Genomic DNA, 576,716 nt, shown 5'->3' with positions numbered 1-576,716 from the left:
ATAAATCCACAGCGAATGGTGAAATATGCCACAGTACTTTGTCTTTTATGAAAGTGTAAACATGCAAATCTTTCATCTAGAAAGAAACCAGAAAAAGAAAGATGAACTATCAGCATCTCCTCTTGAAGGGAATTTTGGGCTGTCGAATCAACCTATAGCTTCCCCATCATAATACCTCTTCATGTCCTCACTTGGTGTATCTGTGTGCACGGTGTCCAGAGTGTGTGATAATTTGTGTATAATATAATACACTTAAATGCCACTGTTCATGCTCTGAATCCACAGATGACACTTGATTAATGCCTTCTTGGACCAAATAGGGGTAGGACAATCACTTGTGTCCAATAACCCATGTTCAGTAGAGCTTCCTATGAATTAATCAATTTGGTCAAACAATTACATATTTTAGGAAATGTGCTAGAAAATACATAGATGAATATGACAACATTACTCTATTTGACATTCTCAAACTAGCTGAGGATAGACACAATAAGAACAAAATATGAAACAGATACTGAGAAATGCCTAGTAAACATATACAGAGTAGAAGAAATAATAAATTTGTTGAGAGAAGTCAGGAACACTTAACAGAGGAGGTGATTTTTAAGAAAAATTTTACAGGAGAAAGAAACATTTAATGTGTACTATATTTTTGTAGTAATTTGGATGTTGTTTGAGTGTTTCATGAAAGGATTCTTTCTGCCAACTAAATTATTTATGCTCAGAAATGATACTATTTTTCTTTTGAAACAGTTTCAATAGCTAACATATATTTGGCATTCGCCATTAATACTTGGAGTTTCTATTTCTGTGAATAGCGTACTAAGCCAGTGATATGTACTGACTTGTGATTTTGATGAGGCACAAATTTGAATCACAGCTTTATGAGATGGCTGTGTGGGCATGGCCCATGTAGGTGAGCCTGGTGACTTTCCACTTCCCTCAATCTGGCATGGATTTGTTGTAATTTAGTATCTGTGACATCAGCAGTAATTCTGCTGTGAAAAGAATTTCAACTTCATCTAGCTACACTAATAATATAAAGAGGTACATAATAGTATGTATTTTATTTTAGAAGTGAAATTTACCTTAATAACTTTACAATTTCTGTCCCGTATTATTGAATCAGTTAAACATTTGAAGTTACTCCTTAACAAGTTCAGTTATATTTTAAACAGTTTTGTAGGGAATATAATACATTAAAATATCATTGGCAGATTTGAGGAGTCACAATAGTCTGTATTATTTCCTCAGACAATGTCAAGTATATTTCATACTTCCAAACCAAAAGGAATCAACATATTCTGGCTAAGTGGGAAAGATAAAAGCAGAAACATTTTCATATGAATCGTTATTTTCTAAAGAATCTTCATAATTGCACTAATTGCAATTCCTAGTTCGGCCATATGTATGGGCATAAACAACCAAAATTAAATATATATAGATATAGATATAGATATAGATATAGATATAGATATATTCTAAGTGGCAAACTAATTGTTAATAATGACAAATTTCACAGCTGGGGATTTTAATCCTTATGTATCTGTGAAGACTAACTTGTAAAATGTTTCAAAGACTTTGATTGACATTTAGTAACTGGCTAGCCTATTACTTCACTAATGACAAGACAATCATAGCTCTCTCAAAGGTAAAGTATTTATTATGTAAGCACTAAGAGGAGTTCCCATTTGAAATTATTTCACAATGATGATTAAGGAATTTGAACCTTAGTATTTAATTTGAGTTATCAAAATTCACTACTATTATGCATGTTGCTATAATTTAATTTCACAAAATATTTTATATCAGTAAAAAGACATTCATTATTTTGTTCTAGGACATTAATTTTCTTCTTAAATATGGCCAAATTATTATGCTACTAGGATATATGCAAATATAATCATGAGCAGAGAGTAAACAGATATCCTTAAATGAATGCTGAAAGCTGTCCCCAATCGGGCACTTGTAAGGGAGGTTATTGTAATTGTGTTCTGTTTTCTTAATGTCAGAATATGTTGCAGTCAAAAAATATTAGTAGTATCTGATTGTTATTGATTTAAACTTAAAACTTTAAATATGAACATTCTCTCTGTCAATACGTATTTTAAGTATTTCTGTTAGCTATGTCTGCTAGGGTCACAACACAGCAGTTCCTCTGGTTCACTATTACCCCATGAGTGTTTTTTTTCTAGGCAGAACAACAACAACTTTGTATCTTTCCATAGCAGACTGTTCTAGGCTTTCCCTGGTTTGTCTTTGGATTTTTTTTAAACTTTTACTTTTTAAAAATTTTTGTTAATGCTTATTTATTCTTGAGAAAGAGAGACAGAGACAGAGCACGAGCAGGAGAGGTACAGAGAGAGGAGACACAAAATCTGAAGCAGGCTCCAGGCTCTGAGCTGTCAACACAGAAACCCAGCGGAGCTCAAACTCATGAACTGTGAGACCATGACCCGTGCCGAAGTTGGATGCTTAACTGACTGTGTCACCCAGACTCTCCTAAAGCTTTTACTTAAAAAATTATTTATTTATATTTTGAGGGGGAAAGAGAGAGAGCACAAGCAGGGAGAGTAGGGACAGGGAGAGAGAGAGATTCCAAAGCCGGATTTGCACTGCCAGCATGGAGTCCAATGTGGGCTTGAATTCATAAAGCCTGAGAAATGACCTGAGCTGAAACCAAGAGTCAGAAGCTTAACCGACTGAGCCACCCAGGAGCCCTTGTCTTTGGATTTTTTTTAAAAAAATTAACATCTGCTACCTTTAGTCTCCCGAGACATGAAAAAAATAATAAATATGTACTGTTTTTACATATTACAATATGTTTTTAATATATGAAAAGGGCAGGTATGATACATGAGACATAGGAGGAGTCCAATCTAAAGGCTATAACGGTGACGATCAGTTTGAACTAATCTTGTTTTATCTCTCAGCTGGCAGGTAGAAAAGGACACTAATTTTTACTCAAGTCCAGGGAGACCATGAGGTGTGATGGGGTGCTCCCTGCATTTAAAATCATGAAACAAAATTCAGTTCTACCTCTGCCATTTGATAACTGTGTAACATTGGCAGTACTTGGCTTCTTTAAGCCACCAATCTAAAGGTTCTATAAATTGAGGATAAAAATTCTTCAGATCAGCAGTATAGCATTAAATGATTAAGAGGGTGGATGAGAGAGCCAGCCTCTCCGAATCTGATTTCTGGCTTTGCCCTACACTAACTGTGTGATGTCAGGCAAACTGTGTCATTTTTCTGTGCCTTGGTTTCATCATCCATAAAAGGAAGATGATAATAATAATAATAACAACAACAACAACAGCCACAACTTATTTCTCAGTATTGGGAGGATAAAATGAATTTGTATCCATGACATAGTAAGTCCTCAATGAATATTATTTTTATTTTTAACAGTATTTTTATTCAGAGGGCTGTTGTAAGAATTAAGAAAAAACACAGACATCTTAAAATCAAAGCATGACACAAACTTGAAATAGTAGTATACAACAAAGTAAATTTGACAGAGCCATTTTGTATCTATTATTAAGAATCACTGATTGGGTTTATGTGTATAATTAATTACCCATACTAATCTCTTAGCGATTTGTTGCATTTTGTATTTACATTTTCACTTAACCCCAAAGAGTTAAGATAGCTATTCAAAGCACCAGTGTTCTGATTTTGGCAACAGTTTTCAAAACTTATTATTAATTCACAAAAGTTGGCATTAGACCATGAACTTCTTCAGAAATAATTACAAAGCAGGAGCATTCAGCTGCCTCAAAAATAAATTCAGCTTTCTTCCTAAAAGAGGAGGATTTTAAAATAAAATGCTTTCCTTTTATCTTTAAATTGATTTGGGGATATTATAAATTCTGTTTTTTTTAAGAATCAATCAAACATAATCTCAATTAACTGTACATAGAAATTCCAATAAATAGGGATAAGCTTTCAAAAATTACCATGTTGGTCACCACAAAAAAAAAAAAAAAAAGAATCTCCACAGAATTAGATATGTCCTTGCACAATATTATAGGTTTAAATATACAATTCAGATTCCAGAGCTATTATTATGGTCTCAAAGTCTGAGACTGAAACTGAAAGATGCACTTCAGCTGCAAATATGTAGCAATTATCATGAAATGAACTTCATTTCACATTTCTGCTAATCACCATGGTAACCTGCATTCAATGGATTCTTTCTGGGAAATATTCCAGACTCTATCAGACATTTTTAGTTTGGAAGGCTAGAATATCTTTACTTACTTGGTTGCTTATATTGTTTTTAGTAATATATAATGTCATTATAATAAGAATGTTCTAGAATATTGAAACTGATAAGTCCAATTTAGGAGCATATAATAATAAGGATCCTAGGCTATAGGGCAAGAAGAATAATTGACTAAGAATATTTACCAATAAGACTGCATAAATATGTTAATGAATCCATGAACTTACAATTTTATATAGTATCTTAAATTATCTAAATTCAACATATATCTTGATTGTTGATAAAACATACAACGTCACCTGTGCACTTTTAATTCTATTCAATATAACATTGAGTTTTATAGATAAAATGATACAAAGAATTTCCCATTCAGCTATAGGACAAATGTTTATTATGACAATTGAATTGTTGAAAAAATATATTATCTTAGCATACATATCAAAAGAACGATGGGTGTTGGCAGTGGAATAGTATCACCATTCTTATGCCTATGTATGTAGCTTGGGAGAAAACCTATATGTCAGACTCAGAGAACCAGAACACCAAGAGGGAGGGAATCCATATTTCACATTTTCCAAAATGTAGGTAATAGCAGAAAATAGATGCCTGGACATCAGGTTGAGTAGTGATACTTCAAGTGGCCAGCCAGCAAACTGTGACCAGTCTGTGACGGGAGAAACAACTTGTGCAAGATGGTACAATAACTCTCTGCCTTTACAACAAAGAAGTCTCACTATGGAAAAAAAAAAAGTCAGCTGAATTAAGTGTACACTTACCGATACAGTAAATTTATATCTGCCACAAGGCCTTTATTTCATTGCAGACTGTGAATAGCTTGTAGACTGGCAGTGGATGAAGAAATGATCACTTAACAAATGCTTCAGAGGCAGTGTGGAAAATGAAGACTGAGTAATGACCTCTGAATTGTAAACAAAATTTAATTAGGGAATTTGGTTTCTGTTTCAATCTGTAAGGAATTTAGAAATCATCAGTTCTCTCTTTACAACAAGAAAAAGCTAGACATACTGCGATTGACTTTTCTTGGATCCATCAAAGAATTGAGGTTACAGGCCACCACCCCAAAAGCTGGAGAGTCAGGCAAACCCAGAGAGTCACAGCTAGAATCTGCTTATCTGGACACAGGCTGCTGGAATTATAAATGGGCAGAAACTCTTTATTTTTAAAAGTTTATTTTATTTTTGAGAGAGAGAAAGAGAGCAGGAGAGGGGAAGAGAGAGAGGGATACAGAGGATCTGAAGCGGGCTCTGTGCTGACAGCAGAGAGCCCCATGCAGGGTTTCACCATGAGATCATGACCTGAGCCAAGGTCAGAAGCCTTAACCAATTGAGCCACCCAGGTGCCCCATGGGCAGAAACTCTTAAATGGTAATACTGATAAATTGCTTGAAGCTGAATATGGATTAGTTGTGAGAGCAGGAAGCTGCTGGAGCCCCAGTCTTAGGGATGTCTTCATATTTCATAGGCATTAGCTCAAAAAATCCTACCAGTTATTCACAGTGAAGAGCAGAGGAAGATCCCTTTAGTTCTGACAGAGGTAGAAGAAGCATAACCATAGACCCATGGTTTTGTCCATAACAAAGCTCTACTCACCAAGGGGAATGACTTACCAGGGCCTTCTTTTAACAGAAGCCATCAGAGAAGGACATGCCCCTCATCCCAATCCTCTCTAGCTTTCCTATCTCACTAAAAGAGAAAGGAGCTATATAAAAAGAAACACTTTTGATGTCACTGGCCAGAGACACAGACTCGTTAAAAGACAGATTCCTCCTCCACGTCTTACCATCACACACCAATAGGCTCCAGTTGAGTACAAGTGCAGTGCAGCTGAAATATCTGCAAGACGCTGCCTGTCTCTTGGAGTATTTAGGGAAAACCAAAGTTAAGAAGGGAAATTATGGGTGGAAATATGCCCCCCCTCCTAATTTATATGTTGAAATTTTAACCCTAATATGTCAGAATGCAACGGATTCAAAGATAGGAACTTTAAGAAGTAATGAACATAAAATGCAGTCATATGGGTGGGTCCTAATCCAATATTACTCATGTCTTTAAAGAAGAGATTAGATGGACACACAGAGGAAAGATCATGTGAAGACCCTGAAGGAAGACGGTCATCAACAAGCCAAGGAGAGGCCCTAGGAAAAACCAACCCTGGAGACACCTTTATCTTGCACTTCTAGCCTCCAGAATTGTGAGAAGGTAAATGCCATCTTTGTCATATTAGTTTCTCATTTCTAATGAGTTTCTTTCTGGGGTTTTTTACTGATTATTTTCTCAAACGCTGTGCAAACATCATAATTTTAAATTACTAAAGGATTATCATTAGGCTTGTCATTGGCTTAAGGAGACCAGTACTTCCATACCACTATTATTTTCCAAATTTATTCTTAGCTCTTCGATCTTACATATGAAATGTAACATTATTTTGTCACATTCCATGGAGAGCTCTGTTGGTATGTCGAGTGGCATTTATTTGATTATAGAGATGAAATATGGGGAGAATTAACATTAAAGTATTGCATCTTCCAATCTATGAATGTAAGATAGTTCTCCATTTTTATAGGTCTTCTTCAAAAATTTTAAATAAAGTTCTTTAAGTTTATTTAAAAAAGTCTTGCCCATTTTTGTTAGATATAATCCTGGGTTTCTTATAGTTTTTGATGCTATTGTCAATAGTGTCTTTTCAAAAACTACATTTTCTCTTTTTTGCTAGTTTACTGAAAATCAACTTTTTTTGGTACATTGATTTTATAGACTAAAAGTCTCCTCTTCCTTCACTTTTTCAATTAAAATTTATTAAACATTTTCAGTTGCAAAGGAGACATAGTGCTGGGGTTTTAGAGGCTACAAAGATAAGACACACATAAACTGATAGGAAGTTAACAACATATTTAGAAACAATTTTACTTGGATTTGTATTATTCTTGTTACTTCCATAATTCTCCATTACACTAAATCATCATGGAAAAAATATAATTATTTATATATTTTTAATCTTATTATTACATAAATTAATCTGTTAGTCTGATTTGTGAACTTTTTTGAGTAAAATAATCTTATTGTTTTCTAGTCTAGACTTTATTAGCAGAACAATTGGATATGAACAATGTTAAGCTATTAAGAACCTATTGATAGGTCAAGAAAATGCCATTCTCTCAATAAAAGATGAGAACTTCATGAGTTATTTGGATTTATGAGTATGGATTAGGGCTGAGCCATCTATATACCAGGCTTTTGCAAGACCTTTTTGAAACCACTTGTACGTTTTTATCTGCAACAAGGCTACCAGGGTTAAAGCTTGTAGTCTTAAAATTATAGACAATGCCAGTAGACCTATTATGAGCCCATAATGTAATCTCATAAATCATTTCCAAATGTTTAAACAATTTTGGCTTTGACTTTTCTCATTATACTGTATTGGTTAAATGCACAGGATTTGAGTTAGGCTTTTATTCTGATTTCACCTTTGTAGCTTCCTGCTGGTTGTAAAACCTGTGTTCTTGCATGTTTATAGCATCTTGCTTATGGTCTTTATGTTTGAAAGTCAAGATGGCAAGATATAAAATTCTTGACTGATATTTTTCTTCCTTTGTATATCATAAATATGTTGCATTATTTTATACTGGTATGACTTAGTGTAAAGAAATCTAATGTTAACCTGGTTTTCTTCCCTATACAAATGACTTAGTCTTCTTTCCTCTGCCCAAGTAATTATGTCCTTATTTTCAATTTAAAAAATATTTTCTCAATTGAATTCTGAGTTAATTTTACTAGGTACAATTGGAATTAAATCTTTACCGTGATCTTGCATCCTGTAAGGCTTTAATGGAGAATATAACTTTCCTTGAGGACATTGAAATATATATTGATTAATTAAGAAGTATACCATGGACTTGAGTAGCAATACTCAATGTTGTAAAGCTAAAACTAACCTGCACATTCAATTAAATCATAAAGTATACATACTTTTTTTTAGAAATTTAAATTCATAACTATCAAGAAAAATTTTAGAAGGAAATGTAAAGAGGGAAATTTTTGCTTGCAGATATCCAGATATATGATAAAATTCTACTAAGTAAAACAGAAAGCTCTTACAAGAGGAATAAATAAACATTCAATGTAACACAATAAATAAAGACTTAAAAAAATAAAAACTAAAAGCAGAAACTTTTATATGTAATACCTAGAAATTTAGGTGATAAAATTGGTGTGTAAAATTAGCAGGCAATAATAGCTTATTTGATAAATCAATTTATCAGAAAACAATATTAGAAAATGTTGCCTCCAATACAAAATACATAAAACTATAAAGAAAATTAATACCTTGACTACATCTGAAATAAAATAATATGACAGTGGCTATTGTAGAATAGTTGAAAAGACAAATGATAGATGGAGATAACGTGTTTTAATATATATGATAGGAAGGGAGTAGTACCCAATTATAGATATAGAATTTCTAGTAGACGTGAAAAAATAGTGGAAAAATTTACTAATGAGCAAGTCACATAACAAGAATTAGGTAGAATTTATTATAAAATAATAATGATACCACTTTTCATTCTTCTGATTGACAAAGATAAGGAAGTTTTATGATATCAAGTATTGGTAAGGATGTGTAGACAAGGGAGCTCATACTTTGGGTGGGTATGAATTGGTTCAAACACCTTGAAGGGCAGGATGTTTTTTATAATTTAACTTGTGCATTGCCTATGAGCTAGCAATTTTACTTTCTTAGGAACATAACACACCTACACACCATGCATGTAGATTGTTTATTCTGTGATTTTAATAGGGAAAAATTGGAACAAGTTATATCGGTTAATCATGGAATATCAAGTAAATTGGAATAGCTATAATACTTAAGATAATAAGATACAGTTAATTCTTGAATGATGCAGGATTTGGAGGCGCCAACCTTTTATCTGGCCTTACAGTAAAATAATCTATGTATGACTTGAATCCCGCTAAATATTACTTATAGCCAACTGTTGAACAGAAGGCTTACTGACAGCATAAGGTCAATTAACAATATTTTGTATGTTTTATGTATTATATACTATATTCTTATAATAAAGTAAGTAGAGAAAAGAAATGTTATTAAGAAAATCATAAGAGAAAATACATTTATAGTACTAGTATACTATTTGTTGAAAAAAATCCACATGTAAGTGGACCCATGTAGTTTAAATCTGTGCTGTTCAAGAGTCAACTGTATATAATAACTAACAATTTTCAGTGCTTGCAACTGATGAGATTCTACCCTAAGCTCTTTAAACAACTTAACTTATGTAATTCTTATAACATCCCTGGGAAGGTTAAGATTATTCCAAATTTATAGGTGTGGAAAGTGAAAGGAAGAAAGGTTAAACAACTCAACCAAGATAATGGATAATAAACACAAGAGTCAAAATTTTTACTGAGACAGTCTAGTTCCTACAGCATTGTTTAATCATAACCACTGTGGGTTTTCATTTCCTAAGGCTGCCCAAATAAAACACCACATACCGAGGGGCTTAAAATGCTAGAAACGTGTTCTCTCACAGTTCTAAAGTCTTTAGAAGCCCCATATCAAAATGTCAACAGGGCCATGCTTCCTCTGAAGGCTTTAGAGAATACTTCTGTGCCTCTTTCTCACATCTGGTGGGTGTGGACAATCCTTGGCATTCTTGGCTTACAGCTGCATTGTATCACTTGCTGCCTCTGTCTTAGCTTAGCTGTTTTCCCTGTGCATGTGTCCCTTGTCCAAAGTTTTCTCTTCTTACAGGGGTACTAGTCTTTCCACCTTAGGTCCACCTTAGTCCAGTATGACTTCATTTTAAGTTGATTACACATATGCAAAGACCTTATTTCCAAGTAAGTCACATTCACAGATTCCAGTTTAACTTGAATTTGGGTGAGGACACTATTCAATGCAGTAAACCATGCTATAAAGTTCTCCTAGACATATTTTAGAACAACAGGATGAAAGTTGACATGTGATTGGTACAGTGACACTATTGATACTAATGTCTTCTCTGAGATGCCCCCATAGAATAATCCAATATCCTGTTCTATGAACATACAAGTATAAACAGAAAAAAATACTGAAAATAAGCCAATAACTTAGCTGGAGAGAATGAATGTTTGGTCACATGGGCAACGTTCCAGAATTTTAAAGAATCCAGGTGGAAGATATGTTTTTACCAAATACTGATTTAAACTCTTAGACTGGAATTGGAGCAAACGCATCTTAAGTCATTGGCCATAAACTTTTGAGAACATTGGTGAAGACGAGTTGGACTACTTCAGGAGCACTTATAGTTTATTATGACATTGGAGAATACTTTGAAATATTTAAAATTACCTTGGTAATATCTGGGTAGCCACAAAGGCCATAAACTGCATTTCTAAAGAACAAAATCTGTTTCTCATTGTAGAAGCCAGAGCTTCTGCTGATGATGTTTACGTGGTGGGTCAAAGCATGTTTTTCCAACTTCCCACGACTAGATGAAAATTCCATGAGCTGAGCAGAGCAACAAAGTAGTCATATGTTTCTGTGCAGAAGGACTGCCTAAGAACCAAATCACCATGAGAAGTCCTTCTTTTAGACATCAACCATAGTTGGCCTAAAGATGACACAGAAACATGCACAGACTGCAAGGGAAAAAGGCAGTTTAGTGGGTATCAGTGTGGGCCAATAACCAGAGAACAGATGACAGGTGAGAATTTCTCAGAAGAAAGCTTTGTGGAAAGATGACTGTTAAGAAACAGGTACATGTTAGTTATTCTTGGATAGTAGATGAACACTGTGTACCTCCTAACACCAGCCCACCTCCCCCCCCACCGCCCCCATTTACATATTACCCTAGAACAAGGGGATTGAGAAAAACGTGACTGTACCCTCACTGATCCTGGGAAGAATCCTCTCATAGTGTATATGTGTATCAAGTCATCATGATGTGCCCTTTATATATCTTATTTTTTTGTTAATTTTATCTCAATAGATCTGAAAAAAAAGACATTAATTAATTGGCTAATCCTAGTGTTCTCCACCCAGTGGAGATTAAGTTTAAGACAATTGAAGTGGAGTGGCAGATAAACCAAATGTTTTATAAGACTACATCAGATAAAAGGTAGCTCGTTTGAAAAGCATGTATACAATGACCACTTCCAAGTATTTAGGCTTAAAAAATAGTTGTTTCCATGTAGTAGATAGTAACACAAAATGTAAATTTAATAATAAAACAAAATGAGATATTTTGCATATTCAGGTGTGTGTACTGAGATTCTTATCTCCTCTAACCTGATAACAAGGTTACCACAGGGGAGAACTCAGGGATTGAGGAGTTATCTGAAATATTTTAGTTTTTTACAAAGAGAAGGTATTAATATAGTACTTACAGAATTAAATTATGTTATAATTCTTTTTTTTTTTTTGCTTCTTTTTGTTCTTTAGCTTTATGTGGAAATGTAAATACACATTATAACCTTTTAGGTATTTTACTGATTTTACTAATCTGTAACCTCTGCCTTTTGAACAGCCATATAAAACTGATGATATGGAGTGTGTGCTATAGAGTACATATCATTATGAGAAAAGACCTTTTCATTTTCTCCCCTCACCCTTTATCCTATTCTTGGAGAAACTGAATAGAAGTAAAATTAGTTAACAGCATTTCTTCAACAAAATATCTTTTGGGCCCTGACTATGTGTCAGGTCTCATCCCCGGCACTGAAGACAGATAGAACAATGAAGAAAATAAAGTCCCTGCATTGGTGGAGCTTTTGCTTTAGTGGGGGAGATTCAAACAATAAACAGACATAGTTGGGAAGAGATATGAGTAAAAATTAAAGAAAAGATACAAAGAAAGGGGAGGGTAATTGGAAGTGTGATTTTACACAACTTGATAAGATGTTTCTTGTCAGGAGACATTTGAACAGAACCCTGAAAGAAATTGAATACGTGTGGTAGTCAGCTTCCTTAGAGAGCCCCTAGATGATCCTTGCCTCCTAGTATCTACACACACGCTTTAGGGGACACTGACGCTTTAATGACTTGCACTGATTCAGAACTGGTCTGATTGACAACAGAGTGTGGCAGAGGTGATCATGTGGGACTTCTGAGGCTGAATCAGAAACAGCAATGTGTATTTCACTTCAGACTCTTGTATCCCTCACTCTGAAGAATTCAGCTGCTGCATTGACTATAATCAAGGAATTCGGGGGAGAGTCTTGTGTCAGAAGGCACTGAGGTCTCCCTCAGAGTCAACTTGCCAGGCATGTGATTAAGCTTACAAATACCTCCTGTTCCCTTAAAGCTGTAGATAACTGCAGTACTGGCCAATGTCCTGAACTGCAACCACAGGAGAGGGCTGAACCACCTACCAAAGTCACTTCTGAATTCCTGATCTATAGAGAGAACTGTGCGATAATAAACATTTGTTTCTTCAAGTCGCTACTGTATGGGGTAACATGTTACGAAGCATAGATGACTAACGTAACAAGCTTTCTGGGGGAGAACACTCCAGCAAGAAGAAGCTGTTCTCGTAAGGGTCTTGAGGCAATAGCCTGCATAACTTCGAGAAATAGCAAGGATAATGAAAATATTGCAGCAGAGTAGCGAATGAGGTCAGAGAATGTAAGTCTTGCAGGCTGTGGTAAAGATTTTGACCTTTAGTTGAATGAGATGGAAAGCTCCTGGAAGGTTTTGAAGAAAAGTAGGGTCATAATTTCATTTGTTACATTCCATTTATGGCATTGGCTACTATATGGACAATCGATGACAGAATGGACTCTAGTAGGGGAAGGGTGGAAAGAGAGAGACCAGTTGGGACACGATTACAGCTAGTGTAAGCATGCAGTGAAGATGGCAGGCTTATTTCCTCTTATCTGACGGGTTTTAACTCCACAATTTATTCTTGGATTCCATATTTTAACTGAGAGTAGCCAATTTTTTTCTGAAGTTAGTTTGAGTTACTTGATTGGGTTTGCAATCAATCAAATAATAATATAAATGTAATGAAATTTATATATATATTTTAAATAAGCCATTATATGGGTAAAATTTAATTTTGGGAAGAGACTAGTGATAATCCCTAGAAAGAAGTATCATAGATGCTGAAGTTCTTAAATACCAGCTAACATTTAAATTGGAAATTAATCAACAGTCAATTATAAATTTCACTTTTGAATTTAGGCAATAGACATGTAAAAATATTATTTTTATTCTGGGATTACTATTGTATGTGTCAATGTCAATTCTACTAGTTGATTTTTACATTGTTGGCTTTTACAGTTTGACTTCCTTTTTCTATTTGACTTGGAACTAAATTATATATAAATAATTCTTAATTTCTGACCAAACCACATCATGATAGCATTTTCATAGGCCAAAATTTATATATGGCAGTATTATTTTCTAAATAATGAATTGAAAGTCAATTGATGGATAGTGGAAATTGAAATCTATTGTTTTCTTTTAATATTTATTTATTTCTGAGACACACACACACACACACACACACACACACACACACACGGTGCAAGTGGGAGAGGGGCAGAGAGGAGACAGAATCTGAACTAAACTCTAACTTCCCAGCTGTCAGCAGAGAGCCTGACATGGAGCTTGAACTCACGAACTCATGAACTCAAGATCATGACCTGAGCGGAAGTTGGATGCTTAACCAACTGAGCCACTCAGGCACCCCTAAAATCTATTGTTTCTTAAAATACTAACAGACATAAAAATTAAGTAACAAATTCTTTTATTTGAATAAAAATATTGATTTGTTGGTCAAACCTGTACTTAACTTGGTTATTAATTTTTCTACAAGCTACATTCCTTATGTGTTTAAGGACCTTTGACTTTTTTGGAGTATTATTAATGTGGGTCTAAAATATCCTCTTGTACCTTGCTGGCATTTACTTTATGTCCAGCTGCATTTATTGATGCCAAAATACTTAGTGGACAATTTGGCAACCATAAATTTTGAAAGGCCAGAGAGTGTGCAAAGAATTTTTCAATGGGATTAAGGTCTGATATATCATAGGGCAGAAATTTGAATTAAGAAATTGTCTGAATGAAGCTTTGTGCCTAAAGGACTATTATATTCATACTACATGGGATTGTGTTCTCTGTCTCTGTCTCTCTCTCTCTATATATATATTTTTCAGTCTCTAATTCAGGCAACACTAATCTGCTTTCTGTCTCTATGGATTTGTGTGTTCTGGACATTTCATATAAGTGGAATTATAAATGTTTAATATATTTACATTACATAAGATATTATATTTATATTATATAAAATATATAATTATGTAATATATTATATATTATATATACAGAGAGATAAACTGAAAATATTCCTCAAGTAGACATTTTTTTTTTCAACATTTATTTACTTTTTTGGGACAGAGAGAGACAGAGCATGAACGGGGGAGGGGCAGAGAGAGAGGGAGACACAGAATCGGAAACAGGCTCTAGGCTCTGAGCCATCAGCCCAGAGCCCCACGCGGGGCTCGAACTCACGGACCGCGAGATCGTGACCTGGCTGAAGTCGGTCGCTTAACCGACTGCGCCACCCAGGCGCCCCTAGTAGACATTTTAATAAAGAATCCCATAAAGAGGGAGAGAAAACTTTTTTTAAAAAGTATTTTTGGTTTTTGTTTTGTTTACAGTTTTTGTTGTTATCAGGCAGGGTTTAATGTTGGAAATAGAAACCACTCTAAATACGTAAACAAGATGTTATTTAACACAGGGATTTAAATGCTTTGCAAAATTCGATGAGGTAAACCCAGCAGTTTCTAGGCTGAGACTCCTGGAATGATTCCCAGAACAATACCAAAATGATCCATTAGGGAGAGATCATGTATGATGTCACCACCAGTTGTACAGGTCTAGGTCAGAAGTTGTGATCACTCTCACAAAGAGTGTCTAAACATAAGGGAATCAGAAACTGAAACTGGAAGCCAGGATTAGGGGGCCAGTTCAAGTCACTGCTATTACTACTGTTTCTTGAAAATGAAGAGTGAAATGTACTACATGGAAACCATGACTTTCCTATGGTCTCAGTGCCCAGAGTCAGAAATCACGGAATTATCTCTGCCTTATTTTCACTTTCCAGTTTTGTCGAAGTACATGTAATTAGCAAAATTTAAGGTACTTCAAAGACTGGGAAATGTAACTTTTAGCTTCCCACTTTCTTAAAATAGAAGTGGGTAAAATAAAGGTTCAGGAAGCCAGTTGAAGTATCTACCGTTGCAGATTATAAACATATTTCAGAACAAATTACAAAGAATAGCATAAAACATTCTCAAAATCATTTTAAATTGAAGACAAGGAAAAATCTAGAGAATTTAATTCTGATATATAACAAGTGGTATATAGTAGGAAGTCAATAATACACAACTAATAACGAATAATTTAGTTAGGGTATAAGTTGTTAGACAATAGAAGAGCAAAAGGTCATGGACGAAAAATAGCTCCTTTTTAAAAAGTTTATTTATATTGAGAAAGGGAGACAGAGAGCGCGAGCGAGCATGAGTGGGGGAGGAGACAGCAGGAGAGGGAGAGAATCGCAAGCAGGCTCCACACTCTCAGTGCCCCCCAAAATAGCTCATTTTTTAAGTTCAATTTTAATTTTGATGATTTTAGAGAACTATGCTTTTGGAGGCATGGAACTGAGAGGTATTTTAAAAGTGTTAAGTAAATAGGATTCTAAAGACATTATTTCAAGTGAATGAATATACATAGATTGATTATGAAAATGTCATCACAATGTAGAGCAGGATTTTTCATTTAAATGCGCACACCACAAATCGATGGGTTTCCTCAAGATGTTCAGAAAATAAGGAATGTTTGAAAATAAAATTGAGCAAATCTGAAGATATACAAAATAAAAATCTTTGATAATTTTACTGTCATTCTGGTGTAATTTATTTCTTCACTCTTTTTCCTAAGTATTTTTAAAATTACAGAATATCCTGGGTGCCTGTGTGGCTCGGTTGGTTGTGTCTGACTGACTCTTGATTTGGGATCCCATCACTGTCTCAGGGTTCATGGGATCAAGCCCCGTGTCAGGCTCTGTGCTAATAGCATGGAGGCTGCTTGAGATTCTCCCTCTCCCTCTCTCTCTGCCCCTCTCCAGCTTGTGCCTATGCTCCTTCTCAGAAACAAATGAGTAAACATTTAATACATTAAAAAAATTATAGAATATCCTGTGTTACCATTTTGTATCCTGTATTTTTTACATAGCATTTCTTATACTACTAAAATTATATAAAATCAACAAATTAAGAGCTGAACAGTAATTCTTTATAGTCACAAAACATAATTCATTTATACTATTTTGTCACCTATTTTGGTTTATTACAGTTTTTCACTGCTGTAAAAAAATGCTCTCATGAGCATTTATTTTGTCTAAATCTTTTATTGCAATTAGTATAACATTTCTCATAAATTCCTTCCCCAAAATGTGTTCACTTCTACTATTTTACAGGATATGCTTTATTTTTAAACTTTAAAACCTTATGTGTATTTATCAAATGATTCCTCATCCCCATGACGAAAAATATCCAATTAAATTAGTTATGAGAAAGAAAAAAATAGAATTGAAAGAGATATTCTGATCCAAAATCTAACGTGAAAGAAGTCAAGGATTTTATATTTGGGAACCTGAATACATTCTGTTTGTATCTTTGTTTGAAGAATTACTGATTTTTTCACAGAACTGAAGACACATTTTCTGAGAGAAGCAAAATTGTTAGGGGACTATTGGTAGACAGTTTAAAGCATTAGTCTTGCAGACAAGTGCTCAATTCTCTTTGGTTTTGACTTAGGTCACTTAACAACTTTCTTATATTAGGTAATGACCTTAAACGTTCAAATGATAAATTTACTCTCATTTTCACCTTTGAGTTAGCATATGGCAATCATTGTTTTTTGTAATATTATGTATTTCAAATATACCATGGAAATATGTAAGTGAAAAGCTAGCCATTGTGTGTGTGTGCATGGCATTAACATACTCAGTTATTTCAAGATTAAATATGATTTTATGTTGTTTACTTAAATAGTAACTACATAATCATAACCCTTATATAACAATTTATGATTAAGGGTTTGCAAACAGCTTTACAACCATTATCTTCTTAATCTTTACAACTTGTTCTGAGGGCTTACCTTGGTAACTCTAAGCGTTTCTGATTTATAGATGGAGAAAATGAAATAGGCAGGTGAGATTATTTATTTGTAATAGATATTGACTGAGCTGGGAATGAAGCCAGGACTCTGGAGTATTGTTCATTCCCTGGTCCCATATCTTGGTTATAGAATTTAATGATTCATTATATTAATTGAGTTACAATAACATAGCAAGTTATCTGACACCTGACATCGTATCAGATGGAACCACACCCCTACAATTTTATAATCAATGAGGTAAACAATGGCATCTCTAATATACTTTAAATTGACGGCTCTGTGAATCTAAATTAAATCTATTAAACTAAAACACTAGCTGTTAGTGTTACCATAATGTATATTTTAGTTCATTATAATAACTGGAAAATTGTTAATCTTAGAATACCTTATATAAAGACTCACAATCAAATAGATCTTTTAATTGTATAGGATAGTATCAACCACACACACGAGAAACAATGTTGAATAAGTGCTGGTTGAGAGTACAAGCATTTTATTCAGCATGCAACTAATTAGTTGTGACATAGTGTAATAACCAACTCATGGAAGGCCATTGGGATGGTCATGGAAGGATGGATCAGAAAATGACAAACCCAGCGGTATTGATCAGACTATGTCAAGAGATAAATATTGGGCTATGTCCAGTAGATAAGAAACTCTTGTGTCTGGAAGGCAGATATGTAACTTTTTTGGAATAAAACAAAATACAGATTGTAATTAACTTCTGGAGGAATAAACAAACCTAGAGGTAAGTACTAAACACAGAAGAACCGGAGAAAGTGTTTCAGACTGTATATAATCACTGATATATGTATCAGTGGGACACATATTGGAACCATATATCCAATAACAAAGATTAGCTTCTCTCTGCTGTCTTCTGCCTAATTGATGATTGGCAGATAAGCATTTATGGTGTGTTCTATGAGTCCATTCTCAAGGCATTGAAATAATGAGGGAGAGGTTATCACAATATTTGTTGCTTCTAGGCCAAATGTTATTATACATAAAAAATTAAGTTCTATGTAAGTCCATTTTCTCCAACAGAACCAGTAGTATTAAATCAGTAGAAACACAACTAACATATATAAAAAGATATTTATTTTAAGTGTTTGATTATATTACCATGGGACTGGTAAGTCCAAAATCTGTAAGTCTATATAATAGGTTGGAATTCTCAAGTAGGAACTGATGCTGTAGTCCTGAGACAGAATTTCTTTTCCCTTAGGGAAACCTCAGTTTTGCAGTTAGGGCCCTTCAACTGATTGGATCAGGCCCACCAAGATTATTGAAGATAATTTATTTTATTTAAAGTTAACTGATTGCAGATCTTATCTATAAAATACTTTCATAAAAACACCTAATTTAGTGTTTAGTTGGATAAATGGGTACTACAGCCCAGCCAAGTTAACACACAAAGGTAACCATCCTAACTTCCTAAAATCAATTATAAAATGTATAGTTCAAAGAATAAATTCACAAAAGACAGGTAATAAATGTTTTCTAAATATAGAGTATGTTTACTGAAGATGTGTGGGAAGGAATTGAGGAGCAATCCTTCTATGGGGTATATTCATTGAGGACAGAGGCTTGAGTGGGATTTCACTGAAAGATTTTAATCCAATGACCCACAGAAATTGTGGTAATCCTGGGTAGAAGCTGAAGATTATAAGACATTGCTCTGATAAGATTTCTCAGAAGAATTCTGATGCATGAATTATTTAATATAACTAAAGTATTCATGTTACTTTTATAATAGTTTGTTTCTCTGCAATTCACTTATTTCTTCACTAATTTTTGTGCATATTTGTTGTATGTATGTCCAGTGGTACTGACTCTAATAATTTTGGAGCAAGCCAATGGAGAATTGTTAAACAGAGAAAAATTGCTTCTGTTTTCATTTGGTCTACCCTTTGGTTTCCCACTTACTTAGGGCTCCTTTTAGGCTAGTTTGGTTCCCCAGACTTTCAGGTCAGGTTCCCTATAAGCAAGGCTTGAAATAGGGATTTTAACAGGTATACTTATTGTGAGAATGCTCTCAGGAGAGAGTGAGGGAAGCAGGATATGGTAGGTGGAAAAAAATGGTCTTGGGTGCCTAGTCTGATTGCACAGTGAAGTTTTAGGAGAAATGCACTGTATATTTGATCTATCTAGAGGCAGGTGGAGTACTCAATTGAGCCTTTGGGCAAGTTGTACTCGGATGCATAGCGTGGCACATAACTGCTTAGTCAAATTGGCCTCCAGTTGGTTGTAGGAAATTCTAAAAACAAGGGAGCAGGTATGAGTTTTTATCAGCTAATACTCATAACAGCTATAGAATAGGTATTCCTCACCTTCAGGAGTATTTAGGCAGGGTACCAATGGCACCACCAGCCTATACTACAATTTTTTCCATGCACTACTCAGAGCCACTTGCTGGTCACATTGAGTTCTTCATATAATGTGGCTAGATGGCATCATTGGTAAAGTCTACCAAACATTTAAAGAAGAATTAATGTAAACTCCTTTCAAATTCTTGCAAAAATTTGAAAAAGACCACTTCCAAATTCTTTTTATGAGGCCTGCATTACCTTGGTACCAAAGCCAGATAAGGGCATTCCCAGAAAAGAAAACTATAGGCCAATATATCTGATGAACATAAATGCAAAAATCCTCAACCAATATAGGCATACTGAATTCACTAATATATTAAAAGGATTATATGCCATGATCAAGTGGGATTCATCCCTAGGATGCAAGGATGGTTCAACAACCATTACATTAATAGAAGGAGGGATAAAAATCATATGATCATCTCACCATATGCAAAAAAAGCATTTGACAAAATTTGCCATCGTTTCATGATAAAAATGTGCAACAAATTGGATATAGAAGGAATGTACCTCATTATAATAAAGGCCAGATATGACAAACCTCCAGTTAAATTACACTCAGTGGTGTAAGGTTGAAATCTTTCCCACTGATCGGAAGCAAGAGAAGGGTGCCCACTCTCCTTCCTATTCAGCATAGTACTAGTAGTCTTAGCTAGGGCAATTAAAAGGAATAAAAGCCACCGAAACTGGAAAGGAAAAAGTAAGTTTTCTCTTTACAGATGACATGATCCTATTTATGGAAAACCCTAAAGACTCCACCAAAAACACTGTTAGAACTAATAAATCAATTCAATAAAGTTGTAGGATAAAAAATTAATGTACACAAATCAGTTGTATTTCTATAGAATAACAAGGAACTATCTGAAAAATAAATAATGAAAACAATCCTATTTATAAGAGCATCAAAACCAATAAAATACTTAGGAATATATTTAACCCAGAAGGTAAAAGACTTGTACATTGAAAACTGTTAGACATTGATGAAAAAAAAATTGAGACACAAAGACATGGAAAGATATCCTATGTTCTATTTAATATAGATTGGAAGAATCAATATTATTAAAATTTCCCTACTTCCCAAAGATATCTGGCCAAGTCAAAATTGCCTATGGCATGGTTTCTTGACCTTTTTGTAATTATCACCCTTCTATGAAGCCTTTTTAGATAATTTTATCATAATTGTATCCCCATGAAATTTTTATGCCATAGATATACCATATATATGTTTATTATTGTATGTACATTTGTGCCTTATACATAAAAATGTTAAGAGTTTTGCACTCAAGAACCAACTTTGCCCTGCCTCTGTTGAGAATGCATGACCTCAGGCATCTCTGAAGAGAGAGAGTTTCACACCTTTTGTTACTTCTTTCCTTCTCAATCCAATCTCAGACTTGCAGCAGTTTCTCCTTGTCTCATATATTCCCAGAATCATTTAAAAAAGCCTTATAAAAATTTGTTCAGGTTTTTACACAAATGTATAAACCTATGACTATCCCAATGATTACCAGCATATGAACCATCAAGTGAGGAGTTGGAATTTCACTATAAAATGTGTTAATCATGACCATATCCCCTTTGATACTCTGTTACTAGTTTTTCATCATCAGAAGTGTTTTGAACCTCTTCATGTGTACTAATGAAAGTACTTTTTTTCTAAGTGCACATTCATTTGCTTTCCACCAGGTCAATTTTCATAGATATTCTATCTGTTGGAGCCTTCAAATCCATCTTTCAGATTATTTTCTATTCTGAAGATTGTCATCTATATAAGTCTGATTTTTATTTAATCCTATTTATTAGTATGAATAAAACCACATGGCTGTGGCAGAAGGATTAAAGTAATACCTGACATAGTATGAAAATATTATGGAAAAAGACTTCCAAGTTCCTCAAGAACAACACAGTGTGGAATCTTCATTTACCCAACCCTGGTGTCAGTGACTCACTCTTGACCAATAGAATGTGACAGATGTAACACTGTGACTTCTGAGGACTTTCTGAGTTGATAAGAAGACCTGCAGTTTCTACCTAAAATGTTCATTTTATAGGAGGTTGGCCTCTTGTATGAAATCTGACTGCCTTAATATTATCATGCTGTGAGAAAAACCAAGTAAGCCATGTGTAGATGTCCTGTGGAGAGTGGCCCCCAGGTAGCCCCTATCTGTTTTATCCATCCCAGCTGAGGTGTCTGTCAGCCATGAGAGTTAAAAGCTATCTCTCCCTGCAGCCCAGTAGAGGTTTCAAGAGACATCATCTTCAGCCACCAAGTGATTGTCATCTAAGATTCTGCAAATGAGGACTTTCCAGCTGAGCTCTGTCAGCACACAGAACTATCAGAGATAATAATAAAACATAATAATAATTATGCTTTGGTGTGGTTTATTGTGTAGTAACAACTGAAACACTGGGATAGAATGAGTCCTTGATTGATGATGGTATGGTGTCCCATAACTTGGTGACAAGTCTCATCCTTTCATGAGTCATATCACTTTCTTTCCATATTTACTCTCAGCTTCCTGAAATGCAGTTTCTTCTAATATATCTGTTTGTGTTAGCAACTCTTTTTTCATCACTAACGAACTTCCAGGAAGGATATTTTCACTAGACCTAGTAATCGGTGCTCTCTTTCTAATACTCTCATGTTATTATGAGCTAGGTGGAGCAAGGGATGATTAGACAACTATATATACATATATATATATATATATATATATATATATATATATATATATTGCTGCTATTGGACATTTGTGGCATGGATGCGGTCTGGGTACATAATAAGCACCCAAATATCAGATGTTTCACAAAATGTCCACGGGCATGTTCTATGATATATGACTATGTCATTTCTATTTCCCATTCCCCTCAAGAATATCCTGGTTCTATTTCCACTTTCCTTATAGTCATTCAATCCACATTCACATTTGGTATAGTTGAAAGAACAAAGCAAACTCTGGCATACTCCTCAGACAACAGCAATCTCTATCTCATCATTCCTAGACAAATGTTTTATCAGTGTACTGCCATCTCAATTAACTGACACCCAGTGTGCAGATGCTTAGCTCTTCATCAACCCATGATTCATTCAATTCAAATGTAATTCCTCTCTCTGATTACCTAGTAAGAACCAGATAGTAAATACCTATCTAGTAAACTAAATGGTAGCTATAACTGGCATTTCAATTGGCTATTGGTCAGTTGAGTCACCAGGGACACTGCATTGCATTTTTTTCCCCAGGTGGAGTCTTCAAGCACATCCAATAAAATAAGCATGAGTCTAATTTTTCTTCTCTAGAGAAAACAGATCAGGTGATTTCTCTCAGCATTGGCCATTAATCAGGACACAATCTGACAGCTGATATTATTCTCTAGCTCTAGGATTTCCTGTAGAAATCTCTTGTTCTTATGGGAATAATGTTATCAGATCATTTACTGGAGCATTGATCCATTGTGTGACCCCTTCCCATTTGCCATAATCTTTATAGCTTCCATTTATTACTCATGTTAATCTATACACTTCTTCCCTGTTGGGACAATTTAATTCAGCAGTACTGCTTACCCATAGAGCAGTCTATAACATCAGCCGTGCCAAGACCTTTCTATGGCACGACATAACAAAAGTTGTTTTTCAAAGGTATATACTTTTCCCCTGCAGATGGCATGATGTTTGAGAAACCCAGTGGTCTGAATTGTGATTTTCCTACTGGGGCTTAATATAAATTCCCCTTGCTGTATATTTTCCCGTTACATATCCTTATGGTCTTCTGTGTGTATGGTGCAAAGGTAGGGCTGTTTGCACTGCAGCCTAGAGTTGCTACAGAGACTCCTTTATGCTAAGCTCCATTTAAAGATGACATCCTTTTGAATCACCTGGATATAGGATGGAGCACTGTTTACAGGCAGAGAATATGTTACTCGTAGAACCCAAAGAGTCTGTCAGGCATTGTCATATGGTCTTCGTTGAGGGAAAGACAAGATTCAATAATTTGATCTGTACCTCGGATAAGATATCCTAGCTTGTCACTACTGATCCACTAGAAGTTTTACTTATGTGATGGACCTCTGAATCTTCATAGAGTTTATATCATTCTCTTTGAAGCACAAGTGTCTTACCAAGGCCTCTAATATGCTCATGTGGCCTGACGAGCATAATGTCATGCATGGAACAGATTGATATGATAGTCTCTGGAGTATTCAGATGATCTAGATATCTTCAGACCATAAACAGAATGTGGGGGAGTTGACATAACTTTGGGGAAAAACTATAAATGTACAATTTTGTCTACTCCATATGCATGTGAGTTATTTTTGATCCTCTTTTATTGTAGGGTCAGGAAAGAATGCATTTGCCAAATCAATGGCTGAATGTCACATGTCTGGTTAATCTGCTCTAGCAAGGACACTACACATCTTTCATGGTGACTAAAATTGGTACTACTACACCTTTGAATTTGTGGAAGTCCTAGTAACACCTTTCTATGTCTACCTGATTTCCATAGGCTTATAAATTAAATTATTACTATTCTTATACTCTTTAGATCATAGGTTGGTAAACTTTTTATGAAAAGGACATATTTTAGGCTTTGTGGGTCACATGATCTCTGTTGCAACTACTCAACTCTGCTGTTGTCATGTGAAAACAGCCATAAATAACGCATAAATTGATAGATTATAATAAATCTTTACTTACAAAAACACATGGTGGATGGTTTTAGCATGTGGGCCATAATTTTCCAACCCTTGCTTTAGATCCTTAACAGTGGTACTAATTTCCACCATTCCATCCAGATGTAAAATTGTTTCTGAATCACTCCATTGGCTTATGAATACATAGGTGTTAAAGTGTTACGTGCTTGGCCTTCTCCACTGTGAGAGCTCATACTCCTCAGGCCAAGGACTATGAAGGATGAGTTCACTACTATAAATATGTCTACCCAAATTACTCATTCAGGGACTTGGGAAATGACTACTGAGTGGGCACAGTGGACCTATTTGGTACCTGGACTCTTCTTCAGTCAATGATTTCCAGATCTGAAAACTTACTTAAGTCAAGGGATCATAATATTTTATTGGGTGCCCTCAAACTTCTAATCATTTATTTCTGGTTCATTCTGATGACACAAATTGACTAGTGGTCAGTTGCCCATCTACTTTGTTCTTAGAAACAAGATATTCTATTAATTATATCCTTAACTCTCTATAAGTCAGATCTCCTTGTCCGTTATTCCAAGCTTGCCTCTTATTGTGATCATTGGATCCCATTGCCCTCTGTTGTTTTAGTGAGCTACCATTGCCTTTGTTATTGGAGAACTTAGTTCTGTGACAGCTTGTCCAATTGTCAGGCCTGACCTAGAAAGGAGACCCCCGCTGAATTTTTTAGTGGTGCTGGTGTTCCTCTCATCAGGACAGCATTAAAGTCTTGGTAAATTATGGTATATCCTCTAAGCTTTCCAGTAGAATATAATTATTTGAGGACCTTTTCTAGCTTAACATAGTGCATTTACTTTAGCAAACCCAGTTTCTTGTGCCATTTAGTCCCTTCCTACCCCATTTTCTCTGCAATTCTGATATCTCAACCTCACTTAGCAAGGGCTAGATCTTCTTCCATACCTCTAAGAACTATTCTAGTAGGGAGTTTTACCTTGTCTTTGGGGTCCTTGTCAGAGTTTTGAATGCTGTATTTCAAAAGGGTGGACTAAAATTGATAACTCTCCTTATGGAATCTTGTTTTCTAGCCCCTTGATCAAACATACTTGGAATCTATTCCCATGTGTACTTACTGGTACATGCTGGAGTCCAGACCCTTTCCTCTCTTATCAGGCCCAGCACCTTCCACCTGGTTTTTCTGTGACTTAATCTCTTGTGATAGGCCTAATGTTTGGGAAGGGAGATATGAGCAGATACTAAGTGGAGAAGGTGTGGGATAGAAAGAGGTATGTCTGAATAGGGAGGGATAAGGCACTTCTGCAGCCTAAGGGAAGCTGAAATAGTGGGTCTGGTCCTCAGCTTTTCTTTCCTCCTACAGGCGATGAGAATGTGTTTGTGTGCTACCAGACAGTCCCTCAGGCTCTCACACGTGGTTTTTAAGTCACATGTTAATCACCTTGAAGCTCTTAATTTTTTTTTTTTTGAGAATGTTCATTGAGCTGGACAACATTCATACAATTCTTTATAATTATAATTTTCCACATACTTGTCTAATACCTGATAGATGCCAGCTAGTGAATTTCCTACTGAAGTATACAATACCAATTCACAATAGATGAAAATTTTATCAGTTAGGCTGCCACCAGTTCTCCAACTACAATTAGTAATGAGGCCCTTATTGCTAGCCTGAAGGTGGTTGATGAATGATCCTGCTCTAAGGCCCCACTTCTGGTACCAACAGTTGTAGGGTAGCATTCTCTGGGAAGCAGACTCTGAGATGCAGTTTACTGTCATGGTTTGTATTAGGAAGTGTCCTTGGAATCCATACCTGTGGAAGGGAGGGGAAGAAAGCAGGATTAGAGAGAGAAAGAAAGTCAAGCTGTGACACTTGTCAATAAGAGCTTTAGCCAACCCCACAGAGAGCTTTGGAGCTCAAATGGGCTGTCAGAGTTGTCCCGCATTGGGTTGAAATGGCAGGGCATCCATATGCCAGTGTATCAACATGGCATGTCATAGGAGTCTCCCTAGGAAGCGTGACACTTGCAGTGAGGCAGCTCTTTACTACTGAGACAATTCCTGCAGACAACACTGCAGCAGTTAGGTGGCACATTGACCACAAGTGTCAATTCCCTTTTAATATAAACATATAGATCCCTGGGGGGTTATCATAAAGGTCTGATAGAATCCACCTGGTAACTATGTTTAGACTTTTGTAGTCAAGGAATTCTTCCTAAAACTGTTTTCAAATAATATATTTCTTTTTGAATTTTTTTAATGTTTATTATTTTTGAGAGAGAGAGAGACAGAGAGCAAGCAGGGAAGGGGCAGAGAAAGAGAGGGAGACACAGAATCGGAAGCAGGCTCCAGGCTCTGAGCTGTCAGCACAGAGCCCGACGCGGGGCTCGAACTCATGGACTGCGAGATCATGACCTGAGCTGTAGTCGGCTGCCCAACCGACTGAGCCACCCAGGCACCCCTGATTTATTTCTTTTTGGTATCAAGTACAGTATTTTGCTATATTAGTGATTTCAGCAGGTACAAAGGGAATATGTCATCATTTGGTCCATCTTGATTTGCTTAGGTACTCCTTGCCATTTTATGTTATGAATACAGAAAATGTGAATTTTAATTGAGGACCTCCTGTCAGTTAGCCAAGTAGCCTCTTTCATCTTGCTTGGGAGAGAATCATAGCATTCAGATCATGGATAGATGAGGGTAGCTAGATCCTCACTGGGCTCTACCATAGGCAGTGAAGCAGATGCTTAGGCACAGGAATTGAGGAAGTCCCCCTAAACACCTGCCCTGTTCCATGTCCTCAAACATACCATTTGTATTTTATTCATGGGCTCTATTCTTCTCTTTGTCTCTTTATTTTTTCTTTGATGCTATCCAAAGCACCATAGGTAGTTTTAATCTCAGAATTATCTTATGTTCTTCTGTGTTAGGACTCAGCAGCAAGCTAGCTGTGTTTCTTTACAAAGGACATGAAAACATCTGTATCAGGGTGCTTTCAAATTTGAAACTCCAGCAGTTTCCAAGGAAGGGCAATATTCAGTTTCTGCCATCTACTCCAAATGATGTGTGATCTATTTGCAGACATTTTTAAAATCAGCTGAGAATTTGGGCATCTTACCCCTCAGTAGGATTTGAGGGATAGTAAGATAGTAAGATTTTGAAGGCTCTCATCTTAGGCCTCACCTAAGGGCATAAAACTTGCCCTATTTGCCTCTGTCCCCAGAGATGACCCCAATGTATTATAGTATAAAATAAATCAATCTCTTATTTTATGATCAGCAAATTATGAGCAGTATTTTTCTATCCTGAAAATGATAGTGCACAAAATAAAAGACATTTACTCTGCTGATATTTCTGGAAGACTAGAGAGGATGATTGTTGGTAATAATGATAATAAAACTACCATTTCAAATGACAAAAAAGTTTAAAAATACTTTGGAGTAAAACTTCAAAAACCCTTTGCGTTGGCCTCTTCCATGTTTTAGTCAGTAGGCACAAGCTCAGAATTACATCCCTTCAAAACCCCAAACTGATAATTGAGCAAATGGTTTAGAGTTCCATTTTTAGAACTTGCTATTTATATGCTAAGATTGAACTCTAACATAGATTAAAAATTCTTTGAAAATGTCCCCAACATTGCATATCTCATAATTACGTTCTTGATTTTCTTATTGTTTGTTCTCTTGCCCATCCTTTTATCTTCCTTCCTCTGACTCTCTTTACTTGTCTCACTGTTCACTATAAAGATGTAAGATACTCGTTATTTTTTCCTCAGCTGGTATTTTATTGTTTAAAGGAAATTTTTCATTGCTCAAATAGTCTATTTTTTTCCAGTAAATTAAACACTGCTACAAAGCTGATATTTTTGATAAGTGTAGAGCTTTTACTGCGATTGTACAGAACGCCATGGTAGGAACATTATTCAGAGCAGAATAGTCAAGATATTGTGACAGGACAAAAGAAGAGACCACAGAAAGAATATAATGTTTCTTTTGCCTCTGGGGAATGAAAATTTGGTGTTACTAATGGTACTGATTTTTCACTGAGATATACAACTCACTGTTTCTTAATGAATTCTTCTTGCTAATTAATATCAGGCAGGGCAAACCACAGAGGATATAAAGTAAAAAATGTTAACCGACCATCAAAACCAAATAAAAAAGCCCTAGATTTGTACAGAAAGCGTCAGGAAGATGAGGACTTGTTTGCTTTACTAAATATCCAAAAGAGGAGTAATATCTAGATGCAAATTTAGACTATGTTCAGCCATTATGAACTAATTCAAAACCATGTTACTTACTACACTGCAAGTAATATATTAAAATGGCAGAGATGATGCATTTTTTAGAATTTCCCCTGGAAAAAGCAAATGTCATCATTTCAACAGTAATATGGTTAAATGTTCAAAGACATTTTAATGTTTCGTTAAGTGGTAAGGGCTAAGTTATTTGTGTAGGACATGAGCCACCATGGCATTTTTATAGCCTGAGTGTAAAAGAGGAACAAGAGAGCATAGGGCTCAACTCCAAATGTCTTCAAGGCAACCCCATCTTATTCATGTCCATGCCCAGTGCCGTGCACTGGCCCTCAATTATTGTGTGTTCATGGAAAACAGAATGCTACAATAGCAATATTAAATAAGATGTTCATTATAAATATATTATAATTTATCATTGGGAAAGATGTGGATAAAGATTTAATATTTATCTAGACCTACTTTGTACCAGGAACTGCATTAATCTTTTACATGCATTATCTCATTTACTTCTTTCAACAATCTGAGTATGCATTGGGAGGAGGGAAGATATAGTTCATTACTAAGTGATTTTATGGCATTAGGATTTAAATTAAAAAGAGAAAGCTAGAAACATGTCACAGAAGTTATACTTGTTATGACAACAGAAATTGTCTCATCCAGCAGGAAGCAATGGATTCTGACTGAGGAGTTGCTGTGCCTTTAGGATGCGTTGTGAGGAAACGTATTTGCTGTGAGTATGACTGAGGTGGCTGTGGTGGCTGCTGCTAGGGCACTTGGGACTCCTTGTTGCCAAGAGCCAGAAGGCAAGAAAAGGAGTCACCTTACCAGCATGGGGAATCGATGCTGATTCCAGGAGGAGGTATGGCTGCTCTTACAAGTGGAGCCAGTGAAGAGTAAGTGTGGAACCTAGGTGATCCATTTGAATACCTCTTGGTGTTCTGTTGACTCACTGGAACTGTAGGTGGACTTGTGCAGCAACCCTAGCCTGGGGGTTAACTGTCAAGAGCTCACTACCCTCAGAAATGAAGATTTGACTCACACCACCATGGAACACCATAGCCTGCCAACGTGATAGCCAAGGGACGAGGGGAATTTGGAACAAAGAGCAGAGGAAGGAAAGGATGGGGAGCAATGGTGGTCCCCAGATCACCTGCCGAGACTGGGGCTATCCATAGTTCTTCTTATAAACCTCCCTATTCAAAATTCAAATTATTGAAATTATTCAAAATTTCCCTCAGAGAGAGGGGACCATGGGAACCAGGGAGGAGTTTTTGGCTTGTATCTGTGGTCTGTGGTGGCCATGAGAATGCGCCTTTCAGGGCTGGGACTGCACAGAGCAGAGCTCAATGAGATCTCCCGCTGCTGTGCTCTGACTTCCGTGGCCACATTGAAATGGAAGCCACACTTCCCGCAGATTGCTCTTGCCAATGACTATGGCAGGGATTCAAAGGCAGGCCTGTTCTGGGGAGAAGCAAGGTGTCTCTAGCAGCAACTGTGGCTGAACCTTCCTTTGACTTCAGTCAGTGACATTTCCACCCAACCTTGCTTCCTTCCTTCCTCTGTCCTTCACTCAAGGTCAGGTTTGAACCATGATCTGTTGGCTCTCTTGGATTCCGCCCCAATTTCCCTCCTAGCTTGCTTCTCATGGGGCCTGGACTAACACACATACTTACTGAGTGAAAACTGCCCACTTTTTCACCAAGCAGCTTTTGCTTAAGTTGGATAATGAGCTGATAGCACAACAGTCTTATCTTATAAGGCTGACAAGCCTCATATCTCTCAGAAATTAATCAAATTTTCAGGACTTTTGAAGAGACCTTTCTAGTTTTTGCTGTTCCTGCAGATAATTATCTTAAATTTTTGCTCATTTCTTTGTTCAGTTCAGTGTGATATTGGGAGGCAGAAGTAGGTAACAGCATTTGGGGAGGAAAAAAGAAGTAATAGCATGTTGGAATTGAATATACTTCTTTTAAATCTTTAACATTAGTTCTAGAAATAAGTTAAACTTTGCTCAGTTTTAATAGTCTCTCTTCCTGTCTTAACATAGCTATTTTTCACACATATTTCTCCTGTTTTTCCTTTTATTTCTATTACCAAATATATTTATTAATCTTGGCACTCTTCCTCCCTCAATTTGGATTCTTCTCCTCCTTTTAAATGCCTTCACTTTCTGTTTGCTATTTATGTCAGTCATTCATATAACCACATTTACTGAAATCAACTCTCTACCAGGTAAGGAATAGGGATGAAGAAATCAACGTAACATGGATTTATCCTCAGGAAACTAACATTGTACTAAATTCCAACATTCCGGAGCTTTTTCATCACTAGGAGGTACTTAAGGAGAGTGATTCTGCCCGTTTTTCAGCATGGCTCTCATTTCTGCCTTTGTTTATCTGTGGTGGGAGTTACCCAAGTCATGTGACTTCAGAGGAAATGCAGCTACATGCAAAGTATAGAAATCTAACAATTTTGTGTATTATTGGATGAAAAATGAAGGACAATTTATGTAACTGCTACCCAGAGGTTGTTATAGTAAGCATATTTTCCCAATCAGAGCTTTTTCTTTCTTTCTTTCTTTTTTTTTTTTTTTTTTGGTAATCATAGAAAACTGCTTATTGTGAGCACTTATTAACCAATTGAACTGATTTCTTTTAAGGATAGAGTGTGATTTTGAGTTTTATCCAATTGGAATTTATCATGAAGCATGATTGCCTGCCTTAATGCATTATATACAATCATAAAATATATGTTAATTAGCTAAATTCTGTTCAAGTATGTTTATAAGATGCTAGGTTTAGAAGACCTGGCATTCAAAATTGACCAAAAACATGCTCTCAGGGGCAAGGTCTAAGGAAAAGAGAGAGAGAGAGAGAGAGAGAGAGAGAGAAGAAAGAACAACAGTAACATCTGTCCATGAGTGTTCCTGTGAACTTTGGTTTTTGTTTTTGGGTTGACTTATTGGCTTTAAACCCAGATTTCATCTTGGAATCTGATTTTCACATTCATCTTATAGATACAATAACTCTTCTTGGTCAATCTGGTATCTGACTTCAAACTATGTGCTATATTTTATTGAACTATATTTTATTATAGCTCTCCTTAGCTCCCAATCTTGACCTAGCTATCCCTCCTAATTTTATTGTTAAAAATTTAAATATGCAATAAAATTCTGCTATTGAGATTCTACAGATAATATTTTACTACACTGGATTTACTGCACATATGTCCCTATATAACCAATAATTCATCTTATTTTTGGATGCATTTCAAAGTCAACTGAAGATGTGACACTTCAGTAGGCATTCCTTACCTAGAGTTTAATAATTCTTTATTCTGTTTAATTCTTCAGAAGTAAATTTTACATACAAAAAATTGCTCAGATCATAAGTGTTCCATTCCAGGAAAATTTCTACACATGCTGTGACCTGTGTAATTCTAAACCCTCATGGACATATTTCTTTGTTAAACTTCTAGTAGCTAATAGCTCATAGCTCACAGCCACATCGACATATTACTGAATTTAGCTGCGGCAAGAAAAACCTTATTGGGAGATAAACTTGGTTTAAAGCCAGGGTCACTTTATGACATCTTTATGGCTTAGGCCTAAGTATATATTACTATGTAATATTGTTTCTCACCCTTCAACATGTCAGTCAACTCCTCTAGACGCTGAGTTCAACACTTACAGAAAAAAAAATCTCACTCATCTTTAATCGTTAACACTTAAGAGTTGATAAATAAATATTTTGCACTTAAAAGAATAAACAAAGGTTGTGTATTAATTTTACACAAGTGATAATGTATGCAAGTATCTTTTGCTTCCTAAATATATTTAGTTCCTGAGATCAGATATCAAGAGTTTGGGTCACTATATATGTATGCGTCCATATATATATATATATATATATATATATATATATATATATATATTTGTATTTATATAAAATTTAAAAATCTTTATTTTCCTTAATTCCTGAATACATATTCTATCTGTCCAAACACTTCATTTGGGAGAGGAGGCTATTTTGAACTCTAATACATATCAGAGGATCAGTCTCATTCTGATGAGGATATTTGCAAAATACTGACGTACCGTGGTTTGCCCCTGAATAACTATAGGTAGGAGAATCTCGTCATGAGGGAATGACTTTATACTCTCCCACTTAAGGACAGCAGAACAGCTTCAGGATAAAAATGCAATTCCAAATTATTGTGGACTACAGTTTATTTACAAGAAAGGGATAGAATAATGGTAGAAAAACCAGAATTTTGGTAGTTTGGGAGTTTCCATGAGAACTGCTTCCTTCATTGCAGCAAAGGCTTTTTCTTGGCATGCCTTCAGCAGAGGTATCACTAGGGGTAACAAACACCCTCTGAGAGGCATTTCTGGGTTTTATTAATTGCTGAGAGCACATGAACTAACATACTCTATTTCATGTTTTCAGATTTACCAATGTTGCGATTACTCAGTTCCTAAAGTGCTCTGCCTCCTCAACTATATCATATTCTCACAATCTTGCAGCTTTGCACCTGCATCGTAACATTGTGCCACGTCCTCAGATGACCTGTCACTGGCTACACTACTGGCAGTAACCTCCTTAAGCCTCCTGCAAGGGCTTAGAAATATAAAACAAGGTCACGGCAAGAGAATGAAACAAAGGTGAAAGCAGATCTGGGCACTATACAAATTCACAATAAGAAGAAACCAGAATTTTCCAAGAAAGTGACAAATCAGGCTGGCAAGCCTTAAGTTGTCCAAGTCTAATTTAGGCCAAAACTCAGAAGGTTGGGGGCCTGGGTTATCAGCAGGTTTATGGAAGCAGATTCCCACAAAGCCTTTTTTGCAGCCTAATCTGATACCCTAAATTTTGTTTAACCATCTATTGTTAACTGTCTGTTATGGATCTTTGTTTCTACCTGCTATGTACCTGATACCTGGTCACTAATCCATCACTTACTTCTCTTGTCCCCTGGCCTCTTGCAGATTTTGGCTTCTATGAGCAGCAGGTTCTATTGTTCTGATTGACTTTGTGTGTTCTGGTGTTCCAGGTAACTTCTCTCTATGATGCTCCTTTAGTCTTGATATTTTAATAGTCATCATCCTTTTTTAATAGTTTTAATAGTTTTTAAATAATTTTAATAGTTATCAACACTTTTTTTTCAGAGCTATCACGTAGCCAAGATTGAAGTGAACCATAATAGATTCCTTTATCCATTCATTCATTCATTCATTCAAATATTTATTGAGCATTTATCATATGTCATGCTTTGAACTCATTGGGTGCATAGACATAAAGGAGGTGGGGATCCATCTCTTTCACCTGGATAGGAATGGGAAATGGTAAAGAAAGCCTACAGATGAGACATATAAACTCTGTATTTAAGGATGTGAAGTTTGCTACTGCTGGTAGCTGTGGATAAGGCACAAAAGACCATTCCTGGCAGATAAAGCAGCACATACAGAACAGCATAATGGATTAGAATAGCTCAAAATGGCTGGTTCAGTGCTAATGGGTAGCATTGGTGGGAGACAATGTTGTGAAACTAAAAATAATACTGAATATTTATGTTATAATTTTCTGTATGAATATTCGATATTTTAACTCTTTACAACTACTCTATTAGGTAAGTATACTGTCTTTAACAATGCTCCAATTTTAGCGCCTGGGTGACTCAGTCGGTTGGGCAACTGACTTCACTCAGGTCATGATCTCACAGACTATGAGTTCGAGCCCCACGTCGGGCTCTGTGCTGACAGCTCAGAGCCTGGAGCCTGCTTTGGATTCTATGTCTCCTTCTCTCTCTCACCCTCCATCGCTCATGTTCTGTCTCTCCCCTTTCATAATAAATAAAGATTAAAAAGTTAAAACAAAACAAAACAAACAAACAAACAAACAAGAAACAATGTCCCAATATTATAGATATAAGAATGCAGGCACAGAAAAGCTAAGTAAGTTGAACAGGTTGTTCAGCTAATATATTGTAGAGCCAGGATTCAAATGCAGGCAGTCTGCATTTTTTCTCTTGATTTTATTTTCAAATTCAGGTTTTTTTTTTATTAGGCAAAATGTACATATTGTAAAATTCACACTTTTCTATGTGACAGTCTAGAAATTTTGACAAGTGCACTTGCTATTCATCCATATGGTGGCATATATCAGAAGTTCTTTCTTTTTTTACTGCTGAGTAGCTTCCATTCCATGAGATTCATAACCAGTTTATCTATTTATCAGTTGGTGCACATTTTTGTTGTTGTTTTACTTTTGGATGATTGTGAATAAAATTATGTTAAAGTCACTGCCTGAGGATTCCAACCTCTGGGTCATCTCTGAGTTTGGTTCTTTTGATTACTATATCTCATGACAATGGCTCCATTTTTTCCCTTGCTTCTTTATGTGTCCTATAATTATTTATTACATGCTGGACATCATGTGTGAGACAGTAGAAACTCAAGTAAATAACATTTATACTTGGAGGTAAGCTCTCTCATTCTTTCAGGCCATTACTATAGGGTACAAAGTCAGTCTAGTCAGGAGTTGAGCCAAATTTGAATTTTGTTTTGGCTTTGATTATTGTCAGTGTACCACAGGCTTCAATTTCTTCTGGAATTGCTTTGTGAGTAGGGTGGGGACTAGAGTACAACAGGATTTTTTTCCCGTCAGTGTTTGTGTTCCAGCCTCAGTTTTCAGCTGTCCCTGAAAGTCTGTCCTACAAAGGGAGGTCTTTCTTCTCCCTACCTCAGGGGTAGACTGTAGTTTGTTACTTGGCACTTTTTAACCTTCTTGTAGAGAGATTCTCCATTGTTCAGGTCCAGTATCAATCTTAAGGAAGTCTTGTGTGCTTGGACCTCAGGGGAAGGAGTTTCTTAGGGTTTATACCCCTTCTCCCTATGGCAGTCCACTCTATCTTGTAGCTGTGGCAGAATTTACACGGGGAGGGAGAGAGTATTTTGCCCCTATCCTAATGGTATTAGGATGGGATGCTGGGTCTGGAACTCTTCTGCTGCTGGTCTCTCTGGGGCAAAGGGATTTTCCTTCTATTTTTCCCATCACATCAATATACCCTCACCTGAAGATGACAGGGTTTGCTGGCCCTCCTCCAGTGGCTTTAGGCTTTTGCTCCATATATGAGAAAGATCAGGTCAGGGGTGTAGGATCACATACCTTTCCCTCAGTGGTGGTCAATTTTGTCCTCCATGTCTGCCCACTGTAAGGGGCTCTCTCTGGTCTCCCATAGTATTCCCCAATCTTCATTGAGCAAGAAGTGAAGGTCTATGGAAAAGAGACCATAATAAGTGTGTGCATATTAGCTTGAGTCTAGGGTTCTAGAGATTCTATATTGTCACACTAGACCACACTTTAGGAATATGTTGATTTTTTACCCAAATTTCCCCTATCTGCTTGTATGGTAGATAATACCTCTTCCTCCCATTGTTATTCCCAACATGAGAAAATTCTTGTGTTCCATCTCTCCTTGGAGAGGCCTGGCTCTCCTTGGGAATTCAGGCTGCTTCCTTGCCTTGAAACCATAGATCTTTGATGGATTCAAAGAAGGTTATGACTTTTTAGTAAATTCAGCTTTTTCTTATTGTTGGGAGGGAGCAATGCCTATTCCAGCTTTCCCCAACCTAGATAGAAACCAGGCTGTGCTTTAACCATCACATACCCAAAATGGCTGGTAATTAAGATAATTTAGGGCTTCCATGTATATATTCTAATAAAGAGGTTTAATTTTATCCTGAAAGGCAGGAGATAACAAAGAATTTTAAACAAGGGAATAACATGATCAGGTCTGGGATTTAGAAAAATAACCTCAACAGGAGTGTTAAAGACACAGATTAGGGGCGCCTGGGTGGCTCCATTGGTTAAGCACCAACTTTGGCTCTGTTCATGATCTTGTGTTTCGTGAGTTCGAGCCCCGCATTGGGCTCTGTGCTGACATCTCAGAGCCTGGAGCCTGCTTCAGATTCTGTGTCTCCCTCTCTCTCTCTTCTCCTTCCCCACTTGTGCTCTGTCTCTCTCTGTCTCTCAAACAAAAATAAACATTTTAAAAAATTAAAAAAAGACACAGATTAGAAGCAGGAAGATCAATTAGGCTTGAAATATTCTAGAGATGAAATAACAAGGACTTGAATAAGAAGAAATGGACTTGAAAAGATGTCAAGAAATTTTTCAGACTTGGGGTGTCTGGGTGGCTCTGTCGGTTATGTGTCTGACTCTTTATTTTGACTCAGGTCACAATATCATGGTTTGTGAGATCGAGCCCTGTGTCATTGAGCTCTTTGCTGATAGGGCAGACCCTGCTTGGGAATTCTCTCTCTCCCTCTCTTGCTTCTCCTCCCTCCCCTCAAAATAAATACATAAACTTTAAAGAAAAAAAGAAATTTCAATTAGTTGAAATAAAGGGAGAATAATTCTAATGTAACTACACATCCTAACTAACCACGATATTTATTGAGTGCCCATTTCATTATCAAACATATCCTAGTTTGAATAGAAAATTAAATTGTATGGTCAACTTCAACATTGGGTGATTCTAAGGTTTCCAACTTGGGCAATTGGGTTACAGTCAATAACATGATTGGAATATACTTTAAATGGAGCCAATATAGGAAAAAAGAGGATGTGATTAAAGAAACATTACTAAATTTCATCAGGTGCTGATGCTCAACAAAGAACTCATTTTATGGGTCTGGAGATCAGAAAAGAGGCTTATGGTGGAAATAGAAATTTGATGATTATTAGAAGTGTTGAAATTTGTTGATATAAATGAGATTGCCCACAGAATGTAAAGTTGGAAGAATCAGGAAAGGGCCTGATAGGAAGGAAAAGTGAGTTTAGTGTAGAGAATTTCTATGAAAGGCAAGAAAGAAGGTTTTAAGTATGGAGTAGTCACTGATGTCCAATAGTTACTGAATGAAGTAAGAGGTAAACTTAAAATTAATCAATGGATTTTCCAAATCCAGACAACAGAGGAATTGAAAACAAAACCCCAGAAGGTGTATTATACAGATTGGAGAATTCAAAACAGGCACTCTTGCACATGAACCCACCTTTTTCCTGCCATATTATGATGTCTCAAGCATAAACATTATATTCGGAAGACTAAAATGTATACAGCAAAGTACTCTTTTATTTCTTTTTTTCTTACATTTGTAGCTTGATAAAAAGTTTTTGCAAAGTCACAGAAAAAATAGAACTGTAATCTATGTGTCACAATTTATTTAGCTGATTTGACATATTATCAAATTTTATGTTTAATTACATTTCATGTTGTTACAAATACTCTTTCTCTAGCAGTATAGACTGCAGTATAGGGGAGGGGGATGGTGAAAACCAGAAAAAAAGGAGGCTTTAACCTGGGACCAAAAATGTGTATCCATGTGTGCATGTGTGTGTGTGTGTGTGTGTGTGTGTGTGTGTGTGTGTCTGTCTGTCTGTCTCATTAAACATTGCATTAAAGAATGTATTTTATTATTTTATTTTATTTTATTTTATTTTATTTTATTTTATTTTAATGTTTATTAATTTACTTTGAGAGAGCGAGTGAGTGAGCAACCATGAACTGGGAGGGGCAGGAAGAAAGAAGGAAAGAGGGTCTTAAGCAGGCTCTGATGCTGGGGCTCTAACTCACTCATTGAACCATGAGATCATGAACTGATCCAAAATCAAGAGTCTGGCACTTAACTGACTGAGTCACCCAGGCACCTCAAATGTGATTGCTTCTAGAATTAAAAATTCTATTCTAGCACAATCATCTCAAATTGACCTGTTCATAAGAGTTGATTTTTCAGTATTGAAGAGTCAGTATTTGTCTTCAGATCTCTCTTGTGAGTGAATTGAAAATTAGTCATCTTGTGTTCCTGCATAAGGCAAAATAATTTGATTTATCTGGATTTGTGGCTCTTCCTAACTGCATTTTTCTCAGGAATAAGTTTTTCTTTTCTTTAAGTTTTTATTGCAGATTTTAAGCAACACTTATTCTTTCTCCATCTTTTTATATTTAATAACTTTAATCAATTTAGACATATCTCTATTGTTAAAATGGGATATTTGTGAAACATCCTATTTACATGTCCTTCAAAAACAATAGTCTGTAATCCCCCATTTTTCTGGCAATGCAAACCTTTCTATTCATTTTTTCCTTTTGTTTTGTGTCTGATTATGTTTAATGTAAACCTTCTATGACCTGTCTAAAGGCCCCTCAGGCTTAACACCATTGCCAGGGATTTTTCTTACCCTTAATTGTGCTCCTGACTTTGGTTTAGTTTGTCCCTATCTCCTCTGAGCTTCAGGTTTATTTTTTCAAAGTATTCGTCTATGTGCCAGTCACTTTTCCTTCCCTCATTGAATAAGCATTCATAAAAATATCTCTTGTTATGCTTTGCCTTTTGCTCTTTCTATCTCTGGGATTTAACCTGGAAAGAGGAATGAGCTCTAATCCCTTCATTATCTTTGGAGTGGGGAGCATTGACCATTCCTTTTACCTCATCAGTTCATAATCCATCTAAAACACTTTACCCTCGATTCCATTTAAACTCTCTTTTTTTTAGCAGATGTTGAAGAAGTACTGTTCCTTTTCATTGATTTCTCTCTCTTTGCCCTGACAATGTTTCTTTCTATTTTCTCCACCATCAGTTGCACAGAATTATCTTTTTCTCCCTTCCTTTTGTTACAGTCCCTTTCTCCTACCATTGTTTTCAGGTCTCAGAAGCATATTTTTCCCTATCATTACCTTTGCATAGGTTTCCACTGAATCTAATCTGAGGGTCCTCAACTCTTCCTGCACTTTAGAATTACCCAGGAACTTAAAAGAACATACCAATTTCTGGTACCAAAACCAGCCAAATAAATCTGAATCTATGGGGGGTGAATTTAAAATCTTCTCAAGTGATTTTATTTTATTTTTTTTACTTTTTTTTCAACGTTTATTTATTTTTGGGACAGAGAGAGACAGAGCATGAACGGGGGAGGGGCAGAGAGAGAGGGAGACACAGAATCGGAAACAGGCTCCAGGCTCTGAGCCATCAGCCCAGAGCCCGACGCGGGGCTCGAACTCACGGACCGCGAGATCGTGACCTGGCTGAAGTCGGACGCTTAACCGACTGCGCCACCCAGGCGCCCCATTGTCAAGTGATTTTTATGTGCAACCAGGAATGAGAACCATTGATCTACTTATTTTTGGCCAGTTTGTGATCTCCTACCTTCCCATTTCAAATAAAGGAACTCATTGAGGATATCTTTGCAGTGATTTTTATTTTACTGATAGTAAAATCATACAGCACTTGCAAATAGTGCTGATAATCTCTCCCCAAATTGCCATGACACTTATGAATTAGATCATAATCCCTGTCACTTGATAAGAGCTACATAAGGCAGGGAAAGCAGAGGAGAAAACTAGGGAAAAAAAGATAAATAAGTGGCAGGAGGAGTAGATGGAGAGACACAGAGAGAAATTAAGGAGAGAGGATGAAAGAGATAAAATCATGCAGGATTGCTTGTTACAAATGCAGATTGACCAGAGGCTCTAGGGATGGAGGAGGCTAAAATGTTTGCTTGAATCATTTTCAAGATGATCCAGGACCTCTTGAAGTTTGAGAACACTAATACTGGTCAACAAAAGAATTGACAAATCCCACTGGAAGTTATCACTCTTTTAAAAACATTTTATAACCTCATAAACACTGAACATGAAAAAATTCATTGAAGGGTGGCCTATTAAAGCAGAAATGCTGTGTGTGTGTGTGTGTGTGTGTGTGTGTGTGTGTGTAGATGTGTACGGGTGCAGGTGAAAGGGTGTGTTTGTGGTTATGCATAGTACTATATTTTACACTATTCCCCAAATTTGTGAGATCATAGGATTACCTGGCCGACTCATTTAAAAGTCAGATTTCTGAACCCCTTAATGAGCCAAAATGAAGATTTGATTCAGTAGATCTGGAGTGGGCTCTATAAATATGAGTGTGTGTTCCCACAAATTTCATAGGTGATTATTATGATAAAGGAAATCTAGAAACCACTGGTCTTGGGCAATTTCAGAGGAATTGGGAAGATCTCTTAATGTTAAATAGCTTTAAACCTATTTTCTGATGCCAGAAATTCTTTAATAAAGACATACTCATTAAGTAGATCTAAAGTATAGATATATGATATCAGATCAATTTCTAAATGATTTTGTTTAGAGCAAATGATAGAATAAGGATATGTGAACAATACAAAGACATCACTTACTTTTCTGGGACTTTAGCTTCCGGTGAGTGGATTAGCTGAAGTAGCCAGGTTAACGTTCTGAGTGAAGTGAAGAAGTGATTCTGTGCTCTGAATAATCGGATGGGGAAATGCTGGCACTCCATCTCCACTTTCAGAGGGCTGTGTGAAGAAATCAGGAAAGCTGACTCCCTCCCATGTCTTCACCTTGTGTGTTTAATGCATTCTCTCTCCCTGGAGTTCCAACATTCTGCCAGCTGCCCCAGGCTCTTATCTCAACCCCCTACATTGTCTAAGAACCTCTCTCTAGACAGAGAGTTTACTTTCTTTGGGGCCTGATTGTCTAGCCCTGGGATGAATGCATCTTCTAAGGGCTAGTGCTCCATACATGAAAAAGGAGAGCGAATCCTGTTTGGCCTGTGTGGGAGATGCAGTTTATTAATTGCTCAGATGATTGTATTTGGAAACCAGTTCTCTTTCCATTTGTACACTTAGTTATGAACAACTTTGGATCTACTCTTTCTATGAATCTTTCTAATGGCTCCCTCCTGAGCATGTTTCAAATTTATGGGTTCTTTTACTCCTGCCAATCCAATGTTATTTATTTTCCATCTTCTAAGAGTTTTTTCCCAATTGCTTTATTGTTGGCCATGTCCCTTATTGGTTTTAAATATTTTCTATACTTTTTAGGGTTTAGGACAAGAGGGAGGTCAGAAAAATGAAACCAAAATTGAACAAATATTGTGTTCATCAAGAAAACAGAAAGAAAAGTGCAAATATCTGATTAATTTAAGCAGAAATGGAATCTACTGAGAGGCTATTAGGAAGTTTGCAGAATTGCCCTAAATCTTACAGAACCAGTTTCAGAAATATCCAATGCACCCATGCTCTAGAATCAAAAGAAGCTGAGAAAATGAAAATCTGATATTTTGAGCATCAGTAGTAGGAGGGGAGCACTCAGAACTTTTCAAACTCTTGGTTTATGAATCACCCCTGGCTTCACTTTCTTTTCTGCAAATATGACCCAACTTTCCAGTGATACACTCATTAATAACCACTTTTAAAAAGTCTCATATTTAACCTTGCATTGTGTCAACTTGCCAATCTTCAACAGTGAATCATTCTACCATCTGTTTTTCAGATTTTATTCCCAGGTTGCTGGACTTTGCTGGATAAACTCTAAAAATTATATTGACTGAAAATTCATGCTAACCCAATTCTGAGTCATAAAGTCATCTGTGTGTTTTCCTTGACCTTCCTTTCTTCTTGTAGGAGCAGGAAACTGGAATGAGAAGACCTGCTTTTAACTCCTGCATTTAACTTGTGATTGAGGGAGGGATTCTTCATTTTACTCTGTCCCAGTTTTGTCCATGACATGGAAATAATATTTAAATTATAGGATGCTTGTGATGATTAAAAGGGGATGCAAAATTAGCTTCCCAACCACAATGTGCCCACATATGGTAGCTTTGTTATGCTTTGTATGACAAGGAATCCAAAATCTTTATTCAAATTATTTACTTGCTGATTTTTTTCAATGGATATTCATTTCCAAATTTCCAGCTTTTTTCTGGACAGTTTGAAATCTCCCCTGACACCTCACGCTAAAAAATATCTATAACAAGCCATCTCTTTTTCTTCCAAAACTTCTCTTTTTTCTGGCTTAGGACAATTCTGGTTAGTTAAGAAAGATGCTTCACTGTTGCCTCCCACCTTGTTTCATCCCCATTACTCTTGTGTTATCACATTTTTAGATCTCTTCTCTTCTATTTCTCTTTGATTAAGAGCATAATATTCTGTCCTTTCGGTTTGGTGCTACCAATCAAAAGCTAGAAACCTTGTTTCATGTACTAAGTCACCACCTGAGATACGATACAATCCCTGGGACAAGAAGAAAAATCTAAGGAATCCAGGCTACTTACTTTATTTATTCACTCTTCATTCCAATAAACTCTGCAATTCAATCCACAAACCCATTAGATTATATTTACATAAAAATATTATATTTGTATCTGAAAATAGATTATATACCATTTTATTTGGCTTTTCTTCATATGGTGATTGGAATATCCATCTTCTATTGCTTCGTTCTAATAAATGTATCTAGAATTCCAGGATGATTATTATGGAAGTCCCCTCTGCTCTCCAGTGCAGATGTCTATGTGTACTTGCAGAAGACCCCTCTGCTTCTTGGGATCCTTGCTTCAGTGTGCTAAATTGTGTTAAATGTCTGATCCTTCCTACCTAAACTTCTCTAATTAAAATCAGAAAGAATGATTGTTATAAACCAACTACAGAAGTGAAATTTGCTTTTCTTGTGTTCACAATTGATGTCAAAAAAATCTGCTGCGATGTAATGTTTAGAGTTTTCTCTGGTGAGAATGCAGATGGAAGGTGCAACTGTTTCCCTCCACATCAATTTCTCCCATCAGTCCTTTGTTCTCCATTTTCCCAAAGAAATGTCTTGTTTTCTAACAGTGTATTTTCCAACACAATCTAAATTATTTTTATACAGTTGATTCTTGAGTTTTAATTTTATTTTTAACACTTAGATGACTTTCAAACTAGTCTTTCACTGGAAATAATTAGGTGTATTCTTGAACCTCTAAGCAGTGAGTCTGGGATTTCCTGACTGTATGCTGAAGTGACTTTGTAGACACGAGAATTTGAGGTGTAATTAGTAATTTATACAACTAATAGGTCTATTTGTCAGAGATTCAGATCCATGGGTTCTAAGTAAGGGAAACAAATAACTAGTGCAACTTAATGGGTTAGAAAGACTGGTTCAAAAAGCCAAGTAATTATAAATATTTTTATGGAACAGGACTGACATTGCTTTATCTTTGAATAGGGTCTGCTTAAGAGGAGTGGCTCACAGGATGCCAGGGTGACTCAATTGGATGGCTGACTTCAGCTCAGGTCATGATCTGTGGTTTATGAGTTCAAGCCCCATGCCAGCTCTGTGCTGACACCTCAGAGCCTGGAGCCTGCTTCAGATTCTGTGTCTCCCTTTCTCTCACTGTGCCCCTCCCCAGCTTGTGCTCTGTCTCTCAAAAATGAATAAACATTTAAAAAATTAAAAAAAAAAGAGTATCTCGGTAATATATTCACTAGTTTTGTGCCAGTGCATGATATGTTTAAGTAAAAATTAATGTGATCAATTTGAATAATATGAATATACAGATATATCTTTCTCTTAAAATTGCCACACCACTGGTTGGTGATTTTATGAGATTTTAAGACAAAGAGTAAATGTGTATCTGTCTATTTCCATTTTCTACTTTGTTTTTCCTGGCTAGATGTAACAAATATGGTGTATTGATAAAGAGACTATAAAAATATTTTTGGAAAAATGTGGTACCATCTAATATTCTAATATTTTTAAGTATTTATTTATTTTTGAGAGAGACAGAGCATGAGCAGGGGAGGGGCAGAAAGAGAAGGAGACACAGAATCTGAAGCAGGCTCCAGGCTCTGAGCTGTCAGCACAGAACCTGACGTGGGGCTTGAACGCACAAGCCACGAGATCATGACCTGAGCCAGAGTTGGATGCTTAACCAACTGAGCCACCCGGGCTCTCCTGATATTTTCTCTTGTAATTTCTGAAAATTGGTTAAATTTATATGTATTTTTCTATAGGAAGTTTCATACCTCTGATATAAGCCTTTAGTCAAGAATGGAGGTAACTAGTTAGGTCAGGTATATGGAATTATTGAAATCCATCTGGGTTGTGTTACAGACTTCATATAACTTTAGGGTAACGTACTTCATTTTTCATATTACAAGTCACACAGCATGCATCTTTAAAGTAATTATTTGGTTTAAAAAAGTGTGTATGAGGGCAGAAGAAGTGGTAAAGCCTGGAAGGATGTGGGTTTTGATGATATATTGTACCTACAGTGAGCTCCCACTACTAGTCCCAGCCTTTTGGTACCTGGGGATGGGCCAGTCAGGCTCCAAATATGTATTGTTAATAAGTGTTGAAGATACAGAAGAAGAAAAAAAACAGACTGAGGACTTTTTCTCAAGCTGCTTAACTAAGTGAAGGGAGTAGATAGGGAATCTGAAAATAATCAAGATGATTTCAGGTACCGAAAAGTGTTATGAAGTGGATAAATAATAGAGAATGATGCTTATCTAGGATGATCAGGAAAAGCCTTTTTGACAAGGTATACATCAGGAAAGAGGTGAATAATAAGAAAGGGGTAGCTGTCTAAAGATCTGGGGGAGAGAATTCCAAGTAGAGGAACAGCAAATGCAAGAGCCTTGCTCCAGGAAACAGCCTGGTGTGTCCCAAAGCTGAGGGAAAAAGCCAGTGCCAGGACATGGATGAGGGAGAGGGTAGAAGAATCTGAGGCCAGGAATATGGCAAGGGGAAGACCACAGAGAACCTTTTAGGGCATGACACAGAGTTCAAATTCTTATTTAAGAGTAACTAGTAGCCACCACAGTTTTATTTATTTTATTTATTTTTTAATTTGCATCCAAATTAGTTAGCATTTGGTCCCTCCCCACCCTTCACTTCCCTCTGGTAACCATCAGTTTGTTCTTTGTATATATAGGTCTGATTTCTGCTTTATGTTTGTTTCTTTATTCATTTCGTTTGGTTTTTAGATTCCACATATAAGTGAAATCATATGGTATTTATTTTTCCCAGTCTGACTTATTTCACTTGGCATAATACCCTCTGGGTCCATCCAAATTGTTGCAAATGGCAACCATGTTTATGGCTGTGTAATATTTCTGTGTGTGTGTGTGTGTGTGTGTGTGTGTGTGTGTGTACCACTCTATCTTCCTTATCCATTCATTTATTGATGGACACTTAGGTTGCCTCTGTATCTTGGATATTGTAAATAAAGCTACAATAAACATAGGGGTGCATATATCTTTTCAAATTAGTGTTTTCATTTTCTTTGAGTAAATATTTGGTAGTGGAATTATTGGATCATATGGTATTTCTTTTTAATTGTTTGAGTAACCTCCACAATGTTTCCACAGTGGCTGTATCAATTTACATCCTCACCACCAGTGCACAAGTGTTCTTTTTCTCCACACCCTTGTCAACACTTAGTTCTTGTCTTTCTGATTTTAGCCACTCTGACAGGTACAAGGTGATATCTCATTGTGATTTTGATTTGTATTTCCCTGATGATTAGTCATGTTAAGCATCTTTTCATGTTTCATAGCTTGCTTTCTTAACTTTGCTTTGTGGATAGCACAGTGTCAAATACAAAATTAAAAAAAAGAAGTTAAAAAAGGACATTTTCATATCGTTATGACAAAGAAAACCATTTGTGCTTGTCAACATGTTTTCCTTTTGAAAGCCTATTTTGCCTCTCCTCTTTCACAACAAATGAAGGATGAAGTTTGAGGACAGCACAGGTGACACTTAGCATGTCCTATCTACATCTACATTTCTTTTTTTTACATAATATATATACATATATATATATATATATATATTTGTACAGCCTTATGCAGAAATACAATGTTTCAGCATTTCTAATTTTATTTACTTATCATTAATTTATTTTTTAATTTTATTTTTTATTTTTTTTAATTTACATCCAAATTAGTTAGCATATAGTGCAACAATCATTTCAAGAGTAGATTCCTTAGTGCCCCTTACACATTTAGCCCATACCCCTTCCCCCAACCCCTCCAGCAACCCGCAGTTTGCTCTTCATATTTATGAGTCTCTTCTGTTTTGTCCCCCTCCCTGTTTTTATATTATTTTTGTTTCCCTTCCCTTATGTTCATCTGTTTTGTCTCTTAAAGTCCTCATATGAGTGAAATCATATGACTTTTGTCTTTGTCTGATCGACTAATTTCACTTAGCATAATACCCTCCAGTTCTATCCACTTAGTTGCAAATGGCAAGATTTCATTCTTTATGATTGCCAAGTAATACTCTATTATCTATCTATCTATCTATCTATCTATCTATCTATCTATCTATCTATCTCCCATATCTTCTTTATCCATTCATCCATCAAGGGACATTTGGGCTCTTTCCAAACTTTGGCTATTGTTGATAGTGCTGCTATTAACATGGGGGGGTGCATGTGTCCCTTTGAAACAGCACACCTGTATCCCATGGATAAATGCCTAGTAGTGTAATTGCTGGGTGGCAGGTTGGTTCCATTTTTAGTTTTTTGAGGAACCTCCATACTGTTTTCCAGAGTGGTTGAACCAGCTTTCATTGCCACCAACAATGCAAAAGAGATCCTGTTTCTCTGCATCCTTGCCAACATCTGTTGTTGCCTGAGTTGTTACTGTTAGCCATTCTGACAGGTGTAAGGTGGTATCTCATTGTGGTTTTGATTTGTATTTCCCTGATGATGAGTGATGTTGAGCATTTTTTCATGTGTCAGTGAACATCTGGATGTCTTCTTTGGAGAAGTGTCTATTTCATGTCTTTTGCTGATTTCTTCACTGGATTATTTGGTTTTTGGGTGTTGAGTTTGATAAATTCTTTATAGATTTTGGATACTAACCAAATATCTTGCAAATATCTTCTCCCATTCTATTAGTTGCTTTTTAGTTTTGCTTGTTTCTTTCTCTGTGCAGAAGCTTTTTATTTTGATGAGGTCCCAGTAGATCATTTTTGCTTTTGTTTCCCTTGCCTCCAGAGATGTGTTGAGTAAGAAATTGCTGCGGGCAAGATCAAAGAGGTTTTTGCTTGCTTTCTCCTCGAGGATTTTGATGGCTTCCTGTCTTTCATCCACTTTGAGTTTATTTTTGTGTATTGTGTAAGAAAGTGGTCCAGGTTCATTCTTCTGCATGTCACTGTCCAGTTTTCCCAGCACCACTTGCTGAAGAGACTGTGTTTATTCCATTGGAAATTATTTCCTGCTTTGTAAAAGATTAGTTGGCCATACATTTGTGGGTCCATTTCTGGGTTCTCTATTCTGTTCCATTGATCTGAGTGTCTGTTCTTGTGCCAATACCATACTGTCTTGATGATTATAGCTTTGTAATAAAGCTTGAAGTCTGGGATTGTGATGCCTCCTGCTTTGGTTTTCTTTTTCAAGATTGCTTTGGTTATTTGAGGTCTTTTCTGGTTCCATACAAATTTTAGGATTATTTGTTCTAGTTCTGAGAGGAATGCTGGTATTACTTTGATAGGATCGCGTTGAATACGTAGATTGCTTTGGGTAGTACTGACATTTTAACAATATTTGTTCTTCCTATGCAGGAGCATGGAATCATTTTACATTTTTTGTGTCTTCCTCAATTACTTTCATAAGCTTTCTATAGTTTTCAGTGTATAGATTTTCCACCTCTTTGGTTAGATTAATTCCTAGGTATTTTATGTTTTTTTGTGCAACTGTAAATGGGATAGATTCCTTGATTTCTCTGTCACTTCATTGTTGGTGTATAGGAATGCAACCGATTTCTGTGTGTTGATTTTATATCCTTCAACTTTGCTGAATTCATGAATCAGTTCTAGCAGTTTTTTGGTGGAATCTTTCGGGTTTTCCATCTAGAGTATCATGCCATCTGCAAAGGATGAAAGTTTGACCTCCTCCTGGCCAGTTTGGATGCCTTTTATTTCTTTGTGTTGTCTGATTGTAGAGGCTAAGACTTCCAATACTATGTTGAGTAACAGTGGCAAGAGTGGACATCCCTGTCTGGTTCCTGACCTTACAGGGAAAACTCTCAGTTTTTCCCACTGAGGATGATATTAGCGTTGGGTCGTTCATATGTGGCTTTTATGATCTCGAGATATGCTCCTTCTATCCCTACTTTCCTGATGGTTTTTATCAAGAAAGGATGCTGTATTTTGTCAAATGCTTTCTCTGCATCTATTGAGAGGATCATATGGTTCTTGTCCTTTTTTTTTTTTTTTTTTTGATGTGATGAATCACGTTAATTGTTTTGCAGATATTGAACGAGCCCTGCATCCCAGGTATAAATCCCACTTGGTCATGGTGAATAACGTTTTTAATGTATTGTTGGATCTGGTTGGCTAATATCTTGTTGAGGATTTTTGCATCCATGTTCATCAGGGAAATTGGTCTATAGTTTTCCTTTTTAGTGGGGTCTCTGTCTGGTTTTGGAATCAAGGTAATGCTGGCTTCATAGGAAGAGTTTGGAAATAGGTATTAACTCTTCCTTAAATGTTTGGTAGAATTCGCCTGGAAAGCTATCTGGCCCTGGACTCCTGTGTTTTGGCAGATTTTTGATTACTAATGCGATTTCCTTACTGGTTATGTGTCTGTTCAGTTTTTCTGTTTCTTCCTGTTTCAGTTTTGGTAGTGTATATGTTTCTAGGAATTTGTCCATTTCTTCCAGATTGCCCATTTTATTGGCATATAATTGCTCACAATATTCTCTTGTTATTGTTTTTATTTTTGTTGTGTTGGTTGTGATCTCTCCTCTTTCATTCTTGATTTTACTTATTTGGGTCATTTCCTTTTTCTCTTTGATCAAACTGGCTAGTGGTTTATCAATATTGTTAATTCTTTCAAAGAACCAGCTTCTGGTTTTATTGATCTGTTCTACTGTTTTTTTGGTTTCAATAGCATTAATGTCTGCTCTAATCTTTATTATTTCCTGTCTTCTGCTGGCTTTGGGTTTTATTTGCTGTTCTTTTTCCAGATCCTTAAGGCGTAAGGTTAGGTTGTGTCTCTGAAGATCTTTCTTCCTTCTTTAGGAAGGCCTGGATTACTATATACTTTCCTCTTATGACCACCTATGCTGCGTCCCAGAGGTATTGGGTTGTGGTGTTATCATTTTCATTGTCTTCCATGTACTTTTTAATTTCCTCTTTAACTTCTTGGTTAGCCCATTCATTCTTTAGTAGTATGTTCTTCAGTCTAAAGTATTTGTTACCTTTCCAAATTTTTTCTTGTGGTTGATTTTGAGTTTCATAGCCTTGTGGTCTGAAAATACGCATGGTATGATCTTGATCTTTTTGAACTTACTTAGGGCTGATTTGTGTCCCAGTATATGGTCTATTCTGGAGAACGTTCCATGTGCCCTGGTGAAGAATGTAAATTCTGCTGCTTTAGGATGAAATGTTCTGAATATATCTGTTAAGTCCATCTGGGCCAGTGTGTCATTCAAAGCCATTGTTTCCTTGTTGAGTTTTTGATTAGATGATCTGTCCATTGTTGTGAGTGGGTGTTGAAGTCTCCTACTATTATGGTATTACTATTGATGAGTTTCTTTATGTTTGTGATTAATTGATTAATATATTTGGGTTCTTACACATTTGGTACATAAATGTTTACAATTGTTAGGTCTTCTTGGTGGATAGACCCCTTGATTATGATATAATGCTCTTCTGAATCTTTTGATACAGTCTTTATTTTAAAGTCTAGATTGTCTGATATAAGTATGGCTACACTGGCTTTCTTTTGTTGACCATTAGCATGATAGATGGTTCCCCATCCCCTTATTTTCAATCCGAAGGTGTCTTTAGGTCTAAAGTGGGTCTCTTGTAAACAACATATAGATGGATCTTGTTTTCTTATCCATTCTGTTACCCTATATCTTTTGATTGGAGCATTGAGTCCATTGATGTTTAAAGTGAGTACTGAAAGATATGAATTTATTGCCATTATGATGCTTGTAGAGTTGGAGTTTCTGGTCGTGTTCTCTGCTCCTTTCTAAGCTTTTGTTGCTTTTGGTATATATATATATATATATATATATATATATATATATTCATCTTTTCTCTCCTCAGAAAGTCCCCCTTAATATTTCTTGCAGGGCTGGTTTTGTGGTCACAAACTCCTTTAATTTTTATTTGTCTGGGAAACTTTTTATCTCTCCTTCTATTTTGAATGACAGCCTTGATGGATAAAGAATTCTTGGCTGCATATTTTTCTGATTCAGTACACTGAATATATTCTGCCATTCCTTTCTTTCCTGCCAAGTTTCTGTGGATAGGTCTGCTGCAAACCTGATCTGTGTTTCTTTGTAGGTTAAGAACTTTTTTTTTCCCTTTTTGCTTTCATGATTCTCTCCTTGCCTGAGTATTTTGTGATTTGACTATGATATGACTTGTTGATGGTTGGTTTTTGTTGAATCCAATGGGGGTCCTCTGTACTTCCTGGATTTTGATGTCTGTGTCTTTCCCCAGGTTAAGAAAGTTTCTGCTATGATTTGCTCACATAACCCTTCTACCCCTATTTCTTTTCTTCCTCTGGGACCCCTATGATTCTGATGTTGTTCCTTTTTAATGAGTCATTGATTTCTCCAATTCCTAAATTGTGCTCTTTTGCCTTAATCTCCCTCTTTTTTCCTGCTTCGTTATTCTCTGTAAGTTTGTCCTCTATATCGCTGATTCTCTGTTCTGCCTCACCCATCCTTGCCCACTGCTGCATCCATCTGTGATTGCAGCTCAGTTATAGCATTTTTAATTTCATTCTGGCTATTTTTTACTTCTTTTATCTCTGAAGAAAGGGATTGTAACCTATTTTTGACTCCAGCTAGTATTCTTATTATCATGATTCTATATTCTGGTTCAGACATCTTGCTTGTGTCTGTGTTGGTTAAATCCCTGGCTGTCGTTTCTTCGTGCTCTTTCTTTTGGGGTGAATTCCTTCGTTTTGTCATTTTGAAGGGAGAAAAGGAATTAATGAGGTAGAAAAATTGAAACAAAAAAATTAAAATTAAATAATATTAAAATTAAAAATTAAACACACACACACAAAAATCAAATGGATGATGCTAGATCGTAGGTGTGTTTTGGTCTGGGTGTTGAGAGTGGTTTGACAGATTAGAGAAAAAAAAAGTGGGGGAGGGGAGAAAAAAAAGGAAATCGTTTGAGAATTTGAAAAAGTGAATACACTGAAGTAGACTAAAATGAGATGATGGGGGTAAAATAGCATTTGAAAAAATATACGCAAAAGTAAAGAATATAGTAGGAAAAAAATTAAAGAAAATATTTTTAATAAAAATTAAAAATAAATATGAATTTTGTAATTTTTTGTATTTAAGAAAAAAGAAAAGAAATGAAAAAGAGAAAAAAGATAAAGAAAGAAAAAAGGAAAAGAAAAAAGAAATCGTTTAAAAATTTGAAAACGTGAATACACTGTAGTAACTGAAGTATAATGATGGGAGTAAGATAGAATTTGAAAAAAATACATAAAAGCAAAAAATATAGTAATAAAAATTAAATAAAAATATTTTTAAAGAAATTGAAAGTAAAAATGAAGTTTTTCTCTTTCTGCATTCAAGAAAAGAAATAAAAAGAGAAAAAAGAGAAAAAGAGAAAAAAAGAAAATTGAAAATTTGAAAAGGTGAGTACACTGAAGTACACTAAAATAAAATGATGGAAGTAAAGTAGAATTTGAAAAAAATTACATAAAAGTAAAAATATAGTAATAAAAATTAAAGACAGATATTTTTAAATAAAAATTGAAAATAAAAATGAATTTTTCTCTTTCTGTATTCAAGAAAAAGAAAAGAATTGTAAAAGAGAAAAAGGAAAAAAAAGAAAGAAAATTGAATAGATGAACCTGCTAACACATTGAAGTAGGACTGAAATCGCATTATTTTCCCCTAGATGTCAGTCTATGTAGCTCTTTATAGTCCATAAATTAAGCCTGCGGTGAGACTTGTGTTCTTGAAGAGCGAAGTTGGCCCAGTTGGGCGGGGCTCGGTGTAATAGCTCCGCTCTCCACTAGATGGCGCTGCTAGCCTACTGGGGCGGATTGTTTTGGTGCTGGTAGGTGTGTATGCACATGCGCAGAGCAGTGAAAAATGGCGCCACCCAGCCACCCAGTCTGTTCTCCTGGATCAGCAATCGCGTACTGGTCTTCTGTCTTCAGCTCTCGTCCACTCCCCGTGTTTTCACTCTCCGTGACCAGGCCCCAGGCAATACCTCTCTCCCAAGTTTTGTCTCAGATGTGGCTGTTTTCCCCAGCCCTTACTTCCGAAGAACTGCGGCTTTGACCCGTTCCGCCCCTCTGCGGGAGGGTCTCACTGAGCAATGGCTGAATATCGGCTGCACCCAGGAATGCTTGCGAGACCCTGCTGCTGCCGGTGCCCCGAGACTGTGGCCAGGTGCCAGCCGGTCCCAGAAAATGTTCGCGAGACAGTGTAGCCTCAGTGTTTCAGGGATCATGGAAAATCACAACACACATCTGGCACCAGGCTTCACCCTTAATGACCTTGCCCCAGCACCAGCGAATGTGGCTGCCTTCTGGGATCTGCTGGGACCAGGTGCTTCAACAGTCTCTACCAAATGTCCTTCCAGCAGTTGAACCGCTTTTCCTCGTGTGGCCTGAGAACCTGCTGGACCCCACTCTGTTCTTGGGGACTCGCCCTTCCCACCAGAGCACCGCCAGGTATCGAGCTGTGGAGTTGCAGCCTTTGCGCTCCCCTTGTTTACAGTCTTAATGGAATTTAAACCCTCTCCTTTCTCCTTTTTCCTTTCTCCCTTTTTTAGTCCCTGTGGCTGTTTCCAATTTTCCACTTTCTCTCCAGCTGCTTTTGGGGAGGGGTGCTTTTCCCATATTCTCCACTCCCCCCACCCCAGTCTCTGTCCTCTCTCCACTTGCAAAAGTGGCTCCCTGCCCACCGCTGGCTTCTCTCTCCCCAAGTTCACCTCTCCGCAGCTTGTATCTGCTGAATTCTGTGGTTCAGGTTGTGCAGATTGCTGTGTTAATCCTCTAATCAGTTTTCTAGGTGTGTAGGATGGTTTAGTGTTGGTCTAGCTGTATTTCATGAACTCAAGAAACACAAAAAGCTTCCATGCTGTTCTGCCATCTTGGCTCCTCTACATCTACATTTCTATAATCAGGAATGGAAATAGGATATTACATTCTTTTTCAAGTTAAAGCTAATTGTTGGCTTGAGGCTAAGAAAACCACAAGAGAAATCATAACAGCAATTATATTTTGCATGCTGACTTTTTACCTGGCATGGTTCTTCACACGTTGTGTATGTTAATTTAATACCAAACAATCCTATGATGTATTTTAAAAGGAGAAACTGAGGCACTGAGGTGGAGAAATATGCCCAAGGTCGCAGAGCTAATGCATGATAGAGATGGTATTCGGCTTCAGGCAGCCAACTTTAGAGGCTACACACTTTACCACTCTGTACTAATATTCCTTTTCATTTTGGTGCAGTTTCAGAAATAGTGGAAGAATGATTGCTATTTCTAGCACTCTCTCTAATGATAAGGATAGAAGCAACACGGTCTCTTAATCTCTGACACAAGAGAAAATAACTCAAATGCTCATTGACCTCTGATAATGGATAATACAGATAACTATACATGCTGGCTTTCCTAGTGTCTCTAAAAATAAATTTATTCTAATTTTCCAGCATGAAAACTCAACAAATATTTTGAAAACATAAATCTGAATTCTGGGTGTAAGAGAAGGTGACAGTCTCATACTTTTTGTATGTTATTACCTTGAAATCTCATAACAAATCTCATAATGTGAGTATTATTATCCTGATATTATGAATGGGATTCAAAAAGATCATGAACTTGCCCGGGGTCATACAAACAATCAACTACACAGTTAAAATGACCACTTTTTTATACATCCAAATCCCCATGTACTTTCCAAAATAATATTCTATATTATTAGTGAATTATAAGAGCCCAAAGCACTTTTCCCAGTTTCAAATATTATACTTAAAGGACACTGTATTTAACTGATGTAAAGTGATACCTTCAGTAATGCTTTGAAGCCAACAGAACTTTGATATAAAAACATCTATGAGAAGAGCATTATTCCTTTGTTTTGTTTTCACATTTATATTAACCCTTGTGATAAGAAGTTTGAATGGTTCTTTCCAAAGAAAACCACAGTAGCATAAAATGATACAAAAGTACGAAATTGTCGTTCTGAAGAGGGAAAAGTCTTAGAAACAATACATGTTCTACCTTTCCTCATGATTCATTAATCAAAATATCTTTTTTCTTTATTGTTACCTTTTCATCCACTCTGAGGTATGTGTTATCTTTACACATGACTGATTTTTTCCTACATTCCATCCCATCATTTTGTTTCATGGAATTTTGTTTGAGTGGTTTAAGTTTTGGGCATGTGTGTTTTCACTGCAAAGATAGAACTCTGCAGGAATAATAAACTGATAAACCTAGTCTAATCCTACTGAAAACTGAATCTTTCAAAGACTTAGAAAATAACTTTAACTCAAAAGAATGAGTGCTCTCTACTGCAAAGGTAGAAAAACTGTTCAGTGGTGAAATGGCAAGCTGAGCTAGAACTAGCCAGGAGTATAGCCACTTCAGATAGGAATCCGCAAGGTGAGCTGCTTATCCGATCTAACCATTCTGAGCACCAGATTCTTAATTTCAGTCGGCCAGTTGGCTTAACTCCATCTGATCCTGACATCTACCTAAATCATTATTTTATAAAATAAAAAAATAGCAATTAGAAATAGTCAAGGTAACACTATAGATTGAAAAATTATGCATAGTTTATATATAATTTGTATACACTGTTAATTCTGTATACGATGTCTCTGTTTCAAGTTTAGAATGCTCTACCTGTCCCAGTTTGGGCCTAATATACAGGTATTTAAACTTTCTGGGCCACCACGCTGATATGTGCCTGGGAATTCCTAAAGCATTTTTAAGCATCCTGGGATGTGATTGGAAAATATTTTCTGGAGACAGATCAGCAATTTGATGTCTTGGACCCAGAGAATCACTTAGGAGGTGATTTACTCACACTACAGCCTAGTGAAGCTGCCTGGCTAAAATAGTATCATGGTTCGAGCCACTATCATGGTTCTACCCACTTGAACATTGACTCTTCACAGTTTTCTCCTGATCTATGAGCTCTGATACTTTTTGAACCACAGACTAAATTTAGGATGACTTTTAGATATGAGACCAAACTATCAAAATCCTACAAATTTTCCTGTCCTCTTAACCCAAATCTCTTGTGGATTACTGCTCACTACTCTTCCAGGTCTTCCCACGACAAATCTGTGTCAGCCTTCTCTGCAGAGGCAGAGTTTTAATGCCTTCTCAAAGAGCTAACTTCAATCATATTATTCTCTCAATTCTACTCCAACTTTGTAGCCTTAACCAGCCATTCAAAAGCCTTTTTTGTACCTTGGAGAAGAAAGGGATAACCCTCTCACAGGCTTTCTGCTTTGTATACATGATTTATAAGTTTTAGTAGTTTTAGTCTTAATTTCTTAAAAAAATTTTTTTAATGTTTTTATTTATTTTTGAGAAGAGAGACAGAGCATGAGTGGGGGAGGGGTAGAGAGAGAGGGAGACACAGAATCAGAAGCAGGCTCCAGGCTCTGAGCTGTCAGCACAGAGCCTGACACAGGGCTTGAACTCACAAGCCATGAGATCATGACCTGATCTGAAGTCGGACGTTTAACCAACTGAGCCCCCCAGGTGCCCCTAGTCTTAATTTCTAATTCGTCATCTGAAGGACATTATAAAACATAGGTCAACTTTTCCTGAAGATATTTTTATTTTTTATAAATTTATCTGGTAAATATTTTGAATTGTCAAATAGTTGTCATATAATATGAATTATTTGGTAGAATTGTTATATAATAAACTGAACATATTAAAAGTCATCATACAATTTGGTAAGTTTTGAAAATATATGCAGCCATAAATTCATTTCTACAATCAGTAAAGGAACATTTTTGTCACTACCCCAAACTTTTTTCTACTCCCAATTTGCAGACAACCACTGATCTGATTTCTGCTACTGTAGCAAGTTTATGTTTACAAATATCTTATGTAAATTTAATCATGAAGTATATAACCTTTTTCTAGCTTTTTTTACTCAGCATGATTTTGAGTTCATCCACATTGTTGCATGGGTCAGTACTTAGTTCTTTTTATTTGTGAGTAGTATTCCATTGAATGGATATACCACAATTTGTTTATTTACCTGTTGTTGATAGGCATTTGGGTCATTTCCAGTTTTGAACTATTTCAAGTAAAGGTTCTATGGATACGGATGCACAAATCTTTGTATAGACTTACATGTATATAGCAGGTTCATTTTTAACTTTTCAAGAAGCTGACAAATTACTCTCTAAAGTGCCCGGGACATTTTGCATTCTGACCAGAAGTGCATGAGAGTTCCAGTTGCTTTATGTTCTTGCCAAAATTTGGTATGTCAATTCTTTCACTTTTGGCCACTGTGTAGTGATATTGCATTGTTGGTTCAAGTAGAATTTCTCTGACTAATAATGTCAAAAATGTTTTTATACCCTTACTGCATATCTTCTACTGTTAATTCCATTCCTAAATGTTCAGCTATTACTTAATTTGGTGATTTTTGTTATTATTGAATTATAAAAGCTCTTTATAGATTGTGCACATAGTTTGTATAACATATGTATTATGAATATTTTCTTGCATTGTGCCTTACTGTTGTTTTCTAAATGGTAGCTTTTAAAGAGCTAAAGTTTTAAATTTTGATAAAATCCAATGTACTATTTTTTTTCTTTCATGACTCAAGCCTCTTTGGTTCTATTAAAGAAAACTCATCCTATCCCAAGGTCACTAATGATTTTTTTCTTCTATTTTTTCTTTGAGTAATATTTTTAGTTCTAAATATTATTTGAAATTGGATTGATGTTCTTTTATTTTGTTCTGTACAGACATTCAATTGATGAAACATCATTTATTGAAAAGACATTTCTGGGGCGCCTGGGTGGCTCAGTAGGTTAAGTGTCCAAATTCAGCTCAGGTCACGATCTCGCGGTCCGCGAGTTCGAGCCACGCGTCGGGCTCTGGGCTGATGGCTCAGAGCCTGGAGCCTGCTTCCGATTCTGTGCCTCCCTCTCTCTCTGCCCCTCCCCTGTTCATGCTCTGTCTCTCTGTCTCAAAAATAAATAAACGTTAAAAAAAATTAAAAAAAAAAAGAAAAGACATTTCTTTTTCCCCATTGAATTATCTTGACACTTTTGCCATAATCTAAATTCCCACATCTGTGTAGGTCTATTTCCAAACTCTCTATTTTTTTCAATTGGTCAATATATCTTTCTTTTAGCCAATAGAAAATTGTCTTGACTATGGCAGCTTTATATTTAGTCTTAGAGTTTTATATTAAAGTCCTTCAAACTTTTTCTTCTTTGGACATATTTTTTATACTAGTTCTTCATGTGCTTTAGTTTTGTATTCCATGTTCTCCTTGTTAGAAGGTAATAAGCAGTAGAGTATCCATTATTCATAATTGCAGAGTTCAAAATAATTTTTTGAACTGTATATCTAAGGAGATTTTCCTCTTTTCTAATGTGATCTGCATTTGGGGAAGGAACATTTTTTTTTCTCTTCCTCACATACCCTTAAATTGAGCTTTTGTAAGAAGAAGTTTTTATAGTCCTTGGATTTTTTTTTTCAATAAAAATCATGCTAAAGTTCTTCTCCTGGTAAGGAATGGAAAGTACAATTCATGGGCAGAGATTTGTTAAGAGTTAGAACACCTTAGACATCACCTTGTGGTCTATGCTACCAGAATTCCTTAAGCTTTGAAGAAAAACATGATTGGACAAAAGTGTACAGCTAGAATTACTGGAAGCTAAGATCAAGAGCTAAATGTGCTGTCAAAGAAGATGGTAGTGAGAAAGAGGTTCTGAGAACAAAAAAGCAAGATTAGTAAGGAGCCACTGAGAGGATGAGCAGAGAACCAAATACCTGGAATATTGATCGTATAACTGTTTTCTGTTTGTTTACTTTGGGGTACTAAATGGAAGGAATAATGCATTTAAAGTAGTAAGATATTGGGGCACCTGGGTGGCTCAGTCACTTGTGTCCAACTCTGGTCATGATCTCATGGTTCTTGAGTTTAAGCCCCATGTCAGGCTCTGTGCTGACAGTGCAGACCCTGCTTGGGATTGTCTCTCTCCCCCTATCTCTGCCTTTCTCCTACTCATGTTCTCTCTCTCTCAAAATAAATAAACACTTTTTAAAAAATGTTAAAAAAAATATGGGCACCTGGGTGGCTCAGTCAGTTAAGTGTCTGACTTCAGCTCAGGTCATGATTTTGTAGTTCATGAGTTTGAGCCCCACCTTAGGCTCTGTGCTGTCAGCTCAGAGCCTGGAGCCTGCTTTGAATTCTGTGTCTCCCTTTCTCTGCCCCTCCCCCCCCCCATGCTTGCTCATGCTCTCTCTCTCTCAAAAATAAACATTAAAAAAAACTTTTAAAAATATTAAAAAAATAAAGTAGCAAGATATTGGGGTGCTTGGGTGATTCAGTTGGTTAAGTGTCTAACTCTTGATTTCGGCTCAGGTCATGAGTAGGTTCATGAGTTTGAGCCCCACGTCGTGCTCTATGCTGACAGTGTGGAGCCTGCTTGGGATTCTCTCTCTCCCTCTCTCTCTGCGCCTTCCCTGCTCATGTTCTCTCTCTCTCTCTCTCTCTCTCTCTCTCTCTCTCTCTCTCTCTCAAAATAAATAAATAAACCTTAAAAAAATAAAGTGGCAAGAAACATACTATAACTTATAATTATTAAGTGCTCATTCCACATGCCAGATATTGCTCTAAGCATTTGCATGAAGTAACCGATTCAATCCTCAGAACAACCCAATGAGTTTGATTTGTTAAGAAGTTCATTTTGGAAAACCAAAGTACAGACAGGCATCACATAACTCCATGTATCTCCGTAAGTAGTAAGGGGGAAAGAGTGTTGAGGAGTGTGAGGCCTAGATTTGAACCCAAATAGTTACAAAGTCTCATGCTATTATCTGCCTTGCTAGGTAACCTTTTCAGATTAGATAGAAACAGGCCTCATGCTGGGTTTTTCTTTAGATATACCGGTAGTTCTTTTATTAATTCGTATTCCAGTAATTTTTTGTTGGTGGTCTATGTATTAAACAATTTTGTCTGATTCCAAAATCAGACTAATTTGTCTAGAGTAATAAATCAGGCAAAATTTATGATTCTGAATAGCTTTAACCTATTGATTCGAGGTCACATTTAGGCTGTCTCTTTTAAGTATCAAAAGCTTTGTGAAACCTCCATCTTTATGAATCTCACTCTTTATTTTCTTGTAATGTTTATTTATTGTTTTGAGAGAGCTAGCGAGCAGGGGAGGGGCACAGAGATTGGGTGAGTGAATCCCAAGCAGGCTCTGTGCTGTCAGCTTGGAACCGGATGTCACACTAGATATCACAAACCCTGAGGTCAGAATCTAAACCCAAATCAAGAGTCTGATGCTTAACCAACTGAGCCACCCAGGAGATGCTGAATCTGACTCTCTCTAATAGGTCTCATACATTTCATAAGCATATATATACCCTTGGCCCTTTGACAATAATGAACCCTGAGAATGCAAAATTCTATATTGGATTTGACTTGGGAAATATGTCTTTTGTTATACTATAGCTATATTCATTCTTACACTTTCTCTACATTGTTCCTAAACTGGAGACATCTTTAAAATTTTATTATTTTTGTAATATAAAATACACATTATGTCAGTTTTCTAAGAAAGCTTATTGAGGACTGAAGTGATCTTCCTTAATGGAAAATTCTGAAAAAGAAGTACCCTGGACCTCACTGACATTTGTAAATACATAGAGATTCAAGAAAAGCTCCTCAATAGCAGTGCAGTGCAGTGTCTGAGCTTTCACTAAGCATGTCTATAGCCACATTTTCTTGTTGTTTGGAACTGGCTTTGGGTCATGAATTTGGAATGCAAAGTGGTAGCATCTTCTCTAGGGTTTAGTTCTTTGAAAGTATTTGCACATCAACAAAAGAGAGTGTTAAAATAACTATATGCTTTTTATCCTCCTCAAATTTTTACATATTTTCAGAAGATCCACTTCCACTCTGAGTTCTAAAAGGAGTATTGTCTTGTGGTTAGGAGCATGGACTTTGCAGGCAAACTTGAAACTGTGTCTGCTTTTACGTGGATAGTGGTCATATTCAGAATTTCTCTGCTTGTAAGCAAAATGATAAGAACTATGAATAATATTAGTTGTGATGATGTTTACTTATCACTTACCATATATATTATTTTCAACCTCACAACAGCAGAGTTACCTGTGAAATAAAAAAAATGAATAAATAAACTTGAAAAGAAAAAAAAAGCCTCAGAAACTTGGCTAGATTGCTAACGAGCTTGGAGCAGAGCCCAGATATTGGACTGAGACTGTCCAATTCAGTATATTTGATATAGCATATTTTTTGTTGACTTAATGTAGGGCTGGGCATAATAGGCACCAGAAACAGATTTACCAAGAAGCTAATAAAGCTAAACTTTAGGACCCCTCAGTTGCATGGATACCTTTCAAAGCTCTGTACCTAAACTTGTATTTAAACTTTTGTTTCCCTTTTCTTATAAATGGCCCTACAAATCTTATAACTTTTAAGCTGGATTGACCTCAGCTAGTCATCCCAAAAATGTTAGCTCTGATTATTGTTAGCATATATTTACTATTGTTATTTATTAGAATATTCATGGGGTTTGTGCTGAAGTTGCAATTTCTCATCTACTCTTTTCTCTACTTCTTGTTTGCCAAAAACATGTACCTTCTCTCCATTCTTTGTTTACCTGGCATTCTCTGTAAGGCTTCTTACCTATAGGCTAACTTAAACAGAGATATGTATGTAGAAGGATTGTGAAGTGCAGATGTGAAGTGCAAAATACAGATGGGTTTTTATCCCTGCTATCATTCGACACATGCCTTTGAGAAGTGAGAAGATATTCTAGAGAGAGGTATCCTCTAGTTGCCTCTCCCGTTTCACTCCTCACTGCCTATCATTTGTCACACTGAATAAAATACTAAGTGTTCTGTAAACTTAGCATGGCCTTGAAATCTATTTAAGAGTAATAATAAATACAGAAAGTCTTTATTGTTATCATCATAACAATAACTGTACCAGAAACTGATTACTGATATAGTCATAGGCCAAATGCATGACCTATATTATTTGATTATTATAAAACCTTCTGAGATTGCAATTTGATTCCCAATTTATAGATAATGAAACAAAGTCTTGGATGGATTAAGTGACTTACCCAAGGTGACATAATAGGTGGTAGAGTCAAGATTGGAACTCAGATCTATAACCCCAAAGTCCTTGATCTAACCTCCACACTGAGTTCCTTCTGCCCAACATTACTCAGACCACTAGTATCTTGACTCTGCTACATAAAGTATGGGTATAAATAGTAAATTGATGCAGGGGGAAAACCTCGAAAAACTACTCTTTATGTCTGAAGTATTCAGACAAATCATGGAGTTAATTATATATTCTAAAATTATGCAAATGATCTTTTTAGTTGTGAATTAATCAATGTTAATCACTTGAAAAATAGCTTGTAAGTTCTTTTTTTTTTTCCTAGAGATATGTCAAAGTAGTTGAAATTCTCTTAGTAAGCTTCCTTTTTAAAAATTCCATTTTTTTCCCTGGCAGATGAAGACTACTTGAGTTATTTTGGTGTTGAGCAACAGTCACAGTAGGTGATTAAATTAGAGGCAGGTGTAAAACCCCTAAGAGTTAGCAGGACTCTGTTTTCTGATCACTGGGGTTATGGATCAGCAGTAAATTTCTGACACTTGAATGCTTTCCTTTTGTGTAAGAGGAAAAGGAATTAATGTGACTTCCTATTTAGAAAGAAGAGCTAATAAAGGAATAGAATGAACACTGGATGAGGAAGATATGGTTCATCTGCTTATTTGAATGCAAACACAACACATTCTCAGCTGTGGGTGTTTCAAGTTTGCACTAAGAAAAATGCCAGTACAGCAAAGGAAAAGGCAGCCAGCCCTCTTACCAGCAATCAGTAAGCCTAGTAGTGACTCCTCATTCATTTTCAAAAGACCCTACTCAAGTGACTTTCAGTAAAGTTTCTGAAGGTCCTCTGGTTAGAATGGAAGCTCATTCTAGCTTGCTACTGACTCTCACAGTTTTGTAAAAACGACAGAGCTGCATGGATGTATAACATGAGAAATACTTCAAGTCCATCATGAAAAGGAGATCTGACTCCTGAACGTCTGGGCATGTCAGGTGGCTATTATTTATCTTTCAGATATGTTTAGAGATGTATTTTTTAATCTGCATTTTGCACCACAGATGCGTATTTTTTTCTCTTCAGTAGTATATCAAAATACCTGAGAGATTTGAGTATCACAAACTATTGGTAACTTGTAAATTCCTAAAATTGATTGCTGTTAAACATCTGATGGTTTTGGCATGTCTATGATTTTTCCTCTTCACTTCCAAGAAGTGGATTAATTTTTTTCTGCATTAATTTTTTTCTTTTTGAAAAAAATGTTCTGAAATATAAATCTTTGTTTGATTTCATCGTTTTTAAAAATTTTTTTAACGTTTATTTATTTTTGAGACAGAGAGAGACAGAGCATGAGTGGGGGAGGGTCAGAGAGAGGGAGACACAGAATCCGAAACAGTCTCCAGGCTCTGAGCTGTCAGCACAGAGCCTGACGCGGGGGTCGAACTCACGGACCGCGAGATCATGACCTGAGCCGAAGTCGGCCGCTTAACCGACTGAACCACCCAGGCGCCCCTGATTTCATGGTTTTTATGTTCTATGGTTCTTAAGCTCAACACCTTTATATGATTTGAAAGGAAAGATTAATTGTTAATCTCACATATGGTTGGGTTTCTCCACTGGTTACTACTAAACTGGATGTACCTAGGGTCTGATTCTTCCTGGATCAGAGTGAATCATGATGATGGATGTGTAAATTAAGTTTCATAAGAAAAAGCTAATAAACTTACAATATATTGGAATCCTCTTTTCCCAGAGTGGCTAAACATGGGAAGACTTTTGCCATCAGAACCTACCAGCTCTAGGAAGGACCCTGAAAGTACATTTGTTTTCAAGTAAAATCTTACATGAATCTTTTAAATAATTTAATGGTATATTAGTACTCCAGGAGGTCTTTTACCTTGCAATCACATGTGTGTCTAAAAAATCCAGTGCATTCAGGTCATAGTTATATACACAGTTATACATGATAAATAAAATTCGGGTTTTTCAAGGTAAAAGCTAATGAAAAGATTTAGATTTAGGAGAATTACATTTCAGTTAAAACAATACTATCAAAATGAACTGTAAAATGATATCATTAAAAATATCTAGCTGTGTTTTTATTTTAAAAAGGTGCACATTACACAAGCCACATATATTTATTTTTGAGACAGAGACAGAGCATGAGCAGGGGAGGGGCAGAGAGAGAAAGACACAGAACCCAAAGCAGGCTCCAGGCTCTGAGCTGTCAGCACAGAGCCTGACATGGGGCTCGAATCCACGGACCGCGAGATCATGACCTGAGCTGATGTCGGATGCTTAACCAACTGAGCCACCAAGGCATCCCATACACAAGCCACATATAGATGCGCAATAAATCCTTACTGATTGAGCCTTGATGACAAGAGGTTTATTTAGTAACCTAGGAAATCAAAATTCATCATTTTGAGGGCACACAGAAGACACATTTCAATGAATAGGGAGGTGAGTACTTTATTTTCCCAAAGCTAGTTAGACTAATTGATTTTGTAATCCTAAAGGTTTACCAATTAGTTCAACTTTGTTTCAGATGACTAAAAACAAGTTATCCTAAAATGAGGAGGCAGGACATAGGATGTTTGAAATTTTCACTTCTCATTTATTAGAGTCATTTCATTTTCATTTATATATGTATACAGATTTACTTCTTGTTTTGTTGACACCTTATTATGAAGATAAATGAAATATAAGAAACTTGCAGTGAAAGTATTTGTGGAGATTGTTATGGAAGTTGAGGTTTGTCAGTTTCACAACTCGTTCCATTACCAAGCCTTCTGACTCTTATTTCTATGCCTACACAAGACACCTAGATCCACTATCCAAAAACAAAACTCAGCCTTGTCTTTTACTTCCACCGGGAATCTAATCACATCGGGGGGGGGGGGGCACAAGGTGAAGTATGTACTAACTTTGACCTTACTTTTATTTTCTTGGAAATGATACAAGATGACCAGCTCATTCTGATTTACCCAGAACTATCTCAGGTTTAAACCTGAAAATTCCATTCTGGAGAGCAAACCAGAATGTTGGTTACCCCAGATTCCCTCATTCTAGGGGTATTCCAAATTCTAATACTCCTGTTTAATAAACACTTTTGATATACACACTGTAGTTCACATATTCTACCTTTTCCAGACACTCAAGAATTCAGGGGAATATATATTTTTTACTTTCTCTCTGAGTGAAAAATAAACACCATTTCCTTAGCAAGGTTTGTTGCACACATTTTTATCTGAGTCCATGAGAAAGCATGGTATTTACTTGAGTCTTCTGTGACTCATGCTCCTCCTTAGTGGTTGGGCAAGGATTTTCCCCAAGTTGCTTTCTGGGAGAAAATGCCTTCTAGTAGTTTATGTAGGATGGACAGTCATGCCTACCCTAAGGAGGGTGATCCCCACTCTGGGTGGGTCAGTGAGAGGTCATTCTGTCAATAAAAATTCACCAAGGATTCAGGGGGACTAGAGAATATGCATTTGTTGTTATATCAAACTCAACAGTGGACTTTAAAAGTGTTCTAGAGGGCAGGCAGAATTCTTAGTTTGGGTCTTTGGCCACCCTTTTGTCATGTTACTTAGAGCCTCAGTCCCTATATCTGAGTCTTACACTAAGAAGAAACAGTATTAGATGGATATCTTATCCATTTTCTCTGTCTCCTGCTAAGTGAATGTGATGCTGTGCCCATCCAGCTTCTTTTGAGTCCAGAAAACATAACTATGGCCTCTGCCACATTGCCTGACCTTAATTTTGGAACAAAGGAAGAAGATTGCCTCGGAGAAAAAGCATATTTCAAGATATAGATCTTTAGTCCCAAGGGAAAGTTTAGCATAGTGACAGAGACTGCACAATGATTTTTTGACCTTTGCTTGCTCTGTGAGCACACAGCTAGGTCATACTTTCCAGTCTCCTTTGCAATTCAATGTGTGACTGAGTTCCAACCAATAGAATGTGAATGGAAGTGATGCCACTTCCAGGACTAGTCCATGAAAACCTGCCAGTTACTATTCTCTATGTTATTTCTCTTCTCTGGCTTGATGCAGATGATTACAGCCACCTTGAAATTGACATGTTGAAGATTAGAGAGCCACAGGATAGGCATGGGTCCCTAAACAATTGTTTGAAGGAAAGATGCCTTGAAACAGGAATACCCACAGTGAATTTGCTGAGTGAGAAATATAATTCTATTTCATCAATTTACTAAACTTTTGAGTTTCATCTATACAGTGCCTAGTGTTACTTTAAATAATACACATTGCAATTAAAGAAAGATTCTAGAACCAGACTGCTAGAAGTCAAGTCTTGGCTAGTTCTATATGCTGTCTTTATGTTCTTGAGCAAATATCTTAACCTTTTTGTGCCTTAGCTCTCTTATCGTTAAAGTGGAAATGATGACAGGTACCTACTTCATAGCATTGCTATGAGGATTAAATTGTTTATTACATATAAAGCACTTAGAACAGAGTCTGACATTTAAGAAGTACTATATAAGTGTTATTATTTCTTGAGACTGAGTTTCAACAGTAATTTTTATGTATATGTTTCTCCAAAGCAACCTTTTATTTTTTTTCTGACTGTCCTTAATTTTTCAACATGGCTACATTGGATCTTATTTGAGTCACTTGTGTCCATGTTTCAAGTCTTTAAAACTACGTATTATTGCCATATTCTGCCACTCTCATAATTGTCATTGTTTCTCCATTTTTCAAAACAACTTTACTGAGATATAATTCACATACCACACAATTCAACTATTTAAACTGTACAATTCACTGGCTTTGTATATCCACAAAGCTGTCTGTTGGTCACCATTATTAGTGTTTTTTATCCCTCTATTTCTGAGGGCTCCTACACCCATAATATTTTAGGAGCTTGTTACAGCAATGACCCCAAATTCTAAATCTTCAAGTGCATTCATTGGATTCCCTGCTGAGATCTAGGACCTCTATGAGTTTTTGACTCTGAGAATGGTTCTGGCAGCCAGTTGTTAGCTGTTCAGTCTCAAGGGACTACTGTTTTGTTAAGGGAAGTGGGTCAAGGTTCGTTGTTTTTGCTTCTTGCTTGTCATTTATATTTTGTTGATACTCTTTTTTTACTCCTATACCCCAACATTACTGCAATATTATTGACAGATAAAATATGGAAGTTTAAGGTATGCGATGTGATGATTTGATACACACATACACTGCAAAACTATTACCACAATAAGTTTAGGTAACACCTCCATGTTTATCACTATGCACCAAAAAAATGGTGTGCAGTGATAAACATTTAAAATCTATCTTAACTTTCAAATATATAATTCAGTATCATTTCTTGAAGCCACAATGCTGCACATTAGATTCCTGGGACTCCTTCTTATAGGTGGGAATTTGTACACTTCGGCTAACATTTCCCATTTCTTCCTCCCCCAGCTTCTGATAACCACCATTCTATTCTCTGTGAGTTTGACTGTTTCAGATTCCACATGTAAGTGAGAACATATGGCATTTGTATTTCTATCTGACTTATTTCACTGCACAAAATGCACTCAAAGTCATTGCATGGTGTTGCAAAAGGCAGAATTTCCTTCTTTTTTTTTTTTTGTGACTGAAGGGCATTCCATTGTATGTATACACCACATTTTCTTTACCCATTCATCTACTGATGGATGCATAGGTTGTTTCTATGTTTTAGCTTTTGTGAATAATGCTGCAAGAATCATAGGGTACAGATATCTTTTGGAGATACAGTTTATATTTCCTTTGGATATATACCCAGAAGTAGGATGGCTGGATCATATGGTAGTTCTATTTTTAATTTTTTGAGGAAACTTCATACTATTTTTCATAGTGTTTAAACTAATTTACATTCAGGATAAGACTCTTTATCAGTTAAAAGTTTCTGCCATGACGTAATAACTTTTCCCTTTCAAGACAGTCTCCAATTTTTTAAGTAAGTTTGTGTTAATCAAGGATAGATTAATATCCAACTTTTGGCTTGAAATTTTCCAATTGATTTATTCATTCCAGTAAGTCATATAATAAACTTCCTTATTTCTCTGAACCACTTAATATCAAATAGTTCATTCCCTGCCAAGGCTGTAATTCTACTTTCAGAGTAGTTTCAATAACTTTTCTGACTACTAGGTAGTATTCCAAGGATTATGCATGCAATAAAAAGGAAGGTGAGCGCTTGATATAGCACCTGGGTTGTTCCTAATTCTTGTTGTTAGTTCAAAAATTCTGGATGAGCCACCAAATGTAAGCCAAAAGTCCAAAGGGTCTTTCTTGCACCGAAGGACACAGCCTTGACTCAAGGCCTATGGCTTTTCCCTGAATTCAACCTTTGCTGACCCTGAGGCTAAGTGCATTCTGCAAGAAACCATTTACTTGAAGATATGTAGTGGCTTACTTCAATCACTCACTTTCATTTTATTTCCTTAGCTTCCTAGGTGTCTCCATCCTTGAATTCAAATAGACTGAACTGTCCCTTTTTAACCTTGCCAGAAACTCTTTCTCAAGCACACTGTGGTTTTTATGGTTTCACTAAATATTTGCAAGAAGTAGTAGCAGGTACAGCATCTTGCAAAGTGTGTGGATTCCTTCCTCTAGTTGACTCTGAATTTCCTGGCAGGTGTCCTCTTCATGGTTTAGAGTTCCATAACCATCTAAAATCCCCATTCCTTATATGGAGTCCTCTTTGCTTTACACAATACTAGGATTTGTAGTGAAGTTTGTGCACTGCAATTGACTACCCCTAGAGATGAACTTGCAGCCAGAAAGATTTTTCAAATTTCCACATTCCCCACCCATCTCCAGGAAATTCTAGTGAATAAACTTTTCTCAATCTCTTTATAAAATCAATAACCATCATAGAAAGGCCAGAGAGTTTGCAAATATTTTGAATAGATCTTATGTAGTGTAGATATCAAATAATAAAGAAACAATGAAATAGAGACCCACAGTGTGGTGTGACTTAAAAATTTAATGGAATTTTTGATTTATGTCAAAATACATTGCATGTCAAAAGACCAGTTTCTGGATTGTGTTACTTTTATCATGATGAAAAATACCACTAAATGTGTCACTGAAAATTAAGTAACGAAATGATTTGACATATGAAAGAAAATTTTAAAACAGTAGTTTTTCTTCCAGCTGTCACAACTCATTTAGATACCAATTGTCTGCAGTTGCAAATCTCTGAATCCAAATGTCAGCAAATGGCTGCCTATGGTGGGGAAGATGTCTCTAAGGTGAATATGAATATTAATTGCCAGAGCTGTATCAAGAAAGAGACCTATGATTGGCTTATTCTTTTATTAGATCAAAAATATGCACAAACATTGGAAAATCTGGCAGAAATAAAGACCCAAATCTGAAGCACCCTCAAGAACATTTTAAGTGTGATACTCCTCTGAAAACATTTTTCCCTTGTCCATGTATTGCATCCCATATGCTCCATCACTTCTAGAGACACTGCTAATATATCTGGAAGAAGGAGGAAAAGATGGGAGAGGAATACGTACTTTTTCAGATTGCCCTGCCTGTCAGTATGTCATGGTCATCTTATCTTACACACAAGCTATTATATGTTTAAAAAATGTCACTTTTTTGGACATAGTTTTATAGAAGAAAACTACTGAAGTGTTTGAGAATGGTCCTGACAAATCTTAACAACATCTTTTGTGACTGTTATGGGCTACAGAGATACCCAAAGGATAGATCTTTGAGACAGAGGTACTTGGCTTTCTTGTGATAAAAAATACTGCAGAATGATACGTTAAATAGAGATAGAGAGAATATTATATATTTAAAAATAAATATTACCTTATACGCTTTCTAAAAATAATAAAATAAGGAAAATATGATATTGTAGAAACAGGTTAAAGTAGTTTTAGAAGATTTTATATTTTATGATATAAAGTAATTGAATACTTAGACAAAAAGTTTGTTCTTATTTTCAAGTATAGGAAAGCATTTTTGAGATAATCAGATTCATTTTTTTATTGTAAAATGAATGATTAAAGCAAACTACAACAAGGTTGGATGTTCCTAGTATTTGTTTACGTCTATGATCAGAAGATTACAATTCCCATTATTTCACATTGGAATATTCCTTTTTCAGAAACAAACATTTCACAAATCCATGCTATATATAATATTCTTAAATATTAACATTTCCTCCAAACCTTCTCTGATTAACACTGGAAAGCAGTACATTTTATTAGTTGCTAATAGTTACCCCCCCCCCCGCAAAAACAAACAAACAAACAAAAAAAACACACTCAAAAAAAAACTGTCTCCATAGAGATCTCTATTGTTCTGTCTCTTCCTCCTTTTTTCTGTGTAGCACCCACGGGGTTTACGCCAGACCTACTCTCCAAAATCTCTAATTTTTGTCCAATTCTTTCTTCCTTGAAACAAAGGGTAATTGGAGATTTGCATCTATTGAAAGGACTTTTGGGATACTGTTGTAGTGGGCTGAAAGATGACCCCCACAGTTACCAAATTCTAGTCCCTGGATTTTATATGGTAACATATGCTTCTGCAGATGTGATTAAATGAAGAATTTTGAGATGAGATCATCATGGATTGTCTGGGTAGCACACCAGAATATTTACTGCGTCCATAAATACAGAAGCTTTTAAGTAAAGTACTAGTAAATAGAATTAATTGGTTTACAACAAAAATAATTATACATGAGCAAAATATTTTCGCTGGAATTCACAAATTATTTTATTTCAAATGAGAAAAAAAGTTAAGAAATCAACAACAATTTAAAAAAACATGAATAGATAACTCAGGGGAAAAAAGCAGTTAAAAAAGGAAAGAAATAATCACTATAATTACACTTCAAGGAAATACAGACTAAAACAACATCTCAGTTTTTCAAGCAGGTTTGCTACAATTTTTGTTTTTTAGTAGCAAAAACTCAGCAACAGCAAGTATGTCATGAGATAGACCCTCTCATACTCTACTTAGGGGAATATCATTTAAAGGAACATATTTAGAAAGTTATTTGGCAATAATTCTTAAGAGAAATAAAATATTTATACCCTTTGACCTAATAATTCTACTTCTGAGAATCTTTCCTAAGAGAATAATTTAAAATGCAGATGTTTTTTGCTCAAAGATATTCATCACAACATTTTTTGAATATTAGAACTTTGGAAATAACTTTATGTGTTTCAAAACAGGAAAATAGGTATGGTATGTTACATTTATCTGCAGACTGATTAATTAGTTGTTGGGTTTGATATATGAATTAAAATATGCATTTGTTAGAACAAAAAGAATAGCAGAGTTAATGATATGGACATTAGCAAAAGAGGAATTAATATATCAGAAAGGGAACACAAATATAGTGTAGGGCTTAACAATGAGTATAAATCACTAAATATACTTTGCAGGTTCAATAAAGGCCCCCAAATATGTCTACGGCCTAATCCTTAGAACCTATGGCAAAAGGGATTTTGCGGATGTGATTAAATCAAGGATCTTGAGATGGAGAGATTATTTTGGATTATGCAGTTTGACCAATCTATTCACAAAGTCACTATAGCAGGGGTGAGAAAGTCCAAAAGAATGGGTGATGATAGAAACAATGATTAGAAAGATGTGCTTTGAAGATGGAGGAAGGGTCAGGCACAAATCAAGGAAAACAGACAGCCACTTGAAGCTGAAAAAGACAAGGAAACAGATTCCCCTCTCAGAACTTCCAGAAAGAACCAACCTTGCTGACATCCTGACTTTAGCCTGATCTTTTTACCTCTGTACCCCAGAAATGTAAGATAATCAATCTTTGTTGTTTTAACCCACCAAGTGTATAGTAATCTGTCATAGCAACAGTGCAAAACTAACACCACATAGATACAGGCATGTCAGTAACATCTTTAGTATGAAGATGTCTACTCATTAGAAAATTTTTTTTGTACTTGAGTATGGTTGATACACATTAGTTTCAGATATATAGCTTAGTGATTCAACTTCTTACATTGTGAGGTGCTCACCACAGTGCAGCTACCATCTGTCACCGTACAGCACTGTTACAATTGGCTGTATTCCCTATGCTGTGCCTGGTATTCCGTGACTTCTTCATTCTACCACTGGAAGCCTGTATCTCCCACTCCCCTTCACTCTTTTTGCCTATCCTCCACCTCCTCCCCACTGACAACCATCAGTTTGTCCTCTGTATTTATAGGTCTGATTCTTTTTGTTTGCTTGTTTATTCATTCATTTTGTTTTATAGATTCCACATATAAGTGACATCATATCACATAGGAATGCCATAGTCATTAATGTGTGTAAAATTACATTGTGGAAAATTTCACTGGAGAAGAAAATCAATGTTCTGATTACAAAATATGTGTGATAATGACATGGAAGGTCAGGGAGCAGGTAGGAAAGGTGACAGATATTATGTATAGAAGCCCCCCAGGGAATCTGAGAATGTAACAAGCTAAGTCAGGTAGCATGAAGTGCTCCTTTGAGGCTGTCCAGATTAGGATTGAATAAATAGCTGCTTAAAGTGTATAAATATTTTCATTATTTTGGTGACCTCGTAGTAGCCATAGCAGTCTAAAAAGCCTAAATAGTAAAACACTTCATAAATTGGATTGTTTATAAGCCCATGAAAGATAGGTTTATAAAATGATTATATCAATCATTGTTTTATTTTATTAAATAATTATTTAACATCAAATGAAAAAGCAAGAGACAAAATCGTATGTGCAAATGATCTCAACTAAATTACTGAAGTATAGATAAAAGGCTAATGGAAAGTGTAACAGTATTCTGAGTTATTAGATTTATCAGTGATCTGCTTCACTACTTAATTATACATTAATTTGTTTCCCAAATTATCTAAAATGCATATGTATTTTATAGTTAGAAATTATGAATCAGTAAAACATTTAATTAATAATTTAGTTATATTTGTGCTACAGATTTCTACAAATGTGCTTGCTTTAAAATTAACATCCATATTGAGATGGAAGATTATTGTAGGATTTATTTTATTAAGCAGCTTTTATGAAATCAACTTTATAGCCACAAACAATGGATATCTTAGTGGTCCTTGTCTAAAGAAAGTTGGGGCCTCAGCCATCTGAAAACAAAATATACATCAACATTTTAATAATTAAAATGTAGTAAATTACTATGTGCCACATGCCAGCATCTGCCTATTTCATATGGTAACTTGTTTAACCCTCAGGCCAATCCTATAATTGTTGTAACCTTCATGTAGCAGATGAGAAAATTGAGGGGCAGAGAGATTAAGTAATTTGTTAAAAGTGTATATAGCTAATTAATGGTAGAGCCAGCATTCAAAAACTGGCATCAGAACCCCAGAGTCATACTTTTGATGCAGGATTCTCACACAGAGAGTTGTGACACGGAAGCTTTTTCCAGGAAGCAACTTTATTTGTGCCTGCAAGGCGCAGTCTGGTTCCTACCCAAAGAACTGAGCCCCCAACGCCACGTGGCATAGTTTTTAAAATATGTTTCTATTTCTTTGTTTCCCATATATGGTAACACACAAACATGCAGTCTGGTTAATTGGTCTCATGTTGTAAGTCGTGAGGGCTGTTGTCACTTATGCCTATAGCCAGGTTGCCTTGTATTTTTTTTTTTTCTTCTTTCCTCAGGGAGGGGAATACTTTACTTTAGTAAAGTACCTACCATACTTTATATGCGCTTTTTTCTTTTTTTTTAAATTTTTTTCTTTTTTAAACGTTTTTATTTTTGAGACAGAGAGAGACAGAGCATGAACGGGGGGGGGGGGGTCACAGAGAGAGGGAGACACAGAATCTGAAACAGGCTCCAGGCTCTGAGCTATCAGCACAGAGCCCGACGCGGGGCTCGAACTCACGGACTGTGAGATCATGACCTGAGCCGAAGTCGGACACTCAACCGACCAAGCCACCCAGGCGCCCCTAAATGCGCTTATTTCTTAACTTTAAAATCATTGCAAGTACAATTTTAGAGTGAAAATTTAGGAGAATGAATTTTATTTTCTTCAATTATGAAATTTTGTGGTATATATTAATTTTTGGTGCTTTGTTTCCGTATAAAACGCATAACAAACAAAAGTGGGTCTTGTTTTTGTCAATAATAAATTACATAAATATATATTATATATTATCGCAATATAAACATACACATTATACATTTCTTGTATCTGCTTTTCCCCACTGATCCTCATTTCACAGCAATGTCATAAAATATTCTGCATGCATACCTCTAAACTCCATCTGTTTTGTTGGAGAACTATATTTGCATAGGAGTGTGGCTCTGGGTAGAACGTACCCATGCTGGGCAAATCAGTTTCTCAGCCCAAGAAATAGGGAATTGGATTCAGTATATATGAGAATTTAAAGTCTAAGAACACATTGGGCCCTTTGGGGCTATCGTATCATACTTGGGAAAACAGATACCATCAATCTGCTGACAGAGAAAAACTCAGGTGAAAAGAACTGGCATGCAAAGGCTTTTGGGAAGCAAATGGGATACACATTTCATACTCTCAGCAACCCCCTCCCTCTTCTAAGCTGGCCTCTGCTTTGTGCTCCAGACTCTCAGGAAAGTGGCTTGGAATCCTTAGGAGAAATACTGCTCTTTCAAACTGTGTGGGGTTTCTGTTGCTTGCATCTAAATGATCCCAGAATGAAACCATTATATTTTGAAGAGGAAGTGTTTATTTTCAAGAACTATGAAAAGAATCTTAAAATAATTTCCTCTTGCCAGCAATCTCAAGAAATTCAGCATTTTGTTTTAAATTGCTTTAACAAAAAAGTAAGTAATATACCTAAAGATAACTTGGGGGTTGTCCATTGGTTAGTTCTCATTAAGGGAAGTCACAGGCATAAGTTTTGTTTTTAATGCATTTTGATATGTATAAAGCAGATAAAGAATGGTATTCACACCCAGTTTTTTTTTGGGGGGGGGGTTGGATGTAGAAGTGCTAGACTGATACTATTTTTGAGTGTAATAGATGGTTTAATGTCATAAGGGAAATTCAATCTGATACAAAAATAGAATATTTTTAGACTAAGTTTATTTTTAAAAGTAATTCTAATACATTTTTATTGCACTCTGTGTAAACCTCATTATACAGGTATAACATTTAGGAATTAAAATTAAAAGGGTTTATTTGCTTTATAATGCCCTCTAGGTTTTTTTTCATATCAGAAAATTACATTCATATAGAAAATTAGGGAAATATTAGAAATGAAATGAAAGTCATATATATCCCTTTCACATAAAGATAAACATTTTAAATTATTTAATGTATTTTCAATCAGCCTTTGTTTCTATATGAATCTGTAATCTCTTTAGTAAATATTGGTGGTATAGAGATAGTTTTAATCATGCTTTTTTCACTTAATATACTTATGAATGTTTCTTGTATTATTATTATTTTTCCAAACCACATATATTATTAAAAGTTCTTAAGATTCAACTCTACAAATGCTTCTAGTTTGGGACTTTTATCTGTTTAAAGCTGCAACAAACATCATTATACATGAAAAACCATCAACATAAGATACTTTGCTTTTAATGGCTTCCACAGTGGTGTTTGTTGTTGTTGTTGTTGTTGTTTGTTTTGTTTTTGTAAGATTTGTTTTGCCAAAAATTGGGAATGTGTATATCAGAATCCTTTGTCTTATATCATCTAACCCTAGGAATAATTTATGTCTATTTTACACCACCGTTATGTTTAATATTTTCTTGAAAATCATGCCATATTGCACATTTGCAGGATTTGGCAATGGTTTCTACTTATTTTTATAATTTAAAATATGTTTATGCCCTTACCAATAAGTGTCAAATGCTGTCATATGCTACAATTTTGAGGTATGCTTCAAGATCATACTGAATAGATGCTCCAATGTTTGCGAAGTAAAAGGGTTAACCAGGAAACTTTTGTTGGGGCACCTGGGTGGCTCAGTCAGTTGAGTGTCTGACTTCAGCACAGGTCATGATCTCATGGTTTGTGAGTTCGAACCACGCGTTGGGCTCTGTGCTGACAGCTCAGAGCCTGGAGCCTGCTTTGGATTCTGTGTCTCCCTTTCTCTCTGCCCCTCCCCTACTTATGCTCTGTCTCTCTCTGTCTCTCTCTCTCAAAATAAATAGACATTAAAAAATTTTTAAAAATGAATCTCATTAATATGAGCTTACTTAAAAATAGGTTAAAGCATATGGCAAAGCACTATACATCTAATCCAGCCAGTTATATTTTATACATGAAACACTGAGGCTGTATACAAAACAACCTATTACACATGGAAAATTAAATTGATATTAGATTCCTAGTGCCTGAATATGCCTTATTGTTTCTTGGAAAATGATTCAATTAAATTTATTCTACTGTGTACTTACAAATTGAGTATCCTGAATTTAATTGTCATTTAGGTTAGCTTTAACAGCCTTATTAGATGTCAAAGGAAAGTTACATGAGCAAAACTGGATAGGATCTGGGAAATTCCTTATGTATCTTTATATTTTAAATAATTTAAGTAGTATTTGATGATGATAGACAATGTATAGGACATTTAATGTTGTGAGTGGATTAATTAAGCAATATCACTGCTGAGTACTATGATCAGGAAAGTACTTTTTAATTTTTTTTATTTGTTTACTTATTTTGAAAGAGAAAGCACAAGTCGGGGAGGGGCAGTGAGAGACAGAGAATATCAAGCAGGCTCTGAGCATGAATCCCTCTGTGGGACTCAAAAACACAAACTGTGAGCTCAAGATCTGAGCTGAAGTCAGACGCTTAACCGAGTCTCCCAGACGCCCCGATTAGAAAAGCATTTGATGGCATTATTTGTTGAAAGGAATAAGTATTCCCGAGTACTAAGGTGCATTTGCTTTTCAGCTTGGAACTCAAAGTGAAAGTGAATATTCTACCAAAAGAAGATTTTAAAATGTTTTACCATAATATCAGGCATGCTAAATTATTGGCCACCAGGTGCTCAGTGTAGAGAAAGACTGAGCTCTAGCATCACAGATTCTTTCCTAATAAGAAATCAAGCAAGTACCTAGCAGTTATTGGGAGACTGGAAAGAAGTAAAGCTTCCTATGAACTTCAATTCATAAAGATACACCATTTAAAATAAATTGTGGAGGGGCACCCAGCTCATCTCATGGCTCGTGAGTTCAAGCCCCACGTCAGGCTCTGTGCTGACAGCTCAGAGACTGGAGTCTGCTTCGGAATCTGTGTCTTCCCCTCTCTCTGCCCCTTCCCTGCTCATGCTCTGCCTCTCCCTCTCTCAAAAAGAAATAAACATTAAAAAATTTTAAAATAAGTTGTAGGCGACAGACTACAAGGTTAGCATCTGGGCTCGGAAAAGAATGATACCTAATTGCAAAACAGAAGGTGCCCAATATTGGTGATACACTGAAAATGACCACTAATCTAAGGCAAAGAAAAGAGACTGATTCCAAATGGAACCAGCGTAGAGAACTCTGATAGGCTCTAATTAAGAACTATCATCCAGTTATCAGTGAAGAAGAATAGCATTTATATCAGAATGCCATTAAAGAATATTTAGACTGATTTATAGATGCAGAGCTTTGTAAATATTTGTATACAGAATTATGTGTGTATATTACACACACACACACACACACACACACACACACACATCTCCATAATTCCCTTCGTTAAAAAAAAAAGAAAAAAAGAAAAGTGAGAGGTGCCTGGGTGGCTCAGCAATTAAGCATCTGACAGCATCTGACTTGATTTTGGCTCAGGTCATGATCTTACAGTTGGTTGGATGGATCCCCTTGTTGGGATCACTGTTTTTGGTCATGTATCTGCCATCTCCCTTCTCTCAGGAGTAGCACCCCCCTTCATTTTCAGGGCTTTTCTCTACTTCATTGCATGCCATCAGTGCCCTGTTATCTTCTAGCATGGGGAATGACTGACCAAAGCTTTGGCACTAGGTACCTCTGTTGTGGGATGTCAACTCTTGATTGGAGAGACAGAAGCATTTTCAAAGAGTTGGGGCACCTTCTTTCTAACCAAATCAGTTCAAGATCTGACTTTCAATAGAATCAGCATAAAAATGTTAAGGATTTACTGTCAAAATTAATAGACTTTGTATCACTCTAATGCTAAGCATGTGCTCAATGCTTGACCATTAATTAGATAGCCTTCAGGAAAATGAGCTGTTCACAGAAGGAAATAGTAACAACACAGAAAAATGGAGAAATAATTAACAAGTCCCAAGTTTCAGGGCATTTAAAATGTTAAATGTTACCTGCCAATTGACATTTTAGTTCAAGAACACTGGAAAAACCATTATGCAAACAGATGTTCTGAGGTGGTAACTTTGAAAAAAGGTATTAGGTAAGAAGAGGAAGTTTTTCTCAGGCTCAAGTTACTTGTTAATATTAATGGAAAATTTCAAATAATCTTAGGACTACTCTTACAGTTTCAAGCACTCCCATTCTCTTATAAGAAGAATTTTCCATGTATGTATTATGTTAGTTTATTTGTGGTGCTTTTAATATTTTGAAAAAATTTTCTGCCTATTCATGTTCAGAAATTGTTATGTCCAATTCTCTACAAAAGGGTACCTAAAAGAGTAGTTATAGAGTACTACTGTTTGGATTTTTGGTGGATATCAGAGGTGTGTGGAACAAGGGGGATTCCTCTGTCTAGGCAGGAGTTTTACTCACACTGCTTCTCTGTCATGTGATCTAGAAATCCAAAAGTGTTCGACCTCTGAAATATCAAATTCAAAATTAATCTTGCAGACTCCAGCCTTGTAACATGACAACTCACTCATTTGGTTAATTCCAGCCATACTTTTTCAACCTCATCATAACCTTCAACATCTGAATTTTCCTGAATCAGCATTCATTCAGTAATAAATATCTATCAAATGCCTACTACTCTGTACTATACCTGCTTCCAGACACTAGGAATAAGTGCTAAACAAAACATGCGACTGTTTCCTCAAGGACATATTTTAGAGAGGGAAGCAAATAAAAAATAAATATGTATTATAATTTTGGGTAGAAATGAGAAATATAGAACTTCTAGCAGAATAATGGTATATAGAAAGTGATGGGGTATGTTTGGTTCTTTTAAATAGAGTGTAATAATTAGCTTTTGCCACCATATTGTTGCAAAACAAAATAACTTCAAAAATTCAGTGGCTTATAACACAATATCTGCCTGCTGGATGGAGTTAGGTGGTCTAGGTTGGGCCTGGCTAGACTTGGTTCCATGCTTCAGATGGGGTCCAGTTTTTCAATCTCCTTAAATCGGCAGCTACCCATGCATGTACTTTTCACTGCAGAAGGTAGGAATGCAAGAGAAAGACTAATTGGGCAATCACATTCTGAGCCTTTGTTTTTGCCAAGTCTGCTACTACCCTCTTGGCCAAAGTTGGCTGCATGGCCAGACCCAAAATCAAGGGGCAGAAAAATACTGTCTGCTCAGCATAAGGCCATGCCTTGTAGCTGTATGAAAGTGAAGAATGTGGCAAAGTGTAGCAAAGTGAAAAGTTGAAACCAAATATTCTCCACTTTATATGAATGGGAAAATTACTTTGAAATTCCATTTAAGGCCTGAATTAGGTGAGTGAACAAGTAATGTGAATAACTGAGAGTAGAACATGCCAGGCAGTAGGAATAGCAAATATGAAAGTTTAGAAGTAAGGACAAGTTAAAGAGACAGCAGTTTGGTGTGATAGAAGTGGAGTAAGTGATTGACATGGAAGAGTAGTAGGAGATAAAGTTAATGGGAACCCAATGTTAAAATCATTGCAAACCTTGAAGACCATGAAAATAAATTTGTTGTTTTTAAAGGAAATTCTTTTTTTATCACTTTTTTTAAAGTTTATTTATTTATTTTGAGAGAGACAGGGAGAGCACTAGTGGAGGAGGAGCAGAAAGGGAGGAGGGCAGAGGATCTGAAACCAGCTTTCTGCTGACAGAAGAGAGCTGGACGTAGGGCTGGAACTCACAAACCATGAGATAATGACCTGAGCTGAAGTCAGCCATTTAACTGACTGAGACACTCCAACTGAGGGTTTTATTCTATGTTCATTGGAATTCCTTCTGGGAAATTCTGAGCAGGAAATGGTTGTGATCAAATTTCTGTTACTAAAAGACCACGTATAGCTGGGTAGAAATTGACTCTATGAGGGCAAAAATAGAAAGAGAAAAATTAGTGAGGGATTTTTGTAGAAATACGAGCGTGAACAGGTAATGACTCATATTAGGGTGTTAACAATAGGGATGATAGGAAGTAGAATTCTTGATATATATTTCTGGAAAGACCAATATTATGTAACAATGGTTTGGGTATGAGATGTGAAAGAAAGAGAAGATTCAAAAATGACTGCTGAGTATTTAGTTTGAGCAACATAGTAATTGATTTATTAAGCCATTTATTAAGTGAGAAAAACCCAAGGAGGAATGGGTTTGGTGAAAGAATTGAGAATTTGCTTTACATAGCTTAAGTTTGAGATGCTTTTTGGGCATCTAAAATTTTAAGTGTAAGGAGAGTAAGGACAAAAGAAATTGGTGTTAAAGACACAAATCTGGGCACTGTCAGAAAATAGGTGGTATTTAAAGCCTTAAGACTTGGTGAGATCACTTAGGGAATAAGAAAGAAGTTCAATGATTCAGCTCTGGGTGCTTCTAATATTTTCATTCAGAAAGAAGTGATGGAACAGGAAAGTGATACTAACAAGTGTCTGGTAAGGCAGAAGCAAATGCAAAGGTGTGTGGCATTCTGGAACCCAAGGGGAAAAAAGGAATTTCAAGAAGGAGAGAGTGATGAACATGTGTCAGATGTTGCTTGAGGGATCTAGGAAGATGAGGACTAAGAATTATTCACTGATACTGAGCAAGATGGAAATCATGAATCCTTTTCACAGGAGAAATTTCTATGGAATGGTGGGGATGAAACCTTATTCGAATGTATTAAAAAGAAGGAATCAGAAGTAAGCTAAATCAGAATATCCAGTTCCTTGGAATTCTGCCAGCCTGTTAACTCCCAGCTACTTTAACATTTACTTTATTCCTTACTTTATTTCCTGTCTATTCTAGATCATATGATCAGAGTTTTCAATCAATTGTAATTGCCTTGCTATCTTGCTATTTCACTTGAATACCCAACAAAACCCCAAATCTTGACCAATACAACCACCTCCTCTTTATTTTTACATTCAGACAATTGAGTTCTGCTGAAGGAAATCACAAACTCACATAGACTGATGCCTTGAAAAATTCATATCATCAATACCATCTGTCATTTTCCCTATGTTCTCCTAGTTATTTGTCTCTCTTCTGTTCTGCACATCTATAATTTACTTGGTCTACATATATTCTTTCCATTTATAATCTCCCATGAGAAAGAAGTGTCCCTTCTTATAATTTATCTATCCCATTCTTATGTAGCCTCCCACCTCCTCAGTCATCTTGATCCATCAATTATCTCTTTTCCTGTGTCTTCAAAATTACTCCCCTCACTGGCTCTGCTCCATCAGCATTTAAATATTCTCAATTACTTTCCATCATAAATACAATGTTTTCCCATCTCTCTTTCTGCTCCCATATTTCACTCACCTTGCAACAGTGGCCAAATTTCTTAAAAGGATTGTCTCCCCTTATTATGGTCATATTCCCTCCCCCTTTCCTATCCTATTCTTATCATCTGGAATCCTCTCTCATCTCCCCACTACGTTAAAACTTTCTTGTGATCATCACCAGTAACTTTACTTAAATGTCAGGTCCTTTGGAAATCTAATTTAATTTTATTTTTTCCCTAGTGCATGACAATGTTTAGTAGCCTTCTTGAAATATTCTTCTTAGTTGACTTCTGTGATGTCACACTTATTTGTTTTCTTCTTTTCTTTCTGGGTGCTCTAAGTAAACATCATAGCTGACTCTTCCCTTTTTTTATATTACATATTGGTAACACATAATTAACTCACAGGGTTCCAATGACGTTGTATTCTTTTCCTCCCTTTGTGTTCTATTCCTATATGACCTCATTCACTCCCGACACTTTAATTATCATCTATATTCTGATAACTCACAAATGTATCTTCCCAAACATGTATATCCAACAATCTCCTGGATATCTCCACTGGTCTGTTCCTCTGACAATTTAAGCTCAACAAGAACATCATCTTCACTCTCCTCTAAGAACTCTGACTCTCTTCTAAGATCCTCTAAGTCAATGATTGGAGCCATCATGCATCTAAATGCCTAATAAATAAAATTGGATAAAATTACTCCCTTTCTTCACTCTCTCATCTAATCAACCAAGTCCTATTGATTCTATAGAACCTTTACATTTTTTATTCATTCAATACCATCCATCCTGTGTGGATTTACCCAGTTCAAGAAAGCTATCACCTCTCTTCTGGATTTCTTCAACAGCTCTCTAAACTCAGTTCCCTGCTACAGCCTCAGCCTTCCCATTTATATATCATGCAAATATAATGCTCTCATTAGCTGTTTTACACTTTTCAATGTCTTTGACTTTTTTTGTCTTGGTAGATTTCAAATCTCTTTGGAATTGCTACATACTATGGAGTTTTTGGAGCACTCTTCCCCATTCATCTTTTATTCTTACAGCATCCAACTATATCCTACTTATCTTAAGGTTTCAGCTAAGATGTCATTAGTTCCTGGGTATTTCTCATCTTTCAAATTCTGACTTACTCTCTTTATAGCACTTATCATATTGAACTATATAATGCATACATGACCAGTTTCTTTAGTATGTATGTAGACACAAAGTTATATTCACATTGATACATGTTTCTTGTTTTTGCCCAACACTTGTACCTCTCTGACCCATCCTCCTGTCAAAATTTCAGAAGACCCTTGAAATGAGTTAGAGCATCAGTCAGTACATATTTTTGTAAAGGCCACTGTGAGGCCAGGCAATCCTTGAGGCTCCAGGAATGGAGAAGTCAAGAAAATGGAATGCCCAGAGAATTATAAGATAGTCAATAAACATGAAAACATACACATAATTTCAGGTATAGGTAAATGCTCAAAGCGGTCAAACAAGAAAATCTGGCAGACTAACTGGAGTCCAGAGAGAGAAGAGAAGAGGGTGTCATTTTACTTTAGAGAATAGTGAATTCATGCCTGAATGGTGAGGAGAAGGCAGCAATACAATGATTTGGAGAAAGAGAACTCCAAGCCAAAAGAACATACTGGTATCTTGGCATAAAAATAAGTTTGGCATATTTGAAGACAGAAATGAGGCTCTCATAAGAGCAGCATTAGTCAGAGGGATGAAAAAGAGCAGTTCAGAGAGTTATTCAGGGCCATGTCATGCAGGGCCTCATAGGCATGGAGGGAGTTTGGATTTTATTCTGGTTGCAGTGGGAAATCATTAAGGGTTTGAGCTGGACAGTGATATAGCTTCATCATTTGTTCATGAGTTTTTGTGAAGTGAAAGGACTCGCATGTTCTCACAAACTAACCTCTTCCATTTAGTCAACAGGTAGATAAGGCTCTAGGTCTTTTAGAGCCTTCAGTAAAATGGCTAAAGGACAAACTTGCAAACTAAATTAAATTAAAGCTTGCAAATTTTTTATTGCTTCTCAAAAATGGGCTCTGTTGTATCATTATGTTAACAGATTTTCTCTTCTTTTTTATTTAAATGTTTTATTTATTTATTTTTTGAGAGGGAGGGAGGGAGAGAGAGAGAGAGAGAGAAAACGAACAAGTGGGGGAGGGGCCGAGAGAAAGGGAGACACAGAATCTGAAGCGGGCTCCAGGCTCTGAGCTGTCAGAACAGAAGAACCTAATGTGGGGCTTGAACGCCCAAACCAGGGGATCATGACCTGAGCCAAAGTTGGAAGCTCAACTGACTGAGCCACCCAGATGCCCCTCATTATGTTAATAGACTTTCTGCTTTCTGGGAGTGAACAAGGACTGATAGCACAGAGAAGCTCACTCTCTTTCTCCAGTGTTCATCTGGTGCTGCTTCACATGCCATAATGTCTTTGAAGCTGGAACTGTGACTTGTTTGCCATTGTATCCACAGACCTGGTACAGCACCTGGATAAGACTCAATTACTGTTTGTAATTGTTATTGATGTATGGAGGCAGAAGGGAGAATTTTTAATTCTCTCCATGATGGTTGTTCCTCGTGGAGTCTCCATGTACGCTTCAGTGGCCATCACCCATTTCCCTGAAAGAATGGTCCATAGCTCACTGCAATCTCCTAACAGTGAATATACATTACCATGTCCCCTTGGAAGATTTGAGCTTTCATTCCTTGAAGCACAACTAGGTGAGGACTCCCCGTTGCTTGCATTTACTTAGATCCCAATGCAGGGTTAAAAAAAAAAAACTAATTAAAGTGAACTTGAAGATTGGATTGAAAAGGCATATGTTTTTTTCATTTGCATTTGAAGTGTGAATGACAAGATCTAGAGTTCTAGGGTAGGATAGTGATTGACAGTAATGAGTAACAATTCAGAAAAGAGAAACATATTGCTAGAGTCACAAAACCTGTAATGCCCCAAACATTTTCCATCTTTGAAAAATTGGCCCTTTTTGTATTATCTTTTTTTGTCAGATGAGTTGTAGCTGCCATTCTCAGCTCAGTTTCTTTTGCATTTGTGCTCATGAAAAAACAAAACTGCAAAGCACAAAAGCTCTACATTTATATGTTCAGATGAAAAGCTGAAATCCCAAACACAGGATGATATTGACAGCCCTGACAGATCCATCCCTGGCTTTAACAGTCAAAGATGGTTGCATGGAAACACTAACAGTCAAAAATAACTTCTTTTGTTACAAAAAATAATGAGGAGGAGATGAATTGAAAGGCTTTGGGACCCAACCGAGTATCACAAAGATTATTCTCAAGTTTTGGACCTGACATTTTGTCTACTAATTTTCATTCTAAAATTCTCAAAATGAGCCTCAGAGAACTTTGCTTCCCAGGTTGCTAATTTAAGTAGAGAATTGAAAACTGTGACTTTCCCACAATGGCTCTTTAAAACACTTAATTCTAATTTTTTTCCTACTGTGATTGATACCCCGGAGTCTTACCTTAACTCCCTCCCCACCTTCCTAGATCAGTGCTGAGAGTTCCAGCTCTGCTTTTCGTGCACTTGCTGGGCTGTGCTTCCATCATCATCATGGGAGGACACTCCAGCAGCCGAATTCTCATTTGTCTTCAGTGATACTGTGTGTCATAGTTTCATAAAAACACGGTGGGATAGCTAAATACTTAAAGGCATTTTTTTAAGATTCAGGAAATAGACTCAGAGTTATGGTTCTGTGAAACCATCAAACTGGCTATTTAGGAAAGACTTTTAAAAAGTGGTTGTTTAATGGAATTTTTCATGTTCTAGTGAGATATATTGGCAGCCTATAGCAAGCCTTATTCCTCAAAAAGTTTGACTTGTTTAAAAAAAATGGGCATTGTCACTGTTTAAGAAGGATTGAAATTCAGCAGAACTCATTTCCCCATATCTATAAATAACTGTTTATTGAAATTTACCCTCTCACAAATTCTATTTCCTTCCTACCTACAAAGCTGTGCCTGAAAAGTGCCCATTTCTCATTAATATTCATTGGAATTATTTTGTTCCCTAATTTTTTTTTTCTGTTTCTTTCTCTATTTCCAAGCGTACTGTTGCACCTTGGGTGAACTAAGAGTCATTAATTTTTGAGCCACCTTTGAAATTTCAGCTGTCTTGTGTACTTTCACCAGACTGATTCTCTGACTTTTTTTGTTTTTTTGTTTTTTTGGCTCAGACTGAGCTTACTGTAACAGAAGACAAGAGTCTAATTGATTATGTTTGGTTAATGAGTTAGTATTTCAGAAGGTAAATAAAACCTGAGGCCATGTAATCCCTACCCAGGCCCTCATCCTTACAAAAAATAACATCAAATTGTTCACGATTTTCTAAGCTCTTTTAACATGCAACATTGTACTGTGGTATAATTTTTCAATTAATATAAATCTGTATTTTTTTCAATATATTTATCAAATATTAGGTTTACTGGGCCCAATCTCACAGGAACCCTACAATAGCATGAATTATGGGAATGAGACAGAATCATTTGACTGGGAGAACTCTGGAAGGTTTTTCTTGGCTGCTTGGCATATCTCATACCATGGGGATCACACTTAATCAAGAAATGACAGGCTTCATGAAGATTTTATAAGATCCCAAATTATATTTATTTCCCTAATATTCTTCCTTCAGTTTTATCCTCCCTCCAAACATAATAATCACTTACAAACATATGATGTGATGGGCATAAGCTCAATGGAAAGAATCAGCGTGTCATCAAGGAACATAACTAGCTGTCACAACCTGACTGCATTTCTGACTATTGTAAATGGGCAGGTGGAGCATAGTTCTGTCCTGAGGAGTATGGCTTCTGGAGCTTGAACTAGGTTTGAACTTGGGCGTTGCCATGGGCCACCTGGATGACTTTGGGAAAATAACCACTTTCCTCTGTGCCAAAGGTTCCTTACTAGTAAAATAAGGGATAATTATAGCACCTATCTCATAGGCTTCCATGTGGATCAAAACAGTGAATACCCATAGAAGCACTTAGAACAGTGCCGGGTGCATATAGATACTATCTAAATATTTGTTATTTGTTATGATCACTTTGATATGTTGTTCATCATAATTTTTTGCATTAATTTTGATTCTTTAAGATATTGTTACAATATTATTTACTTCTGATTAGTGAGTTCTTTGGCCTTCCCTTACATTTTTTATCCAAGGTGAGTGTCTCATTCATTTTATCCTGGTCCTGGCCTTGTCCATAAATTATTACCATTACTAGCTTTCTTGATGCCCCTGATAAAATTTGAAAAATTGTTACCTTTATTTCTTCATTTCTTTCTTTCTTTCTTTCTTTCTTTCTTTCTTTCTTTCTTTCTTTCTTTCTTTCTTTCTTTCTTTCTTTCTTCCTTTGTTTCTCTCAAGAGAGCATGTGAACAAGACAGGGGTAGAGGGAGAGGGGAAGAGAGAATCTTAAGTAGGTTCCATGCCCAGCTCAGAGCCCAATGCAGGGCTCCATCTCATGACCACAAGATCATGACCTGAGCAGAAATCAAAGTCAGATGTCTAACTGAATGAACTACCCATGCACCCCTTTCTTTTGTTTTAACCATTGCAATTGTGAAATCTACAGTATATGTAGAAAACATATTTTAAAAATATATATGTTGGTGATTTAACACAAAGCAAATAAATGTTCACGCCACCACAACTCAGATCAAAAAATAGAACATCACCAGCATCTCATACACCATCAGCAATAATTATCCTTTTCTTCTTTCAAAAGGTTGAGTTCTTTCCTAAAGTTTGTGGCAATTGTTTCCTTGATTTTTTTTGATTATTGTCCATCTAAGCATGTATTCTCAAATATTATAATTTCCATGTTCCTGCCTGTAAAATTTATACAAATAGAACGATGCCCATACATTATGTATTCTTTTATGTCTGGCTTTGTTGACTCAACATTAGGCTTGTGAGATTTATCCATGTTGTTTGTTGCACAGAGTTGTAGTTTGTTAAATTTCATTCCTGGATAGTGACCCATTGTAGAAATATACTAAAATTTACCCATTCTACTGTTCATGAGTATTGGTTTTGTTTTCAGATTTTTGCTATTACTAACAATACTACTAGGACTACTCTTGAACAAATCTCTTTGGACACTTATGGTACACGTGCTTGTATTTATTAAGTATGTCCTTGAGACTAGAATTAGTATTAGTGCTGGTTTTACCAAAAAGAAAAGTGGTTATAGTAGTTTTTACCTGTAAACTAACTTGTTAAATCTAATAGTTTATCTGGAGATTATTTTGTATTTTCTATGTACACAGTCATGTCAACTGTGATTGTATGGTTAATGTGATTAATGATGGTTGTATTTCTCTCCTTCAAATTTTCAAATCTTTCAACATTTTATTAACGCCTTACTGCAATAAGACCACCACCTCCAGTACTTTGTTGAATGAAAATGTCTGTGCTTTATTCCCAGTATCACAAGAGAAACTTCCAGCATTTCATGATTAGATGAGTGTTTACTCTAGATTTTGTGTAATGGTCATTTGTCAGATTAAAGAAGATCCTTGATATTATCAACACCCACACAAACATCAAAGAATGAAGGTATTATGCTAAGGGAAATAAGTCAGATTGAGAAAGACAAATACTATATGATCCCACTCATAAGTGGAACCTAAAAAACACAAACACACAGAAGAATTAAAAAAGGAAGAATCAGACCTATAAGTACAGAGAACAAACTGATGGTTGCTAGAGGGTAGAAGAGTAGGATGTTGGGCAAGATGGGTGAAGGGGAGAGGAAGATACAGGCTTCCAGTTATGGAATAAATAAATCACAGGAATAAGAGGTGTAGCATAAAGAACGCAGTCAATGATTTTGTAATAAGGATATAACAGGACAGATGGTAGCTACGCTTGTGGTGAACACAGCATAATGTATAAACTTGTCAAATCACTACATTGTACATCTGAAACTAAAGTGTGTTAAATGTACTCAAAGAGAAAATGTATTATTGTATCAAATAATTTTTCTACATATATTGAGATGGTCACAGAGTTTTTGTCCCTTATTTGGTTAATGTGATGAATTATATTAATGATTTGCTAATGTAAAACCAAATTTATATTTCTGGATCAATCCAAATAGGACAGGATGTTCCATTCTTTTGTATTTCACTGGGATGGTTTGCTATTTTTGCTTTAGGGATTTTTGCATCTATATTTGTGAAGAAAATGGTAGCTTGTGATTTTTCCTTCATGAGATGTTCATATTTGATTTGGCATCAAGGTTGTCATGAATATAAAAAACATGTGTTTGAGTGATAATTCTTCACTTATTCTCTGGAAGATTTTGTGTTAACACTGACATTCATTTATCCTTAAACAGTTGATAGAATTCACCAGAGAAGATACCTAAGCTTAGAGTTTTTCTTTGAGAAAATTTAAATTCTGGATTCATTTATTTTCTAGACTATTCATATTTTCTATATTTTCTTTGATAGTGTTGATCATTTGTATTTTTCAAAAGATTTATCCATTCACAAAATTTTTCGAACTTATTGTGTAGTAGGTGGAATTGTTGTTCTCAAAAATATATGTTCAAATTCTAACCCCTAGTACCTATGAATATGACCTTATTTGGAAAGAGGGTCTTTGCAGATGAAATCAGGTGAGGGATTTTGAGATGAGGCCATCCTGGAATAACTCAGTGGGCCCTAAATTGAATGACAAATGCCCTTTTAAGGAAAGGAAAAAAAAAACAGTCAGACAAAAGAGAACCAAAGAGGGGCCAGTCACATGAAGATGAAGGCATAGGTTGAAGTCTTGATGCTATAAGCCAGGGAACACCAAAGATTGCCAGCAGTTACCAGAAACTAGGAGAGATTTGTGGAACAAACTCTTGCTCAGAGCCTTCAGAAAAACCAACTCTGCTTGATTTGGAATTTTGGGCCAACAGACTGGAAACTAATACAGTTCTGTTCTTTCAAATCACCTAGTTAGTGCTAATTTGTTATAGCGGCTCTGGGAAATTAATGTAGCCATGAACTCATTCTTAATATTCTCTTGTGTTTTTAATAATGTCTACAGGATATGCAATTACATCATTATTTTCTTTCCTGATACTATTTCTCTTTCTTCTTCCCTGCCACCTTTTTTTCTTTTGCTTTTCCTTTTAGTATTTTATAGGTCTTATTAAGGGTTTATTAATTTTATTGTCTTTTTAAAGAACAAACTTTTGGCTCTGCTGCTCTTCTCTACATTTGTTTTCTAGTTTTTTTGTTTGTTTTTGAAGTTAATTTATTTTTGAGAGAGAGAGAGCACAAGGGGGGAGAGGGGCAGACAGAGAGGGGGACAGAGGATCTAAAGCGGGCTTTGCGCTGACAGGAGAGCTCTCAATGTGGGACTCAAACTCATGAACTGTGAGATCATGACCTGCTCCGAAGTTGGATGCTTAACCGACTGAGCCACCCAGGCACCCCTCATTTTCTACTTTCTTAATTTTCTGAATGCTTTCTACTCTTTCTTTACTTCTATGTTTTCTGTTTCATCCCTTATTCTCTTTCTGACTTGCTTAAAATGGCCATCGAGCTCTCCTTCCTTTTATGTATGCATTTATAGCTGTAAATTTCCTTTTACGCATATTTTTCTTCAGTATCATCAGCTTGAGAAATTTTAATTTTTCCATGGAACTTTCTTCTTTGATCCATGTATTATTTTTATTTCCTAAATTCTGAAAATATAAAGATTTTCTAGAGATAAACCAAGAAAATAAAATATACTAGTGGGGTGTCTGTGTAGTTCAGTTGGTTGAGTGTCTGACTTTTGATTTTGGCTCAGGTCATGATGTCACAGTTCATGGGATCAAGCCCTGCATCAGGCTCCCTGTTCTAAGCACAGGGTTCTCTCCTACTCTCTCTGTCCCTCCTCTGCTCAGTTTCTCTCTCTCAAAATGAATAAACTTAAAAAATAAAATGAAGTATATTCGCATAAATATACACTAGTAAAACAAAACACATATATTTTTGTTCTCTTAATATTTTGATTTACTTTACAGGTCAGTATGTGAACAATTTAAAAATATTATATATTTTATTTTGAAAAGTGTTTATTCTGCAGTTTTAACTGTACTGTATTATACATGTCTTATTATGGTGGTTGTAGTGTTCAAATCTATCTTTCCGGTATTCTTTTGTCCTCTTTTTTAATCAGCTGGTGAGAGGTGTGTGGATTTATCTATTTTCCTCAAGACTTTGTGTACATTTTCGCTTATATAATTCAAATATATATTATTAAGTGCATTCAGATTTGATGTCGGTATCTATTCCTAGTCCTTTATAACTTTTTTTTTCACTACGTAGCGCCTTCTTTATGCAGCAATGCTTTTTACTTTAGCGTTAGTTTTGTCTGGTATTTAATGTTGTCATTCCTGCATTATTTGGTTGATACTACAAAGAATATCTTTTTTAATCTCTTTTTTATTTTTCAGTATTGTTATATTTCCAATGAGTGTTTTATGAACAACACATGGTTGAGTTTGGTATCGTTAACCCAGTCTGACTGTATCTTTTAAATGGATCATTAGTTCTTTTACATTTATTGTAATTACCAATATTTTTTAGCTTTACCATCTTAGTCATTTCTATTTGTCCTTCCTCCTTTGGGTTCTTTTTCTCTTTTTTGACTTCTTTTAGATTGAGTTTTTTAAAAATTCCCTTTCTTTTTCTATTAGCTTGAATAATATACATCCTTAAGATTCTTTTAGTGGTCTTTAGAAAAAACAAAAGCAATATTCTTCACTTACCAAAGCCTTATCCTAATTGTTATTTTCCCTCTGCTTCTGAATGACTCAAGGATTTTAGAATACTCTGCACCATTAAAAAGTATAGTTAATTTTTTCTATATTTTAAAGACTTTAAAGCATCATTGTTAATGTTTTGTATGACCAGTGTCCACTCAAATATTCTCGCATGCTTACCTTTTCTCTTGCTCCTTAATTTTTTTCTGAAGTTTTTTTCATTCTGATTAAACAGTGACTTCTATATTTTTTTAAAGAAAAAGTTTATTTGTTTATTTTGAAAGAGAGAGAGAGAGAAAGAACATGAGGTGGAGAAGGGCAGAGAGAGAGGGAGAGAGAGAAAATCCCAAGCAGGCTCCATGCTCCATGTTGAGCTTGCTGCTGGGATACATCTCAGCACTGTGAGATCATGACCTGAGCCAAAATCAAGAGTCAGAAGCTTAACCCACTGAGCCACGCAGACACTCTTAGATTTTTTTTCTTAATCACAGGTATTATGCCTCCATATTTTGTACTTCTAAAAATGTCCTTATTTTACATCCATTTTTGAAAGATATCTGTAGGTGGGAATAGAATTCTCAATTGTCTTATTTTCTCTAAACATTTTAAAGATGTCTTCTGGCTTAAATTTTCCTGTATAAAAGTCAGCTCTAAGCCTCAGCTGATGCTTCTTTTTTAGGTAACCTCTTTTGTTTTCTCCTGCTGTATTTAGATTGTTTTTTCTTTTGTCTTTGGTTTTCAGTGGCTTTACTGATGTGCCGGAGGGTGTGGTTTCTTTATATTAATTCTTCATGAAGTTCTTCACGTCTCTCGAAATATGGCTTGACATTCTTTAAATTTGGAAAGTTGTTAATGATCATATCTTAAAATATGACCTACCTTTAGAGGAATCTGACTGTATACCTAATAACATCTTTTCAACTATCTTTGTCTTGTACCCTATCATTTGCATTTTCCAGCCCTTTCTCTGGGCTTTAGTCTGGATATATTTATTTACTTACCTTTGGCTATGACTAATCCTCTATAAACCTATTAAATGAGTTCTTAATTTCAGTTGTTTTGTTTTTCAGTTCTAGGATTCCCATTTTTGGAAGTTTTTATTCTCCTTCCAAACTCTCACACTTGTCTTTTATTTCCTTGAACAAGTAGAATACTTATCTTAAAATTAGTATCTGATATCCCTAATATCAGAGGCTTTTGGAGTCTATTGCTGTTTCATGTTATCTTCTTTCTTTACTGCCTGAGTATTTTTAAGTATATCTTCTAGCTGTATTTGTAAACACCTGGTAGAAATAATCTGTGACCCGGGAAATTATGTATCCTCCAAAGAGGATCATCATCATCATTATCATCATCATCATCACCATCATCATTTTGGCTAGGTATCACAGGGAAATAGTTTTTCAGAATTATCTTAATACAATTTCTGGATTTAATATTATATGAGACTAAGCTGCAGTCCCTGTGCGGAGTCTCATTTTGGATTCACCCTTTACTCCCAGGTACAGCCTTTCAGGGTCGAGCAAGTGTGTGTGTGTGTGTGTGTGTGTGTGTGTGTGGGTGGGTGTGGGTGTGTGTGTGTGGGTGTGGGTGTGGGTGTGTGTGAGGGACTGTACTCCAAATGTATTCCAAATCTCTGTTCTCCTCATGCATGAAGACTATCCAAAATCCAACTAAGTCTAAACTGCAGTTAACCCTTCTGAAATTGCAAATAACCTCAAAAACAGAGAACCTTAACCTCAGGTTAAGAGAATCTTAACCATAACCTGAGACTATATCCACACTGGATCACTGCTTACTAATCTTCATTGTTTTATTATTTCTAAAATATAGGCTTTTAAAAACATTTTGTCCAGCTTTTCTTGTTGTCTTTGGTGGGGGAATTGGTACTAATTACCTCATCTGACTTTACCACAAGTGGATTTACTTTTCATGTATAAACCCATTATACCAGATAAAGAAAAATTTCTATGTCATTTAATGGCACTGAAACTGAATCCAATTTCTTGAGGCATGTTTGTTCAACAGAAATATTCTAATTCAATTAGGAAATCCTTTTTACAAATATGAAACCATTCAAAATTACCTAGTCTTAAAGGGTTCAAGCAAATATTGGGAAAGAGGTAAGTCATTTGAAATTTTTTTATCCACATTTTCAGTTCTAGTTCAATATTTATACTGTTACTATTATAACTATATCAAGGGCCTGGCACTATACTAAATACTAGAGATACAACATGACTATGTGAGCGGGATAGGAGGAGCCCCTGCTCTGATGATGCTTCGAGAGAAGTGGGGAAGGCACCTAAGATTAAGTGAGGTAATCTTTGAACAGTGCTTAGCACAGTTCCTGGCATATAACACATGTTTAAACACTGTTTCTGTTAATACACACAATCATTTCCAAACTGCCCTGGGTTCCTAGGCCCCCATAGACCCACATCTCACACTGAGTGCATTTATGGGAGTAGGCATTGATGTGCAAATAGATTAGGCATTGAGAGCTCTTTATGTAGCCTTGTTTTTGATTGTAGAATTTTATTAATTTTACTGCTTGATTCAAAATGTAGGAAGATATTTTGATAAGTGTGTTGAGGGACACACATTTCTCTTCTGCCTCAGTCTCCACTATGGTTTTGTGGAACACTTACATGGATGTATGACAGAAATAGAAATGAAGAAAACATTGATGTAGGTGCTAAAATTGCCAATAAATGAGGAGGCTTGCTGGCACATAAAAAGATGGCAATGAATAGAAGAAGTATCATAAATGCATGCATTTTGGAAAAGGGAGATTTATCCTGTTGGAAAGATAATGAGAAATAAGAAGGATGCCCCAAGATTTCTTCAGGCCCCGAGGTACAAGGGAAAATACGGTCCCTGCTTGACAGACTGTGTGAGGAATGGGGTCCTCAAGGTATGGCCAATCCTCAGGAAACCACAAAGGTGAAGAAAATACAGAATAAAGGTTGAGGATTTTGCTAAGGAGAAACTATAATTTCAAGATGGTGCTGTGGCATTATTCATGTGTACTTTTCAAGGGAAAGAGAAACAACAAATTAGTCCTTGTTCTTTTCCAAACTGTGTATGATGTCCTGGACCAGAGGTAACCACATTACTTCTTTTTCTTCATGTTAAAGAGATTATTCTCTCTCACAATTATGTAAATGAGTATAGATTATTTAAATATATTATTTAGCTCTAGGTTCAGGATCATAAATAAACAAACAAACAAATATATATATCAGATTAAGAGTAAGAGTATTGTTCATCATCCAGAGATAAATGAAATGACAAGTTTTTTCTTAACATCCTTTGGGGAAGAGGTAAGCATGTTTTTAATTATATGTGAGATAGTTTGATTGGTAGGACAGGACATTGCCTATCTATCTATCTATCTATCTATCTATCTATCATCTATTTATCTATTATCTACCTATTATCTATCATCTACCTATATCTATCTATGTGTCTATCTATTACTATCTATGTATCATCTATCTATCTATCTATCATCTATCTATCTATGTCTGAGATGAAGTATATGTGATTTGTGTGTGTGGGTGTGTGTTTCTACTCATATACACAATCAAGAGGAGATTTTGGTCAGCTTAGTACTCCTTTTCATCATCTTCTGACAATAGCATCTTCCTGCATGGGCAATTGCTCCTCCTTTCCCCTTATCCTGGAGACTCCTGGTAATGCTGCCAATCATTACATGGGTACTGAGCCACTCAGGCCATATGAGATTGGCTCGGGCCAAAGTGACCTATTCTCCTGGTCACAGAGATTGGCTGGGAGATGTGCATATGATCTAAGTAATAAGGGTCACCATTTATGGTCTATCTCTACAATTTTTATAGGCAAACATTGATTTAAAAAACAGCTCTTTCTCTCTTCTGAGGTCATAATCTTGATTAATCTGAGTGAACGTGGGAATATCTATAACCAGGCTCATAACTTGCCCTTCCAGATGGAAAATATCCTCATAAAGTGGGAAACACTAAAGCAAATATATAGATTTAAATGGAGCTGAAAAATGGAGAAAGTACTGGTGATATTATTCACACCCCACATATTTAAAGGTGTGTATAACCATACACCTTTTTTGGAGATTCAGAATAATAGAAGGGAATTGTAATTTATGATAAGTGGGATTTTTGTTTAGACAACAACAACAACCATCAAGGAACGATGTAAAGAACAGTGGGCTAAGGGTCAGAGTGGCTGGATTCCAGTTCAGCCTCTTCAATTAACAAGAATTGATGTAAATGTGAGCAAGTCAGCCAGCCTTTCTGGCTTCCCAGTTCTCTCCTCTGTAACATGACAAAATGAGTCTTTCACTACTTTAAGATCTTTAAAGCCATAATGCACGTGTCCTAGACACTTCTAAAGTAAGTACACTTTGAATTAAGTGTCCCGCCTACGAATACGTACTTAATAATCTTTTTCTTATAACATTTTATGCTTTTTCTTCTCCTTTCCTTTTCCTTTAAGCTCTCTGTTAAAAACAAAAAGTACGATGCTGCTAGATTAATCCATTACAGTGGAATGTAAATGTAATCAGTGACTAAATCAAACATGTCTCTGGTCCACAACATTTCCAAAGCAAAAACAAAATTATATATCCTTCTAATTTGAACCAGCTGAAGTAACTGCTGATTTTTACAGTTTCAATGAAATGGTGAATTGTCAGAATTGATTGTCTCTGCAGATTATAATGCTGAGCACTTAGATACAAAGAGGAACAACAGTCCCTAAACCAAATTTAGAGGTTCTTGAAATTTGGCATTGGAAACACCCTTAATGTGTCCTTTTAGTGATGTCACGACCCTTTCAATTTGTCCTTCTGACTCTTCCTAAGCTCATGGCAATTAAGTTCGTCATCAAGGGCCAACTAGGATAAACTGTAGTGGCTGCATAGAATGTTGTGTTGAATTTTCCAGACTGTATCCAGGCTCTTGGAAGAGAAGGCTATGATAAGTAAGAGGTTTCTGCAAAGGCACAATCTTCAAAAACGAGACTTTTGTGACTGTGATGGGTATGTGCCACCCAAACTCTAACCTAATCTTGTATTCCAAATGCTATTTGCCTTTCAATAGAAAAATTTCAAGTTCAATTTCTAAATGATAGGACTAAGCCTTTGATTTGTATACAACAGGCTTCCCCACTGGGTTGTACATTTTGGGATGAGGGCACTTTCTACATTATTCTTCATATGCAACCAACCATCTATTCTGCTTATTGGCCATGCCAAGACAGCATGAATTTAAATCTCCAGTGTCTTTCACAACTCCAATTTGTTCCCAGCATGAAGTGCCACTTATATTGGTTTGAAATTCTATTCTAAACTTAGAACCCACGATTTCTGTGTGGGATGTAAAGTTGACAAAACACATACTTTTTCCCTAATGCAAATCCTACATGCATTGGCTTTCAGGTAGTCAGGCTGACACTGTTGGGGGCGTGTAAGACAGAAAATAACTCCTGTTAAATAAAAGGGTAAGGAGTGAGGAAAGAGGAACAGATCTGTTTTGTTAAACGGAATTTTTAGAGACATAGAGCAAATGGTTCTGTTTTGCTTTGAAGGAGATTAAGAAAAAAAAAGAAAGTATTTAAAATGAGAGCGGATACATGTTAGGAGGTCAAGGAAAGTGACAATCTGCCAGTTGTGACAACATTTAATAATATTCAAATTAATTATAATATTGAAAATGGAAAACTCTGACTTCAAATGAATAATGAATAGCAAAACCAGACACAGCTCTGAGGTGAAATGTGATTTTCATGAGGATGGGAACATTTAACATTTATACAGCAGTTCATATTCTCAAAGTCATATATCAGTGACAACTGTAAAATACATCTTTAATTTGAATTGATGAAATACTCTGCAGGGGTACATTCAGATGGTTGTACCCTCCCTTCCCCAAATAAAAGGAGACAGACAGAGAGAAGGTATTTGGATAAACAGATGCTTAAAACTGCTTATAAAAATGTAAGTCAAATGCCCTCATATCCAATCTCTTGAAATGCTTTAATTCTTGGTAGGTATGTCTTTGTTATTCATTCACATAAATATTCATAGCATGTTGCACTATTCACGTGTTTAGAAGTTAAGGGTAATCCACATTCTGAATGCAAAAAGATTGATTTATAAATATGACTGTAATCCTTAGACAGTACTTAAAAGCCATTTAGATCATGCATTTTCTCTAAAGCAGACATCTCTGCACTGTTCTTCCCATATCCTTGCATTAGTTGCAGTTTTGCTAAAACTTTTCTTGAAGACCACCCTTGCCCAGAGATTTTAGCCCAACCACCTACTTTTCTGCTCCAATATTCGTTCAGTCTATTAACACGGCTATGGAGAACTCAAAAATAGTACTATGGAGAGATTTTATTCCTAGTAGCAAGGTTTTCATAGGGTGTCACTGCTAGCCCCATGTCACTTCCAGGTTTGACCCATACAGCCTTGCAAGCCTTTCCCCATTTTGTTGGCTGGAGTGGTAATGACCAGAACAATTTTGGAAGCCATGTAAAGGTGGTGGAGGTGCCATTTTCCTGGATTTCTAAATGGCCCCATGAAGAATACCTGCTCATTACCTTGGAACACCTCCCTGAACTGTGAGCCTGATCGGAATGTAAGTTCTTATTTTGTTTAAGAGGTGTATTTCAGATGCCTGGGTGGCTCAGTCGGTTAAGCGTCCGACTTCGGCTCAGGTCACGATCTCGCAGTCCGTGAGTTTGAGCCCCGTGTTGGGCTCTGTGCTGACAGCTCAGACCCTGGGGTCAGTTTCAGATTCTGTCTCTCTCTCTCTCTCTCTGACCCTCCCCTGTTCATGCCGTGTGTCTCTCTCTGTCTCAAAAATAAACGTTAAAAAAAAATAATAGAGGTGTATTTGGACTTCATTTTGCTTTTACTTCTTTTATGACTCTAATATATGTCTGGATTTGTTTCTATAAACTATGATCTAACTTAGAAATCTAAGCCCAGCAGGCTTCTAAGAAGAACTTTGCAATTCTCAAGAAGCTGACTTTCTTTTTGCCTCTTCAGCGTTTTGAAACCTTTAGAACTCTCCTGGAGATGTTATTTTAACCTCTAGCCCTTTGTTTCTCAGCAGATGACATTGACTCCTAGAGAAAATAATGCCATTGGTACAAATTCCTCTAAATCTTGCCTTTCACAACTCAAAAATTGTCCATATTTGTCCCAAACTTAATTCTTTTGATTAACTAAAAAATTTGTTTTCTCTGTAAAAGTACTCTCCACATGAATTCTAATTTTACCCTTCCATCCGTTTAAAGCTTTCTCTATATTCCTTGCCTTTTCTCTCTCCTATGTCATTAATGTTTCTTCCCTTGTTCCTATATCCCTTCCCTTAAAGAATAAACATGATCAAGTCTTTTGAGCTTTAAAAAATATCTCCTGCTTTACCCTGTTTCCCCCTCTAATTGTGAATCATCTCACTCCTTTGCTTTTCATGTAAGCTTCCTTGAAGCATGATTTGGGTTCTCATTTCATTTTATGATCTCCCATTTGCCACACATTCTGTAATCTGGCTTCTATTTCTAAGGTTCCCTGAAATTATCTCAAGGAAACTGTGATGATCACTTTGTTGTGGAATCCAGTATTTTCAAATGGTAAATTTGATCATTTCATATTTTTGCCTAAAACACTTCAATGTCATTCTAAATTAGAGTTAAATCCAAATACTTTAGGATGGCTTGTAGGATACATAAGTATCTGGCTCTTCTTTATTCTCTTATTTCTTCTGTAGCTTCCTTCCAAGTACCCTGTAACCAAATCTTACTAAAGTTTTTATTTTTATTTTTATTTTTGAGAGAGAGAGAGAGAGAGAGAGAGAGAGCGTGCGCGCGAGCACATGAGTGGGGGAGGGGCAGAGAGAGAGGGAGACACAGAATCCCAAGCAGGCCCCAGGCTCTGAGCTGTCAGCACAGAACCCGACGCCGGGCTTGAACTCACAAACCGAGAGATCATGACCTGAGATGAAGTCACTTAACCGACGAGCCACCCAGGTGCCCCCTTACTGAAGTATTTAAAATTAATTATGTTTAAACCCTTATAGTTTTTTCTGAGCTGTTTTTCTGGGTTGTCCCTCTACTTGAGATGTATGTCCTCAATCTATTTATTTAAATAATTTCTTATACTTCAAGACCCAATGCCAGCATTTCCTTACTCTTAAAGCCTTTCCTATTGTATCAAAGCTCCTTCTCCACAGCAATGCATAGTGTTTATTCTACTAGAGAACGCTTTACATTGGTTTATAATGTTTGATGTATCTTTTTCATTCTCTTATTAGATTCTGAGCTCCTTGAGGACAAAATCCATCACTAGAACGGGGTTTAGTGCTGAGAGCAAAGAGATAATTAATATATGTATTTATTGAGCAATGGAATAACGAGTTTAAGCTATTTATAAGTAAGTTCAGAAAGTTAGTGACTCTAGTTGGTATGCAGTAATGATAAATCAGATATAACAGATTACATTGTGGATAATGCAAAAACATCAAGATTTAAAACAAAACAAAAACAAAATAAAAACAATAAACAAAAAACCCCAAGATGATGATGTTGTTAATTTTATCCAAATTAGCAAGCAGAAATGTTCATTTAAATTATTTTTAGAGAATAAGAAATTTGTATCTAAGAACTAGTCAGCAGATACTTTTATAAAAAAGTTATTTATGCTTTTATAAGCAAATAAAAAGCATAAATGAAAAATCGCTTTTGAATAGCGACTAAGACTACAGACTGAAGGTCATATGTAATAGAGTGCACAGCTGAAGGCAATAATCCGAATTGTGGATTCCACAGGACCACCTACTATGGGATATGGCAGGTCCTTATAAAGAGGACACTGGTAGTAGACAGAAGCCAGCAATTCAGAGAATAGAATCCCCAAGAAGGAAGGGGCATCCATTGCCTTTGTTAATTGAAGACCGAATTGACGTAGGCAAATTTCTGAGAGAATGTTTGACAATGTCAAATGTGTGTGAGGGAAGAAGCCTGATATTGGAGACTCAGCTATTCATGAGTCAGAGTTAAAGAGAGGAAAGTTTTTAATTGCACTGGAATGCCTTCCGTCATTTGAAACGAGCTGGATCACACAGTTTCTAAATAATCAGATGGTAAGCCAAACCTATGGAAAGACTTTCAACCTTTGGTTAAAGAAATGAGCACAGGCCATTTAGAGAAAATAAAGAGGACAGAACGAGATTTTCCATGACACAAATAGAAAACAAAATAATTTAAAATGAAGTGAACAGCAGTGCTGAGATGAAGTTAATGAACTAATAGTTCAATTGAGACTTTTCTTGTGATTCTGAAGATTAAGTTTATCATGTGAGAGCTTCCGCGGAATTTCTAGGTCATGTGATGAGATTTCAAGGTCAGATGAAAGCAAATACCCTCAAATGGCTCCTAAGTTCATATTCAGTGTTCCTAGTTTCTTCTATATTTCTTCCTTCTAAGGTTTAAAAGCCAATAGTTATTCTTTCCGTATTTAAGTTGTTTTTGCCAAGTTTTTCTTCACTTCCAAAGCTAAAAGTAAAGCGTTTCTTTTTTGTATATTCATCCTGGTAAGCTATTTGAATCGAGGCAGTCAAACAGTAGCTTGCATTTTGTTAGCTCAAATATAATGTTCTTACATTATGACACTCAGTCCCCTACCTCTCTCTCCCCTTTTTGTTAGCTCAAATATAACATTCTTACATTATGACACTCAGTCCCCTATCTTACATTATGACACTCAGTCCCCTACCTCTCTCTCCCCTTTTTTTCAAAACCATTTGGTGGGTTATCTTTGTCTCTTATTAAAATGAACTTGAAAATTTAAGCTTACATAAAAGTGATACCTCTTATTTTGTCAGGATCCAAGTATAAAGTACTTTTAACCCAATTAGGTATCCCTAATTCTTAATGAATTGTACTCTGTTTAAGAGTACAATATTGCACAAAGTTCTTTATTATTTTATTTTTATTTGTCATGAATTCATGTGTATGTTATTCACATATAAGCTGTTTGTATCCATAAATTAAGAAATAGATCTTGAGAAATAATCCTAAACTCTGCTTTCTCTCTAATATCTCCAACCCTTGAGAAATGGGTGACTGATAGTAAATAACTATTTACTCCTAATCTTCTCACTACTTTATAAAACACACACAAATACATTGGCACAGAACAAGATAACATAGTACAGACTTAAAATGGTTTTTAAAAAACTTCACTTTGCTTTATCTTATGTTTTTTTGGTGGGAACCAAAAATCATCAAAACTTCCCCGGTTGCCTCCTGAATCTTTTTGCATCTGAAATTCAGTAAAAATATCTTATTCATAGCCAAATATAATGTATGTGTTACTGATTGTTAGTTCATGATAAGAGCTGACAGAGCAGCCAGCTTTTTTTAAAACGTTGCTCTAAGGAAAAATATTTTTGTCTAATAATTTGAATATTTAGCACACCTAGTGGAAATCACAACAGGCAATGCCCAGTATAATCAAATTGGAGGGGCAGCTTGGACTAAACAGAACATTTAATAGAAGAACGAACTTTCATGGTTTACCATTGACTTGTAGAGACCAGGTCAGTGAATGATGTATCGCGAACAGTTAACTCCTGTTGCAAAACTAGGATAAGTCTACCTGTTTTGACTCAGGAAGCTATTAATGAGAAGAGAGAGCCCAACTTTCAGGTCCTCTTAAAAGAGCCCAGTCTCTTTTAAAATGAACACCTCTTTCAAATGAAGAAAGGCAAAAAAGATGATGAAAGTCAAACACATTGTAATGTTTTATTCTTTGGATAGGTATCCTGAAGAATGCAATCTTTGCCTTTAGAAAAATGTCAGTTGCTTGGTTTTGGAAAGCTTCAGAGAGTTCCACTTGAAACTCAAAGATCTTATTAATTTCAAATAACTTGAAAGTTGTAAAGTTTTTAAAATGAGAAATATACTGGTTTCTTAATGTCTAATAAGATTCATCAGCTCATCCAACAGATAGATTTAAAAAACTTATTATCTTGCAAACATGTATATTTGCTAGAATATGTTTTATTCCTCTTTCTCCTAGTATGTATTGCACAAAATTAGTGATTGGGAATTTAAGAGTAACATCAATCACTAGGAATTTAGTATTCTTGCTCTATATTCTTATTTCAACTTCTTATTAAGTAGGAGTTTGTAATTGTGATTTATTCCTGCTTCAAGCTAGCTACTTTTATTTAGGCCCTGACTCATGTAAATTCTTAATGAATTGCACACAGGATTATTATTTTTTCAGTTAGGCACAATGGAAGACTGTGAAAGTGACTGACAAATGGAGATGGGAAGTGCTAAGTTTTCTTAAATTTGGAAGCACTGTGATGTTATTGAATGGAGATGCCTTTGGAGGTCAAGTGAGGACAAGTCTGCTTTTAGGCTACCTCCTCCCCGTTTTAGAAAGCAGGCACCAACCCTGTGCTCCAGGAAGGGGGCGAAAGAAGTTTGTGTCCTTCCACCTGCAGGTGACCTAATCTGCAAACCGTAGAGTCTGCAACAAAGACTCACCTCTGGGGGGAAAGGTACAAACTTGTAGTCAAAAGCCTCCAGGCCCCATCCTAGGTATAGAATCGTTTAGAAAATTGTGAGTGTGACCTGGAATTATTTACACTTTTGTGAATTAAGATTGCTTCCTTACTCATTCTGCAAATAAATGAACACTTCCTGCGTGCAAAGAATTGAGGCAGCAGATACAAAAATGTTGACGTGAAGGGTGGAGGATGTAATTTTCTATGGAAATAACTATTGTAGCTTTCTTCTGAGTCTCAAAAATTAAAACAGCATATTTGACTTTGCTTTATGATCCCTGAAGTCCCATACAAATCAAAGAGATTTTGACAACCATAGGCAGTAAGTTAAGGCTAAAAGTTGAAACTACAAACATTTATTCGGTTGAATATGAGAATAAAATAAAAGATAAGTATAGTCACCCCTTGATTATTCAAATTGGCTACAGTTTGTGATTATCAATGCCCTTTGATTCTCCTTCCCCTTTCTACCACCAACTATTGAATATTTCTCCGCTCATTAACACCTGTCTAGGAATGGGAAGGTGAAATGCTAATCAGCCCATTTGGTTAATTGTTAGCTGCTATGATCTTTTTTCTTCTATTTTCTTGATAGGGAAAGGTTGAAATCTTTTACTAAAATGTTGGCTGTGGATTTCTAAACTTTATGTCACTTTTCCTTTTTTTTTTTTTTTTTACTCCATAGATAAAAATTCAGGTATTTTGTTTTCAGTATGAAATTAAAGAGAATATAAAAATCAAGTAATTCATCAGGTCTCACATGTTTGGAAAATCTTAATCCCCTACAAGGAAGCTTCAGGATTTAATAGTTGCAAGTTTAAGTGTGGCCCTATATAAATAACTGCACTTGCTAAGTGGATTTAGACCAATAGGGAATCACCTTGGGGAAAATGACAGAAGACTACCCTCCCCTTTGCTTCTGGTAGATGTTACAGGACCCTCCCCACACCAAATAAGGGAAGAGGAATGTTCTGAGCATGAAGGGCACTAAGAATAAATCTGAGCTATCACAGATAAGATTACTTTCAACTCTTTATTTCATGTTTTCTGACATAGACCCCAAGATCTGTAATTATCTTAGGGAAACTGTGGGAGTTTAGACAGTACTTTCTAGTTTTGTTTTGTTTTGTTTTGGCCTATCTTTCTTTGGGGCTGGAGAGCTGGTGTGTGTGTGTGTGTGTGTGTGTGTGTGTGTGTGTGTGTTCCACTAGAGTGCCAAAAAAAAAAAAAGTGCTGAAGAGTCCTAGGGAAATGAGGCTATTTTTGTTCGAAGCTGATACTTCTGCCTGAGCCACAAGTGCAGCTTGGAAAGGGCTCAGGTTGTTTCCAGGGGGAGAACTCTGCAGAGAAGAGACAAAGTTCAACAGGACAACAAAGGAGCAGCAGAAACAGCCAGGAAAACGAAGAGCCCTCACATTTTCACACAGAACCCCCTATCAGAGTTCTCAAATCCTAAAGTATTCTGCAAAGTGCCACTTGACGGAAACTTTTCACCTGCCTTTTCCTTTCTCCAACCACCATGACGGAGATCACTGCTGAAGGTATTGCTACCATTTTCCAATAGTACCGACTAGGAAAAAAAGGTGGAAGTCGATAGTGACATTGACCGCCCATTTGTCGACTTAAATGTTGCTTTTAGATACTTTCTTAATCAATGATTCTATACAGGATTGGAGAAGTGGGTTTCGGTGCTGAGATGCTGATAGATCTGTGTGTTGGGGGAGAGAAGGGGTTTCTCTGAAATTTTGCATGTGGAAACTGTTGTGTGCTATGCCAAAGGCCTCAGGTACCAATTGTAACCGGCCCCTCTATAAATAGCTATGGTCATGTAACATCATGGCTAATATCTAACCTTGCAAAACTTACAAGGCTCAAAAGGATAGAAGCCACAATGAACTTGAAATGTTGCATCTAAATGTTGCATGGAAGAATGATTTTGAGTACTTTTGCTTTATGATATTTTAAAATGCGGATCTTAAATTTGTTTTCCCTTTCTAATTTCAATGTATAAATATGCACACACACGTATATAAGATTTATATACAACTTAAGATGTAAGTGCCCCCACAAAATTTGTATACATTTTACTATTGGTAGATAGTCAGAGACAAGGTTTGGAAATACACAAAATATAGATAAATATGATTTTAAAATAAAGCAATTCAAATTCTGATTCTTTTCACACACTCATGTCTCTTTTGCATTTACACAAGGAACTCTATCTTTCTGTAAAAGTAAATATTTTGTTTCAGTGCTTATTCTGAAAAGGTTTATGCCCTAACTAAAACGCAATTTTTAATTATTCGACCATGGTAGCAATCGTTTCACCTATATGCAAATATATAAATATATAAAAATATTTATATTTCTTAGAATAAAAGGACCCTTTAAAACAACTAAAGCATTTTAAATACAGACACAATCCAGTTCTAGTTGGGGTAAAAATCCAAGAGGTGGATCTAAAATTTGCTTCTGACAGCTGTAAGAAAATCAGACAGGTGGTGCTCTCATCAGCTTCCAAGTTGAATGCTGTTCTGGTTTGTTTTTAATTAGACAACTGAAAAATAGAACGTGTGGTTTTGGCTCTTCGCGTAGACGTTAGTATGGACACACAGTGATTTCAGAGTTGGAGATTTTTCAGTCAATATTTATAAGAAGAAATGTCTTACTTGTATATTCCACTGAGAAATTTAGCCTGGCACCCAAAATTAATAAAAACAATTACTGAGAGGTTTCTGTTTATCAGGTATTTTTCTCAGGACTTTGTATTTACTTATTTAAACCTCATGCAATTCAATTAAGTCGGCATTATTATCTCCATTTTGCAGAAATAGAAACTAAAACTCAGATGTTCAGTGACTTGCTCAAGACTATGGCATTGCCAAGATTAGAAGCCAGCTCCCTTAGACCTAGTTTGTGTTTCTTCTTTTTTATAAAAGGATATCAGGTTTACTCTTTACCAATTTTAGTTCAGAATTTGCTAACTAAATATAAATAGCAATTTTTCCTATTCTTTAGATATTCTGTATCATGTGACCTTTAGTTTGTCTTAAAGAGAACTATCTATAACAACTTCTTGCTTCACCCTGCACAAGCTATTAAGATACCTGTGGGGCGCCTGGGTGGCTCAGTCGGTTAAGCATCCAACTTCAGCTCAGGTCATGATCTCGCGGTCTGTGAGTTTGAGCCCCATGTCAGGGTCTGTGCTGACAGCTCAGAGCATGGAACCTGCTTTGGATTCTGTGTTTCCCTCTCTCTCTGCCCCTCCCCCACTCATGCTCTCTCTCTGTCTCTCTCAAAAATAAACATTAAAAAACATAAGAGACTCTTAAAACTGAAAACAAACTGAGGGTTGATGCGGGGTGGGAGGGAGGGGAGGGTGGGTGATGGGTATTGAGGAGGGCACCTGTGGGGATGAACACTGGGTGTTGTATGGAAACCATTTTGGCAATAAATTTCGTATTAAAAAAAATTAAAAAGATACCTGTGAATGTGTTTCCCTCCCTATATATGGGATGTGCACATCCAGCTGATTCAGGAGGTCACCTGACCAAAACATTTTTGGTTTGCCTGTGGATGATCTTTGTAGACCTTTGCATTTGATTCATAGCTTTTTTTTTTATGGGAGAATTCTTAATTATTAAATAGAACTTTTGTTTCTGTCTTCTCCATGTGGAGCATCTAAAGGATTTTCAAAAGACTGCCTGGAGTCTCCCATAAAAGTAGTTGAATTAGTAATAAATTAAAGTGTAAAAACACCATCTAGTGATGGTCATTTTCCTCTCCTTACCCCCTGCAGTTCATAGGATCTGTGTCATTTGAACACCATTGATGTACTTTTTTTTCTTTTCTGGAATGATTTATTAATCATATTTCTCAAATAAAAATTAGACTGTTAACTCAAATAGCTGAATTTTTAAGTTTGACACTTCATTCCTTCTCTGTGGTTATCCAGAGTTTCCTGCACTCTTCTCTCCTACACACTTTTCATTTTGTCCTCATGAGTCACACTTTTTTGGGCCCTGGCCACAATAGCCTTCTTTTAGTCTTTCATAGGAGGTGTGCTTTTGTGCAGAACTTTGGTACACATTCTTCCCTTAGTCTGGAATAGTCTTTCGACTCATCTGCTGTATTTCTTTTGCCCCCACTTTTGGGCACATTTCTAAAATGTAAGTACTGTACCAGTAGTCGAGGGCATCTACTGATTACTCTTCCCATCCATTTATCACAAAGCAAGCAAACGCCACATAGCACTTATGAAGGTTAGAGCTAGCGTAGCCCCTTGGAGAGCTCTAGTCCACTGGCCTGACCTCAATTTTTGGAAAACTGAGGCTCATACAGATTATACCACTCTCCTATGGTCATTGATAATTAGAGGAAGTCTGAAGATAAAATTCATGTCTCCTATGGCTTATATCAATGCTTATTCAACTATAATGCAGGTCATGTGGATAAACCTTAAGTTTTACTAAGAACCTTAGTAAGAACCTTCATTAACCTTTTATTAAGCACCTTATTAACTGAAGAGTGTTATGCTAAGTGAAATAAGTCATACAGAGAACGAGAGATACCATATGTTTTCACTCTTATGTGGATCCTGAGAAACTTAACAGAAGACCATGGGGGAGGGGAAGGAAAAAAAAAGTTAGAGAGGGAGGGAGCCAAACCATAAAAGACTCTTAAAAACTGAGAACAATCTGAGGGTTGATGGGGGGTGGGAGGGAGAGAGGGTGGGGGATGGGCATTGAGGAGGGCACCTGTTGGGATGAGCACTGGGTGTTATATGGAAACCAATCTGACAATACATTTCATATTAAAAAAAAGGAACCTTATTAAGAACCTTTATTAAGAACTTTTGTTAAGAACCTTAAGTTCTTTACATAGATTTTCACTGCATGGTCCAAGTTGGATTACTTCATCTGACGGAATGAAGTAATGCTTTTGTGTTTCAGGTACAGAGCAATAGACGAAGTAGAACTAGACCAAAGTTGAAAGCCAAAGGATTTTAGAGAAACAGCATCTTTGATTCTGGCCATGATGAATTAATAAATATAATTATAATAATATTTCACATTTATTTAGAAGACCTTATATGTCAAGCAATGTATGAAGTTTGTTATGTGATCACTGATTCCTCAATGTAACTGAGATAGATATTTTTACTATTGCTATTTATAGAATAAGAACCTGAAGTTTAGAGAGGTTAGGAATTCACCTGAATTTATACAGCTGTATATAGTGTAGCTAGGATTCACATCCAGATCTCTAATCTGAGACATGCTAAATACTTCTCCTTGGTGTGTGAGACTGTTAGCCTAGTGTGGTTTCAGAGGCTGATGGGGGCCTACGCTAGGCCCTTATTCTACTATGGCCCATGCTAGGTTGATCAGGTATAATCAGGCCACAGACTGGATCAAACTCAAAGAGTGCCAGGGCTTAGGACTATAAATAGCCTCTACCTTCTTTCCAGAGGCCTAGTTATTCCTAGACAAGTGCCAGAGTTAGCACCCCTATGAGTCTCATTGTGAATTTTCAACCACCAATTTCAGCATTTGACAGCATATAGCATTATGTAAAACTACCTTTTGAGTACTTTTAATAATGAAGTATAATTAATTCTTCTTTTAAAGTATAGTTAATTCTTCATAGCTTTTTTGAAAACATAGAAACCTTTTTAAAACTTGATGAAATATGTAATGTTTTCAAATTGCCAGGTAACTAATATACAAATTATGCATTACTATAATATTTATATAACTGTGTTCTCTGGGTCCAAGGACCTTTAAAACATAGGAAAGTGCAAATTTTTATGTAATAGACTCAAGTTGGTAGAGATCCTATTTGTAATTAACTTACAATTTACTAGAATGCTTAGTTAAGGAAAATTCTGTAAAAAAAGTTAGAAGTTATGTCAAACTCTCAACTTCAATTATATAATTTCAGGACTCAGGAGACGGTTTGTTGTACTAAGTAGGGGATTGTTTCCTGTCTTTTAGCTCAACCATGTTTTACTGCTTCTGTAACAAACCTGTGAGAGGATTTGATGTTCAAAATTTAGAGAGAAAATAGTAATTTATTTTGCACAATGCACTGCTTCAACAGATTCTATAGCACCTCAGTGGCAATTGTCATTCTCAAGAAAAGAGGTCAAGAATTCACAACCGGACTAATTAACTATGCACACAAGTTATGTCACTTAGAGCAATAGACGGTGAAATTACAAGTAGGAGGAGATCCAGATTATATATTTGTGTTTATCTTGCCAAATCAAGAGTGGCATTTTGGCCCAAGTAGAGATGACTTGGGTTGGGAGGTGGAGGAAGAGGATGAAGTACTAGGTTCAACACCTAATGACTTCCAAATTATGTTCTCCTGTTCAAAAAAAGCGATATACCACATATAGAATGTGTACACAACATATAGAATTTTTAGTTCTAGGAACACATTTAAATTTTTTTTGATGTTTATTTTTGAAGGAGAGAGAGACAGCATGAGGGGGGAGGGGCAGAGAGAGGGAGACACAGAATCCGAAACAGGCTCCAGGCTCTGAGCTGTCAGCACAGAGCCCGACGAGGGGCTCAAACCCATAAACCACTAGATGATGACCTGAGCCGAAGTCGGAGGCCCAACCGACTGAGCCACCCAGGCTCCCCCAGGAACACATTTTAAAATTGACATTGACAAGAGAATATATTTGAAGGAGGATCATGATCATAACAGGCACAGTTACATGAAAAGACTTTTGCACAGGTTGTTTAAAGTGTAGATTGGCGGGAAGGAGGCAATGCAAAAATCAATAGATAAAAAGTCTGGAAGCCACAGAAAGGCAAACTCTTGGGAAAATATAAGGCAAAACCTAACCAACCATTAAAATGAGAGCTAGAACTAACTCTTCAGATTGAAAACCAATAACAATAACAAAAACAAAAACAAAACCCAGAATAAAGAGAAACAAAAGAAAAGCAGTGAATGGAACACCATCTCTAACTATCAAGTAATAGACGGATGAGGAGTATGCTAAAAACTACACCATAGCAGGCAGTCAGCAAAATCCAGGCTATGGGAACCTCTGCAGTACAAACAACAAAATTCCTTCACATAAGTTACTACAAACAAAAAGAGATGTCAAGGAAACCTATAAAAACAAATGTGAAAATAAAGCAACCAATCATAATGTGTACAATTAATGGATCATGATTCAAACAACCTTAAAAAATTTCAATTAAATAATTGGAAACTCCCCACACTTTGAATGTTTGATGGTAGTGATGATGACCTTGTCTTTAGGGATGACCATATTGTGGCATGTTTTAAAACTTCTTATATTATTTGGAGATACATACTCAAATATATATGAATGAGATGATGCAATGTTTGAAACTTCCTTTTAAATAATATTCCACAGAGGAATGTCAATGGGCTGTGTGTGGCATAAGATTGACCATGACTTGATTATATCGAGGCTGATGATGGGTTCATTATAACATTCTGTTTTGTGAATATTCAAGTTTTTCCTTAATAAAGAGCTAGGGGGAATAAAAGAACAGAGCTGGTGTATTTAGTAAATACTTTTAGTAACAATTTACTTTTTGTTATATACATGGGTCAATGAATCCATTGACCACCAAATTTATTTGTAAGTGCAAATTACTCTCTAAATTAACAGTCTGCTGTCATTGAAATGGAAACCAAATATGCTTGTATTAGACAGAGGGGTCCAGACATGTGTATTACATTTGTAATAGCAGAAAAGGAAACAATGCTTTTTAAATATATCTGTTATGATGTGGGAATTTGGAGGTTCGTTTCATATCATTTCTCAAAATTATTAGTGACATTACTTAGACATCTTAATTAGTAACAGATCATTTTCAAGATAGTCCATGTGAAAACCTGAGAAGAAATTAAAAACCCAAGAGGTCAATATGAGGCAAAGAAAAATAGTTCCAAAAAATGCTGTAGTCAGGAACATGGTATTTACTGACAGGGTATTAAGGACCAAGTCTTGCATGAATATCTTTTAAAAATATCACAGAAACAGTGAAAGCCTAAAAGGCCTTTCACATAAACCTGATTAGTCTGATTCTAAAACTTCTCAATCTTCTTTCCTGCTCAAGTTGAATTTAGAAAAAGAGAAGAAAAGCAAATTGTAAAAACCAGTGGGTGACATAATTCGGTGAAAGTGAGAGAGGACAATGAGTTCAGAGCTGAGAGAGAACAGCATTAAAATAATTAAAGGCAGTGTGATAGAGTACAACGTGCATGGAGTTTAAGTCAGAAATCTGGGTTCCAGCAGTAGTCCCACTTCTTAACCATACACTGGGGGAAGATGAGGAGCCTCATGGGAGGGGCCGAATAATAAGGCCAGAAGAATGTTTTCAGATACAGAAAATGTATCTTTTTAGTGTCAACCTTTGCTGGGTTCCATTAAGAAGCTTTTTGTTGTAGCTTTTGTTATTATTTCTAAGAGTGATTCTTTTTTTTTATCACACTTTAAGCACACAGCACCCATTGAAGATGTTCTGTTTGGCAGTTTAAATGCTACTTATTTTTTTTTCCTGTTTGTTTTTGGTCATCATTGTGACTGATTTATAAAACCATGCTACTTTTACAATGCAAAAATGAATTGAGCCTATTCAGCTATTATTCTAAAGGCTTAGGAATCCTTAGAGACTTAAAGCCTTCAATGCTGTTTGCATTAATTTTTAATCAGTTAACAATATTTAGTATAAGGGAAACATAAAATGGTGCAACTAAGCAATTTTAAGGCGGTCTGTGCTGACCTTTGGGTTGAATATATCAATTTGAAAAGAGAATGCATACATAGATTTTCCAGTTAAGCTTTTGGTTTTACAGTTATGGAGTTTAAATCATTACTCTTTTCTTCCTTCAAATAAAAAGAAATACTTTAGCAAAATGTTTAATATTTTTAAAAAAATAAGTATTATTTAAAGCAACATATTTAAAATGAGAAATTTAGGGGAAAACCTTAATCTGGAAACCATGCATTAGCATAATACAATAATTCCAAGTTTATGGAGTTTAGATTCTGTTCAACTTAAAGTTCTAGGAAGATCTAGCAAAGTTAAGTTTTGCATCCCAAATTCCCATTTTCTCTGAATTACATGAGTGCCATGAATAATTTCTCATAAGAAGTGCCTATTTGAGTGTCACATGAACATGTATTGCCCCAAGTGAGGGTTAAGCAGAGATCGATGAACTTTCTGGTCCAAGAAAAGATAGTATTTTCCATCTTCAAAGGAAGTTAAAAAGAATATCCTTGGCAAATGTGTAATGAATAAAGTCCTGCTTCTCTCTGTACTAGTTATGCTCTCTAAACATCAAACATCTCCACATCTCTGTGCCTGAAGTCAAGCTGTCAAAAGCACACGGAATTTACGATTTTGAGAGATCCTTTGGTATGTAAATGAGCTGTTTCCTCATAAACCATGGAGTCCATCTCACTTATGATGTACTTCGTATTACATTTAAATATGTATGGTTCATATAGTTTCTAATTCGGTATCTGTGGCAAGGGCTGGGGCATGTGGTCTTCACTTAAAGCTACAATCTTTTAATCTAGAAGAACAAAGATAATTTATGTTCTGCAACCTGCTTTTTAGCAGGGCACGTGAGGCTAGAACTTGCTGTTAGAGACTGGTTTTATCATTGCTACTCATTTGCTCTTTCTTCCTCCTCTCCCCTACACAGGTTAATGAAATGCTGAGAAAGAAACAAAAGAAAGAGTTCTTAATATAATATACACATCATATATACAACTTAGGGCATTGGTGAGCTTATGGATGTGAGAGAATCATTTTCTACTTCTTTATACTTTGAAAACATTTTTAGCAAGATTTCCCTGGAAAATTTATTGTTGCTTGCTAAAATAAATCATCATATGACTCAGAGAATTTTCTGTTTGTGGTAGACAGTTGATATGACATCAAAACAAAAATGGTAATTATAAAGTGACATTTCTTTGACCTCTAGTGCCAGAACTATTATTTTTATCCCTCGTTATTCTTATTTTACTTATGTATAATTGCCTGAGGGAAAAGAATGTGGTATAAAATCTAGAAGTTACCACAGCATGGTGAAATGCCAAGTTTGTGAATTTAAATATGCAGAAGCATTAGGCATTGCATTTAGAGAAAAGCAAACAAAGAAAATACATCCATTTGAAATATAACAAAATTATAGACTCTGTGGTATTAATTACCAACCTATAATTAGGTTTATAAGGCAGGAGGTCATGTCGGAGTTTCAGTTGTAGTCAATATTTTAGAACCTATTGTGTCCCAAGCTGAATACCAGACAATGGGGAAATGAAGAGATATAATACGAAGTCCCTGATTCTGATACAGTAGATTGAAAAACAAACAGAAAAGGGCAAAAGATAATCATTAGATTGAAGACTGAACAGATTTAAAAACATAAACTCCAGTTTGGATTTATGAATGATGAGTTATTTGATCTAGTTGACAAAATCATGCTATTGTTCATAAATCTTATGATCAGTGAGGACACATTGAAACTTGCTTAAAAAAGTAACTTTAGAATGATTGAGTGTCCTATTCTTCACTCTGGTAATTTGCAGTGCACATGCCATTATTGGACCAATAATGAAATCGCTGGCCAAAGTACAGAGATCATGAATAGGTTTGATCAATGAAGAGATGAAAGAAAAAGAGATAAGGGGTAGGTGAGAATTAGTGGTCTGTGGGATGAGGCCCTAGGACGGTCAAGGTACAGAGTTACCTGGCTAAGAAACTGGATAAAAATCCTGGTTTAAACACTCTAGTTTTGTTAAGGCCCCCTATTGCTGTATCATGGAAAAGGATGGATGTCTTACATTCATGACTTATTTTGAACCAGTAGTCTGATATAATCCCTAGCTTTTGGCCCTCTGATGTGAGTGTGCTCCCAGTATTTGTATGTCCACTGCTGTTTTTGATCGTCAAATACCCTACTTGAGCTCAGTTTGTATTTTGGGAACACTATTTTCAATTCATGAAAAAAAATGAAATAACACTGTCATAAAAATGACCACTAAATGACTTTCTTCAGGTTAATGATGAGAAATCAGTTGTTACAAACTAATTTTGTGGTCACTGTTGTTCTAAGTGCTATGGGAACTGGTGTTATAGGCCAGTGGTCTTGTTATGGTATCCTATAAAGGCACTGCATTAAGCATTGAGGGAAGGCAAGAGGGTTTTTGAGATACTAGGGAAAGGCCTTTATCAAAGAAAGGATGAAGAGACATGATCCTTAGTCCAAAGTTCAGAAGACATGACGAGGAAGTATCTAAGGTAGCAGAAATGGCTAGATTTAAGTAGTAACTCAGCAGAAACCTCTAAAGACTTTGCTCACAGTGACTGAAAGGGTTATATTAGAAATGATAGCTTTGGCAGGTCTCAGGAAGTTTTGCTTATCTCTTGAATCAAGTAGACCAAGATTCAGTTTCTGCCCAGTCTTTGGATCTGGAAACCTTGCAGGTCCTGACTAGAATTGACTTGTCATAACCATAATACAGCCTAGGTCCCTGTCTTTGAGTGCCATGGGATCTCAATAACCAGGTGTTTTGGAACATGGTGTCCTTATCTTTGTCCCTTTCCTCTGTCATTCATTTATGGATGGAAAGGGACAGACCTGCTGACACACCCAAAGATATTTAATAAGGATGTGCACTTCAAGTAGTTGCTTTGGCCAGTAACTGTGTTAAGTCTGTGGATGAAATGTGAAATATATGTAAACCAGCCCTCAAGGGAAGATGAGATAATTGTAGAAATAACTATATGAGAGAAGGCTGTCAGTTGCCTAAAAGAAGTACAGATAAAATTATATATAAAAACTGTGAGATAGTTTCCTGGGTTTCTCATCACTCAAGTTTAAAGTAGAGACCATTTACACATATGAAATAACTAGAGTATAAATTAATGTGTAACAAAGAAATAAAATGTTTTGATGTATGAGTGTCAGGAAAACCCGAGAAGCAGGAGAATAAATGGACATGGTTGATCAGAGACTATTATAAAGTTAAAACTTGAAAGATACTAAAGGAGGTGCCTGGATGGCTCAGTTGGTTAAATGTCTGACTCTTGATTTTAGCTGAGGTCATGATCTCATGGTTTGTGAGTCTGAGCCCCAGTTGGGCTCTGGGCTGACAGTGTGAAGCCTGCTTGGGATTCTCTCTCTCTCTCCCTCTCTCTCTGCCCCTCCCCCACTCACACTTTCTCTCTCAGAATAAATAAGAGATGTTTAAAAACAAATAAATTGAAGGATATTTCTAAATGAAAGAACAGGAGCATAAAGGAAAATCGAAGAATTAAGTTTTCACCAACATCCCTAGATCCTAAAAGTTTCAGGTTAATATATCTAGCAAACAATTATTTAATATATTTTTACTAATACCTTGGTTTCATGCTCTATGTGAGAGCATCAAAGCTGGAGGAGTCATCCTCTATTAGCATTTGGGGCAGGAGAATTAGTCAAAGATCTTTCCAAGACATTGCAGGATAGTTAGCATATAGTAGCACTCGTCACTATCATTTTAACTCCACAATTACAGACATCTTCCAATGGAGATGCTAACTACACCCCAGTGAGCAACCAACAAGAACCTAAGGCAAAGATGAGCATAAATTCTAATGGTTGTGAAGGAGATGGGATTAAAGTACTCAACTATGAGAAACTGCTGACTTATCTTCCAGTTCTACATAGAAGATTCTTTTAGGCCAATATAAGAGATTTGGATTAGTGAGAAGATCTTTTTAATATTTTCCAGTCAGTTACCAACTAAGAGTTTGTATAACATCTATGGTATATACCATCTATTTCAATGATTAGAAAGTTATTTGGGATAGAATGAAATCCTTACTGAAATATAGTTATAATTTATTTATCCACTTAAATGTTTTAAAGTTGAGAGGCTGTTATGAATGATACTGTTATGATCACTTTTTTGTTTCTAGCTTTAATATTCTCTGGTTCTATCATCAATGTGTATTTATTTCATGGCACTATGCTCTGTGTTAAAAAGGTGAATTCAGCATAAAGAAGATACCTTGTTTACTCAGATTGGGTCGTATATATTATCATTTAAATCTAGTTGAAAAACATAGAGAAAGTGTGACCTCAGTGGCCATCTACTAGACATGCCTTAACTTGTTTTTTAGAAGAAATTGATGTATCCCTATAAGATATATAAAATAAAATGGGTATTTGGGAGAGCAGGGAGAGAATGAATAGGATAGTAAGAACTTCTCGAAGATAAAGAAGTAATCCTCAATGTATAATGACCCCTATTTGAGACTGTACAGGAAGCAACCCAAAAGTTGACATTTTTTTAAAAGTTTGTTTACTTATTTTGAGAGAGAGAGAGAAAGTGCAAGAGGGGAAGGGACAAAGAGAGAGGGAGAGAGAGAATCCTAAGCAGGGTCAGCACAGAGCCAGATGTGGGGTTCGAACTCATGAACCATGAGATCAAGACCTGAGCTGAGATCAAGAGTCATATGTTTAACCAACTGAGCCACCCAGGCACCCCTCAAATTTGACATTTAGACCCAGCATAATCTGGCATAAAAAAGAGATTGTTCAACAAATATTATTGAATGAAGGTGTATGGAGGTCAGGAGCTCAACATATGCATACAGAAACTCATTAACTTCTTCCCAGTTATTCCTCTGACCCTGCAGAATTTTGTCTTTTTCCTATTTGCTCAGTCTCTAACTTTTAGATTCCTCATTTCTTGATTTCATATTTTCTTCCTTATTCCCACTGTTCCTGCTTTAATTTAAACTCCTATCATTTCATATTTGGATCCCTGTATGTGACACATTGTATTTTTCACAAGCGACAGTGGCAATATTTCCCACCCCACTTTCTCTTCTCATAATGTGATCTTGACTTTTTTTTCACTGAGAAGTGAGGTCTATTTTTCCTCCTCTTGAATCCAGAGAGACTCATCTGATCAACTCAACAGATAAAATACAATAAAAATGATACTGTATGGCTTTCAAAGATAGATCATAAAAATGCCAGTCGGTCTGTCTTGCTCTCTTGGGATATTTACTTTTGAAACATGCTATAAGAAGCTTAAGCACCCTGTTGGGAGAACCATAATGAGAGAAACAAGTCCTTGGCTGATAAACCCAGCTAAGCTCCCTGTTAACCAGCACCAACTTTTCAGCCATATGAGTGAGCCATCTTGAAAATGGATCCTACAGTCCCCAGGCGAGCCACCTAGGTGATACTTGTGGAGCAAAGACAAATCATACCTGCTGAACTCTAACTAAATTGCATATCTCTGAGAAAAATGAGTGATTATATAAGTTTGAGGCCACTAAGTTTCGGAATGTTTTATTATGCAACAATACATAACTGCTACACTATTACTGTGACATAAGCATCCATCTAATCTCCTGACCCCTAACCCATCTTCCACATGACTACCAAATTAAATCTATAATTCTATACCACCCATTGTCTAGTGGTAACTTACAGCTGCTTCAGCCAGATTCAACATGATGTCAGTCAATTGAAAAATTGTTATATTTCTACAACTTTGTCATTCATTTGTCCACACATTCATTACTTTAGCCAAAAATATTTAAGGAATGTTAGCTATTATAAAAGTGTTCTAGTCCCTGGAGGTATGTTAATTGAAAAAAGAAAAGAAGAAGAAAAAGAGGAAGAAGAGGAAGAGGTAGGAGAAGAAGAAGGAAAAGAAAGAGAGGAAGAAGTAGTAGGAGGAAGAGGAAGAGAAGAAGGAAGGGAAAGAAAGGAGGAGGAGAAGAAAGAAGGAGGAGAAGGAAAAGAAAAGACAGAGAGAGAGGAAAAAAAAATCCTGCTGTCGAAAGACTCACTGAACCAAATTCTCAGTTACACCCCACTTGGAGATTCTGCAAATGTGAATGGGCATTTTTTTTTGGCGGGGGTTGGTGGGGATTTAGTGTGCTTAAAATATGTCTTGATTGTGGACCAAGGAATTTAAATTTGTAAGATCTCCACACAATAATTTATAGAACAGGCCTAAGCAACACCTTGCATAGAGTAGTGCTCACATAATGTGTATGGATTGATAAAGAATAGAGAGAAGGGCACATGGCTGGATCAGTTGGTTGAGCACTCAGCTCTTGATTTCAGCTCAGGTCATGATCTCATGGTTTGTGGGATAGAGCCCTGTGTCAGGCTCCGAGCTGACATCGCGGAGCCTGCTTGGGATTCTCTCTCTGCCCTTCTATTTCCCTCCCCCACACTCTCTCTCTCTTTCAAAAAAAAACTTTAAAAAAGAATAGAGGGAATGTTATGGCATATAGAATAATGACCATCTAGGATATCCATGCCTCAATCCCCAGAATCTGTGAAAATGTTATCTTACATGGCAAAAGGGAATTTGCAGGTGTGATTAAATTAAGTACCTAGAGATGGAGAGATTATCCTGGGTTACCTGGATGGCTTAAACTAACCACATGAGTTTAAAAGTGGAGAATGTTCTTGGTTGTGGTTAGAGGCAGATGCTATGTCAAGATCTGACCAGCCACCAGTAGCTTTAAAGATGGGAGAAGAGGCCATAAGCCAAGGAGCACAGTAGTCTGCAGAACCTGGAAAGGGCAAGGAGACTGATTCTCCCCTGGTCCCCCAGGAAGGAACGTAGCCTTGCAGACACCTTGATTTTAGCCCCTTGAGACCTATGATGGACTTCTGAGTCCCAGAACTGCACGATATAAATTCATGTTATTTCGAGCCATCAAGTTTGTGGCCATTTGTTATGTTAGCAGTAGAAAACTAATATGCTGCTGCCTATCTGATTACTGTAAGTCTGTCTTATATGCTAAGAGACAAATTTTCAGAGGGCACATATAAAGTTGATATAGAAGAAAGGCAAAATTTTTTTCCACAATGTATTTTTACATAAGTCACTTTTTAAGTAAATAAGTCTCCCCTTTATATAAGAAACCTGAGACTAAAAAGAAGCCTCATTTTCAAGGTCACAGAGCTCATTATTGGGACAATTAACAATAATTAATAACTAATTAGATTATTCTTTCTGCAGAAATGCATACTGAATTTCCTTCCAATAAACTTGTAAGTAACATTTCCCCCCCTAATAATAAGCAAAGTTAGAGAGACACCTCATTTGATTTGTCTCTGTCATCAATGGATAATTGCAAATCTTTGGAAAGAGGATTGTAGTTCGTGCAATATTTATTCCTTCTTAATATCTCTACAGTTAATCTGCTTACATTCAATACTATGAATATTTCTGAAACACAAATTGTTATTTAATCAATAACACTTGTATATTTATCTAGTCACCTACACACAATATATAATACATGTTGTCCACACCGTATTTGGATGATTGTAGAGTGAACTTCTTCAAAAGGCTCTCTTAGTTCTTAAATGAGGACATCTTGCCCTTCTTTGGAATGGGTATCCTTCACCTGCGTAGGTTTGTACACACCAGGAAGGTATGTACATTTTCCGCTGGATAAGGGCCTATTAATAGAAAACTGACACTACAGCAGTTAAAAAAAATCAGGTCAGAGATTAATTTCATGGAACCCACAGTCATGTCAGCTAAACATGATCTGTTTGAGGTAGGCGAAAAATGTGTGATCACTTTGCTTGCTGTTCAAACTAAAATAAATATGTCTCCCTTTTATATTCGGATTCTGAGACATTCTGTCATTTAGAATTTCTAAAGTATTCTTGCATAAAATTTCTGCAGATTTTCAACTACTAACACAATCTTTGTGCTTAAACATCTTCCCAATAAGGTCAATTAAAGAAAAAAAGTGATCAGAGTGTGGAATACAGGAAGATATGAGAAATTAGCTTAATTAAAATTGTTGAAGTAATAAAAGTTAGAAAAGAAAAACTTGGAATTAAGTAAACATGAAATTAGATTTATAGGAAAACAAACTTCCTTAGTTTGACCTGAAAACAATAGTTTCCACTACAGGGCAGAATGCAGGTAGACAGACATACCTTTGTTGATAAATATGAAAGGAAAATTTTCAGAAGCAACAGAGCAAAATTGTAAGTGGTAAGAAACCATAAATACATAGTGTTTGTGTAGTATTTACATAGTATAAATGCATATAAACATTTATATAGTATAAATGCATGTAAACATTTATATAGTATATATGCATACAAATATAAAGTATACATAAATTTCACTTGTGATGCATAGAATAAGATATGCATGTAAAGTTTTTATTTTAATAAATATTGCATTCCTACAACATAGAGACACTGTCATGAAGCACTAAAATAAATTATTTGATCAACATATTACAAAAGATATAATATTGTGGTAGAAAGATTTTTAATAAATATAATTAAAATAATTTTAAAAACCTTTATTTTAAGTATAATAGCTTAAGGTTAGTAGCTAGTAATGACATTTTTACTCTAGAATAATTTTGCAGGCATGTCTTGTTTTTCTAAATTTATACTCTATATATCTTTGAATTAATATTAAAAGAATTAATCTGAGGTTATTAAAAAATATAACTAAGTATTGCCCCGTAGTAATACTTATGTTCTATGAATGGTGGTGTGTTCGAAGTAGGAAGTGATATAAACATACTTAGACCCATGCCTTCCAAACTTTGATGTGCATATGAATCAGCTGGGAATTTTTCTAAAAAGTAGGTTCTTATTCAGTAGGTTTGGGATGGGGCCCTAGAGTCTGCCTTTCTAACAAGCTCTCAGGTGCTGAGAATGCTACTGGTCCATGGACCACACTTTAAGAATATACTATGGTATTTTTTTTTTAATTTTTTTTTTCAACGTTTATTTATTTTTGGGACAGAGAGAGACAGAGCTTGAACGGGGGAGGGGCAGAGAGAGAGGGAGACACAGAATTGGAAACAGGCTCCAGGCTCCGAGCCATCAGCCCAGAGCCCGACGCCGGGCTCGAACTCACGGACCGCGAGATCGTGACCTGGCTGAAGTCGGACGCTTAACCGACTGCGCCACCCAGGCGCCCCTATACTATGGTATTTTAAGAAGTGCATAGAGAAAAATTCTGCTTTTGGTTTTAGTCTCTAATTTTTCAACTGAAATGAATAAATCATGGATATCCTGGTTTATCCAAGGACCAAAAAGGAGGAATAATTTATTATATATTCTTTATTTGACTCTTTGAAGAGTGTGTATGAACCCTTTTAAGAAAAACGTTCAAGGCCTCCAGATGGCTCAGTAGGTTAAGCCTCCAACTCCTGATTTTGACTCAGGTCATGATCTCACCATTCATGAGATTGAGACCTGTGTCTGCCTCTGTGCTGATGGTATGGAGTCGGCTTGGATTCTCTCTCTCCCTCTCTGCCCCTCCCCTGCTCATGCTCTCTTTCTTTCTCTCTCAAAATAAGTAAATGGACATTAAAAACTACCTTAGGTGTTTAAAAGGATATAAATTGCATGATGTTTTATTACATGCTTGTCAACACTCAAAAATGATCAGTTATCATCAATTTATATTTATTGAACATCACTGGGTATCTGGTATTAGATTTGACACTTTCAAAATGGTTGGACACATATCTCTCTGTAATGGACTTAAAACTGTCTCAGTGCTTGACTTAAAAGCATTTCAACTGAACTGAAAAAAATGAGGTTATTAAGCAGAATAGCATAGTTGATTTATAATATTGATGACATTAATTGATTAGTGCTGAAAGAGATTATGTTCTTCTCTCCTTAAGATGATAAATTTTGAATTTCTTACAGTAATTAAGAAGCATAAAAGCTTGCAAATATATTTTTAAATACATTTATTCAAGAGACTGCTAGCAAATCTCTAAGTTTATTTTAACTGGAACTAGATATGTCTGCTAATTTAAATATAGGTTGGGAGTTAACTCATGAAAATTCTGGGATTAGTTGACCATTTCCAAATCATGAGTCTCTATTTCCTAGTTCTATACTGGCCCTCCCATGTGAGCCTTTGATTTGGTCAGTGTATGAAATTTTCCAATACCTTTGTAAGTGAAGGATGATGCAGTTGCCTTTCACACTTATTTTTGGTCATTATTCACTAAATGTACCACTTTCCCTTGATATTCATTGCATCTAATTTTACCTTTGCGCTGTATTCAGTTATTGATTTTATTTTTATGATGAGAAAGAAATATCATGATGATAAAAGAAGTAGAATTGGAAGAAAATAGAGTTGGAACAGGTTTCAAGGTCATTTCAAGCAATTTCATGTTAAAATACAAGAGTTATTCATGTTATAAAATTATGTGCCTGGAAACTACTTCTAGTCTTTCTCCTGTCCCTAAGCAGAAATATAGTTTTACTGTAAGAAATGTCAAAAAAATGAATATCTTTCTTATGGTTAAATATTTCCATGCAAGGGTACTCAACATTTTCCTTAGAAACCTATTTGTGTCTAAAAATACTTATGTCAAGATGTCCTCACCTAAATCTCTATGTTAAGATTTAACGCAATTTCCTCTTCTATTTTCAAGCTTGAAAATAGCAGGTCACATTTTCTTTATAGTGACCCTTTGTCTTCTAGAACATTGATCTTATGTTTTTCTCAGCTTTTGACTTAACAAGTTGAAAGAGCCAGGGAGATAAAGAAAATGCTTTTCCATATGCTGTACACCATTTTTCAGCCTTTTAATCATATTAATTTCTAACCTGCTAATTGAAAATGGTAGTATATTTTAAGAATACATAGATGTGATATTTCAAACATTTATTAATACATAGAGCAAAGAAAGGCACTGACTGATCAAAATTCCACCAAACCAATGAGAAGGAACAGTGGCTTTGAATCTGTGCTTATGCTTATTGTCTAGTTCTCGCCTTGTGTATTGAGAATGGTGGGAAAAACTACATAAGGTCAGACAGTCATGGTTTTAAACTCTGGCCCTCCCCTATACTCACAATGTAAACTTATATTACCTTACTGAAAAGCAGCTTCATTATCTACAATAGAAAGGGTATAAAGACAGTTCATGGGGTGTGTATATGAAAGTGCCCAACACTACCTGAAACATACCAGGACAACATAAATATGAACCTATTCCTTGTCTCTTATATTGATCAAAACAAGATCTGAAGAATCATATGTCTGTGTGGGTGTATGTATGAATCATACATACCTATATAATCAATAGTATGTAAGGTTATTTTATTCTTTCTCTTATAGAAAAGATTATAATGTTCTAACTTACACAGAGTACAGTGGGGTCATTGTTTCACTGCTTTCCACCCCCCTCCCCCGCCTCCATCCTCATATCTTATGAATAAAGTGTAACTTTTTGTCTTACCCAGCCTGGTTCTCTTCTACCCAGCCTGATATTCTCAATTCACTGGTATCTGCATTTGTCAGATTTAGAATTTACAGTAAAACCTTATTATTAAAAGCATTGAGTTTTTACTTTTCAATTTTCTTTCACATACTAATACCATTTTAGCTCTTTACAAGAATTATGAAAGTCCTAAATAATTTAGTTTTTTCTTCCAGCTCTAAGAACTTGTACAAATTACTAGGGCAAATAGGGTCTTTTCAGGGTTAGCTCAGCTTAGAAAGCCCCCTTGTATTACTCTTCTGTTACTGTATAACAATATTACCTCAAAATAAGTAGCTTGAAATAGCGTGTATTATCTCACTGTTTCTGTGTGTCAGGAGTCTGGGCATGACTTCATTGGATTTTCCACTTCAGGGTCTCTCAAACGTGCAATAATAAAGATGTCAGTTGGGGCAATGTCTCATTTCAGGGTTAAATGGGGGAACAAATCTGCATTCAAGCTCCTGTGGTTGTTGGAAGAATCCAATTCCTTGTGGCGGTAGAACTGGCCTCAGTTTCTGAAGACCCTGTTGGAAGGAGGTTGCTGTCAATTCCTTAAGGTTGTCTCTGAGTCCTTGCTGTGGTGCTTCCCAACATGACCACCAGCAAGAGAGAGGGTCTTGGAGGCAAGTCAGATGTTACGATCTTATGTAAGGTAATTACATACACATCCCTTGGTTGTATCTTGTTGGTTAGAAGCTAGTCTCAGGGCATGGTCACACTCAAGCGGTGGAGGTTATAAAAGGGCATAAATACCAGGTGGTGGATATTACAGAGGCCATCTTAGAATCCGTCTGCCACAACCCTCGATAGTTCAGGATCTGATCTTCAGCTGAATAGGTCAGAAAACTGTCTACTAATCAGGTTTAGTCTAAAGGCTTAAATCTTCCGAGGCTGGGTTAAAACATGAAATATCTGTTTATTTGTTTATAAAGAGTTTTGTTCTTCCAGGGACCAAAATATTTGGACTCAGTTCATTTCAGTCTCTTCCAGCATTTAAATACTTGAATAATTTAATCAAAGGAAATTTTAGCTAGAAATAGAGCAAAGGAATTTTCAGGGTCCCGAGGGGTGGTTCATTCTGGAAATGGGAGATAATCGTAGATTAGGGCTCATGCCACTAAAAATCAGCTTCTATCGTGACCCAATTGTGAGGGTGGGACATTTCTGTATCCTTGGACAGGGCTGAATTAACCAGCAAAAATGTTCTCCTGCTCTACTTTTTCTGGATACCGTAGAAAATCTTTCATGCTTCATTTTATCACATTTTTATTTCAACACATTTTCAAGGTCAGACCTGATTTCCTACATGTATTCAGACTCCAGGGGTCCCACTTAGGTGCTCAGGGGCACTTAATACAGTTTTTCCTTTTGTCATGTGCTATGAAAAGCCTTAGGGACCAGAATCATTTAAACTTGTTCCCAGAAAGTCCCAGTACTTGGGTAAAAGGAAAAGAAGAACTTGGTGTCCTTGTGATGATTAAGTTCTACTCATCCCTCAGATTTCAGCTCAATTGTCACAGTCTATGATTAAGGCCCCATTATAGGCTTTCATAGGGCATATACATCTCCTTTGTAACATTTATCATAATTGTAATTGTCCATTTGTAAAATTATTTAATAGATATCTCTGCCACTAATTAGTCTTGGCGCAACAAAGGCAGAGGCTATAAAGAAATTTGTTCACCTTTTGATCCCCAAAATTTAGCAAAGTGTTTGGCACATAGTAGGCATTCAATAAATCACTGGGAATGAATGCATATATGAGTGTATGGAAGGGGAGTTACCAGGAGTTCAGAGCTCCTCCTAGAGGTAACCTGGTTTCAAGCTGGGAGCTGTGTTAAGGGAAAAAATAATTCATAATGAGAATGGCACATGACTATGACTGAGCTGGGGGTTGCTCTTAGGTGTGCTGATTTCCAGCTCTTTGTTTTCTGCCAAACAATTGAATGCTGACACTTACGATTTGTTAAACTTGAGTATATTTTTGAACACCCTTAATAACTATGACATGTAAGGAATCATTCTGTTCGTTGACGAAATCAACTGGACAAATAAAAAGGCTGTTTGTAAAATCATTTGTAGTTCTTGTTTAACACTTTATTCTTCAGTTTTCATTGTTAATTAATTAATTTTGCAACTTTAACTTATGGAAGAAGTTACTTTCAGAATTTCTAGTATGAATTTTGTTCTAATCATTTGGAAAGTTTCTTATAATGCATCCAGGCATTGAACAATCGTGAGCTGAGTGACTCTTTTTTAACCTACATATAGTAGAAGGTATAGTGATAGAAACTAGTGGGGAGAATAGACAGGAATTTCAAGGTAGTATAATAAGAAACACAAATTTTAGAGATGCCTGGGTAGCTCAGTTGGTTAAGCATCAGACTCTTGATTTTGGCTCAGGTCATGAGCTCATGGTTCATGGGATCAAGCCCCATCAGTGCAGGTCCTGCTTGAGATTGTCTCTCTCTTCTCTCTCTTTCCCTCCACCCTACCCCAATCACACTCTCTGTCTCAAGATAAATAAGTAAACATTTAAAAAATAAATGTGAAATTTATACAAGAATAATTATGATTTGTATACATAATACCATGAGAGTATATCAGTAATATACCAGCCTATATCCTGCTGAGGGACCAAAATGGGAACATTCTCAGGAAAAGATTCTGTTTAAAGGAGATAGTTAAGTGAATTCTTAAAGAACCACTTACAAGTCAGCTGGGAGAGAACAAAAAGAAAAGTGATTGATTTCCTAATTTTGCCTCATCTGTGTCTTATAAACTTTTTAAAATCCTCTAAGTAATTAATAATTCAAAGTATTCATCAACCAGTTACTTTGAAATTGGCAGGATAGAGTTCTTTTTTAAATATACAAGTATGTTCTAGGGATAAAAGTAATATGAATAAGTATAAAGAAGAAAAAGACACAATACCATCACTTTTATCATAACTATGTTATGATTTTCTTTGTTTCATATATTTGGCATAATAGTATAATACAATTTTACATGAGGTTATACCTTGAGAAATGCTTTATAATTTGATCCCTTTCGTAAAATCTTCTTGAACATCTTTTTCTTTCAGTAAAGATAAATTTTCATCAGCATTTGCCTTACTGTATTATATTTCACTGTATTATTTAGCCAATTGTTTTATGTTGTGTATTTATATTGCTTCCATTTTTTTTCATTATTATAAACAATATGGAAATGGTTATATCTTTGCTCAGCATTATTGATTCTTTTGTAAAAAAATTTTAAAAAGATTTAAATATATTTTTTCAAAAATTATGTTACATAAATAAAATACTTATAAATAATAACATAGCTTAGTATATAATAAATATAATATTTCAATTAATATGAAATAGATTCTTTAATAAATAATACCTGGACATGGTCATATCCAGAAGAATATCAATGGACTCCCTGTTTAAATTATATATAAGGTTAATTCCAGATGAATTAAAAACTTAAATATGAAAAATAAAACAAAAACATCTTTATTGAAAACCTAGAAAACTATATGAAAAGGCTAGTGATGAAGAGCTTCCTAACTGAGGCTGAAATCCTAGAATCTATATTTTTGTTAAAGGGAGACATATATTTATATAAACATGTAAATATATGAGAATAAATAATACCATAAACTAAGTAAAGAAGAAAGCAAAAACAAAGAGAAAAAAATGGTAAATTTCACAGAAGTCTATATTTGATCAAATGTATATGCATTTATGTAAAATTCATATTTATGTGCAAATGGATTATAAATTTAAATTAAAATATTTTCAGATGTGTAATAAAAATAATGTAAGTGATATTTGATTCTGTTTAAAATGATAAAGTTTATACTTAAATTATTATTTTTGATTTTTTTAACATTTACTTTATTTTTGAGAGACAGCATGAGCAAGAGAGGGGCAGAAAGAGAGGGAGACACAGAATCCAAAGCAGGCTCCAGGCTCTGAGCCTTGAGCATAGAGCCTGACGCGGGGCTCAAACCCATGAACTGTGAGATCATGACCTGAGCTGAAATCTGATGCTTAACTGACTGAGCCACCCAGGCAGCCTTTAAATTATTATTAAAAAAAAAAAACTTTTTTTAAGTTCATTTACTTTTGAGAGACAAAGAGAGACAGAGCATGAGCAGGAGAGAGGCAGAGAGAGGGGGAGACACAGAATCCAAAGCAGGGTCCAGGCTCTGAGCTGTCAGGACAGAGCCTGATGTAGGGCTCAAGCTCAGGACTTATATGATCATGATCTGAGCTGAAGTCCGTTGCTTAACCTACTGAGCCATCCAGGTGCCCCTATACTTAAGTTTTTAAAACATTTCTTTTTCTACTCCACTAAATTATTTTATTTTTATCATTATAATTTCATTAAATGTCCTCCTTTTTAACTTGCTTGCATATATTTAGCAAATTGTTTATTCATGGAAAACTTGTAGATAAATTCTAGTTTGGTCACATTGACTAATGATGATGGCTTTAAAAAGATCTATTTTCAATAGTGAACTTTGGCTCGACTTTGCCTTTGATAATAAGCCCATTCTACCTATGACGTTATAAGTGATAATTGAAAGTTATACTTAATGACATTAACCATCAAAAATAAAATAAGAGGCTTCAAGCATATTGTGACATAAAAGTTGATTTAAACTATGGTTAAAATTTGCAAATACCCATTTCTTTAGAATGGAATCCTTTTGTTTTTCTTTATTATTAAATAGGTTTTTAAAAAAATAGTTTGGAATCATAGTAGTAGTGTTATATGTCTAATGCGTTATGTCAATCATCACATGCCCTTTTCTAAAATGTCAGCTTATTCCTTTCCAACATGTTCAGAGGAGTTTTGTCCAGCCTTGCAAACAGTGTATATATATTAAACTCTTACAATATACTCTCTATGTATCTGGCTATTTTGCAAGAATCACGATGGAATCTTACTGCTCAAATTAATAACTTATTTTAGGGCACCTGTATGGTTCAGTTGGCTAAGTGTTCAGCTTCAGTTTAGGTCATGACCTCATGGTTTGTGGCCCACTTTGGGCTCTGCCCTGTCAGCACAGTGCCTGCTTCAGATCCTCTGTCTCCTTCTCTCTCTTCCCCTCCCCAGGGCTCTCTCTCTTTTCTCTCTTTCAAAAATAAGTAAATATTAAAAAACACTTACTTTGTGAACAACTAAATCCTCCTGAATCTAGTCAACAGTAATGCATAAATCATAGCCTGTTGTACATGAGGTGAAATATGCATATATGTGTGTATGTGTGTATGCACGCACATGTGTGAACATTTGGCATATGCATTAATAAGTATAAAATGCTAAAAACTAGGATGTGATCAGTTTGTTCAAGTACATATCAAGCTACTTTAGTGACTAAATGCATCATTTTCCCCAGTACCTGCTTCTTTCCCTTAGTATTCTGTCTTGGTGAATGACACCATCTACCTACTTTCCAGAGCTAGAACTTTAATAATCAAATCATTGACCTTCCCTACCCTCCAATCATGACATCATTAAATCTCTGCATCCCACAACTTACTCATCAAACATTCAAATCTTGCAGATACTATTTCCTGAATATTTCTGAATCCCATACTTTTTTCTCCATTCCTCATGCCATCTCCAGAGTTCAGCTTCTTATCACAGAAACTTGGATTTCCGCACAATTTTCTAATTTCGTTTCTGGGTCTGCCTCAACAACTGTGCCCTGCTATTTAAATGAACTTTCCAAAATAAAAATATGATCAAGATCCTTCTGTGTAAAATTCAGCTGTGGCTTGCCATGGTATTTGTTATAAAGCCCAGCTTCCTCATTTTAGCAGTCACAGACATTGGAGATGTATTTTCTTCGTACATATCTCCTGCCTCTTCTATTTCCATTTTGCCACAAGTGCCTTTGTCTTCAGCAACATGCATAGACTTGCAATTTCTTAAACGCAGCCTTCTTTAATGCTCTAAGCTTTTACTCATGTGGTCCCACTGTGTGGTTTAACGTGTCCTCCTCACACTGGCATCTGGGTGGCTAAGTCAGTTAAGCCACCAACTCTTGATTTTAGCTCGTCATCATCTGAAGGTTTGTGAGATCAAGCTCCAAGTAGGGCTCTGCACTGACAATGCTGAGCCTGCTTGGCATTCTTTTTCTCTCTCTCTACCCCTCCCCAGTTCTCATGCCCCCCCCCCCCGCCCCCTCAAAATAAATAAATAAACTTAAAAAAAAAATAAAGTATCCTCCGTATGCTAAATTCTCACAGTGGCCTGCACATGACATCGTCACACAATTAGCAAGCAATACTGTGGTTATGGTTCCCTTGGTGTCAATACTTGCTAAACCACTCTACTGTCACGGAAAATACTTAATATGCCTTTTATTTTATTTTATTTTATTTTATATCATATTTTATTTTATTTTATTTTATTTTATTTTGGAGAGAGAGAGTGTGTGAGTAGGGGAGAGGGGCAAAGGGAGAGAGCAAGAGAATCTCAAGCAGGCTACATGCTCAGCACAGAGCCCAGTGTGGGGCTTGATTCCATGGCCCTGAGATGATGACCCAAGCTGAAATCAAGAGTTGGTTGCTCAATGGACTGAGCCACCCAGGTGCCCCAATATACATTTATTGATGAATGAAAAGAGGCCAAATTATGACAAGTACTCAAGGAGCAACTTTATTTCAGTAATCTTCTGAGAACTCATCAATTTACTTCAGATAGATGTTTCTTCTTTTGGTAACAATATTAACTCTAGTCTCATTTTCTTTAACAAAATATAAGAGAATATCAGTAGACTTAGGTGCATTATTGCAATTGATACAACTAAGAAAGGTAGTATTAGTGGCGTTTGAATTGATAACTTTTAGAAATGAGTGCTTTAAGGTTGAGATTTCTGCAAAGATCCAAATTAAAAAAAAAAAGTGTTGCAAAGTAGATATACATGGGAGCTTCCAGTTATTATCTCAGCAAAAGTTTCAAGGTCTGTGGAAGATAGATAGTGGCAGTAAGAAAAGTGTAAAGAATCTCAATTCTTTAAAAATTAGAGCAGATCTAGGTCCATATTTTTCATTCCTATAACATAGAAAATGACTGGAATGAGTAAGTGCTTAAAATTTTGATGAGTAAATACATGAATGAAGAAGAATGTGAATGTTGGGGGGATAGATGAATGAATGAGTGGATAAGGAAATTGAGCTCATATTATATTTTAAGCAATGGGGTAAAATCAATCAAATATAGTATCAAAGTAAGATGGCTTGACAAATCATAACATATCTCTATATAGACAGAAAACAGGTATGAGGAAAAAAAAAACTTTAGAAGGAAGATAAATAACTCTGAACATAATGTATTGTACTAAAATTCCAGAGGAAGATAAGATGTGGATTGGTTGTGGTTGAAAAGACAAAAACAAGTGTTTACATTTTTCCTAATGGCATCTCAGATAAAACTAAATCAGGCTGTTCATTTCTAGATTCCAATTGCGTGTTTGTGATCTTAGTTTAGATTATGTTTACAATTCATGAAAAACCAAACTTGGACAGAAACACAAGCATACTTTTTTTTTTCTATAATGGCTTTGTAATTTCTTTTGTGCCAATTATATTTAAAAACTACCATACAGGGGGAAAAAAAGGAAAAATGAATAGCATTATGGTTGTGATTGGATTTCAATAGCCCTATGATTTATCCATTATGTCTTAGTAGTCTCTGGAGTAACAAAAATTTGAATTCTAAATATCTAAAATTTAAATAAGAACTGATGCCAGATTGAATAATAAATCCCAATGCCAAAATTTAATTTTGTATTGCTGCATAATTTTTATAAATCTAAATTGCATACTTATTTTAAATATGATCATTGTCCTTTGGCTAAAGAAATAGTATGAAGTCATTGTGGTGGGGGAATAGCATAGTGATTAAGTTTTGTCTTTGGTGCTGTTTTGAGCTTTTATCCTGGGCTGCAATTGCCAGTCTATAGGGGATATGGAAATAATGTGAGTCTTCAAAGATGCCCTTTCTAAAGTCTGTTTCTGAAGGGTAGGGAGGGAAAATTTTATGGTAACTATCATGATTTTCAGAGTCTAGTTTCTGTATGTTATCAGCTTTGTTCATTCCCTTTCCTTCTCTCAGCAGTAGATTGAGCTAGGGTAACACTGGTGGCACTGGGGAAGGTAATAGGCTCACTTAAATTTGTATCTCCTATTATTCAAACTCATCTTCTAAAAAAAAATTCTTTTTCATGTTTATTTTTGAGAGAGAGAGAAAGAGACCAAGCATGAGTTGGGGAGGGGCATAGAGAGAGGGAAACAGAGACCAAAGCAGGCTCCAGGCTCTGAGCTCTCAGCACAGAGCCCAACTGTGACTCACAAACTGCAAGATCATGACCTGAGCAGAAGTCAGACGCTTAACTGACTAAGCCACCCAGGCACTCCATTATTCAAAGTCATCTTGAAAACAGATTGAGGTATCATTTCTCCTTCCTGGAATATAGACATCATAAGAGTATGGACTATATATGGACTATTTTCCCAGCCCTCTGAGAATAGTGCTTAGCATATAGTTACCTTAGTGGATATGTGCCGCTTTTCCTGATGCTCTAGTTCAAGCTGACAGAGTTGACCAAACCTAAAAATCTGGATCTAGTCTTGGCACCACTATTTTCCAGTACTTATCACATAATCTTTTTGAGGATCGGTTTTCTCTTCTCTAAAGTGAGGATTAGCTGCCCAGCCTACTTCAGGAAGATCAGTTGATATGGTTTACATAATTTGGCATCACAAATTCTGAATACACAGATGTATGATACTGTTAGTCCATCAAAAAAACAAACAAAAACTTTTGAACTGGTTAGTTGTTACCGGTCAGCTTACAGTTCCCCAGTCCAGATTAAGACTGGGAATGTTATAGGTTGTACTCTGCAAAAATGTGCCTGATTGAAGAAGCAAGAAAGGCTACAAATCTAGGTATTCTCTACTCACCAAGTCTTGATCTCTGGTATGCAGTTGTTATTGTTCAGAAGAAGGAATATCATCTACTAATAAGCACAAATGAGGCATTTGGGGTAACTGGGACTTTGACCAAGACCATCATTCTTTGATTCTCTGTTATAGTTGAGTTTGTATTGAAGAAATGTAATCCTCGCCATGATGAAATCTGCTTTTCAACGTATAGAAGGGGCTGCAACTTTATTCTTAAAACCTTGTGGCTACACATGTAGCAAGGATGAATAAAAGGTGTCAATGATGGCTAGGTTTCTTTACCCCATTTCAAGGTAAAGCATTATGTTGTCCATAAAGAGTTGATCAATTTTGTCCCTTAGATGTCAGAATTGTCAATGGCAACACATTTTGTGGTCTACAAATTCTGTCTCTGTTATACATCCAGGCGATAAAAAAAATTTAGTACTAAGATCTTTATTAAAAATCTATATGCAAATGTTTAATATTTATCATCACACATTTGATTATGCTATATTTCAAATAGCCATCCTTGGCCAGCCTTCCTACTAACACAAATAAACTGTCAAGTATGGTTGACTGAGAGTGGGGGAAAGGTGAGAAATCAGATGGATGCAGCATACATTAATTTTTTTTCATATTTGTAACTTTTAACTTGTGTTCAGTTATTTAATTGATAAATTCAATAAAGTAATAAGTTTTTTTAGTCTTTTAAATATTTATAATGGGTTATAAAGAGCCACAACTGCATACAGTGCTATTCAATTGCTAAACTAAGGCAGAATCCTGCTCTTCGGAGCTCAAATTTAGGAAGAAAAAAGAGACATTAGTTAGTCCTGTACTTATGAATACCTCCCAAAGATACTTATAATTACCTGTGAATATGATGGCTGTTGCTCTCCTTCCTCAGCCCTCTTCCTTCATCACTTGTAGCCAGAGCTGTTGGATGCTTCTTTACACAAAACTCCGAATTCATTTTCCATCCCTTTGTGGCTGTACTTGAACAAGACATAGGACCTAGAAGAGCTGAAAACGGCTACTACCACTCTTGTCCTCCCAGACTTTGTTCCCAACCCTCCCTTCATTTTCCCGTAGAAAAGTTTTTTTCCTTAGCCCTCACTCTCAGGATTCTTCACCCGGTTCGCTCCATTGTCGACTCACTCTGCTCATTGTTTTTGTCTGATCCTAACTCCCTTCCCTTTGCACACCCAGCCCAGGTGTCATTCCCAGAAGAGCACACCACTGTTTTTGGCTCCTTTCTTCTAGAGAGCTAAAGACAGTAGCTGAGATCCAGTTGTGGTCCACTGTAGACCCTCTGGGGGCTTAGGGGAAAGGGGTGCACCATTTTTTCACATTTCCTTCATACTCTATGATAATCTAGTGATAAAGGGGCACATGCAAAATGTGCCCTTGGGACACCTGCCTGGGACTGATAACACAAAACACATGGGTGGGGGTGGGTTCATTCTGTAATGTAGCACCCACCCTTGGATCATCTGCTACATAAAAAACACCAGGAGGAATTTCAATATTCAGGTCAGCATGCCAATTCAGTAACATTTACCTTCAGCTGATCATTGCACCGGGCACCAGAAGTGCACAACTGAATATAAGCATTCCAGTGGGAGATCCAAAAAATAAACAGGTAATTGCAATATAATATGTTAGGTCTAAGGTAAATGTGCAAAGAAGGTGGTTGGAAGCCCCCAGGAGGGACAATTAACTCACCCCAGAGGTTTGCATCTAAGGATGCTTGAAGGAGCTGGGGATTGGACTGGCTGGAACTTTCTCCCATCCCTTAGGTAGATAATATGCAAACACATAAAAAAGCATGAGCATGTCTACAGTTTTATTTGTATAACAATTCAGCTGCATAATATTAAAAAGGTTTTGATGGGCATATTGAGACCATAACCAACCTTCATAACATTCTTTAATTAAAATGGGGAAATACATTTGTGTTCCAAATAACTATCTTATGAGAAAATCCTTTGAGACCTAATGCCTCTTTAGAATAAAGAATAGCACCAAACTGTGGAAGAGATTAACAAAAATGGCAATGCTGTGCTTTTTGTAATTGGCAGTTAATGCATTAAAAACACTGTGAGTTTTCCATGTGAGTGAAAACGCATGATTTTACCCAGTAAGGGTTCTAAACATTTTTTGGAGAAGTACATTTCTGAATTTACATCTCTTGGCTTTATTATAATGGTGGCTATGAGTGAGTTGAACATCAGTTGTATACCTTGCAATGTAAAGTCTCTTCAAAGAAATGAACCTCTAAGCCTCCGGGGCTTACATTCTCAGTTATATAACCTTAATTATCACATACATGAAAAAAAGTTTAATCTCAGTACTTCCGAAATTCATATACAGGCCTAAAGAATGAATAAATGGAGCTGAAGTAACTTCCTCCGCCCTAAGAGAGACATTTAAAAAGGCCATATTTATATGGAAAATTACTTATCACTATTATCAATAATAAATTGAACTAGGGAAGGTTAACAAGAAAGGGAAAGGAGTTAATAGTTACTGTGCCTAACACTGTGCTAAATACTTTCTCATGACAGCCCGATGATGTGATTTTAATGATCTTGATTTTACAGATGACTGATAAGTACAGTAGCTAGAAAGGAGCAAAGCCAGGATTGCAACCCAGCACTGTCCCATTTTAACCCTACTTTTCCGTCACCATGTCATATACCTCCCCTATGCCTGATTAACATTTAATAAATGCTAGCTTAAATTATTATTTCCCAATTTTTAAACCATTAAATATCTATTTTTAAGTTTCTACTTTGTTAGTTACACCCCTAAACTTAAAGAACAACAATTGGCAAGCTTTTTCAGTAAAGGGCCAGACAGTACATAATTTGGATTTGGTGGGCCATATGATCTAGGTTGCAACTGCTCAACTCTGCCACTGTAATGGGAAAACATAGAAAACAAACAAAAGACAATCCATAAATGAATGAGTGTGGTTGTGTTTCAATCATATTGGGTCCTGAAAAGGGAGTAAGGAACAAGGTGAACAATCAGGTGAAGTCATTTCAGACTTAGGCTGCAGAACACTCACATTCACAGAGGAGTGTGCCCAGGAATCACAGACGTTTTGGGTTTGTTGAAGTGTATAATCGAAGGGGATGAGTGATGGGAGATAACAGGGCCTCAGAGGTGGAGACGGCAGGTACACAGTCTGTTGGTTTTGTGTCACTTGCATATACGTGCATCTAATGCACCTAGGTCTTTGTTATAGGTCACATTCCCTTAATGGCACTTACTGAGCACTATGGTTTTCCAAGAAGAATTTATATGCCTTCACTTTCAACTGGTTCTGGTCACTGTAGGAAAGGAGGGGTCATTCCATGATGTACATTTGCAGATACTGCCTGGCTTACAACCAGATAAAGCAATACCCAGATACCTGAGAACTCGCCCAGTCAACCCTACCCCAGCTCCCAGTTTAGTTCTCCATCCCCAACCTTTTGCTATTAACCTGTGTCATATTCTTAATGTCTTTTTAAGATAACCTGGCAAGCCTTTTTCTGATTCCTCATTCCTTTCAGAAGAACTAAAGCCATCTTTAAAAGCAGATAAAAAGAATACTTGAATGCTTTTTAATTTCTCATTTAGATTTGCAAATCTATTTATGGCAAAGTCCACTTAGCAGCTATTCAGTCTTTCATCAGGATCCATTGCAGGGCAAATTGATTTTGTCCCATTCACTAATAGCTTGCTTGCTTTAGGTCACAGAATCTGAGGGGGATGGGACTATAGAAAGTACCCCATGAAAAATAGTAAAATATTGTGTCAAAGAAAGTATTACTAGAATAATGAGTTATAAAAAAGACTTTTATTCATAAGATCTATGAAAAGTACAAATGAACAATGGAATAAATTAATAAGTGATTTCATTAAAATGTTCTGCTTTACATAATTAAGACTTAGACTTTATAGATTATACTTGGTTTCAATTTCATTAGAAACCATTTGCAGAAGACGGGGAAATGTTGCTATATTGCTACAAATGCATTTCAGTCATATTATGGAAACTCTGGGTTCAAAAACTATTGTTATTTTATGAATCAAGAAATGTGATTCTCACAGAGTAACTTAACACTGTTTCCATATTATACAGGCATATTCTGGGCTGAAACCATATTCTAGACTTATTTTTCTTATTTGTATTTGTGTTTGGTTTCCGTTATTAGGTCTTTTTGGGAGAGAATGAGATCTGATCATTTGGCTACTGAGAATTCTTCAGGATTGAGTGATAAATTGGAAGACTTGCTTTTTAAATATTAAGATATATCTAAACAATACTAAAAATATGTCCAAATCTATTTTTTAAATTTTTTTAATGTTTATTTATTTTTGAGAGAGGAAGAGAGAGCATGAGCAGGGAAGAGGTAGAGAGAGAGGGAGTCACAGAATCTGAAACAGGCTCCAGGCTCTAAGCTGTCAGCACAGAGCGTGATGCTGGGCTCGAACCCACGAACCGTGAGATCATGACCTGAGCTGAAATCAGTCACTTAACCGACTGAGCCACCCAGATTTCCCTGTCCAAATCTATTTTTGACACTTCACATTATGGTTCTTAAGTTGCTTATTAACCCTACAAAGTTCCTAGTCTTATAACTGTGTGAGGGCAGTAGATTTTGTTAAGTACATTTTCTCAGGATCAGTCAACAAATATAGCTAAGATTTCATTCTGTTCAATTACATTCATGCATTAGACATTTCTTAATTCTAATTAATTAAGAATCAATAATTATTAATTATTAGAGCAAATATTTCTTTTTCGAGGATAAATGAAGGAAGTGAGTTGTCTTTGGAGAAACATTTTTATTGTAAATATTTTGATTTAGCAATCATTAGTTTTTCTATGTATGTATTAGTGTTTTTACAGTTAAATCACATAAAGTCTGCAACCTATAATAAAACTTTTTCTGGAAGCATAACATCCATAAATGTTGATGCCTTTGGCAAAAAACAAAACATGTGGTCTTTATTTACACTATGGTTTATAGGTTAAGGCATAAAGGGCAGGTTTATTTAAATATTAAATATCTGGCTAAAAATCTAATATTTCAATATAGTGAAAAAAGGAATAATTTGGACAATAGTTATGTTAAATATCTGACCTAACTGCAGTTACTTTGTGTTTAGATAATCTATCATTTTGTTAAAATATGTTGATGACATTTGCCTAACTTGTAGTGTGTGTGTGTGTGTGTGTGTGTGTGCGCGCGCGCCCGCATGTGTACGCACGCGCATGCACACATATATATTTTAAAATACATTCATACGTATATTTTTAAAATTTAACATTTCTATAACAGAAGGAAATAACGGAGCATCACTACTGAGGCCATCATTTGAATAATTTCACCATTTCAGGTTACCTTTGGAATCTGAGAAAGAATTACAAATTTTCTTGACAATTTGATTAATTCAAGGCTTCATTTTACATGTCCTTAATGGTAATGCCTTAGAATAGACTTCACTTAATCTTTCACAAGATAATTTTGGTGATAACATGGTGAAGAGACCATGTAGTACTTGTTCATAGGTCAAATTGTGCACCCCTCCCCATCATTCATAAAGTGAAGTCCTATTTCCCCAGTACCTCAGAAGGTGACCTCATTTGGAGGTAGAGTCTTCACAGAGGCAATCAAGCTAATATTGAGTCGACAGCATGGGCTCCAAGCCAATCTGATTGGTGTCCATACAGAAAGGGGAAAATTTTGAGATAGACGTACATACAGCAATAATGCCATGGGAACAGGAAGCCAGCCATTTACAAGCCCAGGGGAAGGTTCCGGAAGATTCTTCCTTCAGCGTTCTCAAAAAAACCACTTTGATTTTAGACTTCTGGCTTCTGGAATTGTGAGGCAAAAATTTGTTGCCTCAGTCACCTAATTTGTGTGTGTGTGTGTGTGTGTGTGTGTGTGTGTGTGTGTGTTTGTTTTTGTTGTTATGGCAGCCCTAAAAAACTGATACAATGTTTAACTTCTTGGCAAATGACAAATCATCCTTTTACTACATTAAGTTTTGACAAACCTCACTCATATGATCTCCTTCATTTATTAACCAAATTTTCTTTTTTAAAAAAAAGTTTATTTATTTTGAGAGAGAGAGAGAGAGAGAGAGAGAGAGCAGGGGAGGGGCAGAGAGGAGAGAGAATCCCAAGCAAGCTCTATGCTTGAGCGGAGCTCCATCTTATGAACCCTGAGATCATGACCCAAGTCAAAATGAAGAGTTGGAAGCTAAACTGACTGAGTCACTCAGGTGCCCCTAACCAAATGTTCTTTATGAGTCACTGTGGTTTCTGCACTGTTTTTGCCAGGAAATCATATATGTATATATGACATATATCCCCAGAAAGTCTGGTTTGTGTGGTGACATTTATTTTCTCTGGAGCAGAGATACTATAGAAGCCCAAGGCCATGTAATTATGATCGGTTTTGGGACTAGAATATCGGCCATTATAATTTTTTATCTAAAAATTGTCTTAGCAAAACTTTTTCATAATTTGATTCTTTTTACGATCTGTAGTCTTTAATAGGAGGCACAGTTAACCAGAAGTAAGATGTGGAAAAGAATCAATGCTGTTTTTGAAGAACTTCCTCTAATGCTGAACCAAAGGGTTTAATATTTAAATTTGAATATTTAATGTGTCTCCCTTTTGTTATAAAATTAAAAAGGAAAATAATTTTAATGTAAAAAATTATTCCCATACTGTTTTCCATTTCTTTTCTTCCCTTCCAAGATGGCAAGAGACATTGGATTTCAGACATCTTGTAAAGCATAACTCTAGAGCTGTGTTGCTCAGGGGAAGACTGCTTAGTAGTTTCCAAAAAAGCATGCTATAGGGCAACCACAATTTTATAAAGCTTATTTTATGGAATCTGCTATGGCTTGGTGATACTAATGCAGTTGTAATGCTTGAATAAGCTTAGTCAAATAAAGCTCATAGAAATGCTCACTCCATAGAAATAGCTGCTCTGAGTGATCTAAATGTCAGAAGTACTCTTCTGTCAATAGTAAAATCCTATTCAGATAAGCCATTTGAAATGAGGGGATAGGGGATTTCACTGTTCTACATAGCACTGATGGTCCCAATACCTGCAATCAATCCTGGACTGACTGAGGAAAGTGGCTCCTTTTTCCCAGTCCCTAGCACTAATACCAAAGTTGAGTCCACCTGACAGTAAATACCACCACGTAGGTTCTTAGAAGACAGGGTCCTAATTTTCCATTTATTTCTTATTCCTTCACGTGTTGAGGAGATATAATTTTATGTCCAGAATAGTCAGTAAAATGACTGTTCTACTGCCTAGTAAAACTGAAAATGAAATGTTGAAGAGTGTGAAGGAGTTAGAAAAAGTTCAATTATTAATCACTTTGTTTATATCTTTGCTTTTTAAAATTGTTTCGTCTCGGAACTATAATTGCCCAGGGACAAAGCCTTTTATTTGTTGCCAATGAGTGGCATCATCCAGCCATAAAATTTAAGATCAATATTAGATCTATTTGGACAAACACTTCAGAAGATTAAATATTAGGAACTAAGCTTGGAAACTTTGATAATGAGTAGACTTCAGAAAACTGGTTCTCTTCAACAACTCCCCTGTTTCAGTTTTCTTTCATATCAAAGAGGACTAGGATATTCTCTCCATTTTATAGAAGTGTGCAGCCTTCTCAGCTGTTTCTAAAACTCTATGGCTCCTTAAAAGAAAGATTTGTATAAAGTATTATTTGTGTTTACCTAATTGCTTGCATTTTTAAAATATGAGCATGGATACCTTAATGTTCTTTTCAGAAATGCATAAAGGAGCTTCAAGCTCATTTAGAAGTCCTTTGAAAGGCACAGGAAGCTGCTTTTTTCCCCCTATAGATTAAATGATTTTAAAAAATACAGCAAATCTCTTGCTCTCAATTTTTAGGCTGCATTTTCTTCATGCAATATGGGTATTTTCTTCATGGGATATGTGGACCCAATTCAGAAAGATGAAGGTTCTGGCTATACTGTTCTGATCTGTTCCAAACCTTTCAAATAGCTTAGTGATGATGTGGGTGCAAGTTAAACAAAATATAATAATATCCTCTTACAGAGGTGCCCAATTGTAAGTATATATCTTCCCTCACCAAAATTATTAAATATCTTATTTCATGGAGAATTTAACAGTTCTATGGAAAATAATTGTTTTCAGTCAAATTATGGCCATGGCATTATTTCTTGAGTAACTATAGAAAGTGTCGATTTATTTTACTCATAATTAAAGTTGCACAAAAGTAAGGATACTTCACTGTAATTTTTATTCCAAAAGCCTCTTGGGTGTTCAATAAAATTAGTGATTTTATACTCTATTATTAGTTGTATTAAGATTAAATTGGTTACGTTAATGGTTATATGTTCTAGATAACCTTATTCATTTATGTGTATGTATGAAAAAGATGAAATTATTAAATTATCACTGCTTTTCCAAGAAATGGGTGGGAATGTCCCTATAAATAGAAAATATAGGTTCAGTTTTATTTATATTTAAATATATCAAAAAACAAGTCAGGTTGATTCATGAAATAATTACCTGAAAACTCACCCAGAGAAGTAAACTTGAAAGAAATGTAGATCTTAATTCTTAAATTTCTTCCTTCCTGAATGTAGCTGATGGGAATGTGAGAAACCCATTATTTTATATGAGCATAGTTTTAAACAGAAGCTTTACATGAAGTCCTTATTATTATTACTGAATGAATTTACATGCAAAGAGTATGAATACGTTGTGTGCTTTTTTTTTTTGGGGGGGGGAGTGTCACACTTGCTTAATGAAAATAAAGTAGAAGCTATGTGACACCGTAATGGTAGGATTATGACTCCATGTGGGTAAAAGCAGCGGGAGATGATTAATTCTTAAGGAATAGTTGATTTCCATGAAAATGCCTTTAAGAAAAAGAAAGTAAAAAACACACATTAGAATCAACAAATCATGGAAAGCTAATGATTTCGAAGCATTGAGTTTAGTAGTTTTTTTCCTAAATTGAACTAGCATGTCATTACTCAACCCTTTTCAATTTCAGTGAGTTTGTGATTCAGTGACAATGGGGCAATTTAGTAGGAGGACTGCTGGGGCTAGGTAAAGCATTTCAATTATGCATATTTGGCCCAGGAAGAAAATGAGTCAACCCAAACATAAAATTCTAGAAAATTAATTTTTCAAAGGAACTTGAATACAGTATATGGATCTTATGTCTATCCTATTCAAATCATATTTGCTAGGAACCAGAGCCTAACTTCTGTTTGCCTGAAACCAAATCCTCAAAATTTGGGAAATTTTCTGTATATCCTATCCCCAAACTTCAAACTTATAAAATCAGACAGATCCTAAGATGGCTTAGCTCTTGCACAAGACTCCCTGCATTCATGAGGTGAAGATGGATTATTTTCCTAAAATAAAGCTGATTGAATCTGTCAAAATCATTGTTACAAAAAGGTGATCTCATGGGTCTTATTGATTAATTTCCATCCCTAAACTACCTCATAATATGTAGTAACCGCTGACATTTTGATTTGGGCTGCTTAGGCGTGTACTGGTAGTAAGGAACTATGGCCACAATTTCCATTATCTTAACATGAAATATATAGCTCTATTAAAATATTTATGCTTGTTAAACTTAATATATATTAATATTCTTTTGAGCAATTTTAAAATAATGAAATAGAAATATGCATGCTATGGACTGAATTGCATCATTCCCAAATTGACATGCTGAAGCTCTGTCCTCCAAGATGATGTTATTTGGAGACAGGGCCTTTGGGAAGTAATTAGGTTTAGGTGGTCATGAGGTGGGAACCCTCATGGCAGAATTAGTTCCCTTGTAACAGGAGATGCTAGAGAGCTTGCTTGTTTGCCTTCTGCCATGAGGATACAGTGAGAAGGCAGCTATCTGCAAGCCAGGAGGAGAGTTCTTACCAGAATCCCAACTCCACTGGCACCCTTATGTGGAATCTCTAGCCTCCAAAACTGTGAGAAAAAACCAATTCTGTTAAGACATATAGTCTGTGGTATTTTGTTATGGCAGCCCCAGCTGACTAAGATGGTGCATTATCATGCATTCGTAAGTTGACTATCAGCACTTAGGTTCATCTGTACATTTACTGTGCCTGATGCAGTTGTAGAAACCTGTCCTAGAGTTTGAAACTTTCAGAGATTTAAACCCTAATAACATTGCAGATGCTAGCTCTAATTGCCTCATTAGAAAAAAGTGTCTCTGCTTAATTATTAACATTATTTAATAAATGGATGTTTTTCTTCAAAGAAATGTACATCTTTTAGGGGTGCCTGGGTGGCTCAGTCGGTTAAGCGTCCAACTTTGGCTCAGGTCATGATCTCGTGGTCCGTGAGTTCCAGCCTTGTGTCGGGCTCTGTGTTGACAGCTCAGAGCCTGTGCCTGCTTCAGATTCTGTGTCTCCCTGTCTCTCTGACCCTCTCCCGGTCATGCTCTGTCTCTCTCTGTCTCAACAATAAATAAACGTTAAAAAAATTAAAAAAAAAAGAAATGCACATCTTTTTCTGTACCCCACTAGTCTTCTCTGTTGGAGGTTGAATTATTGTGACCAGCTAAATTTCCCACTTATGAGATGCTCCTGAACAGATATTCTTTTACTTCTTTCAGTAATATGTCTCTTATCTGAACATTTTCATCTGTCATAAAAATAAATTTTGTTTTTCACTTAATTTATTTCTCTGGTTAGAAGTCACTATGTACTACACATCCTTCTATATGCAGAAATACTGAGATTATTTGGCATGGTAGTTTTTTAAAGCCGATTCCTTTTAGCAAAACTTAAGAAGTTTTTCATATTTATTGTTATTAGGGCTTCACTGTGTAAAAACGGCTGAAGTGCTCCATACTTGGTAAGATACATGATTACTCTCAATCAAGAGCCTTGCTGAACAACAAAAAAAGAACTATATGAAAGGATAATTTTATATCACTGCATTTATCAAAAACTTATATAATCACAGGTAAAACCAATAGCATTTATTTTAAAAGATCAAAGAAATATCATTAAGAAGTGGACAGTTGAGGTCATTCTTTAAGAGTGGACTTTTTTTTAGTAGAAAAAAAAGGAATTGATCAGAAATCCTTGCCCACTTTAGACTGGTAAACACCATGCATTTTACCTGTAATGTGTTAGGAATTCAACACATTCTGTTTCACAAAATTAATTTTAGTTATGCACTCATCATGGCTCTTCATCTCTAAATTCGGTTTACAATTTGTAGAAAAAGTAGTAACTGCTAAATTGAAAATGAAAAGTTCAAAAGGTAGGGGAAGACTGAGCCTTACTGGAGCTACTACAGGAAAAGACTTCTATTTTAATTTGCAGTAAGGACTAGAGAACTGGAGAATGGGCTAGCGGGTCACCATGGGGACCACAATTTAGGAAGGGAGATCCTGCCTTTCACACCCAGAACACAAGTGAGCTCTTCTTAGAAAGAGCACCTCAATATATGAATTTGACCTTGAAAGCACCAAGAGATCTCTTTATTTACGACCATGGCAACGAAGCCACTTGAGAATTAAGAGGTTTTTTTTTTTTAAATGAAAATAATTAAAAAAGAACCTGTATATTTAGATTGTTCTGACTGATCACTCCTCGTAACACAAACACTGAAGGAAAAGAATTAATTTACATCCCTAGCAAGAACCAGAACCTCAATCAGAACTCGTGATATCTAGTAATACAAACATAAACAAATTAGTTTATATATTCTCATATAACTGGAAAGTCCAGAGATACGTCTGACTCTAAACACAGCTAGGTCTCCTATGCAGTGGAATCTGAATCCTGCCTCTTTCCATCTTCAACAGACTCTCCGACTGGTGAGCTAGAAGGCTACTGGTAGACCCTACCCACTTGCCAACCCCAGGAGAAATAGAGTGTCATTCAATAGTTCCACAAAATATGTGGAGGATTCTGACTGTCCATCCCTTTCCAGTCATGGGCAAAAGGGTGTTTGTAACGGTCAGGCTTATTTTAAAGAACTGGTCCTATGGCTGGGGGTTAGGTAAGGGTTCACTTTCTAGTTCCACCACTAGAAAAAGAAATTCATCTCCTAGAAGAGTATAGGGAGTGGGTGGGTAGGAAGGATTGTTAGTTAATGTAAAAAGTAAATATATATTTGTCACGTCTGTAGGTAGATTGGATCGCCAAATCATCCTCTGAAATATTACAATGATCATATCCCAAAAATCTGAATTCTTTTAAAAATTACTCTAAGTTATTTATTATGTATTATCAACACTTTGTATCTATCTATCTAATCTCAATCAGAGTATGTAGGATTATTTTGATAAAGACTGTTTTTGTAAATTGTCATCATTTATCTTGCCTCACAAAATCTATTTTTATTCCATTTATATATACTTGTAGAAAAACATAATTTAATTGTCACAGATGTCTATGTTTATGCCACATAGACATTCTGCAGACACCAGGATTGAGAAAAGATGGATTTTTCATTTTTCAACTTTATTTGCCAAGAAGTCTTTTTGGCAAAGTTTCTCCAAAATTCTTACTTACATGTGTTTTCTGGAACACTTAAAAATATGGTTAAGGTCATTCTTACTTGTAATTGGGAATTACATTCTTAATATAATTTCAGAGTAATACATATAATTTGATAGTATATACTCCTTTGTCCTTTATCCTCTAATTTTTGAAGGGAAAATATAACATTGGAGTACGCCACAAACCACATCCCAGAGCGTTCTGGAAGGGATTGTGTCATCAGTTTCCCATAGGAATAATAATGGGCAAGTGTACTTGGCAGTTTCATCTGATTAATAAAGTGTGATGAGGTTAAAAGTGACTTCTTTTAAAAGGCTTATGGTTTAGTCTTCAATACATAACCTGTGATGCTGGTCTTTGGAATCACTTCATAAGCAGCCCCTAGTTTTACTTTATGGGGCAGTCACATGGCCTTTCAGCCAGATCCCCATTTCTTTCGAAGCTGATTCTATATTTCTGGCAATCAAAATAATTTGTATGAAATCAGAAGGAATGGAAACGAAAAGTAGGCATGAAAAGTACTGTTACATACCCTAGCTGGTCTGAGATGCCAACTTTCCAGGAGCAATGCCCATGTCAAATTTCTCAGTAATATTTACCTCTCATTTCTTCCACCATATCAATAACTAGCTCTTGTCATCTTCAAAGTACTTCTCAAACATTAAATAATCTCAGATTACACACTCTGTTCTTCGCATTTATCTTGACCAGCTGTCAGAGAAGGCAATTTATTCCCCCTCAATTTTATTCCTCTTGGCTCTGGGTGGCTTCTGCAGTAAATTTGAATGCAAAATGAAAGGTACAATTTAGTGTGTTTCCATAACAAAGGAAACACATAATTTTCCGTAAGCAGTATAACCTTCAGATTTCTTTCAAATTGCTTATAGTTTGCCTTCTGAGCTGGATACTCGGAATGTATTTTCATCATCTTTGAGTCTTGATTAATTTTTAAGTGGAAATTTTGAAACTGTGAAGGCAAAAACAAATAGAAAAAATGTACAAAGTCATTTAGTGTTAGCTTTATCATTTTCATCCATTTAAAATGTTGTATTTTAATGGTTTGGCAGGATTATAAGGTGAAATAAAATTTGAGATTCATTATAATATCAGTTATTTTAAATATTAAAAGTCACATTTGAACACTGAACTTGCATTGCTTTCTGAATTTATAGTTTCTCATTTTTCTGATAAAAAAGAAAAAAATGTATAGAAATTCTTGTCCCTTTAAAAACTTTTTGTCTTTTAAAAATATGATCATGATTCGACTAATTTGTATTAAATCCTGGTAAATTTGTTCTTTCAGCTTCAAGATACCAGGCAGGTGTGTATGATATTGTCTACAGTAATACTCTCTAATCCACAGTTCACTTAAGTGAATCTGAAGTGCAAAAGCAATTCTTCCGGTTTTCTCTGTATAGTGGTAGTAGGACGTCTTCCAAAGGTTAAAAAACTGGAGATTAGCAACATATCAACTTTCAGGTGGCCTCTCCTAAGCACTTGTAATTCACTTACTCTCCTGCAAATCATTATTCCAAAGGTTTGACTCACTTGTAGCCCCACTTGGATCTTAAATTGCATTTCGAAGCACTCCTATCATTCATCCATTTTCAGAACTGCCATTAGAAGTGATGGGAATTTGGCACAAAAATCAATGAAAGGATATGATATGAGTTCGTTCTAATTTTTCCTTCTTTGAGATCCATCTCAAGTACAGTCTGTGAAATCTGTTTTTTAAAGATATGTTTCCATCTTGCTATTATTTCAACTAAATTGAGTTCATGACCTTGGGATATGTATTCACGCAGTTTTTCAGGAAAGAAAGGAGATTCATTGTCACTGTTGTTAATTGCGACTTAAAATCATTTCAAAATCTTAATTAAATCATTTACTGCTGATCTCCTCAACAGCTTTTTAATCTCTTAAAAATAAGGGGTTAGATTTACTATTGTAACCTAAAAATTATTGTATTAGTTATGTTCGGTTATTATTAATACCTACTAATATATACACTTGGATGTATTTGATTTTCTTTTCCCTAGTCAGTGATAGAATTTTATGGCACTTATTTTTTATCAAGAGAAGGATACTGCCATTTATTGGTAAAGAAAAATTTAACACTTTGTTAACTAAAGTATTTAATTTTAATGCGCTATTTTCATTTCTTCCCCAATAACTAAAAATTGTCATATGAACTGGATTCAAACTCTAAGCACCCCATGTACACAGCTGTTAGAAGTTTCAAAATTTGTCTTTCTGGTTAATGAGTTCCATTAGGCTGCAAACATTTGTATTGTAACAAAATAACTTTATTTTTTATATATAATTCTCTCTTAATTTGTTAATGGGGCAAAACACTCTCTGTTAATATGAATGAATTACAGTTTGTGTCCCACTTCTGTATCACAAGAAGTAAATTAGCTGATTCAAGAAAGTCGTGGAAGGAGTCATGGGGCGCCTGGCTGGCTCAGTAGTGTGTGCAAGTCTTGTTCTCGGTGCTGTGAGTTGAAGCCTCACATTGGGTGGAAATGTTACTTAAAAATAAAACCTTTAAGGGGTAGCTTGGTGGCTCAGTAAGTTAAGCATCCAACTCTTGATTCTGGCTCAAGTCATGATCTCAAGGTGTGTTAGACTCTGCACTAACAGTGTGGAGCCTACTTGGTATTCTCTCTCCCTCCCTCTCTGCCCTTCCCTCGCTTGTGCTCTCTCTCTCAAAATAAATAAATATTTTTAAAAAACCTTATAAAAAGGAAAGAATGTCATTGAAGCAATTATAGCATTCCATTTTGGTTTGGTCTAGCCTAACGTATATGCTTATTAAAGAAAACAAATGCCTGCATTTATTGAAAACTTAGTTTTTCAGCCTCAACTGTAGTTTCTAAGGTTGCTCTTGCCCTTCTAGTCTTTCCTTACCACGATGGTAATGGTTGGATCAGCAGTGGAGGTGGCAGTAGAAGTAACAGCGATGGTGATGTTGATAATAATGAAGATATAGTTTAGTAGTTATTGTACTGCCATTTATTGAATAATTCGATGTAGCAGGAAATTTGCCAAGCAATTTATATGAGCTATTTTTCCACCATCATAAACCTGTAAATCGGGCCTTACTAACCCCATTCCTTAGATATAGATATTTCTAACTCAGAGGTAAGGCAGCACAGTAGGGACATTCTAGCCAGGAAGTTAATCCTAATCTCTATTGTCCATGAAACCTGTAGCAGAGCTGTTTTTCTTTACTGTTTCCATGAAAAATCTGGACCTAACTGAAAGGAAGGATTGTGAAAGGTAGAGAAAGAGGTTGGAAGATTGAAGGGAGCACTTCAATTCCACTTGGAGACCTAGGAGTACTAAGAATTCCCTTCAGTTTTAAAATTTGAAAACTTTCCAGCTATTATTTAGCACATTCTAGAAGTAACACCAGTTACATGAAATTTATTTTGTGAAAAGTGGCAAGGAAGTATCCAAATTTGGAGTTTGCTTTTTTAGTTTGAGAATGCAATTTTGAGGTAAAAACTAAAATTGGTAATAGTTAATTGTATATATTAGGAGATGATTAATAACATTTCCTTTTTTATATTTAATTGTTAAATTATGATAGATATTATGGCCCATATTTAAAATATATGAAATACGGTGTTGAGCTGTGATTTTGGCAAAAACATTGGGATTGTTAGAGATTTTTTTTTCTCTTTTGTATTCAATTATTTACTACATATCTGTATGATTTGGAATTGAAAATGCTATTTGAGAGTCACTTGAATTTTCTGGTTGATTTTGAATTGTTATTAAATGTAATATGATATAGTTGCTTCAGATTTCAAGATACCCCTAGAGTTAACTTTCTATGAGTCCAGGTTGTCAATGTAAACAGATATGCTTACTCTCCATTGAGGGGGGGCTTTCTAGCCATACAAAGGCAGCAACTTTGCAGGAGTAAAATGAAACAGTTACAAAATTTTTCAGTGTTTACTCTGTACATTAAAATGCCACAGGGGCACCTGAGTGGCTCAGTGGCTCAAGCATCCAACTCTTGATTTTTGGCTTCAGGTGATGATCTTGCGGTTCCTGAAATCCGGCCCTGAGTCAGGCTCTGCTCTGACAGCATGGAACCTGCTTGGGATTCTCTCTCTCCCTCTCTCCAACCTCTCTCCTATTTACACTACCTCTCTTAAAAATAATAAATAAACATTTAAAAATATTGTACCACAAAAAGAAAGACGTGGACAGTTGAGGGTAACAAACTGCAACCTAAGATCAGATAAAGTATTATTATCATATGTATGTGTTTGTATATATGCATACATGTATACCCTCTTGCAAGGAGTATAAATGTATAAGTATGTATAGATACATACACATGCACACATATAGATATCTGTATGTGCACATATACATATATATAATATGTATAAATACATATACATGTGTACACAAAGATATCTGTATATACATGTATACTTGTATAAAAATATATGCATACATATGACTGTGTACATGTAATGTGTATACAGTTCTTTAAAACACTCAATGGAGGTTTATGGAAAAGTGAGCAAAAAATTTCAAAAGATAAAAAGTATAAAGGGAAAATAAATATATAAAAAGCTTATTGCTAGTAGTCAAAGAACTACAAATGAAGCAGAACTTTCCTCCTACGTGACTGAAAATAGTTTTAACACTGGTAATACCCAGTATTGTCAAAGATAAGAAAACAGAGACTGCTGGTATGTACATTTTCAAAAATATACTAATTTTCTGGGGTGCCTGGGTAGCTTAGTCGATTAAGCATTTGACTCTTGGTTTCAGTTCAGGTCATGATCCCATGGCTTCATGGGTTTGAGCCACTCATCGGGCTCTGTGCTGTCAGTGTGGAGCCTGCTTGGTATTCTCTCTCTTTCCCTCTCCCCCACCCCTCCCTGACTCATGCTGTCTCTCTCAAAATTAATAAATAAACTTCAAAAACAAACATACAAATTTTCAAATACATATGTATATTCTCAAAAGATATAAAAGTGAGAATACCGTTTGTACCAGAAATTCTAGGTTTAGGAAATTTTCTGAACATAAAAATTATGAATGTGTGCTAAGAAAACTTTTGCCATGTCCCAAGGTAGAAAACTTTTTGACTTAATTATGCATATCCACAAAATGACATGCCATGCAGCCACTTAAGTGATATTTTATGGAATACATACGGCAGGAGAACATGCCTATTATATATTGCCTACTGGAAAACAGGATGTGATGATGACTTTTCAAATCAAATACAGCATATTTATATATTTACATGTGTGTATAGAAAAGTAGGTGTAAACAGCACGATATGTTAACAGTTGCCTCTGAGTGGTGAGATCACAAATAATTATTTATTTATTTTCCTATTTTGTAAATATTTTTTGAATTTTCTCCCATAAACATGTAGATTTTGAAACCAGAAATAAAAAAGTTAATGCATATAACAAGATTTTCTCTTAAATCTTCTGTGACCCTTCACAAATAAAAATGAATGGCCTCAACAGAACAGCCACTTATACAATTAAGCCAGGATATCCAAAAAGGATTTTATCCATTTGTGCTACTTTATCATTGACTTTGCTCCCCCCCACCACCCAGAGGAGATATTTTTGCTTACATTCAGAACTGACATATGAACTTGAATAAAGGAAAAGGGTATTAAAAAACAACTTGACAAACGGATTGCCTTTGATGGTAGTGGATATAGAAGGTGGTAAGGGAGAAATAAACATGATTAAAGGTGAGGACAAAGTTTGTGGCTCCGATGGTATTATTTGCAGCGCTTAGGAAGTGGAAGAGTGCTAATCACAAGAGCATGTGGATTTCAGAGTGGAGCGTAAATACTGGGGTAGTGGGCAGGAGATGTGTCCCTGCCATTAAAGAGGTATGCTTTGCTAAATAGAAAATGGTACAGACAACTTAAATATACATCTATAATCTGTGGGGGTTTTTGGTTAGTAACATTTGACATAAAGTTCTAAATTGTAATTCTCCTTTCTGAATGTTTGATTAGGAAATGCGTCTACTACCACCACAGTGATAGACAGCAAAAATGGATCTGTGCCCAAATCCCCTGGGAAAGTTCTGAAGAGGACAGTCACAGAAGACATAGTGACAACATTCAGCTCCCCAGCAGCCTGGCTTCTGGTCATTGCTCTGATAATCACATGGTCAGCTGTTGCTGTTGTTATGTTTGACCTAGTGGATTACAAAAACTTTTCAGGTAAGAGTCATGAAATGTGGGTTTCAGATGAATAGAAACTATGTTCTCCCCCACTGTCTTTGTTTCTCTTCATCATGTCTTAGTGTAAGAAATAAAGCACCTCTCAAATGTGCTTGAATGTCAACTACTTCTAGTTTCTTTGTCACCATTTCCTTTGATCCTTCTTTGTCTATTGTTCAGTGATTTCAAATGAAATATATTTCCATATTTGTAATGCTGACCGAAAGCCAAACATTACAGTTCTATGAAGATAACTGATTAAAAAGTTTGGTGGAGATTTGGTTTGGGAAATGAGACTTTATCAATTTAAAACAGTACCAAACCAAGGAAAAAACTTTTGGACAAGTGGAAAATTGTGTGAAGCATTTTTAAGTCCCTCTACCATCTGGCTCCAAGCTTTCTTTCCAGACATTTTCTTTGCTCCTCCCATCAAAACATCCTATTTTGAGTTCCTGAAAATAAAGAGTGTTAAAAGGATTTTCTCATAATTACTTGTAATGAGATACTACATCTTGAGTGCCCATGTGTTCTTACGGATTTGGAGTAAAACAGGAATAACACATGTGAGGAAAGACAGATTTTCATTATGGTCTATTCAGTCTTTTAGAATACATTCTGTCTCTTTGTTCAAGGTATTTTGACACTTAAAAATTATATTTGTCTATTTCCACATCTGACATGCTCTATTGACTGTGAGTTCCTTGAGGGAGGGACTCAGTCGGCTATACAATAAATTTTAAATAAATAGATGAATGAATTCATGCATATCACTTTTGACCACAAGCAAAAACATTTCATTAAGCTCTTAATGTGCTCTTTCATATTTGCACCATTCACCCCCCAACCCCCACTTTCCATTTTCTTTCTCCAGCGGGAATAGAAATCAGTAGGAACCAGAAACTATAAATACTGTAAATTGCATTCTGTATAGTCAGGGATTCCCCTACTTCTTGCTATGGCATTTTACTCATTCAGCAATTATTTATCAAGAACCTACTATATGTGCCAGGCAATGGCTATGTTAAAAGAAATGTAAGTATAAATATTGCAAAGTCATAAAACTATCATTTGGGTTTATTTACATGGCAGTGTGCTTGAGATGATTTTTCCTGCAGTACCATTGATAGCTGCCCTAAAATGAGCATTATCTAATCGGTAGAGATAAGTCCTATGATGTCAATCAAAGAAAAACACTATTAATTCAGAACTGTGAACCTTTGCTTTAAATAAGCTATAATTTTGGTATATTGTATAATGTAGGCTCTTAAAAGAATATACAATTGAAATGCCTATAATATAAAATTATGACCTAGAATTTTAAGTGAAAAGCTTGGTTATACCACTCTAGGTAATTTCATTTCCCTTGAGCCTCTATCAACTGTGATATTTCATCTATTCTTTCCTTTTCTAGAATATCATTCACTTACATTTTGGAAACAAATATGGTCATAAAATACAGTTCCAATAGATATATCTTAAGAATTACATGTAAATTTCATATTTGTTAAGTTAATAATTTAATAAGTACACTACAGAAATTACTGTTGCAAGGAATTTGTTTTAAATTATTTTATAAAATGAGCAGCTACCTATAATTAGACTTTCAGATTAGATTACTTAAGTGTAAGACACAAAATCTATGGTAGAGTTTCCTTGGATTACTGTAATTAGGTGTTATGGATAATGCCTATGTTACTGGCATTTCATCTCACAGGGAAAAAAAAATAGCCTCTGTATTACTGCTACTTCATTTCTTCTTTCAAGGAGTGTTTATTAGGCACATCTTCTATATGAGGCCTCCTCTCCCCCATTTCCTGTATTTATTAGTGACCTAACCATCTATCCATTCCCCACAAAAAGAAGTCTGAAGTCATCTTTTAAATCTGCTGGACACCCGATCAATCACTATGCTGGATGCTGACTACTAACTCTCCTGTCTCATGAACTCCCTCCCTTCTCTTGGTTACCACGGTCTCCATTATCGCATTTCCGACCTTGATTCTCTGTTGAGGGGACAAACGCAATTTCTTCTTGTCTCCCTCACCCAGTATCTTCCTTTGACATTGCACCAAAGGTATCTTCATAAAACATAACTTCGGCAAAGTATTTCCTATTGCCCAAGTATAAACTCTTTGCCGTGAAATTCAAGTCCTTGGCCTACCTCTTTATTTTCATCTTGTAATTCAGGTCATGCAATCTATTTTCCAGCCATAGTTACTATTGTTCTTCCCTGCATTCTTTTCCTAGGACACATATATTCTCACTCTTCCCTGCTTCCGTTCATTCCATTCTCCTGCCTCCCAACCCCCAGTAGTGCAGAAATTGTAGTAAAGTGGTTAAAGATGTGAATTCTGGTGCTGGATTTCCCTAGGTCTTATAACTTCCTAGCTGTGTAATATTGGAAAAATCATTCAGCCTCTCTTTGCCTCAGTTTCCTCATCTATAAAGTGGGGTCTATAATAGTACCTGTGTAATTAAGTTGTTAAGAGAATTATATAAGTGAATATATTTGAAGTGCTTAAAACAAAACCTGCTTTATCACAAGCACTGTATTGATTAATATTACTAGTTGGTACCCATTCCTCCATTTTCTTGAAGGATGAATTCATGCTTAAGAGCTACTCCCTTTTTTGGTGAAACAGTCTCAGATTTCCTAAGAAAAAATCACTGTACTGTGCTTTCATTCCCTTACTACCTTATGGGCAACTGTATTAACAGCAGTTAGCACACTGTATTATAAATATATTTTTGCTTGTCTATCTAACTCAGAAACATAAACGTATCCAAGGAAGGGACTGTCATATTCATCCCTGTATGTGAGTGCCTGTCATATAGTAGATTTTCTGGTATCCATTTCCTAAAGGATACATAGTGTTGACATTTTGATTTTGAAACAATTTCTTACATTATGAAGAAAAAATACATCATACATTTTTTATTTCATCCAGTTTTTGAGCAACTCTAAAAATTAGTGAATACATTTAATAAAATCAGAATGAAAAAATAATAAAATATGTTTATAAGATGCAATGTTACTTGTCATATTTTATAATGGTCATCTATGCTATATAATAAATTACCTCAAAAATAAGTGGTTTAGAGATGCCTGGGTGGCTCATTTGGTTAAGCATCTGAGTTGGTTAATATCTGACTCTTGATTTCGTCTCAGGTAATGATCTCCTGGTTTGTGAATTCAAGCCCTGAGTTGGGCTCTGGGCTGACAGTGTGCAGCCTGCTTGGGATTCTCTCTCTCTCTCTCTCTCTCTCTCTCTCTCTCTCTCTCTCTCTCTCACTGCACCTCCTCTGCTCTCTCTCTCTCTTTCTCAAAAATAAATAAACTTAAAAACAATAAGTGGTTCAAAACAATAATAAACATTTATTATCTCAATCAGTTTCTGCAGGCCAGGAGTTTGGGAATGGCTTAGCTGGGTGGTTGTTGGCTTAGGGTATATTTTGAGTTTGCAATAAAGACATTGACTGGGGCTGCAGACATCTAAAGATTTTCTTGGATAGTGGAACCACTGGCAAGTTGTCGCACTCATTTTGCTGTCAGGTTAATGCTGATGTGTCTTCACGTCGTGGCAACTGACTGCCCTCAGATCCAAGAGAGAGCATGGCAGAAGCCACAAAGCCTCTTATGACCTAGACTTGAAAATCACATACCGTCATTTCTGCAAAGTCCTTTTGGTTACACACGTCAGCCCTATGTATTGTCCTAAGAGACTAACTACAAAATGGTATGAATACCAGCAGGCAACGATTGTTGGGGGCCAATTTGAAGGCTGGTTACCCCACACCCACTCTCAGAAAATTATATTGTCAGGCTATACATCTTTAGATAAATGCTTAGATATAAGGAAATGCCATCCAATACTCTAGCTGACAAAATGTTATTGTAATTACCACAGGTGCAAAGAGAAAGATGATGTATTGGGATGACTGTCATCACAAGACCACATCTAGGAAGATAAATAGTCTCTAATGAATTTGAAATAAATAAATAATCACAGAGTTAAAATTCTAAAGAAAAAATATATACATTCTTCAAATAAAAGTTCAAATACTTTTTGCTAATTAAAATTTGAATGTGCATTTTCTGAAACCAAAATAATATAAGTTCAAAGTCTGTATAATTACAGCATAAAACTTGTAACTCATAGTGACCATTAGTTGCATGAGATATATGCACTCATATTAAAATTTTTATTTCTTTTCTCCATTTAGTGAATTCTAGCCTGTCTTTTTAATGTAGATTATTCACAGAAAAAAATTGTTTTCTTTAATAAGAATGTCAAATGTAAATGGTATTCCTATGTTGCAATGCTATTTTTAATTGATACATTTCAAACATTTACTAAGGATTAATATTATGATGATGGGTCTTTTGTAATAGATAATGTTTTTGAAATTTGTATCATTAATGTTTAAAAAACAAGGCTGGTGATAAAAGAAAGCATATTGGAAATAACTGAAGGGCAGACAGGATAACTGTCTCTGGGCTCTGAATTACTCCCTGGCATTTTAGAAAAGTAAGTAAATGCTTTTAAGGCATTAAAAATTGTTCTTAGAGAAATGAAAATCTATTTTCATAAGCAAATACTATACTGCATTGAGAAGAATGATTCTCCTTTAGGCCAATCTTTGAAATTCCTTATTTTCTGAATTTGGTTTGATATACCCAAATAACGTACTGGTGAGGGATATGTGGAACTGACTTTTATGTGCCTCTTTCGGAAGACTTGAGTTCATTCTACAACTCTGTGACCTATAAGCTAACATGACTAGGAACTTATGTTTCCTTGTCTGTCAATGGAAATAGCACTTTTCTCTCTGGTCTGCAAAATGTGTGACTTTGCTTGCTCTTATCAAATGAGATAAATTGTAGGACATCAAAAAAGCAAACAAAAAACCAGATACTAGAAAGGATATTTCACCTACCCTTCATTTCTTCCTAAATATAAAGTCCTAATACTATCCAAAAATAATATGATGTATCTGTCACAGGTTTTGATCAGAGTAGAATCACTATGAGTGACACAGAACAGAAGGTTTAGTGTAAAGCTCATGCATTCATGGGAGCTGATCAGCAGTCTAGGTAAGGCTATTGCAATGTATCGGGCACTAGGTCATGAGTCAGTAGAGTGGAAGTTGGTATAGCAAAGGAAAAATATCTTGTTTAATGTAAGTTTTATGAGACACAAGAGCCTTCATAAAGAAAGGAAGACCTTAAGAAGTAGTTAAGCCTGAGCATTTTTATGCTAGGTTTGATGAAAAGTGGAAAGTGGTGGAAAAATGTGACAGGATAAAAAGAGTAGGAGCTAAGTGTCGTAAATTGAGGGAAACAGCAAGGGCTGTTCATTCACGTCACTCTGGGCATTTTGGAAATAAGGATATTCCCTTCCTCTGGGTTTAGGGAGGACACCTTTCTCATGAGAGTTTTATGGCCTGCTTCAGAGGAATATCAGCAAGTCCTTTTTGCACAATGTCATTTCTCAAATTCTTTCAGCTGAAAATATTTAATATGCCAAGGTGCCATATTTGGGGTAGCATGTCCTGAACCCTGTCATTGGAAAGGGCAGATGGAAATAGCATAGGGGAGACTGAGGACAAACTGGAACTGACAAGGACAAACTAGAGCCCTCATTTGACTTTGACCACCTCAAATTACGATGATGTGGGTGAGCTGCAAGATAAATTGGTGCCTTCCACTACGGAACTGCACAAGCGCCTGGCCAAGATTTGGAGATGCTGGAGGAGGCGGTCCAGGGGGAACTGAGAGCATGCTGCCGGCTGCTGCCACATGTCAAGGTCAGCCAGCATATCGGTGATAATGTGCTTGAGCTGCAACAGCACCTGCCCTACACCAACCTTCAGAAAATAAGCAATGGCTATTACTTCTTTTTTGCCTTCTAAAGCTCATGCAAATTTCTCTTGTGCCCAACTGTTACTTGGACCTTACACGTAAGGGAATTCTGGGAAGTGTCATTCCAATTTAGTGATTTAAGAGCATACAAAGCCACCACATAGGATGACTGTATAATTTATCATCCAAAACAGGACACTTGTGAGAGTGAAATGGAGAGCTGTTAATATTTGTCTCAGGGCAACAGACACAAACCAAGATGTCTGATCAGCCAGATATTATTCATCTTGCCTCTACTTTTCTTCCGGAAGATGAGAGTCTTCAGAAAAACAAAGATGGGGGTCTGGGAAGGGTTGGTTAGTGCAGGGCAACGTTACTTTCTTATTAATTGAGTCTAGAGGGTCACAAAGGCTGCTGGATGCCTGCCCCCAAGCTTCTGCAGACACAGCCAGCAAGTTCTTCCAGAAAACAGAGGAGTGCCCTGATGACTTGGTAACTCTTTCAGGATCAAAATTTGTGGGCTTTGGTTGAAATTCCTTACAAACTTGTTTGTGTTATTTATAAAGGGAACAATTTTCTCTCTAAACAATAAATGCAAAAAATAGGATTTCTAAAGAGATTATTGCAAACTTAGGCACTCTTGGATAATAATGATTTCCCTCTAGGTCAGAAGGTACAGGAATAAATTGTAGTAACTTGTGGCTTTTCTTGCCTAAGAACAAGGGTTATAATTTATTAGCATCCTCATCCATAAGAGGGAAAAATCATTCTATGGCTATACCCAGAGGTCTCAAAGAAGCGCATTTGGTAATTTTTGCATGCATTCCACATACTTATTTCAAAACAATTTTGTAAAAATTAGATAAAATAATCCATGTAAAACACACGTGCCTGGCACATACAAGGCACTCATTAAGCATAACTTGAATTTGAATCTTATTACTGGGAAGTAAGATCAGTAATCTGAGAAGAAAGCCAGCAAGGACATGATGGTAGGAAGCATCAATTTCTTATGAAAGTCTTGCAGACATCTCCTGATGTGCCTTTTAAATAGATTTTCTAATGAGGTGTGCCATTTATCTACTGCTCTTGGAAATTAATTTCCCTGATTTTTTTTTCCTGGCACTTAGCCCAGTTAAGCAGGTGCACTGTTTGTCAGGCTGTGAGTTTAGAGGAGTAAAATGATTCAGGGAAGACCCATAGCCAATCAGAATGTATAAATTTAACATTTAATAGTTATGTATATATGTATATTTATGTGTGTGCGTATAGAGATGTCTGTGTGACTGTCTGTATATGAATATGTTCTCACATTTTAGGAGACTTGAAAAACTGAGACAATTAAATGCAACATTTTAGACTTATCAGTTCTCATGTGCACTGACTTTTCAAGTATAGTTGGCATTTTGTGAGCTTCTGATTCTGATTCAAGTCTTATTTTGATTGCCACTTTTCTGTTCAATGTCCCAGGCCCGTTTGGTCCTCTTGGTCACTACATCTAAACGGACACATCTCATTACCCACATCCAGTCTGCTTATAAATACCTCAAGGAAGCAGAAATTTCCATAGTCCAATGTTTTCCAGATCCTAATCAAGGTGTGTTGATTTTTCATGAAATGAGGGAAAAGATAAAGCAAAATTTATTTGTTTTAAAGAAGGGTCCTTAATTTCATTGTTCCTACATTTTTGGACTTAAAATTCTCTTTCAAAATGATGATAATAACAGACATTATTCCTGTCACTGTTTTTAAATGGCATTCTTCTATAAAATAAAAGGTTGGCAATTTAATGTTGGGTTCCAGGTTTTCGCTGGTGGTGAATTTCAAGGTAAAAAAAAATCTAAAAGTTTGATACCAGTGCTCTATACCACTCATTTGAACCTTACCAAACGAGGCTTTATGTTAGATTTATTATAAATTTACCCATATAGATGGATATAATTACGAATCATACCATCTGTTAATATTCACCTTTTTGATGAATTCACTATTATGCATCTTTCAGTGCTCTGATTAAATTCACTTTCTTAGAAAAACCTTTCCTGAACTTTCAATGTAAATCAAGTGACTTTATCATAATTCCTCATTATATTATTTACTCTTCACTCATAGTGTATATTTGCAATTTACATATTATATATTTAATTGGGTGTGATTATTTACTTAAAATCTCTCTTCTCCATTGAGCTGTTAGGTTTGTAAAGAAATGGCTTTATTTCATTTAATTTTTCAAGTGCTTAGAAGTGCACAAAGTATGAATGCAATAAATATTTGAATTAATGTTGAGGTGAAAGAATGAATGAATAAATAAGTAAATAAATAATGGAAAAGGTAGTAGCATTTTTTATACTCTGAATGCTGAGTAATGAGCATAGTATTTCTTCATGAAATATTAGTTTATGATGATTCTGATAATATTAGTATTCACAATTAAAATATTTTGTAAACCTCTATTTCCTTGATTGGACTTTAAGCATCTAAAAGGCAAGGATTGTCTTATTCATCTTAATAATACTGTTGCCCTGTCTACTGACTGACACATATTGTTCAATAAAATTTGTGTGATCTAAACAGAAGTTATTTGCTAAGCATATCTGCCAAGCAAACAAAGAAACTTAAAAACAGAAAAAAATAAACAAAGGAACAAAACAATAATAACAAAAGAACACATGGACTTCAAGACCAGAACCACAGTAGCTGAATGCAGGCTCTGGGGGCTAGAATTTTGGATTCGAATCCTGACTCTACCGATCAGTAGCTGTGCAATCTTGGGAAATTTACTTCTCTGTGCCTGTTTCATTCTCCATAGGTAATAATAGTACCGATTCATATGGTTCTGTGAACACTGAATAAGTTAATACATACAAAACACTTGGAATTTTGAATGGCACACATAGTTAGATAAGTTGTAGTTAGTATCATTTTAATTTATTCTTCATGACCTTAAGCATATTTCAATGTTTCAAAAAGATGAATAGGCGTATTTCAAAAAGACGAATTGACTACTTGATTTCCAATTTTTAAATATCATGTGAATATACATAGATTCCAGCAATTACACTAAAGAAATCCGATGATTTAAGCACTCTATTTTATTTTAACATTGAGTAAATGTTCTAGTCATTCTGAAATGGTTTGTTACTCTTATATGACATAGTAAGCACATAATTCATGGCACTACATACTACATTTTAATGTGGTAAAAAGAACTTCAAAATTATTTACTCAGCTAACACTGAGCAATAGAATAGCTAAAGAGACTACATAATACAGTTGAGAGTTTCCAAAACTAAACCTTGACTGACCAAACGCATGTTTATGAAGTAATTATTCCAGATATGCTAATTGCTGTATTAATCCCAAATCTAATAACTCTCTTCTCCACTGGTCTGTTAAGTTTGTAATATAATGATCCAAGTAAGCCATCCAATTGGAGTACTGTGACATTTCAACTATTCTTATGCTACCAGCAAATTAATGCCACTGAATGTTAGCTTGGAAACAAATCTTTGGAAATCTGTAAATCTGCAGAAAACTTGGTTTTCCATTATTTATTAATATTGTAGCATTAGAACTGTGTTGATATTTAAGATATGATTTTTTTAAATGAAGAAAGCAAATTAGTATTTCAATTAATATAATAATATCCACACCATGCTCATTAATAAAAGTATAATAAGATTCTTTTATTTTATTTACGTACTTGACATGGGCAAATGAAGCCAGAAGTTGCTTGCAATTTTGTTTCAGAATATAAAATGTCCTTTATTTGACATGGGTCTATCTCTAGTAGGCTGGAAATATTCCAGGCTTCAACATTTGCAACACAATTTTGCCAGCAAAAAATTGGTTGATTGGGGTCATATTGGAAAAGAGAGGTGAAATGTACATCTATTTGCATTCACTAATTTTCCTTATTGCATCAAAAAGTTACAGTTGAAGAATAGCAAAAAATAACTTGGAAAAATTTCTATGAAACTATTAAATATTGAAATAGCCATGTAATTTCAACTAAAGTTGCTTGTCTTTAATTTCATTAGGGTTGCATAGAAGTGCAGGTTTCTAAAATACTGAAGTCAGTTAATAGTAAAGATGAGTATGGGAAATTTTGAATTGAGAAAATGTTAAAAAGCAGAAGGAAAATGCCCATGCCTCAGATGTTGAATGGCAAGGATTGGAACTACACTATGACTATTCAAATGTAGATTAGAAAAGTGACAGTCATTTCCTTGTGCAGTCAATAAAACAATTAGCTCACCAAAAGTGCTTTTAAATCAGGTTTTTCTTTGGTTTAAAAGCATCTAACTATCCAACATCTGCAAGTATTTTATTTTTTCAAAATTGTGAATCACATGAGTTTTATCTTTTAGAATCTTATGTACTTCGAAAGCTTTGTGTCTGCCCTTTATTATTTTATTTTAGTTTTTACATGATTCCCACTAAACAAGAGAAGTCCTGATCATTGTAATCTATGGGTAGTATCCAGAGATCCTAGGGAGAGGAGAGAGGAAGAAAGGGAAACCATTATGAGACAGAGAGGAAGAGAAAAGAAGAATAGAGAGAGAAAATGACAATGGTTTGGGAAAATATATTTATCTGGGATCTTGAAAGATAAACTGAGGTACATTCAAAATTTTAAGAATGAGAAAAAATCAGTTTGAATGAGGCAGCACCACACAAAAAGTGGTTATAAGAGCTGCACGTGCAGGAGTTAGGGGAAAGACTTTTCTAGAGAGGAGATGGAAGCAAAACAAGGAAATTATTTGATTGGCTACAGCTAAGCATTTGCCTTGTTTGGGAAAGGCTAGTTGGCTGTTATTGGTTGTTCGTTTTTATTTCTTAACTTTGGGGCATTTATAGGCTTAGGTTTTGGTTGGCTGCTAAAACATTAGAACCACTTCAGTCTAATGTCCTCCTTGTTTAATTAATTCAATAGGGAAGTACAAGTTATTGCTGCAAAAAGATTTGGCTTTTATTTTTTTATTTATTTAAAAAAAAATTTTAATGTTTATTTATTTTTGAGACAGAGAGAGACAGAGCATGAATGGGGGAGGGTCAGAGAGAGAGGGAGATACAGAATCCGAAGCAGGCTCCAGGCTCTGAGCTGTCAGCACAGAGCCTGATGCGGGGCTCGAACTCACGGACCATGAGATCATGACCTGAGCCGAAGTCGGCCGCTTAACCGACTGAGCCACCCAGGCGCCCCAAGATTTGGCTTTTAAAAAGGGCTCATTACTTTTAAGGGAACGTGTGTGCTTGGGTGTGTAGGAGAGGGAAGAGCTTCATGAAGATGTGTTTTCAATGTTGGTACATCTAAGTGTTGCTAGATGCAAATGCCATCTCCTTCCTGTATCTTCAAAACCTCCCCCTCTATTCCCTCCTTTTCCATGGGTGTTTATGGGTTTTCCAACTTGGGAAAACAAATTTCCCTCACTTTCAATATGCCTATTTAGATACAACCCTTTTTGTTTCTGTCTCTTTAGCCAAACCCCTCCATTAAGAAATGTTCTGACACTATTCTAACACTGTGCTGAAATGTCTTAAATACATACTTGACTTCTTAATGAATACATTAAGTTTATTAAAATAAACAAACTCATCTTAAGCATGAACAAATTGCACACTAAACATCTTCATCTTGGTTAAACTTTCAGCCTTAGAACTGTTGGCAGCCATTGTCTTGTTAAAACCTTATCTTATGACATTTGTAACTCTCTTCTTCATCATCATTGGCTTCTTGTCCCCGTTGGACAATATCACCTTGTTCCATTGCTTCGGTTTTAATGACTTTGCATTACCCAAAAAGTGATAAGCAAACTGTCATCATGTTTAGCCTACTTATCTTTAATATGTGGTTCTCAAGCTAATAATAGAATCAATCTTCTAAAATGACTAAATAGTAAGATTTAGAGGAAAAAAAGCAGTGACACAATTCTAAATAATCAAAGCATGTAAGATGAGTTTTAAGACAATGACTTAAATGACTCCACCATGGGAGTCAGTAAAACTATTTTTATTTTGAAGGAAAAATTAATCTTATAAACATTTTCATTTTCCCTGTTCTTAACCTCATTCTCTCTCCAATTTTTCTAATGCATAAGGATATTCAGTTGGATCAGCAAACCCAAGATTCCTAACTGAGCTAGTTTATATATCTTTCCAGGCTTGCCTCTTATATTCTAAATCCAGTTCATTTTCCAAATTTTTAAGTCAGAAACATGGTACTCCTTGTGAGATTCCCCTTTCCCCACCATCCATAAACACTCAACTATCAAAAATAACTCATGTAATTTTTAAAAATCTCTTGGTTCTGTTCTCTACTCTGTGCCTTATCTCAACAACCCCTGTCTTAGTTTCCCCAAGATCGTTGAACTAGCCATGTATTTTCTTTTTGCCTATAATCTTGCCTTTTTTCTCCTTTTCATTCTGAGGCCAGAATGAAAATTGCAAATCTTTTAAATTATTCTTCCCCTATTTCAAATTTTAGATGTCTTTCTTTAAAATATAAGTATGCATGTTGTTCTGATACCTTGGCGCTCACCTTGTTGCCATGGGACAACAGCTGCTCCTATAACAACTCCAGCTCCTGACAGATCCTGCTTCAGCTTCGTCCACTCCTCACCTAGGTACATATTTAGCATGATGAGGGCAACAGCTTCTTCTCTTTGGAGAGGGAGGTTTGGAGGTCATAGGATTGATGCAATTTCTACTTTGTTCTCATGAATTTTATCCCATCCTTTGTAGGCTGCGAATTTCCTTACTCCCTCTACTTTATGTCCATATTTTCATCCCAAGTGACTCTTCTGCCTTCAGATCCCAACTCCATCTGCATAAGTAAAGACCTCTCCTAGCGAGGTTAGTATTAGAAGTACCAAGGGAATTTCATGATTCCAATTTTTCATTTCATAATTTTTGAGAAGTGTTCATCGATGATAAGGATAACAAGTTCAAAGGAATTTCAACCTCTGTATATTGTCTCTACATTAAAAATCTAGTTTGAAGAAAATTACTCAGAGAAACTTAGTTCTGAAGTTGCATCATTTATGTAATTCAAGGAAGGTGATTATACAACTTTTTAAACATCCTAATTTTAAAATCTATATTATTGAGTCTGGCATTATCAAGGTTATCACCCATTTGTGAAAACACACGTTTAACTAGAGCAAAATGAAGTTTCATCATGTTCTTTTTTTTTAAAAAAAAACCCCTTTTTTAATGTTTATTTATTTTTTGAGAGAGAGAGTGCACAAGCAGGGAAGGGACAGAGAGGGAGACACATAATCTGAAGCAGGCTCCAGGCTCTGAGCTGTGGACACAGAGCCTGATGCGAGACTCGGACCCACGAACTATAAGATCGTGACCTGTGCTGCAGTCGGGCGCTCAACCGACTGGGCCACCCAGGATCCCCTTCATATTCTTTTCTTTATAGACATATCTGAGAGATGCTTTATAGAAATATCTTGTACTTGATAACTTAATTATCCAGTCTTAATGGGCTGTCCTAATATTTATATTTCTTGCTAAATCACAAAGTGTTAATTAAATAAATACAAAAATTATTGTAACCTCCATATTCGATTTCAAAGAAATTTTGCGATATAGCTTGAATTCCACATTTTTGTCCATACAAGGATCCTTGAAATGATATTATATACTATAACTAAAGCTATCCAATGCAGAGTTTATTCTATTGCAGCTGAATTTAATTTTCATTGGCCTCCACATCTCCATATTATTATTATTTTTGCCTTTGCTTCTCCCACCTCTATTATTTAGTCGGGTTCACTACAATTAGCCCTTTAGGGGAAATCCACTACTATATATGGATTTAAAAAGAAGATATTAAGAAATGAGCCTCTCTCAAAATATTTCTTGTTTGAAAAAAGCTATTTAAAAAAAAAACTATTTTAGGACTACAAATTATCACTATTCCGTTTACAATAAATGTGCTTCTCGGATACCAAAATAACACGTGTTGTTTCTGGAACTGAAGCAATCTTACAAAAATATAGCTGTCCTCCAGGAATTTTTCAAGAGAAAATAATGGGAAGATTTGGAATTCCAGTTAGTGTGCCTTTTGCAAACTTCCATTGGCAGGATATAAATACACCTCAGAAATTCACTATGGAGGAATAAAGGCACTGTGTCAAACACTTCTTGAATTCTTGACTTTCTTGGATGTCCTTCCTTTCTTATTTTCCTCATATTGGCTTTACTTTCAATTGGAAATGAAATACAGAATAAGGAAACAATAAACTTATGGGATAAAAAAGGCATATAAATAAGTATAGGAGATTGAAATCCCCTCCATTGAGATGATAAAAATTAAAGATGGGAATCCTGACATCATTGAGTTCCACCACGTTTGTTCAAGATAAATGGTCCAACCCATGAGAAATTGTTTGAAAGTTACTTCAGACTGACCCTAAAATGCTTTAAAGTATGATATCTTGAGTAAACATCGCTTTGATGAAGACACCAACCTTAATAGTGGATATAAAAGCACATATTGTTGTTTGTTACTTCTTAAGTATCTGTACTTAGTGTTGTCCATGCTGGAAACTCCAGGGCCTGAAGACTCAGAGGCTCTTAAGTTCACTGTGAGTACTTTTCAAATGTGCTCTGGTTAAAAATAAACTAAATTAAATCAGTATTTCAACCTTATATCCTTAGGAAATTGTTGACTATTATAAATGATGCCAAACCTCAAATCCAAAATGTTTTATAATAATTTGCATTCTCTCAGTTTTCATTTCTGTATATAAGAAACTTATGAACACAGTGGTGACACCCATTGCTTTTTGCTCACACTGACACAGCAGGAATATATTTTTTTTATCTTTTTGCTTGTTTTTCCTACTTATTTTTCCCTTCTTCCTATCCTTGGGGATGGCATGGGAATGGGAAAATACATTTGAAGCTCTGTTTGGCACTGCTTAAGTTCTAGGGAATTATGTTTACCTTGAACAAAGGCTAAGTAATTTCACCGTACTTTAAGCAAGAATTGTCATGTAACTCAGAGCATATTAAATGATCCATAATTTGCTAATATTTTTCTTCATCAAATTTTCACCAACAGAAACAAAAGTATTCTAGGACTTATCTGCAACAAGAATGGAAAAACCAGTCACTTAAAATTATAAATTTTTTAGGTCTGGATAATTACCACTATATATTTCCAGACAGAATTCCTCACATATCAGAATTAGAAACACCTGTGTAGCAAACCCATAAATGACAGCACTATGTCGATTATATTACACATAAGATACTGTATACAGTAAGTCCTAAATAATTGTCTTGAAAGAAGTCTCTCTATTTCCTAGTCAATTTCATTTGGGTACTAGTATGTGCAAGGTACACTCATCAACATACATACAATTTGATTTTTTCCTAATTGGGGTAGCATTTGTGCCACTTTTAAAAGACCTTACCTCAGTTTGGATCCAAATATTTAGATGTGAATATTTTCTTGGAGGTAAGGGACAATCACTAGTTCTTTCACAAGTCCTGATAAAAGCAGTGTTTGGTTTTCAAAGACCCTGCCAAGGTTGCCTGTGAGGATGTAATGACTAAATGATCACAAAACAAAATTTATAACAGCCTGCATTCGTGGAGCACCACCATATGTTTGAGTTAAATGGCTCTGAAAATTGAATTAATAATTACCTAACATTTACTATATCCTTTACTCTGCTTTAGGCACTTGATACTAAGGAGTTTATGTACAATGAGTTTGAGCAAAGTTCAGTAAGCACCATCTGGTGTGGGCAGAGACTCAAGGCAAAAGGGTCAGAAGATGCCTGGGATTTCGGTTCAATCACCATCCTGTGGAATGGTTCAGACAGATGCAGATGGGCAAAACTATCCCACCTCTGAGTTGTTCTTGCCTTTGATAAGATATGCATGAGGGCAGCCTTAGCGCTGGTGGAGGGGGAGGGTAATTCATCTGGGAATGAATTCCATACAGTCAGAATTTAGGATCCAGACATCCAAGGGGATACTGGAAATGACTGTGGTGCAGCATTTGGAGACCTTAATGGAAGCTGAGATCACACACAGAGCTTCCTGGTAAGGGGAAGAGAAGCTGCTGCCCTAGCTAGCAAACTGGAAAGAACCTCTGGTTCATTCAAGATAAAAGGCAATCTTGCTTTTTTTCTCCACCTTGGCATCTATTAATTCACAGGCACCGTACTGTGTGCTTCAAATGTATTATCCCATGTAATAATTGTAACAACCTTGTGAGGCAAGTATTATTACTCTTATTGTCATTTTATAGTTCAGCATGCTGAAGCACAGAAAAAAATTTGTGTCCCCAATATAGAATACTGTTTGCCAGAACCAGGTATACTATAGAAAACAGGCATGAAGGGGTGACTTTAGAACTGTGACTTCGGAAAAGCATAGGCTTCGGTGAATTTTGTAGACATAGCAAAAGTTAATCTTCTCACCATTATATAGCTATCCAGGGGCGAACATCAGGACTAGCATGGGATCAGTGAAACACTCACCTTGGCTGTAAAGTGGAAGGGCTCCAAAAACCTCAGTAACTAAGATGCATGATATTTTAATGTAATAATTAAAAAATTTAAATTAATGCAAAAATCTGTGATGAACAAAATATCGAAAATTTACATAAAGACAGGATTATTCTGACTGATTTTCTCTTCTGTCTCTGACTTTAATATGGCCTGGCATGGCAACAGGAGGGAGGCCTGAACTTGAATGCTGTCAGTCTGAGCTCAGAACACAAGCTTGTAATCGTTATTGGCTAATGTTTGTCAGGATTTGGAAGACAAGGAAGAGTAAAATATAACTTAAAGAATGTAAGACTGATGATCAAGGATAATGGCAAAATTATGGAGCTGGTTCTTCAGGAGGAAAACAGAAAATGAGTAATTTAATTTCCCGTGTAGGTTCCCACTTAGAAACTTAAGTAGCTGGATAGTTTGGCTTCAAAGACAGAGGACCAACAAAAATCTTATTTAACTTTAAACTTTTCTTTGCCTCTCTTGCCTCTCTTGGTACTCTTTTATCAGTGCCAAGAATCCAATTACTGATCATAAGGAGCCTAGAGCAGTTTCCCTGCACCTGGTGGTATATATTTTTTTTTTTTAAATATAAGATACAATTAAGAGTGACTTGAACACTGAGAAACATTTCTTATCTCACATAACAGAAGCTCTGGAAGTAGGGCGATTATTCCAAGATTGGATAATTCAATGCCTCACCAATGTCATATGGACACAAGTTTTTTCATTTTTAACCTTTGCCTTCCTCAGTGAATCAGCTACTGTCTTCATGGTTATAAGGTGGTTACAGCAGCCCTGGGCTTTATGTTCCCATGCACCAAAGTCCTTGTTTCTCCTTTTAACAGCAAGAAAACCTCCTCCCAGAATATCTCATCTAATATCTGACTCCAGAACCAATGGTGAATTCGTATTTTTGTTTGTTGATAACAGTATAGCATAGGTAAGAGTCATACTTTGGAGGGTGCAAAATCAGCCTCCATCACAATAACTATGTAACCTTAGGCATCTCATTTACATTCTCTGTACCTCAGTTTTCTTATTTAAAATATATAATATAGCTACATCATTGGGTTATTGAAAAAAATGTGGGTTAATATACATTTAGTTCTTAGAGTGGTATCTTGTGGGTAAAATACACTCTATTTAAACTGCTAGCTACTATTATTTTTATGATGACTCTCAATGTAATATATTTAATTTAACTCATGGAAACATGAGAGTTAAGAAAATGTACTAAAAAATCAATAAAAGGTTCAGTTGCATTGTATAATATTATTCCCATGATATAATTTGGATGTGATGTCTGAAAAAGGGAGTAAGAATCACCTTGAGGACTACTGTCTTATTTAAGATATACCTATAATCTGTATCTGTATGCATATCTATATCTATGTTTTTAAAGTTGTTGTTCACATAGCTAAAATCAGAGGCTGATCTTAAGTCAGCAACATTGACTTCATGAAAACATCCTGATTTCACTATTTTAGAAGCAGGCAATATACATGTCTGCAGAGTATATATAGTGCATTTAGGCATAAGGATAATTAAACTGATATCTATTTTGTTGGATTTTATTGTTAAGTTCCTATGTGAACATTTAGAAAGAAGGGAAATGGGGAAATGGTCTCAATCTATTCAGATAATAAAAATCCCATTTGCAGTATTCTTCCTTTAGATATAAAATATACTAGTGCTAAAATATACATTTAATGGTGCCATTACAATCCAGTTCCTTACATATAATTCTTTAAAATTTTTCAATTGCAATTATAAAATTCCATTTCATTTCCTTTCTCTAAGGTTTAATCTTACCATTCAGACTACCATATCTTGCTCACACGAAACTCTCCAGAATGCAGTAAAATAAGGTCCAAAGAGTAAAGTTACACCGTCACTGAATCATGGAGATAAGTTTTTCTGAAACCAACATTTTGTAACTTGGCCTCCTTGAATGAGCTGTGAATCCCCTGAAATAGAACATATAAAAGTTTCCCAGAATTCCCTTCTATTGTATCACTTTCCCCCTTTCTAGTATATGTACTGCCTGAGTGAGCACACACTTTTCCCCTTTCTGTGGGATCTTCCCCATCAGCATAAAATGGAATATTCTTCCCATTTTAAACAATGTTAACAACAGAAAACCCACTATGATACTAGTTCTCTTTAAGCATTGCCCAAACTCTTGTCATTTACTTTCAATAAAATGTACTTACCACCTTTACATTATTCCCATTTGGTCGTGAATGCATTCCACTAAACCAGCCCTTTAAAGGTCACCAATGACATCCTCCTCATTAAATCTAAAAGTCTATTCTCATTAAATTTCAAGGTCTATTCTCAGTCTTCATTTTACCTGACCTATCAGCAACTTTTGCCTGTTGATCACTGTATCCTCCACAAGACAATTTCCTCACTTGACATCTAGGACGTTATGCTCTCTTTTTTTCTGCTTCTTTCTTTCTCTCTCCGGATATATGTGTCAATATCTCTGTCTCTGTCTTTCTCATCTCTCCTTGTCATAATCAATTGCTGTTGTTTTTCTGACTGATCTCTCTGTCTTCTAAATGTGGGAGTGCTCCTGGGTCCACTCCCTTGGTGATTTCGTTCAGTATCATGATTTTGAATACCTCTGCTGAACTCCCAAATTTCTATCTTCAGCTAGGACTTCTCTTTTGTAGGTCATATTGAGTTGTAAAAATGTCTACATCTGCACATAGATATTTAATAGGCAACTAGAGTATGATGAATCTAAAACTCAGGTACTTGTATACCACCCCTACAAAGCCCTGTTTCTCTCCAGACCTCCTCATTCCAACAAATGACATTTCCATCCTTCCAGTATTTCATGCCACAAACCTTGAAGTTATCCTGTACCTGTATCTTTCTTTCATACCTAAGAGCCAAACTGTAAGCCTGTATTATTACTTCTATCTTTTAAATACATTCAGCTGACCACATTTCATGACCACACAATCATCCTGATAGAAATCACCATAATTATCATTCTCCTTGATTATTCCATTTGGCTCCTTACTGATCTCCCAGTTTCCAACCTGGCATTCTTTGAATGCTCAACACAGCGAGTGAAGTTACACAAGTCAAATCATATCATTCCTTTGTTCAAACTTTCCAGCGACTTCTCTCTATCAGAATAAAAGCTTAATTTTAGAATACTTAACCTTTAGATAATATAATATGTTGGTATAATTGTAGTCCTTTAACATATCAAATGGAGAAGAATCTCTGAGAAACTAAAATAGTTTTTAAAATTAAGGAAAACAGAGGGAGATGGGTGGGGGATGGGCTAGATGGGTGATGGGTATTAAAAATCATCACTTGTGATGAATGCTAGGTGTTGTATGTAAGTGATGAATCACTGAATTCTACTCCTGAAGCCAATATTGCACTGTATGTTGGCTAAATAAAATTTAAATTAAAAATTAAAAATAAGTAAAATTAAGGAAAACAAATCTAAAATTTAATTATAGATTGACGGAAAGTCAGTTGCAACTTATACCATATTTCTATATAGGTCTCCTCTTCAGTCGGATAATAGAGGTTACTCTTACCCCCTCAGAGTAGTTTTCATAAAATTAAAATGAGAAGAACAGCATTCTAGAAATATCTATTATGTCTATTTGCTTGCATTTTTAGTTTTTAATCTCCCATTTCGCAAATAGTTTATATCTCCTAGGATATAAAAAATGGAGGATTTATAGACTTCAGGTTTTCCTAACTCTATCTACTAAAATTACTAGAAAGTTAAATGTTTTTTATTTTTAGGTACTAGGATGCCTAATAAGGATAAACAAATTGGATCTAGCTGAAACCTGATATAAATACTACCTTGACAATTCCAGACTTTTTCTGATATATCACAAATTATAATAAATGGACCTATCACTCTTACTTTAGTCATAGCTACTTAAGTCAACTTGGAACTTATTGTTTGCTGAAAATTTACAGAGCCATCTTCTCCATGATGCTTTCCAGTATAATATGGGCCAACAGTGATTTCTTCTGTGCCTGAACATCCATAACTTACAGTGGATATACCAATTTGAATAACATAGATACACATTATTTCAATCCATTTCTAATTTTGCCCTTTGTTAAACTACTATTATAAGCTTTTCAAGGACAATTTCTTTCTTGGTAACTAAATAGTGTTTGGTACCATAGATATTCAAAAACTTTTTTTTTAACTGAATACTTATGCATACTATGACAAAATGTACTTTCTATTTCTGAGCCCCCCAAAAAATTGTAGCTAAGAGATATTTACATTTATAAAATTGACATATTTTGTGTCAAAAGCACAAATCAGTAAAAACAGCTTTCCTTGGCTTCTTTGGGGATGATTGTAAAATTTTTCTCTTATTTTTAATTACTTTTAGCAAGCTCTATTTCCAAGATTGGCTCAGATCCTCTAAAACTTGTACATGATGCTGTGGAAGAAACCACCGACTGGGTCTATGGCTTCTTTTCTTTGTTGTCTGACATCATCTCGTCTGAGGGTGATGAAGAAGATGATGATGATGGGGATGAGGACACTGATAAAGGTACAAAGCATAGAGACACATCTAACTTCTTGGACCAATTTTAGTTATGTATTACAGTGGTTTTCTTAAGTTTAAACACAAATGAGCACTTGGGTCAGGCTAACCCAAAATGAATACACTTCTGAGTTCTAATAGCTTATCAACAGGCTGCCAAACTCAGTAAATTGGTCTCTATTTGGCTTTCATCTTACGGCTTATCTGCCTTTATGACAAAGATGTCAACATTAAATGCTACCATGAGGGTAGCATTATAGTAGAGAGGGTCTTATTATGCAATACTACAAACTCACAATAGGAACTCACATTTATATGCTTCTTTGGGAAAAAAAAATTGTAGCCATTTCTCAAGTTTATCCTTAGGAAGATTGAAATAACAACAGTAAAACTTGATAGACATATGTTTTATACATGTAAGTCATATTCATAGTCAAATAGCAGAAAGCAATTCTCCTAAAATCATAATAAAAAGTAAATTGATTGAACCAAATGAAGGTGTAATGGAGGGAAATGTTCTAAATGTCACAATTATGCAGCTAACCTATGTACTTTCTCATATATATTAATAAACAAAAGAAAATAAACTCCAACCATACATAAACTGCTATTGAATGGATGTGAAAAGAACAAAGCATAATGATCTTGTCTTCTACATGACATTTTTTAGGGTCAGCCTCAGTCATCAGACTACCTTGACTACCAGGAAAGCTCTTATTATTTTAGACCCTTATTATTTTAGACTCTATGACTTTGTCTGAATTTGTATTTGTTTGGCCCCAGTGAGAGGTCGAGATGAACAATAGAGAATAGAAATGAACATGATATATGAACTATAATGTATAATTTGGATTGCTGCCACACTTTTATTGAACTCATAAAAGTGAAACTATCTCACATAAATGTACATAAACAAAGTTTATACTTAAAAACTGGAATTTGGGAGGCAAAGTAATATAAAGACTACTAATGTCAAAACTAATGGATGGCTTTTTTAATGAACAAAAGAAAATGGGAAATGGAGAAACAGTATTATGCTAAGCTAAAGGTTTTTCTAATTCACTGTTTTTGTCTTGGTCTAGGAGAAATAGAGGAGCCTCCCTTGAAACAAAAAGGTTGGTTGTTTTTACCTTTAATAATGCATTTTTCCCCTTTTATGGTAATGCTCATTTTTCAGCATGACTCAAACTATATTTTACATGATTTGGAACCTTAATTTACTTTCAATGTACAGTTTTTGTTTGATGATTAGATCAAATTTTATAGGTAGGTAGAGAAAACTCCATTCTCTCCAATAAAGCTGACCCTATTATTTTTCAGTTGATTACTTGGTGCCTTCTCAGGATATGTGTGAATTCATCTACACATAGATCTGTGTGAGTTGGAATTACAGGAATGAGGAGTGAATTCAGTAGACACAGAAATGGCCCAGAAAATGGTGATGCCCATTTTCTTTATTCTCACTGTGGCCAGATTTTAAATTTTTATTCATTTTCTTCTTATTTTACTGTCACTATTAATATTCTTCATTTTTAGGTGATAAGTAGGGGACAGGGTATATGAGATAGTGTGCAAAATAATAATCTTGGAGGCAAAGACATATCAGTCAGTATGTGCCATGCATCATCCCAAAGGAATAGAGTCACCTGGGTGTACTTGGATTTGGTATGGAGGGATTCTTTGCAGAAATAGATTTTGCCAGGCTTTTCAATAACTGCCCATGATTGTCATGAATCCAAGAGATGGAAGCAATATGGCTAGGACAAAGAGGTATGGCTATGGGGCAAAAACCTCAGAGGGGCAAGTATTTTTATAGGAAGAAGGGAGAATTATTTCTAGAAGGGACAAAAGGAGAAAGGATACCTTCCTGAGGTATATTTGGAATGAGAAACAGCCAACACATAGCCAGACTTGATACAATTGTGATGTTTTAGTCATCGCTGCACATATTCAGCAGAGGCTTTGGGGAGTGTTTACTCCAGGGGAGAACTTGCTGGCTTCTGTTGCTATCTGCCTAGACCTCCTATAGATACAAACAGTGGGGTCCAAATTTAGAGCTTTAGCCTTGCCTGAGGAGATGATGATTATCTCACTCTCTGGGGTAAAATCCATTTAGTTTATGTTAATTTGGAAAATTTGAATTTGTAACTTATCCAACAAAAGAGAGCTGAGCTAGTGATACTCAAATGTGAGAAAGCCAGAAATGAAAGTGTTTGTGAAGTTATCAAGAGGAGAAAGGTTTCATGATCACAAATCCAGGATGAGAATGTAAAAACTCAAGCCATAGTTCAGCCATCAAATCCAGGTTTAGGGATTCTAGATTAGTTTTAAACTTCTTGAGGTTAGAAACAGCTTTTTTTTTTTTTTTTTTAATAGCTGATCTCCAATGGATAGTGCCTAGAACACAGTAAAAGTTTAAGCTAATGAGTTACTAGCCATTGTCTGGAAACAAAAGGTTATGTATATTGTGTATTCCAATCAGAAAAGGAAGGGAGAAAAACAAATATTTTCTTACTTATAAATTGAATTCTACAAGAAAATTATAGGATCATATTCTTCATAAATCAATATCTAGAATTTAATAGTCTGTTTTTTCCTTTTGATCTGAATTTCCCTATGGGATTATTTTTAAATTGTTTCATGTAATGATTAGCATAAATTGCAAATCTGCATAAAGCTGTTTAATTATTATTCTTTAAATTATTGCCGTATTTTATAAAATCAACAGAAAGACTATTAAATAGCTGTTAAGGATACTTTTTTTTTAAAAAAAAAACATGTCAACAATGCTCATTAGTTAAAACAGTCTAAGTGATATATATGTTTAAAACCATGTACACTAATGTCTTGAAAGATTACCAAAAGAAGAGTAGACTTAAAATCATCTGAATGTATATATATTAACTAGATATATATATATTTAATTTTTAACATTTATTTATTTTTGAGAGACAAAGAGAGACAGAGCATAAGCAAGGGAGGGGCAGAGAGAGAGGGAGACACAGAATCTGAAGCAGGCTCCAGGCTTCAAGCGGTCAGCACAGAGCCTGATGCCAGGCTCGAACTCACAAACCATGAGATCGTGACCTGAGCCAAAGTCAGACACTTAACCAACTAGGCCACCCAGGCGCTTATTATTATTTTCTTAATAATATAATTCAGAGGGTTGCATGAATGGACATTTGAGGAAACAGATACCCTACCTTGGGTATAAAAGCTATGTAATAATGAACGTTAGTTAAAGTAGACTGAAGGAAATATATTTTATTACAATTACTATTTTTTATTTATAGTCTTTTCCTTTGTAGAGTCATAGAGGCGATGAGAGTTTTAAGGCAATATATAATATTTTACAAACATTCTAAAAACAAAACATTTCCAATACATATTCTGTTTTTATTTTTATTTACTTTTTATGTATTCTGTTTTTAAAAGCAAATTTCAAATATTATTATTAGAGAAGAGATGCTATGAACTTATCTCTATTTTATGATGGATTATTTTATACATTTGCATATTTTAAAATTGTGGTTTAAGAAGTATGTTTTTGGTAATCTAGAATGACAGTCTCTTAAAACATTTGATTTTCATCCATAAGTAAATGATTGTTGGTCTCCTCGTGAATGCTCTTTCCCATTCAGATATATTCAATACTATTTAGCCATTTTATATTACCTAAGTCATCAGGCCGTGGAATTGTTTATTTAACTGTCCTGTGTCTGTATGAAGCATTTTATTTAAATGCACTTAAAATGTTAGTTTCATTTGTCCAGTTGCTATTTTCATCAAACTAAAAACTCAGCCATCCTGTTATTTATGGGTGGAGTTCACAGGTTGAATTTGATGTAGAAAAATGGTTGAGTCAAACAATCTCAGAGTTGAGGGTTGATTATTAAATAAATTATTAATATGGATGACATTTTTGAATCTGCAATTCTGTGGCTTATGTTGTTATAAATAAATATAGCTTCAGGGCATTAGATGTAGTACCTAGTGTCTTTATATTCTTTATGCATATTTACTTTTCAGCTTGTCAAAATTTTAAAATAGCAAATTCTATTACCAAACACTATATGATGAGTCCAAGGCACTGAATCATTATAAAATTTTATATTTTATTATATAATTATTTGAAACTTATAACTATGAGAAACAAATACCGTTGTAAATCATAATTCCTGAAACAGTTTTTGGCTGTGTATGGTAGGTGTGCTTTGTTTATCTGGATCTGTTATGTAACTGTTATGTAACTTCTTCCCGGTACAGTATACGTTATGGATGTTGACTCCTTACTTTCCCAGGGTACACAAGTACAGATAGCTATAAAGGAATGAAATTACATCTGTATGCTTTCTTAAAAGTAATTTGCCTGAAAACACACCTAAGTTCATAATAGTATTCTACTTTACAACATAAAGAAATAGACTTCGCCCATCCTAAAATTGCTAGAATGCTGACCAGAAAGACCAAGAGGAAAGGTCTTGACCTCTTGGTCTTTCTGGTCCATCCTCATACGTCTGCTAAAGGAGAAGCATGATGTTGATACACAAGTGCTCTTTTTCATGACGGGATGTTCTGACACCAGAGATATGATGGTGTGGAGGAGATTGGAGATTAGAGCAACGATAAGTTTCACTTAATGACTTTACCTTTTATTTAGCTGAATAATGTAAAAGATTGGATTGCTCTTGAGGAAGATTCAAGAGCAAAGCAAAAAGAGTATAGGTAGGAAATACTAAAAGCTATCAAGGGCTTTTAAAAATTTAAAAATAAATAATCCTTTTCAGTTATTCTCAATATATGATCTTGCGAACAGTCATTGGCTTGAAAGAGCACTTTGAAACAACCAAAGCAGTGTAGTTTAGTGACATTGATTCTTTTAAATATAGCTGGGATATTTTCTGAGACAACCAAACTTTTAAGATGCACTGAATTAACAACATTTTATGTAATTATATTATAAAATATCTAATCTAATTATAGCCAAATCTCATATTATTTCATCTAATGTAAAATGCTGAGTATTTTATATCTCCTACTGACAAAAACTTAAGTCATATACTAGGTGAGGAAACAATTTACTCTATGTATATACACGTATATGAACATGTGTGTATATATGTATAATACATTATGTAACATTTATTCATTATATGCTATTTATGTTACATGTATTTTCTACCTCCTATTAATAAAAAGTATAAAACTATATGCTAGCTACTGGTTTTAAATATACATATTTAAATATATGTAATGCTTAATACATTATACAACTTTATGGTAGTTAACAAAATTGAGTCATTTCTTTTATATTTGAAACATATTTATTAAGTCCCAAAAGTAAAACCTTGGAATTTGATATCCCTTCACATATATATTGCTGAAATTTCAAACTCTTTATCATGCTCTTAGCTTCATAAACAATTGAAAATTTTATGTATATATTACATGACATTAGTCCAAATAAAATAAGGTAAAATAGAATATTGTTTTGTCTGATTTTTATAACTTATTAGTAATATAAATTTATTAGGGGTGGCTCAGTCTGTTGAGAGTCTGACTTGATTTCAGCTCAGTTCATGATTCCTGGGTCATGGGATCAAGCCCCCTGTTGGGCTTCATGCTGAGCATGGAGCCTGCTTAAGATTCTCTCCCTCTCTCTCTCTCTTTCTCTCTCTCTTTCCTCTGTCCCTCTCCCCACTTGTGTACATGTGCTCTCTCTCTCTAAAAATAAAAAAATAAAAATTTTTAAAAAGTTTAAATAAAATAAATTTATTATGTTAACTCCACCTCATTTTAGCCTTTTCATCTACTTTTAATGACATATCTTCCAGTTGTGTTGCAAAATTTATTCTTTCTTAATAATTTCCTCAAGATGCAAACTAAAATTATTCTTTTTTTTATTTTTTTTAACGTTTATTTATTTTTGAGACAGAGAGAGACAGAGCATGAACGGGGGAGGGTCAGAGAGAGGGAGACACAGAATCTGAAACAGGCTCCAGGCTCTGAGCTGTCAGCACGGAGCCGGACGCGGGGCTCGAACTCACGGATGGTGAGATCATGACCTGAGCCGAAGTCGGCTGCTTAACCGACTAAGCCACCCAGGCGCCCCCAAACTAAAACTATTCTTGAACTGCAAAACAAAATTATATTTTTTGAGATAGGTAAATTTGGTTTGAGTAAGAGGTTTGAAAATAAAAGCTGGTTTGTCTATTAGCTAACATGGAAAACATTATAAATAACAATGGCAAACATAAATAAAGTGAGCAGTACCCAGGGTTTAGATGAATATACTAAAGCAAGACATAATTTTATCCAAAATCGTTACAATTTACAATATTTTGGGTTTTTTATCCTTTCTGGAAAATTGGTTGGTTGCACAAAGTATTCCTATTTGAGAATAGTAGAAATATCTAGCAGTCATTTGGAGAGCCTAATAAAATCATTTTACTTCCAGGGAATTCAGAAAGTAAATGACTTTCAGAATAGAGTAGCAAATCTTTTGCAAATCATGTGTTTTTCAGACCTTTGTTTCCAATATAACTGAAGAAAGCATTAATCAATTACTCAGTGGAGAGATCATTGAAAATAAATTTCTTATTAATTCCCTATGTCATTTTAACATTACTTGGAAGAACACTTAAAAAAGTAAACATTACTGTAATAAAATTGTCATCTCTGTGTATGTGTGTGTACATGTATATGTAGCTCTTATATACATGTTCATGCATAAGGCATATGTATGCATGTATGCATACATTTTCACAAGGCTTCTCAACATTTGTATCGTTAAAAGTAAACAAGAGGGTTAGATATGTTGTTGAATCTTATCTAATCCCATCTGTATATCATATCCACAAACCCATAAACTTATTGAAGTTTTATGCATCTCATAAAGAGATAGATGTCTTTCTAATATAATTTTGCTTTTCAGGTTTAATTATATTTTATAAAAATTCTTAAGATAGTAGTCTTTAGATTATTATAACCATAGGATATGAAATAAATTCAAGATTTCAATTTATAAACTTTTTTCTAGAGAAAAAAGTATATAAATTACACTATATCATAGTTATCAAGAAAAAATTCCCAGTGATAAAAATATATTGTCCTTGAATTAAATTTTGTGAAAGAAATGGAGTGAAAATATGAATTTAAAAAGAATAAAGATATACAATTTCCAATTGTTAAAAAAGAGCTTGTTGTGATATTTTAAATCCATAATGAAGAGTCTCACAACATTGTAGTATTTAGAGTCCATTCACCTGATTTTTTTAGAGACATGAAGAAATTTTATTTTCAAAAGTCAAAATTTATAATAACCTGTAAATTATTTGCAACTTTTTAACTATGGTAAAAAATTTAGAAGTTATCTTCAAAATATGGAAGGAGATGCGGTTTTCCAAGGTTTGCCAAGGTAATGTCAAAGGGAAAAAAATTAATGTCACTGTAATGAAAATGAACATTTTCTTTTCTGGATAACCTGAGGATTCGCAGTGAGAATATTCAGAGCATGAGGGCTCATTTCCACCATAGTCTACAATGTTGACTCATGTAGAGGTAATCACTAGTTCAGGACACTGACATGTTTTATCCCTTCAGTAAATTTATTTTTCAGTAAATCTTTTTCAAGTGTTTTTTATGGTTCAAGCAATATGCTAGGTGGAGGAGAACATGTAAGTCTTTGGGTACAACATTCCCTAATGTTGATGATGAAAATTTGTGAAATAAAATAAAAAATAAATGACTGTAATGGAGCTTTTATATGATATGGCTAATAAAGTTAATTATTCCCTACCAAAATCAGGATCAATGTAACATTGTATTCTACAGCCAAATAATTGCATATGAGTAAAAAGATCACCTTATTTAGTATAATGTACTGAAAAGACCTTACTGAAAAATTTAATGAATAGATGATCAATTGAGATAGTAAATGAGATCAAATAATTGGGGCATTGCATATTTGATAATGATGATGTGATCATATGCAAACTGAACTTAAAGTGGATGAAAATATGAATAATTATACAGCAAATGGATAAACTCTGTTTTGGGCAAAAATAGAAATATAATAAAAATACATAAATAGTTTTAATTCTCTTAATTATTCATAAATTCTCCAAGCCAAAGTTAATAGCATAGCAGGCTTACTAACACAAACAGATAGAGAGGGAGAGCTTAAGAGATAGAGGAAGAAAGTGAGAGAGAGAGTGAAAATCTAGTATTCTTAAAGGAAAGTTAAGAATATATATCCATTCATCATAGGTGTAGGTATTTTTCTGTTTCTTTTTCAAAAATAAATTACCAGTTTATCAGAAACCTCGCATGATTTTTCTCTCACATTTCTGTATTGGTCTTTATGTGAAGCTGACTTTTCAGATTGGGTAAACATCGACAGAGAGTATAATTCTTTAAGGGATATATAGCTTTTTAATTTTTTGTACTCACATTTCTCAGTGCAACATAATGAATATACTTATCTCCCTTTTACAGTTTTTTCTTAGTTAAACCTCAGTCTGTAGTAACTCTGTACATAAGAATAATCATTATAACAGTTATGTCCTTTGGAATATGTAATTTTAGAAGACAACAATAGTCTCCTAACAAGAAATCACATTTTATAATGTCATTTCCATGTCTAGATTTAAAGTTAAGAAAAAATAGTTTTAGTCATTTGGATCTATGCACATTCAGTTTTTTGGGAAGGAAGAACTGTTTTTCAATATTAGGGGCATTGGTGGCCTTACGTGTTAAATCATTGTTTGCCTTAGAGGACGGAACTAGAGACCCCACTACATTACATTGAATTTCCTTGTTGCCTAATTACTTGCTCTTTGAAATAAGGACCTGTCGTTAAATTTGAACTGGATTCAAATATGAAAGCTGATTCTGTAAGATTGTACCTGATGCATGTCAACAGCGGAGGCAGAGGCTCTTCTCTACTTAGAGCACAACAAATTACATCCTCCTTATAGTCATGTTTTTAAATTTCCCTAAAACTCCTCGGGTTGAAAAGAACCCAGTAAATTTAAACTCAGTTCTCTTATTGTGTATTTTTCTCACTTGATTGAAACCCACAATAGCTCTTTGCAGTCAGGGTGAATGAGGAAGAACCAGGAAATGCGTGCATCATAAATATTCAAGACTTTAGGATTAGGCCATTGAGAAGGTTGTATCACGTCATCGGGAGTAAGATAGATGGACAAGTTTCTGTGCCAAAGATTTCATTGCATCCATCTTTGCTGGCAGCTTCAGTGGCTTACACCAGGCTGAACATTAAGTGTCTGAAAAATATGGTGAGTGAAAAAAGGAGAGGAAATGGAAAGGCGACTAAACTTGTTAAAATTCATAGGCTCAGAATATTGGTTACTAGGTAGGCCCTAGTAACCTTGTTAAATAGATACATTTATCTTTGGACCTCTTCACACAGTAAGTCTGGATCAAAACTCACTTCTGTAACTGCAGAGCTGCATATTACCCTGGGGCTACACAAGGAACTCACTGCTTTATCTTCTGCCTGTTTTTCTTATGATTGATCAGACCTACAATGACAGGGTGACAAAGCACAGAGAGAACAGACAGCAGACTTGGAGGTGGACTCAGACTCAGACTAAAAAAGTCTGAGAAGGTTGAGGTAAAGGAAGATCTGGTGAGTGATCCAGAGATTCACTTCTCAATGGGGTTGCAGCTATAGTGAACTCTGGATCTAACGGGTCAGTCAACTTTTGTATCTTGTGCTACTAGAAAGAGCTCATTTCCATCGAGGCAAGCAAACTAGAACCAGGATGATTAGTAAGTAAATAACAGTAGGGAGATACTACCACAAATAATAGTATGTGGAACCAGAGCCTGTAGGGACATGCCAAAGAAAGCACTGAGATTATTCCTGCTCCAACAAGAAATATTAAAATGGTTGGGTCTGAGTTGAGTTGTCTCAGAAACCCTTCTTTCCCACGATGCTGACACCAAAATCTGATCTCAGTGTTGCTTTGATCTTACCTATAAATCAGATTGGATAAGTATCGAAGAAGTGTATGAATGGGAAGCTGTTAGGTGTCATTCATTTATTCCAGACTCTATTCTCTCCAGATATGTAGGTTTCCTGTCTTAAAACCATAAGAAATGAGGTGTTGGTTGAATACAGATGGCTTAAAGTGCTACATATTCCAGATTATGTGTTTTTAGAATGGTTTATTGAAAAATAAAATGAATTCAGAATAAAGCAAAACAGAAAACATCCCAGTGGTTCTCAACTCTGTGTATCAGATTCAAATGACAAGAGACTAAAATTCATTTCAAACTGACTTAATGGAAAGAATACTTTAATGGTTTGAGTGACTGAAAGATACAAGAGCAAAACTGGCTTTAGGGATGGTTAGACGTAGGTTTTTTAATAATGTGATTAGTAAATCCTCTCTCTTTGCTCCTGACCCTGCTTTCCTGCATCTGCTTAATTCTCAGACAGGCTTTCCTCTCCTTAGTGGCAATTACAATGACCAGAAGCATGAGGCCAAAAGTATCTTACTTTAGCAACTCAGGAAAGGAGCCTATGCTTTTCCCCAAGTATTTCAGCAAAAACATTGTAGTTGACTCTCATGGATCTCTATTGAGTAGCATGCCTTTCTTAGAATCAATCAGTTTGCCAGGGACCTGCACTTTGTCAAGACCTAGAGAATAGACTCACCATTGGGAGTAAAGAGTGAGGTTAGCATCAACCGGACTATTTATACTGAGATTAAAAAAGGATTGGTTCCTGAAACTAGAGGAGGGATGCTGTTAACAATAATGAATTCTAGCAGAAAAGCCACAGATGTCTTTTTAATTTGGAATCCCAGATCCCTTCCCACTTCAGATTTACCCAGCCAGAATCTCCAGGGGTCAAGCCTTAAGCAGCTGTATTTTCAACGCCCCCCCCCCAAAATGTGTTTCTAACTCACAACATGGGTGAGAATAATTGCAACCCAAATGATTAATTCTAAAAATGAGTGATTTTATGCATTGTGACACCAGGAAGGGAGAGAGTTGAAGATAAGTGGATAATAACATGTTTTGTTTATACATAGTGACTGTTCTTCTATATAAATTTCCATTAAAAATACCAACATGAATGATAAAATGCAAACTAAGTTAATAGCACTGTCACATTAACCTAGACTACTGGAGTCACTATTGACAATTGATGCTCATCAGCTGAACACATCAACATTTTAAACATGATTGAGATAGACTTGAAGGAATATGATGAGGAGATATTTGCATTGGTTCCCCTTCTGCTGTTTACCTACTATGGTTAAGCCACTTAATCCCAGTGGCTCTCAGCTCTCACATCTATAAAACAAAGATGCTGGATTTTACTGATATTACATTCTATCTAGCTATAATATTTTATGATTTTATTATTAAATTGTGATGTCACATGTTAATAGTTTCACCAAGAGTTTCATCTGATCATGGGACAGCGGCATTAACATCATCTGGGAGTGATTTAGAAATGCAGAACCAGGCTTCATCTAGACCAAATGAAATGAATCAAAATCTGCATTTTTAAGAAGATCCCCAGGCAAGTCATATGCACATTAAAATTTGAGAAACTTTGGTCTAGACAACAATTCCTACTACTGGCTGTGCTTCTGAAACCACCTGAGAGCTTATTTAAATTGGAGATCCCTAAAAGGCTCCTCACCATGAGAGACTGATTAAGTTTTGGGCTGTAGCTCAGGAATACATTTTAATATCTCTCCAGATGATTCTGGTGTACAGCCACATTGATCTTGTCTAGTTTATCATCAAATATGAAACACACAGTCAAAACATCATCTAACTCCATAAAGTCCACCAGCAATTATCTTACAAAAGGTATTGTTTGTAGTCATTTACACCTCTGTTTGGCTTATGAACACATGGGAAATAGTGTCTCATTTTATAGATGGAAAAGTACAATTCAAAGAGGAAAAATGGATTAACCTAAGATTATTGAGCTAATGGCAAAAATGAGATTGGACAGATACTGTCATATTTATTTTGAAGTTTTTTGTAGGGGTCAAGATTACGCAGTATTGAGACTAATATTTTTCTTGAAAAAGTTGAGCTTAGTTTACAAAACTTTACCAAGTAATCAAATCTAACAAAATTAAGGTCCCAAACATTTTTATGTTTATGGGATTCGACATCCCTGAAGGAAACTATTCTCAATATTGTCTAACACTATATCTGAGTTTATACCAACTTAATCATAAATATTAGGTAGCTTTGAGGGAAAGAATATATTCCTTTTTATACTCTTCATTAATGGTCAGTAGTGTGATTTCCTCAAACTTGTTTATCAATACAATAGAAATATTATCAGAAAAATCATAGAAAATATAAATACCTACACATGATTTAGAATACTTATCTAAATTACTCAGTATTCAATATAATATTTTCCCTTAATAATCCTTAATTAGCCACTAAATAGATAACTAGTCTTGCTTGGTTATTTATCATAATTAAACTTTTGTGTCCTAATCACAATTGGCAAAATCATACAAAAGAGATTCTATGTTTAAATGAATAAATAATTTGAATTTTCAATATTAAAATAAGACAAATTGTAAGAAGACATTTTATATTGTCTAGCACTTGTGAGATATATATAGAAAACATAATGATAAAAAGCATTCATTGAAACCCACCAGCCTCATAATAATTTAATGAACTTGATTGCCATCTAAAAGAATCAGTACAGTTGCCTTGGTGACAGAGATTATCTTTTTCACTTCTTGAGTCTGTCATTTTAAAATCTTGAATTGATAATATTTTTAATTTGTTAACAATGTGTTATATTAATAGAGATAAATTGTATGCTTTAAATTGACCATGTGACTCTTTTTTTTAAATGTAATTTATTGTCAAGTTGGCTAACATACAGTGTATAAAGGGTGCTCTTGGTTTTGGGGGTAGATTCCCGTGATTCATTGCTTGCATACAACACCCAGTGCTCATCCCAAGTGCCTTCCTTCCTCAATGCATATCACTCATTGAATCTTAAACAAAATTATAAACTACTCAAAAATAAGCTCTTCTTTAATTACAACTAAACTGTCATAAGCAAAATGCACATAATATACAAAATAACTCAGGAAGACTTCATTACAAAATAAGGTTATCCTTAGGACTCATTTAACACAATCTATTTTCACTAATTTGGTCTCATTGATTGCTACTGCTAGTGACTCTCCCATTTTAAGTACCATGGCCTCTCCTCCCAAATTATATTTGGGAGATGAGCTCAGAGTCTTGGGAAAATGTGTTGGTTATGATTACCACTGGCCCTGTGGGAGACATAGAGGTTAGATGATTACATATTGATATAATTAAACTGTCTAAAGATGAAGAAGGAGAATCAAGCCAATGAAATGAATCTTCACTTCTAATTTAGAGAAGTTTTAAAGACTTTGTCTATTGAATAATTATGTGTTCCCATGGGCCATGCAGCACACACTGTGAGAACCAGAAAATTCCCTGTTACACCTAAAAGTTCCATTTGGACTACCAAAAGGATCACTGAAATCTATACTTATCTTCTCAGATGTCCAGCATAAATATGTGTAACAAGTGTCAAAATTTCATTATTTCTGTGTATAAAATATACGTATGTAACAAGTGCCATCAAATAAAAGAGAATGCAGATCATCACTGAAATACCGTAAGTGTCAATAGGGAATGCTGGAGAACTGCAATAACATCTAACATGTAGAATAAAAGGGATAGAAATTATGGACCCTTCCTTTAAGTTATGTTGAATTGCATGTCCTATTTTTAAATCCTGTCCCCAATTATTTCAAATGAAAGAGACATGATATTTGTCAACATTTTATTACAGGTATAATATATTCAATTCATAGTTGACTTACTTTTTATATAAATATCTGTGAATAAGTTTTGAAATAAAGCAAAGCACGAAAAAACTATTTTAGTATTAAAAACTAGTATTACTACTAGTACTAATTATTACTAGTATTTTAAAAATTTTTAAATACTCAATATCCTTACTTCGACTTTTTAAAAAAATGTGTATTTATTTTTGAGTGTGAGAGGACATACATAAGCAGGGAAGAGGAAGAGAGAGAGACATAACATAGAATCCAAAGCAGACTCCAGGCTCTGAGTTGTCAGCACAGAGCCTGACGTGGGGCTTGGACTCATGAACCGTGAGATCATTTTAGATTATTTTTTAATGTTTATTAATTTAGTTTTGAGAAAGACAATGTGAGTGGGGGAGGAGCAGGGAGAGAGGGAGCCAGAGAATCTGAGGCAGGCTCCTCACTGTTAGCATAGTGCAAGAACCCACCATGGGGATTGAACCCACGAAGCTTGAGATCATGCCCTGAACTTAAGTCAGATGCTTAACCAAGTGATCCACCCAGGTGCCCCACATTTTAACTTATTTTAATTCTTCTGTAAATCTATGTGGAAGGTACTATTAATAACCTCATTTTACAGATGAAGAAATAAGGTTTGCACAGCTGGTAAGAAAAGGAATCAGATTCCAACTGGGCAGATTGACTCTAGCATCGATTATCTTAACCACTAAGCTGTATTTTAATACATGTCAGATATATTTTTGTATAGATCTGTTAATAACTTACCTGTGTCTACTTTTTCTAAAAAATGCATATTTTAATTACATTAGAATACCATAGATTTATACCAGCTTTCATATGACAATTATTAAAATAATCATTTAATGATCATTGCAACCCAGAAATAATGAAAAATCTCAATATTACTAATTTTTACTTTCCCAGCACTTCACGAGTCTGGTGCTGAGACTAACACCTCCTCAGAGACGTTGGACTCTGACCTAATTGGTTGTTTGGCTTTGAACTTTAGAGAAACAGCCTGACTGAGGAGGGTATATTTCCTTATTATCTTCATTGAATTATAAAGTATAAAAGCCAAGGTTTAAATTTCCTGAGTTCCTTAAATGAAGGAAATTTGTAAATGCATTTAGAGCCTAGCTTGATATAGTTTTCCAATGACTTAAAATGTTTTTAGTTTTAGAGTGGGAGATGAATAAAAATAAGGATTTAAAGGGAGACCTTATAATTTTTCTCCATGTCTTATATTTATTCATATTTCCCTGTAGATGTGGAGGAAAACTACAGAGGAAAATCAGGAGTAGGGAAAAAAGTTGGACTATGCGTCCCACATTCTGTGGTGATAACTTGCCCTTTTCATAAATCTTTTAGTACAATTGTACCATTACCAACACTGTAAACATCAGTGGAGTACTGCTCCACTCTTCTAAGGTACGGTTACTGATGACTCCTTTTTCCCTCCTGACACATTGAGATAATTATTGCTCTTCTTCCATATTATTTTTCCCTTCTCCAAATCTCAAATTTCAAATATAGATTTGAATCCTTAAGGGCCTGTGGGCAGTCTCACACCTGGATTGAGATACTTTGACTTCTGTGCCTTCTCAGCCACAAAACAATCTTTAAGGTTTACTGGTTACCAGAATGTCTTATGATTCCAACTGGCATCTGGTGCTGTGACTTATTATAATGTCTTAATAGACACTGGGCATTAATCTAATTGGAAAACACATATATTTTGAGGTAAATAACAACTGCTTTGATCTTCTTCTTTGTCCCTCGTACCCAGGATTTGTGCAGGTCTAAGTGAACTGTATCTAAACAGTGTCATGATGTTAAATGCAATTTTATGCGATTATACATTATTGTCATATTGCACAAAATGGAGTTATTCACCAGTCTATGGAAATTAGCAAATAACTGGAAGCCAGTTGTAATACAATACAGGGAATTTTATTTTTCTTGGAAGTTTGTTGAAAACCATAGGGTGATAAAGTTCTACCTTTAGTGACTTGAATCTTTAAAATTTAATTTTACATTCTTATATAAATGGTTCTTAGCTGGAAAGAGCAGTTGAGAGTAACAAATCAAAGATCATTTGCTTGTGAGAAAAAGATCCTTCTGAAGTCTAAATTGGAAGGACATTGTTACTCAATTGGACAAGAGCCTGGATGGTTATCATTTCCTGGCTCAAGTGTAAGGAGATAGAACTGGCACATGTGCAGAGGCTTCATTGGTTTCTCCAGGCATCTGATAGCCACAGGCATCGACACTTGCCATAGAATGCAGTCACCAAAGAAAATTCAGTGTTGCAGTAAAACATGCAGAGAGAGATGTAATTTATCCTTAAGTCTCAACCATAAGAAATAAGTTTCTTTTGTCTTCTATAAGCAGAGAAATGTAGGCCTATGTATGCCTTTACAGAAATACTAAGGGTCTTCGAGTGAGTTAAAAATTTAGTTGATGACAGTCCTGAACACAAGAAAATACCTGTGTAAGTCATCATATTTCATTGTGACCTATAAAGATCTTATTGTGTATGTGTGTGTATTTTAATCCATGATCCCTGCCTCCACTTATGAGAAATCTAAGTAGATCTGTCCAGAGCCATGAGACTGTCCTCATAAAAGACTGAAGGATGGCGTCAGGAAAATAAAAAAAAATAGGGCTTTATCCTTGAGATTGGTCTGAGTTATAGGACTGGGTTGTGTCTGCTCCATTTACTGTTGAGTAAAAAACAAATACTCAGAAATATATTGCCATTTTTTCAGTCTAATTCTCTTTTAGTTTCATTTTATTTATATTTTTGCTTAAGGAAAATGTGTAGTGAAATATATCCAACATGCCAGGATTTTCCTTCCTTCTTGGAGTTAACTCTCTCCGTGTATTTGGAAATCAGTGGATTTCCCCCTGCCTTTTCTTGAATGGTGTTCTTGATCCCAACCTTGTTGAGAGTTGTCTTCTCTCACTTTATTTTTTCCCCTCTAGAATGGGCTTCTGCTCATTTCAATGCTGATCACAATCTACAGCTGGTTCCCTTTTGTTGGGATGCTGCTGTGTACAAAGGAGCTAGAGCTAAGGAGTGCCGAGTTGGCTCCTGCTACTGCTTCTTATTTCTGTTCTCTTATGTGCAAACATCCACCTGCCTTGCAGGAAACCCAGCCATGGATGAACATGGGTTGTCTTGTCCCACAAAACACCACCCTGTCCAGCGTATTTCCCCAAATGAAATTAGGGTAGGAGGCTCTGACAGGTTTGCCCAAGCAAGACGGCCTTTAGCACTTGATCCTGCAGAAAATTCTAACCCAAGTCTGATCCTTTGTGGGAGCTGCAGAACCTCTGCTTTATTCTTCTGAGTGGCCAATAGATGCCTGCAGAACATGTACATGCATACACACACGCACACACACACATGCACACGCACTTACCTCTAAAGGAAGAATATTATTCTAAATGACAACTTTAAGACCTTCTTCTCTCACAATGAAGGCAGCATTTCAAGTAAGCTTTTAATTTAGAAGATTTCATCCCATTTCTGTATTCAAATCAATCCCAACTGGAGTAAGAAATTATCTCTTAAAGGTGACTCCCTTAGCATGTCCAGACTACTCTAAATCTTTGGCATTTTACTTGCTTTATTGGCCTGATTTATACAAGGCACCAATCTTTGTGGCCTCTGTTGATCTGAATAGGAAGGAGGAAGCAAGATAGTACTGGCAAGGGAGAATTTCAAGTTTTCTTTTTCATTTGTAAAAGATTGAACTCTGTGGATGACCTAAGGTTTTTCAAAGGTCGTTTGCCCACTCCTAGGACTAAACCAGCACTGGCTGATAGTAATACAGTGTGAGCCACATACGCAGTTTAAATTTTTCAAGTAGCCACATATTTAAAATGTAAAAAGAATAATATGAAATTAATTTTAATAACATGTCTTATTTAACCTAATCAGGGTCTCAGTGAGGGCTCAACCAGAAAAGCAGAACCAGTAGGAGATTATGTAGATATATTTATATATTAAGAAATTTATCACAAGGAATTGGCATATGTGATTGTGGGGACTGGCTAAGCATAGGACAGCAGTCCGGAAAGGAAAAATCACAGACAAAATTGAACTCACAGGCAGGGACCAAAGCTGTCATCCCCAGACAGAATTTCTTTCTCCTCCTTGGGAAACTTCATGATCCAGAATCATCTTCTTATTTAAAGTCTATGGATTAGGGATTTTAATTACATCTGTAAAATACCTTCACAGCAAATCCTAGATTAGTGTTCATTTGAATGACTTGGAATAGTAGTCTGCCCAAGTTGCCACACAAATAAAATGATCACACTAAATATGCCCCAAATCATATCATCCCAATATGTTATTAATATAAAATCATTAATGAGATATTGTACATCTTTTTTTATACTAAATCTTCATAATCCAGTATGTACTTACACTTACATCACATCTCAATGTTAGACTAATCTCATACCCTGTCTTTAACATCCACATGAGTCCTGTGGCTATTGCCAGGCAGTGCAGGTCCAAAGTAACAGTGATTAAGTAGGTTATCTCATATGTTTAGACAGTTCTAAAAATATAAATTCTTTGTGTGTGTGTTAAATAAGGTTTATGGTAGTTTTATTGCCTATAGCCGATAATATGTAACTTTATTTTGCTTTTGCAAACTGAACACAGATGAAAATTTTCTACACATATACCTCTATATGATAATTCAGTATAGTGCAACACTATTCTTTCATAATTAGAGAAATACTACAGAAACCAAAAGCACAAGGTAATCAAAATAAATACTGTCCTGAGTCATCTGAACACGTTCTTTAGGGCTCCTTTTGCCCTACAGAATGCATTTGGCAATGTCTAAAGACATTTTTTATAGACATTTTTCAATGTCTAAAGACATTTTCATTTTTCATGACAGGGGATGGAACTACCACATACATTTAACAGGAGAAGCCAGGGTTGCTGCTAAATATCATAGATTGCACAGAATAACCTATTCCACCCCCAAATAATGATTCACCCACCTTAAAAAGGACTGATGATAACTGGCCAACAGATATCTGAACACACACACACACACACACACACATGCACACACACACACACACACACACACACACACACACTTGGGAGTAAGATTTGGAGACCTATAGAGAACAGATTTTTTTTTTTTATAAAATTTTTTTTTTCAACGTTTATTTATTTTTGGGACAGAGAGAGACAGAGCATGAACGGGGGAGGGGCAGAGAGAGAGGGAGACACAGAATCGGAAACAGGCTCCAGGCTCTGAGCCATCAGCCCAGAGCCCGACGCGGGGCTCAAACTCCCGGACCGCGAGATCGTGACCTGGCTGAAGTCGGACGCTTAACCGACTGCGCCACCCAGGCGCCCCGAGAACAGATTTTTTTAAAAAAATGGTGAGACAGACAAGAAAATGTAAGTTTCCTGTGGTCTTTGAAGATCTTTCTTTGAAACTTGGAGAAATTTTACCAGGGATGAGATAAAGTATCTTAATCTTTTGTATCTCCATTGCCATATCAAAGCCAGGGATGGGATAAGGGTAAAGGAGTGGCCCCGAATATAGTGTGATGATGGATTCATGGAATAAACAAAGAGAGGACATTTTCACAGTGATAATTACCTCCTTAACAGGTGAAAATCACTAATTGTTTTTCCGGAAGATAGTGAGGATTTTCCTATGGTTGGTCTTGATTTTAGACTTCTGGAAAAATTACAAAATTGCAAATTCACATTTACAAACGGAGAATTTAAAATGTGTACAGTAATTAGCACCATCTCAGATCATCTGTGAAATAAAGTTGTGATAAATAAATAAGTAAATCTCATTAGCATTTTTCAAAGATAAACCATGGTATTAAGACTAAGTCACTTTTCAGAGGTAGTAATCATATTTGTAAACTCTAATATCTAATTTAGTTCCATCCAAATTAACTGCAAATTCAGAATTAACTTCATTTTCTAAGCCTTGGCAATGTATGTATACTGAAGCTAGCAGCAAATTAAATATATTTGTTAAAATCTGATATTTAGAAAAAATGTAACGACTGACTTATTCCATGAAATGTGTCATATCTGCATGCAGTAATTATGGGTTAAATGCAATGCCAAATTCTGATTATAAACATAACTTAGACTCAATACTTCTGAGATATATTTCCTATTAGGTAGTTACAGTTCATTTCACAAATTCTTAATTTAATATGTAAAAATGAAATCTTCCTCAATCTAAATGACATTCTTACTAAGGATTCTTAATTGTATTGAGAGTAATTGAAATAAAACATAATTATAGTTTGTGATCAATTTTAGCACTGAAAACAGTGACAACATATCCTCATTGATGCAAGTTTTTAAGTTTTTCAAATAGCACTAATTTTGAGGTAAATTCATTTTTCCCTTATTTCAATAAGTGAGTGATTTATGTAGCAACATGTTACAGTGACTTTTTCCATTTAGATACCTATACCTTAGACTTCATGGTGGAATTTTAAAGTTTAGATCACAGTTATAGTTTATATATTGTATATTTTCAAAAATAGCCTTTAAAGTATAAATTCTATGTTTTTCTAGAAATACACAAAGACAAGACTGAAAAGCAGGAGAAACCTGAAAGGAAAATAGTACCTAAAGGTAAATGTTTAATATTGTGTTTCTTCTTCTTTTTTTATTTAGGATACATATTTTGTGTATTCAAACAGGAGGAACAAAAATTTTCATGTTGAGTGTTCTCTTGTTGTAACATTTTTTGTAGTGTTTAGATGAACACCTTTATTTCTCAGTCAACTTCAGGTATAAATATATATGTAATATTTAATAATTGGAATCAAACATGTGACAATCTTTAAATGACTTACAACCAGTTTTTACTTACTGAGATAGTACTGTGAATATAAATTTTTACTTACTAGCAAACATTTTTTCTTCTTTGAATAAGTTACTGTAATTAGTCAGAGTTCAAATTTTTTTAACCTTGAATTTTTTATGCCACTTAGAACCTTTAAAATCTTTGGCACAGAAATGCAGTCATTTTATTGGCTCACTGCTGACTGCTACGGCCCCACAACTTTCTTACCAGACTCAAGGTGTGCATGGACAGTGACAACATGATGATTAATATCCCTTTCAACTCAAATGAATCCAGTACCTGCAATCTTGCATTACAGGCATATTAATAATGGCGAACATTGTCTTGCTCCTTTTATCAAGCATCACTTTTCCAGGAGTGGCCTTGTAGTCATAAAACTTTAAAGAAACTTATAGGAAGCTTTCAAAGGGATATATTTCTAAATATGCCCAGGTTTCCACAATGATCAATCTCGTGTGTTTTTTAGGTAAGTTAGGGAAAAAATTAAAACCTTATAATTACTGTATTTGTGTGATAAGGGAAGAAAATGAAATACTTTTTCTGGGATAGAAATTGAATCTTGTCTAGTATTTATTATGTCAAAGATGTCTAATGTAAAACTATCTGCAGTAAATGGCAAAGTTGCAAATAGTGAAGTTTCATGTAATAGAAGTTCTACCTAGCCTTAAAGTATACCAATATGCCAATCTATATTAAAAAGCCGGTTTTAGTATACTTCCTGTACTTCCTTTTTGTGAAGAGCTTAAATCATTCAGCAGATATTATGTCTTCAATCCTAATGTTTGAATTCATTCCAGACTGGTCAGCCAATCCTTATACAATCAGGGACATGGAAGCTTACTCAATTGAAACCTATTTATATTTGTACTTAGGGAACTAATGTCTTCTTACCGTTCCCTTTCCTTTTTTGGTCCTTCATTCCTTTGGTCAGGGAAATTGGACACAGCTCTTGGGCATGGATTAACTAAGCTAGCCATGACTGAACTGGCTATGTGTTTCAATCTGCTGGAGGTTAAACAGAAACTCAACTGGTTCCACATGATGGGAATCTCTGCTGTTTTATCTTGCAGACTGTACTATTAATTTAATAGCTGTGCTGCTGGAGTGGATGTGGTGATACAGATGGCACCATTTGCATGTTGGACCTGGCTCTATTAGAATCCTGCTGTTAAAGACTTTGAGCAGTGGGCTGTAGAGTGGGCTTATTAAACTAGTGAGTCTTGCATAATTAAAACAGTGAATTTGGCAGAAGTTTAAAATAAATTTCTCAAAGACTGGGTTAGAGATTAGTACCTGAATATATTCCCCAAATAGACCAAATATATTTTGAAAAGTGAATATTTCTAAAGAAAGAGAAAATGGAGCTTCAACTGTTTGAGACTTCCAAGGGTTTTAGAGGTAGTTTCTTTTTTCCACATTTTTTTCCTGCATGAATATGAAAAAAAGATTCTGTTTCACTGCTTGGTTTCCTCATCCAGGTAGAATAATGCGTGATTTTTATTTCCAGGTAGTTCAGTGAAAATAAGTGTGTTTTTATAACTTCACGGATGTAGATAAATATGTTTTCTACATGCCACATTTCATATCAGTTATGGTTATATGTGATGGAGAGTTAGGATTTTAAATTTTTATGAAAATATTTGAACTCTTATAAGAAAAGATACAATATGTTCAAGGTAATAGTAGCCTGTGATGGTTATAGACAAGCCAGGAAATATCTGAGTCTAAAAAGCTGGCAACAAATAAATAAATACATAAATAAGAAGCTGGTGAAACCTGGTGAGGCTAGGGGAAATAAAAGTGTTAGTGGTGATAGAAGCTAAATCACATCTTTTTGTCTCTTTTTTTTTTTTTTCCTTTAAGGGATTCATATGGTATTTGAAAAGGTTTAAGGAGTGTGAAGTCTTTTGGAAAGCCCTGGAAATCTACATGTAGATGATTTACTCATCAAATAGAATACAGAAAACCATAGAATATTTAATCCCAGATAATATACATTTCCAAAATACTTCTATATAAATATGCTAATTCATTTTTAAATTGTTAATGGATCAGTTTCAATTCCCACTTCTTTTCATAGAAAATTATTAATTTTTATAGCCTTCCACATTATCTAAATGATTTTAATTCATGGGGCTACAGTAACTTTTATTCCTAGTTTGTCCCTGTGTTTATTTTGTCAGATGTTTTTCTTAGGGAAAATGCAACAGTTTCAAGGAACTGAGAAGCAAGCCCTTTAATTCTTAATCTGGCGATTTTAATGTATAAACTCTGACATGTTAGTGAATGTCTACATTTAAATTAATCTTGTTTTTTTCTATATACAAGAAGTTGCAATTTATTTTATAAATATGATCACAGTAATGTCTATACTTGTGACCTTATATTGAATTAATATAGTAATAGCGGAACAATACATTGGCTTAGAAGAAACTTTAAACCTTAATTTAACTTTCCTGGATTACTAAAATGCCATTCACCAAGTTGTTGCTGATATAAATGTCCCTGGAGAGCAAGTAGAATATCATCATGCCAGAGTTGTTGTGGGCACTGAATATTTTGCTGTGGCAGAAGTTAGCTTGAAGAACATTGATTCCATTCCAGGGTGATAGTTTCTAATGAAAGATTTTATAGGTCAAAAGGGTCTTATGGTACACTCATATTTATTTCTTTATGTTGTTAAATTTTTTTAACCTTTATTTATTTTTGAGAGACAGAGAGAAACAGAACACAAATGGGGGAGGGGCAGCAAGAGAGGGAGGGAGACACAGGGTCCGAAGCAGGTTCCAGACTCTGAGCTGTCAGCACAGAGCCCGACTCAGGGCTCCAACCTACAAGCCGTGAGATCGTGACCTAAGCTGAAGTCGGACACTCAACTGACTGAGCCACCCAAGTGCCCCCAGAATACATTCATATTTAAAGCCAAATATTTTGGAATATATTTTCGTCTAACCTATATGAACTAATTTCCAGATAGAGGTGAGTAAGGCAGTCTAAGAACCACAGTCTATGAGTATTTCAAATAACTGGATGACCATTATGGAATGCAGAGCCACATGTCAAATGATAAGAAATAGTGATCAGTCACATCTAGCAGTCCACAGTTTGGGTATCCTTTGAGGGTATAAATAACTATGTGCACATATGTCTTAAAAGAAAGTATATACATTCACTACAGGGAATTATAGAAACTAGTGCTATTTGTTGTAAATAAAAGGTCCTGGTCATGATTGTTAAAGACCATTTCCCTGGCTCATGATAAACACTCACAAATGTGTTTTCAATAAATAAGCTAGGAGCACAGTATATGATTTTGACAAAGAAGGATGCCATCATTATTTTCTTCTACTTTTAGAAATGTGTTGAATTAACCAATCTGAGTCAGAATCCAAATCTAGAGGCATCTGGGTAGCTCAGTCAGTTAAGCGTCCAACTCCTAATCTTGTCTCAGGTCTTGATCTCATGGCTCATGAGTTTGAGCCCCACATCAGGCTCTAGTATGACAGCACAGAGCCTGCTTGGGATTCTCTCTCGCCCTCTCTCTCAAAATAAATAAACATTTAAAAAATTTAAAAAAATAATCCAAATCTAGTAACTACTGCCTATGTAACCTTGCTTATTAATGTATGTAACCAGGTTAATTAATTTTTTATTGCCTCTATTTTATCGTATATAAAATGAGTATAATATAGTTGTAAAGATTAAATGATTAGGAAATGTATATATGAAATTATTCAAATAATTCTTGGCAAATTTTAAACAGTAACTATCAGTCAATTCACTATTCTTCTTGATGACTACCGATTAGGTCAGTGACAATCTCTTGCAAGTTTCTTATGTACATTACTTCTCATCCTATATCTGGGACCACTTGATATCCATCTGATTATAGACTGAAGGATCTTAATATCTGTCATCTCACAATTCTGTAACACGACACTAAACCACCTTTATTGCCATTTCACCCCTGTATTTGTGATTCCCTTTTTAAAAATCTCATATAAGCATTTATCTACTATGAAACAAATACTATACTTAACCTATGGTTTTTAATGTTTCACTTAATCTTCATGGAACAATATAACATGATAGATATAATCCCATTTAAAACTGAGAATACTGTGGTTTATCTGAACCCAATGATTTTCTCAATGACTCATGTTTATTAATTTATAGACCCAAGCTGTCACCTCAGATTTTTCTAACTTAAGAAGATGTGGCTTTCCCAGTATACCCTCCATTGCATTTTCCTTCTTTTTTTGTTCCACTATGTCTAAATGTCTGTAGTAGAATTTCTCACAGCTGAAGGATCTTGACTTTTTCTCTGAATCCCCATATTTAGGACCTTGTAATCTGCTGATCAACTTGACTGAAATGCTTGTACTTCCAAATATCTACCAGTTACTACTCATTTCTGTTCTCTCCCCATCTGTCTGTGCACCATATAACCTGGAGTTGTCCTGCTTGATGGCTTACCTGCAAAGCAGGCACCATATACTTAATAAACAATATCCACCTCTAAATTTCCCCACCATTATTTCTACACTTAGCAAAATGAGAAATGAGACCTGACAGTCCTTATTTCCTTGTAGAAATGCCAAATGGCACATCATGGGTGTATTAGTTTCCTGTGGCTGCTGTAACAGATTATCAAAAGTGTCTGTCTTAAAAACAATAGAAATTTATTATCTTCTAGAGGCCAAAAATCTAAAATTAGTTTCACTGGGACCAAATCAAGTTGTCAGCAAGGCCAAACTACCTCAGGGGGGCTCTAGAGGAGAATCTGTTCCTTGCCTCTTCCAGCTTCTAGGCCTGCTGTACTTCTCTGGTTTGCGGATTCATCACTCCAATCTCTGCCTCTGTGGTCACAGTGCCTTCTCCTCTGTCTTCAAATCTTCCTCTGCCTCCCTATTATGGGGATACATGGGGTTACATGCAAGGCTCACCTAGATAATTCATGATAATTTCCCTATTTGAAGATCTTTGACTTAATTACATTGCTAAAAATCTTTTAGCCGTATACGGTAACATTCACAGATTCCAGGGATTAAGACATGGCTATATTTTAGGGGGCTATTATTTAAGTCACCCCACTCAGCTACTCTTTAACAAGAGTACAAACACGTCAGATTTCAGAGAAGACTGATAGCTAAATACAAAATATATGTGTTTAAAGATAGGAATCACAGAATGGCATAGTTTACCGAATTTATGGTAGCAACATTGTCATTAGAGTTTTTATAAATCTTTAACTATCAGCATACCAAAAGTAAGTTGTAAAATTATTATTGTTAGAGAATTTGGATTTGGGGGAATATTCATGTTTAATTATTTAGGATACCAGAACTAGTTAGAATAATTCTATTAATTTTGGTTTATTTTAGGAAGCCAGATGTTTTTTCGTTCGTTTGTTTTTAATTTTTTCCTGACGAGGCTATGTGAAGAGTTTAGTCACTTTAGCAGTAGGATAAAGTTTATGTGTGGCCAAGACAGTGCCATAATTTCCGTAGATTGTATAAGATAAGTTCCTTATTAAAAATTCATACTCACTGTGCATGTACTTTAAATCAGAAATCTGAGAATGACCTGAATACCCTAAGTATTTTTATATTGAATAATCTCTTCACATTGCATTTAAAACATTGATTAATTTAAGAGCCCAAGTGGTTAATTAACTTTGATACTCAAAATGACTGAAGAAGTGAAATATGAAAAGCTCCTGGATTCTCCTCCACAACTCTCATCTGACTTAACACAGGTAACTAACAGACTTCTTTCACTTAGTGTGTTTGAAGTTAGTATTAAGTTCCTTTGAACAAAATGTCTTCATGCCTCTGTGTTATTGGTCAGCATAATAGGTATCACTATCCACTCAGGCTATTCAAGCTGCAGAACTAGGGGTTATTGTTGCCAGTGGTGGCATGGACTTGATGGATTTTAGAATCATCTGAATAATTTTTAAAATATATATCCATTGCATACTCCATTTTGGGATCATTAATGTTTGGAAGGTAAGACAAGGGTTTGAGTCAAGCTCTTCGAAAGACTCGAATGACTCACCAAGGTTAGAATCACTGTCAATTAAACTCATGGCCTGGAGTTCAAGTACAGTCCACAGAGCTTTCCACTGACCAGGCTGTATTTTAAAACGACATATAACTGGCTGTCTTGGGGTGAAGCCTGCATCTATGGTTTACCAAAGTCTTTACCATTCTCTCTCATCACTCCTGGAGTAGACATGATCTGTCTCATTTCAGAAAGCATTTGAGTTACAGTCCTTCCATAGACATCTTGGTCTTTTTCAATATGAAGAGCAGTCCTGCTCAGCCCCTTGTCCTACTCCTTCTTTATTATAATGTCTCCTACTCTCACCTCTTCTCTCCCACTGTTATCTCCTCCACAATCATTTCTCAGTTAGATTAGGACAGTGAATTTCATTGAATTACCCCTCACATTCATGTTAATCATGTTACTAACAGGCTTAAATCCATCCTTTGCCATTACAGTCTCTTAGAGATAAAAGCCACATTTTCTACCGTGGCACAGAAGACTCTTTTCATAAAATCAGTGATGACCCTACAAATGTCCAGTTTTGTGTAGTTTCCCACATACTTTCCCAGTTCTGCAACCTCCTCCTCAACACTTTAAACTCTCAACTCTGCCCCTGTTGCCCCCCCATGACACCCAGACCCACCAACATCACCTTTGCCGTAGGCAGCCTGCACTGTTGGGCACTCCCTAAGCAGGCCCTCTGCCATCTCTCAGCTCTGTGCTTCTGTGTGCACTGTTCTCTCTGGCCTGCCATCCCATCTTGTGCAGTCACTTGACAAGTCTTCCATTCATTTCTTTGATTCTTGGAAGGACTGTCAGTTCCTTTAAGAGGCCTTCTCTGCTGTCCCTCATTCTGGGAGCATTTTGGCATTTTCTCCATGCTACTTTTATACCCCTGACTTCACACTATGAAACATTTTGACACCAATTTTTGGGTTACATTGATCTAACTCATTGAGATCAAGAACTATGTTTGTCTTCATATATGTTCTAGGTCATTTTTGACATTTATGATTCAAGCTCTATGGTCTGTTAGATTTCTACCAGCTCTGAATTTGTGTGCTTATATCATATTAAAAATGACTTGAACATTTAGCAAAGTGACCAACACAAGAAACAAACTCAACAAACATGGAAATAATGAATGAGTTAATTAATGAAGCATTCATTTTATCTATTTTGTTGATCTCTACTTGACTCCTATTTTTTCCTTGAACATTTTTTTATGTTTAATTTCAAATATATATCACTATTTGGCTTTAATTGGGCTATTGTCAAATTTATTTGGTCAGAAGCAGTTGAAGAATTTCATAGTAAGGTCCATATTAAAACAAAGACGGTCTATAACATGTAATTAGGAAACACAATAAAATTTATAATATAATTTATACAGATTAGGGGCGCCTTGGTGGCTCAGCTGGTTAAGCGTCCAAATTTGGCTTGGGTCATGATCTCACCATTCGTGAGTTGAAGCCCCGCATCGGGCTCTGTGCTGACAGCTGGGAGCCTGGAGCCTGCTTCGGATTCTGTATCTTCCTCTCTCTGTTCCTCCCCCACTCGCACTCTGCCTCTCTCTCTCTCAAAAATAAATAAAGATTTAAAAAAATTGTTTTCAAATTATACAGATTGGGGTGCCTGGGTGGCTCAGTCGGTTGAGCATCCAATTTCAGCTCAGGTCATGATCTCATGGTTTGTGAGTTTGAGCCCTGCGTCAGGCTTCGTGCTGACAGCTTGGAGCCTGGAGCCTGCTTTGGATTCTGTGTCTACCTCTCTCTCTCTGCCCCTTCCCTGCTCAAACTCTGTCTCTCTCTCTCTCAAAAATGAATAAATGTAAAAAAAAATTTAAAAAGTTATACAGATTAATTTGGACAATTTGAAAAATGAAAGAAAGAAAGAAAGAAAGAAAGAAAGAAAGAAAGAAAGAACCACAAACCACTTATCCGAAGATAAACACTAATATATTTTTTATTTTCCTCACATTTTTTTCTTCTTTAGTTGTGTTTTTTTAATTGCATATTGCCTTGGGATTTTTGGGGGATGGAAACTTTTATTGTTATTTTCAGATAACACTTAGACTTTTATTTAACTATTAAACATGTCAATTTACTCAGAGAACAAACCATAAGAGACTGGAACCCAGTTGGTAAACCTATAACCAGATGAGAGAACTTTATCCAAGATGGCTCCTAGACAAAAGAAGGCTTTTAGGCATTCAGAACAATAGGTATTTGCTACATCAACCCGAGTTGTTTAGTGTTTGGGTAAAGAACTGACCTCAGGAATGGGGAAGAAGTTCACATGGCAGAAGTGTGTACCTCTAAATGGTCAACATCAAGGTGGGCCAGCCAGTGGAAACAGGTATATCCTGGCAGGCAGATATTATAAATGGAAAAACTGACCACAGCCATTAGGCAATAATACATATTAATTTATTCACAGCACTTACTTTGTGCCAAACACCATACTGAGCACTAAAAATTTAGCGATGAATAAGGCCTAGTCCAGTGAGAGATCTAAAACACACTTACACCACCATTTAGTGAGTATTCTACAAAGAGACATCCTGGAGGAGATAACTGCCTTCCTCGATTGCTGAGTAAGTCTGAATGCAGTTTTTTGGTAAATCCTTAGAGGAGTGGATGACTTAGGATTTAGATGTGCACTCTGGAACCTAAAATGGAATATATAAGAGCTAGGCCAAGGGCCATTCAAGGAACCAGGTGAAAACTTAGTTAAAAAACACAAGAGAACCCCAATGATTAGTATTAGTATTAGTTTCCTAGGGCTCCGTTAACAAAGTATCAAAAACTGGATGGCTTAAAATAACAGAAATTTATACTCTCACAGTTACACACATTAATTAAATATATTTGTTAATGATCAGTTGAAAAATATAGTACCTATATATTGTCTCTAAAGTCACATGACTTTTCAGAAGGATTGATTATCTCAGAGAGCTGCAAAGGAGAAGCTATTCCATGCTTCTCCTAGCTCCTGGTGATTGGCTGGCAATCTTTGGCTTTTAGATGGACCACTCCAATCTCTGCCTTCATCTTCAAGTGGTGTTCTCCCTACATCTCTGCTTTTTCCTTCTGTGCATATCTGTCTCTGTGTCCAAATTTTCCCTTTTCATAAGGACACCCATAATATTGAGTTAAAGACCACTGTAATGACTTCATTTTAACTTGATTACCTCTGTAAAGACTCTATTTCCATCTATAAGGTCACATTCTCAGGTACCGGATTAGGACTCCAATACATCTTTTGAGACTATGCAAACCAATGCGGTCAGTATCACATGCGGTCAGAAGAACATTTTTTTGAAAGGGTAATTTAGAATAATAATCCTGATTGACTGGCTTAGGGTTGTTTCTGGGAAATAATTATAGGACTGGAACCAGAGGCTGGCAAAGGATTTTGCTGAAGATGAGGCTCAAAAGCCAAAGAGGACAGGACATTAAAATGTATCTAAATATCCTGGAGCCCTTTATAAAAATGCTCTCAAAGACCACAAACTAATTTAGTCAGCCTATATTGTATAAACTTTTATTTTTGCCTTCTCTCAGTCATACTTAATTGACTCTTTAAAGTACAAAATATATTTTCTTTTTTCTCTCTGACAGCTGTGAAAGATAAACCTGGAAATGAGATATCTACAAATATCTATGCATCACCTCCTCCATAGTGATTGCTCACTTTTGAGGAAGTGATTACAGTTCTGGAGCCCCAGGTGAAGGGGAAATTACCCATACAATTAAATCAGAATTCACAGTAAAACCAATATTTTGGAATTTAAATATATACTTTGTGATTTAGAGCATTTATCAGATGATATTGTAATTTGGGGCAATTTGCCTAATCTGCACTTTAATGCATAAATAAATGTAATTTTATTATGAAAAAGAAGCATGTATATTATTGCAGAATTGGTTGTAGGTAACAAGCTCGGAGAGTCCAACCAGCACACTTTGGCTCATAAGAACAAGTTTCTAGTCTGCACAGGACCTGCATGGACAAGGTAGCATAGTTGGGGGAAGAGTACTAGTTTGGCAATTTGATCACACTGTATTCTTATTCTCCTCTGCCATAGCCTCTTCTGAGGCAGTGTTTTCTTATCCAGGGGCAAAGAAGTTCAGGCTAACTGCTCCTATCAGCTCTAAAATTGTGTGCTTAATTTTAAATAAAAAATGATAAATTTGTCCTTTAGGAAAAATGAGTAATATAATCTTTGACAAGTTTCTCTACTCAGGAGTGCTTTTCTATTGAGTCCCTCATTACCACTTAGAATGTGTAGATCATCTTGCTTTAACACAGAATGGAAATTCTACAGATTAGTTACAAAATAAATAGATAAATACATACATACAGAGACATACATACTAACCAAGAGTATATCTGACACTGTTTAGTGTTGACTAAAGCCTAGGCACATCAGTACTGAAAAAAAATTTTGCACCAAACTTTTGATTTTTTCCAACTGAGAACAAATTGATCAGCAAAAGGACTCGGGCAGTCTGGCACTGAATCCTTACAGATTTGGCCCCTAGGGAGGGTTTGCCTGATAAGAACCTCAGAGTCAGGTGCACTGTGAGCTCTGGTACATTCAGAAAAGGACACAGGGCTTGTCCGGCAGGTTGCCAGGGCCACACTCTGTAAAAGCACAGAGCACAGCTTGCAGAATGCTGGAGAGGGACCACATGGGGTGGGCGAGAGGCTGCTGCAGAGTTAAGTTGAGCTGAATGTTCTGGTCAGGGAAAGGTCAGAGTCTGGGCAAGTGCAGGAACAGCAGGGCCATGCCAGCTCTGATGCCAAACATCAGGGCCATTCCAACTGGTGGATTCCATTTGTTTTTAATTATCAGTATACCGAAGAGACTTTTGTTTCTTGTAAATAAGGATGACAAGCAAATTAAGCTCCAGCAGGTGCAACAAGCTTATTTTGTCCTGAGCTAAAACTGTCCTGGCTAAGATGTAACTTGCCAAACAGAGCTGGTGAAAGGAAGGTACTTTTTTCTTCCATTTGAAAACTGTCAGTTTGTAGTGTCTAAGCAAAGAGGTACACAAGTAAACAGTTTTTGTAGAAAATTATTTTTTTAATCTTAGAGTGATTATTAAGTCAGTTACTGATGGTTGCATTGTTTTGATAAAAGAAACTTTAAACTTGGTATTTGAGCTCAGTCTTGCCAAAGTTTGAAGTTTTCATCCAAGCAGCTTTACTGGCTGTCTGCCATTTTGAACAGCTCCCTAGAGCACAGGGGTCCAGCTGTTTCACTGAGCAATGTTATGGTACCATTTCTGAGGGGGATAATGAAATTTCAGCATACAGGACTGTGTCTGTAAATCAAAACTTAGACTGTGAGGAACCAGATTTTCCCCCAGGGTAACAGGAACGAGGCATTACTATGCTAATTTGAGTCTGAATTCAGCCCCCTTGCTCTTTTGATTTTGTATTAATTCTTCCATTTATGCCTGTGCACACGTCAGCCAGAAAATCCTTTAGTGGAATGGACAACCAGCTGTCCAAGGTGGGTGAGGTCTGGTCCTTCACAGGAGCATAGACACAGATTAGGTGTTCTCTTGAGAATCTTGCCAATCAGGTTCCAAAAGCACAGCTTATCTCATGCAAACTTGGTTCCCTCTAGAGAACTTTTAAAAGAGGCTTTGTTTTTGCCAAGATTCTCTTTTAGTTTTTAGCTTAATTAATAGTGGTCCAAAAGAACCAATATAAGCTATTTGTGGTCATGTGTGAATGCTGATGTCCTCTCTTTCTTTTGTGAGATATTTATATTGAACTTAGTAACTCAGAAACACCTAAAAGGACTATTAAATATAAGGAAAAATAATGTCTAGATGTTCTAAGGTGTATTTTTTCCCCTCTGTTTTTCACTGGGGTTTAATTATCTAAGAAATTTTGATAAATTAGAAAATTTTTAAATGGCCAAACACAAGCAGTGCTTATAATATCTATACCATATCATTAATAAATAGAATTGTACTAGAAGATGAAAGCAGTTTTTCTTATAATGTTTTAGAATTTGGCTTACTCCAAAAAAGTCTATTAAAACTCCACTATGGGGCAGACAAGTGATCAGCCAAGGGTACAAAAATAAAATAACATGCTATAGTCTTTAAAGAGATTTCACTTACTAGGAAGTCAGATATATGGACAATGGCAACATTTTTTAAAGTTTGTTTGTTTATTTATTTATTTATTTATTTATTTATTTATTTATTTATTTATTTTGAGAGAGAGGGAGAGAGCGTGATTGGGGAAGAGGGAGAGAAAGAGAGAGAGGGAGAGAGAGAGAGAGAGAGAGAGAGAGAGAGAGAGAGAGAGAGAGAATCCCAAGCAGGCTCCACGCTGTCAGCTCAGAGCCCAATGTGGGGCTTGATCTCATGAATGGTGAGATCATGACTCGAGCGCAAATCAAGAGTCAGAAGCTCAACCGACTGAGCCACTTAGGTGTCCTGACGTTGGCAATATTATTATTTGATTGCTAAAATGGAATTATGCACATGGTTCAGTTGGTGTATAAAATAAGTAGAGATCAAAGAACACTTTACAAGGAGGAACAACTGTGTCAGGACTGAAAAGGTGCATTGACAAGAGGAAGTGTGAGAGTGGGGATTCAAGTATAAAGCACAGGCAGGTAGAGGGGAGGGCATGCTTGCAGCTGCACTTGTTTTGATATGAGTGGAATGTAAAGTTCAAGGGGAAATTCAAGTAGATAGGGTGGGATTGACATGCAAATGTCAAATCATTAGAGCAGTAACACTTTTATATTTCATATAACACCTACTATGTAATAGATAACATGTTAAGCCATGAGGGAGATACTAATATTTGTAACAGGTCAAAAGTATAATCAGAATTTCCTGTTAGAAAGGTTACTCTGAGAGAGAAAGATCTAAATCTAAAGGTTCAAGAGAATAGTTAATGTTATTACAATAATATTTGTAATACTGATATACCAAGAAGGGCATTCTGCTCCAAATTTTGAAATGGTCTCTTTCCTTTTCTCTTCCCAACTCCCTTACTAGGTTAATTTCTTCTCATCTTCACATTCTTAAATGTCACTTCTACTAAGGGATACTCCTGTAATACACAGGCTACTGTAGGTCTCTGAATGCCACCCTAAATTTTTTCTGCATTTATACCGACTGCAATTAACTACCTTTGCAGTTATTTGTTTAGCCTCCATTATTCATCCACTTGTTGACATCACAATGACAGGGATAGAGTCTATCTTGCCAGTCTTTAGCACATAGCATGTGCTTCTATATTTTTGTGTAAATAAAGGACAAGTAGATAATGCAATATTGGATAAAAAAAAAAGTTGGGTAAGAGGTATATTGAAAGGTAGATTGAAAGAGTTTGGCAAATGAACAGAAGTGGAAAATAAAAGATGAATCCTAGATGACTCCCACGTTTCTAGACTGACAATTGGACATGCCATTAATAAGACTAAACTATGGGGAAATTTTTTGACTTAAATTTGAGCTCTCCTGTATTAATTAATTGGATCTCAGCTCAGAGTAAATTAAATGTAGTTTTCTGTAAGGGGATTTAGTGTCGTTCTAATCTCATACCAGAATATTTTCAAAAATTTGGGGTGGAGAACGTTTCTGTAGGAGAGTAACATATGCAATTTGGTTTGATTATACTTTGCATCAGATTCAGAAAATTATCTCTCTGCATTTCTGTCCTTATATTTTAGTGTTTCTCTCGTATCGAGCTAGGATCCTCTGGCATATAGCATAAGTTTTTAAAGTTTTCTACTTAAATTGAAGTTAAAGATTTGAAAAAGCTGAGGTGTATTCTTACTTTTGCAATCACGCCTGGTTTTGGTACAAGTTTGTGCTTGGGTATGAAATAAAAATAGAAATAAAAAATTTATAATTATCTTAATATTTAAACATCTAACTATGTAAAACTTCGTTCCAGTTAAAAAAGATTTTCAAAAGCAGCAGACAAGTTTTTGACATCAAAAATTGCCATGCAAACATCTTATTATTTATTCTCTTTATTTAAGTGAAAAATATTGTCTATTTCTTTCCAGTTACACACAAAGAAAAACCAAAAGAAAAAGAAAAAGCTGAAAAGAAAGGTATGGAATTGTTCTTACTGCTGTCCTTACACACTGGTTCCTCCCTCTTTGACCTCTTCTTCTTTACGTAAGATTTTATTTTTAAAATTATATTTTGATATTGTCCTTAGAATTGAATCTATAAAGAGTAATTCATAGGCTGAAGTAAATAAAATATTTGAGACTCCAACTTGGTTACCAATTTACTTTCTAGAAATGTATTCATTTTTCCCCTGGCAGTTGTGAGACTGCTTTAGCTAACAGTGAAGATAGTATTTCACAAAATATTTTTTCAATTTGATAGGTGAGAAAGTATACTCATTATTTTAACTTGCATTCTTTAATTACCTGTAAGACTGGAATTTAAAAAATTAATTTTTATGTATTTGTTTAGAATCTGTAATATAGACTCATTGTTCAGTAGTTAAAGATACATTATGAAAAGCTTCCTCCCGCCTGGTTCTCAGCCCTCCAGTAGCATTCTATCCTACCCACACGTACACACAGCAAACCCCTTTTATGGGTTTTATGTGCATCTTTCAAAACTTCAATATGCATTTATAAGAGAATATAGCTTACTGTTTCTCCACTTTTTACACAAAATATAATGTGTCCTATATTCTGGCTTTTATAATTTAATAATATATCTTAAAGACCTTTCCATATCAGTAAATAGGTATTTTCCTCATTTTTTTAATGTTTATTTATTTTTGAGAGGGGAGAGAGGAGCAGAGAGAGAGGGAGACACAGAATCAGAAGCAGGCTCCAGCCTCTGAGCTGTCAGCACAGAGCCTGATGCAGGGCTTGAACCCACAAAACTGAGAGATCATGACCTAAGCTGAAGTCGGATGCTTAACTGACTGAGCCACCCAGGCACTCTGGTATTTTCCTCATTTTAAAATAAAAGCTTCATGGTATTGAAATGGAGGTACTTTTTTGGGGTGCTTGGATGGCTGAGTCAGTTAAGTGCCCGATTTCATCTCAGGTCATGATCTCACGGTTCGTGGATTCGAGCCCCATGTCATGCTCTGTGCTGACATCTCAGAGCTTGGAGCCTGCTTCCGATTCTGTGTCTCTGTCTCTCTCTGCCCCTCTGTCTGTCTCTCTCAAAAATAAACATTAAAAACCATAATTTAAAAAATGAGTAAATGGAGATATTTTCTTCCACTATATCTTTTAGTACTTATTATTTGTAGATTTAAGGATTTAAGAATGATTTTAATAATATATTTTTCTTATGTAAATATTCACACTTATTACTCATTTCTCCTGATGATATGTGTGCATGTCATTTGGGTATATTTTCCTGGTTTGTCACTTTTTCAAATATTTTCTTCAGGTTTCATAATTAATTTCAGGATTTCTGTGTGAGTGGATATGTGTGAATGCATATATGTGTATATACGTGTGTGTGTGTGTGTGTGTGTGTGTGTGTGTGTGTGTGTGTGTGTGTTTAGATTCTTGACTTTTTATATGGCTAGATCTGTTTTATTTTCTTTTGGTGTTTCTGTTTTTGAATCTTCATTCAAAAATTAATTCAACAGTTGCTAATATTTCCTCAAGTTTTTACATTTAGTTTCATATTTCACATGTAACCTTAAATCATCAAAAAATCCATTTCAATGTATGATGTGAAATAAATCTCCAATTTCATTTTTTTGTTGCTCTTGTGTTAGAGTGGATCATGTCTAGGATCTTTGTGCTAGATTTCAGCTGATTCATATGTCCACAATATGCATAGACTGCTGTGCTATTTCCTGTGCAACATTCCAGTCAGATAGAATGTTTTATAATATTTTAGGAATTAGATCCATGGGAACATGTTTCAATCTTCTTTATTCTATACTCATATTTAAAATTTTGAATTAAATAGTTATTAGTTTATTAGTGTTTACTTAGTGATGATATACACGAATTGCAATACAGCCACCTTCTTTGTTCTAGAAACAGGTATCTATTTCCCTTCTGCTGTTCAGTTATGCGAAATTATTGGCATTAGGTTCTATATACTCTGACTAAATGAAATAATCTGATATTTCATATGATTTTTTTCAACTTTCACAGCAGCTAAATATTTGTATTACAAAATAATCAAGAATTTGTCACTCTTAAATTAGAAACATTACAGGAAATTTTCATATGGAAAGCAGAATAAAATACTTTATTGTAAGTGTCCTTTACTTCATTATATACCAATTAAAGGAGTTTGCTTTTTATGAAGTAAGTCATTACACTGCAACCCCATGTCCTTATGTGAATTGGGCCTTTCTTGGCTTGGCATCATGCTCCTTCAACTAACACTGTCCAGGCTCTTCCCCACAATTCCAAATGGTAATGGGAATGGCTATGGGGCAGGCTGAGAGGTAGAAAGGCTGAAAGCCTGGAAGGGGTGTCATCTGCTCTCTCTCGGCAAACTTGCAACTGCAGGGGTCACTTGGTCTTCAACTGAGCATCGTGCGTGAAGCTTTCTGTGAGATTTGCCTTATCTCTCCAAGATTCTGGGGAAACTGTTCATCAACTGTGTTTTAAAACAATAGTTTGTTAAATACATATTGAAGCACATTTTGTCTTTTATAATACAAGTAAAGCTGATGGACATTAATGTTCTTATTATATAGTTGGAGAAATGGAAATAATTGGGACTCTCATTTTTAATGTGAATAATTTGGTTCTTTAACCCACATGTTTAATTAAATCTCTTATTTTTTTCATTTAGTTTTCTATAATTTCTTTAATTCCCATTATTCTCCAATAAATAATACATAAATGCTGTAAATTTTGTGGTGATTTGGGAAACTACCAAATTACACAGATTAATGAATTATGACTAACCTGCACAAGCTCCTGTATGTCTCAGAGCACCTTTACTTCAGAGAAGCTAGGAAAATAAATTTATATTGATTTATTAATTTTTTACATAAACAGTGAGAAGGTATAATGTTTCAAGTATGTCAAATACTATTCGTTTAAGAAGCTGCACTCGATCAGTAATCATTTATGATTATATAATTTATGATTTTATTTTGGTTGTTCTCTACCAAAGATGCTATTTCTTAGGGCTTACTTGGGTAAAAAAAAAAAAAAAAACCTTTTGGCTGTCAAAATGTCATTGGAGTGGAGGACATTTGGTTAGCAGGGACCAGAGATGCTAAGCATTTTTCAACGCATAAGACAGTCCCTTATAGTAGGAAATGATTTTTCCCCAAATGTCAATTACGTCCTTGTTGAGAAACACTGCTCTTAATCCAAGCTCTAATTCTGATTGAAATATTTATTTTAATTAATCATAAAGAGTTTCATCACGATAATATAATATCTTTTGACAAATTATTATAAAACTGCTCTCTCTCTCTGTTTATCTTTCTTGAAAACTTAATCTATTTAGAATAATAACTTTAAAAAGGAGAGTGAGGTTAGCTTTCAAAATGCTTTCTAAATCTTTATGCCAAGTCTTTTAAATTGGATTTTATATAGTTGTTATTATATTGGTAATTTTTTCTTATTTCTAAATCAGTCTCATTAATATCATCAATCTTCAAAATCGTACATAACTTGGTGGCTATAAAGCTGAGATAAAGAGAAAGCTTGGTCTTGAAATCTATTTAAAGTGTGTACTAATATAAATTTTTTCTGTTTAAGCTACTCACAAGGAAAAAATTGAGAAAAAAGAAAAACCAGAAACAAAGACAGTGGCAAAAGGTAACTTTTCCTTTTATAGTTTATATAATCATTCTTTTTACTTTAAAAGATTACACTTTGCGGGGGTACCTGGGTGGCTCAGTCAGTTAAGAGTCCAACTCTTGGTTTTGGCCTAGGTCATGATCTCATGGTTCATGAGTTTAAGCCCCATGTCCAGCTCTGTACTGACAGCGCAGAGCCTGCTTGGGATTCTCTCTTTCTCTCTTTCCCTCTCTAACCACCCCTCTCCTGCTTGTGTTCTCTCTCTCTCAAAATAAGTAAATAAACTTTAAAAGATTATATTTTGGGTGTCAGGTAGCTGGCTGATTATATGCATTCAACATTTCCTGTACATAAAAATTAATTTGGCCTTACATTTAAAATTGAATAATAAAGAATAATAAAAAAGAATAATAAAATTAAATACTTAAAATAATAGAGCATCTGGAAATGTTAGAAAATGATGAAGAGTATTCCCATATGTGGTAGGAAGAATTTGGAACCCCAAGAACTTTACCACTTGCGGTCATCCTCATGGATATGTTACATTACATGGCAAAGAGACTTTTGGAAGTAGTTTTCTCTAAAATAGGGAGATTATCCTGGGTTATCCAGGTAGGCTAAATGTAATCTCACAAATCTTTAAAGCATAGACATGTGACAGAAGAGAAAGAGTGATTTGAAGTGTGAGAAGGACTTGCCACCCATTGCTAGCTTGAAACTTGAGGGGAGCACGTGGACAGTGGGAGAAGAATTTTGCCAACATGTTGAATTCCAGTAAATAATGCAACCCTGCTGGCAATTTGATTTTAGCCTTGTGCACCCTAAGCAGAAAACCTACTTGAGCCACATTGTGCCAAGACTTTTGAACTTTGGAAATTGGGAGATATTAAATGGATATTATGTTAAGCAGCTAAGTTTGTGGTTATTTGTTACTATAGCGATGGGAAACTGGCACAATATATTTGGCTTATAGCTTTTGACCAGCAGTACACTTTGGATTAATTTTAGAAATTTCAAATTCAGGATTTGTTTTTTTCAAGAAGAAAGATAATGCATATATCTTGATTGCTATTTTAAGCCATTGAAGATCAAAAGTATCTTAATAATATACTCCCCCCAAATCAATTAGAATATCAATGTAATGTTATGTATTTTGGAGGATTACATAAATATTAAATTATACATATGCTAAATTTATTTACCAATTGTTTGATGTTAAACAAATATGGATTCTAAATGATAGTTCAATCTTATCTCCTAAATTTAAATTCCTTTTTCTTGTTGTAAAATGCACGCATTTTGTGAACAATAATTTTTAGAAATCTCAATTCAGTATTTTCAAGGGACTAATCATTTAGATACACATTGGAATCTATTTTCAAAATTCAAGGTGTTTATCTACACAATGCAAAATATTTAAATATTTGAGGCAGATATATTTTTTACTAAATATTTTTCATGAGATAACCAAATATCAGTGTATTAAAGATAGATGGATTATAAACCAAGACTTTGTTTCCTAGAAGGTAGCATGAATTTAGTCTCAGGATGAAATTTATAACTAAATATGTATTATTTTATTCTATTTGGTTCTCTTCTGTTTGACAGATTTGAATGAAAATAAACTCAAATGTATATGAAATCTTGAAGCTGGTAGGGATGTTAGATATCGTCTCACTTAATTACCTAACTTAACAGATGAACAAACTGACCTCCAGGGAGGAAAAAACAATTTGGCCAATTCGCATAACTAGTATGTAATTGAACTAAGGCAAAATCCCAGGTGAACTGAATATAAATCTAGTATTCTTTCCAAAGATAATTAAAGGTCTTCAAGCATCAATTATTCCTTCAACAAATATCTATTTAATCCTGTACTAATTATTTATTGGTGTGAAAAATTACCACAAATTTAGAAACTTAAGTCAACACACATTTATTATCTCAGCTTTTGTGTCTCAAAAATCTGGGCATGGCTTAGCTCAGTTCTCTGCTTCACAGTCTCTCACAAGACTGTAATTAATTTGTTAGACAAAGCTGCAGTCCCATCTGAAGGCTCAACTGGGGAAGGATAATTTTCAAATTCATTTACATGATTGTTGACAAGATTCAGCCCTTCATGGCCTGTTGAGTCAGGGCCCCAAATCTTTCTTTGTTGGCTAGAAACCATTCTCAATTCCTTTTCAAACGAATGTCACTAATATGACAGCTGGCTTTGTCAAATTTAGCAAGAGATAGAACCAGCTAGTAAGACAGAAATAATCTTATGTAGACAGTCATGGAAGTACATGCTATTGGTTAGCAGCAAATGTGCAGGCTAGTCCATATTCAAGGGGAAAGGATTACACAAGCATATAAATATCAGAAAGTGGAGATCACTGGGGGCCATCCTGAGTCACCCTGGGCTGCCACATATCACAAATATTTTGCTTACATACTTATATTCTTATGGAGGAGATAGATGTAATCAACCTATATATGTATAAATTGTGGGTGTGCATACACACACAAACATAAATATAATTTCCCTTTTTATTTTATGTATGTATTTACACATTATGTTAGGAATATAGTAAATACATAGGAAATGCTCTTTGTATAATTTGGGAGAAAACAGAGTAAGATTAAAAAGGCATACATTATAGCATGTGATAATTAAGTTCGAAACAAAGATAACCTATTCTATTTGAAAGGTATGAACAGAGTTAAAATAAAACTCTCCATAAGAAGACTTTGATTTCCAAAGGCACTGCCATGGAACATAGCATGTTTCTTGCTCTGTTTCAAGTCCAGCCTGTCAAAGAGCTGGAATTTGCTGAACCATGTCAGGACATCCTCTTGGGGAAAAATAGGCCTTTCCATCTACCCTCGTACATGTGTAGAACCTCATATCTATTGTGAAAAGTAGCCTATTCCTACAGTTCATTAAAAATAACAAAGACTGGGAAGAAGTAGAATAAAATGATGGCAAGAGAAGTGAGTGGGGTAAGCCAAGTTCAGGGCAGGCTGTCGCACTGGCCTGTAAATAGCCATCTTTAGACATATTTGTATTTGGTGAAGTAGGGGAGGTTACTATTTTGATCACTTTCTGAAGACTTTCCATTGTTTTCACTGGTTTGTGTATATTTATGTCTCCCCTCATATGTCTTACAATATGTTTTTTGTATCATCTTCATGGATTAATATGAATAACATTATGCAATTGATTATAGTGGGGAAATGGGTTAGGCATTTTGGTTCTACTACTTCTACTCTTGCCTCATTGGTTGCACCATATTTGACAAATGGCTTCTTCATTCCTACATTTCTCATCTGTAAAGGGAGTATAATATAGTAATTCCTGTTATACATCAAAATCTAAGTTCTAGGAAAACTCCAAAGAGCTCTAGGAATGCAGGGTATGAGGATTTAATATTAGAAATGCCTATGTACTTATTTTGCAGTTTCCAAATTCTTTTGCTCATGTGTTTTACTTATCTCCACAGCTTCCTTAAAGGAAGAAATAGCTACAGTGTTATTTTTTTTTAAATGGGAGAAACTTGAGGAACAGAGAAGTTAAGCAGTTAGCAGTTCCTTAATGAATGAGAGTTGAAATTTGTTATTTAACTCCAAAAATGAATAGTATGTCAATATGTTTACTGGATAATGTGGTTTTCCTACTTTGGCATAAGACATTTTGATTCGAGTACAGTCACTAATGGGTAATGCTAATTCCAAAATGAATCAAATATGCTAATGTCTTTCATTTGATTAGACCATTTAATTTTTTATTTGACAAAAATCATGAATTGAATTTCTTCCTACATAGAACTGGGTGATGTGAAGGGCTCCTGGGTGGCTCAGTCAGTTAAGCGTCTGACTCTTGATTTCAACTCAGGTCATAATTTCACGGTTTGTGATATTGAGCCCTGCTGTTGGGTTCTGTGCTGAGGGAGCTAAGCCTGCCTGGGATTCTCTCCCTCTCTGTCTGCTCCTCCCCTGCTCTCTCCTCTCTCTCTCTCTCTCTCTCTATCTCTCTCAAAATAAATAAATAAACATTAACAAAAAAAAGACTGGGTGATTTGAATATACCATGACAATACTTTTTTGTTTTTCCATTCCTTAGTGAGCTCCTAAGTGCTCCTAAGAGCTCTTAAGTTCTTTTTGAGAAATAAAAAGCAAACAACAGGGTTTCATGGTATTTTCCCCATTATATCCACATCATTTTTGAGTTCTTACCCATTTTAATGCCAGGCAAATTTACTTGTTTCCAATATGAAGATCACTGACAAATATCTAAAATAAGTAAGGATAATAACAAAATTTTATACTTAAAATCATTTGATGAAAGTAAGTTTGTTTTAGAGGTGGTCGTGACTTGAAGAAAATTATCTTTGCTTATTTATAAATTATAATGACATTAAAGGTAGATCTGAATTTCATATATTGCTAATTCCATAGTATGATGTTAAGATTAAATCAGGTGCTACCTACAAGTGGGTAGGTGTCATTTAACACAAGGAAAATAACAGTTTCACACACAAAAAGTATAAACAAAAAAACCACTTGGCAAATTTTTCAAGTTTTGTCAAGTTCATTTTAACACATATTTACATATACAATCTGTTTATCACTATATGTACACTTGATCTGAATATAGTAAAATGGATACTGTTTTCTTGATCAAAATTACTAATTCAGTAAACATTTGTGTTTTCTCTGAAAAAAGCACTGTGCTAGACATTACAATGCTACAAAAATGAATAATATAGTCCTTATCCTCAAGTTGCTCTGTCTGGTAGGGAAGAGAGATGTGTGAATAATCATTTGTAATACAAGGTATATAGTAGGGAAAAACAGGTGTGTTTTAGAAAAAGTTGAGGCAAGTCAAAACTCAGGAGAAGGAATGATTAATTCCAATGGCATTGCCCTTTGTTGCCTATGTATTGTGTGCAAAGGAATGTGTATATGTGGAAAACAAAGAAAACATAAAGAATGAAGCCTGGAAGCATTATTCATATAGAAAACACAATGAGATAGTCAAGAAAAAGAAAGTAGTCTAGTGGAGGAAGAAACTTTTGGAAGGGTGCTATGAGAGGAGAGATAGGATGGGGCCAGATCTTGTGGGATTTTTTTTTTAAACATTTATTCATTTTTGAAACACAGAGTGTAAGCAGGCGCCGGGCAGAGAGAGAGGGAGACGTAGAATCCGAGACAGGCTCCAAGGTCGGAGCTGTCAGCACAGAGTCCCATGCGGGGCTCGGAACCATGAACCGCAGGATCATGATCGGAGCCAAAACCAGATGCTTAATTGAGTGAGCCACCCAGACGCCCCCAGATCTAGCAGGGTTTTAAATGTTACACTAAGTTTTTTTACAGATAGGAATATTATCCTGTTAATCCTTAGAGCGCCAGCAGCTCGCTCTGAGCCCATGCCATGGTAAGCTCTCTGGAAGGGTTCCTTAGGTGAGCAAAGGTAAATTGTATGAGCCTGTGGTGGTGTTGGCATCTCAGGGGAACTTTCTCTGCAGTTAGAAACTAACAAATATTTGGTGTGAGGTTCTGGAATTATGCTGATTTATAGTATTTGCAGAGAGCTGATGGTTTCAGACACGGAAATCTATTAATCTGCTGTAGGAAAGAGCAGTAACCAGCAAAAGAGATTTAAAAATGGTTTAAAGGAAGTAGAAGAAAATCCTCAACTGAGTATAGTTACAGAAGCCACAAAGACATTGGAAATTTGTGGAGTAATAGGGTCATTTTTGTGTAAGAGTTTTATGACTAAGTAACTTTGGAAAACAATGCACATAATAATCCCCCTCTTTGAAGGTTCTCAATATACTTTAGCTTTGAGAAATATCATAGTTAAAAAAACTCTTTTGGGGTTCCTGGGTATCTGAGTTGGTTAAGCATCTGACTCTTGATTTCAGCTCAGGTCATGATCTCCTGATTCCTGGGCTCTGGACCCACGTTGGGCTATACACTGATATGAGGAGCCTGCTTAGGATTCTCTCTCTCCCTCTCTCTCTGCCCCTCCCCTGTGTGCTCTTTCTCTCTCAAAATAAATAAATAAAAACTTTAAAAAAATGGTTTAGCTTAGTGTTTCCATATTTACTGGATCATAGGGATATCCCTGTACTTCTAACACGTAGCATCATCTTCCTGCAAAGTTTGTGAAGAACAGTGCTTTGGGAAGTTTGGCCCGTTCAATTAAATGCAGTACCACAGATGATTTTGGTTTTGCAAGCATCAGGCATTATCATTTTCATTCTTCTTCTCATGGGACCTCACAATATTATCTTGCATTAGTCTCAAATTATTACTTAGGGTACTAAAGCCAGGAAACTTGATTATAATATTTTCATCAAAATTTTCAACATGAGTGACAATAAAGCCTATCTATTACATTGACAAATGACATAAGAGAGTCCACACTGCAGTAGTCTTACTATGGGGTCCAGTGATTACATGTGGCCCCTTGAATAAGTAATGTCCAATATGTAGCATCTTTATAAACAATTTCCCACTAGTGTGTGCTATATTATTGTTGTCTTTTATAAAGTAATTGAAAGATTCACAAACTGATCAGTTCATAATCCCAGTTCCTTCCTCCCAAATGCATAGAATATCAAAATAAGTATATATGTGTATAGAATATATATGCATATATGTTATAATTCACATAATAGTTTCTAAGTTATAGCCCTTTCTGTTCACTAGGATATATTTAAGGGTTTTAAAAGTCATTAAAATTAGCATTTCTGATTTAAGATAAGCAGGAGCTAGTATCTCAATTTCTGCTCTTTTTCCATCTCTTTAAAGTCAAGTCATTATAGACTGAATGTCCCTGAGTTATCCTTTAATGGATTTTATTGTTTCATTTCTATTAGTCTCTACCACTACAGCAATTTCACATTTGTACTCTTAATAGTTATTTAAAAACATATATTATGTTCAGTTTCTTGAATGGCTTTTTTAAGGTTTGTTTATTTATTTTGAGAGAGAGAGAGAGAAAGAGAGCATGCGTGTGTGAGCACACAAGTGGGGGAGGGGCAAATAGCGAGAGAGAGAGAGAGAGAGAGAGAGAGAGAGAGAATCCAGACAAGCTCTACAATGTCGGTGCAGAGCCCAAGGTGGGGCTGGAACTCACAAACCATGAGATCATGACCTGAGCGGAAGTCAGAAGTTTGAGTCACCCAAGTGCCCTTCTTGAATGACTTCTAAGATATTTGAGTTATGGATTGGAGTGCCTGTGTGGCTCAGTTGGTTGAGCGTCTGACTTCAGCTCAAGTCATGATCTCACACTCCATGAGTTCAAGCCCTGCATTGGGCTCTGTGCTAACAGCTCAGAGCCTGGATCCTGCTTCAGATTCTATGTTTTCCTCTCTCTCTACTCCTTCCCAACTTGTGTTCTGTCTCTCTCACACGCTCTCAAAAACAGATAAACATTCATTAAAAATTTTTTTAAACATATTTCAGTTGTGGAACAAAATGATTATATCCTTGTTACTATATATATGTATGTATACACTATATATATATATATATATATAGTGTATATATATATATATAGTGTGTATATATATATATATACACTATATATATATATATATATACACACTATATATATAGTGTATTTATACATATATATAGTATATAGTATATAGTATATATATATATACTTGGCTCTTTGGTATGGGCATTGCCTTTTGCTGAACATGCCTGTCTGTACAAATTCTGTGTATTTCAAATGCCTCTTTGTTGATATGCTAAGCTCGTGGCTACCTAAAAGATAATGTTTTCATGTACAAATTAAGAATGTGCCCAACTTGCAAGTGAGCTACATTTCTTTTTTAAGTACTCTAACATGTCACTTCATAGACGATATAAAACTTAGATAGTAGTCACAAGTACATATGTGAGGAATGCTATTTTTTCTTTTTTTTTAATGTTTTATTTTATTTTATCTTATTTATTTTTGAGAGAGCACAAGCAGGGAAGGGGCAAGGAAAGAGGGACAGAGGCTCTGAAACGGACTTTTTGCTGACAACAGCCAGCCCGATGTGGGACTTGAACTCACGAACCTCAAGATCATGACCTGAGCCAAAGTCAGATGCTCAACTGACTGAGCAAACCAGGGACACTATTTTTCTATTGTTTTTCCTGTCTCTCTCTTTCTAAATTGTTCTTAACAATCAATAAAAGATGATTGGTAAACAAACAAAAATAATCCAATTTGTCTTTAACTCTGTACAGAAGAGAGGAAAACAAAGACCGAAGAGAAGATTAAAAAGGAAGTGAAAGGTGGGAAACAAGAGAAAGTGAAGCAAACAGCCGCAAAAGTCAAAGAAGTACAGAGACCATCACCTAAGCCCAAGGAGAAGGAGGGAAAAGAGACCGCAGCTGTGTCCAAGCATGAACAGAAAGGTAAACATTCAGAGGAGGTGGCCAGAGGTTCTAAGAGAATTTTGGGCAAGAAGCAGATACAATGAAGTTAAAAACTCAAAAAGACTAAGATCAGACTTCAAATAGGAGTAAAAAGATGTCTATCAGTTAATATTACCTGAAAGGCGACATAATAATTGGGAATTAAAACATATTTATAGGAAGACTAAAATATGTTCCATATCTAAAGATGCAATGTGAGGCATTTGTAAAAGAGGATTTGAGTTAGTATCTCAAGTTATTCAAAGCGTGAGGAAAAATTTTAAATTCTTGAGACACGAGGTTTCTATTAAGAGGTGGAAAAACAATTTTGTGTGTCCTACTCTTTGGAGACAGCAGTCCAGGAAAAATGACAATTTTACAGGAGTTTTTTTAAGCAATATATGTTCAGATCTTGGCGAATAAGTATAAAAACTCTCCATACATTCCTGTTGCCTCTGCAAGAGCATATAATTTGGAATGTACATTGAATTATTAAATTCAGTTAATTTAATAGGCAGAAAGTTATGGGAAAGAGAACTCTCAAGCTTCTTTGCCAGCTTCCACTGACTAAATTTAGGACTGTAGAAATCTCTGTATCTGACACTGTGCTGCTCTTCATAAGAGTGATGTCAAACTTACAGCCCTACTTCATGGAAATAGAGCATTTAAATGGAGATGGAATATAAGCCTGAAATTTTTTGTGAACACATGCTATGAAAATAAAAGGGTGGAGTTTTAAGAGGGCAGCTGAGGGCTCATCCCTCATCTCTGCCCTTTGTTGAATCTCTTCTACCCGAGTCCATTCCTGGCGCTATGCTGCTATAGAGTCCTAAAACTGCCCATACAGAATGTGGGATTACTCACTTGGGACTATTCCTATAAATGTTTTTTAGGGGTGTTGCAAAATAATACTTTCCTCTACCTTGGTAGTTTTGAATGATTGTATTTGAGGACTAAAATTAAGGAATGTTTTCTATGAGATTTTCATTTAAAAACTTGAAAACTTTATTACTGAGTAAGCTAGTTGGACACTGAAACTGAAAAATTTTCACCATTATAAAACATAAGATGAAATTTGCAATCCACACTTTTCTTTTTGATTCCACATATAAGTAAGATCATGTGGTATTTGTCTTTGTAATCTGCCCTTGAATTTTGTCTTTGAATCCCTTTTTTCCTTGAATTCACAATATAAATTTATCTGGCAAAAGATATATGTTTTTTGAAAATATATTTTAAAAAAGAAAGAAGAAAAAACCTCTATCTCTTTGTTTTTGTGTGTGTGATCTGCAAATTTTGAAATAAATGAAAATTACCTAAATTTAAAATTTTGTAGATCACTAACAAAAAGAGTGGGATTAAAACTTTGGATCCCTAAGATCTTTCTTCAATTTAAAAAATGATTATATTGTCTTGAAAAAAATTTAAAAAATTGGTTATTACCTCTCTTAAAACTTTATATTTTTTCTGAAATCTTTGGGGCAGAAAAAAATTACAGTAAGAAAAGATAAAATATTTTGAAGCAACATTTTGCTGTGATAGAAAATAAGAAAATTAATCTTCTGACTCACTGATCTATTTTAAAGTGATCATCAAGGTCCTAAAATACTTTACATTTTAGATTGCCCCTTAAAAATGAAAATAATCACATGAAATCAGCTGAAACATACCAAGTATATTTTTATTTTTTGTCCATAAACACAGTATGTAAAAATTCATGCCAGTTATATATAAGAGTATTAAAATATTTATCTAGCAACTTGGAACATGAATAAACTTTTTGATGTCCATTTTTAGTATCCTTGGTTTTTCTTGGGGGGGGGTGGCATATTTTATTGATGCTCTAGACACATCACTAGAGCATTTTAAAATAAGGTTTATTTTCCAGGTCACATATATTGTATTTTATTCTTATCAGTAATCAGAATTACTAAAGATAACATTCTAATACCATTTTCATTTTCAATCTACTGTTTTAATTTCCACGTAAAGAGCTATTTATCTATTAAAAGGACATTCGAATATCACTTAGAGTCAGAAACAAAAACACAAATGTGATTTTATCAGCTAAGTAAATGCATTTGCTAAAGTAAGACTCCCCATTAAGACAGCTAGCATCAATTAAATAATTGTATCATTAAGTAAATAATCAAAACTATACTTCTGATAGCTGGCCAGACACATAAATACATTATTTGTTTTAATTAAGCAAAGATTTAAGAACATTTATTCATAAAAAACTTATCACATTATGGTTTCAACTGAACACGATACACAAAGATGCAGCATTTTTTAAATAATCTATTTGTGAGGTGGCTTTCATTTTGAGACTCTTGTATTGATGATTTAGTGGGGATCCCTTCTGTGGGGAAGGGATTATTTATTTGCTTAGTGTAAGTTAGTCTTAATGAATTCGAGTTCTTTTCAAATAGATTTCTAAATAGTTTGTTGTTTTTTTGTTTTTGTTTTTGTTTTTTGTAAATCAAAGGCCTACAAGTCTTTCACTGGAAACAGATTTTTACATGGAGCAGACACATTTATTGGCAGTTTTTAAATTATATAGTAAACATGCAAATACATTCACATGAAGTTACTTTTAATTTTATATATTTCCACTTAAAGCACTGGGAATAAGTTGCATAGGTATGTACCAGCCTACCATACACTTCTACACACCCTTATGTACCACATAATCTAGTTTCTATGGAACAATCTTAATCTGTTTAAAAAGGGTAAGAAGGGCTGGCATGATCAGTCTTTGCTTTTCTGTCTGTGGCAGAAGTGTGGAGAGGGAAAAAAAAACTCAAACCTCCTGACTGCTATTCTCATTCTTCCTTTTCATTCTCCTTTTCATCCTCCTCCTTCATTTTCTTCTTTTTAACAACTGTCTACATATTTGTGGCAGGCAGAGAGAGTATAGCTAATGGGAATCAACCATAGAGTACCAGACCACACATGCCCCATGCTCATAAGAGATTTTTTAAAATTTCCTTTCTGTTGACATTCTGCACCCAGAATGCATTTTCTCTCTGCTGCCACTCCACAGGCAACATGACAAGGTAGCAGCTGAATAACATCCATCACTGCTCCTTGAGGAGGGGAGAAATGGCCAGCATGTGTGATTCTTAGAAGGTGTTCATCTGGGAGAAAAAAATATTAAGAAATGGTGACCACATATGAAATTCCATGAATTATTATCACAAAACTGTGAAAGCTATAATAATAGAACTGTTCATATTTTCTTTAGGAAAATTTTCCTAGTCTAATATTTCAGTTGCATTTAAGGAAGCATTTCTATAAAATGAAGCTTCCATATTAGGAAGGCTTAGTTTTGCTTTATCCTTAGACAGGTGAAACAGACACCCTTGAGACTGCCCAACATATACGTGCCTAGAATTCTGGCACATTGTTAAGGTCAACACTCAGGACAGACAGAAATGGGCATCCTGATTTAAAATATTTAAAAATTCTTGATTTAAAATATTGTAAAAATACTCTCTCATCTTCCTACGTGTGCCATTAGACTGTAACATCACAACATCACTCAAGTTAAACAGAAACCTGTTAAGTATTATAACTCAAACAATTTTCTAGATTAAGAAAATAGACATGTTTTGAATTGGTAAAGGATTTTCTTTCTTAAATTGGAAACACATAGGATGATTGGTGCATTAATTAAATGAAAGATGACTCTTAGAGCCAGAAAATACTGGTATAATACATGTAAGCATTTTACTTTGGTAATAATTTAAAATATAGGTTAAATAGTTTCATGTCACTGTCAGCATTCAGTTAAAACAAAAAACAAACTCTGAAGCATGAGGATTTTAGTTAATTCAATATACTATTTCACATGTTATGTGTATAAATATGCCATCACCACTTGCGGCAAAGAGCATTATTTCATTTTGGGGGATTGTCCAAGCCCTTCAAATTTTAAGTAGTCCCTGCATTCTAAACTTTTCACATGAATATACTCTCTGTTGCTGTTGCTGAAGACTATAGTGCCAGTAGGATTCAATGTAAATGAAAAATAAAAAATGGGGAGATTTTATATCAGTGATTCTGGAAAATGATCTAATTAAATCTTCTGAGGAGTTTGTTAAAAATGCATATTCCAGGGTTTAGACCCATGGAATTATAACACATTCCCCATCTTTTTGATCTTTAAATTGCCCTTTGAGAACAACTTCTGATTATAGGAAGGAGATATCTAAAAAGAATATAGTCACTTAAGTTACTGAAACAAAAGAGAAAGCTTGAAAATTTCAGGAAGTCCACCCTTCCCCACCTCAAATTTGTCATTTAAGGGAAGTGTGTTTTTTCGTTTTGCTATATCTGAGAGCCCAATTGCCCATTCTAGAATTTGCTCAGGAAAATAGTTATGTCCAGAAAAGAGAAAATACTTTCTACATTAATCTTAATTCTCTCCTGTACCATAGGATTCCCATGTCCTGTTATTAATGTATACAGGAACAAACAGGTTCCTGGACTTGACCTGGGAACTAGCCTCCTTCCAACATCTACCTTACCTATGGGAAATGTGCTGTAATTCAAGAGTCAACATACAGGCAAATTTTTGAAACTTTTTGAGTTTTGGCTTACTCATATTTAGGTACTAATGAAAAGGATTATATTTTACATTTTCTGCAATAACCACATTTCTTTTTTCAAAGACCCAGCAGAGTTTCATAATAAAATGGATTAGTCTAAAAATACTGTTAATACTTTTAAAAGAATAAGGTTTACAAAAATCATTATATGCATATTTATTATAAAGTAACAAGTTTTATTATTTCACATGTTTAATGTACATAATTTCAAGGACTTAAGGGTGTGTCATGTTGTGTCTCTTGGTCCTGAAGCTGCCTTTGGATTTGTTAGATCAATAAAATGCCTGTTTAGAAACATTAAAATGTAAATCAATCATCTTGAACAAAGTTAATTTCATAATATGTAGTTTTAAAGAAGATATGGTAAAACTTCTGGAATAATTCACCAACTAAAATTTGGGTTGGAATGACCTCAGCAGAATCTAAAGTTATGTGGGAATTTAAAGTTCATTGTAATGTCTTTAATTTAGAGGGAACAGAAAAAAAAATTCCTGAAATCATTTTTGATTGTTTGCCCCAAATGCTCAAATTTTCTGTTTTTGTTTTGTTTTTGCTTTTAGACCATAGGCCATAGACTAGTCAGGATCATAAGATATCTTCAGTGAAGATTACTGATTAATTAGCTTAACAATGGTATCATTTAATGCTGAAAGTCTGTTCTTCTGCATGTACTCTTATAATTAGGAGTATTTCCATGCAGAACCTCTAACACAATGCAAAGGAGTTAGCCTTCCTGCTTGCCTTTTCTGGAAAACATTCTACAGCTCCATTTAGACAATTAGCAGAAGGGCTGAGAATGAATAATTGGTAAAATGTTCCAAGTTGGAAATAATTTCCTCTTGTAAAACTTCTGTTTCATTAATGGAAGTATATACATGAACAATGAGAAAAATTGCTTTAATATGATGACTTTTGTAATGAATTTGATGAAAAATGTTTTGACTTAAAAAAGACAACTATATGATATTACCCTGCACTATTCTGTTTCAATTTTTTAAAGCTATTTTTTTTGTATGGAATAAATGGACCTTATATTTATTATGTCTTTTTTCCCTGTGTGTTCATATGAGTGCAAATTATTCCTTCACAGAAGACATTGTAGTAACTAAAATAGAATTGTGCTATTTTGTTTGTTTTGTTAAACCATTTCTTCCTAGAAAGAAGAAAGGTGTTGATGACATTCTTCCGTTGTTCTTTTTCTTTCTACTCTGTCAGATCAGTATGCATTCTGTCGATATATGATTGACATGTTTGTCCGTGGGGATTTAAAACCAGGTATTCCAAACAATTTTTGTACTTGTCTGTTTTAATAGTCTTGTTTCTAAGATTGCTGGCTTTTTTATGCACTAAACTGAATTTCCATTTTAAAAAATTGCATAATGCATGTGTAGTTCTAGAATAAAACCAATGAAAAGCAGAAGTAATAACTGGCATTAGGGCCTTTAATTTTACTTTCTGTTACTGCATGGCCTATTGTAAATGAAGTCAGTTAGAAGCTAAAAAAATTCTAATATCTTTATATACAAAAAAGTGCTAATATCTTTAATAATATCTTGGAGTGAAGAGGTGAAACATTTTATTTCTGGTAAACTTAGAAGACCTATGATGATAAAAGTATCCTTTTTTTAATATTGAAAAAAATTTATATTAAATCTGTCACAATTCAAATATTTCATTTACTTCAACATTTTGTATTTTCTCACATATGGAAGGGTTAGCTACTCTGGAGAACTACTATTGATGGAGCTAGTCAACCTTAGAGCTAATAGTCAACACAATGGGAAGTCTTTTTATTGAAAGGAATTTATCTATTATCTCTCCTATCTTTAATTGTTGCCCAGAGTGTAACAAGGGATTCTTTACTAATATCTTAATTAACAATATATAACTTGATTGCTTGTGCTAGGCCTTTTGCAGATTTAAAGACTGATAATACCATGTTATGTTTGGGGAAACAATTCTAAGAAGATGGTATTGCCAAGGATAGAACTAATTTACAATAGAATAATTGAAGCTAATTGCTTAAAGCAAACTATATTTTGGTTCTAAGCTATTTTATATGGAAATCTCTCTAAAATGTATAATTACATCCATACGTATATCGGCAAATGGGCATATCATATTTAAGACAAATATGTAATACATCTAGGTCCTAGAAAATTAGAAGATCATGAGAACTTTGAGTTTCAGGAAAATTTAGTTAATTCTAATAACTTATGCAAGCCAATTTCCTCCCTTCTCTTCTTCATTTTCTTAATCTTCTTTCTCTTTTTTGTTTACTTCCTTACTGAGTTAGAAACTGAAATAAGGGGGAAAACACTGAAAAATATGGTGATTCACTTGGATGATGACTCACTTTGTAAAAATGATTAATGCTAACATATGTAGATAGCATCATAATAACCTTAGAAAGAAACATCAGGAAAGTAGTTTAGTATAGTAAAAAAAGAGGGCTTAGGACATAAATACAGATGTGATTCTTGACCCCATCCTTTTCTAGCCTTGGACCTTGAGCAAATCATTAAACTCCACTTGATCTTCAGTGTCTTTACATTTAAAATTGGGGTCACAGTCAGCAATAGCACTACTAGAAATTTATCCAAAGGATACAGGAGTGCTGATTCTTGGGGCACATGTACCCCAATGTTTATAGCAGTGCTTTCAAAAACAGCCAAATTATGGAAAAACCTAAATGTTCATCAACTGATGAATGGATAAAGAAGATGTGGTTTATATATGCAATGGAATACTACTTGGCAATGAGAAAGAAGGAAATCCTGCCGTTTGCAGCAACATGGATGGAACTGGAGAGTATTACGCTAAGTAAAATAAGTCAGTCAGAGAAAGACAGATATCATATGTTTTCACTCATATGTGGAACTTGAGAAACTTAACAGAAGACAATGGATGAAGGGAAGGGGAAAAATAGTTACAGAGAGGGAGGGAGGCAAACCATAAGAGACTCTTAAATACAAAGAACAAACTGAGGGTTGATGGGGGGATGTGGAGAGGGGAGAGAGGGTGATGGGCATTGAGGAGGGCATTTGTTGGGATGAGCACTGGGTGTTATATGTAGGTGAATCACTGGAATCTACCCGCAAAACCAAGAGCACATGTATGCACTGTATGTTAGCCAACTTGACAATAAATTATATTAAAAAAAATAATATATAAAAATAAGTCAAAATAAAAAAATAAAATAAAATAGGGGTCACAGTAAAAACCTTGCAAAATTAGAGGCACCTGGGTGGCTCAGTTGGTTAAGCATCAGACTTTGGTTCAGGTCATGATCTCATGGTTTGTGAGTTCAAGCCCCACATCAGGCTCTGTGCTGACAGCTCAGGACCTGGAAACTGTTTCCAATTTTGTGTCTCCCCCTCTCTCTGCTCCTCCCCTGCTCTCAGTCTGTCTGTCTGTCTCTCTCAAAAATAAACATTAAAAACATTTTTAAAAGCCTTGCAAATTTGCTGACAAAGCATCTAAGGAGAGGCACAAAATACTATTATAACTTTATTTCTTAAATCATTCAATTTAGCACAGCCTGTCTGAAAGAAACTTAACATTGACAATGCTAAGTCTATACACACCATTAAGTCCATTTTAGGTAAGAGATTTGTTGCCCATTTTATTTATCTGTGATGGTTTAAGAGAGTTATATTCTACGCATATTTTGCTTTGTAAAGATCAACTGTTTACTTATATGCAACATGAATCAATATTGTTAATGAGCATGTGTTTTTAAATTTTATTATTTGAGGAAAATAATGTGTTCTTTGTGTCACCAAGTTATTGATAGAACTAATTGATCATAAAATACAATTTCTAAGAAAATCACAGGACAGAGAGAACCATACACTGTCAAAGTCAATGAGAGATGCTAAGCGTTTAACAGTCACAAAGCTAATCAGATCTTTTCCAAAATTTAACAGCAGATCAAGATCAGAAGGAACAGTGAAACCATGTCTACATGAGTTGAGAATTCCTCTATTAACCATACAGGGGGAGGTCTTTTAAAGTCATATGTGAACATTTTCTAAATAGCCATGAGTTCAGATCTGTAGCACTATCTAGTATCCTAACACATGGAAATAATTCCTAAGTGCTATACGATTAGATTTTTAGGAAAGTTTATGTATTTATTTTGAGAAAGAGAGAGAGAGAGGGGCAGAGAGAAGGAGAGAATCCCCAGCAGGCCCCATGATGTCAGTGCAGAGCCCAATGTAGGGATCAAACTCACAAACTGTGATATCATGACCTGAGCAGATATCAGGAGTCAGACATTCAACAGACTGAGCCTGATGCCCAGATTAGATTTCTTAATATCACTTATTACCTTTCTAACTGCTTTCCTAGTTTATTTCATCTACCTACATTCATGATTTTGAAGATTTATTTCTATAATGTATAAGAAATTAAAGAATATGTAGATGAGTATTTCTGGAGAATTAGTGTTTTTCAGCATTTCAAGGGGTGAAACAGAAGAATCTGGAGAAGAGAAACCTGTATGGTATGGCTATTGTTTCATGTAACAAGTCATGTAAAAGTTCATAAGTGTACAGAAGGAAAATTTCTGATATTTCCTTTGTTGGTGAGACAATACATACGATGGAGTTAGAAAGCACTAAATATGGCGTGTGTTTTGAAAAATGAGGAATGAGAAACAAGATTTAATCTGGGCATATTAATTTAGAGAAAACGCAAGTGATAAGACTTTGACTCTGACTGACAATTAGAGAATAAAACAATTCCTGCCAAGCTTATTGCTCTGCATGTATCCAGTATTTATAAAACATTTGTGCTTCCATCTGTTTCTGTTTGGGATTAGTAGAACACCTGTTATTGTTTAGCTAGAGTTCATTATTAATTATTGGTAATGAGTTTTTTAAACTATAATTTGATTTTTTCCTTTTGGGATAAAATATTTCCCTTGTGCAATGTTGCCACACCCTCAAAAGTAGCCCAAATCACAGCTGAGATTTGAAAAAACCTCATTAATGAAATGTACTGACACCATGACATATGTCCCAAGTTTTTCTTTTCTATCCCATTAAATAAAATACTCCTGACAAAGATACCATTAGCAATTTTTTTAGCTAAGATATACCTGAAAAAGAACTGAATTGCTCTTTCTGAATCTCTGTAGTGAATATACACCATCTTATGGTCAGTAAAAATCCTTACCTCAATTATGGGGACTATCTTAAGAAGCCAGCATAAACTGTACGGATCACATCATTTGTTGTATATAACAATTAAAATTCTCGGGTACTGACTCACTCTATATTCAATTGAAAATTAAGAAAATTCTATTTAAACCTAGAAAATGAGTATATGCTACTAAGGCTTGTCCTGTGGGCAATCGGAGTAGATGTATATGTATAATGTATAATTTTAGGGATATTATGGATACCGAAGTGCCCCCTTCTCTAGAAATATTTTTTTTCTGCTGCTCTTAAATGATCTAACAACGCTGACATTAGATCTCTTGATTGTGTACTTGGTCAGTTCATAGAACATGTTTTGGGTAATCCCTAAACTGTCTTAAGGAAGAGAGGTGAGAAAAGGAAAGGGAGAGGAAGGGAGGGAGGGAAATGGATCCTGTTCTAAGGAGGCTGTCTTGAAGCTGATGATTCACACTTTTTAGGATGAAAATAGTCTAGCTGTCATTTTCTTTTAAGACAACTATGAAAACTGGTCAAGGCAGACATTAGTAGCTGCACTGAGATTCACTTTATGGTGGTGGTGGTGGTGGTGGTATATGTGTGTGAGTTTTGGTTTTGCTTTTAGAAATTGACAGTAGTGATGATCAAGATAAATGACTTTAGGTTTGCTTATCTTTATCATCCTTCCAGTAATTCCAATCTCCTTTTCAATACTTTGCTGCTAAGCACATTTTTCTTAAGTGATAGCCATACTGATAATTTCATTCATTTAGGTAGACTCTAAAAGAACCATTATGGGGCACCTGGTGACTTGGTTAAGTTCCTGACTTTTGATTTCAGCTCAGGTCATGATCTCATGGTTTGTGAGTTTAAGACCCCCATCAGACTCTGTGCTGAAAACCCAGAGCCCTGTTTAGGATTCTCTCTCTCTGCCCCTCCCACTGCCTATGTGAGCACATACACATGTGTGCTCTCTCGAAAATAAATAAACTAAAAACAAAAATTGTGAGCAAATAAAATTGAAAAAAAAAATAAAAAATAAAATAACCATCATGATCTTACTATGCATTTTCACATTAGCTCTTCATCAACTTTCATCGGGGCCAAATAGGTTGCATGTACTCCTGGGTGAAGCCAACTGAGTTAAGCAAGAGACAAATTTCAATAAGGAAAAAAAAATCACATGGCTTACAGACCTCTTTATATTTATTGTAGATAAGGAAATCAATTTAAATGTCCAGTACAAGAACTAGGCCTTGTATGCTTTTGCTTCATCATTTTAACACTTTTTTTTCAGCTTTTCATCTCTGTATGAAAAAAAATCATAATCAAAAAGCCATTATGATTAAAGTTCAATACAAGTTAATGTTTATCCCTTAGAAGTTATCCCACCATTAAAATCCAACTACTACCTGACTTACTTGAACCAAGAATTTATGTTAAGGTAATTTATTCCCCTTTCTGTGTCATTTACTCTCTTAAAATTGAAGGTAGCTACCTATCAAAATCTTCTCTGAGTATAATAAGGTATTCTTTGGCAGTCTGTATTCCAATTCTATGGGTTTTTAGGTCCACAGCTAGAAATAGAGCCTCAAGGAATAAGAGTACTCTCATTTTATTAAGATCCTTTTCTTGAACTTCAGTTGTGCATTTTTGGTTTGATCCTGCTGAGAAGAGGTCAAATGTAATTGCATTATAGTCACTGTTATTTAATGGTTTAATCTAATGTATTTCAGAGCTCAATTGGCTATAATGTAGAAGACTAGGTAAGATTCAGCCTTACTTTACTTTCCTCCAAAAAATACTGCTCCATGAAAACATACTCACTTTAATTCCAAACATCTCATTATTTTCACAAAATAAAAGTTCTGGGAGTTTTGATGTTAACGCAATAAACATCTGTTGAATCCCCTCTGCAAGCTGCTAGTCCAGAAAAGAGATAAGACATGGCATATATAACTTTATAACTAAGGATAAATGGATAAGTATGCAATAGAGGTTTAGAAAATGTAAATGCTCATCTCAGTATACTAGGAACAATAGTTATCTTTACTTACCATTTGGACCTCTTAGTGTTTTTTAATATTTTAAATCATTTAAAAAATGGTTTACAGAAGTAAGAGTAAAGGGCTGAAAATTGTGATAAGAACTTAAACATAGCAAAACCAAAAGTTTATTTCATCAATTTTATGATTTTGAAGATGTATATACTCCAGATTGGAAACATCTTCAGAAAGGAACTAACTGCCCATCAATATCATGAATAAACCTGCAATATATACATCTAATTGATACTAATTCTAGATTTCAAACACATCTTTAATAGGTTCTAGCATAGTATCACTTCTGGTTCATTTAGAATTTGTGTTATCAAAATGCAACAGTCAACTTTTTCAAATCTTTGAGGCACGTAATTTCGTTAAAAGACAATGTCATCTCCATTCCATAACTACAAGACATTTTTATTTTTAGATTCTTAAACATTATTTAGAATGATGAATCCAATGAGTTTTTTTTTTTTTATTTATACATAATTGATTTCATTCTGATACTGGCCTTAACCTTTCTTTAACATTTGTGTACTTAAAAACTATAAATTTTGGCACACAGACTTTATAAAAAATGAAAAAGTATTATAATATACCCTTAAAACAAAATGAGATAGGTTAGGTTCTTGCCACAAAATATTTCATGGTAAAGTCCTTCTGGTTGAAGGACTAACTGCATGAGAATATCCTATTTCATTTTTGTCCTTGGAAATGAATTGTTCCCTCATGGATTCTTGAGTTTGAGAAAATTCATTGTCATCTGAAAATCCATTGTCTGAGATTTCATTTGAACAATTAATTTCAATTTCACCCTAATCATTTAAGTTTAGCATACTTAGCTCTCTTTTTTACATTTGTTCTGATTCATCTAATAACCTAAACATCTTCCTTTGTCCGTTTTCTTCTTTTTGCAGTTATGGATGAAACATAGAACTTCTAAATTCTAAACTGTGCTCAATGAAACTAGAAGTAGATCATAAGAATGTTTCCAGACTTCTTTTATGCATTCTTGAATGACGATGCAACATTTTAGTCAAAAAATAGGAAAACTGAATGATGGTGAGAATGGAGGTTTATTTTGCAATTGCATCATCCTTCCAGGCAACTCCATCATTATTCTATTTTCTTATCATTTTACTCATTTTTAGCATTGTTGGGAATAATTGATGAGTCATAATGAAGTAATTCCTGAATTCATGAAATAGAAATGTTCAAGAGAGAGGAAAAATAAGATCATAGAGATTCCATCATGTGTCCTGGATTTTTTTAAAGCCCAACGGTGCCATGTAGCAAATTACAAGTTATAATGAGTTTTATTCTGTTTAGAAAATAAGTATTTTTTTTTCCTTTGTTCCTTGGACAACCTGTAAGGAAAAGTAAGACAAGATAAATCAGTCTCTACAAGTAGTTACAATTGCTCAAAACAAAACAAAGCAAAGCAAAACAAAATAAAACCTCAAAAACTCAGATTGACTTCAATAGACTCTGCTAGCACACTGAGAATCAATGGACAGAACATAAATTGAAGGTCACACAAGCCAGGATTTAAATACTTTGCTTAATAACTTTTTCTGAGTCTCAGTTTTTAAATCAAATGTATTTCTTAAGGTTGTTAGATGGTGAAATAAGATACTGTATGCACATGTCCTCTCCCCACACTTTTTCATTTTCTCTTTTACCATGTAAATTTTCTGCAAAAATGATAATGCTTCTAGTGTGAAGATCAGAGAAGATCTTATGGAAGAAGTAAAAGTTGAAAGGGGTCTTGAGACACTGGTGGACTGTGTCTATATGAGTTTAAGGATAAAGACGTAAGACTGAATGGCTAACATTTAAGGCACATAGTCACACTATCTTGAAATGTTCTTTTAGAATTACCTGCTGTTGAGTATTTTTTCTCTGCTAGATTCTTAAAATAATCTTATTTAATCCATATAAAACCTTGGGAGGAATGTATTATCATCCTTGTTTTATAGAACAGAGAATGGAGGTAGAGAATTTAAATGTTTTGTCCGGGTCAAACACAGTGCATACAGGGGATTCAAACACAAGCCTGACTAATTCTAAAGCCCAAAGCTCCCTGCTTGTTTAGGCATAGATGGGGAAATGCAAGTGGTTCACAGTGGTTGACATTCAGGAAGCCTAGAGAGAAAAACAAAATTGGAAACATTTGTGTAAGAAGGTTTTGAGGGGATGGCCTTCTTGCACAGTTAGGATATGTCCAAGGAGGTTCACAGAGGTAGAACCATGGGTTTTATCATCACAAATACCAAAAGAGAGAAAAGTAAAAGATTATTCAGAGGTTGTTGGCTTGAAAAAACAATAATAATAGTGCTCTAAATAGGGAGTAAAGGAAAAGACTGGTCAAAACTCATGAGAGTGAGAAGAGCTAGCGATGTAGGAGATTTCAAATCCATTACCTATTCTTAAGGCTGCAGATGATGGTGTTCAGTTACAAAAGGGGAATATATGAAGATTCCAATCGAAACATCATTTAAGCACCTGCTAAATACCAAGGTTCATAGCAACTATTTTCACACACTTTACTCATTTAATTTTCACAGCAAACTCTGAAGTAAGCAGTTAGATAATCAAGTGTGGAGTTTTGGTGAGAGCTCAATGGTGGAAATGAGGTTACCAAGAGAGTGAGTGAAATAAGTGAGCATACAAATATTGAATACATGAATACTGCATGCACTGTAGTCTCAGAATGAACACAGTAGGGGATATAAGAATACTAAAAGATGATCCCTAACTTTAACAAGTAGAATTATTTGAAACAGAAAATGGAACAAATAATTGATAGTAAAAGGTTAAAATTGGGAGTGAGATTGCATAATACTGACACCACATGTTACATGTTTTAGAGAGACATCTGTGATTCTTGATGTCAGGGAAGACAAAAGACACCTAGAATTTGAAAGATGGGGAGTATTTGACTAAGTGCTAAGGAATACACAGGCCGTGGTTCGTGTATGGATGAAAGAGAAAATGAACATGGACATGACATGGCAGAGCATGTGAAATTGATGTGTTTGTATGACAATGAGGATATTGGACTGACAAAAAGATAAATTAAGATTAGAAAATATTGGGAAATAAGGAGTGATAAGTTTGTGGTGACATTATACTCGGTCAATCAGCAAAGCTGTATGTAACTTGTCATGGAAGAGAGTCTGAAAAATTTGAAGTAGAGCAATGACATGAAATCAGCATTACAGAGAGTGTGATCAAGCAGCATCTGCTAAAGGGATTAGAAATAGGATAAAGTTTATGAAATATTGCTAAAACTGATGAATCTAAAACATTGTTTTGAAGGAAGAAAGGACAAATTTACTAAGTCATCGTTCATATAGGTGGTAATGGGAACTGTGTACAAGTGACTTAAGAAATTAATGTTGTAACTCAAAATGTTATAAACTATTTCGACGATTTAAGTTCACACATGAGGTGGAAACTTAAATGAGGTTTAGATGTAAATAAGAAGAGTGAGTATATGTGACTATTTACTAAAAACATAGTGCAGTGAGAAAAGTGCTAGAACTGACATGTTCATAACCTAAAATAGAGTAATAATTTGCTTTCCTTCTTTGGCTGCTTTCTGTTGTTTTCCATGGTTTTATTTGGATTCTTTGGAGGTAGCCACCAATGCATGGACATTTCAGGCAGTGAAAGCAGGTGGGTAGGCAAGTAGACTCCAGAGCTGGACTGCATGGCTTTAATTCTAGGCCTTGCCACATGCTTGAAATATGACTTAGTCACATTAATCAATCTCTTTAGGCCTTCATTTCCTCCTCTGTCAAATGAGGCTGATAAGACTGTCACAGAATACATTAGCAGATGGTCAAAGCACACTTAAGGGTCCATGGCTCTCTGAGTGTCAGCTTTTCTTTAGTAACTGGGCACATATCTATGAGTTGTTACAAGCAGAACCACATCAACAAATACACAACACCAATTTTATCCATTGTAGCCATCTGATGTCTTCTAGCCTTGGATCTACTACCTATGTAATGTGGCCAATAATACATAATTGACAGTATTATATAGGGGATTGTAGGAAAAATCTTACATTATATGCTTATAATGAGTTTGGTTTAAGCATATCTTAGATGAGTTTTTGGAACTATGCTAGATTCTACAGATACAGCACTGAATAAATAGGCATGGTGCTTATTTCTCCTATAAAGGAGAATAATAGGCATTATTTTTTAGGGTTAACATTTAGACCAATCCAAGAACACCCATTAACATTTAAGAAGCACTATTTACACATATAGTGTTGGTGGGGGTGATGATTGTGCCCAATAACAAAATTGTGATTTTCTACCCACCACTCCTGATTCCTTTCTGATTTAATTATTGTTTATCATTAGCACTCTCTCCCTAACAAGTTTTTCTTTTCTGCCTTGTATACACCTTTAAGAAACATTTGCTTTTAAATCCCTACTGTCTCATACTTTGCCAGATCCACGATATGTTTATTGAATTGAATTCATGGTGCATAATATTTTTCTCAACGAAAAAAATTATTGATGATCATCCCAGGACAGCCCTCTTTATTCATTCCTGGAAGTAATCTTGTTATTTAAAAAGATGACAGGTTTCTAAGCATTGCAAATAGGCCCTATGTAAAGATTCTTAAAGGAGTTATTGGTAGTATCTCTAGAGACAGAGGCTCAGAATTAACAAAGACTGGTTTCCTGCATGCATCTGTAAACTGCAGGCAGCATAAAGAATCAGAAAAAAGTGGTAGAAAGAAAGAGGAGAAATCCTACACTTAATTACAGGCATGCATGGTTCCTGGACATAGCATACCCTGTGAGAGTTGCCTCTGATTATCTGAAGTCCGTGGAAGCTGTTCAAGATAAATGTATTAGATTTCCATATTTGTCACAATCAATCCACGGAACATTCTAGTCACTATAAATAGCTGGTATGTACATAGAAATAGATCTGAGAACCTTTGCGTGGCTGTGATTCCTCTAAGGCTGCTGTACTCTCTCTAGCAGGTAAAGGGACCATAGATTTTGGGAGAGGGCTAGTAAATAGAAAGACCGCTGTCCTTGTAATACCAAGTTGTATGACTTCACTTCTCTGTGTCCAATTAAAGGAAACAAAATGAAGGCCTGTTTTATTTTCCTTACATTCTCATTCATCACATTTGTCTCCTAACCCTTTTGAAAGAAGTGGTGGATTTTAGAGGAGTATCTTTGCTGTGAGGGAACTTTGAATAAAGCATCGTTTTGGTCTAGCCTTGTCACTCTTAATGGCATGGACTTGCTGTCAGACAAAAATAAATTCCTCCTCAGGTAACCTACTGAGACTATTCAAAGCATGTTCTAAAATAGTCTGAAAAAGGAACAAATAATACAGAGTAATTTGAATTGCTGCATGAAAAGCAAGGAAAATTAAGGCTTAATCAAAGAATTATCAAACTAATTAGGTGTTATTTATTAATGTGTCATGTCTTATAATAATCTTATCTGTCAATTCATATGAAAGAGTGCAGATTAAAAAAGCATTCTAGTAATTATGTGAATATATTCATTCCCCTTGTCCTGCTCTAAGGTTCATTTGGGTGGCCCCATAGATAAAGAATGGAGAATCTGTGGCTTTTAAATAAATACATATATAGTTCTTATCACTTTTCTAAAGCAGGCTTAATTTAAATATGAGAATAACAAATATGCCCCATACTTATTTTGGTACAACTAATTGTGAACTAAGCAGTTTGATATAACTGCTTTCGGAGAGACCTAGATGATGAACAAATAGTCCTCACCCCTAGCTTTTTTTCCTGTACAGGATGTTTGTGCAAGATGGAGACAATAATGAATTTTGCAATATTAACATTACTGCTACCAAATTCAACATTTTGATGTCTAATAGTTGCTCAGCATTTTTTGATCTGGTATATATTTTGGTTTTCTAAAAATATTTTCTAAAATACTCTGTTAAGAATACTAATGGTCATAACATAAGTTTCAAAGCAGAAGGAGAAAACAATCTAGTCAGATTATTACAAGTAGAACAATGAACAGTATAAAGCAGCTGGGGAAGAAAAATGGGAGAAGGTAGTAATTAAGTACTAAATCATGTTTGCAGATTATACTCACTATTAATGTCTAAAGAGGAGAGGCCCACAGAGGTTAGGATAGGCTTTATAAAGCTATAGTATGTTTCCAATGCTTACCTTCAACATTATTGTGATTGTTCTTATTAATTGCTTACAATGAACTTGTTACTTATTTTTTTTTTTAGGTAGTCAAGTTTTTCACTCGAAGGGGGATAAAATAGTCATATAATTATATGTACTTTTCATTAACAACACCAAGTGAGAAATCAACACAGGGTAAAAACTGAACAAAGCAATATCTCACCATATGGATGTCATCTACATCACTGTGCATCCCATTATACTTTAGTGTCTCTCCTTTGTCATTCACACTTAATTATTTATATTACATCTCTTAAATCCCCACCATTCTATTTTATTCCATATTTCTGCTTCGTGGTTGACATGAAGCTTTCCTGAAAGAAAAACTGCCACCTACAAATTACTTTCTATTGTATCCATCCACAGTGTTTAAGTAATAAGCGTGTGTTTAGTGGATAAGACTTGTTTGTAATAATTAGAATCTCTTATAGAAAGGGCAAATAGATATAGAGAAAGAACCAATACTGTCATATTGAAACATCCTGTAAAAAACAACCTGATGAATTAATATTCTCTTATAAAATAGTTGCATAAGATGTAAACCGTTTCCGCTTTCTATTATTCATGATGGGATTATATTAATGATGATTTTTCTCCCAGAGGAATACTATTTTTTTGTATAATTATAAGTAGCCTCCTGGCAGACACTGGATAAGCAGTGAGTATTGTTTCAAATGACAAAATGGTATCAATTATACACAATTTAAAACAGGAAGAGAAGTTGGATGATTTCCAAATGTGTCATTCAAGTGAGAATGTATTTGTGAATTTAATTGTGTTGGTAAGCCTATTAAACAGTAATTATTAACATGTTACCATTTATCCTTTATCTATCAAGTGCAAGTATTAAAATATTTAAGTTTATGTTATATGCCTGTAGTTGAAAAGGTGTGGAGTTTTATCACCTTTATTAAAGCACCCAGTAGAGAATTCTCAGCTAAAACAAAACATCAAATCCTTTGTCTCCTCCTGAGATAAATCCTAAAACCTGAAGTTCCCTTTTTCATTGGCTCTATGATTCTTCCTTCAGCTTTCCATATCTCTTTGAATTGCTTGTGAACATGGGATATATGCATGTGTCAGAGACAATTAACAAACCAAAAAAAAAAAAAAAAGGAAAGAAATTTTCCCACAGGTGGAGACAAAGGATAGGATAGTTGCAACATCCCTTTGCCAAGTACTGTGTGGTGTGGAAATCGCTAAATAGGGTGGTTGAAAAGTGCCAAATTGATTTTATTTTATATGAATGAGATCCCTGTATAAAAGAGAAGCAACACCATTTTTTCAAATCCCATGCAATAGCTTAAAAAAGTCTGTCTCTGCTTTTGAGGATAAGGGGAAAAAGTCCCAAAGCACCTTGGTTTATATGGCTTACCTAGGGTGAAACTCAGTCATACACACATTATTCAGCAGCTACCTCCCTTTTAAAGATGTTTGAGGGCGATCAGAGATGATGATCATGATGGCTTTGATGAAGACAATGGAAAGATATACCACTTACTAAATCCTAATGGTATGCCAGGCCAGGTGCTATGCTAAACTCTGGACGTGGATCATCTCACTGAGTTCTTACCAAAACCTAGGAGCTGGGTTATAATTTTCCCACCTCATAGCTTAGGGAATTGAACGAAGAGGAAGTTTCGGAATTTGCTCAGATGGCTGGATATTATCTCCAGCATTGTAGGGAGAATTATAAATATATTTTAAAAAGGGGGTCACTGCCTCCTAGGTTTTCTTTTCTTTTTTCCTTCGCTTTATTTTCTAAGTGGTATAATTTAAGAAAAACTCACCATCCCTGTATATAATGCAAATTTGACACGCACTCCTAAATCTTGTCATTACAACTGGCGAAGAAAGAAGGCAGTCTGTTGGTAACTTTCAGTTGTGTTTGTTGGTTGGTCAGTGAAAGTAATCTGGTATAGAAACCCCAGGCAAAGGGGACTGTGACTTCATACTCAAGAGCACAAATGTTTTTCACTGAAATTACTGAAGGAGTCTTGGATATGGTTTGCTTTTGAATTTCCTGGGATTCTATTAAGTTGGCCAAAAGCCTGATAAAATATCACACAGTTCCATGATTAGATTTTTAAGTGTATTTTATTTTTAATGGTTAAAGTGACAGCAAATTGAGATAGAAGAGAACCTAGGGTAAATTTATCTCGAAGGTTGTTGGTGGGTCCTGAAGTTACTGAGAATGAAAACAACAGATTCTAGCAGTTTAGGAATTGATTTAGCAATCAACTCTGCCAGCTGCTCTCTGTCAATAACCTCTTTGGTAGAATCCTAAAGTCAAACAGCTAGAAAAGACATGAGACAGAAGGAGACATTATTTATTCGTCATGTTTAGATAGTTTACAAAAATGTCAAGCTTCCTAGCTCTTAAGAAGTGAATTTGTTATGCTACTTGTAAGTTATTTTAATATGTTCTGTAAATGTAATGATTTTGTCTTGGGGGCCATATTTTCTCTTATTTCCTCATCTTTCTGATTACATACTTTTCCAATGATCAACAATTTGGTGTGACTTGATTTTCCATCTTTGAGGAAGTCTTTAAAGTGTCTCTGAAAAGTAATACTGAATATAAAGCCTGAATTATTACATTTTGACTTGAGAGTTATGACACATTAAATGTACTCATATTTAGGTGTATGCCATGTTATAATTACCTGGTTGATAAACAACAACCTTATCAGGACTGGTTCTTTTGTATTAACAGCAATGATCAATTAAATGAAGTGAATTATAGACTATTAGTCAGTATGTTAATGTGTGAGGGAGGAAGGGCTTGCCTAGGGATATAAAAGAAACCTGAGATTTTAACTCAAATTTTATTGAGGTTTAGTGATTTTCCTCAAAAACTATACATTTATTTTTATTTTATTTGTTTTTTGTTTGTTTGTTTGTTTGTTTTTCTTTTTTTTGAGATAGAAAGACAGAGAGAGAGAAAGAGGAGGGGTAGGGGGAAAAGAGGGAGAGACAGAGAGAATCACAAGCAGGCTTCATGGCCCAGAATGGAGCCCAATACAGGGTTTGATCTCAGGACCCTGAGATCATGACCTAAGCAATATCAAGACTCAGATGCTTAACTGACTGAGCCACCTAGGTACCCCCAAAACTATGCATTTTTAATTCTACTCAATTATGTGTTTAAAATTTACAAATAAGTATAATATTTTAAATATTTGCCATGCAGAAAAAGCTGATTTCTTTTTATAAATTGACTAAAGTTAGATCTCTTTATTTTTTTTTCAGTTTTATTGAGATAATTGACACAATATTATATTAGTTTTAGGTGTACAACATGATGATTTTCTATGTGTGTATATTGTGAAATGGTCACCATAGTAAGTTATAATTTTTATAATGCACATAGTTATAATTTTAATGATGAAAACATTTAATATCTCATCTCTCATCAATTTATAAACAATACTATAGTCACCATGCTGTACATTATAGCCCCAGGATTTATTTATCTTATAGTTAATTGGAAGTTTGTACCTTTAGGCTATCTTCACTCATTTCACCCACCCTTCATCCCACTCCACCTCTGGCAACCACCAATTTGTGCTCTGTGGGAATATGAGTTCTATTATTTTAGATTCCACATGTGAGATCTTATGGTATTCACCTTTCTCTGTCTGGCTTCTTGCACTTAGCATAGTATCTTCAAGATTGATTCATATTGCCACAAATGGCAGAATTTCCTTCTTTTTATGGCTGAATAATATTCCATTTTCTCTTGATAAATAGATACAGTTAGATAGACTCCAATTCCAGCATATACATATATCACATTTTTTAAAATCCATTCATCTGCTGATGGACAGCTGGGTTGTTTTCATAAGTAGGCCATTATAAATAATGCTGCAGAAAGTTGATTCCTAGTAAGATGAGCTATTTTTATCCTATAGCTTCTCCAACCACTCAACACCTTAGGAAGTAGTCATCCCCATTTGGTAAAGAATGTCAGATATTTTTGACATTGGAAAATGGCATCTAAGAGACCTAATTTTAATTCATTATAACTTTGAATACTAACAACCGATGGTCAAAAACATGCATTATTTGTATTTTAAATTGTCTTCAAGTGGAACAAGAGGTAAAATGTCCATTAATAACATCACTTTATTATAATACAGAGAACTTCATTTAAGATCTGCTTTTTAATTATTATAAGATTATATCATTGAGTATAGAATTCTAAAACACAATATAACAACGTAATAATTGCAATTAATTAAAATTGTTCAGCACTATTCCAAATGTTGTTATATATTTTGTTCATTCCTTTTCTCTTTATGCTATTTATAAAATAAATGCAAAATACAAAGACAACATGCTACTGTGCAAAGAAAACAGCACCTGCCATCTTTATACACAGGTCCTGCTTATAAGCACTTAGGTGAATTTAGCAAGTTGTTTAATTTCTTTGGGTTTCAATGTTTGGCACTAAAACACTATTCAAGTTACATTTAGTTGCAGAATTATTTAGGCTGAAAAATACCCGAGTGGATAATTTACATAGTCTTCTTTCCACTTGAGGGGACCTATAGATATTCAGAATATATTACAAGTGTTACATCTTGATTGAATATTTAATGATGCTACCTTTCTTCATTTTGGACTTTAGCTCACTTTTTCCCACTAGCCATGGGTAAACACATTAGTTTTTCACTTTCATAGCAAGATTGTTGTTCCATTCATAAATAGGTAAAGATACTCAAAGAAAGAAAGTGAATGCTTTGGTCTGGAACCGTTAATGATTAAAAATGAATAAATGAATGAATGAATGAGTGAATGAATAAACAAGTAAATAAAATTTCACTTTTTTGTTGGAAGTATTTTATACTCTATAAAGAACTTAAAAAATACCTATAAGTTGGTCTGTTCTAGAAACTGTGACAGAGTAGCATCTAGCATTCACTGATTCACTCATTCAGTTAGTCATTCATTTTCTCCTTTAATGATTCATTTCCTTTCACAAGTATATAGTGCTGTTGCAGATTCTGTCCTCAAGTTGCTCATAGTCTACTGAAGATTTAAAAAGGTGGGGGGGTGTAAAGTCCAAACTTGTATATAAACATCAGTGCATTGATGCTCAGAAGATAAAGTGCATCCTGGGTGCTCTGGGAGCATGTGAGGAGAGTGTGTGGAAGAGAATCAAGGGAGGAGATAAAATGGCCACATTTTGAGGAATAACTGGAATAAGCCATGTTCTAGGCCATGTCATCACTGAGAATTTGCAATCCCAGAAAAATTTGATTAGGGGCATGTGGTGGCTCAGTTGGTTGAGTGTCTGACTTGGGCTCAGGTCATGATCTCACGGCTTATGAGTTTGAGCCCCGCATCAGGCTCTGTGCTGACAGCTCAGAGCCTGGAGCCTGCTTCAGATTCTGTGTCTCCCTCTCTCTCTCTCTGCCCTTCCCTACTTGTCCTCTGTCTCTGTCTCTCTCTCTCAAAAAAATAAATAAACATTAAAAAATTAAAAAAAATATTTGATTAGATACCAAGTGGGAGATTTGTATTGTATGTGCATGAGTGCATTCTAAGTTTTTATTTTTATTTCTTTTAATTGTGACTGCAGTTCATCTAATTTGCCTCCTTTATCTCTTTTCCTCCTGGCTTTGGCTTTTGCATTAAAAGAAAAACATATGATTCATTTTACCTATCTGTCTCTTTCTTCCATCTTTACTGTCTGTCCCTTGGTTTACCTTGTGTGCAAATATGATTTGCTGTGGGTTTGAAAGACATATGGTTCAGAGAGCTAGAAGAAACTAAGAAAAGTAAAGAAACAGGAATTGTGAAAAACTTAAAAGTCTCCCAGTGAAAGTCTATCTAGAATTGTGGAAATGAGGTCAGGTAACAAAAAGATTGATCTTTAAGTAGGGAGTCTTTTTGATGGGCCACTTGGGGTCAATTCAGCATCTAATTAAGGTGAAACAAAACATGAACACCAAAGAAAACTGTAAAACTCTTCATAGAATGAACTAAATACTTACAGATCTTTCAAGGGTTAGAAATCATTGATAATAATAGATAACTGGCATTTATCTCGATCTTCCAAATAGACGTTAAATAAATAGAAAAATAAAATAGAGTGGAAAAGGTCTTAATCTTACATTGGACTTGCTCTCAGTGTATGATTTTGTTAGGCCATTTATCCTTCCAGGGAATTTTTTTTCCATTTGAAAACTCAGGGTGTTGGAATAGCTGATTTCAAAGGTCTCTCCTATACCCCAAAACTCTAGGATCATGATTCTGTGCCTCTATTTTCATTAGGTCCCAAACACCAGGTATTTTGTCATAATTGAGGTATAAGGATAAATAGAACAATGATATAATCTCAAATCAATCTTGTTTCCTTTCTTTTCGTTGACTGTTCCATGGAAAATTATTTCTACTTCATAAATTGGAGATGAAGAGGAAAAAACACTAATATTACCTTTATCATTTTTAATCAAAAGAATGTATGAAATATGCATTTGGCTGCTATTCCATGCTTTCCATCAAAGTGAATATGCAAATATATAACACATGGAAATATTAGGGAAGCTTTTTATCAGGATGCAAAGAAACCTTTCCAGTAGAAACATTTTGGCCTGGAGGAGTTTCTTTGATCTAAGAAGTTAAAGAATTTGGTGTTTTAAAACACTTATAATAGGGTTGTGTAACCAATTTATACTAAATAATCCATTTGCTTAAAACTTTTCTAAAATCATAGCAAAAAACTTGTAAATTAATTACCAATATATTATTGGAATAATCTAATATAAAGTAACTATGGCTTCTACTTCAGTGTCCTCTATATAAGACCTCTGGCAAATTAAAAACTACATAATCCAAGTGACAATGACTAAGCAGTTAGTTCATAAACAGCACCTGGCTGGGTAAATGGAAAATTCCTTGCCCTTATCTGAGTGTTCTCAGTTGTTCCCAGAAGCTCAAGTCAAATGATTTCTTTCCCTCACTTCTTACATTAAATTCATTTAATAGTCCTATTGGGTTTATGTCAAAATGTACTCTGAATCCATCCACTTACCTCCAATTCCTATGTTTTTCATTTATCATATATTTAAAAATGCCACCCATTATTCTGAATAGCATTTCTTATTACTTTTTCTTGATACATTTTTAATAAGATACTTATTTCCATTTTATTTGTTTAGTGACTGTTTTTTGTCTCTGCCCACTGGAATCTCAGCTCCATGAAATAGGTGATTTTGTCTGTATTGTTCACTGCTATAACTCCATATCCTACGGAAGTGCCTGGTACTCAGTAGGCATTCAATAAATACTTGTTGCATGAATGATTGAATCTCTACCTCAAACCACCTAGTCCAAGCCATGTCACTTTCTTACTTTCTATCATTTCAATAGTCTCCACCTGATCTCTTGCTGTCCCTCATTATCCTTTTCTCTACAAACATTGTTTTGGTTCACACACCAGCCAGTGATCTTTAAAAAACCTACATGCTGTACTAAAACCCTACAAAATCTTACCATTGTCCTTAGGACAAATCCATACTCACCGGAATAGGCTAGAATGGTCTGCTATGAGCTTGTCTCTGTTTTCCATCACCGATGACCGTTAAACAAGCCAGGCTGGTCACTAGCTTAGGCTTTTTGTACTGCTATTCTCTGTCAAGAATCCTTTTATCAGACATCTTCCTAAGGTTTGCTCCTTTGTATTCAAGTCAGAGCTCAGATGTGTTCTCCTTGGAGAAAGGGCCACTTCCTATGCTATGCATTCGTGCAGTTGTGTAACAAAGGCCTCCAACTCTGATTCCCCCACCCCAAGACAGCATGCCCTGGACTGGAGCTGCAACTGGCCAGGAGAGAGCTGCCTCTTAATTTTGCTGACCAAAACTTACCACCGTGGCCTGCATATACTCAGAAGACACATTTTTCGAATTTGCACAAAGCTTCATAGGCTAGTGGAATCGTGCTTAATGGTGGCCCTCCTCTTCCCTTTCTGTCCAGTTTAGCATAGTCTCTTCCCTCTAAATGTTATCTGCCTCATCACTCTATTTGAATGTCCCTACATTTCTGAGATCTGAAATTATATGTCTTGCCTGTCTTAAATTATTAAATTATTGCCTGTCTCCCTCCATCTCTAACATAAACTCCGTAACAATAGCGTATTTCTCTATCTTCACTGTGGTCCCTCAGTGATTTCATTTGCCCATGAACACTCACAACAACCAGCTGGAGCAGAGATTATGGTTTCCATTTTATCTTGAAACCACTGAGACCTAAGTTAAGTGATAATTGTCTGTTTACTGAGTGCCCCACCCACTCGACTGAGTACAAGGGATGCAAAGTAGCTGTGTAGAATTTAGCAATTCATGAGTGGGAGGTATAAAGATGCCTGTATTGGAGTAAACACCTCCTTGATTCACCCATTTCATATGAACTCCAGAACTTCTTCAAGTAGTTCTTTTATTGGTGAGGTCCTCATTTCTTGGGCAAATTCACAAATCTGGGATTATTATATGAGTGGTCTAAAATTTTTGATCTTTATTTTAACAGATGGGGTGGGAAAGGGAGGGATGGTTGACACCCCAAATCCTTCTGGTCCCCTGTCCAAACTACATGGCAAGAGAAAGACACTCAGTAAGGAAACTTGAAGACCAAGATGTCCCCATTTTAAAATAAAAGACACTAGCAAAATCACGTCTCAGCCTAAAATATAAAACCATATTTTTGTTTAATGTTACTATTTGTTCAATTCCAAATTTTAAAAATGTTATTCTGCACATATAAAAATAGTGCAGCATACACAATTAATGTTATCGCTTTCACAAACTTGACCACCATTTTCTTACTAAATTCAGATCTCCCCACTTCACCATTAGTCATAGATTCACAAGTGATTTTTATGAAATTGAAAGAACAAATTGGGATAGGAATTTGTAATTATTTTATATATTGTATTTTTTAAATGTAAATGAACTTGAACTCAACGGTCATTTACTGGAATGACACCTTCTCCATCCCAGAATCTATTACCATTTGCTGTTGGCAGTACAGAGGCCTTTCAAAGATCTTCTGGATGCACTTAGTACCTTCAGGAGAATGCAGTAGAGGCCTGGAGAATTAACTATCTGTCAGGCATTAGAGGAAAACATCTCCTCAACATTTGTTTCAAGATTTAGGGGATAGCCTTTAGTTGTATAGAAATGTTGTAGAAATAGGGAATCTCCTTTGATAAAGAAACCAGACAAATTAAATGTTAGTATAGTGAACTGTTTTTTACTTCAAGTGATCTGAATTCAGCTCATAGCCTCCTACTTGACTTGAGATTCTGAGTAATTCCATTCATCATTCCTAGCAGTGTAAAGAAAACATTGGTAACTTAGATCATTAGAAGGAGTACACACTGTCTACTATCCCCAGTGGATTTTGACTAAACCAGAAACAATCAAATTGACTTGTGAGAGAAAAAACTCAGAACAATAAAATATTGGCAGCTTACAAACATGCCATTCAGGTATTATGGAAATAAGCCAGCCCAAATCACTCAAGGAACAAAAATAAAGCCAATTCACTATGTTTGAATGTCAAAGGGATTTTCAGGTAATAGCTTGCAAAATGAAGGGCACCTTTCGAGTTCCAACATAAATTTCAACAACCTAAATTGTTCCTGCAGAGAGTAACAATCCTCTGGAATTCTGAAGGAATATATTCCTAATGAAATTGTAAAAACTTCTTTCTTGTAAATGAGTTCTGTTATTTATGTCATGTTTAATTTTATCTGTTGTTATGTCTCTGTGTACTTATTTCCAAGTCTGTTTCAAGTTCTCTTGTGTAATTAGATGGGACATAAATTGTAAATTCATTATTGAAAAATTGGTATTTTGAGTATTTACTATGTGTTAGATGCTTTAACACTTAATCCTCATAACATTCCTAAAAACTAGCCTCATTTTATAAAGGCCCTAAACTGAGGCTTGGATACTTCATGAGATTTTCAAGTTTACCCAGTTTGTAAATGATGAAGCTGAAACTCTCACATATATAAATGCTCGCCATTTGCCTCTAAGCATATAGTCTTTACACTAAGCAACACTGTTTTTACTATAAAATTCTATTAATTTGACATTCTATTAGCAGCATTTATTATATGATATTAAATTTATTCATATTTTGTAAAGTTTATGTATTTATTTTGAGAGAGGGAGCAGGAGTGGGGGAGGGGAGGGAAGAGAGAGAGAGAGACTGAGAGAATCTCAAGCAGGCTTCACACTGTCAGCACAGAGTCCAATGCAGGGAACCATCTCACCAGCTGTGAGATCATGACCTGAGCTGAAATCAAGAGTAGATAGCTTAACTGAGTGAGCCACTCAGGCACTCCTGTATTTGTTCATATTTAAAATTTGGGGGCTCTTGGGTGGCTCAGTCAGTTAAGCATCTGACTCTTCACTTTGGCTCAGGTCATGATCTCATGGCTGGTGAGATGGAGGCCCCCCCACCCAGTCGGGCTCCACTGATAAGCTGGATCCTGCTTGGGAGTCTCCATTTCCTTTCTCTCTGGTCCTCCTCCACCCTTTCTCCTGCCCCCCCCCGACCCTGACACACACACTCTCACTTTCTCTCTCTCAAAATAAATAAACATTAAAAAAAACTAATAAAATAAAATGGTCTCAGATTTCAACAGTATTCTCTGACATTATTTGAACACGAAAGAAGACTTTTCTTTATGTCAGTACTAAAGTCATGCGTCATGCTCTACTATGACGTATCTGATTTGTTTTAGTGCTCCCTAGCACAACAAAAACTTGTTCTGAGCTGATAATTCCCCTGCCAGGGTGATTTATAACTGTCACTCTGAAGGTAGGAAGACATCTGGCTTTTTCTTTCTCTGTTTTTTTTTTGTTGTTGTTGTTGTTTTGTTTTGGTTTTTGTTTTGTTGTTGTTGTTGTTGTTGTTTGTGTGGTCCTACTTCCCCACTGTGTCCACTGCCTCACAATGTAGCAGTTAGACATTTTAGGGAGCATGATATAGTTGATTACAGTTGTAGAGAATTTCTGACATAAACTGGGTATTGCACTTTCTGCTGCAGAAGGCATCAGTTTGTTTGTTTTAGGAGTCCTACATATGTTGGCATCCAGTAACTGTTTTTTCACCAGATTCTCTCTGTGTAGAATCTCTTCTCTTAATTTCTTTACCTGGCAAACTAATTTTAGGTCTTTCAATGCAGTTTACAGTTAATCTACTCCAGGGATCTTTCTACAACACCCCCTCTATATATATTATTTACCATCATCACACTGTATTATAGTAATCTATTATAGTGATCTAAGTCTGTTTTAGTCAGTATATTGGGAACTTCTTTAAGGCAGGGCTGGGGTTTAATGTTTTTGGTATTACTATTATTATTTTTTAATGTTTATTTTTGAGAGAGAGAGAGAGAGAGAGAGAGCACAAGCAGAGGAGGGGCAGAGAGAGAGGGTGAAACACAAAATCTGAAGCAGGCTCCAGACTCTGAGTTGTCAGCCCAGAGCCTGACATGGGGCTCAAACTCACAAGCCATGAGACCATGACAGGAGCCAAAGTTGGATGCCTAACCATCTGAGTCACCCAGGCGCCCCTAATGTTTTTGGTATTATTGATGCATAATAAGTGCTCACTAAAATGTTTTTAAAATAAAATAATGACTTTATAGTTCTTCCAGGAAAATCTAAAAAGATTTTAGAGTATAAATTATGAATAATTCCTTTGGAAAGAATTTCATATATTTTTGAAATAAATTTCTAAAAAGCTTATCAAGACTATAAAGGATTGAGATTTTACATCACCACTGTTCATGAAAGTATGACCTGGAAAGAAGTGACTTAGATTGAATAGGCACCATTCTATGAAGATATTTCTGAAAGCCTTAGTATTTAGAAACAATTGATTTATATTCATGGCCACTTGTACTTTAAGTTTTAATCATTTAATTGACTCCTTCCTAAATCTAGATTCTTCCTAGATTTAAAAGCTACAAAATATCAGCCTACTTTAGAAATATTTTCTTCAAGAACAGCTCTCTAGAAAGATTTGAGAATGGATATTTACAAGTATACATCCTTTTGACTTATGAAGTAAGTAGAGACTGAGTCTCCCACCTGCAGTCATGGACTCCCTTATAGAAGACGACCCTTTTCTGACCTTAGGCAGTGGAAAAGGGGCTTTGAGCACCTCAAATCTGGAGCCTACATGGAAATTCAGCTCACTTCTCAGGAGCTGAATGGCCTGAAAACCTGTTCACTTTAGTTTTCAAACCATAAAGTGAGAATACACCTACTCCTAAGGATCTTGTGAAAATTAAATGACTTAATGTATCAAAACTGATTGGGATTGTTCTAGGCATAGAGTAAGCAGTATGTAAATGTTAGGTAGGGAAAAATAATGGAGATCAAACTTTTTTTAGAGTGCCCAGCTTCATCTTCTCTTTGTACACTGAAAGAGGAACTTTCATGTTGCCATCTGTTTCTATCAGATCTTTGCTCTTATTAGGAAAAAAAATTAATAATAATATGGATCGATACTTTTCTAGGTATATGACTGGCATGTCATGAAACAATGTGCTTTTATGCATGCTTGAAAATGCTCAAGAATCAACCTAGATGGTCTAACCACTATAAGAGAATCCTATAATGAATGGAGACTAACCGCTATTTGGCAAGAGGGTCCAGGATTCCTCCCTTTTCACCACCACAGAAGGTGGTGTGTGTGCCTCTCCAGTTGCTCTGCTTGCTAATCCACAATTCACCAGACCAAACTAATTTTGACAAATTCTAAAAAAAAAGGAAAACTTCCAGTAAGCAGGCAGGTCTGCTGACATTTGATAATATCTAGTTGTCAGTGAGATTTCAGAAGGTGCCTATGCCCACACCAATTCCTGGATTTAAAAGAAACACACAGCAGAAATTTGTGGAATGAAAATTAATGATAAAACATTTTGCAGGCATTTCATACGGGATCATATGTTAGTTAATGTTTACAGTTCATGGCCTGGATGGTTTTGGTTAATTAAAGAAATCACTTGGGATAAGGAAGCACTCAGAAACGATTGTGGGTTTTTATACAGTTCATAATAAGCCCAGAGACTTGAGGGAGCCTTTCAAGGCTCTATAAAACTGAATATATTTTCCCTTTGGCCCATTATTTACTTAACTGCAGGTCATTTACTTCAGCAGGAGAAAATGTACCTGTTCAATATCAAAAGGCCCATGAATTTTAACCTTCTTTTATTGCCCTATTATATCATTTGAGAATTTTAAGTTAAATGAAAAAAATGGTGATTTTTCTCTATATTAGGACTCCTCTCAGCTTCTGTGATTTTAGTTTCCATAATTTAAAGTGCATATTGAAAATAAATTGCTTTATTTGATTGCATGTAGATTTTCCATTAATGAAGTCCAGTAGATATATTTAACATTGTATATACATCTATGAAAAGTAATATATTCAGAAATAGCTCTGAAGATAACGGAACCTGTGTATGTATCCACTTAAAGATCTCACCTAATAACAATTTTCTTATTGCATAATAATATGAATTTATACTTCAGATTATGAATTATGCATGTTGGGGAAGGATCTAGCTATTTTAGTTGAGGATATTAAATTTGTTAATACTTTTTTTTCAATACCTACTCCTGCATTGTGTGCACAGGACAAAGCCCAGCCGTACCACCTCCATTACCAACAGAAGGAGCTTCCAGACCCACTCCGGCATCACCTACCCCTGAAGGCAAGTATTTTATGTTTCCAAAGCTCTCCTCTATTATAGATAAAGTAGAATGCAGAGAAACAAAAAACAATAGTAACAGCAGAAACAAAAAATCCATATTTTCTTAAATAGTGTTGGTACATCTAAGCTACAGTTCCTTTTCCCTGAAATTACAACTTGCTGTCTTTTGGAAAACCAAAATTTTTCCTCTTAAGATTTTATACTGGTGATCATCAGCTTCCAGAAGAATGACCAGCTTCATGCTCTGGAAATCAAGCTAGAAAGTACAGAGACAAATAGTCAAGGATATGTCATGCAACTCATGCAGTTTTACCACAATTTGACCAATTTAGTGTCTTTATGACTCTAGGACAGAGTTTCTGGGTTTAAATCTGAGGTTCACCTCTTACTAGTTTTGTACATTTTCGTTTACTTAAACTCACTCTTCATGAGTTTTATCACCCATGAGATGAGTTGAAAATAGTACTGAGCTCATAGAATTAGTGTGAGGATACAATGGTGTGTATGTGTGTGTGCCAGTTTATAAGCACTTTATAAAATTAATGACTAATACTACTGCTATTAATTAGTTCTTCAAAATATGGTGTTTGGGGATTGGCAAAATTAGGGGAGGCAAGTGTCATCATAATCAAGTTTTCAAAATCATTTGTCTTCATTTATTAATTCAACTATCATTTATTAAATTCCAACCATAGGATCACACCAGGTATTGCCCAAAGTACTGGAGATTCAAAGATTAATAGAAAATAGTTCCTGTCCTACCAAGACTCAGTTTACAGGTGTAAAATTAAAAGTAATTAAAGAGAAGCCAGATATAAAACACAAAGAATTAAAGCCAAGTGCACCACTACTTTTTTGCAAGGGTACAGATGGAGGTCTCCTTCAGACCATCATAGCACCCCTTCCACTCCTAGCTCTGTCAAACACTGAAAAGGACCTTGTGTGTGTGTGTGTGTGTGTGTGTGGACACAGACTGCTTACCCAAGTTCCACACCCATCTGTCCAGCAGCTACCTGTCAACTTTGCTCACCCCATGAATTCAGCATCCCCAGAGAAAGAACTTTCTGGCAGAAAAAAAGGTCAGAGTTCTAGGACCTGAAGTGTAAGAGAGGAAAAAATTTCAGGTGGCCACACCCTGTCATCCCCACAGACCCTTAGACCTAGGGCAGGATGTAGCCAGAGGAGGGCACATAGAACCGTGTAAGGCACAGAACCTACTGGAGGCACCTTGGTTGCTGGGTTCTAAGAGTTGTGGTGATTACACCATAAGATAAGAACCAAAATAGAAACCAGTGCTGAGTACTGTGGAAGCTTAAAGAAGGTAGGGCATAGCTCTGCTTGGAAGAGGTGAGTAGAATTCCAGGAAAGTCTTCTCTGCAGAAGTGGCTGTAGAGCTTAAATTCCAAGAATATGGAAGAATACACAAGGAAGGCAAGAACATTACCAACAAAAGAATTGGCATATGCAAAAACATGGAGAGGAGAAAGAAAGAGGTTTTGTTGAGATACGCCTAAGTACTTCATCTCAGAGAGAAAGAAGGCAGTATGAAGAGGGTCTGGACAGATGAAAGGCATGCAAAGGACAGATCATGAAGTGCCTTGTAGGCTAAGCTTGGGATTTATATTTATCTTTAAATTTTTATTATAAAGCATTGAATAGTAAAATAAATCTGCAATATACTCAGCCTGCAGATACATTTATCAACATTTTCTATTCTTACTTATCCAACCTTTCTTTTCTTTCCTTTTTTTCTTCCTTTTTTTTTGTTTTTTTACTGCTTGTATTTTTATTACTTTTGCGGATCTCTGATATCATGCTATTTCACCCAGCTAAGGAATTTTTATTTCCTTTTAAAATTTTTGACATGTTTACATGGTTCAAATTTTAACAATTACGAAAATGATTTAAGGTAGTGGAAAGTTTCCCTCCTGGTCCTATGCACTAACTACACAGTTCTCCTTCTAGGCAACCAATGTTAGCTCCTTCCAGAGATATTTTGTGCATATACAAGCAAAATATTTTCACCTGAGCTAAGTAATTTTTTTTTTCTAGAGACGATAAGGAATTTCCCATAGATGAGATAGATATGTTCATTTTAAAAGGACAATTTGACTGCCATCCTGCTGGTCTAGACAGGTGGTATGAGAGTGATTGCAGACACTTGAGAAGAGAATAGTCCAACTAAGTTGTAACGCAAGAACTTAACAGTGGTGTAACGGTTGGAGAGAGCAGGTAGATCGGAAAAGTACCTGGAAAGGGAATCAATTGGTTAAAGTATCTGATTACTATGCATGCGGAGATGCAACAAGTAATTAAAATGACTCCGGCTTTCTGAATTAGATATCGAGGTGGACAGAGGTGCAGTTAACTAAGATGGGAAACCACTGAAATAAAACAGGCCTGGTGAGGAGAAGCAGGATGTCATGGGTTTAGGACAGACTGGTACATGACAGTTTCGCATGGGCTTCCAGGTAGAATTACTGAGCAGACCATGCTAAATTGGCACATGGAACTCCAGAAAATATTATATGGCTGTTATCTGGAATTATATACTCATGTAAGCTGTCCTTTCCTCTATGCCTTACTTATCTTCTATCCCCCAAACCCCATCCCTAGATGAAGCTCCATAATGAGGAGGAAATGTCTGAGAAGTTCAGTTCATTTCATGTATCCAAACCCATCTTACAAAGGGGACCAGGTCTTATTGAACATTTCTTGTTACCTAGAGGGATTGTGGGAATTCTGTGTCTCTGAAAATGGTGATTTACAGCCTGTGCTCTAGAATCACACAGATCTGTATCCAAATTCTGATTTTGCCATTTTCTACCTGGAGGAACAAATGCAATAACTAAACTTTTAGCCTGTTTATTGGTAAAATACTGATACTCATATTACCTGTCACAGAGAGGTCTTGTAAAGACAGAATAGAGCTACAAATATTTCAGTTATTATTACTGTGTTTGATATTGATAAACTTGGGAATTCTCCTTCGACTGCATTTTATTGATTTAAGACAACTTTTCACAAAGAATAGTTTGCAGGATCGTCAGCACCAAAATTAACTGTGAAGCTTCTTAAAAATTCATATTCCCACCATATCTTAGACCTAACATATAAGATTCTCTGGCAATTCAGAGTGGAAAGAAATCTCTATTTTTATCAAGCTCCTCAGTTGGATCTTATACACATTAAATTTTGAGAACCTTTGGTTTACGTCCATGTGTAAAAAAACTTTACAGATGCAGCAAACTGTTTTACACCAAACACCTAAACTTGGTAGCCTGTTTCAAATAGTCTTTTCTATTTTATTTTAATTAAATGAAATTAATTAATTTAATTTAATCTGAATGCCTTGGTGAGAGATGCATTATCCAATTGACCACAGACCAAATGATCCTTTTGGCTATACATTTATATTTCACACAGCCAATAGCCAGGGAAGGATTTGGGTAGGTAGGCAGGTGATGTTTTCCTTTGGTTGTGTTCTGACATCAGCATGTTCTACTCACCTTCTGTCCAGATCCTGACCAAGTCACACCTGCAGTTATGCTCTGCAACTCATATTTATTTAGAATATTATGTTTTCTGGGGCGCCTGGGTGGCGCAGTCGGTTAAGCATCCGACTTCAGCCAGGTCACGATCTCGCGGTCCGTGAGTTCGAGCCCCGCATCAGACTCTGGGCTGATGGCTCAGAGCCTGGAGCCTGTTTCCGATTCTGTGTCTCCCTCTCTCTCTGCCCCTCCCCCGTTCATGCTCTGTCTCTCTCTGTCCCAAAAATAAATAAACGTTGAAAAAAAAAAAGAATATTATGTTTTCTGTACTTATATGAATTTTATATTTGATATTTCAAAACCTTGTAAAGTACACATTATTAAGGATTAACAAATGTAGGTTTGAAATTTATTTATTTATGCTAAGTTAGTAAATAGCAGATCTGGGTTTCCAGCCCAGAATTTCTAGTTCTATGCCCAAGGATCTTTCTCATATACTGCTATGAAGACATCAGCATTTGAGGCTCCTATCTTCATGTCTTCTGAGGCCTCAACAAGTTTTGGAGGATGAAGACATAAAGTGTTGTGCTTTAGATTTCATGAAGTTCTGTGATAGAAACATCATGTTCTGATCTTAGTATAGAGAAACCTAGCAATGCTTCTTAAAATTTAGTGTGCACACAAATCTCCTAGGGCTCTTGTGAAACTGTAGATTCAAATTTGGTAAGTCTACTGTGGGGCCTGAGATTCTTCATTTTTACCAAGCTCCCAATGTTTGCTGATGTTTCTGGTCTAGGACTCCATCTCAGTAGCAAATCCCTAGGTGATTTAGAGGGAAGTGGAGAGCAATTAAATATTTCTAAAAATGCTTTTAATTTAGGACTAGTCACCTAAATGACCTGTAATTGGCCAAATGTCCTTCAGAATGACTAAAATGTCACCCATGGAGAAATTTTGACTGCTACTTGTCTGGGAAAGAACAATAGTTTTCAAGTCAAGTACCTAAGCATTCTAGAAAGGCTTGCAAGAGAGCAAGAGAAATGCCAGTGGGAATGGGGGGAAAGGTTACATTATACTTGCAAATTATAATAACCTAGTGTACAGTATGTAAAATATTTTGATTTGGCCAGCTACACAAATGGAATGAACTAGTAGCTTTAAGCTTTAAATAAAATCCTGTATCATCTGTTAATCAGTGGTATATCAATACCCATCTAAAAAAAAAGAATTTTTTTGGTCATTAGAGATCACAATTTAATGTAAAGTACATGTAAAATCTTACTCCAAGACTCCAAATCAACAATGCTTCCTGAATTTTTAGAGAACAGTCCAGGACTAGTCCCAGGTTTGAAACCTTTGTCTCCCATCCAAAACTGCTGCACACACATTTTATTGGGTCCACACAAGTTTTCTATGTACTGATTTTTAAGTGTGGTCATCTTGAATATGGGGAGTTTCCCATTGTTTCCATCAACTGCCACACCTCTGTTTCACCCATTCACTTACTTGGCTCTTGATGTCATTTCTGTGTGTGACCATTATGTGAAAACAATTCCTCTCGATATTATAATTTCTTAAATTCCTGATCAGCACTGGATGTCTTGGTTTGCAAGAGCTGCCAGACAAAACACAACAGATCAGGTAGCTTAAGCAACGGAAATTTCTCATAGTCCTTTAGGATGGAAGTCTGAGATCAGAGTGCCATGATGGTCAGGTTTCTGGAAAAAGCCCATGTCCTGGCTTGTAGACATCTACTCCTTGCTATCTTCACATGGTGAAGAGAGAGCTCAAGTGGCTCTTCCTGTCCTTGGGACACAGTTCTATGGGATCATGGCTCCTCGCTTACAACCTCATTTAAGCTTAATTACCTCCTAAAGGCCCCATCTCCATCCAGTACAGTCATATGGGGGTTAGGGCTTCATGTGTGTATTTGGAGGAGACACAATTCAGTCCTTAGCACTTGGCAACCTCTTAGCCTCATTATTAGTAAATTAGCCACCTAAATGTTTACCTTATACAATTAGAGTTGTTTAACTATTTCTTTTTGCGTAGTTGATGATTTGCCTTTGCATTTCTATCATATGTGGTTTCTCACCAGTATAAATTCCCAACTTGTATCATCTTTTGCATATTCTTGATATTGATAGGAGTTAAATATTTTTAAAAATGTCTTAACTGGACTCAAATGTAACTGAGTTATACTGAAAATAATAAAACCAAAACTGAGTAAACTCATCACTAGCAATTATTGTATATCATTTACCTAGCTAGTAAGCAGATTATTTAGAAAAAAATGCTTAGAACTCGAGAGAGAGAGAGAGACAGAGACAGAGAGAGGTCAGAGTCACATTTTGTTTGGCATTTGGACTATAAGAGCTTGTGTTACTGGAGATAATTTGACAAAAAACTGACGAGTGACTCTGTCACTGCCCCAATGTTCACAGGACAAGGGATAGCCTATAAATAATAGTGTCACCTTAAGTTTCATTGGATTCTAATTCTGTTGTTGTTGTTGTTGTTGTGGGATATGGACATAAATCAAGGAACTCCAATTCCCCAATTTGAGACAGATTTTGATAGATTATTCAAGTGTTTGGCTCCAGTTTATCTCCTACAAGAGGTTCATAAAACACCAAGTAGAAAATGTTTTGCCTATCAGTCTGTCACTTGGAAAAGGATGTGTCATTTGTAAAGTGGGACACTTAGGCTTCTATTGTTCTATTAAAGAGCTATTTAATTTGACATTTTATCCTGGAACCCAATATGGTGTTTAAGTGAATAACATAATGATGCAGGATTACAGGGCTTTTGCTAGTATCTCCTTTTACTCCCAGAGAAGGAGTCTTTATGCTGAGGACACTGGCCCTGAACAGGTTCCCAAGGAGTCCATGCTATCAGGCGACGCTGAGATCATGGGCTTTGTCAAGGCTTGCAGATGTGCCTGCAACTTCATTAACATAATTGATTAGGAACTAGGACATATTTAGTATTAATCAAGCTGTTTTTAGTGAGGTTGATTATGCACAGTCCTTGATGCACTATTTTAGTCTGAAACTTCCTTAGGACCAAGTTGCAAGAAAATGGCATTACGTAAAAAGGAAATTGCATGTGGCACTAACGTGTGCTATTTGATTTGAGGAATACAGATAGAACAGGTAAAATGTGGGAGCTTAAACATATTTTGCATTCTTTTGTTTTAAGAAAGTAGAGCTTATCTATACACTGGATTATTAAGTTTGTTCACAGGACATTGGCAACAGTTTAGAATTTTAACAGATTTTAAAAAATCATGGACCTTGCTGTGAGTGAAACTGCTCTCATGTCTGTGAGGCCCTTAAAAGCTTCTGTTGTGTTTTCATGGCACTGAAAACAAGGAAAATCGGTTTCTCACAGCACACACTTCCTTCTTGGAAATCTTGGTGTGCTTCTCAAGCTATTTGTCTTATGCCTCGAAGATGTATCTTGCCGTCCTTTAACTTCGCTCCTCTCCCCACATCACATGCTTTGCACATCATAATGAAGTTTGTATTGCTTTAAATATTTGGATGTGAGGACTGATTGTATATTAAATCAGTTGTTTTCTTTGACTCCTATATTTTTTAGGATATGTCTGGCCATGGAAAGTTGGCTACAATAGCATTAAACAAATCTCATATAACAATCACATCATGTAATCATTTCTGACATTGTCAATCGGCATTTAATTATGGATATAACTTAAAAGGGACTAACTTAAATAAAATATTAATTCTCACATTCTTTCTAAAACAGTATTACATTTTGTGACAGAATTCCCATATCCACTGGGAGCTCTCCTGGGGCTCAAAAGCCTGCAGGTTCAAAGAGCCACTAAAGCTACCACTTTCCTCATTAAGAGAGCTTATCTACTAAATTCCTCCCCCAAAGAAATGGCAACTGTTATATTAACATTCGGTTATTCTTATGTTTAGCCACTTTATCATCAAATGTTCATCAGAACTGTATTTCTCAGGAGGAATTAGCCCCTGACTCCTCTCAGACAGAATCCTCAGAGATTAAACAAACAGCTTCAGGCAACATTTTCCAACCTCACCCCATCACCAAAAAAAAAAAAAAAAAAAAAAAAAAAGTTGCTTCATAAAATCGTAGTAGAAGCACAGTTACCAGATATGATCCCATTATTTTTTAATCAACAATGCGTAAAGATTTTTTTCTTTCCCCCTACTCAACATGGACATCCCCCACAACATCATGTTTTTTGTTGTCATTGTTCTCTAAAGAATAGAAGATTTCTACTCACATGTAATTATTCAACATTTAGTGTAAAATTGTCACAACTTGTCTATTGTGGCAAATATGTGGAAAGAAGTTATGTGATCCTTTATTAACTATATATCTTATGCTTAAGTTACTTTTAATATTCCATTATAAACATATAATTTACATAAATAAAGGCAAATATAATAAGGTAAATAAATACTGTATACCCTATCATCTTCTTGAATAAATATACAATTGGTACTTAGTATGGCAATTGTAAATAATATAATAAATGCCATCATCCATATGTGGGCAAAAGAACTCTAGAGAGAAGGCCAAGGACTCAGCTTCTAATCCCAGCTTTGACACTAATCAGTTATATGACCTTTGACAAATCAACTGACTTTTTAGGATCTCCATTTCTTCACCTGTAACGTGTGGGGACAGAACTTAAATGGTCTCTTTCTTTAAAATGTTTGTTTGATGTTTATTTATTTTTGAGAGAGAGAGAGAGAGAGACAGAGTGTGAGCAGGGGAGGGGCAGAGAGAGAGAGAGAGGGAGACACAGGATCTTAAGCAGGCTCCAGGGTCTGAGCTGTCAGCACAGAGCCTGATGTGGGGCTTGAACCCATGAATCATGAGATCATGACCTGAGCTGAAGTCACATACTTAACTGACTGAGTCCCCCAGGTGCCCCTAAATGGTCTCTTTAAGTCCCTTTTTACTTCCACCCAAAGATTTTAAGCTTATTGTTTTCAGGCTGATGGGTTGGTAATTAACTACCTTAAGAGCAGAGGGAGGACTTAATGGCTTTGTATAGAGGTTAAATAGCTACCAGAGATGTTTACAGTATGCTTGTGGTCTGGATAGAGATATCTACTTGGGACAACCAGGCATGCCCCTATCCATAGAATAGTACCACGATGCATTATTTACTGATGTACAGAAGTAAGTTGTACAGACCATAAAAGCTGTAAAAGTTAGGATGGAGATGAGATATGAGTGAGACAAGGCTATACAATGAAATCACAAGACTTGCATTGGGCCATAAAGAGTGGGTTGGTAGGATTTGTGTAGAGGAGAATGAAGCATTATAGGAAACTTATTATAAGATTATTTCTTACCATAGGATGAATCCGAGGACAATGTTCTACAGGAGCTAGTAATGTTTTATTTACAATTCTATTAAACCAAGAACTTTATCACCTTAGCTCTTCAGTGAGATATATCCTAAGAAGCAAAGAACATAAAATAATAAAATAGAAATTTGGCCCCCGTTCTTATTCCATTAACTCTATGACACAATGAATTTTACTGAACTTTAGGCCAATATAATATTTTTCTTTGTTTTGTGGTGAAATAAACTTATATCTTTCAGCAATTTTTGATGGAATTGACCTTTAGGTATTAATTTTGATAAAATATATAAACCAAACTACTTTCACTAGTTATTTAACTTAGAAACTTAACACAACTAAATGAAATAATGTGTATAACAACTTAGCACATTTTTTAACACAGTTAGGTACTCAACCATTAATTGCCGTTATTGTTATTATTTTTATCAGGAAATTTCTCTTATATGTATAATAAATCATTAAATATTATGGTAGTTTTTAATTGGTATCTCTAGAAGATAATAATGCATTAGTGGTATTAGTCAGTATATGTGAAACTGTACATAATTTCTTAGTATAGAATTTGGTTCATATCCTGAAGGGTTTTGTACACACAGCTAAAGATTTTATGCCACCTCACAGACTACATGAGCCTGCTAAAGCAATTGAGCAAAGAAGGAGTATGATCAGATTCACATTTTAGATTTATTGCATCAGCCATAGAAAGAATGGATAGCTGAGGGGTGGAGATGGGGGTCTGGAGACGAGACAATTATCGGAGGCTACTGCTCATGAGGAAAAATTATGCTACTTTTCTTTTGAACAATTCCATTTAACCCTCAAAACAACTCCAAGCAGTACATATGATTTCACATCATTTTAGAATTTAGAGCTGATCAGAGAAATCAAGTAAATTGCCTAGGAGAACACAGCTATAACAGTGATATACAATTGACCTTCAAATAATGTGGAGATCTAAGGCACTGCTCACCCCCTCCAAGCAGTCACAAATCCATGTATAACTTTTGGCTACTAGAAAACTTAAGTATTAGTAACCTACTGTTGACTGGAATCCTTATTGATACACAAATAGCTGATAATACATATTTTATATGTATTATATACTGTATTCTTAAAGGAAACTAGAAAAAAGGTTATTAAGAAAATCATAAGAGAGAAAATATATTTATACTACTGTATTTATACTACTGTATATTTATACTCTATTTATTAAAAAAAAATCCATTTGTAAGTGAACCAGTGTGATTCAAATGTTGTTCAAGGGTCAACTGTAATTGGAATTAGAAGCCAGGTGTCTCATATCCAGGTTTAGACTGTTTCCATTATTTTAAGACTAGCAATTAAGTGTTAGGGTTGAGCATGATTGCTAAAGTCTGTGTGACCTGAGTAAATGAATGGCATTAAGAATAAGAACAGGTTTGGAGAGATGATAATGAGCTCAGTTTGGGGCTTGTTGAGTATGTAAGGGTCCCTGGCATATCAAGATGCAGAGGTATGGTGAGACATCCCAGGGCTAGCAAAAACAGGAAGGCTCTATCAGTCCTAGGCCTGAAGAGGTAGGGGAATGGAGTGGTTTACAAAGCCAAAAGCCCTGTAACTCTAAGAGAGATGCTCAGTCAGAGCTATGTCCTGCAGTAAGACAACACATCATCAAAATTCTGTAAAATGATGTGTGTAATATCCTCGATAAGCCTGGGAGGGAATTGGAAGATAACTCTTTTTTGTTTATTTTTATTTTTGAGAGAGAGAGAGAGAGCGCGCGCACACACACACACACACACACACACACACACACACACACGAGTGGGGGAGGGGCAGAGGGAGACAGAGACAAAGAGAGAGGGACTATCTTAAGCAAGTGGAAGAATGTCAAGAAAAAGGGAAAGAAGAAGGGAAAGAAATGGGAGTTTTTCGTGGATTATGAAATATAAATACATTTTAATAGGTATTAAATATATTTCATAAGAAACTTGTGTCTCTAGAATTTTTCTCTCTTGTCATTTGGTTCTGACTTCCCACCACTGATTATTGGAAAGACTTTTTTTCTGAGACATTTACTTTTTCCTTGACCTATGTGTAAGGGAAGTTTTTTCTACCCCTACACATCTAACAGTATAGTTAGGGTTGATCTGATTTGACCCTCCAGCAGGAGTAAGTGTTTATGCTGGGGATCAAGGGGTGGCATCCACAAAACAGGAAAGAGTAAAGGAGCCATTTGTTGATTAGAATCTGTTATTTGTTCTCTCATAACTTTTATCATCGTATCAAGAAAGTAGTTTTTACCCAGTATTTTGATCTATAAAGGAACAGAGAGGAAGTTAAGGATGACGTGGGCTGTGAATATGTGTAAACATGATCTATTAGTAGCTTTCTTATTATGGCATTCTGATTAAAACCTCTCATGCCAGCAAATTTTTCTCATAAAACATTTTATAAAAAATAACTGGATCCCTCCAAAGCTCTACTTTGTAAGTACCAGTATTTCTTTATAAAACATTTATTTGTTATTTGTGTCAGCTTAACCTAAATGTTTCCTCCTCTTAGACGAGTTTGTTGCAATTCCAAAAGATACTTTTCTTCTTCTCTAGAACAAAATGCAACTTTAAAGCCAGGTCAGTTTTAGCCAAATGGAGTAGAGTCTTGGCAACTGGTAACATAATAAAGGATTTATTGTTTTAATATTTTTGTTTGATGTAATGTTTTGATGTTTAATGTTATGTTTAATGTTTTAGACATTAAACATGTAAAATTTTTTGATCTACTAGAATAGACCTTATATGTGGAAAGAGAAAACAAAAAGTTTTGTTACTACTTTGGTATAGTTCATGAGAGATGATGGAATTTATGTAGCCCATGAGTTAAACGTAAATTCAACATATTAAAATGATTACAATTTTAAAGTTGTACTCTTTGAAAGGATACTTGTTTCCTTTTTAATATTGATGTCCATTAGACATAGTATTAAAAATGGAAAGGTTTCCATTGAAAATCAGACTTACACACGTCTAATAACTCTTAGTAATTTTAAAGTCAAATTGTTTTTGAAAATAACTATTCAGTCTTTTTAATTTATTTAGTAAATCAAGTCCTAACTTCTCAAGGATCTGTTATAAAAATAGCAGTATCTTTGAAATGGTGCTATAAGGGGATATATATTTCAATTTTGAATGATAACCAGCTTTTTCTCTAAATATTGATGATTTTGTCACAAAAAGAAAAGTTTAATTTTCTGATGTTTCTAGGCATTCTTTAAAAAAAATAATGTTTATTTGTTTTTGAAGGAGAGAGAGACAGAGCATGAGCAGGGAAGGGGCAGAGAGAGAGAGAGACACAGAATCAGAAGCAGGGTCCTGGCTCTGAGAGGTGAGCACAGAGCCCACAGGAGACTTGAACTCACAAACCAAGAGGTCATGACCTAAGCTTAAGTGGGATGTTTAATGGACTGAGACACCCCGGGGGAGGCCCTCTAGGCATTCTTAACATTCCGTATGTAATGAAATACTTTTGCAATCCATTTCCAGATACAGATAAATATATATAAAAAAATTAGGGTGAAAATATGGCAAAAGTAATCTCTTGTAAATAATACGATACTGAAAATGAAAAGGTGTTAGAAAATAATCTTAGCTTTATGTTTTTCTTACCTTTACTGAAAGACACATTGGAAACATTTACAATAAAAGATCTTAAAGAAGCAATAATTTTGCATAAAAATAAACTTTAAAGGGGTTAAAAGAGCTCTTCCAAAGTCCTTAAATGTGGGGAGCAACAAAAAAAATCAAAACGAAACAAAACACAAAACAAAAGAACAAAAAAAATGCAATTGTACTATAGAAAGCTATCCAGAGATGGGTATGAAGAGGGAGAGCTTCTCACTTAGTGAAAGTCAATAAGCTTTGAGCATTTACTTTCTGAAATGTAAAAGCATTGAGGGAAAAAGAAAAACCAGAGTCTGTCTCTCTCATCCCCCTCTCTCTCCTTCTCTCTCTCTCTCTCTCTCCTCTCTCTCTCTCTCTCTCTCTCTCCTTCTCTCTCTCTCTCTCTCTCTCACACACACACACACTCAGACACTCTGAGGTTGTCTTTGCTCTTGCACTTCTAGGTAGAAAAGTGAAAAAAAAAAAAAACAGATGTGGCAACCTTCATCTATATAAATATAACCCATTCAAAAGTAATGAAATCACTTATCTAAAAAGCTTTTATCATTTTTGAAAGGTTTGAGGGAAATCTATCTTATCCATTTTAAATATCAAGTTTAATTAACATAAGAAACTTTTTTGCAATTTGAAAGCTATCAAAGAATCTTTCTCTTTGCATTCGTTTTTGCATACTAAATTCAGAAGTAGGAAAAAATTGTCATTATGTCAGAGAACGTCAGCCATAAGGGAGCTGAAAGATAAGTTTGACAACACAAAGCAAAACTAGAACTTCTTTTCTGTCTAGGGGTCAGTTCACTTGCAAGTTTTTAATAGAATAAGTCCACCTCAAGCTTTATTTTCCATTTGCAGCGAGAGCAGGATGTGTTTATCCTTAGTTTGGACTCCTTGTTATGTCAATTACAGGATTTGGGAAACTGGGCAAGTGTCTTTTTCCTGAGCAGATTTCCTCACAGGTTACAGGAGGTATACAGTTTTTACCTGAGGACCAAGTCAATGCTGACATCTGTAAGGTCAAGTGCTTTATGACCTTAATGAGTGACGTTCCAACCAAACTTAAACACGTATGTTTGCCTTGCTCAGACCATACAAAATAATTATGGAGATCCCTTCTCCACAATACTTTTGAGGCTTAATGAACTGTATTATGGTATCTTGAAAAAGTTTGGACTTACATTGATCAGATCTAGAGTCCTTTGGGACATTCCTTTGTGAATGGTACTGTATCGCTAGGAGTTCTCAGCAGCGCCTGGGTGGCTCCACCAGTTAAGCATCCAACTCTTGATTACAGCTCAGGTAATGATCTCACAGTTCTCTGGGCTGACAGTGTGGAACCTGTTTGGGATTCTCTCTTTCCTTCTCTGTGCCCCTTCCCCGCTCCAGCTCTCTCTCTCAAAATAAACTTAAAAAAAAAGGAGTTTGTAAGAGGTGCCTGCAGGACAGGAGCAGTCACTCTGCACCTCAGTTCCCTCAGCCAGCTGTGGCAATAACACTGGCCACCCTCTGTCCAAACCAGGCTCTACGGGCTATTTCCGACTCAGTCTGTGCTTACTTCCCCCAGAAGTAGCTTTTGCACGTTTCACATGGCCTTCTTGGTTCTGGGCCTCTGTGATGGTTCCCTTAGATTCTACCTTGAATATCCTTCAAAGTCTTTATTATAATTGTAAACTTCCCCACTTATTCCCATACCTAGTGTTCCCGGAGGGAATCTTTTAACACTATAGACCCTGGCAAGGGGTCTGACATAAGGGAAAATAAACATCTGTTGATTGAGAAAATTGTAATTTTAAAAGTCTCGGGGTAGTCACTGAAAGGTGCAATGGAATTGCTGATTGTGAATTGTTTGTTGTTAATAGCTGATAATGAGAGGAGCTGGCTTCCAAGAATAATTCAGCTATCACTAACAGAAAAGCTAAGGCAAAGACATTGGATTCAGGTTCGGACAGGCCAGTTTAGTTATGCCAGATAATTCAAGTGAAGTCCTTAATTTAGAGAGCTTTGCTGCCATAGCAACCTAATTACAATGTAAAGTGAGTTACTCCTACCACGATTCTGTAATGTTACATTCCTTCAAGAGTCCCAAATATAATTCAGAGGAAGAAAACAAGGAAAAAAGAAAAATATACATATATTTGTGTTTTATTCTTTTACTTTCTTATTCTTCTATACAAGATCGCAGTCCAGTGGGTCACTTAACACCACTCAGTGACAGCCAAAATTCCTCTTAAAATGTAACTCGGCGTCATATAATTTCTCTGCTCGAAACCTCTCAGTGGCTTCTTATCTTACAGTAAAATGGGACAGTCATACCATGAACAACAAATCCTATGTTCAAGGTCTTGGCAGATATTTTTCCTTCGTCTCAAAAGTTCTCCCTGATAGCCCAAAGCTCTCCTCTGTTTTCAAGACACTTTTCAAATCTTACCTATTCTAAAAGATTTACACTTCTTCCTTAAAAAAAAAAAAAAATGCAATGCTTCCTTCCACCCTCTTATTCTTTAATCTTCCAAAACAAGCTCTCTTCCTGACCCTTATTACCACCTGACATTATATATTCATGTAAATGTATTCATATATATAAATATACATATATATGAATATATATATAACATGCATATTTATTTAAAGCCTTAAAAACTGACTGTTTCCCACATTTAACATTTTTGAAGCCACAGCAAGGCCAGAGACCATACAGCAGCTATTTACAAGGATAAAACTTTTTAAGTTGCCTACTCCCAGCAAAATTAAGAAATAATGCAAGATGCATGCTTCATTTGGACAATACATGGGTGAAGAGGGCCCTAAATATGCTCTACTCATTCCCCTGCCTTTTATGGTTGACAATGGAAGAGTTACTCATAGTTACATAAGGCAGCGGCTACTAATTATAGCGAAACCAAGACTGGAATCCGCTTCATTCCAGCACAGCACCGCTTCATAGCATGTTAAACCTACTGATGTACTTTTTTTCCTGAAGTTTCCTAGTATAAAGTATTCCAGACACAGCCTCTCTTCATACAGAAAAATAAGAATTAATGTGCATTTTCTTAAATAGATCAATAAATACCGTATCTAGAAAAATTACTGAGGATTATATGTGGTCAGATTTTTATTGTTTCTAAAACAGCGTAATAGCTACCCACTGCCAACATTTTATGAACATTCCCTCTGGTCTAGGCACTTCAGCTCAGCGTCTCCATTCTTCACAACAAACCAGCAAAGTAGATTTTATTAGTTCCATTTTTCAAATGAGGACAATGAAATTCAGTGTGTCACAGCACATTGCCCAATTTCCCATAACCAGAAAGGGTCAGAGACAGAATTTAGACCAAGGTCATCCACGCTAGCACCCATGCTTTCTCTCTTGCCTCATGCTTCTGTATGATAACAATGGAGAACTGTAATAACCACTGCTGTCATTGAACTTATCTGCTTGTGTGAAGCTTCCCATGATCATGGAATGAGTGGGGTTCCAGGCCAACCTTTGCCACTCTAAAGAAATAAAGTGAAAGTGGCAAGATGTGTTGGAATGCATTGTTATAGAACAAACACACCCTTGTTTATGTGACTCGGACCAAGAATACATCCATCCTGGCCATAGAAGGTTAGAAGGGAAGCAGCCATCTGCTTCTCTACAGTAGAAAAGAAAAGAGGGGACGAACAAAACATAAGTTGAAAATTCAACATTTGCATTTGTTTTCCCATTTTGCTGGGAACAGGCATCTTAGAAAGCTTTAGGATTATAATTAACTATTGTTCATTCTCTGGGTTTGAGATGGCATAAAAACATTTAAAAGCAAGAGAAAAGCCCATTGTAAGGGCTTAGAAAGTAAAAAGTAAGTCATTTAATTTTTCTTTCATCTAATGTTAATTTATGCAGAAGCTAATAACATATTTGTGGCTCAGAGCTGCTCCTTGTGGAGAGGATTTCTCTCTCAACCAGCGTTCCTGTGATCCCTGCCATATAGAGCCATCATTTCAGGGCATAGGACACTTTTGCCAGAGAGAGGCAATACACTGATAAGTTCACATTCTACAGACACGTTTAATTGCTACCCCCTCTGAAAACCAATGGTATTAAATGTTCTAACTCTTCTCTAGCTGCCACAAACAAAATAGCCAACAACTTGGAAGAGAGGGTGAAAATGAAATTAAATATTTGGGTGCATAGTCAGGCGGAAAGGGAAGAGTGTTGTTGAATGTTGAGGGAGATAAAAGTCAGGGGAAGGAGTATTTTCATTAAAGAAATTGGCAGGATATTCTGAGCAGGGTATAATTAAATTGTTGTGTCTTTTATAATTCCATTAATTCCACTGCTGCCAAATCACCTATAGAATAGAGACAATAGTGCTTGAAGAAATGCAGAATCTTCAATTTGATGTTTTAAGTGAATTCACCATGAATAAAGTAAGCCCCATAATGACAGCTTAAAGGTCTAATTCATAAAAATGTTATTAAAGTACATTATTTATACCTGCTTTTTTGTGGACTTCTACTTTTATTCATGACTCTCTCAGTGTATGGCCATAATCACAGGCAGAGTGTAAATGGAAGTATTAATTCAATCTGAACTAAGGCAAGAATACTGTATCACCACAATAAAATTCCAGTTATATTAATTTAAAGGGCAGAATTTATTGCACAAGAGTATTCTCTTTAAAAAAAAATGAAAAGAGTGTCTTCCATCTTATGACCTCAAATATCTACTTTCATTCTGAAGTTCAATGTAAGATTGACTAATTGGCAAGAACTTTTAAATGAAATATTTATTCATCTATATTATGAAACGGAGAGATTTGGATACTGAGTTGTGATCTTATTGTGACTACAGTCTTGCTATTTGATATGGGCTAAGAAATATTTACAAGTAATCTGTATTTTAATTAATCCATATTCTGGCACAAATGTTTAGCAAATGCCAATTCAATTATCTGGCATATGCATTTATTTAGATAACATGGAAAATACCCTGCTATGTAAAATTTCTCCCAGACAAGCTGAAAGTAATAATACTTAAGTCAAAAGTATCTTTATTCAGAATTTTAAACATGATTTGCATATTTAATATGTATAAACCTTTAGGAAAAGGCAAAGTGGAATTCAAGTGGTTTATTTCTAACTCTGGAACTATCAGAATTGGACTTGTTGACTCTCTACTTCTGACTGGATGGGCTGTAATGGCACACTGCAGACACATTTAGACAGAGTGTGAATATCTTTCTCCCTATGACACCAGCTTATCTCTAGGAGCCATGAAAAGGGGTTCTTTATAAATTATACTTCTAACACTGAAAGTGTTGTCTTTGATCTTGTAGGTAAAAAATCTCTATACCTAAGGGAATGAATTAATTCCTATATTTAATGAGAGGCAGTCATTAGTAGACAATTTCAACATCATACTAGAACTATGCATTGGATTTCTTCAGCACAGTAACAATCTCATAATTTCTGGATGATGAAAATCTTTGAATGCTTGGCATCTATATGTGTGAGGAGAGACAAAGGACAGATACAAAGGTGTTTCAAACATAAGGTAAATAACACCACTAATTGAGGATAAAAATTAGTCATCTTCCAACATTAACTGAACTTAGAGCTGCCTCAAACCTAAAAACACTGAATATTCCATTTCAACAACTTCTACATGACTTTGTTATGAAATGAGCACACTCACCAGAACAATGTCCAGAGATGGCCAGTTGTTAACAAGGCTGTGGCTAGGCATTTGAGGTTCCCTCTGCCCCTCAGATTAAGATTTCTCAGATCTCTGAAAAATAACTCTTCCACGAGGAAGTCCAGAGCCACCACATGCTGCTCTGTGTGGGACCCAGACTTATTGCAAACCTCTGGGTGCAGAGTGTGAGCACCCTCGTTGATACAACCACTCAGAAAGGGCAGTGGAACTTATGTCCCCAACACACTGCCAGACAGATGTCACCAGGCTCCAAATGCCTGTTGACAAGAAGCAGATGTGACAAACGGTTAAATCAAAATAGATCACATTAATGGCCTCCTGTACTACTTCTAATGAAACTAAACATCTGAAAGGAAAACAAAAAAAGTATTTCTTTTAGTTTACCTGCAGTATCTTTCCCAGATATGATGTTTTAATTTCATATATTACTATCTTACTTTAGGCACCAAACAATTGCTTGGTTCAGAAAGCTCAAAGGATCTTGTTCATTATTTATAAACAATATTAACAACCTGCAATTTTATGCATTTACTGTGAGCCAGGCACTGTGCGGAGTGCTTTGTAAACATGATCTAACTTTGAGGGGAGTACTATTATTTTACAAATGAGGAAAATAAGGTTTAGTGAGATTAAATCACTTGCTCAAAGTCACAAAGCTATCTGGAGGCAGAAGTGATTTCACAGTAATCCTTCATTCAAATCTTGGTTTTTCCTTTGTATTACATTTTCCTGAAAGAAATATTTTCAATTTTCTTCTCCAGAAAAAGAAGAGGAAAAGAAGAAAGCTGAGAAGAAAGTGACTTCTGAAACAAAAAAGAAAGGTGAACAATTTAAAAACTAACACAGAAACCAATTAATATCCTTTTACAATACTACTCATAAAGCTCTTGTTTTCTAGGAAAGATATTCCCTTAATAATCTTATTGTTATTGTTGTTAGCAGTCTTGAAATTTATAAATATTCTAAATAAGGTTGAATTGATAATTTTTTTTCAACGTTTATTTATTTTTGGGACAGAGAGAGACAGAGCATGAACGGGGGAGGGGCAGAGAGAGAGGGAGACACAGAATCGGAAACAGGCTCCAGGCTCTGAGCCATCAGCCCAGAGCCTGACACGGGGCTCGAACTCCCGGACCGCGAGATCGTGACCTGGCTGAAGTCGGACGCTTAACCGACTGCGCCACCCAGGCGCCCCTGAATCGATAAATTTTTAAAAAGAAAATTTATGTCTAAACACTTTTCTAAATTGTTACTGATGGAATTTTTTTCTTACTGAGGAGTGGTACTCAGTTCTCTCTCTGCAAATACAAATATGAAGTCCCTATTCAATTCATTCAGTTTAATAAAAAGTGTCTATCAAAAGGGCAACTATTGAATGTATAAGGAAAAAAAAAAACTAGTTGATTGATACACTGTATTTTGTTACTTAAAAAATTTTTTTTAATGTTTATTTATCCTTAGAGAGAGAGAGAGAGAGAGAGAGAGAGAGCGTGAACATGAGCAGGGGAGAGGCAGAGAGAAAGGGGGACACAGAATCTGAAGCAGGCTCCAGGCTCTGAGCTCTGAGCTGTCAGCACAGAGCCTGACGGGGACTGGAACTCTTGAACTGCGAGATCATGACCTGAGCCTAGGCTTAACTGACTGAGCCACCCAGGCACCCCTATTACTTTTAGATGGTTGTTTTCAAATAGTGCATCTGAAGTTTCAAATGAGCTCCAGAGATTTCTGCTTCTGACATGCTTCCAGTGGCTTGATAGCCCATAGAACTTTCAATATATTCATTTTAATGTCCTTTAGAAAAACTATTGAGGGGCGCCTGGGTGGCTCATCGGTTGAGCGTCCTACTTCGGCTCAGGTCATGATCTCATGGTCCGTGAGTTCGAGCCCCGCGTCGGGCTTCGTGCTGACAGCTCAGAGCCTGGAGCCTGCTTCAGATTCTGTGTCTCCCTCTCCCTCTGACCCTCCCCCATTCATGCTCTGTCTCTCTCTGTCTCAAAAATAAAAAAATAAACATTAAAAAAAACTATTGAATTATAGCAAAATTGATAATGGCATATAATGTTTCCATTGTCATGAGAATTTTGTTTTTGAGCTTAGCACAAATTTGCTCCCTTCCTGAGGAGGAAACACAACAGAGCTCCTTTTGTGTTAAGAAGGTGCTGGTTTGCTCATATTTGACACTACTGTGGCATGGATTTAGGATTACTCTATAGAAGATGAGTTGGATGCTATAATGGCAGTCACGTGTGCCCCAAAATACATAAGAATTAAACAGACGCCTAAAATGAGTAAAATTTTCTCATTTTACTACCAGAAAAAGAAGCTGTCAAAAAGAAAACCGACAAGGAAACTGCCGTTGATGTGAAAAAAAAAGGTATTGTACTTTGTTTCCTTAGTCAAATTATGTTCACAATGTTTGTTCATGAAAGAATTTTGGGGCGATGTAAACAAACTGGATATAGGTACTTAAATCTGTGCATGTTCAGGCTGTCACAGTAAACATTGCACTGGACGAAATTAAACATGCAAGGAAGGCTTTATTCAAGGCTGTTGCAAAAGAGGATAGAGGCCACAACTCATTCTGAACTCAATTTCACTGAAACAAAGAGCAGGAGGATTTTTAAGAGCTACAATGGGGTGGAGGGTTTAGGCCATGTGTGTGCTAATGGGCCTGACTCAAAGCAAAAGTAGACTGGTTTCTTAATTTCGTGACTGGAGTGCAGTTTTACAGCTTGGAGCAAGGCACTCCAAGGAGTTCGATTCTTACTATCCCACAGAAACTGGGAGACTGAGGTACTATTGTTCTTGATGATTACATTTCAAAGGGATGGCTTCCTGCTCCCTGAGAAAGGTATTCTTGAGTTAGAAAACCAGGAAAGAGCCTTTTAAAAAGATTTCTATTTGAAAGGAGCAGAGAAAGAATTTACAATTACAAGTCTTCTGAAGTAATTGCTCTAAGTAAAAGGAGGGTAAGAGCCTAAGGTCAGAAAGAAGCCTGTCTAAAGTTTAGTGAGGCTGAATTCAGAGAACTTTAAGGCCATCCTGGTGAAGACATAATGAAATTGAGAAGAGCTACATAGTATAATAACACCACTTTGCAAAGCTAAGAAGCTCAGAGAGAGTAATGCAGACCATTAAGAAAGAGCGTTGTTCAACAGCTTAGATTTTTGCTTTATACTTAGTCGTGCTTTAATTCTTGTTCAAACATGAATACCAGCTTCTATTCAGGTTAAGCTTAAGTCTAGGTGAAAAAGATAGTTGTCTCACATTATGAGAGATTATGTTTTGGTGTTAAGTGTTCTCACCCCCAAATATTTCCTCCACTAGTGTCAGTGATGCTTGAAATTCCACTATTAGAGATATTCCATTCCTTTGAGTTATGAAGGAATTGTCCTCTATTAAGATGCAAATCTCCTAGGCCTGTGTGTATGGGCTAACAAACTAATTCTTCTCAGTTATTAACACTTAAAGTGAATGAGATTTCCAGACCCTTTCTGTGTAATAATAAGCTGGAAACAATGCCCTAGAAAATGGGGTGGTAGGTAAGCTTAAATGAAGGAGAGGTTGAAGGGAGAGCTTCAAGGCAGGCTATTGTGTGGAGAGAGGACTGGATAGCATCAGTGAAAACGGTTTTCTTCTAGGAAGTAGATAGCTTATCTAGAGGAGAAAAGGTGATGGTGAAGGATCCTGAAAAGGAAGGCCACCGAATGCCAAACTAGATACTAGTTAGTAACAAATAGGGGTTGCAGGAAGTCCCCAACATCATGCTGTAAGCAGGGTAAATAAAATTGTAAAGTATTAACAGTTGCATGATTGTATGACTCATGAAATGCTCAAGAAGAGACCTCCAGGTGTTCTGTGGGTCTGAGAACTGATAGCCAAATATTTTACCTTGCATCCAAATTTTCGTTATTAAGGGCATATTATTGTAGAATCTGTTGTATTGTTGAACATTCATTGAGTTTGACTTAAAACTTTCCTTATGCCCCTGGTGAAATATGTACCTTATCATAAGAGAAGGAAAAATGCAATTTTGGCTATTTGATGGCTGCTTGGGTCCATATATCTGTGACATGATTGGGTGCTAAAGGGAAACAAGGTTCTCCTTTCTGGACCATCAGTTTTACCAGGTATTTGCAGAAGAAGTTTTGAATTGAATTGTAATCTCCAAAATATTTGTCATATGTTTGCAAATGCAAAATCAGAAAATGCTTTTGGCAAAACTCAGTGATGTGCATGGTTGTCGTTTTAGTTTGGTTTTAGTTTTTTAGGAGAAAGGCAACATGCCTTATGGACAGTGAGTGATGGGAAAATTTGATATTTCTCTGCTACTGGGAGACCTGTGTTATTAGCCCAGCAGTCATGTCAGAGTGAGGTTATGTACCACTGGCAACAGAACTGATTATGCCAATATCACTCCCCACAAGGTCAGGCTCATCCATTCACTGCCTACAAGGCCAGTGCTCATGTGCTCATCCACTGAAACAGAACTAACTGGGTGGTTGCTCAGCATACCTGGGGAAGGCTGCTCAGCTAGCGTTGAAAAGCAAGTTTGTCCTTCTTGGAACCAGTTTCCCGTGTGTTTGTTTGTTCATATGTTTACTGTTGATGACACAAAATACTGTTGGATCTTAAAAATTAGTTCAACTTCCTAATGAAAATATGTGCAAATTGTTTGTTTATAAGCTCTTAACCCTCCAATACACTCAAAATTGTGTGTGTGTGTGTGTGTGTGTGTGTGTGTGAGAGAGAGAGAGAGAGAGAGAGAGAGAGAAAGAGAAAGAGAGAGGGACAGAGACACAGAGATTTAATTAATGTTGGTTTATAACTCTTGTTTCTTTTTAGAGTTTAATAATTCTCCAATTGTATTTTCATGTGAGAGGCAATATGGTTTAAAAGCAGCCAGCTTGAAACGTGACAATAGTAATTTCTAGAGATAACGAAAGAAATTGAAAATAATCTGAAATCTTGAAGAGCTGGGGCACATATGTCATTTCTTCCTAAAATAGTCAGAGGAATATAGCAGAGTGTCTGATGTCACTACTCTAGCCTCAAAGAGTAGAAAATTTACAAGGCATAAGATATGTCTAGATACTTATGGGATTTACCACGATATTTTATTATATTTATATTGACTTTTGTATTATTTACATTTATATAACATATAAAGTTACTTACATATTATATTGTTATTTTATTTTATTACATGTATATTTTATAATTATGTAGATGCAAATGAACCTGAGACATAAATTCTATGATAAATGAGCCTCTACTGCCTGAAACGAGTAAATCACACTTTGCAAATGATCTATGCTAGGGAAAATTGCCAGTTCACAAGTTAATAATGGTTGAAACAGGGTAATTGGTGCATCCGGGTTCATGATAATAATCTCTTATTTTGTATATGTTTCAAATTGTCCTGGTACAAACAAATATGTGCCACTTATAAAACACTGTATGAAATGGCAAAAAATAGTCACCAGGATATTTTTACAATGTTATGAGGTAAGTTTCAGTCTGAACACCATGGAAAACGCAATCAAGAGAGGAAATAAAAACCTTTAGAAAATATCTCCCTGTGTTTATATGACACTTCAGTGTTAGACATACAAACCACTCAAGGTAGACAAGCAGAAGGACTTCCATCCAGGAAAGTGGACACAGCACAGTTGTTGGAAGCACCTGAAGAACCCTGAAATCACGGAGCTGTTACTAGATTACTGAGCATCAAGGCCTGTCAATTGGTCAGGAAGTGGCTTCACTCATCAAAGCTGCCTCTTAACACCCACAGACTAGATCCTGGAAATGTTGAGGCCAGCCTAAGCAACTGGCTCACATCAAAGTGACCTGTGCCAAAATATGTCTGCTTCTCAGTCTCCTATAGGTGCATCTAACTGGTAGAATTAAATATACTGCAAGTGAGTCTGGAAGATGCAGGTTTTTGGCATTCCATGTTTTCCATCTGGAAGGAGGATTAAATGGAAGTTAAAAGAGGCCATCTAAGGTATCTATAATAAAGATACAGAAATGTTTTATAAGATAAAACTCACGTAATAAAAGAAGGTTTTTGAAGGCCTGAATTACACAAAGATGGGTCGATCAAGCAACATGATAAAAATGTGGCAATTTAAAGTGCTCATAAGACATAGTCAAATATAGTTTGTGTTATTCTTTACCTAAACTGTAGATAAAAGACATTCTTCATCACTTTATTTCACAAAATGGTATTTTTGAAGAAATAATGTTCTTAGTGCTTGATGAGTTTATAATGGTTAAAAAATTAACAAGTTGCTTTTCCTTGTAATGAAACAATTATAACCTGCAGAAAAAACATAAACCAGGATAGAATAAGATCAAAACTATGATTCATTTCTTTCAGATTGGCATTTCTGGAGTTATAAGTTATCATACATTTTTTGGAATTAGATTCATTACCACCCTATAATATTTACAAGCCTATTAATTATGAAGATAATTTTGACTTGATAACTGATAGATAATGGTGTAAAATGATGTTTCATTATCACACTTTGCAACATGACTTTTTTCCCAAGAATTATCTGAATAGGAGTATAAACTATAAGAAAGATCCTGAAAAAACATACTAGTTTCTCTGGAATAGCTGCTAGAAAAGGACAAATTCACTCATCCATGTATTCATGCATGCATTCTTGTAAAAAATATTCACTTAATGTCTACCATATACCAGCCATTGTGCCAGGTGCTGAGTACACAGAGGTAGATAACTGAACATAAACCCTAACAGAGTTTACATTTTGATAAAGGAGGCACACAGTGAACATGATGTCCATAAGTCCAACTTGGGATAAGGGCCATAGGAGAAACAAATTTGAGGCAGTGAGGAGAAAGCAATGAGTGGGGATAGGGAGCTATTTAAATAGATAAGCTTGTTAGAGCAGGCTTTTCTAAGAGACAGCATGTAACCTGTCAGGGGGTTCGATCCCATGAACCATGAGATCATGACCTGAACCAAAATCAGGAGTTGGATGCTTAACCAATGAGCCACCCAGGCACCCCTTTAAGAGACAGCATTTAAATTGGAATCTGATATATTGTCAGGATCCAGCCATTGATGTGTGCATCTTTATGTGATGTGTGAATGTGGTCTGTATGTGTGTGTGTGTGTGTGTGTGTGTGTGTGTGCGCGTGCATGATAGATGTATATGTGCAATATGTATGAGAGGAAGTACAAGGGGTCAGAATATATAGGGACATATGTAAGTGTTTATTAAAAGTATAATAGGAAACATGAAGGATATTAGCAGTGTAGAAAAACATTTTCATTTATACTTTACACAAGTATATACTCATTTTGAAAATGGGTTAGAGGGAGAAAAAGAAGAGGTAAGCCAATTAAAAGATGGGATCATTTACTGAGATGAGGAAGCTTATCTGGGGAACAACTGTGATAGAAACAATCTAGTTTCCTCTTGAGTATGTTAAGTTTCAAGTGTATGTGACATATCATTCACATTTTATATCAGGGACTATTTTCGCTGTTTTTTGATACTAACTCATTCAATCCTTATAATAAGTGAATAAATAAGCTGTTCTAATCCTTATTATAAATTGAGTAACCTAAGACACAGAAAGGTTAAGTAACTTGCCCAGGGTCACACAGTTAGTAAATGTCAGGGCCAGGATATTAACCCATCTACTCTACTCTAAAAAGGCAGTTAAATACATAGGTCTGGATTTCAGAGGGGATTCTGAAGTAAAGCGACATATATAGAAATCCATATAGATCATATTTGTTTCTCTGGGAATAGATGAGATTACCCAGAGAGATTGTGTGAAAAGAAATAGAGAATAGAATACAGAATGAAGACCTGTGGAATTCCAACATGTAGAGATTAGATAATGGAAAATAAAGCAAAAGAGGCTGAAAGAACTGCTAGAGAGATTAAAGGAAAAGGAAAAGGAAAAGAGTTTGGTATTAGAGACATTTCAGAAATGGATGTTTCAAGAATCATGAAGTTATCAGCCTTGTGAATGTTACTTAAAAGCTGTGACACAAGGGCAGGAAAGACAAGAGCACTTCCTATAGAGTGAAGGAATAAAACCAGATTGCAGTGGAGGCACAAAAATGAAGAGGAAAGCAGTGATTTTTTTTTAATTGTGTCTGCATAAAGGAGGAAAGAGTCTTTTTTGTATTGTTTAGTTTTGTTTTGGGAGGTGAATTTAGAAGCTGTGGACATCAACACAATTTGAGAGACTGATGCTCAAAAGGACAAGGTATGAGTGGAAATCTAAGAATTAATCGAGAATTCATTGTTTGATGAGCACATGGGTGAAAAAATAATCTGCTTTTTTTGAGATAATACCACGATGCTCCAGTAGTCAAAACCTGGTGTTTTCAAGTTATGAAGAAGAATCTATCTAGATTGTCGTATAAAAAGAAGCATGCATTTGAAGATGTACATGAAGATTAGGCAGCTCTGGTGATAAAACTAAACTCCAATAATAAATACATTCTGAGTTGAAAGCCTTGGTTTTAGAGATAGACATATCAAAATGTCCTTGATGTTCACTGAATAGGAAAGGTAAGTTTGTGAAATGTACTTTAATGTTTTTTTAAAGAATTATTCATTCATAAAAAACAACTCATAAGGCTTGTGCTGTGTTAAAGTATGCAACCATATATATTTCCACAGAATATTTTCAATGATTGTTTGAGGCAAATACAATTAAATTCTGCACAAACTGAAATCTTTGACTATTTGATTTCTCTATATAAGATCTACTTTTGTCATTGAGAAATTGTAAATGATACTTTACAGAAGCTTATAGCTTGGAATATGTCATTAAGTTTTATGCCTACCAGACATAGAATAGCATCTATTTTACTTCATGAATCTTTTGTAATGGATTGTTCGAGCTACTAGAGCTCAAAATAATTTACATGGCAGATTGCAGACCACTAAAATAAATTTATGTGTAATTAAAAGTAACTTCCTATATATATGTACAGATAAAGATAATACATAGCATCTTTCCAATGTTTTCACTTTTAAGTTTTAGTTTAAAAGAGCGAACTTCTATTTTCCAGACTTGTATTTTGAGATGATTAATTATAGGTGTTTATGCTCACCCCATCTCTTCCTCTACTTGAAAAACACTTGGTTTTAAAAAGTTATGTTATATTTGAATTTTCTATTTTATGCATATGTATTTGGGTAGAATTTAACAAACACATCAGCTAAACATTATTTGTTACACTTTGAAACCTAGATTAATTTTTTCCAGAATTCTATAAATTTCGCAGTAATCTACCAGCTAATATCAAGTTAAAAAAATAGGTACTTCACACATTTTTGAGTGATATTCAGACAGTTATATTAATGCATGCCCTAAATGAAATTATTAAAGAATTTGTTCAAGCAGGTAAATAATGAGTTATCTGGCATAAATAGACTTGTTCAAATTAGTAATTCCCAGCCTTGACTTAGGGGTGCTCTGTAATTACAAGGCAACCGTATGTTCCTTTAAAGTTAGCTTTTTGTTCCCAAATAGATCAGGCCGCAAGTCCAAGTTCAGGTGATGGCAGCTTGACTATATTAAAAAACATTTACAATGCTTGAATTGCCTTGAAGGCAAAAGAGTATATTTTCAAGTGTTTTGTAATCACAGAAATGTAAGACAATAGTTGCTTATTCTCTACAGGGCAAGGGATTTTGTGATGGAATAATACAAGAACGTCTGCTTACTTTTTACTTAATAATGATATCTTTGATTACCTCTTATATCACATCTCAATTAGCAGGATAGAAGCTAAACTGCTTCAGAAAAGGTGAGAAAGAATTAATATCATGCCATGCTGTGGGATCTCTGGGATAATGCTCCACGTTCTAGCTTTTGGTTTCAACAATACAAAAGTGTGGGTTGAATGCAAACAAGAATTAAATGCATTTTGATATTTATTTTATTTTATTTTATTTTATTTTATTTTATTTTATTTTGAGAGAGAGAACGAGTGCAAGTGGGGGAGAGGGGAAAAGGGAGAGAGAGTGGGAATCTTAAGCAGGCTCCATGCTCAGTGCGGAACCTGACTCAGGATTCAATCCCATGACTGGGTGATCATGAGCTGAATCAAAATCAAGAGTCAGATGTTCAACTGACTGAGCCACTCAGGCACTCCAAGGCATTTTGATTTAAAAAAGAATTTAGAGACAGTAGTGAACGTGGTGGAGAAGTAGAGGGACCCGAAGTTCCTTCATCCCTCAAACTCAGCAGTATTGAGTCCAGAAGACTTGTAATTCCAGGAAACCAGGCTACAGAGTGACAGAAACATCTCCAGGGGCCCACCAGGACAACTTGGCAGACAATAGGTGTATGATAGTGAAATGGGACAGATAAAACGGGTGGCGTAGGCATGGAGGGGAGGGATCCCCTTCTGTGGAGAGACAAAAGGAAGAGAATGAGAGGCTATGGAAGTGTAAGATTGTACTTGGACATGAGAAAAGCCACAGACCAGGAAATGGAAAAGTGGAGAAAGAACCAATTTCTAACATGATCCAGGTTTGCGGGTCTTTCTCCGGACTGGGGCTGGCCACCCTGTATGCATGCCCCGGGAGGAGGGGAACCAGCCCCGGGCTTGGTAGTGAGCTCAGAGGTGCAGTCGGAGAGACTAGTCCCCTCCCTCCCCTGAGTACTGTGGGAAGAAAGTGTATAGCCTCTTCAAGGACAAAAGACCCTGCAGGTGCCCGACAGCCAGAGGCGCTTTGTTGGCTGCTGGGCAGAGTGGCATTACCCCAGAACCAAGGCCAGTGGAGTGGGATTCTTTAAGACATCAGGGTTTGAATCCCAGCCGAGCACCTGGAGGTGAGGGAGACAGTGAAGCGGGACAAACCAGCTTCACAGGCCCATGCGGCACTGTGAAGAAGGCCTGAATGGAGTGGTCTGGAACACCCAGTCTGGGGAGGAGAGACTGAAGTGTTGCCATTTTTCTCCCCATCACCTACAAGGAGGGGCTTCAGGGAACAAGACAGGGGGCCCACAGTGGAGGCAGGACCGCCTATACCAACCATGACCCTCTGTGCCTGGTAACTGAACATCTAACAGAACAAGATTCACACTGAGCCAGACAGTCCCTCCTCCAGACTAGCACAGCCACGGGTTCCAAGGTACCGTCAGATATTGGTCCAGTGGTTTTGCATTTTCTGATTTGATTCTTGGTCAATTCTTATTTTATATCCATATATATATATATATATATATATATATATATATTTTCTTCCTTTTCTTCTTATTTCTTCCCTTCTCTATTCTGGTTGTTGGTTTGTTTAAGCAGACATTTTTAATCTAATTATTTTCACACCTCTTCTGTATCTCCTTCTTTATTTTCCTCTCTGTCTCTCTGTCTCTCTCTCTCTCTGTCTCTCTGTCTTTCTCTCTGGAATAAGCTGTATAGCTTCTCCAATTCTCTGCCTTGTAAATTTTTTTTTCTTTCTTCTTTTCTTTTTCCCCAGCCCTGTCTTTTTGTATGGGATAAGGCGTCTTCCACTACCACCCTCCCCTTAAAAAATTTTTTTTTCCAGGGTTACTTCAATGAACAAATCAAAGCACCTAGTGGAAGGTCCAAACCACTACTACAAGTAGGGAGATAAAGCAACCAGAGTCACAATAACATAAAACATGCAACACATTCCAAAAACACCTCCTGAAGGGCCAGGCCCTGGACAGTGTTTGACTTTTAATATAGTAGTTTTTGCAGGTGCAGGGCACATAACAAGCTATTTACACACACAAAAGACAGAAAACTATCCAAAATGATGAGATGGAAGAATTATCCTCAAAAGAAATTCCAAGAAGAAATGACAGAAAATTCTTCAGATATAAAAAATATATCTGAACGAGAATTTAGAAAAATAGTCATAAGATTAATAGCTGGGCTTGAAAAAAGCATAGAAGACAGAAGAGAATCTATTACTGCAGAGATCAAGAAACTAAGAAATAGTCATGATGAATTAAGAAATGTTGTAAATGAGGTACAAAATAAACTAGATGCAGTGACAGCAAGGTTGGGGAAGCAGAGGGGAGACTAAGTGAAATATAAGATTAAATTATGGAAAAAGATGAAGCCGAGAAAAAGAGATAAGAAAATACTAGACCATGAAGAAAAAATTAGAGAACTAAGTGATTCAATAAAATGTAATAATATCCATGTCACAGGAGTTCCAGAAGAAGAAAAGAGAGAGAAAGGGGCAGAAGGTTTGCTTGAACAAATTATAGCTGAAAACTTCCCTAATCTGGGAAAGGAAGCAGACATCCAAATTCAGGAAGCATAGAAAACTCCCTTCAGATTCAACAAGAATAGGTCTTCACTGCTGCCTATCATAGAGAAATGGCAAGATACAAAGACAGAGAATTCTGAAAGCAGCTAGGGACAAATTGGCTTTAATCTACAAGGGTAGACATGTAAGGGTAGTAGCAGACCTGTTCACTTAAACTTGGCAGGCCAGAGAGAGGGGCAGGAAATATTCAGTGTGCTGAACAGGAAAAATATGCAGCCAAGAATCCTTTATCCAGCAAGGCCGTCATTCAGAATTGAAAGAGAGAGAAACGCTTTCCCAGACAAACAAAAACTGAAGGAGTTTGTGACCACTAAACCGGCCGGGCAAGAGATCCTAAGGGGGACTCTGTGGGTGGAATGCTGCAAAGACGACAAATGACCAGACACATCACCACAAGCATGAAACCTACAGATAACACAATGACACTAAATCCATATCTTTCAAAAATAACTCTGGATGTAAATGGACTAAATGCCTCAATCAAGGACATAAGGTATCAGAATGGATAAAACAAGAACAAAAACAAAAACAAAAACAAAACAAAACAAAAACAAAACCAAGATCCATCTATATCTGTGAGCACACCTTTGGACTGAAAATGAGAGGATGGAGAACCCTCTATCATGCTACTGGAAGTTACAAGAAAGCTAGAGTAACCATACTTATATCAGACAAACTAGATTTTAAACTAGACTGTAACAAGAGATGAAGAAGGGCATTATATCATAATTACAGGGTCTATCCATCAAGAAGAGTTAACAATTATAAATGTTTATGCTCCCAACTTGATACACCCAAATATATAAATCAATCACAGACAAGCAATCTTATTGATAAGAATGTGATAATTTCAGGGGACTTTACTATTCCACTCAGAGCAGTGAACAGATTAAGCAGAAAACAATAAAGAAACAATGGCCTTGGGGCACCTAGGTGGCTCAGTTGGTTAAGTGTCCAACTTTGGCTTAGGTCATGATCTCACAGTTCGTGAGTTTGGCCTAACATCGGACTTTATGCTGATGGCTCAGAGCCTGGAGCCTGCTTCAGATTCTGTGTCTCCTTCTCTCTCTGCCCCTTTCCTACTCATGCTCTGTATCTCTCTCTCTCTAAAAAAATAAATACACATTAAAATAACTTAAAAAAAAAGAAATAAACAATGGCCTTGAATTGATACACTGAACTAGATGGACTTGACAGATATATTCAGAACTTTTCATTCAAAAGCAGCAGAATACACATTCTTCTCAAGTGCACATGGAACATTCTCCAAGATAGATCATATACTGGATCACAAAACAGCTCTCAATAAATATAAATATAAAGGAATTGAGATAATACCATGCATATGTTCAGATCACAACACTATGAAACTTGAAATCAACCACAAGAAAAAATTTGGAAAGCCTCCAAATGCATGGAGGTTAAAGAACATCCTACTAAAGAATGAATGGGTCAACCAGGCAATTAAAGAAGAAATTAAAAAATATATGGAAGCAAGTGAAAATTAAATAATAATCCAAACCCTTGCTATGCAGCAAAGGCAGTCCTAAGAGGAATTTACATTGATATTCAGGCCTATTTCAAGAAACAGGAAAAATCCAAATACAAATCTAACCACACACCTACAGAAACTAGAAGCAGAACAGCAAAGAAACCCCAAAGCCAGCAGAAGAAGAGAAATAATAAAGATTAGAGCAGAAATAAACAGTATAGAATTAAAAAAAAAAAACAGTAGAACAGATCAATGAATCTAAGAGCTGTTTTTTTGAAAAAAATAAGCAAAAAGAAAAGAGAGACCCAAATAGATAAAATCACAATTGAAAGAGGAGAGATCACAACCAACACCACAGAAATAAAACAATGGTTAGAGAATATTATGAAAAATTATATGCCAACAAACTAGACAATCTGGAAGAAATAGACAAATTCCTAGAACCCCATGCACTACCAAAACTCAAATGGGAAGAAATAGAAAATTTGAACAGACCCATAACCAGTGAAGAAATTGAATCAGTTATCAAAAATCTCCCAACAAAGAAGTGTCCTGGGCAAGATGGCTTCCTAGGGGAATTCTGCCAGATATTTAAAGCAGAATTAATACCTATCCCTCTAAAGCTATTCCAAAAATTAGAAAATGGAAGGAAAGCATCTGGACTCATTCTACGAAGCCAGAAATACTTTGATTCCCAAACGAGGGACCCCAATGAAAAGGAGAATTACAGGCCAATATTCCCGTTGAAAATAGATGCAAAAAAATCTCAACAAGATATAAGGAAATCAAATTCAACAATGTATTAAAAGAATTATTCACCATGTCCAAGTAGGATTCATTCTTGCACTGCATGGCTGGTTCAATATTCACAAATCAATCAATGTGATATGTCACATTAATAGAAGAAAGGATAAGAACCATATGATCCTGTTAATAGAAAAAAAAATTGACAGAAAAAAACATTTGACAGAAAAAAACATTTGACAAAATACAGCATCCTTTATTATTAAGAAAGCTGGGATAGAAAGAACATACCTTAACATCGTAAGAGCCATATATGAAAAGCCCACAGCTAATATCATCCTCAATGAAAAACTGAGAGCTTTCTCCCTGAGATCAGGAAAGTGACAGAAATGTCTACTCTCACCACTGTTGTTTAACATAGCATTGGAAGTCCTAGCCTCAGCAATCACACAACACAATGAAATAAAAGGCATCCAAATTGGCAAAAAAACAAAAAGAAGTCAAACATTCATTCTTTGCAGATGACATGATACTCTGCATGGAAAACCTGAAAGACTCCACAAGAAAGCTGCTAGAACTGATTCAGCAAAATCACAGCAAAATCAATGAATCTGTGAGATTCAAAATCAATGAAACTGTGAGATCATGACCTAAGCCAAAGTCGGACACTTAACCAACTGAGCCACCTAGGTGCCCCAAGGCCATTGTTTTTTTATTGATTTCTGCCTAGATAATCTGTTTACTGCTATGAGTCGGCAAAATCAATGTACAGAAGTTGGTTGCATTTCTATACACCAATAATGAAGCAATAGAAAGAGAAATCAAGAAACCGACCCCATTTAAAATTGCACCAAGAACCATAAAGTACCTAGGAATAAACCTAACCAAGATGTAAAAGATCTGTTTGCTGAAAACTATAGAAATCTTATGAAAGAAATGGAAGACACAAAGAAATGGAAAAACATTCTATGTTCCTGGATTGGAAGAAAAATATTGTTAAAATGTCAATACTGCCCAAAGCAGTCTACATATTCAATGCAATGCCAATCAAAATTGCACCAGCATTCTTCTCAGAGCTAGAACAATCATAAAATTTGTATGGAACTACAAAAAACCCCAAATAACCAAAGTAATGTTGAAAAAGAAAACCAAAGCAGGAGGCATCAACAATCCCGGACTTTAGCCTCTACTACAAACCTGTAATCAAGACAGTATATTGTATGACACAAAAACAGACACATAGACCAATGGAATAGAATAGAGAACCCAGAATTGGACCCACAAATGTATGGCCAACTAATCTTTGACACAGTAGGAAATAGTATCCAATGGAAAAAAGACAGTCTCTTCAACAAATGGTGCTGGGAGAACTGGACAGCAACATGCAGAAGAATGAAACTGGACCGCTTTCTTACACCATACAGAAAAATAAACTCAAAATGGATGAAAGATCTATGTGAGACAGGAAACCATCAAAACCCAAGAGGAGAAAACAGGCAACAACCTCTTTGACCTTAGCCGCAGCAACTTTTTACTTGACACATCTCTGAAGGCAAGGGAAATAAAAGCAAAAATGAACTATTGGGACCTTATCAATATAAAAAGCTTCTGCACTGCAAAGGAAACAATAAACAAAACTAAAAAGCAACTGACAGGATGGAGGAAGATATTTGCAAATGATGTATTGGATGAAGAATTAGTATCCAAAATCTATAAAGAATTTATCAATCTCACTCCAGAAAAACAAACAATCCAGTGAAGAAATGGGCAGAAGTGAATAGACACTTTTCCAAAGAAGATATCCAGATGGCGATTAATAAGCACATGAAAAGATGCTCAACATCACTTATCATGAGGTAAATACAACTCAAAACCACATTGAGATACCATCACACCAGTCAGAGTGGCTAAAATTAACAACTCAGGAAACAACAGATGTTGGTGGGGATGTGGAGAAATGGGAGCCCTCTTGCACTGCTGGTGGGAATGCAATCTGGTGCAGCCACTCTGGAAAACAGTGTGGAGATTCCTCAAAAAATTAAAAATAGAATTACCCTACGACCCAGCAATAGCACTATTAGGAATTTATCTAAAGGATACAGGAGTGCTAATTCATAGGGGCACATGTACCCCAATGTGTATAGCAGCGCTTTCAACAATAGCTAAATTATGGGAAGATCCCAGTGTCCATCATCTGATGAATGGATAAAGATGTGGTTTATATATATACAATGGAATACTACCTGGCAATGAGAAAGAATGAAATCCTGACATTTGTAGCAACGTGTATAGAATTGGAGAGTATTATGCTAAGTGAAATAAGTCAGTCAGAGAAAGAGAGGTATCATATGTTTTCACTCATATGTGGAATTTGAGAAACAACAGAAGACCATGGGGGAAGGGAAGGGGAAATAGTCATTTCAAACAGAGAGGGAGGCAAACCATAGTAGAGTCTTAAATATAGAGAACAAACTGAGAGTTGAAGGGGCATGTGGGGGAGAGGGGGAAATGGATGATGGACATTGAGGAGGGCACTTATTGGATGAGCACTGGGCATTGTATATAAACAATCAAAGCCAAGAGCACACTGTATACACTATATGATAGCTAACTTGACAATAAATTGTATTTAAAAAATAATAATAATTAAAAATAATAAAAAATGAAAAAGAATTTAAAATACATCTTAAAACTCAGAATGGAAAAGGTTTATATTAAAACTTATTTAAGCCTGGAAAAAAGGGACTGGTATACAAGTGACTAATTTCAATCTTCTTAACACCTACTATGGAGAATCAGAACTACCCTCCCAGTGAAGACAAAAATAAAATAAGCCCTAAATTTGAGTATGAGGGAGTTGTGTTACATTTTGTGAAATACTTTCAAGAGGGAGGATTAAAATACATTTGAGAAAGAACCAGTAAATAGACTATGAATATTTCTTCTTTGTTTGCATGGACATATCGACATTTTAAGTATTTCCTGTACCCATTATAGATACATTCTTTTTAACTGCAGTTTATATTCAGAATGAATTGTTTTCTGAAAAAAATATAAGAAATAAAATAATTCAATTTAACATTAAAATAAGTGGTCTTTTAGAAACATCATAGATTAAATTTTAATGGGAAGATTATGCAGAGTGGTACAGGAAGTGAGATATCAATTAGAAACAAGTTTTTTTTTAATTAGAAAATTTGGGGGTATTTGGACCAATTTTGGGGGGAATTACACAGCCTGAGTTTTCCTTGTGATCTGAGATAAACACTTAAATATATAGATGTAGATGCCCACTAAGTTTTTTTAATTATATGTCCTAAATCTCTCTATAAGATTTTTCTTTCTGTGAAAGCAAAGCTTAAAAAACATTACAATGATATTTTCTTCAATTTCATCTCCAAAGCAAAATTTCAAAATAGCTTAGTAAATTGTGTCAATATGTATTCTTTTCATCAAGAGCATTTTTAAACTAGTAACAGTTAAATGTATTCACTATTTTCTCATTTAATCCTTACAACTTTTGAGGTAGGGAATATAATGCCTGTTTTATAGAACCCAGAATTGGAACAGTTAAGTAACTTGGCCATGGTCACCAGTGACTAACAGCAGTAGAGACTTCACCAAAGAAATCCCACTGTCTTTTGCAACCCTCAATTTTTTTTTTTGTTTTTACCAACAGTAGAAAATGATGATTGTAGATTGCTTTAATGTCTTTTTCCTTTCTTTTTTTTCCCGTTTTTCCTTACATAATTTGAGACTATATTGCAGACAGTGTAAGCATTAAGAAAAGAAACAAAAAGGATATATTATGAGTCTAATTCTTTTTCTTACAGAAATTATTCTTTTCTTCCTTCATTCACTCAACAAACATTTACTAAAGGCATGATATTGGCAAGGAAATCTGCTAAATATTGGAGATAGATCAGTATAACTGACATGGCACTTGTTCTTAAAGACATTAGAAAAGAGGAAAATAAATAGACATTTATAATATACTATGAGTATATTATAAATAGACATTTATAATATACTGTGAGTATATTATAGACATTTATAATATACTGTGAGTATATTATAAATAGACATTTATAATATACTGTGAGTATATTATAAATAGACATTTATAATATACTGTGAGTATATTATAAATAGACATTTATAATATACTGTGAGTACTGCCCCAACAGGGCCGATACAAGATCTCACACTAAGATCAAGGCATGAGAAACTGTCTCTTTCCTGGTAGGCTGCCCATTAGACATTTAGAACAGGAATGCCACAGACATATGTCAGAAGGCATTTGACCTAGATGCATTTAACATATTTTTAAACAGGATGGAGATTGGAATACATAAAATTTTAACAGTGGTTTATCACTGAGGGTATTTGCTCTCACAAGTGGCAGACCATTTAAAATAAGGAATTTATTGGTATATCCAACTGCAGTTCTAGAGTAAACTCTCTTCAGGTTCAGCTTGGCACAAGTGTAGAATGATATCCAAATGAAGAATATCTCTGCATTTTTTTAGATTCTGATTCCTTAGTATTGGCTCAAGTGATTGCAAAATTGGCCATTTGAAGTGTGGCCTGCCCTGCATCCTCTCTTGTTAATGTCCCATGGGAAAAAGAACAGGTTGGCTTCCAGAGAGCTCAAACAGAAAATCTGAATTGAGTTAAACTAGTCCTTATGGGCCCATTCCTGAACTAATCTTTATAGCGAGAACAAAGTAATAATCTGTTTTAGATTAGGCCATGGTTCCTATCTCTTGAGCAGAACAATTAAATATTTGGACAAAATATTTGGACTGAAATTGCCAGGAAGGGGGGCTGATTCCCTGATTCCCTTAAAGCTAAATTAGGGTAAACACACACACACACACACACACACACACACACAAAGGCAAATGGAGTATTCACTACATGGGTAAAAACAAAACAAAGAGTGCCTGGGTGGCTCGGTTGGTAAGGCGTCCGACTTCAGCTCAGGTCATGATCTTACGGTTCATGGTTCAAGACCCATGATAGTCTCTGTGCTGACAGCTTGGAGCCTGGAACTTGCTTCGGATTCTGTGTCTCACTCTCTCTCTACCCCTCCCCTGCTCATGCTTTGTGTCTCTCTCTCTCTCTCTCTCTCTCTCTCTCTCTCTCTCTCAAAAATGAATAAACATTTAAATTTTTTTTAAAAAAAGAAAAACAACTCAACATACGGTGTATAGTGTGGTAAACAAGAGCAAATAAAGTTGTCGATTTCATTAATTAAATAAAATATTACATCTAGAGAAAAGAGTGAAATCCTGCTGTACTTTGTGATATTGGAATCTTACTTGGAGAAGAATCTTTGATTTTAGAAACGATCTTTTGAAACAAATCAGATTATATTCAGAGAGAGTACTTTGTGGATATGAAATGGAAATAAGAAACCAGGGAGAAATCAAAGCCGTATTAAAAACTGATGTACTCTCCGGGCGCCTGGGTGGCGCAGTCGGTTGAGCGTCCGACTTCAGCCAGGTCACGATCTCGCGGTCCGAGAGTTCGAGCCCCGCGTCAGGCTCTGGGCTGATGGCTCAGAGCCTGGAGCCTGTTTCCGATTCTGTGTCTCCCTCTCTCTCTGCCCCTCCCCCGTTCATGCTCTGTCTCTCTCTGTCCCAAAAATAAATAAACGTTGAAAAAAAAATTAAAAAAAAACTGATGTACTCTCTTATTGGGGTGTAGGCTTACTCTTTATCACCTCTAGAATTAGAACTCAATGGTCGAATATAGGAGAAGACAATGTGGGATATTCAAGATTATAGAAAGAATCTCTTGTGTGGTGCCTGGCTGGCTCAGTTGGAAGAACATGTGACTCTTGGTCTTGGGGCCCTGAATTTGAGCCCCCCCCCCAAATTGGGTGTAGAGATAAGTAAAAAAAAAACCTAAAACTAAAAAAAAAAGAATCTTTTCAGTCAGTGAAGTCTACCTTTTCAAGTTCAAGCAGAAGAGAAATAGGTATCTCCCTGGTATTTGTGAAGGTAAATCCTATAAGAATAATGATTATATTAAATTTAAGGAAACTGATCAGACTCAATTTTTCTAAAATTAAACATCAGGCTAAATGAAACTGATGTCTAGATTATTTAACCTTTTAAATTAAGGTTTGTATTATTATGATTTAAAGTTTGGCCATCTGTCAAACTCTCCTAATTGGTTAGTTATGAAAAAATAACTACTGTCTGTCTACTACAGCATACAGAATTATTCCAAATGTAATCAGAGAATGTGTTATTATGTCTGCCTAAACCTAGGACACTGAAAAAGGGAAATAAAATATATTATATATATGAAATGATGGTTAATTGTCCTCAGGGCAAAAATATCTCGAGAGCCCAGTGGAAAAATTACAATGACAATAAACTTAAGGTAGGACAGATAGTCTAATAATTACATATGCTTCAAAAGACAGGGAATAAAGCTTTCAGACAACAAAAGTATTCAGGCCTGAAAATAAGAATTATGGTTATGTTTTAGGAAATTTTCCTCTTTAAATGAAGGGGGCATGGGAGTATATATAACACTTCTCTAACTAAAAGCAGTCTTTTGTTTTCCATAAAATAATTTCAGTTTCCGGAAAAAATGTAGTAATAAATTAGTCATTGCCCATATCTTGTTAGCTATATTGATCTTAGGATATAAGGTCAAAAAGATAAACAAATGAAAAAGCAAATGCTAAAGCACATCAAGAGCAGAAGCAGATGAAAATTGCTGTCTTCCTGAAAGACGCTATGCAGTTGTAGAGATGGACACATACTTAAGTTATACAATCAGAGAACAAAGGGTAAAGCAAAACAAAACAAGGCACTGAACATGTAAAACAAATCTACCAAGAGAATATGATGAAATACTTGGGCCCTCTATTCCGTAAAATTATGTGTAAGCACCAAAGGTTTTAGGAATTTATATTACTTCCTACTGTGACATTCAGTGGACATTTACTGAGTAAATGCTGAGTGCTTTGAAATGGTGGGGCCCTGCCAATTCTATTTCCTTTTAGGAGTGGAATTCTACTACCAGTTCTCTCTCCTCTTTCTGAGACTACTGTTTCCAAACATTTCCCCTTTTTTCTGTCTACCTATTTACCATTCTTCTCTATCAGTTGAATACCTTGCTTCCTAGTTGCCTAAGAAAAGAACAATTGGAAGAGAGCTCTCATGAGCTCTGACCATTGAATCTACTAAAACACTCCATCTGTTTCTTTGTATCCTTAGCCTTTTTGGCTGAATGCAATACAGTACTTAAAATGTTCATACTTATAGGAACGGCTTTTGCACTTGTGCATAATACGCTATCCTCATCTGCTAGCTTGGGAATGTTGCTCCAGCAATTCTCTCCTCTGAAAATTTTTTTGACTTCTGCTGGTCACTTCCAGCAGCATACAGTATGCTATCCCTTCCCTTGTATATTAAAAACAAATGTCCTCCTGCTGATGATCTATCCCCCTTAGTGAAGCCCACTTCTCAGATCCCCTTTAGAACAAAACTCTTAATGAGCTATTTACACTCTCCTTCCAGTATCTCATGTACCTACTGTCCTCAGGCTTTTCCCCCCACACAATTCCTGTTGGAGTCACTACTGACCTCCACATACCAAATCTAATTTTTTTTTTCAACGTTTATTTATTTTTGGGACAGAGAGAGACAGAGCATGAATGGGGGAGGGGCAGAGAGAGAGGGAGACACAGAATCAGAAACAGGCTCCAGGCTCTGAGCCATCAGCCCAGAGCCTGACGCGGGGCTCGAACTCACGGACCGCGAGATCGTGACCTGGCTGAAGTCGGACGCTTAACCGACTGCGCCACCCAGGCGCCCCCACATACCAAATCTAAATGTGAGTCCTCAGTTTTCAAGAGCATCTGACAGTTGATCTCTCTTTACTGATTCTTGCACCATAGTTTTTCCTGCCTTTTAACCTTTTGTTTTGTTCCTCCTTTTCTTTCTGGTATCTAAAAGTGGAAGCACCCCAGGGCTCAATTCTAAGTGTCTTTCTCTATGCTTACTAGCTAGGCAACCTCATACAGTTCCATGGTTTTAATACCACCTTTGTGATAATGAGTCCCAAATGTTTGTCTCTGGCTCTGATGTGTGTCTAAACTCCACACCTATCTATTTATTTGCCTATTTCACATTTCCATTTAAATACCTATTGAACAGGGGCACCTGGGTGGCCCAGTTGCTTAAGCATCCAACTTTGGCTCAGGTAATGATCTCATGGTTCATGGGTTTGAGCCCCACATCAGACTCTGTGCTGACAGCTCAGAGCCTGGAGTCTGCTTAGGATTCTGTCTCCCTCTTTCTCTGCCCCTCTGCCACTCATGCTCTGCCTCTCTCTCTCTCTCTCTCTCTCTCTCTCTCTCTCTCTCAAAAATAAACATTAATTTTTTTAAAAATAAATAAGTCCCTATTGGATACCCCAGATTAATATAGTTTACAAAAAAAAAAAAAAAAAACCCACAAACTCAATCTGCACATACACACACACACACACACACACACACACACACACAGGAATATGCTTCTTAAACTTAGCTTTTTCTTTTTATCAGTAAGTTATCACATCATTCTTTTTTTTTTTTTTGCTTATACCCAAATCTCCAGAGTCATATTTGATTCATTTATTTCTCCTCCTCAATCTATTGTTTTTTTTTATTTTTTTATAATTTTTTTTTCAACGTTTATTTATTTTCAGGACAGAGAGAGACAGAGCATGAGCGGGGGAGGGGCAGAGAGAAAGGGAGACACAGAATCGGAAACAGGCTCCAGGCTCTGAGCCATCAGCCCAGAGCCCGACGCGGGGCTCGAACTCACGGACCGCGAGATCGTGACCTGGCTGAAGTCGGACGCTTAACCGACTGCGCCACCCAGGCGCCCCCTCAATCTATTGTTAAATCTTGTCACTTTCACTTTTGAAATATGTTTAATAGTTATCTTTTCTCATTATCTTTAAGAACCATGCCAGTTTGGGCACCATCATCTCTGGCCTCTATATGTAAGGTTACACTACAACAACTACCTTGACAACAAAAAGCCAAAAAGTTCCAGCAACACTGACAAAGTTTATTTCTTGTTTATGCTACATGTTGAGAAAGGGGCTCTACTCATCATAGCTACTCAGATATCTGGGCTATAAAGACTTTAACCTCTACCTGCATCTACCTTAACCTCTACCTGCATCCACCTTTATGGAGGTTTCCATCTCACTCAGAGTAAAATCTAATTTCTCCACCATGCTGTAAAAGGTCGTCCATGAACCACTAGCTGAAGATAACTCCAGGGCAGCATTTCTCATGTAGCAAGTTCATTAACTGAGATTCTAACCACATTTCCTTGCCATTTTGAATAATTTGTTATTTGAACAAATTTCTTCCATTTCCAATAGAACTCATAGTTTCAGCACTTGGGTTTCACAAATATGTGAAAATTTTAATTTGCTGTTCCAACTGAATTTTAGTCTTACTCAAATTTTATCACAATGACAGCTATAATCAATGTGTGAGGTCTTGAGCTAGCAAGTGGTTTTAATAAAACCACAGGCAGAAAGCTAATTAATGTATGAGTTATTCTTCCTTATGTGTAGAGAGCTTGTAAAAATATAACACACATCAAAAGCAGGATTTCAACTTTGTTATAAAATGGTTGCAGGAAAGAATTTAGCCTTCATAAGAAGGATTGGATGTGTGAAAGTCAGCACAAAGGAAGTAGATCAGAATAACCAATTAGGAATGGGAAGGGGAGGTCAGTCAGGAAGGAGTTAAACACTGCACCTTGAGAGACAGTTTTCATTCAGTTTGATGCATCAGTGATACTAGGCTAAAGTATCCTTGGGTGATACTGAATTCAGTTAGTTAGAATATACACATAAGATAAATTAAAAACTCTTACATTCTTGCCTCATGAAAAACTGTATTTCCAAACACTGTCAGTAGACAGTTAAAATCTTTCCCTCTGGTACTTCTCTGCTCTTCTCATCCTGCTCCTTTAACTCCAACCACATTGCTCTAGTTAGAGTTCAAATCTTCATCACTGATCCATCTGCCACATGACCCAAGTTGGCTAGAGTCTTGTCCGCATGCTTTTTAAAAAAGACAAAAAAAGAAGATGGTCTCTTCTTCTTAGGTGGTTAGATTAAGTAATGAGCCCAGGAAACGCTATTGGTCACGTTTATACCCTTGTTGTAACAGCCAGTCTTGAAAATAATGCTGACAAGTAGAGGCAGAGGAAAGGATGAGGATAGAATTTTAATGGCATTTCAAGCCTAGAATGCAGGTATCCCTGGAAACCACCATTCCCTTGACCTCCTGCAATTAGGTTACATCACTTAATTAATTCTCTGTTTTTTCAAGTTAGTTTATGCTGGGATTCTATCATTTCCAACCTAAATGCTCATTACCAAATGAAACCTCCATACAGGTTTAGAATAGTTGTAGCAATTTAAAAAGTATTGAATCATGGGGGTAGATAACAAATCATATCAAGCATTTTGACAGATTTCACCTTACTGCACAAATTCTTATGAGAAAAATAATTCTCTGATATTTATTCATAGATGCTTGTTATATGGTATCTTGCTTTAGAGAGAGTGAATGAGTGAATATATATATATATATATATATATATATATATATATATTTAATCAGACTTAGAAATAAAACTGTATTTGTCAATTCAGCACTTGGTTTCCAGAAAACATTATGGTACAATAATTTAAAAATTTTATGACTAAGAGAAGGGTGACTCTCATTTACTTTATTTTATAAATAAAGGAGAAAACAAAACCCAAATGATTCTGTTAATTTTAGTCTGAGTTTAAACTTGCCTTTCTTTTTGACTTTTACTTTGGAAAGATGGCATTTTATAGCTGGAGTATAAAATTAACTACATCTTTATCTCTCCAAACTATTAATAAACACAGTGAGTCAGCCCAAGACAAATTGGAGATAACACAATATCCCATAACACTGCCACATCTACTAGCTTCTCTGGTTATTGTAGTTAGAAAGAACCCACTCTCCTTTCTGTTACATGGTAATTCATAATTAATTCCTGTTACACGTTTTTGCTATTTTTTCCTAACAGCCCCATGAAAATACATATTCTGTCTATTATAATTTACAGTAACTATTAGAAAGCCAGAAGGTTTTAAAACCTATGATAATTGTCATTATTGAGATAAACAGAGAGGATAATTAGAGGAGTTTGTAAATTTAGAACTTATCTTTAGGTGGTAAGTCCTGAAGATATCAAATGCTTCTTTTGTTACCACTGTCTTATTACATAACTTTGCACAATTTTGTTCAACTATTTCATCTTAAAAGACTCCTTGTATAAATTGTGAGCAATAATGATTTGCCATTTGAATCATCATGTGAAGATCACGAACACTTCATCAATTATTTTAAAAATATTTGGAGTACTGACTACTTTGTGGGAAACATATTAGGTCTTTGATTCATTGTGATGATTTCAATTCAAACTAGTTATTAAAAAAAGATTTATTACATTTCCTTTGCTTGGGAGTCCAAGGGGAGGAATAAAGATTATTACTGTTACTTTCTCTCTTGATCTCTCTTTTCCCACCTCTCATCAACTTACTTCTTACCTACAGTCTCATGTAATCTCTCTATACCCTGTAGCAAGATTACTTTTGTTGCTCCTTAGAGAGGCTACGTAGATTAGGTGGGAAAAGGTTGGAGAAAAGTCCAGGTAAAGCATGGAGAGAAAACAGCATGGGGAAGAGGGGGAAATGAAATTTGAAGCCAGGTCCTGATGAAAAGGTCATGATTACCTTTGAGGGCACACCTAGGTAATTTACACTTCATTTGGATGATAGTTGGGAGCAATTAAAGGTGTAAATGCAAGAGATTGATGTGATCAATCAAGAGATTATTAAACATCAAGAGATGTTTAAAAGTATTAACCTACCAATATTTTGTCAGGGACGAAAGAACAAGAGAAATACAAAATAGAAAGCTATTTTAATAAATATTATAAAGTTCAAATCTATTAAAATAGTGCTGGTGAGAGGTAAGGAGGACCTGATCCAACATGGTATATTTGGAAGAGATAACCACTGAAAACTTTATAGAGGAAATTGACACAGTTTATAAAAGTTGAAGTTCAAAACAAGGGAAGGAAAACATTCGTATATATTTACATGGGTTTTAGCAGATAAAGTTCCCCAAAGAATTTTGAATTCTCTGCTGGTACCTCATTTTTTAACTAGAAGAATGTTGTTCATAAATAAATGCAAAAGAATCAGAAGAAAATGGATTTCTTCCTGTCATGATAACTTGTAACAACAAATTTATTTTCATTTAAGATGGCTGGTTAAGTTGATGCTAAATAATGTGTTGGGGAACCCAAAGAATATTTCCCTTCCCCATTTTTTTTACCAAAAATTAAAATTTTGTTTCATTAATTTTTAATGTGTTTGCTTCATTAGTTAGGTTGTCTCTAGGTTAAAAAAGGCCAAAAAGTATGAGAGACTGTTGTTCTGCTTTGTTCAACACTGAATATCTAGCATCTAGAATAATGTCAGTATAAAGCAGATGCTGAATATGTTTAGTGAATAAATAAAGGAAGCATCTTCCATCAAAGGAGAAATATTTTCAGTTTTATTCCCTTTAAAGAGGATTTGCCTCCTGTCAGTGAAGTTTCCAAATTCACTTTGTCTTTCTTTATTCACTTCTGCTCACTGTGGTCCTGTGGAGAAAAACTAAATATCGTATTCCCAGTCTCCTCTGCTGTATGTGGAGTCTTAATTAGCTTTTCAAACACATTGCAGATAAAACCTATTAATCCTCTGACCTTCACTGAATTCAAAAGTTTTTTGTGTTAATTGTTTTGAGATAATAATAGACAGTTTTGCTGTTTAAAAAAAAAAAGTCGTGGCATCTCTTCCAGGAAAACAGTAGAACCAGGAAGCCGATTTGAAAGGATGCTTGTGTCTGTGCAGCCATCCTTGGCTATTATTACAAATACAGAAGAGGGTCACTTCGAAATTTCATGGAGACTATTTGTTTTCTTATAACTATGATATCATCTTTTAAAAAACAGTTTCTCTCCAAAAGCAACAAAGATAGAAATTAGATCACTTGAGATAGTTGCAGTTTTATATATTAAAGCTGTAACGGAAAGAACTAACGTTAATTGTCCTCTTATTATATTCCCAGCACTTTGCTTGCTTTATCTCCTTAAAATTCCAGGATTCCCCCTTGAATGAGATTTGATCATTCCTGTCAACATTTATTTCTGCTTACAATGTTTCCATCACTCAGGTACTGAGGATAAACTGATGAAATCACCACCCACATTTCACAGATGAGCAAACAGGATCACATATTCATTTGTTTTCAAGAATAGAAGTTCCTATGGCTTATATGAGAATGAATCATTATTTGAGCTCTGTTCTCTTTGATTCCAGACCCAGGGTCAGATCTTTAGTGATCATCAGCAGCTGGGAGGCAGGGGGAGCTTCAGATCACCCAAGGTCAAGGTGACACATATCAGTTTCCATCTGTTGTACTAGTATAATTATTAATCACACTCCCTTTCAATTTTACAAATGTCCAGTAGAGACAATTGCATCCCAGCTTTTGAAATTATTGTTTCCCAGAGATGTAGATATGATGTGGCACATCAGACTCTATCACCCCCTCAGAGATTATGATTCCGGTGGCTTGGTGTGAGGCCTACAGATCTGCATTTTGAAATGGTCCTGTGCTGCCAGATTTTTAGTTGGCTTGGGCTGCCATAACAGAATACCATAGAATGGATGGCTTTAACAACAGAAATTTATTTCTCACAGTTTCAAGATCAAAGTGCCCAGCAAGGTAGGTTTCATTCTGAAGCTTCTTCTCTTTGCTTTAGGTAGCCACAGTCTCACCCAAGGTGCTTACACATCCTTTTCTTGGTGTGTGCCCATGGAGAGTAAAGCTCTCTGGTGTCTCTTCTTATAAGAATACTAATCCTGTTGGACCAGGGCCCCACTTTCATGACCTCATCTAATGCTCACAGACCCTATCTCTGCTTTAGCTTTTCCCTTATACACTGAGAAGTTGGGATAACATCAGAGGCTATCTGTTGAGATTGGGGACCAGACTGGAGGAAGAAGTACCTTGTCAAACTACCTGAGATTCCAGTAGACTCTTCCATGGGAGTTGAACATGTGTGAAGAGGTGATGATCACTGCCCTCAGAGAGCCAGTGTTGGTGACGGAGGAAAGCTGTCTTTATCACATGCTGGGGCAGGGGAAAAAAAGGTTGAAAACTTGGGTAAATGATCTTTACTTTCTCTTTCTGAATTTAAACACTTTTTAAAAAACTTTATGATTGGATTTAGCAACTTCTTGATGAAATAAATTGTCTGTCAGCTGCTTAGTTTAACTACCCACATACAAACACACGCACACACAATCTGTGAAACAACAGCTGAGGACGTATTTGATGATGTGAGCACAAACTGGTTTTTTCAGTCTCTTTCCTACTGAGTTGTTGGAGGACAATAGTGTGAACATCCACCCTTCCTTGCCAGCTGGCTTGTATTCCTACACCAGGGAAATAATGGTCACACTTACCCTACCCATTATGACAAGCTGCCTCTGGTCAGAATTATTACAGCATGTCCTTATTAGTGTCTGAATCCTGCTTCCATTTGCACATTACACCTACCCAGTCCTGGATGAGTAATTTTACTTGTGAGAGCCAAATAAGCAAAATGTAGAATTAGCCTTGGACAAAAATAGCTGCTGTTGCAAACGTGATTTAAGGGATGAAATGGTTCGGATCATCATCTCTGGTGTCTTCGCTTAACAAAGGCAGCTAAGAGGGGTTATCGGTCTCAGAGGTGAAATATCGCTATTGCTCCGTCTGAAGGAAAGTGTTCCTTTGGTTACTTCTTCTTTGTCCACAGGGCAAATGCTGTAATATGAGAAACCAGAGAGGTGGTCTGTGCAATAGCAGTTTGCCTTTGAGGGTATTAGGGCAGTATTTTTCTTTTTGCCCCCTTGCCAGCTGTCTTATAGCATAGGTTGAATGCAAGTGCTTTGCCTTTGACACTGTGCATTTAAAATGCCAGCCCCTGCAATTTACAGTACAAAAGGGCAAAGATACATGGGGGAATGAGAAAAAAACTCTCTAATCTCTTCTCATTGGTTGACCTTTTTGGTTCTGCTTTATATAGACATTAAAGGAGCCTCTATGGCCATATTTCCAATTGTAAAACAATACAAAAATAACTCCTCGTCCAATGTTATTTATATACATTCCTCCTAGCCTTCATGCATTAGAATATAAAGAATATTTGCATCCCTGAGCCTGAACATCAAAAGCCATTGTTATCTCCATTAGCTGAAAGTAAAAAAAAATTGCATTCTGTGATTTTCATGATAAGGGCCAGGAAAAATTAATATCTGAAGAAATATGTAGAAATAAAATGATAGTTTTGTATATAGGATTTTAGGCCAACAATACTTGAATCTAAAAGGTGTGCTTAACATGCTTACTTCAAGTTAATTTAGAAAATGTTAAATTTTAATAGATCGTAATATAATAATCTGAAGAAATGGGTATAAAAGGAAATGTAAAACTGAGAATGATGTTAGTACTATGCAAATATGCATTCTTGACAAATGGTTTATGGATTCACTACTTCTCCCTAGATGTTCATTCATTCATTCGTTTTCTTATTCACTTATTGAGTCTTACCATGAGAGGCACTCTTCTTGGTGCTAAGGAATAATGGGAAAAACACCAAATCCTTGCCCTTAAAGAACTTCACCATCTAGTAAAGGAAACAGACAACAAAGGGAATGTCATGTAATATCTGGGAGTGGTAAGTGCTATGAGGAATTATGAGGGTAAGGGAATAGAAACTAAGGAAGCTGCTGTTTTCCACAGGTTGGTCTGTAAAGGCCTCTCTGAGGAGTTGCTATCAGAGCGGAGCTTTGAATGAAGTGAGGGAGTGAACTGTGCATACATCAGTGGAAAGAGTTCCATGTAAAGGAAAGAGAAAATGTGAATGCCCCAAAGGTCATGGGGCAGTGAAAGAAGCCATGTGGCTGAAACAGCAAGAGCCAGGTGGGAGTGGTAGGATGTGAGCTCACTCAGAGTTGTGGAGGTTTTATCCCAAGTCAGATGTGGACCTTTCAAAGGGTCTGAGTACAGATGAGTTTAACAAATTATGAAAGTGAAAAAAAAAAAATAGAAGGAAGGATAACAGATATTCCTCATGACCTATGTTGATTAGAAAGCTGTTTAGACTGCCTCTTGCTCTGTCCCCTTACCTCTAGTGACATTGCAGTCACTGCATTTTGCATATAAAAGTCTTCAGAAAAGGAAAAGGCTAGTGCCATCTGATGGCCATACTTGTGAACATCATTCTCTATCTGGGAGTATTTGCAAAAATGAAAGCATTTAGGCCTAAGGGTAATAAAGCTTTCAGGGTTACTCATTGCCTAGGTAAATTTATCTATTGAGTACGTATAAAATAAGAATTAATTTTAAGACTTTGTTAAAATACTGGCTGAAGCTATTCTGTGCTTTGAACAATCTTTTAGTTTAGTCCAACAAATAGTTATTTTTGTCTGTATATGTAATTCTATTCATATAGAGGCTATTCAATACAGTTCTGCTCAGTTAAATGAGTCTAATGTCTCTTCATCAGTGAGGTACCATCTACCTTTCTTAATTGTCACAATAATCCCCTTGAATCCAGAGAGAGACCACACCATACTCTGCTTATTGTGGTAGTTATTGCTGTAGTCTAATTATTTGGCTAGCCCACTGACTTCTTTTACATAGTGTTCACCTAATAAATATAAGTGAATTAATAGGAAAGAAATAATTATGCTTTAATGTTACATAACACTATCTCAAGGGCTGCCTGACTTTGAGTTTTGGCTTAGTTGCCTACAAGTTGCAGATGCACATGAGTTTCTTCATGTGGGGGGGACACTAACAGTTCTCTGCTCATGGGGGTACTGTGAAGATGAAGTGAGAAAATGTAGGTAGGATGCCTAACACAGTAACTGGCATGTCATAAGCAGTCTATACATGATCACTATTTTTATCATTATTGTGGGTTGTTTCTACTGCTGTGTACGTTGGAGGTCAAATTATGTCTCATGGAAAAGTTACATATGAAAAAAACGAGTAGCTCGTAAGGATGGTTTGGTCTGATTATTCGATCGGCATTTGATTGTATATCTCCTTTGTAGTAAACACTGCTCTGGCATATCCCACACACATGTGCACTACTGAGAAGATTGAAAACTCCATGAGGGTACGCTTCTGGATGCTTAATTATTGTGTCTACAGAGTCTAGAGAGGCGTCTGGCACAGAGTAGACAATTAATACTTGATGAATGAATGAATTAATGAAACAGTATTGAAATTATCTGGATTTACCTCTTAGTCATGTGACGATGTTTTAAAAAAATTGATTTAAATTAAAGTTTCTGAGGGTGTCTGGGTGGCTCAGTCGGTTGAGCCTCTGACTTCAGCTCAGGTCATGATTTCACAGTTCATGAGTTCGAGTCCTGTGTTGGGCTCCGCGCTGGCAGCATGGAGCCTGGAGCTTGCTTCGAGTTGTCTTCTCTCTCTCTCTCTGTCCCTCCCCTGCTCATGCTCAGTCTCTCTCTCTCTCAAAAACAAATAAACATTAAAAAAAAATAAAAGTTTCTGTATGTAGATACATGCAAAATGGAATGATATTCTAAAGTGCATTATCATCATTGTATTTTTACCTCGGAGAATTATGTCAGAAGTAATACTATCTTAGGCTAGTCCTTTTTCAGCGATAATGAAAAGATTCTTCCATTAATAATAGTGAGAAGGATCCCTATTTGGGCACAACTATTACATAAATCACTAAATTTGTATATGTTGGCTTTTTCCTTATTATGTACTGTATATTATTTTAATTTTTTTAGTCTTTATTTATTTTTGAGAGAGAGACAGAGTGTGAGCAGGGGAGGAGCAGAGAGAGAGGGAGACACAGAATCTGAAGCAGGCTCCAGGCCCCGAGCTGTCACCCCCACGCAGGGCTCCAACTCATGAACCCATGAAACGTGAGATCATGACCTGAGCTGAAGTCGGACTCTGAACCGACTGAGCCATCCAGGCGCCCCTATGTACTGTATACTATTTTAAATGATTATGTACTGTATATTTATTTTCAGTTAGTAACCTTATTTCCTGCTCAACCAACTAACTCTAACTCACATATATTAAGTCTCTAACTCACAAATTTTTCCAGGTATTCCTATAGACCTTATAAAGCGATTTTTTATAAACTTATTTTGTGTTTTAGTCAGGTTTCAGTGTTCTCTAGAATTTTTAAAAACTCTGTATAAAAAGGGTCTTGTAACCTTAATGCTAAACTTGATCCATATGTCAAAAAGTATTAATACCAGATTATTTTTTGGGACTTAGGGAAGTGCTAATCATACAGACTTAGCATAGGTTCACCAAAATCAAGACATGGGAAATTACCCTTAATTCTTTATCAGGTAGTGAAGTAGAAGATCAGAAAAATCATGTACATAGTGCATGTGTTGTGAAACTTGTGGAAAGGTACCTTCTGTTCTGCGATTAAAAGAGAGAAAGTGGACTGAATACAAGGACTAGCAATCCCAAGGACTTCTACTTACCTGTGCTTAACAGTGTTGAGTTAACTCATTCAACCTGGCAGAGGGTCTAATGGTGTATAGAGGGCCTCACCATTTCCTGACAGTCTGGATTAGTCATCCTTGAAAAAGAGATGAACTTGGGGTACTACTGAATATTTCTTTATTTGTAGGAAGTCCATTCATGATTCATCAATGGTTTGTGACACATTTGCTATCATAATAAGCCAGCACATCTTCAAAGTCAATAAGACTTATAACAATTTTATGTGGAAAAACACATTTAAGAATGTTTGCTGGGACCTATATCCACTTGCCAGCTGGCTATATCAAACATCACTCTGTTGTTGAGTGTGTTTCTTACAAGGCCCTACTTATTCTTACAGAATTTACTTTTTTTTTCAGGCTGTGAAGTCATCAATTTACTCTCACCAGAAAGAACTAATGCCTCTCCCTGAGTGCTTTAGCTACTCCTAAGCAATTCTGAGCCAGAGAACTATACTGTTAAAAAAAAAAAAATCTCATTTTTAAATAATCATTATTGTCTGGTACTTCACCAAGTTACTATTTCAGATACACTTCCAATTAGAGTGGTGCCCATAATTCAATGGTTTGATGGTAGAAAGTATGGGCATCTACAGGTTTCTGCACTTGAAGCATTTTTGAGAATCTCTTTAGGAGCAAATACAGGATAATGTGTCCAAGCTTCAGCTCAGCAAGCTATTCCCTCCTTCAGCCAACAGTTTTACTCCCAACACCCACAAGTTAGGAGCCTGGGATGCTTATGTGATTGCCATTACTTCCCCCATTTCCCTCAGCGCTGAGAATTTGTCGAGCACTCTGTGATAAAACCATTTATGTTTACATAGAATTGCATTGCACAGGTTCTAAGCTTTCTAAAGGCTTTTTTTAAAAAAAATTTTAATGTTTATTTATTTTTGAGACAGAGAGAGACAGAGCATGAATGGGGCAGGGTCAGAGAGAGAGGGAGACACAGAATCTGAACAGTCTCCAGGCTCTGAGCACAGGCTCTGAGCCTCAGCACAGAGCCCGACGCGGGGCTCAAACTCTCAGACCATGAGATCATGACCTGAGCTGAAGTCGGATGCTTAACCAACTGAGCCACCCAGGCGCCCCAAGGCTTTATTTTTTAAATCAAGTTTAGCCATTAAAAACTCCTTATTATCTTTTGATTTCTTATATTGCTTTTTTTTCAAAATCCTGTTTTCTATGTAATGTGATTTTTCATTCCCAACCCCCACCTCTCCATAAAGTAAATATATATAGAGCAATGCTTAAACAAAGGGAATTATTGACTATTTTAGATAATTTTTTGCATTCCAACTACTGGAAGCTGTCAAATTTTAAATTAGGTAATTACCAATGCCCCAATCATTTTATTTATTTATTTCTTCTTATGAGTTTCTTAAATTATGTGAATTCTTTTCTTATTTTTATGTTTTAATTTGAAAACTGTTATTTAACTTAAACTTCTAACATTTTTGTTACAAAATATCCATTCATGAAAATTGTTAAAATCTACATATTACAGGGGCGCCTGGGTGGCGCAGTCGTTAAGCGTCCGACTTCAGCCAGGTCACGATCTCGCGATCTTGTGGTCCGTGAGTTCGAGCCCCGCGTCGGGCTCTGGGCTGATGGCTCGGAGCCTGGAGCCTGTTTCCGATTCTGTGTCTCCCTCTCTCTCTGCCCCTCCCGCGTTCATGCTCTGTCTCTCTCTGTCCCAAAAATAAATAAAAACGGAGAAAAAAATTTTTTTTAAAAATAAAAAAAAAATCTACATATTAGAGTTTTGTAAGTTTCTGGCTGAACCCTTCTAACAACTGTGCATAACCTTTGGTAAAGACACATAATCAATAACGATCAGGTGTCTTGTTTAGAGACTATTGAGACCAAAAAGGATGTTTGCAACTTTACCAGGAAACTATACCAAAATGACTCGAAGATTCTAAAATCTTAAAAAAAAAAGTGGCAATTCTTAAACTAGATTGGCACTATTCAATTAAAGTTCGTATGTTGACAGATATGTTCCATATCTGTACCATTGAAAATGGTAGCTACTAGTTACATATGCCTTACGACTCTTGCAATATGACAAGTGCTATTGAGAAGCGGAATTTCTAGTTTCATTTATTTTTATATATGAAAAGCCAGATGTGGCTAGTGGTGCCATATTGATGAGCACAGTCTACTCTTTGTATTCACCATGCCCTTCCTTTGCCTCCCACCCAACTTCCTTGTCTATATGATAGAAATAGAATATAAATTGTAGTTTTTGTTAACACAGAAGTCATTTAAGGTTCCTGTACTTCCTAAGAATTGTGTAAGTTTCCATAGTGTGAAGTTAATTTGGCTCTTTGGGAGAAAACTATAGCACAGAGTTAACATTTGCTCATTTCCATGGTGTAAATAATCCCACCATGGCCAATATGAAGCTATCAATGTGAAATCTATCAGCTAGAGAAACATCTGAAAATATAGCCAGGCTCTCATAAGCTGGTATGAACTTGATCTAATGTACCTATGCCCCATGACAATCCAAAGCCCTTCCTCATTTTCTTCAAAGTTCCAGAGCTTCATATGCTTGAGATCACCTCTGGCTATAAGCCCTGCTCATACTTAACTTTGTTCAGTTAGTAGGCTAGCTTGTTAATCCTCCTCATGCTATCCAGCATTTTTCTTTCATTTCAACAAAATACATGTACACAAACTATGTATATGAAGAGTCGAATTTTAAAAAGGAATTTATGGATGGTAGGGTGTGTGTATGTGTGATGGAACAGAGATCACTGCATAACATTACTAACAAATACAGATTAAATGTTGACTGTCTGCTATTTAATGTCCTTTGGATAGTATTCAGTGCTCTTTCTCAGGTAGCCTCCAGACGCATGTCACCTCTCTGACTCTCATCCTCCTTTCTTCTCCCCTCAGTTGTCCTTACCTCCTCACTTTTGGATAACCCCTAAGAATTCCAAAATTTTTTACTAAGTCATTAAAAGTAATTCCATTCTCCCTAGTCTCTACTCCCAGATGCTCCTCTTAATATCCCAACTCTTTAATTTGCATGAAGGGCCCTTTATTTACTAGGGTCAACCTATGTTATAAAGCATTTATTCATAAGTTCAACAATATTCATTGAACATCGCCTATATGACAGACACTGTCCTGGTTGTAAATATCAAATTTGACCCTCTGTTACATTAGTATTGAGTGAAAAAATTCTCCAAATGCCTAACACTGTGCTGAAATATGTTAGCAGCCAGTAGATGCCATTTTATTACATTGTTAAAGCAAAATTTAGAAATAAGAGAAAGAAATAAAGGATGTGAACTTTAGAAAGATTAAGCCTTTTCATTTATTTATTTCATCTATTCCTCTTACTGACACATCTTATTCCACCCCAAAACTACCTTTTATACTATGATATTTATGAACCTCAGCTATGTATAAACAATGATGTAACCTACTCTCACTTTAGTAAAATTTTGCATAAATACTGTAGTTTTAATTAATAACCATATCCTTCCATTGACCTGTATTTAATTGTCACTGTTATCAATTCCCTAGCTGTGTATTGTGGGTACACAGTAAATATGTATAACATGTTTTTAGTTTCAATGAATGAGAAACTACAGTAAGTGACAAATACAGTTAAGTATTGCAGCTATGCTTAATAATACGTTTTGGCTTATTTTCTTTCCTTTATCATTCTTTTAGTTTCCTGTGTAAAATTATTTGGTAATTTTTACAAGTGCATAAGCAATATTTGTATTGCCCTGACACTAGGTGCTGTGACAGAGGAAGGAATGCATTAGCAGTGTGTGTTCCTGCATACACTAGGGTAGAGACATGTCTTATCAAGTCTCTCTTTCACACCTGCCTTCTGCTCTTGGTCTCCACAGCTCCTGTTCTAGTCCAAGCTACTGTTACCTCTAGTCTGAAACACCACGTTATTATTCTTAGCTGGTCCTCCACAATCTGTAATTCACACTAACCACGTATTCTGCACTCCATGGTTTCAGAGACTGCATATGTGATTATTTCACTATCTACCTAAACCTGTTGAAGCTTTGTCTAAATACTATCTTTAGGATGAAGTCCAAATGTAAGGGTTTCAGTGCCTTTCATGATCTGTGTCTAGCTTCATCTCTTGATCACCACTTTCCCACCCAACATTCTATGCAATCTGTTAAGTCATCGCATTTTCTCATACTGTAGGTTCTTTCAGAGTCTTCTTTCTTTGTTCGAGCCCTTTCTTTGTTCTTCACCTCTCTGAGGTCTGTTCTTTTCTGAATACTTGTATTCATATAAAAGTACCTAGTTCTTATTTTCACAAATTCTCACCCCTTCCTGCACCTCTGGGTAAGTAGATGTAAACATCAGTTTCCATAATAAAGTATCCATCCCCTATAATGGAATGTAGCACACGTACTGGGTATTTAATTGTCTCTCACTAGATCTGAGCTCTATTTTTTTTTTTTTGTTTTGGTTTAAATCACTTTTCTGTCTTAACTGACAGAGCTAGGCACAATGCAAAGTGAATTTTATGCCTCTGTTCAAAATTAAGGTGAATTAAATAATGTCCATACCCAGAAGAATTTGTTTCTCTGCTGGCATTCAAAAGTGACTGTGAAGAAAGCATACATTTGCAAGTGCCTATTATGTTCAAAGTATTGTGCTTGGTACTTTACATATGTCACCTCATTTAATCCGTACTGCAATTTGAGGCTTTGAAAACCTAAGCATGCTCAAGGGTATAAAATAGTAAGTGGCAAAGCTGGGATTCAAAGCTTGACCTTTTTGAGTACAATATTTATGTTCTTTTCACCAATCCACGTTGCTTTTGAGGGTCTATGAAAGCTGAATTGCTGGCTACTATCCATCTTGTTGACTGAATTGAAGAATATTTATTAGAGATCCTTGTAAATATTCAACACAGGTACAGTTGACTATACGTACTCATATGTATCTATTGACTGAATAACTAAGTGACTAGATAGTATTATTATTGTAATTAGGGTCAGAGAAAAGCACAGAATATATATTCTTAGGAGTAACATCACTTAATGGAAATTCCTCATTAATGGGTATTATAGCAAATAAGAGTTCTATCATCAAATATGTTTAGTAGAGGCTCTTGGGTGGCTCAGTCAGTTAAAATGTCTGCCTCTTGATCTCAGCTCAGGTCTTGATCTCAGGGTAGTGAGTTCAAGCCCCACGTTGGACTTGGCACTGGGCATGGAACCTACTTAAAAAAAAGTTAAGGAAACAATGAGTCAAGTTAGATTGGTTTCACTACTAAAGAGTTTCTGTCTGGAATATGTTGAGTCATGGTATAATCCTAGAAAGATAACATTTTGTATACAGTGCTTCTCAGAGTTCTTCGAACCTTGAAATCTTTTTGTGGAAAAGAGCATCTGTTGATCTAATATGGCACAGATCCTACTTTAAAGTATTGTAAATCACTTGTAAAATCATTTTACTCATGAGAGAATATTACTCTTAAAAATGCATTCTGCCATGGGGCCCCTTGGGTGGCTCAGTCGGTTGAGCTTCCAACTTCAGCTCAGGTCATGATCTCCTGGTTCACGGGTTCGAGCCCCACATAGGGCTCTGTGCAGACAGCTCAGAGCCTGGAGCCTGCTTCTGATTCTGTGTCTCCCTCTCTCTCTACACCTCTGCCACTCATGATCAGTGTCTCTATCTCTCCCAAAAATAAATAAACATTTAAAAAATGCATTCTGACATATAAATTCAAACAAGGATTGTGGATGGCTACTTCTGAGATTGTAAAATATAGAAGTTAATTTACATGTATGGGTTGCAAAATAACTTATTAATATTGTTAGTCCTCTAAGACACAGATATCAGAGTTTTCCACTTTATACTAGAGGATATAAAATATGGCTTCTTATTCAAGTGCTTAATAAGTTATGCATATGGAGATGCTTCAATTATATTCAGAGACTTTGGTGATTGAATATTGTATGTATGATGTTGCGATGAACAAGATGAATAGCACTGAGCAAATGGTATTAAACGTTACCTACAAGGTCCTGTTCTAAGCATTTTTGATGTATTACCTTATGCATTAACAACGTGAAACCAAGTATCATTGTTAAATCTATTATTTCTTTTCTTATTGAGATATAATGTGTAATGACATATAACATTATATTAGTTTCAGGTGCACAATATAATGATTTGATATTTGTAGATATTGTGAAATGATCACCACAATAAGTCTACCGTCTGTTACCACACAAAGTGACGAAAAATAGTTTTTTTCTTGTCATGAGAATTTTAGGTTTTACTCTTTGACTCTTTCAAGTATGTCATGCGATATTATTGCAATATATAATTACCATGCCATACATTACATCTCCATGAATTATTTTATAGTTTGAAGTTTGTACTTCTTGATCCCCTCACCCACTGCCAAGTTTCTTCCCCTTTGACAATGACAGTTCTATTCTCTGTAACTATAATTTTGCTTTTGTTTGCTTCTTCATTTGTTTTGTGTTTTAGATTCGAATATAGTAAAATCATATTTTTGTCTTTTTCTACATGACTTATTTCACTTAGCAAAATATCCTCAAAGATCCATTCATGGTGCCATAAATGGCAAGATTCAAGTCTTCTTTATGGTAAGTACTATTCCACTGTACATATACATGTATACGTATATGTATATGTACAATGCAATAGTAATGCTATGAACACAGGGACACATATGTCTTTTAAAATTAGTGTTATGTTTTGTTTTGTTTTCTTCAGGGACTCAGAAATGGAATTGCTGGATCATATGGTAGCTCTATTTTTAATTTTTTAAGAACCTCCGTACTGTTTTTCATAGTGCTGCACCAATTTACATCCCACTAACACTGTACGAGAGTAGACTTTTGTCTATATCCTTGCCAACGCTTGTTGTTTCTACTCTTTTTGATAATAGCCATTCAGACAGGTATGAGGTAATATCTCATTGTGGTTTGATTTGTATTTCTCTCATGATTAGTGATACTGAGCATCTTCTCATGTGCCTTCTGGTCATCTGAATGTCTTCTTTGGAAAAATGTCTTTTCAGATCATCTGCCCATATTTTAAGCAGAATTTTTTTTGTCCCACTGAATTTATTAGTTGTAACAGTTTTGAAGTGGAGTCTGTAGAGTTTTCTATATATAAAATCATGTTGTCCACAGATAGTGACAGATTTATTTCTTCTTTTTCAATTTGGGTGCCTCTTATTTCTTTTTGTTGCCTAACTGCTCTGGTTAGGACTTCCAATACTGAGCAGAATACAAGTAGTGAGGGTGGGCATCTTCCTCTTGTTCCTGATTTTAGAGTAATAGCTTTCAGCTTTTCACCAGTGAATATTATATTAGTTGTGAACTTGACATATATGGCATTTATTTTGTTGAAATACATTACCTCTATACTCACTTTGTTGATTTTTTAAAACCATAAATGTATGTTGAACTCTATCAAATACTTTTTCTGAATCTATTGAGACGACCGTATGATTTTTATCCCTCTTTTTAACGTGGTATATCATGTTGATTGATTTGCAAATGTTGAACAATACTTGCATCCCTGAAATAAATTCCACTTGATCATGATTTTTGATTCTTTTAATATATTGTTGAATTAGGTTTGCAAATATGTTGTTGAGGATTTTTACATCTATCTTCACCAGAGATATTGATATTTATTTATTTATTTATTATTTATAATTATTATTTTTTTTCCTTTGGAGTCCTTGTCTGGTTTTGGTATCAGGGCAATGCTCCTCACAGGAGTTTGGAAACATTCTCTCCTCTTCAATTTTTGGAAGAGTTTGAAAAAGTAGGTATTAAATATTTGAGTGTTTGGTAGAATTTACCAGTGAAGCTCTCTGGTCCTGAGCTCTTATTTGCTGGGAGTGTTTTGATTATTGATTCAATCTCATTACTAGTAATCTGTCTATTCTTATTTTCCATTCCTTCATGATTCAATCTTTGATTATTATATTTCTAGGAATTTACTCATTTATTCTGGGTTATACAACTTGGTGCTGTATAATTGTTCATAATACTGTCTTACGATCCTTTGTGTTACTGTGGTATCAGTTGTAGCTTGCCCTATTCCATTTCTGGTTCTATTCATTTGAGCCCTCTCTTCTTTTCTTGGTGAATCTAGCTAAAGGTTTGTCAATCTTGTTTATCTCTTCAAGGGCACACTCTTTATTTCATTAACCTTTTCTATTGTCTTTTTAGTCACTATTTTATTTATTTCTGCTGTGATTTTTGTTATTTCCTTCCTTTTACTAACTTTGGGTTTTATTTGTTCTTTTTTCTAGTTCCTTTAGGTGAAAACTTAAATTGTTTATTGGAGAATTTTGTTTGTTTCTTGAGGTAGGCCTATATTACTATAAATTTGTCTTTTAGAACTGCTTTCTTGCACCCCATAAATTTTTCTATGTTGTGTTTCTGTTTATACTTGTCTCAAGGGATATTTAATGTCTCTGTTTTTTTTTCCTTTGACCCATTAGTTGTTCTGTAGCATGTTGTTGAATCTTCACATTTTTGTTATTTTTCCAGTTTTCTTCTTGTAATTGATTTCTGGTTTGTTTTTGTTTTTGTTCTGTTTTGTTTAGAGAGAGAGAGCACAAAATGGGGAGACGGGCAGAGGGAGAGAGAGAGAGAGAGAGAGAGAGAGAGAGAGAGAGAGAGAGAATCTTAAGCAGGCTCCACACTCAGTGCAGGGCTCAATCCCATGACCCAAGGATCATGACCTGCACTGAAATCAAGAGTTGGATGCCTAACCAACTGAACTCCCAGATGCCCGTGATTTCTGGTTTCATACTGTTGTGGTTGGAGAATATGCTTGATAGGATTTCAATGTTCATGCATTTATTAAGACTTGTTTTGTGGGGCACCTGGGTGGCTCAGTTGGTTAACTGTTTGATTTCAACTCAGGTCATGATCTCACGGCTCGTGGGTTTGAGCCCTGCGTCAGGCTCTGTGCTGACATCTCAGAGCCTGGACACTGCTTCAGATTATGTATCTCCATCTTTTTCTCTTGCTCTCTCTCTCAAAAATAAACAAACATTAGAAAATTAAAAAAAAAAAAAGACTTGTTTTGTGGTATAATGTGATCTATTCTGAAGAATATTCCATGTGCACTTGAGAAGAATGTGTACTCTACTGCTTTGGGATGGAACGTTCTCTATATACCTATTAAGTCCATCTGTTCTAATGTGTCATTTATGACTGATATTTCCTTATTAATTTTCTATCTGGATGTAAGTAGGGTAGTAAAGTCTCCTATTACTGCAGTGCTGTCTGTTTCTCCCTTTAGGTCTGTTAATACTTGCTTTATATATTTAAGTGCTCTATGTTGGGTTCATAAATATTTACAAATGTTGTATCTTCTTGGATTGACCCCTTTATCATTATATAAAGTCCTTCTTTATTTTTATTACAGTCTTTTTTTAAAGTCTATTTTGTCTCATATACATACTCCAGCTTTCTTTTGGTTTCCATTTACATAGAATTTTTTTTCCATCCCTTCACTTTTAGTCTGTGTGTGCCCTAGGTATGAAGTAATTCTCTTGCAGGCTGCATATAAACGAGTCTTTTAAAAAAATATACATTCAGGGGCGCCTGGGTGGCTCAGTCGGTTGAGCGTCCGACTTCAGCTCAGGTCAGGATCTCGCGGTCCGTGAGTTCGAGCCCCGCGTCAGGCTCTGGGCTGATGGCTCAGAGCCTGGAGCCTGTTTCCGATTCTGTGTCTCCCTCTCTCTCTGCCCCTCCCCCGTTCATTCTCTGTCTCTCTCTGTCCCAAAAATAAATAAACGTTGAAAAAAAAAATTTTTAAATTGAGTGCATTCTGGGGCACCTGGGTGGCGCAGTCGGTTAAGCGTCCGACTTCAGCCAGGTCACGAACTCGCGGTCCGTGAGTTTGAGCCCCGCGTCAGGCTCTGGGCTGATGGCTCCGAGCCTGGAGTCTGTTTCCGGTTCTGTGTCTCCCTCTCTCTCTGCCCCTCCCTCGTTCATGCTCTGTCTCTCTCTGTCCCAAAAATAAATAAACGTTGAAAAAAAAATTAAAAAAAAAAAAAAAAGAAGCAATGCCAGGGGCGCCTGGGTGGCGCAGTCGGTTAAGCGTCCGACTTCAGCCAGGTCACGATCTTGCGGTCCGTGAGTTCGAGCCCCGCTTCGGGCTCTGGGCTGATGGCTCAGAGCCTGGAGCCTGCTTCGGATTCTGTGTCTCCCTCTCTCTCTGCCCCTCCCTCATTCATGCTCTGTCTCTCTCTGTACCAAAAATAAATAAACGTAGAAAAAAAATAAAAAAAAATAAAGTTGAGTGCATTCTAAAACTCACCATTTTAATCCCCTCACCATATTTGTTGTTGTTGTCACATTCCACACCTTTTCATTTTGTGTATATCTTAACTAATTGCTGTTGTTACAGTTATTTTTTCTACTGTTGTCTTTTAATCTTCAGCCAGCTGTGTAAGTGACTAATCCACTACCTTTACTATGCATTTACCTTTATCAGTGAGATTTATATTTTGTATGTTTTCTTGTTACTAGTTAGTTCCCTTTCTTCAAGCTTAATTAAGTCCCTTGAACATTTTTGGTAAAGCAGGTTAATGGGGGTAAAATCTTTAGGGAGAAGCTCTGGATTTGAGAGATCCCTCCCAATTGTGTGTTCCTGCAATCGTTGGCATTTCTGGTGAAACTGCATCTCTGCATCTCCTACCTGTCTTATCCTTTGTGACCATTTCATTCTTTGTTGTAGAAGAGCTGCCCAGATACTTTTCTGGCCTTTCTCAGAGGAAATTGTTCCATATAAATAGATTTGTACTGTAGATTTGTTGTGTCTGTGGGACAAGATGAGTTCAGGATCTTCCCACCATCTTGGACTGCCCTTACCGGCTCACTCTTTACTGGTGAACTTAAAACATAAAAGTGGGACTTTAAAGCACAAGAAAAGAATAAACAAGTGGTCAATTATTGAAATCAATTTAGACCTCTAAAATAAAGGAAACTCGGGAGGGGGGCACAGGAGGAGTGGCATTGTGTTTATTTCAGATATTCATCTTTTGAACTGAATGCCTTTTTGAGGTGGATACGTAAATTATTTCACCTGATCTGTGTCATAACCCTATTAGATAGGCAGCTAGGCCTGGACTAAATAGCAGATATTCCTATCCCTGGTCCAGCATCTTTCCAACATAGCAAGTGTTATCACCTCTTTTAAAAAATAATGTCACTTTGGGGCGCCTGAGGGGCTCAGTTGGTTGGGTGTCTGACTTCAGCTGAGGTCATGATCTCACAGTCTGTGAGTTCGAGCTCCACATCGGGCTCTGGGCTGACAGCTCAGAGCCTGGAGCCTGCTTCAGATTCTGTGTCTCCCTCTCTCTCTGCCCCTCTCCTGCTCATGCTCTGTCTCTCTCTGTCTCAAAAATAAATACAAACGTTAAAAAAATTAAAAAAAAATAATATCACTTTTTCTTGCAATTTTAAACTATAAATTTTAACATAAAGTTTGAAACTTTATATTATATATTATTATATATTTTATTTTATTTTATATGCATACATAATGAGAAAATATAATTTCTAAAAAGGTTGCAATGAGTCATTTTGTAAGCCATATATAAACATGGGCAAATATTTTAACACAAATGATGGTTTTTTTAAAAACCAACATTAAAGACAACAACAATATTAACAGCTAATTTCTAGAGCAAATTTATAGAAAATCCCATATTGTTTGACTTAAACAAGAAGGAAATGCTTTATTTCATATAACAAGAAGTCCAAAATAGAAGTGTTCCAAGCTTCCCTTATTTAATTACTTATCTCATTAAGCATAGAGATAGTATTAATAAAATAATATTAATTATAAATAAAAATGATGATATTGATACAAGAGAAACACATTTACCCTGAGGAACTTTAAATATTTAAAATATCAACCTCTATTTCAATATTCAAATAATGGCAACAAGTATATTAGCCCAAACTAGAAAAATAATATCTAGTTCTGCTCTGTATTTAGTTAAGTAAGGATTTATAAGTCATTTACTTTTAGTAAATTTGATTGCCTTTATATGAATTTGACCTGTGAGTTGTTTCTAAAATTTTTATGTTTTTAAATTTTATTTTTTTAAGTTTATTTATTTTTGAGAGACAAAGCAAGAGCGTGAGTGAGGGAGAGGCAGAGAGAAGGAGAAACAGAATCCCAAGTAGGCTCTGTGTCATCAGATCAGAGCCTGATGAAGGGATCAAACTCACGAACTGTCAGATGATGACCTGAGCCAAGATCAAGTCAGACGCTTGACCAACTGAGCCACCGAGGCACTTCTGTTTCTAATTTTTTTTTAATATTCAAAGTCTATAATACATTTTAATAACTTTGAATTGAATTGTTTAGAGAAAAAAAATTTAATCTAGATTTTGTTGGATGTTAGAATATTGCCAGAATAATCAAATTAATTTGGTCTAAGAAAATTAATCATGTGATTTACATTCAGTGTTATAAGCTGCTTTCCCAAGTTAAAAGAAACTTGCCAGGGTCAAGCAAGAAAAAAAAAAAAACAATCTTTCTGTCTCTCTTGAGATCTAATATTGAAGAAATATCTGAAAACAGAGCATAAGTGTCTCTTGTTTATTGATAAGGACAATGGTGTTTTTGAATTCAATAAATGGCAAATATCAAAGAAATGCATGAAGACCATAGCTTGCTATTCACACAAATTGGGACCTACAGTTGGGGCCACACAGCCGGTTTTTAAATAAAGAAACATGCAATTTAGCTGTGAAACAAATCTGAAGACAGCAATGTTATAGCAAATACTTGGTGCCCAGGAAGAGACAAGCGATATGCACTGGGAGAATCAGAAAAAACTGTTTATTTTGCACTGGTCCCAGCCCAGCAGAGTCACCTCCAAAGGCTGAGCCCCCAGCCCTGAAGCTGGCCTACTTTTTTGCCTGGCCAGCTTCTGGGTACTTGGAAACTTTCTATCAGCTGCACAGGTGGGCAGGATTGCAGGAGCTCAAGAAAAAAAAAAGGTGGGGGGCCCTTACTGGTTGTGCTACGTGGACAGTCTGCTGATCAAGAGGCAAACAGGATTATAGAAGCCAAAAGCATGCAAGGGGAATATCCAGTAATTTGAAAAATGACAGTAATTTGAAAAAATACAAAATGGTCCATAGAAAAGTATTTGATACTAATGATCGAAAACAATAAATATGCCTCAATTCCGCATCAAAGAAATTGGAGCCTGGGGTCAAAATCTATTAATACTACTATAAATATTACTACTACTACTACCATTATAATACTACATGTTCTACTGCCCTAGGTGAACACATTTATGTTGTTTTACTTCAACACACGAAAAAATGGACAGTGGTACCTCATTGTTAATCCTAAGGTCCATTTTTTTTCAGTGACCCTTGGGAGAAACATACCAAGTCTTAGTTACTGAGAAAAACCTCAGATATACTTATATAAAATAACGATTTTATATTTATATAAAATAAAATATAAAGTACTTTTCAATTTCCTTTTCTAGTTTCTTTATCTCAATGAAAATTGAGAAGACCTTTTCTTAAAAAAAATAAAAAGCCAAATTTGGAATTGTAAGGTTAGTAATCTAATGAGTTTTGGGAAATACTTTAAAAAATTAAATTGTGTAATAATGCATATAATTTAAATAAAGAAGACTAAAAATGAAAGATCTATTTTCATAATCCAAATGAGGACTTTCTAAATTTTCTAAACTTATAGATAACAGTACATTTTCAAATTTATTGATATGTTTGAAGTGTAACATGCATCATACTTAGAGAGAAGTATAGTGTTCTTTCACTACAGAAATAAGTTTTAAATTAATGGCACACAATTTTTCATTTGTAACTAAATAATCAAGGTAAATCACAGAAAAAATATTTTAATTAACTAAAATATGTTAATAATATCAAAACTGATTTATTTTAAGATGTACAATAAGTAGACTTTCACACTTTTATCGTTTCAAGTGGACAAGAAGTGATTTATAGATGTATCAATTTATAGATTTTGGCTAACAATTAAGATGGCAATAATTATTCTAGTCCACATTTAGACATTATTCTTTTCCTTGATGAATTTACATCACTACGTGTTCCATAAAGAGGATCAAACTTCTGTATAAATAATATATAATTTATATTTGTACATCATAATGAATGAGATACCAGAGATATATATCTTCAAATACTGATTTACATAAGAAACTAAATATAGACATTAGGCAGTCACAGCAGACAGGCTAATCTTCAAAAATCGTTTACTCAATCAAAGAAAACACTATATTTAATAGTATGAAAGGGCTTTTATGACACATGCCAAATTATATATGGACTTAAGAAACTCCTGGGCATTGTATTCAAGGCTCTGAAAAATCATATTTTCTGCTACATAAGCATAAAAAAAAAGTTGAATATTGTGAACGAATCCTTCACCGGGAAGATGAAAACATTTGTTCAGCGTTTTTGCTGGGATGCATTTTTTGCATACTCAGAGAGAAAGAAAATGATGATATTTCTCTTTTAAATTAAATTGGAGAGCTTCAGAAAACTTGATATGTCCCTTAAAATGGGGACTGCAGTTTCATGCATCGGTACTGTCTTACACCTGGAAAAGTCTAAGGTTAGAAATTGTCCACTGAGTGATCCAGAGCAGCAAAGATGATATTGATGGGAGCAGGTTGAGGACAACAAAGGGTTTTGTAGCAGCAGTTAAAAGAGACCTCCCACAACCATGCAACAACAGTCAGTTTGCTTCAGGGGAGGGATATCAAAGAATCTAAAATAGTGCCACAGGAGAGAAGGAATCAATCATTTGGGGACATCTGACATGGACAAATGGCACCAAACTCAAGTTACACTTGAGCCAGGAAAGTAAGTTTGTGTTCTTTATCCTTGCTTCCTCCTCTTTGTTCCTATCCTGGAAGGGAGGAGGGGTGGGTACAAGGCAGAGTGAGGGAAAAGGACAGGAATCCCACAACACCCTTCCCACTTTTAGGCTTCCAAGCCCAAAGCAGGCCCAACCTGAGCTATGGCACAATTTTAAATTGGGATAAAAGTTGGGAGCTTTGATATTACACCAAATTTAGATGTTTTAAGTGCTTGGAAAAGGAGACATTGTTTCATTATCTGGGCATAACCAAGAAAGCTGTAGGGTCTTTCCCTAATTTTGTCTAAGAGATGGAGAAAAGTAAGTCTAGAGAATGAGTTTGCAGTGATAGTTACTGAAAGAGCAAAGTTTCTTTCTACCTACACCCATCTGAATACAGCATGTTTTAGTAACTCCTAACCTACAAAACAGAGCTGGCCCTTGTTTGTGTTCATCTACTTTTCTGTTTATCTTCACATGCAAATACTCTTACCCATCTAACCTCAAATACTATCATTTCCTGGGAATTTCCCTGATCCTCAAAGCACTTCTCTCTCTCCTTTGAGCCTGCATAGCATTTCACCAGGACTTTGCTTAAGGCATTTATCCCTTCTATGCTTGCCTTTGTTCACATATGTTTCTATCTCTCCCCTAATCTGCACATGCCATGAGGATAGATTGTGCGTATGTATCATTGTTCTTCCCTCATGCAACTCCCTCGATATGGATATGCACAAAACATTCTCTCTCTGTCTTTCTTGGTGATAAACTAAAACAATAAAACTTTCAAATAAAAAATGTGTGCTATCTTAAAGGATTAAAGAAGAGAGAGAAGCGTGGCAAAATATTAAATGTTTGGCAAAATGAATCTTAAGGAAGGTAAAAGTAGGACTGTTTCCTTTTGTAATTGTTTCATTCAAAATTCTTTTAAAACTTGAAAATTATAGCAACATAAGAAACACTAGTGTAATAAGAAATGTTTCACAAAGACCTCACCACCAGAAATCTGATAGGAAGTGGCAATATCATATCATATCAGGGTTCAGAACATCAGCCCTAGAGACACATGATTCAAATCCCATCCCAAACAATTTGGAATTGTGTGCCACCGGCAAATAATTTGATGGCTCTTTTCCTCCGTTCCTTCATCTTTAAAATGTATTAACAAGGTGATCCACATGGGGCATACAGGGAGATTCTGAACTCCCCTCTACCACACACACACATGCTGGATCTACAGTTACATACAGAACAGTTCCCTCTGAAAAATACCTGAAAACTGACATAACAGCTCCTTCACCGCAGCCTATGAAAGGGCCACATCAAGATCCTAAGAGAGGCACCACCCCACCTTTGAAGCAGCAGCCCACAGAGGGATCTTACAAACCTGGAGCTTCTCCTTGAAGAGTGAGGGGTTTGTGCCCACATGAGCCACCCAAACCCTTGATATCTGCATCAGAGAGAAAAACCCCCCAAATATCTAGCTTTTAAAACCAATAGGACTTGCATGCAGGAGACCAAAAGACCAAAAGTAGAGGACTGAGATAATACTCTTAAAAGGCTTGCATGCAGCCACATTTAGTACAGAAGCAGCACTTTGAAAACCGTTTGACTACATATAAAGGAGATTCACATTCGAAAGGAAGCAAACATCCAGATCCAGGAAACCTAGAGAGTTCCAAATAACATGAACACAAAGAGATCCACACTAAGACACTATAATTAAAATGTCAAAAGTTAAAGAGAGCGTATTAAAGCAGCCAGACAAAAAACAACTCGCTATGTACAAGAGAATTTCCATAAGAGTCTATCAGCAAATTATCAGCAGAAACTTTGCAGACCAGAGAAGTGGCACAATATATTCAAAGGAAACATATGCTGCAAGGAAAACAAATTCTAATAAAGAATATTCTACTAGCACAGTTGTCATTCAAATCTGAAGGAGAGATAAGAGTTTTCCGGATCAGCAAAAGCTAAAGTAGTTCAACATCACAAAACTGGCCTTAAAAGAAATGTTCAAGGGACTTCTTTAAGCTGGAAACAAAGGGCACTAATTAGTAACAAGAAAACATATGGAATTATAAATCTTACTAGTAAAGGTAAATATATAGTAAAGGTAGTAGATTGATTGCTTGTAAAGAAAGTGTAAACGTTAAAAGACAAAAATAGTACAAGTAAAACGCAACATGAAAGCATAAAATGTGAAAACAAAAATATAAAATGTGAAAAAAAGAAAAAAAAAAACAAAACATAAAATATAAGGGGAATAAAAAGTTAGTTTTGGAACAAGTTCAAACTCAAAACACACAAACGAAAAGATGTTGAACATCACCAATCATCAGGGAAACAAAAATCAAAACCACAATGAGATGTAACCTCACACTTTCTAGAATAGCTATTATCAAAAAGACACGAGTTAACAAGTATTTTTATTTTATTTCTTTATCTTTCTATTTTAGAGAGAGAAAGAGAGAGAGAACTTGAGTGAGGAGAGCAGCAGAGGGAGAGAGAGAGAAAGAGAGAGAATTTTAAGCAGGTTCTGTGCCCAGCACGGAACCTGATGCAGAGCTCGATCCCATGGCCCTGGATCATGACCTGAACTGAAATCAAGAGTTGGTCGCTCAACCGACTAAGCCCCCCAGGTGCCCTAAGAATTAGCAAGTATTAACTAGGATGTGGAGAAAAAGGAATCCTTATCTACTGTTTAAAACAAGGGTATGCTTGCAAAAGATTATGATTAATGGATTTTTTATTGAGATATAACTGACATACATTATGCTTCAGGTATACAACATAATGATTTGGTATTTATATACAGTGCGAAATGATCATCACAGTAAGTCTAGTTACCAGCCATCACCATACCAGATTACAGGGTTTTCTTTTTTTCCTTGTGATGGGTACTTTTGGGATTTACTTTCTTTGCAACCCTCAAGTGTGTAATGCAATATTATTGACTATAGTCACCGTGCTGTTCATTACATCCCCATAACTTATTTTGTAGTTCAATGTTTGTACCTCTTGAGCCCCTTCACCTGTTGCCCCATCCTTTAATTGCCCCTCGCATCTAGCAACCACCATTCCATTCTCAGTATTTATGAATTTTTTTCATTTATTTTGTTTTATTGAACCATATATAAATGAAATCATGCCGTATTTGTCTTTCTCTGTCTTATTTAACCTAGGATAATTTCCTCCAGGTCCATCCATGTTGACACAATAAAAGCAAAAACCCCAGGCCTGCTCGCTCTCTCCCTCCCTCTCTCTCTCTCATTCTCTCCTCTCCCCTGTGACCTCACTATGTGGCCCCAGATATGGTGTGTGATTTCCAGAACTTTTGTTTTCAAAGTTCCCTGATGGTTCTTGCTAAAGGCAACTTGCAATCATAATAAGAACCACAAAGGTCAGTCTAGCCACACAGTGGTTGTTGATTGGCTGAGACCAGCCCCCAAAATAGGCTTTCTTCTATCTGCATCCAGATTCATATTCACAAATGTTGCCAGGGACTATCTATCTAGATAACAAAACAAATTCTCTCTCTCTTTTTTTTTAATTCTAAGGTTTATTTCCTCCTTTTTCCAACATCCTCTTTCTTTGACCTTTTTGAAACCTTGTTGATACCTTACTGGCCAATATTGTTCTCAATGGAAAGGCAACTTGAGGCTTTGTGTTTAACCCTTGGAAAAAACTGTAAATTTCATTCTTGTAATTTTAATTCACAACTCCATATTCCATATGACTTTAGAATTTCCTATCTCTTCAGGGGCCATATTTTCCTCCCAATGACCACTCAGTATTTTCACTTGAAGTTCCAACATTGTCTCAAACTCAACATGCATTGTAAACTTTAATTAAATTATGTTAAAAACAATTCTGTTTATCAGGCCCCAAACTTGTCATACTTGAGTAAACAGCCTTCATTTTCCTCTTCTGTACATGTCAAACAAATATAAAAATACTTAATATCTTCTTTTAAATGTCTAACGGTTTTCTTTCTGTTTCCACAAACACTTGCACAGTCTAGACATTGTCATCTTAAAAATAGAGTATTCAGTTTACCTGGCTTCTACCAGGTTATACCCTTTCTCCTAACAACCATCTCTTTAAAACATTGCTGGGCAATTCCCTTTATCAAAAATGCAGTGGCTCTTAATGTTCTAAGAAAAAAAGCACATTTTGATTACTGAGATTTCAAGTGAATTATTTTGACCATAATTTAGTTTCAAACAATTTAAAAATTTTTATTTTCACTTCTCACTAACACCAACAATATTCTTCTGCCCCAGCCAGATTGATCAATAATCTCACTTTGCACCTTTCCTTCCCTCACCGCGCTTGTGCCTCTACATTCTCCTTCAAGACTTATTTATCTTCTGCCTCCTTAAAAATTGCCAATACTAAGACTCAGAATACTATACTATTTATTTAGCATTTTTCATATAGTGCTCCTAATGGGTGAAACTAGTTCTTATATTTAGATGCTATGGTGCCTTGTTCATAGTAAACACACAAACAACAAATATTGAATAAAGAATGAGTGATGGACCTCAGTGATTATTTGGAGAAATTTTTTCACATTTAATATCATTGGGTGTAGTTCATTCCCTAAACTCTGTTCAACCCAAGAACAAAATTTAGCAGAAAGTGTTTGCTTAAAAATATACCTCTGAATTGCTTTATTTAGGACACTTTATTAAGGACTCCTTCTTTTTGGAAATCTTTCTAACTTATCAGTGTAATAAATCTACATTTTCTAAACCTTGCTATTTTTACAAGAAACTTAGATTTTCTTTGAATAACATCTTCAGATTTTGACATCTACAGTACTGTACAGAAAAAAAAGACTCAATGAGTCTGAGCAATTTTATGAAGATAATTGCTATCCATTTGCTTTACAATTTTCAGGTATATAACAATGATTTTTCAAACACCTTGTCTCCTTATCATTATTCATTTATTCATGCAAAAACATTTACTGAATGCCTTCTCAGTGCCAAGCACTCTGTTAGAGATTGATGACACAAATAAGAATAAAGCAGTCTTCACTCTCAGTTTTTCCTTCACTACGCTTATTATTTTATTTTTTTGTACAGTTACATTTACACTTACAATTGTTTGTTTACATAACATTTCCAAATTGGGTAATTAGACAAAAAGGGTGTGTGTTTCTTGTTTTCTAGAAAAGTGAAAAACAGAATGATAATATTCACAGACACTGTTTACTAATGTTAGAACAATAGGGACTGGTACTTTTTTAGGGGCTGATTTAGATGGTTCTGGTATATGGTATCATTTAATGAGGAAACCACTCCCCCATTCTATGTGTATGTTATGAGCTAGAGGATTTACCAGTACCTCACTTAATTTTTAAGATTGAAATTTTAACTGGAAAATGTGGCTGAACAGTCAGAAATTGTTTTCATTGTGTTTGTGTGTGTGTGTGTGTATGTGTGTGTGTATTGAAGTAGCTTATATTCTCAAATAAACTGACTTCTTAAAAAATATTTTGTTATATTTTTCATGAAGAATCTAAAGTAATCCTTACTAAAGAAATAACTAATTTCTATCGGGAGGGACGCCTGGGTGGCTCAGTCGGTTAAGCGTCCGACTTCAGCTTATGATCTCGTGGTTTGTGGGTTGGAGCCCTGCGTCCGGCTCTGTGCTGACAGCTCAGAGCCTGGAGCCTGCTTTGGATTCTGTGTCTCGCTCTTTCTCTGCCCCTCCCCTGCTCATGCTCTGTCTCTCTCTGCCTCAAAAATACATAAACATTTTTTTTAATTTAAATAATTTCTATCGGGAAAGCAATAATTTTCTAAAACTATAACATTTATTTCAATGAAAACATTAAATATCTACTTGAGTCCTAAGTGTGCTAGGAAGGGTAGGCTTCTCCTAAGAGAATCAGTCCAGTTTGGTGGTCAGAATGCTTGCTTTTAAAATTTTACCAAAGGGAATAATTATTTTATGATAAGGGAGGACTACCAATGTAAACCTCAATAATAAAAAGAAATAAATAATAAAAAAATGCTATCAAAACATAATATCATGTTATAAGCATAATTAAATGCCTATATAAAACATAATATGGGCAAAATTTTCAAATACTCTTATCTGTGTTCAGTTATTGAAATTAGAAAGGTGGTGTAGAAGGTAGAAAGGGACCAGGAGTGATCAGCTGGGGCTATCTTTGCTTTTGGCAGATCTATTTAGGACTCCTCTAAGACAGGTATCTCTCTATTTGGCATTTCCAAGAATGTAACTTCATATATATATGTGTATATATATATATATATATATATATATATATATATATATATGATTCTACATATATAGAATATATTCTATTATTTATACATATATGTATATATATGTATATATAATAGAATAGAAGGCTAAATGATCTGTGTCTCATTAATAACTTTTATTTTCATGCTAAAAATTTTCCTTCTTTTAGTCATTTAAATAAATTAATACCTTGGACTTCAACTTGAAATTCTGAATTGTTAATGCTTAAGAATTCTTTCATCTTTACCACATTCTATCCAGACAGCCAGATGATGCCATGAGAGGGGAATGTACATTACTCCAATGGCAAATACTCTGACTGAATTTCAAGATTTTTTCCTGTACTTAATTCTGTCCAAATAATATAAGGAAAAGCTGATTCCATGTGTAGAAACTATAGGTAGAAGCTGACTTAAATTTAATTAAAACATCAAAGCTCTTTCTTTTCAAGTTAAGAAATACTTAGAATGGTTTTGATGGAAAAGATATGTTTTCTTAAAGATTAAGAAAAAATCAAGGGAATATTTTATCAGACATTGAATGATCTTTTTTTTTTCTGAATTAAACTCTATAAAGCTAAGGTATTAAGTTAAAGGCCACTTTGAGTCTAAAACAAAATACATTGCTTGATGAAATAAAAATTTCCTGGGGGGAAAAGAAAAGCTAAATTATGCTACCTATTGTAAATGATGCTGCCAGTTTATTTAGATTTTTAACCTCTAGCAATAACAGATTATTTTGATAAATTATTCATGTTTCTGCATTGTGCACCTTTTGCAATTTGCATATCTGGCAGCAAATAGGCCCTCCTTTCAGGCTTCTGTCCCCTTGGTCAGACAGGATGGCCGAAGGCTGCTTCATGATTAATCTCATCTCAATAGGGTAATTGTCATACTCAGATGAAGCAATGCCTCTGAAATATGCTTCCCTAGAGCTATGAAGTACAAGAGGCTCATTTTAAGAGCTTTTAAGCATAGAGTAACTTTTAGTTTAAATGTTAACCTTTCTCTATTTCGGGAATATCTACATCTAAAAATATTATATTTTATAAGAATAGAAAACAAAATTTAGGGCTTAATTTAGCAGTTCATTAGATTGAAGGATGATTTCTCATCAGTGTCTAGAATCTTTTTCAAAAGAGGATGCATGCTTTTTGAGGAATCAAAGAGGGCTCATATTGCTGGCTCAAAGTCTGGCTGCTGAACCAGTAAATATTTCTTTCTTTCCTGGTTTATAGAAAACTTATTCAACTTTTCTGTTTAGTTTTCTCACCTAATAGCAATCTAAATATCCTGCAGTACTAAAATTAGCAAGACATGGCCTTGAAAATATGTTTCTGTATCTTTTTTTTTGAAAATTAATGAAAGAAAATTGATTCATAATTTAAGGCCTAAAGAAATGCTTGGTTCATGTCATGCCTTTAAACAGAATTCCTGAATTTCCAAACCCATGCAAATTGTTGTTGATTTGTTTCAAATAGTGAAATTCTAAAAAATTCCAAATTGCTGCCAGGATTGTAGCAGGACTCACTCAGTGGTTTCCTACCTGAAAAACTGAGCCCCCAGCACAGCGGTGTGTGGCCTTTGTACAATTTTTGCTCCTTTGTCGCCCATATATGGTAACACACAGCCTGAATGGGCCATCTATGTTACAGAGTCTTGAGGACTGTCACCAACGGACACATAACCAGGTTCCCTTCCCTTGCCTTAAGGTTTTCACCACATTACTTATGGAGGAGCGTTACCACAGGATCACATTATTATATAGTGAAAATGAAGTTCTGAAATTTAGAATTAAAACATTTTCTGCATATAGCATAATAAATGATCAAAGAGCAAAAAAGGTTGAATTAGTTTTTATCATCTTAAAACTGAAACAGATTCCTGTTTTGTTTTGTTTTTATTTTGAGAGAGAGAGAATGAGAGAGAGAGAAGAGAGAGAGAGAGAGAGCGCACAGAGGGCCAGAGAGAGAGGGAGAGAGAATCCCAAGCAAGCTCTGCATGGGGCTTGATCCCAGGAACAGTGAGATCATGACCTGAGCTGAAATCAAAAGCCAGATGGACACTTAAGCGACTGAGCCACCCAGGCACCCCCAGATTCCTAAGTTAAATGTCTCATTTAAAACTAGTCAATTAGATTTTTTATGCAATCAATTCTTTACATATTTATGAAGGACAGTTTTTCCCAGTATTTTGCCAGATGCTAGAGTTATGAAGTTGGTTAAATAACCAATGATCAGAGGGAGTCTATAGATTAGGAGGAAGCTACAGTTTTGTAAGTAAATAATTAAAATATTATCACACACTGAAACAGAGATCTGTACTGCAGAATCCAGTGGGCTGGTTATTTAGAAATGACCAAGATGAAGACTAAATCATCAGAAGCCATTAACTACCCTACCACCTGTTGCTACTTATTCTCCTGCCTTTGCCAGATTACTCCTCCCTCTTTCCTCCCACTCTTTCTTTTGTATTTTGCTGTTATTTGTTGAAGTGAAGGTATTTAAATATTATATAGGGATTACTGATTGTTATTTTTGAAAAAGAAAGTGATCACTCCCAAGTTACTTAAAAGAATAAAAACATTATAAAGTTAATGATTTATTTTGAAGGGGGACTGGGGGGTTGCTTAGAAAATATTTAAAATGTAAGTATGATCACTACAATACTATTATTCTTCGTCTATGTCCATTAGTCAAAAACCAGTACTAAACTCAGTATAGCAGTCCATTTGCCGTTAAAGTTATGCAAAGGGACATCTGGCTGGCTCAGCTGGTAGAGCATGTAGCTCTTGATCTCAGGGTTGTGAGTTCGAGATCATCACATTGGGTGTAGAGATTATTTAAAAATAAAGTTATGTGGAACATACATTTCAAAACTCAATGAATTTATACTTCATATTAAAAGAAGTCAGTATAGGGGTGCCTGGGTGGCTCAGTCGGTTAAGAGTCTGACTTTGACTCAGGTTGTGATCTCGCGTTTCACTTGTTTCAACCCCGTGTCTGGCTCTGTGCTGACAACTCAGAGCCTGGAACCTGCTTCAGATTCTTTGTCTCCCTCTCTCTCTACCCCTCTACCCCTTGTACTCTGTCTCTCTCCCTCTCTCTCTCTCAAAAAAAGTAAACATTTAAAAAAGAAAGAAAACAATAAAAGAAGTCAGTATAAACAGAGTCCTAGAGACAAAGAGTTCGATGAAGAGTTCATGATATTAAAGTAGTATTTAAACTTGTGTGTGAAAATTGATTCCTTAACAAAATATTTGCAGAATCATAATATTTTTTCAATTTTGTAAATTGGACTGTTCCATGTGTCTTATCTGACTCATGACAATTTGTTTATATAAACACATGTTTCAGGAACCTAAAAATACTAACTTACTAACTCCTCTGATGATTTTCTGCTAAAACATTCCAAGTAAATTATACTGGCACATTAATCTGGGTCTATCCTGTCTCCTTATCAATTTCAGAATTATTATAAGTTTTCATTAATTTTCCTATCATCTGATGTTTTAATTTAAGTCATCGTATTTTATTTAAAACACATAACTATAAAAATTATCAAATAAAAGCTAGAGAATGATGAAATCATTTGCTATAATAAAATTTTCATTTGGGATCCATATAGAGGAGATAGTGAGTGATACAGAGAAAATAAGACTGGCCATCACTTGACAATTATTAAATGGTGCTAAGAACATGGAGCTCATTATACTTTCTTCTTTAGTTTTATATATATTTGAAGTTTTTCCAAATAAAAAGTTCCTTTTGCAGATGGCAGTGATAAAATCCAGAAATATTATTTATAATAAAGAGTTTATGGATTTGATGTGTTTTCAGTCTTATGTGATTTTTGGTGTGGGTTTAATGCTGTGCATTTATTGTCTCAGAGTTAACTGCTTCCTTAAAGACTTCTGGTTTTGAAAACTGAAATGCTGTACACAAGCAGATATCAAATCCGATCACCTGTGCATATGTCCTCAATAGATTTGAGGCTGATGTCGGGTAGATGCAAGTTGGCAGACTTGTTGGAAAGCATTTGGTTTTAAACTTTTAATTTCTACTAGGATGTAGTTAATATAATAGTTGTGAATCAATATAAACTGATGTAAAAGCTTGAGATCAGAGAAAGAGTAAATGGAATTAGGAGTGATAAATAATATTTTACTGCCACAGACTTGAGAATTAGCTCCATTAAAGTTATTCCTTTGTGGGTGGACATTGTCTGTAGAATGACCCCTTTAAAATAACACCTTTTATCTGTGAACAGTATCATTTTTTAATTTTTTAAAATTTTATTTTAGAAAGAGAGAGTGTGTGTGTAAGGGGTGGGAATAAGTGGGGAGGATTTGGGGGGAATCGGACAGAATCTCAAGCAGGCACCACCTTTAGCTTGATCTCATGACCCTGGGATCATGACCTGAGCCAAAATCAAGAGTTAGATGTTCAACCTACTGAGCCACCTAAGCATCCCTGGGAACAGTATCTTTAATGCATCACTGTGCATTAGCAGATTGGTGGATTTTTAGGGAGTGGGGAAGAAGGAACAGAAAGAAGAGCCCATAGGATATGAGCCCTTAAAACATGCTCACTCAATGTGCACACAGTCAGATACCTGGTAAGTTTAGTGAAGATGTGACTCTAGAGAGTCTGTCACCTGTCAGGATACTCAAATGGAAAATGCTGAATGGTCAGGGGCATGATCTGATCCCTGCCCACTGAGGGAGAAAGCAGATGACAGAGTAACGAATGATCAACAGGAGAAGTAATAGAACCCTAAGAAAAGTTCCCCATAATTCACAGTTGGGTGTATGGAGTATTCCAATAGATTTAGGTGTAGAGGGATCTTTTAGGAGCAGTGATCTGAGAGAACATAAAGGAAAAAGAGAAGATAGGAAAATCAGCTGTTAAAATTCTAAGGTACTATACTGACCACAATTTTTAAATCTTCTTTTTAAAAATTAGGAACTACCTTACAATTCTCTGCTATGTTAAGATCTTTAAAGAAGGAAACACCATAGCAGGCTAGGGTACTTCTGATGATCTTTTGGACCTATTCTTTCATCCTTTCATCTATTTTTTCATTTACCAATATTTATTAAGTGGCTACTAAAAGCTAGTCACTTAGGTTAGAGGAAGGTTAGGTAAGGTTACAGGAATACTTAAAAAAATTCAATATCTGTATATAAATCTTGGCTAAGTATTGAGGTGATTTATCCTAAGTGTGACAAAAATAGCACTAGCATGAAGCTGGCATGGATTTTTCCTCAAGAAAAAAAATGACAATTAATAATAATGAGATTATAGGTAAAGTCAAATCAATTTAATTTGGCAAAAGATATTTTCTCAGAATGATAAATAGGGTAATAATAAAAATTATATGTGAGTCAAATAAGATTTCTTTTATAAAATGCAGAATAAAAATTGGCATTTTCATAATCCTGAAAATTATGATATAAATGAATAATTAACCCACCAACAAGAGGTGAAGCATAAGTTAGAAATTAAACCTCTTTTGTTTGCCCAGAAAAACATGGAAACTTTCATTCTTTGCAAGTTATTCTGACACAATCTTATAACTCTAACAGTGTAATATTAAATAAGCTGTAATCAACAGTTGATGATTAAATGAAAGATTAAATATATATGTATATATATGTATACATATATATATATATATATGTATTAGCTACCACATTTACAGATTGCTTAATGTATACACATAATAGGTCCTAAATAAACACATGATGAATGAATGAATAAAGGCCAACATCTATAACAAATGACCAAATCTTCATTCCCATATTATTAAATGATAATTTAATTATCAAAAACTTACAGAAGATAATTATGAAATCATTATTGAGTAAAATGGGAAATAAGCATTTGTATTTATAATCTTTATTTCCCCTTTACTTTTCATGCTAATTAAATAATTAAGTAGTTATCACGTGTGGTTTTGTATCCTGTTTCTTTAAAGAGAAAATTTTGGAAAAATCAGAAACCTAAGACAAGAAAGAAGAAAGATTCAGAATGAAGTTTTCTTATTCCATCACAATAAGACATACTGTCACCCGGGACCTTAATGGAGTCGTGGCGGGCATGCCAGCGGTACAGGGAATGGCATCTTGAGTCAGACTGGTAGTGCATATTGGGAGTTCTGGACTTTATCCACATATTAGTCACTCAGTGAACTTCTATGAAGCACTTTATGTCTACCTGTTCCATCCATTTCAAAGCACTGATAATACAGAAATAGTTTACAAAGAATTCTGAGATTTTCAGATTCAGGTGGCAAACAAATGCCAAGTGTGCCATGGCTAGACAACAATAAGGCAGTTTTGGGAAACTTTTTTTTTTTTTTTGGTCTCAATAAGCTTAATTCTTAATGATCCCTCTAACAATTGTATTCATTTCATAACAAAAATTCCGAGTGCCAAGGGCAATGTTTTCTATGTCTGTTTTTGATTTTCTACTCTCCCCCTTTTGGGGGGTTAAATATCTTTCGGAAATAGACCGCCATGGTAATTTATTTATCTTTTTCTTTATAAGAGCCAGGGAAAGCTCCTGAAACCAAACAAGGGACTACAAAAGTTGCAGCACAAGGTAAGCAATAAAACACTTCATTCTATTTCTTTCTTTTTAGAAAGTACATAGCACTTTAAACAAAGCAAAAGCTGTTTATTGCAGAATAGCACCATCTGCTGGGTTATTACAGAAAATATTGTTGCATTAAAATACACATTTCAAGTATTTTATTTTTAGTACTTGGAGGAACCATAAAGGACCCAAGAGTTAGTATGTTGACTCCAAGTTTCAGTCATGGATCTTTTAGTTATGTTTCTAAAAATAAGCCATATATTGGTAGATGGTAGAAAGATTGGTAGAGATTTACAAATAAATATAATTATTCCAATGTTTCCTTTGTGTAACTTGTGTCAAATTAGAAAACTTAGTCAGAATGTTATAAAGTTAATATTATTTCATCTATATCAAGATTGCAGAAATTGGGTTCTGGATATGACTGCAAAGTAATCTCCCTAGTTTTTAGGAGCCATGTGAGAAAATCAGTTCCATCACTTACAAATATTTTGGAGTCATCAGAAGTGGTTTCCTTTAAGAGATCTTTAAAAACATACTGATTCTTTAAAGCATCAGTTTGGGAAAGATACTTCTTTTAAACAATTTTTCTATAAAGTTATTTTTTAACTATCATCCAAAATCACATCCTTTGAGAAAGCTATTCTAAATCTTGTAACTCCAAGTCAACAGACTGGAATATGAATTATGTGACCATTATTCTTAAACCATGAGGAGTAATCTGATGTAAGTATAAGGGAAGGACACAAGTATTCTGCCTTTTGTCATGTATGAAAACTTTGCAGAATTTAGGGGGGAAAAGGGGTAAAATGTTTAATAGAGAATATTTTTTTACTTTTTAAGTTTTTATTTTAATTTGTTAGTTGGCATCCAGTGTTATATTGGTTTCTGGTGTACAATACAGTGATTCAACAGTTCCATACATCACCCAGAGCTCATCATGACAAGTATACTCCTTAATCCCCATCACCTTGTTAACCCATCCCACCACTCCACTCCAATAGAGAAGATCTTTACTTTCTTGCCCACTACATTATACAATATCAAGCAATCAAGGATATGAATTTAGGTGGTATTACATTTGTTTCTGGGAAGAAGGCCTTTGTAGTAGACTCCTCAGCATATGACATATAACATGGTTGCATTTAATCCTGGACCCAACTATGTGCAGAATCATCCTGGTAAATACTAGTTACATGGGTTGACTGCATTCCATTCCACTGACCCAATGATGTTATTTATAAGTAGTGTATACTAAGAGGGCTGGGAGCTATAATACTAATTTTTAATTTTCATTTGATCATCATTTGATCATTTCTTTGTTTAAGAAAACAGAATCTTCTTTAGGAGAATTTTAATAGAGAGTATAACAAATATTACGGGAGGCGGAAAGGACAAATATTATCACTTTTGGTTTTTATTCATGAAAATGCAACTCGGAGTCAGATCCTCAAGTATCATGGTTAATATATAGATGTTATCATTAAAAACAAAACAACAACAGCAACAAAACAAACAAACAAAAAAAAGCAAAACCAACCAACCAACCAAACAAACAAACAAAAAAACACTTGCCCTGGGACACTTCTGCTTTGATTGAAGCTTCTGAGGACTTCGTGGTATGGAACTGCCACTTGAGGCAAGAGTTTAATGCTGCTTTAGTCTCATATTAGAGGAATTCAAGGGGAGGAAATTGCAGAGATATATGGAAACTTGCTTCAAATTTGAGCTTCAGACCTTGGGCTCTTCATTTTTGCATTCCAACTATGCTGGACAAGGAAGCCTCAGAAATTATTCTTTTGGAGTAAAAGACTTACTGTTGAGTCTTTAATACCGTGGAGTTTCAAAGTCTTGTTAGAGCCGTTCTTTTAAGAAATTAGATAAGTGTGTTGATTAAACATAGTGCACAAAGCACTGTTCACTAGAATGGCAATGACACATCAAAAGAGGGACACTTCAAGCAGGAATAAATGTCACTTGTGTTGTGCACATCTTCCATAGATATTTCTTAGGTTTTATAATACCATAATCATATTATTAATCATGCATAGAAATAATTAATATTTGCATATACTTTATTAGAAGACAGAGCTTAAGCACAATTGGCAGTATTTCTCTAGCAGAGGCTGATATTTTTGAAGTAAACAATATCTTTTTTTTAATGTTTATTTATTTTTGAGAGACAGAGAGCAAAAACGAGAGAGTGAGTGGGGAAGGACAGAGAGAGGGGGAGATACAGAATCTGAAGCAGGCTCCAGGCTCCGAGCTGTCAGCACAGGGCCTGATGCGGGGCTCAGACCCACAAACCGTGAGATCATGACCTGAGCCGAAGTCGGGCGCTTAACTGACTGAGCCACCCAGGCACCCTGATTTTTTGCAGTATAAAGTGACAAAATTGATAATGATGTTTATATTGTGGTAAAAGACTAGAATATATCTCTTCATTTATTTATTTTTTAAACTTTTTTAACAAAGGGAATATTTAATATCTAGTTTTATATAAGCTGTGTGTAAATATGTAAATATTTTGCTCTATTAATATTTATCACACATTTTTGGAAGTATATTAAAAAATTTAAGAAAGTTTTGAGACACTGAGAAGAATATGAAAAAAATGACTCTATACTATAGATTATAAATTGGAGATATAAGAAATTGAAATAATAACATAAATAGAATATCATGTAATGCTGAATTGACTTGTAGAGGTAATAAATGTCATATTAGTTAAGACGAAGTGATTTTTAGTGAGTTGGGTTGAGGGATTCTTAATGGATGAGGAGAGGATGACTTCATGTGGGCTTGGAGCATGACTAAAGAATAAACCGGCAGTAAAAAAGCATTGCTAGTGTAGATGGCTTTAAATAAAGAGTTAGTGATAATTGTGAAAGGTTATTGTCATTATCAAGTTATGAGACAACCTCAACTATGATGGTGTCAGTGACTTCGGAAAGCTGCAACTAAGTTGGATATTTTGAAAAAACGCTAATTGATAGAAGATACACAATGAAACAAGAGAAGATTAAAACAGTACTGAGCTTTTAAGGCTGGGTGAATAGGATGATTTAATTGTCAAAAATAAGTCCCAGGGAGGGCACCTGGGTGGCTCAGTTGGTTAGGAGTCTGACTTCTGCTCAAGTCATGATCTCACAGTTGGTGTGTCTAAGCCCCGGGTCAGGCTCTGTGCTGACATCTTAGAGCATGGAGCCTGCTTGAAATTTTGTGTCTTCCTGTCTCTGGGCCCCTCACCCACTCGTGTTTTGCCTCTCTCTCTCTCTCTCTCTCTCTCTCTCTCAAAAATGAATGATCATTAAAAAAAAATAAAAAAATAAATCCCGGGGAAAGGAACTAACTTAAGGGAGAGGATGAGGATTCATTTTTCGGTGGATTTATGCTGAGCAGATGGAGGGTCATCCATGCAGTGAATTTTCTGTATAGCCCGTAAGAACTAGGTGGGAGATCAATCTGATTCATAGACATTACATAATAAATTGTGTTGAAGAAATGGAATTAGACTAAAATGGAAAAGTGAGAAGAAAAATAGGAATTTTTTAAAATTAGGCAGATGCAATGGTTGGGCAGACACCTGCTGACAATGAAATGCTCAAGGAAGGACGGAAGTTACAACAGAAATCTCCTTAAAAGATGAGTCTATATGCATCATATATTCATCTGTGTTAGCGTATTTCCAGTGGCTTTTTTTTTCCCCTTTGGATTTCTAAAGCAAACATTAAAAGTCTTTGATATATTATAGATAGAAAATAGAGACAGAACAAGACAACTAAAATGTTAACCATTGCAGTCTCATTGGAATATGAAAACAAAGAGTCCAATAATGAAGAATCATGTCTACTCAGCAGATTCAGGGTCATCGAGCCACATAATCCAGTGAAATAGAATTAAGCAAGTTGAATGAGAGTCTGCAGTGGGACACATGGAACAAAAGTTAGAAAACCGTTCTGGAAGCAGCTGGATCCCGAAAGCCTGGTTTGGGTTAACTTCTGGAGTGGAATCCAGCTTGACAGACCACATGGCTTTCCAGATGGCTGTGAATAAAAGCCACTCATTTTAAGGAACACAGGGCAAGAAGCAAAGCCAGCGTCAACTATGAAGGAATAGGCCAAACTTTTTCATTCAACTCTTGTTACTGTAGAGTTTAAAACCAAAACTATTGAAGAATATGAAAGTAGGAAAGAAGAACACTTATACACATACCCACATGCCTGCACTTGCATATGAATGCGTTGTTCTTCTTAGATTATTTTAGAAATTAAAAAAAAAATCTGCAAAAGATTTTGCCTATTTTTGGAGGGCTTTTCTTCTCTGTAGAATTCAGAAGAGATAACGGGTTTTCAAAATGCATTCATGTTCTCAGTCCTTTTTCTGGCATTGGTTGTCCTCAACGAGTGTGTTTATTGCTAAACTGGTGAAGTTTAGGGCCACTCTCTTGCCAGGGCGTCTCCCAGGACCCTCCGGGCAGCATTTTTTTCTTTAAAGTTTATTTATTTTGAGAGAAAGAGAGAGAGTGCGCTAGGGAGGGGCAGAAAGAGAGGGAGAGAGAAAATCCCAAGCTGGCTGCATGCCATCAGCATGAAGCCTGACCTGTGGCTTGAATCCACAAACTGTGAGATCATGACCTGAGCCAAAACCAAGAGTCGGACACTTAACCAACTGAGCCACCCAGATGCCCCTGCTTTTATGGTTTTAATTTATTTTTTATTCATATATATATATATATTTTTTTTTTTTTTGAGAGAGAGAGCATGAGCTGAGGAGGGACAGAAAGACAGAGAGAGACAGAGACTCCCAAGGAGGCTCCACCCCATCAGCATGGAGCACGATGCGGGGCTTGATTTCATGAATCACAAGATCCTAACCTGAGCTGAAATCAAGAGTTGAGCATTTAATCAACTGAGCCACCCAGCTGCCCCTGGACAGCAATTTTTTAAATTTTTTAAAAAAATTATTTATTTATTTTGAGAGAGAGAGAGAGAGAGAGAGAGAGAGAGAGAGAGAGAGAGAAAGTAGGGGAGGGACAGAGAGAAGGAGGAAGAGAATCTGCACTGACAGTGCAGAGCCCAATGTGGGGCCCAAACCCATGAACTGTGAGATTGTGACCTGAGCTGAAACCAAGAATCAGACACTTAACTGACTGGGCCACCCAGGCACCCCTGGACAGCAATTTTTAATTTGTGAATTTGTGTTATTTTGCTTTTGTTTAAAGAGCTCTCTACCTAAATCCTTTGATCCAACTCATTAGAGACTCAAATATTGGGAAATAGTGTCAAGATAATTATATAGGAGAAAAGCAAAATATGTCTCTTGCAGTAAATTAAAGGACAAATCCATTTCACTTTTTTTCTTTACCATACAAATTCCAGGCGAAATACAAAAATTAGTGAATTCCAGAATCAAAATGTTTACTTATTGGATGATTTTGAAAATTATAAAGCTTCTTGGAGGAAATTCATACTTATAAAGTAAAGCACTAACAACAAATAAATCTATTGAGTCAAACCTGTAGGGTTTGCTGAAATTATGCCTCATGGCTTTGAAATCTATCAGGTGTTGCTCATATCTTCCAATTCTTTGTAGTTGTCTTCATTACTATCCTCATTATGTCATTGGAATAGACAGATGCTTTAACTTAAAAAATATTATAAATGTAGATCCTTTATACATTTTGTATCTTACAGTTAAAATCCTATTAAAAGGAACAAATGTTACAAGGTAGAATTATTTTGGTTATAAAATAATTTTTTACTACAAAAGTAACAACGCTTAATGACATTTAGAAAATAGAAAACAAAATAACCTATAATAAATTAAATTAATAAATTTAAAGATATTCTCTTTCAGTCTTTTGTTCCTGACTTTTAGACCTCTTAGGTGTTTCCTTTTTTTTTAATTTTTTTAAACATTTATTCATTTTTGAAAGGCAGAGAGAGACAGAGTGCGAATAGGGGAGGGGCAGAGAGAGAGAGAGGGAGACACAGAAACAGAAGTAGGCTCCAGGCTCCGAGCTATCAGCACAGAGCCTGTCACGGGATTCTAACTCACGGACCGCGAGATCATGACCTGAGCTGAAGTCGGCCATTTAACCGACTGAGCCACCCAGGCGCCCCTGTTGGTTGTTTTCTGTATGAGCCTGTGCAAACCATTTACTGTCTGTAATGTAGGTTTCTTACTCTGGGCTACTTTCCTCAAAAGACTACTGTGAAACCCCCGTGAGAAGACGCTTTAGTAAACGTAGCCCAGACTAAACACCCAAAGTAGTCTTACGTGTTGGTTCTAAGTGGTCCCCCAAATTCTTTTCTTTTTTTTTTTTAGCTTATTTGTTTATTTTGAGAGAGAGTGGAGGGGGCAAAAAGAGGGAGAGAGAAAATCTCAAGCAGGCTCTGCACTGTCAGCATGGAGCCCACTTGGGGCTCAATTTCACCGAACCATGAACTGAAACCACTGAGCCACCCAGGTGCACCAGTCCCCCAAATTCTAATTCACTCAGGCAGGATTACTTTAAGGAGATGTACACAGTCTCTGATTCAACTTGTTTGACCTAAGGCTTCTTTGAGTGGGTTTGGCTCCTGAATGAACTTTACACAAAACCAGGAGTCATCCTATTTGGAGCAATCCCCAGCTAACCCTACGTGTTTTTGGTAGCAAACACATGTTACAACCTAGATCCAGATTTAGATTCATGATCCAGGATTAGATGAAATCCACCACAGAGGAAGTCAGAATTCAAAGATGATTAAAATGTGCTATGCCTTTTCCCTGTGTAAAGGTGGCATACATTTGTTGAAAGGAGGGTGGGACTGTCATTACCCCTTGCTGAAATGGTACCTTTTAAACACAACTACTGTAAATGTGTATAATAAACTGGTATACAATTTCTTAGTAGTTAGGCAGAGATAATTTATAAAATATTACTTTCATTTTGGGCATAGATCTATTCATATTCTTCTAGAAGTGTTTGTGGTTTTCTCAGATATAACAATTTCAAACCTAAGATGAACTTATACTAAACATATACTGTACTTCTTAATTTGACTTCTTGTCTATGTTATGACATACTTTTTAATTCTTTTTTGGTTTTATGCTTATATCTGAGTTATTAAAAAACACTCATATGAAATAATATTTTCAGGTTATTCTCTTATTGCAGATTTGGATGGATTAATTTGTGCATAGATACCCACTCAATTTATAAATACATGGAATGCTTTCTCATATTCCCAGGAGTATTCTGAAGAATGATCATTTACTATGTCTTAACATGATTTTATTTATCTTATTTCAGCAACAGCTAAAAAAGATGAAAAGAAGGAAGGTATGTTTAATGCAAAAATTCCACTATGCCTTTTATGTAAACAATTTACCAAAATTCAGAGTTGAGTTTTGACTGCCATCTTGTCTGTATTTCCTTTGGATAACTGGATCTATATTATGGATACATTTCTCATGAATGTATTTTTGTACTTTACCTCATGTAAACGGGTGAACTACTTTTCAAAAAAATTTTTTTCCATTTAAAAAATTTATTTATTTAAAATTTTGTTTTCAATGTTCATTTATTTTTGAGACAGAGACAGAGCATGAGTGAGGGAAGAGCAGAGAGAGAGGGAGACACAGAACCCAAAGCAGGCTCCAGGCTCTGAGCTGTTGGCACAAAGCCTGAAGCGGGGCTCAAATCCACGAATCATGAGATCGTTACCTGAGCTGAAGTCAGACACTCAACTGACTGAGCCACCCAGGTGTCCCATGTTTATTTATTTATTTTGAGAGAGACAGAGACAGCATGAGTGTCAGAGTAGTGGAGAGAATCCCACTCAGGCTCCTCATTGTCAGCACAGAGTCCAATGTGGGGCTTGAACTCACAAACCGTGAGATCATGACCTGAGCCGAAATCAAGAGTTGGTCACTTAACCGACTGAGTCACCCAGGTTGCCCCTCAAAAATAAATTTTAAATCTCATCTCTCTCAAGATAAAGGAGATAAAACATAACCTCTCAAAATCTCAAAACTTTTACTCTATTAACCACTAATCTCTGACACTAACCAGCAACTGATGCTACTTTGGTCTATTAAGTTGCAAATAAGTTATAGTCCATCCCCTGCACACCACCTCCTTTTGTCAGAATGTCCTGAGATGGAGTAAAATATTCTTGCTGTCAAAGAAAACTTGCACCCAATAGAATTTAACAGGTAAGGAAGATTTTATTTAAGACTCTTGCAATAGGACTCAAGCCCATTGTAATAGGAGAAGTTGAACTCTCAACACCACTGAAACAAAAAGCCTAAGAATTTTAAAGCTCTGAGATTAGCTAGTGGAAAGGTACTGGAGGACACAGGGTGGTTGGGGCATGGGGTGCGAGTCATTGTGATTAGGCCATCTGTGTTACTAGTTGTTGCTTATTGAAGTTAGGCTCCTACCTTCCCATAGAGATTGGGAGATAGTGGCACTGTGTCCTTTGATGATTACATTTCAAAAGGATGCTTCATCAGTCCTAAGAAAGACACTTCTCGGTATAGACAATTTATATTTCAAAGGAACAGGGAAAGAATGTACAATTGCAAGTTTTCTAGGGGCGCCTGGGTGACTCAGTCAAAGTGTCAACTTTGGCTCAGGTCATGATCTCATAGTTTGTGGGTTGGAGCTCCGCATCACGCTCTGTGTTGACAGCTCAGAGGCTGGAGTTTGCTTCAGTTTCTGTGTCTCCCTTTCTCTCTGCTCCTCCCTTCCTCATGCTCTCTTTCTCTCAAAAATAAATAAACATTAAAAAATTTTTAAAAATTACAATTGCAAGTTTTCTAAAGCAAATGTACTAATAAAAGGGAAATCGAGGGTCTATAACATGTCTAAAATTTAGTCAAGCTAAGAGAAATACTAAGGTCATCTCAGTCACAATGGTTTTATTTAGAGAGGTGTTTCTTATGCACTCTGACAATACTTAGACAGGATCTAAATATCACCACTGTTTATTAATCCAGGCTTATTTTCTTAGTAAAAATAGTATGAAGATACAAGCAATCATTGCCAACTTTGAAAATGACAGTTGTATCCAATTAATGTTATGTAATTTGAGAAAAATGCAAAGCAAGTGTTATATTTAGTATTTAGTATCATCAGAATTTTGCATAATCATAGTTTGGGAGTCACATTCTGCTTCTATTAAACAAGAATCTAAGAGTTCATGGATATGAGACAGAAAAAATATTTTAGTTGGTCATTATTTGTTCAGAGAGAGAAAAACGATGGTATCATAATAAAGCCTAAAAAGACACATTAGTATGTTTGTTTTCAAGAGATTGAAATCAGTATTAACTGCGCATGTACACATAGCAAATCTTTCAGTATATTCTGGAAATTATATCACTTACATGATCAACACTGTGATGAGGATACAGATATGTTACAAGAAAAAAAGAGGTAGTAAGTTTTTGATAAGACAGTAACTACTCAAAATGTTAACTACTTTGATAAGACACTACTCAAAAATGTTAATCTTTCTCCCACCATTCTTTCTTGGGAATAAAGAACAATTTACCATTTAAGTTAAGAAAAAGAATAATATGAACAGTTATTTTTCCATTTGTTAGCATTCAAACCAAAGTATCAAAAGACTTTTGGGTATATACAACAGTAGTCAAATTACTAACTGAACAACTTTAGGCTATATATGATTCTTTTTTCTCATTGCTATGGCTCCTGGATTTTTTTGTTCTATTTTCCCTGAATTTGCTGCCTCATTTTCTTTTTCTTTTTTTGAGAAATTGTTTGTAATCAGTATGCAATATTTGGAAGAGCTTGGAGAGCTTGGGTAGAGCTTTGCCATGGAGATTCAAGTGATCCAGTGTCCACCACCAACTATAAAATGTATAAATTACATACCCCTATTATTATTAGTAGTATCATTATTATTATCATTATCATTATTATTATTATTATTATTGGTGTTGTTTTCAAAGAGTTTTATGGATTATCTTTTATCTCTTATTTGGAAAAGTTTTGTAATTGTGAATATTATGATGTTTAAGAAAAAAGACAGCTATCTAGAATAATTTTCATTGTTTCCAGTGTATAAATGGAGAACAGACTCAATGTCCAGCTCTTCTAGCCAGCCATTTGATTTTGTTTCATGAGCTTCTATTTCCCTTTCTCCTGTTAGGCAGGGCTGAGAGGTATATGGACATAAGTTTCTTGGCTCTTGTTTCTTATTTTCTATAATCTCAATAAGATTATTGCAATCTTTTCATAGAGGCAGGAAGCACACGTTTATCCAAATGAGACATAGTTAGTACAAATAACCAAATACAATTTGGATTTTCAACATTTTCCTTATACAAAGTTTATTTCTACTCACATGCAAACTTTTGGGGTATAATTCAAAGATATTAATGGTTGACAGATTTCCTAGAAAAGAAGAGAATGAGGAGGGCTTTAAGAATTAATTAGAATGTTCTGTGAAGTTCTTTTGTTAGTGAATTATAAAATGCAGAAAGAAAAGTGCACTGGGGGGCAAAGAGTTTCTTGCATAGTGAACTCTGAAGATTTGTTTTTCATCTTAAGATCTTATCCCCCTATGTCCCATCAAGTCTCTTTTAGAAACCTTAAGAAGAGAGACCCTTGGCTGCACTGAGCTTTGCCCATCACTTTTACTGTTCTTTGGACTTTGGGCATCAGAGCAACCATATCTTAGCTTAAGTGGAGTGACATTTTTGAATATTCAACTGGGGTCCTTTTGCAAGCCCTTTGCTACTGAAATTTCCCTTGTATGCCACTCTTTCTCCCCTTACAGACATTTTACTTGTTATCTGTTAACACATATTCTTTCTTATTTTCCATTAGTTCTCAAAGTCAAGTTCCATTAAATTGCATTTTTCACTATAAAATGTGCTTATTCTCTATTTCTTCTTATGTCATTGCCCCACTCTCCTTGTAGACGAGGAAACTCAAATTCTGGGGTAAGCTTCAATCACTGTTACTCCTTTGCCCCTGGCATTTTGTCTTCTAGAATTTTTAATTTGGTTGAACTCTCTTTGGTTTAATCTTGTCTAAAATAATTAGAATGGCTGATCTTCATTCACAGCTTCCAGCCCTCTAGCTTTCACCTCACATTGCCGCTTGTGATCTCACATTAGTTTTTCTAACTTCTCATGTGGACCAGGGTAATCATCTCTGAAGTCACAGGTCCTCAAAATGTGGTCAAGGACTCTTGGGGGTCCCGGAGACCCTCTCAGTGGTTCCTCAAGGTCAAAACTATTTTTGTAAAAACATGAAGTCATTGTGTGCCTTGTTCATTCTCATCCTCCCATGAGTATGCACTGGCATTTTCCAGAGGCTACATAATTTGAGATTCTGCAACAGATTGAATACTTAAGCAGATATGCAAATCCAACCATCTTCTCATTAAGCTAGACATTAATAAGATTCACAAAAATGTAGAACAAAGTCACTCATCTCACCATTTTTTTTGTATTGGAAAATATATTTGTCATAAAAATATTTATGTTAACATGTAACATGTTTATTCTTTTTTTTATTTTTTTAATGTTTAATTATTATTATTAGACAGAGAGAGACAGAGCACGAGCCTGGGAGGGGCAGAAAGAGGGGGATACACAGAAACCGAAGCAAGCTCCAGGCTCTGAGCTGTCAGCACAGAGCCTGATGTGGGGCTTGAACTCACAAACCATGAGATCATGACCTGAACCAAAGTCGGATGCTTAACCAACTGAGCCACCTACGCGCCCCTACTCTTTTTTTTTTTTAATTTTTTGTTCTTTAACATTTATTTATTATTGAGAGACAGAGAGACACAGAACGTGAGCAGGGGAGGGTCAGAGAGAGAGGGAGACACAGAATCCGAAGCAGGCTCCAGGCTCCGAGCTGCCAGCACAGAGCCTGACGTGGGGCTCGAACCCACGAATGGTGAGATCATGACCTGAGCCGAAGTCGGCCGCCCAACCGACTGAGCCACCCAGGCGCCCCAACCCCTATTCTTTTTTAATAAATGCATAAGCAAATATATTTTTTAAATTTTTCTCAATTTTAATATTTTTAGGTTTATTTATTTATTTTGAGAGAAAGAGAGAGAGAGAGACAGAGACAGAGAGAGTCCCAAGTAGGCACCAGACTGTCAATGAAGAGCCTAAAGCAGGGCTTGAACCCACAAACGAGGAGATCATGACCTGAGCCTAAATCCAGAGCCACATACTTAACCCACTGAGCCATTCAGGTGCCCTTCAACCTTAATTTTTAAAATTATAAGTATCAATGGATAGAAACTGCATAAATAAAAGCTGTTTGGGATCTTTTAAAATTGTGAAGAAGTTAAAAGATTTCTGAGATGAAAAGTTTGAGAATCTCTAACCTAAGTAATAATCCTGCCTATAACATTTTCTCTAATACTTTCCTCCAAAATATTCAATTGGCTTCATAAAATTTTTCCTGTTTTTACCTACTTAAAATATTCAGTAGTTTCACCTCAACCACAAAATATAGTCTACAGGTCTTAACCTATAATCCAAGTCCTTATGGGCTGTTTTCTGACCTCCTGTCATGCACACAGCTAGGCAAAGTCAAAGCCAAGGCCTAAATAATTCCACCAGTAAAGATACAATGAGCCCTCTTGAGATAGAGACAATTCATTACTTTCATGGTCAGCAAAAGTAACAGTATCTGAAGGTGTCAGCACATCATGGTTCTTGTCGTACACAACAAAAAATGATGACACCCCCAAAAAGAGGCCAGAGAATGCAATACAAGTTAAGAACATTTCAGTGGTGAGGAGCCAATTCTAGACCACATACACTCACATGGTTTTATGGTGTGCAATTCTATTCTCAAGGGTTCTAGGCAGGAGAACTCAGGAGACAATAAGAAGCTGCCTATGACAGCCTCCCATCCTATTATGTTCCGGAAAGGTCATGAGGCATTCCACAGAGACTCACATTAGCTATGGTTTAAAACTTGGCCTGTATGGCTTATATGGATATGTGCACAACCATCATGGTACCATGGTGGAATCTTTTCCCTATACTTCTATCCACTTTCTTTCTTTATGTATTACATACGTCTATACCAAGTCATTCTCAACTTTTAACATAGAACTTGCTATCTTGCCTTTGTTCCTGCTGTCATCATAGTAGACTTTATCCTTTCCTTTTCCTTCAACGTTTTATTCAATGATTTTAGGGCTCAGGAAAAATTCTACTTCCTCTAAGACATCTGTCTGACCCTCTCAATTAAATATAGTTTCTTTTTTCATTTATAATCTTCCATCAGAATTTATTTATACCTCCCTACCATTGCTTATTTCTTGCCACCTAGTACTTCATATTACTAGTTTCCAAATTCCGTCTACTCTAATTGACTTTAAAACTTCTGAGTAAAGACACCATGTCTAAGTCAGTTTTATCTTCTATTGGGACTAACACATTTCCTCAGTTATCACATTGCTTAATAAATATTTATTCTGTGAATGAATCAATAGTATCTAGGACTCTTAAGATCAACATGAGAGCCGCAAGAAATATGAGTAGGTATTCATCCCAGGGAAGGAAGAATTTTTTTTTAAATTATTATTGGAAGTTATATTCCAGGGAGATTTTTAGGTCTGAGAAATCATAGCCAAAAACTGACAATTTCATCGTAGGTACATTTTGATCACTAACTGCTACTTGGGTTGCACTAACACATCTAGGTAGATCCCATTCATTTAAACTTAGCTTCACTTATGAATTCTTAGGGGCTGGAAAGCCTTTGAGTTCTCCAACACAGTTTATCTTCTGAAGGACATAGTTTCATTGAGAATGGGCTGGATTACATTTCTCATTTATTATAGCTAGAACAAGAGCGAGGAGAGCTGAATGCATGTGAGAATTATAGGTTCTAGGGCTTCAGAATTGAGATCTGAAGGGAGATTATATTGAAAAACAAAGCAAAATATAAAATATCTGTTATTGTAACTGAGTAAAGGTGTCAATGGGGCAAGTTATACAAAGAAAATGGAATACTTCATCATCTGCATTATTAGACTATGTAGAATTAATTTTTCCCTTCAATGACACTGATATACCATTTTTCTCTGGCATCACCTAGGAATATAGTAGACCATACCAGATACAGTAGTCCGCCTTTCTCCGTGGCTTCATTTTGGCAGTTTCAATCCCCTGAGGTCAACCACCACCTAGAAGCAAATGAACCTCCTTCCGACACATGGCTAGAAGTTCAATAGTAGTCTAACGTCAATCATAATGCCTATGTCATTCACCTCACTTTATCTCATCACACAGGCATTTTATCATTTCACATTGTCACAAGAAGAGTGACTACAGTACAGTAAGATATTTTAAGAGAGACCATATTCACATGACTTTTATTACAGTATACTGTTATAATTTGTCTATTTTATTATTATTATTACTAATCTCTTGCTGTGCCTAATTTATAAATTAAACTTTATCATAGGTATGCATGTAGAGGAAAAAAACATAGGATATACAGGGTTTGGTACTATCTGCAGTTTCAGGCATCCACTGGGAGTCTGGAATGTACCCCGCCACCCTGCCCCAGATGAGGGACACTACTGTGCATCGCTAGCAATGAGTGAATGATGAATTAAACAGATTGCTAACACATCACTTCTTTTAAATCACAGCTGCTGTGAGTCTTGATGTTCTTAATAAAAGACTGTTGTTCAGATTATTGGGCATATGGTCTTTAGGGAAGAATATTCACTTAGTAAGCCTTTATCATATTTTTAAGCTGTTTCAGCAGAATGCTCAGAGGGTATAATGAAGCCTAATAGCCTGAGTATTAATGGCTAGTACTAATAGCTTTTCAGGGTCAGTATGTGATCTTTCAGTTCCAAGCATTATGTTTTTGGTTGCTCAGGTATTTTACTTGTAGAAGTCTTCTGCTGTGTTGATTCCTAACCCCCAAACATGATTCTAAAATGGTACTTTAAGTTAATTTCACTATAGCTCCCAGTTTTTAGAACAAATGTAGTGAACTTTTGAAAGATTTACCTGATTAGATTGTGGCTTATAATTTTGTTACATTTCTTCTTCATGAAACACTTTACTTTATCTGAATAAATTCTATGCTGATCTGATCCTGGACTTCAAATGATTTGTTTACTCTTTCATTTCAGTACAATTGATATATAATACATTATATTACCAATTCCTATTATGAGGGTGAAAGAATGCAGGTTAAAACATCAGACATTTCACAGCTAAATATTGTATTTAGCTTTCCACACCTCCCCCATGCCAGCATCTAGTCAAAGAATAGGGGTGGGGTGGAAATAATCTTCTCATCTGCCACATTTCATCCTCTGTCTGTCCCACCGATCTTCCCAAACTTGATTTTCAATTGTATTCTTTTTTCAAAAGTTTTAAAAAGTTTTTATTTTATTTTTGAGAGAGAGAGAGAGAGAGAGAGCACTTGGGGGAGGGGCAGAGAGAGAGGGAGACACAGAATCTGAAGCAGACTCCAGGCTCTGAGCTGTCAGCACAGAGCCCAACTCAGGGCTCGAACCCACGAACCATGAGATCATGAAGAGCCAAAGTTGGACACCCAATGGACTGAGCCACCCAGGCGTCCTGTAAAGCACATTTTAGATAATAAATTTAGCATACTCAGTTACAGTTCCAGATGAGAAACTAAATATCAAGAAACTATTTTTTGAGGGGGTGGGAAGGATATTAAGAAAAATCTAGTCTAATATTCTTTATACTGTGCCATCCTGGACATACTAATGCTTAATAGATGTTTACTTATAAGTAAATGTTTTATTCCAAGGACTTGTTATTTTTCATAAGGTTTGTTTGTACATGAAACATACTCCTATTACAGAAAAATGAGAAACTCACAGGTTGCAAAAATATCATTTTAATGACTGTATTTTTCTATTATATGGATATCCTATGAATTCTTTAAGAGTTCCACTACTGTTCAGAGGGTACTGCTTAATATTCCCATTAATTAGAAATATAAAACAATTTCATGGAAAAGTCTCTTTCTATGTATATTTTTATGGTAATTTTCCATTTTCTCTTTGGATTTCTAGTAGTGGACTTACTGTATCAAAACCATGCTCATTTTTATGACTTTCTAGGTTATTTCTCCAGTTGCCTTCCTAAAATGTGTTTCTAGCTTATACTTCTATGAAAGTGAGTTTTTACTCTTACAACACTATTACTGTCATTGGTTATCATTTTTTCTTAAAACAACTCAGTTGACCATGTAACTGCTTTTGGTGGATAAACTCCTATTCATTGTCATCTTTAAACATTTTAGCTCCATTACTTCATTGTGGAAGTAAAATCAGGGACCCAACTACATTCCTATGTGGCCCACAAATCCATTAGCTTACATATTATTAGTGAATGTCTACTGTTCTCAGTTCTAAAGCATATAATTATTAGCCCGAAAACAGTTTATCTACCTTTTCCAATGATCAATTTATAGTTCCTTATTATAATTGTGATTTCAGTAATATCCAGAAAATTTCAAAGTTAATTTACAGAAGAAGTAAAGAAAAAAAAACATGGAAAAAAATAAATATTTCTAAGCAGAAACTTAAGATGCCTCTATACTAAAGTAAAATGGGATCAACACCTCTCGTTTTATTTTCAAGTGATAGGAACAGAAAGTTGCATGGTCTAAATACTAAAAAATAGTAAAATCGTTCATAATTAAACTGAACACACAAAAGACAAATAAAACAGATGCCTGTTGACTATTGAATACACATTAATTATTACTTTATGGCAGCTACGAAGAATGATGATGTGTTCATCAGTAACCTATGTGACAACCTCAACCTGTTTTGTTTCACAGCAATAATTGAATATTTGTATTGCAAATATATTGATTGCTCAGAGAGTGTAAAGCAGGTCATCTGGGTGGCTCCAGACTGAACAATTGAAACTTCAGACTAAATTCATGGGCTTTAGCCCATCTTTATGGGAACAGACCATATATTTTCTCAGTTTGACTTTCTATGAAAGAGTTACCAGCTTTGATAGGCACAATGTAATCTCTGTGCAAATCATATATGGATATTTTTTATCTCTTTTCTTTTTTGTAATCTTTATATTTCAGAAAATTTCTTATGTACTACCTCACTCTAATACTCATCTACTCAAAAACAGAGTAATTTCTCTTTAAGCCTCATATTCTAGAAATATATCATGCAATCAGTGCATTTTATTGAAGATTACTTCAGAGTGTTTGGCATTTTACTGTAAACTAATAAATTGTTGATTTATCATATCTGCTTTATCAATAATTTTATCTTTGTGTTTTCAGATTCTAAGAAAACAAAAACAACTATAGAAGGTATTGGAAATATTTTCTTTCTCTGTCTTATATTTGATGAATCCCCACATTGCATTTATCCTTCAAGGACTATTATAGAAGAAAAAAAACTACATATAGGATAAGGAGAGAAGGGGAGAGAGAGAGAAAAAGATTGAGAATGAGAGAAAGTCAAATCTTTTCTGACAATATTGCTATTAGAAATATTTAACAAAATAAAAAATAAACATTGCCTATGTTTACCTTTCACAATAATTTTCAAAGAAATGCTTTCTTGACAAGAAATTGTATAATGTTCAGTATCAAGCATTTATTTTACCAGAAAGCATAAATTCACTTAATCTTGGATACACCAGCATCAATTAGGAACTGAATCATTACTTTAAGTCTTGAATAGAATCATAACTCATCTGGCAAGTATACCTGTTTCTTTTGTATTTGTTCATATGGGTTTACGTGTTCTCCTGTGTTTAAGAAGTCTGCAAGGTATAAATCACTGAAAATGATTAAACAGTGCAATTCTAAGTCAATTTATTGTCACACAATGTTTTGCACACAAATTATGGAAACACCTACAGTAATTGCCAGTAATTCAGAGCAACACTGAAATTTAAGGAAAGAGAATGGGAAAGGGGCTGGAAAAATTATAGTCTAGTCCATATGTTCGGAGAGCAGTTTTGTCTTTAAAAGTTTTAAGAGCAATTGTTTTGTTTTTTATTTCTTCCAACAGAACAACCCAAGGGAAAAAGTAAGGAAATACATGCAAAGTATATTTGTGTATATGTTTTTTCTCTTTACTATCATTATTGGCCTGCTGATAGACTTGCAGTTTTGAATCTCTTTTTTTTTGTTTAATGCATGTGAACTCTGTTGATTGTTTTCCTGTCAGTATGAAAAAGTACACAACCTGAGGGTCAGAGGGACTGAAAACCATGGCAATCATTCTCAAAGTCCATTTCCAAATTCATACAATCATCTAATAATATTATCCACAGCCGCATAACTAAAAATACAACTTCATTCCATTAACCAAAACTGTGAGTGTAAATATAATTCCTGTAATCTGGTAAGTTCTCAGTCCTTAAAAAAGACCAAATAGAATTTATTTTTCAGGCTGGTTTCATAACCTCTTTCTCATTATCTTTCTTCTTGCAATCCATAAATATTTTGGTATGTTCATATTATATATATGACATTTTGTTCTTAACATGATTTACCCTTATAAGCACCTGAGCTCCGTGTAATAGCATTGCTTGAAATCCATCCCTTAGGCAGCATCTACTGCTGCTTTAACACTGTGTTAAAGCTGTTTGCTAACAGTAAAGCCAGATACCTTGAGGTTGTATCTTTTGCAAATATACACTCTCCTCTGAAGAAATTCGGATATATTGAACAAATGGAAACAAAAAAACCCAACTTAACCCTACTCGATCAGCTATTAAAAATCATCACATTCCCAGAATGTAGAGCTTTTCAGGATCCCAGTGATATTAAAAAACATCTGTTTTAAAATACATACCATTTTTGAAAATTTTATGTATGTTTTGGTACTGTAAAAGGTTAGGATGCTGAGGCATTCTGTGTCATAAAAATGCTCTAAATGTACTGTGGGATGAATCATGAAATTATAGTGCAACTCAGCCAGGGGGAGCAATCTATCTATAGAGAAGTATGTGTTCCTTCAGTTTCAGATTTATGTGAGTGCACTGCTGCTGATGAGCAGGAGCACACGGAAACAGAAACACTGTATAAACCATTGCACCAGCAGAAAAATGAAGGACAACCAGATATTTGAAAAATGATATTAAATTATACACACACACACACACACACACACACACACACACATATACACACATATATAACCCTAAGGCCCTCGCTTTATTGCAGTCTATATAATTTAAAGGATCCTGCAGACACACTGTGTCTCCTTGACAATCTCGGGAGCATTGGTGGATTTAATTTAAGAAAAAAATGACTTCCCAGGCATTCATTTACATCCCAACTGCTTCCTTCTTTGAGAAATTCAGTGGATTGTGACTTGGGCAGTAATAAGAAAAAGAAAACGAATTTTCCTCTAAACAACTATTAATTATTTCTAAATTAACTTATTTATTCTGGTTTATCATCTAGACTTGGCTTTTATTGTTGTTAATATTGTATCTTTTAATTTGTTTGATTTCATTTTTTTGTCTTTAAGATTGTTTTATTCAATTACACATCTCTAACCCTATATTCTTATTTTGCTTTTACTTTTCTAGTTGTCACAATTAAGAAGTTTTTTCTTTAGTTAAAAAAAAATCATGATAGGGAAACAGTGAAGAGTACATGGAGCCTTCCTATACATAGTTTTGAAAATTCTCATGATCTATAATTTTTTTCAAAATAAAAAGTAAAAAAAAAATCAATCATAGATATGATTTGGCAGTTTTATAAATTTATATTTATTAAAAATAATTCAATAATTACATCCTGAATTATCCCATATAAGTGCTCTCAACAGCATTTTTCCTCATGTTGTTCCAAATTAGCACAGGTATTTTTTGCTTGTATGATGGCTTTCTGATGTTGATTGGAAGGCCCCCTTGTTTTACTTTGAAATTTCACATATCGCCGGGATTGAATTTTGATGCATACCCAGATTACTCCCACTATGTTTTTGATGGTCATCACTTTGCAAATTTCTTAGAAATGTTACATGATTGGTGCTTCGGTCCCACAGTAAATTAAGCAACATATTTAATTACTCCATGTTTTTCAAACAACTTTTGGGAATGTTCTTACTGTCTTTAATTTTAGCTAAATCACCTAAGTGTCTGCTTTTTGACTTGTAACACTTGGTCAAGTCATTTGTTTTATTTGTTTTACTGCCTGGATGCAACCTTGTGGGTGGGTAAACTGCTCTTTATACTTAACATGACTACACTCTTGATAAACAAATTATACACTTGAGAAGCTCATGAGATGACCAGAGAGATTTGATGGCACTCTATGTTTCTGAAATACAGTTCTTCGAATTCTGTCAATGTAAACATCTCCCAGTCTCTAAAATGTATTCATTGAATGAAACTTAAGAAATCTTCACATACCTTCTTTTTAAAAAATCCGATAATAATATACCTATGTTAAAACATTTCTTGAAAATCTTCTTTTAAATTAATTTGACAAGCTTGTCAAGGGGAAAAAAAGGATTGCAGATAATAACACTCCATATAAAATTAGTACTTGCACTTTATATAAAATTAGTGCTTATTATAATAGAAATGCCATCTTACTCTTGAGGCCAGAATAACACTTTGCCTCACACAATATTGACAAGAGTGGATTCTTAAAAAGAAACACTATCTAAAAAGGACCCTATATGGAGCATTTGTCCTAAAAACAAGGGGAGTGTGTTTTGCTTTCCACTGAAAATTCAGTCTATTTTGGTGTTCTCAACAAAGTCTTTGACTTAACTAAACAAATACCTTTTCAATATAAGAAGATTTCACCTTCGAAGAGGAAGTCCATATGGAATCTGTCCATCTTTGTCTGAAAATTATTTTAAAACAGCTGCAATAATTATCCTTTGTGCTTTTTTATCCCAAATTTATTTGATGTTGATCTAATACAATAGGAAATTAATTATTTTCCATCCTTTATGGACCCTATTTAATTTTCTTTGCTTTATTAATCATGAAGAATTGCTCTTATATAGAATATTTTTATGCTGTTCGGTGCAGGAACTCAGTGAGGGAAAGAGAGGAAAGATTTAAATATACAGTCTTAGTCTTTTCATAGCAATTATCAGTTGTTGAGCCCAGCATTAGCACATACATGTTTCTTTGTGTTAAAGCAATTAAATTATGACATATAAAATTGGAATGATAATAATGATGGTAATAATAATAACAATGATAATATTGTTCCTTTCAGAACAGGAAAAGAAAGAAAAACATGTGGAACCAGGTAACTGTTTTTAAATTCCTCTATCTTACTTTCATATTGTTACTTAATTTGCAATTGAATACTGAATTGCCATAGAATGGCTTGGAATTTTGACTTTTTTTTTTCTTTTCTTTGATACAGCAAAGTCATCAAAGAAGGAACATTCAGGTGAGTTAGTCTGATGTTGCTGGGTTCTTTCTACCCTATATGCAATGTTTATTAATGTTGCAGCCTTATGACAAGAAAGGGTAGGAAATCCTTCCATCCCATAGTCTTTGCAAGTTCTTGACACAGAGTTACCACCAATGAAGTTTTTGAAAATTAAAGCCAAATAATTTGTTACACTCTTGCTACCCAATATATGTCTGTGAGCCAGCAACACCAGGTTGTTAGAAATGCAGTATCTCCAGCTCCTTCCTGGACTGACTGAATCAGCATCTGTAGCTTCCTAAGTTCCCCAGTGAATTTTTCAGAGCAGTGTTTAGTGTAAAAAACAACAACAACAACAACAAAAAACCCAAAAAAACCCAATACAAAACAAGAGAAAAACCACTTTCTATAAGTGCATCCAATATTGCTTTACCTGTAAAATACGGAATATTCAATTCCAGCAATTACTCTCTCCCTATTCAAAATGTTACTTAATGACATTTCTTGAGTACTCGGGGGAGCTGCAATAAAAGTAGAGGTAGATTTTGCCCTCAATATATTTACATTCTAATGGGGGAAAATTGAATTGAGAATCAGACACATATACATATAAACACATAACACATATATGTGTTTAAATATAAACATAAATATAAATATATGTGTTTACATATAAACACATATATATGTTTACATATAAACACATATAAAACACATATAAAAAACATATAAAACACATATACAAACAATTCTAAAAATGCAGTAAGTATGAATACCAATGGTTTTCTTAAAGGTTTCTAGCATTTAGCCTGCCAATTAGTTATTTCAAAGGAAAATAAATGCAAGTTTCTAAACTTATTTTATTGACTTAATTTTATTTATTTTTTATTTTTTTTTCAACGTTTATTTATTTTTGGGATAGAGAGAGACAGAGCATGAACGGGGGAGGGGCAGAGAGAGAGGGAGACACAGAATCGGAAACAGGCTCCAGGCTCTGAGCCATCAGCCCAGAGCCTGACGCGGGGCTCGAACCCACGGACCGCGAGATCGTGACCTGGCTGAAGTCGGACGCTTAACCGACTGCGCCACCCAGGCACCCCATTAATTTTAAAATATTACCTTTTGTTTTTGCCTTCAAATTTATACTCAAGGAACTTCATTGAGTTTTCGTGTGTGTGTGTGTGTGTGTGTGTGTGGCCACAGATTCATATAATGTCCATTATTTTCTCCTCCCATTTTATTGTATTTGAATGGAAATTGCATGTATTCAGTGCTATATAAATACCCAGACAAATACAGCTCAACTATTTACTACCCTCCAACACAGACCACAGAAAACCCAGGTTCAAAGCTATACTTCTTATTCTTCTAAGTTTGTAAAACTTCCTCAGACAACCCAAATCCATTTAGTTCTTCCTCCAACTAGTTTCCATAGCACCATCCTCTTTCCTTTATAATAGCACTTAATATATGGTCAGAAATTAGAGTGCTTATTTTAATGCCAGGCACACAGTAGGCACTTGATAATGGTTTATTGCATGAAATGAACAACACCAAATAGAATAATCACATTAAAAAATTAAGTGGGAATGAGGTTTAAATAATTTCCAAGATGAAATGATCACATACTTTACCATTTCACATTAATGTTGATATTACTTATCCTTTGGGAAGGAATTGTTTTGTTTACCTTACAGAGAACAGAGTATTAACATTTCCACAAGTAGGCCATAACACATATTCTTATTTATGCACATATGCAGAAAACTAAAATAAAGTATATATCATGTAAATATATAAAATATAAACCTGGAGAAACAGAGAATGACTATGGGTGTAATGAGTTTCAAGAGTTTTAATAGCTAACCATTATTGTCTAATATTAAACTTGACAAAATACAGTAACTTAAATTGCTTGAAATCATTATCTGTTCATTTCAGGGTATGATTACAGTGTAGCAGCTTTGCAGTAATTAGCTGTATTTTAAAAATTGAAACCATTGGATAATTTATCAATTCACTATGTTCTTTTCATATCACTTGAAGTAAAATGCATTGACTTGTATGTAAAAACAATCAGATTCTTAGCTAATTTAAAATGCAAAACAAAATGAATAAGTTGTGAGTGAACATTCTGTGTTGGGAGAAGATATATAAGTATAAAAAATATCTATGTTCATGGCATCTATTTATAACATATAAAAGAAAATGGAACAGTGTTGAATTTTCTCCTTCTCAGACCTGTATTTCCTTAGTTTCCAAGGTTATAGTCTTTTAAAAAATTTAAATAACCTTAAAACTATGTTAGAGACAGTGGACTTGTAATTAATTTAGATTTTATTATTTCTTGTCTTTAACAGCTCCAAGTGAAAAGCAAATAAAAGCAAGTATGTTGAATAAAACTTAAAATAACAGAAAGAGCATTTTTCACCAGCTTACTAATTTAAGTTTTCTGCTTATAGACAATGCTAATGCTAATTTTTGAAGCTGGCTTACCAAATGTTCTTGATTTTAATATTTGTTGTGCTGAAATAATATACATAATTATTCAAACTTCCTTTTCTGTGAATGTATTCTTCTTAAAATTTATTTTCATTTGTAAATGTTAATTTCTCCAGATCATAACTCCTTTTTGAGTTATTTTTTGAGTTATATTTTTTGTTTCTTATTTTGCAGAATAAGTGATCTCTTCAGTTTCTTAAACACATCAGACTTAATTTTCCTAACAATTAATCACTTGATCAAACCAACAGGCAACATAATTTGTCTACCAGTGAAAGACATAGTGTCTTGAATGAAATGAAGCCTTCAACAACTTTAACTATCGCTCTTATAAAATCATAATTTCCTTTTAGGGTTTATATCTTCAGATTATGAATATTAACAGATAACTATAATATACCATGACATTTGCATCAATAGTAGCTTTCACTCCATGCTTAGGGACAAATGCTGGTGTCTTTGATGGTTTTTCTCAATTGTATGAAGTACTTAACAGATTGTCATTAATGAAAGTTATTTTAGGCATAAGGACATATATTTGATTCCAGAAAAAATATACTTTAACATCTCTAAGATTGATATACAGGACTTACTGTCAAACTTAAGTTCTTTGCATGATATAAATATAATTATATTTTTCATTTGGTTTCGAGCTGCATAGGTATGGTATTAATATATAAAACAAATGCATGTTTTATTTAGTGCCAGGATTTTGAGATAAAGTATTTCATTGGTGGATATATCAGAGAAAAATTAGAAATATAATGGAGAGTAACTTGGTGGGCATGTCTTTTAAAAAATTACAGTTGGAAGTGTTTTTGTATAGACATTACAGACTTTGATTGAGAGGTGTAACATGAACCTAAAATTCTATTTATATTTTCATGAAAATTTTTAGTTGAATGTAAAGCTGATTGGAACTCTGTATTATGGAATCTTCAGCATGCTAATACTTAGTCTGTAGAAATGCATAATCAAGAAAATATGTAAAACAAAACTGATAATTTTGCAGCACTGGTAGAGAACGTTAGATTGAAGACTATGCTAAAAATGAACATTTTCTTCCCAGAAAAATGTGACATATAGATAAAAATGTTGATTTGCAATAAAACAGCCCTGTTAAGTTCTGCTATCTATGAGGCACACTATCCAATCAAGTTTTGAAGAGATCAGCATCTTTTGCAGGAAATTAGCAAATTAAGTTGCTAAATCATCTTAGACCCAATATAAAAGTTTCAAAAGAATTAATACTCAACTCTTCATACAGTTGAAAAATTTAGACTTGACATGGGCATTATCGCTCAATACAAAAATTAATTACAGATAATTCATAAATTGCTTAAATTCTCTACTAACAGTGTGACCATCCATTTATTCAACTAAGAGTTGCTTTTCAGTCTTGAAACCATACAACAGAAGAATTTTTACACATCTGCTATGCACAGTAGGCCATTACTTTATTGTAGGCAATAACTTTATTGCCTAAGGTAAAGATTGCTCTTCATTACAAATACTTTTGAAAATTCCTCATATAATATGGTGCACATAGTTTTTTGTATATAACCTAAACATTTGGGATATGATTTATGGTATCCTAAGTTATGAGAGCAAATGAGAGTGAGATGTATAGTTTAATTAACATAAATTAAATATTTATGTGATATAATTGCTTGGTGTTGAATTAAAAAGGAGAGGTGAGATTGACAGGGTTAGTGCAAGTCCATCGAAAAATAAAAGGTAGTTGGTCATTAACACTTCATTCCAGGAAATAACTAGAATGTTGGTTGAATTTGTGGTGTGGAACTATTTGTTCTAGGTGCCGGAGGAAATCAAAATCACTGTAGGAAAAATACTGGAGGACACAGACAAACTCGGGAGCTCTCTTAGTTCATGGTGGAGGTCGTCATTGTACCATGAACTTGAAGGAAACAAAATATTTCAAATTCTAGAAGGTAGTACTATGGAGGGGCACTTAATACCTCTCTATATAAAGTTATGTGTCAGGGGTTATGTGGGTAGAAGAAGACTGTCTTGGACTTAGCAGGCATGCCAAACCTAGATTTACAATTTTTGCAAGTCAACACAAATTCTTTTATCATAGGACATACAAAAATGCTTCAACACACCCAGTTCCCTTCTCTGCAGTCCATTGTAGCTGCTTTCCCACATGCTGGATAGCAACATAGGAGCTGACAATATGATTAGCCATTTCCAAACAGGAAAAGACCCAAATAAGTAGATTTTAAAGCCCTCGGTCATTTCAGGTCTTTAATGTTCTCCTTGGTGAATCTTCAAGAGGAAATGCAGTACACAATGCTTAGCAACTATATTTGACCACATCATATCCTTTTTTTCCCTCTAAGAACACTTCAGTGACCAATGTGCCTCAAGACCTTGTAAACACATCTATATATTACTTCCTTCTTCATATCAAGGACCACAGGGCTCTCATCATGTATTCTGTGTGCATGTTCTTCCAGCCTCTGGTCAATCTGAATTTTGAGCAAAAAAAGGCTCCAAAGTCCAGTCATTTTTAATTTTTTTAAATAATTTTAATTGAAATGTCAATAGTCATGCATTTTTCTTCCTTTGATCTTAGCACTGCATTTGACTTGTGTATGCTCAGCCACTAAGCCTAACTGTGTTTATTACCTTAACTACACTTTAATACCTAAATGTGTGAGTCAGATGATTATTGCTTGATTTACTAATACATGTCAGGATTCTTCAGGAGAAACCAATACACAGAATTTAAAAGTAAAGTTCCTTTGGGGCACCTGACTGGCTCAGTCAGTGAAGCATGTGACTTTTGACTCTGGGGGTATGAGTTTGAGCTCCACATTGGGTGTAGAAATTGCTTTTAAAAAAGGGGAGGGAAAAGTCCCTTTTGAATCCATTAGGTGTATACTATTAGAAGAGTACTTGGGGACAATTTACATTAGTTAGAAAAGTGGCATGGCTTTTGGGAATCAATTACCTACTCTGTAATGGAAGTTACTGGGGGAAAATATCTATGGACCTGAACAATAGCTCTGATGTCAATAAGGTGTGTCTAGAACACAGACTGCATGACATGTATGACCATGTATGTCAATTGGTGAAGACAGTCTTAATATTCATATTCATATTCATATGAATAATTATTATTAGCACTTCTTTTCACTTGCTCAATTTTGATAATAAATTATAATATCACAACTCAAATTACAGACAAGGCTGACTGAATAAATTCAAAATAGTAGTAATACAATACTAACAAAATACAAGCTACACACTTGGAAACGATATTTACAGCACACATAAGTAACAAGAAATGAGTAGCAAAAATTAAATAACTCTAAAAATGAATACAAGACATTGATAGAACAGTGGAGAGAAAATAATGGGTAAAAAGATATAAGTAAGCATCAAAAAAAGCCCACAAATGTTTTATAAGCATATCAAAAGATGTTTAGTCTCTTAGTAATTTACTTTAATTAGTAATTGTGCTTTAATTAGAAGCACAATGGGATACTATTGGACATGTGCCCGATTGACCAAAAAAGAGGAAAATTATTATTCTGGGAATGGTAATCATATGAAGCAATGGAAACTCACCATACACTGTTGGTATGAATGTAAAATTTGGGGGAACATTGTGGCATTTATCTGGAAAAATTAAACATGACAAAATGCTATGAACTAATGATTTCACTTCTAAGAAAATTCTTCAACATGTGCACCAGGAGACATGTGTGGGAATGTTTAAAGCAGGATTATTTATAACAGCACAAAAATCAGACATGACCTAATGTCCATTGACAGAAGGATGAATATATAATTATTAGAATGTACATATAGTGGAATACTGTACAGCAGTTAAAATTAATCAGCCACAGCTACTCATGTCAACATGGCTTCCATAAAAAGTTAAACACCGATTTTGAAGCAGTGCCAAAAATGAAAACTAGTTAAGGGTACTCCATAGGCAGGATCTAGGGCAGAGGTTTAAGAATACACAGAAGCAAAGCAAAGCAGTGATTTAATTGGCTGTAAATTAAATGTTTGCCTTGTTTGGGAAGGTTTAGTTATTTGGATGTCATGATAGTTGCTCTTGAGTTTTAGTTTCTCAGATTCCAGAAAAATCTAGAAGACTCTGGCTTTGGTTTGTTTCTATAAGCCACCAAAATCGCTAGAGCTACCCGAGTCTAAGAGCCTCTGTATGTGACTATTTTAACACTGCATCTCAACATGGTGTTTTAAAGAAGCAAATTACAAGAATTAAACAATATAAATCAATATTTATAAAGTTATCTCACTAAACAATATAGTTCAATCTATGAAAAATGGTCTTGTCTTTGTTTAGAGGTAAGGACATGTAATAAACAACTGTGTTAAAAAATAAGAAAATGATTAATATAAAATTTAGGACAATAATAATTCTGAGATGAAGGAAAAAGCATGAGGTAGTGGAATGAGTAAAAGGTTTCAAAAGCTTTGGTGATATTTTATTTCTTAAGCTTGCTGGATGTTACAAAGGTATGCATTTTTTATTACCATTCATTAAAGTGCGCACATATGTTATATGCTTTTGTATCTTTCATTTATATAATATTTTTCATAGTCAGGTTTTAAAAAAACAGAGTGAGAAAACAGAATTGGTGACACTGTCACAACTCCCTGGAGGCTGTGATGGACCACAGAGAGAGGAGGCAGCTGAGGTGGGAGGTGTATAGAAGTGAAGGATGTGGTTGTCTACAGTTACAAAGAGTGACATATTATGTTTCTGAACTGATGTGAAAGTGTCACTGAGGTGGAAAACTGATGAGGTAGCAGATAGAAGCAATATTTGCAAGAAAAAGACCTTGACTTGGCAGAAGGAGAAGGGAGGCAGGATGGACTGGTATTAAATTGGGGTGGGGACCCATCATCCTTTGGGATTGAAAGGAAAACAAATGGCACAGGTATGTGCTGGTGAGGTGGTGAAAACAGGAGGTAGTGTAGTCTGCTTTTATTTTCTCCCTGAATTTCTCAACAGCAGCTTGCCTCTACACTGCAGGATATTGGAAGTTTGAGGAGGGGAGAGAAGGCATGAACCAGTTGTCTAGAATGGGAAAACAATTTCCGTAGGTCTGTGCTAGTATTGCTGATCAGTGTTGAACACTCCCCTTAACTACTGAAATGTGACAACTCAAGTGAGACCTGAAGCAGGAGTAGGGACTTCCTCAAGTTTGGATGGCTGCTCAGGTGGCAGACATAAAGTAGTTTTGTGTTTTGAGGGTGTCATGGGCTGAATTGTGTCACTGCAAAGGATATCCTAAAGTCCTAAGTCGGTACCTATGAGTGTGATTGAATCAAGTTAGGATGAGGTCATACGGATTAGAGTGAGCCCTGAATCCAATGACTGGTGTCTTTAGAAGGAGAGGAAGATTTGGAGATGCACAAATTCGTACAGAGGGAGGAGAATCATATGAACAGAAAAGGAGGAATTGGGGTGAGGCAGCTATAAATCAGTAAATGCCAAGGACTGCCAATAACCACCAGAAGCTAGCAAGAGGCAAGGAAGGATTCTTTCTATGAGAGTTCCAAGATAGCTTCAGAGTATGGCCCTGACAGCACCTTAATTTTGGACTTCTTGCCTCCAGAACTTTGAAAGAATAAATTTCTGGTGTTTTTAGCCACCGAACAGTTTAAAAGCAGCCTGAGAAACTACTGGTAACTGTAAAAGCAGATCACTAAGTGAATGATTTAACCATGGCTCATTTAAATATTGATAAGACTAATGAGCAGGAGCAGTGAAAAAGGGGTAAGGTCAAAAGAACAAAAGTATTGGTGGAGTCAGATACCATTTGGAAAAGGTTCTTTTTAAAAAAAATTTTAATGTTTATTTTTGAGAGAGAGCGACAGCGTGTGAACAGGGGAGAGGCAGAGAGAGAAGGAGACAAAGAATCTGAAGCAGGCTCCAGGCTCTGAGCTGTTAGCACAGAGCCTGATTCAGGGCTTGAACTTATGAACTGCCAGATCATGACCTGAGCTGAATTCGGATGCCTCACTGACTGAGCCACCCAGGTGCCCTTATTTTGAAAAGATTCTTGAGTAAGTGAGCTGTAAAATGAAGAATGGTGCCAGAGAATAGGATTTGGGGGATCAAAGTTTTGGAAGCAAAGTCCAAGAGTATGTTGGTAGGGGGCAGGAATCTTGTTTTAAGTGAGGAGGTCAAGGAAATGAGAGATAAAGCATACATATGAACTATGTGTATGACTCCCAATCCTAGTTAAATATTAGAGTACCTTGGAAAGCTTCCAAATATATGAATACCCAGGGCTCCTTTCAGATTCATTAACTCAGAATCTCAAAGCTTTCAAAACTCTATAGCTCACCATAGACCTACTACATCTGACACCCATAGACTTGTAATAGCCCCCAACTTATTCTAATGCTCAACCGTGATTGAGAGTGGTTCTTAATGAAATCTCACAATAGTAGAGGAAGACAACTATGTGCAAAAATACTCAGTGAGGGATGGTGCTAGAGTATAAGGTCAATAATGACAATAAGAGGAGGGATCAAGCCAGATACAAACTGATAGTGTACACTTCAAAGGAAATGAGATTTACAGAAAGCCAGGAGATAACAACCATTGAGAAATAATAGACACTTTGGTATGTAAGGGTTGGGAAAACAAACATTCTCCATTTTAGAAGACTGCTTGCAGAGTTGCAGAGGCCTTAGGGAGCTAGGGGGTGGTTAAAAGAAGACAGCAAAGCTCATGTTCTGAATAGAGGCTGAGGATACTGGTGCATATACTGTAGTGGAGAGTTGGAAGGACTTTGGTAAGGATCTGTTTTTAGGAGAAATGTGAACTCTGTTTTCTGCCGGAAGCCTAGGTTCATGGTGGTAACTGAGGTAAACACAAATGGGGATCACAGAAGGATTCAGCTTGATGGTCTCTTAGGGGATATTTGGTAATCAGTTTCCAAACTATGGTCTGGACCAAAGGCATAAGCATCACCTGGGAAATGATTAGAAATGTAAATTCTCAGGACATGCCCTAGACTCTTTGAATCACAAACCATCTGGGCTGTGTCTGCGTTTTAACAGCCCACGGGGTGACTCAGATGCATGCTGAAGTTTGAGAACCACTAGTGTAAAGTCTTTATCTGGAAGGTGTACAACAGCCAGGGTTCTGCATAGTCCTGGAGCTCAGGGTCTTAAGACAGCCTGGAAGAGGTTATTTACATGACTTCTTGCATAGGCTCAAATTGCAAAGCTCATGATATCTAATATGGTAGAATTAAAGCCTGAACATGATGTGAAGGCCTCTTCTGACATCTGATCTTTCTCACAGCCCAAGGTCTATGGCATAAGGATGGACGGAGAGGGGGCATGAAGAGTCCTGTTGTGTGGTTGTTCCTAGAGCTCAGCTGCTGAGTGCATATGAGTGAGGGGGATACGTACACATACTAATGAAAATAAAAGTAAACATAAAAATACAGGTGGCCAAGGAGAACAACATCAAAAAATAAAAAGTCAGTAAAATGAATAAATATTTGTAAATATTCACCAGTTCATTGTTATTTTTGTTATTTTCCTATAGACTGGAGAAAGTTCTTTCAAATAGCTATGATTCGAGGTCCAAAATTTTGTACTAGGACCAGCATTTCAGATTATGTCTTCCAGACAGCTCTCTTATATTCCACACCAGATAAACTACATGAGAAATCACAGGAGGCCACTTTGGCCTTTAAAAAATTTTCTCTCTCTCCAAGCAATATTCAAATGGAATTTTCCATAATATTACAGCTAATCTTTTATAATATAGAGCTAATTGATTGAGATCAAATACTGCTTGCCATCCCCATAATTAAAGGCTAAGCGAAAAAGTCCTCTTCCACACAACTCATACGTCATTTTACATTTGAATATAAACTAAATAGTATTCCAGTGTATTTTGTGAAATAAGCCACCTTGTTTTATGGCCACTACTTACATAGGCATTAAAATTTAATACGGCAGAGCAGTATGTGGGAGAGATAAGAGAGTTCATTACTTTAAAAATATGTAAGTACTTTATAGAGTGGCTCTTCTTTGCTGCTTGCTTTGCTCACAGGCACCACACATATTTTATCTTTTGGGCACTTTTAGTCTTGTCTGACTTACAATACCATAAGATATCGACCTGGCATCTCTGATATCCATTTCTCATTCTTTAATATCTGAATTTGCAGAAACTGAACGAGCCAAAGAAGAGGCTGGTGCTGCCTCAACTAAAAAAGGTAAATGCAGCTTGAAGAAAAAGATGTCATGGCTATAGCTTATTTCTGCTAAGGTTCCTAACTTAATGTATTGTTCGGTGCTTATAAAAGAGGTCTAATTTATTGATTTTGCTATTTCATTGACACAGAAACAAACCCACTTTGCATAAGATTTATGGTATCCATGTTAACAAGGCTTTTGTGTTCAGTGTTCTAGTGCCAATGGTTTCACTTCTTTAAGGTCATAAACTAAAATGAGTAATTATAGTCCAGTTGCAAGTTGTTTTCAGAAAATGAAGAAATGCTGCTATTCAAGCTGAACAGGATCCCAATCATCTGGAGAGTATTCAAGTTCAATATACTGCCTTAGGAAGACAGGGCTTGAACAAACGAAATATGGACTAGTAGAGCTTATGTGAACAATGTTCACTTTGTGCTTGCATAATATTAAATTAGAAAATATTAAATTGAAATGCTCACTTGGGGATATTTTGCTCTAAAAAATATTGGGAAGGTAGGGATTTAAGTTTTCAAAGTTATTTCTCTTGTCATATCTAATCAGAGGCATACATATATGAATTTTGATGCCTTTTAGGAGACATTTAAATAACATGTTTATTTTTATTTTTTTTTAATGTTTATTTATTTTTGAGACAGAGAGAGACAGAGAATGAATGGGGGAGGGTCAGAGAGAGGGAGACAGAATCTGAAACAGGCTCCAGGCTCTGAGCTGTCAGCACAGTGCCCGACGCGGGGCTTGAACTCACGGACTGCGAGATCATGACCTGAGCTGAAGTCGGCTGCTTAACCGACTGAGCCACCCAGGTGCCCCTAAATAACATGTTTAAAACAGTAATATACATTAAAAGTAATCATCATGATGAAAAGTTTTACATATTCCCTATTCAAAATAATCTGGAACAATTCTACAATTTGTGATTCTTCTTTACAAATAGAAATGAAGTCAGCAATATATCCAATGTTTTCAGAAGTATCTCAAGAGACAATTTAACAACCTTATACTTAACATACACTCACACACACACGCACACACACAAACCTACACACATACCATTTCACACATACTTCCCTAAAACAACATCACCTTTTACTCCTAAAAAACTCTCCATTGCATATGCTTTATAAAGAGAATATATATCAGCACTCTAGGAAGACATAAAATGTAAATAACACATATCCACATTCTCAATACCAAGTAATTTATATATGTATAATATTATATATGTGAATATAAATATATATTATATATGAATATAAATGAATACATGGATATAAATTAATATAATATACATTTGTATATTAGTTAATAAACCATAATATAAATTACTATATTTAATTAATATATAAATTAATGTATAAATTAGTATACATATGTATGTCTAAGACAAAAATTAGATAAAGAATACTTTAAGAAAAGATACAAATTTTTGTAAAGTAATAATTAGAAGCTAGAGTTACTGAAATTAATGGATGCCTTCTCTTAAATACAGTTCTATTTATTATTCTAAATTTACCACACATAGGAATAAAATGTTTCCTAATTATATCTTTTTCTAATAACCTAAACTATTCTTGATAAGTGATTGAAGTAAATTTAGCTCAGTATCAATGTGTCCTAAGCGATAGAGTCATAAATCATCGAAGTCACTTTAATGTATCTCATTCTTTTGTGGTGTCTTATTTTCAAATCAGTTTTCCTTGTTGGCATTAAGTGGAATGTGGGTAATACTTGCTTGTTTCAGAAAGGATGATGCCATGGTATCATGAAAAGGCTGAAGGTCTATAGATTCAGGAAAAGTCATTAATATAGGGAAGGGTACAAGTGTACATGGGTCCAGGAAGTGAATATGACACCAGCATATGGATATGTGTTAAAAGCAAGAAGAAAAGCAAGGCAAAGTTGTGGTTCAGAATTGGTAGCCAAGAGTGAGGCTAATGGGATGTCCAAGTACCGGTATTTGGGTTTCATTAGGAATTAGATTTCAAATATAGAGCCTTAGGAAATTCCTCATTATGAAAGGCAGCCTGGAGACAGAGTTAAGAAGAGAAGATTTGAGGCACCTGGGTGGCTCAGTCAGTTAAATGTCCAACTTCGGCTCAGGTCATCATTTCACAGGTGATAGGTTCAAGCCCCATGTCAGGCTCTCTGCTGACAGCTGAGAGCCTAGACCCCAGTTCGGATTCTGTGTCTCCCTCTCTCTCTTCCCTTTCTCCTCTCATGCTCTCTTTCTGTCTCTGAAAAATAAATAAAAATGTTTAAAAAACTAAAAAATAAACTAAAAAAAACAAGGAAAGATTCAACTACTTGGAGGTTGAGCCCTGCACAGACTCTCAATTACTTGGAGCCTGGATATTTAGGATAGAAATACAAACACACATAGTTTGAGCTCAATCAGATCAAATTGGAGTGAACAAAGATACTTAACTGAGACTGAACCATCACTTTGTTAACTCACTGGGAACTTCAACCAAAAATGGTCCCTGAGTGTATAGTATGGCCAAACATTTTGGTTGGGGTTAAGTAGACCTGATTGCTAGACTTAGAGTGAAATGAAAAAAAAGAACTAATCTTTTTATGAAAATAAACTATTGGCACCAATTACTTTGCTTCTAGTAAATCTTAGGTCTCATGCCTCAATTCTTAACTTAAATATGATCCTGCACATTGGGTTTGACTGCAACCACAGCACAGCAGAAGCAAGTGATCCTTCCAAAGCTGTCATAAATAAATGGAAATTCAAGTAATGCTTTTCCAATTTAACAACTTACAAAAAATAGAAGTCAACATATACTTCATTCATTTATCAACTAGTTTTTCTGTCCCCTACACCCTCACTGACAATCAGCCACACAAAACAATAGATACTGTTTCATCATGGATTTAGCCCCTAATCTCCACAACAGTTAGCATATTTTACAAGATGTTCAACTTGTAGTCTTTTCAAAAATAAGTAGAATAAGAAAATTATGTAGGGGTTATTTTTGTTTTCAAAACTTTGGAAATTGTTTTTCTGCATTGAGGTTTGAACTAGGAACTGTATATGCAATGTTAGGTGGAAATTACTAATTTTGCAATTGTTTTAAAATTTTCACAGTTAAAAAACTTCTTTTAAATTAATTGCAATGTGCCAATTTATATATCTAGTATAAATTGTTTGATCTTAAGCCAGATTTTAAGTCATATTTTCTTTGGGGATATATATATATATATATATATATATATATATATGGTCATCAATATATCATCTTACCAACTTAAATTTGTTTTGCAGTATTCAAATCATTTTTACTTTCATTTGACACATATTTATGGTTTACACACTGTATACAGAATTAAGGGAAAATGTAGATGTTAATCTTGTTATTGAACAACTTAAAATACTGAAAAATAGGAATTTAAGTTGTTTAAACCTCATTTTTTGCTATCACATAAAAGTTTTCTACGTAATTATAGTTTATGGTTTAAAGCCAACAGTGTAAGAAATAAATACAGATAGATTTCCATAGGAGTTTAAAAATGATTTGTACCTGGGGTAAAGCAAAGATTTACTACCTAAGATGACTTTAGAGTTAAGTCTTAAATAACAGATAGAATTTTGTAATGTAATCATTAGTTCGAAGGGTAACCTGGGTACAGGTAAAATAACAAGGCAGAGGTGGGAAATTTCAGGATGTATATGAGGAATGGCAAGAGAGCTACAGATATGGCATGAATTAATACAGCCTGGGCTAATAATGCTATAAAGAGGCCTTATTTTAAAATTGGACTCTATTCCATGAGCAACATGGAGTTAATGAAAATTTTAAGTTTAGGAATAACATTCAGACATTTGCTTTAGGAGGAGATAGGGTAGATAGGATGCAATAATGTAGGTGACATGTATTAAGAACTGGTATTAATTATGAGATTGCAAAGGATGGATATTAATAGAATTTGACAACTTACTAGCTTTGGGAGGGAAAAAAGAAATGATTTAATGACAATAAGTTTTCAGACTGGGTGCTAGAAGAATATTATTGATATTCTTATAAAAATTAAGAAGGAAGATGAGAAGTAGTTTGGGGAGGGAAGGCAAGATTTATTTTAGACATATTAAAGTGCTGGCAGCACATGCAAGTGACTTCCCATAGGTGGTTCCAAATATAAAACTAGAATTTCAGACAATTGCAAGACTGTAGATATAGAGGTGGGTGTCTTCTGCATGGGATTACTGGTGGAAACAGTTAAGAGTCCATGAGCTTGTCAGGAAGAGACGGCCTAGAGCGAGAACAGGGCTGGTGTGGAGTGTTAGGGAACATTGACATTTGGAGGAAGGAGGGCAAGGAAAGTCAAAGAAAAAAAAGGACAGAAAAAAGTGACTAGAAAGATGAGGTTAAAGACAAATAGATGTAATTATGTATAATGTCATAGTCACCACAGGAGAATAAACCATTTTAGTGACAAGGTGGAGGTCACCAAGTCATTGCCAAGCAGATAATTATTGATTTTTAAAATAGAATTTTTGGGGCACCTGGATGGTTCAGTCAGTTGAGCATCTGACTCTTGATTTTGGCTCAGATCATGATCCCAAAGCTGTGGGATTGAGCCCTGTGTTGGACTCCATCCTGAGAGTGGAGCCTGCCTAAGGTTCTCTATCTCTCTCTGTCTGTCTCCCCTTCCCTCTACCCCTCTCACCCACTCATGTGTGCTCTCTCTCTTGAAATAGAAAATAATAATAAAATAGAATAAAATAAAATAAACACATTTTTAGGGGAATGGCACACTTGAAAGCTAAAGAAGGACAAATTGAGGGAAGAGGTAATGAAACATACAGGCAATCATGCTGAAGAAAATGGCTTGGAATAAAAGGAGAAATAGGTTAGTAGCTTGGTGTTCTTGTTTAATTTAGAGCCATCTCTCCTTTAATCTCAGAGGTAAAGTGTTTATTGTTCTTGTCAAGACGAGCTTCTCCAGTTGTGTCCCCTTTAATCAGTCACCCATGCATTTCTGTGGTATCATAATCTTTCCCATTATTGATTTTGTTTTGGAAATAGTATTCTCAATTTCAAAACTCCTTTCTTGGTTAATATTTCCCTCTCTGCCATTTTGTCTCCTCCACATTTTATCCATTCTTCTAGACACTGGAATGCTAGCACCCCTTCTGAGCTCCCGCAAGGATGAGGCTTCTGTCTCTACTGTGCCACTGATGTTCTGGATAATGCTGATGATTTTATCATTGCTAAACCAAAGGAGCCATTCGGCACTCACATAATAGGCTTCTCAGTTTTATTTACCATTTTATCTCTTCTCTAAGCTTCTCTTTTGTTGGCTTATCATGAGAACATAGCCTCCTGGTTCTCCCCCATATCCTCTGACCTTTATTTGTGACTTGTGTTTCTTTTTTCTTTGCTGACCCTTCAATTATTGATGTTCCCAGATTCCATTATTAATCCTCTGAACTTTTCATTTTATATTGTCTCTTTGTGAGATATGTCCACTTTCAAGGTTGAAATTCTGCCCTATATCCTGAAGATTCCCAGTTGTATGTTGCCACTTCAGGACTTCTCTGTGAAAAGGTTTTTTCCCTCAAATTTCAAACTTATATGTTCAAATGTCCAACAAACACCTTCAAATATAACCTGTTTTAAACTAAATTCCTCGTATCTCCTTCCCAACTTGCTTTTCATTATCATTGGTGAAAATACAATCTCTCTTCACTTCACTGGAAAACAGGGGGTGATTTTTTATCTTTCTTTACCTCATCTGATTAATCTCCAAGTGCTGCTGATTTTATCTCCTTAATATTTCTTGAACGTATTTCCTCCTATTCATAACTGTGACTTTCATCTTAATTTAAGCCTTCACTATCTCTTGCTTGAACCACTGTAATGAACTCACTACTGCCCTTAGGCTCTTTATTTTTATTTCACTAATATTCATTTTACCAGAATTTCCCCATAGTCATAGTAAGTTATTAAAGTTATAAAACTGAACAAGTCATTCAATTTAAAACTGTCTTTTTCCAAGTTGACCATGAAATAAAGCCCAACCTTGTTAAAATGACATAAATCCCTCAAGATCTGACCCTTATATTCCTTCTCAACTTCATTTTCAGGTATTCCCTGCTTTGAATGCTACAACAAATACCATATTGCTCATAATTCCAAATTCAGGAATATGATGTAAAATTCAGGAAACATGGTAGAGGAAAGGATGGTCTTGTGAATACATTAATTAGTTAGCATCATTTGAGAATTGATGAGAAGCCTCTCTTTCCTGTCTCTCCACTATAACATATATCCAAGGACCTTTGTACCCAAGATGTAAGACTTTTTGTTCCACAATTAATGATTTGTTCCGTTGTTTCAGTGAGTGACATCTCTATGCACTACCTTTAAAATTTGATCAACCCTTGGGCAGATAACATTGCATTCTTATATCCTTAAAAATAATAGTTTATTATGCTAAGTCTGTAGGTCTACATCCCTGAAGTAATGTATAAATGTCATGTGGGGGACTTTTCAAACTATAAATACTTTTCCACCACTCCTCACTTTTTTACCAGGATTCTAATATATCCCATCTCCAAGTAAGCTTCATTGCCTATGTACAAGCCCTTACTGCTAATGGGAACACATCAGAGCCTTAAGAGTGATTAAGGTCAAGAAAGGAGAGATTAAATTGTACTGGAGAAGTGGATCCCTGAAGGAAATTGAAGGGGAGAATAATGAAGTAAAAGCCTGCAGCTACAGGAAAGTAACTTCTCCATCTCATAGTTTAGCTCAGGACTATTCCTAATTCAGGCATTACTTTCTAAGAGTGTTAGTTGCTTTATTTCCTTTATATTAGTTGGGATTTCTGAAGAAGTGCGATATAAATCTTTTCACCCTAAAGTAAACCCTTCCAAATGTAGAAAGTAAAACCTTTCTCTCAGGACCAAAGGAGATTTCAGGTACCCTGTAGCACAGAAAAAGAAATTGATTAAGGTCTTCTTTTGATTCCAGGAAGTTAGAAAATCCACTTACTTAGATGAGCTATTTATTTCTAAAGTTTACTCTCCATAGGATTAGGCTTGATGAATCTTACATCAGAGGTAGAAGTGAAAGGATCATCATTTCATGCAAAATGTGTTATTTTCTGTACAGATAATCAATATTTTCAGTGACCTTTTCTGAGTAACAAAAAACTGCTATAAAGGGGACTATCCTCCTTTATTTAATATGAATGTAGAACCCATCATTGGAAAGAAAACTTGTTCTTTTTGTGTAAATCACAAATTGTTTACTTAGAGATATTTACTTTTCAAAGGATTAAAATAAAATAAGCTGAAAACTACATATTTGCTATACAATATTTATAATGAGTCTTCTGAACAAAATAATTATGAATAAGACTATATACCCATGGGCTTTATTATAATTACAAATTATCAGTGTTTCATTTCCACTAATGTACCACACATTTTACTAGCTCCTTTATGTAAATAAAGTAAATTCTGACTCTAGTTTGGAATTCAAGGCCTTCTATAATTGGCCCTATCTTCTATTTTTGGATTATTCCATATCTACTTTGGGGAAACCTCTGCTTCAGATTAATTTGTTCACTTTCCTCTATGCATACCTAAGGATTTTATGCTCCTCTTTCTTCACATCTTATTGGCTACACCTAAAATCAGTCCTATTCCTAGAAAACCACTAATACCAAAGCTTACCGATTTTCCCTATCAATGCAAGACATTTCGTATTAAGACATATTGTTTGTCAATTAGCACATTTAATTGCTAAGCAAAAATATATTAATCACTTGTTATATTAGGAACAATGCTAGATACTGTAATAAATGCAAGCAGTACGTTTCTAAATATCCCATGTATCAAAGAAAAAAATGACAGTAAATTTTGGATATATGTTGATCTAATGTATGACAAAAGCATTACATTGAAACTTGGGATGCAGTTAAACAGTGTTAGGGTAAAACTTATGCACTTAAACAATACTCATTAGAAAAGTAAAAAATCTGAAAATTGAATATCCAGAAAGCCAATAATTTTTTAATACAGAAAATTAAACCCAAAGAAAGCTGAAGGAAAAGAAATTAAAAAATGTAATAATAAAGGCTAATGAAGTAGTAAATTAAGTAGTACAATAGGGAAACCAAAACAGTCAAAGTTAGAGTCTCCATAAAACCTAACAAAGCTGATAGACTGTTATGAAAACTTATTTAGGAAAAAAAGAGAAAGCACCAAACATCAATATCAGAAAATTAAAAATAGGCATCATTACAGATCCTACAGAAAATTAAAAATAAGAACATTTTCCAATAAATGGACTCATATTTTGAATCCATAATCCATATTTGAATCCATAATTCAAATCCATAAATACGGATTCATATTTTGAATCCATAATTAATACTTCTTCTCCAAAGAAATTTCTAGTCAGATAGCTTCACTGGTGAATTCTTTCAAGAATTTAAGGAAAAATTGACACTAATCTTACACTAAACCTTCCAGGAATCTAAAAAGAGAAAACATTCACTTATTTTATGGAGCTAGAATAACCTTGGTGCTAAAACCTGACAAGAACTAAAAAAGAAACATGCAAGCTACCTTCTTTGTGAACATAGAAGCATAGGCCTAAACAAAATATTAGCAGATCAAGTCTGAAAATATGCATGAAGGATAAAATGTCTTAAAGTTGGTTTTGTTTTGGGAATACAATCTTTAAAAAAAATGAATGTAATTAACCAGATTAATAGAATAAAGGGAAATTACATTCATCATAGTAAATGCATTTGATATAATTCGTCCCTAGAGTAGAAAGAAACTTCCTTAATCTGATAAGATATCTACAAACCATTGGCAAATATCATACTCAATGGAGAAAAACGGAAAGATTTCCAACTGAGAATTAGAACAACACAAGGATGTCTGTTATTACCACTTCTATTACATATTGTATAGATATTTTAGCCAGTGAAATAAGGTGAGGAAACGAAATAATATGTACAAGAATAGAAAAGTAATGAATAAAACTCATTACTTACTGATGAAATTATTATCTACTTGAAACAATCAAAAAGGTCTACAACTAAACTATTATGACTAATGAGTAAATTTAGCAAGTTTCTGTAAAAAAAAGTTATGTTACCCCCCCTTCTCTGGTTCATGACATTTTTGTTGAAAAGATCATGGCCAGTTACACTGTAGACATTTTTGATTGCTTTGATTATTTCTTCAGAATGTTATTCAATATATATATTTTATATACTGTATTTGATTAAACTGAAAGCTAAATCTTTGGCTTAACTGGATTCCAGTTGACTAGTTGGATGCTTTGGCAAGAACACTTCAGAGTGCCTGACACTGCATATCATTAAGAAGTCAGAATGTCCGGATGTCCCATTATGAATGAATGGTTCTAAGTTTTATCAGTGGTTGTGTTGGTGACAACCACATTGCTTCATTTCAAAGTTGCATTTTTCTCCGTGCAGCTCTGTGGGGCGATACTTGGGTGTGATGGCAATATTCAGTCCCCTCACTCATCTTCATCAAACAGCTGCTAGTATCCTCTGAAGATCCTTACTTGAATCAATTATTTCAGTGGGGTATACTGATTTTGAGTGAATAATTTCTAGTGTTTTGATGTATAAATAGGTAGACAGTGAGTAGTCCACTGAAAGCAATAAATCTTAAAGAAAGCAGTTCAGGATAAACAGCATCTTATTTCTCTTTTGGTTACCTGTGATTTTGGACAACTTTATTTAACATTTAAATGAATCTCAAGCATGACTACACTGTCCTTTCAGTTGATTAAGTTAAGCTTGAGTTTAAAACTGCATCTAGTTGACATTTTCAAGACTCTGAATGACTCCAGCAATAACCTGGATTGTAAATCGATTAATCATAGTCCTGTCAAGTAGAATTCCTTGTAGAGCTTGTTTATCAAAGTAGAGTATAAAAGGAGAAAGTAGAAAGGGGTATGGAAAAACTAGTCAGAAGCCAAGAAATTATTTTTTTCCTTTAATTCTTTAACATTCAATTTGAAATCGGTTTCAATTGGTTTATAGAGAGATGAGAAAAGTTGAAAAACTCTAAAATAGCTTGTTTAGAAGAAAGAGCTGGCAACGAATGAGTTACAAAATGCATTTTTGAGCAGAAGCAGCATTTCCATCTGGAACTTTTATTTAAACCTTATCTCTGCCTTGCAGCTGTACCTGGAAAGAAGGAAGAGAAAACAACCAAGACAGTGGAGCAAGGTAAAAAAAAATGAAGGAGGTTGACATTATCTTCTTTAGAAAGACAACAACATGAGGAGGAAAGCACTGGATTCAGACAGGAGGAAGACAATAACCGTTCTATCTATTGCTCTCTATCACTGTCCTTGCATGCTTTTCTGTTTCAGGGAGGATGTGAGGCAGCAATCTGGGTTTTTGTTCTTTTGTATAACTAAACTTTGAGTATAAGTTCAGAGCAGGAAAACTCCACAGACTTCTTAATTATATCAGGGGAAATGCTGAAGATGATTGGGAACAAGGAAATGATCTGGGGTAACTGGTAGACATTTTTCTGTTTGCTTTGTGCTTTTACCACCACCTTACTGATCATAGTTTAAAGAATAAAGACGGCACAATTCAATTGATGCAAAAACAACATCTACAAAATAGTATGTAACACTTAAAGGGGAAAAAACAAAACTAAATTATTTGAGCTTATATTGTGACTTCAGCAAGTGATTCTCCCAAGAGGTCTGAAATTTTAATATTAAAAATCATAATGTTATAAGTAATGCATTTTATTTTTATTTATGCAGCTATATAGTACATATATCACTCCAAAATTTGCTTGATAGAAATGCAAGAGTAGAGTGAAAACATTTAAAGTGATGTTGGGCCTTCTGTTAGAGCTTAGCGTGCTAATAATTTTATTTATGATTCCCCCACTGTTTGTTTTTTCATCTATCATATTTACTAGTTATTGTAATAAAACAGAACTAGTAATACTTTTGTCAAGACTGAAATCAACATAATTTTTCCTCTGAAATTTGGGAGTAATTAAGTTCCTATTATCAAAAATGTAGCATTTTTGATATGAACAGATCAAAAAAATCCTTTAATATCTCACATTTCAGAGAAGTAAGTTAAACTTACGAATTCAACTAAGTTAAATGATTGGTCAAATATTTATTTCCTTGGGCTTTTCAAAACAAAATCAGATTACAATTATATTGAAAAGTTTTCAAATGAGTTTTGGCTTCTGGAGACTTCCTGAAATTTTAGAATTCGACAGAATGTTTCTATCAACTTCATTTGATGTGGATATTTCCATCTCTGACAAAGAAAGTAGAGGAATGGTACGACATCCAGTTTTAACTCGTTCACTTAGGCAAGGAAGGCCCTGAGCCTAAATTTCTTCTGGGGGAAAAAACAAAAACAAAAACGGAATGACTTCTATCTGACCTGCCTATTCAACAAGATGTAGAGCTCAAACAAGAAAACATGGGAAAAGATATGAAAAATGATAAATTCCTAGATAATTGCACAGTCCTTACATGAGCATATTTCCTTATCAAATCAACTTTACGACAGGTGAGATAAACTATCAAACAGTGTCAATTTAACTGTTTCATAGTTTTTTTTTCTTCTAGTATAAAGGTGTTCATTGCTCATCTTTGGCATTTGTAGCTTTGCTTTTAAAGCCAAAGCATATTAAGAGAAGACTGACAACAGTGTAAAATGCCCAACACTAGTACTTGTACAAAAAAAATAAGTGATTTAAACACAGATTGTTTATTTTTCTTACCTGCATGTTGGTGTCAGTTTCATTAATTCTATAATGTTTCCTCAGGTAGGTAGGAGACTAGAATTGGTTCTTAGAAATGTGAACTTACTTCTTCAGATAATTTTATAATTCATTTTTTATGAAAGATACCTTTTATCATATAAAATCTTAGGCTTTTAGTTTGTATAAAAAATGAGGTTCTTTCAATGGCTCTTTTTATATTGACTTAGTAAATCATTTCAATTTAAATATCGTAAAGCAATAGCTTCATATAGTTCAACTATAAATACCATAAGAAATAGAATATTTGGGTAAATTGCATATTTTTGAGATGATATGTCTATGACTAATCATTGATATGAAAAATATATTTTGTGATTTAAAAAATCAAAAGTTTATGTAAAATTAAGTCAATGATATTCTACAGATTTCATCAGAGTATTCTAAAATTTATTCATAAGTTGAGGCTTTAAATCTATTTTGTACTTCTGCAGTTTTTAGTTATCTTTAGAAGCATAAATAATCTAAAACTAGTATATAAGGCATTGAAGTATGATTAAATAGTTTTTAAAGTCATTTTTATTCATTTAAGCTTGTACTTGTAAACTTGCACTTGGGAAAAATATTATTTACAAACTCTTACTAGATTTAAAATACACTTGGTGATCTATATAAAATTGTGTATATTGAACCTCTGTACTTAGTCTGAATTATAATTGTACTCAGGACACATTGATTAAGCTAAACTTCACATTATGGGAAATTCATAGAGTGAAAGGTGGAATGAATTTTATTTTAACATAATGTAGTAAACTAGACATCATATCACGTAAGAAGTAGAAATTTAGTTAATCTAACTTCTGCAAAAGTCCAAAAATGTAACTCTATTTTATCTCTAACTCATGATGAACCATGTGTTTTTTTAGTTATTCTTTTTGTGAAGATCTTAAAATGGCTGGACTGGAATTTTGAGTATAAGGAAACACTTTATAAATAATTTCTCTACTTTAAAGGTGTACCTTTAAAGATGTACACACACACACACACACACACACACACACACACACAACCACCACCATTAATTATTCCTCCTTGTTTAGAAATCAGTTACCTAGAAGTATCAAGAGATACAAATGTTTAATACAATAAATGTTGCTATCCTTGTAGTGAGAGCTAAGGAATGCCAAAGATAAAATCTTACAACATTTGCTAGATGCTGTGTGATGCCATTTGAGAATTCATCTTTAGATATTCTATATTACATCTAGAGAAAGTACATCATGTTTCATTAAGCTTAACTTATTCATTTGTTGATATTTAACTTCTTATAATTAGTGAACATTTTGCTCCTTGGTATTCATTTGTGAAATTGACCTGCTTCCTATATCCCACTTACATTTCTCTTTTCAATCTTGCTTTCATTCGGAAGAAAATTTTTAGTAATATTTGTTTGTTACTAGACAGATAAGCAAAACAGTCACTCTAAGGAAGCATCCAGTGGCTTGCTACTTCCTGGGTCAGGGAAGGACATCAGTCAAGACAATTAATTTAAAAAAAATACAATTAACTTTGAAGATCTGAACTCTAGATTGGAGTCACAGCATCTCTCTATTTTTAATTGTCTTCCTTCAAAGTGACTTAAATCCAACAGTGAGAAGGTAAAGGAAATAGTAATAAATTCAATCACTTGCAAATCAGTTTTCCTTTTCTTTCATTCATTCACACATATGCATGACTTCACTTAAAGTCTTCTTTAAGAGTCTGTTCTAGAAGTCTGTAACAGTGCTGGAATACAGTAGGTGTTCAATGATATCTGTGGGTTGAATGAAAACCAAGGGATTTTTGAAGAAAGGACTATTAGGCGATCCAGATTTCAATGAACGTGGCCTCTAAATATTGTGCAATTAAAAGAATATTTCAGTTCATCAAAATATGATATCAATTAGTGAAGTTTGTCATATTTCAGAAACCAGGACATAAATGTTTAAATTCTTCAGTTTTAAAGTGGAACTAGTAGAGAAAAAATAATAATTAAATATGTGTTATTCATTAACTGCATCATGTTGTTATGATCTTTGCTGATGGTGTTGTTACATAAACAAAATTGCCTGCAGTGAACAGTTATCATATGGATAAACATATTGAAAAATTAAATTGTAGTAACGGCAACTATTGTGAATTTCTTTAAAAACTTACAATGAAAGAGAAAGTTAAACAGTTGCCCAATTAATACAATAAATGATTCTAAATATAGAAACATTAGGCCTATCATTTCCTTTCTTATTTTTACAACTGTGGAGCTGAATTAGATGATCTCTTACTGCTTCCAAGTGTAAAATTTTCTATTCAACAAAGTTTTTAAGTGGTGTTTCCTTACAACAGAATATAGAGTCTATTTCTTCTTTAAGGGAAGGCTAGTCTAGAAGGACTTACAGTTCTAAGACTTAGAGATTCAAATGCTAAGGAAAACCACACTATAAACTTGAATACTTATAGATACTTCAGTATCCTAAAAATAAACTGAAAGTTTCACTACAGACATATTAAGTACAGTTTTCCATTCTCTTAACAATTAAAAATCACTTCAAAATCATTAAATAGAAACATGACAGGAAAATATTCACAAAAAAAGATTAAATAGAATTTACGTGCCTATTTACCACAAGAATAAATCTTAACACAATTAATAATCATTTTATTCAGGATAAAACTGGAACATGTGGTTCATAAATGTATGCAATGCAGTTCCTTTCCTATAATAAAAAATTCTGCCTTGCCTTAAATTGAGAAATGTTTCTGAATTCACAAACATGCTAATTTATGTTCACCTGTAGAATTTCTGTCTTTCTTTGCCTTTGATTCTATTTTGTAAACAGTGGTGCCCTACATAATTGTATTAGTGTTTTAAGTTGTCATAACAGCAGGTGAAACCCAAATGCTAATACATGCTTTGTGTTTTTGTCATTGTCTTCACTCATCTTTTCAGATTCTTCTGTTCTTTGTACATGCACTGGTCTACCTAGAATATGTGATGTGTACTTGTTGTAGATTTATCCCATATTTTCAAGTGAATGTTAACAATAAGACTAATGATTTCCTTACAGAAAATTATTTATTTAAATAAGTACTGTTTATATTTTGTGGTGTGTTAACATTATTTTTAAAAGATTAGTATTATGTTTAAGATCAATGGAGTAAAATTGAAAGTTTAGTCAATACAAGTTGTATTTAACTATTTGCTTAATGTGTGATTATAAAATACCCTATTTGCACATGTGGACTAAGTCATGCTGTTGACCCTCAATAAATGTTAAATGATAACAATACTATTGATTCCTGTGAATTCCAAACTTTTTGACAACAGTTTGTGCTTTGATTGTTTAATATTTATTGAGCGCCCACAACAGACTAGGCGCTGGGGAATGGGTGTGAGGAACATGAAGTGGGCTACAGAGAGAAGATGGTTTACATGTGGAGCTTATACAGCATGTGAAAATGAGTATACTCTGCATATTTGTGTATTTTATATATTTTTGAGAGAATCTTTAGCAATTCTCCACTTGCTCACATAGCACATATCACTTTTTTTTTTACATTTATTTATTTTTCAGAGAGAGAGCATGCCTAGAGGAGGGGCAGAGAGAGGGAGAAAGAGAATCCCAAGCAGGCTCTGTGCTGTCAGCACAGAGCTCTATGTAGGGCTTGACCCCACCGACTGTGAGGTCATGACCGGAGCCAAAACCAAGAATCGGATGCTTAACTGACTGAGCCACCCAGGCACCCCCACATTTCACTTCTTACTCTTATTTTATTTAATACTTTTAGAATATTCTTACAATTATTTTATCTTATGTATAGGAAATTCCTTTTAATAAGAAGACAAATCTAAATCCTACTCATCACAGCAGAACAACATCTATTCAGAAGAAATTTGTATTGTTACATTGATCTCCTGCAGGGTGCCACATTCTGCCATGAAACATTTGGTTCATGTGATTCACACATGTATTAGTAGGAATGCCATTCAGTGCCAAAGAGAATTCCAGCCCAATAAAGGAAAAATGTATGTCAATGCTGTTGACAAGATTTGGAGGTGATGCCATGAGACACATTGTGCTGTACCTTTTTCTCTCAAAGTTAAAGCTTCTTTGTTATTAATGATCCATTTTCTCTAAAAAGCTAATGTGTGACTTGATCACTCTTACTTTATGCAGGATATACTAGAGGCAAGTACAGGTCACACAGGGAAATCATGGTAATGCCCAATTTCTGTTTCCATGCAGGTATTCTGCCTTTCATTATCATGAAAATGAATTATTCATCTGCCTATCTAGCCTCTGTGACCAATTTTTTTAGAGATTCTGAGCATTTTATGAAGAGGCACACTAACACTTCAAGATTGCCCTAGGAACCTCCCCTTACACTTCATACTGGGGTCACCAATCTTAACACCAAGTAACCTTATTAACTGCAGGTCAGAGATACTGGTATATAGATGAACTTAATTACTGGAAATTATCAGAACCGACAACATACCCTAGAGCAATGTGTCGTTCCTACTATGCCTGCATTTTACTCTTACCATGATTTATCAAAGTAGTTTCTTAATGGAAATATTACCAATCTTTTAGTTTCTTAAAAGTAACACATTTTTTACATCAAATGTGTGCTCTTGCTTCACTCATAAGTCTCAAACCTTCTCTTGATTTACCTTCAAACGAAGCTTCATGTAACAATAATAGAATGCAATTTTGAATCATTTCTTAAAGTCCAGTCAAATCTAATTGTAAATATGAAGAAAGTTGTCATATGATCCGTGAATTTAATGGTAATGAACTTCAGATGTCTTTTGTCAATACTTAATATAATTTTATAATTTTAAAACAGTGAAAATATGCATTCTTATTATCTACATCTTAATATTAGGTTGATAGTTCCTTAAGTCATCCTTAAATCTGTAATATGCCATTTTTATTCTCCTCATAGTGAAATTCTCCTACAGATCTTATTTTTCCTAATATATAATTTCAATAACCATCACCCAGATTTGGCATGTAAAAATATTTTTTTAATTATTTAACATAGATATTTGGAATTTAATATTTTGTTCACCAGTGAGAAAAATCAACTTTGTTTGTTTCTTTGATACCCCAGGCTAGATTGTATAAAGGAATGTGGAAATGCATCATAATATTTACCATACAACACATCACGAAAATGCCTCCTTACAAGCTCAAGTATATCAAGCTGCTAATTATGTCTTATTTTTCTATTAATATTTCCTTCCACTCTTGTTATTATCCTGAAGCCATATATGGGTTGGATCTTTTTTTTTCCCTTAGAAATCTTTAGTAGAAAGTAGATTATAAACTATGTAGCAAAGTTTACTGGTTAGAACAAGGGTTGTTTCCTGCGACTTTTTGTTCTTTTTACTGACTTTTCCTTCATTTATAAATCAATTTTCTATTAAAGACCTATTTATGAAAAAAAATGGCATACACTACCTTGAATAAAATTGTGTAAAAACCAATTGTTATGCTACATCCTGTTAAGCTCCATTCTCTAAAAGTCAAATTGCAAAAATCATATGAAATAGCCCCACATAAAAATGCATTGTTACTTTCTCCTCGTTGTAAATGAAATTATACATTTTAGGTGAAATAACTTCAAGAATGAACATGAAAATTTTATGAACAGTCTATATAAAATTTACCTGTGCCTTATTGGTTATTACCACCCAATTTTTCATAGAATGATGATGTAGTATAAACTGATTAAAAAGTAATTCTTTTAAAAAATGAAAATTTAATTCAGATCTTCTTTGGAATTCTAAAATGGCAAAATATGTTAAGAATTTTTTTCATTATTATAACTTGCAAAGTTTGAGGGTTTTTTTTACTTGATTCTTATACCAGGGGGAAAAAAAAAATACCAATCAGATTACCTATACAAAACATCTATATTGTCCTTAAAATCTTGATAATAAATAAATAAATAAATTGATAATAAAAGTCATTGTGAATAATTCTTAACTTGGAGTTAGCACTTGTATTGTGGCCCTTGGGGAAAAAAAAACTGAAGAAAGCCAATGGTGGTTAAAAATGTCAGCCTCCTTGAACAGTGCAGTACAGAGGTATCTCAAAATAACATGTATAGCTTAGTCTACCTTTCCTGTAATTTGTCCAGTGACATTAGGTTAGTCACCTGCCTTATCTAGCCTTTTTTCTAAGCCAAGATTATTTCACTAAGCAATCTCTAGAGGAACTTCCAGTCATAATATTGTCTATTTCTCATCTGTAAAAAATATCTCTTATGCTTGAGATATTTCCTCTTTGCTCCAAATGCTGAAGCATAGACTTATTTTTCTGATTGCAAGTACAATCTGTACAAAAGTATATGCAAGGAAGTCAGATTCAGATTCTAAAATGATAATGTTTAAAAATGTTATATAGGGGTGCCTGGGTGGCTCAGTCGGTAGGGCGTCTGACTTCCGCTCAGGTCATGATCTCGCAGTTCCTGAATTCAAGCCCCGCATCAGGCTCTGTGCTGACAGCCCAGAGCCTGGAGCCTGCCTCGGATTCTGTGTCTCCCTCTCTCTCTGCTCCTCCTCTGCTCATGCTTGTCTCTCTCTGTATCAAAAATAAATAAAAACATTAAAAAAATAAAATAAAAATGTTATATAAATCTACTAAAAAGAATTATATTAAGTTTTTATTCTGTTTACATTTCAAAATATACACCTAAATAATACTTAAAAATCAAAAAATACATCTCTGGAGCAAAGCATGCTATTGGATATTTAATTTATGGACGTGAAGATTCTCTAAATGTGATTTAACCAAAGGTATCAGTAACAATGGCACACAAGATGTAGAAATTATGCCTTTGAAACACACACACACAAAAGAAACTATAAAAAATGAAACAGAAGATATTGTCTCTGGAGATAGGAGAATGTGGAGAACATAACTGTGGGTGGTTTCAGTTTTGGACTATTTCCAAACAAAATTGCAATGACTTTCTATGTATTGTTAGTTTAGTATGTATAATATTCTTTTATGAACAAAACTTGATTAATTACATTGACATGATACCAGAAAGAATGTTTGCATTTAGCATCTTTAAAGACTCTTCATCATTGGAAGGCTATACATTTAAATTCATTAGTAGGATACTGTAGATCCCTTCGTCACCAATTCTCAGTGTGACTTTCAAGCTTTTCCTCACTGCTTTTTCCCGACTTTGTATATCCAGAGATCCAGCCACATGAACTTTCACCCTCCATGGTTTGCTTATGTTGGAGATAGCTTTCCAATTCTTTGATGACAAACCCTTTATCCAGTTTCAGAATCCACTGCAAATGGCAGTGCTTCTGTGATATCTTTTCTCATTCCATCAGCTAGAGTTAATCCATATGCTATGGGCCCAGTGCCCTGTGTATGTGTCTGTATCATCCATATTGATGCATTCTGGCATTAAATGAACTCAGTGCAATCATTTGTGCTTTCCCAGCTCCCAACACAAAAGAGGCACTGAATAAATGTCTACTAAATAGATTGAGTTAATCTTTATAAAATACAAAAAATGTATCCTCCTTTTAAGTGAAGTCCCAAGTGAAGGAATCTAAATAGACAAAGGTCCTTGTTTGGGTAGGGGGATCACTTTGTCACATTGATAAGCACTGTATGAAATAGAATTTCTAGTTTGTTGAAATGGCATTAGCTTTTGTTTTACCTCAATTAAATCCCCTTTGGGAGTCTTGAACCTCAATTTTCTTTTCCATATGTATATATATCTCTAAGTTTAAAGTAATGTTAGATTAGAGATTTCTTAAAATATATATATCATGGAAATCTAAAGTATAAACAAATAAAATAAAACAGCAAATAAAAAAAAATTTACACCATGACCAAGCGGGATTTATTCCAGTATGCAAACCTAGTTCAACATTTGAAAAACCAATTAATATAATTCATCACATCAACAAGCTAAAGAAGAAACACATGATTTATCAATAGTACAGAAAATCACTTGACAAAATCTAGCACCCATTCATGATAAAAAAAAAAAAAAAAACTCTCAGCAAGCTAGAAATACAACAGAACTTCCTTAACTTGATAAAGAATATCTACAGAAAACCCACAGCTAACATCAGGGTTAACTATGAGCAGCTAAAGGCTTTCCCACCAAGATGAGAAAAATGGCAAGGATATCACGTCTAACCACATCTATTCAACATTGTACTAAAAATACTAGTTAATTAAATAAGACAAGAAAAGGAATAAAACTCTACCACCTGGGAAGGAGGAAATAAAACTGTCTTTGTTAACATATGATGTGATTATCTGTATAAAAAAATTCCAAAGAATCAAGAAAAGCTTCCTGGAACTAATCAGTAATTATAGCAAGGTTTCAGGATACAAGGTTAATATACAAAAGTAAATTGCTCTTTTATATGCCAGCAATGAAAAATTGGAGTGAACAAAATAATGCAACACCATTTACCTTAGCAACAACAAAGGAAATATTTAGATATAGATCTAATAGAATCTATATCTAAGATTTACATGAGGAGAACTACAAAACTCAAATGAAAAAATAAAAGAACGAAATAATTGAGAGTTATTTCATGTTAATGGGTAGGCAAACTCAAAATTGATAAGATGTCAGTTCTTCCCAAACTGATCTATAGACTCAATACAATCATATAAAAATCACAGTGGATATTGACAAACTGATATTTATGGCTATCAACAAACTGATTTTACATTTTATACAGAAAAAGAAAAGACCCAAAGTAGCTAAGACAATAGAATTAAAAAGTTGGAGAAATGACACTACTACTTCAACTGTAGCTATAATGCTATAATAAACAACACAGAAATATTGCTATTATTGCTGAAATAATAGACAAATAGATCAGTGGAACAGAAGAGAGAGCCCAAGCAATAGACCCACAAAAATACAGTCAACTGATCTTTGACAAAAAAAGCAAAAGCAGTTCAATGGAGAGAGTATAGCCTTCTCAACAAGTGGTGCTAGAACAATCAGACATCCACAAGCAGAAGGAGCAGGAGAAGGAGAAGGAGAAGGGGAAGAGGAGAAGGAGGGGAAGGAGAAGGGGAAGGGGAGGGGAGGGGGGAGGAGAAAAGGAAGCAGAACAAGTAGCTAGACACAGATTCTACAACCTTCTCAAAAAATCATCTCAAAGTACATCATAGACCTAAATGTAAAACTATGAATCTCCTAGAAACATAAGAAAATCTAGGTGGTTTTGGGTTTTGGCAATGACTTTTTAGGTACAACATTAAAGGCAATATCCATGAATGAAAAATTCATAAGATGGACTTCATCAAAATTAAAAACTGTTCTTCAGAAGATTCTGTCAAGAAAAAAAGAAAATTTGAAGACAAGACACAGAATGGGAGGAAATATTTATAAGCCACACATCTGATAAAGGACTATTATCTAAAATACACTGAGAACCCTTAAAACTCAACAATAGGAAAATAAACAACTCCTTTTAAAAATTGGCAAATGATCTGAACAGCTAGTTTACCAAAGAAGATATACAGATAACAAAAAGCATATGAAAAGATGTTTGATGTCACACATTAGGAAATTAGAAATTAAAACAATGAGATGCCACTACATACTTATTTGAATGGCTGAAATTCAAAACACTAAAAACATCAAATGTTGAGGAGTATGTGAAGCAACAGGAACTCTTATTCATTGTTAGAGGGAATACAGAATAGTACACCCACTTTGGATATCAGTTTGGTGGTTTCTTATAAAACTAAATGTAATCTTACTATATGATCCAGCAATCATGCTTTTTATTGTATGCCCAAATGACTTAAGAACTTATGTTCATGCAGAACATGCAAACAAATATTTATACCAGCTTTATTCATAGTTGGTAAAATTTGAAACCAACAGATATATTGTTCCATGGTGTATAGATAATTAACCTCTGATACATCCATACAATATTTTTTACAGGGCTAAAAATGCATGAGCTATCAGGTCACAGACGTAGAAGAACCTAAATTCTACTTCTAGGTAAAAAAAGCCAATCTTAGAAGTCTTCTTATTGTATAACTCCAACTACATGATATTCTAGAAAAGGTAAAATTATGGAGATAGTAGAAAGTTCATTGGTTGTTAGAGGTTTCAGAAGAGAGAGGGATGAGTCAGTGGAGCATAGTGATTTTTAGGGCAGTGAAACTATTCTTTATCATACTATAATGGTAGATTTATGTCACTATAACTTGTCAAAATCAATAGAATGACCAAAACGAATAGTGAATATTAATGTTAATTGTGGACTTTGGTTGATAATGATGTATCAGTGTTGGTTTATTGAATTATAACAAATGTATCATGTTAATGAGAGATATTGATAATAGGGGAGGCTGTGTGTGTTAAGGGTGGGGGTATGTCCGAGCCCTGTGTACTTCTCATTCAATTTTGCTGCAAACATTAATCTGCTCTAAAAATCATTGAAGTTCATTAATTTTTAAAAAGCATATAAATCTCAATAAATTAGTCCGTTAGATGAATTTCAAAGTATTATATTTTGAGATTCTATACCATGAATAATGGGAGGATTCATACAAAACCCTGCTTACTTTTTAATATATTAATAATTTTTTTAAATTTTTTTAAACGTTTATTTTTGAGACAGAGAGAGACAGAGCATGAGTGGGGGAGGGGCAGAGAGAGAGGGAGACACAGAATCGGAAACAGGCTCCAGGCTCTGAGCCATCAGCCCAGAGCCCGATGCGGGGCTCAAACTCACGGACCGCGAGATCGTAACCTGAGCTGAAGTCGGTCGCTCAACCGACTGAGCCACCCAGGCGCCCCTATTATATTAATAATTTTTAAGTTAACATTTTTGTTATATTCAATTATATTTCTTCAAAATTTCTGTGTGTCATCTCATAAAATAAATTTCATGTTTGAATGTTTAAACTATAATGAGACTAATTTCTAAGATCTCACATAAATGTGCTTATAGAAGAGGAGTTCTAATTATGAAAAGAAGTTCAAAAGAAAATACAGACTATGGATAGTGAATATTATTGTAGTTAAAATAGAATATATTATATTTAAAAATGAATAGATCATTAGAGATTATTTTAAATTTTTTTTCAACGTTTATTTATTTTTGGGACAGAGAGAGACAGAGCATGAATGGGGGAGGGGCAGAGAGAGAGGAAGACACAGAATCGGAAACAGGCTCCAGGCTCTGAGCCATCAGCCCAGAGCCCGACGCGGGGCTCGAACTCACGGACCGCGAGATCGTGACCTGGCTGAGGTCGGCCGCTTAACCGACTGCGCCACCCAGGCGCCCCTAGAGATTATTTTAAACATTGAAATAAGTGTATAAACTTACGTGTTTCAGATTATTAACATTGGAAATTCACCATCTAAAATTTCTTGATAACAAAAAGTAAAGTGTTAGGTTTAAACTTCCAGGAAAAAAATGCTAGGCAAATATTAGGTTGAAATATACACTTTTTTTGCCCAGGAAAACTGTCAAATATCAACAATTTCATTTGACTTCGATACCTTAGCCAGGTTGGGATTGCAAAGTTGGGCAATAACTAACCACAGAAGGTGGTTATAATGATTACTGGGCTTAAATGTAAATGTTAAAGGGTAATTTTCCTAATAAAATGTAGTCAGCACAAAATTTGGAAAATTTATTAATTTATTCAATAAATAGTTACTGAATTCTTAGTGTGTGCCAGGTGGTTCTGATTCAGAAGTATTTGGAAGGCTGTGGCGAACGGGTAGTTATGGAGAACATTGATAGGACGTTGTGATGCAAACATGCTCACTGATCATTCTGAGGAGGCATCTGAGATGCTATCTACTTTATAATCCACTATTCTCTCAGTGCATAATATTTAGTTCTAACTTTGTAGTTTGATAGTCTGGGTTCAAGTTTCCCACTACTGCTTAGTTGCTGTGATCTTGGGCAAGTTTTTACCTCTCTTAGCTTGGTTGTCAATCTATGAAATGTAGATAGTACCTAACTCACTGAAATGAGTGAGAAATTAAAGAGATTTGTTTCAGTCAGCTTGAGGTTCCAATAACAAAAGCAGCACAGACTGAGCGGCATACACAGAAATTTATTTAACACAGTTCTGGAGGCTGGGGAGTTCAAGATCATAGTTCCAGTCAATTGGGTTCCTGGTGAGAGTCCTCTTCCTGGTTTGCAGATGGATGCCCTCATTCCTGATTTGGTAGAGAGAGAGGGAGAGAAGGAGAGACAGAGACACAGATCAGCTCTCTTTTGCCTCTTTTACAGGGCCACTATCTCATTCATAAAAGGCTCTGATCTCATGACCTAATCACTTTTCAAAGCCCCACCTGCAAATACCATTATTTTGGGTTTTAGGCTTCAACATATGAATTTTGGAGGGACACAAACATTCAGTTCATAACAAAATCATATGTAAAATGCTTAACATTATAAAATAACATTGTATCATTGTATGTGAGTGCAGGAATGACCAAGACTTAGCTTTGCGTGCCCCCAAGCAAATTACAGTCCTATAATGATATTTTTTCTTGAAACAAATGTGAGAACTTTGACATCTTGGCCAAACATTATTAGATGAGAAAAATTTTATGGCTAATAAAGTTTTCTTTGAAAAACAAAATCTTTTGTAGTAGATTTAGGGCTCAGTAGCTAATTCTGTGCCTAGGAGGTCCTAGTTTATCTTGGGTCCCAAATATTTAAAGAAGTGATATTTTTTTAATCACTGAATATTGCTGATATTTCTGCAAGAGCTGGGCAGAGATGAACCAAAATGACTAAAATGCACCCCACTGAAGTAATTCCCAAAATTCTGATCAGTATTCAGATTAGTAGCGTGTAATGAGGGCCGGAATATAAAGGTATGTGCATAGTCTACTTTTTGCAGCCAAACTACACAGCGTAAAATCATCATAATTATGAAGTTCAATCAGAATTTAAAGGAAAGAGGTATTTAGACGATTTTAGGAGAGTCCCTCAACTAGGATAATTTGAAAAGTTATACTATGGTAGGGAAGAGCTGGCCAAAAGCGAGAATACTGAATCCACTGGACAAGACTTTCTCTCCCATGGGACTGCAAGATGTGTATTAAACAAGTCCTACATCTGTTAGTTGTTTTGAATGTTATGCTGTGCTCCGTGTCAGTCTTAATATACTAACACAGCCCAGTTTGCCTAGATCTCTACAGTGCTTGAGTAATGCAAGAAAGCTCTTTGAATGTGTATTTATAGTATTATATGGTTGGTTCTTTCTGAGCTCACTAACCTTCCAACTCTGTACTGATTATATAGCTAAACTTTCAAAGAACAGTATAATTTGCCTTATTTACATTATTTCAGGAATACCTCACCATAGTCTCCAAGTGCTGACAACATTGTCCAGATGTCATTCAAACAAATTTTATATTATGCTTTTTAATTAGGCTGTCCAATTAGAGGTAAATGATAATGTTGGTTACAAAATTATATTCTTTTTTAAAAAAATGTGAAGGCTAAGAAATAAATAATAACAAATAGATTAAAAAAGATACCAACATATAAATATAATTGAATTGGAAATGTTTTTAATTAAGGATACTTAAACAGATATTTAGAGAAAAACATTCTAAAATATTACAATTATGTTTATCAAGTTCTTTAGCCCACAGAATAGGGAATGATTAAATATATCATTAGCACCAAGAGAAAGTTCAAGACAGCCTCTGATCATGTCATACTTAATTACAAAGTTAATGGACAGTGTTCCCAGTAAAATTAAACTCTGACAACATCTTTTAAGGAGCACTAAAACTTATTATCAAATAAATATCAATACATTATATCTTTCCCCATGGGAATTATAATCATAGTATTTTAAACCATTTAGAGAACTTAAGAATGCTTTTCTCTGTATTGATTCATAAAATTTATATTTTGGAGTTTGTAAAATATATTAAATTCTATAAAACGCCTTTTCTAAAATATCTCTGTCAAAAATTATGTCCAAATGAACATAAAACAATGACAGATGCATGTAGATCATTCACATATTAACTATTTTAAAAATTCATGCAATTAATCACAATTAAATCACTTTAGGAACAATATTGTATCACTTTAGGAAGGAATAGAAACGTTATGAAACAACCTTAATACTTTTGATGCTATATGATGTATATTAATAGTCATATCCAGGAAATTATCAGGTATCATTAAACTTATAAATGGAGCTCTCTAAGGGTGCCTGGGTGGCTCAGTCAGTTAAGTGTCTGACTTCAGCTGAGGTCATGAACTCGCAGTTTGTGAGTTCGAGCCCCACGTCGGACTCTGTGCTAACAGTCAGGGCCTGGAGCCTGCTTTGGATTCTGTGTCTCCCTCTCTCTCTGCCCTCCCATGCTCGCACTGTGTATGTGTCTGTCTCTCAACAGTAAATAAACATTAAAAAAATTTTTAAACACATTGCTTGGGGTTCAAAATATTTGTTTGTACTAGAGAAAACCTCTAGTGCTGATTTCCTTTGCTACAATATTATCCATTATTTCAGTCTTCTGTTTTGCCTGTTTTGTAGACATTTAAAAAAAATTCTAGAAAGAAACACTGTTGTTAGAAATACATTTTATGTTCCACAAGACCATGTTAGAAGAAAAAGCAAATGCTATTTTATTTTTGTGTATTTTGATCAGATATATTTAGGCCCTTAAATTAAAAAAAAGTTCCTGAACTTACTGAAATCGAATATGTTTCTCTTAAAACAATTTTTACCCAGTAAGTTTTTGAAACTTGACTTGCACTGCTATTTTGAACACAGTTTGTGTGAGTTTTAAACATCTTGCAATAGCTAAGCAAAATTTATAAAATTAAGTTTATTACCACCAGTATGTGAATATTTCAATATTGACAATTTATATAAGATCAGATTTGAAACATACAAGTAAAAAATTATAACCCATTGGTCTCTTTTTCGATTTGCCTGTATTATTAAGAAAATAATTTTTAACTTTCTGGTTTATTTTGCCTTTGTATACTTAGTTTATTCACTAAGTAGGGTCAGTATGTATAAATAAAGTAAATAAGATTTGTTGGGGCATTCAAAATTCATTTTACTGATTGTATTATTTGTTTCCATTTATAATGAGACTGCAGGTTGCTTTGCTTCTGCAACAGTTGCAAATTATCTGTAGTTCACCTGTATTTCCAATTATTTGCTAGACATTTGCTTTTTTGGGTGTCTTGTAGCTACATGAAACAAAATATATTCAAAACAAACATGATATCTTTCTCCAAAGTCTTCTATTTCTTACATTTTACATTTCAATTGATAGCAGATTATCCTTCCGTAAAACATGTACAACTCCAGAAGTTATCCTCAGCATTTTTTCATCTGTTTTATATCCTACATCCAGTTATATTGCTAAATTGACATTTCCTAACCAGTGAGACTCTACTCAATTTAAGAGCCTTATACTCAAATGGCATCTTCTCATGAAAGCCATCTCAATTATAAAGTAGAGTTAATTAATCATTTCTCTGTTGTTTATGGAGTTTCACTGTTTATGGAGCTTCGCTGGAGAACTTACCACATGCTGCAATATTTTGCTATTTATTAGCTGGTGGTTTCAAGTGTTGTTTCTATGTACAGACCACTCCAAAACTTAGGGAGTATAAAACTATAGCCAGTTTTACTGTGCTCATGATTTAGAGGGTCAGAATTTTAGGAGGGAACAAGTAGGCAGTTTTTACTTGGGTATCTCATGTGCCTGTAGTCAAACATAGTCTTAGAGCTATTGACCGGGCTGTGTATATGTAGCTTTTCCAACATGGTGGTGTTAGTTGGATTACTGACATGGCAACTCGCTTCCTCAGGGCTACTATCCCTAGAGAAGCAGATGGAAAGTGCATGATCTTTCATGATTAACACAGGAAATCACATAGCATAATTTCCATTACATTCTGTTGGTTAAGGTGACTCAGCAAATGGACAGATGACCAGCTCACGCCACCCCATTTTTCTGCTGTCCTTCTAAAATGTGTCTTTCTCTCCATTTCATCTATATCTCTCTAAACCTTTTCCATTTTCAAGGTCTCCCTCAGTATCACCTGCCTTCCAAAGCCTTTCCTGATCTTATCATTCAGCTATAACAGCCAGTACCTTTGTGGTTGAGTACAGAAAAATATCAGTTATATCTCAGGTCTCCTGTCATGAGCCACATGACCTTGGAAAAGTTATTTAATCCTTCCATGTGAAAAACAGAAATAGTAACAGGATCTACCTACCATACAGGGCTGTTATGAACATTGAATGACCAAACAGTAGAGAGCATCCCCTATGATATATAGTATAGACAATGTTAGCTACCATTGTTATATCTTCTTTCCTCAAAACCTATAGCATTTTATTTGTATCTTTTATGTGTCTATCATAATCTTCCAATTGTGATAATAATTTGTGGGCTTATTTTGTATCTTTTGCATATTTTGCATGCGTTTTATAGGCAACTTGTCCCAGTTGATATGTCTGTCTTGAATATCAACTCAGAGCCCCTCTGAGTCTTTAAGCCTCAGAAAAAAAAAAAAAAAACAAGAAAACAAAACAAAACAAAACAAAACAAAACAAAACAAAGCAAAACATGAAAAACTTGCAGTCTTTTTCCTCTCTGTGATTCCTTGTAACCTTTTCTCCCTATGATTCCTCTTGCAGAAATTAAAAAAGAAAAATCCGGGAAGACTTCCTCAGTTTTGAAGGATAAAGGTAATAGAGTCAATTTGATGTAACACTAGTATTTGATATAATACTAGAAATTTATTAGCAAAACTACCTGAAAGAGTCCATAGTACCTTAGAGTCATCTCCTTTGCAGACATGTGAGCCCAAACTTCACAGGTCACATTCATATATTTGAAAACTTATATTTATTTAATTGTCCCTCAAAAACTTTCTTCTAGTTCATTGTCACTTAAAAAGTGCTCTGATTACAATTACTAAAAGAAAGAAGAAAGAAAGAGGATTTTTCCTTAAAGAATGAGAAGAGGGGGAAAAAGTTAGAAGGAAAGTAAAAGTTATGGAAAGAACTTGCCCTATGTGCTTTGATTCTCTCTTTTCTATCCATTCATAAAATATATATTTAGTGCAGAATCTATCCAAACACTTGCTAATCACTGGAAAACAGAGAGGGCAAAGCCGGTAATAGGGAGGAAGACTCTGGAATTAGAGTTCTGAATTGTTCTTTTCAAAGACTCTTAGTCAAGTTCTGTATGCTTGAGTCTTGTCTGGCTCTATGTTACTATGAAAGAGCATGACATTCTTATTTAAATTTTGCAATTTCAATCTCTGGAATGGACTGACTTTCCTTTATGTCCATCTAAATCCCAGGTCTCTTTCCAAGCATAAAACATCAAGCCTTCTCTATCTATTTCAACTTGCACTGAATTCTCTCTTCTGAATTTGTATACTTACATGTTTATAATCTAATATACACATATATATGTGTGTGTGTATTTTATTAATTATTTGAAATACCACCTATTTAAGCATCAAGAGTTAATGTTATTCACATTAATTTATGTGGATAGATAAGTACCACATTTAATAATTACTTTTTGTGCATCTAGTATGTGATATTCAGAACATGTACCCACCAGACACTGGGAGTACAAGAAAGTCATGGTCTTTGCTTTCATGGAATTCATAGTATTAATTACATAATTAATTAAAGCAATAAGAATTATAGAGGAGATATACAGGGTGCTATAAGAGACTGCCATGGGGGATTCTAGTCAAGTGTGGGGCATCTGAGGAGGCTTTCCTGAAGTTATATTAAATTCAAGTAGGAGGATGAGGAATTAGCCAGGCAAATGTGTAAGAATCGTTTGAGCGAAGCAGGGCATCTGCTCTTTGATATCTACTTTATACATTTTGCTTTAGCAAGTTGTGCTTGAGATCTTAATCATTTATAAACAAGGAAGTTGAGACAGAGATAATGTAAGATACTCAGTATAACATCGTAGGTAAGAGGTGAAGACAAGAATCAAAGTTCAGTCTTTCAGACACTAAAGTCCATCTCTTCATTTTAACACAGATAACTGCTCCTTAAATAAGGTTCTTATATTTTTATTCTTCAGAGCAATTTTTCTTTGAGTGTAGAGTCATTACCTAAGTTTGAAAAATCTATTTGACTCAGATACATTGGCTCTGTAGTATGTAAATATAGTCTTAGTCCTTTAGCTATTGGGGGGAGGGGCTCCCCTTAATTCCCACAGAAGAGTTTAGTCTATTTTTTCTCCAGTGATTATCTGTACTTTGAGAGAGATTCCTCATTCTCCTTTCTCATTTTATCTGACAATTAATGAGATTATTTTCCTTGATTGTGTGAGAACTGAAGTGTCATTGAAACATACTACCAGGAAAATCCAAACATATATATGGAGATATATAGAGATATCTATATCTAGATGATGAATCGATAGATAGATACACACACACATATATAAATATATATGTATATGATTTTCAAACCATAATTTGTACAAAGTAAACCTTCCCTCCTTCCAATGTAGTGTGAGATACATTTATTTGGGTTCACAATTATGCCACAGGAATATTTGGGCCTTATATTATTTGTTCACAAGAAAAGCAGTTCAAAAGAAAGACTGGAGCTTACCTCTAAAACTACCTTTGAGGCACTGATGATTATCAAAGATTTAAACTACTACTTAAAAGACTTCACTTGTGCCAAAGCTCAAGCTAGTTGGAAATGGCAGTTGTAAAAATCTGTCCTGGAAAATATTATCTGGGGGGTTTAAATCCACACTGACCACTTCACTAAGCAGACTCCTGTAATTTCTATTTTTGTTGTTATTGTTATTAATGTACAATTTCAGGCAATTTCCTAGTGAATACTTTGTCTTTAACGCTAAATCCTGTATTTTGCAAGATGTCTCCACAGTCACTAGAAAATTATGTATATAAAGGTTCACTGCATATGATTAGTGATTTAGAACTATTTCAAATGCACCTGTCTTATTATTCAATTGTGTTAATGCCATCAAATGTCTTTGTTATGTATAAGTTAGATACTATTTTAGAAGAATTTTATTACTGCCTTTCCTTTGTTTTCTGAGTATAATTTATCATTACAAAAAAATTCAAAGAATAAAGTGCAGCATTACTTGTAATATTTCAGGGACATTAAACACTTCTGCCATATTACTGTATTTGAAGAGGCTCTTTGAAGCCTACTGCTGAACTGTGGCAGAATCAGAATGCAGCAATTCCACTTGCTAAAAAATCCACTTATTGCATTGGAGTCACTGTGTTTTGTGAGTTATTTCTATTAAGCTGCTAAAAGTTTGCCTACATTTGCCAGTCTCATCAATTCCACTTGCATGTACACATTAGAATACATACTGAAACAGTGCTACAACTCATAAACCTCGGGTTATCACCCAGAAATCCTTTGAGGCCCCATTTATTGGGAATGTGATGACCATGAGCAAATTAAGGATTTAGGGAAACATGATTAGACTGTGCCTTTATTTAAGAAGATAGAGGTGTAGGAAAGAAAAAAGAGCAGGAGAAAGACACATCTTGCTGGCTTTTGCTGCTGGTTCAGCTACTGACTTCCCTTGGCTAGTGGACTCACCTAAGTCCTCTCAACACACCTGCAAGAGCAGAAGCCTGTGTGGCCTTGAACATCAAGAAACCAGACAATCCTGTTAGACATGCCTATTATTGGTTATATTCTCTATCTTACTGTCACTTGTAACAGCTGGTCTGATTTATATGATGATGGAAGAATCACCCATGGTCTGAGGCACTGCAGACTGAACCCAAACAAGGCAACAAAGAGATTAATTTCTCCTCTACTGAGACTGCAATAGTAGCACTCTTAGGTTACTCTGGTATTGGAGTAATATGATGGATGTTAGAAGTATTTTCTAATTTTGTGACCCAGGCCTGTGTATGTTTGGATCTAATGCCAGAGAATTCTCAGCGAAGCTTGTCTTTCCTTATATTCTGATGCTTGGGACCATGCACATGATGATCCCCCAATTTCTATTTGTCATAAACATGCTTTCTCTTGGCCATTCCCACCTGTACAAACAAAAGGTAGAGCTAAGGATGAGGTAAGTTGTCTGAGGACTTTGATCCCCAATGATTTAGAGTTCATTGTGGACACTCACCCTAGTTTATTACTGCCTTTATCTGGGGCAGTGTAGAGGGATTAAAAACCTGAAACCATTTTCCTATTCTTCTGTGAATTTTTTTTTTCCATCACAACCTCCTTACCCAGACTTTGAGAATTCTAAATTATATCCAAGCATCTTTAAATATGTTCCAGATCTTTTTTTTTAATTTTTTTAATGTTTATTTAGTTATGAGAAAGAGAGAGAGAGACAGAGACAGAGAGATAGAAACCGAGTGTGAGCAGGGGAGGGGCAGAGATAAGAAGACACAGAATCTGAAGCAGGCTTGAGGCTCTGAGCTGTCTTCACAGAGCCGATGTGGGGCTCGAAGTCATGAACCAGGAGATCATGACCTGAGCCAAAGTCGGGTGCTTAACTGACTGATCCAACCAGCACCTCTAGATCTTGATAATCAAGATTCATAAGCTTTTCTGTAGGCTCTTGGACAAACACAAAGAAACTGCCATATTTGTAAAATCACACAAAAAAAGTGCTCTCCAATGCTTTGCTCCTGACAAACAATACAGATGACTTAAAAAAAAAAACCTTAATAGCTGACCCAAGCCAACAATATCCTTATCCTTCCTAATATACAAGTACAGAATTACTATATAACATTCTTCACAGTTTGGGTAAGATTTGATACCCCACTCCTTTCCTACTTCAGCCTGTGGACTTCCTAAATCAGGTGAAAACCCCTTGAAATCAAAATGGACACTGAGAGGAAATGACCTTCAAGAAAATCAGTGCAAGAAATGATCCAGCCTGGGAGCAGAAGGCATCTTCCCATTATTGAACTTGGAAATAAAAATCACTTTTGGGGAGCCTGGGTGGTTCAGTCAGTCAGTTAAGTGTGGGACTCTTGATTTCGGCTCAGGTCATGATCTCATGGTTCTGAGATCGAGCCCCAGGTTGGGCTCTGTGCTGTCAGTGAGGGATGTTTTGGGATTCTCCCTCTCTCCCTCTATCTGCCTCTCCCCCACCCCCTGCTCACACACAAGTGTGCTCTTTCTCTCAAAAATGAACATTTTTTTTAAATCAATTTTAGTGGCCTAGAAGGCTCAGTCAGTTGAGTGTCCGACTTTGGTGAACTTTCACCACGTTTAAAGTGATGAGTTTATGACTTTCAAATACATTATAAATTTGCATTCCACCTCTTCTTTCTTTCTCCACCAATATCAAAGCAGTCTTTGGGTTCTCTCCCTCATTCTTGTGTTTTATAACTACTTTAATCTCACACAAACATATACACCTCCCCACTTAAATCAATATGCTGTATCTTGAACTTGAAATTCCAGGTGCTGCACTCTCCCACCCCACTAGGAATCTGTCCCCATTGTGAAATTTCTCATTTCACAATACATTATTATTTTTTTTGGTTTAGCCAGGAAATGCAAAAGCAGTAAATTACCCCCATTAGCTTGAAAAAAGTTAATGAAGCTTCTCAGTCTGTTTATTCAATCCATGGCTCTTGATTTCATCTTCAGATGCTGAAATACAGAAAAAAAAAAATAGGCCCTACTTATACTTAGCACATTAAATGGCAACACGGAATTTTCCTTGCCACCAAAGCCATTTAAAAATATTCTGCAAACATATGGATATTTAAGGATATGGAAAGGAAAATATGGATATTTTCTACCAAGAAAATCTTGCTTTGAGGGGCACAGGCTTTTCAATAGAACTCCTAAGTCCATTCTTGACACTATCCAAAGTCACCTGGACTCAATTCTAAGCAATTGCTTGAGTGAGATATTCATTTACGAGTCCCGCCATCATATTCTGCACTCTCCCCCTGACACACACACCATAAGGTGGGAATAAAACAAAGGGCTGGAAGGATAGATTATTCCCCTTTCCCTTCTTTTCTCACTGCATCAAAAGTAATTTTTGTCAGTAAAATGTTTACTGAGATATGTTGCAGACAAGGCAGAAAACTGGTTTATCTTTTACATAGGCTATTGAGGAAGTATGATCCTATTCAAGACATCACCCACATATATGTCTGGGACACATGATATGATTAGAATCACTTTATATTTGAACCTGGTAGAATAAACAAAGTTTTTTTTTTTTAAACTAAGGGCCACATTTTTATGATGGTGGGAGTTTACAGATAAAATTGGCTTTTGTGTTTTATTTCTGTCTTATTCTTGAAATGTGCTTGACTGGAGTCTGATGACTGAAGCACCACATTTACATGACAGATGCAGGGTTTTCCATTTGTTTATTTAAAAAAAAATAATCACATAGCCTGAAAGAAATAAACTAAGTTAGTGCTGATTATAACAGTTTGGGAGACTTCTAGAAGCCATATGTTTTTTTAAAAAATTACAGCTAAAATAAGTTCCTATCCATCCAAAGCCCATTCTCTTAAATGAACAAATAGATTGTAACTCATTCGACAATTTACATTTATTTTAAATGAAAATGATCAGGGAGGATGGATTGTTGTACTCTGTGCTGTTTTTTCCTTGTCTCTGTATGATTAAAATCATTTTTGTAAGAAAACATTATAGAAGTTCCACCCAAGTTCACCTTACTTATAGCTCACTGACTCCATTATATATGTGTTCTCAAATCCTTTTATCTTGGCTTCAAATAAAGGCTCAATGTTTTTTGTTTGTTTGTTTGTTTTTCCAGAGCCTATTAAGGGGAAAGAAGTGAAGCTTCCAGTTTCCCTAAAGGAAAAAGGTAATATTGTATAATGAAATGTGAAAACACATTGATCTGCCTATTGCATATTCAGTTATTTGCAACAAAGCAATATATCATTTATTTTTCAGGCTTTTAAAACTATAACTTTCATACGCCCTTGTATATGTGTGAGCAAAGGAAAAAGGACTATTTTCTCTCTCAAAATTCTAAATTTTACTATGAAATAACAAAGACAAGAGTAACTATGTCAGAAATACTGTGAAAGCTTTTTAAAATGCATATGTTATTCTGACTCCACCAGTCTGTAGTGGAAAATCTGCATTTAGTAAATATCCCAAGGTGAATCTTAAAAAGAATAGCTATAGAAACCAAAGACTTAAGATAAAAACACTTAAAATTTCTCAGTGTTAGCTTGCCATTCTGTTAGGTTTGGATACAACCAAACTCTAAACAAATGTTATAGCTAGGAGGAACTTAGAGATAAACTATAGTCCAAAACCTTCGTTTTATAGATAAATAAAAATGGAGTAGCCAAAAACTTTTCAAAATTATTGTGATTTGCAATACAGTCAGCATTAGAAATCTGATCTAAAGCAAACACCTCCAGCCTTCCCATTATACTACAAAGTAATGTGGATTCTGATATGCACGAAGTTATGTCTCCTAAAACATAAGTAAATATGGTTAGTCCAATATAATATATTTAGTTTCTAATTAATCCCAGTACCTTCTATGGGCACGGTATCATACTCAGAATTTTCTAATATTTCCTATTGTCAAGATGAACATAAGTAAACCAGTGAGACCATGAAATTATACTGACCATACTGAATGTTAAAAATAGGTTAGAAATATACCTGAGGAGAAGATCTGCATGAACTATTGACCAATTAATGTACAGGGACTTAGTGATAAATCCAAACTTACTGGCAATATTTTGTTTAAAAGAAAAAGAAACTTTTGGTAAACTTGTAACACATGTGTTGGAGTTGGGAGAGTTGTGGGTGAGCTGGGGGTGGGGAAAGCAGCCAAGGACGTAGAGAAATGAAGGGCACATGGAGAGTCTTCATTAGTGAGTGTAGCAATGTATAGAAAAACACCCTTAAGTCATATTTTTCTAACTCTGCAATTAATTTTAAATTAAACGAAATTGCTATTTAATGAAACATAAGAGTACAACATGATTTTTGTTTCTCAGCCCATAGGCATACTTGATTTTTTTTTAAGTATTTTAAAGCAACATGGATTTCAAATCTGTTAAGGCCTTTATATTTCACTTTAGAAATGTATTATCATACCTAAAACTTTATCTTCACTTATGATACTAGTTATTTCAGTGCTATATACAATTATGCTAGTCTGCTATAATATGTAAATCAGAATATTTTACCTTGCAAGAGAATTCTCACATGTAATGTTAAATGCCCAATAAACAGCAAAATGTTGCCACATTTGTATTATAAATTGATTGCGAAGACTAATGGCATTCCTGTAGATTTACCTGAACACTAAATTATTTTAAAGAAACTAGATTTCTTTGGCATGATCTGGTTGGTGGTTGGAGTGGACACTTACATAACAATCTAAGTTGAAATGATTTGATGCCATTAAGTAATTTAAGCATTCAAGGATGCTAATTATTCCTTTGCCAATCTAAAACAGAAATATTAAAAAAAAATGAGGAAAAGACAAGCATATTTCAAATTTCCACATTTTTATTAAGGCTGTTCAGTTCAAAAATTTTCCCTGGAAGAAATGCATGTGGAATGAATATATATATATATATATATATATATATATATATGTGTGTGTGTGTGTGTGTGGATATATATATGTGTGTGTGGATATATATATATATATATATATATATATATATATATATCCACACACAAAATAATTCAGATTTCCACCAAAATCACTTGATGTGCATTTCAGTCTTTGATCACTGGACATACCTACTTAAGAGTTTCCTTTTTCTTTTCCTATCATTCCAGAATCCTTTTTCATCATCCCATGCCATATGGTCATTCTAACACTAGCCAGTTCATGGTCATAGATAATGGTGGTGGAAAAGAAAGCTTTTTGGAAAAGATAGATTTTTTTAACATTCTGCCCTTATTTCATCAATTTTTATGTTATTGTACTATTTTCTCCCTAACTTTTAATGATGAGTATGTATAGACAAGGAAGGGGGTGCATAAAAATTCAACTAAATGCAATCACCAGAACTTTATTTTATTTTATTTTATCAAAATATAATTGACACACAATACCTAGTTAGTTTCAGGTGTACATCCTAGTGATTCAATACTTTGATACATTATGAAATGATCCCTGGGAAGTCTAGTTACTTTTTGTCACAATGCAAAGTTATTACAAAATTATCGACTATATCCCCTGTGCTTTACACCACATTCCCATGATTTATTTATTTTATAACTAGAAGTTTGTACCTCTTAATCCTTTTCACCTATTTTGCCCTGCTCCCAACCTTTCCCCACCTCTGGTAATCAGGAAATTTGTTTCCTGCATCTATGAAACTATTTCTGTCTTGTTTGTTTGTTTGTTTTCTTTTTTAAAAAATTCCACATATACGTGAACTTATATGGTATTTTTCTTTCTCTGTCTGACTTGTTTTACTTAGCATAACTTCTTGGCCCATATATGTTGCTGCAAATGGCAAGATTTCAATCTTTTTTATGACTCAGTATTCCATTGTGTATGTATGGTTAGAGTAGGATTTAAGACAAAAAGAGAACAAATCCAAACAGAAAAGATAAGCTTCATACTGGGAAAATGTATTACAATGCATATAATTAACAAAGGATGAATAAGCACATTATATTTTTTAAACCTACAGATTAATAAAAATAGAACAAACATACCTGAAATGTCAAATTTGTCTATGTTTATTCATTTAAAAAATTGCTAATTGAGCAAACAACCAAAAAATAAATTTATAATCATTGAAATGTGTGGGTAATATTGGTAATTTTTAATCGGGAATGACTAATATAATTAATTTCCATGATAGTAAAAGTCAAATAAATGAGAGAGAGAGAAGAGCTGGAATCTATCTCAAATATATGCAATTCTAAAAAATAGCATATTTATATAAACCCCATTTTAGTATTAGGATGATTCATATAAAATAATTTTGAGTAATCCTGGAAGGTTTTTATAGTCAGAATTCAACATCATGGACTTGTAGAAGATAGTAATACAATTCCAAATTACTTCAGCATACTGGAAGCCAGGTTCCAACAGAAATGAATGTAAGGAATTCAATTTGGGACAAAATCAAATTGTATATACTTAAGAGAAAAACTGTACAAAATCAGCATACAGGAATTTTGCCTTAAAGAAACCCTCAAATGAATATGAATAAAGAATTCGGCTTTTACAATATGAATTATACTGTTAATAGTGACTATAATAACTCATATCACCATTGCTCTTTACTCTTTATTTCAAATGATTTTGATCCTCATGGCCTTGTATGGTGTGTAGTTGACAAAATATCTTTCCTATTTGAAAAGTGTAACTTAACAAGATAAAAGGTGACTTATGAGCAAAATGATTTTGTCTTGGTTATTTTAGTAGAAAATATGTACTAAAGTGCTGTGGAATATGTGAACATGTAAAACATATTTTTTTCTATTTGCTCATTCTCCCTTCTGCGTTTTTAATTTTCTGACTTTTCTCCAGCCCTTTCATTATCTCCTTTTAAGCTTTCTTCATGAAGTTCAAAGTGATTGTCCTTATTTCAGAATATCTTATTTGATTCCAAATATTCTTCATTGCACAGAAGACTCTTTTCTTTTCTTTTCTTTTCTTTTAATAGTAAGGTAGGTCCTTGAAGGGGCGCCTTGATGTTTCCTTTACAGAAGCTTTGTAGTTACAAAGAATGACCACCATGAAATGAGAGTTCCTTTCTGAATCTATTTTCGGAAGAATGTTATTTTGTTCAAGCACAGCCCAGTGGGAGAACTGGTACATAGCAGTTGTGTTAGATCTGGATTAGCCCTTTAGGAAAAACTACTCCAGATGAAATACATGGTCTGAAGACATCTGTGTTTAAGGATTTCCACTTCCCATTAATCCTTTCTATAGAGATTCTGATTTTGTGTCCACCTGATTGGTTGTATGTATTTGATCTCAACAAAACAAAATAAACAGTAAGTACAATCTTGGCTTATATCAGGCAAAGTCAGAAAGTTTTAGCTTGTCCATCCATCCATTTCTTTCACTTCAACTGCCATTTAACATTACATGATTTAACCATGAAATCATAAAAATAGCGGAAAGCACCAATTTTCTTTTTTGTGTACTTATTTTTTACCGTAGGGAGTAATAATCTTCAATTTCATGTTCGCATGGCAAATTACAGTTTTTTTTAATTTAAAAAAAATTTTTAATGTTTATTTTTATTTTTGAGAGAGACAGAATGCGAGTGGGTTAGGGGCAGAGAGAGAGGGAGACACAGAATCCGAAGCAGGCTCCAGGCTCCGAGCTGTCAGCACAGGGCTCTCTGTGGGGCTTGAACTCACAAGCTGTGAGATCATGACCTGAGCCGAAGTCGGACGCTCAACCGACTGAGCCACCCAGGAGCCCCCAAAATACAGTTATAAGTTACCTCTGCCTCATTAAATTTGTAAGGTAGCTTCATGTGACATTGAAGAGAAATTTCAATCATTTAATTTGATATGAAAATGTAAAAGCTTTTACGATAATTAAAATTGTTTAAACATCAAATCATAGACAAAAATCAAGTGGTCAGCTACTTAATTCTAAATTTTTGCCAAACTCACGACTTTGCTGTCATGTCTCTAATGATTCTTTTCTTGAAGAAATTTATAGATCATATTAAACAAACTTGAATATGTGGATTGTATAGAATAATATCGTTAAAATAATAAATAAGGTTATATTATTTAAATTATAGTATTTATAAAGCTTTACTGTAATAAATCCATATTTTATCATTTATATTAATGAAAGTAAAATTTTTTCAACAAATAGCAAAGTAACCGGTGAAAACAAATAAAGATCTTTATAATAAATCTGAAAATGACTTTATTCTGCCACAGCTTTTATTGAATCATAGAAATCACTATGGAACCAAGAATATCTTGATTCATTTTCCAAGTCAGCATTTGTGATATTCACTTTTATTACAATTTTTACACTGGTGTTTAATATGTGCAAGTCCCTAAAGGTGGTTTCATATTTGTTGTCGTTAGCAAGGCTTCAGTAGTTGTTGCAAATTAATATTGAAACAAAAAGTAAATTTAAAGAAATGACTCCAGGATAACGTCTCATATAAGACTTCAAACATTTAATTTTTGCTGACAAATCTTTTCGTCACTTATAGTGGAATAGAAAGTAAGGAAAATACTTCCTAAAACTTGCTTTCATCTGCACTTTTCTTTTGTGTTTTTTCTCAACTAATGACTCTTCAAAATATTGCTCAAAAACATTTCTTGAGTCCTTGCTCTGGTTGACAAACTGACTGGTTGTTTGCTTTATAGGTGGTTTTGATGGGCACTGTGCTCAGTACTGCAAACCCTAAGTGATGCAAGTCTCCAATTGCAGAATTAACTCAGAGGCAGACATACAAATACAAAATAAAATCCAGATGGGGGGAATCCTTTCACAATGTATACATATATCAAATAGCCATGATGTACACTTTACATGTCTACCGATTTTATGTGTCAATTATACTGTAATACAGCTGAAATAAAAATAAAATAAAATGGAGTAAAATAAAATAAAATCCACTGGAGAGGAGTGAAATAAGAAATAGGAATTACAGCCAATGCTATAAAACTATCGAGAAAAAGCAACTTTAAAGCAAAGAATACACATTTCATATTTAAACAGAGATACATTGCAATGTAAGATGTAAAAAGATGGAATGTGCCTTTATGTATAGTTCTTCCCTTCAGGACACTTGCCATTTAGCTTAAGAGTCAAAGAAAAACTTTTGTAAATGATGATGTATAGTGCATAATGGTATGTCACTAAGGACAGAACAGCCAACTTAATTTGTAAAAACTCTCTATGGCATAAAAATGTCTTAAGATGTAGCCTTTAGCTATTTTAAGTAAGTTACTAGCACTAGTCTTATGAGATGCCAGTTTTCTCGTTAATGAAATTCTGCCACTATATTCCACAAATTCTGTGAATATTTTTAATGTTTATTTATTTTTGAGAGAGAGGAGAGAGGGGGAGGGAGAGAGACGGAGGGAGACACAGAACCCGAAGCAGGCTCCAGGCTCTGAGCTGTTAGCACAGAGCCCAGTGTGGGGCTCAAACTCATGAACTGCAAGATCATGCTGTGAGCTGAAGTCGGATGCTTAACCAACTGAGCCACCCAGGTGCCCTTGAATTTTTAGTTACATAAGTGAATTTTATCTGTGTGTGTGTTTCCCCATTTTTGGGTAATCAAAAAAAAATTTGATTAGAATGATTTTAACATATAAGGAATTTGTTTAGGGCAACAAGGTGTTTCATTTTCCAGCCTCTAGACTAGAGGAAGGAAAGGTAAGGAAGTATGTGAATACGTTTTGAATGAACTAGCCTACATCATTAGCCGCAACAGGCCATATGTGACTATGAATATTTCTCTTTAAAATATATGAATGTCATGATAAAATGAGAGTCTCCTGTGAGTACTACCAAGATTCTTCTGTAATATTTTTTCACTTGAGAATACATCTTGAATTTTTTCATATATACAGAAAAGACAATGACAAGCCAAAAATTGGGTTTCAGCTTTCATAGAAGTCTAACAGAAGGTGCTGAATATAAAGGGGTAAATCACACAATTAAATGAACAGCTATAAAACTGAGAGAAATGCTTTGATAGAAGGAACATGGTATTATAAGTATAGAAAAATCTGACTTAACGATGCCTGGGTGGCTCAGTCAGTTAAGCGTCTCACTTCAGCTCAGGTCATGATCTCACAGCTCCTGAGTTTGAGCCCCACATCAAGCTCTGTGTTGACAGCTCGGAGCTTGGAGCCTGCTTCAGATTCTGTGTCTCCCCCTCTCTCTGCTCCTCGTCTACTCTGTCTCTGTCTCTGTATCTCTCTCTCTATCTCTCTCTCTCAAAAATGAAATAAACATTAAAAAAAATCTGACTCAGGTTGGGGAATCAAGGAATACTTCCAAACCAAGCAAAATTCTATCTGAGATGTGAAGGATAAGTAAGAATTTTAACCAGTGAAAAAACTGAGAATAGGAGAGGCCAAGGAGTGAAGAGATATTTCAGCACATTCAAATTTCTTGTGAAAAAGGACAGTGTTGCAGATGTGTAGAAAACATTAACAAGAGAAATACAAAACAAAGATAAGACATAAGCAGAACTTTGAAGGCCAGGAGTAGGCAAACTATATTTCATGGACCAAATCTAGAATGCTTATATATTTTTAAATGGTTGAAAAAAATCAAAGGAAGAATAAAATTTGGGGGCACCTTAAACATATAAGAAATTCAAATCTCAGTATCTATAAATAGCATTTTATTAGAACACAAACACACTCATTTATGTTTTGTCTGTAGCAGTGTTTGTGCCATAATAGCAGAGTTGAATCTCTACACCAGAGATCAAATGGCCTGTAAAACTAAAATATTTACTCTCTGGCATTTTACAGGAAAAGTTTACCAACCCCTGCTATAAGCCATATTAAGGTTTTTGGTATTTAGTCTAAGGGCAATGGATATACACAAAAGTATTTTTTACATGTTTGACCACAGAAGGGGAGAGAGTTGCTTTCTGTGATGGCCACTACGGCAGTGAGTTGGAGAAAAGCAGAATAGGATTCAAGAAGACAATTAAGATATAACTGATGGTATTAAGGTGAGAGATTATGGTACCTTGACCAGGACGGTTGCAGGTGAAATGGAGAGAAGAGGACATTTTTGAAAAGTATTATATTTAATAAGATTTCTATTTTATACAGCTAAATGGTTGGTGACACCACTGAGATGGGACACCAGAAAAGGAGAAGCTTAGGATCAATCATAAGTGTGGCTAACAGCTTGTTGAGTTTTAGCTGTTTATTGGACGCCCAAAAGAAATGTAGAGCTGGAAACTGACTATCTAAGTGTGAGGTGCAGAAAAGGAATTCAGGTTGAAGATACACTTGTGAGATATGTTTGTCAGTGTATGGATTTTGAAGGTGTGGTCACACATGGATGAGTGATGGAAAGAATCAAGGTGAGATGAGTAAAGTTCTGAGGAAAGTTAGTAAAGAATACATTTAAAACTGCTACTTGAAGAACCCAGGACATTCTTTTTAGCATGAGTACAACTAGGTATCTTGAGGGCCAATACTAGTAATCTATCTGTCCTGCTTTTCATTTGCTAAAAGTTGGTATTTTGTGCATTTTCAGTTTCAGTTTATAAGTCTTATCCCGAAGTCCCCAATGTTGGTTCTATAAACATTATTTAAATACTGAGACCTAGAGACCTGCAAGGAAAAGTTTGACAATCTGTTGAAGAAGTAGATATTATACAGTCTTCTTTTATGAAAAGAATCAAAACCAGTTGGTCTCAGAGAGTTGTCTCTAAGAGCACTTTTTAGAATATGTTAATTCAACATGCGTCAGTTGGAACATAATCAGCGTTGCTATACTGCTACATTAGCTGGGACCAAAAATATTCTGATGTTCAAGATTGACATTAAACTTCCAAAAAGTTCCAGTTTTAATGTTATTTATTGTTCTAATTCTCTAAACTGACGTTACAGGGATTTACTTTGTCTTTTGCAACTGATCATTCTAATAAGTGAATGCAACTAACATACATTTTGATTCACCATTCTGGAATTAAAGTTTTTCTAATAATACTGCAATTCACAAATGTCATCTTTGCTTATGACATTGCCATCTTATAAGAAATATTAGAATTTGCTGTAATATTGTTTTTAAAATCTAATAGTTGATCTAGAATACTTGATTTAATAATCAACATTAGCATTTTAATATTAGTGTAGTTTTTTCTAGGTTTTCCCATGCCTGGTTTCTGATTTAATTATTGACATGATTTATTTCTGCCTTGAGTTATTTTAGGAAGAAAATATTATACTATCATGTTAACAAGTGAAGAAATTGATGCACAAAGATTAAAGGATTATCTAAGGTTTCTATGCTGGATTAGCTACTTAGTATCAGACTTAAATGCACCTAAAAACAATCTTATTTTCCTTTGTTCTTCAATATTGGAATATATTAAAAAGACTTATCCTTACACGGTCTCAAGGTTGTTTTTTTCCCCATAACAATTTTTTGCATTTGGTAGGAATGGAGGAAAGTTATAGATAATTGTTGATTAAAAGAAGACCAGTCAGGGGGGGGGCGCCTGAGTGGCTCAGTTCGTTAAGTGCCAACTTCAGCTCAGGTCATGATCTCTCAGCTCATGGGTTCTTGCATTGGTCTCTGTGCTGACAGCATGGAGCCTGGAACCTGCTTCAGATTCTGTGCCTCCCTCTTTCTCTGCCCCTCCCTCACTCACACTCTGTCTCTCTCTCTCTCAAAAATAAATAAACATTAAAAAAAAATTTTGAGAGCAGTCAGATTCAAAAATAAAGTGTCGATAGGTGCCTTTTACAAATCCATGATGACTCACTTTCTGAAGAATTGTTTAAGTGAAAATTGAGCTAGTAATTGTAGCTCTGTCACTCTAAGCAGAAACTTACAGACTAACATTTTTTCCTGTTGTGCCGATCATGCTAAAATGCCAAGTTGACAGAATGGAAAGGGGTTATGTGTTGGCAAGAAAGCAGTTAAGGTTGCCGAATTTTCTGTATTACAATCATTGGCTTTACAAATTAATGTATCCAAGTGTTGTGAAATTTTATTTTCTCCTTCCAAAAAATTAATGCTCAATGATAAATACAACTATATGTGAAATATATAAACAATTATGGGTGTAAAGCCCCAAGATTCCTTCTTTGGTATTCTTTCCGGTTAAGGTCTCATTAGAAGGGGCAAAGTAGCATAAGAAAATGAGTCACTGTCCCTTTGCACATCTACTTTTGTTGTCACTCATGCTACCTTATGAGAATGTTCTAATATGCCTCTCTCCTTGATAATTTTTTTTAATGTTACCATAAGTCTTTTTATTTTTCCTGTTCACTTTAAAAATGTTAAATGTATTATTTTTCATATAAGGTCATGCATTATTTTTACATATTTGAATAAGATATAGGATGATCCATACATAAACATGTGACCTTTTATTAACTTCATTGATTATTCTTGCTTCAAGTTAAAGAAAGTGAATGTTGGTGCCCAGAGAAACAGGGAAGAATCTAGTTAAAGAGGGACCCTCCCTTTGATAAGGAGAAACAAAAGAATGTCTGCTTCCTTACCTGAGCAAATGATTGTTGCACAACTTTCTGAACCCATTGAACGGTTTAAAGTCAACTGGCTCATTACCTAAAATATATTCAACCAACTATCCTGCCATCTTCAAATAACATTACAGGACATTGTTCTGACTGACTGTTCTTTGTGCAGCTGATAAGTGCAGCCTCTTCCAATTATTTCTTACTTATTTCAATGTGTACTCTTCACGATGGAAACTGCAAGAAGGAAAGAATAATGAGGCACACATAGGGAGGCCTAAAAGAAAGAGAAGATAAAGGCAGAGTGGCACTATCAGAAGCGTGGTACATCGGCTTAGCATATGTGAAAGACCAAGGATCGCAAAAACGAAATGATGACAGAATGAGGCAGGAAAAATGTATGTGTTTATTCTTTGCTGCGAAGAGAGAATGCCCTTGGGCTCATTTTGCATCTTTAGTGTCCACTCAGCAAACTTTCCTTGTGAGCATCAAACTCCTTGGGAATCTTGCCAAGGAAGGATTGCAGCATCAGGTCCTAGACACAAAGCTTTGAGTCACACATTAAGTGCTTGCATTACAAACTAGAACCATTTTAGAACTATGCCTACAGAAGCTTATAAAGCAAATTTTTTTTTGACCTAATGGGAATGAGAGGCAAGAGAAAGAGACAGACACAGAGGCAGAGAGAATGTGTGTGTGTGTGTGTGTGTGTGTGTGTGTGTGTGTGCGCGCGCATCTGGGGGGGGCGGGTGTTTGTGTGTGTGCGCACACATGTTATGGAAAGAACACTGCTCATTAGCTTGAGACTCTAGCTTAGACTGGCTATAAACTAGTTAATTCACTTACTCTGGGTAATTATTCCTGATTGGAGCAAATTAAATATAAAATCTGAAGATAATGTGTATCAGTGTTGAATGTGGGTGAGTCAGTTCTAATGGGCTTTTAGTAAGGCTTAGGTTAATGGAAGAGAGATTCCATTTCATATTTTGGCCTGAGCCACCTAAAAGCAAAGTTTATAGGTTTGATTTTCCTGACATCTTTAAACCACATTTTTCTTTGTTTTGTATCAATAACAAATTTTGAATGTTGGTATAGTCTGGGGATATTTTAGATGCTGTGTTTCCAAAGATGAGCAAGACAAAAGTCTGTCCAAGAAAATCTTACAATATTTGAAAAAGAGGAAATATAAAGTGGCCTCCAATGCTGCCTTAGACGAGGGATATCAAAGTTTTTTATCCAATCTATGGGTATCTGCTATTTAGATATTAGTATATGAGTGCTCGTACAATGTTTATTCAATTATTTAATTTAATCTTAGTCACAAATACATCAGCTAATATAATTTTCCATTTCATAAGGTGAAAAAATTAAAATTTAGAATTTCAGATGCCTCATATTAAATCATTGATTAATAAAAAGGAAATAAATTTCAAACGAAGGGATTTTTTTGTTTAGTCGGTTTGTGTGTCTGTTTTTCTCCAACTGCAGTACAAAATGATCTCTGCAAGTCCTTACTTTTATGAGGTTGCCTAATTACTTGAGAATACCATCACCTTGCCCCTTTATTATGAATGGAGGATTCCTCACTTTATAAACAAATATGATACAACTTTAGAAACTCAAGCAGGAAAAATAGAAGCACAGAGGATGTGTAATATTTCAAAACCATATGGACATGGTTAAAAAAGAAGAAGGAAAATATTAAATAGTCCATAGAATATTGAAGTGAAGAAATGTAGGCACAGATAAGATGAAAAGTCATGAAGGAGATGATGCCAGGTGTTGGTTCTCTACGGGACATCACCTAAACTTGGGACAGTTTCTTCTTTTGGAAGTCTGTAAACTGAAGAAGTTCCAAGTCAAACCTAAAGGTAGTCAGATTTTTTCTTTCTCACAATTGTATTTACCTGGGCTACAAAGTAATGTGTCCACAGCAGATGAAATCAAATGCTACCTATCAAAACAGATGAAATGTGTGCAAAACAAGTCCTCTCAGGACATGAAAAAACATGAGTTCAGTCTGAATTTTCCCTAATCCCGAATTTTGAAGCCAAGTTACTTGGAATGACAGTAGTTCTCTGTCCCCTCCCATAAAGCATCAAGGAAACAACAAAATGTGAATGTGTGTGTGTGTGTGTGTGTGTTTTGAATATAATTTATTTTTTTATGTTTGTTTATTTATTTTTGAGAGAGAGAAAGCATGAACAGAGGAGGGGCAGAGAAAGAGGGAGTCAGGGCAGAAGCCAACACGGGGCTTCATCCCACAAACCATGAGATCATGACCTGAGCCAAAATCAAGCGTCAAATGTTTAACTGACAGAGCCACCCAGGTGCCCTGGTTTTAAGTAATATAATGAGAGCCATAGTACAGTCCTGTACATGTGTATGTGTGCACACTAGTGGCAGATTTTCATTAGAAATTGCAAATGATTACTCAAATGATATAAAAAACATGGGTTTAGAAGAAATTTATGAACACTAACTTTTATTAAATACACAAAATTTTAATTGCCTTATTTAAAAATATACATTTAAAATATATTTTATTTAGCAGTATGGTAGAAAAATATAAGAAACATAGTTTAAAGTATCAAGAGAATAATGTGCGCTACTTGCATTGTATCTGATTCTGTTCTAAATGCCTCACATGTAGTGTTCAGTTTAATTTTTACAGCATCCTTTTTTTAAATGCTTTTTTTTTGAGAGGCAGAGAGAGAGCGGACGAGTAGGGGAGAGACAGAGAAAGGGGGTGTAGGGGGGGACAGAGGATCCCAAGAGGGCTCTGTGCTGACGGCCTCAAGCCCAATGTGGGCTCAAAATCATGAACCATGAGATCACGACCTGAGCCGAAGTCAGATGCTCAAATGACTGAGCCACTAGGTGCCCCTACAGCGTCCTTTTTTATTAATGTGAACATTGAAGCACTGAAAGTGACTTGCTCAGGTCACATAGACACCTGGGGTGGATCTGGGACACACCACTGGCAGTATGAGTTGTGTCCTTAGCCACCAGGTTTCCAGACTCCCTCAGACCAAAACTCACAAACAACTGACTGCTGAAGTTCTTCTGTATATTTTACAAAAATGGACTTGGTGACCTGCTTTTAAATGTAAAACCTTCCCGTGCCATTAAATATGGAATACAACCACAGGAGTATATCAGACAGCTATCAATTTTTTATCAATGCTCAATCTATTTATTTAGTTTGACCAGCCTAATTTAGGAAGCTAATTTATACAACATGATTCAATGAGTGGTTGAAAAAAATAGAAACTTTAGTGTCTAAATTGTTTATGTCAACTAAATAATAAAAACTGTTAATAATTGTTTTTGTCTACATAAAATACACTAGGTAAATAGCAACCTACCTGTAAGATATGGAATGTGGCTTGCTGTAATGTTTTTATGTATGAAATGTTTAAAAGCTTTTATTCTTTCTGTAGCAACAGTAATTATAGCTGTTTTCATTGTAAGTGCTTAAGGCTTTGAAGGTGGTCATAAAAAACAGTATTCAAAGACCAGTTTTGTCACTTATTAGGGAAAATGAACTTAGACAAATTATGGAGCCTTAGTATTGTTATCTGTAAAGTGGGTGTAATAGTAGTATGTATCTCGTAGAAGAGGCATGTGAGGATTATATGATAATTTCTTCATTTTTGCAACAAATATTTTGATCCTTATTCTGCACAAAACATTGATCTATGTGCTATGATTCAGCAGAGGAAATAGTAACTCATCTCAGGACTCATGATGTTTATACTCTAACTGGGGTTAGAGATCAAATAAACACAAATATTTCATATTACATAAATACAATATAAATAATGCATATAATACACTTATTTAGTGAGTGCCGTGAGGAAAATATCATTGGTTGACAAATCTGATTATGGTTATTATTTATTATACATATCAGGCCACCATGTACTAAAAAGCAAATGTGAAAATGATAACAAAATAAAGTGAAAAAAGAAAAATCAGTGATAGTCACCTTCTCCTTACAAAATATCTAAAATAGAGGCATTCTTAAAATAATGTCGATTCTTGGAATTTATATATTGTATAGATTTCTTTTAATTTCATGAAAACAAAACAGAGACTCCTAAACAGAGTTGGTCTCCATGGCTGCCCTTCTCTGACTCAAGCACAAGCATGATGAAGTTTGGTCGGCCCGCTTTACTTGAGAACATAGTGTTGATGACATTGAAAAATCGTTAATGAAGCTCCCTTCCCCAGGCCCATCAGCAATTTACATTTCATAAATGAAATCAACAGCCTGGAAAAGTCAGTGCTGCATATGAAATGACAGGCTGTCTGTCTCAACAACTCAGCGTGGGGATTTCTTGATTCCATGTTTCTGCAACGCTTGCATGTGGAGCCCAAAATGAAGGGCTCAAGTGACAAATGTTTATGCAAATCAGATATTTTATTATTATATGATAATAATCAGTGGTAAAAAAAATTTCAAACCGTAAAAATTGGATGAAAATAACAATTCCCATTCTGGCCTCCAGGTCCCAATCTCCAGCATTAACCGTTGTCCTTAGTTTCTTGAAGTTTCTCAATGAAGCCCTTGGACTAAACTTAAATATAAATACATATATTCCTTATTATATATATATATATATATAGATAGATAGATAGATGTACATATATATATAGATATATATACATATACATAGATATACATATATATACATTTGTCATTTTTATGTGACTAGGAACAGGCATCCATTTGTGACTCAAAAATTAAAGACTTAACCTTCAGTAGTAATGCCGTTTTCAAAATGAAGGCACTGAGCTCTGAATTAGCAAGTAGCCTAATAAAGGAGATGCTCACCTTAGAAAATCCTTTAACAATAATCTCACATATCAACTCCTGCTTTGCATCTTCAAGGGTAAAGGCCCAATTCTGTAAGAAAAAAATGAAAATCACTGTGCAATTTAAGTTTATGAGTACAATTTAAAATAATAAAGTGCTTTCCATACATCACTTATAATTCTCATTAATTTTACAACATTATTTTCTCCATTTTAGGAATGACAAATTTGAGATTTAAGGTTTTAAGTAATGCCCAAGGTCACAAAACTTGAGCAAGTGAACTTGTCTTAAAGCCATATTGTATGATTCAAATCCTCCTTTTTACACTTCCCATGAACTCATAACTTGTGAGGTCATGCTGTAAGTGTTTTTACGCAATACCAAAAGTCAGTATTTCTATATAGTGTGAGGGTCCATGGGCACACGCATGTTGGATAGTGCATGTTCATAAGAGAGAGTGTAAAACTCTATGTACAAGATAGAAGTTGATTCTGGTTGTATTGCACTCATAAAAATCATAACGTACAGATAAAATATTCTCAACAACTTTTATGTTTCTCAGAAGATCTCTCAACACACATTAAGACTAAGATAATCCCATGTCAAGATTACAATAACAATGTAATTGAGGGGGAGAGAGCCATGTGTAGTAAGAAGTAAGGCCCTTTCAAATAGATTGCTCTACCTGATGAGTAACATGTTTACGAAACCCATCCTGGGACACTGAAATTTTATTTCTAGCTCCGGAAGCGTGAGATAAATGAATTTCTTCTAGGACTTTAGATACACAAGAGGGAGCATTCGGTCCTTCTGTAGTCACCGTTTTGTTCATTTATTCACTCATTCCACAGTATTTATTGATCATATGCCACATGTCAGATATGTAAATAAATGTTGATATTTGAATAGTGCACAAGACATAGTTACTGCTCTTGTGGAAATTAAAATCTAAGATGGAGACATAGACAATAAATAAAAATTAAATTAAAATTGTATAAAAATTGTTATGTAACATTAGAGCACATGGAAAGCAACAGAATAGCATGTGCCCTACCCAGTTTAGTGAATGTGTGAAATAAAAAGAGAGGAATATGTGGTAGGGAGTGTTGAAGTGCGATAAGAGCAGTGATATCACTTTTTACAGGATATGCATTCAAGTATTATAGGAAGTAGGGTGTGAATGGTTATGTAATTCTCTACTATATAAAATTCTGCTGTTAAACAAATGAGATGGTTTTGTTTTGTTTTGTTTTTTGTGGGTTTTGTTTGTTTGTTCGTTTGTTTTGTAACTCCAGAAAATGAGACTCTATTAGGCTACCACTCAAATAAAGCCAGAGAGCACTATCTCAGATAACACAGTCTGTTCTCAAAACGTATCCCAACGATGAGGTCAGTTTTTCTGCTGTTTGAAGGAAGGAAAAATCATAATGTAGCAGGGCCCTTCCATTAATCAAAACAAGACTTTTTGCCAGGAAAGAAGTATACAGCCTAAGCAAAATTGTTTAAACAAGAGGAAGAACTGGAAAACATTAAAATATAGTCAATATAAATAAATTATAAACAATAAAATATAGTCAATACCTTGATTGCAATGTATCATGAACATTATTTGGATACTTTCTAAAACTATGTGTTTATCCTATAATGATATTAAGTTGGAATGCAGTTTCTAGACAAAAGACATTTCCTAAGACAATAAGAAATTAAAGTACTTCATTCTAATAAATTTTTATATTAATGCATTATAAATCAATTTAATTTACTTTATAAAATTAATAATAAGTACTAATAAAAACAGGAATTATACCTGTTTGAAAGTATTAAGTTAACCACCAGGTGGCGCTCCATGAATTGAGCGTATGTAATCAAAATTAATAAATGGCTTGAATTGGTTAAATTAGGAAAAATTACAACACTTTTTCCTAGTAATTATTATTAATTTTTTATTTATATTACTTAGAGGACTTATGAATCCTAAGAAATGGGCTGTTAGTAAAGACAAATTACTTAGTATGTTCTATATAAAACTTAGCAAACTAGATTTCAAAATCAAGTCCTTTTGTTTAAGTCACTTTATCACTTACTAAGAACACATGTTTCATTGCATATTGATAAAAGTGTGTAACTATAATTAAAATTGATAAAAATCTATTAAAATTGATTTGTATGGGTTTTTTCAAATGCTTATTTTATCCACCTGTGTGTTTGTGTGTGTGTGTGTATGTTTTACCCCAGAACCTGAAATTAAAAAAGAGGAAAAGATACCCAAAGCAGGTAAGTGCACTTTCTAAGATTTACATATAAATAGATGTTCTGTTTTGTTATGAACAAAACTAGTGTTATAATCAGGGATGCGTAAGGCCTTGAAATGCTCAAAACATTGAAAAAAATATTGATGCACCCATTCCATATATATTAAGTGTAATAAGCAATAAACTTGAAGATATTCTTAAGTCAAAATAGATTCTGTGTTTTCTGGATAAGGTCACCAAAGCGCTGGAACTGTTAGCATATGCTTCTCCTTATTCATCTAGTGGGCAATTGAGCACTGTTTACAAAGTGCCAAGGGGACAATTTATGTTTCAGAGGCTTCAACCAGATCAAATGCCTGAAACTGATTCATATATTCATTGAAACTTATGAAATCACATATATTCAACCATTTTTACCTCAAAACAGTAGTTTTATATGGGTCAGCCTAATAGATTCAACCATTTTCTTTCCCATTGATTAAATATGCAAATATTCTTTGGAATGGGAGTCCATTGCCTTCTTGACCATTCATTTGAAAATTGGAATACTTTGAAAATAGAATTGCTGAAAACAGGTTCTGTGAGGGAGGAAGACAAGAGCTGGACACTCTTAAGAGAGATGTTAAAAGTTAGAAGGAACTTGGGGCGCCTGGGTGGCGCAGTCGGTTAAGCGTCCGACTTCAGCCAGGTCACGATCTCGCGGTCTGTGAGTTCGAGCCCCGCGTCGGGCTCTGGGCTGATGGCTCAGAGCCTGGAGCCTGTTTCCGATTCTGTGTCTCCCTCTCTCTCTGCCCCTCCCCCGTTCATGCTCTGTCTCTCTCTGTCCCAAAAATAAATAAACGTTGAAAAAAAAAATTTAAAAAGTTAGAAGGAACATCATTAAATACAGTGCAGAAAAAGAAAACCAAAAATTCCAATTAGTAATTACAATCTTTCTAGAGCTAACCCTATTCCAAATATTTCATATCTATGTAAAGATACTTACTTATATGTCTATATCTGCATACGCAAAGGAAGTTTATATCTATATCTCTCCATACAGTGAAAGTACTATGTACACACAGACATACATATCATTGGTCTTAAAGTATTTGTATATACTCATTTTGACAAAGTTTAACCTATATGTAACTAATTCTTGTTTCCCCCTTCTTTGTATATGTTAAATATTAACTTGAAGTATTATCACTTCTTTTCAAAGTACTGTTAACATAGCAAAAGTAATTCATTGTTTTTTTAGTGCATAAACATAGTCTCTTTGATTGACTTTATGAAATCTGAAAGTCTGCATTCTCTAGAAGATAAGTGGGGAAAAAATGACCAATTTTACACAGTGAGAAAAATGCATAATAGAGATATGATACATTATTAACATCGAAACTTATAACTGAGCTTTAGATATATCTGCAGAAAAGGGAAAACTACTTATAAAAATTGCTCTACTGTTGTTAGCTCTTTTACTGGTGTCAGTGAAAGATTGCTGATCAAATAAAAGGTGCATGACGTCACTCCTTCCTGTGAGCATAACACTGTATTTGATGCTTTATTTTACTGTTGGTTTGTAATGGGAAAAGTAATATGCACTATAAATTTCCTATTATTAGTTTACATTAAATATTTATATCTATTTTGATGTTATATTTATTTTTAACTCCCTAAAAGGAAAGAGAAATTAGCATTAATAGAATATTTTATATAATCAATCAGCAATTTATTGAAAATATATATTATGCTAAATGTCACTGCCTTATGTTCAGGATTGTGCTTGGTGATGCAAAACTTACAAACAAGTGATAAGGCCTTGTTTCTCTACTAAGAGAGTATAATTAAGGAATAGACACAAACTATCAAACGCTGGCTAGAAGACAACTCTATTAGTGATGACTGCTCTAGGAGTCTGGAGGGAGGAGTCACCCCTGTGGTCTTGTCAATCAGTGAAAACCTCAAGGAGATGATGGGTTTAAGCTAGGATTTTAGGAATATGCAAGAGCAGCTGAGACAGGGAGGTGATTATACAGCCCAGTGGAAGCAGTGCCAATTTTATAATAGAAAGACATGAATTTGACTCTTTTTGCCACTTGCTGGGAATATGACTTTACTTAAATTACTTAACATTTCTGAGTTTCGACTTCTTTATCTATTGAACAAAGACCATCATAATAGGCCAGCAGGGTTGTCAAAAAGAAATAGAATTGATGCTTGCCATTTGGTTTGGCTTCAGTAAATGGTAGCTTGATCAAGGCGCTAACTCAGGGGCAGCCTGAGCATGATGTAAGCAGGATGCAGTGAGGAGAGGACAAAGGACAAAAGGAGATGCCAGGTGCTGAATGAGGAACAGAAGAAGGCAAGACTGCAGCTGTGGTATATAGTCAAAGGAGAGTGTTTCTGGAAATAAAGAGAGGGAGATTAGGAGGCCAAAGTGAAAAGTTTGGATTCTTAGAATGTGAATTGGAAGAAGAAAGTCTTATAATGGCATGTGAGATGAAATCCTATGGAAAGGATTCTCAATCAGAGATTTGACTCGAGTGTCTTTTAGCACTCTAAGTATTACACAGTAAAAATGGGAGAAATTGACACAAAGAAGAAGCAGTGAGGAAGTGAATTTTGTTTATTCCCCACATTTATAGACATGACTAGTGTTCAGTGTGGAATTATTAGGAATTAAGTTTTTAAAAACCACAGAACCTCGCAACCCATTGAAAATATGGATAATATCTCAGTACATATTCTTTCAGTTACATGAAATCATATGCTTTAAAAACACAGTCATACTCTCTATACTGTGCTATTGCTGCTTTTGTAACTGTCAAGATGTTTCACAGGAGAAGAATAGGCATTGATGACATAAGCTATACCAAACTCCAAGGTCTCAAGCAAGAAAGGATGGTAAAGGTGATCAAATGTAGACATTCGTAAAGGAAGCATAGGTGGGTGGATGCTAGTGGACCCGCACAGAGATATCCAAGCGAGCCTTGGAAATTGGGAGCATACACTTGGGATCCTCAGACTAGGTCCTGTAAACATGAGTTCAGAAGTTTAGAATTCAAGCGGTGTCTGGGTGGCTCAGGTCATGATCTCGCAGTTCGTGAATTCAAGCCCCGCATCAGGCTCTGTGCTGACAGCTCAGAGCCTGGAGCCTGCTTCAGATTCTGTGTCTCCCTCTCTCTGCCCTTTTCCCGCTCATGCTCTGTCTGTCTCTGTCTCTGTCTCTCAAAAATGAATAAACATTAAAAAAATAAAAAAAAAACAGGTTAGAATTCAAAGGCAAAGGAGGAAAGGAGTTGTTCAAAAAAAAGTAGAGAGAAAAGAGGAGGGAATTAAGGATAGCTTCTTGGAAAAGTAAAAGAACTGGTCATGAGAAGGCAAGTAGGTTACCTGGAAGATCAGGAAATGCAACGTATCAGCATTCCAAAGCAGGGACACTTTCAAGAAAACATGGAAAAGTCAGCAGTGCAAACGTCTCAGAAAGGTCATGAGACATGATGACTGAGAAAAAGCCACTATATTTGACAAAGACCTGTCATTATGTGACCTTTTGGAGAGCATTTTCAGTAGAGTGGTTAGTAGAAAGTTTATAGGAATTAAGTAAAGGATTGATCAGTAAGTGGAGACAGCATAAACTTCTTCTTCCAGGAGTTTGTTGATAAAGGGAGGCAAAGTATTTTATTTTGACAGGTAGAATCAATGGAATATGTTTGTTGTGCTCATATTGGTGATAATCAGGTAGATTATTCCAGAGAGAGGCAGAGCAAGAAATCCAGAGGGAGATACTCATGAGGAGATAACTGTCCTAGAGATGAGAAAAATTGAGATAGGCACTACAGGTGGATGGAATTGGCTCAATTATGAGCAAGAACAAAATGCCCCTGAGCTTTGAGGGAATAAAGAAAGGATAGATTAACTTAAAGTTGAGCATACATGAGGACACTCCTGTGGAATCATCTTTTCTCCTAAAATCTCTGTGTGGAAGTGACCACTAACATGTTTGTTGCCAAAAACAGGGGATGGTTTTCTTGCTTCATATTACACTGACCCCTACACAATATTTGACCATGTTCACCATCTCTCATATTTAAAAAAAAATCTTTCTTTGGCAAAAACTAAACCACTTAACCCACACTGTTAAAAACAACAACAAAAAATGACTGCATTTTAAAATACTGGGACAACATTATAATTATTTGTTTTTGACATAGCATATTATTAGCCACTAAATTCCTTTTTTATTTGCCAATGAAAATGATGGCAAATGAGACATACATTTCATTAGGTAATTAGAAAATAGCTAAGTGTTCTTTTCGGGAAGCCATGACTAGTAATTAAAAGTAGTTATATAATTAAAAACAAACAAAAAAAAGACATAAATCACAGGGAATAATTTATTTTTCTTATGTATCAAGAAAATTAATGTTCATAAATAAAATCTTCACAGTTGTGTCACTGTGTTTCTAAGTGTCTAACAAAATTTTCACTTGGTTATTTTGCCTACACCTCACTTTGTTTATAACTGAACTCAACATCTCTCCATTGCCTTGTTGTTGTTGTTGCCGTTGTTCCTTGTCTCAACAAATGGAACACACGAATCACCATTCAGTTACATTGACTTAAACTTGAGTCATTTGCAGCTTCTCCTTCTCTTTCAGAACCCAGTGTCCAGTTAGGCATCAAGTTATGTATCTCCCACCTTTGTGATCCCTTTTATTCTCTCTCCTGGCAAGACCATACTTTTAGCTCTTCTCATCTCTTGCATGAATAGGTAAACAAACTCATGACTTAATCCTCTTGCTTCCATCTCCTCTTCACAGATCCAGCACATGCTTGTGCTAGTTATTTTTTCTAAATGAATATCTGCAGAGAATAGAGCTAGATTCATTGCCACTGCATTATATGGCCCTTAGCATATTTCTTCATGTGCTCTCCTTTCGTCTAATCCACCACCACCACTGCTCCCCCTGCACTCACACAGACATTTAAAAAAGATTGCCACGCCTGTGGAATTTTGTCTCTTCAGTGTCTTTGAATAGTTTTCTTTCACTTCAGGTCCATGTTGAAAGCACCTTACCTATAAACCTTGTTTCCAATCTTGACAGCTTACTTTCCCACCCACCACTGTTCTCTTCCTACAAACACACGCCATGAGTTCTCCAGCCTTGGTCGGTTGACACACGTTTTCCTCTAGCATGTCATGTGGTATCCACATGTATTGAATGGGTTTCTACTAATTTTCTATCTAAGCTCCTATATTAACTGCTGCGAGCTGTTTAGTCTTCTCTAATCTCTGAGACAAGAAAACATTCAAAAGTTACCATAGCCACCGCGTGTTGACAATATTATCCTCTTGGAAAGAAAGGCATTGGTTAGTGATTTTTAAGATATATGTTTGATATGTGTCTTGGCTTTGTGATATAGGGCGTGTAGAAGCAGTTTTTTAAATGTAAAAAACTAATGGGGGAAGGATGGTATAGAAGGAGGAGTTCCAAGAAAATAGATATGGAGTATTTTACAACAAATCTCTTAAGGGCTGAATCTCTCTTAATTTACCTATAAAATAGAGTCACCACCAACAGAACATCCCATGCCAATCTAACAGACTTATCATGAGAATCATGTGATATAATATATATGAAAGTACTTTCAATGCTATGAAAACAGAAAAATATAAAAGTTTATCACATCTACTCTTGCTATTTCAATGGTGGTTCTCAAAACAACAGCAGCATCACCTGGTTCCTTGTTAGAAATATAGCATCTTGTAACTGCTGAATAAGAATTTGGATTTTAACAAATTTCCCAGGTCACTAGTATGTACATTAAAATTTGAGATGTATTTTTACAGATTTCATAGACATCTATTATTGCCCTTATCTCCAGGGAAGAATAACATTAAACTTCTCTTTTACCAAAAACTTTGCTAATTTAGAATGGACTTGGGGAATCTGGGTGGCTCAGTCGGTTAAGTGTCCGACTTTGGCTCAGGTCGCATTCATGAGTTCAAGCCCCACATCTGGCTCTGTGTTGACAACTCAGAGCCTGGGCCCTGCTTCAGATTCTGTGTCTCCCTCTTTCTCTACCACTCTCCCACTCATGCTCTGTCTCTCTCTCTTTCAAAAATAAATAAACATTAAAAAAATTAAGAATGGACTTATATTTTTATTTTTTTTTAATTTTTTAAACGTTTATTCATCTTTGAGAGACCAGAGAGAGACAGACCATGAGTGCGGAAGGGGCAGAGAGACAGAGCCAAAGAATCCGAAGCAGGCTCCAGGCTCCAGGCGCCAAGCTGTCAGCACAGAGCCCGATGCGGGGCTTGAACTTACAAACTGCAAGATCACGACCTGAGCCTGAGTCGGATGCTCAACCGACTGAGCCACCCAGGCGTCCTTGGACTTATATTTTTAAATGGTTTTTTTCTCACTAGCAGTGGGGTCCTCACACTTACTGAGCACTGGTTGACATCGTCTACCCACTGTTTCATTTGATGGGTGGTTTCTGGACTTAAGTAGTTCATGAAATGATTAAGGAAACACCTATTCCTTTCTTATGACATAGTATAGGCAAACAAGCACTGAACATACCTGTGCATTCCTTTGACCTTAAAAGGAATAAACAAACACATATTTTGTTAGCAGAACATGTATGTCAAGAGTAAGCTGTCTGTGTATTTTACCACCTGGCTAAGATATTGACACAATAGGTAAATGTTTTGGCCAAAGGAAAACAGTATGTACTCAATACCTATCAGTCATCAAAGTTATCTTTGGCTCATAACACTCAAAGAACTTGCTTCTAATTGGTGACTCTATTCAATTTATGTCTGTCATCATAAAACTAAACTGATGTAATAACTATCTAAAAATTACTATAGTGATCCCACACAAGTGTATATATATATGTATATATATATATACATATATATATACACTATATATATAAACTATATATATATATAATAACTATAAAATAACTATCTAAAATAAGTGCAGTAACTATCAAAAAATTACTAGTGGTCTTACAAATATATATATATTTGTAGATATATATATTTGTAAATATGCATATATATATGCATATAGTTTATTAATTAGATCCTTGGACAAGAGAAAATGTATTCTCTCTCTGTCTTCCTTCTCCCTCTCTTTCTTCCCCCAACCACTCCACACACCACCTGAATAGTATATACATCTTTAGGTAACCAGAAAGCATTGGATATGCAAGACTCCCATAAATTGTAGAAATAGTTAAATCTTAATGTCATTAACTAAACTGAGTTGTGGTAGGATCAAAGGCTCATTTTAGTTCAATATTTATTGAATTTCAACCATATATTTAAAAGTGTGTTAGGTTTTGAGGACATAAAGATAAATACCTTAAATTCTCAAGAAATATTTTGTATCAAGGCAGAGATCATTAAATAAAGAGCTAGTCATAACAAAAATGAATAAAAGAAAATCAAACAAACAAACAGAAAAGTTGTGCGGAGTGTGCTTTCTGAGCACAGTGGAAAGTTACATTTCTCCAGCCTATTGGTTCAGAGAAATATTCCCAAAGGAGAGGATACATCAATAGTTTCACAAGATGGGTGAAGATAAGCCTGGTGAAGAAAGCCTGAGTGAGGCATTCTAGACAGAGATATTTGCACAAGCCTCAGCCAGATGGAAAACAGTCAGAAGAACTGAAACCACAAGATCTCACCTTCATTTCAGTACAAAGTATAAGTGGAGAACAGGAATGGATAAGACTTAAGAGGAAAAGCAACAGAAAATCATGCTACCTGAGTAAGGGTTGTGTCCTTTTTCCTAAAGGAAATTAGGAAGAGTTACAAGTATTTAAGCAAAATGAGGTACAGCTTAACATAGAATTTCAAATTACTGATTCTGAGTAATCACAGAGATTGAAGATAAAGAGGATGCCAGTAGTTTCAGGAAACCAGTTTTCTAGGTGATGAGATCTTGCACTGACACCTGTAGAGTTATTAAAAAGATCTAGAGAGAGCATTAGTAGGAAGGAAAAGAGGAGAGCTATTATAGAAGTATTTAGGAAGTATAACTGCCATTATTTGGGGTGGGGGTGAGAAAAATTCAAGCTAACTCCCAGGTTTCTGTCTTGGAATAGTATGTGGACAGTAATGTCATTTGCTGTAGTTGGAATTTCCAAAAGAAGTGGCAGATTTTTAAAAAGGAAGCCATACATATTAAGTAAATTTTTGACATATTAATTATTCAAAATTTGTATTGAGCAGTTACTATATGCTAGGCAATATGGTGAGCACAATCATAAACACAGTCAAGTTGTTGTGTTGTGTTGTATTGGTAAACACAGTTAAGTTCCTTTCCTCCTCGAGTTTGTAATCTAATTGTAGTAGCCGTCAGGGAGACAAATGTTGAATTAGAGGTAGCTGTGGGATATGCGCTTATGTATGATTGTCAAGTATCTGGGGGAAAAATATGGTAGTAGAGGTGGAAATTCCTAGCAAAGATAAGCTGGTTTAAACAATGAGAGTTATTGACATCTACCAAGGGAAGTGAGAGAAAAAGACCCAGAACTAAGGCAGCAAAGAACACTAAAGAAGAACACCAAGAAGAATACTAAAATGTAGGAGTGGTTAGAGAACAAGACCCTGAAGGAGTTAAAAAATTTAAAAAGGAAGGAGAGAATTCTTTTAGAAGCTAGAGATATTGTCTCAGAAACCAGGGAGGAAAGAATTTCAAGGAGGAGGAAGCTGTCAAAGTGTCAAATGTGGAAAAAACTCATGGTAAGATAAAGACTGAAAAATATTCATTGGAATGTATAATATGGAGACACTAATGATCTTACAAGTCGTTTTAGTGGAGCTAAATAAGAGGAAAACCAAATTACTATAGTTTGAGGCATTTAGTTGGAGGCCAGGAATTAGGGCCAGAAAATCTACATCATATACTTTGTCTAAATTGTAGGTTATTATTTTAAAACCTTGTCTGAAAAAGGGAAAAGTGTGACTTAGGAAAGCAGCATGGCATAGTAAAAAGAGAGGAAGATGTGACATCAGAGAAACTGTAGTTTTAAATGGTTCCTAATGTATCAGAGATATAACAGCAACCATCTTTACAACTTCACAGGGTTACAGAATCAATGAAAGGCAATAATGCATGGGAAAATGCTAAAAACTAAGGCATACACTAATTCCATTTTTGAAGACCTGAGAGATAAGGGATTTCTGTATGTAATGCCTAAAAGTATTTCATTTTGTTTAATTACCTGTCACCAAGATCAAATCACTTCCTTTCCCATATAGATCTTCTCATTTTTAACTTGTTTACTTGTGTGATATTTCTCCAGTGGCTTATGTGGTACCACTTTTTTTTAAATTTTTTTGTTTCTTTTTTTTATTTAGAGAAAGACAGCAAGCAGGAGAGGGCAGAGAGAAAGAGAGAGAGAGAGAGAGAGAGAGAATTCCAAACAGGCTCTACACTCTCTGTGTGGAGTGCAATGTGGGGTTCACCCGTGAATTGTAAGATCATGCCCTTAGCTGAAATGAAGAGTCAGGCGCTTAACCAACTGAGCCACCCAGGCACCCCTGTGTGGTATCACTTCTAACCTTAAAACTTTGAACTAAGTCCCTCTTCCTTAAAAACTGTATAATTGTATACAGTTCAGCTAAGAGTATACATCAATAACATTACTGTTATGGAGTTTTTCTTTGTAACTCTAAAGGGTAGAAGGATGTCTTGCAGTTTAAGTTATTTCTTGCATTTGTGTTTGGCAAAGTGTTTTGCATAGAAGACTAGTTATAATTTTTGGTACATGAAAGAATTTTGAGGTTAAGCAAGTCTGGGAAAAGCTCTTGGAGTTTATCATACGCATGGACATATTAAGGAAGTGTGATAGTAAAGAAACCAGCTGAACCTTTTTTTACCCAATGTTTTTCACCTTTATTCAACCATGGTATCTTTTCTGTAATATAATAGCAGTGTTCAGCTGAATGCACTGTGAGGAATGATGTCTTTTACTTAAAAGATTTGGGGAAACAATAGAGCAAAGATAATAGAATTTTTTTTAAATGAGTGACAACATATATTAAAAAAAGAAAAGAAAAACCAAATGAGAAAGACTGGAGAAAATGTTCAGTTCGCATCACAATTAGAACAATGAAGATATGCTAACATGTATAATTTACTTATACCCAGGCATTGCTATCTCAAAATTTCATGTTATTTTTCCCATAAATAAGAAGACAGAAAATTTTGTTGTAATGTAATTTGGAGGATAAAAATTATATTAAAATTAGGCTGATATGGAAAATTGAGTAATTGCTAGAAAGTGGCAGTAGTGATAAATACTTCATAAGTATCCCTACAGTGACTCATGTAAATCTCTGTGGCAGCAAGTCAACCACCATTTCTATCATAGGCTAATGTTTATTGAGTAGTCAACAGGTATGTGTCATTATAATATGCTGAGAGGGTTTATTACTGAAAAGAAACAATAGATCAAGAAAACTATAATGATTTTTACTCTGTTAGTTGAAGGACATTTATTAAATGCCTTGTAATTCAAATCTTGGAAATGAAAAATAACTAATATTGGTGTAGCAGTTAATCAATTAATCAAGAGGATTTATTTACATATATGCATAACATAATTTCATCTCATAATGATCTGTGTTTCAGGTTCCATTATTTAGCCCACGTTATAGGCAAGGAAGCTGATACAAAGATCAATTGTTTCCAATGTTACAAAATGCATGGAATAACATGGCTTCTTTCAACACATCAATGACCTCATTCACACACTCAATTTGATTTCTAAGTCAGTGAACAAGACTCACAGTGTCTCAAGTTGTCCTCTTTGACTTTAAGGTAACCTAAAATGTAGCGTACTTCCTTTTGCCAATATATCCTTGGTATAGTTTACTGCCAAATTTGGAACCTCAAGTATTTTCGTCCCAATAATATAGCCATGATAGATCAAGGCAAGAGAGGAAGGTGGGTGGAGAACAACACAACAAAACAAAACACCTCAAATAGTGGTACTCTTATTTTGAATTGTAAACTTAAAGTAATCCTTAGATAACAATTCTAGATGATATTAATAACAAAGCAGGGCAGTGTACCATATGTTGTTTAGGGCAGGGATTTTGCTGGTTTATTTCATGTATTTCCTGTGCCTAAAGCAGTTCCTGGCACGTAGTAAGAGCTCAGTAAATGGTTCTGAATGAACAAATGAGTAAGAGTTTAATTATATGGTCAAATGGATCTGAAAGCCTGTTTCCTAATTTGTTAAATGGAAAAATTGACCTTACAAGGTTTACTATAAATGTTAAAATATTTTTTTAATGTTTAGCATGGTTCTTAGCACAAAATAAATATTTAACATGTTATCTATAAATTAGATTAATAAATATGGGAAACAACGTCTTTCCAGAATTAAATTTGCTACAGCCTTTAAAAATCTGAGACACATTCATTGGCCATTTGGCTTCCCAAAATGAAAACAACTTTTGTTTTGTGGTAAAACAATATAACCTTTTTCATGCTTAGCTTTTGATTAACCACTTCTGTACTAAAATCTTATTTTTTTTCTATTTTTAATGGTGACTTGAGTATTAGAGTCTTTATTTTTATTTTTATTGTTTTTAGTTCTATCTTCTAAAGATTGGGAGATCTATTTTTTAGCCAATTCAATCAAGCAAGCATAATTCCATTAGTAGCTTCTGAATCAGTCTATGACAGGTATAAGTTTTCTTAGCTGACTTAAAGGAGAGACACAGGGTCTGTGGATCCTGGAGAAGTTGCCTCTATTATGAAAAATAAAGAATACAATAGTTTCTTTTAACATTTCTAAATGCTACTTATGCATTAGTATAACCAACATTAGTGTAAACAAAGAATTATTAGCCACTATTAGATATGTCATCTTTTTCAGAGATTTCTTCAACAGTATATATTTTAGAATCTTCCAAAAGTCATAATTTTTAGTTTTCAGGCTTTCCTCAGAATGATTGTCTTCCTTCTGTAGTTCATGGGAATCAAGAAATGCTCTTTTTTTGCCCTTTATAATAAAATTTTCATTGAAAATCCTCTTTTTTCATTTCAATCCAATCAGAAAACCAATTGAGGAAGGTGGTAATGAGACTTGGATTTAGATGTTTCAGGGTGGCAAAAGCAATTTACTACAGAAGGCTTTATAACTTGTCACAGAAGAAGTTGATGGTCTGGCTCTTCTAAATTAAAATAAAACTCAGAAGCTTTTTAGATACTTGCCTGTTAAGAAGTCAACTCTTTTAGAAAGATTTCTGTTTCCAAGCTAATTTGTGAGTAATTCTGACAAAATATTGCAAAATTTACAAGATCCAGTTCCCTCATGTTAATGTCCTGTTTAGTTTATATTTTCTTTGCTATTCTAAAATATGCTGGTTTCATAATTATTTGAACCTATTCTCAATCTCTTCTTTTGTTTCTCCTATGCCTATACATGCTTTTATACTATTTGTAAGGTAAAATATATTATCTAGTTTTCAAAACTATGTTCTTAGGTCAAATATTCTTTGTGGTTTTTCAGTTTAATGGATCAACACAACATCCATCCATGGGAATATTTCTCAAGCCTGTGATGAAGTGTTTCACACTTGTAAGATGTTTAAAAGAGGGTTGATATTTAATAATTGAATCATATTCCAGGAAAAAATGTTTCAGATGCCTCATGTAGACAAACATGAGGTATCTTTTCTTTTCATATGCTATTCAAATTTAACTCTCAATAACACAGAACATCTTGAGAAAGAAATATGGTACCGTTTACTTGACTGTAGAAGAAACAAAGAAAAGAAAGAAAAGAAAAAAGAAAAGAGAAAAGAAAAGAAAAAAGGAGGAAAAGAAGGAAAGGAAAGGAAAGGAAAGGAAAGGAAAGGAAAGGAAAGGAAAGGAAAGGAAAGGAAAGGAAAGGAAAGGAAAGGAAAGGGAGGGGAGGGGAGGGGAGGGGAGGGAAGGGAAGGGAAAGGAAAAGAAAGGAAAGGAAAGGAAAGGAAAGGAAAGGAAAGGAAAGGAAAGGAAAGGAAAGGAAAGGAAAGGAAAGGAAAAAAGAAAAGAGAAGAGAAAGAAAAGAAAAATAATATTAACTACCATCTCTTTTATTCTCACCTTTCTAGTTTCAGGAACATAATATTCTCAAGCTCGGGAACTGAGATTGATGTGACCAATAACAAACATAGCAGAAATAATGGTTTCTTTGGGCCCATGCCTTACAACTTTAGACAAGCCCATCAAAATTTAGACATTTTACTGAGTTTTCCTTCTCATAAACCCTCCATCCCCATCCCTTGCTCTAATCAATGCCTTGACTTTTAAGATAAAGATTCAGCATGGTAAATGCTCATTTCTTATTATCTCATTTCTTTCCTAAGACCCACTTAAAGTATCAGAATGTGATGCAGTAGAGTTTAGGGTAATATAGTTTAGTAAGTCTTAATAATTAAAATATGCTTGGGCCAGATGGTGCCAATCAATTGAAAATGATCAGGAATGTCTATTATATTCCAGGTCAAAACTACTCAAGAGTAAACATAATATAACTTTACTACATCTAAACATGATTTTGTCCTTTTCATCGGTGAAATAGCCATAACCAACATTAATGAGAAATTCTGTACACAAACTTTCACGTTTTATTTTTACATATCCTGAAGCAAGATAATCACAACACAAATTTGAAAAACCTCCTATGTAGAGAAAAAAATGGAAAATTTCTTCTGATGGTATGTTTCAATAAAGGCCCATAAAATTAAAAGAACTCTCTCTTTTCTGCAAGTCCTTTTAAAATATTTTAGCAGCATCTTCAGTGAGTCATTAGGGGAGTATGTTTAGTTGCATGCATTACTCAATAGAGTAACTCTCCATTTATATAGAGTTGTCACTTGTTCATTAAAGACAATGATTGTTGACACTGTGAGACAATGCACAAGTACTAAGAACACAAAGATGATAGTTTCATTGCTGTCCCTGACTAGTGAATTTCACAATTTATTTGTGGAAGACAAATGAGTAAATAATTACAAAGTATTGCAAATAATTACAGTGTACAGAGATGATGGCTTTCAAACGATGCTGAGAGTACAGATTAGGGGCATCTAACTCATCCTGGAAAGAGATCAGGAAAGGCATCCAGAGGGAGACAACAGCTGAGCTGAGACTTGACAAATGAGCATGGTATGGTGAAAAGATGCAAGAAGAGGGCAAAAACATCAGGTGATATGAGAGGGTATGAAAATGATATATTTGAGGCTCTAATAGAAACAGAAACTGAGAAGGAAATGAACTAGTGGAAGTACACTCAAGATATATTTAGAAAAGGGAATCAACAGGACTCTGTTAACAGCTGAATAGGGAGGGCAAAGCATGGAGAAGAATTTTGGATGATTTTCAGCCTCCTGGTTGGAATTGTAGATGGAATGTAGAATCATTTACCATTATAGGGAATTGTGTTTGGAAGAGAAAAAGCTTTTACTTTCGGAAGTTCAGTATGTGGGTCAATAATGGAGTAAGACCATTTATCCCTTATCTTCTTTTGTCTCTGAACTTTTTAAAGTATATGTGTGATATCTGGAATTGATATCTTTTTCTATGCCCTTAACGAGAGGTACACCAAATCTAATTTCTATGACTGTCACCAGAATTGCACCCATCCATAAGAATCTGTTTTTTCAATTCATAGGTAAGCCTTAGAGGCTAAGTATTCTTAGAAGACTGAAGTGCTGAGCAGGCACTAAATGCTGAGTCATTGCTTGCTGAATGAATGACTGAATAGTTGAATAATCATGGTGTGTTCTCAGTGTTATATTAAGTTTCCTATCAATAAAAAAAAGGACTTCTAAGTAATGATCTGATTAACTTCTTCTATCTTTCTATTAGTTCTCTGAAAATTTCCCCTAATCTATTACAACTAATCATGGTGCAAACAAAACATTTGCTGCTAACAGTTTAATCAACATCATGAAGGAGAAGGACCCAAAGTTGCCATTCATGTGAGGCAAAATACACATAACTGAGAGGGTTTGTGAGAACACAGTGGTCAAGTGTAGATGCTTGAATAACAAAAAAGTTTCCATAGAAATTTATTGTAATACAGCCTCAATAAATTTAGCTTAATTGGAATCTAGAAAATTTAGCATGATGCAAACAAAACCAATGAAGATGAAGAAGTCATTTCTGTATGTGAATTTCACTAGGTTCATGTATCTAAGAGGCCATATGACCACAAATCTTAATACAGTAGACCTTAAAGGACTTTCTAAATACTATCTAATTATATTGCCAAATACTTCTGCTTTTAAAATTAAAGGATACCATAAATGATATTTTTACTTCTTAGCACCAGACTGCATTTTTATTGATCCTAACATAAAATAAAAATTCTTCTCAAAATTTAGTTCGAATTGTCAGTGGCAATTCTTGCTTACCAAGTAGCTTTTAGAAGATTAAAGGGCAATTTTCAAAGCTCTATTTGTAATTTCTTTTTCTGATGTACAGTGCTACATAAATAATGCTAACCCTCACATAATTTTACATTAAATCTCTAAAAGTATATTTGTAAACATCATATAAAAGATAATATGGTATTATTTCAATTAAGTAACTTTATACAGTACATTTCATGAACAAGATTGCCTGTATATGTAAACGGCTCTGTAGGTAAAAGAAGAAAAAAGAATATTTACTCAAATTTATATCCAAGCCAGAAAGCAATTCCTTTCAGAGTTTTGTAATATATTTTACATGTTTAACATTTATGTATCTTACATTTTAATTTTGATTATTAAAAGATTGGAGAACCTCATAAAACATGTAGGTGAGTAATAATGGCTTCTAGTAGTATATAATAAGATTTCTGAACTGATTCAAGCATCCCATAAAAGTCCTTGTGATATTTTCTTGCTTCCTCCAAATGGCTTGTTTTTTCAATATATATGATACAAAGTTTAGATTTCCAAGTCAGTTTAAAAGGTAAAGTGCCGGGGCGCCTGGGTGGCTCAGTTGGCTCAGGTCATGATCTCACAGCTCCAGGCTTGTCAGTTTGAGCCCCACATCGGGCTCTGTGGTGACAGCTCAGAGCCTGGAGCCTGCTTTGGATTCTGTGTCTCCTTCTCTCTCTGCCCTCCCCTGCTAATGCTCTGTCTGTGTCTCAAAAAAATAAAAATAAACATAAAAGGTAAATTGCCTGTTTGATAGTTTTTCTGGTTAAGATGTAAATCTACAACAGAGCCAATTTCTGCTCTGTAGTAAATAGCTGTGTAAACAGATATATTATATCTGGAACAGACACTGATTTTAGAAACAAGGTTTGTTCTGTTCTTCTGCCCTTAGACTTAAACATGTTTCCATCGGCAGAAAATCTATCAGGAATTGAGCAAACAGACTTATTAAAGAGCAACAAGCCAAAAAGAAATTAATGCTGCAACTTTTCACGTTGATTATCTAAATGGTGCCTCCTTTGTAAATGATTTACTATTTAGATTTAAATTAAAATTTAACAGAGGAGGCTGGGTGGTTCAGTCAGTTAAGCATCCAACTCTTGATTTCAGCTCAGGTCATGATCTCTCAGTCTGTGAGTTCAAGCTCTACATCTGGCTCTGCACTGACAGTGCAGAGCCTGCTTGGGATTCTCTCTCCCTCTCTCTCTGCCCCTCCCTTGCTCTCACTCTCTCTCTAAGATAAATAAACTAAAAAAAAAGTTTAAATTAATATTTAACATAAATATATCACTTTACCTGGATGAGATCTTAGAAACCATCAATCTAATTTCTACCATTTCTTTTCTTTTTGTAAAAGATGAGGAAAGCAAGTTAAATGGCCATGTCAAGGTTCCACAGCAAATGAGTTTCAAGAACCAAACCCAAACCTTAAGATTTCTTATCTGTTGCTTGTCCCAAAACACTGTGCATTAATATTTTTTTTATTATGCTAGGTCAAGATTTATTATCTTTGTCAGATGTTACTTTAACAATTTCCTTAGTATATATAAATGTAGACATGCTATTTATTATTTTATGTAATTTTAAACTGCATTGATTCTATGTTCATGTGTCTAATATTGCAGAATATTTTTGACTCATTGTTTTCCTCTTCCTTCCTTTTTTGTTCATTGAACATGACCAGTTTTTTAAGTCAATGCATAGTAAAAGCAGAAATGGAAAATATTACATTGATAATTTCATTTGTTTTTAATAAAATTTAAGGAAAAAAAATACAAAAGCTATATTAAAAATATTTTTTTAAATCCTAAAATCCCTATAAATAAAATAAACAAATATATGTATTTATATACCTGTTATATTGCTTCCTACTGTTTGAAACATAGCCTGTGATATGGAGCCAGTTACTATCTCTATGAGAACAACAGAATTACAATGATTTGGTTTCCTTTGTAAAAAAATAAAAAATTCTTCTGTTATATGAATTTCATTTCATATCACATCCTTTATAGAACTCAATCACAAATATCTGAATACAATATTACTGTCATCTATATTGAAAAGTTGACACACTAGAATCAACATAAGCATGTTCTGTTTTTAACTTTATCCATTTATGTCTCAGTAGATTGAAACCTTTCTCTTTGACTCTAATTAAGCCTTATTTGCTGAAATGACATACACAATTAGCTGGAACTTAAAATTGCAAAAAAAATAGTCAGATTTTGTTAAATGAATACTATTAATAAACGTAGTCATGATTCTCAAACAGAGGTTCTCAAATTTCAACATGTGTCTGATATGCCTGGAGTGCTGGGCTCACCCCTGGAGTTTATGATTCTGGAGGTCAGGGATGGGGTTGAACATGTACATTTATAATAAGTTTCCAGGTTATGTTATTGTTTGAGAACCACTACTTTATAGAATTCTCCTCCATCAAGCAATCTACAGTGTTCTTACACTTATTGCAGTCTAAATGTGGATCTAAAGGAATATGTAGGCTTAAACGACATACAAATGTACTTTATTCATTCATATATCTGCAGCTGTGTTTTCTTGTAAAGTCTCATCAGATTTTAAACTGGTACAATATTGTCTTGTAACTGAATGTATGAGATCATGAAACTGAGAATGAAAAAAGCTAAAGAACATGTAGGAGTAATATTAGCAAAATTGTGGTATAGAAATTTCTAGTGTCCATTCCCTCCCCAAAACATCAATTTGAACAACAATCTGCAAAAATACTCTCACAAGAACTAAGGATTCCAGGTGAGGAAATATAGCACCTGAATGAATAACAGAAATTAAAAAAAAAGACAATTGAGGAAGGTAAGAATAGATTCACATTACCCCCACCCCCTCTGCCAAACCTGGGTAGCTTAGCACAAAAGAGACACCGTCTCTGTAGGAGAAGGAGAGTGAAGAGAGCGCCCAACTTCATTGCAGACCCCAGTTGGCCTTTGCCAGCACCAGGCTGAGTCTCAAGGGCCAAAATGGCTCCCATGGTACTAGGCTCCCAGCCCACCCTGGCATTGACCAGTTCCCACAGCCTGAGGGCAGCAAGCATGGTACAAGATTCCCAATAAGTTCTTATGAACTTGCTGCTGGCCCATCCCACCACAAGCCAACTCCCACAGACCCCATGATCCCAGCCTGCCCCAGCACCAATCTGGCACTTGTAGCCTCAAGGTCTAAGCAAGTTTCCATCGACCAAGATTCCCGGGCTGATCCCAAGCCACATAATCGCCAGTAGACCCAAGCCCCAACTGGGCTTCTATGAACCCAACCCTTTGCCCTGCCCCAGGACCAGGTCATCTTTTGTGGCCTTCTAAGATCCCAGGTTTTAGACTGGCTCCCACAACCTAGGATCCTGTCCTGCCCCAGGACCAGGCCAGCCCACATGGCCCCAGCCTCTAGGCTGGCTTCTGTGAAAACAGATTCCCAAACTGTCCCAGCACTGGGCCAGTTGCCAAGACCCAGATGCCAGGCCCTTCCCTGTGGCCCTTGGCATATCAGCCCCTGCAGATCCAGGCACTAGGCTATTCCCCATGGACCCAAACACAAGGCCTGCCCACCTGCTGATCCAGGCACCAGATCTGCCTGCCCAAGGTCACCATGAGGTGGCACACCCTGAATCTCTGGATGAGCTGACTGGTGTGAAGCTTTGCCTGCCAAAGCCAGTCTGTAAAGACTGGAAGGAGCATTTACTTGCTCAAATATGCACATATCAACATAGAGACACAAGGATCACAAATAATCAGGGAAACATGACACCACTAAAGGAAACTAATAAAGCTTCCATAACTGACCCTAAGGTTATGGAGATCTATGAATTAACTGACAAAGAATTCAGAATAATCCTCTTAAAGAAATTCAGTGAACTACAAGAAATTAGAGACAACTAAATAAAATTGGGAAAACAATACATGAATAAAACGAGAAGTTTGAGAAAGAAATAGAAATCATGAAAAACAACAGAACAGAGATCTCAGAGTAGAAGAATACACTGACTAAACTGGAGCATCCAATACAGAGCTTCAATAACAGACTGGACCAAACAGAATAAGGAATTAGTGAATGAAAAAAACAGGTCACTTACAATCATCCAGTCAGATGAGGAAAAAGAAAGGAGAATGAAAAACAGTGAAGAAAGCCCTGTGAATTACGGAATACTCTTAAAAGAAACAACCTAAGCATTATTGGAGTGTCAGAAGGAGATGATAGCAAGAAGGGACAAAAGTTTATTTAAAGAAATAATGAATGGAGTGCCTGGGTGGCTCAGTCAGTTAAGCACCCAACTCTTTGTTTCGGCTTAGGTCATGATCTCATGGTTTGTGAATTCAAGCCCCATATCAGGCTCCGTGCTGACAGTGCAGAGCCTGCTTGAGACTCTCTCTCTCTCTCTCTCTCTCTCTCTGCCCCTCCCCCTTTCACTCTGTCTGTCTCTCTCTCAAAAATAAATAAGTAAACTTAAAAAAAATAGTAAAAAAAGAAATAATGGCTGAAAACATCCCAAATTTGGGGAGAGATTTGGACATTCAGGTTCCTGAAGCTAATAGGTCACCCCACTTATACCATAGTTGCTCAGACAGCCAATCTCAAATGTTATCATCACACACAAAAAAAGAAATAAATGTGTGAGGTGATGGATGTATTAGCTAAACTTATGATAATTGTTTCACACTATATATGTGTACAAAACCATCAAATTGTACACCTTAAACTTACATATGTAATGTGTCAGTTATATCTCAAAAAAGCTGGAAAATGGGGCGCCTGGATGGCGCAGTCGGTTAAGCGTCCGACTTCAGCCAGGTCACGATCTCGCGGTCCGTGAGTTCGAGCCCCGCGTCTGGCTCTGGGCTGATGGCTCGGAGTCTGGAGCCTGTTTCCGATTCTGTGTCTCCCTCTCTCTCTGCACCTCCCCCGTTCATGCTCTGTCTCTCTCTGTCCCAAAAATAAAATAAAACGTTGAAAAAAAATTTAAAAAAAAAAAAAGCTGGAAAAAATATTTAGATTTTAGTGGTGAGATTTCATTGTCAAGACTTCTTAGCCTACTCTCTCTGTGCTTTGTATCCACTGATTATTAACAAGTCATTAAAACATTGTCTCATAGGTACTCTATCTTGGCAAATCTTGATTTTATCCCTCTAGGACAATAGTTCCCACACCTAAGTGGTCACTAAATTCACCTGAGAAAGTCTGCTCCAGGAACCCCAGTTTGGGAACTACTGCTCTAGGACCTAGATTGACAAGGATATCTCAGAGGAAAAATGTATAGAAACATAACACACATATAGCCTGGATGGTTTATGAAGCCAGGTGTGTTTATTTTGGAAAACAAGAAAGTATTTGAGATGATTTACAAGATTTATCCAGTTTTAAAGTTCGCTCATTATAGGGTGTAAAACTTATAAGGTCCTTCTGCTCTTATATCCAAACTCTTATCTTGTATTGAAATTTAATGGTCTTATTTAATGATACTCTCTATTGCATCATCTAAGTAAAAAATTTCCAAGATTTTCACACGTATTATGTCTAAAATAGTGTTACATCTAACCATTTTACAAAATTCAAATGTTATGATATTCATCTGAATTGTCCTGACTAAATTAAAGTATAATAAATCCATATTGAGGGAACTAATTTGCTCATTAGATCCAGTAATAAGGCAATTTCTATGGCATTCATCAAATTATGATTTTTTGAGTAAATTCATGAAAGTTCAGTGTCCTACTTCTGCTTGTGATTTTTACTTTTCTTACTTTTAAATTTAAAGTCTAGGGGCACCTGGGTGGCTGAGTTTGTTAAGTGTATGAGTCTTGATTTTGGCTGAGGTCATGATCTCAGGATACTATTCATGAGATCAAGCCCTGCCTCGGGCTCCACACTGACAGTGTGGAAGCTGCTTGGGATTCACTCCCTCCCTTTCTCTGCTCCTCCCTCACTTGTGAGTGTGTGTGTGTGTGTGTGTGTGTGTGTGCACGTGTGCACGTGTGCACGTGTGCACGTGTGCTCTCTCTCTCTCTCAAAATAAATAAACTTAAAAAAATAAAATAAAATTTAAAGTTTAAGTGACCCCATAATAAGTAGGCTTTAGGACACTCTTGACTGGTTTGGGAGTGTATCTATCATATTGTAGAGGTGGTTGGAGAGTTTAAGATAAATACAGTGCATGGATAAAGCTACTTCATTAATGAATTAAGATAGTAATTAGACATATATATTTAAGATATGTTAAAGCTATTTGTGGACATGTGAATCAGAAAGATCATTAAATGAGGGGTGCCTGGGTGGCTCAATTGGTTATGCACCTGACTTCAGCTCAGGTCATGATCTCACGGTTGGTAAGTTCGAGCCCCATGTCAGGCTCTGTGCTGACAACTCAGAGCGAGTCTGATTCAGATTCTGTGTCTCCCTCTCTCTCTCTGCTCCTCTCCTACTCATGTTTTGTCTCTGTCTCTCAAAAATAAACATTAAAAAATTTTTAAAAAGAAAGATCATTAAATGAAATTATTCCATTATTGATCAATGTTAAATAATTAATAAATTTTGAGAGAATTTGTTATGAAGCAGATTACTTAAAAGCCTTTATTGACATCACTCATGTAAACAATTCCTGGGCCAGAATTGTTATTACACTAACCTATATAGATCTATGTTCAATGCAGACCTTTGGCTATTGATACATACATAAAACCTGAAATTTAATATTTCTTTGAGAGTCAAAAATCTGTACAAGTAATTTATTGGTATATTAGGTAATAATTTTACTGCATCAGAAATAATTTATTAACATATAAAATAATAATTAGATATATCAGAAAATACAATAACCAGTCACATAACACAAGGATGTGTATTAGTCTCTTTCCTTTGTTTTTGTTATTTGTGTTTTTCTTCGTTTGGTTATTTGTGGGTTTTTTCCCCTGTATCTTAAAGAATTGATACCAGTTGAGCAAGGCATGTATGTTCCTCATTGTAGAAAACAGAAAATATATGTGACTACTGAAGATGACACAGTTCTAGGGTCATGAACTAGAGTCGGATATCAGGAGCAATTGAGACTGCTACCTAGTTGTTGCAGGAATGACTTAAGATTTATTATTCAAATCCCATTCAATATTTAACAGGCTTACAGTAAATAGCTTTTACTGCAATTGCCTCAATCATTTAAAAGTAACAAGTTAATCTTGAAGAGAATGTCAAATGAGGTGTGACTTAAAGTTAGCAATTCTATTCATTAGGACTTTATGAGTTGAGCATTTGGTTATATTCATTTACTTTTTTTTCAAGTTCAAGTTATCATTGCTAGAGATAACTTTGTTCCTTTAGCTAACTTACCCATTTGGGGTAGAATAATGGTCCTTCCTTAGATCAGCCTCTAACCTGGCAGCAGCAATGGTCTCACAGCCTTATAGTGAGGCATGTACCCCAGCAGGCTTCTGGTGAGAAGCTTCCAGTCCCAAGTTGCACTCAACTGCTGGTATAGAATAGTAGGTATTGATTTAATTTAGTCAACATACATTTATTGATAAATTCCAATATATCAGGAACCATGCTAAGCTTTGGAAGCACTACAATCCTTGTGTATATGGAAGTTATAGGATATTAGAGGAGATAATAAAGTAAACCGACATTGATACAGTATATATATATATATATATATATATATATATATAGAGAGAGAGAGAGAGAGAGAGAGAGAGAGAGAGAGAATACTATTGGAATATGAAAGGTACACCCAACCCAACTCAGTCTGAGGGATTAAGGGAAAGCTATCTAGAGCAGCTTATTTTTTTTTGGATAATATCTGAATAATAGATGAGATTTAGCCAAACTAAAAAGGAGGAAGGATGTTCTAGATAGAGAGATCAACATATAAGAAAGCCCAGAGACAAAAGACACCTTAATTTGGTGTTTAGAAATACATTCCTTCAGTATGCCTTGAATAGAGAGTGCAAAATGGTGAAGAGAGAGAAAAAGGTAATGAGATATGTAGCAGTTAGATTCATCACTAATCCCACTGACCAGGCAGAGGCAGTTGGAGTTCACAAAGATGGTACATGCTTTAGACTGAGATGTGATATGTCAAATGACCACACGTACATTCTAGAAAATCGAGTGAGGGGAGAAAGCCTATGTTTTCATAACCAGTTTGGATGTTCTTGGTAATTATGAAGAGAAGCAGTAGTGGACTAGACTAAAGTACTGGCATAGTGTACTTGTTGCCTAGGGCTGTGGTAACAAGCACCACAAACTGGGTGGCTTGAAATAACAAAAAATTATTCTAGGGAGAGAAGCCCAAAATCAAGCACAGGCAGAGCCATGCGCTGTTTGAAGGTTTGGAGGAGAATCTGTTCCATACCTTTCCCTTAGCTTCTGGAATTGCCAGCAAAACTTGGTGTTCCTTGGCTTGCAAAAACATCATTCAAATCTTTGCCTCTGTCACCACAGAGGTATTCTCCTTGTGTGTCTTCACATTATCTTCTCTCTCTATGTAAGTCAATTTCTGTATCTCTACTCCTCTTGTAAGGGCACCAGTCAGATTAAGATCCACCCTACCTAATGACCTTATCTTAATTACACCAGCAAAAACCCCATTTCCAAATAATGTCACAGTCACAAGATACTGAGCCTTAGGACTTCAACTTAACTTTTTAAAAAATTTTTTAAATATTGTTTGTTTTTGAGAGAGACAGCACAAGTGGGGGAGGAGGAGAGAGAGCCTGCCAAAGGGGAGACACAGCCTGCCAAAGCAGGCTCCAGGCTCTGAGCTGTCAGCACAGAGCCTGATGTGGGACTTGAACTCAGAAATGGCAAGATCATGACCTAGGCTGAAGTAGGACACTCAACTGACTGAGCCACCCAGGTGCCCCATTGAGGGAACACAATGAAATCCATAAGGCATGATGGAAAGAGAACAGCAGAATAATTAGATGTTATGAGCTACAATTGAAATTGACTTGGAAACAAATATATATGGGAGAGGACATGTAAAAACCAACTCTAAAATCCAGATTTCATAATTAAATGCTTTGTGGAAATAAATAGTTGCTCAGTGTTTATCACAACCTGATTGTAGGAATGAGTAGAACTTTTAAGTAAAGATTTCTTAATTTGGCATGGCTCCAAGTGCATAATTGAACAACCTTATATTTGCATACAATTTGTGTGTGCTTGCATTTTTGTGTTTTTAATTGTATTCATGCATGTTTCCTAGAATTATGTCAATAGGTTTATTAGATTCTCAAAAAGGAACATGACCGTTCAATACTCCAAATGTCACTATGTATAGTCTTGGTAACTTTGCTTTTATCCTTAAATTTAGGCAGAGTACATAGCTGTATACCTGAGCCACACTGGTTGGGTTTGAGCCAAAGCAACATTTCTCTTATTGAACTCTGCTTTGTTCATGGTTTAGAGGGTGGAACTCTCTGAAAATTATTACATATTTATGGTAGGTTTTTTTTTTTAATGTTGTTTACTACATTAGACTATATTAGAGTTTTTTTCCCCCCTGAGAACACATGAAATAAATTTATCTCAGGTAACAATACCAAGAATAGTTACACCAGGAATTCTTTTTAGAAACTATTTGTTGATACTTTAAAACATTGTAAATTTTATCATTGATTACATTTTTGATCTTTGCCTGAGTACTAGAAAGCTGAGAAGTGGATTGTCATGCCAAAAGCAAGAAAATAAGTAGTAACTTGAACACAAATTTTGCGTGCCAACGTAATTCCTGAATTCATATATTTTCTTATCTTCAATTTTCTTGACTCACTTGTCCATTTATTTACCTTCTCCTATTCTCATTGTTTCATTTATTTACCAAATGAACAAATAATAAGGGAGTGCCTACCATGTAACTATATATTAGGTATTGCACCAATTCCCTGGATCCAATGATGGATAAACATGATCTCTGTTTTCAAATACCTCAGTCTAGAAGGGAAGTATTTTTTCAAGTTAATATTTACAGTAGATTGTGATTAACATGATCAAAGATCTAAAAGATAATATTAGTGCATAAAAGGGGAACACAGTCCAACAACCTCAGATAAGGTTTTCTGAAGAAAAGATAGCTGAGCTGAGCCCTGTGTAGAAGTTAGCCAAATAAAAATTGAAGGAAACAAAACTCTGATGGAAAAAAATTAAAAAAATCAAACTCTCTGCATAAATGGTGAGATATTGCATGCTTGGGGAGTAGAAGATTCAATACTGTTAAGATGTCAGTTGCTTCCAACTTGATCTATAAAATAGTGAAATTTCAATCAAAATCCTAGCAAGTTATTTTGTGAATGTTGACAAACTGGCTCTAAAATTTATACGGAATGGAAAAAGACAATAGCCAACACAATACTGAAGTACAATATCAAACTTGGAAGACTGACACTATCCAACTTTAATGCTTACTATAGAGAACTATGGTATTGTTTCCATTGTTTCTTGCCCTGGTCTCAGGTACGTTACTCGTGTGCTTATGCTGGCTCACACTCATCTGAAGATTTAAGAGGGCCTTCCACAAATCCCTAGAACTTGCTTTATCTCTTTTTCTCTCTCTTTCTTAATCTCTCTGCAGTGCTCTACTTTATGTGATTCTGACCTGTGATCTCTAGCTGTCTTGGTCTTTCCAGACTCCCAGCTCCATCTCCTCAATTCAGCTCCATTCTGCATTAAGACCTTATAATTCACTTAAGTCATTAACTGAGACAATCATAGGACACACCTCATTTGTTTCCCGCCACTTAAAAATCAGTCCTTTGTTGTCTATGTTCAATATCTTTAAAGCCAGTGTTTTGTGTATTTTGTCTGTTTTCTGTAATTTTAAGTGGACGGATCAGAAATCAAGTGAACAGGAATTTAAAAAGGAAAAAGTGATCAATATAGTTAATTATATCCATTGGTACTGGCAAGAAGGGGGGGATTGGTGACTGGAGAGACCTGATAAACAAAATGGTGGGAATAAAAGCTAGATTTTAGTGAATTTATGATTAAATGGGAGTCAGGAAGTGTAAAAAGCATAACAAAGGTGACATTCCTAGGAAGCTGAGTTGAACAATGATGAAAAGGTACTGGATGACATTTGTAAGGGAAGGTGTTTTACGGTAGGTGTTATTTACTGTCAAAATCTTTGTTGAGATAAAAAATAAAGAAAATTGAAACTGACTATGGATAAGGCAGAGGTTGACAAACAATGGTCTATAGATTGATTACCAGTCTTTTCTGTAAATAAAGTTTTATTGGAATACAGCCATGCCTATTCATTTCCATATTATTTATGTCTATTTCTGTGTTACAAGAGCAGAACTGTAGAGTTGTGCAGAGATCATATGTCCCAAAGCCAAAAATATATACTACCTGATCTTTCATAGAAAACTTGTCAATCCTTACACTAGGGATCCAATATGCAATAAAAGCCTATAATGTATTTTTAGTCATTTGGAGTTCCAAATTCAGTAGCAGTCATTTTTAATGTATTATACTAGGACAGATAACATTAATAGTATTAATGGAAATGAAAACAATAAGTCTATTTTTTTTTATTTTCAACAATAAAGGGTTAAATAAAAGTAATTTCTCAAAATAAAATTATGTGCTCTATCTTAATATTAGACTAAAAAGTTAACACTGATAACAAAATTTGTGAGCAAATTATTTTTTAATGGTGCAATGAAATTAAAGTTTCATTACTTAAAAATAATTTTTCAATTAGTTATTTTGTGTGGATAGTAAATTACATATCCTGTAGAATTTTAAAAAAGAACAATAGTTGGAGTATGTAGTTGTATTTCGATTTTCAAATATGTAATATTCTATCACATTTGAGGTCAATTCAATAACAATTGAATGACTCATTCTCTAATAATTTTTAAACTTTTTCTAGGCAAAGAAGTCAAGCCTAAGCCTCCACGTATGTCATGTGCATGCCAAAAAATAAATAAATGAAACAAATCTTAAACATATGCTTTTACTCATCCTCTGACTTCATAGTTGAGTATTTGGCTTAAAATCAAAGGCTTAACTACTTTGTGTAGACAATGTGCTTAATATCCTTGTATTTCTAATATCCTTTGTATTTTTAATATCCTCTGTGTTTCTGAGACTATGCTATGCTAAAATTTTCTCTCATCCTTTGTTCACTGAAGATTCAAAGCGATACCTTTTGTTAACGTCTCATAAAAATCTCAATTCACATTTTCATTCTGTCTTAAAATAATTCATGCTGTGATTGATAATAAGGAACCTTTATTTGTCTGTTTGTATCAATTTGGTGCATTCATAAAAAGAAGAAAACTAATATGGCAGATTAAAAAACAATGAATAATATGTAAAAGAAATATGTCTAAGTACAGGAAATAAATATCTTTGTATAATCATCATTATTAATCTTCTATATTTTTAGAGCTACAAGTAAAAAAAGAAGAGAAACCAGGTATGTATATTTTATATATAGACTCATACTTGTATTCCATATTTATAAAGAATATCATATTACTCCTTTGCTAATGTGTCCTAGTGCAAATATTATACAAAAATGTTATCTTTCATTAACTCTTTAAAATAAGACAAACAGGGGCGCCTGGGTGGCTCAGTCAGTTAAGTGGCCGACTTCGGCTCAGGTCACGATCTCGCGGTCCGTGAGTTCAAGCCCCGCGTCGGGCTCTGTGCTGACAGCTCAGAGCCTGGAGCCTGTTTCAGATTCTGTGTCTCCCTCTCTCTGACCCTCCCCCGTTCATGCTCTGTCTCTCTCTGTCTCAAAAATAAATAAACGTTAAAAAAAAAAGTTTAAAAAAAAAGTTTAAAAAATAATAAAATAAAATAAAATAAAATAAAATAAAATAAGACAAACATAAAGCATATTTATCTATTCCACCTCTTCCTAGAAAAGATTGTACTTATAATGGAGAAAGTGCTGAGAAATTGATATGGTTTAATTAATTAATTAATTAAATTAATAAATAATTGTATTTATTATTATATAAATATATATAAATTTTATAATATATTTATATATATTATATAAATATATATAAATATATAACTATATATTTATAAATTATATAAATAATAAATAAATAAATTAATTAATTAATTAATTAAATTTATTCTCAAGTTAGCTAACATACAATGTAGTCTTGGCTTCAGGAGTAGATTCTCATGATTCATACAACACCCAGTGCTCATCCCAACAAGTATCCTCCTCAATGCCCATCACCCATTTTCCTCACCCTCCCAACCCCTTACCCTCATCAAACTTCAGTTTGTTCTGTATTTAAGAGTCCCTTATGGTTGCCTCCCTCTCTGTTTTTATCTTATTTTTGCTTTCTTTTCTCTATGGTCATCTGTTAAGTTTCTCAAATTCCACATATGAGTGAAATCATATGATATCTGTCTTTCTCTGACTGACTTATTTTGCTTACCATAATACCCTCCAGTTCCATCCACATTGTTGCAAATGGCAAGATTTCATTCTTTTTTATTGCCAAGTAGTATTCCATACAATATCCATTATATATATATTTTAGATCTATCTATCTATATATATATATAGAGAGAGAGAGAGAGAGAGAGACAGAGAGAGCTCATCTTCTTTATCCATTTATCAGTTGGTGGACATTTGGGTTCTTTCCATAATTTGGCTGTTGTTGATAGTGCTGCTATAAACATTGGGGTTTGAATCAGCACTCATGTATCCTTTGGATAAATTCTTATTAGTGCAATTGCTGGGTCATAGGGTAATCCTATTTTTAATTTTTTGAGGAACCTCCACACTGTAGAGTGGCTGCACTAGTTTGCATTCCCACCAACAGAAGAAACAATTGACTAATTGAATCAATTACAAAACCCCTATTTTTGATGTTTATTATAGGACACAGACATCCTGCCAGAAAAACAGCTCCCCTCGCTCTTCTAAGTCCGATGAACATTTCTGAGGGCTACAGTAAGCAGCAGACTTTTTATTTATATGAAATTTATTGACAAATTAGTTTCCATACAACACCCAGTGCTCATCCCAAAAGGTGCCCTCCTCAATACCCATCACCCACCCTCTCCTCCCTCCCACCCCCCATCAACCCCCAGTTTGTTCTCAGTTTTTAAGAGTCTCTTATGCTTTGGCTCTCTCCCACTCTAACCTGTTTTTTTTTTTTCCTTCCCCTCCCCCATGGGTTCCTGTTAATTTCTCAGGGTCCACATAAGAGTGAAACCATATGGTATCTGTCTTTCTCTGTATGGCTTATTTCACTTAGCATCACACTCTCCAGTTCCATCCACGTTGCTACAAAAGGCCATATTTCATTTTTTCTCATTGCCACGTAATACTCCATTGTGTATATAAACCACAATTTCTTTATCCATTCATCAGTTGATGGACATTTAGGCTCTTTCCATAATTTGGCTATTGTTGAGAGTGCTGCTATGAACATTGGGGTACAAGTGGCCCTATGCATCAGTACTCCTGTATCCCTTGGATAAATTCCTAGCAGTGCTATTGCTGGGTCATAGGGTAGGTCTATTTTTAATTTTCTGAGGAACCTCCACACTGCTTTCCAGAGCGGCTGCACCAATTTGCATTCCCACCAACAGTGCAAGAGGGTTCCCGTTTCTCCACATCCTCTCCAGCATCTAGAGTCTCCTGATTTGTTCATTTTGGCCACTCTGACTGGCGTGAGGTGATACCTGAGTGTGGTTTTGATTTGTATTTCCCTGATAAGGAGCGACGCTGAACATCTTTTCATGTGCCTGTTGGCATCCGGATGTCTTCTTTAGAGAAGTGTCTATTCATGTTTTCTGCCCATTTCTTCACTGGGTTATTTGTTTTTCGGGTGTGGAGTTTGGTGAGCTCTTTATAGATTTTGGATACTAGCCCTTTGTCCGATATGTCATTTGCGAATATCTTTTCCCATTCCGTTGGTTGCCTTTTAGTTTTGTTGGTTGTTTCCTTTGCTGTGCAGAAGCTTTTTATCTTCATAAGGTCCCAGTAATTCACTTTTGCTTTTAATTCCCTTGCCTTTGGGGATGTGTTGAGTAAGAGATTGCTACGGCTGAGGTCAGAGAGGTCTTTTCCTGCTTTCTCCTCTAAGGTTTTGATGGTTTCCTGTCTCACATTTAGGTCCTTTATCCATTTTGAGTTTATTTTTGTGAATGGTGTGAGAAAGTGGTCTAGTTTCAACCTTCTGCATGTTTCTGTCCAGTTCTCCCAGCACCATTTGTTAAAGAGGCTGTCTTTTTTCCATTGGATGTTCTTTCCTGCTTTGTCAAAGATGAGTTGGCCATACGTTTGTGGGTCTAGTTCTGGGGTTTCTATTCTATTCCATTGGTCTATGTGTCTGTTTCTGTGCCAATACCATGCTGTCTTGATGATGACAGCTTTGTAGTAGAGGCTAAAGTCTGGGATTGTGATGCCTCCTGCTTTGGTCTTCTTCTTCAAAATTCCTTTGGCTATTCGGGGCCTTTTGTGGCTCCATATGAATTTTAGGATTGCTTGTTCTAGTTTCGAGAAGAATGCTGGTGCAATTTTGATTGGGATTGCATTCAATGTGTAGATAGCTTTGGGTAGTATTGACATTTTGACAATATTTATTTTTCCAATCCATGAGCAGGGAATGTCTTTCCATTTCTTTAAATCTTCTTCAATTTCCTTCATAAGCTTTCTATAGTTTTCAGCATACAGATCCTTTACATCTTTGGTTAGATTTATTCCTAGGTATTTTATGCTTCTTGGTGCAATTGTGAATGGGATCAGTTTCTTTATTTGTCTTTCTGTTGCTTCATTGTTAGTGTATAAGAATGCAACTGATTTCTGTACATTGATTTTGTATCCTGCAACTTTGCTGAATTCATGTATCAGTTCTAGTAGAGTTTTGGTGGAGTCTATCGGATTTTCCATGTATAATATCATGTCATCTGCAAAAAGCGAAAGCTTGACTTCGTCTTTGCCAATTTTGATGCCTTTGATTTCCTTTTGTTGTCTGATTGCTGATGCTAGAACTTCCAGCACTATGTTAAACAGCAGCGGTGAGAGTGGGCATCCTTGTCGTGTTCCTGATCTCAGGAAAAAGCTCTCAGTTTTTCCCCGTTGAGGATGATGTTAGCTGTGGGCTTTTCATAAATGGCTTTTATGATCTTTAAGTATGTTCCTTCTATCCCGACTTTCTCAAGGGTTTTTATTAAGAAAGGGTGCTGGATTTTGTCAAAGGCCTTTTCTGCATCGATTGACAGGATCATATGGTTCTTCTCTTTTTTTTTGTTAATGTGATGTATCACGTTGATTGATTTGCGAATGTTGAACCAGCCCTGCATCTCAGGGATGAATCCCACTTGATCATGGTGAGTAATTCTTTTTATATGCCGTTGAATTCGATTTGCTAGTATCTTATTGAGAATTTTTGCATCCATATTCATCAGGGATATTGGCCTGTAGTTCTCTTTTTTTACTGGGTCTCTGTCTGGTTTAGGAATCAAAGTAATACTGGCTTCATAGAATGAGTCTGGAAGTTTTCCTTCCCTTTCTATTTCTTGGAATAGCTTGAGAAGGATAGGTATTATCTCTGCTTTAAACGTCTGGTAGAACTCCCCTGGGAAGCCATCTGGTCCTGGACTCTTATTTGTTGGGAGATTTTTGATAACTGATTCAATTTCTTCGCTGGTTATGGGTCAGTTCAAGCTTTCTATTTCCTCCTGATTGAGTTTTGGAAGAGTGTGGGTGTTCAGGAATTTGTCCACTTCTTCCAGGTTGTCCAATTTGTTGGCATATAATTTTTCATAGTATTCCCTGATAATTGTTTGTATCTCTGAGGGATTGGTTGTAATAATTCCATTTTCATTCATGATTTTATCTATTTGGGTCATTTCCCTTTTCTTTTTGAGAAGCCTGGCTAGAGGTTTGTCAATTTTGTTTATTTTTTCAAAAAACCAACTCTTGGTTTCGTTGATCTGCTCTACAGTTTTTTTAGATTCTATATTGTTTATTTCTGCTCTGATCTTTATTATTTCTCTTCTTCTGCTGGGTTTAGGCTGCCTTTGCTGTTCTGCTTCTAGTTCCTTTAGGTGTGCTGTTAGATTTTGTATTTGGGATTTTTCTTGTTTCTTGAGATAGGCCTGGATTGCAATGTATTTTCCTCTCAGGACTGCCTTCGCTGCGCCCCAAAGCGTTTGGATTGTTGTATTTTCATTTTCGTTTGTTTCCATATATTTTTTAATTTCTTCTCTAATTGCCTGGTTGACCCACTCATTCGTTAGTAGGGTGTTCTTTAACCTCCATGCCTTTGGAGGTTTTCCAAACTTTTTCCTGTGGTTGATTTCAAGCTTCATAGCATTGTGGTCTGAAAGTATGCATGGTATAATTTCAATTCTTGTAAACTTATGAAGGGCTGTTTTGTGACCCAGTATATGATCTATCTTGGAGAATGTTCCATGTGCACTCGAGAAGAAAGTATATTCTGTTGCTTTGGGATGCAGCGTTCTAAATATATCTGTCAAGTCCATCTGATCCAATGTCTCATTCAGGGCCCTTGTTTCTTTATTGACCGTGTGTCTAGATTATCTGTCCATTTCTGTAAGTGGGGTGTTAAAGTCCCCTGCAATTACCACATTCTTATCAATAAGGTTGCTTATGTTTATGAGTAATTGTTTTATATATTTGGGGGCTCCGGTATTCGGCGCATAGACATTTATAATTGTTAGCTCTTCCTGATGGATAGACCCTGTAACTATTATATAATGTCCTTCTTCATCTCTTGTTACAGCCTTTAATTTAAAGTCTAGTTTGTCTGATATAAGTATGGCTACTCCAGCTTTCTTTTGGCTTCCAGTCACATGATAAATAGTTCTCCATCCCCTCACTCTCAATCTAAAGGTGTCCTCAGGTCTAAAATGAGTCTCTTGTAGACAGCAAATAGATGGGTCTTGTTTTTTTATCCATTCTGATACCCTATGTCTTTTGGTTGGTGCATTTAATCCATTTACATTCAGTGTTATTATAGAAAGATACGGGTTGAGAGTCATTGTGATGTCTGTATGTTTTATGCTTGTAGTGATGTCTCTGGGACTTTGTCTCACAGGGTCCCCCTTAGGATCTCTTGTAGGGCTGGTTTAGTGGTGACAAATTCCTTCAGTTTTTGTTTGTTTGGGAAAACCTTTATCTCTCCTTCTATTCTAAATGACAGACTTGCTGGGTAAAGGATTCTCGGCTGCATATTTTTTCTGTCTAGCACCCTGAAAATCTTGTGCCAATTCTTTCTGGCCTGCCAAGTTTCAAAAGAGAGATCAGTCACGAGTCTTATAGGTCTCCCTATATATGTGAGGGCACGTTTACCCCTTGCTGCTTTCAGAATTTTCTCTTTATCCTTGTATTTTGCCAGTTTCACTATGATATGTCGTGCAGAAGATCGATTCAAGTTACGTCTGAAGGGAGTTCTCTGTGCCTCTTGGATTTCAATGCCTTTTTCCTTCCCCAGTTCAGGGAAGTTCTCAGCTATTATTTCTTCAAGTACCCCTTCAGCACCTTTCCCTCTCTCTTCCTCCTCTGGGATACCAATTATGTGTATATTATTTCTTTTTAGTGTATCACTTAGTTCTCTAATTTTCCCCTCATACTCCTGGATTTTTTTATCTCTCTTTTTCTCAGCTTCCTCTTTTTCCATAACTTTATCCTCTAGTTCACCTATTCTCTCCTCTGCCTCTTCAAGCTGAGCTGTGGTGGTTTCCATTTTGTTATGCATTTCGTTTAAAGCGTTTTTCAGCTCCTCGTGACTGTTCCTTAGTCCCTTGATCTCTGTAGCAAGAGATTCTCTGCTGTCCTCTATACTGTTTTCAAGCCCAGCGATTAATTTTATGACTATTATTCTAAATTCACTTTCTGTTATATTATTTAAATCCTTTTTGATCAGCTCATTAGCTGTTGTTATTTCCTGGAGATTCTTCTGAGGGGAATTCTTCCGCTTGGTCATTTTGGATAGTCCCTGGTGTGGTGAGGACCTGCAGGGCCCTTCCCCTGTGTTGTGGTGTATAACTGGAGTTGGTGGGCGGGGCCGCAGTCAGACCTGATGTCTGCCCCCAGCCCACCGCTGGGGCCACAGTCAGACTGGTGTGTGCCTTCTCTTCCCCTCTCCTAGGGGCGGGATTCACTGTGGGGTGGTGTGGCCCGTCTGGGCTACTTGCACACTGCCAGGCTTGTGATGCTGGGGATCTGGCGTATTAGCTGGGGTGGGTAGGCAAGGTGCACGGGGGCAGGAGGGGCAGGCTTAGATCGCTTCTCCTTAGGTGATCCTCTTCAGGAGGGGCCCTGTGGCAGCCGGAGGGAGTCAGATCCGCTGCCGGAGGTTTGGCTCCGCAGAAGCACAGAGTTGGGTGTTTGCGCGGAGCGAGCAAGTTCCCTGGCAGGAACTGGTTCTCTTTGGGATTTTGGCTGGGGGATGGGCGGGGGAGATGGCGCTGGCGAGCGCCTTTGTTCCCCACCAAGCTGAGCTCTGTCGTCAGGGGGCTCAGCAGCTCTCCCTCCCTTTGTCCTCCAGCCTTCCCGCTTTCCCAGCAGAGCTGTTAACTTATGACCTCCCAGACGCTAAGTCGCGCTTGTTGTGGGAACACAGTCCGTCAGGCCCCTCCGCTTTTGCCAGCCAGACTCGGGGGCTCTGCTTGGCCGGCGAGCCGCCCCTCCGCCCCGGCTCCCTCCCGCCAGTCCGTGGAGCGTGCACCGCCTCTCAGCCCTTCCTACCCTCTTCCGTGGGCCTCTCGTCTGCGTTTGGCTCTGGCGACTCCGTTCTGCTAATCCTCTGGCGGTTTTCTGGGTTATTTAGGCAGGTGTAGGTGGAATCTAAGTGATCAGCAGGACGCGCGGTGAGCCCAGCGTCCTCCTAAGCCACCATCTTGCCGCTTCTCTCAAAAGGATGTTTTCCAGCAGACTTTTTATAAAGAATACACAGCAATCTGATTCTCAAAACATTTAAAACTTTTGTTCATGTTTGCCAACTATTAGTGTTATAGGGCTGCTGTAATAAAATACCACAAACTAAGTATCTTAGTACAGCAGAAATTTATTTTCTCACAGTTCTGGAAGGTAGAGGTCTGAAATCAAGGTGTAATCAGGGCCATGCTTCCCTTGAACCCAGAAGGACCTTTTCTTGCTTCTCCTGGCTTCTGGTGTTTGTGAGCAATGCTTGGTGTTCCTTGGCTTGAAGTTGCATTATTCCAATCTAAGCCTGTGTCATCCCATGGGCATCTTCTTCCTTTGTGTCTTTATCTCTGTTTTTTCTCCTCTTCTTGTAAGGACACCAGACATATTAGATTAAGGAGCCACCATACTCCCATAGAACTACATCTTCACTAATTACACCTGTAAAGACCCTATTTCCAAGTAAGGTCACATTATGAGGTACTGGGGGTTGGGACTTCAGCCTATCTTTTGGGGGAAGCACTATTCAACCCATAAAGGCCAATCTTCTTACCCCCCCAAAATGCATGTCCTTCAGATGTAGCAAAATACATTCACCTCATTCCAACATCCGTAAAAGTCACAACCATTTTAGCAACAACTAAGTCCAAAATTCATCAATCCAAAGTCCCAAATCTCATTATCTTAAGCATTTATGGGTGAAACCCAGGGTATGATTCTTCTCGCAGAAAATTTCTCTCCATCTGTGAAAACAGAAGACAAATTATCTGCCTCCAAAATAAAATAGTGGAACAGACTAAGATAGAAATTCCCATTTCAAAAGGGAAAAAACTAAAAGGAAAAGAAGGGGTTATGCATCCCAAATAAATCCAAATCATAGCAGGAAAAATTCCATTAGATGTCAGGATCTGATATCTTCTTTGACTGAGTACTGTGTCCTCTAGGCCTGCTTGGGTGCTAGCTCTGCCATTCTATAGAGCCCCCCAGCTGGCAGCCCTGCTCTCTCTACCCAAGGAGTTCCCATCAGCCCAGGTCTTTGAATCCATGGCTCTTCTCTTAGAGTTGTTTTTCTCTGTGTGTCCATTCCTGTCCAGGCCAGCATTGTTTTTACTTGTATAGAATTCTCACAAACGTGACCAGTTCTGCATTCAATTCATGAGGGTCCATGTCACTGGACAAAGAGTATCCTCTGCAGATCTTTCCTCATAACTACATCTCTGTTCCTACCTTCTTCTAAGGTGGGTAGATTGGACCTACAGGTTTGTCTGGCCACTCTCTTTGCTCTGTATCCAGGGCACACTATCTCGATAGGTTGAGAATTTTCCATATCATCAAGTGCTGGTTCTTTTTGATTAACAATTCACTCCTCAATTTATCTTCTCTCTCACATTTTATTATGTGCAGCAAGGAGAAATAAGGTTGCCCCTTCCACACTTTAATTGGAAATTTCTTCAGCTAAACCATGTTCTTCACTTATAAATTCTACCTCTGTTACTTAAACCCTAGTTTGGCTGCTCACTGCTTGAAAGCCAACACAGATGTTCTTTGGAAAGGAAAGGTTGCTTCATTCAACCTTGAACTGACGTCCAGGCAAACATATATGTAACATCCATCTTATGTTCACTCTGGGGTGGGGACTTAACACCAGAATAAGACAAAATTCAGCCCCTGATGTCAGGAGGTTACCTTAGGACAAGAAGAAGGGGCTATGGACATGCTCTGAGAGCTGCTTTAACCTGGATGGGGTCTTAGGCTTGTTTTCTCAGGTAAGGAATTCAGAGCCTTGTTTGTTCATAGGTGAGAATCATGTAAGTTGACCTTGAGTCCAGACCTCTGTGGAGACAGCTAGTGTATTTGTTAGTGGAGTCTGAAAAGACACAATAGCTAACTAGAAGGAAACCGTTCTCTGAAAAACAAACTTTAAACCTTCTCCTAGTTTCAACTTCATTAACCCCAGGGGGCACAGTTTTACTTACTCTATCTGAGGAACACAATCCAGCCAAGCTGTCTGCCATTTTATATCAAAGATCACCCCTGAAGTATATCCGATAACATGTTCCTCATTTCCTTCTGGGACCTTACCAGAAGCACATTTAACGTTCCTATTTCTAGCAAAATTTTGTTGATATATGTATTTGATGATGATATACATATTTTCTAAGTTATCAGAAGGCTTCTTCCTAGCTCTTACCAATTCTAAGTCCTCAGCAGAATAGACTCTAATGTTGGTATTTCTGCCAATATCCTTTTTGAGGCAATCTAGGCTTTTTTTTTTTTTTAATCAAGTGTCTCAAAAATCTTCCAGCCTCTTCTCATCAGCCCATTCCAAAACCACTTTCATATTTATATGTATTTGTGACAGCAGCACCTGATCTCCTGGTACCAAAATCTATTAGTTTCCCTGGGTAACTGGAATAAAGTATCACAAACTGGATAGTTTTAAACAACAAAAATTTACTCTCTCACAGATCTAGAGGCTTGAAGTCCAAAGTCGAGATTTCAGCAGAGCCATGCTCCCTTTGAAACATGTAGAGGAGAATCTTTCCTTGTTTCTTCTAGCTTTTGATGTTGTGAGCAGTCCTGGTTCCTTGGCTTATAGATCCATCACTCTAAGCTCTGCCTCCACCATTACATAGCCTTCTTCTCCCTGTGTCTCCTTTGTTGTCTCTTATCCTCTCCTTATAAGGACACCTGTCAGATTGGATTAAGGACCCACCTTATTCCAGTATGACCTCATCTTAACTTAACCAATCATATCTGCAACAATTCTATTTCCAAATAAGGTCACATTCTGATATATGGCAGATTAGGACTTCAACATATCTTTTTGTGGGGTACAATTCAAACCATAACTCTGTTTGTCTAAATTTCTAAATCACATAAGAACTTAACTGGATATATTTCAAAGATACTCTTCCTATTCCGCCATCAAATCATTTACCTTATACTGACATTGAAACTATACTCCACAATAATCATCTTGAGAAAACAGATTTTTCGAATTGAAATCAATCAGCAGTAGCAGCAACTTAATGACAGATAAGTACATGGCATGATATTAACTACTGTGTGTTTAATAGTCTAGCTCTGGGGTGCCTGGGTTACTCAGTTTGCTAAGCATCTGACCTTTTTTTTTAATGTTTATTTATTTGTTTTTGAGAGACAGAGAGAGAACACGAGTGGGGGAAGGAGCAGAGAGAGAAGGAGACACAGAATCCAAAGCAGGCTCCAGGCTTTGAGCTGTTAGCACAGAGCCCGACGTGGGGCTCAAACCCACGAGCGGTGAGATCATGACCTGACCAAAGTTGGACACTAAACCAACAGAGCCACCCAGGCGCCCCAAGCATCTGACTCTTGATTTCAGCTCAGGTCATGATCCCCTGGTCGGTGGGGTCAAGCCCTGTGTCAGGCTTTGCACTGACAATGTGAAGTCTGCTTGGGATTCTCTCTCTCTCCCTCTCTTTCTGCCCCTCTCCTGTTCATACACACTCACTCTCTGTCTCTGTCTCTGTCTCTCTCTCTCTCTCTCTCTCAAAATTGATAAATAAACTTAAAAAAATAGTCCAGCACTAACAAACTAGCAGGAAACTGAAATCATTTTTAGTAAAATTCTGCCTTTTTAATAATGGTAAACAGAATAAAATAATTTCTAAAAATGAATTTATGCTCTAGTTTATTTTTTCAGATTTTAAAATTTCTGCCTTTTTGTTTCCCTTTAGAGTTACAAGTAAAAAAGGAAACAAAACCAGGTAAAAAAATATTTGTATTCTTAAATAGATACAAAGCTGATATTGCCTTCATCTTAGAACTAAAAGAGGCTTACCACCCACCAATGGAGATTTACAGGGTGTCCCGGAGCCTTATTGTTTTTCTTACTCTGTTGCTCAGTATGGTTTTATATCACTGGATTAGCTGAGAAGGGGGATATTCTGTAGGCAAAAACACCTAGAATATGGCTTTAAATGGACCACAGCAGATACTCTAGGTTTCAGGAGAGATGTCTGGGAGTCCTTCAACCCTAGTATTATCATATTTAATTTGTAGGTTTATTTCCAATGACATAGCAGTGACAAAATCACAGACTACTGGGATTTGAAGAGAAAAATGACAAGAATTTATTAAACACCTGTTAGGAGCTAAGGAACAGCTTAGGACTTTTATTTTCATTATAATGCTGTGAGACACATGGAACATGACAATTATTATTCATATTTAATGTGTGTGGAAACAGCTCAATAGACTCCACTCAGAAAATAATTTATTTTTCCAAGGTTTTCCAGCTAATAAATGTTGGAGCTAGGATTCTGCCCATGTCGGATTAACTCAAAACTCTGGGTGCTTCCACTAAGAAATTGTCCCAGACTAATGATTATTTTATGAAGAGGTAACATTGACCTAAAACCAGAGTGACCTTTCCAAGTTTACATTGCTATTTAGTGTTTAAGTCCTAGCTCTGGTACCAACTAACCACTGACCTGAGGCAAGTTAAAAAAAAAAAAACCCTCAGGCTCCATGGAAGCTATTTCTTCACTATAAAAAATTGCATAGCAAGCTTCCTCAATGTCAACAAATTCAAGAATCCAAGTTTAAATGTACATACAACACTATATTACCCTTTTAATTCTCACCAAAACTTACCTAGCAACTGATCAGAAGCTTGATCCTAATTGCTCTTATAAATAATATATTGTTAATGTATCAAGGCTTATGAATGCCTAAGTACTGTCTTATGATTTATTTTTTTGACTGTATTTTTTTTGCTGCAATTCAATGTTAGCAGATGGAAACATTTTGCATTTTCCTTTGTTTTTAAACCGGAAACCATTGGAAACTTCTAGTTAGGCCCAATGTCATTTCAAACTTTTATTTATTATTGGAAAATAACACAATTTTGCAGGTAATTTAATTGATTCTGTTTTTTATATATAAATGTTTCCTTTAGAACTTCATCTGAAAAAAACTCAAATACATAGGACATGTATTAATTTTATCTATAATGCTTACATAGAATTTTGACAAGAAAATTTTAAATATTTCCAGTAATATGCGTTTGCTATCTATGTTTTAGTATTTATGCTTTGTTACAACTTATCCTTTTGTGAAATATAAGTACTTAAATGTAAATAAGAATTCTTGTTATATTGTTTTCATGCAACCAAAACCATTAAATTTTTCACTTAAAATGACATGAAAACTTAGAAACAGTTTTTTTCTGTGTGGACATATTTCCGACATATGTCTGTTATTTTCTCCTAAACAAATCACTGGCCTATGGAACAGAGAAAAAAATCACAGTATGTTAATTTATAAAGCTTCTAAACATCTGAAAAGATTTTATTTTTATTATTTTCAGAACAAGACAGAGCAAAACCGGAAAAGACTGTTTCTCATGGTAAACCAGGTATTTTGCAGGTGGTGTCTATAGTGTAAAATTGTCTCTCCATGTTCTGGTTTCAGCAGAATGAAGAATCTCATGTCAAATCTAAAGTTTTTAGGGACGATTCAAGTCTTAAGTCACCCAACTTCTAGAACATCTCCAATTTTAGTCATCTCCACCATATTTTTTGAACTGAGGACTTGACGTGTAACAGTAACTACACAGTCTATCCCTTCTCATCAAATACTTAGCTGAGTAAGATCACCTCCAGCACTGAGGTGAATGGGCTCCATGGTTTACTTCTGTTCTGCATGGGACAAGATGTCCTTGGGAAACGTACAATTCAGAACGGCTCGTTCAAACATGACATCTTACATTTCAAAACCCCCAAGAAAAGGAAATCAACATTTCTCCCTGTTTCCTCTCCTTCCTTCCTCCGTCTTTGCCTCACTTTCTTTTTTTTCAACCCTGATCTTACATTTTGGAGAAACTAGAGGTAAGCCAGTGTGTTCTGCTCTGAGGGCGAGATACAGAATTTATCAAAACAAATGTATTAATTGTTTTTTATTTAAGACTAAAAACTTTTAAGTTTTCATTTATGCTAATTAAATATGACTTTAATTTTGGGGCAGTCCCAAGCCTCAGTTATTGTCCTTCATTCCAGGCTGAATTGTTTCCCCGAAGTTGTAAATGGGGTTAGGCCAGAAACTTTAATAAGGTAAAAGCATACTTTCTGTAAGCATATCTTAGGAAACATTTTCCTTATACTTCTAAAATTTTTACTTCAGGAAAACTGTTTACAATGGATTTGAGTCCATTTGCTTTCATTTGCTCATGCTTTAAAATATATGACACACCAACAAAGGAAGCTATAGGAGTAGACAAAGCAGAGCTGTAAGTGTGAGGAACCAAGAATAACCGTCTATATTGACATAATCAGAACCTTAGAACCTCCTCATTTAATGAATGATAAAATCTTGCTATTTTCTTGACTGTCCCAAATGTCAGTCATTTTGAGCTGAAATACAGAGAGTGAGAGAGTTTAGTCTCCAAGTAGACAGCAAGCACACTATCCTCCAGTCACACCTTTCTTTTATTTTAGTGATAATATCCGTATTCTAAATTCTGCTTCCCAGGGAAATGTTCTAACTGATTAATTCCCACTGCTGAATTATTGAAAAGTTTCATTTTACATAGGATCATTTTAATAATCTCTCTACACTGATCCAAGTCTCTTTGGTTATGTCTATAAAAACATAGAGAACAGAAGACATCCCATAAATGTACCACTTTGCCCTTCCCCAGCTTTGCACGATAAAACACACACACACACACACACACACAAAACAAAAACAAAAACAAAAACAAAAAACCCCTTGGGTCCCTAGGCCAATCCTGGGTTCCCAGGGAGGTATTTTGCACTAGAGAAATTAAAAAATGCTTCTTCCTGTTCCAGTTCAATTATTAAAAAAGTATATGTGGTTTTTATTAAAAAAAAAACAGAACAAAACAAAACAAAACAACCCCTGCATAGATAAATACAGTGAAATACAGTGAAGGCAAGGCATAGGGTGTATATTGGCAGGTTAGGGGATGATTCCAATTAGGAAATCTTTTTTGGTAGGATAGCTGCAAAGGATGTCTGCAGCTGGACACATTTTCTTTGTGCTCCATCCAATTTAAATAGAAGATATAGCTTGCTGTGTTTTTGGAAAAACAGCTAACTTTTTCTCAGTATTGGTGTTATTTCAAAGAGAATACAAAATATCAAAGTTGACTTATGTCACTGTTTTATAGTAATGTATTTAAATTTCCTACTTGTGTTAAAATTTTTTCCTATCACAGAAGAAAAAGTTGTCAAGCAGGTAAAAGCTACTACAATAGAAAAACCAGGTAAGATATTTCATATTTTTCTTCTGTGTATCAGCTTTATGTTACATGGGTACACACACACACACACACACACACACATTTTCACTGAAGTGTATAGTTTCAGTGCCATAAATTCTAAGATGTTGAATTCTTATAAATCACTAAAATATATACTCAATAAATTAACAGTGGAAAACTAAAGAGATATAATTTAATTTTTAAGCGTGCTTGATCTAAGCTTGCATATAACTCATAAAGTAATCCAAGTAATACATTGATTATCATATACTATTAGGTGTTTAATCTTATTTCATTTTAACTTATTTTTAAGTTTATTTATTTATTTTGAAAGAGACAGAGACAGCACACAAGTAGGGGAGGGGCAGAGAGAGGGAAAAAGAAAGGATCCTAAGCAGGCAGTACAGAGCCTGACGCCGGGCTCAAATTCATGAAACTGTGAAATCATGACCTGAGTTGAAACCAAGAGTTGGATGCTTAAGTGACTGAACCACCTAGACACGCCAGAGCGTATAATATTAAAATAGTTCATCTCTCAGTATTTCCTGTGAGGAGAAAAAAAGGAACATACACACTTCTCCCATTCTGAATTTCTTTCCTAGAGGGATGAATAAAATGGAGTCTTCATCTCACATGACATCCTAAACCATTGAATCTTTTCCATTGAATTCCAACATCGAAATTCTCCCCACCTGGACAACTGACAATTAATAGAGTCCCATTTCTTAACTAAAAAAATCATTTCAAAGGAAAAAGTCTGTGAAGTAATTTTTTCATTTTAACTGAGAGAATCATGATAATCAGGATTTAAATACAGTTTCTCAGTGGAAAATATAATAGAATTCAGGAAAGAACTAATTATTTATATAATTATATACTATTAACACATGAGGGAAAAAAAGAAACCTTATGAGGCCATTTACACATGACCTCATATGTCCTTTGTACTCTATTACAGCCATTGTCAAAGCTCATAATTTCAGCTAATGTTCCTCTAATGTGCACCCTAAGGTGTTAATGTGGACCCATGAGTATTTCATTTAGTTATATGGGTATTTAGAGATTATCAAGAAGCTAGCCCAATGTACTTGTGTGCCAAATATAGAGATTGCTTTAAACTTTGCATACATTCTGTGTGTCATAAATTTTCAGAAAGCAGTGTAATTGATATGTTTGCTGACAGTGAAAGGATAGTGCTCAGAGAGAATGGAATAGCTTAATATAAGAGAATCTAAAACTAAGAAGAAATAAACACAGATGGTAAAGAGTTATTTTTTCAAAGGTTTGCACTCATCAATATGCCATTTACTTTTCTCCACTCTTTACAGTCAAGCTCAAACCAACAAGTAAGAGATGAAAAGAATAAAATCTGAAAACTAATCCTTGGCTATTTTAACACTTTGCTTGTTTTTTCTTTAATTGTTAATTTTCGTGTTGCCTAAGTCTAAATTACCTGTATAGATGACAAAATAAGGTTTTGCAATAGCTTTGATTTAACATCTTTGCCTTTCCCTAGTAATTAATACTTTGCTATAATTATCCAGAAGAAATCTCTGGAAGTTGTATCACCATTACTAATACTGAAAGAGCGATTCCTTATAGGCTATAAAATACCACTAAGAAGTTAAACAGGCAACCCTTCAAACACACACAGTGAATAGCAAAGGAAAATAAAATGATACACAATTATCAGTGTTATGAACCACATATTGATTTTGATTTGTTTGTTTTAAGTAGCATTAATTATATTGTAGGTAGGCTTTGCTTTTTCAAAATCCATGAGATTGTAATCATATTACCATTTGTTTATTAAAATCATGAACTTTTCTTAGGAGTGTGAACTTAAAAGATCATTCATTTTACTGCTCAGGAATGATACAGAGATTACAGTGACAGAGAGTTTAATAGGTGACTATTAGGCTCAGAAGGGCAATAGGCTCCTTGTCACCCCATCCAAAGATGAATTGGGTGAGATCAGTTAGGAGACCATATGGGTGGTTTCAGGAGATAATATGCAAATATGTGTAGCCTAATAGAACATATTCACATCCTGGAACCTGTTGCATATGTTTTGAATATGCATTTTTATACGATTATTATTACTGTAATCCATTATACTTTTGTAGTTACCTTTATTATGACAGTTTAAGAAGTTGAATATCAGCTTTTCAATTTTATTTTATTTTGCATGCTTATTTAATATTAACATTTATGCAAATTAAGTTCATGAAAGTGTATTCTTAAATGCTATCAATCTCTAATTTACAAATATCCAGTTTAGTCTTATGACAGCATAGGTTCTGAATCTTCCCACATACTTCACTGCTGGTGCATGACGTTGGGGAAACATAGTAGTACTTTTAGAATCTCCAAATTCAGGAGTGAGTGAAGAAAAAGACAGATAAACATCAGTAACAGCTCAGGAGGACTAACCCAGGGTGATTAGAAAGAACTAACACTTGGCAATGATCCAAATATCCTCAACTCCATTCAATGTATCCTACCCATAATGGCTTCATTTGAAATTCCACTTTTGATGAAGGAGAGAGATCTATTTTTTTTATTTCAAATATTTTTCATGGGACTAAGAGAGATACCAATTACACATTTGATTCCATTTGTCATGTCCTCGAATTAACAGATTCATCTGTGAGAGTTCTAACTGGATCTGGAAAGAGAAAGAGGTCCAGGAAAACAAAAATACAAAATGTGGTACTTTCTGGCATAGGGTGGGTCTAGGTTCAATTTTCAACAATAAAATAATGTCCAGCACAAATTACTTCTGATCTGGCAAGAAAGGAACTAGAAGGAGTCAGAGAGGTACAAAGGGGAGCTTGTAAAATGCCAAAGAGAAATGTCATCTGCTTTAAAGTATCCCTAAGGAATGACTCTACCTTTAGCAGAGAAAGAAAAATCCTCTTTTTATTCTCCTTTTGTCGTAGTCTAGCCTCTTCTTCCTATACCACGTGGCCTCAAGAGGGCTAGTACCTTTGTATCTAACAGGTTGCCCTGAGAATGAACCTGACTGTGTTTATAATGCGTTTCTATGGCAATATGCTTTCTGAGTTCCAGCGTGCAAATGACTTTGAGGGCATGCTTCCCATATAAACTGAGGACCACTTGTAAACACATAAATAAGAAATGCTTACTACACAAACAATCCACAGATTGCCAATTAATTTTTAATTTCTTTTTCTAGAAAAAGCTGAACATCAAGAAAAAGAATCTCCATCTATAAAAACAGGTGTTTTTACATTCTGTCTTAATTGCCTCTTTGTATTAAATTTAAAAATTAAAACAAAGCCTACAACTGTTTTTCATTTTGTCCTGGTAATTTTTAGTCTTGTGGTTTTGCAGCAAAATCTAGTTTATCTGATATAGATAAGCTGACAATCATACATTTTGCTGAGTATTATAACCAGTATGTATAGGATTGCCAAACATACTGTTATAATACAGCAGTATATTTGGTTTCATGGTTTTTTTTAAATTCTAGTTATGTAACATATAGTGTAATATTGGTTTCAGGATTAGAATTTGGTGATTCATCACTTACATATAACATCCAATGCTCATCCCAAGAAATGCCCTCCTTAATACCCATCACTCATTTAGTCCACTCCCTGTCCACCTCCCCTCCAGTAGCCCTCAGCTTGTTCTCTATAGTTAAGAGTCTCTTATGGTTATAATACAGCACTATTAACAAAATAGTATTTGATTTCATGATTCACAAGCACCTTTCACTGTTGTCAATATCAATGTCATGTGTCATACTGATTAAGTCAATTCACTGCTGATAGTATTGTAAAATAACTTGCCAAATTGCACAAATTACATTTTACTGAAAACTAATCATGAATTTCAGCTTGATATATTTTCTTAAATATAAAATATATAATTGCTATCTTAATATTTAAAAAAATACTACTCAAATTTTAAAACTATAATAGTTGGCATGGTTCAAACACGAAGGCATACACTATAGGAGACTAATTGTGAAAATATACCTCCTTCTCCTCTCTTTTTCCCTATTCTACCAGTTCCTATTCCAAAATATCCAATAGGTAATGACTGTTATTTCTTATTGTCTCCTTCTAGCAACATACATACATAGCATATACACATAATATACATATACATACATGCTTACATAAAATAAATATATATCCCCACTTTTATTTTTTTACACAAATTATGACATACTCTATAAGTTACCATGTCCCAGATTTTTCTATTTAAGAATGTATTTTGAAAATTTGAATTAGAAATGTAAAATTAATTCAAATTTTGAAATTTGAAATTTGAAATGAATTTTACATTTCAAATTTGAAAATTTGAATGTATTTTGAAAATAGTAGTATTCTATTAGATAGTTGTATAGTTAACTAATCTCTGTTTGGTATGTTTAGGTTGTCTAACAAGATTTCTATAATGATACAAAATAATATATATATATATATATATATATATATATATATATCTACCAGTCTAGTTTTGTTACTTTACCTTTGGAGTAAAATTTCTTAAAGTGTTTTAGTGAAATGGTATATACAATGTAATTTTTATAGATAATTCTAATTGTTCTCTGATATAAGTTGTATCAATTTATATTCCCACAGTTAATGAATTAGAATTAGTTGACCCAATTTTGAATGATTTGAATTGTTCACAGTCATGACCACATGCTGTAAACTTTTTTATAAATAAATCGATCTTTAGGTGTATGACTGCATAATGTTTTTAGTTAACAGTTTCAGAAGACAAGGACTACTGGAGAAAGAGGTCATGTATTTGGATGGTATAGTTTTGTGGTTTTCATCTATCACTCATTTATTCCCCCTGAGATTTTATAAAATCAGTTTCTTCATTTAAAATGCTGTATTGGGGGACTTAGATAGTTAATGTGAATTAAAGTTAACATGTATTCTGCAAAGATGATGGTGTAATATGCATTTTATGCTATTTAGAAATAGTAAGGCATTCAAATTTTTGTGAGCATTCATATTGCATCAAATCAAACATGAGGTTTTATAGGGATAAAGAGAGACCAAGAGGATTCTGTATTTGAAAGCTGTACAATCTCTTCTACAGAGAATTCATTAGGAATATAACTTTAAAATTCCTCAAAAGGCATTTTCTATTGATTATTTTAATATAAGTTTAGCCTATTCCTATTTTAACTCAGACAGACATAAGAATATAAATGACTGATATTTTACCTGTGGGTGGAAATTGACCACTGGTTTTCTTTTCTTCTTTACTTTTTAGACAAACCCAAACCAACTACAAGTAAGTGTGGAATGTTAAAATTAAAAATTTGCTATTTAATTATTTTAATTTTATAACCCTTGGAGTTTATATGCAGCAGAGAAAGGATGGTATGTTTATTAAGGCGATAGTCATTATGCAATCACCTATGTAAATCTGGTGATTGACAAAGATTCTGATTGACAAAGAATAATGTGTATGTTGTGTTCATTTATCCTTGAACATGTCTTTATTGGGCACTTATTAGCACACTATACCAGGATATGTGAGAGAATGCCTACAATGTTTTCTGTTGTCATGCCTGTGTAATTTACCATAATAATGCCTGTGTGGAAAATAGTGGTTGGGTCTTTCTTTTATGTACTTCCTTTTGTTTGTGAGGATGTATTGAGTAAACACAGTATGGAGATCCCTCTAATAGTTGCTTCTGAGTTTGGAAAATTTAGAACACATAATACCTGTCTCCAATTATTTAATTTTAACTACATGAGCCTTTGATTATCTTACTTTTTGAAAGCCTGAAGATGAATTGTTTTTAGTTTCAGAATCACTGTTTTATTTTGACATTCCAAGAAATAATACGAATATAACAGTTAATACAGTTTTGAAAATTTATGTTTTGTGTAATTTCATAAAAATGAAATCATTATGTATTAAATCATGACCCAGACTTTAACCTGGAGTAAAAATCTGTGCATTTCAATCTAGCAGCTATATCTAAAGTTTTGAAATGCCAAGGAATAGCTTGGTTCCTTCAAAGTATCATGACAGATTCCTTACAAATGCAGCAACAATTTTCTTATAAATGAATTTTATGTTAAAATATTAAATGTTGCCTTTGAGTTGGAGAAAATCTTTAGCACATCTAGTTTTTATTATTTCTATGGATATAAAGAGTATTGTAAAATTTAACAGTTGAAAGTCAAAACTAGAATGCTAATATATCACCATAATCCCTTGTAAATACTGTTTTGTTTATGACTCATTATTCATCTTTCATCTTCATTATTATAAAATATGTTAATCAATTTTTCTTGAATTTTTAATATAGCTTCCAGAAAAGTTATGGAAGACAAAATCAAATGTATCAGGTTTATAGAAAATGTTATCACTTTAAATGAATTGTAAGGAAAAATACATTTTAAAAACCTGCCATGTTATATTTTAAAATATTACTGGTCTATGAAATAGCTGAAAGAACAAAAAAGAAAGGCTGGTTCTATATTATCATAAAGACAAGTAGCATTTTATTTCTTGTCTCACTACTCTGACAATAGTCACCATGAGCTGAATTTATTTGAGATGTTTTTCAGTCTCATCCCACGACCCCACCTATTACATTTAGTATAACTTCTTATATGTGTAGTGGCTTTATAATATTCAGTGAATAAATGCATGCACATATGTATGAAGATCAAGTTAAAAGTTTGTGAAACAGAGCTGTATAATTTGTAATTAAGAAAACTAAGCAAAGGACTTCAAACTGATTCATTCTACTATATAGAATTAGACTGTTTTAGATTCGTCTGTAGAGTAGTTCTAATTTCAAAATAGATTTCTAGTTACAGTTTTCAGAGATATTAGTTACCAGTGTGTTTCTTTGCCATTTTAAGTATATGTGTTTGTTGTCATTACCGGTGGAATTTAATAGGATATACCTGGAGGTAAAGCTCAGTTGTATGCTACTAAATACAAAATTATTCTTTCCTTTTCTTTTTCTATATATTCTTCTTTTTTTCTAAAGAAGAAACATCAGAAATCATAGAATCAGGTAAATATTTACTTTCCCAAAGGAGGTAATATAGATCAGTTGAAACAGATCTGTATGTAAATTTATCTTTATCTAGCTGTGTAACATTTAGGAAAATCCCTTACCCAGTTCAGCTTCCTGGTTTCCTCACCTATAAAACAGGCAAAATGACTTCCCAAAAGGCTTACAACAGTTAAGTATTAAATAAGAAACATATGCAACATTCCCACTACATAATTACTTGTCACTCATTACATATTGATTTTCTTCTCACTCTTGTCTGATAAATATAGTTGAAGAAAATCATCAATCAACCAAAAGTGTTTTGAAAAGCCTGTGTCCACTTTTGGTTTGGAGATAATTTGTGACTCTCATTGTTTTTAATCCATTGTTTTATTTATTGAGCACCCATAGCACTAGTCAAATACTCATTTCCTTAAGAAAACAGTTGAAAATTCAGATGTTTTTTCCTGTTATTACTAGTTAACATTTAATAAATGAATGGCTTGCTTTAACTCTACTTCAAAGTACATTAAAAAAAAGACAAAAAGAGGGGCGCCTGGGTGGCGCAGTCGGTTAAGCGTCCGACTTCAGCCAGGTCACGATCTCGCGGTCCGTGAGTTCGAGCCCCGCGTCGGGCTCTGGGCTGATGGCTCAGAGCCTGGAGCCTGTTTCCGATTCTGTGTCTCCCTCTCTCTCTGCCCCTCCCCCGTTCATGCTCTGTCTCTCTCTGTCCCAAAAATAAATAAACGTTGAAAAAAAAAATTAAAAAAAAAAAAAAGACAAAAAGAAAAAGGGAAGGGGCTCTTCCATACAGGTGACCGAATACAAGCTAAATAAGCATAACAAAAATACCTATGTTCTCACACATGGGAGGTACCCTCTTCCTTCACATCTTGCAAAAGCAGAGCCCTCACCCCCTACACTTATGGGATTAAGTCCTATCTCCAACTGTTTACTTCAAGATTGAGTAAGAAACTCATGTTTTTTAAACTGATAATTTCTTGTTATTATATTTTCCCTCCTAGGGAAGAAGAAAATTGAAAAACCTGAAAAAGAAAGTAAAGGTAAAGATGACATTTAAAGACATATGCACCAAATTAACAATAAAAGCACAGAAATAAAAAAACACAGAATTATATAAATTATGCCACTTAAAAGCAATTCATGAAAATGTGGGCAGCGATTTTAAAGCATATATCAGAATTACAATTCACTATAGGATTTTCCATGCAAGAGGTGTAGATATCACTTATTATTACATATGCAAAAAGAGAGAAATTTAGGTTCTGCTATTTCTAAATTAATACCATAGAATTCTTTTCATATAATACCTGAAGTGTGAATATTAACTACACAAAATTTAATTCCAAACCTTAGGAAGACCTATGAATAAATGTGATATATGATTCAAAATTACCTTCATTTTTTTCTACAGAAAAAACAGAAATGAAACATCTTAAAGAAGAAAAAGGTAATTTTTTAAAAGATTGAAAAGTGAAATGCAAAGCCCTGAAGCAAAAATATTTGAGTTGAGGATTATTTATATCACTTTAAAATAAAACTTTTATTTGTGTACATGATGAGAGCTAAGGTCATTTAAAAAAGAAATGTGGAAAATAATCAGTGGATATGTGGTAACAGCCATAGCAAAGGAACAGTGGATGGGAGGCCAGTCCCAACAAATATCTGTTGCACCATCAGTGAGCAACAAGTCTAGAAGCTGCATCACAAAGTAGCTATTTTTCTTAACATTGGGTGTATTTATTTGTAAATGATAAAAGATAATATGATAACCACTGATTTTCAATGCAGGTATCTGAAAAAAACTTGCAAAGACCTTAATTACCAGAGAAATATTCTATTGGATCAAGAAGAAAGCATTCTTAGACATATCGAAAAGATTGTTAATTATGAAAGAAGACAGATGTTTTGTTTTTTAGTTTATCCTCAATTTCAGTTACTCAGGATGACCAGTTGTTCACAGATTCTAGTTAATTTAAATACTGTAATCAGTGCAATCATGTTATATCCCCGTTTATGCAAACAAAACAATCTCTACTGGTGACGTTTATTTTTGTTAGATGTTAGAAGAGAAAAAAATTTTAAATCATCCTGAGAAAATATTTACAACATTTAAATATTCCCATTTTCCCAAAGCTTGGTTGAAGTGAGCCAAAATTTTTATAAAAATTCCCTTTAAAAATTCGTAGTTTAATTTACATTTTCCTTATCAACAGTCTCAACAAGAAAAGAAAGTCCTCAATCGCACAATGTGACAAAAGGTAATCTTGAATCAACTTTGTAAATATTCAATTGCTAAGTTAGTATGGAGGTGCCTAAATTATGTTTGCACTTAACACTAAATTTTTTAAAGCAAAGAAGTCTAGCAGCTATACACTTCTGCTAGTAGCAGAAGTGGAGAGGTGGGGAATCTAGCAGGGAGTTTACATTTCAGTGTAAAACTAGCCAACGTAAAGAAATCAAAACTATTAACAACATAAACATTCAATAGAATACTCTAGTACATACCAGAAGATAAATTTCTCTATTACAAAAGACTTTAGTAACATGCATAAGGTCAAAAATGATATAGTGGTAAATAGATAGAGTAAGAATTATTTTATGTATTACATAAATACAGCCAAAATTATAAATACCTTTTTTTATTACCTAAACTTGGCCCTTTAAATTAGTTCAAGAAGTCGATGGTGGAGGGAAAATGCCAGCATGCACATAGAAGGGAGATGTCTTTTACCTAAAATAAGAATGACATGTTTTGGTGATTTGATCATCAAAAAACTACAAATGGATGTTATAACTGAATTATGCAATCTGAGTGATATAATTTTTAAAAATCTAATTACCTCGGGGTACCTGGGTGGCTCAGTTGGTTGAGTGTCCGACATCGGCTCAGGTCATGATCTCGCGGCTGGGGAGTTCAAGCCCCATGTCAGGCTCTGTGCTGACGGCTCAGAGCCTGGAGCCTGGGTCAGATCCTGTGTCTCCCTTTCTCTCTGCTCCTCCCCTACACGTGTTCTGTCTTTCTCTCTCTCTCTCTCTCAAAAATAAACATTAAAAAAAAAAGAATTTAAAAAAATAAAAGTAAATAAAAAATAAAATTAAAAAATCTAATTAACTCAAAAGGTAATGGTATTTAAATATTTTAAATTTTAAGGTGCTAAGTAAACATGCCATAACTGAACAATTATTTTCATTCATAGCAAATATATACATCTCTAGTGTGTGGAGAGAGGAAATGAGTCTTGTTTTTTACTGGTTCCTTCTTTCTGCTTAGTGTATTATGTACGCCTGAAATGACGTACTGAAAGGACATAGCTACACATAAAATTTAGACATATAGTCATTAGTAATTTAGACATATAATTATTAGTCATACTAGATGGTAAAATTTAGATTAAGAACAAACCAGATCTGTAGAAGCATAAAGGGCCATAAATTTTATATCTCAACTTTCTTAACTTTTAAAATATTGCCTAGCATTTTTTTAGGATAATTAGCCAGAAGAATGAGAAGATATGTTATTTAAAAAACCCACTGGTACATCCTTTCCTAACTAATCCTATTAGTTCATTTAATCCTTAGAACAGGCCCAATTATGCCCAATTTAAAGACAAGGTAAATGTGATAAAGGAACATCTAACATCTCAGAGTGTTTACCTGGTAGAGACAGGATTTGGCTCAAAGTAAATATGACGCCAAAGACTTAACGGTTAAATCCATTCGATCCCACTTCCCTACCCTATCACACTGTGGCACATACAGGAGAATGTATGGGCACAATCAGGGCAGCCCAAAGAAAAAATGTACCCCTAAAGGAAAAAATGTTTCCAAGAGAGTGGTAACTCCCTTGTTACCCCACTGTGTGAGTCCATCATTTCCAAGATCTTTATATTATGAAAACACAGTAGGGACAAATTATTATATATGAAAGCACAAGACTAACCTGGAGCCTGTTGATTCTTATTCATTCCTTCATCCAACAGATAATTCATTGTATTTCAGTAAATGTTTACTGTACTCCTTTTTAAGTTCCTGTCTTTTAGTCAGTGATAGTATTTTTAAAGGAAAAATAATAATACATGAGCCTTACTGAAGTATTTTTTCTAAATTATTTTGTGTTTTGAATACATGAGGTATGCAGCTGTAATATAACTAAAACCATAAGTATCTCAAATGAAAAAAAAATTTCTAAAAACCTTTCTATTGGCATTAACCACTTTCTGTAAATTTATAATCCCTAGGTTTATACTAAAAATTCTGCAAGTCTCAAAGTAAATCATATAATGCAGATTCCTTTAAAAATTTATGTTTTCAAGTCTGGCCCTTTAAATTAGACTAATGTTGGGATGGTAGCTATACTTGTGATGAACACAGCATAATTATAAACTTGTCAAATCAGCAAATTATACACCTGAAACTTGTAAGATTATGTGTCCACTATACTAAGAAAAAAAAAATAGACTAACGTTAGTACAATGTAGATGTTACCAATCTTTTTTTTTTTCCAAGAAGTTAGAATATCTGTTACAGTATTTGGTATTTGGGACAATCATCTCACTTTATATTTTTGTCCTACATACATACACTTTAATGTAAAAAGATACTACTTCGAAGAATTATAGTCTCTCATTGAAACTAGACAAATGGTTATGAAAAATTAAATTGATTTTGCATGTTGCTTTTTAAGGTTTAGTTATTCATCATTATTACCTTTGAAAGGAAAATAATTCTTAATGATACATTTTATGGAATTTGGAAACTTTAAACAAATATTTACATTAATTACATCATACAAAGTAATTTTATTCAACTTAGTTATAATTAAAATTGAACCAAAACACTTAATTTAACAAGAATCCTGCTGATTTTAGTAAGCGTTTAAAATGTAAACATGTTGTAACATCTATAATAATTAAAAGCTTTTATTATATTTCACATAAAAACAATTAACACACTCAAAGACCCATGTTCTCAGGCAATAGTTATATTCTTACATTACATTAAGCAATAAGAAAGTCAAAAGATGTGAGATACTTTCATGTAGTCCATCAATGTATAATTTCTTTGCATTTTATCTGAGTTAAACAAAACTTTTTTTCTTCCTTTTTTTTTTTTTAACAGAAAAACCTGCAAGAGTATCAAGTAAGTACTGCTTGTATTGATGATAAATTCTCTTTGGCATGCAGTATAAATTTCCAGCTGAAACTCATAAAATATTTATACTTTTAATGTGTTCAGAGACTGAGTCATTTCATACTAAACCCTCTGACAGAAATTTAACTTTTAAACTTAGTTATGTTGAAATTTAAAAAACTATGTTATTTGAAATAACTTGTAACAGAAATAATTGATTGTGTTCTCAAGCCTGAAGATTAAAGCGACTTGCATTCAAATACATTAATTTTTTTCAGTGATTGAAGCAAAATGAAATAAAATAATCCTGTTTCTGCCTTCAACTTTCAATCACTAAAGATTTGCTGTAGAGTACATATGATTGAGCAATAATGTTTTATTTTCTGGTATTTTCTAATGGTTGTTAAATATAATTATATATCTGAGAAGAATAACATAGCTAAGAATGGATCTAAGCTCATATATCATAAACAGACAAAGTTCTCAGAAAACACTCTCTAAAATATCAATTTCTAGGTACCCAAAGGCATTCTAAATATATACAATACAACTTTAAATTTTCCTGTAAGTTCCTAAAAATTCTGAGAAATAGGAATTTTCCCTCCCATGTTTTCTGATTTTTAAAAAAGTCATTTTAAATGGATGCTGTCTAGTGCAATTTCATGTGAACAACACATGTAATTTTAAATTTTCTGGTAAATACATTAAAAGGATAAAAAGAAACATGTTAAAATAATTTTAATGTTTAAATATTTATCTATTTAAATATTATTTCATTATGTATCAGTATAGAACACATTGATAGTTTACACTGTTTTTTGAAATCTTGTGGTGTGTGTCTATGTTTTACACTTAGCACATTTCAGTCCATACTAGTCACATTTCAGTACCCCAAAGCCCCATGTGGTTAGTGGCAACTACATTGGACAGAGCAGATCTTAATATTTCTTGAGCATTTCTGCTGTACACACTACATCATGAGTATTGAGGACAGTATAAGACAATCATCAAATGTGGTACTTGCCGCATCTCTCATTTGAACCTCTTTGACAGCGAATAATAGAACTCCGCATGGACTTACTTCAGGGATTTAAAAAAAGAAGAATAACAAGGGTGCAGAATTGTGTCACTGATGCAAGGGCAAAGCTTCCAGCTGATACTCAAGAAAGCCCTCTGAAACCATTCCACTCCACACTCTTTCCTCATACCCAAAGGTAGTCAGGGCAGACTTCATGAAGGAAGTGATTACAAAATTCATAATTTGAAGAATAGTTAGGTTTGAATAACTGGAAAAAGACTGAAGTAAATGCAAAGGAAAAACTCACTTCCCCTGTGTTTCTTCTGCACTCTTACAGAAGTACCACGCTCCCGGCACTTCCTACACTAGATATATGGGTTTTTGTTTTGTTTTGTTTTGTTTTGTTTTGTTTTGTTTTGTTTTGTTTCCACACCAAGAAATTCTCTGTGATGCCAGCTTGGTGTCATACAATTTCAGTCACTTCTGACACTAACTGGGTTTAGCACAGTCCTCATAGGTTAACGGCTTAGTCTCACAAGACTCCTCCCCATTTCTGTTGCCAATTGTTAGGTAGTAGGTCCCCAGGTTATTCATAGTTTCCATCCAACATGGCTACAAATCAGAGGTTCTCATGACTTCCTCCCTTGAATTCAATTATTTGCTAGAACATCTAACAGAACTCAGAGAAACAATTACATTTACTAGTTTATTATATAATAAAGGATATGATAAAGGATACAGATGAACAGCCAGATGAAGAAATACATAGGGCAAGGTCTGAAAGGGTCCCAAGCACAGAAACTTCTGCCCCTGTGGAGTTGGGGTAAGCCACTTTCCTTGTATGTAGATGGGTTTACTTGAACCGTATACTTGAATCCCATACTTGAGAGAATTTTTAATGGAGGCTTTATACATAGGCATGATTGATCGTAAACTCCATTTCCAGTCCCCTTCCCCTTCCTGGAGGGTGGGGAGTGGGGCTGAAAGTTTCAGGCTTCTAATCGTGGCTTGGTATTTTTGGTGACCAGCCCCCATCCAGGAGTCCACCAAGCATTTGCCTCATTGGCAAATCTATCACCTAGTAGATTCTAAGGGATTTAGAAACTCTATGCCAGGAACCAGGGGCAGAAACATATATATATACATATATATATATATATATATATATATATGTATATATATATGTATATATCTCAAAGTCAGCAACCAAGAGAACTTGGTATAAGGGCAATTAAAAGACAAGTTAGCTGAAGTTAAGGGCTAGTGTCAGAAAGCAGTGGAGGTAAGGACACGTAGGGTTAAAATATGAGGTAGAGATCCTGCAGGCCAAAGGACTTTGGACCTACTGCCACAGAAAACTGTGGTTTACTTTATATAAGGGAGTAAAAAGGAGGGAATTGTTGGGAAGAAATAAGTGTAAATAAGTAAATGAGAAATAAGAATAGTAACTGAAAACAGTGTGATGAAAAAATGTCTACTTTTTCTTATGGATCATATGAGATAAATGTCCAATGACATCATGAGATGATATATTTTAATAAATTGGTTGCTATGCATATGAATATTATATTCTCTATAGAACATATTTTTATCAGGCTCTTTTGGAGGCAATCATCAAAAACTTCAGGTATTTATCTAATAAAACATACTGAAGATAATTTAAACTGAAGATTCATTGTTCTTTTTCTCAACCCATTTTCAGCATTATGTCCATGTGTATTTATTTTTGGTCAGACTTCTTATTTATCTTTCAGTCTTTTCTTTGTCTTTCATAAGGGAGGTTCACAAATAGCTTTTGCTTTGAGCCCAGACTTGCACACACATTCTCTAACTCCACGCTGGTGCCTGCATGTCTTGTCTTCTGGGTGGCTTTTCTGCTTTGGTACTGGAAGCACAGAGACTGCCCTTCATTCCTGGGTTTTTTGGTTGGGAAGGAAGGGTGCTAATGTGTGGAAAAGGATTAGTGTAATACAGAAGGGGGTATTTCTTCCTGAATTCTGGTTCACTCTGCTTGACATGCTTGAGATCATCCCAGTGGACTGGATTCTCAAATATCTGGGGTTTTATTATAGGCATAAAGAAGATGCTGATAAGAATCAGCAATACACAAATATCTCTCTATGACATCAGTGAAAGTAACATTGCAAAATCAAAATTTCCATGATTCATAGGCAATTATGGTTTAAATTGATGCTTGCTTTTGTGGGTTTATTTTTTGTAAGGATGTAGCTTTCTGATTCTAAATATCCATTTGATTTTCATTCTGTGTATTTTCTATAGATATGGCAATTATATAATGAATTATTTACTTTCCATAGAATTCTGAAGAAGGCATCAAGGAATGTTAAGGTGTATTATATTTAAGATATATTACCCTAAAAATTAAAAGCAAAATAAACACATTTTTGAATTTTAAATGGCCCAACCATTTGATATTATTTTAAGTCTTTTGAGAAAAATTTTTTCTGAAAAATATAAATAACTGTACATCCAAAAACATTACTCCCCAGGAAGTTTCCCAAAGGCAAAATATGAAATAAAACAGAGGACTGAAAACATACATTATCATAAGGCAAATAGTGCCAAGGGAAGACTAGCACCTAGTGGAATTGCAAGGCTCTTGATGTAGCTGAGACATTGACAGTATATTTATAACAATGGGTGTGGGGATATCAAAGACAAAGATTTTATAGAAGCCCATAGTTATTTTGTTTTTATTATCTGGTAGACAACATTTGAGTAAAGAGAGGTTGGCTTCCCCTTAAAATTAGTATTTTAAAAGAAGTGATGCAGTAAGAACATTTCTTGAGATGCTTCGATATGGAAATTTAACTTTAGCATCTTTTCTTATAACATTTTTCTTTGAACATGAGCATTTTCCCATCAGCAACTCAACAAAATTATCTGCATAGACCGGTTTGGGATCATCATAAAACCTCTGAGATCTAATTTTGATATCAAAGATAATGAATTTAATTTTTAAGGACATACTAATAAAAATATTTTATAGAAGTTAATTACTTTTTAAGGACACTTCAAACAAGACTGGCCAGGATTTCCATGTTTTAGGCAACTTCCTTTATAGCTTACATTTGTGATTTGCTTTACAAAGCTTTCTAACTTTTAAAATACTCATTCATTTTTTCGTTTTACATTTTTTATTTTTATGTAAATATGATATATTAATGAGCAATTTGCATCAATATTACAGTTTGGTGAATATTTTAGATATCAGAATTAAGCCATTTTGGACATTTATCTAAAATTTAAGCACAAGGTGCTTACAAATTAAACAAGGATGTAAAAGCTTATAGCCTTTCTTGATTTACACATTTGATATAACGTATGTTAAAGACTTCTTTTAAAAGAATCTAATTAAACATAACTAAAGTATAACATTTATCATAATAAAAGTGTAGCCTATTTTGTATCGATTATATGTCCCTGCATTGAAAATTTTCAAGAATTTCAAAAATCCAGAATTTACTAATAGGTATGTAATTCCCATTTGAAAGAATATTTCACTTTTTGAGACAAACTATTAATAAGTCTGTGAATTATAAAATTAAAATCTAGTGACATAAAGAACTAATTTTCATAAATTCTTAAACACAAGAAAAATATGCTTTGCTTTATGACGATATTATATATAGTTGCCTTTTATAAATAATGAAATTAATGAATAAAATGATTGAATTCAACCTAAAAGTCTTCTAATGGTTAATTCATGTCTAAATCAATTTATTTATGTCATCAAAGACTAAGTTGATTTTTTTCCCAATTTTATCACTTGTTGGTCTCTCATATATATGAAACTATAGGACATATTCTGAGATTTTCTCTTAATGGTATGTTCTCAGATTCATAAATGTTTTTGTACAGTTATAGTTTATTTATTTTTATTACTGTATAGTATATTACTTTGTAAATATACACATTATAATCTATTCTACTATCATTAAATATTTGCTTTACTCCTAATTTATTTAAGATTTTTCTGTGTTTATTTTTAGATATCTTAATGTGGATGTTTATTTTATTAGTCTCTACCTTTCTCCTTTACTAATATAAGCATATAAGGCAGTGAGTTTAAATGCTATTTCAGCAACATCCCACAAGCTTTTATATGCAATATTTTCATTATCGTTCTGTTGCAAGTATACCTTAATTCCATCAACATAAATTCTTTAACTAGCATTTTACATGGAAATTTTAAAACTTGTTTTTCAATTTCCAAACCTGTGGGGATGGTAAAGATCATCCTCTTTTAACCAATGCCTAATTTAATTATATAGTGGTTAGAGCAAATGGTCTCCTCTTTAAAATACGTTGAGCTTTATCTTACAAACAAATATATTTGTTTTAGTAGGTATTCCATATTTCAACCAGAATAATGTGCATTTTCTAATGGTTGGAAGCATGATCCTATATTGATTGAGTCAAGATTCTTTGTTTTTCAATTACCCTTTATCTTCGTTAATTTTTTGAATAATAGAAGTATCAATAATTGGATAAACTATATTAAAATCTTCCTCCAAGATGGAAAATTTTCAGTTTATCCCTGTAGTTTTATCAATTTTTATGTTAGGAGCTGTTTTATACATTTTATCCAAGCTTTATGTATCTTTCTGGTGAATTGAACATTTATCTTTACATAGTAACTTCTATATTCCATATAATGACCTTTTTTAAGTAAAGTGTATCTGATATTATTACAATTACTCCAGCTTTCTTTTGGTTAGTATTTTATCAGAATTTTTTTATTAAAAACTTTTATTTTATGTCTTTTCATGACATTTTGTTTTAGATATCTCTTTAGTAAATAACATAAAGTTAAAATTTACTCTTTCTTTATCCAGTACAATGGCCTTCACTTTTAATCTGATGAATTTCAACTACTCACATTAGTTGTGATTATTAATATTTTAGGTCTAGTTCTTACCATCTTGCTTGTTTTATATTTCTCATGTTCTCTAAACACTTCATATTTTTTCTTGTCCGTTACAAAATTGAGTGTTTTTTCCCTTTAAATATATTTTTATTTTCTGTTTTCTAATGTCTACCTATCTGGAAAGACAACACTCTATTTCTCTTACTTCAGCCGTGACCCTTGAAATTTTACTATGCACATTTAAAAAATAAAATTACTATAAAACACCCTCCCCCAGGGCGCCTGAGTGGCTCAGTCGGTTAAGCGTCTGACTTTGGCTCAGGTTATGATCTCACAGTCTGTGAGTTCGAGCCCCTGCGTAGGGCTCTGTGCTGACAGCTCAGAGGCTGGAGCCTGCTTCCGATTTTGTGTCTCCCTCTCTCTCTGGCCCGCCCCCACTCACACTCTGTCTCTTTCTCTCTCTCTCTCACAAATAAATAAACGTTAAAAAAAAAAAAAAAAACCAACACCCTCTTCCAAACAAGAGAAGGATGCTACATTTAAATTTCATCACATCTAAACCTGATTTACATGCTAATTTTGTTCAATAGTTGAATTATAACCTTTAAAAGAATCTGAATGTCAAATTGTATTAGTATTATTTTTCCACATGTGTCTATCTTCACCTACAGATTTCTCAGTTACATTGCTACCATCTCTCTCACATCTCTGACTTTTCCTTCAACATCATACTTCTTTAGCATCTCCTTCTCTAGAAGCGTCTTGAGCAAAGACCTATTGGTGGAAAGTGTTCTCAGGTTTTATTTATGTGACAATGTCTTTAAATCATCCTTATTGTCGAAAGCCTTTTGCTAAGCACAAGATCTAGGTCACCAGTTAGGCACTCTGATTACTTTGAGTACATCATGTCACTGTATTGTTTTCTCTTCCTCCACTAAGGTAGAGGAATTCTGTTACCAGTTGAATTGTCACTCCTTCCATATGACCTATCCTTTCTCTCTGTCTTCTTATATATTTTTTCTTTGCCCTTGATCCACTGCAGACTCACTATAGTTTATGGAGTGAGAGCTTCTTTTTATTGTGAAATTTTTCCAGGGCACATGGAGTCATTTTTCTTTCCTTTACCACTTTGGAGAATTCATAGCCATTATTTCTTCAAATATTCCTATTTTTTCCCTTGTGCTCATTAATGTGTTAGGTATGCACATTTTTCTTCTTTCAACATCTCTTTCTAATTTTTCATCTCCTCATTTCTCCATGATGTATTTAGTGTAATTTGATCAGTCTTAACATACATTCACTAATTATTTCTTCAGTTCTATATGTTATTTTACCCATCCAGTGAGATTTTATATAATTTATATTTTATTATAATAGTTATTTTTCAAATCTTACTGGTTATTTTAATAATCTATTGTTTGTCCTTATTTTTGAATTCGTATTTTAATTCTTAGAAGATTTATATATATATTAAAGTTCAAGTTTGAAAAATTGAATATCTGAAGTACCTTGTGATAGAAATGTGTTTGTTGTTTCTTCAGGCTCTCCCTTATGAAGGCTTTTTTCCTTCTGTGATTGGAACTTTGACTATGAGCTCATAGTTTTATTTTATTTCCCTCACTTTTATCTAAAATTATCTTTCTTTCTCTCCATTGTCCCTATCTTGCTCAACTTTTATTCCACCCCTAGTAGTGTCTTACCATTTGTGGGATTCTGTCCTGCAAGTGAACCCTGGCTCATAAGTTCCCCAGGAGTCACAGGGTACCAGATGGTACCAGCACTCACACTTCGTGGTGAACCCTTTATGCTTACCTGCTCTGGGACTGGGCAAAGCCCTTCCCAGGTTCAGCTGATGATCTCAAGTTGTCATTACTCACTTTTCAGAAAATGCCTATTGGCTGTTTGGGGGTTTCCTGTTTGGGGTGTCTCTCAGACTCCCTATTGCCTTCCTCTCCTTCCTTCTCCGCAGATGCTAATACCTGGTAGGCTTCTGACTGTTTCAGTCCACATTGCTAGGGCTCATTTCAGTTTGTTTTAAATATTGTCCATGGGTCTCACTCTCTGTTTTTACAAGGGGATTTGAAGGAGATTTAAATACTGTGTTGTTGCTATCTTCTCCAAATCACCTGGGGCACTTATATTTTTGTCCCACCATCTCTGGCTTAACAAAGGCTCACAGCCTATGCACCCCTACTTTGCTCCTTGCACACTTAGTTTTTGAGTTCTTGTTTTACTATAAGCACTTGTCCACAGGGTGACCTCACCGTTTGTGGATCAGCTGGTGTTCTTTTTCTCCTCTTGCAACAGAAGGGAAGATTCTGGAAGTTTCCTTTGTCTCCTCTGAGCCCAGCACTTCAACAAAAAGTATGATTTTGTAGCGAATATTGTCTATCGTGTCCTCAGAATTAGAGTCCAAGAGTTGTTTTTTTTTTTTTTTCAACGTTTATTTATTTTTGGGACAGAGAGAGACAGAGCATGAATGGGGGAGGGGCAGAGAGAGAGAGGGAGACACAGAACCGGAAACAGGCTCCAGGCTCTGAGCCATCAGCCCAGAGCCCGACGCGGGGCTCGAACTCACGGACCGCGAGATCGTGACCTGGCTGAAGTCGGACGCTTAACCGACTGCGCCACTCAGGCGCCCCAAGAGTTGCTTTTTTAATGTTATCCCCAAACCTTGTTTTAACAAGATTCATGCCTTACTTGCTAAAATTAAAAAGTGAAACTCTGATGTTCTAGTTCTGGGCAATTGTATAAAATTTATTATTAAAACTTTATACAATCCTTAATCATAGAAATATAAATTTTATCTTCTTTAAAAAATCCATTCTTAGTTAATACAAATATGCACAAGCCTTTGAAAAAGAAAAATATGCTTTCTTATAGTGTTTAGGTTAAAGTTTATATTAGGACATATGTTTTTTTCCTAAATAGTATCATTTTATACAATGACTCGTTTGTTTTGTTTTGTTTTGTTTTGTTTTGTTTTGTTTTGGGACACTTGTTGGGATGGAATATTATTGGAGATCACTTGCTGGAATGGAATGCTAACGAATATTAACATCAATGTAGTTGTTGTTAAAAACAAATTATCACCAAATTCAGGATAGAAATACAGATGTTATCATTGGGTAGTGGCTGAAAACAGGGAAACTGTTTTAAAATTTGTGTAAACTTGGGAAATCTACATAACATCTCTGTGCTTAGTAGTCTTATTTTTAAAATGTGTATAATAATAGGGGTGCCTGGGTGGCTCAGTTGGTTAAGCGTCCAACTTCAGCTCAGGTCATGATTTCATGGTTTGTGAGTTCAAGCCCCGCATTGGGCTCTGTTCTGACAGTTCAGACCCTGGAGGCTGCTTCAGATTCTGTGTGTCTCTCTCTCTGCCTCTCCCCTGCTCATGCTCTGTCTCTCTCAAAAATAAATAAATACTAAAAAAACTGATAATAAAATGTGGATAATAATAATAATAGTAATACCTCATAGAAATTCTGGGTAGAGATAAATAAGATAAAATAGAAGGTGCATAAATAATAATTGGTGTCTATTAAGTATTTATTAATTGGCATCCATGGGAATGAGGATGACAATGATGGTAATAATTATGGCATGATAATGTCTTACTTTGCCTGGGTAGGAACAGGTTTTGCTTATTAAGCTTTTGTGTCAAAATGGATACCATAATAAGAAAAAAATCATAATGGGAAAAAACATCTCACTCGTTTTTGGGTGGATTTAAAACAATGCCACTTTTTAGAGCAAGGGTGATTATACTTATGGAAATTTTGTTTCAGGAGAAAAAGAATGGAGAAGTAACTTGGTTAAAACCTTCTGAATAGAATAGCTTTCTGACAGCTGCCCTGCTTACTCTCTCTGATAACTCATTCTGCTAGACCTCAGAGCAAGTCTGTGTATAAGGCACATTTGGTGAAATGTTTGTCACTGTTGATTATTAGTCTTTGGGTACCAGCAATGTGGCCTCATTCATTTATTGGTGATGTTAAGTTGTTCTGACATGGCCCTCAAGACAGCTGTGTCCTATCCTCAGAGTGACAGGACAGACACTCAGAAAGGATTGCATACATTTATTGAACACCCTTGGCTTCACTGTGTGCAAAATTCCAAATGTGAACTGTCTCTGCATACTTTATTACCCCCGGAGGTCCATCTCGAGAATTCTGTGGATATTGCTCAGTGTAGTAGTTAGTTTTCTTTAAAACTCATGATCATTTAAAATAATAGCTGCATAAAGGAGGCTTTCACACAAAAAAACTAAAATAAACTGGCTATCAACTGCTGCTTTGAACTACAGCAGATCTTATGAGTTCTTGAAAAAAATGTTAACTCTTAGAATGTAATATTGCATCAAATCACTTACACATGATTCATCAAATCAGTTGAGAAAATAATTTTAAGCTTTTGATATTTCTACAGAGTCAAAGTGATGCAGTGAATTAGATAAAATAGGAGGAGTGAAAATGAAAACAAAAATTCGTGCAAAGTTACATTTGTGTCGATGCTTTAGGATCCCAGATGTTTACCTACAAGTATTTCTTGAAACGTCACACAAATCAAAATAGATTGCTGGTAGAAATAAACATGCAGTAACTGCTGGTACACATGTTTGCATTATTTAGGTCATTTTTATTTATTTATCATGTTTGCTAAGAGTACACAGAACAGGCTGGGCACTACACAGGAAAATTTATCTTTAAAAACAAGAAACATGAAATTCATGATCTATGCCATCCATGTGGATTCCTTAAAATTTTTCTTTTCTCCAAATTACAGTCTCTTTTAACCTTTCCCATTATTTTACCACCCTTACATTCTCATGCTCAGATGACGAAGCATTGCTTTTCACCCGAGATTTATCATTCCGTGTTTTCTCCTTGACTCCACCCCTCTTGCCTCTCCTTGGTGCCGACTCCCACCATCCTGCATCTTCAGTTCTCACTCTAAGAAGCCCTCCTCCCTTCACCTGCGAATATCCTCAGACTCTTCTGGCATATAAAAATTTCTCTTGCTCTTTCTGCTTCCTGAAGTTGTGCTTTTGCTCTGCTTTCATTTACAGTTACACCTTTTCAGTAAGTTTCCCACCAATTCTTGACCAAATTCCTCAGACTTTTATTTCATGCAAGCTGAGTATTAACCTCTGACACTGTCCTCAAATAACTCACTTAAAGCTCAACCCAGACCTCCTAATTGCAGAGCTTAATTACCTTCTCTCACCCCTCTCCCATTCTCAACCTCTCTGATGCATTCAATGTTGTTGGGCTCTCGTCCTTCTTGATGTTTTCCTCTCTTGGTTTTCATAATATCAGACTCCGTTTTCTTCAGTCTGATATTTTCTCAGCATTATCTTTCTGCTATTTTCACACACACACACACACACACAGCCCACCCTGAGGATTGGTTCTTCCATTGTCAACCTTCTTTTCTCCTCTTCACACTCTTTCCCAGCAGGGCCCTTCCACCTTGCTATCTATCTCTTTGTGGGTAACACCCCAAGGTGTTCTGAAGTCTAACCTGCCTTATCAACTCTGGTCTCACATTTTCAAATCTCAGCATCACTCTTTGTCTGCACAGGCTCACGACTGACCTTCCTATCTTATTCCCCCTTCTTTCCTTTATCCCTCAACCCCAGCAAATCCCAAAGGGAATTGCCACATGATTTCTATTCTTTAGTCACGTAGACATAAACCTTCAAATTCTACTTGCGCAATCACCGTTCTTTTTGTCAGGCTCTAATTCAGTTGTCAAGTCATGTTAGCTTTGCTCTTTCTCCTCTGAATCATTGCAGTGACTTTTCAGCAGGTCCCTTTCTGATTTCTGTCATTCTTCCATTTCACATCTACTAATAAATTAAGTTTTCCAAAACTTCAAATTGATTAAGCTATTTAGATAATAAGTGTTCAATATTTCTTCACGGAAAATTTAGAATACATTCTACACATCTTCACTTGAGGATCTAAAGCCTCTATAGTTCAGTCTTAAACTACATTTTATGTCTTTTTTCTATAATCACTGTGTATACCTATAAGAGATACCAAACCAATTCAACTGTCCATGTTCCTAATTTTCCTCCATCTTTTGATACTGTCATTCTTTTTTCCTGTATTTTTCTTCCCATTTCTGGCTATATGATCCTTCATGGTTGATCTCCCATGGGATAGCTTCCAAAAAATTTCTTTGACGTCCGTAGGAAGAAGTGATTGTACCACCACTGAAAACATCTCATGCTTGTTTTGATGATTGCTATATACTACCTTGCAACCCATAGTATCTTATATTTGTTTGGATACTTGTCCATTTTCTCTACTTGACTGCAAATTACTTCTAGGTAGCATTGTCCTTTTCTTCTGAAAGTGGAGATAGAATGTTTAATTGAAAGATTGAGGGTCTTGGGGCGCCTGGGTGGTGCAGTCGGTTAAGCGTCCGACTTCAGCCAGGTCACGATCTCGCGGTCCGGGAGTTCGAGCCCCGCGTCGGGCTCTGGGCTGATGGCTCAGAGCCTGGAGCCTGTTTCCGATTCTGTGTGTCTCCCTCTCTCTCTGCCCCTCCCCCGTTCATGCTCTGTCTCTCTCTGTCCCCCCAAAAATAAATAAACGTTGAAAAAAAAATTTAAAAAAAAAAAAAATAGAAAGATTGAGGGTCTTGGGGCGCCTGGGTGGCTCAGTCGGTTGAGCGTCCGACTTCAGCCAGGTCACGATCTCACGGTCCATGAGTTCAAGCCCAGCGTCAGGCTCTGGGCTGATGGCTCAGAGCCTGGAGCCTGCTTCCGATTCTGGGTCTCCCTCTCTCTCTGCCCCTCCCCCATTCATGCTCTATCTCTCTCTGTCTCAAAAATAAATAAATGTTAAAAAAAATTAAAAAAAAAAAGAAAGATTGAGGGTCTAGAAGCTCAAGAAATTCAGCTTTATACCTTCATTTAATACTTTAAAAATGTGTTGCTTAACACATTTTAAATCTGCTGAGTCTCAGTGTTATCTTGTAAAATGAAGCTATTCCACCTATTTCTTAGTGTGTTATGAGACGTAAGTGAAAATGTAAAGTACCTTGTAGGGCACCTGCACAGAAAAAGAGCTCATTGTAGTCATTGCTGTTGCTGAAAGAGTAGCTATTTCTTAAATGAATAAATTACAAGACAACTTTAAGGTGGCATTCACTTTGTAAAACTAAACTAATTTTTTAAGAAATATGTTTAGGGGCACCTGGGTGGCTCAGTTTGTTAAGCATCTGACTGCAGCTCAGTTCATGAGTTCATGGTGGATTCCATTGGGCTCTGTGCTGACAGCTCGGAGCCTGGAGCCTGCTTCAGATTCTGTGTCTCACTCTCTCTCTGCCCCTCCCCCTCTCATGATCTGTCTCTCTCTCAAAAATAAACATTAACATTTTTAAAAAATAATAAAAATAAAAATATATTTATATTTTGACATTTTAATTTTTTGCTTATTCAATGGTTTCTTTTTTCTATGCTATTTTCAATTACAAGTTAACTTTTGTAAAAAGTTTTTTGCTGCTGCATACATTGCTCTTTCTACTTTAAATTCCTTTAGAAAATGTTTGTTACTTTGGTCTTTTTAAAAGTTTTTAAGTTTAATTCCAGTAGAGTTAACATACAGTGTAATATTACTTTCAGGTTCACAATATAGTGATTCAATAATGCTATACATTACTCAGTGATCATCAAGATAAGTGTACTCTTATCCCCATCACCTATTTCACCCATCCCCCCCCCCACCTCCCATCTGGTAATCATCTGTTCTTTATAGTTAAGAGTCTGTCCTCAGTTTGTCTCTCTCACCTTTCTTTTCCCTTTGCTCATTTGTTTCTTAAACTCCACATATAAGGGAAAGCTTATGGTATTTGTCTTTCTTTGACTCATTTCTTTCACTTAGCATTATACTCTCTAGCTTCATCCATATTGTTGCAAATGGCAAGATTACATTCCTTTTTTATGGCTGAATAACATTCCATTGCACATCTATATATATCATCTCCTCTTTATCCACTCATCTATTGATGGACACGGGCTACCTCCATAATTTGGTTCTTGTACATAAGGCTCCATCTTTTGAAATGATCAAATGGTTTTTATCCTTTCTCTATTGATGGCATGCATCATGTTGATTGATATGCAAATATTGAGCCACCCTTACATCCTAGGAATAAATATCATGTGATCATGGTGAATAATTTTTTAAATGTATTGTTGGATTCATTTGCCAGCATTTTGTTGAGGATTTTTGCATCTATGTTCATCAGAGATATTGGCCTATAGTTCTCTTTTTTTTGTGGTGTCTTTATCTGACTTTGGTAATACTGAGTAATACCAGAATATTACTGGCCTCATAAAATGAATTTGGAAGTTTCCTTTTTTCTTTTTTTTTTTCCAATAATTCAAGAAGACTAGGTATTAACTCTTCTTATAATGTTTGGTAGAATTCGCCTATGAAACTGTCTGGTCCTGAACTTTTGGTTATTTGGAAATTTTTGATTACTGATTCAATTTCAGACATTTTTATGTTACAAACACATAGGGGACATCATAAAATACACATGATGAATTTATACACTTTATACGAAGAAGAAACTGAGATTCCAACAACCTTTAGAAACCACTGTAAATATGTTTCTAATTTATTAACATGCATATGTGTGATAGTGTTGTTAAATTTATTACAGTTATCCAAACTTAGAAGGGACGGTTTTAATATAGAAAAAAAAAAGAAGAAAGAGAGAAAAAGAGAAGGTAAGAAAGCCAGCAAGCAAACAAGAAAGAAACTGATATCTAAGCCTAAATCTAAAAATTTTACATTCATGGTGTATTTCAACTCAGTTTAAAATTTTTCTTTTAATGCAATATTAGCAGTTAATTGGCAAATGGTTGCTATTATATGTAATAACTTGTGCGTAAAATATATATGGTAGGTGAAAGCGCATACCAGATATTTCTTCTGTAATAATTTTTAATTTGAAGAATTCAGTTTTGCTTTGTCTATGTTCTGCTTATATCTTGCATTATTTTACTGGTTCCTGTGTTAGAGAAATAAAATTGTTTTTTTTTCTCAAAAGGTGACATTTACTCTCTTGTTTTCTCAAATACATTGATCTATATATAGCCATAGGTAATATATGGCTAATAAACTTATTTTTGAATAATTACCTTTCCTTTTGACAGGTTTATGTTTAATTATTTCCTTTTGTTAATGTTGGTTATTTTGTAGAAATAGAATTCTTCATCTGGAGTAGCATTTCTCAATGTCATAGTCTATGGATCCCTAGGGTCTCCAAAATCCTTTCAGGTGACCTGAAACACTTTACATAATAATATTCAACCACTATTTACCTTTATTGCTCTCATTTTTTCATGAGCATACAGTGGAATTCTCCAAAGGCTAAATGATATGTGAGAAAGTCATTGCTCTTTCAGCCAAAGAGCTGTTTGCTTGAGAATCCTTATGTTTAAAAACAATGTCTGTTTTAATTTCTGTTACATTAATTATCAATAGACGTAATCCACATAAACAAAAGTTTTTTGAGGTTCTTAATTTTTTAAGACTCTTAAGAATTTCTGTAACCAAAAATCTGAGAACACCCTTATAGAGAATAAGAAATGGAACCAAGATAAGATTGTTTGTTGAGAATGATAAATCTGTCATTTTTACTATAAAGTTTGTTAATTCATATATTAAATCCATGTATTTATAAATACATGTAATTGTACATCATAATAACTGTTGGTACTGCAGCTAAACTCCACATTTCTTTATGTTCTTGGAATTTCTCTCAGTCAAATATTAATTACTGTCCATATTGATGCTATATATATATATACATATATATCCATATGTATTAATGTTATATACACTCAAACACACACACACACACACACACACACACACACACACACACGAGTCTCCTTACTGTCAACATACTGGCTTTTTAAGTTGTATCTGTTTTCAGCCTCACAGAACCAAGGCTACCCTTGACCCCATGCAGACAAAGACTTATCTCCTGGACTTTCCTAAAGTCCCATCCTGCTCTCATTCTGTTTTTGATTAATGGCTGGAGACCAGTCTTGGAGCTCAGCAAAAACTATGAAGCAAAGGGCAAAGAGAATTTCTGATTTTTTTTTTAGGGCATTACACTTGATGACAAAATAACACACACACACACACACACACACACACACACACACAGAGGCGCCTGGGGGTGGCTCAGTCGGTTGAACGTCCGACTTCAGCTACCGTCATGATCTCATGTTCATGAGTTTGGGCCCCACATCGGGGTCTGTGCTGACCGCTCAGAGCCTGGAGCTTGCTTCTGATTCTGTGTCTCCCTCTCTCTGCTCGTCCCTCACACATGCTCTGTCTCTCTCTGCCTCTCAAAAATAAAAAAAAAACTAATAAAAATTTTTTTTAAATAACACATGCACACATATATAAATATGTACATATTTATATATAAATATGTACATACATATATGTGTACATATTTATATATTTATATATTTTATAAAATTTATAAAATTATATACATAAATATATACACGCATACATGTAAATTTAAGTGTTGGAACAGACACTTATGTGATATGAAGCAGATTATGGAATTGAGACAAGGAAGGAGTTCCTTTACTTCATGATAAAAACCAAGCACTACTTGAAAATACAAAATTTAGACCTATCATGATCATTTTATTGTTTCTTAGATAGCTATCTAAGAACCTCTGTGTCTGTAGCTGTAATTTCATAAGTATAAAAGAGTTATACAAAAGCCAGACTTTGACATCAGCATGTTTAAAAGATTGAAATGGTAGCCACACAGACAAGACCTCTCGTGTGTTCATGACTGTTATCGTGGAGAAGTCTGATTTAGATAAGAGGACAGAGTCATTAATACTTGTGATTCCTTTGGAATCTAAGTTTCTATATAAATAAAAGATGAAATCTACAGTTTGGAAGTCTGGATAATATTTTCATTCTTAATTGATTAGAATAAGGTTACCTAAAATACAGTGTTTAGGCAAACAGAACAGATATATTTTCATCTTCATTGTTATTATCATTTTCAAATACAGATAAGTAACTCTTCTATTCATCCCACCAGAAAGAAAATGGATTGTTAGAAGAGGGACACTCTTTCATTTCTGCTCTGCACAAGTTCATGGTTTATGCAGTCGGCGATATAATGCATAGGTTCTGAAATCGGAGAGAACTGAGTTTGGGACGCCAGCCTCTAGAGGTGGAATGGCACAGTGACTAATAACACAATCTCTAAAGCCAAAATGCCTGAGTCTGAATCCCAGGTTTCCCCACTAACTAGCCCTGGGATCTTGAGTCTCTAGCCTTCAATTTTCCTACCTACAAAATGGGAATAGGAATAGTACCCACTTCCAAGGAGGTAAAATATGTTCTCATTTATAAAGTGTTTAGAACAGTGGCTGGAACATAACAGGAATAACATTTATACTATTTGTGAAATAAATATATATCCTCATTCAAGTGGTTCTGATCCAGGTAGACTGGGGTCCATGGCTCAGTCCTGTCACTTAATTCATTCTGTGACCTCGGACAACACTTAACCCTCCTCTGCTCCATCTATATAAGAGATATAAAATAAGAACACCTACCCCACAGAGGGGTTGTCACAATTGAATGTGATAACACATATGAAATAATAAGGCCCAGCAGATGGTGTTAAGTATTAGCTATCATTGCTATCAGTAAAAGTGAGCTCTCAAATCATGCAGTTTTGCCTATTAACTCAATGCATGTCACTTGTAAACTTTTCCAGACAACTTGCCTTCACTTTCTTCCTTTTAGACACTTTTAGTATCATGACCAACCAACATCACAATTTAACTGCTAGAAAACTAAATTTCCTATGATGACCCCAGCTAATGAGTACCTCCTAGGATTTCCTTGTTGCTGGGAGTGGCACCACTATTTTCTTCCAAACTCAAAAAGTGCATTAAGGTATCCCTTATTATATAATCTCTTGCATTCACATGTACTCAATCCTATTTAATTGTACCTATGAAGCCTTATTTATACTCAACTCTGTCAGTGACTTCCAATTGCAGAAATCATTGTTTTTATGTTGACTGTTAAAATACATTTCCAATTTCTTTCTCTGAATCCATTCTCTCATATTCTAGTCTTGTTATTTTTACAAAGTACATTAGAACATGATTTCCTTCTTGAATGACCTTCACTGGCTAGGACATTGAGTAGAGAATGCTCAGCCTGACATCTGTCTTTCCACATGATAACATTTTCTAACCTTTGCAGATGCACTTCTCCTGCCCTCCTCAACATTCCATCTGCTCCTTGAGTCTCTTCTGTTCTTTGCTATATCTAGTCTTTCTTCATATGATTGCCTTCACTTGAAACTTGCCATCTCCCTTGGTCATATTCCCCTGTATATTAAGGACCCATTCTATTTTATTTATTTTTGAGAGAGAGACAGACAGGGACAGAGCACCAGGTGGGGAGGGGCAGACAGAATCTGAAACAGGCTCCAGGCTCAGTGCTGACAGTGCAGGACTCAAACTCATGAGCTGTGAGATCATGACTTGGGCTGAAGTTGGACGCTCAACCTACTGAGCCACCCAGGCACCCTCAAAGGACCGATTTTAAATTAGACTTCCTTTTTTAATGAAAAGATACTGTTTACTAAGGGACATATGCAGAAAATAAAATTCATTGTGTTCTAAAATTATACAAAGTATACAAATCACTTTTTAAAAATCGATGTTCTAATAGCTATGATGTTCCAGTGATGAGTTGTGGATAATTCTTCCTTCCCTTCCTTTTCACAAACAAGATGCAGGTACACTCAGATTATCACAGAATCCCAAGGCCTCTAAATCATCTGATTCTGCTTTCCAGTCATCGTCCTTAGGCTTAGGAACGTTTGTCATCCCTGTTTGGCTTGGAGATTGCACTGTCCAGCTTAGAGAACTCTAAGGCAACAAATATCAAATTATTCACTTTTAGCATCTTGAATTGTTTATTCTTCAGACTGGAGTGGGATATCTGCACTGACATGACCCTAAAAACTGACAAAAGTAAAACATCACATTCCTTATTGTTGTGCAAACTTAGCAAGAAATTGAAACATCTGTCCTATTTGATTCCAAAATTGGGTGTGGCTATTATATATCGCTATTTCTTGATTTCTTCTACATCTGATCTTAAGTGTATTTCTTCAGATAAACCTTCCAAGGAAAAAAATAAAAATAAAAAATAAACTTCCTTCATAAAATGTTTTCTTAAAAGTCCATTGGCACATGTTGATACATCTTTTATGGTAATTATTATACCTTTTTAGAGTCAAGTATTTGTTTTATCCAAACCACCACTCACCTAATCAATGCGCAAGTTATAAAATTAAATGGATTGTAAGTGTGTTATTTCTTTTTTGTATGCTGAGCAGTGACAATTGCGGTACATTCATTATTCCTAGTTCAGTAAATTTCTGTTGCTGTTAAGTTGCTTACAAAGAGACTGCATCTCTATAGCAACTGCCCTAGGCTTGCGGTTTACCTTCTGGTGCCTCTGTTCTCCCGGTTAGCTTGAGCAATTGACATATGACTCACTTCTTGCCAGCTTTTATCACATAGCTAGTTTATGCTGGGTCAGAATACAGAATTTGGAAAAGAGAAGCAGCTCGGGTTTTTATTCTACCCATATTTATTTCTCCAGGGATAACAAATGAATCCAGAGCATAAACATCTTAGGCTATGTGTGCTATAATCCTCAAAAATAAAATCTGTATTTCTTGTGTACAAGAACCTTGCATTAGTTTACTTTTATAAACATCCTCCATAAAAATTAGCAGATTCTTGCTACACAATGAAAGTGTAACTATCATTTGGTTCTTTTAAGAACTCTGACATCATTTTAAAAATATAGTTAAGTTACTTCAAAATATCATGTACCCATTTATACCTTTTCTTTATTCATGGCAGCTAACAGAGCAATTTCAGACCATGGTCATTTAATCCAGCATTTAATTGAGTTAAGCTTGTATTTAAGTATTTCTAAACTAATCAGGGTGAAATTTTAGTAACTCACTGCTCCAGCCCAAATGGATGCTCCAGTCCACAGTTAAGTGACACTGCCAACATCAGGAGCAAGGGACGCTCAACAGAAGGAAGCCACGAATGCCCTGAACTAGGTCCTTGGATGAAGTGAAGCCAGTTTACAACCAATTTACCTGAGACCCAGATGTAGAGAGTAAATTATGGCCAGACCTGGAGAGTTTCTTTCCTGGTTCAAACTCTGCTCCAGCCTGACAAGGAAAAAAACAAACAAACAGCTGTTTTGGGGTCTCAGTCTTGGCCTCCGAGTCCTGATGAGACTTTTTTCACCAAAGTTGCTAATTAAAAAATAAAATTTTTAAGTAGTTTAAAAATATTTACTGCAAAAAAGTGGTCGTAATTTTCTTTTTTCCCATTTTGTTCTTTTACATAATAACATCTGTTTCTAAAGGTCACATTTCTTTCTTATTAGAGAAAATTTGCATACTGACCTATTTTACCCCTTTTCTATTTATTAGTGAGCAGCTGGTATGCAAAATCTGAATAAATAATAGAAAACCGACCCTCTTTCAGATCATTAAGAATGCTAAAAAACTGATGTGAACATTTAAAGATCATTTAATTATATTTTCTTAGAATTATCTCTGACTTAAAAATCTTCCACATTATTCCACATGTGCCTGTACACAAAACAGCAAGTAATTTACATAATGTAAGCTAAGAGTCATTGTGTATTTGAGCTTTGGTTCAACTTCTAGTGTCTTTTAATTGCCTCTACAATTATCCATCAAAAGACTAAAATCTAATCAGTCCACTAATAAAATATGCTGGCAGATATTTTTCTCGGGATCTAGCTTATGTATTTATCTCCAATGTCCTAAATTCCAGAAGTGTTGGTAGTTTGGGGAAGGAGTATTAGGAGCCAGAGAGGAGAGCCACATTTGGGAGCATCACTGCAGGTCCTTCTTATCATAGCCAGCTTTTGTCAGCCCTAACCACAGCCTGATACGGTATCCATTGCCCCCCACCCTCTCCCCAAGTCAGAGAAGTTGCCTTGTTTGTCAGGAAGTTCTTGTTCATAGAGACACTAAATGCTGAGTTCGCAGAGTAATAGATCTTATGATTCAAAAACCTTAAATACAAAATTTCTTCTTTGGGAAAGCTGGAAAATAGACCATGGATTGATGTGTCCTTTCTTTACTCTCTAGGAGAAGATCTGGAAGATGTACCGGCTTCAAAGAAAGCTGAAGGTGAACTTGTTGTCTTCAGTGTATTTAGGAGTTTTCTCTTAAGGCTATGATGTTTTGTCTGTTTTATTTAACTATTCTTGATTTAGTCTTTAGCTTTTCCTAAGTAATATTTAGATGGCAGACCCATTTTTTACACAAACAGCTTTTTTACATTATTTGGAAAAAATATGCATATCTTCACATGTTGAAGGCACTAGACACTGGTTTATTTAAAAGTAAATATTAGATGCATTTATTGTCCAATCTGCTTACAGGAACAATATTTCAAAACCATCATTTCACTATTTTTGAATTGAATGGGGGTGTTATTTGATAGAAAGAGAACCAGATAAATGTTTAAAGGTGAAGTTGACATATTTTTATTAAAAAATTTTAAAACAATTTGCCTATACTAACAGCAATGGCTAGAGAAAGGAAGGGAGGAAGGAAGGAAAGAAGGAAAGAAGGAAGGAAGGGAGGGAGGAAGAAATGGAAGGAACAAAGAAGGAAGGAAGGAAGGAGGAAGGAAGGAAAGATGGAAAAAGGAAGAAAGAAAAGGCTCAAACTTCAGAAAAATATATCACAACTAGATACATAATCTTGAGCAAGTCTTTTCAGGACTAAATTTCTTTATTTGTATTGTAAGAGTTTCAACTGATTTTATTTTATTTTTTTTACTGAAGGGTTTCCAGAGTCCCTAGAGTGGCATGTTATATAATAGATATTTTCTATTATACTTCCAAACTTGCCTATAAACAATAGAGCTTGTGTAAGAGTTGTTCTTGCCATGAAAATATATGTACTATAGCAGTGCCCAGAATTAATTAACAGTATAGAAAATAGTGTTTTGAGGAAAGACACAAAGAAATGGACACCTGAGTCTTAGGATGATTTACACTTGTCCTAAGATATGTTTTTGAATACTTAATTTTTAGATTTTTTTGAAAACTTGAATTATTAAGAACAATAACCCTTAACATGTTTTTGACTTCTAGACAATTGCTTCTCAAATCATTTTATACATAAATCATCTGACAATCTTTTTAAAATGGGATAAATGTGGGTTGGGGCCTAAGAACTACCTTTATATATTAATCTCCAAATAACAGTGAAACTCTTGGAATATGGATCACACTTTGAGAAGAAAGGTCCTTGAACATATTTAGAATTTGATGAAGTCTAAAACCTAACTTTTGATGAAAGACACATGCATTCACATCTTTGTTACCTTTCAGGGTTTTACAAGAAACCCCCCAAAGCCCAAATGTGAACACCAGTTAATGTGAACGCTAGATAAAGGGGTTCAACTAGATAGCTTCAATTTATCCATCACTAGATAAATACATGGCACTTATCACTACAGTAGAGAAATCCATGAGCCAGATGAGAAAAGGGACTAATACAGGACACCAGTCTGCTGATATTCTTTCATGGCAAAGATGATTACTAAAAACTTAAGCCCCTCAAACATTTAGAATTACTTTGGGGAGTCTGGCTGGCTCAGTCAATTAGGCATATGACTTTGGCTCAGGTCATGATCTCATGGTTTGTGAGCCTGAGTCCTGTGTCGGGCTCTGTGCTGACAGCTCAGAGCCTGGAGTTTGCTTCGGATTCTGTGTCTCCCTCTCTCTGCACTCTGTCTCTCTGTCTCTCTTTCTCAAAAATAAATAAACCTTAAAATTTTTTTTTAAATTTAGAATTACTTTGAAATATTCATTATTTAGCCCGCTCACTTTTACATGTTATAACTTTAAACATTAAAGACCTCTTCTAAAAAAAAGAATATGTGCATCTGCTAGCACTCACCCACCAACATCCAACACATCAGGACCAGTGTTCCTGTTTGAACAAGTACATATTGAACACCATATTCTTTTCTTCCACTGGCTCCTCTTCTGCTACTGGCTCTTAGCTATAAATTTTAGGGTGAGAGATTGAATAGAATCTGAATAAGAACCTAGAATATATTATAAAGAGGGAATTAGCTCCTGTTTCTTTCATATTGTACAACCGTTTAGACATTTTTAGTTCCCTACATATTTGTATAATAGCTGTGAATGTACAAATTATTTACTTTCATATTTTTGTATACACCAGAAGCTGAAGATGTGTATTCCACAAAGAAGCAAAAAAGTAAGTTTATAATTACTTTAAAACTATGAAGTCATTCTATATTAAAGGTAGAAGTATAAACCGGCACTTTAGACCCTTAAGAAGACCAGTATGAGAAGAAAAAGATTTTTAGCACAGACATGATGAATAACATTAAAGTAGGTCATTTATATTTCAAAAATAAGCCCACCACTTTTTGTGTCAGGCAAGAGGCACGTATTTGGAAGAATTACAAAGTAATGACTGAAGTGGCATTTATCGCAGACCATTCTACACAGCTCTGATCCTGTGCACTCTCACTAAACTTGTGCTTCAATATGTGCTACTGTCTGCTTTATAATCAGACAGCTGAAGTGATATGCTGAACTTTCTTATATCAAAGAGAAAAAAATGTAGAAATAAGACTCAGCAATTCAATTGCTTAGAAACTCGCTCCTTTTAAGATTGAAAGTTCTTTTTGGTTTTTCTAGATATGTGGCAGGCTCTTAATAGTCTTTGGATCGTTGATTGTAGAATGCAATCAACATTCATGTGCAGTTACAAAATTCAATGTCCAAGATTCTCATCATTCTGATATTTCCAAATTAGATATTTTTCTTCAAATGGTAAAGCAATACATTTTGGACTCGCATTTGCAGTAAAGTCATTGCTGGACAGACTAAAAGAAGCAATGTTTGAAATAGGTATGACTGAAGTTCGTTTCGCTTAATGCTTTTAAAGAATAGACATTTATCTGAAGAAATGAAATCAATAATGTTCTCCGGATTCTAACTGCTTCTTTAAGGTGTTTCTGCAGGAAGTTACTAAAATGCCCACTGCAACAGCAAATGACTCCTACCCCGTATTAATACTTGATTCACTGAGCAAATATTAAGTGCCTACTACATTCCAAGCTCTGCTTCAGATGTTGAGGCGATTGCAGCAAATAAGAGAGGGAGTCATTATAGCCCTTCATATAATCAGGTTTTGAGAAAAACAGTACTTTTCACTATTATTTCAAAAATCTATAAAGTCAATCTGGGCATGTTTCTGGTTTAAACAGGAGTTTCCCAATTATTAACCTACTGGTAAAAATTTGTGGCTATGTCACATAAACAGTTAAAGTCTTTATTTTATAAATAAATATTAAAATATAATTCAAAAGAATAGGTGGATTGTATCAAGGTCAATTTCCTGTTTGGAATATTGTACTATAGTTTTGTAAAGATGTCACCATAGTGGGGAAACTGGGTGAAGGGTATATGGGAATAGCTCTGTATTATTTCTGACAACTGCAAGCAACTCTATAATAATCTCAAAATAAAAGGTTTAATTAAAAACAAATGAGGGGCACCTGGGTGGCTCAGTTGGTTAAGCTTCCAGCTTCAGCTCAGGTCATGATCTCACAGTCTGTGAGTTCAAGCCCCGCATCAGGCTCTGTGCTGACAGCTCAGAGCCTGGAGCCTGCTTTGGATTCTGTGTGGGTCTCTCTCTCTGCCCTTCTGCTATTCACACTCTGTCTCTCCCTGTCTCAAAAATAAATAAAAACATTTAAAAATATTAAAAAAATTAAAATGAACAAATGAATCAATTCAATATTTTTAGCAAAAAAACATCAAATATTTTAAGTTTGATTGGGGCATTTTCTGTAGAAAAACAATACTTCCTATTTCCATCTTACTATAAAATAGTTCTACATTCTGATATTCCTGAGCCTTTTATATAAGCCTTAACATTTGCAGATGTAATGATATTTCCATTAACAGCCTATCAGCATCAATTAAGTAGATGCTCAGAAATGTGCCCATGTCTAGTACAGTTCAGCTGGAAGGTAACCTGTCCCTGCTGAACTCTTCTACTTTTAGCACTGATGCTGCCATTCATCTTAATGCAGTCCAGCTATTTTTTTAATGTTTATTTATTTTTGAGAGAGAGCAGGGGAGGTGCAGAGACAGAGGGGGGCAGAGGATCTGAAGCAGGATTGGCACTGACAGCAGAGAGCCCAACCGAACAAACAGTGAGATCATGACCGGAGCCGAAGTCAGTCACTCAACAGACTGAGCCACCCAGTTGTCCCAGTGCAGTCTAGCTTTATTGCCATCCCTGGCAGTGGCCCGTCAAAGCCCCAAGCACTTACAACCTTGGGAGTGGGGGCAGATTGTGTTACTGCCTCTCTTTAAAGCTACAACAGAAAAGAAAATGATTCTGGATAAGATGAAGGGGAAAAGAAAGAACAAAGTCAAGATTTCTCCAAACTACTTTCATCACTGAAAACCAGTGATTCAAGTCAGCTGACACCCAGGGAGATGAAATCAGAATAATTCCTTATTGCTTCCTTTAGCTGCTTAATACCCCTGCTTTGCTTCATTCTATTTCATAAGCCCTTAGGCTGATACGAATTTGGCCAGCTTCACCATAGTCCACATAGCAGTCACTTCAACAGTCATTCTCTTTCTTGGCCATTGGCAAAAACTCTGTGGTTCATTAACAGAAGGCAAATAGATAAAATAGAAAGCACTGAAGAGTCAGCAGGTGCCCATGATTGTTCGGAGAAGTTAGTCACCATCTCTTAACAAAGCTGCTACCTGGGAGCATTGGGAGCTCATGCCCTTACCCACCACGCTGCACTGCCTTGCTTGGCTTTAACACATTTTCTGTGTTGCTCTCTGCTCTGACAACAGAGGGGCTACCTGGACGCATTGTCGTAAAAAGTATTCCCCGGGTGCCTGGGTGGCTCAGTCGGTGAAGCATCCGGGCTCAGGTCATGATCTCGCGGTTGGTGAGTTCCAGCCCTGCTTAGGGCTCTGTGCTGACAGTTCAGAGCCTGGACCTTGTGTGTCTCCCTCTCTCTCTCTCCCCCTACCCCACTCATGCGATCTCTCTCTCTCTCTAAAATAAACATAAATGTTAAACAAAATTTAAAAAACAGTAACTATGCCATCTCAGGAGGGTAAGGGCAAGTGGAAAGCCTCAAGACTCTAAGACCACAAGGCTCTCTGTGGTTTTATAAAAACATTAAAAGAAACAAGAAAAGTCAGTTATTTTTCATATAGATAAGCTCATGTTTTAAAATCTGTAACTATATAACAGTTTTTCGGAGTACAGTGCACATCAATAGATTCCTATGATGTAAGTACTTTGACTTTCTATGCCAGATAATTTTTATTATCATTTGTTAAGGGATTATTATGTGTCAGGAAAGATTTCAAGTGCTTCACATATATTTACTGATTTAATTTCCACAACATTTCTATGAGGTTTTTGCTATCGTCTTGATTTTACATGTGAGGAATCTAAGACACAATGAGGTTTATTAACTTGATAATTACTATCATGGCTATCTAGCTGAAGAACCCACATCCACATACATTGTATTATCTGGCTGTGATTTACCTTTGTTCCTGCTCATGTTCTGCTTGTTTTAACAAATTATCATGCTCTCTTCCATAGGCCCCATCAGTTTCTTCCAATGTGTCTACTTGGATGGATACAATGGCTATGGATTTCAGTTTCCTGTCACTCCTGCGCATCATCCCGGAGAGAGCTCTGGCCAACGAAGTTCTCCAGGACAAAAGCAACAAGGACAATAGATACAATGCATGGCCCTTACAAGTGCTTTGAGACTTTGACGATAGGACCTATTGTTTGTCTGCAGTGGCGTAGGCAGTTAAAATCATGAATCTGGGGAGTTTCTCTGAAAATGTTTTACTCTCCTGCCTGACCTACAGAGAAAGGGTGGGCAAAAGGATTGAATGATAAGCAAACATGTTAAAAGATATGGCGCTCAAGAATCTGTTATTTGTGTTTGTTGCTAAGTGTGGATGCTTATATTTTCCTATTTCTATTCACTGTAGAGTTGCTTACAAATTAAAGTTTCCTTAATAACGATCTTTTAAATATAACTGACACAATTACAAAATGGAATTCCTGATTCCAGTTAGATATATTCTTACATGAAAACACAGACTATGCTTTCAGTTTAAGGAGTACAGGAGCCTACACAAAAGCTACTCTTTATGATGTGGATCTCTAAACGCAATTTGCCCACTAAGTTGATGTTTAATAGTTTAGTTTTACTTATGTCTCTTTCTATTTTCGTTGTGGCAATGCTTTAAGAATGGGTAATAGTTGCACCAAAGAGTGTTGTAAGTTCCTTGTGATGCTCTTTTACACAGAATTCAAAATATCTCTGAACTTTGGACATGATAAAATGAGGTAGAAATGTCTGATAAACCTTCTCTCTCAGATTTGTCTTAAATTATAATTAGGACATTCACTCCAGTGGAAATATACCATCCAATTAGGCAGGTCTGGTGAATCATTTGTTTGACATAAAGGCAAATGAGATGTAGTATTTTCAGATTTCTTCAGACTATGTCCTAGTGAAAATGTCACCTGGATGAAATTTTAGTTCAATGACTAAATTTTGGTGACAAATGCAAAGGCATTTCCTTTCACTTAAATAGGATCATTCTGTACAGTTAAATGGGTTTTCTTTCTCAAAAAAATATGTATGTATATAAATGAATGTCATCAAAATTGAAGAACTATATTTTAACCATAAGTGCTTCATGAGATGTCTTACTTGTTTTTTTGTTAAGTGGTTATCAGCACCAATAGAACAAATGACAATTTTTAACTTACTTGATGATCACTGGGAATGACTATTATGGCTTTGTCATCTTTTTGTCTTCTGGTGATATGAACACTTATGTTCTTTACCACATTTTTCTATCAACTTTAAAAGTCATGCCACTGTGACCTTAATCGTGTTTACAGTTGCAACTCAACTTACGACAAATGAACTCAGGAAATAAATTAAGTTATCCTTTCTGGCATTATAATTACCCTCTGCTGAGGTAGCCAGAGCCAATACTAGCCAAGTGACTTATTTTCAACAACTATCAAGTTCTTTAAGTCTAATTTAGAACTCTGATTTACTAAAATATTAGGCTAGGGCATCAGTAACACGTTCAGTATTAATAATGGATTTTCAGTGACTTCGGTGAAAAGAGTTGGTCTCAGACACCTGCTGGTAGATCTAACTCACACCACAAAAGCCAACATTACAATGAACCAAGATTAATGACACTCTTTCGGGGGACCTAGAGTGTATAACTTCAGGACTGACCAGATGGTATCATCTTGCAAAGCTTCTTCATGTAGCAATGGAAACTTGTGGAGGGGACAGTTGGTAAAGTTTATTGCTCAACTGCTCCTACGGCTTCTTCAATTTAATGAAGAAGGGAATAGAGAGCAAATATGACAGTTGTTTAGATTTCATAGAATGATTTATCCATTCTTTCATTCAATGACTATGTATTAAGTACTTACTCTTTCTAGGACACTATGTTAGGCACTGGACTATGTAAGAAAAATACCAGAAATAAATTCTGTTCCCAGTGCTATCTTGACACAATGTGTGCCCTTGGAAAATTTACTAAATATACTGTGCTTGTTTTCCTATGTGTGAAATAGGGATTTCAAGACAAACAACCTGATACCTCACAGATGTACTGTGGACACTGACAACATATCTTAATATGAATATGATGTCAAAATAAATTTCTGAAATAATACTTTGGATGTAGCACTAATTTTTCCTCCGAGTGCTTTTCTACATTGCATCATTGCATCTTTCATTGTCATTATAAAAACTATTTAATAAAAAGTAAAATATGCCAATTTATTGTAATTGGAGTTTAAACAAACCAGTTAAGATTGAAACAATGTTAATAATAATTAAAGTTTATCTGCTTAAAGTTACAATGATGATAGCACTTCAAAAATACTAACTAAACTCTCATCTGTTTGTATGGTTCCATCAAATAAAGTGTTTCTAGTCCTTCAAGTTTGTGCTTTACATTTTAGAGGAAAAGATAAATGGTTGGATTAAAAGTTTTTGTCTTTAATAGGGAACTCACAATTCATGTCATATTGGTCATAAATATGTAAGCATTTAATAATTGTTTTAGTTCTCCATTTTGTCCAAATGGTATGAGATACACACTCTCTCCCACACTTCACTTCTCTTAATAGATGAAGATCTGTAGAAAATTGATAATTATGGGGTACCTGGGTAGCTCATTAGGTTAAGTATCTGACTCTTGATTTCAGCTCAGGTCATGATCTTACAGTTTGTGAGCTTGAGCCCCGCATCAGGCTCTCCACTGACTGTGTGGAGCCTACCTGAGATTCTCTCTCTCTCTCTCTTTGCCCCTTCTCCTGCTCATGCTCTATCTCTCTCTCAAAATAAATAAATAAACATTAAAAAATTAAAAGAAAATTGGTAACTATGTAAGGTTTTTATTTATGTTTGTTTTCATAAAATATGATAAATCATCATTCAAAAGGGGCAAGTCTTTTTCAGAATGATTCCAATGAAAAGCACCTATATATTGATTCATTCTGGTATATCCCTGTAAAAACTCCTCTTAGAAATTTTTGGAAATTAAAACTGTGTTTCCTTGAGTTATTATACTGGAAAAAGGCAAAGAGAATAATGAATGTTATTACTGATAGAAAACTCAGGGACCATCTAGTTCAACTGGCACATAGAGAAAAATAAACCTAATCCCTAGAGAAATGCATAAATTTGTTCAAAGTCACTGACTGCTTCAAAGCTTGGCCTAGAACATTGGTCTGCCGGTTCCTAAATGCTTTTAACTATATCCTCAGTGTGTTATTACAAAACTTGGCTGATTTATCCAGCATCTCAAAATCCATTTTTTGAATTATAGTCAGTGTCAGATATGTAACCCCATGTGGAAAGACTTGCTTTTTCCAACATGAGAGCTGTAAAGGACCTCAAGAGTGATTCACATTCACCTGCCTTAGAGATATAGAAAAGGAATTTCAGAGAGGTTAGGTGACATTCCAGGATCACATTGCTAGTTAGTAGCAAAACTAAACCAAAAACTCAAGGGTTCTATTTTCTAATCCACTGTGTATTCTCTACTCTGTGTGAATCCATATAATGTCTCCATCATTATAAGCTTACCTCTGTGATTTGCAAATTCATTACAGCATGGAAACTCAGCACAGCCTTCCAGAAAGCTGATGACAGAAAGCTTTCCAGACACCTGACGACATTTCTCTACTTTTTTCAGGCTTTTACTACTGCTACCCTGTACCTTTTCCCCTTGTTAATCATGTATGCCCATAAAACATTTAGACGTTCTTGTAGATGTTTTCTCTTGCATATAAAACTAAATAGCTTTATTTTCCCATATCTGGAAAAACAGTCGCTGAAAGGCCCCAAATATTTACCCCAAATAAAAAGAAAACAAAGAACAACTGTCTTTATATTAATCACAACTCATCCAAAGATGTGAGTTAAAATAAAAATATATGCTTATCAAAACACACTTAGACTCTAAAGGAAAGCTCAGAATAAATAACGAAGTGAATTAGTGTTTATTAATATTTAAGTCATACAATTTCCAGTAAGAAGTGCATGTTAGCAAACAGTAATAGCAAAGAAGGAAATCCTTGGTTTCTTACACAGCCACATTCAGTTCCTGGCCATGTGCACCTTGCAAGATTACCCATTCCTATATCCACGCTCCGTGGTAAACTTTTATCAAGAACTAACTGTTTGCATGAAGTCATTAGTGCTATTTTACTTGTTTTCCTTCTACATCCACATCTCTCTTTAAAAACTTAATAGGGGTATACTTGATGCCTCTGAGCAGAGTTGCCAGGCCAGATGTGTTTCCAGAATAAGTGTGCTGGGGTAGAGCCCAATGGACTAGTGGCCTTCCGACCAGAGATGAGATTCTAACTCTAGGAGTACCTCTGGTCACTTATCTTCCCTGTTCCTCATTTTTTTTAGCTCCAAAAAAAATAAAAGTTCATGTGGCACAGGACATTCATCCTTGGTGAGGAAAGTATGGGGAAGCACTGTGTAAAAGAATATTATTGTTAACACCTTTCAAATTCCCTTCCAGTTTTGTTACTAAATGGTTCAGCTATGCCCGACACTGAAGACTGAGTGTTGCTAAATGGCATAAGCCAACGCAGCAAATGAAAGTCAGACCTACATAAGCCAAACACAAAAACGAGAGTATTGCCATTGGCAAAAATAATTTTGCTTTAGAAAAATCCACAACCTTGTGTCATTTTTATGGAATTGCTATAAGTGAATGGCAAAATGACTGAATGAGAACACACAAAGCTTGTAACACGTCTGTAAAAAAGTGGTACTCGGAATGGAAATCTGAGATGGAACACCAAATGACTCATGAACCCCAATAGGGACACAGCCGTGGAATTGGAATTCAGTAGAAGGTATGAAGGTGTTTTAGCAATGTAAGTTAGTGGAGGCAGTGCCCAAATAAATGCCAAGTGTTTTATCTCAAAAAAGTATATGTCCTTGCTTGGGGAAGAAACATCTCTCTTTCTCTGTGACATTCAGAACTCAATGACAAATCGTTTGTACATTTGTGTATATTTGATGCCATTAGGGACAGTATTGGGATGATCTAAATGGAAGGTGCATTCTCTACAAAGAAGAGAATATTTTATAGAAAAGAAAAGACAACTCTGAATTCGAGCAATTTTGAGGCACAAATGTAGCAAATAAATAATTCAACTATTTTTATGTTTGAAACATGCATGCGTGAAAAAATATCTTTAAAATTGAGAATATATTAACCTTGTTCAAAGTCAAATGGTATGAAAGGTGTACATGGAAAGTGTCGTCTCATCCCATCCTTGTTGCCTCAGTTCCACATCCACTCCTTTACTTCTAAAAATGAATCACATTTATAGATTTTTATATGTCCATCCTATGCAAATTCAAATGAAAACAAATGTGTATTCTCATTTTGTTACTTCTCTTACACAAACATTGCATATCATAAACCTCATCCTGCACCTTCCTTTCTTCACTTAACAATGTATCCTACATTATTTCTTTATTCTAGTACATACACAGCTTCCCTATTGATAAACATATATAGACAGCATATATGAGAGCATTTATTTCATGCACACTTCTCAAATGGAGAGCTAGGTGCATTTATGAAGCCATCACCTAGGTCAACATATAGAACATTAATAGCCCTCCAGAAGTCTCATTCATGTCATACCCAGTCAGTACCCCTTGGATAACTACTACTCTAACTTTGACTACCAAGTAATTTTTTCTGTTTTGACCTGTTATGAATGAGATCGTAAATTACATACTTTTGTGTCTAATATCTGTGTAATTAAGACTACACAGGTCAGACTGATTCATTTTGTTGCATGTAGAAGTAGTTTATTCTTTTCATTGTTTTATAGTATTCAAGTTTGTGTATACTGAATAATTTATTTATATATTCTATTGTGGGTGGATATTTGCAATATCTCCAGTTCTCTTTCTTTATAAAGCACAACTATAGAAATTCTTGTTAGTTTTTCATACTGTATATATGTGTGCATGGGAAGGTGAAGGCCTTATATCTCAGAGGTGAATTATTGGCTGATAGAGTATGCAAATATTCGTCTTTAGTGGATAATTCTTAACAATTTTCTACCTGTTTGTAACAATTTGCACTTCAACAACAGAGGACAGGATTCCCAAATTCTTACTAATGCTTGCTATTGACAGGTTTGTTAATTTTAACTTCTAGTGGGTATGTAGTCATATATCATTATTCTTATTCCTCATGATGTGACTTGTCAAAGCCCCCATAAGGTACAAAGCAGAAGTGAAGATAGACCTGTCCTCATTGTACTTCCCTCTTTCTCTAGGATATTGACCTCTTGATACATAGCTGCTGCACCTGCTTTTTGATTTCTTTAGTTTGTTTTTTCAACTAAGCTTTATGGCTGATCTCAGAAAAATTAGTTTGATAAAATACTGAAACATGGTTGGAAGTGAATTCTCCTCATACTTCCTTTATAATTGTATAGTATTTCAATGTGTGGGTATGCCATACAAATCATATCCAATTGTTTCCCATTATGAATAACATTGCAGTGAAAATGTTGGACACACTATATTGCTACACATATATATGTGTATAGACACACACACGCACGCACACACACACACACACACAAGGCTAAATTCATTAAAGAGGGATTTCTGACTCAAAAATATATGCATTTATAATTTGAAATGGAGAAATTGTTTCCAGATAAACTGTCTCCTGTTTATCACTCCTTCTGAAGGCTCAGTGTTGCTGAGAGCAACACTAAAATTCAGGATGAGACTATCTCTTTACGAAAATGAATGTTCACTGTTGGATTTTGACATCTGCCAATGTTAGGCTCTTCCACAGTCTGATTCTTGCATGCACTGTTTGCGACTACCCAAACAGTGCAACAGTTTTTGTTGATCTCACTTATTTTGACTACACTTAAATATAGTTTTGAGTTTCCATGTCTTTTAATTTGTTTTTTTTTTCCAAGTTTTGCTGAAGATGCATGACTTTTGGATCTTTTTTTATTTGTTCATTTGTTTGGTTCTTTGTTGACCTATATAGCTTCCAGAGAGTAGCCAAAATTGGATGCCATATATCTCTTAGAACCAGAATAACATTAATTTCAAAAGATTTTTAAATTAAATATTTTTAAAACTAGAAAATAAACTGAATGAAATTGAAAGTTCTAAATGGCAGTACTCCATTGTTAATATCAATTTGCTGGTAAGGTTTTGGATGACTGAAATACACAGACTTTTATAATTAGTAGTAACTTGTTTCTTTTCAAATAAAGGTTCAGTGTGGATGAGGAAGCTAAACATACTTTTTTGAACAATGGGGAAGAAATTTTCATTTGTAACTGTTACAGAAATGTGATAATATTAGGTAAAGATTTTCTAATTGGTCATTCTGAATAACAAAAATCTGATGTCTACATTTCAGATCTCTGGAAATAATACTAAATTTTAATTTCATTTTGAGATTTGAGCAATATGAAAAATATTTTAAACAAATCAAAAGATCATGATTCACATCATTAACACTCACTCTCAGCTTTTCAATTGTACCTTTGATGTGAAATAGTCTTTAGTTCTCCTTAGTTCAAAAGAATATTTGCCTGAAATATATGATAAATCCCATTCATATTCCATTTTATTTAATTCTGTTAGAGCTTATAATCCCTGCCTAGTAAGAAAGAAATTTATCATATGCATATCTAAAATGACTTAGCTAGACTGCTTAGCCATGTAAAAGCTGTTCAAAAGGAAAAGGCTTAAAATAACTTTAATCCATGTTGTTGATATCCATCCTACTGAAATTTGCTATTATAAGTCCAATTTAAAAATGTATTTTTTTACTTTTAACTACAAACTCTTAGCTAGTTGAGTGGGAATTGGTAAATGTCATTCATCTCATGGCTTATTTTCTATCACATTTTACTATAACACAATATTAAAACAAAAAAATAAAGCATATTTAGCGTGATGATTATTTAGAGCACATTTTGAGAAATGATAAAAATTGTGCTTCAACATTTTATATGACATGGCATAAAATAGCATATTTTACGTGAAATGGAATGTTTCCTACAGAATATGAGACCACAACACAATTACATTTTCTGTAGTTTAATTTCTGTGGTACTACCTTGAGTCAAGAGGTGGGCAACCCATTTGAAATGGAGAGAAAAGTTTTGAAACACACTGAAAGATTTTTTTTCTTTGGTTACCGGGCCAATTCCTAGATGTATAAAGATATCTTTGAAGTATCTAAATCAAGCTAATAATCAAAAGTATAATGCTTTAGTTTACATTTAATGAGGACATAATTTCTTTATATAGGTATACCTAGGAGATACTCTGTTTCCAGACCACTGCAATAAAGTGAATATTGCAATAAAGTGAATCAGATGAATTTTTGGTTTCCTAAAGCGTAGAAAAGTTATATTTATACTATACTGTAGTCTATAAAATATGCAGTAGTAATACAAAAAACAATGTATATACATTAATTTAAAAATACTTTCTTGTTTAAAAAAATGCTAACGATCATCTGAGCTTTCAGGGAGTTGTAATCTTTTTTGATGGTGGAGGGTCTTGTCTCAATGTTAATGGCTACTAACCGATCAGGGTGGATGTTGCTGACGATTGAGGTCACTGTGACAATTTCTTAAAATAAGACAGCAATGACGTTTGCTGCATTGATTTTCTTCCTTTACGAATTTCTCTACAGCATGAAATGCTGTTTGATAGCATTTTATCCATGGTAGAACTCCTTTCAAAATCGGCATCAATCCTTTCAAACCCTCATGATGCTTTATCAGCTAAGTTGATGTGGTATTCTAAATCCTTTGTTGTCATTTCAACAATCTTCACGGAATCTTCACTTCACTTAAGATTCCATTTTAAGAAACAATTTTTTTTGCTCATTCATAAGAAACACCTCCTTATCTGTTCAAGTTTCATCATGAGATTGCAAGAATTCAGTTACATCTTCAGGGTCCACTTCTAATTTTATTTCTTTTGCTATTTCCACCACATCTGCAGGTTACTTCCTCCACTGAAGTCTTAAACCTCTTTAAGTCATCCATGAGGGTTTAAATAAAGTTTTTCCAACTTCTGTTGATGTTGATATTTTTACCTTTTTCCATGACACGTGAATGTTCTTAGTGGCATCTACAACTATGAACACTTTCCAAAGGTTTTCAATTTACTTTGTCCAGATCCCTCACAAGAATTACTATCTATGGCAGATACTGCCTTCCAAAATGTATATCTTAAATAAGACTTGAAAGTTAAAATGGCTCCTTGATACATGGACTGCAGAATAGATTATGTGTTAGTGGGCATGAAAATAACATGAATATCATTGTACATCTATATCAGACCTCTTGGGTGACCAGAAAATTTGTCAATAAGCAGTAATATTTTGAAAGGAATCTGTTTTTCTGAAAAATAGTTCCCAAGAGCAGGCTTCAAAAATTTAGTAAATCATGTAAACAGATGTAATGTTATCCAGGCTTTACAAAGCACAGGCAGAGTAGATTTAGCATAATTACAAAGGGCCCTGGGATTTCAGAATGGTAAATAAACATTGGTTTAAACTTAAAATCACCGACTGCATTAGCATCTAACGAGAGTAAACCTGTCCTTTGAAGATTGGAAATCAAGCATTGACTTCTCTCTAGCTATGAAATTCCTACAGCGCATCTGGGTGACTCAGTTGGTTAAGTATCTGACTCTTGATTTCAGCTCAGGTCATGATCTCTTGGTTGTGAGATTGAGCTCCACGTTGGGCTCCATGCTAAGCATGGAGCCTGCTTAGGATTCTCTCTTTCTCTCTCTCTCTCTGCCTCTCCCTTGCTCATACTTGCTCTCTATCAAAAGAAAAATACTTGTTCATACTTTCTCTCTATCAAAAGATAAATAAACATTTATCTGTCTGTTTTTGTGCCAGTACCATACTATCTTGATGATTGCAGTTTTGTAATACAGCTTGAAGTCTGAAATTGTGATGCCTCCAGTTTTGGTTTTCTTTTTCAACATTACTTTGGCTATTCAGGATCTATTCTGGCTCCATACAAATTTTAGGATTGTTTGTTCTAGTTCAGTGAAGAATGTTGGTGCTATTTTGATAGGGATTAATTGAATGCATAGATTGTTTTGGGTAGTACAGACATTTTAACAGTATTTGTTCGTCCAATCCATGAGAATGGAATGTTTTTCCATTTCTATGTGTCTTCTTCAATTTCTTTCATAAGTTTTCTATCGTTTTCAGGGTACAGATCTTTTACCCCTATAGTTAAGTTAATTCCTATGTATCTTATGGGTTTTGGTGCAATTTTAAATGGAATTAATTCCCTGATTTCTCTTTCTGCTGCTTCATTTATGGTATATAGAAATGCAACTGATTTCTGTACATTGATTTTATATTCTGCGATATTGATGAATTCTTGTATCAGTTCCAGCAGTTTTTGGTGGAGTCTTTCAGGTAGAGTATCATGTCAACTGTGAAGAGTGAACAGAATAGAGAAACAGGAAATGGACCCACAAATGTATGGCCAACTAATCCACAACAAAGCAAGAAGGAATATCCAATGGGGAGTCAGGGCCCAAATGGCAGAATAGCTTGGAAGTATTTTTTTGCATCCCTTATCCCTGAAATGCAGCCAGATCAATACTAAACCATCCTGCACACCTAGAAAACTGGTTTGAGGATTAACACAAAAATATGCACAACCGCAGAACTCAGCAGATACATGGGGCAGAGAGGTGAACTGAGGAAGAGAGAAGTTGCAGGGGGGGGAACTGTTTTTGCATGCGGGGAGAGGATGGAGATGGGGGAAGAGTATGGGAAAAGCACCCTGCAACAAAAACATCTGGAGAGAAAGTGGAAAAGTGGAAACAGCCATAGGGACTGAACTAAAAAGGAAGAAAGGAGAAAGGAGAGGGTTTAAATTCCATTAAGACTCTATAAACATGGGGAGTGCAGAGTTTGAAACCCGTAGCTCAATACCTGGTGATGCTCTGGTGGGAAGGGCAAATCCCCAGCAGCAAAGAGCAAGGTCTGAGGGGTCGTGAGGGCCACACAGGGAACAGTGGTTCCCCTGCTGGGAGGACATTTGATAGAGGCTGTGTGACCTCCCCACAGACAAAGGTCCCAGGGGACCCTAGAGAACAACCACATCCACTGGTGTTGGAACAAGGACGTTAAGGGTGAAGCCTGGAGCCAGATGTGTGTTGTGATTTGCCATAATCCCTGAAAACCTGCGGCTACACGATCACACAAACTTTTTCTGGGGCAGACTGGCATCTCGCCGAAGTCTCTGGGCATTGGGAGCAGCACAGTCTCTTGAACATTCCTGGGGGTGGGCCAACACACAGTCATTGCTCAGCAAGACCCTCCCCCAGAGGGTCTGAGCAGGTCAAAGCCACAGTCCCTCCTAAGTGAGGGGTTGGGAAACACAGCCTCATCTGAAATAAAACTCAAAACTCAAATAAAACCTGACAGCCTGACATTTTGGTCACAGACAGTGTAGAAGCGAGGAGTGGACAGAAGCTGGAGATAAAGTAGGGGTGCTTGATTGTCAATCAGGGAGAGCACAGAGTGGAGAAGATATTTGCAAATGACACATCAGATAAAGGGTTAGTATCTGAAATCTATATAGAACTTATCAAACTCAACACCCAAAAAACAAATAATCCAGTGAAGAAATGGGCAAAAGACATGAATAGACATTTTTCCAAAGAAGACATCCAGATGGCTAACAAACACATGGAAAAATGCTCAACGTCACTGATGATCAGGCAAATACAAATCAAAACCACAATGGGATACCACCTCACACATGTCAGAATGGCTAACATTAACAACTCAGGCAACAGATGTTGGCGAGGATACAGAGAAAGAGGATCTCTTGCACTGCTGGTGGGAGTGCAAACTGGTGCAGCCACTCTGGGGAGCAGTATGGAGGTTTCTCAAAAAATTAAAAATAGAACTACAACCCAGCAATTGCACTACTAGGTATTTATCCAAAGGGTACAGGCGTGCTGTTTCAAAGGGGTACATGTACCCCAAGGTTTATAGCCACACTATTGACAATAACCAAAGTATGGATAGAGCCCAAATGTCCATCGATGGATGAGTGGATAAAGATGTGGTATATATATACAATGGAGCATTACTTGGCAATCAAAAAGAATGAAATCTTCCCATTTGCAACTAGGTGAATGGAACTGGAAGGTATTATGCTAAGCCAAATTAGTCAGAGAAAGACAAATATCATATGACTTCACTCATATGAGGAATTTAAGATACAAAACAGATGAACAAAAGGGAAGAGGAGCAAAAATAATATAAAAACAGGGAAGGGGACAAAATATAAGAGACTCATATATAGAGAACAAACAGAGGGTTGCTGGAGGTGTTGTGGAAGGGGGGGATGGGCTACATGGGTAAGGGGCATTAAGGAATCTACTCCTGAAATCATTGTTGCACTCTATGGTAACTAAATTGGATGTAAATTTTAAAAATAATTAATTATTTAAAAAAAACAAAGAAAGAGTATCCAATGGAAAAAATAGTCTCTTCAGCAAATGGTGCTGGGAAAACTGGACAGTGATATGCAGAAGAATGAAACTGGACCACTTTCTTATACTGTACACAAAAATAAGTTCAAAAAGGATGAAAGACCTAAATGTGAAATAGGGAACCATCAAAATTCTAGAGGAGAAAACAGCAACCTCTTTGAACTCAGCCACTGCAACTTCTTACTAGACATGTCTCTGGAAGCAAGGGAAACAAAAGCAAAAATGAACTATTGGGACCTCATCAAGACAAAGTTTCTGCACTGCAAAGGAAACAATCACCAAACCTAAAGGCAGTATACAGAATGGAGAAGATATGTGTAAATGACACATCACATAAAGGGCTGGTATATAAAATCTATAAAGAACTTATCAAACTCAACACCCAAAAAACAAATAATCCAGTGAAAAAATGGGCAGAAAACATGAATGGACACTTTTCCAAAGAAGATATCCAGATGGCTAACAGACACATGGAAAAATGCTCAACATCACTCATCATCCGTGAAATCCATATCAAAACCACAAGGAGATACCACCTCACACCTATCACAATGGCTAAAATTAACAACTCAGGAAACAACAGATATTGGTGAAGATATGGAGAAAGGGGAATCTTCTTCCACTGTTGATGGGAATGCAAACTGGTGCAGCCACTCTAAAGAACAGGATGGAGGTTCCTAAAAAAATTAAAAATAGAACTACCTTATGACCCAGAAATTGCACTACAAGGTATTTATCCAAAGGATACAAAACTGCTTATATGAAGGAGCACATGCACCCCAATGTTCAGCAGTGCTATCAACAATAGCCAAATTATGGAAAGGGCCCAAATGTCCATCGACTGATGAATGACTACAGAAGATGCGGTGTATATATATATATATATATATATATATATATGCGCAATGGAATATTACTCATTAATCAAAAAGGATATCTTGCCATTTACAACCACGTGGCTGGAATTAGAGTGTATTATGCTAAACAAAGTAAGTCAGTCAGAGAAAGATAAATTTCATGTAATTGCACTCATATGTGGAATTTAAGAAACAAAACAGATGAGCACAGGGTAAAGGAAGGAAAAATAAGTTAAAAACAGAAAGGGAGGCCAATCATAGAGAATTTTTTTTAATGTTTATTTGTTTTTGAGAGAGATAGAGCATGAGCAGGGGAGGAGAAGAGAGATAGAGGCACAGAATCCAAAGCAGGCTCCAGGCTCTGAGCTGTCAGCACAGAGCCCAAAACAAGGCTGGAATCCATAAGCTGTGAGATAATGACCTGAGCCAAATTTGGATGCTTAACCAACGGAGCCACCCAGGTTCCCCAAGAGAATTTTTTAATGTTTATTTATTTATTTATTTTGAAAAAGAGAGAGAGAGAGCACAAATGGCGGGGAGTGGGGGGATGGGGTGCAAAGAGAGAGGGAGAGAGAGAACCCCAAGCAGGCTCTGTGCTGTCAGTGCCGAGTCCGACATGGCATTCAATTCCACAAACTGATATCATGACCTGAGCCAAAATCAAGAGATGCTTAACCAACTCAGCCACCCAGGTGCCCTAAATAAGAGACCTAAATACAGTAAACAAACTGAGGGTTGCTGGAGGGGAAGTGGATGGGGGAATAGGCTAAATGGGTGATAGGCATTAAGGAGCACACTTGTTTGGATGAGTGCTGGGTGTTGTATGTAAGTGATAAATCACTGGGTTCAACTCTTGTGACCAATAGTACACTGTATGTTAACTAACTTGAATTTAAATAAATAAATTATGTACTCTAGAAAAAATAAATAAAATGTTTGTTGCAGCAAAAAGAAACAACACACACACACACACAAAAAGATGATACAATATGTCTCAGATTATCAATTTCTTATTGTATGAGATTTGGTAGTTTGCATCTTCCTAGGAATTTGTCCATTGTATCTAAGTTGTTGAATTTATGGGCATAAAGTTGTAATATTTATTTATTGTCCTTTTAATGACTGTAGGATTGCTATTGATGACCCATTTTTCATTCCTAATATTGACAAATTTTATTCTCTTTCCTTCTTTAGTCTCACTGGATGTTTATCAATTTTTTGAGCTTTTCAAAAAACAGCTTTTGATTTTATTGATTTTTTCTTGTTTCTCTGTATTTAATTGATTTCTGTGGCAACCCTTATAATTTCCTTCCTTTTGCTTCCTTTGTGTTTAACTTGCTGTGATTTTGTTTTTGATTTTATTGCTTGTGTTTAACTTGCTGTGATTTTGTTTCTTGTTTAACTTGAAAGTGTAAGTCATTGATTTAAGACCTTCCCTTTTTCTACTATAAGGCTTTAATGCTATAAATCTCCCACTAAGCACTGCCTTGGATGTATTTCACAAATTTTGAAGTGTGTTTTCCATTTTTATTCAATCCAAAATATTTTCTGTTTTTCCTTTTTCCTTCTGTTTGCCTTAAATCTATAGATTGCTTAAAAGTTTAATTGCCTTTTTTTTAGTTTATTTATTTATTTTTTTTATTAAAAATTTTTTTAAGGTTTACTTATTTTTAAGAGAGAGAGAGTGCTAACCAGGGAGGGGCAGAGAGACAGGGAGACAGAGAATCTGAAGCAGGCTCCAGGCTCTGAGCTGTCAGCACAGAGCCCAAAACAGGGCTCAAACCCACCAGCCATGAAATCATGACCTGAGCGAAGTTGGACGCTTAACCAACTAACACATCCAGGTGCCCCTATTTATTTTTTGAGAGAGAGAGTGAGCACACACGCACAAGTTAGGGAGGGTCATAGAGAGAGGGAGAGAGAATCCCAAGCAGGCTCCATGCTGTCACCACAAAGCAGAACTCAAACTTACAAAGCATGAGATCCTGACTTGAACCGAAATCAAGAGATGGGCGCTCAACTGACTGAGCCACTCAGGTGGCCCTAAAAGTTTAATATCTAAATATTTGGGGTTTTTTATACATGTTTCTATTTTATTTATTTCTATATCAATTCTGTAATGGTCAGAGAACATAATTTCTATTATTTCAATTCTTTCAAATTTGTTGAGATTATTTATATGGTCCAGAATATGGTGAATTTTGGTGAATATTCTAGGTGCAGCTGAAAAGTACATGTATTCATCTATTTTTAGGTGATGTGTTTTTATAAATTTTATTTATGACAATTTTGCTGCTTGTTGTTGATTTTATGTTTCTTTCTGATGTTTATCTGTCCTAACTATAAGCTGAAGAAAGTTTTAAAATTTTTCAGCTGTAATAATGGATTGGTCCATTTCTCCTTTCAGTTCTAAAAACTTTGCTTCATATTTTGAAGCTCTGTTGTTAGATGTATTCATATTTAAGATAGGTATGTCTTCCTAATTGAATTGACCCATTTAACATTATGTAATGTTTCTATCACTGATAATTCTCCTTATGCTAAAATCTATTTTGTCTGATATTCATATAAATATATAATTCTTTTGATTGGCATTTGTGCACTATATATTTTTTTTATTTCTTTTTTTTTGTTTTAACCTATCAATCTCCTTATATTTAAAGTGGACTTCTCATAGAAAGCATATGATTTTATCTTTGTTATCAAGGCTTTACTTTTTGTCAAGACACTTTGTATTTTAATTGGTGGGTTTATATCATTTAAATTTAATATAATTATTAATATGATTGGATTGAACCCTACATTTTACTTATTATTTACTCTTTGTTCCAACTAGTTTTTGTTACCTTCCTTCTCTTTTCTTCTTGTTCTCATAGTAATTGTGTATTTCTTATGATATCCAATTCACTATGACTTAAATTTATATTTCTTTTATAAATTATTTTAGTATCTCTCAACTGGGTTATAGTAAAGATTTTTGATTAATCATAACCTACCTTCAAAAGGTATTTCCCATTTCATGCATAGTGTAAGAACTTAGAATATACTAAAATTCCTGTCTCATATTTTATGCTATTGCTATTTATTTTTCCTTTAAATACACTATGAACCAACAATCTTTTTCACTTCTCTTGCATGAAAGAGGTAATTATTTTTCAGAACAATTAAAAGAAAAAACATACCTGGTATATTTAGCTTGTTTGTTTTTAAAAGTCTTTATTATTTTTTGTTAAAAAAAATTTTGTGGGATATAAAATGCTGGGCTGAAAGTTTGCATACTTATTGTTCTGTTTTTCAAACTTAATGAAAAGAAATCTTTTTTTAAATTAATTTCAACTGTTTATTTATCTTTGAGAGAGAGGGAGAGACAGAGCATGAGTGGGGGAGGGGCAGAGAGACAGGGAGATACAGAATCTGAAGCAGGCTCCAGGCTCTGAGCTGTCAGCACAGAGCCTGATATGGGGCTTGAACCCATGAACTGTGAGATCATGACCTGAGCTGAAGTTGGATGCTTAACTGACTGAACCACCCAGGTGTCCCAAAAGAAATCTGGTTTTTTTTTTCCTCTTCTGTGTGTAAGGTGACGTTTTTCCTCTGGATGCCTTTAAGAATTACTCATTATCTTTGATTCAGCATTTGAATATGGTATGTCTAGGCATGTTTATTGGTATTTATATTACTTTGGTCTTTTCTGAGCTTCTTGAGTTGTGGTTTATTTTGCAGTCTTTCATTATTTTTTTTTATATTTTCAGCCACTATCTCTTTAAATATTTTCTCTTCCCAATTTTCTCTTTTCTCCTTCTGAAGATTGTATGTGGGCTTGACAATTTGATATTGCCTCCTGTCCTTGTATGTTCTGTTCTGAGTTTCCTTTTTCCACCTCCTTTTCTTTATGCTTTTCCACCTTCTTTTCTTTATCTTCATGTTTATTAGTTTTTTTCTTCACTTATGTGCATCTACTGATGAACCCTTCAAAGACATTCTTCTTTTCTATCACCTATTATATATAAGACATTCACTTAAAAAAATTCAAGCATTATCATTTGACTCTTCTTTATAATTTCCTTGTCTCTGTTGACATTTTTTCTGTTCTCTGCTGTTTATTCATGTTGTCTACATTTTTCATTATAGTTTTATCATATAAATCAGATTTATTGTAAATTCCCTGTAGGGTATTTCCAACATTTGGCTCGTCTGTAAGTCTGATTCTGTAAATTACTTTGTCCCTCAACAGTGATTTTTGCCAATTAATTTTTTGTATGTCTTCCAATTTTAATTGATTGTGAGCATAGTATATAAAGTGTTAAAAATTTAGATAATAGTAGTTTTGCTTGGAAATGGGCATGCCTCCTGTTCTGATACTGTTAGGGTGGGGAATTGAGTCATCCTAGTCAACAGTGGAGTTGGATTTGGGTTTTGTTGTTGCTGTGGTTACCTTCAGCACATCATCAGCTTCAAATTCCTTTGGTGCAATATTTGCTTAATGAAGGGTATCTTGATGTTCATGTATACCTTATTCAGGCTTCATTTTCAGGTTAACCACAACTCTTTTGTGGGTTCAAGAAAAGCTATTATTATGTAGACTTTCTGGCATTTTCTTATTATTAGAATGGGAGCAACATTCTCCCTTGCTTTGTACATTCTAAGCATAGGACAAAAATCCACATGTTTCCTTGCATGATTGTTAGTCCAGCATGTGTTAAATATTAGAAGAAAATAAGTCAATTTCTCTGGAAGCAGATTATGAAGTCTTTAACTTGATATTAGAGTATGACTGGAATCACTTACCTATTATTGCATACTGTCAGGACCATTAAAGTTTAAATGGTCCAGAAGTTATTCTGCCAGTCACATAATTACATTTACAACAAATATCTGTTAAAAATTTTAAAAAATCAATGTTAGATACTTTTATTTTTTAACTTTATATTTGCTTACCCTTAATTTTCTAAAAAAAAAAAAGTAAGCCAGTTAAGCAATTGAATGAAGTCATGTAGATGTTAATTATCACATTTCACAAGAAGAGAAATAGTTCATTCCCATTGTAACTCTTCCTAAATAAGGATAACCCTTTTTCTGGTCTGTGAAAATATTCTTGTGACCCTATATAAAAAGAAAGATTCAGGAAAATGAATTTAAACCTTTTTTTTAAAATCTCTGCTCTCAAGTTCAAGCAGCATGTTTAACCTCTATTTTCATTGCCTACTGGGGCTTTCCCTTTCAAAAAAAAATATTTTGCAAATAACTATCTTCTTCTTACTCCTGTTTATTTGGCAATGTCTCTAATCTAGGAAGAAATTTTGCTTTCTCCAAACCTTGAAACCATAAAACTTAGTCCTTTATATACCCCTTGAGCTTTGGTCATACATTATCTGCCCTGTGTCATTTTTCCTTTTTTTTTTAATAACAATCCTATACCTGAATTTATATAGTTCACCAAATAATTTTTTTTTAATTTTTTTTTTCAACGTGTATTTATTTTTGGGACAGAGAGAGACAGAGCATGAACGGGGGAGGGGCAGAGAGAGAGGGAGACACAGAATCGGAAACAGGCTCCAGGCTCTGAGCCATCAGCCCAGAGCCTGACGCGGGGCTCGAACTCACGGACCGCGAGATCGTGACCTGGCTGAAGTCTGACGCTTAACCAACTGCGCCACCCAGGCGCCCCTCACCAAATAATTTTTGAAAAAGATGTCTTAATAATCTTACATTTGAAGGTTTCTTGAGCAATTCAATGCTTTGATAAAGTCATGCTCTGCTCTTAAGAAACATTATGAGCATTATGTTCTTATGCATTTTAGGTCCCTTGTCAAGATTATACAACAAAGGAAGGGTCCTATGAAAAAAGTTTGAAAGGAAAAAGTCTGTTTTGTTTCCCTATCTATCTTAAATATAAAGATCCAAAGGGCTTCATATTATCTACATGTCAGTGCTACATCTCAACCCGTCTTTAAAAAGAATCACGTCTTCTGGTTGAATTCATATACATGGAATAGTACAGTGCATACATGCATACTTTTTTGGATACCTTTTTTTTCATTTGACATAATTTTTAATGCCTATTTATTGAGAGAGAGAGAGAGAGAGAGAGAGAGAGGGAGAAAGTGTGTGCACACAAGTGGGTAAGGGGCAGAAAGAGAGGGAAAGAGAGAATCCCAAGCAGGTTCCATGCTGTCAGTACAAAGCCCAGTGTGGGGCTTGATCTCATGAATTATGAGATCATGACCTGAGACAAAATCAAGAATCAGACACTTAACCAACTGAGCCATCCAGGCACTCCCTCATTTGACATAATTTTTATCATCATAGTCTAGAACCATGCACAGATCATTGACAAGCTTCTGGCATAGTGATAAGTAGAATGAGCCTGAGGATCAGATTACCTGGGTTTAAGTCAAATAGTATTTGATCACTAACAAGTTATTTAAACTCATTGTGACTCAATTTCATCATGTATAAAATGGAAATGGCAATAAAACTACCTATATCATAGAGTGGCTATAGGATTTAAATGACAGTCTAATAAACACATAGTAAATGCCTAGAATAAAGAAAGTGTTCAGTACATATTGATTGTGTTGTTATATTTAGTCTGTAGATCCAGCCACAAGATTAAAGTGTCTTGTGACTTGTATATATGACCTTTATGTCCAGTCTTGGCTGAACAAATAATTTTGGGCAATCTCCTTGATTAACAACTTCTAATTTCAAAAGCACTATCTTCCATATTTTGGAAAATATTCCATTTGGACTCTGGTAGAACATGCACTAACTTGTTGGTAAATATGCCACTGTTTAACTGATCTTATGACTTTTGGTCTTACAAAAAAATCGAAAACCTTCTTATTGTAAATTTCTCTAATTCCTTTTCCAGAAATAATTATCTTAATTTAACTTTTACTTTTATCTCTCTTATATTAATTAAAGGGAAAAATATTTCACATATGTATATATGTACATGTATATATATATATGTATGGCATTTTTTATCTGTCATCCTGATTTCTAATCTATGTTCAGCTATTCTAAAAGAAACTGCTGTCCAATAGACATTTTATGTATTTTCTCAAAAAAACTGCTTTTTTTCCCCTAAATCAGTTTTTTGAGATATGAAAGAACACACCCATTTTAAGAGCACAACTCAAATGTACACACCAGTATAACCTCCACCATAATCAAGATAAAGAACATCAACATCATCTAGTGTCTTTCAAGCCCCTTTGGTATGAAATCTTTGCCTATTTTTGGTTCCTAGAAACACTGCTCTGCTTTCTACCATTATAGTTGAATTTTGCCTTTTCTAGATATTCATATACATGTAATCATACAGTGCATACGTATATACTCTTTTGGTTATTTTCTTTCATTTGACAAATTTTTTTATCATAGTTCCAAAACTATACAGAGTCACACAGGGACACTGGAGAATTCACAGCGACATCACATATTTTAGATTTTTAAAGAAACATAGTGACATCTGCCAAAAACTGTGTGGGCTACTAGCTTGAAGTGACACACAATTTCAACATTAAATAGAGTTATATTCCTTTTGATGAACCACATCTCTGTGAAGCTGAAATTTTTTAGCTGTGATTTAAAAAAAAATCAGTACTACATGAAAATCAATGTGAACAAGGAAATTAGGGTGGTAATGCCCAATTTGATTCTATGTTGAGAAGTTATGCAGTGCCCAACAGGTGCACAAATCCAATTATTAATAAATGTGACTTTTTATAGAATTAAATAAATATGTTATTTTCTTTCAACTAATGTATATTACTTTCCAAGCAGCCACTAAGTGCACATTAGCACCTAAATACTTATGAATCATTTTGACCTAAATACATAATCAAATCTTTATTTATTTATTTTTTACCTAAGGGCCATGAAAAAATGACAGACACTACAAGATCTGTGACACCAGAAAGTTTGGTTAGGTTTGGTTCTTGAGATTCTTCAATAATATTTCATCAGCAGTCCGTTCACTTTAGTATATTTCATTATTTATACTGTAATTTTTTATCCATTCACTTTTGAAATACAATGCATTGTTTAAGGATTTTGACCATATTGAATAAAGATCAGTTCAGAACACTCATGTGTAAGTCCTTGTGTGATCTTGTTTCATTTCTTTTGAGTGAACACTTGGATGTGGAATTTCTGGGTCATATGTAATGTGTAGTTTATCTTTATAAAAAAACAGCCAAGTTTCCATCTCTTATTATTTTTCCTGTCTGAAGAACTTTAAGTGCTTGTCTGCTGGCAACAAATTCAGGTTTTATTTGTGTTAAATCTTTGCTCTGTCTTAATTTATAAAGGATTTAGTTACTGAATATAGAACTGTAGTTTGGCATTTTTTGCTTTATGTATTTTAAATATAGCATTCTTTTGTTTTTTGGCTTGTGTTATTTCTGATGGAAAATCTTCAGACTTTATTTTTGTTTTTCATACACTATGTTTATTTTCTGTCCACTTTTAAGATTTTCTTGCTATCATTTGTTTTGACAATTTGATTTCATATACCTTTGTATGGTCTTCTTCTTTTTTATCATGCTTCAGTTTTACTGAGGACATTTATCTGTAGATTTATATTTTTGATCAATTTTGAAAATTTTAGTCATGACTTCTTCAAATATTTTACTGTTCTTCATGCTTCTAGGACTCCAATTACACATATGTTAGACCACTTGATGGTGTCCCACACATTACTATGACTCTGCTCATAACTTTTAGGGTTTTTTTCCTCACTATGCTTCCATTCAGAATTTTTCTGTTGCTGCGCATACAAGTTCACTGATCTTTTCTTCTATAGTATGCAATCTGCTGATAAGCACACTCAGTGAATTTTTTCACTTCAGATATTTTATAATTCTTCTCTGTTTCTTTTTGTTAGTTTTTATCTTTCACATTTTCTTCCTAATTATGTTCATAGCTTTAAAAAAAATTCTTTAGCATATCCATAATAGCTATTAGAAAGTCCTATTCTCCTAATTCCATAATATCTGTTCTAATATGGGGAATATTTTTCTATTTCCTTTTCTTTTTAGTAACATTTAATTAATGTTGGATATTTTTTACATCTTTCAATGCTGGAATTTTTGTCTTCCTTTAAAGAGTGTTCAAGTTGCTTCTGTAAATCAATCAAGTTATTGATGGATTAGTTTTTTTCCTTAAAGGCTTATTCTTACCCTTCATTATGCAGTATTTAGTCTTTTACCCTCTGTAGTCTCCACTAAATGCTCTCGGTGTTTAGTGAGGAGTCTCTACTCTGGCTGATTAGAGTACACTGAGAATGTTCAGGGAATTTCTCAGGTTACAATGTTCCAGTTGTTTTATATCTTGCTTCATGGAATTCCACTCTAAGTAAGCATAGATGGGTAATCAGCAACTGACTCCACACCTATTTATTGAAATTCTCTTTCTTTGTAATTCCTCCTCTCTAATACTCTACCGTGCAAAGTCCTGTCACTTCAGTCCACCTGAATCTGCTGTCTCCACCTTAATGCTGCAAGTCTGCCATGTTCTTCCTGAGTTCCTCTTACATGAATCATTTGTTTGAAAAGTCTATCTAGGCCAAATTACATGGTGATTATTGTTCTCATATCGTTTGCTTCCTTTCTGTCATGAATTGATGTTCTGCTCAGCTTGTTCTCCAGTTTCTGAAGATAGTTATGCCATATATTTTGATCGGTTTTCTAGTTGTTTATGGTTTAAAAGCACATATAATACCACTATGCTGAAGTGGAAATCCCAAAAACTCATTCACATTTTTTACACAATGTCTATCAGTAACACATGTCTCTTTAGGCCTAACTTTCTCTTGTCCTAGACCTATGAACCATATAAGGAGAGAAATAACTGGTTAATAGGGTCACAGAAAAAAAGTGGTATGAGGTTTGAGTATAAGACATGAGGGCCAAGGAAATAGCCAAGGTACCCTAATTTTCAGGTTGAGCCTATACAAGTCATCAAGGTCTGAGTGAAATAAGGGGTAAAAATGGATTTTCTTCATATAACACCCCAAAGTTTTAGTGTAGGTTTGGAATGGGACTAGAGGCAAAATCAAAGTAAACATATTAAAATATGTTTCATAGAAAAAAAAAGAAATTTAAAGTTAAAGTCTCTTGGGAGTAACTATCTTTACTCTGAGATGAAATTACTGTTCATTAAAAGAATATTCATTTAATGGGAATAGCCTAATTAACAAAAGCATATAGAAATTAGAATGCTGAAGAAAATTATAATGGGTTTTATTATAATTTAATGTGTAATAGAAATTAAAAGTAATTGGTTTGAATATGATATTTTATGAAAAACTTTCTAAGTGATGCTATCTTTTCAATGAATTCAATTTAACCCTGGGATAATAAATTAAGGAAAAAAACAGTTTATGGTTGCATACTAGACAGAAAGTGCAGAGGAATAAAATGATTTGACCAACTATCCAGAATACTTATTGAATTAGAATCCAAACATGACAATAGGCCAGCATCTCCAGGATGATAAAGGCTGTGAGTTTAAACACACAGACCCTGGGGCGCCTGGGTGGCTCAGTTGGTTGAGCGTCCAACTTTGTCTCAGGTCACGATCTCGCAGTCTCTGAGTTCGAGCCCCACGTTGGGCTCTGCGCTGACAGCTCAGAGCCTGGAGCCTGTTTCGGATTCTGTGTCTCCCTCTTTCTCTGACCCTCCCCCGCTTATGCTCCGTCTCTCTCTCTCTGTCAAAAATTAATAACCATTAAAAATAAATTAAAAAAATAAACACACAGACCCTTCTGGAGTATGTTTAGTGAAGAAAACAGCTATCATCACACTGGTTTATGGTGCACACCAGCCTGGACTTCCTGAGAAAAAACATAGATGGCTAGTTCTTATAGCCAGTAAGAGAGTAACTAAGGGTACCTCCACCTTGACCTTCCAGGTCCTATCACTATCTAGATAGATGGTTTCAACTATCTACAGATTAACATTGAAAAAAGTCTTTCTTTATAAGATTTCTCTTTCAGAAGTTACAGAACACATTTTTATTCTAAAGGGATTCCTAATTTATAGTTAATAGTTATCTATTAACTATAAAATGCACAGTTTGGTATATATATACACACATATATATCTGTATCTAAATCTAGAATAAGTCTACAGTCAATTCTAAATTTTCAATCACTTTTGGGAAAAGTGGGCAGTTTACTTCAAAGTAGCTTCTGTATGTGTGTGTGTCAGTGTGTGTGAGTGTGTGTGTGTGTGTGTGTGTGTGTATCACATCTTGTTTGGTCAATGTCTTCATGCTTTTCTATCCCCTGTCAGCATCTGATCTAACCTAATGTATCATTTATTTACTCTGCAGGCATAATTGTTTAATCTACCCTTACTCCTTTCTTTTCCAGTGGGACATACCCATTTGCACTTGGAGGCCTCAGATGGCCCATGCCCCAATCACTGGCTTTTTCTTCCACTTACAAATATATACATCTCAATTACTTCAGCAAAGCTGGTAATAGAAAACACTTGGCTTTGAAGTCATGCACTTTTCAGAGTTTAAATCCTAGTTCTGAATCTTATTAGCCTTTTTTTTTATATATATATAAAATTTATTGACAAATTGGTTTCCATACAACACCCAGTGCTCATCCCAAAAGGTGCCCTCCCCAATACCCATCACCCACCCTCTCCTCCCTCCCACCCCCCATCAACCCTCAGTTTGTTCTCAGTTTTTTAAGACTCTCTTATGCTTTGGCTCTCTCCCACTCTAACCTGTTTTTTTTTTTCCTTCCCCTCCCCCATGGGTTCCTGTTAAGTTTCTCAGGGTCCACATAAGAGTGAAACCATATGGTATCTGTCTTTCTCTGTATGGCTTATTTCACTTAGCATCACACTCTCCAGTTCCATCCACGTTGCTACAAAAGGCCATATTTCATTTTTTCTCATTGCCACGTAATATTCCATTGTGTATATAAACCACAATTTCTTTATCCATTCATCAGTTGATGGACATTTAGGCTCTTTCCATAATTTGGCTACTGTTGAGAGTGCTGCTATGAACATTGGGGTACAAGTGGCCCTATGCATCAGTACTCCTGTATCCCTTGGATAAATTCCTAGCAGTGCTATTGCTGGGTCATAGGGTAGGTCTATTTTTAATTTTCTGAGGAACCTCCACACTGCTTTCCAGAGCGGCTGCACCAATTTGCATTCCCACCAACAGTGCAAGAGGGTTCCCGTTTCTCCACATCCTCTCCAGCATCTAGAGTCTCCTGATTTGTTCATTTTGGCCACTCTGACTGGCGTGAGGTGATACCTGAGTGTGGTTTTGATTTGTATTTCCCTGATAAGGAGCGACGCTGAACATCTTTTCATGTGCCTGTTGGCCATCCGGATGTCTTCTTTAGAGAAGTGTCTATTCATGTTTTCTGCCCATTTCTTCACTGGGTTATTTGTTTTTCGGGTGTGGAGTTTGGTGAGCTCTTTATAGATTTTGGATACTAGCCCTTTGTCCGATATGTCATTTGCCAATATCTTTTCCCATTCCGTTGGTTGCCTTTTAGTTTTGTTGGTTGTTTCCTTTGCTGTGCAGAAGCTTTTTATCTTCATAAGGTCCCAGTAATTCACTTTTGCTTTTAATTCCCTTGCCTTTGGGGATGTGTCGAGTAAGACATTGCTACAGCTGAGGTCAGAGAGGTCTTTTCCTGCTTTCTCCTCTAAGGTTTTGATGGTTTCCTGTCTCACATTTAGGTCCTTTATCCATTTGGAGTTTATTTTTGTGAATGGTGTGAGAAAGTGGTCTAGTTTCAACCTTCTGCATGTTGCTGTCCAGTTCTCCCAGCACCATTTGTTAAAGAGGCTGTCTTTTTTCCATTGGATGTTCTTTCCTGCTTTGTCGAAGATGAGTTGGCCATACGTTTGTGGGTCTAGTTCTGGGGTTTCTATTCTATTCCCTTGGTCTATGTGTCTGTTTTTGTGCCAATACCATGCTGTCTTGATGATGACAGCTTTGTAGTAGAGGCTAAAGTCTGGGATTGTGATGCCTCCTGCTTTGGTCTTCTTCTTCAAAATTCCTTTGGCTATTTGGGGCCTTTTGTGGTTCCATAAGAATTTTAGGATTGCTTGTTCTAGTTTCAAGAAGAATGCTGGTGCAATTTTGATTGGGATTGCATTGAATGTGTAGATAGCTTTGGGTAGTATTGACATTTTGACAGTATTTATTTTTCCAATCCATGAGCAGGGAATGTCTTTCCATTTCTTTAAATCTTCTTCAATTATCTTCATAAGCTTTCTATAGTTTTCAGCATACAGATCCTTTACATCTTTGGTTAGATTTATTCCTAGGTATTTTATGCTTCTTGGTGCAATTGTGAATGGGATCAGTTTCTTTATTTGTCTTTCTGTTGCTTCATTGTTAGTGTATAAGAATGCAACTGATTTCTGTACATTGATTTTGTATCCTGCAACTTTGCTGAATTCCTGTATCAGTTCTAGCAGACTTTTGGTGGAGTCTATCGGATTTTCCATGTATAATATCATGTCATCTGCAAAAAGCGAAAGCTTGACTTCATCTTTGCCAATTTTGATGCCTTTGATTTCCTTTTGTTGTCTGATTGCTGATGCTAGAACTTCCAGCACTATGTTAAACAACAGCGGTGAGAGTGGGCATCCCTGTCATGTTCCCGATATCAGGGAAAAAGCTCTCAGTTTTTCCCCGTTGAGGATGATGTTAGCTGTGGGCTTTTCATGAACGGCTTTTATGATCTTTAAGTATGTTCCTTCTATCCCGACTTTCTCAAGGGTTTTTATTAAGAAAGGGTGCTGGATTTTGTCAAAGGCCTTTTCTGCATCGATTGACAGGATCATATGGTTCTTCTCTTTTTTTTTTTTTTTGTTAATGTGATGTATCACGTTGATTGATTTGCGAATGTTGAACCAGCCCTGCATCCCAGGAATGAATCCCACTTGATCATGGTGAAGAATTCTTTTTATATTCCGTTGAATTCGATTTGCTAGTATCTTATTGAGCATTTTTGCATCCATATTCATCAGGGATATTGGCCTGTAGTTGTCTTTTTTTACTGGGTCTCTGTCTGGTTTAGGAATCAAAGTAATACTGGCTTCATAGAATGAGTCTGGAAGTTTTCCTTCCCTTTCTATTTCTTGGAATAGCTTGAGAAGGATAGGTATTATCTCTGCTTTAAACGTCTGGTAGAACTCTCCTGGGAAGCCATCTGGTCCTGGACTCTTATTTGTTGGGAGATTTTTGATAACCGATTCAATTTCTTCGCTGGTTACGGGTCAGTTCAAGCTTTCTATTTCCTCCTGATTGAGTTTTGGAAGAGTGTGGGTGTTCAGGAATTTGTCCATTTCTTCCAGGTTGTCCAATTTGTTGGCATATAATTTTTCATAGTATTCCCTGATAATTGTTTGTATCTCTGAGGGATTGGTTGTAATAATTCCATTTTCAATCATGATTTTATCTATTTGGGTCATCTCCCTTTTCTTTTTGAGAAGCCTGGCTAGAGGTTTGTCAATTTTGTTTATTTTTTCAAAAAACCAACTCTTGGTTTCGTTGATCTGCTCTACAGTTTTTTTAGATTCTATATTGTTTATTTCTGCTCTGATCTTTATTATTTCTTTTCTTCTGCTGGGTTTAGGCTGCCTTTGATGTTCTGCTTCTAGTTCCTTTAGGTGTGCTGTTAGATTTTGTATTTGGGATTTTTCTTGTTTCTTGAGATAGGCCTGGATTGCAATGTATTTTCCTCTCAGGACTGCCTTCGCTGCGTCCCAAAGCGTTTGGATTGTTGTATTTTCATTTTCGTTTGTTTCCATATATTTTTTAATTTCTTCTCTAATTGCCTGGTTAACCCACTCATTCGTTAGTAGGGTGTTCTTTAATCTCCATGCTTTTGGAGGTTTTCCAGACTTTTTTCTGTGGTTGATTTCAAGCTTCATAGCATTGTGGTCTGAAAGTATGCATGGTATAATTTCAATTCTTGTAAACTTATGAAGGGCTGTTTTGTGACCCAGTATATGATCTATCTTGGAGAATGTTCCATGTGCACTCGAGAAGAAAGTATATTCTGTTGCTTTGGGATGCAGAGTTCTAAATATATCTGTCAAGTCCATCTGATCCAATGTCTCATTCAGGGCCCTTGTTTCTTTATTGACCGTGTGTCTAGATGATCTATCCATTTCTGTAAGTGGGGTGTTAAAGTCTCCTGCAATTACCACATTCTTATCAATAAGGTTGCTTATGTTTATGAGTAATTGTTTTATATATTTGGGGCTCCGGTATTCGGTGCATAGACATTTATAATTGTTAGCTCTTCCTGATGGATAGACCCTGTAACTATTGTACAATGTCCTTTTTCATCTCTTGTTACAGCCTTTAATTTAAAGTCTAGTTTGTCTGATATAAGTATGGCTACTCCAGCTTTCTTTTGGCTTCCAGTCGCATGATGAATAGTTCTCCATCCCCTCACTCTCAATCTAAAGGTGTCCTCAGGTCTAAAATGAGTCTCTTGTAGACAGCAAATAGATGGGTCTTGTTTTTTTTATCCATTCTGATACCCTATGTCTTTTGGTTGGCGCATTTAATCCATTTATATTCAGTGTTATTATAGAAAGATACGGGTTTAGAGTCATTGTGATGTGTGTATGTTTTATGCTTGTAGTGATGTCTCTGGGACTTTGTCTCACAGGGTCCCCTTAGGATCTCTTGTAGGGCTGGTTTAGTGGTGACAAATTCCTTCAGTTTTTGTTTGTTTGGGAAGACCTTTATCTCTCCTTCTATTCTAAATGACAGACTTGCTGGATAAAGGATTCTCGGCTGCATATTTTTTCTGTCTAGCACCCTGAAAATCTCGTGCCAATTCTTTCTGGCCTGCCAAGTTTCTTTTTTTTTTTTTTTAATTTTTTTTTCAACATTTATTTTTGGGACAGAGAGAGACAGAGCATGAACGGGGGAGGAGCAGAGAGAGAGGGAGACACAGAATCGGAAACAGGCTCCAGGCTCTGAGCCATCAGCCCAGAGCCTGACACGGGGCTCGAACTCATGGACCGCGAGATCGTGACCTGGCTAAAGTTGGACGCTTAACCGACTGTGCCACCCAGGCGCCCCTGGCCTGCCAAGTTTCAAAAGAGAGATCAGTCACGAGTCTTATAGGTCTCCCTATATATATGAGGGCACGTTTACCCCTTGCTGCTTTCAGAATTTTCTCTTTATCCTTGTATTTTGCCAGTTTCACTATGATATGTCGTGCAGAAGATCGATTCAAGTTACGTCTGAAGGGAGTTCTCTGTGCCTCTTGGATTTCAATGCCTTTTTCCTTCCCCAGTTCAGGGAAGTTCTCAGCTATTATTTCTTCAAGTACCCCTTCAGCACCTTTCCCTCTCTCTTCCTCCTCTGGGATACCAATTATGCGTATATTATTTCTTTTTAGTGTATCACTTAGTTCTCTAATTTTCCCCTCATACTCCTGGATTTTTTTATCTCTTTTTTTCTCAGCTTCCTCTTTTTCCATAACTTTATCTTCTAGTTCACCTATTCTCTCCTCTGCCTCTTCAATCCGAGCCGTGGTGGTTTCCATTTTGTTTTGCATTTCATTTAAAACGTTTTTCAGCTCCTCATGACTGTTCCTTAGTCCCTTGATCTCTGTAGCAAGAGATTCTCTGCTGTCCTGTATACTGTTTTCAAGCCCAGTGATTAATTTTATGACTATTATTCTAAATTCACTTTCTGTTATATTATTTAAATCCTTTTTGATCAGCTCATTAGCTGTTGTTATTTCCTGGAGATTCTTCTGAGGGGAATTCTTCCGTTTGGTCATTTTGGATAGTCCCTGGGGTGGTGCGGACCTGCAGGGCACTTCCCCTGTGCTGTGGTGTATAACTGGAGTTGGTGGGCGGGCCGCAGTCAGACCTGATGTCTGCTCCCAGCCCACTGCTGGGGCCACAGTCAGACTGGTGTGTGCCTTCTCTTCCCCTCTCCTAGGGGCGGGATTCCCTGTGGGGTGGCGTGGTCCGTCTGGGCTACTTGCACACTGCCAGGCTTGTGATGCTGGGGATCTGGCGTATTAGCTGGGGTGGGTAGGCAAGGTGCACAGGGGCAGGAGGGGCAGGCTTAGCTCGCTTCTCCTTAGGTGATCCACTTCAGGAGGGGCCCTGTGGCAGTGGGAGGGAGTCAGATCCGCTGCCGGAGGTTTGGCTCCACAGAAGCACAGAGTTGGGTGTTTGCGCAGAGAGAGCAAGTTCCCTGGCAGGAACTGGTTCTCTTTGGGATTTTGGCTGGGGGATGGGCGGGGGAGATGGCGCTGGCGAGCGCCTTTGTTCCCCACCAAAGTTAGGTGTGTCATCAGGGGGCTCAGCAGCTCTCCCTCCCTTTGTCCTCCAGCCTTCCCGCTTTCCCAGCAGAGCTGTTAACTTATGACCTCCCAGACGCTAAGTCGCACTTGTTGTCGGAACACAGTCCGTCAGGCCCCTCCACTTTTGCAAGCCAGACTCGGGGGCTCTGGTTGGCCGGCGAGCCACCCCTCTGCCCCGGCTCCCTCTGCCAGTCTGTGGAGCGCGCACCGCCTTGCCGCCCTTCCTACCCTCTTCCGTGGGCCTCTCGTCTGCGCTTGGCTCCGGCGACTCCGTTCTGCTAATCCTCTGGCGGTTTTCTGGGTTATTTAGGCAGGTGTAGGTGGAATCTAAGTGATCAGCAGGACGCGCGGTGAGCCCAGCGTCCTCCTACGCCGCCATCTTCTATTTCCTCTTATTAGCCTTTTGACTTTGGGAAATTTACTTAATCTCTCTGAAAACCAGTTTCCTTATGTAACACAAGTGTATTAGAAATATTGATTTCCTATTGAGTTATGGGGAAGATTAAATGAGAAAACACATGTATGGTACATATTAGGTGTTCAGTAAAGGCTAGTTTCCTTCATCTCTACCCTTCATTTCTTCTTGTTCATCTTAATTTCCTCCTGTGTTGTATATCCCTGACAGTTGTTTCTCTTTCTTTTCCTTCTTCTTTTTTTTATTAATACAAGTGTCTGATTTAAATTTTGATTGCTAAAGCATCCATTTCAAAGAGGCATCTGCTTCAAATAGCTATCTCAAATAAACACAGTGCAAGCCACACTAAAGAGTCAGGTAATCTCCCTGCACTGGGACTCCTTTGTTTTAGGAATTTTGCTTGATTTCCATAACTGATCATTTGAACCACTTGTCCTTTTTTCTTCCCATGCTTGAAAATCCTGCTCTTATGTTTTAAATTTCAGCAATAGAGTGAGGCCTGGAAACCCTAGCCAACCCTGCCTCCTTACCCTAAAAACCTCTTTATGTGACACAGGGTGTAGTTTACTGATGGTTGATGCTGAAGAACATCTTGTAATCCTGAGAACCACAAGGGCCAGTCCAACCACAGCACTGGTTATTGATAGGCTGAGATGGGCACAAAACACCTGCCCACCCTGCCTTGTTTTTCAGTGTCTAAGTCCATCAGCTGCTATTTGATTACCTGATATTCTCTAGTCATATGATTTTTATGATCACCCTTGACTTCAGCTGGTCACAAGACTCCCAACATTTAGCATCACCTTTTAGGTTCTCTTGGGAACTGGTCAACGCTTGTGCCTGCCCAGTCCTCTGCTCTCCTAGCCTTATCTTCATGCTTCCACACCCACCTCCCTTCCCTGTCTCTATCCTCCACAATTATTCTTTTGGCTCCAGTGGACTTGAAGGATGAAAATGCTAAGGACATTTACTCTAGGAGATTATTTGTATTTTTTCTGCAAAGCTAAGGAATTAAGAACGTTTCCAAAAATCAAGGAAAAGATGAATTACTTTAATGAAGGCAGCTTACTTATGTTCAGAAATAATATTCAAGATGTGGTCCCTATTCAGTTTCCTATGGAAGTGCCTTGTCTCAAGGAAGAAGTTCATAGAATCCAGCAACTCTTTCCAATACAGTGCTTGAAGAGTTTAAACTGTGGCAGCAGACAGTACTTCCTGATGTGAACCACCAGAGACAGGAGAGGGAGAAACAAAAGCACATCTTTATTGGGCCTTATAGATTGTTTTCCAAAGATTAAGTAGTCCAAACTGTCCTTCTCTAAGCTTTCTTACTTGGATTTTAACCTTTACAACAGTGTATGGTAATCAGCTTTAGGTTTGGGTTATAGTCAAGACTCCCAGTCTGTGCAAGAATTCCCTGAGAGAAATCAATCCATTCCATGAACCCACTCTTTCAGTCTTAGAGGCTCTGTATTGTACCTTAACTTTCTTTTTCTTTCAAATCCTGGAGATGCTACATTCTCTGTTTGTTCTGCCCTTTGTAAGAAGCAGGTGTCATCATGAAGCATTTTCCTACTGATGTTTTTTAAAGGAAAGGTAATTTAATCAGCATGTGTAATTTTCTACTCTCTTGCAATTCATTGCCTCTGATGCCATCTCCTAAAAACACCTTTTTCTCTCCATTTAGTTCAATTTCTACAGAGCTGTGGGGAAACTCTATTATGCTAATGATGAGGCAGATAAGTGGTTTACTTAAATTAAATTAGCAAACACAGACAATTACTCTGCAACCATTCTGAACTTAACAAGAAAATTCATTATCAACACAGAGGAGATAAAGCCCCCCCTTTTTTATCCTTCTGTGGAGAAAACTTCATGCATGCCCAAAAGGTCCCATCCAAAGGATTAATGGTTGACCCGTTGAAGTCAATTTCCCTAAATTGAAAGCTGGCATAATAAGAGAGTTTGTGATTCAGCCTGTCTCTCAATTACAGGGCTATAAAGTTATAACCCTGGCTGGTAGCTTTAACTATGAGAATTATGTTCCAAAATAGTTACCCTATTGCATTTATCTGTAAAAGCTAAGCATTGCTTCTCTTTTTAAAGATACCATTACACATTTCCTATACTATTTTTGAGTTGCCTGGGGAATAAAATTCATATATTATACATTATAATGTTGGTCTTCCAATAAGAATCCTAGGCAACAATCTCACATCAATTCATTTTATAAACATTTGATGAACATAAATTATATGCCAGACCTGAAGCACAATTGCTAGGGGCTAAAAATACCCCAATGAGTAAGCTGCAGTTCCTGCCCTCAAGCATATGAAGTCCAGGAGGAGAGACAGATCTGTAAACAAATGTAAAATAATGATACGAGCCTACAAGACGGTCATATAAATTGTGATAGAAACCTGGAGGAGGATGTTTTAAATTCTATTCCATGTGGTATAAGAGGAAGGATTGGGAACATTTAAAAAGAGACCTCATGGTAGTAAAGTGGAAGGCAAGGCAGTAGAAGGCAGTCTGGAGAAAAGGAAAAATACCAGCAAAAGCCCAGGGTTGTGAAAATATGCAATTTGATGACATCAACAAATTTTTAATGTTTATTTTTGAGAGAGAAGAAGAGACAGAGTGCAAGCAGGAGAGGGGCAGAAAAGAGAGACACAGAATACAAAGCAGGCTCCAGGCTCTGAGGTATCAACACAGAACCTGACATGGGGCTCAAACTCATGAACCCTGAAGTCATGACCTGACCCGAAGTTGGAGATTAACTGACTGAGTCACCGAGATGCTCCATAACCTTTTTTTTTTTTTTTAATTTTATTACTGCCCCTGCATTCACAAGCAGGGGAGGGGCAGAGAGAGAGGGAGAGAAAGAATCTCAGGCACACTCCACACTGTCAATGAGGAGCCCAATATAGAGTTCGAACCCATGAACCATGGGATCATGAGCCAAAGTCAGACCCTTCAACGACTGAGCCACCCAGGTGCCCCAATTTGATAACATTTTTAAGGAAGATCAAGAAACAGTCTGTGGAAGTATAGGATAAGTGGTGAGGAAATGAGGAGCCTGAGACAGATATACATGGTAGCAATGTGACTAAATGTGAAATTCATAATAGAGAAAATATTGATTGCCATGTAAATAAAAAAAAGACTACATAGTATTATCCAAAATGCTTGACCAAGGAATCAGTCATATCTATTGCCTGATTATCAAACCGAAGACATAAATGTATGAAATGAAAGCTCATATCACCCTGAAAAAGACAATTTAGTTGCTTTTGATTCCAGATAATGTTTCCTTCCATAATTCCTGATTGTTGCAAACAACTATGTCTTCATTTATACCTTTTAAATAATATCTGATGGGGGCACCTGGGTGACTCAGTCACTTAAGTGTCTTACTCTTGATTTCAGTTCAGGTCATGATATCTCACGGTTGGTGAGTTTAAGCCCCACATTAAGCTCTGTGCTGATAGCAAGGAGCCTGCTTGGGATTCATTCTTTCTCTGCCCCTCCCCTGTTCTCTCTCTCTCTCAAAAATAAATAGATAAACTTAAAAAAAATAATATCTCATGGAATTGTCCCAGGAGATACAAACATTCTCTTATCCCACCAACCAGAGCTGGATCGACTTGGAAGAATAAAAGGAACCCCACTAAGGTGTAATTTATGTAAATGCTAGCTTCTCAAACATATTTATAGACTGTACCAATATAGCAATGCTGTTATTTTACACCGTTGGGCTATTAACTGTTTTTTTAGCTGAATAACTCAAAGCCTTGATTTTTCCATTTTCTGGCTTAACAGTTCCAACTAAAAGAACTCTGGTTACAAGGTATTGATTCTCAAGCCAGGAATCTATCTGTGTCCACATGTTCTTCCTTATCACTTTCCTTTCCTCCTGGACCACAACATCCCACACCAGGTTTTGACAACTCTATCTTTCCAGTTCCCATCCACTTCTCTCCACCCTTACTTCTATTTCCTTAGCTCAAATTATGTACATCCATTACCTGGCAACTCTAGAAGTGTTCTAAGTGAGATCTCTTTCTGCAGACCTGTGCCTTCAGTCCATTTCCCACACTGTCATCAAAATTAAGTCTTTCACCTGAAAGTCTAATTATGTCATTCTACTGCTGTTCCATTCCCAATGGTGGCTTCCCACTGCCATTAGAATATAATCTAAACTGATCATAGAATGCACCACCCCTCCCTGTGCATATTCAGCTTTTCTCTTCAGATTCATCTGTTGCAGCTCCTTATAGCCACTGCCTCTTACTCTGTGTTTGCAAGGCTGGAACACTGATACCAGCATACCTGTACCTCTCAAACTATAATATCTTTATCAGATCTTCCCTTGCATAACTCCTACTTATCCTTTAGGAATCAGTTCTACAGTTAAATGCTCAAAGAAGCCTTCCCTTTTCTCCCAAAATGCATAAATTGACTCCTCAATATAGTTTTACAGCAGCCTATGCATCTTAACTCCTTGGCTATACTGCTCTTACTGCGCTGTGAATTTTTGAGGATTGGAACTACATCTTTCTTATACAATATATCCCTAGTGACCACCACACTGATTGATGTAAAACCCCCAAATACATGTGTGTCCATTCATGAAATAACTGTTAATTTATTTTAAATAGTGGATTTTGGCATAGAACTTACCCTTTATACACAGACACAACCCAAAATTATTCTTTATGGCTCTCATCTCTCATTCATGCCAGGATTTACAGCATACTTTGATTTTTGGATGAAAAGTTGGAGAAACATTTTTGGATATCTTGGAAACCAGTGAAATGCCAAACAACACAATTATTTTATCTTGCAAATGTATAAGACTTAGACAAAGTCATCACAAACCTTGCACCCTGAATTACCCCTGTTGCTCCCTCTTGCCTTCTGAGCAGTTAGTCCTTATCTCTTCCCAGTTGTAAAAAATGCAGTTTCTACTCTTTGGAGGTTAGGTTCATCTCTCTTTCTAGCCTGACTTAAGTTTGAAGCTCCATCCTTTGCCTGATCATTTTTCTCTTGGGTCTCAGAAGCCACCAATTCCAATGATTCCTATTCTAGGCCTCTGTGCTGGCCTTTGAAGTTCAGTATCTTATGCAAAAATAAAAATAAAAATAAGAAACCTGTCCTCACTATAACTTTGTTTTATAGTTAAATAAATTTTGAGTATTAGATATCCACACCATCCCAAACTCTAATTTTAATCCACAGTTGGGATGTAGAGACAGAGAATTCTCCTATAGTCCCAATTGATGCCTCTCAATTTTTGTCAGGTAGGAGGAAGACAATGCCACCATGATATCAGAGATCTGTTGCATTCTACCTGTAACCTTTTCATTTAGAAAGGCTGCATTAATTCTTCTAGGTTATTAGGCCACCCTTTGGGGTTAGGCCTGTAGCAATTTACTCATTGGTAGCTCAGAGAACTAAAGTTCAGGCTGTGGCTCCAGGAAATGCCTAATCTCTTGCTACTCAAAGTGTGGTCTACAAACCAGCAGCATTGCCACAACCCAGAAAATGCATTAAAAATGCAGAATCTCAGACCCATTCCAGACCTGGTAAAATAGAACCTGCATTTTAACTAAGATCCCCAGATGTTTCACAAGCATATTAAAATCTGAGAAGCAGAAAACTAAGGATTTTCCCTGAGTGACTGGGTCTTCCAAGCTGCTTTGTTAGAGGGAATACATCGCCAGTTTCTCTATCTGTCCTGTCTCTGATCACTTCATCCCAATGCAATGACTCCATAACAATACAAAAAAAAGCCTTAAGCCACAAACATTTAGATGTCTATGTAATACTTCAGAAGGTTGGAAAGCTTTCAGAGATTGAAGAGAAGGAGATCTAGTAAAATAAAAGAGAAGAGAAGAACCAGATCTGAAGTACTGAATTAACGTTCATTGAACTCTGCAAAAGGAAATTCTGTTCATGTCTTCAATCACCCACAAATGTATTTTCAATCCTTGAGTAATGAGATATGAGAAGAGAGCATATGACCAGAAGAGTCTTTGGTTAATTTTTCATACGAAGAATATAATTTTAAAATTGGGAAAAATCAAAACCCAAATGATATTTGTTTAGAAAGATGATTTTCTTTATAAATGGCCTTTGGGTTTTATTTTATTTTGCTAAGCCTGCCATAACAAAATATCTCAGACTGGGAGGCTTAAATGACAGAAATGTATTTTCTTACAGTTCTCTAGGATAAAAGTCTAAGATCAAGGTATCAGCAGGTTTGGTTTCTCCTGAAGCCTCTCTCCTTGGCTTGCAGATTGTCTCCACACTGTCTTCACATGCATGGCCTTTCCTCTGTGTATACACATCACTGGTGCATCTGTCTCTTCTTAGAAGGATACCAGTCATATTGGATTAAGGCCCCACTCTTATGTCCTCATTTGATCTTATCTGGTCAAGGGTCCTGGCCCCAAATATATTCACAATCTAAGGTACTGGAGCTTAAGGCTTCAAAATGAATTTTGAAAAAAACACAATTCAACCCATTAACAGTGGTATAAAATGAAATGAGAGAGCATTGGTAATAAAATCCTCTTTTCAGAAATTCTTGAAGATGAGATAACTTAAGTATAAGATCCATTCAAAATAAGATCAATACGTAAACTCTCCATATATGTAGAATGTTGGGCTTTCTGCAGTGCAGATGGAAAGAAAACCAGAATGCCTTGGGCATTTCCTTATACCTAAAAGAACATTCTAACCCTACTTGAATTATTAGGTAAGATTAGATAGTATTAGGTGAGTTTTCTCACTTGAATTTTATTTTTTCCATATTTAGTATAGTTAGTATATCTTAACAGAAAATATGTATAAATATCCCTATGATTTATATATCCACAAATCAATTATTTCTTCTTTGAGTTGGATTTTAAAAAGTGATTAAAAATAAATTTTATCTAGAATCTATGTATAGCATTTTGCATTGACTCAGCATTATACATGCTATTACACAAGCATGGACTCTGGCCTAAGATACTGATGGATCTCAGCTTCCTGAGCTATTTGGGAATAAGTGTGAAATCAAGGCCAGGTAAGGATGGAATACTAAGTGCCATGTCCATGTCAGAAGACTGCACAGTGGTTTTAAGCACCAGCATCTAAGACAATCCAGTCTGCTGGGAGGGGTGTGGCTATAGAAATCCTGGTGACCAGAAGTAACTGGCATCAGGAAGTCAGTAGCAATACTGAGACTTGTCCTCCTTAAGGCTTTGGAAAATCAAGGGACATGAGCCAGGTTTGAGATCACCAGGGCAACTAAAGAGACAGCAAAGTGGGTGGAACTGAAAGATATGCTGAGTGAAATAAGTCAGTCAGTGAAAGACAGATATCATATGTTTTCACTCATATGTAGATCTTGAGAAACTTAACAGAAGAGTATAGGGAAGGGAAGGGGGGAAAATAGTTACAAATAGAGAGGTAAGGAGGCAAATCATAAGAGACTCTTAAATACAAAAAACATTCTGAGGGTTGATGGAGAGTGCTGGGGGAGAGGGGAAAATGGGTGGTGGGCATTCAGGAGGGAGCTTATAGGGATGAGCACTGGGTGTTGTATTTAAGCGATGAACTGCAGGAATCTACCCCCAAAACCAAGAGCACACTTTACAAACTGTATGGTAGCCAATTTATGTTGACAATAAATTACGTTAAAGGGAGAAGGAGAGAGATTCAAACTTTAGAAATAAATTCAGACCTAAGGGTTTAGAATAAGAGACTAGGTTGGAGCAGTAGACGTTGAAAAACAAAAGATGGGCTCATTAGGTCATTGTTGAGAAAGGCCTTGGGGCGCCTGGGTGGCTCAGTCGGTTGGGTGGCCGACTTCGGCTCAGGTCAAGATCTCGCGGTCCGTGAGTTCAAGCCCCGCGTCGGGCGCTGTGCTGACTGCTCAGAGCCTGGAGCCTGTTTCAGATTCTGTGTCTCCCTCTCTCTCTGACCCTCGCCCGTTCATGCTCTCTCTCTGTCGCAAAAATAAATAAACGTTAAAAAAAAATTAAAAAAAAAAAAAAAAGAGAAAGGCCTTGGGATGTCCATGAGTTATCTTTAGGACTAGCTGGCAGATTCTTAGATGGGTTTTGACAAAGGAATGGAAGCAGGGTTGGGAAAATGAAAACTAAAGGAGAAACCAAGATTGTTTTGTTCATGTGAGTATTCCTAGCAATGGTAGTCTTAGCACAGTGCCTTGTCCATAAGACGTGTTTATTTATAAACATATGTTGTTTAAATTAATTTAAAAATATATAATTAAATAATTAAAAAGAAATATTTTAAAAATACTGAGATATGAATTCTTTCCCTGAAAAACTGTCATCCATTTCACTGATATCAGAAATGAGATCCACGTCCCTTAAAGAGGGACTGCTGAGTGCCAGAAGTGAAATCAGGTTTGGGCTGGTTCTCCTGAAGGTTCTCCCATATAACAGAAGGTACGGTGGAATGTGCTAGTAGAAAATAACCAGTAGAGGATGGGTGTTGCATAGGCCTGGAACAATGACAGTAATCCAGATCTAATCAATTGTGATTTTAAGATCCTGATGTAGGTTAGATTGTGTTTCCCCTCACAAAAGATACATTGAACTCCTAAACCTGAGTACCTTAGAATGTGACCTTATTTGGAGACAGCGACTTTATAGAGGTAATTAGGTTAAAATGAAATCTGTAGGGTGATCCCTGATCCAATATGACTAGTCCTCTTATAATCAGGAAATTTGGGGCACAGAGACTCACATATTGGGGGATAGCCATGTGAACATGAGGAAGGTCATCTATAAGCCAGGAGAAAGAGGCCTGGAGGAGATTTTTTCCCCTAACATCCTTCATGAGGAGCCATACCCTGCCAACCTTGATTTCAGACTTCCAGTCTCCAAAACTGTGAGACAATAAATTTCTGTTGTTTAAACCACTAAGTATGTGGTATTTTGTTATGACAGCCTCAGCGAACTAATATAGATGCCTTGCCTAAGAAAGACTAAACCATCTGCCTCAGTTTGTTTTTGAATGATGCAGACCCTGGAAGAACTAACTAACTCACATTAAAAGTTTATCATATTTTAGGATATCATGTAGCATGTTTGTATTTTGCATCTTACGTGTCAATTCTTATTCTGAGACACTCTTTTTATTCCTTTACATGATTGTGATGATGATCAATGATCCTTCACTGAGTATTCTATGTATTCATGTTACTTTTGGTATAACGTAAAACTCAGCCTCTTCCATTTTTCTCATTTATCTTCATCTTGTTTTTGTTCTTTATGGCAGTTATCAGCATGGAACTTATGTTTATTGTTTCTTTTCTTTTTACTTGAATGTAAGCTTCATGAGAAAACAAGATACTTGTTTTTTTTCCTATTTAGTATTTAGATCAGGGTCTAGCACATAGTAGGCACTCAATAAATATGTGTTACATGAATGAACATATTTATGATTGTACCATTAATCTTTGAATTTATTGATCCATTAATTATTCAGTCAGACTCACACAAAAACATATCTACATACTGCTGTCTTCTTTTACTATTGCTAGAGATATGATGAGATGGATTACAAAGACAAAAATGATTACAATTCTCTTGGAAAGAAAGTAAGACTAATAGTAACAATGAAAACAAATCAAAGTAATAAAGAGGATTTTAAAATGGCTTTTCAGTGGGGAGGCTATAAATTTTATAAGCATTTTTATTCTCTCTGCTATCCCTTCCCCATCTCTCCAACAAATATTATTTTGTGTTGTCATTACTCAGTGTCTACATTGTGATATCCATGAAAATATGATTTATGATTGAATGTTGTGTTTTACTGTAACTATATGATATTAATTACTTTTATTTCCCACTTAGTTCTATTTGTATCTGTTGCTGATTATTCCTACACCGTCCAGTAGCCTCTTAGTTCAATTTTCAACAATGTCAAGCACATCAGGCCATTTTTAAGTTGCCATGTTCTCTTGTATATATCCTGGCTGGAGATCTCCACTCTTCTCTCTGCTGACCAGGTGGCAGCATAGAATGTTCTTCATTTTATTCTTTCAATTCTCTTTACCTTTCCTCTAGGTTGGGTTCCCAGGTTCCTAGATTTCTTATCTTTTTCTTTTTTCATTTATTCTCCAATTTTGCTAGATCATATACCCCAATGATTTTGTCAGATTGTAAAATGGCATAACAGCAAAAGGCCTGATGATGATAGCCTTCAACATATGTGTCATTTGCATCACACCAGTCCTAGTAGACTGGCCACCTTCATGTCAGGGTCATAGATTAGCACCCTGGGCTTTCCCTTTTTGTGGGTCTGAAATTCCATTTTTTTCACTCTGCTTTGTTGGATCTCCTGTTTTCATATTCTGTAGCCCACTTTCTCTTAGTTTATTGCCTTATTTATAATGTCAAAGGATTTTTTGACAAATTATAGGCAAAGGGTACAATACAAGAGAGATATGGATCTTGAAACTTGCATATCTGAAAATATTTGTGGGGAAGTGACTGCAGTCAGTCTCTTTAAGTATTTCCCCTGAGGCTATCAATTTTTCCAGAGACTATTCTTCCATCACTTATTTGGGAAGTAAAGTTCTGTCTGCCAGGCTTCTGGGAGTTGAAAAGAGAGAAGACAGCCAAGATGCAACATTGAGTATGTGTAAGGGCACTTAGTGACTCTATTTTCAGTAGAAAATCTGTGACTTTATTCTGTGGATGCCCAGGACAAAGATTTTATGTTCTCTTCCATTTAGAAAATAACAATACATTATTTTGTGCGCATTGGAGGAAATCAATCACCCCAAGGCATGGAATCTAGAAGAGATTTAGAGCTGTACTCAAACAGCCTTCACCCAAATCTTCCTTAGATCAGTGTCCCTCCTTCTCCAATTTCTGGAGATGTTGGGACTGGCATTTTCCAAGCCCTTTGAAAAAAATAAATGTTATATTGACTTTGAGCTTTCCCCAGTGCTTACTTAGGATTTGTCTTCTCAGTTTTGTTTATTCCTTTTTCCTCCTTCATCTGCTTTCTAGCTTCCAAAATTCTGTTGTTTCTCTTCTTTATTTGTGGCTTAATATTCAAATAAAAAAAAATTTTAAGGATTTGCTATATTTTAATGGGGATGTAGGACTTAAATGTAGATGATAAATGTGTTCTTAACATACAAGTATAGCATCACTCTTATTGTAACATGATTTCTAAGGGTGGCTGGGAGGTCAGTCAGTTAAGTGTGTCTGACTTCAGCTCAGGTCAAGATCTCGCAGTCTGAGTTCGAGTCTCCCATCAGCCTCTTGTTGACAGTTTGGAACCTGGAGTCTGCTTCCAATTCTGTTTCTCCCTCTCTCTCTGCCCCTCCCCCACTCATACTCTATCTCTTAAAAATAAATAAACATTAAAAATTTAAAAAATTAAATATGATTTATATATTATTAAAACTTGAATTAATAACACTGACATGTTTTGCTTCTTTGGTAAAGATTATCGTTCTTATGGCTACCATTACATACTGGCAGACATCTAAAAGACAAATTGAATACACATGATTTTTTCATAATCCTACATGACCTGTGTGGTTGTGATGTCGGCAAAATAACTGGATGACTAATTGAACATTTAACTTTTCATCTGGGTAGTTTGTTCTAAGTTAAATGCATACCCTGTTCTGAGAGTCCTTTGACCTTCATGAGAAAAGGATGATGTTATCAGCTATTAATATTTCTATCTTCCCATCCCCCAGGAACCTGATGTTTTCATCTCTTTACTACTAAACTTTTAATCCCTTATTTGCAGAAATAAATGATTGATACAAGATAAAAGTGCTATTTTAGCCATTTAGATTTGCATTTGAAATAATCTTACTCTGCAAGCTTTTAAAAATTCCATTAATATTGAGGTCAGGTAGTGGTCTTATATGCAAAGTTTCCTCTCTGCCCCAGATTAATCTTGATTACTGAATATCTCTCTGCAAATATTATAAAACATTTAAGCCATGGGATCAATCTACTTTGGATGATAATGCTGCTTTTCTGAAGAAATGTAGATAGTTTTGAGGAGTTCCAATGCAAAATCCCCAAGAAAGCTTAAGATAGAAGCCTGAAGTCAGGGACAAAGCTTTTACTTTAATCAAGAAGAGACAAGTTTGATACATGAAGAGACTCTATTTTTCACTCATCTAAAAAAAAAAAATCTTTGGAAACTTACTTGCTTATAGATAAGTGAGCTTATATTTAAATGGTCCAGGGCACATGGCACTTGTGCCTAAGTATAAAATAACTTAAGGCTATTTGAAACCATTAGCCCTGTCTGCTACTTTCACTGGGCATCCCAAAGATGTTGAGATGCTAATACTCTAACAACCAAGTATTGCCCTTGTTCTATCACCCACTTATAACCTGTTTCAATTGTCATTTAGCCTTTCTAAGCTAATATGTAAAATCGAACCTTAGATTTATTGATTTAGTCCAGACTTCACCTTCTATTTATAATAATTTGTTCTATAATCTAATCACAGTTATTTGTCTTGTTTGTCTTTTTTCAATTATTAACTCTTAGAACTTACTAAATATGTTATTTAGCATCTTCCAACAAGCTGTATTTATATACTTAGTTCATATACTAGCAAATATAGTAAAAATAAATGAACTTGTAGGTTAAGTTTCAAAATTCAAGGCAGATATTCATGTTGCTTCTTATTGGTTAATTATGGAATTCCAACCGAAATTATTCTGAATAAGTCATGCTGTTCATTCCTCTTCCTTTGATTAAGTTTCAGAAAAATAGTTTTCTATTAATATTGACCTCTGCCCCACTTGTCATCTGTTTTGCAATTTCTTTAACTCCAAATATATCAAAGGGATTTGAGGCATAAAAGGAGGCACAGGGAGCTTTTCATCTCTCAGGGAAAAAAAAGCCATGACTTCAGTACTGCAATAATGTTCACACATCACAAAAACATTGTACACCCAATGAAAATTCTTTTCTGTAAGAAATTTAAAGCATTGAAGAAGTGATGAAATGTGACTATCCCATTTTCACTCTTTCTTTTTCTGCAGATTTATAGTTTTAGTACTCTTTTATGTGAAAGAAAATTGCTATGAGTTTTAAAGATGTTAGAAACATCACTTCACAAACAGCACTTTTATAATATAATAGCAACTGTTTAAGTAGATTCTCGATACATCTTCCAAAAAAGGAAATCAAAACACATAAACAAGGAGAACAAATAAAACCAACCTTAATATTTACACTGGAGTAACAAGAAGACAGAAAATGGCACAAAGTCAAATTTTGTGGAAGTTTAGAAGTAAATGTCAGAAGAGAGTAGAGCCAATTTCTTAGCCACATCAGACCACATCGGACTAGAGAGTCAGGATAATATTACAGAGAAAACAAGAAAGAGGAGGTAGCCACAGAAGTGCCAGAACAGAGATCAATCACCCAGAAGGAGAACGTTCTACCCTAATGGCTTAGGTATTGAGGACATATCTGATACTTGGTAGACCAGAGGACCAGCTACTGGAGAATTGAAAAAAACATGATGAAAGTATGTGGAACTAGACACGACACTGAATAAGAAGACACTGCTTATGGGGGAAAGAAGTGTGAGTTAGAAAGAAAAGCCATCCCTTAGTAGCTTGACTGGGAATGGGGTGAAATTTAAGAGACAAAACCAGAATCACAATATCAGAAACACACCAAACCTTTACTCTGCAAACAAACCCTGTCAAGTAAAGAAATTGCACTGCTATATACAGACCGAATGTGTACTAATAAACTAGGGCATCTGGTAAGACAAACACTTCTGTGTACATTGTCTGTTATAGCTAGTCCAGGATAATAGAAGACATTCTAAGTTGACCAGAAAATGACATATAATGTCCACTCAGCTACTAAAAGAAGAAAACAAACCAAAAATCAAAACATTTCAGCTGCAAAAATTGCTTTCCCTAAAATAATCATAAAGTACATAAAACTATAATACCATATTTTATTCAAATTAAATATCCTTAAACAAGCATTGAAAAATATGAAAACAAGTTTAAATAAAAATTCAAATGTCAGAATAAAAATGTCTTATTTTCTTTTATTTTTTTAAGTTTATGTGTTTATTTTGAGACAGACCAAGAGAGCAGGAGGGGCATTGAGAGAGAGAGAGAGACAGAGACAGAGAGAGAGAGAGAGAGAGAGAGAATCCCAAGCAGGCTATCAGCACAAAGCTCAATGTGGGGCGCAAACTCCTGAACCGTGGGATCATGACCTGAGCCAAAATCAAGGGTCAGACACTTACCCTACTGAGCCACCCAGGCACACCTCAGAAAAAAAAAAATTCAATGAAATATAATAAATAAGACTAGAGTGAACTCATAAAGAAAATTGAAAGATAAGGACAAATTATTTTAGAAATGAAGACTAAATTATAAGATGCCCAAGGAAAATGATAAGATAAAAAAATCTATTAAAGTTACTTTATTTAAATAAAGGAAAAACCCAAGGGGGAGAAAAAAGAGAATGTAGGAGGCAATATTATTAGGGAGAAAGTGATATGCAGAGAAGCAGGCAAAAAAAGATCTAATGTACCTGCAGACTTTTGAAAATTTAAAATAAAACAATGGAGGGGCTTCTGGGTGGCTCAGCTGGTTAAGCAGCTGACTTCGACTCAGGCCATGATCTCATGTTTTGTGAGTTCCAGCCCATGTCCAGCTCTGAGCTGACAGCTCAGAGCCTGGAGTCTGCTTCAGATTCTTTGACTCCCTCTCTCTCTCTCTGCCCCTCCCCAACTCACACTTGCTCTCTCTCTCTCAAAAAATAAATAAACATTAAAAAATTAAAAAATAAAATAAAACACTGGAACACAACTATCTTAGTATTATACACTAAGAAAATTTTCTGGAAATAAAAGATAACCAGAATCTACTTATTGAAACACTTGCTGTATGCCTTAGTAAATTAAGAATAATCAACTCTAAGACTTATCCTAGTAAAACTGACTTAAAAAGTAGGGGCATCTGGGTGGCTCAGTTAGTTACACATCCAACTTTTGATTTCGGCTCAGGTCATGATCTCACAGTACATGAGTTCAAGTCCCGTGTCAGGCTCTGCCATCTCAGCGCAGAGCCTGCCTGGAATTCTGTCTCACTCCCTCTCTCTCTCTCTGCCCCTCCCCTGCTCTCTCTCTCTCTCTCTTTCTCTCTCACTCTTTCAAAATAAATAAATAAACTAAAAAAAAGAAAGAAAGAAAATAATGCTCTGGGACTTTAAACAAAAAGATAGACTACTTATAAGTAAAGAAATTAGGTTTATTGGCATCAAACTTAACAACATGGTGAGAAAATAATGTACTATCATCTAAAAGAAACTCCAAGGGGGGCGCCTGGGTGGCGCAGTCGGTTAAGCGTCCGACTTCAGCCAGGTCACGATCTCACGGTCCGTGAGTTCGAGCCCCGCGTCAGGCTCTGGGCTGATGGCTCAGAGCCTGGAGCCTGTTTCCGATTCTGTGTCTCCCTCTCTCTCTGCCCCTCCCCCGTTCATTCTCTGTCTCTCTCTGTCCCAAAAAAAAAAAAAAAAAAAAAAGTTGAAAAAAAAATTTTAAAAAATAAATAAAAATAAAAGAAACTCCAGGAAAACAGCATGAGGCAAAACTGTTTTATCTAGACAAACTGTATTTGAAGAATAAAGACTATAGAAAAATACTTAACTCAGGGAATACAGTACTCATGAGTGCTTTCTAAATAGGCTGTATGTGCACAAGAACTGACTGCAAACAATTAAGCAAAAAAATTATTATAAGGCTTCAATATTTTTAAAAGTAGAACTATAGTTAAAAAATAGAACATGGATGGATGAATAGTATATAATGTTATATGTTCTGATAGTAAAAATAATATAACTAAACAGGAGAAAAATAGAAAAGAAAAAATAGAGTAACCACTTTGATCATTGCACACAGGTGGGTGTCTAACAATATAAAGCTAACAAATCAAATAGTAAAGGAAAAAGAAAATAAGTGTATCATAGCCATAATTAAAATAATGACAATTAGGGGCACCTGGGTTGCTCAGTCAGTTAAGCATCTGACTTTGGCTCAGGTCGTGATCTCATGGTTCATGAGTTCGAGCCCCTAATCTGGAGCCTGCTTCAGATTCTGTGTCTCCCTCTCTTTCTGCCCCTTCACCACTCACACTCTGTCTCTCTCTCTCTCTCTGGTAAATAAATACATATTAAAAAAATTTTAAATAATGACAATTATTAGTATAAACATTATAAATGTTCCTAATTTATCAAAAAAATACATTTAAAAATCAAATAAAAGACCATATAGAGGGAAAAACGCTAAATACAATGTAATGCATTAAATATAACAGAAGATAACATAAGAATTAAAACCAGCCACTACTATATCAATAAATATATATAAGCATAACTCACTATTCAAAGAACAATACACAGATTGGCTCACCAAGTAAACGCTGAACTCAATTCTGTATATGTGAGGCAGGCCTAAAACGATGATTCAGAAAGTTTAAAAATAGAGATGAGCAGGGGCATGCCAGTTAAATCACAAAAAAGAGTAATTATCCTTTAAAATATCCCCAATAGAACACTCAGGACTAAAATTAAGGCAGAGAAAGACACTTGATAATTTTCAGCAAAGTTATGTTGGTGATGCATACATATGTGTAAAGTAACGTTAACAGCCAATTTCATAAAGCAGAAACTCAGGAAGCACAAGATCTAGATAGGTATGCATGTAAAATGAGAGATGTTAACACATGACTCTCAGTTGAAGACAGGGCATTTAGGAAAAGGGTAATAATAACGAAAGGTGGAAAACATAAACATAGTAATTAAGGTAGATCTTATGAATATATACCAAACTCTTACGCTGAAAATGAAGAATGCCCTTTGTTTTCAGGTGCACCTGGAACATTCACAAAATTGGCTACTATATTAAATTGACAAAGAAAACCTCTATAAGTTTCATGAAGCAGAAATAGTAACAGCATTTACTAATTACAGTACAATAAAATGAGAAATTAACACTCAAAATATTTGGAAAGGCTCCTCCTAAATCAATTAACAAAACTTCTTTTAAAAAGTTTAACTATGGGGTGCCTGGGTGGCTCGGTCGGTTAAGCGTCCGACTTCGGCTCAGGTCATGATCTCAGGGTACGTGAGTTCGAGCCCCGCGTCGGGCTCTGTGCTGACAGCAGGCCTGGAGCCTGCTTCAGATTCTGTGTCTCCCTCTCTCTCTGACCCTCCCCCGTCCATGCTCTGTCTCTCTCTGTCTCAAAAATAAACATTAAAAAAAAATTTTAAAAGTTTAACTGAAGAGAAAATATAATATAAACTAGAGAATTTCAGCCTCCAAATGATAATAAAAACACTGTTTGCGGGGTATAGCAAAGCAATGATCAAAAGAATGTTCTTGGGTGTCTGGATGGCTCAGTTGGTTAAGCATCAGACCGGCTCAGGTCATGATCTCAAGGTTTGTGGATTTGAGCCCCGCATCGGGCTCTGTGCTGACAGCTCAGAGCCTGGAGCCTGCTTCAGATTCTGTGTCTCCCTCTCTCTCTGCCCCTCCCCTGCTCGTGTTCTGTCTATCTCTCTCAAAAATAAACATAGAAAAAAAAAAAGATTTAAAATAATCATTTAAATTGGAACTTAAAACTCTAGAAAAAGAACAATAAAATAAAGGAAAGCAGAACAAAAGAAATAAAGTTTCTGCTTTTAGCAGAAATCAAACAAAACAGAGCTAATAAGTAAATCAATATGCTACTTAACAAATTATTAGAGACAAAACAATAATGACCTACACGGGGGGAAGGAGATATCATGAGCATAAAAACAAGAAATGATGAGTGAATAATTATTCACACAGATGAAAGTTTAAATATATGTAGATTATATAGAAGAGCTATATGTAAAAAAAATGAATACCTGTGTAAAATGAAAAGTTTCCTATGAAAACAAAAGTACCATAACTGAACATAGTAATCATAACAACTTAGCCAGAAAAATTTCCAAAAAAGAAAGAAAGAAACATATCAAAAATGCCCCAGGTGAAAGCACAAATATAGCACAAATATAGTTTCACAGAGTAATTCAAGCATACCTTTAAAGATCAGGAAATCTCAGTGCTGCATAAATTGGTTAAATTATTTCAGATCATAGAAAAAAATAGGAATTAACAAATTTAAAAATCATTCAAGTATAACATTGAAGGAAGATTTATTAAAGGCAGCATCATTGACACCGAGGAATTAATGAATGGTTAAATAATGGGGAAATCATTCTATAATTCACCATATTAATGGATCAAAAAGAAAAATAATATTATTTTTATAAATGCTAAAAAGGATTTTGAAATTTTAACATCCATTTCTGATTAAAAAACCATGAACCACGCTGCTTAAAATAGGACTCAAGAAATATTTAACATGGCTGTATAGATGAGTATAATACTACAGTTAGCATTCAGCTAGGTGGAGAAACACTAAAGTAATTCTCACTAACAAGGCAGGGATGCTTATCATTACCACTACTATAATTATTTGCAGATTATATAACTGGAAAATTAGAATCTATTTTTAAATCAATACAAAGAATAAAATAATTTTAAAATAGCAAAAAATAATATTAACACAAATAAGTCTATAGTCTTCATAGATATATATACTATAATTATTTGCAGATTATATAACTGGAAAATTAGAATCTATTTTTAAATCAATACAAAGAATAAAATAATTTTAAAATAGCAAAAAATAATATTAACACAAACAAGTCAATAGTCTTCATAGATAAAGACAATAAATCCCATTTACAAAATTAAGGATAAAAGTTAAATATTTAGGAATCACTGTGAAAACCCTCAGCTAAGGAAACTGTTAATATACTGAAAGACACAAATATAGACCCAAAAAAATAGAAAGACATCTCTTGTTTTGGAACAGATATATTAAAAGGACTTATTAAGATTCATTCTTCCCAAGTTAATACATAAATTTAACAGGGTCCCAATTAAAAAAAAATTATTTTTTCCCTTGGAGCTAGGCAGTTAATTATAAATTTCAGGTGTAAACAAACATACCAGAATACTCAGTAAAGCCCTAGAAGGGGCAGGAGGAAGAGTAATTAAAAGAAACAAGTCCCCGGGGGGCCTGGGTGGCTCAGTCGGTTAAGCATCCGACTTCAGCTCAGGTCAGGATCTTGCAGTCGGTGAGTTCGAGCCCCTCGTGGGGCTCTGGGCTGATGGCTTAGAACCTGGAGCCTGCTTCCGATTCTGTGTCTCCCTCTCTCTCTGCCCCTCCCCCGTTCATGTTCTGTCTCAAAAATAAATAAACGTTAAAAAAAAAAAAAAGAAACAAGTCCTACCGAATGCTAAATCATACTATAAAGTTTTAATAATAAATCACTATGTGATCCTAGCACATGAAAATACAGATCAGTGAAATGGAATAAAAAATCCAGAAGTACATAAAACAAGTACATACAGATAGCATATGATAATGATGACATTTTAAAAATACCAAGTAAAGGATGAATAGTGTTAATAATACTGGGGTAACTAGGTAACCATTTAGAAATGATAAAGCAGCACACCTGGGTGGCTCAGTCGGTTAAGGGTCCAGCTCTTGATGTGGGCTCAAGTCATGATCTCATCGTCATGGGATGGAACCCTTTGGTGGGCTCTGTGCTGAGCATGAAGCCTGCTTGGGATTCTCTCTCTGCCTCTCTCTGTCCTCCCCTGCTCGCTGCTAACTCCCTCTCTCTCAAAATAAAAATGAACTTAAAAAAAAAGAAATGATGAAACTACTTCCACATTTCATACACACATAAAAATAAACTTTAGAAGTATTAGTGATCTAAATGTCAAAAGTAAAAATCATGCAAGTACTAGAAAAATACGAGGGAGTTCTTTTTTAACTTGGTATTATTAATATAGTCTTTCAAAGAATACTCAAAACCCGGATGCAATAAAAAGATAAATAATTCAGACTACATAAAAGTTAAAAATATATTTTGCATAGAAAATTACCATAACTTAGTAAAAAGAGATTCAAATTTGGTGCATATATTGCCAACACAAATCACTGAAAAAGGGCCCATCTCCCTAGTATATTTTTATTATTATTTTTTGGAGTTTATAATCTCTTTATATATGATCAAGCCTGTTATACATAGCTGTTTTAAAGTAATCTGTAAAACATGGCAAAGAATTTGATTTAAATTCTGTTGGGAATAATTACAATCGGTTACACAGTCACTATGCTTCCAAGTCTAAAGGCTTATAAGTTTATACTCAAAACCTTAAAATGTCCACATAGCCAGTCAGTATATACCTAATCACAGAAACAAAATTCTAGTAGCTTAGTGTCCATGTGCCCTGGAGATACGCAGATATTCTGTAGAACTAAATTGGTCGAATTTAAACTGCACTAACTGCATTTTATTCTTAAACATCTAAAGTCACTGGTTGCAAATTCTATACCTGTTTTTTTCTTTAATGTCATACCTCTTCCATACTTAAAACAAATTAGTGGTTTCATAACACAAAATTTAAGTTCAAAGATGCCATTACCAATATGTATTTACTTAAAACTCTCTAAAATGGGGGTTTTCTGTTTAGAGATTTTAAATTTGCTTTATTTTTTGATTCTTTGATCTTAAGGAATCAAATATGATGGTTCTTAATATGTAAACATAACCCTTAATTTTAGTCTATAAGTTTAAATTTACCAGATATTCATATGTTTTTTAAAAGTAAAAAATTTATTTCCAAAATATAAAAGACTGATAGAAAAATGGGCAGAAAACGTGAAAAAAATTCAAAGTAAAATACATACAGATGACATTTAAACATATGAAACCTTGCTCAAGTTCTGTCATAATAATATAAAACAACTGTCCACAGGCTCCATAGTGACATCATGTGTTACTTTCCCAATATTGGTTATTTGCGACCTCTTTTTCTTCCTGATAAACCTCTCAAGAGGTTTATCAATTTTGTTGATCTTTTTAAGCAATCAGCTTTTGGTTTTGATTTTTTTCTAGTGAGTTTTTCTTTTCAATTTCATTGACTTACTTCTGCTCATTTTAAAATTTCCATCATTCTGCTTGCTATGTTTTTACTCTACTCTTCTTTTTTCTAGTATATTCGGATTGAAGTTTAGATTATGACTTGAGGCTTTTAAAAACCCTAACATTTAGGGTTCATGGGTGTCTCAGTTAAACATTCAACTTTGGCTCAGGTCATGATGTCATGGTTAGGGAGTTCAAGCCCCACATTGGGCTCTGTGCTGACAGCTCAGAGCCTGGATCCTGCTTTGGAGTCTGTGTCTCCCTCTCTCTCTCTCTCTCTCTCTCTCTGCCCCTCCCTTGCTCTTGCTCTGTCTCTCTCTTAAAAATAAATAAACATTAAAAATGGGGCGCCTGGGTGGCGCAGTCGGTTAAGCGTCTGACTTTAGCCAGGTCACGATCTCGCGGTCCGTGAGTTCGAGCCCCGCGTCAGGCTCTGGGCTGATGGCTCAGAGCCTGGAGCCTGTTTCTGATTCTGTGTCTCCCTCTCTCTCTGCCCCTCCCCTGTTCATGCTCTGTCTCTCTCTGTCCCCCAAAAAAATAAACGTTGAAAAAAAATTAATTAAAAAGTATCTATACAAGGGCGCCTGGGTGGCTCAGCCGGTTAGGCGGCCTACTGCGGCTCAGGTCATGATCTCACGGTTTGTGAGTTCGAGCTCCACATCAGGCTCTGTGCTGACAGCTCAGAGCCTGGAGCCTGCTTCTGATTCTGTGCCTCCCTCTCTCTCTGCCCCCTCCCTGTTTGGTCTCTGTCTCTCTCTCTCTCAAAAATAATAAACATTAAATTTTTTTTAAAAAGTATTTATACATGTCTATATATCTACAGATACATAGATGCATAAGCATTTAATGTTATATATATTTTTTCAGTCACTGTATTAGGTATATCCCTTTTTTTGGTATGTTGTCTTTTTTATTTTCATTCAGTTGCAAATTTTCTAATTTTCTTCCAGACTTCTTGGACATAAGGATTATTTAAAAGTATGTTGCTTAACCTTTAAATATTTGGAGATTTTTCCAGATATCTTTTAAATTTCTATTTTAATTCTATGATGGTCTGAGAACATACTTTGAATGTTTTCAGGTCTTTTCAACTTGTTGAGATTTGTATCATGGCACAGAATATGGTCTATCTTGGTGATTGTTCCATGACATCTGGAGAATATGTAGCCTGATCTTTTGGGATGGAATGTTAGATATATGTCAATTACATCAAGAAGATTGACAGCACTGTCCAGAAAATGTATACCTTTATTGATGCTCTATCAATTACTGGGAGTGGAGAGTTATATTTTTCAACTACAATTATGGATGTGTATTTCTCCTTTTAGTTTGATCATGTTTTACTTCATCTATTTAGGACCTTTGTTGTGAGATGCATTTGCATTTAGGATTTCTATATCTTCTTGGTGAATTTCTTTTTTATCATCTTGTAATAGTTCTCTTACCCCTGGACATTTTCTTGTTCTGCAGTCTATTTTGTCTGCTATTAATATGGTCACTCCATGTTTATTTTGGTTAGTATTTGTATGACATAACTTTTCTCAACTTTTTATTTTAATCTATATTATTACATTTTAAATGAATTTCTTATATGAGGCATATGATTGTGTTCTTTAATCATATGTGAAAATGTCCACATTTAAATCCATGTGCTTAGACGATTTTTATTTAAAGTAGTTTATAAATATGATTGTAATTAAATCTGTCATTTTATTATCTTTCTATCTCTTCTCTTTAGTGCTTCTGATTCTCCTTTCCGGATAATTTAGATATTAAGGGGATTATATTTTAATTTGTCTATTGTCATTTGGGCTATATTGTTTTGTATTATTTTATTAGTGGTTTATGTAGAGGGTATAATCTAAAACTTTTCTTTTCACATTCTACCTAGAATAAATATTTGCCACTTTGAGAATTTATAGGAGACTTACAGACATATAAATCCGTTTACCTTCCTTCATTTTTGTTATATCTGTTATATGTATTACATCTATATACTTATAAATAATCCTAGGCAATACTGTAAGGTTTGCTTTCAGCAATCATTAATATTTTAAAAAATTTAAGAGAGAAAAATTCCTCATTACATCTACCAGATATTTACCAATCCTGTAACTCTTTTTTAAAATATTTTTTTAAATTTATTTTTGAGAGAGAGAGAGAGCGCACTAGTGGGGCAGGGGCAGAAAAAAGGGGACAGAGAATCGGAAGGGGCTCTGTACTGACAGCAGAGAGCCGGACATGGGGCTCAAACTCACAAACTGTGAGATCATGACCTGAGCTGAACTTGCAGGCTCAGCCAACTGAGCCATCCAGGTGCCCCCCTGTTACTTTTTCTTTATTTCTAAAGTTTCAATTTCCCTCTGGGAATATTTCCCATCATTGTGAAAACTTCCTTTAGTATTTCTCTTCATGAATATATACTGATGACAGACTTTCTTAGGTTTCCTTAATTCTAAGTTTATTTCTCCTTTATTTCTGAAGGATACTTTCACTGGATATAGGATACAGATTGAAAATTATTTTCCCAGCACTGTAAGTATATTTTTGGTATATTTTGATTTTCATGGCTTCTGATGAAAAATACACATCAGTTCTATATGCTGTTCCCTGATACACAACGTGCCATTTCTTGCAGCTGCTTTTAAGATTTTTTTTTCATTTTAGTTTTGGAAAGTTTAATTACTATGTATATGAATATGGTTTTCTTTGAGGTTATCCTATGTTACATTCACTAAGCTTCTTGAATCTATAACTGTATTTTTCATCAAATTTAGGGTACCTCTAGCTATTTCTCCTTCAAATATATTTTTTGCATCCACTTCTTTATCTTGTCCTTCAGAGAATCAAGTAACACAAATGTTAAACATTTTATAATTTCTCACAGGTCCCTGAGGCTCATTTCATTAGTTTTTTGTTGTTTTTTTTTTAAATTTCTGGTCTTCAAATTTGGTAAATTCTATTGATCTATCTTCAAGGTCACTGACTTTTTCCTCATTTATCTCTATTCTGCTATTAAACCTAGCTAGTAAACTTTTTGCTTCATATTTTTTCAGCTCTAAAATCCCCATTGGGTTCTTTTTTATAGTTTTCTACATCCTGGAGCACAGTAATACTAGCTGCTTTAAAGTGTCTATCTAATCATTTCAACATCTGCCTATTTCGAGGTTAGTGTATTTTGTCTTTTCCCTTGAGAACTGATCATATTTTTATACTTTTGTGTGTGTTGAGAAACTTCAGATTTCATCCTAGACATTTTGAATAATATATTAATGGGACTTTGGGTCCCACTGAAACGTCTATACAACACTGATCATTTGTTTTTATAGCAGGCAACCAAGACGGTGAGGTATAGACCCTAAATTTTGTTGTACCTTCTGAGGGCACTGGTGCCAGTATCAAATCGGGTTTCAACACCTTTACTGTGCTATTTGAATCTACCTTTCATGGTTGCCTTGCAATTCAATTCCTACTGGACAGTAATTTACATTTTAGTTCATTTCCGAATTGTGTATTGTGGTTCATTGGGTGTGTTCCCTACATGCACAGCCTGGAAGTGAGCCCAGGACTTGTATCAGTTCCTACACAATTTCACTTACACTTTCTGGCTCCTAGGGGGAGGCTGCTTAATGGTTTCACTGGCCAGAAGTATAGGTTTTTCTCAGCCCTCCCACTTTGTAAGGTAATTGCCACCTTTGGGGTGCAACAATGAGTGAAAGAGAAAATCATTAATGTGGGTTCCTTCATGTTCTGCACAATAGGGATCACTTTTCCTAGTTTCTCTCTGCAGAGGGAAGGGTTTTCTGCAGAGCTTTGCCCACATCTTTTACCACAACAACCCAGCACTGTTTTCCACAAGCGAGGTTGACCTCAGGGCAAGACCGCAAAAGAAAACAGAAAAAAACTAGAATTCTCCCCTATGTTCTCTAGTTCACAGCAGCCTGTTATCATAACCTTTGGCCAGAAAGAAAATCTCTCTTGGAGTTTGCTGTGTGCACCTGCTACACAAACAAGGGGATTAAAACAAGGAGAAAAAATATAAAAACAGTAAACTCTTTGCTGCCAAATTGGTGATTCTTCAAGTTTTGCCTTCCTGCTCCAAACTGCCTGCCATTAGTCACTTTTCCAAATTCTCAGAATTTTTTCTTTTAGAATTTTAAATTGCAACCAGTGAGAGAGATAGACTGCAGTAGGCTTCTTCCTTCTTGGTTGGAGTCAGAAATCCATCTTTTGTTTTTAAAAACAGTCACTGAAGATCAGTTTTAAGATGTAAGGGTCATTGGAGACCCGCATTTTGACTTCAAATCCTTAAATTCGTTTCCCCCTAAATTACATATTCTAAACCCTATTCTATTCAAGTCACATAAAAAGCCAAATCTTAATTTACATGAAAATAAAATCACTAGAAAGCACATAGTTTAATCCAGTGGTGCGTGAGTCTCTATTTTGAAGACTGATTTAGCAGATTATTTTCATACAACAGCATAAAATAACTGAAACATACCATTTTCCCCCTGATTTTGTTTCTTTGCTCATTAAAAAAAAGTTTTGGTATAATTAATCTTCCCTTGTATAACTCTTACACTTCACAGTATACCAGGTTTTTAAGGATGTACTTATTTTCACGAATTAATTAAGGTTTGGAGGAGGATACAAAGTATCTTCAAGTGTCTTATAAAAAGGTTAGACTCTACATTTGTTATTTCTCACATATTTATACTCTATACTAAAAGGAAACCAATATGCTGATTTTTTTCTTCACCAAATTGATATTTTTTTTAATTCGTGTCCAAGAGGACAAAGCTATAACCTTTCCTGGTTGAATTGTTGAGAAATAAAAAATTCTTCCAGAGGATATTGCCTGGCTGGAACATAGAATTTTACAGTATATTGAAGGTAATAGCTGGGTTTAACACATTCCATAGATGCTGAGAACTTCTTAAATATAGCTGAATAATTTAATTAGATAAGAAAATAGATGTAAAACATTTCATAATTTCTGAAGTGACATGGCAACCTTAGTTATTATTTTTATCTGCTGGATTTATAATTAAGCATCTGCTTTCACTCCCAGGCCTTCCATTCAATCACATGCCATTTCTATGTTTGCTTATTATCTGAATTTCCTCCCTCCAGATTTGATCCCTCTAATTGCTCTACATTTTCCCACCGTGAAAAACACAAATATAATTATGTCAATACCCTGCTTTAAGCATTTTAATCACCCTCCATTATTAACAAACCAAATTTGAAGGTCAGTAATATGTAAATGATGTTTCATCATTTGCAATCACACATATGTCTCTTGTTCTCCAGACACTGAAAATACTTGGAGTTCTTAGTACAACATGTGCTCTTTCAAACCTCTTGAGTTATCACATCCTGTTTCTTCTTCCATCTGATTATTCTGGTGAGACATTATTTATCTTTGAAGATGCATCTGTCATGTCTCCCTTGATGGCCCCAGAAAAAGCTAGAAAATTCCACTTTCTTTCCTTTTACTAATTATAATTTTTTCAACTTATAACACATGCTATTCTAATTGGTTGCTTTTCTCAAGACTTATTTAAAACAAGCTACACATTCAAATCATGGTAATTGAATGATGTGAGAAGGAAGGAAGGAAGGAAGGAAGGAAGGAAGGAAGGAAGGAAGAAGGAAAAGGAAGGAAGGAAGGAAGGAAGGGAGGGAGGGAGGGAGGGAGGAAAGAAGGAGAGGAGAGGGAAAGAGGACAACTAATAAGCAATAAGAGTACCTGAAACCAGTCAGGCTGTATGATTAAAATACCAGACAGTCTGACTCTTGATTTCATTTTATTATACAGCAATAAATTAGTAAACCCTGCTGTATTAAAAAAAAATCTGTTGAGGTCTAAATTTGACACCCTGAAGAGGCCTAAAATAAAACCATTTTCACCAACAGTTATTGTCATTGTCATGCAATTGTATTTTCATAATAAAATCAAGTGTGCCCTCTTAGCCTTGCTGCAATCATCTCAGAGCTGTGACATCTGTCTCAGCTGTGAGATTTCAGGGCTTTACAGGTTACATGTTTCACAATTACCTTGTATTTGCTTTTTCGGTAAATGTTTTAAGTCGCTTTTAGGCTTAAAACATTTTTGAGGCCGGCCAATAAAAGGCCTTACCCAATATGATTTCTACATCCCTTGACTTGAAATGTGAAAAGGAGATTTTCTAATCTATGTTCCAGTTATAAAGATGATGTTGAGGTTTTTATGTTAGCCTATCCAATACCTTTAGAAGGATGATTCCTATGAGAAATTTCTCTGGAAATTGTATAAGTGATAGTTGGACTTCTCTGAAGCAACAGGATAGTTTTTTCTTTTGGTCACCATGCATTGCATAGCTGGTAGTACTTCTCTCTTCACTTTCCCTGATAAAAAAATACTTGTAATTAAATTTGATAACTATCCTTAACAGAAACATAGACTTCCTGGCTTGTGTCTTGTACATAACATTCCAGTGTGCATAATTCGGTCCCAACTTTGCTTTGTCTTTCTTGCCACTTTTCAAGTTATTTTTGTCTGTTCAGAAATTCAGATAAGAGATTATTTCCAACTAGGTCAGTAGACCATAAGGCATGTGGAGTCCACTTTTTTCATCACTCCTGCTCCACATGTTCAATGGTGAATTAGAGTACAATTATTGCATGGAAAGAAGACAATTAGAGAGAATGATGTGTTCAAAATTTATCAGTGTGAAGCCCAGGATCTTTTGTGGCATTCTTAGTACCTAGCATTCTATTTACCTAGCATTTCTTTACTGTATTCATAAGCCCAAGATAAATTCATCAGAATTTTTAAGAGTTTATCTTGATGGGTGATTGTTTCATTCTAGTTAATTTAATTTGCGGAACAGAAGTTTTTAATGAGTATATTCTTCTTATGCATTTTCTTCTAAGATTCACCATTGTGTCGATATTAATGTGGAATAGGTAAAAAGAAAGCAGTGACCTCAATCCCTTGAGTCCTTCATGGTTTCTCTGCCATGAAATAGAAGGCTTTTTCTTCTTTGGTCCCCAAGAATTGTCTCATGGTTTATGTGGCCTTCCGGGTGGTCTTAATCAAGTCTTAAGGATTCTTAGTCTCCGGGCCACTGGAAATTCAGCTTATTTCTAATACATTTCATGTCCTCTTAAATCAAATAGCATGTATTTGTTATATTGTTACCGTATATTATTTTACCTCACAGTTAATTCTAGGTTTTTGTATTATTCTGATTTATTTGAATGAAAACACAGCTGAGTCATTCATTCCAAAAGTAAAAAAAAATAATTACACAAAATAGCTAGCTGTATGTTGCTCTGGATTCACATTAACTGTAGGAAATTGGACATATGGTAAAGTTAGGACATAAATCTGATTCAAATTTCCTTTTTATTTTATTTATTTATTTATTTATTGAAGATCACTTATTTTAAGAGAGAGAGCATGAGCAGGGGAGAGGCAGAGAGAGAGGGAAAGAGAGAGAATCCCAAGCAGGCTCCATTCTATCAGCAGAGAGCCCAACGCAGGGCTCAAACTCACAAACGGGAGATCATGACCTAAGCCGAAAACAAGAGTCAGACACTCAACTGACTGAGCCACCCAGGCACCCTTCAAATTTCCTTTTAAAAAATAAGTCCTAACATTTTTTAAATAATGGGATTAAATACATGTGAACAAGTTGACTACCATTTGAGAGGATCAATATGCTAACCAATAGGTAGCAGTTTGGCAATAGTTAGGGTATAAGTTCAGGAGCCATGTTAAACCACTTGCCACCTCTGTAAGTTCATTCTCAGTTTCCCCAGCTGAATGTGCGAATGACAATAAAAATCATCTTATGGGGTCATTATTGGGAATAGATTTAAAGATGTATGTAAATCTTTAGTGTAGTACTGGCACAGAGTAAATAAATAGTAAAGCTCAGATTCATTTTCATCACTGCAGCCAAGGTTAATTCATTAAAAACGTAGTTCCTCGTGTTACTGAGGACACGACTACTTTGCAGTCCACTTGAGCCACCATCCCCTAAAACCGGGCAGGAATCACAGCCGTTTGTTCAGTATACTGTTGTCCATTGTCTAGTGGGTCAATTAAACCATCTCAGGCAGACATGTGATATCACACCACATATATAGAATGATAGAAAATTAGATGGTTTTAGTTCTTATTGTATATTTTGAGTGCTTCTTGAGTGACATATTTAATCTGGGGACTAAAAACATAGGCATTAATATTGCTAAAGTTTGAAACAAATATTTGCTATTACTCATCTTTAAAGCTTCTGGGTCACTTTTATTTTATTTTATTTATTTTATTTTATTTTATTTTATTTTATTTTATTTTATTTTATTTTATTTTAGAGAAAGTGAGGGAAAAAAAAAACATGAGCAGAGGACAGGCAGAGGGAGAGAGAAAGAATCCCAAACAGGCTCTCCACTCAGGGCGGAGCTCCATGTAGAAACTCAGCCAACTGAGCCACCCAGGTGTCCCTGGGTCATTTTCAGAGAGTATCCTAAGGCAGCAGAGTAAACTGCTAAAAAACAATTATTACTTGCTGGTACATATCTGCCTGACTCAGGAATTTCTTATACTAAGAAATGATTTTATTGCTGGGATAATAAGACTACAACTATTACCTATAACCCAGGATTTCATATTTTTATGCATCCAAGCTGCTTCATTCTCCTCTCCCATATGTAATATAGAATGCACACAAATTACACATATATACTGTGTGTGTGTGTTTGCGTGTATGTGTTTGCGTGTGTGTGTGTGTGTTTGCGTGTGTGTGTGTGTTTGCGTGTGTGTGTGTGTGGTTTGCAAGGCACAGCCTTAAATTTTATTGTGATTGAACAAAGATGACCTGGACCATAGATTTCTAGGTTCCAGTCATTACAACTGAAGTCATGAAGCTCGTGTCCTATACATAAGACTCGGAGAACAGATGGGGATTTGGAATCTCAGTAACAATCTCCTTCAAAAGTGTTTCTCCTTGGGTTTCTCCTTGAGACAATTAACTGACTAGGAACAGGCTCTGCTAGGAGCCATCTGGTGTTGACTTTTTTTTTTTCATTCTGCCTCTTGAGTGTTTACCAGGGCCACAAAGCAAAGGAAGCACTGATTTCTCCTAGACTATCATCACATCAACAATGGAGCCAGTCTGATTTTCTGTATTCACCAGTATTACACAGAGACATCTCAGAAAACATTTTACAGTTAAAGGGCAGGGTCATCAGTATCTCAGTGTTCCTATAATTAGACAATTGTATTACTTTTTCCTTTAAATGTAGTCACTGATTTTACTGTTATTTTTTTTTCATTTTTTTACCAGAGATCTGTTCATTCCATGCTGACTTGTTTATTATCTATACCTTAACAAAGCATTAGTGAGTGCACATGGGGCCATATGGCTGTGGCGCACTGAAGCTACCCCACATAGGAGTAAAGCTCTTTCTCCTACTTTACATCACACAAGTCTCTTGTCATCCTGTTAGGTTGCACCCACCTGACATTAGAGCACCAGTTCATACTCTGGTGCAAGAGGACTAAGATATGGGAACATGGATGTGTTTGCGCAGACGTGAGCAAGTTATTTATCCTCTTCATAGTTCAGAAGTAGTCAATGTCTTCTAAGTATTCTGGAACATATAAGAGGGAAATGTAGTGGGAAAGAAAGCAGAAAGCAGAGAATAAATGAGAAAGAGGTAAATAGAGGAAGGCTTTTGAAATCATATAGCCACTAAGACATTTCCAGGCAGGAAAAAAAAAAAGATGTTATTTGCGTATCATTAGTGTTCATGTAATAACTGTCCTCCCAAACTGGCTGATTTTCCTGAATAATTGAAGCTGAACAAATTGCCGATATTAGTTTATTGTCTGCTATAGCCTCCAAAATACAATTTCCATAAGAGTAAGAACCTTTCCAGCCGGGTTTTTTGCTGCATCCTTAATACCACAAGGAGTTTCTGGCAGACACTATTTCCTCAGTATCTGGCATATCCATCCACTGAATGCAATTGGACATGCAGAGCACCAGCTGGGAAGAAGTCCTGATGGGTGGAGTGCTATCAACCTATCAACTGCATTTACCAGAGCACTCATACCTTTCCTTTTTTCCTGCCTTCATAGCAGATCTATGTAATCTCAGTATAAACAGAATCATAGATTGCATTTCATAATTTATACACATGATTCCACATATTTTGAAGAATTCACATATTTCTAAAAGCTGTAATTGTTATTTATCATTATCATTATTATTATTACTGATAACAGAGCAGGATATGAGATCTGGGGGTACAGAACTTGGATTTGTAGTACTATTTTACAGACTAAATTTGGTAAAACGAAGTAGTTCAAATTCCACGTCAAGATTGTCAGCCTTACAACTCCTGAGGGAAAGGAAAACTAATTGTAAAGTATATTAGAACCATCAATGAAGCCAACTTTTTAATAATCAAGGAAAATTCCAGGGCCTTTTACATAGGAAACAATTAGCAAATCTTTTATTAAGGAGAGAATAGCTCCCAGTTTTAGTCACGGCATCTGACTGACTCATTCTCAGACATTGTACCTGAATTTCTTTGAGATAGGAAGGCCAGGTCTTGTAATCTTCAATGTATGATTGAGCTTTAATCATGCTACAATGCTGATCTCTGGTCATTGGTGTCCTTCTCCATACAGAATCCAATGGTCATTAGCAAATTCTAATTTATTTGCTATAATAATGAGTAGGAACCCTCCCCCCCCCAGTTTTATCATTAAACTCTATTTCCACAAGCCATAAAATATGCAGGTACTTTGATGCAATTCTATAAAGTCTTAAATGGGATGGAAAAAGTGTATTATAGAATAAAGCCTGGCTTTCAGCTTGTAAATGTAGATACTGATCTAGAATCCAACATCCCATTCACATGTGTTAGACCTAGAAGAGAACTGGAAATATATTAGCATTCCATATAGATTCCCATTGTAAACTTACTGACAATTAGAATTTATATAGACATAGACTGCCCGGTGTGCTCACATACTTCATCTCATTGGATCATGTGAGGTAAGGAAGTTATTATCATTGTTTAGAGGACCACACTGAGACTTAGAGCATGATGCTTCCTTTTCAAGGTCACAAGGCTGCTAAATCAGGAGAACTAGGTTTGAACCCAAATCTTCCAATACTGGATTCCCTACTTACTGAAACACCAAGGTGCTTTCCCGCTAAAGAGAAGTCCACTGTTTGTTGTCATTTATCTGACCTAGTCCTATCACAGGAGAGACAATCCAATCTGATGATTTGGTCTGCAGAGCAGTCTAATGTCATCACTGCCAAAAAACACTGCATGTTAAAAGCCTTTGATCTTTTCTGGGCTCCCCAGTCTAAACCCCTCCTTTCTACAACAAGCTTAGTCTTTTCCCAAAGGAGAGGATTACAACTCTTTCCTTTTCTAAACACTGTTGTTGTTTTCTCTTCTACTCCTACTACAATTGATCAAAGACCAAGCATTCTCTTCAAATAAATGCATTTAACAAGCTTGGCGGATCTGCCGGTCCCCATGACACTGCCAAGCAGTGAGATTTATGGTGACATTCAGCAGGTTCTGTTTGCCTAAGGGTCCACTTGGAATTACAACTGAGCTGCAAATATTTTAGCAGAGAAGGACCAAGCAGTGAAAGCTCTAGAAATGACCAATGCATTATGTATGACTCCCAGGCTTCTAGAAAATCTGTTGAGGAAGCTTATTCTTAAGGATGTCCAAACAGGCTAAGTCCCTAGAGATAAAACCAAGAATTAATCCACACAAGAGTTCTCAACTATAACATCAGAGAACATAACTGTGTAAGTATTTCTTTTTTGTCAGAGCACAAAATAGATATGACCAAGGCTTACACTGTTTCGTTCCTCAGGGAGCTTAGACTGTTTCTAGTTATAATGTGGCTGTTAAGTACCACAGGGTGATTGTGCGTCATGTATAGGAGGTACTCGTCATCATCGTGGAGGCTGGGTTTAGATCCCAAATCTGTTTCTTATCAGTTATGTGGCAATGGGCAAGTAAAGTCATCATTATAAATGTCAGTTTCCTTGAGAGTAAGTTTTCACTGTGCTTTAATGAGAATTACATGAATTAATGTCAATGAATCACTCAACACAGGGACTGTGTATATTCTATTCATACACATATTTGTATGTGTACATATGTGATGTATATGTGTATCTCCTGCTAGTTATATTTCTTTGGTTAAACGCTGACAGCCACACACTGATGTAGGCCTATGCATATGTCTAGGGTTGTGAGCTCCAAAAATAAGACCCTACCCTCTTATTACGGACTGACCTTGGCACTCTGTGCAAGTAGGAAATGGTTTTGACATATGTATGCCCACATGAAGCCACCACCACATCTAACAAGATTCAGACCATTTCTATGCCTTCCAGAAGTTTCCTCATGTCCCTTTTGTTCTGGTTTTAAATATAATTTCTAGTTTATTTTCTTGAAATAAAGATCCCTGTTTTATCTGCTTTCTGTTTGTTAGGTTTGAATGAAGGCAATTCTTTGTAGACTATTTATTGCTAAAACTGTGGGGCAAGAAAGAATCATGTCAGCTTGGTTGGAATTGTTTTGGCTCAGACCTCCTTAACAAAATTCTTATTTGCAGGTATATCTCATCTCCAGGGTACCAGAAAGTCTACTAGATTCACAATAGAGGTCTGTATGAATTAGCATAAACTTCTCTTTCAATGACAGTGATCAACATCTGCTTGGGGCAATTTACCATTCCAGGTATCCTTCCTCCTGTGTAAATAAAAGCCCACATTTTGCAAAATGGTATCTCTGTGTTGCTATTTTTCAGCTCTCTGGCTAAATGGGCTCAGATATTCTTTTTAGCCTACCTATAGCCCAGACCTTGACCTTGTAAGTCAATCATCATTGATCTGGCCAGCTAGGACTTGCTACTTGATTTTGGAAAACTCTCTGTGTTGCTTAAGATTTGCAGAAATATAGTCAGACACATGCAGATTTCATTGTCGTCAATTCGATCCAAATTTGATTTTTTTAAAGCAACTATCCTTCAAAGGTTACAGTTAGGGTTACCATAAAGATAGAGTTTTTAAACTTTCTGTTTCATTTTCTTTTTGCTTTCAGTTGGCATTAAAGATTGTAATAGTTTACTCAGCCATTACTTTGCTGCCAAGCTATATCCAGAATTCAGTCTGAAATTTGATTCCTTTCAGGAATAATACTTCTCTCTTAACCCCCGTAACTTTTCATACATTCAGAATTTAGTATACAACAGAGATATTTATTTAAATATTTCTCTTTCTCAATAGACTATGAGTATTGCAAGGTACAGAATGTTTTTTTTTTATTAACTTGTATTCAGGGATGTGCATACAATGCTTGACATTATTCTTAGACTTTTCTTAAATTCCATTTTGATAAACTAATTTAATCAATGAATAAGTAATTGAACAAAAACCTCTCTTGTGGACATGATGGAGATGTACATGTTGAAAGATAGCTTAATTATGTGAAAGCACACCTGTGTTGAAGTAGCATTGATCAGCACAGTGATGTCAACTTGGGCGAGAGGAATCTAGTGTGCATTACAGTCACCGTATATGATTCTGTTTTCTCAACATTTCTTAACTTTGAACTTGATAAATTAAGGATGGTTTGCCCTTAAAGCAAAGACTGATTACAACAACAAGCTGGAATATAACCATACATGGTACCAAAAAATATTTTAAAACAGTTACTTTAAAAAGAGAAGATAATAAAACTATCTAATCTATTAAGTCAATTACATGTATATATATGAGCATAAAAACATGGAAAGATGTACAAGGCAATGTGTGTTTCATCACTGCATTCTGAGAAAAAATAACTTTTTCACATTTTACTATATTTGTATTTCCCACAATTTTTCTACTATAGAAATATCATTTATATAATCAGAAATATATTTTGAAAAAAAGCATAAACAAGATGCTTAATAAGATGGAATAATGAGTTTAAACTAGCAATATTAATTGTAATAAAATAAAAGTAAATTCTTACATTTATTCCTAAATCACATTATAGGATCTAGTCTTACACAAGGCATATATATAAGCGTAATGTGAGCCAACTGTGTTTATACAGTGTACTAAAAGAGTGCCTAGAGTTGTAGGCAAATTTTCAGAAGCATGACATTCAGATAATGAAAAATACTAGATTCTGTGATCTTCAATGTTTATGCTGCCTAGAAAGGAATTGTTGGTTTTAGTTCTCTGTACATTATATTCTGAAAGGATATTAACAAGCTAGAATTCACACACAGATAACAGGAAAACTGAAAAGTCTAGAAGCAAAGTCAAATAGGAAAGATATGGGAAGAGGAAGAAATGTGACAAGAATGACCTCATGGGGGCATGATGGTTGTCACCAAATAGCTAAAGGTCATCATGCTGAAGAGGATCAAGAAATACTAAGTAGACTAACTAATGATGTGATCTCTGCCTTTTGCCTTGACCCAGTACACCTGAGCTGTATGTCACACTTCCACCAGTAACTGAGACTTCTGCTGGTAGAAATTATTATCTGAATGATTAATTTAGAATTGCTACTTGGAGCAATTGGGGTAGGAGCTAAGCATTTATAGTTTGAAAAACACAACTAGATTACACACTGACACATTGTTCTCAGGGATTGTAGTGGTGCTGTGATTTCTACTTCACTCACTAAGATTATCTGTTTTAAGAGCTTATTCTATGACAAGCATTCTGCCGAGTACTTCACATAAATTATCTTATTTCATCATAAGAAGTATGAGTATTTTTTTGCTCACTTTGCAAATGGTGACACTGAAGCTTAGAACAAGATTAAATATCTTACAGGTAATAAATTCTAGAATTTGAATGAAAACTTAGAACTATCTCAATATAAACGTTATACTTGCAAACATTATGCTACAGGCAGGATAACAAGGCACAATTTGGCTGGATATTATGGATTTTCTAACTATGAAACAGGCATAAATTAGATACAGCCCTTTTAAAGTAATCACAGGAAGCATTTAAGAAAACCGCTATACCATAGAACTTTGAGTGAAAAGTAGATTTATTCTGTTTCAGTTAGAATGCATTTACTGAAAGTAACTGAACACCTGTCTAAAAATGTATTTAAAATAAAGGCATCTAAGCCTGTCACATAAGAAGAGACTCCAGGATTGGTATATCAATCTGGTATATTAGCAATATTCTAAAAGGTCCAGTATTAGGTGTTCTATGTCTAGAAACATTTATTTATCTTTACAGGAAATATGGGGGTTCTAGATGACAGAACACACTGCTTGCTCACAGAGCATCTTTCACGAGCTTCCCATTTCCTGGTTTCTTTTATTTTCTTTTTTTTAATGTTTATTTATTTTGAGAGATAGAGAGCACGAGCGGGGGTGGTGCAGAGAGAGACAGACAGACAGACAGAGAGAATCCCAAGCAGGTTCTGTGCTGTCAGTGCAGAGCCTGATGCAGAACTAGATCTCACTTCATGAGATCAGGACCTGAGCTAAAATCAAGAGTCAGGTGCTTAACCAACTGAACCACCCAGGTGCCACAGTCCCAGTTTCTCATAAGGCAACATGATGAGACCTGCAGCCACCTATGCATTCAGTGAGGGTTGTACCTCATGAGAGAAACACCTTCTCTGGGAAAGGAAAAGGAGTGTCCTGAGGTTTTATTATCTTAAATTTTTTCTAATGTTTATTTATTTTTGAGAGAGACACAAAGTGTGAACGGGGAAGGGGCAGAGAGAGAGGGAGTCACAGAATCTCAAGCAGGCTGCAGGCTCTGAGCTGTCAGCACAGAGCCCGGTGTGGGTCTCAAACCCATGAACCATGAGATCATGACCTAAGCTGAAGTAGGATGCTCAACCGATTGGGCCACCTAGGCACCCCTGAGGCTTTATTATCTTAAAATGTGAACTAATGAGTCCGAAGGAGATGAGTCTCTAAATCTCTCTGGAGCAATTCAGTCTCTAGTTTCTTTGCTCTTCAATCCTAAGGCCCAACCTGTGCAGAAAGATGAAATAGTCACAGAGCAACTCAGTTTACTACCTCCAACACCCTCTCTGCATGCTGCTCTGTCATCCTCAGAGTATCAGGGAGGTCTTGCCCTCGGGGTTACCATAATTCTAAGTTTCACATTTTCACGTGTCCTTTTCCAAGCTCAAGGAAACACTAAGTCGAACAAATTGCATTCTCCTTACTTGGCTATTTCTCTTATTAGGAAAGAAAACCTTTCCCCAAAGAATCCCAGTGGAGTCTCCTTCATAACTTCTGACTTAACTGGATCATATATTAATTCCTAGAACAATCAATGTCAAAAGAGAACACCTATTGCCATATTTGATTTTAGATCAAGTGTGGGGGAAATTGGCATTCAGAAAGATTTAAGCTCTGATTGCAATGCCTATTGTATGGGAAGATCTGCTGCAACATTTAAGACAGCTTCATTTAAGATAGCTTCATTCACTTAGCATACATTCATTCATAAGGCACCCACTATGTGCCAGGCATGGCGAGGAAGAAAAAAAACAAAAATAAATGAGACGAATTTATAAACCTTAGAGTTTATGTGGCTACATAACACAAAATAAATATTAAGTATATCTTTTATTTAAAGAATTTTTTATCAAATTGATTTCAAATGTGAATTTTTAGCAATTGATTTATTGTCCTTTATTCCTATACTGATGGCATTTTAATTCAACTATCTACTATGTAATTTTAAACATAAAAACTACACCATATTAATATTATATATTTAATATTTCTATTAGATATTAAATATATTAAAATTAAACAATTATATAATTCAACATAATCATTGGGAATTATGTGAAGAGAGAGAACAAATTTGGTTTCTTATTACACCAACTTTTCAGTTTGGTAACAACCACAATTGTAAATTCAAGTAAAGAAGACAAAAATAATCAAGGTAGCTCCTTACATTTTTGATTATCTCAGAATATAAGTTAGAGGGGAAGACTATGGAATCCACATCTCTGGAAATATTGTGGAGTAGGAATGAAACCACTAGTCAATAAATAAATAATTGTACTTCGAGTATACTCAGGACTTTTCTTCCAGAAATTAGGGGAGGGGTTAAATGACTTCACAAAGTCCCTTAGTATTAGATCTGATGTTTTACTATAAATAAATGATGGATTTCTTTTGCTTCCTAGGTAAGACTGATCATCAATTGATAAGTTATGCTACTTTTTTGAGTACAGAAGAAAATACATAATGCAAATCAGTTACTAATTTGTGAGGTTACAAAATACAGTTGAACCTTATAGCGGCTTGGATTTTACGTATTTAAGCTTTCCTGTCCTCAGGCAAACACATGTTTTGAACTTTAATATTTCATCACTTTTTTTCTCGTACTGCATTTCTCTTTAAAATCATTTTTATGTTGATTTTATTAGCAAGTTTTCCAAAACAGGAATTGCAGGACTTAGAAACAGCATCAGTATAAGCCACAAAAGTATGTGGTATTTGAAAAGTTGGTGTCACTTAGCAGTTGAAACAAATAGAATATCATTTTCCAAAGTTTTGGGGTTTGGAAAAAAAAGGTTCACCTTCAACTCCTTGCCATAAATGTTTGGGCACAACACATCTGAAGTTTCAGTTGGAGACTCAGTACCTGCTTGCTTCATTTCTCTTTTTACACATGACAACCACATAACTTTTAGTAACACTTTAGAGTTGACTGATTTTATTAGTTTTAACAGATTTTTTTGGTGGAGTCTTTAGGGTTTTCCATATACAAAATCATGCTGTCTACAAATAGTATACAGTTTTATTTCCTCCTATCCAATGTGGATGGCTTTTCTTTTTATTTTCAGCCTAATTGCTCTCTCTAGGACTTCCAATATTATGTTGAATAATAGAGGTGGGAAAGGGCGTGTCTGGTTTTTTCCTCATCCTAAAAAAGAAAAGCTCAACTTTTCACCACTGGTTATGATGTTATCTGTGGGCTTGTCACATATGGAAATAGAGGAACGTATTCTGTACATCTCCTATTTCTTCATTTTACTTGATTCTGTTTGTTTCTAGGCATTGCAAAAGACCTCTCTCTCCCAGTCTTGCAAGTGTGGACTTGTGTAGAAGATGAAACTTATTGTTTAACTTTCCCCTACCTTTTTCCTGTTTCTCTCACTTTTGTGATGGTCTAAGCAACCTTATTTATTCTTCATAGGTCTTAGTTGTTGAGGGAGTGCCAAACCCTGTGATTGTTCCATAGAGAGGAATCTCAGTCAGCCCCTGGTTTGAGGCGTATGGGAAGCTAGACCCTCAGGCTGCAGCTTTTAAAGTATGCAAATAGATATAATCCTGTGGGACCACAATAGTAAACCCTACTGCCCCTGGGATTCCTTTGACAACAGTTGCAAAAACTGGGGCTCCTGATTAGCACATGATCTTTTTTCTGGGAGGTATCAACAAGCTAGAGCAAGGGAAAGAACAAAGAAGGTTTCTCCCAGCCTACTTCCCTGAAAGCACCTCCCTGAAAGTGGTAATTCTAAAGTGTGCCCCTCAGGCTACATAAAGCTCTCAGACAAGTAAATAGGCTGTTTCCCAGGATGGGAATGTGTTTTGGTCCATTGTCTCTACAGTACCCAGGGGGTGGTAGTCTATTCAGAATTTTTTTCTTCAGATTTTCAGATCTGTGGGATCCAGAAATGTAATTCTCCTTGGCTACCAGAGCCAGGCACTCAACAGGCATCCCCTTTGTGGGCTGTGCACATTTTCTGTCTTTGGTGGGGACCAGGGATGGTGCAGGGGCAAGGCGTTTGGCCATCTGGCTCAGGCAGGGCCACCGAGGGGATGAGGGAGGCGCTTGCCACCAATGCTAGCAGGTTAGAGAGATAGTGGCAAAATGGTACTTCCAGCACCACCATTCCTCTTGAGGAGTCCTAACAGGCCCCTGCCCTTCCCGAAGATGTTTTAAGATTAGCACATGAATCTCTTTGCATAATGTCTAGGCACTTTTCAAAATGCTGCTTTGGTGCTGAGTTCTGGGGGCAAGTGAGTCTGTGCAAGCCCTTTAAGAGTGGAATTTCCTACAGCTCTATGATTCTCCTGGATGGAAGCTCCATTGCTTTTCAAAGTCAGACATTTTGGGGGCTTGACTTTCTGGTTCGGATCCTAAGGGTTGATATACCTGACGTGGGGCACAAAACCCTCACTGCTCTAAGAGAAACTCCATGCTTGTGCTGTGGCGAGGCATGAGGCTTTTAGCAGGACTATGTCTTGCCTGTCCTATCTGTCTCAATGTTGCCCTCTTATCCTTTGTTATGAAGGAGCTGGTCAGCTAGTTTTCAGGTCTTTTTCAGAGGGAATTACTTCATATGCAACTGTAGATCTAATGTGCTGTGAGGAGGTGAGTTCAGGATCTTCCTACACTGTCATATTGAACTGCCTCCTTTTGCAAGTGATTTTGTGTGTTAACTTGGTTAACATGTTAATTCTAACATATATTTTAAATTTAGAATTTGAAGACAATATTTTGTACCAACACTCTTGGCTAATGTGCTTGTGAAAAATTAGATCAGCATCACTTTACTTGGTTATAAATTGGGAAGGAATCTAAAACAGTCATTTGAGTGTTATTACATGAATGTACTATGCAATTTTATCATTATTCCTCCTATTAGCAGACAATTAACACTCTATGTAATTGCACTGTTCAATCAGGATGGCAATGGAATGGAATGGCAATGGAATGGAAGTGTGAATGCAGAGAACTGCAGTTTCTGTTAAAGACTCACACATTAGATCTGCAATTACTACTCTTTGATGATAATCTAGTGTCACAATGGACTACTTACTCAAAAGTCAGAGGAGACTGCTTTCTGGTTAACATTTCAACTGAGTTTAACAAGTAAGATATTGAATGCTTGCATGGATTAGGAATTAGTACACTAAAAATAAGACAAATACAACACCTGACCTCAGGAGTCATGCAATATAATACCATCTATCAAATTACACAAATATGATGTGTATTACAAGGACTAAGTAGTAACAAGAGTGGAACTGGAGCTTATAGAAACAATGTTTGATCTCTCTAGAAAGTCATGGAAGGCGTCCATATGGAACTGACATTGAAGCCGGGCTAAATAAGTAGGAGTGGGAAGGAATGCCAAGAAAAAAGAATTGAAAATACCCAAAGACAAAATGGAACGTTTAATAGGAGACCTGAAATAACCAGGGGAAATAATGTATGTATTGCCATGCATTTAACTTCAGTCCTCAGTGCGTTCACTTTTTTCTTGTATATATTCATGTTCTAGGTGCCGATCTTTATGGTCCAATAGCAATGGTATACTGATAATAGTAGGAATTATATCTTCAGAACAAAGTTTTAAACTTTTAACTCAAGACTCATAGTCAACTTCCTACTCAACATCTTTACTGTGATGTCTAATCACACCTTGAATATAAGCAGAAAGTAACCAAACTCCTATTCCCTCAGCACTGCTCATCACAATAAAATGTCACCCCCATTCACCCAACTGTTTGGCAGGGGTAGGTTTTAGAGGCATCATTGGCTCTTCACTTTCTTTCATATTGCATATCCAGTCCCTTCTGTGATTCTACCCTCAAAATATATTTTAACTCTGACAACATTTTGCTACCATCACCATTGCTACCTTTCTCCAGCCACCAACAGATCTCTTATCAAGGACTGTAGCAGTGCTCCACAGGTTTTCTTGACCCTTCTCTTGCCTTACTACCATCTATTCTCCATAGCATTCAGAAGAATCCTTTTAACTGGAAGTCTTATCATAGTAGTCCTCTGTTAAAACTCTTCAACAATTCTCCATTTTATCCTCTGAACAAAAGCTAAGAATTCTCTTCTCTGAGACGTCCACATAGCCTACTCCTTCATTTCGGTCTCTGCTCAGTGGTTATCCTTTCTGAGACACCTACTCTCAACTCACAATCCAAAATAGCATATTGTCACCCCCTATACTATTTATACAATTATCCTAATTTTCTCTCTCTCTTTTTTTTTCATATCACTTCTTGGGTCCCTGAAGATAGGGAATTTGGTCTTTTTTGTTGACCATTATTTCTCTGGTATCTAAAATAGTGCCTGATACATGATAGGTACTCAGTAAATAGTTTTGTTATGAATATGCAGTAGAATGTTATATCTTGAGATGTCAACGAACAAATAAAATCATCTAGTAGTAGTTTCAACTGGTCCATAATTATACTTCAGGAGAGGGGGGAAAAAAGTACCAAAGGTTCCATTGCCAATAGCTTATTAATTAGCTGATTCATCAATATTTTTATTCCTCAACAAATATTCATAGAGATTTACTATGTGTTTCACACAAATAGGTACTGTGTGTGATTTCAAATGTTCTAATGAAGAAAATACACAATCTTTACACTCATGGAACATTAGTCTAATAGGAAGAGGAATGAGTAAACAAATGATTGCAATATTATCCAAGGAGTACTATAACAGGAATAAGTCCTAGAAACCTTCAGGAATGATCACCTAAAGAAAGCTGGGGAAGTCAGGGAGGACTTCAAAAATAAGAGGCTTGCATGCTGCTGTTCTCCTCAAGAGATGTGGCTAAAATTCTGTCATTCATTAACCCTCTTTGATTAGGAAAGTTGACACTTCAAGAACATCTCTCTTTTTTTAAGTTTATTCATCTATCTTGAAAGAGAGAGTGGTGGGGTGAGGGAGAGAGGGAGAGGGAAGTGGAGGAGCAGAGAGAGAGGGAAAAAGAGAGAATCCTAAGTAGGCTCTACATTCAGCATGGAGCCTGATGCAGGTCTCAAACCCATAAACTGTGAGATTATGACCTGAGCTGAAATCAAGAGTTGGAGGCTTAATCAACTGAGCCACCCAGGCACTCCTCAAAGACATCTCTTAAATGTGAGTGAGGACTGGCTGACCCTTCCTCTGATTAGGAAATGATTCCAGCCAGAGAAATGAGAAGATTTGTGAAAAAGAACAGAGATTCCAAAGATGGGAATGAAAATTAAGGAAGAAAGGAACACAAAAGATTTGCAACTACAATGTTCACAGTTGGCACATACCACATAGGACTTATTAAGAGAATTCCCAAGTTATGCAGGCATACTTATTTCAGTTATTATTTAAATAATGTGTATTTTTAATTACACTACCATTAAAAATCTGTCATTGCAAAACAAGCTTTAGTCATAAAATATATGTAGATGAATCCCTTAGGTGGAAGAAGGTGTAATGCCTTCTTTTTCAAACATTCAGCAGAATCGAATGCATCTCTCTTTTTCAAGTCAACATATTCTAAGATCCTTAGCAATATCACTACCTCATGTGGTTGCATAAAAAAATGATGGAAACTTGATTTTTTTGGCTTCTTGCTTTTTCATTTCTGTGTAGTCTTTTAAAAACTAACTTCTTCTGACAGCTCTGCTGAGAGGCATAGAATCCTAAATAAATGAAGGAGCCTGGGAAGCTTAACAGACATAGAGAGCTTTGACATTTTGCAAAAAGGTTTGAAATGTAGCTGCAAAATCCTTGTGTGCAACAAAATAGGCTTATTCTAGCTAGTTCTGGTAAAAGAACAAGGATATACCTTCACTCTAGGTATCCAATGAGCCCTGTATAGGACTAAGAGTTATGATATTAGTTTCCACCTTTATTGCTCTGTGCCTGTGAGCTTCAGCCTCTGCTAGAAAATTAAATTGTGAATGCTGACCAACTGCTTCAGATTTTGTAAGAAATGACGACTATGAAGACTTCTATAATAATGCAATGTTATTTCAGCATCTAGTCTGCGGTATTATACTTATTAACTCTATAATGTTGAAATTTACTTTCCTGTTGAAAAAGAAAGAAAAAGATTGCCTATTTATTTTCTGGACTGTTTCTCTTGATTTTTTTCTGGATGTAAAATATGTCTGCCTACTGTTTATTCTATTACCATCTAATTTCACAGAGACCTAATTTTTGGAAATTTAAAGTCTCTGCTTGTCTTCATTTTTCTTTAGACTTTTGTGTATATCATTATTCGTCACCCCACATATCAGAGTATAAACTTGATAATGAAGAAGGAAAACCTAACAGGACAAGGTCCTTTTGAAAAATAGTTGTTTGAAGGATAAAGGTGAAAGTTTTCTTTAGATGATTTATAAAATCTACACAGCTAACAGAATAATTATTAGAACACAATCCTTCCAAAGCACTTCTACAAACGTGTACTCACTTTTCCACATACAAAAGACAACTGGGAGAGTGCCTGGGTAGCTCAGTCGGTTAAGAGTCCGACTCTGGATTTCCACTCAGGTCATGATCTAAACTTCAAAAACAAAAACTTGTTCAAACTTATGACCTTGCATTTGACACAAGAACACAGGGCTCTAATCTCTCAGAAAAAAATGGTTTTATCTTCCTAACCATTGGCTATTGAAGCAACAAAGTATTTAAGAAAGTCAACCTGGTAATGATGGGTTATCTTGGTTTGGCAGTATCTCATTTAAAAATTTATATTCCTAACATGTGTTTAGGCAAGTTCTATAGCTTTGAGCATATATTAATACATAACCAGAAAATTCCCATTTTAATAGAAAATAAAAATCCTTGTTCAGTTGACATTTGGGCTCATGATGCCTACATACCAATGAACCATCTGATTTTAATGATTTATTTTTATTCAAGGATATCACTTAAGCTTGATGGTTCAGGGTGTTCTGTCATTGATACATTTCCCATGGTTTGTTGCAGATGACTTTTTCTAAGACTTTACCCATTCAGTGAAGGTTTGGCCTTGAAACTGAGCTAACGTAATTGATAAAATTTGATATCACATCCAAAAGCTGTATTAATGCACCTTCTTCCTTATGACATGCTTCTGATTAGAAATTAAAACAAAACAAAACAAAACAAAACGAAACGAAACGTAACAAAAAACAAACATTGTGTGTCAGTTAGAGAGCATATAATTGCTTTAAGCCTAGGATAAGACAACCTAGAAACTTGGAGAGTAATAGGAGGCATTATTCATATTTATGCTGGGACAAAAAGCATTTCTTCCACTTATAAATACTTTGTTATGACCCATTAATCAATGAAGAAATGAGTGGGGGCTGAGTCTTGCTGAGTTGTTAACTCAGGCTCAACCTCCAACTGTACCAGTCACTCAATGTAAGTGTATCACCTTGAGCATCACTGTTACCAACAACAGTAATTAACATTACCGCTGTATAATATGTAATGCTTACCTATTATGTCATCATTTATTGAGGAATTAAATGTCTAGAGCATAGCGCTAAGTATGATATATATATTACCTCCTTTTATCCCAAACTCTGAGAGGAAGATATTATCATGACTGTTTTATAGATGGAAAAACTGAGGCCCAGAGAAATTATAAACTTCTGCAGAGTCCAAGAGTTAATATCCAGAACTGGTTTAAATACAAGCCGTGGTTCATTTAAAGTATCTGTTAGTCTTCCTCAGCTTCCCCATTTATAAAATAAATTAAAATGGGTGGGATTAAACAATCTCTCAGTACTTCAACATAATTTCCTTTCTGTGTAGCACCTGCTAACACATCGTCGACCTATAATTTTACAAATACAGAAAAGAAATCTCAATCCCATCTTTTGCTACAGCAAAACTGGACTTAAATTTTCCAGCAAAGTTTGATTTTTGGATATAATCAGAATGATAATATGCTTCATTCAGTGAAGTGACAGCTTAGATGGTGCTATCTATGAAAAGAGCAAACAATTTAATTTAAAATGCAAAGGGATAAACATTATTTTAATGCATGGACATAGTACCTTTAGGGCTCTCTTGAGGATTATTTTGAGTTTACCGTGTTCTCAGTCATTTTAAATTATTTTAGAGGCATATTTCAGAGAGAATAAAACAAGATGATATACTGTTATTATTCACCTGGCATTATTATCCTTGCCTGCCTATATTATAATGGGGTTAATGAGGTATTTTTTTTTTCCACTTTCTATTGTCATTCTACTCAGCTTCACATCTAGAAACTTCTTATTCAAGAGTTTACATTACTTTACCTGGTTTTATATAATTTTATTTCTTTAACAAACATGTACTTATTGACCCCTCTATGCTCTAGATGTTGGGGAACAGCAATAAATAAAACAAAACAAAAAAACTGCCTTCATAGAACTTGTATTCTAATTAACAAATACTCACTTCTTAGTTATAATTAGATATACAGTTTTATCAACCAGAAGTTTACATTCTCCATAAAATATTTCTTGAAAAACCTGAATCATATTTATCTTTTTCCTTCTAAACATTTACACATTGTTTGAATTAGAGCATTTAAATATGCCGGTCTATTTTCTTAGATACATGTCTTAAGTTCCCAGCCAAATAAACTCGATGAGGATGAGACTACATATTAAAACTTTATACTCCCTTTAGCAATGAACATCTTCGTACCTGCTTCTGTAAGTTCTCATGTATTTCTCTGAAGTCAATATCTTAAAGTTGAATGTTGAATTGAAAGATAGGTGCATTTCAATTGTAATACTACCCATTCACCCTGAATAAAGCTACACAAATTCCTACCAATTTATTTTCTCTCACCATAACCATCAACAGATATTAACAAGTTGTTATTTTTCCTAATATTATGATAAAATAATATCATTGTCATTTGCATTTCCCTGATTAGTTTTCATGTTTTACCAGGCATTTGCACTTCTACAAACTTCTATTTTTATCCTCTCCTTTTTCTGTTGGAGTGCCTGTGGTTTACTTGCTGATTTAAGGAAGTCTTTATTTGGGGCCCCTGAGTGGCTCAGTTGATTAAACATCTGACTCTTGATTTTGGCTCAGGTCATGATCTCATGGTTTGTGAGATTGAGCCCCCCAATTGTGCTCTGCACTGACAGCACAGAGCCTGCTTGGAATTCTCTCTCTCCCTTTCTCTTCTCCGCCCTTGCTCATGCTCTCTCTCTCTCTCTCTCAAAATAAATCCACAAACTTAAAAAAAAGAAATCTTTATTCATTTTGGACACTAATTATTTGAATTTAATGTTGTAAGTATTACTCATAGTTTGTTACTTGCATATTTATGGACCTGTATAAATAATCATTTATGGTATCAGTAGAATGACGCTTTCAGTAGACCTGTTACCCATTCCTTCTTTAAAACACATTTTAGGGGTGCCTGGGTTGGCTAAGCATCTGACTCTTGATTTCAGCTCAGGTCATGATCTCACGGTTCAGGAGAATGAGTCCCATATCGGGCTCTGTGCTGACAGTGTGGGTCTGCTTGGGATTCTCTCTCTCTCTCTCTCTCTCTCTCTCTCACTCTCTCTCTCTCTCTCTCTGTGCCCCTGCTCATGCACAGGTGCTCTCTCTCTATCTATCTATCTTAAAAATAAATAAACATTAAAAAAATAAAGCACTGTTCATATTCAAAGCATTACAGGAAAAAAACAGCTTACTTTATACATCTGTTCAGACCAACGGGCTTTCATAATGTGTTTTTCAGGAGTATTGATCCCTACTTGGAATAACCTGAAATCTATTCTTTAGGGTAAATATCTCACTTACAGATGAGATATAAGAAGAATTTGTCTCCAGCCTAAAGAAAATTTAATTATAAATACATATCCCTAATAATTGTCCTCCAAACTAAGCAACATCTTGTCCCACCTCCACTTAGGCCCACGTGTCAATATAACATTTCAGTAATTCTTCTATGAAATATATTATCAAAGAATTATTATACTTTAAGAGCCTCCAAAATTACTGGGTTGACAATGCATTTTCCAAATCAAATTGCTATACTTTCCTCCCCTTCCAAAGCTCTCCTACCCAAGTGATCATGATAGTATCTATTTCATGGGTAGTTCTCTGTCCTTATGAGTTAACCCCTTATTAATCCAACCCCATACCCACAGTACAATTAAAAGACACTTCAGTTTGCATCCACACAGCTTGGGGCAGTACTTCTCTATCAAAGCCTACCCTGTCTCAGATCCATCTAGGATATGACAGGAGTTCACCAAGCCACTACAGCTTACATTCAGTTTCCCAAAATTGATCCCAACTCGGGTTTTCTTTCTTTTCCCCTTTCCTTTCTTTTTTTTTTCTTTTCTTTTTTTTCTTTACTTTTCTTTTTTTTCTTTTATTTTCTTTCCCTTTCCCTTTTCTTTTCTTGTCTTCTCTTTTTTCTTTTCTTTTCTTCTCTTTTTTCTTTTTTCTTTTCTTTTCTTTTCTTTCTTTCTTTCTTTCTTTCTTTCTTTCTTTCTTTCTTTCCTCCTTTCTTTTATCTTCTCACAAACAATTCACCTGTAATTCATGACTTCTTATGTAGCCCCTACCAAGCAATCAAAACACAAGTTCTACAGTATTCCACAAACAAGAGCCATGTTTAGCCACACAGCTTTAGAATAGAAAATACAGCAAAGCCAAATGTATCACACAATATTCTTCTTACAAGCCTATCTAAATCTCTTCTGTTTCTGTATTAAAAACCCATTTTTAAATGTTTTATATCTAGGTGGTCAATTATAAGTCTACTCATGAACTTACAATTTGTATTGGTCATTTTATGGACTTTTAAAGACACTATTGGAAACTCATGTGGGCGAAATAACTTTTAGTACATACTTTATGTGAAAATTTGCATTTTTGTTTTGACAATGTTGCTTATTTCATATACTGGGAATGTTTCAATTGACAATAATAATTGTTTTCTCTTGATGCTCTAATTGTCAAAATGTGTCCACTAAAAGCCCTTTTTTCAAGCTGACCAAATTGCCCATTTTAACTCTAACCCAGAGATTACTGTCTCCCTGTTTCTGAAAACAAAATGTTATAGTATGATCTTTATTTTTCACGTGCCAAGACATGGGACCAATTATTCTCCAAGTGGCTGTCAACAGAGAGTGCCAGAAATCCAAATCTAGGCACTAATAAAGCATAAATCCTGATGTTAGGCAAGTGACCTTAAGAAGAGAGAATACTTAAATCACTTTATTAATGAAGTGAGAAATCCTTTCTTATTGTAAAGGTCATGAGTTCATGTTGATGTTTCCATTTGATATTTACTTTTAAAAATTCTCTTTTTACTTGATCTATTATGACATTTTCAAAATAATCTTTCCTGTTTAGAATATTTAATGGCTGAACATGTTATATATCATTACATTAAATTATGTTCTTAAATTCTAATATTGAACTCTAATTTTCACAGTGCAATTTTCAGTTCTATTTTTCTCCCTCTCTAAGATTTCTGAAAATGATTCAAAATTATATAAATCTTGATGATCTTTGTCATCTGTATCACTTGAGAACATAACCAACAGTCTGAGATCACACACACACACACACACACACACACACACAGCCTTTATTTCTTCAATAGAAACAACTCTAAGAAATTTTAAGGCATGGAATATATAACAGTACTAAAAAGATTCCCCCTGCACCAAATGTTAACAAAAATACAAATGAAAAGCAGAGAAATGTAAACTAGATTCATCTCTTAAGACTTTGTTTGAAATCCCAATGTAGTTTTAATTCATTCCCACTGTTTCAATTCATTTTTTTCATAATATTCCTTTGTTTTGAATCACTTGTTAGTACCATTTTTTTTGGCTGCAGACTTTGTTTAGCTATGAACCCCTTTAATATAAACATATAATCATTTCTGTGTTATTGCTTAAGAGACTTTCAAACTATTCAAGAGTATTACAAAATGTACTTAAATTAATAGCGAGAATTATAAATATATTTGTGTATATGTATCTGGACATACTATATATTATAATTTGGTAA

General features: G+C 35.4%; 1 protein-coding gene and 2 long non-coding RNA genes across 8 annotated transcripts; 1 reads left to right on the top strand and 2 right to left on the bottom strand.

Annotated features, from left to right (window-relative positions):
- Nucleotides 1-103,844: 103,844 nt before the first annotated feature.
- Nucleotides 103,845-498,020, top strand: TRDN (triadin). 3 transcript variants are annotated; one of them, XM_023254312.2, is made up of 40 exons: nucleotides 103,845-104,349; nucleotides 150,686-150,895; nucleotides 171,688-171,852; nucleotides 172,929-172,961; nucleotides 192,313-192,372; nucleotides 206,718-206,765; nucleotides 210,384-210,443; nucleotides 218,661-218,831; nucleotides 224,660-224,719; nucleotides 250,541-250,618; nucleotides 269,600-269,659; nucleotides 271,153-271,212; nucleotides 329,830-329,883; nucleotides 337,178-337,207; nucleotides 347,201-347,230; nucleotides 347,940-347,957; nucleotides 351,125-351,157; nucleotides 351,278-351,304; nucleotides 353,647-353,673; nucleotides 361,996-362,043; nucleotides 372,233-372,280; nucleotides 390,533-390,583; nucleotides 396,660-396,710; nucleotides 414,090-414,128; nucleotides 441,442-441,468; nucleotides 441,961-441,990; nucleotides 453,168-453,197; nucleotides 454,802-454,849; nucleotides 456,671-456,718; nucleotides 458,044-458,061; nucleotides 459,915-459,959; nucleotides 461,984-462,004; nucleotides 463,728-463,754; nucleotides 464,762-464,800; nucleotides 465,172-465,207; nucleotides 465,974-466,018; nucleotides 468,879-468,899; nucleotides 490,058-490,099; nucleotides 492,176-492,211; nucleotides 495,620-498,020. In XM_023254312.2, the coding sequence occupies exons 1-40, from the start codon at nucleotides 104,328-104,330 to the stop codon at nucleotides 495,757-495,759; spliced, it is 2,136 nt and encodes a 711-aa protein (XP_023110080.2). In that variant the 5' UTR covers nucleotides 103,845-104,327; the 3' UTR covers nucleotides 495,760-498,020. The 3 variants fall into 3 exon arrangements, with proteins under 3 accessions (XP_023110080.2, XP_044913916.1, XP_044913915.1); XM_045057981.1 differs by lacking the exons at nucleotides 224,660-224,719; nucleotides 351,278-351,304; nucleotides 353,647-353,673; ... (19 more) ...; nucleotides 492,176-492,211; nucleotides 495,620-498,020 and having other exon boundaries at nucleotides 103,847-104,349; nucleotides 347,201-351,157; XM_045057980.1 differs by lacking the exons at nucleotides 206,718-206,765; nucleotides 351,278-351,304; nucleotides 353,647-353,673; ... (19 more) ...; nucleotides 492,176-492,211; nucleotides 495,620-498,020 and having other exon boundaries at nucleotides 103,854-104,349; nucleotides 347,201-351,157.
- On the bottom strand, nucleotides 220,487-269,040 carry LOC109499882. Of its 2 annotated transcripts, XR_002157435.3 has the most exons (6): nucleotides 268,818-269,040; nucleotides 259,473-259,578; nucleotides 255,616-255,724; nucleotides 249,535-249,659; nucleotides 229,803-232,018; nucleotides 220,487-221,971 (listed from the first exon to the last, which is right to left on the bottom strand). It is a non-coding gene; the product is annotated as an uncharacterized LOC109499882 (long non-coding RNA). The 2 variants fall into 2 exon arrangements; XR_006598249.1 differs by lacking the exon at nucleotides 249,535-249,659.
- On the bottom strand, nucleotides 385,926-459,754 carry LOC111560519. Of its 3 annotated transcripts, none has more exons than XR_002742431.2 (5): nucleotides 459,610-459,754; nucleotides 436,893-437,028; nucleotides 411,873-411,944; nucleotides 395,428-395,506; nucleotides 385,926-386,051 (listed from the first exon to the last, which is right to left on the bottom strand). It is a non-coding gene; the product is annotated as an uncharacterized LOC111560519 (long non-coding RNA). The 3 variants fall into 3 exon arrangements; XR_006598250.1 differs by having other exon boundaries at nucleotides 436,893-437,031; nucleotides 459,610-459,750; XR_006598251.1 differs by lacking the exon at nucleotides 395,428-395,506.
- Nucleotides 498,021-576,716: the final 78,696 nt, after the last annotated feature.

Source organism: Felis catus, chromosome B2 (assembly GCF_018350175.1).
Source record: "Felis catus isolate Fca126 chromosome B2, F.catus_Fca126_mat1.0, whole genome shotgun sequence".
NCBI lineage: Eukaryota > Metazoa > Chordata > Mammalia > Carnivora > Felidae > Felis > Felis catus.
This window is presented reverse-complemented; position numbering and strand designations above follow the sequence as displayed.

Bases quoted from the DNA above. Each gene is read 5' to 3' on its own strand.
- TRDN (XM_023254312.2), top strand. From the start codon at position 104,328: ATGACGGAGATCACTGCTGAAG. The intron at 351,158-351,277 runs GTAACTGTTTTT...TCTTTGATACAG, and splicing joins AGAAAAACATGTGGAACCAG to CAAAGTCATCAAAGAAGGAA. The intron at 441,991-453,167 runs GTATGTATATTT...GTTTCCCTTTAG, and splicing joins AAAAAAAGAAGAGAAACCAG to AGTTACAAGTAAAAAAGGAA.